Source organism: Dendrobates tinctorius, unplaced genomic scaffold (assembly GCF_039654945.1).
Source record: "Dendrobates tinctorius isolate UK_male_01 unplaced genomic scaffold, ASM3965494v1 ptg000107l, whole genome shotgun sequence".
NCBI lineage: Eukaryota > Metazoa > Chordata > Amphibia > Anura > Dendrobatidae > Dendrobates > Dendrobates tinctorius.
In genome coordinates, this window is record NW_027361775.1 from 38,882,484 (window position 1) to 39,459,199 (window position 576,716).

A 576,716-nucleotide genomic window follows, 5' to 3' on the forward strand; every position below is an offset into this window, starting at 1 on the left:
TAACGCCTTGTGTTTTACATTGTACGTTGAGTCATCAGTCCCCTCCAGACCCTTATTCCCCAGCCGGCAGCAGCAGATATGCACAGAACAATCCCGTCACCCTGAAGCTCATTCTGTACCGGCAGAATAGCTAGAAGTTAGAAAATAGCAGAGAAGCGTCATGTTTAGGCTGGTTAACATGTGACACTCACATTACCAAACCTACACGTTATCTACACACTCCCTAGGATAGGAGGGGGAATATGGAGCTGCCAGCTGTCATTGGCTGTGTGGGCTTGAGTTTTGTTTCTCAGGAAATGTCATAGACTTTTACATGCACAGCAGTGTGTGAAAACAAGGGCTGAAGATGGATGCCTGGAAAGAGGAATTTAACTATGAGATACAGGAGAGACGCGTGCCCGGTTACTGGGTGCTGTGCGAGGATGAAGGCCTTGGTGTGCAAGAGAAAGGAGCCAAGTACACACAGCGCACATTTGCCAGGTAATCCTGCCTCCAGTTACATAGCACCCAGTGGTGTAACGTGAAGCGTATGTGCCTCAATGCAAAATCTCCAACAGGGCCTCTGTCTTCTCATGGTCCCGGTAGTGCCTAGCACACTATAGTTACACCCCTGACCGTACCCCAGGGTCTAATTTAAACCTTGTGTTCACATGTGTTTTTTGCGGACCATGTGACTGGAAAAAAATAATTTCGGCGTCCTTTGTGCAGTCAGCATTGTGGATGAAAATCACAGGCAGCACGTGGACGCCATGAGTGTACAGTGTGCGCACTGCCCGTCATTAGCAGTGTAGTGGATAGGAGAAGCTTGGTAACTTATTTATTTCATACGTGAAAATCACTGATGAAACACTGATGGTAAAAACTGACACTGAACAAATACTGATGAAACTTGCACCATTGTTTTGAAGCCTTAGGCCTGTTTCACACATCAGTTTTTTTGTGTCAGTTAAAATCCACCAAAATGGCGGAAAGCGGATCCGTTGTTAACTGATGTGAACGGATGCCACCGGACGGTTTTTTTGACGGATCCGTCGAATGAAGAATTAGGAACCGCTGCTCGGGAAAGAGAGAGAGAGAAAGAGAGAGATTTTTTTTGGTCTGCCAGAAATGATTTCAGGGTTAAATTTCCGAATGACTTCATTCCTCCGGGCATGCACACTAGGAAAATGCGGATCCTGCAGCACAAAAAACGTTACATGGTCCGTCCAGGCATCTCGGCAGACGCAAAAAAAATTGACGGATCCGCAAAAAAAATGGATCCAACGGATGGCCATCCGTCAAGATCCGCCGGTAATGCAACTCAATGGGGAAAAAAACGGATCCGCCAAAAAAATGGTGGATCCGTTTTTTTGCAAAAACGGCGGATTTTGACTGATGGTCAAAAACGGAAGTGTGAAACAGGCCTAAGCCGCCATATTACACCATTCTGCCAAACTATACCTGAAAGTCAGGTGTGTCCAGAAGTATTGAGAAGCCTGTCATGTCAGCAAGTCTCTGCGCTAACACACCGTTCCCATACTTTGCTGCAGTGTGTTACTTTGTGTACTATACTATCGCGCCAAGTTTTAGCTTGTTTGCCTCAGAGCCAGGAACGGAGTTTTCAGTCTCTGAGGTAAGCGAGAGTGATTTCATTCACTGACAGCAAACAAAGATGGTGGAAATATCGAACAGTATGTCAAAATATGGCAGAGCTGTTTGCTCATCATACAATAATTAAAAGAACATTGATAAGTTCAGAATTTTGTATTTTGGTTCCGTTATAGGAGCAGAAAAGAGAATTCAAGGCAGTAAAGGGCAGAAAACAATAGCTCCTGATGGATCCCATTGAATATTATGGTGGCTATCCGATTTTAGGATGCACACGCTTTTTAAAAATCTGACTTGTGTCACTTTACATAGCAGAAGCTTTTTACTTACTTCTTAAAGTCATTCTGAATTTGTTACCTTATGTTGGATTATGTTCTGATATATTTTTATTTTAAATATGAAATGTAGAAAACAATTTAAGAAATGTGCGGGACGCAAAATTTGAATATTGAGACGAGTTTTCATTTTGAATAACACCATTTATTTTACCATATAATGCACTGAAAAATGGGAAAGAATTCCAAATGGAGAAAAATAGTAAAGAAAAAAAACTATTTTTTATGGTGTTTATTCTGCAGTAGAAATAACCTGGTAACATAATCAGGACAATTACAGCAATACCAAAATTAAAATGTTTGTTTTATATTTTAGTGGTTAAAAAAATTGATTTAACTTGATTTATGTCTCTGTTTTTTGGAGTCCCGCAACTTTTAGATTTTTCCATGGATAGAGCTATATGAGGTCTTGTTCTTTTTGCATACCAATTTGCAGTTATTGTAATTTTTTATTTTATACTAATTTAAAGTTTATGTAACGTTGTGTACACTTTTTATTGTAATTTTTTGGGGATATATACATGGGTGCATCTTTATATCTATATCTATATCTATATCTATCTTAATTGCACCAAGTTGTCAGCAATAGTCTTGTCTTGGGGTTTTTCGGAGGGGGCAACTGCTGCTGGAACACTTGTGCAATTTTAATCCCTTTTCTATTTTTCCTTCGACATTAGCCATTTTTGGGATTATTTCTTGTGGAATAAGTTGTAATATTGAAAGACACAATTCATTTTAATTTTAACACATGGGAAAATAGGGTAGAAAAAAAATCCAAGTGAGGTAAAACAATTACAATATATTATTTTTACTTAATTTTTTACTGCATTAGTTGTTCAGTAATAATGACCTAGCAACACGGGTCTTCAGATCAATGATTATGAAGATATATAGTTTGCTTTTTTTCTACTATTTTAGTGGATTTAAAAAAATTCTGAACTTTGAAAAAATAATAATATGGTTCATATCACTATTTTTCAAGATCCATAACGTCAATGGAACTGTGTGAAGGCTTGATTTTTAGCGCACTGACTTGGCATTTTATAATACCATTTTATAATACCATACTATGTTTTGGATGCATTTTGTATGCAAGATGGCATGACAAAAAAGGCACTTATGGCATTTCATTTTTTTTTTCTTTATGACATTTACTGTAAAGGGTAAATCATTTTTTATATTTTGGTAGATTCGACTTTGACTGAAGCAGCGATTCCAATAAGGAAATATATATAATTTTAAAGGGAGCCTTTCATCTGAAAAAATTAACCTGCAGATATGGGGTTAATAGCATTGTGAACCTGCTTGGCGCCAGGAAGAAATGAACTTTATTCCCTTCGGCAGCGTTCTGGTTTCAGTCATGGGGCAGCACCAATGCGAGTTCAGTCACTGCTCTGTGTATTGAGAGTGGCTGTAACTGCGCCTCCGGCACTGACAGAGAGTACTTCAGCATTAGGGCTGTGGCTTGGCTGGATTTTACAGGAGATTTAACATGCCATTGGAACCCTTTCCGCACACTACGACCAAGTCACAGGGGGACCAATAGGCGTCAAATGTGCTGCGTGAGCCCGCAGTTGTGATCGGAGATATAAAGTTTACCTCTGGTCACTGGTGTCGGCTGATGGGATTACTGCTCCCATCAGAACAGGCGGCAGCTGATGGGAGTATTATTCAGCCGATGCCTGCGCTCTAAATACTCATGACAGCTTGGCAAACACAGGGTGTTCTGGCCCCCCATTCAAGTGATGTATGGGGTCCGGGTACTGTTCTGGTACCCGAACCTGAACTTTTTTTAACTGTTCGGCCGAACCCCTCGGACCCGAACATCCAGGGGTCCACCCCTCTCTAGACTCAATGGTTACCACATCTTGAAATCTCTTTTTGAGATAATGACACAAAAGTCCTGTGCCTTCCTGCGGCATCCTCCAATCCTTCTGCCCAGAGTAAGCAGGAAAACCATCTCCAGACATCTTAATTCTGTCCAGATACCTACTACACTTCACCTTGGTGACTTCTTTTAACCCTTAGTGTAAGCTCAAAGAAACAGTAGTTTAGCAGATAATAATGATCAAATAACATAACTATGTACTTAGTCCAATATTTCCATGAGCTCCCTTTAGTTTTACAAATCGGAAGCATCACATTTCTAAGATTTTCTCTTCACAGAAATTTTTTTTAAGACCTCCAATTGTGAAACTTATGTTTATTCCCATATCAAGTGTTCAAAATGAACTTCGTTTGCGGGACAACCCCTTTAACCCTTACATGACCCAGCCTATTTTGACCTTAATGACCTGGCCATTTTTTGCAATTCTGACCAGTGTCCCTTTATGAGGTAAAAACTCAGGAACTCTTCAACGCATCCTAGCGATTCTGAGACTGTTTTTTCGTGACATATTGGGCTTCATGTTAGTGTTAAATTTAGATCGATAATTTTTGCAAAAATTTCGCAAATTTTGAATTTTTATTCTGTTAAACCAGAGAGTTATGTGACACAAAATAGTTAATAAATAACATTTCCCACATGTCTACTTTACATCAGCACAATTTCGGAAACAATTTTTTTTTGTTAGGAAGTTATAAGGGTTAAAAGTTGACCAGCGATTTCTCATTTTTACAACAAAATTTACAAAACCATTTTTTTTAGGGACCACCTCACATTTGGAGTCACTTTGAGGGGTCTATATGGCAGAAAATACCCAAAAATGACACCATTCTAATAAATGCACCCCTCAAGCTACTCAAAACAACATTCAAGAAGATTATTAACCCTTCAGGTGCTTCACTAGAACTAAAGCAACGTGGAAGGAAAAAATGGGCATTTTAATTTTTCCAACAAAAATTTTGTTTTAGCAACAATATTTTCATTTTCACTTGGGTAACAGTATAAAATGGATCCTAAAATGTGTTGGGAAATTTCTCCTGAGTACACCGATACCTCATGTGGTCATAAACCACTGTTTGGGCGCACAGCAGGGACTTTTTGAATGGAAAATTAGCTCCAATCGCTAGCGGACACCATGTAGCTTTTGGAGAGCCCCTGTGTGCCTAAACATTTGAGCTTCCCCACAAGTGACCCCATTTTGGAAACTAGACCCCCAAAGGAACTTATCTAGATGTGTGGTGAGTAGAGTTGAGCGACTTTTGGTTTTTTAGGGTCGCGTTTCGTTTCGTGAAACCTGACTTTTCCAAAAGTCGGGTCGAGCAAGATCGTCCGATTATAGGGAAAAGTCGGGGTCGTCCCGAAACACGAAACCCAATGTAAGTCAATGGGGAATAAAAGTCGGCAGTGAGAGGAGGACAGGAAACACGCCTACAGTGCCCATTTGAATGCCAAAAGCATCAATTCTTCTTACTTAAGCTTGTCAACCTTAATTAACTTCATAATACAAGTTACGCACTGAAAAATGGGGGTTATTTGGCTAAAGTTGTGGGGGGGGAGGGCTGGCTGCAGGTTTTCATGTGCCCTGGGCGAAAGAGCGCCCCTTTAACACATACCACAACTCATCATGCTCCGATACGGCAGAGAAATAGCGGTATAGTACAATGAAAAATACCTCACTTTTTACATCTCATGACGAGGCCCATCTATTTCTCCATACAGAATCATTGGTCCCATATAATGTTTGAAACAGTATATGATGAGCTCCACATAATGCTACAGTATATGTTGGTCCCCATGGATGAAGCTCCACTGTCTTATGGGCCCAAATAATGCTCCAAACATAATGGGCCCCATTTCTAATGCTCTAGTGTATAATGGGCCCTGTAAATGCTGCTCCAGTGTCTGATGTCCACCTTTGGAATGTTCCAGTGTATGGTGGGCCCCATCTATCATTCTCCAGAGTATAGTGCTCCCCAAAAATTGCTGTCCCAACATTGAAAACAATCAAATAAGTCTCCTCGCTAGGGAATCCCTGTACTTGTCTGGACTCCTCGTCGTCCCCATCTTCCATCTCACTGCACAGTATTTCAACTTTGCAAGTGCTGTGATCCTGAGCAAGCAGGGGGGGCCCACTCGTTGGCGACGGCACTGGCACAGGGCCCCTGATAGTACGGTGGTGTGTCTGATGGCGGGTGGGCCGAACCTGCACTTTCATCTGCAGCTTCCTCTTTGTCACCGTGTAAGATGGAACTGTATATGGGAAGGGTAACCTGAGTTTCATCAGGGTCAGATTCAGGTCGTGTAGCGTGCGAGGGGAATGTAGTGGTCTGGGTCAATGTACCAGCAGATTCATCGAGCAGTGGCTGGGCATCAGTGCACTTGTGTCGCCCCCAGGAGTACGGTCGCCACAGTGGCATTACCTTCTTCCTAGGGAGTGTGATGTCATGCTTGGGAGCAACGGACGATCTCTCTAGCAGGTTAACTGATTGGGCGCATTCCCACGAGTCATGACCCTCCAAACAGCGTTCATGAAGGCAAAGTGTTTGTTTTACGTGGGCAGTATGGTTGCAAAGCTGAACCTTAAAGGAATGTCCAGAAGGGCACCACCAGGAGTGGAGCCTACGGTTAAATTCGACTCCACCTGGGAAACCTCAACCATGCCAGCTACAGAACAGATGCACACATTGCAAGCTTAATTCCGTTAACGAACGAGACTCCGTCATGCCCCGCGGTCCGAGTCTGGCTTACTAGAGGGACACGTGAGGCTCTGGCACATGAGATTGGCCAATAACTGGTGTGTCATGCCCTTACATGTCCGTGGCTGCATGTGCGCTACACTGAAAAGGCCAGCGTTTGTCGCTTACAAGTGCAGATAACCCGCTGAACAACGTTAGTGATGGGGATCACTGATTACAATTATTACCCGCGAACAATGATTTCCCAGTAAGTGCAGGTCAACCGCAGTTCCGGAATTAGGCCTAACCGTCATTCCTGAAAAAATGAAAAACTTACGTGTGCAAACCACAGGTGCTGTAGCTTGCTTAACAGCTCGCCAGCCGTTCTCACGCCCAGTATGGATTACACGTGATTGCACAAAGGTGAGAAAGGGTACCGTTTCCCCGGATAACATGTATGGATAGCGTACACATTCAAAATATATGTCTATACATCAGGAGGCAGGCTTAGACGGTGTTAGGCCCAGTATGGATTGCACGTGATTGCACAAAGGTTAGAAAGGGTACCGTTTCCCCGGATAACATGTATGGATAGCGTACACATTCAAAATATATGTCTATACATCAGGAGGCAGGCTCAGATGGTGTTAGGCCCAGTATGGATTGCACGTGATTGCACAAAGGTTAGAAAGGGTACCGTATCCCCAGATAACATGTATGGATAGCGTACACATTCAAAATATATGTCTATACATCAGGAGGCAGGCTCAGACGGTGTTAGGCCCAGTATGGATTGCACGTGATTGCACAAAGGTTAGAAAGGGTACCGGTTCCCCGGATAACATGTATGGATAGCGTACACATTCAAAATATATGTCTATACATCAGGAGGCAGGCTCAGACGGTGTTAGGCCCAGTATGGATTGCACGTGATTGCACAAAGGTTAGAAAGGGTACCGTATCCCCAGATAACATGTATGGATAGCGTACACATTCAAAATATATGTCTATACATCAGGAGGCAGGCTCAGACGGTGTTAGGCCCAGTATGGATTGCACGTGATTGCACAAAGGTTAGAAAGGGTACCGTTTCCCCGGATAACATGTATGGATAGCGTACACATTCAAAATATATGTCTATACATCAGGAGGCAGGCTCAGACGGTGTTAGGCCCAGTATGGATTGCACGAGATTGCACAAAGGTTAGAAAGGGTACCGTATCCCCAGATAACATGTATGGATAGCGTACACATTCAAAATATATGTCTATACATCAGGAGGCAGGCTCAGACGGTGTCAGGCACAGTATGGATTTGACGGCCCAGACTACACAGCGGAGGAGCAGGGAGAGGTAAATATTGCAAATGCTGGGGCCCTGCCCAAGCAAGGGGGGCCCACTCGTGGGCGTCGGTACTGGCACTGGGCCCCTCATAGTACGGCGGTGTGTCTGACGGCGGGTGTGCACCACCACCGTCAGAGACACTTGATTGCACTATGAAGGACCCTGTGCCAGTGCCCGCGCCCAAGAGTCGGCCTACCCACCTGTCCAGGGCAACGGCACTCGCACGGTGTCGTGCGCTAGGTGGTGACCCCGGCCATGGGAGGGGGAGGCAGCACAGTTAGGGAGTTTTAGAAAGTGGCATATGTTGATGTTGGACATTCAGCTGATGCAAAAGGTGAAATAAGTCAAGTCCCAGGAAGAGGTGGACCAAAGCAAGCCATTTTTCTGTCACCCTATGTGTCATCAGGGGAAGGTGGGACAAAATCCTTGGAAACCCATGCGTGGTTCATTTTAATGAAGGTTAGATCATCCACATTTTGGGTTGACAGACGGGTCCTTTTTTCTGTCAGGATTGATCCAGCTGCACTGAAGACTCTTTCCGATAGCACACTTGCAGCTGGGCAAGCGAGCTCCTGTAAGGCATATTGTGCCAATTCAGGCCAGGTGTCCAGTTTAGCGGCCCAATAGTCAAAGGGGAATGACCTGTGTGGGAGAACATCGATATGGGAGGAAAAGTAGTTTGTAACCATAGTTGACAACTGCTGTCTCCTGTCACTTTACATCGATGCAGTATTACCAGTTGTGTGAGCGGTATTTGAAAAATCAGTCCACAACATTGTCATGAAACCCCTGTCTCCAACGCCACTTCTGCTGTGTGCACCACGAACACCTCTGCCAAGCTGCCCCCGGCCCGTACGGCTCGTGTGAGAACCATCACCGCTGCTGTGTGCTGGGAATGCCTCAAGCAACCGATTTACCAGAGTTGCTTGTTTATTAGCCAATATTAGGTCAAGGTTCTCCTGTGGCATGATGTTTTGTAATTTGCCTTTATAGCGTGGATCCAGGATGCTGGCCAACCAGTAGTCGTCATCGTTCATCATTTTGGCAATGCGTGGGTCCCTTTTTAGGATCCGCAAGGCATAATCTGACATGTGGGCCAATGTTCCCGGTGTCAATGATGCACTGCGAGTGCTGGTTGGAGGAGCACTTTCTGGCAAATCCACATCCCTCCAGTCACGCACAAACCCTGTACCAGACCTTGCCACGCCAACATTTTCACTTGCCCCACGAGATGCATCCTCCTCCCCTAAGTAATCATCCCCATCCTCCTCCTCCTCTTCTTCCTCCACCTCGTCCAGGAGAGGTCCCTGAGCAGACAATGGCTGAATGTCATCAAGGATTCCCTCCTCCTCTTCCTCCTCATCAACATTGGCTGCAGACGCCTGCTCCTTAAGGTGCGTCAAAGTTTGCATGAGCAGACGCATAAGTGGGATGCTCATGCTTAGGATGGCGTCGTCTGCGCTTACCAGCCGTGTGCATTCCTCAAAACACTGAAGGACTTTACAGAGGTCTTTCAGCTTCGACCACTGCACACCTGTCAACTCCATGTCTGCTCTCAAAGTGCCTGGCCGTGTATCCTCCCACAAATGCATTATGGCCTGCCTCTGCTCGCACAGCCGCTCCACCATGTGCAGGGTGGAGTTCCACCTTGTTGCAATGTCGATAATGAGGCGGTGGTTGGGAAGGTGGAGCAATCGCTGCAGCTTCTGCATACGAACGGAGTGTACAGGCGACCGGCGGATGTGCGCGCACAGTCTTCGCACCTTCTGGAGCAGGGCTGTTAACTCCGGATAATTTTTGCGGAAGCACTGCACCACCAGGTTCAAGGTGTGAGCCAAGCAAGGTATATGGCTGAGTTTTGAAAGGGCTATGGCTGCCACAAAATTACGGCCGTTATCACTAACTACCTTGCCTGCCTCAAGATGTACACTGCCCAGCCATGACTCAGTTTGTCGCTTCAAGTACTCGGCCAGCACCTCGGCGGTGTGTCTGTTGCCCAAACACATCATCTGCAACACAGCCTGCTGACGCTTTCCACTAGCTGCTCGATAGGGGGACACATCGTGTGCAACAGTGGCAGCTGCAGATGGAGTGCTCGTACGACTGCGCTCTGTGGACGAGCTTTCGCTTCTGGAGGAGGAGGAGGAGGAGGGTCGAACGCCTACAGCCAACTGTTTCCTATACCGTGGGCTAGGCAGCACTGTCCCACCACCGCTGTCCCCTGTGGACCCTGCATCCACCACATTAACCCAGAGCGCAGTGATGGACACGTAACGGCCCTGGCCATGCCAACTGGACCATGCATCAGTTGTGAGGTGCACCTTTCCGCTCACTGACTGCTTGAGTGCATGGACAATGCGGTCTTTCACATGATGGTGGAGGGCTGGGATGGCTTTGCGAGAGAAGAAGTGGCGACTGGGTAGGTCATAGCGTGGTACTGCATAGGCCATGAGTTCGCGGAAAGCTGTGCTTTCCACCAACCGAAAGGGCATCATCTCAAACGAGATTAGTTTGGCAATGTGGGCGTTCAAACCCAGTGTACGCGGATGAGAGACTGAGTACTTTCTTGACCTACTCATAGTGTCTGGGAGAGTGAGCTGGACTTGAGAGCTGCATATGGTGGAAGTAGCGGTGGACAGGGCGGACTGAGAGAGGGTTGATGATGGTGATGGAGTTGGTGTTCTTTCTGATGGCCTAGAATCAGTCTTTCGTTGATATAACAGTGGGATTCCCTGACTGCTGTGGCCATGCAACGACACCTCAACATTTGCTGCTGTGCTAACCGGTGGGCTTACAGTGGGGGAAACAATGTAGCGTTGCTGACTACCTTCATAGAATCATAGAATCATAGAATCATAGAATCGTAGAGTTGGAAGGGACCTCCTGGGCCATCTGGTCCAACCCCCTGCTCAAAGCAGGATTCGCTAAATCATCCCAGTCAGATGTCTGTCCAGCCTCTGTTTGAAGACTTCCATTGAAGGAGAACTCACCACTTCTCGTGGCAGCCTGTTCCACTCATTGATCACTCTAACTGTCAAAAAGTTTTTTCTAATATCTAATCTGTGTCTCTTCCCATTCAGTTTCATCCCATTGCTTCTAGTCTTTCCTTGTGCAAATGAGAATAAAGTTGATCCTTCTACAATGTGACAGCCCTTTAGATATTTGTAGACAGCTATTAAGTCTCCTCTCAGTCTTCTCTTTTGCAAACTAAACATTCCCAAATCCTGCAACCTTTCCTCATAAGACAGGGTTTGCAGACCGGTCACCATTCTGGTCGCTCTTTTCTGAACTTGCTCCAGTTTGTTGATGTCTTTTTTAAAATGTGGTGCCCAAAACTGGACACAATATTCCAGATGAGGTCTGACCAAAGAGGAGTAGAGGGAAATAATGACTTCACGTGATCTAGACTGTATGCTTCTGTTAATACATCCTAGAATTGCATTTGCCTTTTTTGCTGCTGCATCACACTGTTGACTCATATTCAGTCTGTGATCTATTAGTATACCCAAGTCTTTTTCACATGTGCTGTCACTTAGCCCTATTCCTCCCATTCTATATATGCTTTTTTCATTTTTATTGCCCAGATGTAGTACTTTGCATTTCTCCCTGTTAAAAACCATTCTGTTAGTTGCTGCCCACTTCTCCAGTTTATTTAAATCTTTTTGAATCCTCTCTCTCTCTTCTCTAGTATTAGCTATCCCTCCTAGCTTTGTGTCATCAGCAAATTTAATCAGTTTACCCTCAATTCCTTCATCTAAATCGTTGATAAAGATGTTGAACAATACAGGGCCCAGGACAGAGCCCTGTGGTACCCCACTTGAGACATTCTTCCAACTGGATGTGCAGCCATTTACGACCACTCTTTGGGTCCGATCACTAAGCCAGTTATGAATCCACCTAACAGTTGCCTTGTCCATTCCATACTTAGTCATTTTTTCAATAAGGATTGTATGAGAGACTTTGTCAAATGCTTTGCTGAAGTCAAGATATACTATATCTACAGCATTTCCTTGATCCACCCAATCAGTGATACCGTCATAGAAGGAAATTAAGTTAGTCTGACATGACTTATTAGTTAGAAACCCATGCTGACTCTGTTTAATCACTTCATTCTTATCCAGGTATTGACATACATGTTGTTTAATAATTTGTTCAAAGATCTTTCCTGGTATAGAAGTCAGACTCACCGGCCTATAGTTGCCTGGGTCCACCTTCTTCCCCTTTTTGAAGATAGGAACAACATTTGCTCTTCTCCAGTCTTCTGGCACTTCTCCTGTTCTCCAAGAATTTTCAAAGATTATGGAGAGGGGTTCAAAAATTTCTTCTGCTATCTCCTTCAGTACTCTGGGGTGTAATTCATCTGGACCTGGAGACTTGAATTCATTTAGGTTAGCTAAGTGTTTCCTCACTATCTTTCTGTTTATAGATATCCTGGATTCTTCTATTCCCTTAATAGGACAGTGAATAACAGTTGATGTTGCATTTCCTTTCTGAGAGAAAACAGATGCAAAATAGGAATTTAAAAGTTCAGCCTTCTCAACATCCTGTCTTACCATTTCATCATTTTCATCCTGTAAAAATCCTATAGCATCTTTGACTTTTCTTTTACTTTTGACATATCCCCAAAATCCTTTATTATTGCTTTTGACATATCTTGCAAGCCTCAGTTCATTTTCAGCTTTAGCTAATCTGATTTGTGCCCTGCAGGTTCTGCAGACAGCATTATATTCTTCTTTAGATATGCCTCCCTCTTTCCATTTTATAAACATTTTTTTCTTCCTTTTTAGCATGTGCTTAAGTTCTGTGTTCATCCATCCTGGTTTCCTTAAATGCTTCCTATTCTTCCCTCTTTTCGGAATTGTTAACAACTGTGCTTTGAGAATTTCATTTTTCAAGATTTCCCATCCTTCCTGGACATTTTTGTCTTTAAGGATATCCAGCCATTGGATCCCTCCAATTCTCTTTCTGAATCCCTTAAAATCTGCCTTTCTGAAATCTAACCTTGACGTCTGAGTCTTCACAGGTCTTCCACCTCTAGTAATCCAAAATTCTAAAATAGCATGGTCGCTACCTCCTAGGGTCCCAGCCACTTTTACCTCCTCAACCATTTCCTCCCTGTTTATAAGGATTAGATCCAAGGTAGCAGTTCCCCTTGTTTTCTCCCTTACCTTTTGGAAGATAAAGTTGTCAGCAAGAGAGGATAAGAATTTCCTTGACCTGTTAGTTTTGCCTGAGAGAGATTCCCAACAAATGTCTGGATAGTTGAAATCTCCCATGACAACTATGTCATATTTTTTGGAGAACTTGGCCATCTGATGCATAAAGAGTTCATCTATATCTTCGGCTTGCACAGGCGGCCTGTAGTAAATGCCTACAATGGTGTCCTTTCCATTGTTCTGTCCTTGTATTCTTACCCAAACAGTTTCCACAGAACTCCCAGTCTCTGAAGCTTCAATCTCTGTGCAGATATACGCGTTTCGAACATACAATGCGACACCCCCTCCTCGTTTATCAAGTCTGTTTCTTGCAAATAAGTTGTATCCTTCTAGTCTTGTATTCCAATCATGTGTATTGTCCCACCAAGTTTCAGTGATTCCAATTACATCATATTTCTGTTCCTGTGTTAGTAGTTCCAATTCTCCTTGTTTGTTGCCCATGCTTTGTGCATTAGTATAGAAACATTTTAGTTTGTGATTGGTTTCTCTTTCTCCAATATTTTTATTAATTAGATTCTTTCGTCTTTGTTCTTCCTTTCCACTTCTAATAGCAGAGTTCTCAATAGCATTTGTCAGGTGTATGGCTTTTTCTGGTCATGGTTTTTCGTTGTGATCAGTTGCACATGTGGCACTTGAGGTTTGGTGTTGTGTCCACGCTTGCAAGTGCATGCTGGTTAAATGTCTAAGCATGCAACTGGTATTCAAATTTTTCAGATTTTTCCCTCGGCTAAAGGTCTTTGCACACTTCTTACAGATAACCTTGGCCTGATCATGAGGATTTTGTTAAAAAAAGTGCCACACTGCACTCTTCCTACTTTGGCAGACATTTTGCGGCCTAGCACGCTGTGATCTTTTGACCCTCTGGACAAGCTGTCCAGCAACTCTTTTGATGTTTGGAACCTGTCTTTGGAGTGCTCCGGGCCTGCCAGATAACAGCTGTTGCGATGTCGATGTCTGCTGTGGATGCTCCTCATCTGAGCTATTGGAAGCAGCACCCTCTTCCCCCAATGGATGCCAATCTGGGTCAACAACTGGGTCATCCATCACCTCCTCTTCTATGTCATGTGCACCTTCCTTCCGGTGTGTCACCATGTATGGTGGTATAGTGTGCGGGAAGGGGCACCTGAGTCTCATCAGGGTCAGAATCTGGCTCTGTACACTGCGAGGACAATGTAGTGCTCTGAGTGAATGTACCAGCAGAATCATCCATCAGCGGCTGTGCATCAGTGCACTCCATGTCAGATTCATCTTGGCCTGGGTAATTCACCACTTGACTTGATAATCCAGGCATGGTATGTGAAAACAGCTCCATGGAGTAATCAGTAGTATGGCCTGCGTCATCCTTCAATCTTGGTTGGGGTGAAGGACACAAGGAAAGGTGTGGTTCATGAACATGAGCCTCCAATGACGACTCAGTGCTTTTACTTTTTACAACTGAAGAAGAGGAGGCGATAGAGCTGGAGGCTGAGTCAGCAATGTAAGACAAAACTTTTTCCTGATGCTCTGGCTTTAAAAGCGGTTTGCCAACTCCTAGAAAACTAAGCGTTCGAGGCCTTATGTAGCCAGACGATGACGCAGGCTCAACACCTCCTGCATTCGGTCCTATTTTGCTCTTGCCACTACCATCAGATCCACCACCAACACCATCATTACCAGCTGCCAACCCCCGCCCAATTCCACGGCCTCTTCCACCAGCCTTCCTCATTTTTGGTAGAAATGTAGACAAAATCCAACAAACTATATAGTAATGTAAAACAAGGTACAAGGTGTCTATAGGACAGGGGAGATTTTGAATTTCTGCAGACACTTGTGGACACTGGACACTTTTGGATTGTGTGAGGCCCACTGATATCTGAGTGCTATGTCACAGGCTCGATGGCACAGCTGTGACAAAAGTGACGAGAGGATAAGGGAGATTTTGAATTTCTGCAGACACTTGTGGACACTGGACACTTTTGGATTGTGTGAGGGCCACTGATATCTGAGCGCTATGTCACAGGCTCGATGGCACAGCTGTGACAAAAGTGACGAGAGGATAAGGGAGATTTTGAATTTCTGCACACACTTGTGGACACTGGACACTTTTGGATTGTGTGAGACCCAATGAATATCTGAGCGCTATGTGACAGGCTCGATGGCACAGCTGTGACCAAAGTGACTAGAGGATAAGGGAGATTTTGAATTTCTGCACACACTTGTGGACACTGGACACTTTTGGATTGTGTGAGGCCCAATGAATATCTGAGCGCTATGTGACAGGCTCGATGGCACAGCTGTGACCAAAGTGACTAGAGGATAAGGGAGATTTTGAATTTCTGCACACACTTGTGGACACTGGACACTTTTGGATTGTGTGAGGCCCAATGAATATCTGAGCGCTATGTGACAGGCTCGATGGCACAGCTGTGACCAAAGTGACTAGAGGATAAGAGAGATTTTGAATTTCTGCACACACTTGTGGACACTGGACACTTTTGGATTGTGTGAGGCCCAATGAATATCTGAGCGCTATGTGACAGGCTCGATGGCACAGCTGTGACCAAAGTGACTAGAGGATAAGGGAGATTTTGAATTTCTGCACACACTTGTGGACACTGGACACTTTTGGATTGTGTGAGGCCCAATGAATATCTGAGCGCTATGTGACAGGCTCGATGGCACAGCTGTGACCAAAGTGACTAGAGGATAAGGGAGATTTTGAATTTCTGCACACACTTGTGGACACTGGACACTTTTGGATTGTGTGAGGCCCAATGAATATCTGAGCGCTATGTGACAGGCTCAATGGCACAGCTGTGACCAAAGTGACTAGAGGATAAGGGAGATTTTGAATTTCTGCAGACACTTGGGGACACTGGACACTTTTGGATTGTGTGAGGCCCACTGATATCTGAGCGCTATGTCACAGGCTCGATGGCACAGCTGTGACAAAAGTGACGAGAGGATAAGGGAGATTTTGAATTTCTGCAGACACTTGTGGACACTGGACACTTTTGGATTGTGTGAGGCCCACTGATATCTGAGCGCTATGTCACAGGCTCGATGGCACAGCTGTGACAAAAGTGACTAGAGGATAAGGGAGATTGGATTGCTTTTAAAAAAGCAGTTTGCAGAGCAGTGGGTAAACAGCAATGCCAGCCTGTCAGGAAGCCTTAAAAGGCAGCCCAACAACCAACACCACTGATACACCACAATATAGCCTCCCCTTGCACTGCACACACAGTGACTGGTGTGTTGTACAGGCCAAATCGCTAGCAGCAGAAGCAGTTTTTTTTTCTTCTCAGCAGGACAAAAAAAAAAAATTGGGATTGCTTTTAAAAAAGCAGTTTGCGGAGCAGTGGGTAAACAGCAATGCAGGAATGTCAGGAAGCCTTAGAAGGCAGCCCAACAACCAACACCACTGATACACCACTATATAGCCTCCCCTTGCACTGCACACACAGTGACTGGTGTGTTGTACAGGCCAAATCGCTAGCAGCAGAAGCAGTTTTTTTTTCTTCTCAGCAGGACAAAAAAAAAAAATTGGGATTGCTTTTAAAAAAGCAGTTTGCGGAGCAGTGGGTAAACAGCAATGCAGGAATGTCAGGAAGCCTTAGAAGGCAGCCCAACAACCAACACCACTGATACACCACTATATAGCCTCCCCTTGCACTGCACACACAGTGACTGGTGTGTTGTACAGGCCAAATCGCTAGCAGCAGAAGCAGTTTTTTTTTCTTCTCAGCAAGACAAAAAAAAAAATTGGGATTGCATTTAAAAAAGCAGTTTGCGGAGCAGTGGGTAAACAGCAATGCAGGAATGTCAGGAAGCCTTAGAAGGCAGCCCAACAACCAACACCACTGATACACCACTATATAGCCTCCCCTTACACTGCACACACAGTGACTGGTGTGTTGTGCAGGCCAAATCGCTAGCAGCAGAAGCAGTTTTTTTGTCTTCTTCCCTGCCTAACGCTCTCCCTACAGAATCAGCAGCAACCTCTCCCTATACTGAGATCGGCAGAAGTAAGATGGCGGTCGGCGTGCACGCCCTTTTATACCCCCTGTGACGCCCACCAAAGCAAGCCAATCACTTGCATGCCCTTCTGAAAGATGGTGGTGACCCCTGCCTATGTCATCACGTTGCCCACAGTGTCAGTGGATCCTGATTGGCTGAAAAAGAGCGCAATACAAACTTTTGAAACGCGACTTTGGCGCGTAAGTCGCCGACCTCGTGGCCGACATCATCCTAGGGTCGGGGTTCGTTTCATGAAACCCGACTTTGCCAAAAGTCGGCGACTTTTGAAATTTTTCGACCCGTTTCGCTCAAATCTAGTGGTGAGCACTTTGAACCCCCAAGTGCTTCACAGAAGTTTATAACGCAGAGCAGTGAAAATAAAAAATCATTTTTTTCCCCAAAAATGATTTTTTAGCCTGCTATTTTTTATTTTCGCAAGGCTAACAGGAGAAATTGGACCACAAAAGTTGTTGTGCAATTTGTCCTGAGTACACCGATACCCCATATGTGCTGGGAACCACTGTTTGTGCGCATGGGGGAGCTCAGAAGGGAACGAGCGCCATTTTGGAATGCAGACTTTGATGGGATGTTATGCGGGCGTCATGTTGCGTTTGCAGAGCCAATGATGTGCCTAAACAGTAGAAACCCCCCACAAATGACCCCATTTTGGAAGGTAGAACCCCCAAGGAGCTTATCTAGCTGTGTAGTGAGTACTTTGAACCTCCACATGCTTCACAGAAGTTTATAAACTCAGAGCCATGAAAATAAAAAATCATTTTTTTTCCTGAAAAATGATGTTTTAGCCCGCTATTTTTTATTTTCCCAAAGGTAACAGGATAAATTGGACCCAAAAAGTTGTTGTCCAGTTTGTCCTGAGTACGCTGGTGCCCCATATGTGGGGCGAACCACTGTTTGGGCGCACGGCAGGGCTCAGAAGGGAAGGAGCATCATTTGACTTTTTGAATGGAAAATTAGCTCCAATCGTTAGCGGACACCATGTTGTGTTTGGAGAGCCCCTGTGTGCCTAAACTTTGGAGTTCCCCCACAAATGACCTCATTTTGGAAACTAGACCCCCCAAGGAACTTATCTAGATGTGTGGTGAGCACTTTGAACCCCCAAGTGCTTCACAGAATTTTATAACGCAGAGCCGTGAAAATGAAAAATCATTTTTTTCCTCAAAAAATGATTTTTAGCCCACAATCTTTTATTTTCACAAGGGTAACAGATACATTGGATCCAAAAAGTTGTTGTCCAGTTTGTTCTGAGTATGCTGGTACCCCATATGTGGCAGGGACCACTGTTTGGGCACAAGTCAGGGCTTGGAAGGGAAGTAGTGACGTTTTGAAATGCCAACTTGATGGAATGGTCTGCGGGCGTCATGTTACGTTTGCAGAGCCCCTGATGTGCCTAATCAGTGGAAACCCCCCACAAGTGACCCCATTTTGGAAACTAGACCACCCAAGGAACTTATCTAGATGTGTGGTGAGCAATTTGAACCCCTAAGTGCTTCACAAAAGTTTATAACGCAGAGCCGTGAAAATCAAAAATCATTTTTTTTCCACAAAAATATTTTTTTTAGCCCCCAATGTTTTATTTTTCCAAGGGTAACAGGAGAAATTAGACCCCCAAAGTTGTGCAAATTTTCCTGAGTACACTGATACCCCATATGTGGGGGTAAACCACTGTTTGGGCACACGTCAGGGCTCGGAATGGAGGGAGCACTGTTTGACTTTTTGAACGCAAAATTGACTGGAATAAATGGTTGCGCCATGTCGCGTTTGGAGACACCGTGATGTGCCTAAACAGTGGAAACCCCTCAATTCTAACTCCAACGCTAAACCCAACACACCCCTAACCCTAATCCCAACTCTAACACTAACCACAAACCTAACCTTAATCCCAACTCCAACCCACCCCTATCCCTAATCTTAACCCTAATTCCAACCCTAACCCTAATTCCAACCCTAACCCTAATTCCAACCCTAACCCTAATTCCAACCCTAACCCTATTTCTAATCCTAACCCTATTTCTAACCCTAACTCTAATTCCAACCCTAACCCTATGTCTAATCCTAACCCTAATTCCAACCCTAACCCTATTTCTAACCCTAATGGAAAAATAAAAATATTTTCTTTATTTTATTATTTGTCCCTACCTATGGGGGTGATAAAAGGGGGGTTTATTTACTTTTTTTTATTTTCATCACTGTGAGAGTTTATCACAGTGATCAAAATAAATGAATGAATCTACAGCCGTCAGATTCTGGAGGGGGCACTGCGCATACGCCCGCCATTTTACAAGATGGTGGTGCCCATGATCCAGGAAGGCGGGACACCAGGAGCCAGAGCGGGACTCGGAGGGTACCGGGGGCAGGGGAGGTGATTGGACTGTGGGGGGGAGTGGAGGAAAGGGAAGGGGGAGCAGATCATGACCGCGGTGGCCGATCGCTGCCGTCAGTCCATGGCGGGGGCCGATCGCCCCGCCAGCTGGTGTGGGGGGGTCAGATTAGTGTCTCCAGCCATGTCCAATGCTACTGCAGCATCGGCCATGGTTGCATTGTAATATTTCATCAAATTTCATTGATGAAATATTACTATCACTCTGATTGGGTGTTGAAAGTGAAACACCCAATCAGAGCGATCGTAGCCACGTGGGGGCTAAGCCACCCCCCCATGGTGAAGTATAAAGGGTCCTGTGTGTGCAGGTCGGGTGATCTTTCATTGACCCGGTCACCCGACCCGCAGGAGGGTGATTTATACCATGACGCCTACATAGATGTCATGGGTCGTATTGTCACAGCTTTTCATGACGCCTACTTAGTCGTCATGGGTCGGGAAGGGGTTAATAATAACATTTCTGCAGAAATGGTGCAGAAAATAAGGAACATCAAGAACTCACCAAAGCTTATCAGGAACATAAAATAAAATGGCTCATGAGTAAAGTTTGGATTTTGTACCAAACAGCTACTGTTCGGGCATGGACCCCTAAAACAGACTTCTCCAGGAAGTCCATGTTACTGTTTGGGTTTGGCACCGAGAACATCAGGCATTTACCATGCTGTCATCTGCATGACAGCGCGAGAAACGCTGGTGGCTTTGATCAGCGGTAAGATTATTACTGCCCATCAGAGCACAAGCAGCTGTGACCATTGGTAAAAAGTTTACCTTCAGTCATAGAGGCCCAGCTGATGAGAAAGTACTACTCCCATCAGCTTACGCCCAATGGCGCTAATAACAGCAAGAGCAGGTGACGGCTGATGGGGGTATTTATCAGCCAGTGCCTCCGCTATAAATAAATAAAAAATGGATTGGGTTCACCCTCTATTTTTGATAACCAGCATGGCAAAACTGACAGCTGTGGGATGCAACCCTCAGCTGTCAGCTTTATCATGGTTGGTTATCAATAATAGAGGCGTCCCCACACCGTTTTTAAAATTATTTAAATATGTAATTTTGAAAAACTGCATAGGATCCCCCCCATTTTTGACAATTAGGCTGGCAAGGGGCCATGTATATGGCCCCCCAGCCTAAAAGTAGTAGCCTGCAGCTTCCCCAGAAAAGGCACATCTATTAGATTTGCCAATGCTGGCGCTTTGCAAATACAGAAATTTATTCTGGCTGTATGCTTATTTAAAATATAACTATGAGGTTAGTAATGGAGAGGCATCATGTAGATGCCTCTTCATTACTAATCTGTGGGCTTGCTGTCACCTGACAATACAAAGGTGACATTAACACACTTGTCACCACCACAGGTTTAAGTAGAAAGAGCTAGACAAAGCGCCAGAACTGGCACATCTAATAGATGCACCTTTTCTGGGGTGGCTGCAAGCTGCTATCTTTAGGCTGGTGGGGGCAATATCCATGGTCCTTTACCAGCTTGAGAATACCAGCCCCCAGCTGTCTGCTTCAGCTTGACTGGATGTCAAAAATGGGGGGAACCTCATGCTGTTTTTTAAAATGATTTATTTAAATAATTTTAAAAAGTTGCATGGGGACCCTTCTATTCTTGATAACCAGCCATGTTAAAGCTGACAGCTGAGGGTTTTAGTTTGCAGCTGTCAGTTTTGCCATGCTGGTTATCAAAAAGAGAGGGGAACCCATGCCATTTTTTTTTTATTAATTTATAGCTCAGGTGACAGATGATGAATACTCCTATCAGCCACTGCTTGCTCTCACTGTTATCAGCGACAGCAGGCATAGACTGATGAGAGTAGTACTCACACTGTCATCCGTTACCTGGCTGACCAGGTGCTGTTTCACTGGTGATAGTGAAAGGGGCCTCTCAGCTTTTCAGGATTGTGAGCGAGTGTGGTGCTATGCCAGCGATTGCATTGGCCACATCCCTTCACTCACCGTGCCTCTCTGGGCTCATGCGGACAGGGGTCGTTTGTGTAAAACTGTGCCAAGCTGACTTTACGTGTCCTCTGGGGGTGCAGATTGTCACGTTTGTGTAAGTGAGGAGACCGTATTGCATGCTCTTCAGACATAATAGTCATGTAAGGTGGGGTGGTGAGATACGGGTTCATTACAGCCAGGTTTAGAGGTTTCTCTGATTGTGGCCACTACAGAAGGGAACCCAGCTGTTATATTCTGAATATTATGAACTTCTCAAGCCTGCTGCCTTTTTCGCACAGTAAAAAATTGCATTACTCATAGAAAACTGAAGCCACAACCGAACAGGCTTCCCAATACAGCCTTGCAGCTATGACATCACAAGCATCATAGCCCCCAACCATCCTGACTACAGTGGAATAGTCCAGGTTTGGGGAACATGCCCGCTATCCCAGTAGTCCCTCCTCTTCTCAGTAGTCCCTCCGCTTCTTTTTCTGTCTGTGCTCTGCACATACTTCCATTCATTTAATTAACCAACCAAGCGCTTGGATGGCATTCAGCTACTGTAGCAATGAGTCAAGTAGTCTATTGAATGTAGCTATTATTCTTCATTACAGGCACATTGTATTGATACACAGAGCTACATCTCTATATGCAGTACTTTTTTCTTCCTATAAATTTACTAAAAAAATGAAACACAATTGCAATACTGTATATATGCAAAATGTGGAGGGCACCGCTAATGAATATTAAGCAAGAGGGCTCACCATGGGTCTGGAAAAAACATGACATAGAAAGACAAGAAAAAGGGAGCACCTCAATTGCATATTTAGTAAAATGGTAACACTTTATTAGCCAATACACCAAACAGGCAAAAAACACACAATATAGTTTAAAAACATTTTAAATACAACAAAGAAAAGGACCTATAATGTGTCATGCCTTTTTATATAGGTAATGACTTCCCACACAAAATAATCCCCAGATGATTGAATACAAAGAACCACTGTCAAAAATATATATATTGCACACGTATATAACAATGGCCAATAGTAAATCCTATATGGCTAAGGAATATATATATATATATATGTCTATATATATACACTCACTGGCCACTTTATTAGGTACACCATGCTAGTAACGGGTTGGACCCTCTTTTGCCATCAGAACTGCCTCAATTCTTCGTGGCAGAGATTCAACAAGGTGCTGGAAGCATTCCTCAGAGATTTTGGACCATATTGACATGATGGCATCACACAGTTGGCGCAGATTTGTCGGCTGCACATCCCAGATGCGAATCTCCCGTTCCACCACATCCCAAAGATGCTCTATTGGATTGAGATCTGGTGACTGAGGAGGCCATTTGAGTACAGTGAACTCATTGTCATGTTCAAGAAACCAATCTGAGATGATTCGAGCTTTATGACATGGCGCATTATCCTGCTGAAAGTAGCCATCAGATGTTGGGTACATTGTGGTCATAAAGGGATGGACATGGTCAGCAACAATACTCAGGTAGGCTGTGGCGTTGCAACGATGCTCAATTGGTACCAAGGGGCCCAAAGAGTGCCAAGAAAAAATTCCCCACACCATGACACCACCACCACCAGCCTGAACCGTTGATACAAGGCAGGATGGATCCATGCTTTCATGTTGTTTACACCAAATTCTGACCCTACCATCCGAATGTCGCAGCAGAAATCGAGACTCATCAGACCAGGCAACGTTTTTCCAATCTTCTACTGTCCAATTTCGATGAGCTTGTGCAAATTTTAGCCTCAGTTTCCTGTTCTTAGCTGAGAGGAGTGGTACCCGGTGTGGTCTTCTGCTGCTGTAGCCCATCTGCCTCAAAGTTCGACGCACTGTGCATTCAGAGATGCTCTTCTGCCTACCTTGGTTGTAACGGGTGGCAATTTGAGTCACTGTTGCCTTTCTATCAGCTCGAACCAGTCTGCCCATTCTCCTCTGACCTCTGGCATCAACAAGGCATTTCCGGCCACAGAACTGCCGCTCACTGGATTTTTTTTCTTTTTCGGACCATTCTCTGTAAACCCTAGAGATGGTTGTGCGTGAAAATCCCAGTAGATCAGCAGTTTCTGAAATACTCAGACCAGCCCTTCTGGCACCAACAATCATGCCACGTTCAAAGGCACTCAAATCACCTTTCTTCCCCATACTGATGCTCGGTTTGAACTGCAGGAGATTGTCTTGACCATGTCTACATGCCTAAATGCACTGAGTTGCCGCCATGTGATTGGCTGATTAGAAATTAAGTCATAACACACAGTTGGACAGGTGTACCTAATAAAGTGGCCAGTGAGTGTATATATATATATATATATATATATATATATAGCGCCAAGCAATTCCTATGTGGCTGTAAAGTGCATGTGGACAGTACCATATGGGCTCAGAGAGACATACGGAAGGGCATTTTAAGAAAAAGATGATTTTACCTATAAAATGCAGATCCCTCAATAAGGCCGGAGTCACACTAGCGAAAAAATCGGACGAATGCAATGCGATAAAAAAATCGCATTGCATTCGGCCCAATGTTATTCTATGGGGCTGCTCCCATCATCCGATTTTTTGTCGGAACGTTTCCTTGGACCGAGACAATCGCAGCATGCTGCGATTGTCACCGATTTTCGGATCGGACTCACCAATGCAAGTCTATGGGTGCGATTAAAAATCGGATTACAAACGGACCACAAGTGTCACTTGCGATAAAATCGCAAGACTTCTCCAGGTCAACAGGAAAGAGCATCAGGCATTGGCATTGGAAGTCAATTTGATGCTTAGATGCGAATAAAATTGGTTCATCGACGGAATTTCGGATGACAGATGGATCCCTGGACAAGAAGCCTTTGTGCGATTTCGTACTGTAAAAATCGGATGATTTTTTAATCATTGTGTGTGACTCCAGCCTTATAGCAAAAAATGCAAAGCTGGTACTGCACAGATATTGAAAGGAGTAACAAACCCATTCCTAGACTGAAGTGCTTTTTCACACCGAAATAGGTGTGAGTTTCAAAATTTAAGCCAGAGCCCTGGTTGCTTGGGGAGAAAGCATGTGGGATAGGTTCCCACGCGTATCGCCACGATTGTGGCTTCCTCAGGGAAAAGATAGCAATTGCAATACTGATATAACATAATGAAAAACAGTTACAACAAAGACATTTTTTATGCACTTTATAAAACTGATATCACAAATAACACAGGCATATTTAGCATAACTGTAATCATACCAACCCATGTAATACAATGAACTCATTGCTTGTCGTAAATGGCTTAAAAAAGTGTGATTATTTTTCTATTAAAGCCATAAAAAGAATAATTAAAAATGTAACCCTGAGTCTGTGTTCACACATTGTGTAAATGCTGTATTCTGTCAATGTCCACACCACACTACACTATAAAAATGTTCTCTGATTATTTCACTTTTTGCAATAGTTTTTTTATGTATTTCCCACTTAGTTAAGACAACTGGAACAACAAACGTAGAGCTCTAAGGGATGCACACACCGGTTAAGTCGATATTATTGTTATGCTTTATTAGTGATTTTCTTGCTGAGTTTGATCAGAGATTTTCTTACTTGTCAGTTCAGCTTCAGGAATACATTTTTCCATTCATTGACAGCAAGCGGAGCAAGACATGCTGGCTGGATCTTATGTATACAAAAGGCCAGACAGGAGATTGCTAAAGGTAAATGTAAAGCAATCATTATATTAATCTCATCAGTATCTCAGGGACCTCAAGCCATTGTACACCCAGCCACTAGGCCCATTGTGTGGATGGGGATAGTAAATCCAGGGGAGCCGTCACCACAAGATGTCTCACAGGCAGTCCCAGGTGATGGGGTTCAGCCTGAGTGAGACATCCCTACCAATGCACAGTTATTTTTGGAAAGGGGGTGTCTCCCGAGAGTCAGGCTCAATTGGCGGTTTGGGGGCATTGAGAACTCATGGGGAAAAGGCGTTGTTGGCTGGAGGGGTATCCATAAGCAATGGTCGTGATATCCGTCGTCTGGAGGAACATAGGATGTGACTGCACACTATATCGGCGGGAGATACCAAAAGCTGTTGGCCAACCAAAAGTTGGAAGAGTGGATATCACCTGGTAAAGGGGCAGTGGAACTACTGATCCCAGGTTGGGAACTTGTGGACTGAGGACATTGTATTTTGGCCATCTGTCTGGATTTTCTGTATACCTAGGTGATTATTACAACCCATCACCTCAGATCTTCACATGTACTTAAAGAAGCAATTGGCTTTTTTACATGGCCATAGACACTTATATAGAAAAAATGCACCAAAAAACCCACAGTTCAAGAAAATCTTCAGATGAACCGTGGGCAGATGTTTTCATGAAATAACATCCACTTTGCTTGGTCAGTTAAACGCAGCATATTTTCAGTTAAAAAAATACAACAGAAATAAATGTAGCAGTTAAGATACTTGTGAAGACAGACATGTTTTGCAAAAGGCTGCTTAAAGTACCATTCCAGTACTTTTTTATTGCACCACTGGAGTGAGGCTTTAAATGTAATTACCCTGCCCTGTCTCATAATCACCTGCAGCCGCCTTAATCCTTTTGTCCCTTATTGCCACTATATCCCCTCTGACATCTCATCCAGACAGTTTAACTCCAGAAAAAATGGAGACACTTAATACATAATTTGGACAATTCATATATGCTCAGCAGCCAATGACAAGGCATGCTCCAGTTTGCTGGGAACCTATGTGTCTAGTGTGAATACCTCTCTTAGTCTAAAGCCTGAATTTATAGATAGGTAGGATCCTGCTGCAATTAAAACCGCCACAGGCTGGAAGGCAGAGTGCTCAGTCGGAGGCCTGATATGCAAATAACAAAAAAACTGACTGGCACTTACAAATCAGAAAACAGGTGCAGGTGCAAACTAAGAGCAGCTGCCTAAATATACAACAAACAAATAAAGTTAAAACTCTAAATAATAAGAAAAAATGGAGACACTTAGCACCTAATATGGCCAATTCATGCATGCACTGCAGCCAACAATTATGTGCTAAGTGTCTCCATTTTTTCTTACTATCTAGAGCAGTAATTATATTCATATTTCATATATTACATATTTACATGTTTTAGCACTAAAGAATACAATTTGACTTGTTTTTTTGTGGATTGATTTGAAGCTTTTGTTAGGAACATTTTACATAACATTTGGGATCACATTTATCTAGCACTCTATGCTGAGCACTTACATTGGGGTATCCATCTTAATCTCTGAGTGACGTGATTCAGATGAATCCCCCGAGGGATCTGTCACGGACCCCGTTGTGCCCCCTCATACTCACTGACCCGCTCCAGCGCTGCAGCCTCTCTCCTCCCTCCATCGGCGGCATCCTCCTCTGACCGGCCCGCGGCCTGTGATGTCACTACTACAGGCCTTGAGCATGCGCCATAAGCCACGGCCGGCTCTCCCTGTCTCTTCTTATGCTCTGGCGGTGCCCTGACCCGGTAGCACCGCCGGACCAATGGGGGCTGGTCCTTGGGTATTTCAGGCTGCCCTCCGATAATGGAGGCGCCTGATTGTCGTGTTAATCCCTGCACGCTAGGCTCCCTGTCAGTCCGCTCCCGTCACCTGCCTTATCCTGTTGCCCTCTCTCTTCCTGCAGTCCTGCACCATCCTGCTGTCTGTACCTGCTTCCAGTTGTCCTACTCCGGTCCTGTGTCCTTGCTCCGTCCTGCTGTCCATACCTGCTTCCAGTTGTCCTACTCCTGTCCGGTGTCCTTGATCCGTCCTGCTGTCCGTACCTGCTTCCTGTTGTCCTACTCCGGTCCTGTGTCCTTGCTCCGTCCTGCTGTCCGTACCTGCTTCCAATTGTCCTACTCCGGTCCTGTGTCCTTGCTCCGTTCTGCTGTCCGTACTGGTTTCTAGTCATCCTACACCGGTCCTGTGCCTTACTCTGTCTTAGTCTCGTACCTGTCCTACTCCAGTCTCTCCGAGCTGCCCCTCTTGGTACCGGCTGCTGTGGCACCCGAACCCCTGGGCCTGCTCCTAACGGTCCCTGTATAGGGGTCGGTTTCACCTGGCTGCTCACCCGGGGACCCCTCGCTGCCACGGCCCAGAGGGTCCACTCCTGGAGTTTTGCCTCTCCAAGCAGGCACGTTAACAGGATCCATTCACTATAATGAGGCAGTAGTTACTCTGGACTCTGGCCAATATTCAGTTGTTTCCTTCTTTTCAGAAGTGTAAAAAACTGACCGATGGCACTTTTATGCAGACTTAAAATAGACGGACACAGGCAGATCCCAGGTCGTATTGCGTCCACAGTTCCTCAATCTGCCTCATTATAGGGAATCTTCCGACGGGAGTTCCATCTGAATCATGCATTTCAGAGATTTACACAGAAAACCCATTGTAAGTGTTCAGCGCAGGATAAATATGCGCCAAGCCTTACTGTGATATAGGGAGTCAGAATGAACTAATCAATAGTAGGTGAAAAATTTTGCTTTTTTAACGCTGTTACTCGTCTGGTATTAGTGATATGGCGATTTTATTCTTCTGGTCAATTTTATTCTTCTACCGTATATAGTTTTTTATGTTTGGCAGCTGTCATTCACTAAAACGCTTTTTATTGCAAAAACTGCTTTTTTGCATCATCATATTTTGAAAGCTATAATTTTTCCATATTTCGGCCCACAGAGTCATGTGAGGGTTTTTTTTTGCAGGACAAGTTGACATCTTTATTGATACCATTTTAAGACACATGACATTTTTTGATCGCTTTCTATTTAGATTTTTGGGAGGCAGAATGAACAAAAACCAGCAATTTAGGATTTTTTTTTGTTTTTTTTCATGTTATTCTGCGTGTGCTAAAATTGATAAGGCAAATTTATTTTTCTGGTCAGTATGAGTACAGTGATACCACATTTATATCTTTTTTATGTTTTGGCACTTTTATACAATAAAAACTATTTTATAGAAAAAATAATTATTTTTGCATTGCTGTATTCTGAGAGCTATAACTTGTTTATTTTTCCACTGATGGAGTTGTGTGGTGGCTTGTTTTTTGTGAGACAAGATGATGTATTCAGTGGTACTATGGTTATTTATATCCGTTCTTTTGATCACGTTTTATTCCACTTTTTATTCGGCGGTATTAAAGCATTGTTTTTTGCCTTGTTTTCTATTTATTTTTTTATGGTGTTCTCTAAAGTGTAGTGGGACAGTTTTATAGGTCAGATTGTTCCGGACACAGCGATACTAAATATATTTATATATATTTTATTATTTATGTTTGTTTCATAAAAATATTTATTCATGGGTACAATATATATATATATATATATATATATATATATATTTTTTATAATTTTTTTAATCTTTTTAAAATATTTTTACAATGTAAAATTTTTTTTTTTTTTACTTTGTCCCACTATGGGACTTTCATTTTTTGCAGGCTGATCACTTGTATAGCATAGGTTTGGAGGAGCATCCCTATGCTATGCAAATTGTCAGCGCTGCACTGACAAAGTTGCTTCATCATGCTCTGGGCATGATCAAGCAACTTTGCTAGCTCTGGTGACCCGGATGTTGTCATGACGATGATGGGTCACCATGGCAACGATCAGTATCCTGTGATGACGTTGCAGGGTCTCTGATCCAAGCTCAGAGGGGCTTTCTGAGTGCCGGGTGTCAACTATTGTCAGAATAAGCTGAAACCATGTGGCGATCATGCGCACACAGCCTCAGTGAGCACAAAATCGCCGGGATGTATCCATACATACCAGGTTAACAAGTACTAGGTCACAGGACATGTGGATATGTCTTGGGTGGTAAAGGGGTTAAAATGCGTGAAAAATCTGTCAGTGCAGTGTACACATTTTCAGGGCAATTGGAGCACTTGCAATTTGCGAAAAGTTATTGCCACAAATTGAAGTTTTTAGCAAAACTTGACAGATTTGAATTTCAAAAGATTGACCAATCCTTAATGTCATTAATGATTATTTTGTTTTTTATTACTACATAAAATTGTTGGCTTCCCATGACTGTCATCTCAGTAAGTGATGCTTTTGTTAAAAAAAGAGTTGATATAGTATATACTGTGCTTTATATTTCCAATGTAGCCTCTAATATATTGCATGTTTTACTTAGGTTCAAATGCTCTGGATGTAAACGCTGGTGGAACTCTGCCGAAGTCCATGTTTTATTTTTCATGAATCTCAACAGAGCCTTAAAACAAGGCACGGTAAAGATGAGGATCTTCCGACAGGAATGTAAAAAATGCAGCATTCCAAAACTGGAAAAACCAGAGATTAGTCATGAAAATATCATCAGAATTACCAGGAACCTTGTGAATCGCATTATGCAGGTATTCTATGGCGAGAAGAAGGCCAAGCAAGAGTTGAAGCCTGAAGTATACAGTAATGACATGGAAGGTCCTCATGACAAGGAGCACTGTGAGGCTTGCAAGTTGATGGTCTGTAAATGGCAGATAATGGCTACCAAAGACCAAACGGTAGTTGGAGGTTACTCTACCTATAAGGAGCCTGCACACAAGACAGAGTCAAAAGTAAAAAGCCGATCAGAAGGGATAACTTCGTCATATGCTTTTTCATCTACAGCAACCTACCCAAATTCTAAAACAGATTTTCGATCAACAGCAACATATTCAGATTCTAAAGCAGATATCCGACCATCTGTAACCTACACGGATTGTCGATCTACCTCAGACTATCCAAACTATGAACCAGAAAGATACGCAGCTTACTCACCACCAAGAAAAAGTGAAGAACCTACCTTTCCGATAGTAGCCTCACTCATTGCAGGATTTGGAGCTTTGGCTCTATGGTATTTCAAAAAATAAAACAATCATTATATTCAAATAATTATGTTATAAATGACTATAAAAGTCTATATGAATAAAAAAATAGAAAATGTAAAGAAAATTGTGAGTAATTGGTCATGGTCTACCTATTCTGGGATAAAATTGCTTCGGTACACAGTAGTAATCCTTTTTATTTCTAACAGATGCTTTAGTTGCTGTAATAGAAATCAGCTCTTGGTGAACTGACCAATACAATTGTTTAAAACAGACCAAAATCCAACAGCCATCTGGACAAACAGAGCTCAGGGGAAAGCATAACGAGGTCAAAGTCTAGCAGTAGTTACCTGAACTCTCGTGAGGCAGGAAGTACATTTTTGTAATTTTGACTATTTTAGACCTCAGTTAGACAAAGCAGCTAAGTTGTCCAAACCGTCTGGTCCAGTTTCTGGTGTATTAACCAGATGTATTAACTTCAGTTTTTTACAAATTGCATGTACATTTCCAGTCCAGGTGTGCAGGTATATGGAGCAGGACAGCACCACAGCAAATTTAGCTTCAATTACAGCTGTTTAACCACTTAAAGACCACTGTCAACTTCTAACAGCGGCATTTAAGTATCACGATCCCAGGGGGCATCAATTCACTGGCTGATCTTGGCACCCACTGGTGGCCTCTGTCGCTGCCATCTTTATACTCCTATGGAGTCCAGCCTAAGGAAATGTCACTACATGCTGTAATACAGAGTTACTTCATTATACACTATGAATTAGGACAGGCTCTAGTCCCCTAGGGGACAAAAGTAGAGTTAAAGCATAAAAAGTAATACTATAATTGAAAGTTTCAAAAAATATGGAAAAAATTTAAAACTTTAGTTTAAGTTCCCTCTATGGTCTATACTGTAGATTCTACAGCATTCTGTGATCAGATCCCAGAAAATGAAATAGCCACATTAAATGTTCACTGACGAAATGCAAGAGGACATCCAACTCTGCTTTGGTATTGATAAGCTTTGGAGGTCTGAACACGACTAGGATCATATATTTCTAGGCGAACACTGTAAAAAAAACTGCAGAAATTGCTGTTTTTATTCATTTCACCTCTCAAATAAAAATCAAATCATAATAGAATTTTTTGATCAATGAAAAGGTATACTGCAAAAAACAAGGGCTCACTTAGCTCTATTGATGGAAAGGTATAAATGTTATTGTAGTCTTTGATTGCAACAACATGAAAACAATTTTTTGTTGTAGTACATTAAACAAGCATTAATCATTAACCTCTTCCCAGTATTCAATGTCCATTTACGTTATATGTCGGGGCTTCTTCTTTGCCAGCTCAGGATCTGAGCTCACATCTTTCCCGGCAGCCACTGGCTGTGTTAGGGCTCCTTCACATGTCAGTGATTTTTCTCATATGCAAAAACGGTCCCAGTTTCATCAGAGGTTGGTTAGTGTGTGCTTGATTGTCTTTGAGGAAAAAAATACTGATGGAGATTTTTCAAGCTTCTTCTATCAAACAGTCTGCTTAAAAGTGGACAGCAGTATGATGGCGTCTGAATGAAGTTCGATTTTTCCACATACCCATAGACTTGCATTGGAAAGCTTGATCCGACTCTCTTATCAACATCAGACAAATCTTTGTGCTTTTGTGCAGACCACTCAGTTTGAGAAAAAAAATCAATCGGACATGTGAACTAAACCATAGATTATTATATGTATGTTATGCATGAGAAACAAGGATAGCCCTTGATTTACAAAACTGACGTGTGAAGGATCCCTGAGCGTACTTTCCCATGATAGGGAATTGCTGCAGATTTGACGCTGCATATTTATTCAGCGTCAAATCCACAGCAGCCAGATGTTACACCATAGTGGATGGGATTTATAGACATCCCATGTCCACTATGCGTGTGTATGTGCACCTGCGGATCATCTGTGGACACTGACAAGTGGAATGTGTTTCAAGACCGCAGCATCAATAGAATATATTGAACGCTGTGAATCCACACGGTTCAGTGATCACAGGCGGATTTAACTGGGTTCAATAGAAGTCAGCAGCACTTTGGATACATCAAACATACACTGCGTCCAAAACACTGCTAGTTCTGGATCATGGGCCTAAAGCTACGTTCCCACAATGATCTTTTATCACGTTTTTGACACTGAATGTTTTCTCTGTGTCAAAAGCCCAGCAACTTAAAATTACAGCAAAGTGGATGGCATTTCTAGCAATCTCATGCGCACTGTGCCTCTTATTTGCGTTTTTCAAATCAACAGCATATCAATTTCTTTTGCGTGTACACTAGGTTTTCTGTGCAGATTTTCCCCATAAATTTACATTTGATGCGGAAAATCCGCCGGTAACAAATTGCACATGCGTTTTTAGTATTTTTACGCTGCAGAAACGCATAAAAAAATGCATGTAATCTGCGCCTAAGTGTATCCACAAAGTTCAGTGAAATCAAAATACCAGAATGATTCAAAAACACGACAGCTTTATTCATAGAATGACAGCAAACAGACAAAAATCGCAGCGTCAAGAGCACGATAAAAATGCATGTTAAAAAACTCACACCAACGCAATGAGAAAACCCAAGTAACCTAATTTAAATAATAGGTTCAGAAATTCTGCAACATGAAAAGCTCATCATGGGAATACAGCCTTATTCAGCCAGTATCTGCCTGTAATGACCACAGTTGGAGCTGAGCTCTGAACACTGCTGTTCACTCTTTAAATTACACCATTAATTCCTGATTTGCATGGTCTTGGGGGCATCATTCCACACGCAACCTGTATAAAAACAAGCCCTCACACAGCTCCATTTAGGGAAAAATGAAAATGTGTGGTTCTTGTTAAATGGAGGCAAAATATGTGCATTTGTATGAATATGCATTTTTTTTCACCGCTTCACCGCATGAATAAAAAAGCAAATATACAGTGCATGCTAGGTATCACTATAATTGTATACTAGCTTGGCCCGTGCGAAATTTTCGCACATTGGTCGTTGGGGGCTCAGGCAATTTCAGAAAAAGCAAGCTGATCATATGTAAATGTATTTCATGAGATAATGAACACAGACAGGTATTTATATATGCAGATTGGTAATGCAATAAATTGGTTATTATAAGAGAATTCTGCCCAAGGTAACAGCTTGTCCCAGTCATCATGATGTACATCTGTGAAATGATGTAGAAAGTTGAATAGGATTTGGTTGACTCTCTCCACTTAACTGTTGGACTGGGGACGGTATGCAGATGAAAAGTCCAAGTTCACGTTTAACAGTTTACAAATAGCTCTTCAGAGCCTGGAAGTGAACTGGACATCCTTATTGGACCCAGTGTGAAAAGGAAAACCATGATGATGGAAGATGTGCTGTATAAACCTCTCAGCGAGCTTGGCAGCAGACAGAAGACCAAGCAGTGGAGTAAAGTGAGCAATTTTCAAAAAGTGTGTGAAAAAGGTCATACACAGACTCGGGAATAACAGCTTTGTGTGAACATGTAGGCTCTTAAAAACAACTTTAATTTATAAGTATGAAAAGACACCTACCCAGTGTGACAAACAAATGGTTAAAAAAACACAGCAATGTAAGCATTGAGCAAAACGATAACACAAGGTGTCTACAGAAACCCTACAGTAGTCCCCAATGACTCCTGCCTAGCAGTGAAGGTTGGCACCCTAAGAGCATGATTTTTTGGTGCCCTCACTCAACAAAGACTATCTCTTTCTTCCCTAGATGTCCCTTCGACTAGGCAGATGGGAAAACATAGATAAAAGATAAGAGATGAAAAACTTCCTCAGGAAAATAATACCCTATACAGATAAAAATATAATCCCCTGTGGGTACTCTGTGGGTTATGTAGATACAGTAATGATATTCAACATAAATATGAATTAATTATCTGTCCCCATGACAACTCCTACGGGCAAATAAAATAATGATCTTCCCTTTGCCAATATTACTTCTCCCTAGCCTATGACATGATTGTAAGGTCAGGAATGGTAATTACATCTACCATAGATAATTAATATTAAAAATAGATACAATGTGGTGCAAAGTCATATATCCACTAGGAGACATTTTTAAAAAGTGGTTTGTCATGACCCAGATGGCAGGGCAATTAGAGGACACAGGGCTGTGACAAAGTCCCTTGTGATGTGCTGCTAGGGAGCTGAAGGAACAGGAAGCACAAGAATATGCCCGAACACGAAATGCTTAGGGGTCTTATGAGCACAGGTAGGGCAGGCAGAAACATACTCCAGAATATCCTTTCTCATCGTAGACTACCAATGATGATGAGAAATTAGATGAGTAGTCTTCCTCTGCCCGGCATGACCAGCCAATTAAGAAGAGTGTCCCCACCGCAGAACTCGCTTCATATCAGATTCTGGCACTAAAGTCTTCTCGGGAGGAAACTGAGACAAGTTCACCGAAGCCACAGTCACTATTCTATAGGGTTCAATAGTATGCAGAGTAGAGTTCTTCCTCTTGGTCAGGAAGTAGAAAGGTCCTAGAAAGGGCATCTGCCTTGCCATTCCTGTCAGCTGGACAAAAATGTAGAATGAAATTAAAGATGGCAAAAAATTGCAACCACCTAGCTTGGCACGGATTCAGTCTTTGCGCCCACTGTATGTGGCGCCCCTGAGGGTTCAGTGGCCACAGAGGTACTGCACCTCCTCCTGAGGTGTAGTATCCCACTTCCCAGGTAAGATGAAAGACCTGACCAGACTCCACCACTCACATCCAGCATAAACACAGTAATGTAGCATAGCAACCTTTGTGGCTCCCTGCATGGAACACGAAGAGTGCTGGGAGGTGGGTGGAGCTTAGACTGCACATGAGAGCGGGAGAATGTTAGGAAGTGGTCTGTCTGTGAGAGAAGATCCCCAGAGAGGGATGGAGTGAAGGGAGGTGCTGCAGCAGACTTCAGTGACCATGAGCAGCTGGCCCGGGAAAGAGCAATAGAAAGCCTGATTCTTCAGAAGGAAGAAAGATTAGTGTGGAACGTAAGGAGAAGAGAACTAAGGACTAGGGTCAGAGCAGAGCCCTTCCTCAAGTTTGAAGCGCATGGCCGGGGTACGGTCCCCGAGGCTGTTTTTGAAACTAATGCTCCAGCAGCAGACACTGGAGAAATAGGAGCTGTGACCACTCTATTCCCACGAAAGACTCAAAGACACAGTGGCAACCTATGTGTGAGCCGGGACATGACGGATGGAGTCACCGAAGCAGGCTACAGTCACTTGTCATGCGAGTAGAGTTCGAAGGAACATCTGAGGGGAGGAACTTGGGTTTAACACACAACTACAAGTACTTCAGTGTAAGCGCTAGTGCGGAGACCTTCAGAACAGGCACACGAAAGGGAGAGCTGGAAAGGTTAATTCCATCTGCCTGGGAGTTGGCTGAGCCCCTGATCCGGAGACCATGGCATTGAAGCTGGCACCTGTCTGTGCCGAGAACGTGAGTAAAAGAACTGGAACTGCATTCATCTGTCTCATTGCCTTCTTCCTGCGCCAACCCACTCAGCACTGCTACATCTCTGTGCCTCACACTGCACCATCTACCAACCTCATCTACACTGCCCTGGGACTATAGCTCCACCTGTGGGGAGCTTCAACATCATTGCTGCACCACACCATCTGTCCCAGAGAAGCAACCCTGCAGCGCTGTTCAAACTGACCAGAAGCCACAGGTGGCGTCACGAATCATCTCAATAACTTTATCCCCATCACTCTACCCCTTTTACATTGACCGCCTGAGGCCACGGACCGGGTCCCTGCCACTGTGACATCTCCCATAGAAATCAATGGGCCCAGCACCGAGTACCCCACGGCCTCTGGGGGCGAGTCATGTATGTAGGCCATGTTCTTTTAGTCGGTGAATATGATGACTCGATGGTTTTCCTTTACATATTCAGACATGGCTAAGGTCTCCACTTTTGACAAAGGATAGATGCGACCTTGAGTAAGTGAGAGATCCTGGGAGCAGGTCAATGGGACAATCGAATGGGTTATGTGGAGATAATATCTCCACTTCTCTCTTATTGAAGACATCATCAAAAGACCAGTAAGTGGACTGCAGACCTGGGAGATTAGATGGTTTCATATGCGACCGCACAGGATGTATAGGAACAAGACATTTTTCAAGGCAAGACTGTCCCCATTGGAGCATCTCTCCGGATCTCCAGTCTAGTATGGGTTCATGAACATGTAGCCATGGAAGGCCCAGGAGAAGAGGATGCAACAGCCCAGGAAGTACATAGAAGGCAATCTTCTCCATGTGTAGCATTTTTGCTTCCAAAGTGACCACATGGACAGTTTCGGAAAGTAACCTCCCTTTGACGGATGACACCAATGGATTCTTGAGGCATTGAATGGGAATTTGGTACCCATCTACCACTTCTTGCTGCATGAAATTTCCAACTGCAGTGGAATATAGGTAAGTTCTTTCAACGAACCATGAACCTCCACAAGATATGACTATGGCGAGAATCAATGGTGGAAAGGATTCATTTTCGACCAGGCAGGTCTCTCCTACCATCCCTAAGCTTTTGAGTTTCCCGACTTCTTGGAACACATACAGATCAAATGTGACATACTAACGCAATAGAAGCACAGTCCCTTGGCACAAAGGTGTTCATGCCTTTGTTGGGCTCTCTTTCCATGGATTCAGAGTTTGTAGCTGGCGTAGACAGCCAAGTGATAAGTGGCATTTGAAAACAAAAAACCAGACAAAGCAGTTTCTTTTCATATGATGACTTTCTGGAATGTTCCTGGAACCTGAGTTTGATAAGGATGGTCAGGGAAATTGGGTCATCCAATGTGGCAGGGATGTCTAGACCAGACAGTTCATTTTTAATTCTTCCGGAGAATCCCTCCCAGAATGCCTCCATCAACGCCTCTTTATTCCAGCCAAGCTCAGAAGACAGAGTGCAGAACTAAACTGCATATTGGCCTAAAGTCAGACCTCCGTGATGTAACCTGAGAGAGAATGCTGTAGAAGCGACATGGCTCGACTTGTCAAAGACTTTGCGGAATGCCTCCAGTGAAAACCTGCAAATCTGACTTCACCAGATCCCTCCGTTCCCATAGGGAATTGAGAAATGCCAGGGCCTTTCCTGCTAAGTGAGACATCAGGAAAACAATTTTAGCTCAATGTAAGGGAAACTTATGGGCCAACAGTTCATAGTGTAGGGTACACTGGTTAAGAAACCCACGGCACTGCTTGGGGTCCCTGTAGAAACGTGGAGGGACAAACAGATGGTAAGCAAGTCCCAATGCATAAGTTGCAGGTTGAGTAGTCACTGTTGCAGCAACTTGGACTGGGGCAGATGAAGCAGCTGACGTCAATGTGTCGGATATTCACTGTTCGCAGAAAGGACTGGATCTTGTCCTGCTTATTACGCTGCTGGGACATCTCTTGGAATAACTCAGAGAGCGGAGAGGTCTTAGGGTCAATGGGGTCCATGGCCTGAGCAAACTGTAACACACGTGGATCAGGGACCCACTGCACTAAAGACCAGGGAGAACCTTGAGCGGTGTAACTAGGCGAACCACTGAGTTTTCACTAGAGCTCCTGATGATGTGATTAGACTTGGACCACAGGTAGATGTCTGGTGCTATTCCAGGACAGATCCCAGTACCTAGGCACCTAAGGTGGGACCAGATAATAATAAAATAGATAGAAGTGCTAGTACAGATGAGACAGGGAAAAAAGCACAAGTACTGGTTCGCGTATTGCCAGAGCAGTTTCAGGATCATGTACCACCAGAGTAGCTTCATTCTCCGATACCACAGGTCACAGCCTACAAGAGATTAGTCCCATCAATAAAAAATACAGGAAAAATACCTATATTTAGACATTTAACAGACACATAAATACATGTAAAAAGAAGAGATCATGCAGAGAAAAAAATCATGGGGTAAAAATAGAAGATTTGTTTGGATCTGTCCCACAGTATGATTTAAAACAGTCATTTACATATATCTATTATTATAAGTGGCATGCCCAAATGGGAAAAGTATGAAAACTAAATACCACACTCTTATTTCATATGCAAGTTTTGGTGGTACAAGGTCTCCACCTAGTGGCAAATTACAATAAATAGCCCTAAATGCAAATAACAATGCACAACAGGTTAGAAACTTGCACGAGTGAATATTAGAAAGTAGCCTTTTTGCTAAATGCTAACTAATAAAGTGACAGTGCTCATGTAAACATTCAGGAATTTAGTTTTTATACTTTTTCCATATGGGAATGTCGCTTATAATAATAGATATAAGTAAATGACTGTTTTAAATCACATTGTGTGACAGATCTAGAATTATTTTGTATACTTACATGATTATTTTTTCTCTGCATGACCTCTTCTTTTTACATGTTTTATGTGTCTGTTGATTGTCTAAATAAAGGTATTGTTTTTTCTGAATTTTATGTTTATGAGAGTAATCTTTTGTAGGCTGTGATATTGTTCTTCACTACTCAATATGTGTAGGACCTTGTTTGGATTTCTGCAGTACCACAGGTGCAGTTTCAGGTTTGTGTACAGCAGGAACGGTCTCAGGCTCAGGTACCGCAGGTGCGGATTTAGGTTCAAAGAACAGATACGGATCAGACTGGAACAGTTACTAGAACATATGCAGGTTCAAGGACCTGACAACAGGTTTGCATCTAGCAGATCGCAACACTTAATTGTGGCTCAGGTACCTCCCAGCAGCTGGAGGTGCCTTAAGTACTAAGTGCTTCACAGCTATTGGCTAATGACACATAGGATTGCGTGTGCTTAGCTCTATCATGTGTTAACACATATGGGTCACGTCGCCGTCAGACTCAGTGCCTGCTGTCCTGGCCTCGGCCACTAGGAGGCGCCGAACTGTCACATCATCGTCTGATTCGGGGCCTGCTGTCCCAGCCTCGGCCACTAGGAGGCGCCGGACTGTCACATCACCGTCTGACTCGGGGCCTGCTGTTCCTGCCTCGGCCACTGGGAGGCTCCGTGGATCGCCCTAGAGTGATGGCGGCAACAGAGATGGGGCTCCTGCGCAGGCATTTGGAGGACGCAGGCTCCTCTCCTCTATCAGTCATGAAGGGGTTGGTGCATCACCATCCTGCCTGGTCCTGGGGGCGGTCCTGATGACATCATCAGTCCGGGAACCTGTGAGGGATGACCTGATCCCTCAAATACCTTGGGACTGGTCTTGCAAGCCGCCGGATATTTTCTTGGTTCCCCTGCGTGCTACTCTGTGAATTGCTAAAAGTTAACTCTGATCTCAGCCTAGATTTCTGACTACTCTATTGCCTGCCGTTTTTGTACCTTTGCCTTTCTTCCGATTTTTGACGCTGACCTTGGCTTGCATTCCTGACCATTCTATTCCCTGCCGTTTTTGTACCTTTGCCTTTCTTCCGATTTTTGACGCTGACCTTGGCTTGGATTCCTGACCCTTCCTCTGCCTGCTGTTTTTGTAGTTCTGCTTTCCCCGACCTCTGACTGCTGTCTTCGGACCACTTTTACGGGTTTTAGTTTTTACCCCTTGACGACAGTTCTGCTCTGGTCCACTGCGCCCCTAGACAGCTACCCCTGGGCCTTGCTATAATTCCAGATCCCTGTATAGGGGTTAAGGGTCTCGGGGTCACTCGGGGCGCTGTACTACTGCAGCCCAGATTCGCAGACGGTCGTCACAACATGCTTATGTTATTAAAAACTATGTTATATAGTAAGTTTTGGAGCTATAGAAGGTTAGATTGGAGCCCTTTGCTGTGATTTTTTGCTACTGTTTATCTCTGTTTACTTTGATGTCCATTCCCATAAAGGAGTTATCCAGTCCAAATCATTCTTATTGATTTATTGGACAACTCCTTTAATCACTGAGTTGGGTTTTATCCCATTTAATTAACACAGAAAAAACACAGAAAAAAAATACCAGAAAAGAATGGAGACCATTTAAAAAAAATACTGGCATTTTGAACATTTTTTGTATTTTTGGCAAAAAAAACACATCAAAAAGTGTATGTAGACAAATAAACTCTATTTTACAGTTCTGTTGTATGTGGTGGTAAATCCAAAGGTAGTGTGTGCTGTAAAAGTAATGGTATTATGGTATTATCTTGTAAAGAGACTTTGATCTGTAATATGAGTGTCTGCAATGTCATTATGCACTGTCAATGTTTCAGTTTCGATTCTCTTCTAGAGCTGTTGGAAACTATAAAAAGCAGACAACACAGTAGCTCAGCATTAGAATTCCATCGATGATCCAGATACATTCATTATGGTATGTATAATAAAACTTTACATTCTTATTTCTTTCAATTCTGTTTATTCCAATTTATACCAGAACTGTGCTATTCTTTTCCATAGTTCCATGCAGAAGTGGTCTACTGATGGAAAGATGCACTAATGCAGCACAATACTCTGTACTGCAATCATATACCAAGGCGGAATACAGCCGTCCATTTATCACCGCCTGAGTACAGACCACAACTTCACAACTGACCATGAGTCCAGAACTCATCAGCCCCAGATAAGACCCTCCTGAGGTTGCTAAGATCAAGTCAGGGTCCCACAACCAGTCCGAAAATTATAATTTGTACTCAGATCGTGATAAATAAGATTTCTGAATTGGGCATAAATATGTGTTTTTCTGTAGCTGCTCTTAGCTGTAGATAAGTAACGATTTTTGAAAACCCTTAGCAAAGCCGATACTTAATATTTCTGCATAGGTGATATATTGTATCATTAGTTAAATTTTATTTCTTAATACAATAAACAAATAATATATACTGTAATGTACCGAAAGAGTGTGAGGAGGTAATTAAAGTGGTGGAAGAATGGTTCCAATTAGCAGAGGAGAGGTGGCATGGTGTGTGGTTTCTGAATATGGGTCTGTGCAGTTTTGCCGCTATTTTTTTGTCGCCAGATTTGCAAAAAGCAAAGTGAATGAGATTCCTGAAGTGTCATCCTTAATTTTTACCTTGCAGATTAAGGCTATGTGCCCACAGTAGCGTTTTTAAACGCTCAGGAAACGGGTCTCCTTCCCAAAAAACACGCGTTTTTTGCCGCAATTTTTGCGCTTTTTTTGCGGAAAAAGCACGCGTTTTTGATGCGTTTTTTTCCGTGCGTCTTCTGGGCTATAGGAAATAGCCAAAAAAGCGGACCTAAGAGGAAATTAATGAACATGCTGCGTTTTTTACCGCTAAGCGTTTCCTTAGCGGTAAAAAACGCATCCATTGGCACAAAAGGCCAAAATGCATTAAAATGAATGGGATGCTTCTTTTAAGCATTTTTGATGCGGTTTGACCATGAAAAACACATGAAAAATGCTTAAAAAAAATTAAGCGTTTCTGCGGCATTTTTAAACGCGCGATTCTGCCGCAGAAATGCTTAAAAAAAGCATTCCATTCATTTTTAATACAAAACGCAAATGTTGTGCCAATGATGCGTTCTTTACAGCTGCGGAATCGCTTAGCAGTAAAAAACGCAGCATGTTCATTAATTTTGCGGAATCGCCCGCGATTCCGCATACCATCTATTATATGTGCGAAAACGTATGCAAAAACGCTTGACAATCGCGTCAAAACCGCATGCGATTTCCCTGGCAGGGGCATGCGTTTCTGCTCAGGAAAAAATCACGTGAAAAGCGCAACGTGGGCACATAGCCTAAATCTGCAGCATATCAATTGTTTCATCCTTTTTGCTGCAGATTTAATTCATACTAATGAGGTGTTAAAGAATCTGCACCAAAAAAAAATAAAAAAACAAGACTATTTTATTGAGACACTGCAAAGAAACATACAGTATGCCATACAGTTCTTTTTAACTTTTGCTTTATTTATTTGTTTTTTTGCAATGGGTCCCTATAGTGGACAGATGCCTAGATATTGTGGATCAGTACGTGGAGGATCAAGTTCTAGTTGATTTTCCTGAAATTTGCAGCTCCACACAAATTCGAACATTCTGCAATTCAGTTTGTTAGTAGCGGCAAAAAAATATGCCCAGAGCCAAGTCACACACTGTTGAAGACACGTGCTAATCATATCACGGGCTTGCCCACAACACCTTGTAAACCAAAAACACAAAGAACAAGGATCCTTAAATTTTAACTTTTAATGAAAACAAGTTAAGACGATGTTCAACTTTCATTAGGACATAAATTAAAAGGATTACAGTGTGTACCTAGTGAACCCTACAGGGTCACTATACTGAACCCTGCCTGGCAGTGGAGGTTGGCACCCTAAGTTTCTTCGGTAGGCGTCCCCACTCCTCGATGGCTCACCCTGCTGTCTCTAGAACTCCCTACAATGGAGAAGTCTTAGTGAGCTCTAAATAGTCCCTATACTGTATTAGGCCCTGCCTGATAGTGGAGGTTGGCACCCTAAGTTTCTGCGGTAGGCGCCTCCACTCCTCGATGGCTCACCCTGAAATCCCTCACAATCCCTGCAACGGAGAACCACAAAAGAGTGTCCCAATACACCTTAATACCCATGCAAAAGCAAAAATTTAAAATAGACAAATATAAGAATATGAGAGATGTAAATAACGATGTTAACTCAATGTCAGTTATTCAACAAATATTGTTTAAATAGACTAGTTGAAGAAATATTCTCAATTTTAGTACATAGTACTCAATAACATTAGCAAGAACAAAATACCCTTATTGAAAAGACAAAACTCAAAGATGTATGTGGGTAAACAGGATGCAATAGTCATATGTTATTGTCCCAATGGTATTAGCTATGTAGGGATCCCCAGACAATCTGAATTTCAATAAAAACAATCCATAACAGGACTAGTATGACAGTAAAGTGCCCAATGCAAAGACACAATCATCTCTTTTACAAAAGACAGACATAATAAAGTGCACAGTGCGATGGTTTAAATAGTTATGTACTCATCTATTTGCCGTAGTACATCATCAGAGTAGTCAAGAATCCCATAGAATGTTTGAGGCCCCAATCAGGCTCTATTCAGAAATAGCGACATTCCAAAGCAATGCCCGATGCATTTTCCCCATGGGAATAATGGGGGTTCATCAGAGGGTGAAATAGCCACACATATAGTGAAAATGCTGCGAGAAAGGCCACTCCCCATATTATTCTTATAGCAGTATCATCAGGAAAAACACCTGTGATTCATTAGGCAGCGATATACACGGCCGCACATGGTATTTCCAGACATGATGTCATATAACAAAGTAGAGCGCAAATGCGTTCCAACTAGAATACTTGACCGGAAATGATGAAGAGGTGATATGGGTGGTGGATAGGTTTTCTAAACAAGCCCACTATACCTCTCCCTGCGGTACCATCTGCTAAAACCCTTTCCCGCTTATTTATTCAGCATGTAGTTCGGTTGCATGGAGTGCCTGTGAATGTGGTGTTAGACAGAGGGGTACAGTTTGTGGCCAGGTTCTGGAGGACTTTTTGTAAAAAGCTGGAGATTTCGTTGTCCTTTTCCTCTGCCTATCACCCGGAGTCTAATAGACAGACTGAGCGCACGAACCAATCGTTGGAGCAGATTTTGATATGCTTGGCCTCTTCCAGACAGGAGGACTGGTGAGAGGTATGGCCTATGGCAGAGTTTGCGTTCAACGGTCGTGTGAGTCAGTCTACTGGGAAGTCTCCCTTTCAGATCAACTATGGGTTTAACCCACATTTTGGAAGTTTTCCCGCATGGATTCAGGTTGTCCTGGAGCTGAGGGTAGGATACAATGTCTTAGAATCCTTTGGAGGGAAGTTCAGAGGAATATTTCCAAGGTCCAGGAAAACTATAAGCGGTTTGCTGACTGGAGGAGGGGGCCCAGTCCAGCATTTGTAGTAGGGGAGAAGGTGTGGCTATCCACCCGCAATATCAAGCTTTTAAGATACCCTCTATGAAGCTGGGCACCAAGTTTATTGGCCCATACAAAGTTGTGGAGGTCGTTAACCCAATAGCCTACCGATTGCAGCTGCTCGCCTCCCTTAAAATTTCTGATGTCTTCCACAGGTCCCTGTTAAAGCCTGTGGGGACGGTGAAAGAGGATTCCTCATCCAATGCTCCACCAGTGCTGATAGAGGGGCTGCTGGAGTATGAAATAGGGTGCATCATCAACTCCCAGTGGGAGCGCCGGAGACTCCAATATCTGATACACTGGAAGGGGTACTCTCAGGAGGATGGGTCATGGGTTCCAGCCAGTTCGGTGCATGCCGATCATCTGGTGTGGTCCTTCCATGCCAGACAACAGGAGAAGCCTGGAGGTCCAGTGCCCCTCCGTTAAGAGGGGGTACTGTCATTGTTTGGACAGGGTTCTTGCCCTGCATTCGCAGGGTTAATTGTATGTGGCCTCTTTCTGGATCTGGGAGGGGTATTTATACTCACTCTTTACCAGGGTTCTCTGTCAGTTATACTTTTGTCCTTGGCTTAGTTTTAGTGGCTCCTGTACGTTTGTGCCTTGTGCAGTGTGCTTGTTACTGTGTTTGATATCTTGGCTTCTGACCCGCTCTGTCCCTGTTGTGCGCTTGCCTGCTGATTCGGTACTGTGTGTCTATTTTCCTGGTTTCTGACTTCGGCTATGTCTCTGGTGATTCTCCTGTCTATCCCCCTGGTACTACTGCTGCCTGTACGGTTGTGACCCTTAGCCTGTCACTGACATCCCTCCTGTCTAGCGCTCATTGGCCCTTCTATTTGTGCTATACCTGCTGGTAGAGTCTTTAGCCTCAGGCCAGCATCTCTCTCTGCTCCTGCTCTCTTTGGGAGACCTGCGGCCGGCTCCACCCCCTGGTAGTCACATGGTGCAGGTGCTGTTAGTGCACAGCTTCTAGTATGTGCTCCTCTCCCTAGGGACTCCGGTAAACCCCAGCAGCAGCACAGATTTCTCAGGGTCCAGACACTGACTGGATGTCAGTTCTGGATATCCTGACACATTTATACATCCTTGAAGGAAACAACTGGATGGTCTCATTAAAATATTAAGAAATTGTACACCTGTAGAAAGTCAATTTTGTTTTTTATTTTTAATTCATCCAAAACTAAATTTCACGCAAAGCAGATTCTACAATATATATGACTATACAACCTTGAAGGCACCAACTGTAGAACCTCATTCAAATATTGTGAGCAAAGTGTAGTTGTGGTACTCCTATACTCCTAAAAGTTATGCACAGTGCAAAGCCTGCCAAAAATTACAAGCAGGGTCATCTATACATCCTTGAGGGCAACAACTGGACGGCCTCATTAAAATATTTAGAAAGTGTACACCTGTAAAAGGTCAATTTTGGCTTTTGTTTTTTTTATTTAATACAAAACAAAATTTCACACAAAGCAGATTCTCCAATATTTATGACTATAGTCATTTTTTTGACTAAAAATGTGTTGTGAACAGTACCAAGCCAATCTGTTTTTAAAATTTTTAACCCATCACAATTTTACACAAAGCATGTTAAACTATATGAATGAACTATTGAATTCATAAAAAGTTTTGTATTTTTTTTGCGTTTAGTATACCAGCAAAACAAGAACAGTGCATGGATGAATCAATGAATCCACAACAACATTTTGAAGGTTTTTTAGAGTTTAATATAGCACCAAAATGTAACAGAAAGCACGTAATACTCTACAGATGTCTAATTTAATCCATAAATAGTTTTGGAAGGTTTTTAAAAGTTTAATATACCAGCGAAATGTAACTAGAACCGCATTACAGTGTATGGATGAATCATTGAGCCCATAAACATTTTTTAAGTTATTTTTATTTTTATATAACACCAAAATGTAACAGAAAACATGCAATAGTGTATGAATCAGTCATTGAATCAATACAAATATTTTCAATGCTTTTTGGGAGTTTTATATAACACCGAAATGTAACAGTAAGCATGTAAAACTGTATGGATGAGTAATTAAATTAAGACAAATTTCTCACTGCTTTTTTGTAGCATTAAATACCAACAAAATGTACCACAGAGCACAGAATGAATGAGTAATTGAATACAGACAAATTTTTCAATGCTTTTTTGTAGTGTTATATACCACTGAAATGTACCAAAGAGCACATAATACTGTATGGATGAGTAACTCAGTCAAGAATAATTTTACAATGCTTTTGTTAGATACCATCGAAATGTACCAAGAAGTCATAACAGTCTATGGATGAGCAATATAAAACTGATACATTTTTGAACAATTATTTTGAGGGTTATATACCAGTGCAATGTACCGCAGAGCACGTAATAATATATGGATGAGTAATTGAATACAGAAATATTTTTCAGCGCTTTTTTGTAGTTTTGCATACCACCGGAATCTAGCAATAACTGCGTTCAACTGTAAGGATGACTAATTGAAGCCAGACAAATTTATTTACCGTAAACATTTTGAAAGTATAAATGATGTACTTCTACACTCATTAAGGTTTTGCACAAAGTATAAAGCCAGGAAAAAATTTAAAGGAGGGTCATCCATAGACCCCTAAAAGGCAACAACTGGCATTCTTCATCCAAATATTTTTAAAGTGTAGTTGCTGTACGCTTACACTCAAAAAGGTTTTGCACAAAGTACAAAACCAGGAAAAAATTCTAACAAGGCAATACAGTAATTCTCTTCAGATGACCGCTTCTACTTCTCCTACCTCAGGAAGCTGGGGGGGACTGCCTGCACCTGCTTCCTGGAGCCCAATTCCCATGTGCCTGGGTTGTAAGTGACCCAGCTTCCAGTAGTACTGGAGCCTCAGACATATAGAAATTGGCATCAGCCCCCTGTGTTACCTGCTCCGCATAGGAGGTGGGGAACCACAAGGACAGTATGCTCTCTCATTGGTGGTAGTAGCCCTGTCTCGAGCCACCTCAAGTAGCCTATCCCAGGCCCATTCATTCCTCAAGAATGGTTCATCCTGCTCCCTTCCTTCAGGGATCACCCCCACCACATACCAGGGATGTTGACCCTCCATTTTGATGAACGTGACCCTGATTCCAGCCATCTGCTCTTGCAGCCTTCGAGGCAAGTGTTCTGTTTCTAATGGCAGACGGTTGAACAAAATGTGATGACAGGCCCCAAACTCTTCAAAGGTCCTCCTTTTACACTGCCGGTTGTACGTAATAACCCTTCACCGGGATGCCAGCTATTGCTACCTTGCGGCTAGTGGGCCCAATAGCTTTTCCACTGGTCATGGTCTGGCTCACCTCCTTGTCTCTTCTGACCAGCCTAGCATCTACACTCCACTCACCAGTTTATGGATCCTCACTTTCACGTACGCAGCCTGCAAGAATCCCACCGGTGAAGGCTGCAGCCTGGGGTCAGAAAGTGTCTGAATCCAGACCACAGGCTCCTGCCATGTCAGCTGTCACCCCAGCTTCTTCTGGCTCCAATATTCCTCCAGTCACTCCCTTAGGAGTCTTGCGTAATTCTGCCATCTTTATCGCCCACTGTAGAAAAATTTTACTATGCTTTTACAGACTGATAGATACTAGCAAAATGTACTGCAGACCACATAATACTATGTGGGTGAGTATTGTAATTGAATCCAGAAAAATTTTTAAACGCTTTTTTGGAAGTTTTTTATCACATCAAAATGTACCACAGAGCACATAATCTATATGGGTGAGTAATTGAATACATAAAATTTTTGCAAAGCTTTTTGGAAGTGTTTTGCATACCAAAATTTACCACAGATCACGTGATACTATGTGGTTGAGTAATTGAATCCAGATAAAAATGTAAAGATTTTTGGAAATGTTTTATAACACCAAAATTTACCACGGAGCATGTGATACCATATGGGTGAGTAAGTAAATCCAGAAAATTTTTTCAAAGCTTTTTGGAAGTGTTTTATAACACCAAAATGTACCACAGAGCATGCAATCTATATTGGTGAGTAACTGAATACAGAGAAAAGCTCCTCCGTGCTTCCCTGAGACCCCCGCAGCAGCGCAATGTGCAGCACTGCTGAGGGGGCCTTCTTCCCTGCAGGTCCCTGGATCCAATATGGCGGCGGGGACCTTCAGCGCCTGCAGGGAGGCGGCTTCCTCATGCCTGCAAAGCGCCGGCATGAGGAAGCCTGCAGCACTGCCTGTGACAGATCGCTGATCTGTCACAGCGATCTGTGATGTGACAGATCAGCGCTGCTGCGGGGGTCTCAGGGAAGCACGGAGGTGCCCCCTCCCTGCCTATGCTTCCGTAAACCACCGGTACACTGCGATCGTGTTTGATCGCAGTGTGCCAGGGGTTAACGTGTCAGGGGCGGTCCGTGACCGCCCCTGACACTTAGTGACGGGTGTCAGCTGTGATAATCGTGTTTGATCGCAGTGTGCCAGGGGTTAACGTGTCAGGGGCGGTCCGTGACCGCCCCTGACACTTAGTGCTGGGTGTCAGCTGTGATAATCACCCAGCCACTTGGTAGTGGCATTACAGTGAATTGGCTGGCCATATTACATTATCAGGGGTATAAAAGGACAGGCCATACTTGGCTCACTGATGCCATTGTAAAATAAATTAAAAAAAAAAACCCTAATAAATTCATTTTTTGGAAATAAAAAAAAAAAACAATAAAAGTACACATATTTAGTATTGCCATGTCCGTAACGACCCGCCCTATAAAAATGTCCCATTAGTTAACCCCTTTTAGTGAACCCCTTAAAAAATAAAAATAAAAAACAAAGCAAAAAATAATGCTTTATTATCATACCGCCGAACAAAAAGTGCAATAACGTTGCGATCAAAAAGACGCATATAAATATCCATGGTACCGCTGAAAACATCATCTTGTCCCGCTATAAAAGAGCCACCACACAGTGTCTTCAGCGAAAAAATAAAAAAGTTATAGCTTGCAGAATAAAGCTATGCAAAAATAAATATTTTTTATATAAAATTGTTTTTATTGTATAAAAGCGCCAAAACATATAAAAAGACATAAATGAGGTATCGCTGTAATCGTACTGACCCGAAGAATAAAACCGCCTTATCAATTTTACCACACACGGAACGGTGTAAACGCACCCCCCAAAAGAAATTCTTGAAAGGCTGATTTTTGTTCATTCTGCGTCCTAACATTGAAACAGCAACGGAAAGAGGACTTAAAAATCCTCCAATAATAGAAAACAGCAAAAGAGCAAAAAGGTTTACCCGTCCAGGCCTCCAGACAAATGCACTATCAGGATGCAGTGGACCCATATAATTAAGTTGGCAACACAGGTGCAAGAATACCGATGAAACAACCGCTCACAGCCTACCAATACATGGAGGGGGCGGTTGCCTGGTTGCGGTTGACCTGGATGCTGTGTATGGCCATAGTGAGAACAGCGCCGCATACAAGTTTTTTATTGTGCATTAACATACCAGGCAACCGCCCCCTCCATGTATTGGTAGGCTGTGAGCGGTTGTTTCATCGGTATTCCTGCACCTGTGTTGCCATCTTAATTATATGGGTCCACTGCATCCTGATAGTGCATTTGTCTGGAGGACTGGATGGGTAAACCTTTTTGCTGTTTTCATTCTGCATCCCAAAAATCAGAATAAAAAGCGATCAAAAAATGTCACGTGTCCGAAAATGGTACCAATAAAAACGTCAACACGTCCCGCAAAAAATAAGACCTCACATGACTCGGTGGGTCAAAATATGGAAAAATTATAGCTCTCAAAATGTGGTGATGCAAAAACTATTTTTACAATAAAAAGCATCTTTCAGCGTATGACAGCTGCCAAACATAAAATCAAGCTAAAATAGTAAATCAAACCCCCCCGTTATCACCCCCTTAGGCTGGTTTCACATTAGCGCATTTTCAGCGCGCGCACGGCCGGGGGTAGCTCCGCCCCCGAGCCGGCTCTCTGCCCGGCGTGCCCGCCCCTTGCTTGTAGCGCCGCCTACTAGCGGACAGCGGCGCCTGCGATCGGCGCACCCTATCTTTAGCATAGGGTGCGCAGATCGTGCGCAGGCCGTGCGCTAGTTGCGCTTTGACCTGCGCTGCGCACTTTTGACGGTGCGCCGTGCGCGCCAAAATCCGAAAAGTTTGATTTTGGTGCGCACGGCGCACCATCAAAAGTGCGCAGCGCAGGTCAAAGCGCAACTAGCGCACGGCCTGCGCACGATCGGCGCACCCTATGCTAAAGATAGGGTGCGCCGATCGCAGGCGCCGCTGTCCGCTAGTAGGCGGCGCTACAAGCAAGGGGCGGGCACGCCGGGCAGAGAGCCGGCTCGGGGGCGGAGCTACCCCCGGCCGTGCGCGCGCTGAAAATGCGCTAATGTGAAACCAGCCTTAGTTAGTGAAAAATAATAAAATTAAAAAAATGTATTTATTTCCATTTTCCCATTAGGGTTAGGGCTAGGGTTAGGGCTAGGGTTATGGCTGAGATTAGGGTTAGGGGTGTGTTGGGGTTAGTGTTGGAGTTAGAATTGGGGGTTTCCACTGTTTGGTCACATCAGGTGCTCTCCAAACGTAACATGGCGTCTGATCTCAATTCTAGCCAATTCTGAGTTGAAAAAGTCAAACGGTGCTCCTTCCCTTCCAAGCTCTGCTATGCGCCAAACAGTGTTGTACCCCCACATATGGGGTATCAGCCTACTCAGGACAAATTGCGCAACAACTTTTGGGATCCAATTTTTCCTGTTACCCATAGGAAAATAAAAAATTGGGGGCAAAAACATCATTTTTGCGGAAAAAAATATGATTTTTTTTTATTTTCACGCCCGGGCATTATAAACTTCTGTGAAGCACTTGGGGGTTCAAAGTGCTCACCACACATCTAGATAAGTTCCTTAGGGGGTCTAGTTTCCAAAATGGGGTCACTTGTTGGGGGTTTCCACTGTTTAGGTACATCAGGGGCTCTCCAAAGGCAACATGACACCCGCAGACCATTCCATCAAAGTCTGCATTCCAAAGCGTCACTACTTCCCTTCCGAGCCCCGACGTGTGCCCATACGGTAGTTTTCTCCCACATATGGGGTATCAGCGTACTCAGGACAAATTAGACAACAACTTTTTGGGTCCAATTTATCCTGTTACCCTTGGGAAAATAAAAAAATTGGGGACTAAAAGATCATATTTGTGGAAGAAATATGATTTTTTTATTTTCACGCCCAGGCGTTATAAGCTTCTGTGAAGCCCTTGGGGGGTTCAAAGTGCTCACCACACATCTAGATAAGTTCCTTGGGGGGGGTCTAGTTTCCAAAATGGTGTCATTTGTGGGGGGTTTCCACTGTTTAGGCACATCAGGGGCTTTCCAAATGCGGCATGGCGTCCAATCCCAGTTCCAGCCAAAAAAGTCAAATGGTGCTGCTTCCCTTCCGAGCTTTGCCATGCACCCAAATAGTAGTTTACACCCACATATGGGGTATCAGCGTACTCAGGACAAATTTCACAATAATTTTTAGGGTCCTGTTACCCTTGGGAAAATAAAAATTGGGGGTGAAAAGATAATTTTTTTGGAAAAAATATGATTTTTTAATTGTACGGCTGTACGTTATAAACTTTTGTGAAGCCCTTGTGGATTCAAAGTTCTCACCACATATCTAGATAAGTTCCTTTGGGGGTTTAGTTTCCAAAATGGGGTCGCTTGTGGGGAGTTTCCACTGTTTAGGCACATCAGGGGCTCTCCAAATGTGACATGGCGTCCGATCTGAATTCCAGCCAATTTTGCATTGAAAAAGTCCAACGGCGCTCCTTCCCTTCTGAGCTCTGCCATGCGCCGAAACAGTGGTTCCCCCCCATATCAGGTATCAGCATACTCAGGAGAAATTGCACAATAATTTTTTCAGTCCAATTTTTCCTGTTACCCTTGGTAAAATAAAAAAAATTGGACCTGAAGTAATTTTTTTGTGAAAAAATGTTAAATGTTCATTGTTTTTAAACATTCAAAAAATTCCTGTGAAGCACCTGAAGGGTTAATAAACTTCTTGAATGTGGTTTTGAGCACCCTGAGGGGTGCAGTTTTTAGAATGGTGTCACCTTTGGGTATTTTCTATCATATAGACCCCTCAAAGTGACTTCAAATGTGATGTGGTCGCTAAAAATAAAATGGTGTTGTAAAAATGAGAAATCGCTGGTCAACTTTTAACCTTTATAACTTCCTAAAAAAAAAAATTTGGTTCCAAAATTGTGCTAATGTAAAGTAAACATGTGGGAAATGTTACTTATTAAGTTTTTTGTGTGCCATATATCTGTGATTTAAGGGCATAAAAATTCAAATTTGGAAAATTGCAAAGTTTTCAAAATTTTTGCCAAATTTCCTTTTTTTTCACAAATAAACGCAAGTTATTTTAATGAAATTTTATGACTAACATGAAGTACAATAAGTCACGAGAAAACATTGTCAGAATCACTGGGATCTATGGAAGCGTTTCAGAGTTATTACCTCATAAAGGGACAGTGGTCAGAATTGTAAAAATTGTCCGGTCATTAACGTGCAAACTACCCTTGGTGGTAAAGGGGTTAAATTAAGCACTGCCCAAAGCTTACCGAGTGACGAACACGTCGGAACACCGAAATACTCAAGTGATAGCCGAATATCACTGAGAACGTTCACTCATCACTACTGCTTGTGTGTATTTACTAATCATGGTCAGTACAGCTAAACAGACCCTCAGCTTGCATACCACTATGATTAATTAATATAATTATTTTATTTATTATGTACATAGGTTTAAATAATTGAAATGGTGAATGAATTAAGTAGTTATTAGTCAAGTGATGACATTTTTAATAATATATAAGTACCACATTACACAAATGCTGGGATGCATTTACTACAGCTCTTCAGTTGTTAATTATTTTAGAGCAATGGCTAGAAGATCATCTGGAAATATCTGGATTGATACATTTGAACAACTGCAAAAAAAAGACTTACAGGAAAGATATAAAAAAAATGGATTCTGCAGTTCAACTACAGTTTGGAAAACAGTTTGAATGAGGAGCAGAAACAGAAAAAGTGGAAGATCTCACAGACCACGAGGTTTGATTATACTGAGCAATTACCCTCTCTAGTGGATATAACACATATTCACTCCCCTTTACGTAGAGAAGGGAAAATAAACTGATCAGTTTTATAAGTCTGAATTTGACACTCATGTTGGCATTCGTAGTCCAAGCTGACATAATCTGGCCGTACTGCACCAAATTGAAAACCTTGTGACTATACACTGTATTTATATACAGGTGCTTTCAGACCTCAAATAATGCTAAGAGAATAACTTCATAATCATTTCGAAACAACAATACTAATGTTTTAACTCAGGAAGAGTTCAGAAATCAGTATTTTGTGGAATAGCCATGATTTTTAATCACTTCTTTCATGCGTCTTGGAATGCTTTCCACCAGTCTTTCACACTGCTTTTGGTTGAACTTATGCCACTCCTGGTACATAAATTTAAGCAGTTCTTCTTTGTGTGATGGCTTGTGACTATTGATCTTCCTCTTGATTACATTCCAGAGGTTTTTAATGGGGTTCAGGCCTGGAGATTGGGCTGGCCATGGCAGGGATTTCATGTGGTGGTCCTTTATCCACACATTGATTGACCTAGCTGTGTGGCATGGCGCATTGTCCTGCTGGAAAAAACAGTCCTCAGAGTTGGGGAACATTGCATGAGCAGAAGGAATCAACTGTTTTTCCAGGATAACCTTGTATGCGGCTTGATTCAACGTCCTCCGCAAAGAGGAGGACGTATGAATCAAGCCGCCCAATTCAAGCCTTGCCGAAGCATCCCCAGATCATCACCGATCCTCCACCAAATTTCACAGTGGGTGCAAGACACTATCGCTTGTACGCCTCTCCAGATCTCCGTCTAACCATTAGACAACCAAATCATTCCCACTGCCCCTCCATTTGTAAGAAAATGCCTAATTGGATTTTCTTGGTTTATCTTTAGGAGGTATCACACCTCCCACCTCATGAACAAATGTGCTACTGTAGTATCACTTAAATGTTGTGCTTTTTTCTTATTAATCTATTTGCAATCTTGCCTGAAGAAGAAGCTTTTGTGCTCTGAAAGCTTGCAAACATACTATTTTCTGGTTAGCCAATAAAGGTATCACTCCTAGAATACTTTTGTCATTACTGGGCAGAAAAGTATTCACATCGTAACAAATACAGTAATTCCACTTACAGGAGTTTCTTAGTGTGATGACTTAAAATGTGACAAGCAGTTGTTTGAAAATGTAGTCATTTTTCATCAGACTGAGACAAGAGGAAGGACTTACCAGAGTGGATTAGCTCTTAAGGCCCCATCACACTAAGCGATCTCGGTAGCGAGATCGCTGCTGAGTCACAACTTTTGTGACGTAACAGCGATCTCACCAGCGAGATCGCTGTGTGTGACAGCGATCAGCGAGCGGCCCCCCTGCCGGTATCGCTGATCGCTGGAAGAAACCTCTGGACATTTCTTTGGTCGCTGTTCTCCCGCTGGCCAGCACGCATCGCTGTGTGTGACAGGCGGGAGACCAGCGATCAGGTGTAAAAAATAATAAAAAAAATAAAAAATATAGTTATTCTCACCTTCCGACGTCCTGTTCAGCCATCCTGCCTCTATCCACGCTCCGGTCCCAGTGATCCTTTGCACGAATGACCTCGAGACTTTGTTATCCCTCGAGACCGTGACATCTCGTGGTCATTCTCGCAAAGGATCACTGGGACCGGAGCGTGGAGAGAGGCATGATGGCTGAACGGGACATCGGAAGGTGAGAATAACTATATTTTTTATTTTGATTCTATTTTTTACAGGGATGGCCAGCGATGCTGGGCGCTCGGCATCGCTGTGCTGATCGCTGGTGAAGCTGTCTGTGTGACAGCTCACCAGCGATCACATAGCGACTTACTAGCGATCCTGACACCTTCATATCGGTGTCGGGATCGCTGGTAAATCGCTTAGTGTGACGGGGCCTTTAGGGATGAATGGAATATATGTATGCTTGTAAAAAGAAAGTCTGCAGTGTCAAGTGATTTTCTATTGATACTTACCAACCCTGATATAGTACAGTAAAGTTTTATTACGATGATCACTGTTATAATTATTATGCTTTTTTTGCAGTTTCACCTGCTTGAAGTGCTCTCATTTTTGGAACTCCAGTCGAGTCACACTTATCTTTCATTATTGTCTCGGAAAAAACAAGACAGGCACTGTTCTCCTACGTCCTTATAGCCAGATGTGTCGGGAATGTGACAATAACAACTACATCAATCCCACATTTAATGTGAAAACTGTTAAAGAAATTCTGGAAAATCTTATTTTAAAAATAAAAAAAAATTGTTATCATGAGAAGATTGACAGTGACAACCAAGACAACAGGCACTACAAAATAATAAGAACCAAACCTCATGAGAGGGATCTGTGTGAAGCTTGTAGGGCTGGTATATGTAATAAAGACCAAGATAAGTTATAAATTTAAATATATCATTATATCAGGTGATGCAACCTTCAAATCATGGACATCATTTCAAAGCTGTATATGATTGAAAGAAAACCTGTCATTCTCATTTTAATAATCAAATTAGAAGGATTTCTAGAAAACTGATATCTCTAGTAATCCAATAGTCCATCACCGAGAAAACAAGCTCTGAAGTCACATTCAAATTAGCATATCGATGTATTCTTCGAGTGCTTGGACACACCCCCAATGCACTTCCAGGCTAATTTGCAAGAGGCTTTCAAGCTTGATTTTTCAGTGATAGTAGATCAATGATTAAAAAATATAAGTTTTTATTTATTTTCTATGCCATACCACTGGTTTGATTAATAATATAGTCCTGACTAAATCCTTATAATCCTGACTGGTGATGAGCGAGTATGCTCAGGTGATCTCCGAGTATTTTGGCGCGCTTGGAGATTTAGTTTTCGTCTCATCTGCATGATTTGCGACTGCTAGACAGCTTGAATACATGTGTGGAATGCCTGTTTGTTAGGGAATTCCCACAAGTATTCAGCCTGTCTACAAGTCGCAAATCATGCAGATGAGACACCGAAAACTAAATCTCCAAGCACGCCAAAATACTCGGAGATCACCTGAGCATACACTGGGAAGACCAAAGCAACAATACTATTCGCCCATCACTACTAGAAAATACCAAAATAGTGTTTTGTTTTCAAGCAAAGAAGGAAGATATAGGAAGATATACTTATTATAATTTTCTCAATTCTACACTTGTAAATGACATCTAATATGAAGAATACAATAATCAGTTTGCATAGTCTTTACACCATTTTGATGGTCTTAAATGAAAAAATGTTCAGGAAAACCCCAAAGTGTGAAACCTACGTCGTTCATGCTGCTAGGAACCTACAAATCCCTGAGAGCCCTGACAGCTGCGGACAGATGAATTTAACCTTATGAATTTAACTGATTGTGGCAGGGCCGGCCCGAAAGATTACGGCGCCCTAGGCGAAACTATTTTGTTGCGCCCCTACTATTCTTGGCAGTAGATGAAAACTTGGGATATAAATTTAGGAGCAAAATAAGCCACAACAACAATGATTAATTAACTCTCTCCTAACTCTTTAATCTTCTGAGAAGTTGTATAGGACAAATATATACAAAGTAATCAATAACACAAAACAAAAACGACCATAGGTAATTAAAATTCTTGTTTCCTTGCCTTTTTTTTGAAAAGGATGACACTAAGTCACCGAGATTAATTTGTTTAGCAACTTCAGATTCTATCGAAATTGTTGCCAACCCAACCAACCTCTCTTGCGTCATATTTGCCCTTAAATATGTAGACTTTTCTTTCCATCCCTAAAACTTTTTGCCTTTTGAAAAGATTTTTTATAATTTTTTCTATTTTTTCTCTGGCGCCCCCTTTGGGTCGGCGCCCTAGGCGGCCGCCTAGTTCACCTATACGTTCGGGCCGGCCCTGGATTGTGGTTATCCCAACCTTTGCTATGTTTACCCTATGTCCATCCATTTACCTAGACTATGCCTTCAACTAAGTATTGGAATAACTGATAGAGTGCATGACCCCATTAATCACACCCCAAAATTTTTATGACCAACTAAAAAAGGCATTTCTGATGAAAACACGTTATCACCTATGCCCAGGATAGATGATAACTTATTTACAGTGGGAATCCGACTGCTGAGGATTTCTAGCCCCAACAGGGGACTTTTATCCCCATCAGAATGAGGAAGCAGTGCGCTTGTCCGACAATCACTCCTTTCATATGATTCCATCAAAAACAGCTGAGCACAATACTTGCCAACCCAATAGAGAATGAATGGAGCAGTGGTTGGGCATACCCCATGCTTCTCAATTCTAGTGGGTACAAAACTACAGATCACAGCGGTCGGATAACCTTGTTTTCACTTGACATTTGCATTAAATAATAGGCACCCCAAGCCATACCCACTAAACAAGTACGCATACTCTAAAATAATGCTGAACACAGACCAGACCATCTAAACTAATAATGGGGTATATGGACATCAGTTGTCGGCAAAAGACAACCCCTTTAATTGTATGAGAAATTATAGTTTCAACTGCTCACAATTTTTTTAAAATTTTGTGTTACTACATGAGATCTTGATTTTAGCTCTATGAATATTACCCATCAGGTTTAGACAAGTTATTGTTTAATTTATATTTTTTGTAATCATTGTAGAATGCTTTAAAGAGAATCTATTACTAGGTTCTTGATGACTCATCTGAGAGCATCATAAAGTAGAGGAAGAAACTATGATTCCAATGGCGGGTCACTCACTGAGATTCTTGCTGTAGTTTTGATAAAATGGTACTTTATCTGCCCAGGTCTTCTACTCGTCTCATTGATAAGCTACTGTTATGTAGTCGTTGATGTTCACAAACTCTTCCTATCCTCACCCCTACCACTGATGGGCAACTTTCTCCCATTCCCGATGTCAGTGTAGGTGGGATTAAACAAAGCTCCTCATTGAAAGGACTATTAAAATAACTCACGGAACAGTGCAATATGAGATCACCTTATGACAATAAAAATATCGCAGTCATGGAAAATAAAGGGGACAAATCGGATAATAAAATCAAACAACAAAAGAAACCGAAGACATGTCCAGTGATTAAAGTTTATTTAATTAATATAGAATAGTATAATATAATATAAAAAAGAAATGGGGGGAGGCCAATGCCATGGATAAGGCACAGCCAGGGACAATAGTAAGCACTATGCTGTAAGTTAAAATAATACCACACAGTACAAGGTAAAACACAATAGGTAAAGTGCTAGTGCTAATATAACATTAATGTGCAAACAGCCAAATAAAACTAATTCATGATATTATATAAAGTGCAGATGCATACAATATAAATCTGTGCATCAAATAATGAACATATGACCACAAATAAAGTGCAGTGCTAAAAAATAGTGGAGTGAATCTAATCCATCATGGTAATTGTTCAAAAAGAACTCTAGAGGCAAAACAAAAGTGTTTAAATGTGCTGGCACAGTGCTATACCTCTTATGTCAGGGGGTACGAAGGTACGCCGAAACGCGCGTCGGGGCTGGCACATCCCGGGGACTTCAGCAGCATAAGGGGTATAGCACTGTGCCTTCATTGAAAGGACTAGCAGAGCTACAGCAGATATAAGAGTAATATCAAGTCTACAGCAAGCCATTTATCCCAGCAATCAGGGTTTCTGCCTCTACCTTATGCTCTACTCCGATCACGACAGATTCCTTTTAAAATGCCATTGTGCCATTTTTTATACTGTCTACTTTATACAAATTAACAACTTTTTTTTAACATAGATTGTTAGTTACATGGATACCGAATATATATATATATATATATATATATATATTTGATCCCTTGCTGATTTTGTAAGTTTGCCCACTGACAAAGACATGAACAGTCTATAATTTTAAGGGTAGGTTAATTTTAACATTGAGAGGTAGGATATCAAAAATAAAGTTTAAAAAAATCACATTGTATAAATTAAATAAGTTTATTTACATTTTGCAGTGAGAATTAAGTATTTGATCCCCTACCAACCATTAAGAGTTCTGGCTCCTAAAGACCAGTTAGAATCTCCTAATCAACACGTTACCTGTGTTAAAGACAGCTGTCTTACATAATCACCTTTATAAAAGACTCCTGTCCACAGACTCAATTAATCAGTCAGATTCTAACCTCTACAACATGGGCAAGACAAAAGAACCGTCAGGGACAAAATCATAGACCTGCACAAAGCTGGAATGGGCTACAAAACCATAAGTAAGACGCTGGGTGAGAAGGAGACAACTGTTAGTGCAATAGTAAGAAAATGGACGAAATACAAAATGACTGTCAATCGACATGGATCTGGGGCAACATGCTAAATCTCACTCTGTGGGCTATCCTTGATCATGAGGATGGTGAGAGATTAGCCTAAAACTACATGGGGGGAACTTGTTAATCATCTCAAGGCAGCTGGGACCACAGTCTCCAAGAAAACCATTGGTAACATGTTACGCCATAAAGGTTTAAAATCCTGCAGTGCCAGCAAGGTCCCCTGCATCTGAAGTTTGCCAATGAACACTTGGATGATTCTGTGAGTGATTGGGAAAAGGTGCTGTGGTCAAATGAAACAAAAATTGAGCTCTTTGGCATTAACTCAACTCTCCGTGTTTGAAGAAAGAGAAATGCTGCCTATGACCCAAAGAACAAGGTCCCCACTGTCAAGCATGGAGGTGGAAACATTATATTTCTCTGCTAAGGGCACAGGACTACTTCACTGCATCAGTGGGAGAATGGATGGATCTATGTACCTTAAAATCCTGAGTGACAACCTCTTTTCCTCCGCCAAGACATTAAAAATGGGTCGAGGCTGGGTCTTTCAGCAAGAAATTGACCCAAAACATGCAGCCAAGGCAACAAAGGAGTGGCTCAAGAAGAAGCACATTAAGGTCATGAAGTGGCCTAGCCAGTCTCCAGATCTTAAACCCATTGAAAACTTATGGAGGGAGATGAAGCTATGAGTTGCCAAGCGACAGCCTCAAATCTTAACGATTTAGAGATGATCTGCAAACAGGAGTCGCCCCAAATTCCTCCTGACATGTTTATAAATCTCATCATCAACTACAAAAAAATCAGACTGCTGTGCTTGCCAACAAGGGTTTTGCCACCAAGTATTAAGTCTTGTTTGCCAGAGGGATCAAATACTTATTTCTCACTGCAAAATGCAAATACATTTATACAATTTTTTGTTTAATTTATACAATGTTATTTTATGGTTTTTTTTTTGATAATCTATCTCTCAATGTTAAAATTAACCTACCCTTAAAATTCTAGACTGTTCATGTCTTTGTCAGTGGGCAAACTTACAAAATCAGCAAGGGATGAAATACTTATTTCCTCACTGTATATATAGTTTTTTTTAATTGGTTTATTCTACTTTTACACCTGTGAGCTGTTATCTGGGAGCTGATTGTTTTGTGTAAAATTATCCATATTCATGTTTGTAAATATTCTAAATAAAAAGTAACTTTATGGAGCATCATCTTCTGCCGTCTGGATCTTGACTGCCAGTAGCACATTTATCAGGTTTCATTTTGATGTCTGTGGCTGATAAACATTCTATTGAGCCACTTCTTGTTTGGTTAAAAATCAATACTTTATTGAAGAAGCTTTAAAAGATATCAAACAATACCAGTATTTTCACTCGAGGCTATGAACAATAAATAAAACAATAGGTGACACTCAACCCTATTCATATTTAGCAATTGCAAGACATGCATTAGTCTAAGGGCTCGATCACATGACCGTATTTTTAGTGAGTGCGATCCGACAAAACATTGGATCGCACTTGGATCAATGTTAGTGTATGGGGCAGTACACATGTCTGATAATTTCCTGCTGCATGACAGAATTTGTGCGAATATTTCGATAGCACTCCACCATGCAAGACTATGTCAGATGACTTCTGAGTGCAGTCCAATTGTCACACTATGACAGAATGGAGAAGATTTTTTTCTCCATCTTCTCCTCACCAGAAAGAATTGGATAATACTACGCTCACACTATGATCAAACTCTGCAAAATGCAAAACATATCCAATACTATGCTTAAGATTGTGTCAGGGATTTTGTGTTCACCCTGATAAAAAAAATATTCAGACCTTCCCTAGCACAGAAGTTGTCATCTTAAGGTTAAGCCTTTCACCCTCCAAAGTCTGTTTTCACTTTCATGACCAGGCAAAATTTTACAATTTTGACCAGTGTCAATTTATGTGGTAATAAACCTGGAATGCTTCAACGGATCCCACTGATTCTGAGAATGTTTTTTCATGACATATTGTACGTCATGATAGTTGTAAAATTTGTTTGAAATGTCTTGCTTTTATTTATAAAAAAAAGTCAGTAATTTGATGAAAAGTTTGAAAATTTTTACATTTGCAAACTTTTCATTTTTATGCCCTTAAACCAGAGTACTATTTCATGCAAAATAGTTATTAAATTAGATTTCTCGCATGTCTACATTACTTCAACACAATTTTTGAAGCATATTTTTTTTAAATTAGAAGTTAGTAGTGTTAAGAGTTGTCCAGTGATTTCCCATTTTTCTGACAAAAATTAAGAAACCATTTTTTTGTGACTAAATCACATAAGGTGTCCCTTTGGGGGCCTATATGACAGAAAATACACAAAAGTAAAACCATTCTAAAAACTGCACTCGTCAAGGTGCTCAAAACCACATTCAAGAGGTTTATTACCTCTTCAGGTGCTTCACAGGAACTGAAGAAATGTGGAAGTAAAAAAAATGAACATTTAACTTTTTTCCACCAAAATTTTATTTTAGACCCACATTTTATTATTTTCACAAGCATAACAGGAGAAAATGGACCCAAAAATCTCTTGTGCAATTTCTCCTAAGTACACCAATGCCCCATATGTGGTCAAAATCTACTTTTGAGGCACAGTGTAAAGCTCAGAAGGGAAAAAGCGCCATTTTAGAGTTCAGATTTTGCGGGAATGGTTTGAGGTTGCCATGTCACATTGGCAGAGCTCCTGAGGTACCAGAACAGCAGAAATCCTCCCATAAGTGAAATCATTTTACAAACTACACCTCTCAATGAATTCATCTAGGGGCAAAGTGAGCATGTTGACACCACACGTGCTTCACAGAAATTTATACCATTGGGTAGTGAAGAATTATTAAATTTTTAGCCAAAAAATATTGTTTTAGCCCCATATTTCACATTTTTACAAGAGGAAATGCATAAAAATAGCACCAAAATTTGTCACACAATTTCTGCTGAACGTGGAAATACCCCAAATGTGGCTTAGACACAAGGTGAGAATAAGGAGGTTCGGATCACTATTTGCCTCTTGGAGCACAGATTTTCCTATAATAGTTGGTAGACTCCATCTACAGAGCTCCTAAGAGCAAGAAGAGCAGAATAACCCCATTAATTACCCCATTTTGAAAAATATACCCCCCTGGGGTTTCATCTGAATCACGTCATTTAGAGACTTAAATGGAATTCCCGGTGTAAGTGCTCAGAGCAGAGCACCGGATAATTTTAATCCCAACCGTTATGTAAAATTTTCTGAATAAAAGCTTCAACTCAGTCCACAAAAAAAGCATCTGTATCTTGTTCACCCCTGATGCTATAGGGGTTACACTGGGTATACATATCCAAGAGCAGCTAAAGGCAAAGTAACTTGCATATTTATCTATTTGGTATTCACACTCAGGTGTATTTATATGTTGTGTGTCTGTTTTTCAACTAATAGGTTGTCTTAAACTGTTATTAAAAGTTATGCTTTAAATCAGTACTTGCTATACCTATACCTTCAAAAACTCACCAAATATTCCTCATCACAGGACCATAGCTTAATAGGCAGGAGATAGTGGTGCCCCCACGCTATGTCAGCTTTCTGTTAACTGTCTCTATCTGATGTTCATGGGCATGTAAATCTGCCACTCATACCAATGTGAGAATAAGTATAATATATTGACAATCAATATAATAAGTATAAACGCAACCTCCATATATTACCAATATGTGATAAGCTGGTCCCTATAAAAGTAAAAGATTGTTTTATACTTAGCTTTCTAACTTGTTTTCCCCATTCTGTTAAGGGGTTCATCAGGGTACCTGAAGGTCCAAATTACTGGTAGCAGCTACTGACGACAAGCCATAATACACAACTGCATGATGCTATTAGGTGCAACGGCATGTGTTCCACACCACATACGCATGTCATAAGGACAGGTGGAGATGATATTTTCTTTTAGTTGCAAAGGTTGTTCTGTTGTCTATTGAAGTGTCATATAGTAATACTAATTGGACATTTTTTGATAATCATGAGCTCTAGTCATGTAACTGGAGCCCCATGGAGTACTGAAGCAACACTCAATTAATTATCTTACCCTTAATGTGATTGCTAGGACTGCATTTCTTTGGTGAGATATGTGAGTGTCACACTTCCATCCCTCAGTGTATCTGGGATGCAGTTACTGACAGCGCGGCCATCCAATCTAGTTCAGGGGTGTGCTGAAACTGTCAGTATTTTGACAGCTCAACCATCCTATCTGGTACAGGAGAGTGCTGAGCTGTCAGTGTGCTGATTGACAGCTTGACTATCCAATCTGAGACTGGGAGGCACTGGCTCTCTCCCAGTGGCGGATTAAGTGGACCATGGGCCCGGGGCTGTTCATAAAACCTGGGCCCCAGTACCCCCCTTCCCAGGAAAACATTTTCTGTCAAAATTTTGTGTCTCTTCTCACAAAAACACTGCATATGCTGATTTTTAGGTATACAAATTGTAACATTTATTAGACCATAAAAACAACGAAAAACTACTTTTTTCTCACAAGAAATTGTATTGTATGGTCAAACAATATAAATTATATTAAATATTCCTCAAAATCAACAGTCAAAATATATAATGTGGTATATACTGGCCTGTATTTCTTCATACAAGGTAAACATAAGGCTACATTCACCGTACCACATGTAAGTGCAAATAAGAACATGTAAACATAATATTAAACAATAATTCAACATAATTATTTATCTATACAGATGTATATCTGTGTGGGTGGTAGCCTAACAGGAAAAGTGCAATGAGCACAGGCAACAATTTCTTAATGGACTAGAAACTCGGATTTTTTTGACACTGAAGATCATAAACTGCTCACAGACTTTTTCGGCGAGATTTTTTGGTGCTAAAGTCGTTGATGATTTCTGAGAGGTCTAGACTCTTCAAAAGCTCTTGTTCAATGCTCATTAAAGAGAGATGATTGAGTCTGTCTTGTCCCATTTGACTCCTCAACTCATTTTTAATTCGTTTAAGTTTTGAAAAGGATCTCTCACCTGTGCAGTTTGAAACCATCATGCATAAATACAGCTAGCTGAGCGCTGCGGTCCCCGTGCGGGAATTGACAGCCGTACGGACTGCAGCACTTGGTTTGCTGCGGGTCCGTACGGAAAACCCACCACCATTCCGCCACGTGTGGACATGGCCTAAAAAGACGTTGCACATAAGCTGTAGGCCTACGGCCAATACGCACAAAATCGCCCAACGTGAACCTGGCCATAGGGGACATGATATGAGGACCTGAATGGGTTACGTTACATAATGCGTGCAGTGCACTGCTCACTGGTCCGAGGCTGTTCCTAAAGTCTGGGCACCCGGCACCCCTCTTGACCAAGGCCCCCCCGCCTACCCCCCCATGCCCCCCACATCCACATAAAGTAGGTGAGAGAAAGATGTGGTAGGCAACTAATGGCTAAAACACGTGTGCCGGCGATCAAGAACGGAGGCCCAGATGTTATGCGGTGTACTCTTAGAGGGTAATCATCAATAGGCAGGAAATGTACATTCAGTTTATAATATTTAATGAGCAATCAACATAGGGATAAAATACATATATAACAAAGAGTGTTTTTCCCCACATCCACATGAGTCAGTCATGACATACCTCCGCCCCACCCTGCTGCGACTTACCCCCAAGTTCGGAGAGGTGAGGAACAGGCAGTGCTGCTGCTGCTGCAACACTGTCCACCAGGCACCAGAGAGTTCTTCTTCCTCCTGTGATACACGGCGTCGGCTGGGCTGTCAGTTGCCGGGCCCCGCTGTATCTATGGACACCAACGAAGGGGAGGGAACAGAGGAGCCGCTGCCAGAGTGTGAGTGGCCAGCGTCACTCTGATGCAGCCACGTGATGCCAGTTGCTGGCCGGAATGAGCGCGGACGCTGCGGAGAGAGGGGAGGAGGATCAGGTGACTGAGCCAACCATTCAGCGCAGCGCAGCCGCCGACAATTGCCGCGACACGCGACTATTGGGGGAAGCCAAAATTGCGCTGCGGCGGCGGCTCCGGATTGGCCCCTGGGCCCCCAAAAAACCTTGGGCCCGGGGCGACTGCCCCATCCGCCCCTATTAAGATCCGCCACTGCTCTCTCCAAGTGTTCATTATTCCAGGTGATTGCCATTCTAATTAACTGAGCTGTTTCTCCCAGACCTTTGCCAGATGTACATTCATCTAGTAGGTTTGTGCTCCTTGTGCCTTGAGTTTTGTATGCTTGATCTTTTGTTGCCTGACCTTGGACATCATTCTTGTGATGCTAGTCAATTTTCAAGGCCAGAGTGGTCAAGGAGTCCAAGGTCAGAAGCCAGGAGGGTACGTCATAAACAGAAGGAAGAGATAAAAGCATAGTCATGTAAAGTTCCAGGGTCAGAGTACAGTCAATGAATGCCAATGTTGATAACACCTGGTTCTCGAAGAAAATCATCGTATTTATCACTACTTTATCACAGGAAGAAAAAGGTACCAGGGAGTCTGGGTGACCTCCTCGGTCATCACCCATACTCAGGTGTTCTCCCGATGGTTTGATGGCTTGAAGACGAGTTGGGCAATTTTTAAGGAAATGTCCAGAGAGACCACAGTATAGACAAAGCCTGAGATCTTGTCTCCATCTTCTCTCCACAACAGGAAGACTGGCAACTGGCAACTCTATCTTCAGGTAAGTGGACCTGCTCCAGGGAAGTATAACATGTGGCCTGCTGTTCAGCATGTCTCTCATGGATTCTGCGGTCCATTCGTATGGTTTGAGTCATGGCATCCATCAGAGAACAAGGGGCATCATGGAGGACCAGTGCATCCTTGAATGTATTGGAAAGGTCTCTTTGGAACTGGCACCTGAGAGCAGCATCGTTTCATAGAACTTCCGTGGAACACTGCGGGAACTCAGTACAGTAGTCCTCAAATGTGCAACCCCCCTGTGCCAGGTTCTTAGCCTTTGTGACCTGGATTCTGTCGGGTTAGTCATATATCAGACCTAAACCGTCAAAAAAGGCATCAACGGAAAACTGTTCTGAGGCTTTTGGGGACAAAGAAAATGCCCAGGTCTGAGGACCCCCTCGCAGTAGGGACAGGATTAATCCCACCCGCTGGAACTCCTCCCCTGACGACCAGGGGCGCAGGGTAAAAAATAACTTACAACTCTCACTAAATACCATAAGCTGGTCTTTCTCTCCCCAATATTTATTAGGGAGGGATATGACAGGTTCGGGAGAGACCAACTGTACATCAGAGGGTACTGACGTTACAGCCACTGCCGGCAGTGAGGCGCTATTGGAGACCTTCATCAAGTTACTTATCTGACCCTGCAACTGATATTGCTATGATTCCATACTCTTGCAATCCTTTGCCAGAACCTGAGTCATCTGCATCAAAATTGCCACCTGGTCACAAAGAATGTGAACAGGATCCATACTGGAGAAAAGGAAAATCATAGCGGACAGACGTAATGTGACGCTAGTCACTTCTCACGGTCAGGCCATGAATCAGAGTGGTCAAGGAGTCCAAGATCAGAAGCCAGGAGAGTATGTCATAAACAGAAGGAAGAGAAAAAAGCGTAGTCAGGTAACCTTCCGAGGTCAGAGTACTGGGAAGATGACAGATCAGAGCTAAAGGGGTTAAACAGGCAGATAGAAGAAAGTTCAAGGTCGGGCAACAGATCAAGCATATAGAACTCAAGACACAGGGAGCACAAAGTACAAACCTCATAATATGAATGTATGCCTGGCAGTGGTCTGGGAGAAGCTGCTCAGTTAAGTAAGCATGGCATTTACCCGGGATAGTGAACACCTGGAGACTGACAATGCCTCCCTGTCACCAATTGGCTAGTCGAGCCATCAATAAACACACTGACAGCTCAGCACGCCCCTGAACCAGTTTGGATGGCCATGCTGTCAAAGTACTGACAGCTTCAGCACTGCCTTGTACCGGATTGGATGGCTGAGCTGTCCATCAAAGTACCGACAGCTTCAGCACGCTCCTGTACCGGATTGGACGGCTGAGCTGTAGGTAACTGCATCCCAGACACCCTGAGGGGTGGAACCATGACAGTTCTGACTATCTGTCTGTTTAACCCCCTCTGCTCTGATCAGTTATCCTTCTGGTATTCTTACCTCGGAACGTTACCTGACCACACTTTTGTCTCTTCCTTCTGTTTATGACGTACTCTCCTGGCTTCTGACCTTGGACTCCTTGACTATTCTGACTCACGGCTTGGCCATGAGAATTGATGTCACAGTAAGGTTACATGGCATTGATGTTGTAGCAACTCGCAACTACTTTTCCAGGTTTGCGTTGGTCTGGAACATAGTCGACTCTTTATAGTCATAAGTTTTGTAAAGATGGGCTCATAGGAGTAAGTTGTTCTGAACACAGACATATATTGCACTGTAGAGTATGTCTGCTCAAATTGGTAAATTCATTACTGTGTAAGCAGCATTTATAGCACTCAAGTAGCGGGAGGTCTGCTGTATACATTACATAAAATGCACTGAGGCTGCTATGTACATCAGATATGAGATGCCAAGACTGCCTGATTTATATACATCCTAGAGAATACGCTGAGAATGCTGCATATACATCACATGGGATAGACCCGAGATTGCTGTATATAAATCACATTGTATACACTTAGACTGCTGTAAATACATCACATCAGATACACTGAAATTGCTGTATATCTCAATTGGGGGACACTGAGACTGCTGTATATACATCACATCTAAGACATCAAGATAGCATTATATACATCACATAGGATAGACTTGGACAGTTGCATTTATAGTACATAGGAAATAAGGAAATAGTGTGATATATATGTATATGTATATACTGTACATCACATAGGATACACTGAGAGTGGTGTATATATAGCACATAGGAGACACTGGAACTGGTGTATATATATCACAATGGATACACAGACTGCTGTGTGCATTACATAGAAGACTCAGCAGCTGCTACCTTCATCGGGACAGAGGCACAGAGTGCTCTAAGTTTACCTACAGAGAATGTACTGACATAATTCTTAGTTGCGTGCACCACAGCATTCTGCAGTAAACGCTACATGCACATGATCGCTGTTTAGGGAGGAAAGAAAAGGTCCATGGACAGCAAAATGGTGCTGGTGGCCCAAGCACTGCAGTCCCTTGGAATATGCTCTTGGCTGTAGGAAATATATAATTGGCTCACAGGCCAGAGTTCCCCACCCAAGACATAAGTGGTAATCTGGGCCCAGATAAGGTATTAATATTCAGTGTTGTGCCCAGGAGGTTTATGATTAAATCTTTCAAGTGACATTTGACACATATTTCTAAATATCTGGCTTATATGGACCAAGAAAAGGGAAGAAATAAGTGCACATTGCCATCATCTTACAGGGCAAATATAAGTAACACATGGCTTCAACACAAAATAGCAATAGAAAAAATGTTGTTCTTTTTATTTAATCAAATCTGCATCTCCTAATAGAGAGACATTTTCTGATTCTAATGCCAAGAGATAATATTGCAATAGTGGAAATAAAGAGGTGGCGGGAAACACTGGACCAATAAGTGATATGTTGTGCGTGAAAAGTTCATGTCGTAATGAAAACAAGCCCCCAGCCAGAAGGTCATAACAGTGATATAACAGTGAATGTACTCTTAATATAGATAATAACAGAAAAGTATGAAAATCTCAGGCCGATGTCCCATTTGGCAAGTTTTCTAGATAATCTCTAATTTAGATCATGTGAGTTCAGTTAAGACAGAGGTGTATAACCTGCGGCCCGGGGGTAACATGTGGCTCACGATGCCATATGTGCAGCCCTCAATCATATGGACAGAAAAATGCTCGTTTGACAGGTTAAGTATAGCTGAGCAGCTACACACACAAAAAAGTAGTGGTAAGTGGCAAGTACTAATGGTGCCCTGTGTTCACATCTCTGGATGCTTCATACATCAGGGGAATGGGGTCTCATCACCCGATGGGCACTCCAGAAAGTTGTGTGTGGATTAGACAGGTGGCTTTCCTTGTCTGTTGCTTGCTCCACTGAAGATAATAGGAGATCACTTCTGAATCATTAGACAGTAAGTAAAAAGCCCACTATCTATTTGTCATGATCACGTGTGTCTGGACACAGCGAGTACCGCAAGGCGAACCCATGTTACACACGTGACCCTGGATACACCGCCTCCAGTGGGGTGAATTTAAATAATAAACACGTGCAGCTGGATACACCGCCTCCAACTGGCGAATTTAGACATTACACGTATATACAAGTCTGGAAACCCCGCCTCCAGTAAGGCGAATTTAAACAATAAGGGAAACCTGGGAAACATTAACAATGGTGGGCCCTGCGATAGGGAAGTGTAGACCTCCTGAGCTCCCCGGAGCCAGTGTCCCTGCTCTCCTAACGTTCCCTATGCCGGTTCCGCACCGGGCGCGCAACAGGAACCTAAAAACCCTAGCTCGTCCTGACCTATACCCTCACTAGGGAATTGGTCGGTGCAGAAACTAATCCCACCACTGCACTAAAACACACATGAGGAAAGATGACAAAACAGGGGAAACACCACTTAGCTTTGCTCTGTTGCGTACGCTCCTAGCAACAGAGCCCACCACCTGTGTGCATCTTCTCCTCCACCCGGATCCATCACCATAACTGGATCTTCCACCATAGTGCAGCCTTGGAGCAGAGTCCACCACCAGTTGCAGCTGTTCAGTAACAGAGTCCCAAAGTTGAGTTCAGCTCCTGCCCAAAAAGTCAAGCATGCTTGAATCCAGCTCTCAGCAACAAAGTCCCGCATGCTGAGTGCAACTCTCTCCATAGTTGTCACTCCACCAAGCCATGCAAGCACTTCCTGCCGACACCATAAACTGTGACTCCACCACGCCATGCCAGCCCTTCTTGCATACCACCTAGCTGACACTCATCCCCTCTGGCTGGGCTGCGCAGGACTCATGTTTAGCTCCTTCTTTCACCCAGGCTTCCTTGTGAATGACTAACACACAATCAATCCAACCGTGAATGATACAGCTGACACTCATTTATAGAGCATTCACACCTGTTACCTAATCACGTGCACTTAACCAAAGAACTAAAGTGCGATACCACTCACTACCCCCGGGGCAACTAGAATGAACAACACCACGTGTAATAATTCTAATGGCCACTGGGGGCAATCAACCCACTTTGGCACCACGCCAGCTTGGATCATGACACTATTGTACAGAATCATGGGCTTTCATTACCTCTTCCTTTTTAGAGCCTATTCACACAGTTCTTTATAAATATTTAGAAGTGGATTTTACTGCAAAGCCACATAAAAATACGCTACAAATATTCTTTGAATAAGCTTCGTATTAGTTTGAAATATAATGTGAAAATAAACAATACTGTTTGCACTAAAAGAGCTTTTTCCCTTAAAATCAATTGTAAACTTAGAGCATTTGATGTGGATTTAGGCGCAGAATGGATTTCTAAATCCTAGTCAAAAAACTCTTAAGAGTGTTGATTTTTGGAGGTAAGAGTTCTGCAAGTAGAATTTGTACCTATCAGACATTTATGATATTTACTTTTGATATGCCACAAATATCACAGAAGGAAGTTCACCTTTAACATTTAGCAAGACCTTTGGATTGGTTCAGTATGATAATGTAGTCCTTGGGCCGAATAAGGTTGTGCACCACCGAGTTAAGACACCCATAATTCAGCTGTTCATTGAGGTCAACTGAATTTACTGACTCGAGTCGAAAGATCCATTGGATCGCTTTCTGTAAGATCCTTTCACTCAAATCACTCCTCCTCCCAAAATGGGGCACAATGTCTTTCACTACAGATGAGACTGATTTAGCATCTTCCTTGTGTGACTCATGAATATTTCTAGAGATTGGGTTATCCATGGAGGTTTTTCTTACATCCCCAGATGTTCACCAATGTGGACCCATTGCTCTATTTTTGTTTTCACTGCGTAATGTAACAGACAGATACTAATGCATATGTAAACTATTCATTGGGATCTGCAACTGGCAAAGTCTTGCATCTGGAAAGCCCTGCCAATGATTGACGTTTTTTTTTTTTTTTTTTGCATTTCTTAATACAGTATGCTAAGTGGATTTATAACCAGACAAGAGGTCAAAATTACTACTGTGTTACTGTTTCAGTCCACTTTTATTTTTAATCCAGTCAACATTCCTGTAAACATTTGAATATACTCCATACTTATCACTTTCCCCACAGCCCACTCCCCATGAAACAACTCCTGCCAGGTACCAGTTGTTTGTTTGTTGGTTGAATGTGACCATTGGACCACCGGAGTCCCCAGAGCAGGCGTCTTTTCCTCCTAAAAGGAAAGTTAAATGTAAATAGTTTTAGCATAACACATAAGTACATATTACACACTTTTGCCCTGTACCAGAAAGCTAGACCAATGGGCAATGAAAATGAAAATTGCAATTTTACATTACCACATTTAATCTAATAATTTACCAATGGGGAATGGCAACCCATGGCCCAATGTGCATGTACCTAAAATTCAAACACTGGAATTTTTGTTCACAAGTCCTGTGAATTTGCCCTTAAATGTTAAATGTAAGCTGCATGCGACATGCCACTCACATGCAAACAGTAGCCATGATTGGCTTTGCATGCAGCTTTGTGTGGCCAGTAGAGATGGGCTAACCTGAACAGTAAAGTTCGGCGTCCGTCCTGAACATCTACTGTTTGGGCACAGACACTGAACACGGACTTCACCAGGAAGTCCTTGTTACAGTTTGGGTTTGGCTGCCCAAACACCGGGTGGTTGTCGTGCTGTCATGTGCATGACAGTGCGGCAAACACTGCTTCCGATTGTGAAATCATCCCTGCCGGTCAGAGAGCCGCAGTTCCCAAGCTGTCAAAAAACAGCATGAGCGCTCAGCTGTGATCAAAGTTGTAAAGTTTATCTCTGGTCAATGGTGCCAGATAATGGGACTGCAGCTCCCATCATCTGACACCTACTGCCGCTAATAACAGCGAGCGCTGGAGCGACTGATGGGTGTATTCATTAGCCAGCTCCTGCGCTGTAAATAAATAATTTAAAAAAAACACGGCGTGGGATCTTCTGTATTTTTGATAACCAGCCAGGCAAAACTCACAGCTGGGGTTGCAACCCCCAGCTGTCAACTCCAGCAAGGTTGGTTATCAAGAATAGGGGGGTCCCACGCTGCTTTTTTAAACTTATTTAAATAAATAAAAAAAGGGGTGGGGTCCCCCCATTTTTGACAACCAGCCTTGCTAAAGGAGACAGCTGGGGGCTGGTATTTTCAGGCTGGTAGGGGGCTATGGATATTGCCCCCCCAGCCTAAAAATAGCAGCCCACAGTTGTCCATAAAAGGCACATCTGTAAGCTGCGCCAATTCTGGCACTTTGCCTGGCTTTTCTCATTTGCTTTGTAGCGGTGGCAAGTGGGGTTAAAATTTGTGGGGTTGATGTCACCTTTGTATTGTCAGGTGACATCAAGTCCACAGCTTAGTAATGGAGAGGTGTCTATAAGACACCTATCCATTAATAATCCTATAGTGGTATGGTAAATAAAGGCACAACCAGAATAAAGTCCTTTATTAGAAATAAAACAAGAAACACTTTCACTTTTTTATTTAAAAATAACAAACACAGATATACTCACCCAATGTCTAATTCCACAAAAGCCCACGTTCTCCTGTAATAAACCAAAATTAAAAAAAACAAAAATATCCCTCACCTGTCCGTCGTTCTGTCCCTTGCTGTAATTCATGTCTGGGGGAAAAACAGTTTTCAACCTGGACGATGCCAAGATGCGACTGTCCAGCCTCAGTGATGTACGGTGATGTCACGGAGGTTATCTCTGGTCACTGAGGCTGTGTTCCCTGCCGGGCTGAACTGCCGTGACCTCGTGTGATCCCCGCTAGCACCGTGAGAGTTTTTTTAGTGGCTGCTAGTGGGGATCTCACCGAGGTCACCGCAGTTCAGCTAGGCTGGAAACGGTCCCTCAGTAACCGGACATAACCTCAATGACGTCACCACCAGTCACTGAGGCTACACTCACAGCAGCTCATTCACCAATAGTTCTCAGGCTGGATGGTTGCATCATGGCATCGTCCAGGTTGAAAACTGTTTTTCCTCCAGACATGGATTACAGCATGGATCAGAACAACGGATAGGTGAGGGATATTGTTGTTTTTTATTTTTGGTTTATTACACGAGAATGAGGGTTTAGATGGAATTAGGCATTAGGTGAGTGTAACTGTGTTTGTTATATATCTCTATAGCAGACCAATTTTTTTTTTTACACTGTTGTGAATTTGTTTCTAAATATAAATCTAAAAAAAATCATTAGTTTAGTATTTTAGTATCACTATACTGGCACTGACCTAAAAAATGATATCACATAATTTTTACTGCATGATGAATGCTGTAAAAACAAAAACCAAAAAATGTAGGCAGAATTTCTTATTCTTTTATTTACATCATTGTACTACATTTGGATTTTTTTTCCCGTTTTTCAGTACATCACATGGTAAAGTGAGTGGTGTCATTCAAAACTGCAACTTGCCCTGTAAAAATCAGGCTCTCACATGGCTATGTTCATGGACAACTAAAACTATTATGGTTATTTGACAATAAAATGTAAAAAACAAAAGCACCAAAATGGAAAAAGTCCCAGAAACATGGGCGGACATACTACCGGTATGCAGCTGTATGCGCCGGTATGCAACCGGTGCAGCTGCACTGGGGCACAGAGGCTTCAGGGGGCCCCTGCAGGGCGGCTAATAATGAGGGCAATCTGGCTGGTTTCTCCAGGTTTTCCCATGCTCCATCAGCCATCATTGCATTATACAGCTAACAAGACTGGACGGTATGTAATAAAAAACAGGGCTCTATATAATCCAATATGTAAGGGATGGTACTGTACATAACAAGAGAGGGCACTGTAAAAGGGACAGCAATATGCATAATAAAGGAGACTATGTAATATATATAAATGTATGTGTCTATATATATATATATATATATATATATACACATATATATGTAGCTTTGTCGCCATAAAAGGAAGGGAGCCCAGACACATTTCTTGCACAGGGACCCCAAGCTGTCAGTGTCCGCCCTTGCCCAGAAAGGAAGAGGTGAAAAGCCAAAAGCAGACATAGATCTAAGATGCAGAAGTGCAAGGTTTTCCATTAAACTTCCTTTTTATTCAACTTCATAAAAATGCATTAAAATAGGGAAACACCTCCTCTCTTTTATATCCATCAAATCTTGTATTTGTTAAATAAAACTGTACCCACATAAAAATATGCATGTTTGAATCCAGGGGCTGATTCATTTGATAATTTTTTCCATCCCTTTGCACAATGTACTACACATGGAGCCACTAATAATCAATAGCACAATTTACATTGATTACATTTTTACAGCATTCACCAATGAAATATGTCCCTTGAGCAGGGCCGGTTTTAGAGAAAGTGGGGCACATATTCTCACATATTCTACATCACACAAATATTTTGGCTGTAATTAAAGGGTCAGACTTCAAGCCATTAAAAGAGCGTGATCGACGGCATTGAAGTTGTTCGAACCTTGTTTCCGAGTTTCTCTACACCGGCTGAGGAAGAATGATAGGGACAGATAGTTCTCGATACAGTATAATGCACTCCTCATGGTCCTTGATAGAGTACAATGCACCCCCCCAGGGTATACTGCAGCCCCCCTCAAAGTATAATACTGCAGCTATCCACCCACACAGTATAATGCAGTCTCCCTCCACACACAATATAATGCATCTTCCCACACACAGTATAGTGCAACTCCCCCAAACACACAGTACACTGCAGCTCCCCCAACACACAGTATAGTGCAGCTCCCCAACACACAGTACAGTGCAGCTACCTCAAACACAATACAGTGCAGCTCCCCCAACACACAGTTTAGTGTAGATGCGCGCGCACATAAGCAAACACAAAGAGTATAATGCAGCCCTCGTATTCTCACACACAATAATGCATATACAGCTCTGGCAAAAATTAAGAGACCATTACATCAAAACACTGTCATGTGCAGCCCATTCTCCAGGCCTGAACCCCATTGAAAACTTCTAGATTGTAATCAAGAGGATGATGGATAGTCAGAAGCCATCAAACAAAGAAGAACTGCTTAAATTTTTGTGCCAGAAGCAGTGTGAAAGACTGGTGGAAAGCATGCCAAGACGCATGAAAGCTGTGATTAAAAATCATGGTTATTCCACAAAATATTGATTTCTGAACTTTTCCTGAGTTAAAACATTAGTGTTGTTGTTTCTAAATGATTATGAACTTGTTTTCTTTGCATTATTTGAGGTCTGAAAGCACTGGTTTGTTTTTTTAATTTTGATAATTTCTCCTTTTCAGAAAAAAAAACAAAATTTATTGCTTGGAAATTCAGAGACGTGTTGTCAGTAGTTTGTAGACTAAAAGAATTTACATTTTACTCAAAAATATATCTATTGAGAGAAAAATCAGACAAAGTGAACATTTGGAAGTGGTCTCTTAAATTTTGCCAGAGCTGTATATGCACACACAGTATAATGCATTAATTCACATACACAATACTCACCTCTCCTCCTTGTTCCCCGCGCTCCTCCAAGCTCTGCTCCTGTCTCATCGGCTTCACTGATGGCACAGCGAGGCACACGATGAAGTGACGTAATTGTGCGCCTGCTGAGTCATAAGCAGAGGGGGAGTGATGGGAGAGGGAGGGAGCGTCAGCTTTCTCCTCCATCACTGCTTTTCAACTGCATCGGCGCAAAATTACCATATACACAAAATGTGGACTTGTCCAGGAAGAAGATTTGAGAACTGTTGTGCTATCCTGTCATCTTCTTCTGGATGTGACTGATCAGATACTCGTAGTGGTTTTGTGAATGACCCTTTACTGAAAACATAATATTGTTGCCAAGTGCCATTTTTGCTTAAGAAGACTGCCATAAATAAAGAATGGTATCTAAACATCCTCTAAGAGCAACTTCTCCGAATTATTCAATAACAATTTGGTGATGAATAGGGATGATCAAGTAGTGAAATATTCAAAGTCACTGTACTCTTTACGAGTAGCTCCTAATACTCGGGTACTCGTAACGAGTAGCGAGTCCAATGTAAGTCTATGGGAAATGCGAGTAATGGGCAGTGAATGTGTGTGGGCGGAGACTATATGCGCGTGGAGAATGTGTGTGTGTGGCCTGTGCAGGTTGTGCGGGCATCGTCCGATGGGACTACTTATCCCATCTGGCTATGCCCGCTACAGTGACAGCATTAGCGGATGATGGGACAGTACTATTCCCATCATCTGGCTAATGTGGCGAATGTAAAAAAAAACAAAAACATACAGAACATGCAACATATAACTTACAGTACATAGAACACATAACATAGAGTACGTATTCACCGCACACACCTAATCCCCTGAAGCCACTGATCACCTGTAAAAAAATTAAAGTAATAAAACAACCTATACTCACCTTTCTGCCGTAATCCCATTAATAACGAGGGTCCCATGTCGATCTCCCATGGAGAGCAACCGCATCAGCTGATGCGACCACTCTCCAGGGATACAGTGATGCTGCGCGGCCAGCCAATCACAGTAATGCCACAACAAAGAAGGCGGCAGCTTTACTGTGATTGGCAAACACATGCCGGGTGGGAGATCCGAATATTGAGAGGCTAGTAGTGAATTTTACTCGCTAGGATTCGAGTACCTCTAGTACCTCATTTCTCGCCGTGTACCGAATCCTAACAAGTATACAAGTTTGGATCCATCATCAGGAAGCTTCTCAGACCTCTTTCCCATTGAGAACCTGTGGTCAATCCTCAAAAAGCAGGTTGACAAAAAAGAATGCAGAAATTGTGATAAACTCCAAGCATTGTTTAGACAGGAATCATTTGCCATAAGGTGATATTTGGCCAAGAAGTTGATATCCAGTGTAACAAGGGAAATTGAAAAAGTCTTGAAAACTAAGGCCAGGTTCACATAGCATTAATGCAGTCAGGTCAACGCATAGCATTGACAGACTGCGTTAACGCTACTCCCTAACGTTGTGCGATTGCGCTAGCGCAGCTTCCCTATCTGTGCTAGCAGTGACGGACCCTTGAACGCTGCAGACCGCGTCCGAGGGTCCGTCACAGAATGACGGCACATTGCTAACTCATGGCGATTATGACATGCGTTAGCGATGCGCTACATTATTGCCGTCTATGGGTGCATTAACGCATCCATTACAAAGCTTTATTGCTGCTATGTAACGGATGGGTTAAACGCACCCACCTAATGCAATGTGGACCCAACCTTAGGTTCAAACCTACAAATATTGAGTCTTTGTTTTAACTTTATGTATTTGTGAATAAAAATGTAACAACTTATGAAATGCTTATATTTGTATTTCAAGGAGATGTCCACTACTTGGGACACAAGACATAACAATTTACTTATTTTCCCTATAGCCAATCAGTGACCGCTTCAGAAGAGCAGTAGCTCTGGGAGGCAGGGAGAGGAAAGCAAGCGCTGATTGGCCACAGAGATCGCATGACATAACAATGTCACTCAAGCCTTAAGAAAGCCAATGCCAACACAGCTGGAATGGCAGAAAATGTTGTGAAAACCAAAACTTGTGTCAATCTCAAAACTTTTGGCCATGACTGTACATATGATTAAAAATCAGGGAACATCTTAAAATCTTTTCATTGACTGAAATGCTTCATAACGGTAAGTTTACACATTGCAGAATTGTTGTAGAGATTTCATGGACTGTCCTATTAATCTGAAGTCCATGCACATGCTACAGAAACAAACTTGATCAGATGTGTAGAATAATTTTTCTTTTGACAAAAATTTTGTAAAGATTCGTATACTTATATCTCTAGAAGTTAAGAATTTAATACCTAGCAATGGTGTGATATTTTAGAAACCATATATTTATTACCTTCTTTAAAACCTGCGCATATCATATCTTCAGTTAGTACTTTGCCAATTCTTTTGTAGCCAGCTCTGCATAAATCAAATTCCACCACTGGAATTTCAATCTGTAAGCAGAGGAAAATATTTTTAATAAATTCAACTTCCAAGACTCATTCTCTGAGCATTTGATATATAAATTTATTAGCATCAGAGTCATACACATTTTGCTACTCTATTAAATATATAACATATGTATTAAAGGGGTTTTCCAACAAGCAAGTTACATTTTAATCAATAGATCTTGGAATAATAACAAGTTCCACAATTCGATGTGTATAAATAAAATGTTCCTGTGCTGAGATAATCTTATAAAGGCCCTGCTGTGAACTGTGTAATGGCTGTGTCTGATCCTACAAAATATGGTCTAATCATACCACAGCTCCTGGGCAAGGGTGGAAGCAAGAGAGTATACAGGCATCAAATTAGGGGAAAAGACATAAAAAAATCAGTAAAAATAATCACAGCCCCCTCCTGCTAGGGTAGGAGGAGATGTCAGAGGGTGCAGTAATTATTGCATTTTTGCTGCATTTTTTTATTCCTTTTTCCCCTTATTTGATACATTTTGGTACATATGTAAAGCAGTGTTTGTAAAGTGTTTATTACATTACAGAAAAGCTTTGCACTTGAAAATGCAACAGTTTTTTACATATCTTTTTTAAACTCCACATAAAAATCTCTAGAGCAGGGGTCTCCAACCTGTAGCTCGGGAGCCACATGTGGCTCGCGGTTCCATGAATTGTGGCTTGCGACTGTCTGCCAGCATGGTGCATTAGGTCCAGGTCTAGCAAACGGGTATGAAGAGCACATCTCAAAATGGTGAATTTTGTAAGTAGCGCTGCACAGAAGTGCAGATGTGGATGCACATATACTGTTCTTAGGGGTTTAGAGATGTTTTAGGTATGGTATGCTGGAGGATGGTACTACCTGTTAGAGGAGGTGCTCAAAGCTGGATGTGACAGTGTGTTGGGAGTCCTTGATGGGAGAATACTGAATGGGGGTATTGTGGGAACTGTTGTGAATTCGCTTTCTGGCCTCCCTCTGGTTATTAGTGAAGGTAGTGGAGCTAGTCAGATCAACAGAGGGGTTGTGAGTCCTCTTTCTTGGCTCCCTCTGGTGGTTACTGGAGGTAATGGAGCTGATCTGATTGACAGAGGCTTGCCACCTGATAATGATAATGAGGAGTGGAGATCTGGGGTTTTAGATTGGGATTTAAGACAGTCAACTCCCTCTATCCCTGCTGGTGATTTGCTTCCTGTTCCTCCTGAGGTCTGATCTCTCCAGCTCTGTCCCTGCATGTTCAGCTAAATGGTTTATTTGCTATTCTGTTTGCATTTGATCTGGTTTTGTCTATCTCTTCTTGGTGCGGGTCAGCCAGCTCCAGCTGGGGCTGTGCTGAATCACCGCCCATATGTTACTGCTTGTGCCAGTTTGTTTTATCCCCTGTTAGATTGGTCTCTTTTTGCTCTGCTTTCAGAATATACCAGAGTGCTGAAATAGTGGGGGTCGAAGTCGTGTGACTTCAGTGTTTTTTGCATCAGACATGTTGGACTTTTTGCAGGGTTTTTTGCGTGATTGCAGACAGTGTCTTTCCTTTCCTGTCCTGTCTAGTCAGTGTGGGCCCCATCATTTGCTCAGTCTATTTTCCTGACTGTGTTTGTGTTTTCATCTTGTCTCACCGACAATATATGTTTGGGGGCTATCTATTCCTTTGGGGGTATGCTCTGGGGCAGTTTAGATTTCCCCTTTCTTGCTTTAGACTTAGTTAGCTCTCCGGCTGTGCCGAGGCGTCTAGGATCATCGTAGGTATGCTCCATGGCTACTGCTAGTTGTGTGGATAGGATCAGGGGTCTGCAATCCGCTTAGGTACCAACCTCTGTGGTTTTCTGTGGCTTAGCCAGGACCTGTTCTCCTCGGTGACCCATTCTTAACGGGGAACCCCTAGATCTCAGTGTACTGCTTTGGAGTGATTTCTGTGGAAAAGCTTTTGTTATCATTAAACGATAATGTAATGGGGGCTTTGGTTGACGCTACTTTGAAGCGGGTGGAAGCTGGATGTGGCTCGTAACCCTCTCTCTAAGCTGAATGTGGTTGCCAAGGTCAGAAAGGTTGGGGACCACTGCTCTAGAGGAAAAAAAAGCCCCTAAACCGCACAGTTCAGATGTGTCCTTATGCCAGTTTTCATGAAATTACATCCACTTTGCTTGTACAGTTAAACAGAAATCCTGTGCAAAATATCAGCAGAAAAAAATGCAATATTTATGCTACGAGTAAACACAACCTAAATGTCCAAGTAACATGGATGTGCTTTCATGACATTCTGTCGTTGCATTTTTCATTGCTGAATCAAAGCTTTTCTGTACTATAAAAAAACATTTTTAAAACGCTCATTCATATATATGTCAACAATGTATCAAATAACAGGAAAAAGGCATAAAAAAAAAATCCACAGCAAACATGCAGTAATCAGGGAAGACTGTTATTGTGTTGTGTGGTGCAGAAAACATGCAGAAAAAAAGCAGTAGGAAAAAACGTGAAATGCTGTGTTTTTTTCCACTGCTTTTTTTCTGAACATGAACACGGCCACAGTTTTACCTTTTTAAAAAATCTTTTACGATTTAATGGAGAAAAAAAAATCAATCATGCCATTTTGTATGCCATTTACCGATCACCATAAATAAAATTATAGCTATATTTTGTAGGTTGATACGATTACAGGCACACCAAAATACGTCTGTTATCTGCTGATTTGGGATAGTTATTATTTTTTTTAAAACAATAGTGCATTAAAAATGATATTATTGTAATTGTTTTTCATTATTTTCAGTCATTTTATAGGAAAAAAGTTGACTTTATTTATCTCTAGAATTTAGGGCTATAGAAATACACTGCTATGTCCAGATGTATCTCTGTGAACCAGTATGATCTGCCTGTGAGTTCACAGCCTGCAGTGCAGCTTTAAGTATACATAATTCTCCTATTCTGATGAGTGCAGCCTGAGGCTTATAGCTTTAGCTATACACATCTGATGTCTGTGCACTTATATTATCACATAATATACAGTATATAGAGATGAGCAATTTCACTTGCAGGACCATGGTCCAGCTGTCAGGTCAGTAATCAATAGCTGCTAGATGGGAGTACTGCCTCCTACCTGTTAACATCCCAAGGGTTCTTTTGATTTGCATCCTGGCCTAACGTCATGTATGTGTCACACAGCAATGATGATGTTGTGCCAAGACTACAAATCAAAAAATGACCTGTGAATGCTGTTAGGTGGCAGGTAGTTTGCAAAACATTTGTTCAGTGGCCAAGGATTATTGACCTTGCCACTTGATCAGGGACCTGCAAATCAATTTACTTATTTCTACTGTTATATGATATACATATGCTCCCCCATTCTATTATATGCGCCCTCAGCCTGGTCGGTGCTCTCCCAACCTGACATATGCTCCCTCAGCCTTGTCCGCCATCCTATTATATGCTCCCCATCCTGGTATATGCTCCCCCATCCTGGTATTTGCTTCTCCATGCTTGTCCCCCATCCTATTATATGCTCCCGCAACTTGGTCCCCCATCCTGTTTCATGCTTCCCCAGCCTGGTATATGCACCCCCATGCTGGTCCCCCATCCTAATATATGCACCCGCAACCTGGTCCCACATCCTGTTATATGCTACCCCATCATGATATATGCTCCCCCATTCTATTATGTGCTCCCACAGCCTGGTCCCCTAACCTATTATATGTTCTCCCAATGTGACATATGCTCCATCAGCCTGGTATTTGCTCCCCCATCCTTGTATATGGTCACCCAGCCTGGAATATGCTCCCCCATCCTTGTACAGTATATGGTCCTCCATCCTGCAATATGCTCCCCCAGCCTGGTATTTGCTACCCCAGCCTGGTCCCCCATCCTATTATATGCTTCCCCAGCCAGGTACCCAATCCTATTATATGCTCCCCAGTCTAATATATTCCCCCCAGCTTGTCTGCTTTGCTGTTGTTCAACACATACATATATATATATAAACAAAAAACACTCCTACTCACCTTTCCCCCGCTCCCCTGCAGCACAGTTGTCTGCATTGAATATTTACATAAAATGGTACTGGAGTCAGTTCATGTGCATATCGCGCTATCTGGTGCCATTTTGTTGAAGACACTGTATGAATTTGTCTACAATAAAATGGTGCCAGAGATAGCAATATGCACAGGCTTCGACTCCAGTGCCACACTCCTTCTTCAGCCTTATCCTCCTCCATGTCACCTAGAGGCATTGTATTAACGCCGGATGTGTCCTTCTGACTCTGGCTACACCGCACAGACACAGGCTATACCGGTTTTGGACAGAAAGACGCATACAGCGTTATATATTATAGATATATAACAGTTTGTATAAGGTATAACAGCTGATGTCTGTATATCTGTATATTATATACTAATCATTTACTATTCTTGATACTGATTGTGTTATACTATGTGCACATATACAATGTAATATTCACTGGGCTGATCACTCTTGGACCTGGTACAGCCCCTGCTGGGAAGCCAACGTAACCCATCCTTTTATAAGGACAAACCTTTGACCAAGCAGAAACAGCAGTTTGCTCTGCAGGAGGCTCTGAGCAGTGGCTGGAGTCTTCACTGAAGAAAGTAGCAGCCAGCGTAGACCAGTAACTGCAGCGCCATCAGCTCTTGGCTCTGCCCTAGCTCCTCTCCTGCACAAAGTACAAACATAGGCAGCACAAATATATGAGGGAGCCGTCACATCTATGTGATTGTACAGCCAGGGCAGGAGAGGAGTTAGGAAAAAACAGTACTGCTGTGTTAAACTGCTCTAGAAATAGGAAATTTACAACCTATAACAATGAATACCTGGATTAACAGTCACTCCAAAATGCAAATAAAATCCTACAAGAAAATGGAGTCTATTTATACATTTCCGTTATCTTTATTAATGCAACATGATAAAAACATGTATTGCAGGAAGAACAGTTATGTATAATTTAATGATTCAATAATCCTAAATAAAATGTCCCTACACACAAAAATATACAGAAACAAAATTACACCATCCTCTGTATATGAACACCTAAAAGGAATATGGTAGGAAAATGTGTACAATAATATACTGTATTAAGTGAATTCAACAACTAAAAATTAATGTATGATATATGTGACATATCAAAGTAAAAATCAACCGTAGACCATTTAATATGCTAATGAGCATAAAAGCATATAAATATTGCTGGGTTACTTTGAAACCAAATTGCAATTATTTAAAAAAAATAGTGTAAGTGCTTAGATGTAATGTACTGCGGCAGGGCGGTAGCTGTGGGCAAGATACTTGTGTTTCACGCCCCTGCATGCTACATGAAAATTGGGGTCCTGGCTATGTGTTTGTGCTTGTGTTAGGCTAGTTTCACATTTGCGCTTTTGAGCGCAGCGACGGCCTGCACGGCCACCGCTAAGCCCCGCCCCCTGCCGAGCCTCCGTCGGTAGCTCCGCCTACCGGTGCATGACGCTGCATGCGTCCTGCGTCCCCTATCTTTATCACTGGGGGCACAGGCCATGCGCAGTATGCGTTTGGCGGCGCATGAGTCCTTTTCACGGTGCGCCAAACTGCAGCAGGTTGCGTTTGGCGCTGGTCGGCGCACCGTGAAAAGGACGCATGCACCGCCAAATGCATACTGCGCATGGCCTGCACCCCTGTGATAAAGATAGGGGACACAGGACGCATGCAGCGTCATGCGCCGGTAGGCGGAGCTACAGGCGGAGGCGCAGCAGGGGGTGGGGCTTAGCGGCAGCCGTGCGCAGGCCGTCGCTGCGCTCAAAAGTGCAAATGTGAAACTAGCCTTAGCTGGGCGATTCACCTCGGCAGACTGCATGATGTTGGAGTACCAGGCAGGCCAGGACCAGATGTTACAAGGGAGACCAAAGTCCAACAATAAACTTCCTGCTATTAAACATGGACGTGATAAGAACTATGAACATCAGATAATAGGCACAATTCTTAAGCAGACGTGGGCACTTCTCGGTTACATTTAACGACACTTCATTTTCCTTGCATACGTACTCTTGCATCTCACGACAAACCAGCAAACAATTATGGCAGACCTCATCTTCCCCTGTAAAGGCTGCATGGGTCGAGGTGTAATGCTATGGCCACTCACCCTACTCTCAGTTACCAACTGACTAATGAGGGCCCCACTGCTTAAGGTACCTCCATATGACTACTCACTAGAACTTTGAAAGTCCTACTGCTCTCCATAGGAGAATTTAAGTACCAATATTTCGACCATAGCTTCCTTTCAATGCAGACAATTGAGATTCCTTTCACTGATTATTATCTGATGTGTAGTGGTTATCCTTTTTTGCACACAATACACTGTAGCATGTCTGCAAAGTGTCAGAACTTAGGACTTACAGTACTCATTGCTAGGGCCTGTCTGACGTAGCCCCTCTCATTAAGGGCTAGCCCACCTGTTAGCTCTATGTATTCCTGCAAATTATCAAACAGCTAAAATCACTTTTAAACAGTGCAATACATTATATAAAAGCATCATATCTTAAAGGGGGGTGTTGGCAGCACCTCCTCTTTATTACATTAGTATGATATTATAAGTATCATTAACCCCTTTACCCCTGAAATTGGTTTGCATGTTAATAACCAGGCCAAGTTTTACAATTCTGACCACTGTCATTTTAAGAGGTAATAACTCTGGCATGCTTCAGCGGATACTGGTGATTCTGAGAATGTTTTTATTGTGACATATTGTACTTCACGACAGTGGTGAAATTTCTTCGGTCTGATGCGTTTGTGAAAAAAAATGGAAATTTGGTGAAAATTTTGAAAATTTCTCAATTTTCCAAATTTGAATTTTCATGCCCTTAAATCACAGAGATATGTCACACAAAATAGTTAATAAAAGACATTTCTCACATGTGTACCTTACCTTAGCAAAATTTTGAAGCATATTTTTTGTGTTCTAGTTAAAAGGGTTAAAATTTGACCAGCGATTTTCTATTTTCCCAGCAAAATTTACAAAACCATCTTTTTAGGGATCACATCACATTTGAAGTTACTTTGAGGGGTCTATATGATAGAAGATACCCAAAAGTGACACCATTCTAAAAATTGCACCCCTCAAGGTGCTCAAAACCACATTCAAGAAGTTTATTAACCAGTGCTTCACAGGAATGTTTTGAAAAAAAAATTTAACATGTAACTTTTATTTCACAAAAAACTGACTTTGGATCCAAATTTTCTTATTTTGACAAGGGTAACAGGAAAACATGGACCCCAAAATTTGTAGCGTAATTTCTCCTGAGCATGCCGATATCCCATATGGGGGAGAAAACCACTGTTTGGGTGCATGGCAGAGCTCAGAAGGGAAGGAGCACCATTTGACTTTTCGAATGCAAAATTTGCTGGAACAATTGGCGGATACCATGTTGCATTTGGAGAGCCCCTGATGTGCCTAAACAATGAAAATCCCACACAAGTGACCACATTTTGGAAACTAGACCCCTCAAGAAATGTATTTTGATGCGTGATGATCACCTCTAACCCCCAGGTGCTTCACAGAAGTTTATAACGTTGAGCAGTGAAAATAATAAAATCAAATTTACCTAGCAAAAATTATATTTTATCCTCAAATTTTGCATTTTCATAAGGGTAACAGGACAAATTTCACCACACAATTAGAGGGCAATTTCTCCTGAGTACGCCGATATCCCATATGAGGGAGAAAACCACTCTTTGTGCGCATGGCAGGGCTCAGAAGGCAAGGAGCGTCATTTGACTTTCTGAATGTAAAATTTCCTTGAACCATCAGCAGATGTCATGTCCCATTTGGAGAGCCACTGATGTGCCTAAACAGTGGAGACCCCTCACTAGTGACCCAATTTTGGAAACTAGACTCCTAAAGGAATGTATTTTAATTTGTGGAGAGCACCTTGAACCCTCAGGTGCTTCACAAAAGTTTATAACGTTGAGTTGTGAAAATAATAAAATCACATTTTCCTCACAAAAATGATATTTTAGGCCGAATTTTTGCAATTTTATAAGGGTAACAGGAGAAATTGCATCAAGCAATTTATAGTGCAATTTCTCCAGAGTATGCTGATACCCCATATGTGGGGGAATACTACTTTAGAGGCACAGTGCAAAGTTCAACAGGGAAGAGGCACCATATTAGAGTTCAGATTTTGCTGGAATGGTTTGAAGGTGCCATGTGTTATCACCACGCTGGATAGCTGCTCTGACAGGCAGGGTCTCTGGCGTGTCATTTCATTCACCCGTGCTGCAGTCGTTCCTTCCCTTCCCCATACTTCCCCATCCAATCTGTCCTACTGGGTCCAGCTTCTGCGCATCCGATGGTCTGTCCTGGAGTGGCACCTGGCGTTCATCAGGGGCCATGTCTAATCTCACCATCAGAGGCTCTAGTGAACAGTCTGGTGCTCACTTAGTCATGCCCCTTTAGGCTCTCTGCGGTTTGTAGCACAGTGGTTCCACAAACCACGCCAGTGACAGTTTGCTCAGGCCATGGACCCCGCTGGATCCCAGATCCTGCCAGTTCAGACCATGTACCAGGAGCTCTGCCAACAGAAAGACGCGCAGGAGGAGCTGCCCATGCAGTTGCAGTCCCTGACTACCAAGTGGAGGCCTTAAACATCTCTCCAGAGTTCCTGCATGTTGAAGCAGCCATGTCTTCTCCGGAAACCTCTCAGACTGTTTGTTTAGTTTGAGGTCCAAGTCTCTGACTCGCAGCTTCACCATGCTTTGATGGCAATCCGAAGCTCTGCTGCGGGTTCATCAGTGCCGGTTACATTTCGAACTTATTCCTCACCAATTCCCATTGGACCGAGCAAAGATGGCACTCCTTATGTCAAACCTTGGAGGTGAGGCCCTGGTGAGGTTGAGCCCATTATGGGAGAGAGAGGACCCAATCTTCTCCAATTTGCCTGCATTCTTGCAGGTTTTTCACAAAGCATTTGATGAACCCAGGTGAACCACCTCTGCAGCTTCCGCACTTTTTCACTTACATCAGTCCAATTCATCTGTGGAACAATATGCTGTACGCTTCCGCACTCTGGCATCTGAACTCGGATGGAATAACAAAGCTTTGGTAGCAACATTCTGGGAGGTGCTTTCCGGAGACATTAAGGATGAGGTAGTCAGTCAAGACCTACCAACTACAGTACCTTTGACGACCTCGTCTCCCTCGCCATCCGTATAGACTTTTGTTTCCGAGAGCATGTCTGTGAAGTGGGACGTGAAAGAGGACTGCAGCACCTGGCTCCGTCTTTTCAAAGGCTGCTTCACCCTCCTCTTTCAAGGTCTCACCTGAACCCATGCAGGTTGACCGTTTTGCCCTTGCCAGTCGGCGACAGAGGGATCGCCACACTAAAAGCCAGTGCCTGTACTGTGGAGACAAGGGTCACTCCATTCGAGCCTGTCCAGTGAAGCCGGAGAAACTCCAGCATCTAGGGTCGGTACGACTGGCCTCCCTAGTTGGAAAAGACATCTCTCTACCCTTGACCCTTACTGTGGCCATGACAACAGGTGAATCCCAGTTTATTGAGTCAGCGTATTTGGATTCCGGGGCAGCAGGAAATTTTATTCTCCAGGCTGTAGTGGTTCCAATTCCCATTTCATCTGCTCTAAAACCATAATATCTGTCAATGGGAAAACTCTTAGAGAGACAGATCGTCTGCATACTGAGCCACTTGAGGTCCGTATTGGGATGTTTCATACTGAGAAGATAGTCTTCTATGTTCTTTCCCACATGTCTCATGCCTTCCTCTTAGGTCTACTATGGCTACGACAGCACGAATATGTGTTGAACTGGAGCACTTTAGTGGTGCTCCGCTGGGGACATTCTTGTCATGAGAAGTGTCTTGCTTCCGAACGTCTGACTAAGGCCCTCTCTTCTCCAGCTTCGCTGCCCAGTTTGCCATCTGCCTATTGGTCCTTTTCTGATGTATTTGACAATTTGAAGCAGAGACTTTGCCACCCCACAGGCCGTATGATTGGCCTATTGACTTGATTCCTGGATCTACACCCCCTAGAGATTGAATTTACCCTCTGTCCCCAGCTGGGTCTCAAGCTATATCGGACTACATTCAGGAGAATTTGGCCAGGGGGTTCATTCAGAAGTCCTCCTCTCCTGCTGGGGCCGGGTTTTTCTTTGTTAGAAAGAAAGACGGATCACTCTGACCCTGTATAGTCTATCGGGGTCTCAACCAGATCACGGTGAAAAATAAATACCTTATCCCACTTTTCCCTGAGCTGTTTGATTGATTAAGAGGTGCCAGCATCTTAACCACATTAGATTTAAGAGGCGCCGACAATCTAATCCGCATTCGCTGGGGAGATGAATGGAAGATGGCTTTCAACACCAGGTGTCACGGTCCTGTCAGTGCCGGCGTGCAGTCACCACTGAGCAAGGACTCATCCACACTGCAGAGGGGCCCGGGGTCAGACACGGCCGGATAGTTCAAGCAAACAGGACTTGGAGAAGCTAAAGTCAGTGAACAGTGAAGGACCTACAGTAATGTGACCGCAAGGGGCGGGGCTTAGCGTCCTGCTGTCAGAGATAGGCAAAATACTATACAGGAATACTCAAAGTCAGACAAACCGGGTCATACACAGAGATAACAATAAAGTACCAGAGATGAGACAGAAAGAATAGTCAGGGCCAGGCAGTGGTCAAAGCCAAGCAGACATAGAAGGTACCAAGCAGAATCCAACAAGCAGTATCCAGAGAACAGACCGAGTCATACACAGAGTATCAGATAAACCAGAACACAGCACAAACACACTCAGGGGTCACCACACTATGACAAGGGAGAAAGTATAACTGACGGGGATGGGAGCATCCTGAGGCTATAAGAAGCTTTCCCAGAACCAGGGAGAGGCCACAATCATAAGCCCCAGGTGTGCAGGTAAGCCTGCACTGGGATCACAACCTTTAACCCCAGAAATGCCAGTCATCAGCACTGGTTCCAGACATTAACCCCACAGTCAAACCCGCACTGAGATCATGACAGTACGACCCTCTCAACAGGGGGCCTCTGGACCCCCAGGCTTGCCCGGGTACTTAGCATGGAAAGCCCACACTAGGCGATCAGGATGCATCAACCGGGCCGCTACCCAGGATCTGTCTTCCGGACCATACCCCTTCCAATGAACCAGGTACTGTACCGACCGCCATACCAACCTGGAATCTACGATATGACCAACCTCGTACTCCACCTGCCCCTCGACCAAAATAGGAGGAGCAGCGGACTCGGAGTCCCCCCGGACTGTTTCAAAAGGTTACAGTAGAGATTTGTGGAAGACGTTAGGGATCTTGAAAGAGGGTGGAAGGCACAGCTTATATGCCACTGGATTGATTTTTTCCACAATCTTGTATGGGCCAATGAATTTGGGACCCAACTTGGCTGAAGCAACCTTCAACTTAATGTATCGCGTGGAGAGCCAAACCTTGTCTCCAACCTGAAACGTGGGTCCTGGTGTTCGTTTCCTGTCTGCGAAAAACTTATACCTGCCCTGAGACCTAGATATACTCTGCTGGACTTCTGCCCACGTATTCTGTAATCACTGAACAGAGCCCTCAGCCCCGGGACACCCCGAGTCCAGACGAGAAAACTCACCAAAATGAGGACTGAACCCATAATTGATCAAAAAAGGAGTCATACCCGTGGATTGACTCACCCGACTAATGAAGGCAAACTCAGCCAACGGCAGTGCATCGCACCAGTCATTCTGTCTAGCAGAGGTTAGACACCTGAGGATCTGTTCCAGGGACTGGTTAGTGCGTTCCGTCTGACCATTGCTCTCAGGATGGTATGCAGACGAAAAGGACAGAGACATCCCTAATTTTTTGCAGAAAGCACACCAAAACTTAGCCACAAACTGCACACCACGATCAGACACCACATTCAGGGGTACCCCATGCAACCGGATCACATGCTGCACAAACAACCTGGACAACGTCTCAGCTGACGGTAGTGTGGACAGGGGTACAAAATGAGCCTGCTTAGAAAACCTGTCCACCACTACCCATACCACCGTATTCCCCTAAGATGGAGTTAGATTGGTAACAAAATCCATGGATAAATGAGTCCATGGTCTATCGGGCACTGCCAGGGGCATCAGCTCCCCTGCCGGCCGGCTATGAGAGCTTTTGGAACGAGCGCAGACCCCACAACCAGCAATGAATTTTTTTATGTCCGAACCAAGGGTAGGCCACCAAAAGATCCTAGCCACCGCCAGACGCGTGGCTGAAATACCAGGGTGAGCACTCAGCTTGGATTCGTGGAACTCCTGCAAGAGTTTCAGGCGAAGTTGCTCTGGGACAAACAACTTATCCCCCGGCTTGGCCGCCGGAGCCCGTGACTGGGTCCCCTGAATCTCCCGTTCCAATTCAGATGAGACCTCTGCTAACACAACCCCAGGGTGAAGAATGGAGAACGGTGGCTCGGGAGGAGACACCGGCTGAAAACTGTGCGATAAGGCATCAGCCTTGACATTCTTAGACCCTGGACGAAATGTAATCGTAAACTGAAAACGGGAAAAAAAAAAGTGACCAATGGGCCTGTCTGGGCGTTAGTCTTTTAGCAGACTCAACGTATGACAAATTTTTGTGATCCGTGATCACCGTAACCGGGTGACTGACCCCCTCCAAAAAGAGCCTCCATTCTTCAAACGCCAATTTGACCGCAAGAAGCTCTCTATTGCCTACGTCGTAATTTCTTTCCGCAGCAGAGAACTTCTTGGAAAAGAAAGCACATGGCCTGAGGTTGGTACTAACACGGGAGCAGACATAAGGCCATGTGCACACGATGCAGATATGCAGCGTTTCCGCAGCGGATTTTACCGCGCAGAAACGTTGCATATCCGCATTATGATGTACAGTACCTTTAAAATGAATGAAAAAAAAAAAAACGCTGTGCAGACGCTGCAGATTTTTCCGCGCGGTTTTCCTGCGGTACAAAATCCGCAGCATGTTACTTCTTTTGTGTGGTTTTCAATCTCCCCTGTCACCAAATCCGCAGGGGGAAGACCGCAATGGAAAACCGCACAAAAACCGCATGAAAACCGCGTGAAAAAAGGAAGAAATCCGCAGGAAAAATGCAGGTCATTTGACCTGCGGTTTTCTTCCATTCTGCACGGAAAAATCCACAGGGCTCAAAACTCCGTCTGCACTCAGCCTAAAGCTTCTTTTCAGGGTTGCAAATGCCTCTTTTGCGAGCGAGGACCAGTTTCTCACATCCGCACCTTTACATGTAAGATCTGTGAGTGGTTTGACCACCTGTGAAAACCCCCGAATAAATTTGCGGTAATAATTGGCAAACCCCAAGAAGCGCTGAAGACCCTTAAGGTCTCGGGGTTGCACCCAATTCGCAATGGCCTGCACCTTCTTGGGGTTCATGCGAAAACCCTCACAGGACACAATTAATCCCAAAAAAGACAATTCTTGAACAAAAAACACACATTTCTCCAATTTGGCATACAGATGATTTTCCCTCAGTCTTTGGAGAATGGTTCGTACATGAGTCAAATGAGATTGACTGTCGGGAGAATATACCAGAATATCGTCCAAGTAAATGACAACAAAACGACCAATGAGATCCGACAATACCACGTTGATGAAATTCTGAAATATGGCTGGGGCATTGGTAAGACCAAATGGCATGACTAAATTTTCAAACAGTCCCTCGGTCGTGAGGAACGCGGTTTTCCATTCATCCCCCTCCCGGACCCTTATCAAATTATATGCCCCCCGAAGATCCAGTTTGGAGAACCATTTTGCCCCTGAAAGTTGGTTACACAAATCGGTAATCAACGGAAGGGGGTACGTATTTCGTACAGTAATCTTGTTGAGCTCACGAAAATCGAGGCAGGGACGTAAACCGCCATCTTTTTCTTTATAAAAAAAACCTCTGCCGCCACAGGTGAGACTGAGGGACATATGTGTCCTTTGCGAAGACTCTCAGCAAGGTAATCTTTCATGGCCAAGCGCTCAGGGCCAGATAAATTAAACAGACGGGCTTTAGGCAATTTAGCCCCCTGGACTAACTCGATAGCGCAGTCAAAGGGTCTATGTGGTGGCAATGTCTCGGCCTCGCTTTCAAAGAAGACATCCTCGAATTCTTTCAGGTACTCTGGAATACCTTCCAGCTCGACAGATGACACAGATACAGATTTAACAGGTTCAACCAATAGTGCAGCCTTATCATATAACATCGAATCATTAAACCCCCACTGAACAATCTCCCCCGTTTTCCAGTTAATGACTGGGTTATGGTGCTGTAACCAGGGCATGCCTAACACCAATCCTGCTGGTAGATTGTCCAGAACCAAACAACTTAAGTTTTCCACATGGGTAGCGCCCACTTTGAGCGAAAACAAGTCTAACTGTCTCTATCTTACAGCGTGTGACCAATTGGGAGTCAATGAGATTGATGGATGATCCGCAGTCCACGAAAGCTGTAGAGGGAAAACAACAACCGTCCACTAACAGATCCACGTGAAGCAACACCTTAGAAAACGAGGAAAAGGGTACCTGAGGGTCTGAGTAGTCTCCCCGCTGACTACCCAGACCTAGTCATTTCCCGTCGACCGGGTTGAGGATGGACAATCAGGACACTCCCTTTTCCAATGTCCGGTTTTACCACAGTAGAAGCATAACTGCTTTTCTCTCCGGCGATGTCACTTCTTTTCCTTCAGGGAGAGAGCCCCTACGTCCATGGGCACAGAAGCAGTCTCTTTTCCACTAGGGAACAATGGAGTCTCCGCCTGCATCACCCCCTGGCCCGCAGCCTGCGGTCCATCCGGACGGCCTGGGTCATTGCATCCTCGAGTGAGTTAGGTGGGGGATGTAATGCCAAGGCATCCTGTATCCGCTCAGACAAGAATCTGCGAAAGAGTCCTCGGAGTGCGGTGTCGTCCCAAGAGACCTCTGCGGCCCAGCGGCGGAATTCTGCAGAAAACCACTCAGCCGAGTGTTTCCCCTGACAGACACTCATCACCATGTCCTCTGCCAATCGCACTTGGTCCAGCTCATCATATATGTGTCCGAGGGCCTCAAAAAACGCATTCACAGACACTCTCTCAGGGGCAGTGGGAGGAAGGGAGAAAGCCCAAGCTTGTGGGGACCCTCTTAATAGAGACATAATGACCCCAACCTTCTGACTTTCATCCCCAGAGGAACGTGGCCTCAAACTAAAGAAGAGTTTGCACTCCTCCATGAAGACCCTGAACTCCTTTTTGTTCCCAGAAAACAAATCAGGCAGTTTAACAGGTGGTTCGGGGGACACTAAAACAACATCACTCGCCCCAGCCCCCAGAGACCCAGCAGCTAAAGCCCCCCGCACTGTCTCAGAAACCTGCTGCTGAGGACGAGCCAAAGCTTGCTGCTCCAGAGATAAACCCTGGAACATCTGACTCAGATTTTTAATTTGCTCAGCAAGAGATTGTATGAGATCCATATTTCTCAGCAGAGAAAGAAAACAAAACCCCAAAAACTTAACGGTCAGTTATAATGTCACGGTCCTGTCAGCGCCGGCGAGCAGTCACTGCGGAGCAAGGACTCACCCACACTGCAGAGGGGCCTGGGGTCAGACACGGCCGGATAGTTCAAGCAAACAGGACCTGGAAAGCTAAAGTCAGTGAGCAGTGAAGGACCTGCGGTCATGTGACCGCAAGGGGGCGGGGCTTAGCATCCTGCTGTCAGAGATTGTCAAAATACTATACAGGAATACTCAAAGTCAGACAAACCGGGTCATACACAGAGATAACAATAAAGTACCAGGGATGAGACAGAACGGATAGTCGGGGACAGGCAGTGGTTAAAGCCAAACAGACATAGAAGGTACCAAGCAGAATCCAACAAGCAGTATCCAGAGAACAGACCGAGTCGTACACAGAGTATCAGATAAACCAGAACACAGCACAAACACACCCAGGGGTCACTACACTATGCCAAGGACTAAAGTATAACTGACGGGGATGGGAGCGTCAAGAGGCTATAAGAAGCTTTCCCAGAACCAGGGAGAGGCCACAATCATAAGCCCCAGGTATGCAGGTAAGCCTGCACTGGGATCACAACCTTTAAGCCCAGAAATGCCAGTCATCAGCACTGGTTCCAGACATTAACCCCACATTGCGAGTCAAACCCACACTGAGATCATGACACCAGGGACAGACACTATGAATACCAGGTGATGCCCTTCAGTCTCAGTAATGCACCAGCCATTTTCCAAGAGTTCATCAACGATATCTTCCGGGACATGCTTTATTCCTGCGTTGTTGTGTATCTGGACGATATTTTGGTATTTTCCCCTGATCTGGCCGCCCACAGACGAGCAGTTCGGCAAGTTCTCCAACATCTTAGGGAGAATCGACTCTACGCCAAGTAAGAGAAATGCATTTTTCAACAGTCTGCCCTTGCCTTCTTGAATTACATTATCTCAGATACCGGACTCAGGATGGATCCTGAGAAAATCTCTTCCATTCTTAAATGACAGCTGCCCGTTGGAGTCAAAGCAATACAGAGATTCCTTGGCTTTGCTAACTATTATCAACAATTCATTCCTCACTTCTCAACTCTGCAATGACTTGAAAAGGAGCCGATCCAAAGAACCGAACTTGTCCTCCGAGGCTGAGGAAGCCTTCCACTCTCTTAAACAGTCTTTCTCCACCACTCCCATTCTGCATCATTCGGATTTGAACAAACAGTTCTTCCTAGAGGTGGATGTATCCTCGCTAGAGGGCTATACCTGTGCTCACTCAGAAATCTTCCTCGGGTCACCACATAGCCTGCGGTTTCTTCTCTAAGGCTTTCTTCGCTCCAGAGCGTAACTACTTAATTGGTGACCGGGAGTTACTCGCCATTAAGATGGCTTTGGAGGAGTGGCTATACCTGCTGGAGGGCACAGTCTATCCAGTGATCATCTACATGGACCTGTGTACCTCCATTCTACCCAGAGACTTAATACATGCCAAGCCAGGTGGTCTTTGTTTTTTCGAAACATGAAATGATGTAGTGAAAAAATTCTTCTTTTTCTTCACTTTAAAAAGTTTCCAATAGAGGATTAAGACATCAGCATAGACAATTAAGTGGAAATGCAATTTCAACGCGTTTCTGGTTGCTAGGATGCTACTTCTCCAGAAACACGTCCATATCGCTATTCCACTTAATTGTCTATACTGATGTCTTAATCCTCTATTGGAAACTTTTTAAAGTGAAGAAAAAGAAGAATTTTTCACTACATCGTGGAGCTGGATTTTCATGTTTCGATTGTTCTACGTTTTGACACAAAGGCTCCATGCTCTGCAAACCAAAATGTCCACTATGGTGAGCTGAATTGTTTGGTCTTTGTTTTTTGACCCACTTTAACTTTTTATTACATTTCAGGTCCGGTGACAAGAATGTCAAAGCTGATGCCCTCTCTCTCTCATTTCTGTCCGGGGACCAAGAGGAGGATCCTCAATTTATCATTGTACCGTCCAAGATGGTAACTGTCACTTCAGTCAGCATGTTGCGAATTCCCCCAGGAAAAACCCTTGTGGCTGAATCCAAGAAGGAGCGAGTTTTGTCATGGGGCCACTCATCCAAGGTGGCTGGTCACGCGGGACAAAGGAAGACACTAAAATTGATTTTTCGCCATTACTGGTGGCCATCCATGAGGAGGGAGATCTATGCTTACGTGGCTGCCTGTCCGATTTGTGCCCGCAATAAAGTCCCCAGATGACTCTCCTGCCATTACACATGCCATCTGGTCCATGGCAGGACATTACAATGGACTTCATTACAGATTTGCCAGTATCCGAGGGTTGCACCATCATCTGGGTAGTCGTGGATCGCTTCTCCAAAATGGCACATTTTACCCCATTGTCTGCTCTTCTGTTTGCTCCTGAACTGGCTGAGAGCTTCATCAAACATATTGTCCCCCTGCACAGATTTCCTCATCACATTATGTCCAATCGACGTTTGCAGTTCACTTCCAGATTCTGGCGAGCTCTCTGTAAATATCTGGATATCGTCTTGGATTTCTTCTCAGCCTACCACCCTAAGTGCAATGGGCAAGTGGAGCATGTCATCCAGGTCCTGGGCAACTATCTACAACACTACGTCAATGTCCACCACAATGATTGGCTGAAATTATTACTCTAGGCTGAGTTCTCATACAACAATTACGTTGGTGAAGCCTCGGGAGAGTTTCCTTTCTACATTGTGTTCGGTCGGCAATCCAAGGTTCCCCTCCCTGTGATGGTTCCTTCTGATGTTCCTGCGGCAGATGTCCTCTCCAAGGATTTTGTAAAGTTATGGGAGGACACCAAAGCCACTTTAGAAGCATCCTACGCCCGTATGAAGAGACATGCTGACAAAAGGTGCCTGGATCCTCTGTGCTTCTGTCCCAGTGACAAGGTATGGCTCTCGTCTAGGTATGTCCAGCTGAAGGTTCCCTCTTACAAGTAGGGTCCTCATTTTATCGGGCCTTTCGAAGTGCTGAAGTGGATGGACGAGGTCTCCTATAAACTGAAGTTGCCTCTTTCATTATGGATTCCAAATTCTTTCCATGTGTCTCTGCTGAAACCGGTCATCCTAACATAACATAGTAACATAACATAGTTAGCAAGGCTGAAAAAAGACATTTGTCCATCCAGTTCAGCCTATACTCCATCAGAATAATTCCCCAGATCTACGTCCTTCTAAAGAACCTAATAACTGTAAGATACAATATTGTTCCACTCCAGGAAGACATCCAGGCCTCTCTTGAACCCCTCGGCTGAGTTCACCATCATCACCTCCTCAGGCAAGGAATTCCAGATTCTCACTGCCCTAACAGTAAAGAATCCTCTTCTATGTTGGTGGAAAAACCTTCTTTCCTCCAGAAGCAGAGAATGGCCTTTGTGACCTTTACATTCCTTGGTATAAACATATCCTCGGAGAGATATTTGTATTGTCCCCTTATATACTTATACATGGTTATTAGATCACCCCTCAGTCATCTTTTTTCTTGACTAAATAATCCTAATTTTGCTAATCTCTCTGGGTATTGTAGTTCCCCCATCCAATTTATTAATTTTGTTGCCCTCCTTTGTACTCGCTCTAGTTCCATTATATCCTTCCTGAGCACTGGTGCCAAAAACTGTACACAGTACTACACGTGCGGTCTAACCAGGGATTTGTACAGAGGCAGTATAATGCTCTCTTCATGAGTATTCGGACCTCTTTTAATGCACCCCATGATCCTGTTTGCCTTGGCAGCCGCTGCCTGGCACTGGCTGCTCCAGGTAAGTTTATCATTAACTAGGATCTTCAAGTACTTCTCCATGTCAGGTTTACCCAGTGGTTTCGCATTCAGTGTGTAATGGTGATATCGATTCCTTCTTCCCATGTGTATAACCTTACATTTATCATTGTTAAACCGCATCTGCAACCTTTCGGCCCAAGTTTCCAACTTATCCAGATCCATCTGTAGCAGAATACTATCTTCTCTTGTATTGACTGCTTTACATAGTTTTGCATCATCTGCAAATATTGATATTTTACTTTGTAAACTTTCTACCAGATAGTTAATAAATATGTTGAAGAGAATAGGTCCCAACACTGACCCCTGCGGTACCCCACTGGTCACAGCGACCCAGTTAGAGAATATACCATTTATAACCACCCTCTGCTTTCTATCACTAAGCTAGTTACTTACCCACACACATTTTCCCCCAGACCCAGCATTCTCATTTTGTGTACTAACCTCTTGTGTGGCACGGCATCAAATGCTTTGGAAAAATCAAGATATACCACGTCCAATGACTCACCTTTATCCAATCTATAGCTTACCTCTTCCTAAAAACTGGTTCGATTGGTTTGACAGGAGCGATTCCTCTTATGCTGATATGGAGTTAAACAGTTATTCTCACTGAGATAATCCAGAATAACATCCCTCAGAAACCCTTCAAATATTTTACCAACAATAGAGGCTAGACTTACTGGCCTATAATTTCCAAGTTCACTTTTAGAGTCCTTTTTGAATATTGGTACCACATTTGCTATGCGCCAGTCCTGTGGAACAGACCCCGTCACTATAGAGTCCTTAACCCCTTCCTGACATCCGACGTACTATCCCGTCCACGGTACCCGGGCCCGTATGACCGTGGACGGGATAGTACGTCTACCGCGATCAGCGGCGCCCACGTGGTGAGCGCCGCTGATCGCGGCCGGGTGTCAGCTGATTATCACAGCTGACACCCGGCACAATGTGTCAGGGGCGGTCACGGACAGCCCCCGACACGTTAACCCCTTGCACACCGCGATCAAACATGATCGCGGTGTACCGGGAGTTAAAGGGAAGCATCGGCAGGGACGGGGCTCCCTCCGTGCTTCCCTAAGCCCCCCACGGCAGCGCAATGTGCAGCGCTGCTGCGGGGGGCTCCTATCCTCCAGGCCCCCGAATCCAAGATGGTGACGGGGGCCTTCGGGGACCTGAGGAAGCTGGCTTCCTCAGTGCCTGCAAAGCGCAGGCAAGAGGAAGTCTTCTTCAATGCCTGTGACAGATTGCTGATCTGTCACAGTGATCTGTGATGTGACAGATCAGCGATCTGTCACAGGACAGTGATGTCCCACCTGGGACTATGTAATAAAGTAAAAAAAAAATGAAAAAAAAATGTAAAAATAAATTTAAAAAAATTGCCAAATAAATTAGAAAAAAAAAAAAAATATTCCCTCAATAAATCCATTTTTTGGAAATAATAAAAAAAAAACAATAAAAGTACACATATTAGGTATCGCCGCGTCCGTAATGACCCGCCCTATAAAACTGTCCCATTAGTTAACCCTTTTAGCGAACCCCTTAAAAAATAAAAATAAAAAACGAAGCAAAAAATAATGATTTATTATCATACCGCCAAACAAAAAGTGTAATAACGCGCGATCAAAAAGACGCATATAAATATCCATGGTACCGCTGAAAACGTCATCTTGTCCCGCAAAAAACAAGCCGCCACACAGCATCATCAGCGAAAAAATAAAAAAGTTATAGCTCACAGAATAAAGCGATGCAAAAATAATTATTTTTTATATAAAATAGTTTTCATTGCATAAAACCGACAAAAACATAAAAAAAGACCTAAATGAGGTATCGCTGTAAACGTACTGACCCGAAGAATAAAACCGCTTTATCAATTTTACCGCACGCGGAACGGTGTAAACGCACCCCCCCAAAAGAAATTCATGAAACACTGGTTTTTGTTCATTCTGCGTCCCAAAAATAGGAATAAAAAGCGATCAAAAAGTGTCACGTGCCCGAAAATGGTACCAATAAAAACGTCAACTCGTCCCGCAAAAAATAAGACCTCACATGACTCAGTGGGTCAAACTACGGAAAAATTATAGCTCTCAAAATGTGGTGATGCAAAAACTATTTTACAATAAAAAGCGTCTTTTAGCGTGCGACAGCTGCCAAATATAAAAACCGCCATAAATAGTAAGTCAAACCCCCCGTTATCACCCCCTTAGTTAGGGAAAAATAATAAAACTAAAAAAAAAGTATTTATCTCCATTTTCCCGTTAGGGTAAGGCTGTGTGCACACGCTGCGGATTAGGTGCGGATTCATCCGCGCGGATTTTGTAAAATCCGCAGGTGAAACCGCAGGTCAAAAGACCTGCGGTTTTACCTGCAGATTGCTCTGCGGTTTTGTCCTGCGGTTTTTCATCTCCTCAATAGAGGAGATGGCAAACCGCAGGAGAATCCGCAGAAAGAATTGACATGTCAATTCTTTCTGCGGATTGAAAACCGCAGATAATCCGCGCGGAAAATTCCGCACCGTCTGCACTGCGGTTTTTGATTCCCATAGGGAATCAAGGTACTGTACACCGCAGCAGAAACTGCTGCGGGTCCGCAGCAGCCAAAACCGCTGCGGAACCGCAGCAAAATCCGCAGCGTGTGCACACAGCCTTAGGGTTAGGGCTAGGGTTAGGGCTAGGGTTAGGGCTAGGGTTAGGGCTAGGGTTAGGGCTAGGGTCAGGGTTAGGGCTCAGATTAGGGTTAGGGGTGTGTTGGGGTTAGGGTTGGAGTTATAATTGGGGGTTTCCACTGTTTGGGCACATCAGGGGCTCTCCAAATGCAACATGGCGTCTGATCTCAATTCCAGCCAATTCTGAGTTGAAAAAGTCAAATGGTGTTCCTTCCCTTCCAAGCTCTGCCATGCGCCCAAACAGTGTTTTACCCCCACATGTAGGGTATCAGCCTACTCAGGACTAATTGCAAAACAATTTTTGGGGTCCAATTTCTCCTGTTACCCTTAGGAAAATAAAAAATTGGGGGCAAAAATATCATTTTTGTGGAAAAAAATGATTTTTTTATTTTCACGTCCGAGTGTTATAAACTTCTGTGAAGCACTTGGGGGTTCAAAGTGCTCACCACACATCTAGATAAGTTCCGTGGGGGGTCTAGTGTCCAAAATGGGGTCACTTGTGGGGAGTTTCAATAGTGTAGGTACATCAGGGGCTCTCCAAACGCACATGACACCCACAGACCATTCCATCAAAGTCTGCATTCCAAAACGTCACTGCTTCCCTTCCGAGCCCCGACGTGTGTCCATACAGTAGTTTTCTCCCACATATGGGGTGTCAGCGTACTCAGGCCAAATTGGACAACAACTTTTGGGGGTCCAATTTCTCCTGTTACCCTTGGGAAAATGAAAAAATTGGGGACTAATTGATCATGTTTCTGGAAAAAATACGATTTTTTTATTTTCATGCCCTGGCATTATAAACTTCAGTGAAGCCCTTGGGGGTTCAAAGTGCTCACCTCACATCTAGATAAGTTCCTTAGTGGGTCTAATTTTCAAAATGGGGTCATTTGTGGGGGGTTTCCACTGTTTAGGTACATTAGGGGCTCTCCAAAGGCAACATGACACCCGCAGACCATTCCATCAAAGTCTGCATTCCAAAACGTCACTACTTCCCTTCCGAGCCCCGACGTGTGCCCATACAGTAGTTTTCTCCCACATATGGGGTATCAGCATACTCAGGACAAATTGGACAACAACTTTTGGGGTCCAATTTCTCCTGGTACCCTTGGGAAAATAAAAAAATGGTGACTAAAAGATCATGTTTGTGGAAAAAATACGAATTTTTTATTTTCACGCCCGGGCATTATAAACTTCTGTGAAGCACTGGGGGGTTCAAAGTGCTCACCACACATCTAGATAAGTTCCTTAGGGGGTCTAGTTTACAAAATGGTGTCATTTGTGGGGGGTTTCCACTGTTTAGGTACATTAGGGGCTCTCCAAAGGCAACATGACACCCGCAGACCATTCCATCAAAGTCTGCATTCCAAAACATCACTACTTCCCTTCCGAGCCCCGACGTGTGCCCATACAGTAGTTTTCTCCCACATATGGGGTATCAGCATACTCAGGACAAATTGGACAACAACTTTTGGGGTCCAATTTCTCCTGGTACCCTTGGGAAAATAAAAAAATGGTGACTAAAAGATCATGTTTGTGGAAAAAATACGAATTTTTTATTTTCACGCCCGGGCATTATAAACTTCTGTGAAGCACTGGGGGGTTCAAAGTGCTCACCACACATCTAGATAAGTTCCTTGGGGGGTCTAGTTTACAAAATGGTGTCATTTGTGGGGGGTTTCCACTGTTTAGGTACATTAGGGGCTCTCCAAAGGCAACATGACACCCGCAGACCAGTCCATCAAAGTCTGCATTCCAAAACGTCACTACTTCCCTTCCGAGCCCCGATGTGTGCCCATACAGTAGTTTTCTCCCACATATGGGGTATCAGCATACTCAGGACAAATTGGACAACAATTTTTGGGGTCCAATTTCTCCTGGTACCCTTGGGAAAATAAAAAAATGGTGACTAAAAGATCATGTTTGTGGAAAAAATACGAATTATTTATTTTCACGCCCGGGCATTATAAACTTCTGTGAAGCACTGGGGGGGTCAAAGTGCTCACCACACATCTAGATAAGTTCCTTAGGGGGTCTAGTTTCCAAAATGGTGTCATTTGTGGGGGGTTTCCACTGTTTTGGTACATCAGGAGTTTTCCAAACGCGACATGGTGTCCGATCTCAATTCCAGCCAAAAACGTCAAATGGCGCTGCTTCCCTTCCGAGCTCTGCCATGCGCCCAAATAGTGGTTTACCCCCACATGTGGGGTATCAGCGTACTCAGAAAAAATTGCACAATAACTTTTACGGTCCTGTTACCCTTGGAAAAATAAGAATTGAGGGTGAAAAGATCATTTTTGTGGAAAAAATATGATTTTTTAATTGTATGGCTTTATGTTATAAACTTCTGTGAAGCCCATGGGGGTTCAAAGTTCTCACCACACATCTAGATAAGTTCCTTAGGGGGTCTAGTTTCCAAAATGGTGTCATTTGTGGGTGATTTCCACTGTTTTGGTACATCAGGGGTTTTCCAAACGCGACATGGTGTCCGATCTCAATTCCAGCCAAAAACGTCAAATGGCGCTGCTTCCCTTCCGAGCTCTGCCATGCACCCAAATAGTGGTTTACCCCCACATGTGGGGTATCAGCGTACTCAGGAAAAATTGCACAATAACTTTTAGGGTCCTGTTACCCTTGGAAAAATAAGAATTGAGGGTGAAAAGATCATTTTTGTGGAAAAAATATGATTTTTTAATTGTATGGCTTTATGTTATAAACTTCTGTGAAACCCATGGGGGTTCAAAGTTCTCACCACTCATCTAGATAAGCTCCTTAGGGGGTCTAGTTTCCAAAATGGTGTGATTTGGGGGGGGTTTCCACTGTTTTGGTACATCAGGGACTCTCCAAACGTGACATGGCGTTCGATCTGAATTCCAGCCAATTTTGCATTGAAAAAGTCAAACGGCGCTCCTTCCATTCTGAGCTCTGCCATGCGCCGAAACAGTCGTTCCCCCCCACAAATCAGGTATCAGCGTACTCAGGACAAATTGCACAATAACTTTTGCAGTCCAATTTCTCCTGTTACCCTTGGTAAAATAAAAAAAATTGAACCTGAAGTATTTTTTTTGTGAAAAAAGTTAGATGTTCATTTCTTTTTAAATATTCAAAAAAATTCCTGTGATGCACCTAATGGGTTAATAAACTTCTTGAATGTGGTTTTGAGCACCTTAAGGGGTTCAGTTTTTAGAATGGTGTCACTTTTGGGTATTTTCTATCATATAGACCCCTCAAAGTGGCTTCAAATGTGATGTGGTCCTAAAAATAAGATGGTGTTGTAAAAATGAGAAATCGCTGGTCAACTTTTAACCCTTATAACTTACTAACAAAAAAAATTTTGGTTCCAAAATTGTGCTGATGTAAAGTAAACATGTGGGAAATGTTACTTATCAAGTTTTTTGTGTGCCGTATCTCTGTGATTTAAGGGCATAAAAATTCAAAGTTGGAAAATTGCGAAATTTTCAAAATTTTTGCCAAATTTCCATTTTTTTCACAAATAAACGCAAGTTATTTGAATGAAATTTTACCACTAACATGAAGTACAATATGTCACGAGAAAACAATGTCAGAATCACCGGGATCAATGGAAACGTTCCAGAGTTATGACCTCATAAAGGTACAGTGGTCAGAATTGTAAAAATTGGCCCGGTCATGAACGTGCAAACCACCCTTGGGGGTGAAGGGGTTAAATATAAGAAATAATGTCTTGTCTATTACATTACTTAGTTCTCTTAGTACTCGTGGGTGTATGCCATCCTGACCCGGAGATTTATCTATTTTAATCTCATTTAGCCTGTTTCGCACCTCTTCTTGGGTTAGATTGGTGACCCTTAATATAGGGTTTTCTTTGTCTCTCGGCATTTCACCTAGCATTTCATTTTCCACCGTGAATACCGTGGAGAAGAAGGTGTTTAATATATTAGCTTTTTCCTCATCATCTACAACCATTCTTTACTCACAATTTTTTAAGGGGCCTACACTTTCACTTATGATTCTTTTACTATTGATATAATTAAAGAACAGTTTTTGATTAGTTTTACTCTCCTTAGCAATGTGCTTCTCAGTTTCCTTTTTGGCAGCTTTAATTAGTTTTTTTAGATAAAGTATTTTTCTTCCTATAGTTTTTTAGAGCTTCAACTGAGCCATCTTGCTTTAGTAGTTTAAATGCTTTCTTTTTACTGTTAATTGCCCCTCTAACTTCTTTGTTTAGCCACATTGAGTTTTTTCTATTACTTGCCTTTTATTCCCACAAGGTATAAACCGCTTACAGTGCCTATTTAGGATATTCTTAAACATTTCCCATTTATTATTTGTATTCCTATTTCTGAGGACATTGTCCCAGTCAACCAGATTAAGGGCATCTCTAAGCTGGTCAAACCTTGCCTTACTAAAGTTCAGTGTTTTTGTGACTCCCTGACAAGTCCCCCTAGCGAAAGACAAGTGAAACTGTACAATATTGTGGTCACTATTTCCTAGATGCCTGACGACCTGCAGATTTGTTATTCCGTCAAATAATAGAGCCCCTGATTCAAAGATCCCAGTACCATGCCCATGCCAACTGCCTCTGGTGATGTTTTTGAGGTGGAGAACATCTTGGCCATAAAGAAGGTGAGAGGCAAGACCTTCTTCCTTGTCGACTGGAAGGGACTTGGTCCCAAAGAGAGAGATCCTGGGAGCCGAAGAAAAACATTCACACTCCGATTCTCCTCTGGAACTTCCTCAATGGCCTGAAGAGGAGGGGTTGTAAAGGGGGGGTACTGTTAGCACCGCACCGGATCCCTGCTCTGACAAGCAGGGTCTCCGGCGTTTCACTTCACTCACCCACACTGCAGTCGGTTCTTCCCTTTTCCATGTCTGAATGCTTCCAGCAGAGCTTCCAGCCGGGCCTCCAGCCATGTCCTTAGAGCACGCATTTGTGTGCTCCCACCCTCTTAAAGAGCCAGCGTGTGCACTTGCTATTTCCTCCCCAGCCAATGGCTGTGGGACATTATGTATATATTGCTTTCTCCTCACTGGGAGGAGCCTGAGCAACCTTCTGCAGTCTATTAGTGAGATCGCTGATTTTGTGATGCCACAGCAATCTCGCCAGCGAGATCGCTGTGTGTGACAGGGATCAGCGACCGCCCCCCCTGCCGGGTATCGCTGATCGTGCTCGATCGGCCTGGGCCATTTTTTGATCATTGGTCTCCCGCTGGCCAGCGCGCATTGCTGCGTGTGGCAGCATGAGCCAACGATCAGCGAGGCTCCCAGCGCTCTAAGCAGGCGCTGGGAGCTGGTCTCTAAGGTAAATATCGGGTTACTAAGCGGCGCGCATCACTTAGTTACCCGATGTGTACCTTAGAAACCTGCGTGCTGGCAGCTCCCGGCGAGAGCACGCAGGTTTCTAAGGTACACATTGGGTAACTAAGTGACACGTGCCGCTTAGTAACTCGATATTTACCTTAGAGACCAGCGTCTTCACTGGTGCTGATCGCTGGTGAAGCTGCCTGTTTGGCAGCTCACCAGCGATCATATAGCGATACACCAGTGATCCTGACAAGGTCGTATCGTTGTCGGGATTGCTGGTGCATCTTTATGTGTGATGGAGCCTTAAGGTTGCGTACCAGTCCCTGTTGCATTCTGGTGCAGATCCTGCCTGCTGCACTCTGGTGCAGATCCTGCCTGCTGCACTCTGATGCGAACTGTGCCTGCTGCACTATCATGCAAAATCTGCCTGCTGCACTCTGATGTGAAATCTGCCTGCTGCACTCTGATACAAACTCTGCCTGCTGCACTATTCAATCTGTCCTACTGGGTCGAGCTGCTGCGCATCCTTGGTCTGTCCTGGAGGGGCACCTGGCATTCATTGTGAGCCAAGTCTAACCTCACCATCAGAAATTCTAGTGAACAGTCCGGTGCTTGCTTAGTCACACCCCTCCAGGCTATCCGCAGTCAGTGACATAGTAGCTCCACAAACCACGTCCGTGACACCATGTCACATTGGCAGAGCCCCTGAGGTGCCAGAACAACAGAAATACCATATATGTGAACTCATTTTACAAACTACACTTCCTACTGATTTCATCTAGTGGTGCAGTGATCATATTGACACCACTTGTGCATCACAGAATTTTATACCACTGAGCAGTGAAGAAAGAATAAATTACATTTTTACCATTAATATGTTGTTTCAGCCCCAAGTTTTTAGTTTTTATAAGGGCTAATAGGATTTTTTCTACCAACAAACTGAGGTCCATTTTTTCCAGAGTGCGCCAATACCCTACATGTAATCAGGAAATGTTTTTCAGGCACAGTGCAAAGCTCACAAGGCAAAGAGCGACAGATTTTACTGTTACAGTTTGCAGGTGCCATGACCCACTGGAAGAGCCCATGAGGTGTCAGAACAGCAGAACTCCCCATAAGTGACCCCATTTTACAAACTACACCTCTTACTGAATTCATCTAGGGATGCGGTGATCATATTTACAACACGGGTATGTCACAGAAATGTACACCATTGGACAGTGAAGAAAAATTAACTACATTTTTACCACCAAAATTTTATTTTAGCCCTAGATTTTACATTTTCACACAAGAAGTGGGTAAAAATGGCACCAATATTTGTCCAACAATTTCTACTGAACGTGGCAATACCCCATGTCATGATCCAAGGTGGATCTGACAGTTTAAATGAACAAGTTGAACTTTTTTTTCTTTGGCTAGGTGCCAAAGTGGGTTGATTGCCCCCGGTGGCCATTAGAATTATTACACGTGGTGTCGTTCATTCTAAGTTGCCCCAGTGGTGGTGAGTGGTATCACACCTTAGTTTTAGGGTTAATGTGAATGCAATTACAAATCAGGTGTTAGGCTCTATAAAAGGGAGCCAGGTGGGTTCAATCACTGTTGGTGATATTGATTGTGTGTTAGTCTTGCACAAGTAAGCCTGGGGGAGGAAGAAGCTGAACATGAGTCCTGCGCAGCCCAGCCAGAGGGGACAAGTGGCAGCTAGATGGTCTGCAAGAAGGGCTGGCATGGCGTGGTGGAGTCACAGTTTATTGTGTTGGCAGGAAGTGCTTGCATGGCTTGGTGGAGTGATGACTATGGAGAGAGTTGCACTCAGCATGCGGGACTTGGTTGCTGAGAGCTGGACTCAAGCATGCTGGACTTTGGGCAGAAGCTGAACTCATCATTGGGACTCTGTTATTGGACAGCTGCAACTGGTGGTGGACTCTGCTCCAAGGCTGCACTATGGTGAAGGATCCAGTTATGGTGATGGATCCGGGTGGAGGAGAAGATGCACACAGGTGGTGGGCTCTGTTGCTAGGAGCGTACGCAACAGAGCAAAGCTAAGTGGTGTTTCCCCTGTTTGGTCATCTTTCCTCATGTGTGTTTTAGTGCAGTGGTGGGATTAGTTTCCGCACCGACCAATTCCCTAGTGAGGGTTTAGGTTCAGGGCGAGATAGGGTTTTTAGGTTCCTGTTGCGCGCCCGGTGCGGAACCGGCATAGGGAACGTAAGGACTGCAGGGACACTGGCTCAGGGGAGCTCAGGAGGTCTCCACTTCCCTATTCTTTATCGCAGGGCCCACCATTGTTAAGGTTTCCCAGGTTTCCCTTATTGTTTAAATTCGCCTTACTGGAGGCGGGGTTTCCAGACTTATATATACGTGTAATGATTAAATTCGCCAGTTGGAGGCGGTGTATCCAGCTGCACGTGTTCATTATTTAAATTCGCCCCACTGGAGGCGGTGTATCCAGGGTCACGTGTGCCATATGGGTTCGCCTTGCGGTACTCGCTGCGTCCAGACACACGTGACCGTGACACTCCATATGTGGCTGTGCAGTACTACTTAGCCATACAGAGAGATTTGGGAGGAATCGTAGAGTTGTAAGGGACCTCCTGGGCCATCTGGTCCAACCCCCTGCTCAAAGCAGGATTCACTAAATCATTCCAGACAGATGTCTGTCCAGCCTCTGTTTGAAGACTTCTATTGAAGGAGAGCTCACCACCTCTCGTGGCAGCCTGTTCCACTCATTGATCACTCTAACTGTCAAAACGTTTTTTCTAATATCTAATCTGTGTCTCCTCCCATTCAGTTTCATCCCATTGCTTCTAGTCTTTCCTTGTGCAAATGAGAATAAAGATGATCCTTCTACAATATGACAGCCCTTGAGATATTTGTAGACAGCTATTAAGTCTCCTCTCAGTCTTCTGTTTTGCAAGCTAAACATTCCCAAATCCTGTAACCGTTTCTCATAGGACACGGTTTGCAGACTGGTCACCATTCTGGTCGCTCTTCTCTGAACTTGCTCCAGTATGTTGATGTATTTTTTAAAATATGGTGCTCAAAACTGGACACAGTATTCCAGATGAGGTCTGGCCAAAGAGTAGTAGAAGGGGATAATTACTTCCCATGATCTAGACGGCATGCTTCTGTTAATACATCCCAGAATTGCATTTGCCTTTCTTGCTGCTGCATCATACTGTTGACTCATGTTCAGTCTGTGATCTATTAGTATACCCAAGTTTTTTTCACATGTGCTGTTGCTTAGCCCTATTCCTCCTTTGCTTTTTCATTTTTATTGACAAGTTGTAATACTTTGCATTTTTCCCTGTTAAAAACCACTCTGTTAGTTGGTACCCACTGCTCCAGTTTATTTATATCTTTTTGAATCCTCTCTCTCTCTTTTCTAGTGTTAGCTATCCCTCCTAGCTTTGAGTCATCAGCAAATTTAAACAGTTTACCCTCAATTCCTTCATCTAAATCATTGATAAAGATGTTGAAGATGTGGAACAATAAATTGCTCTATCATGGAAAAATTGAATAGAATTCATTGTGTTTCACCCCTCATGAAGAAATTTGAGTTAAGGGTGTCCTATTTGTACTGAACCAGCAAACGATGGTAAAATTATTCTAACTTATGTATCATACTGTGACTTGTACTAATTTCAAACAACCATTTGCTGTGAAACTATTCTCTATGATTTACCATTTCAGATTTTAGAAGCCTTTTTTTGTAAATACTATAAGGTAGTCTTTGTTATTTACAAAATGATGCCACATAGATTGCTCTGTACCAACCTTTACTCGCATATGAATTATACAGTATACAAAATACACTGCTCAAAAAAATAAAGGGAACACTCAAATAACACATCATAGATCTGAATGAATGAAATATTCTCATTGAATACTTTATGTACAAAGTTGAATGTGCTGACAACAAAATTACACATAAATAATCAATGAAAATCAAATTTATTAACCAATGGAGGCCTGGATTTGGAGTCACACACAAAATTAAAGTGGAATGTAATGTCCTTAAAACAAGTCAAAATGAGGCTCAGTATTGTGTGTGGCCTCCATGTACCTGTATGGCCTCCCTACACCTGGGCATGCTCCTGATGAGGCGGCGGATGGTCTCCTGAGGGATCTCCTCCGAGACCTGGACTAAAGCATCCGCCAAATCCTGAACAGTCTGTGGTGCAACGACGTTGGTGGATGGAGCGAGACATGATATTCCAGATATGTTCAATCAGATTCAGGTCTGGGGAATGGACGGGCCAGTCCATAGCTTCAATGCCTTCATCTTGCATAAACTGCTGACACACTCCAGCCACATGAGGTCTGGCATTGTCCTGCATTAGGAGGAACCCAGAGCCAACTGCACCAGTATATGGTATTCCAAGGCGTCTGAGGATCTTATCTTGGTACCTAGTGGCAGTCAGGCTATCTCTGGAGAGCACATGGAGGGCTGTGCGGCCCTCCAAAGAAATGCCACTCCACACCATTATTGACCCACTGCCAAACCGGTCATGCTGAAGGATGTTTCAGGCAGCAAATCGCTCTCCACTGCATCTGCAGACTTTCTCACGTCTGTCACATGTGCTCAGTGTGAACCTGCTTTCATCTGTGAAGAGCACAGGGCACCAGTGGCGAATTAGCCAATCCTGGTGTTCTGTGGCGAATGCCAAGTGTAGTGTACGGTGGTGGGCTGTGAGCACAACCCCCATCTGTGGACGACGGGCACTCAGACCATCCTCATGGGGTTGGTTTCTAACCGTTTGTGCAGATACATGCATATTTGTAGCCTGGTGGAGGTCATTTTGCAGGCTCTGGCAGTGCTCTTCCTGTTCCTCCTTGCACAATGGCTGAGGTAGCGGTCCTGCTGCTAGGTTGTTGCCCTTCTACGGCCCCCTCCACATCTCCTGGTGTACTGGCTTGTCTCCTGGTAGCGCCTCCAGCCTCTGAACACTACGCTGACAGACACAGCAAACCTTCTTGCAACAACTCGCATTGATGTGCCATCCTGGATGAGCTGCACTACCTGAGCCACTTGTGTTGGTTGTAGAGTCCGTCTCATGCTATTACAACTGTGAAAGCACAACCAACATTCAAAAGTGACCAAAACATCAGCCAGAAAGCATTAATGATAATAATAATCGGTATTTTTATAGCGCTAACATATTCCACACGCTTTACAATTTACACACATTATCATCACTGTCCCCGATGGGGCTCACAATCTAAATTCGATATCAGTAAGTCTTTGGAATGTGGGAGGAAACCGGAGTACCCTGAGGAAACCCACGCAAACACGGGGAGAACATGCAAACTCCTTGCAGATGCTTTCCTTGATGGGATTGGTACTGAGATGTGGTCTGTGGTCCCCACCTGCAGAATCACTCCTTTATTGAGTGTGTCTTGATAATTGCCAATAATTTCCATCAGTTGTCTATTCCATTTGCACAACAGCATGTGAAATTGATTGTCAATCAGTGTTGCTTCCTAAGTGGACAGTTTGATTTCACAGAAGTTTGATTTACTTGAAGTTATATTCTGTTGTTTAAGAGTTCCCTTTATTCTTTTGAGCAGTGTATTTTAGCACTTGCCCTTTTTGAAAGGAACTGCATTTCATCTTCTTTGATAGACTATTCCATTTTTTTACAAAGGCCTACAATTAATTCTATTACATTTTTCCATTGTAAAGCTATTTATATTATTTAATGCTACTTATAATATCATACTATCTCTTTTTTTAAATAATTGCAGTTCCCTTTCAAAGTATCCCAGCAATATATATGCTTTTATACTCATTACAATATTAAATGGTCTATGGATGCTTATTACTTTGATATGTCACATATATCATATATTATTTTTTGTGGTTTCATTCATTTGATATATGATTATACACAGTTTTCTTCCATTTAGGTGTTCATATGGATGGTGTCATTTTGTGTCTGCACATTTTTGTATAGGGACACTTTATTTAGCGTTATTAAATTATTAAACTACTGTGACAAGTTCACTGGGAAAGTACTGGAGGAGAGATATGTATCACTGAGGATGTTGGCTTCAGTGATATGAACCTGAGGAAAATGCTCCAGCACACTAAGTGTGGAGAGGGGTTAATTGGCCATGTTAAGGGCTTGGTTATTTTGTGAACAGCTGAAGATTGGGTGGAAGGCTGTAGGATGGGTTTTAGGTAATTAGTCTTCTGAATCATTCAGCGTTCAGTGCCTCTATTGTGATGAAGTGAGCTGAACATTTTTGTTTTCCCTGAGTGGTCGAATCCCCGCAGCCACGTAGACTGTACTATATGTTATTTTTTTGTTTTCCCATTATGCCAGAAAGGCCGTGTTCATTTTGCTGAACTTTGCACTGATTTATGCCTTACCTTTTAAATTAACCAGTAGAAGAATGAAATGAGAAACGTTCCTATGTCTACCTCTGTGAGAAGTTGAGTGATCCAATCTACCACACTATATATAACTGTATAAATAGAACCATTTTTTCCTTCTTGCATTACTTGTTCTTTGTAATTTTAATCTTTTTACCATGTTGAATTAATAAAGATTAATTTATAAATATGCTCCATTTTCTTATAGGATTTTGCTCTAGAAATAGATATCCCCAGGAGTTTATAAATATTTGCAAGACAATTTTGAAGTTCACAAATAATAGTAATGCATATTCTGCAACCATTGTATTCCTGTGCAAATAAGACATTGTGTGATTTATATTTTGTATACATTCACATTATCATGTATTTCGTCAATTTTTGATTGCATATTTTTTCTTTTACATGCCCTAATATCTGATGATGATCTGATCTATCATTTTCAAAGTGGGTTGCTTTTTCTAAATAAATCAATTTATATCCACATAAACCGTGCCAAGTTCCTTGTCCTTAACTTAAAGAGCACCATTTTTTTCTCTTATTTCATTCCCACTGCTCCCCTGAGTAATCTTCTTTTTGTTGTTGCTTTAAATCCTCCATATGGTTCAGGAGATATGGTCCTTTTCAATCAGTGCTAATTTTTAAGGTGTTTACAAGGGGGCGTTTGCATATAGAATTCTCTAGACCATCTCTCTAAGGACTTTTTCCCCTTGTCAAAGACCATAAACATTATTACCATTACATAAAAAGGCCCATATCTCTTGAACCATATGGTGGATTTAAAAAAATAAATAAATGCTATAATCAGCAGGAATAAAGTTAGCACAAAAACTAACCCGATGATGGGTCTTTTTAAAATCTTGTCCTTCTGACCACTCTTAAAATACTTTGTGGTTCATGCCACCTAACTAGAATGTTTTTACTTGTGCAAAAGACCTGAAAGGAAGCAGGATTCATGTGCCTTAGGGCTCATGCAGCGGATCATATAAATAGAATGCGTGCTGTACAATTTTTAATCAAATAACTCACAGATATCACACGGACAATAACACTGAATTCAATATTGATGTTCTGATGAACAATTCTTTTCTCGGTCCAACTGTCCATGTGAAAAAAAAGTCAGCATCCCCTACTTTCTTCCAAATGTCAGATGAGACTCACCCATTAAAATCTATGGGTGCATATTAAAAAGGATCCCACACGGAACACAAAAGATACATTTCTATTACATAAAACGGACAAACGGATTAAAATTCTGGATGAAATTTGGACAATTTCTCGTAATCTCTTCTGCAGGCGCCCTAAAAGTGGTGCATTGTGAGCATTTTTGGCCAGATTTGATGGGATTTAAAATTACCTACAAATTAGGAAATAAATGTTGAGGTATGCTTAATTCTAATGGATGCCATGCCATATGTGGAACCTGTGTAGTTTAGTCTGCTCTATACATAGCAGGTGCAAAGCATTAGGCTGGGGTCACACTTCCGAGAAACTCGCACGAGTCTCACACCTCAATAACCGCCACTGCCACCGGCACTCGGACCGGAGTGTGCGGCTGCATGTATTTCTATGCAGTTGAACGCTCCGGTCCGCGTGCTGGCGGCAGTGCCGGGTATTGAGGTGCAAGACTCGTGCGAGTTTCTCGGAAGTGTGACCCCGGCCTTAAGGTGAGAATAACTGCTGCAGAAATGGAGGTGGAGGGTCCGGTCACATAGTTTTACACTCAGAGAGAACTGTGCTTGGCTGCATTGCTTATATCAGGAGACTAGTGGTGGGACACATGGTTTAGAGTGGATGAGTGCCACAGATCTGGGAGGTAAGTGTAGATGATTTGAAATAAACAGAATTTTCTTTTGTCGAAATAAAGCTGTGCATGATGTTGAGTAAGATTTCTAATGATTGTTGACTAAGATTTCGTTATACAATCTGTATAAAATTGGAAAGACAAGACTTTGATATGTTGTAGCCATTGTTTAGTAATGCTCATTGATAGGGGCATGGGCCCTGACATTCCTCAAAACTTGGGAAAGAAGCACTCAGCAGCAGAGCACAGTATGGAACCACAGAATTTCTAATGAGCCTTTATGTCACTTTACAAATATATAGAAGATTACTGTAGTTACCCTTTAAGATAAAGTAGTTACATTAATAGAGGGTAGAATTAAGAAGGAACTCTAAAAATACTATTCTTTTAGGGTTTCTACATCCAAAAAAGCTTAAATGGGTTGTCTTGGCATGATCAGTGCTACTTTTTCCATGGGGTGAGTATTATATCGCATCTCATCTTCATTCAAATAAAAGTTTTGGAAAGCCGTTTTCTCACCAGAGTTCACAATATCAATAGATCCCCTGAATGACTCCAGAGCTGGCCTCATAAAATAATCATTTTGATATTAAGCAGGTAAAGTGTTTCAACCTACATACTGTATGAAAATGCTGATCATTATCACTCGTTTGGTATATTTCGCTACTCATACACTACAATTCTAAAAAAAATCTGACTTTTTGAAAGTGTACCTAGAAAAACTTTGAAGCTGTTTTGAAGACAAAGGGCAGCCATATCACATATTGATTTACTTTACATTTCTCTTTTGAACATTCACTTTGGATTTTGTTTCCTTATTTCCAATGTATTATCCTTTATAAATATACTTCCATGGTATTTTCTCTGCATCTGCTAAATACAACACATTACAGATTTTAAAGGGATTGCCCATCTCTGAGGAACTTTGTGTGTAATGTACAGATAGTTAGGATTTGGCTTCACTTGCAAGCTCCAGCAGTCATCACGTGACCACAAGCACGCGTTTTGCATTGTTGCGGTCATTTGCTGACTAGAGTTTCAGCATCTTCGCAAAAATTTTTATTGATAGTAGCGGATTAGTGAAAAAGTGATGGCAACTATGCAAATCGCATACGTGCGATCATTTAATGCCTGCTGTAACCAACAAGCAGAATTCTAGTGGAGTGTACAATACACATTGTTAGGATTTGTCAAGCTGCAAGGCTTGCTGTAAATATCCTCAAGGATAGAAAGAAAGAAAGATAAAATACCTCCAGAAGAGTCTCGGGCTGCTTTTTCAAGAACTGCTTGCCCCATCCACTCACTACTACAAAGTTATCTGAAAGTTCAGAAATATAATTTGATTCACTGATTATCATCATTTACATTTTTTATATCCAATACTTAAAAATGTATCACATAGCTGCAAATGATTATATTATCCAATCATCACATTCTGTAAGCAGAACCTGCAGTACCTGGCTGAACTTCAACTTCTGGTAAGCAAACAGGCAGCACGTAATCATGGAGATAAGCTTTACTGGATAGCTCCACCAAGGCAACATCATTCTGAAATGTGCTGCTGTTATATTTGGGATGCAGAACAAAGTTCTTGACCTGCAGCATTTGTTCGGTATCATCAGTTTTGAAAGTCCTGTGTTTTCCTGGGAAAAGGAAAATTAAATAAATATGGTTCTTTGTATTGAAATTTCCTTTATGTGAATGGAAGTCTGTTGTGGCACATCTGCACTATATTGTGTAGATCTTTCTGCCATTTTCTCTACATATTCAGACAGGCTTGGATGCACTGAAACTGGCATTGAAAAGCATTGCTAGGAGAGGAAAACTCAACAGCATACAGTATCAACATTTCTATTTCTTAATTTTATATGTTTTTTTCTGGATTTGCAGATTTTGCTGTGGACTCACAATCAACAGAGCAATCTAGACAAAATAATCTTTTTTGTGCATTTTAACTTTGCTGATAGACTCAACAGAAAATGACATGATGCAAACAAGTAAAAACATCCGCAAGTATGTATAATCAGATTTCTTGTGTGTCCCTCATAACCTTAAGAATATAAATTTGTGAATTAAAAAAATAAAACTGTCCTATGTGAATGTTCATAAATTGAAATGTATTATCTGATAATATCATTTTTTTTAGTGAAAGAGGTTTTCCTTGGCATCCTAGCAATGAAGGAAAATGTCACTGTTTGTCATGCCCATGACTCGCACAGGTGATAAGCACCACCCCATCCAGTACTACACTGCTCTGCTATCCCCAGTCATGGGCTGTCTCTGTGAGCTGCCTTTTTTTAGCATTTCCAACCCTGCTGCATCTTCCTGCTGCTGGTAAATTTACACCTGGCTATAGGGACGTGCAGCCACTTTCTGCAAGTATGTAACCCCATCATGTCCTGCAGAAGTGTGATCCTCTGGCCTATCCCCAAGCAGCAGGGGGGTTTATTAAGACAGCTCCTTCCACCACTCCTCGCTTGATCTAAGGTTCTAATTCAGTTTCTGTCTAGATTCCTGTAAGGTGCTTTCTTGTATCATTTCAGCTGTTTTCTGACCCAGTTTCCCTACCCATTTATCCTGATCTCTCCTCTCCTGACCTTGGCTATGTCTATGAACCCTTGCTGCCTACCCTGACCTTGGATTGTCTGACCAGGTCTTTGCCTTCATCCCCCTGTATCTTGTACACGTGTTTCTGACCCTACGGTCAGCCGCTGCAGACCTGGGGACTACCCTGGATTGGTATCTGGTGACTTCCAGAGGCCAAGTCTAGCCTCACCATCAGAGGTTCTAGTGAAGACGTGGAAGTCAATCAGTTATGCCCCTAATGGGTAAGCCTGGACTCAGTGGATCCACATCTACCAGTGTCACACTGTTAAACAACTTCTCCCGCTTGTATGATGCCATGTAGAAGAGCATGTAAAATAGGATTGTCCTAAGAGGACATCACCCTTAATATTAAGGAGGTTGTCTAGTACCATAACTGTTCTTTTTTAATAAACCTTGCTATTTTGTGCCTCTCAATACATGCATTAAGTGATTTTATTATTATTACCTTTTATAATGCTGTAACAGCACGTTCTCATGGCTGGCTGCAGCTCTGATGGGGTTCATCAACAACTTCCTCTATCATGGTTTCCTGTGTTGTATTACTACAAGTTCCATCATGCATTGCACTGGTCTGTAAGCCAGCACCTATCACACCCACTCAAAACCCCACCCAAATCCCTCCCTGCCCTCCTTCCTCTATATTTAATCTGCTACATCTTATTGTGAGAGTGAGAGCTCATATCAGTGGTCATCTTCCCCTTACTCTTCCTTTTAAAATTTAAAAAAAAATAACACTCATCAAATAGGCCTGGACAGAAAAGACGGTATCCCTGAAAAGGACACCTCCCCATATAATGCTAAGCCAAAAAAGGTCCCAAGATATACTGTGCAACAATGGAGGCTCAAAAATATGCCCTAATGTCTAAGGAAGTATGGCTCAAAGAAATATCCATAGAGGAAGCAGCCTAGAGGTATATAAGTAAAATTTGGTGACCAAATTGTAAAGAAATATACATAGAGAGGAGGTTTCCCTACACTACCTTAAGTGGTGGCAGTAACCCTTAAAGTACACACCACTTAAGGTAATGTAGGGAAACCTCCTCTCTATTTATATTTCTTTACAATTTGGTCACCTTGATTTACTTACGGTATGTACCTCTAGGCTGCTTGCTCTATGGATATTTCTTTGAGCCATACTTCCTTGGACATTAGGGCATATTTTTGAGCCTCCATTAATACACACTATATCTTGGGATCTTTTTTGACTTATCATTATATGGGGAGGTGTCCTTTTCCCTATGCTCAGAATCTATTTGGGTATTTATTCTGATTGTTGCAAGCATACCACACTTATTTCAGTGAAGTCTTTCCCACTATCTATTTAAATATATTATTACAGGCTTCTCCTGATATTTATTAGTTTACTTACCTTGATTGAGTGGCATTTTGCACATTTTGTCCTTATTTTGCACATACTTTTTTATGTAAGTTTTTAATATTGTCTCAATAAAGTTTTGTAATTTTAACTTGTTTGGCATATACAGTAGCTTCTTTTTCCTTTTTGATTTATGCTCATTTTTTGAAGCTGCCTCTAGGCATTTTTTGGGGGTTTGAGATAGGGTCAGATTTGGGGGTTTGTAAGTTGGTATGAGTATACCATCATAGAATCCACAAATCCAGCTAAACCAACAGTCCTTCTAAGGACTAATTACGGGAGGTATATAGATTGCAGTGCTAGGTAGGCAGGGGAGTGTATGTGGCTATATACATATCAATGCAATGCATGCAGGCACTGTATGTGGGTATATAGATATCATTGCATACATCAAGAGGGTCCATTCCATTACTGTCTGCTGCTGCCGATTACATATATTGATCGTATATACCTAGACCCAGGTATCAGTGGCTAGGAATAATTTTTTTTGCATCTTAATCCTGATCATTTTATTCCAAAGCAATCTAAAACCCCATTTTTTTCTTTCCAATTTGCTTATTGCCTTTTAAAGCAATAATCTTTAATCAATTAATTGAGGTAAAAAACACCCCCCAATCCAGTCAAAAAATATACATGACCTAATTAAACAATAACTTGTATTGACCCTACACTATCCTGCTATCCCTTCCTAACAGTGGAGGTTGGCACCCTAATAGGTAGGATTATTTCTCGCCCCCACTCCATGACGGCTGTCCCAGACTAGCCCTGATAAACCCTAATACTCTATACTGTAATTAACGGCCCAGTGGTTTAAGTACCCTTAACTACCGCCGTTAAAAGGTGTATCGGCGGTCGTTAAGGGGTTAATTTTTATTTCTATAATTATAAACCTTGGTGAGACATTAGTGAAAAGTAACTTCCAGTCGAGTTCCAAAACTTTTACATGCTACTGTACTATTAATTCAATAGGCCTGTGGATAGTGAGCATACTACTATAATTATTTGGTGGGGCGGTCTTTGTTGACATTTGACTGTGGCATCTGTGACGCTTTTATGGACAATTTGCAATAATAGTTGTAAATTTAAAGGTTTCAATAAACTGCTTACACTGGGTTTTATGGTGCCCACCTGTGGTTGGTTCCCATTGTTGCTTTGCATAAAGCAATGTTCACTTAAGCGTATAACAAAATGGTAGTTTAATTCAGAAAATGCAGACTATTTTTTCAGTTTTCATCAGATTTTGATCCATGTGCCATCCATGTGTCCATGTTTTACGTCCATGTGACATTCTTATTCGGTCCAATTTTGTGCAACTACGTTAAAACGTACATGATCACATCCAGTTTTCTAGGTTTATAATAGAAATATAAGTGTAAAAATCGGATGCCACTCTGATGGTTGGTGTGGGATACGATATTTCTTCTCACATTCATACACTTGAATGCGTGAATCTCATTCGAGACTTGGAGGAAAGTAATGAATGATTAAAAATGGGATAGCATGTGTCCAATTTATACCTGTGTCTGCATGAGTCCTAAAGACGACAGCAAAGTGTTGGCATTGCTTCTAATGTCCACTTACCTAGAATAATGTTGAAAGAAGATGGAGTTAAAAGGTCTTCTTGAGTAAGAACTGCATTCTCTTCCTCCAATTCGTGATGTAGGCAGTGAGCAGCTGTTACAATCCATTTATCACCTAGATTTTGTATACAATTAATTCACAAAATTAGTGATTGTTGTGGGTTTTATAAAACAATTGTTTTTTTTAGTCAGCAGGAGATTATCACTAGAGGAATAGAAAACCAGCTGCCAAATAATCCAACTATGCCTCCAACACTGAATGGCAGCTTTCTGCCTATGCACTGTGCACAGTGAAAGCTGCCAGGTTATAAAGAGCTCAGTTTTCAGAGAACTGGTAGATCTATAGCAGATAAAACAGTGTTTCACCAAAACTGCAATGGAGCAGTATTCATGAGTACAATATATTTGTAAATTATGAAAAAGTGCTTGTTCAGGACTTACAGTTAGTGTGAAAAAAGTGTTTGCCTCCTTCCAGATTTCCTAATTTTTTGCACGTTTGTAACACTTAAATGTTTCAGATCACCAAACAAATGTAAATATTAGACAAAGATAACACAAGTTAACACAAAATGAAGTTTTTAAATGAAGGGCTTTATTATTAAGGGAAAAATAAATACAAACCTACAGGGCCCTGTGTGAAAAAGTGATTGCCCTCTAAACCTAATCACTGGTTGGACCACCCATAGCAGCAAAAACTGCAATCAAGTGTTTGCCATAACTGGCAATGAGTCTTTACAATGCTTTGGAGGAATTTTGGCCCATTCATCTTTTCAGAATTGTTGCAATTCAGCAACATTGGAAGGTTTAAGAGCATGAATTGCCTTTTTTAGGTCATGCAACAGCATCTCAATTGGATTAAGGTCTGGACTGAATAGGCCACTCCAAAGTCTTGTCCTGATGCAATGTAAGAACAAAACCGTTGGCACAACCCTGAGAATTGTAGGTGGTGCCCAAGTAGGATCCCAATCCGTGAACTAAATATATATAAACTTGGCACACACCAAAGGTTTCTGATGCAGAAACATACCGGTATGGGGATGGTAGAAGAAATTACCTTTCTGTACGTTATTACATTGCGTGCATTGCAGGCAGGGGAAAGTGCCGAATTTAGGATTTGATAGAAAACGTTGTTGCTTTTTTAGAGGGCCAGGGGAGCCAATATCTGCTTTAATCAGAGTGTCACGGACATTACTAAGTTATATTGGCTATTATAGCACCTTTATCCTCTCCCAGGTCTATCTCACAAAGCCCAGTCACTAAGAATCTCACAGTACAATATATCGGTATGTGTGTTCTTTTCTACGTTGATCTTGTTCTTCATGATTATTTATTAGTCTCTGCCAATATCTATTATGTGCGATAATGTGACCGATGTCTCAGCATTTTTTCAAAAGTATTTACCTAGAAAACCCATATATTGTTGTATATACTTTCTTTTTTAATTGTATTATTTTCATCTTTATTTATATTTCACAGTACATTGATGAAGGTCCTAGACCGAAACGTCTGTGTATGTATGTACTGTTGTATAATTAAAAATCACCTTTCTGCATCAGAAACCTTTGGTGTGTGCCAAGTTTATATATATTTTGTCCTGATGCAAAACCCAGGTGAGCTTCAGCTTGAGGTCACGATTCACGTACAGATGACCAGACATTCTCATTCAGGATTTTTTGGCAGTCAACAGAGTTCATTGTTCCATTTACCACAGCAAGTCTTCTAGGTTCTAAAGCAGCAAAGCAGCACCAGACCATCACACTACCACCACCATATTTTACTGTTGGTATGATGTTCATTTTCTGAAATGCTGTGTTACTTCTACGCCATATGTAATGGGGCATACACCAAAAACTTCAACTTTTGTCTCGTCAGTCCACAGAGTATTCTCCCAAATGTCTTGGGATCATCAAGATGTTTTCTGGCAAAACTAATATGAGCCTTTATGTTCTTATTGCTGAGCAGTAGTTTTCATCTTGGAACTCTGCCATGCAGGCCATTTTTGTCCAGTCTCTTTTCTACGATGGAGTCATGAACACTGACCTTAACTAAGGCAAGTCTGCAGTTCGTTGGATGTTGTGGGATTTTTGTGACCTCTTGAATGAGTTCTCGCTGTGCTCTAGGGGTAATTTTGGTTGATCGGCCATTACTGGGCAGTTTGACCAGTATTCCATGTTTTAGCCAGTTGTGGATAATGGCTCTCACTGTGGTTTGCAGGGCATCCCAAAGTTTTAGAAATGACTTTTTAAGCTTTTCCGATGGCTAGATGTCAATTACTTTGTTTCTCATTTGTTCCAGAATTTCTTTGGATTGCAGCATGATGTCTAGATTCTGAGGATCTTTTGGTCTACTTCATTTTGTCAGGCAGGTCCTATTCAAGTGATTTCTTGATTGAGAACAGGTGTGGCAGTAATCAGGCATGGGTGTGGCCAGGGAATTTAAACTCAGCTTCCCAAAGATGTGATATACCACAGTTAATTTATGCTTTAATAACTTCATCTAAAAACTGCATTTTGTGTTTACTTGTGTTATCTTTGTCTAATATTTAAATATGTTTGGTGATCTGAAACATTTAAGTGCGACCAACATGCAGAAGAATAGGAAATCAGTATATAGTATACTGTATATAGTAACTGTATATAGTGCTTACATATCCTTAGCATGGGTCATCAATAATAGCTTAGTGGGAGGTCTAACACCTGGTAACCTACCAATTAGCTGTACTGCTTCACCAATGGACAGATGAACAAAGCATACATAGCCATAACTTGACACCTCCACACAGTGTATCGTAGATGCTCTCTAGTATTGCAGTCATCTCCCTTTCACTTCAATGGAAGCTGAGTTGCAGCATCCAGGAGTGGTCATGGAGTGTGTCGGGCCATGGTATTTCAGTTCTGTTGACAGTATACATCATCTTTGGTTGGAGCTGTAAACAACTGATGGGTGAGGATGCGAGATGTTTGACCCCCCCAGAGATCTGATATTGATGACCTATGCTAAGGATATGCCAGCAATGTAAAAGTCCTGAAAAATCCCTTTAACATACAAAAAAAGAAAAACTATCACGTCGATTTGTCGAGCAATTAATCAGATCAGCTAATGAATATTTGAAAATGAAAATATACATGAATAACCGTAATGTGTCTCAGAAATATTCCTTACTTTTTCCTTCTGATTATGTATACATAAGTCTAAAGCAACACTATGGCTTTGGTGCGATACTTGTAGAACGACCAACGTTTTCTTTGTTTCACTACTACGTTGCAATGCAATACAAGTGAATGGGGTCACACTGCAACACATTGCGGAAACTGTGGTTGCGACATGCAAGCTGCAAGAAATCCATTCGCAATGGATTTTTTGCAACATCTATGAAGGGTCGAACCTCGCCTGACGGGATTCAGATGAAATGCCTGATGGGCCGCCGCACGAGAGAGAGAGAAGAAGGAAAATAACAAAAGTTTTTGAAGGCACGGGCCTTTTAAAAGTTCAGGAGTCAGAGGCGTGCGCACAAGCTGACTTGACCCGCTGTGATGACAAGGGCCAGCATCACCACCCAGTACACCCAGGCAAGTGCTGGGGCCCTGGGAGAAAGAGGGGGCACTTGCCATCGAGGACACTGGCACGCAATGGGGCCTGTGAGTTGGGGAAGCCCGAAGGTGGCACTGGGTCCTCCCCTTGAATACTCAACTCTCCTGTTCCCCGCAGCTCCAGTATCTTCAGTGTCTTCTGACTCTGTGACATCTCAGGGCAGAGGGCACAATGACATCACTACAGCGCACCCTCTGTGCTCAGCAGTGCAGAGAGTCAGGAGACACTGAGCAGAATGGACCCGCAGGAAACGGGAAAGGTGAGTATTTGATTTTTTTATGCGCACAACATTATATGGGGCCCATTATAATCTATGGAGCATTATACAGAGCACATTATATACTGTATGGAGCAATATATGGGGGTCATTATACTGTATGGAGTAATATATGGGGCCATTATACTGTATGGTCCATTATATGGGGCCCATTATATACTGTATGGAGCAATATATGGGGGTCATTATATACTATATGGAGCATTATATGGGCTCATTATATACTATATTGATTTTATGGGGCCCATTATAATGTGTAGAGCAATATATGGGTCCATTATATTGTACGGAGAAATATATGGGGCCATTATACTGTATGGAGCAGTATATGAGAGCCATTATATACTGTATATATCAATATATGAGGTCCTTTATATACTGTATGAAGCAATATATGGTGACCATTATATACTGTATGGAGCAATATATAGGGCCATGATATTATATGGAGCAATATATGGGGCCAATATTCTGTATGGTTCATTATATGGGGCCCATTATATACTGTATAGAGCATTATATGGGCTCATTATATACTATATGGAGCATTATATGGGGACCATTACAATGTGTAGAGCAATATATGGGTTCATTATATTGTATGGAGCAATATATGGGGCCATTACACTGCATGGTGCATTTTATGGGGCCTATTATATACTGTATGGAGCAGTATATGGGTGCCATAATATACTGTATGTATCAATATATGGGGTCCATTATATACTGTATGAAGCAATATATAGGGCCCATTACATACTGTATAGAGCAATATATGGGGACCATTATATAGTGTATGGAGCTATATATGGGGCCATTATACTGTATGGAGAAATATATGGAGCCATGATATTGTATAGAGCAATACATGGGGCCAATATTCTCTATGGTGCATTATATGGGGCCCATTATATACTGTATTTAGTAATATATGGGATCATTATAATGTATTGAGTAATATAGGGGGCCATTATATACTATATGGAGCATTATATGGGGCCCATTATACTGTGTGGAGCAATATATGAGACCCATTATACTGTATGGAGCTATATATGGGGTTCATTATACTATATGGAGCAATGTAAAGAGCCCATAATTCTATATGGAGGACTATGTAGTGCCCATAATACTGCTTGGAGGGCTATGTGGTGCCCATAATACTGTATGGAGGACTATGTGGTGCCCATAATACTGTATGAAGGACTATGTGGTGCCATTAATACTGTAGGGAGGACTAAGTGGTGCCTATAATACTGTAGGGAGGACTATGTGGTGCCCATAATAAAGTATGGAGGTCTATACTGTCCAGTCTAAAAAGATAAGTTTGCAGTCACTCTGTGGGCTGTGAGCTGTGAGGATTCGCCAGTTTCTGTAAGCTATTGTAAAATTTACAATAGCTATAACTCATGTAATGTAAGAAGTACCGTAAGTGAAAACTTTGGCATTGTACTATACCTATATTTCCTATCTGTGCATCATGAATCGTGGTATGTGTCAAATGAACACCAGTTGTAGCTGTGACAGTCCGCTCTGCTCTTTGACAGGCGGCTTGCCAACATCACATAGTAGTGATGTTAAATGGCCTCTGGCCTCAAAAAGGCCACTCGCTGACATTCGCAGCCTTTGATAGGCCGGCGGCCATTCAATGTTACTGCTATGTGGAGTTAGATTAAAAACACACATGTGACATGCACAATGTGAACAAGTCTGTTGGACCATGTTCACTCCACCCTGGCTGAAACACAAACAAAAAGCACAGAATGACAAATGTGCAAAAATACCTTGCAATAAGACATATAACAGTAGTCAGCAAGTGCTGATAAAAGGTAATAACAAACACATGATTTGAGAGACCCCACCCCTCTCTTGTGTGACATGCACATAAGGAGCTGTCTTGCATCACGTGCCCATACCAGAAAGCGCCTATCTTAATCCTGCTCATTTAGACACAGTTCATATGTTCAGGTATTAAATACATTAGATAGGGACTGCTTCAATACGGGTTACCTTGACGTTGGTGAGGCAGCTTGGTATACATTTTTTTGCAAAAAAACGTATAGACTAAATACCCTGTGTTTGTTATTACCTTTTATCAGCACTTGCTGACTACTGTTATATGTCTTATTGCAAGGTATTTTTGCACATTTGTCATTCTGTGCTTTTTGTTTGTATGTGGAGTTAGAGTGCGACCTGTCACAGAGCAAAATGCCCAATTGCAATCCGTGGCCTTTTTAATGACCACGCTTAATATGAAGCCGCAAGAGGACACAGGGGAAGCGCAGAAAGGTGAGAATAATGTTCATTTTCCCCCCTCTGTGATTCAGTAAGGTAGTAGACATAAAGGCTGACATAAATTCCCAGGATAGGGACATTATTAACTCCTTAACCCTCGAGCCATTTTATGTTTTTGCGTTTTCGCTTTCTGCTGCCCTTCTTCCCAGAGCGATATCTTTTTTATTTTTTGGTCAAAATGGCCATGTGAGGGTTTGTTTTTTTGCGGGACGAGTTTTACTTTTGAACGACACGATTGGTTTTAACATATTGTGTAATGGAAAACAGGAAAAAAATTCCAAATGCGATAAAATTGCAAAAGAAAGTGCAATCCCACTTTTTTTTTTAACATGTTCACTAAATGCTAAAACTGACCTGCCATTATTATCCAGGTCTTTACAAGTTCACAGACACCAAACGTGTATAGGTTCTTTTTTATTTAAGTGGAGAAAAAAAAAATTATATATATATATATATATATATATATCGTCATTTTTCAGAGACCCGTAGCGTCTCCATTTTTCAGGATCTTGGATTGGATGAGAGCTTATTTTTAATTTTCAGAGACCAGTAGCGTCTCCATTTTTCTGGATCTTGGATTGGGTGAGAGCTTATTTTTTGCATGCCAAGCTGACGTTTTAATGCAATGTTGTGGCGACGTTACGCCGTGTAACGTTCGGGTTAATTTTTTTTTATATTGATATATTGGGTAATTCTGAAATGCGGTGATGCCAAATATGTGTATGTTTGATTTTTTATATTTTATTTTGAAAGGGGCGAAAGGGGGTTGATCTTAACTTTTATATATTTTTTATATCTCTAATATTTTTAAAAACATTTTTTTTACTTTTGGCATGCTTCAATAGTCTCCCCGGGAGACAAGAAGCTTCTGTAATCCGATCGGCTCTGCTACATACAGGCGATGATCAGATTGCCTGTCTGTAGCAGAAATGCTCACTTTCTATGAGGGCTGACCATCCGGCGGCGCTCATAGCAATCCGGCAGTGCAAACCATAGAGGTCTACTGGAGACCTCTGATTGTCATGCCAAAACATCGGGGACCCGCAATCACGTGGCGGAGTCACTGATGGATGACATTTCTGGCACACTTGCCAGAAGCGCTAGTTACAGTTATGGCCAAAAGTATTGACATCCCTGCAATTCTGTCAGATAATACTCAGTTTCTTCCTGAAAATGATTGCAAACACAAATTCTTTGGTATTATTATCTTCATTTAATTTGTCTTAAATGAAAAAATACAAAAGAGAATGAGGCAAAAAGCAAAACATTGATCATTTCACACAAAACTCCAAAAATGAGCCAGACAAAAGTATTGGCACCCTCAGCCTAATACTTGGTTGCACAACCTTTAGCCAAAATAACTGCGACCAACCGCTTCCAGTAACCATCAATAAGTTTCTTACAATGCTCTGCTGGAATTTTAGACCATTCTTCTTTGGCAAACTGCTCCAGGTCCCTGATATTTGAAGGGTGCCTTCTCCAAACTGCCATTTTTATATCTCTCCACAGGTGTTCTATGGGATTCAGGTCTGGACTCATTGCTGGCCACCTTAGAAGTCTCCAGTGCTTTCTCTCAAACCATTTTCTAGTGCTTTTTGAAGTGTGTTTTGGGTCATTGTCTTGCTGGAAGACCCATGACCTCTGAGGGAGACCCAGCTTTCTGACACTGGGCCCTACATTATGCTGCAAAATTTGTTGGTAGTCTTCAGACTTCATAATGCCATGCACACGGTCAACCAGTCCATTGCCAGAGGCAGCAAAGCAACCCCAAAACATCAGGGAACCTCCGCCATGTTTGACTGTAGGGACCGTGTTCTTTTCTTTGAGTGCCTCTTTTTTTCCCTGTAAACTCTCTATGTTGATGCCTTTGTCCAAAAAGCTCTACTTTTGTCTCATCTGAACAGAGAACATTCTTCCAAAACATTTTAGGCTTTTTCAGGTAAGTTTTGGCAAACTCCAGCCTGGCTTTTTTATGTCTCGGGGTAAGAAGTGGGGTCTTCCTGGGTCTCCTACCATACTATCCCGATGGATAGTATGGGTTGACACTGTTGTACCCTCAGACTGCAGGGCAGCTTGAACTTGTTTGGATGTTAGTCGAGGTTCTTTATCCAATGTCCGCACAATCTTGCGTTGAAATCTCTTGTCAATTTTTCTTTTCCGTCCACATCTAGGGAGGTTAGCCACAGTGCCATGGGCTTTAAACTTCTTGATGACACTGTGCACGGTAGACACAGGAACATTCTGGTCTTTGGAGATGGACTTGTAGCCTTGAGATTGCTCATTCTTCCTCAAAATTTGGTTTCTCAAGTCCTCAGACAGTTCTTTGGTCTTCTTTCCTTTCTCCATGCTCAATGTAGTACACACAAGGACACAGGACAGAGGTTGAGTCAACTTTAATCCATGTCAACTGGCTGCAAGTGTGATTTAGTTATTGCCAACACCTGTTAGGTGCCACAGGTAAGTTACAGATGCTGTTAATTACACAAATTAGAGAAGCATCACATGATTTTTCGAACAGTGCCAATACTTTTGTCCACCCTCTTTTTTATGTTTGGTGTGGAATTATATCCAATTTGGCTTTAGGACAATTCTTTTTGCGGTTTTTCATTTAAGACAAATTAAATGAAGATGATAATACCAAAGAATTTGTGTTGCAATAATTTTCAGGAAGAAACTGAGTATTATCTGACAGAATTGCAGGGGTGTCAATACTTTTGGCCACAACTGTAAATGCCTCTGCCAGAAATTGACAGTGGCATTTAACTAGATAACAGCTGCAGGTGGATCTCAATTCCACCTGCGGCTGTTGCCGGCACATGTCAGCTGTTATGTGCCCAGAAAGGTGCAGGCTTAGTGTCGGAGCCCGCACCAAACAGGGGGAGTTTGACATTGGCGTACTATTATGCCTGATCTCAGAAAGGGGTTAAAGTGAACATGGGGACCTATTAAATCAGAAGTCCAGGATGGGGACATTATAACCGAAAGGGTCCAAGGATGAGGAGATTATTACTGGAGGGGGCCCACGATGAGTACATTATTACGGTAAGGGGCTCATAATGGAGACGTTATTACTGGAAGGAGCCCAGGATGGGGATATTATTACTGGAATGGGTCAAAGATGGAGACATTATTACTGGCAGGGGTCCAGGATGGGGACACTATTAAATAAAGGGGCTCAGTATGAGGACCTTATTATTGTTAGGGCTGGCGGAACGCACCAAATAATAAAGAGATAGTAATAAGGTGAGATGTTAACTGCTGCTTGGTAATGGCAGACACTAAATGGTGGTATCACACTGGACACACGTGGGTTAAACGCTACCCTGTGTGTAGTAGCGATGGGCTCTGTTGCTTCACAGAGCCATGGTACTGTGTAACAGAAATGCCGTACCCTGTTAACTGGCACAGCTGAGTTTGCGATAGCGTACGGTCACAACACTCTGCCCAAGGATGCAGGGTAAGAGCATCTCTAGACCCACTAGGTGCACAGCGTTGCAACTGCGAATGCCACTAATAGATGCTGGCTACTGTAGAGTGCAGCCCAAGTGCACAGTGGCGTACAAGCAAAGCCACTACTTGGCGCTGAAGCTAGTCTCTGACTCTGCCTCTTACCTGCACTACCTGGCAAGGCTGATCAACACATGTGTACCAAGGGTAGGGGTTTCTTAATGAGTCAGTCACCAGAGGCATTCATACGTGCATACAACACTCATTCCACATTGTCTATACTAGCGCACGGCTGTGCGATCCTTTTATAACCGCCTTCCTGGACTTTCCCCATGGCCCAATCTGAGCTGCTTGATGACTTGTGCATGTGACCTCCGACCACCAATGAGCATGCTCAAATGAGGAAAAGCAGGACTTAGTCCCAGGAGTGTCTGCTTGCCGCTGACTAATGCTGGATGCTATAGCTGAACCTGGGGCGGTACCAGCAACCAGACGGATAGCATTAGCCTGAGCAAGATGCTGAGACCGACGTCTCTGCAAAGCAGGAATCTCTGCAGCTGCAGAAGAATGGGAGACCGCAGAGGACATGGCTGAGATTCCCCCTGTGCAGTGGCGGGAACTCGACACCTAACATTACTCCAACTCCTAGGGCTCTCCTCCTTGGGCCTCACTATGCTCAAAAGCTGCAATGAGCTGAGGAGCTCGAATGTGGTCACTAGGTTCCCAGGTCCTGTCCTCTGGGCCATGACTCTTCCAGTCCACCAGATAGTACTTTTTGCCTCGTACCACCTTGCACCCAACAATGGCGTTCACCTCATAATCATCCGTAGATGAGTCCGATGTCCCGGCAGATGACTCAGAAAACCAGGACATGTGAACAGGTTTTAGGAGGGATACATGAAAGGTGTTGGCGATACCAAGGCATGGAGGAAGGGCCAGACAATAGACCACATGGTTAACTTGTTCCAGGACCTTGAAGGGACCTATATAGCAAGGCGCAAACTTAGTGGACTCAACTCGCAGGCTGATATTACACTAAGTCGCCAGGAGCAAAGGTTGAAGTGGGGCGCCTGTGAGCATCAGCAGAAACCCTCATTCTCTCCTTGGAGGCCCGGATGGCATCCTGTGTGTGGTCCCAAATGTCACATGCATCCACCGCCCAGTCTGCCACCCTAGAGTCGGTGGAAGACACGGGCATCGGCACAGGAATCTGCAGATGCTGGCTGTAGTTAAGGAGGAATGGGGTTTGTCCAGAGTAATCGGCTACGGCGTTGTTCAGCGCAAACTCCACCCACGGTAGCAACGATGCCCAATCATCCTGCCTGGTCGAAACAAAATGTCGCAGATACATGACCAGGGTCTGGTTGGCCCTTTCCACCAACCCATTCGTCTCGGGATGGTAAGCTGAAGAGAGATTCAACACAATGCTGAGTAGGCGACAAAGCTCCCTCAAGAACTGAGACGCAAACTGAGGACCCCAGTCACTGACGATTTCGTCAAGCATACCGTGTAGGCAAAAAACGTGCTTGATGAACAACACCACCAAGGCCCATGCAGAAGGCACCTGCGAAAGAGGCACCAAGTGCACCCTTTGGAAAAATGGTGGTTGATTACCCAGATAACGGTGCAGCTAGGAGACTTGGGTAAGCCCACCACAAATTCCATCCTGACCATTTCCCAGGGCCTGTCTGCCACCAGCAGAGGGTAAAGTAGCCCAGCAGGTCATTGTCGAGAAGACCTATTCTTGGCGCAAGAGACGCACACCCGAATATAGTCTCCAACTTCACAGGCCATATGCGGCCACCAGTACGTCCTAGCTAGGAGCTCAGATGTCCTTTTGGTCCCAATATGTAGAGAGTGTTGGCATGAATGATCTTCTCCCCAGAAAGAAACTGGAGGGTTAAGTGGAACCGGGAGAAGAACAATGACCATCTAGCCTGTCGAGAGTTCTGCCGCTGGGCGGTTTGCAAGTGAACCAAATTTTTGTGGTTTGTGTATACTTGAAAGGGATAGGTGTCTCCATTCCCAAAAGGCCAGCTTCATGGCTAGCAACTCCCTGTCTCTGATGCAATAGTTCCTCTCCGCAAGTGAAAACGTTTTAGAAAAGAAGACGCAAGGATGCTTCAGACCTTGAGCTTCCTTTTGGAACAGGACTGCTCCAGCACCGACGGAAGATGCACCCACCTCCATAATAAATGATTTATCTACATCAGGGCGATGTAAAATGGGAGCGCTAGCAAAGTGTGACTTGATAGAGAGGAAGGCCTTGGAGACCTCCTCCATCCACAATTTGGGATTTACTCCTTTCTTGGTAAGGGCAACCAAGGGAGCTACCAAACTTGAGAAGTGGGGAATGAATTGGTGATAATAATTAATGAACCCCATAAAGCGCTGCACTGCTTTGAGGGAATGGGGCTCCTGCCAATCCATCACCACCAGTAGCTTGGCAGGATCCATGACCAATCCCTGGGCGGAGATGATATTTCCACTTCTGCTCAAACACACACTTCTCCAACTTGGCATACAGGGAGTTTGCCCATAGGAGGTCGAAGACTTTGCAAACATCTCTCCGGTGGGAGTCTATATCTGGAGAGTAGATGAGAATATCATCCAGATAGACTACAACCGAAATGGTGAGCATATCCCGGAAGATGTCATTCACAAAGGGCATCAACAGGTATTCTTAGTGCCCATCCCTGGTGTTAAATGCCGTCTTCCATTCGTTCCCCTCACGGATGCGAATCAGGTTGTAGTACCCAGCAGATCAAGTTTAGTAAAAACCCTCGCTCCCCGCCACCTATCATAAACCTCAGATATCAGGGACAGAGGGTACGTGATCTTAACGGTGATGGCTTTAAGACCCCTGTAGTCTATGCATGGACATAGTTCTCAGTTCTTCTGCACGAAGAAGAACCCCGCCCCTGCAGGTGACACTGACTTCATAATGAATCCCCTTGCCAGATTTTCCTGGATGTATTGAGTTATTGCCTCTGTCTCCGGGAGAGATAGTGGATAAACTCGACCCCAGGGAGGCTCAGCACCAGGCAAGAGGTCAATAGGGCAGTCATAGGGGCGGTGAAGCGGAAGGGTCTCCGCAGCCTTCTTGGAGAGCATGTCCGCATAGGGCCAATAGTGGTTGGGGAGAGAGGAAAGATCTGCAGGTACCTCTGTAGTAGCAACCTGAACGCACTCCCTCTGACATCTACCCTCACAGAATTTACTCCATCCCAGAATTCTCCCTGAGGACCACTCTATATGAGAGGGAGTGGTAGCGTAGCCCTGGTATCCCTAAGAGGACCTCATCAACTCCCTCAGGAATGACTAGCAGGGAGATGATCTGATGGGATGGAGACATGGATAGAGTAAATAGGATTGTCTGATGAGTTATCTGTGAGGCATGGTCTGGCATGCCTTTCTACCTCATCTATCTAGCACAACCCCCATCTGTGGACGTCGTACACTCAGACCATCCTCATGGAGTTAGTTTCTAACCATTTGTGCAGACACATGCACATTTGTGCCTGCTGGAGGTTATTTTGCAGGCCTCAGGCAGTGCTCCACCTGTTCCCCCTTGCACAAAGGCTGAGGTAGCGGTCCTGCTGCTGGGTTGTTGCCCTCCTACGGCCTCCTCCATGTCTCCTGGTGTACTGGCATGTCTCCTGGTAGCGCCTCCATGCCTCTGGACACTACACTGACAGACACAGCAAACCTTCTTGCCATAGCTCTTATTAATGTGCCATCCTGGATGAGCTGCACTACCTGAGCCACTTGTTTGGGTTGTAGAGTCTGTCTCATGCTAACAAGAGTGTGAAAGCACAACTAACATTCAAAAGTGACCAAAACATCAGCCAGAAAGCATTGGTAATGAGATGTGGTCTCTGGTCTCCGCGTGCAGAAACATTCCTTTATTGAGGATGTCTTGATAACTGGTAATAATTTGCATCTGTTTTCTATTCCATTTGCACAACAGCATGTGAAATTGATTGTCAAACAGTGTTGCTTTCTAAGTTTGATTTCACAGAACTTTGATTTACTCGAAGCTATATTCTGTTGTTTAGAATCATAGAATCATAGAATCGTAGAGTTGGAAGGGACCTCCTGGGCCATCTGGTCCAACCCCCTGCTCAAAGCAGGATTCGCTAAATCATCCCAGTTAGATGTCTGTCCAGCCTCTGTTTGAAGACTTCCATTGAAGGAGAACTCACCACTTCTCGTGGCAGCCTGTTCCACTCATTGATCACTCTAACTGTCAAAAAGTTTTTTCTAATATCTAATCTGTGTCTCCTCCCATTCAGCTTCATCCCATTGCTTCTAGTCTTTCCTTGTGCAAATGAGAATAAAGTTGATCCTTCTACAATGTGACAGCCCTTTAGATATTTGTAGACAGCTAATAAGTCTCCTCTCAGTCTTCTCTTTTGCAAACGAAACATTCCCAAATCCTGCAACCTTTCCTCATAAGACAGGGTTTGCAGACCGGTCACCATTCTGGTCGCTCTTTTCTGAACTTGCTCCAGTTTGTTGATGTCTTTTTTAAAATGTGGTGCCCAAAATTGGACACAATATTCCAGATGAGGTCTGACCAAAGAGGAGTAGAGGGAAATAATTACTTCACGTGATCTAGACTGTATGCTTCTGTTAATACATCCTAGAATTGCATTTGCCTTTTTTGCTGCTGCATCACACTGTTGACTCATATTCAGTCTGTGATCTATTAGTATACCCAAGTCTTTTTCACATGTGCTGTCACTTAGCCCTATTCCTCCCATTCTATATATGCTTTTTTCATTTTTATTGCCCAGATGTAGTACTTTGCATTTCTCCCTGTTAAAAACCATTCTGTTAGTTGCTGCCCACTTCTCCAGTTTATTTAAATCTTTTTGAATCCTCTCTCTCTCTTCTCTAGTATTAGCTATCCCTCCTAGCTTTGTGTCATCAGCAAATTTAATCAGTTTACCCTCAATTCCTTCATCTAAATCGTTGATAAAGATGTTGAACAATACAGGGCCCAGGACAGAGCCCTGTGGTACCCCACTTGAGACATTCTTCCAACTGGATGTGCAGCCATTTACGACCACTCTTTGGGTCCGATCACTAAGCCAGTTATGAATCCACCTAACAGTTGCCTTGTCCATTGCATACTTAGTCATTTTTTCAATAAGGATTGTATGAGAGACTTTGTCAAATGCTTTGCTGAAGTCAAGATATACTATATCTACAGCATTTCCTTGATCCACCCAATCAGTAATACCATCATAGAAGGAAATTAAATTAGTCTGACATGACTTATTAGTTACAAACCCATGCTGACTCTGTTTAATCACTTCATTCTTATCCAGGTATTGACATACATGTTGTTTAATAATTTGTTCAAAGATCTTTCCTGGTATAGAAGTCAGACTCACCGGCCTATAGTTGCCTGGGTCCACCTTCTTCCCCTTTTTGAAGATAGGAACAACATTTGCTCTTCTCCAGTCTTCTGGCACTTCTCCTGTTCTCCAAGAATTTTCAAAGATTATGGAGAGAGGTTCAAAAATTTCTTCTGCTATCTCCTTCAGTACTCTGGGGTGTAATTCATCTGGACCTGGAGACTTGAATACATTTAGGTTAGCTAAGTGTTTCCTCACTATCTTTCTGTTTATAGATATCCTGGATTCTTCTATTCCCTTAATAGGACAGTGAATAACAGTTGATGTTACATTTCCTTTCTGAGAGAAAACAGATGCAAAATAGGAATTTAAAAGTTCAGCCTTCTCAACACCCTGTCTTACCATTTCATCATTTTCATCCTGTAAAAATCCTATAGCATCTTTGACTTTTCTTTTACTTTTGACATATCCCCAAAATCCTTTATTATTGCTTTTGACATCTCTTGCAAGCCTCAATTCATTTTCAGCTTTAGATAATCTGATTTGTGCCTTGCAGGTTCTGCAGACAGCATTATATTCTTCTTTAGATATGCCTCCTTCTTTCCATTTTATAAACATTTTTTGCTTCCTTTTTAGCATGTGCTTAAGTTCTGTGTTCATCCATCCTGGTTTCCTTAAATGCTTCCTATTCTTCCCTCTTTTCGGAATTGTTAACAACTGTGCTTTGAGAATTTCATTTTTCAAGATTTCCCATCCTTCCTGGACATTTTTGTCTTTAAGGATATCCAGCCATTGGATCCCTCCAATTCTCTTTCTGAATCCCTTAAAATCTGCCTTTCTGAAATCTAACCTTGACGTCTGAGTCTTCACAGGTCTTCCGCCTCTAGTTATCCAAAATTCTAAAATAGCATGGTCGCTACCTCCTAGGGTCCCAGCCACTTTTACCTCCTCAACCATTTCCTCCCTGTTTATAAGGATTAGATCCAAGGTAGCAGTTCCCCTTGTTTTCTCCTTTACCTTTTGGAAGATAAAGTTGTCAGCAAGAGAGGATAAGAATTTCCTTGACCTGTTAGTTTTGCCTGAGAGAGATTCCCAACAAATGTCTGGATAGTTGAAATCTCCCATGACAACTATGTCATATTTTTTGGAGAACTTGGCCATTTGATGCATAAAGAGTTCATCCATATCTTCAGCTTGCACAGGCGGCCTGTAGTAAATGCCTACAATGGTGTCCTTTCCATTGTTCTGTCCTTGTATTCTTACCCAAACAGTTTCCACAGAACTCCCAGTCTCTGAAGCTTCAATCTCTGTGCAGATATACGCGTTTCTAACATACAATGCGACACCCCCTCCTCGTTTATCAAGTCTGTTTCTTGCAAATAAGTTGTATCCTTCTAGTCTTGTATTCCAATCATGTGTATTGTCCCACCAAGTTTCAGTGATTCCAATGACATCATATTTCTTTTCCTGTGTTAGTAGTTCCAATTCTCCTTGTTTGTTGCCCATGCTTTGTGCATTAGTATAGAAACATTTTAGTTTGTGATTGGTTTCTCTTTCTCCAATATTTTTTTTAATTAGATTCTTTCGTCTTTGTTCTTCCTTTCCACTTCTAATAGCAGAGTTCTCAGTAGCATTTGTCAGGTGTATGGCTTTTTCTGGTCTTTTGCTTCCCTTCCCATGTTGTTCTAGTTTAAAGCTCTCCTTACAAGTGTAGCAAGGCGACTTCCAAATACCTGCTTTCCAGTCTTCGTAAGTTGCACCCCATCTCTAGCAAGTAGTCCATCGTATAAGTAGTTCAATCCGTGATCCAGAAATCCAAATCGTTGCTGACGGCACCATCGACATAGCCAGTTGTTCACCTGCAGAATCTTATTCCACCTCCTTGTTCCATGGCCATCCACTGGGAGGATGGAAGAGAAGACCACCTGCGCTCCCAGTTCTTTCACTTTCTTGCCTAAGTCTTCAAAGTCTCTGCAGATGGTTTCCAGGTCGTTTCGTGCGGTGTCATTTGTCCCCACATGTAGTAGCAGGAATGGGTAGTCATCTGTAGGTCTGAAGAGTCCTGATATCCTGTCAGACACATCATTAATTTTTGCACCTGGAAGACAGCACATTTCTCTTGAAGTTATATCCGGTCTGCAGATAGCGGCCTCTGTTCCTCTCAACAGGGAATCCCCCATGACCACCACTCTCCGTTTCTTCTTCACAACATTTTTCTTTCTCCATCCAGGAGGACTCTGAAGGCGTACAAGGTTGCTGTTTGTTGGCAAAGTCTTATCCTGATGTATTTCTTCATCGTTTTCCTGCGTGAGAGCCTGGTACTGGTTTCTGAGCAGTATGGGTGCTGACTGCCTCCTGATCCTCCTGCTTCTCTGGGTCACATGTCTCCATTCCTCTGTTTCTTCAGGTGCACTTCGAATTTCTTCTCTTTCTGTAACATGAAGAGATAATTCTGCTCTGTCCAAGAACTCTTCACCTTCCTTAATGATCTTCAACGTAGCTAACCTCTCTTCGAGATTTTGCAACTTTTCCTCCAACAGGGTCACAAGCTTGCATTTGTGGCATGTGAAGTTTGGCTTTTCCACTGGTAAATCTGTGAACATGTAGCAAGAAATGCAGCTCACCAAATGGCTCCTGGCCTCTTCCATCTTGAGATTTCTTAAAAAGATGAAAGATGAGCCAAAATTCTCCGATTTCCTCTTTTCAGCTGCAACGGCCAAAACCCAGTGATCGTTGAGCTCGCGGAGACTCTTCAGAAGGCACTGGGAATATGCAGATGATCTCCTCAAGACTCTTCCCGTGGTTTCTCCGATTTCCTCTTTTCAGCTGCAACGGCCAAAACCCAGTGATCGTTGAGCTCGCGGAGACTCTTCACTTATCCCAGAAGGCACTGGGAATATGCAAATGATCTCCTCAAGACACTTCCCCTGGTTTCTCCGATTTCCTCTTTTCAGCTGCAACGGCCAAAACCCAGTGATCGTTGAGCTCGCGGAGACTCTTCAGAAGGCACTGGGAATATGCAGATGATCTCCTCAAGACTCTTCCCCTGGTTTCTCCGATTTCCTCTTTTCAGCTGCAACGGCCAAAACCCAGTGATCGTTGAGCTCGCGGAGACTCTTCACTTATCCCAGAAGGCACTGGGAATATGCAAATGATCTCCTCAAGACTCTTCCCCTGGTTTCTCCGATTTCCTCTTTTCAGCTGCAACGGCCAAAACCCAGTGATCGTTGAGCTCGCGGAGACTCTTCACTTATCCCAGAAGGCACTGGGAATATGCAAATGATCTCCTCAAGACTCTTCCCCTGGTTTAAGTGTTCCCTTTATTTTTTTGAGCAGTATATATATATATATATATATATATATATATAAATCAAGGCAGAAAAGTCCAGCAAGTGGAAACTTCAGGTGGTATAATAAAATCCAAGAATTTTTATTGCAGATAATTTAAAAAATCCAGAGTTCAGTAACAAGATGCAGACATACTGCTGAACAGACTACTTGTTTCAGCGGTAACAACTGCCGCCTTCTTCACGGTCTCAAACTGCTTCTGGAATACTCCAACATTCTTAAGTAGAAAAAACATTTCTTAACCTCATAATCAAGAAGTAGTAGCAGGTGTGGATAACATCCTTCAATGTTAACTCTATAGCTTCCGGAAACAAGTAAAAAGCATCAGTGTGAACAGTACCTGCACTAACAAAGTTATCTGACCAGGATAAAGAAATAATTAAAAACACACATTATTACATTAATACAATGGTGTTATATAATGAGAACATTATGACTGAGATATAATAGCACTACTTGGAAAAACATGATATCAGAAATTATTTATAATGTATTGTTAGATCCATTCTATTATTGAATCCATGCGGTAACCTTGTATCTAAAAGAAACATCCATTTGCTTTCTCTTGCAAGAATTCGTTTGTGATAATTCCCCCCTCTTTCTGTTTTTTTAACCTGTTCAATGCCTATAAAAGAAAAACCCTTGACATCACCCCCATGAATTTGTGAAAAATGTCCAGAAACTACAGAGGCTCCTGCTGGTGGCAAATTAACTGCATCAGAAAGATGTTTTCTGATCCTTTTTTTTAAAGTACTCATAGTGCAACCTACATACTGTTTGTTGCAAATTTCACAATTAATTAAATAGATAACATTGGCGGTATTACAATTAATATATGAAAGAATATCAAAAGTCTTATTATTGTGCATAGACATAAATGTTTTAGATTTTTTGGCATGCTTGCAACATTTGCACACATTAGCTCCACACCCATAGAAACCTTTGGTTTTTAACCAGTTGGTATCCTGTGAGTTAAGAGACAAGGGATCCCTGAAAAGGCAAGAAGATAAAAGTGAACTTAGAGTGGGGGCACGTTTAGCAACAAACAAAATAGATTCACTATCTACCAGTGGTTTTAAGATTTTATCTTTACACAGAATGGGCAGATATTTCTTAATAATGGCAACAATATTATGATACTGGGGACTAAAAGATGTAGTAAAAGTAACTTTATTTGAACCATTACCAATATTATTGCATTTTGTCTTTTTATTTTTAGAGTACAGCAAATGGGCTCTATCCATATTATCTACCAGTTTTTTTGCTTTTTCCAGATAATAACTGGGATAACCTCATTCACTTAACCTGGTGCAGGCTAAATCCGCTTCTTTTTTATAGATGGATTCTTGTGTGCTATTTCTTTTTAGCCGAATCAATTCACCAAGAGGAATGTTTTTAATTGTATGTTGGGGATGATTGGAATTAGCCGTTAGAATACTATTACAATACGTATTTTTTCTATATGGTGAAATATTAATCTGATGTGTAATCAAATCACCTGTTAGAGTCAAGTCCAGAAAATTGGCCGAAAAATTATGTACTGAGCTGGTAAATTGAAGATTGTAGTCATTTGTATCTAGATAGTTGAAAAAATCACTAATAAAAGTATCTCCTAGAACATTTTTATCCCAAATAAGCACCAAATCATCAATATATCTTCCTAGCCAAGCAATACCATCTTTATAAGGGTTATCATCACAAAAAATGAAATTTTCCTCCCATGTTGCCATGACTATATTAGCAAGGGACGGGGAAAAGCGTGCTCCCATGCTAACGGCCTGTGTTTGTAAGAAAAATCTATTGTTAAATGAAAAATAATTGTGTTCAAGAAGAAACTCTATTGCAGAAATAATACAATTTTGAATGTTTAGATCATATGAGATGTACCAATGTAAATAGTACCTAATGCATCTCAAAGCTATATGATGTGGGATAGAAGGATAAAGTCCCACCACATCACATTACAACCAATCATAATTATTCTGCCACTGTATTTTCTCCAAGACTCCAACAACATCCCAGGAATCCCCAAGAAAACTAGGTGTCAATGGGACTAGAGGTTTCAAAAAATGATCCACCCATTCTCCAAGCCTTTCACTAAAGGAACCTATACCAGAGACTATAGGTCTCATAGGTGGAGGAAAAATTTCCTTATGAACCTTAGGAAGTGAGTGATAAACTGGAATACTGGGATTCTCTACATACAGATACTTCATAATTTTGTTTGTAATGGCACTCGTTCCTAGCCCTTCATGTAACAAGACATTCATTTTTTTATAGAAATCTGATGTAGGATCCTGTCTCAACTCAATATAAGTACTTATATCCTCCAAATCCTGCAGGTTGAGTTTCTTGTAAAGACCGGCATTCATAGTCACAACAGCGCCTCCTTCATCTGCTTGCAGAATAAGGAGGTCAGAGTTGTCTTGAAGCTCAGCAATGGATTTCTGTTCAGAAAGGCTAAGATTAAAACCATGACTGTTTTTTTCCAGATTTTTACTAAGATTTATTAAGTCATTTTCTATAGCCTCCTGAAAAAAATCCAGTGCAGCTAGTCTCGATTTCACAGGGTAATAATCAGATAAACACAGGTCAAAAGTGTCATTAAGATTAACATGATCAGACACATTAGTTTCACTCTCCAATTGTCTAAGGTTGTTCAAGGACATTTGTTCTTTAAAAGAAGTCATGAAAACCCTATTGTGTGAACTGCGCAAACCACTTGCAGCAGCAAAATCATCATGTTCATGAACCATTTCAGTATCAAAATGCACTTTTAGAGTTAAATTACGTGCAAAACGATTCACATCAAGAATAGTATCATACAAATTAAATTTATTAGTAGGAGAAAACCCCAGACCTTTGGAGAGGAGAGCAATTTGAGACTCAGACAAAATATAACTGGATAAGTTAAACACCGGAATATTTAACGTTTTTTGTAATTTCTGATTCTCATATGAAAACCTCTTGGATTTGTGTTGTTTTGCTATATATATATATATATATATATATATATATATATATATATATATATATATATGAACAACGGCAAAGCAAGGTCCAGCAATAACGTGAGCAATCCAGGATGCTGTTAAAAAATTTTTCTTTCTTTTTATTCATAAATCCATTAAAATACAATGGTCCAAGCAGTTCAAAACAGCAATAACGCAGGAAAGTAGTGCAGATAGGACTACGCGTTTCAGCGGTAAAACCCGCCTTCTTCACGGTCCAGAATCTAATCTGCTTTCCAAACATGGAACCTTATATACATCCCACTCCCATCAGGGTAATTATAAACATATGTGAGGCTAGTTTCACACTTGCTTTTTTTTGCAGCGCGTTTTTCCCGCAAAAAAACGCATTGAAAAAACGCATACAAAAGCATACAACTGCTGCGTTTTTTTCAAGCATTTTTATGAGCATGCATGAAAAAAACGCAGCGTTTTTATGCGTTTGTATGCGTTTTTAGTGCGTTTTTACCGCGTTTGCGTTTTTTTCCAACATTAGGTGGCCCCTCACACTAACCCAAACCATGACTTTACTAACCCTAACCCTGACCCTAACCCTAACCCTAACCCTGACCCTAACCCTAACCCTAACCCTGACCCTAACCCTTAACCAAATCATACTTAACCCTAACCCAAACCCTAAACCCTAACTAACCCTAACCCTAACCCTAACCCTGACCATAACCCTAACCCTAACCCTAACCCTGACCCTAACCCTAACCCTAACCCTAACCCTGACCCTAACCCTAACCCTAACCCTGACCCTAACCCTAACCCTGACCCTAACCCTTAACCAAACCATACTTAACCCTAATCCTGACCCTAACCCTGACCCTAACCCTTAACAAAACCATACTTAACCCTAACCCTGACCCTAACCCTAACCCTAACCCTAACCCTGACCCTAACCCTAACCCTAACCCTGACCCTAACCCTAACCCTGACCCTAACCCTTAACCAAACCATACTTAACCCTAATCCTGACCCTAACCCTGACCCTAACCCTTAACAAAACCATACTTAACCCTAACCCTGACCCTAACCCTAACCCTAACCCTGACCCTAACCCTAACCCTAACCCTAACCCTGACCCTAACCCTTAACCAAACCATACTTAACCCTAATCCTGACCCTAACCCTGACCCTAACCCTTAACAAAACCATACTTAACCCTAACCCTGACCCTAACCCTAACCCTAACCCTAACCCTAACCCTGACCCTAACCCTTAACCAAACCATACTTAACCCTAATCCTGACCCTAACCCTGACCCTAACCCTTAACCAAACCATACTTAACCCTAACCCTGACCCAAACCCCAACCCTAACCCTGACCCTAACCCTAACCCTAAACCCCCTTAACTAACCCTAACTCTAACCCAAACCCCTAAATTCCATGGTAAAAAAAAAAAACGCATATGCAAAAAAACGCATACATGAGCATGCCAGTGCGCACATATGCGCATCCATAGGCTATAATGGCCATTTTTAGCGCAAAACGTGCGCATATGTGCGCATGCGCTTTTTTGCAGGGCCAAAAAATGCAACATGCTGCGTCTGGAAAATACAAACGCACACCCCAAAAAAACGCAGCGCATGAAAATCGCATACATGCGCTTACAAGCGCGCAGGTATGCGCACCCATGTTAAATATAGGGGAAAAAACGCATGCGCACATATGCGTTTTTTTCCAGCGCTAAAAAACGCAAATGTGAAACCAGCCTCAGAGACTTAAAAACATGAGCTAAAAAAGCAGATCAAACATATAAACTATCCACATATTGATCAGTATACAACATGCATGAAGATTACAAAGAAAGGATTCAACATGTTGGAGAAAAATACAATCGGAGTATCCAATAACCTGACCATAAAGTTTGAGTGGTACAAAAACATAGAACAATAATATTAACCAGCATTATATAGTGCAAATATATCAATAGTGCATAATGATATCCAGGCGGTTATTAAAGCCCTGTGGCATGTGAGTCCCCAGCTCAAATATCCACCTACTTTCTCTTGCAAGCACTTTTTTATGAAAATCACCCCCCTCAATGGTTTTTTTACATGCTTTATGCCCATAAAGGAGAAACCGCGTAAATCCCCATTATGTTTTTTTGAAAAATGTCAGGATACTACTGATGCACCAACCATAGGCAGATTACTAGCGTCTGATAGGTGTTTGCGGATTCTAGTTTTAAGGGGGTTCATCGTGCAACCTACATATTGCATACGGCATATATTGCAATTAATTAGATACACTACATTCTCCGTATTACAGTTTATAAAAGAACAAACATTAAACTGTTTTTTATTGGAAATAGATGTAAATATTTTAGATTTATTAGCAAAACCGCAGCACTTACAGATACTGGCACCGCATTTAAAAAATCCTGTTGTTTTTAACCAATTGCTAGGGGAAATTTTATCCGGATCTTTGAACATGCTGGGTGATAATAGTGTAGCTAAAGTCGGGGCTCTTCTTGCTACAAAGGCAATATCATTATTTTCCACTATATTTTTCAAAATATCATTCTGAGACAACAAAGGGAGATATTTTCTGATGATTTTAACGATAGAATTAAACTGAGGACTATAATTGGTACTGAAAACCACCCTAGATTTTTTAGAGTCAAACTGTCTTTTTTTCTCAGTAGATTCCAACAGCTTAACCCTCTCCATGCCTGCTACCATTTTCCTGGCTCTCTCCAAAGACCAATTAGGATACCCCCTTTTTTTTAAATTATTACAGGTCATTTCAATTCCTTCCTCCAATTTGTCACTAGATGTAGTATTCCTTTTTAATCTAATAAGCTCCCCCACAGGAATATTCTGAATTACATGTTTGGGATGATTAGAGGAAGCCATTAAAATACTATTGCATGCAATGGATTTTTTATAGGGAGATATCAGAACCCCATCATTGTCCAAATCTACAGTCAGTTTCAAATCCAAGAAGTTAATTGATACCTCATGACCACTACTAGTAAAATTTAGATTGAAATCATTCAAATCCAAGTAAGAGAAAAAAAAACTTTTTGCAGACGAGAGACTACCCCTCCAGACAAATATCAGATCATCAATAAATCTCCCCAGCCAAACAATATTATCCTTGTATGGGTTATCAATATTGAAGATATCATTTTCTTCCCACACAGACATAACCAGGTTAGCTAGGGAAGGTGAGAACTTGGCGCCCATGCTCACACCCTGTGTCTGGAGGAAATATCTCTCATCAAACACAAAATAATTGTGGCTTAAAAGAAATTGAATTGAGGAAGCAATAAACCTCTGAATGGAATCATCATAATTACTGTATCTGGACAAGTAATATGTGATGCATCGTATCGCGACGTGATGGGAGATAGAGGGATATAACCCCAGTACATCGCAAGATAACCACACATAATCAGACTGCCAGTGAAATTTTTCCATAATCTGTATTATACTTTTGGAATCTTTAAGATGACTTGGTGTTAATGGCACTAAGGGTTGAAGATAAAAATCCACCCACTCCCCTAGTTTCTCACTGAATGACCCGATCCCAGACACGATGGGTCTGAGAGGGGGAGGAAAAACCTCTTTATGAACTTTAGGGAGTGAGTGGTATATTGGGACAATTAGTGTTTCACAAAAAATAATTTTTTTAATTCTGTCTGAAATAGCACCCATACTAATTCCCACCTGTAATAGATGTAATAATTCAGAATTAAATGAATTAGTTGGATTGGATGGCAATTCAATATAGGTGCTACTGTTTTCTAGATCCAGCAAGTTCATTTTCTTGTATAAACCAGCATTGAGAGCCACAATAGCACCCCCCTTGTCTGCCTGGACAACAAGGAGATCACCATTAGCTCTCAGTTCATCAATTGCCCTATGTTCAGAAATACTCAGATTAAATTTAACCTCTTGATGTTCTACTTGATTATGAAGCGACACAAGCTCACTTTCAATTGTTTCCTGAAAAAACTTTGCCGTTGTTCACATTCGTATGGATGGACTCATACATCCTGATCCGGGCACAATGGAGTTACCCAGGTTAGCTGAGGTTCCAGGTGGTTCACAGGAGTGAGCTGGTCTACATTGTTGGATATATATATATATATATATATATATCTTTCTAACCTCCCTAAACCTCCCTGAAGGTCAGATCACTGAAACTTGTTCAAACTGTCCAAACTGGTTTTTATTATAACACTTATCTTCTAAACAAAAGGACCGTTGGCATCCAAAGATGAGTGTTAGTTTATTGGAGCTTTCCCAGGAGATGTTTATCCTAATTGGAGGCAGTATTAGCCTCCAGTACACATACCTTGGGACATCAAAGGCTTTAGAGAAGTTTTTACATATAAAAAGACACACATAGAGAGCAGAGGGGAGATGTGACAGAGAGATGAGACTGAGAAGAGAGAGAGATGGACGCAGATTGAAGGACTTTCTCCTTTAATAATGTAATGTATGTAATGCTTGTTTCTGATTGATGCATATGTATTTATAGTTTATTGTTTATTATTTAATCTTATCATTTATTAAGTAAACCACTTTAAGTAAATTCAATTCTGGTGAGAGCATTTTCTTATTCATTACAATCCATTTGAATCCGTTACAAAACAACTATGTACAGAGTTCCTGTAAATAATGTCACTGGCCAACACTGCATTATCTCCCCCAGTGTATCAGTGAGACGCCATGAGAGTTCACCGAAGTTCTTCACTCTTACTCTCACTTTATGGCAGTACTGCTGTGTGAGAACTTTCCCATACAGCGGTGCCATAGGTGACAGCACGGAGCCGATCATCTGATACACCGCGGGGGCGATTATCTCCTGTCAGTGTATCGCCGGTCGGGTAGAGTGATCACATCTCCCAATGTTACTATTCTACACGTGAAATCGCTGTGGGACAATCTTGATTACTTTGGACTACAACGGACAGGGAGTATACAGTATGTTGGTTTATTATTTTACATTATTTCTAGGAAACGAGGGCATCAGGGATTTGATGTGCGGTGAGTATAATGTGTTTTTATTACTATGTGAATATGTATATACTGTATTATGTATCAATATGTATGTATTATGTAAAAAATGAATATGTATGTAATTTTCCTTTTTTTTTTTAACAGTGAGCACAGGCGCTGGCAGATGATACTACTCTTCCATCAGTGGCACCTGTTGTCACTGTTATCAGTTACACCAGACATAGCCAGATGGGAGCAGTAGTCTCATCAGGCCAAACCTGCTTCTTTGCTGCAGGTCACAGTCAGCTGCAGAATCACGCTGACATCTGCCAGCATTATCCCGCAGTGCTGTGACCCACAGTACCGGCGGTAGCGTTACAGCACGCACAGACACCTGCACACACCTGCAGACACACACAGACACCCGCACACAGCCGCACACACACGCAGACACCTGCACACACACACAGACACATATCCTCCGCTAAATTTCAAAACACAACATTGCTCACAGCAGTGACCTGGGAGTCAGAAATGCTTCCAGGGGTCTTCCCATGCTGTTCCCATATCATTTGAGCACTTCTATAGATTTCCACAGTTTTTAGACCCTCTAAAGATCTCCGGGGGAAGTGGGTCATGACAAAAAAGCTCAAGTTTCCCATAAACTTACATTGGGCTCGTTGCTCGGGTCGAGCACCAGAGCATTCCAATTTGCTCTACCAGAGCAATGAGCACCCAAGCATTTTAGTGCTTGCTCATTACTACTCAGTATGCTCTATTTGTGTAAATGAAGCATGCATGTGTGAATATGACTTATAGGGAATCTTCACTTTTTATAGTAACTGAAGAATGTGACATTCTACATTTCTACTGGTGCAGTTGTTCTTACCAATCAGGGATCCACCACAGAAGGGTCTGTTACCAGAGGCACGGGAAAGCATGGCAATCCAGGGAGAGATTCCTTTCATTGCTGTACTTCCACGTGAAATCCTTGCAATGGTTGTTCTGGAAAACCGTGGTAGCCCACACACTAAAAGGAGGATTAACAGCATGCTGAATATTACTTGGATGGCTACTAGTTGTCAGTTCTTGTTGCACAGTTTACAAACGTAATGACACTTATATCTGTGCTGACAATTGATCCGGTCAACAGTTTAAAGAGATTTTGCACTTATTTTTGTCATTTTACTTCAAATCCACAATGCGGTTCCAGGGATATGGGCATAGTGCAAATTTTTATGGTCTTTACTTTGGGGGCTTGTCTTAAGGCTGCTCCACATTATTATCCTGTGAGCAGCAGCCCCCTTAGTAAAAATAGAGCTAAGTAAAACCAAACATATTTGTGGAACCGTATGGCAAATTTAAAAGTAACAAAAAAAAATTGAATATTCAGGGAAACCGCAGAAATAAAATAAGAGTCCAGTAGTGCTAGTCGGTAGTAATGAGCGAACGTGCTCGGATAAGGCGTTATCTGAGCATGCTTGCGTGCTAACCGAGTGTCTTTGGTATCTCCATGCTACTGCTCTCTAGTGATGGCCGACTACTAGTGATGAGCGAAAGTGTTATCCATACATGCTCAGGTGCTAACATAGTGTCTTTGGCGTGCTTTAATAATATGTTCGAGTCCCCGCGACTGCATGTCTCACGGCGGTTCAACAGCCGCAACACATGCAGGGATTGCCTAACAAACAAGCAGTCCAAGGATGTGTTGCGGCTGTCATACAGCCCCGAAACTTGCAGGCACGGGAACTCGGACATATTATTCGAGCACGCCGAAGACTCTCGGTTAGCACCCAAGCATGTATGGATAACATGCTCGATCATCACTAGTAGTCGGCCATCACTAGAGAGCAGTAGCATGGAGATACAGTTTTGTGCTTATGTTGTACACAGCTTGTCTCTGTATACAATTAAAAACAACTTTTAAAGATTTTATACAGCAAAATGCTATGATTACCTGCACAGACAAAATTGCTGGACCCTTGTAAAGCTTTTTACTTCAAGTTGAGTGTCTACTAAGCAGAACAGCACATCTCTAGCATGATGAGGAACATTAAAGCACTTCTTATAAAAGAGACATTCCCATTTGATACCTTTATGGCATAGCCACAAAATTTGGAAGCTTGGAGAACAAAGCTGCATAGAATAACGGTGCACACTCAAAAAGGTTACGTAGTAATAAGAAATGACTTTATTAAACTTACAAGTGCTGAGATGATTTTAAAAACAGTTTCAAAACACGTAGACACAAAAGCAAAAGACAAGGGGTGACATAATAGCATCAGAAGATAGAAATCTATGCACACAAATTACAGACATATACATATGTTCACACCCCTACATTCGGGTATACACTCATTATACAGTGAAAATACTACAAAAAAAACTGTAAGGTATAGGGAGGGAGAGTGCTGGAGTCCTGGGTTCGAATCCCACCAAGGACAACATCTGCAAGGAGTTTGTATGTTCTCCCTGTGTTTGCGTGGGTTTCCTCCGGGTACTCTGGTTTCCTCCCACATTCCAAAGACATACTGATAGGGAATTTGGATTGTGAGCCCCATCGGGGACAGTGATGATAATGTGTGCAAACTGTAAAGTGCTGTGGAATATGTTAGCGCTATATAAAAATAAAGATTATTATTATTATTATCCAATTGTAATAGAAAAGAATGTAAGATGGATATTGTTAACACTAACCTTGTTATACCCTGCAGACCAAGAAGATATATTTAAATCAATAGCAAGGAAGCTAGCTGGAAGAACAGTACATCCATGGGTATAATACCCCAAATATGAAAGAATAATAGGTGTCTATCTCATTGTCCTTGGAGATACCATGACAGTGCACAGCTTTATGCGCAGGGCAGGAAGTCACAGCAGGGAATGGGGACACCGCCGTGGGGCCAGGGCACTGAATATGTCAGGGTCCATGCCGGGAAGAGGGAGGGGGAGATGCAGCACTGGCTTTACAGTTTCTCAACTGATCATATTGTTGCCAATGATATTGTAAGTATTGAAGACACATATTAGTATGCATCTTTTCTAGTCACAGTGAGTGACAGTGCCGTATAGCTAGGAGAACATGATAACCTGATAGTCATGTCCATTTTGGCTAGCCATAGCATATTTGACATGTTTGTTAACAGAGATCAATACTCTGGAAAGAAAGGAAGACGATGGCTACATCGGCAGTGCTTTTACACAGCTTTCTGCAAGGCGGTTTATTTTTTAATTTCTAAAGATGCACAGATTTGCTGAACATGGCTGAAGGCTTAAAAACTCATTGAGCTATTGATCAGAACATTTACTAAGTCACGACTTAAGTATATTATTTTGTACACCAATAAACTGATGACCCTATTAGTCACACAGTTCCCATACCTGCGCCTCATGGCAATATATTTTAACCTAAGGACAGTAGGAGAAAGTTATCATCTTTAAAAGGTGTATTTCTCTGATTACAATAGTGCAATTCCAGTTTGTGCCTAAAGGGGTTCCCTCTTCTCACAGATGTGATATATTGGCATTTAATACCCTGCAAATAGTATTAATTACATTGATTTTTTCATTTGTTGCTTGCATTTTATAGCCCTGGATTAATGTCAGACTTACTGTGTTGCTCTAAAATACTAAGCAGATTTGTAGTGACACCTCTGTAACTTGTAAGGGGATCGACGAGGCAGCGGGTACCTGCATGCTGGGTCCGGACCTAGAGAGGCTGCATCCACTGTTCTCTGGGGGAAGCCTGAGTGAGGCGGACCTTCCCCTGTTGCCTGGGGGAAGCTCTAGAGAGGAGGGTCTTCCTGCTGTCGGAGTAGGGCGGAAGAGGAAAAAGAGAAAGCGCTCAAAGGAGGTCATTTTGGTGCCAGGGCAGAGCAGCGCCCAGACAGGTGAGCGGTGCACTCCGCTCCCCATCCTGACACAGAGTACCGGTACTACGACAGGCCGGGCTGCAGGCAAACAGAAAGGCAGGGACTGCTGTGCTGAGGGAAGCAGTGTGCCCAGCAGTTATCCAGACAGAGAGAACCGTGCAGGGCAGAGCCGTGCAGAGCAGAGCAGTGTAGATCCATGCACACAGTGCAGAGCTGAGCTGGGTGTTCAAGCAGCCACAGAGAGTAGTGCTCCAGCCGGAAGCACCATCGCCAAGCAGATCAGCATCGCCTGCTGCCAACAACGGGGACCAGAGAGTTTCGGTGGGATGTGCAGCACGCAGGAAGTCAGTGTCAGCGCTCCCACCGCAGGGTATCTTGAGAGAGCAGACTGAAGTCTTAGAGGCGATAGTGCAATTGCCAGAGACTGTTGTCAGAGTCTTGTACCGACACCGCTGACACCGCCGACCGTTAGTCACAGGGTATCTGGACGGGGCGTAGTAATGCGCCCATACCAACCGGAGAGGCGGGTCACTTGTTTTGAACTTTGCCCTGATCAGTCCGCATACAAGCGCCACATAGAGAAAACTCATGTACGGGACAGAGACATTTATCTTATACACTTCTATGCCTTCTGGACCCAGGACCAGCTTCAGGACCATGAGGAGACACCACCAGTGCCAGGACCCAGGACACAATCTTCTCCAGGACTACGTCAGAACCCCTCCGCGCCACAGCCTTGGCAACGCTATTTACCACCCATGAGATTTGCTGCTGATTTCACCAGATTGATAAGTCTATTACCCCTGAACGTATTGTTTTAATTACCAGTTTTGTTTCTGTGTTCAAATCCACAACTAGTCATATTAAGGAAGCTTCCTCGCCTTTTCTCCCTGCATGGAATATCCGTTGTAGAATTAAACCCCCTGTTAACCCCCTTACGATCCGTTACTGCATCCCGCGTTCCTTCCACTTCTACACTCTAATACATTTTTGATGAATAGTATTCCAAAATACATCCAACAGATTGTTAATGTCTCTATTATGCATTCAGTACAACAATGAGAATAAGGAGAGCACCACAAAAATATATATACGGGGATACACCAGTAGTCAATACAAATAAGTGATACAACAAAGAGGAAAGCTACTGACTAAAAACTGGGATCACCACATAAATCACACAAATTTTTTTATTTGATGCAAGAAGACAAAAACCCAATTAAAAACATTTAAAAGTCACATCATGACAATTATAATAGACCCATGAGGCTAGTAGTATATCCCCTAGACTCCCCTGTCACTTTATTAGACACAAGAAATGGTCAAAAAGTTAAATAAACCAAGTCACTGGATAGCATGCACAAGGATTAAAATGCAACCCAAATAAATGAAACAAATATCAAAAGAGGTCATAATGCATATAGTACCCTATGATAAAGAGATGCATCTCCACAGGCTCCCCCTACTTTTTTTGTATTGTATGTTAGCTATGCACTTAGCGCTCATGTTTTGCGCTAGTCTGGACGCATATGATTCTGTCTGAATGCGTCCAAACAGAGTCCAGATGCATCTCTCTGTGTTTCTTACCTTTACATTATGTCAGTTTTCTGCCTGTTAGATTAATTGGGTAACATATGTATCTCTTTATAATAGGGTACTATATGCATTTTGGCCTCTATTGATATTTGTTTCATTTATTTGGGTTGCATTTTAATCCTTGTGCATGCTATCCAGTGACTTGGTTTATTTAACTTTTTGACCATTTCTTGTGTCTAATAAAGTGACAGGGGAGTCTAGGGGTTATATTACTAGCCTCATGGGTCTATTATAATTGTCATGATGTGACTTTTTGTTGGAATAATGCATATTGATTTGTATGTATTGCAGCAACTACTACTGTACTGTTTTATATATTGTGCATATTGTGAGATTGTTAACAAAGTTCAGTGAAAAAGAAAAAAAAAACAGGATGCCCCCTCCTTCTCTTCCCTTCTTGTTGTTGTAATGCTCCCATGCTGCAAGCCACAGCAGATACCAGACTGATCACATTTCATGCTGTAAGCTGTTCAACCTGGATATGAATAAATCTACATTCTGTGTTGCTGACTCTGGATGTTATGCTGATTAATCCGCTGCTAACACTTTTAAATGTTTTTAATTGGGTTTTTGTCTGCTTGCATCAAATAAAAAAATTTGTGTGATTTATGTGGTGATCCCAGTTTTTTAGTCAGTAGCTTTCCTCTTTGTTGTATCACCTATTATGCATTCAAAATGTACATGTGGCCAACTATTTAGGCTATGTGAACACGTCTGGAATTCCTGCTGAAATTTCCGCTGGAATTCCGCAACTCCCTGCAGCGGGAAATACGCTAGAATTCCGCATGTGTAATTCCTGTGTATTTAACCCAATAAACTAGCGTTTTGCAAGCATAATTAGCTTGCAGAATGCTTGCATTTTCCAAGCGATCTGTAGCATCGCTTGGAAAACTGATTGACAGGTTGGTCACACTCGTCAAACATAGTGTTTGACAAGTGTGACCAACGTTTTACTATTGAGGCTACCTATGCGGCATCAGTAGTAAAAAGATATAAAGTTTAAAATAATTTAAAAATTTAAAAATCGTGTTATTCTCACCTTCCGGCGTCCCATGCAGCGTTCCCGATCCTCGCGATGCTCCCGGCAAGTCCTCTCCTCTAGTCCGTGCGTGCCATCCGCACATTTTCTGCTTACTTTGTGCATTGTGGGCACAGCCACATGTGGAAAGTAAGCAGAACAATACATTCCTATGTGTGCAGAATAACGGCTGTTCCACACAAAGAATGAGCATGCTGCGTATTTTTCCGCAATGCGATTTTGCCGTGAAAAAATACTCAGCATTAGCACAGCATGTGCGTAATGCCACTGAATACAATGGCTTGCTTATTTTATGCGTTTTTGCAGCGTTTATGCCACATTTTTTCTGCGAAAAACGCGACAAAAAAGCATAAAATACGCAGGAATTCCAGATGTGTCCACATAGCCTTATTGTGTATTGTGATTAGGGTCAGAAATGAGATGAATGGTGCCCTGTTCAAAAATTTCCTTTGTCATCACCTCAATTTTTATTACACTCTGTTCCCCAGGATACCTGCATGGGTAGGACTTAGGAGGCTATCTTATATATCAAAAGAAAATAGATTTAAGCTTCTTTTACACATATTTTTTTAATTCCGAAAAATGTATCATATTATGTAGCAAATTTCTTTGAGGAATCTGGTCTTCAAATCCACCAGATCTGAGCTCACTCTTAAAGGGACATTCCCATCTTTTATTTTTATGGCAGAGGTGGGGAACCTCAGACCCGCAGCCCCAAAATGTCTCCTGTGATGTCTATACTGAAGTCTCATGTCTACCGTGATGCCAATGCCCCAATCCCATGTCTACTGTGATGTCTATACCGCAGCTCCATGTTTCCTGTGATGTCTATGCCCCAGCCCCATGTCTCCTTTGATGTATATACTGCAGCCGCATGTCTCCTGTGATGTGTATACCGCAGCCCCAAAGTGTCTCCTGTGATGTCTATACTGCAGCTCCATGTCTCCTGTGATGTCTATGCCCCAGGCCCATGTCTACTGTGATGTAAATAACGGCAGCTCCATGTCTCCTGTTATGTCTTTACCACAGTCCCATGTCTCCTGTGATGTCTATACCGCAGTCCCATTTCTACTGTGATGCCTATGCCCAGTCCCATGTCTCCTGTGATGTAAATACTGCAGCCCCATGTCTCCTGTAATATATATACAGCAGTCTCGGTGTATACTAAGCAAATTTAAACAGCTGTCTCAGTCTGATGTACATACAGCAGTTTGTGTCTTCTGTGTGATGTATATACAGCAGTCTCATTGTTTTCTATGGTATGTATCATGCAGATTTCCCACTTCTTGAGTTCTATGAATCTAACATGAGCAGTGATGGATTTCCCACTGTGAGTAGACCTGCAGCGTAATATACATCTGTGTTTGGTATAAATTACTGCTGCGATTTCTTTACAAAACTTATCATCACAAAGAGTTGCCTGCACTCTTGACCAGAGTAGCAACATCATCCATACCACCTAATATCATATCCAAATCAAAGAGAAGCTGTTTCAGCCATCACATTAGGGGTGGGTTAATAAAACTGTTTCTGTTATCGCTTCAACTAATCCAGGACAACACGCGAAATGGCTGTTGCCCTCCCCAGCACTCCCTGCATTCCTCCACAAGGCTTAATCCCGCACTCAAATGCCTGCACCATTGGTGAAATAAAGGATTTTTGAGAAATACTGCAAATGTGGTGAGTGCCGCATTCTTTTTCTTGGTCAAGCATTATACTCACATGTCATTTCTGTGCTGAGCACCACAAACCGTTTGCAAACCTGACAATATTCAGTCAAATAACAGGCCATTTTACTTCCACTTTGGACTCGTATAATCTCTAGTGCAGCTTGCTTTTCTCTTGCATGGACTAATTAACTGTTTGACCAAATATAGCAAGGTAATTTTCAAGTTGATAATTTTGTACGGCCCCTGAATGGTGGGGTAAATATCCCAATGGCCCCTGGCAAAAAAAAAAATGGTTCCCTACCATGTTTTTATGGCATGTAATCGAGATAATAGTTCTCACCAATGCTATCTATCTCAATATTTTTGTTGCGTAATTTTTCAGATAAGTGTTGGCAACACGTCACTGTTTAGCATTAGCTTTAGGGTGGGTTTCCACGGTTTCCAAATTGATTTTGAATATTTAATAGATGTTAATTCATCAACTTGTAGCCTTTTTTTATTCTATTATTTTCCTAATGAATGAAGGCTATTATATACCTAGGGCCTGTGGGCACATTCCAAGAGTGGCTGGCTATGTGGACATAAGGAGATGGCTATGGGGACATTACAAGAGGGGATGGCTGTGGAAACATTACAAGAGGGGATGGCATTGGGTACACTACAAGAGGGACTGGCTGTCTATGTGGACATAAAAAGCTTGCTATGGGGACAATGCAAGAGATGGCTGTCTATGTGGATACAAGAATATGGCTATGGGGACATTACAAGAGGGTCTGGCTGTGGGAACATTACAAGAGGGGATGGCTATGGGGACACTATAAGAGGAGCTGACTACAGGGGCATTACAACAGGGGCTGTGGGGATATAACAAGAGAGTGACCATACTGTATTCAGGAAAAATTGTACAACAACTTGTATAGTCCATTTTCTCTTCTTACCCTTGTGAAAATGAAACATTTTGGTCTAAAACAACATTTTTTGTGGGGAAAATGTATTTTTTCATTTTCACAGCTAAATTTTCCAAAATTATTTGAAGCACCTGTGGGTTTAAGGTGCTCACTACACCTCTAATTATATTCCTTGAGGGGTGTATTTTCCAAAATGGGGTCATTGTCTGGAGGTTTGCACTGTTTAGGCACATCGGGGGTCTGCAAACGTGAGATGTTGTCCGCTATATATTCTAGCCAGTTTTACACTTCAAAAGTCAATCGGTGCTCCTTCCTCTCCGAGCCCTGCCATACACCAAAACAGTACTTTTCCACCACATATGTGGTATCAGCTCACTCAGGAGAAATTGTACAACAAATGCGTCAGAGAAAATCAGTCTCAGAATTACTGGGAAATGATTAATTGTTCCAGAGCTATTACCTCATAAACCAGATGGCCGGTGGACACCATACCTTGAGGCACGTTTGCCCCTCTCCTACATACTGACAAATAACTGAAGAAGGTCACATTGACCGAAACGTCTTTTTTCGTGTACTACAATAAACCGCCTTACAAATACCTTTAAGTTGAGTGCTAGGTTCATATTTATTACCTCATAAACTGACACTGGTCAGAATTGTAAAATTTGGCCTGGTTAGTAAGGTGAAATCAGGCTTGGGGTGAAGGGGTTAAAGGGATTGCCTGTGAATATCATATTAATGATCTATTATTGGAATAGGTAATCAATATTAGATTAAGGATGAGTCATATATCATATGCTTGGACAACCCCGTTAATACCAATTAATCCTAATAGAGAACTTTTACTTAAAATATGTTAAAGATTTTAGATGATGTTCTACACATTTCCCACCAGATGTCAGCAAAGTAACACAAAAAGTAATTTTAGAGCTTTGCAAGGCGGCAATACTCTGTCCATGCACAGTAGATTTATCTGTTTTTGGGCTTTAAAGTAATTGGTTTAGGGCTCATTCGTGCTAGCGGGTTGTTTTTTGCAGCATTTATTTTTTATTGCTGCAAACAAATAGCTACCAACAGAGTGATGTGTCATACTCATAATGAGTATAATGAGTTGTTTTCCAGACATATGTGTTGTGATCAAAGTTTAACTAAAAAAAATAAAACCCAAGCTTTATAATCCGTACCAAAATACAGTATGATATGGTGTAAAGAACCAAAATCAGTAGAGGTACAAGTTGCATATAGTGACAAAACAATATCAGGGATAATAAAAGGTGATTTCTCTGAACAGAGACTATAAAAACCAGTTATGACACAGTCAGTGTTGTACTGAAAATAGTGAAAACTACTCAGTCGAAATGGGACCGTTATCCCTGTGACCGGTATCTTAAGTTTAGCAACATCTGCAAATTCAGGATGCATATACAGTCGAATGCAATAATGGAACAGAGAGCTGAAAGCTGTAAGCTCCCTGCTCCACCATTCAACCTGTGCATCTAAGTCTCAGTGAAGTAGGCACGATGATGTCACAGATCTGTGCAGGGCCCCAATCCGCACAGTGTGTGCCACATGGCAGTGCACCATGGAAACAAGGCTAGGTAAGTAGTTTTCTATTTTTTATTGTGGTGATGGGGGGGTGAAGCTGTGGGGGTCCAAATGTTGTGAGAGCAATGTTCTGTATGTGTGGGATTGTGGAGTTCATGATGCTGTGTGTAGGAAGCTGTGAGGGCATCATACTATGTGTGTGTTGGTGTGTGGAGGAAGGTGGGCGTTGAGTCCATGATACAGTATGTGTGGGCCATGATACTCTGTATGGGGGACTGTAGGGACCATGATGCTGTATGTGTTGGGGTCATTATACTGTGTGTAGAGGATTATGGGGTTCTTGATGCATTTGTAAGGGCCATTATACTGAATGTAGGACTGTAAGTGCAACATGTGATGGATCATGGTGATGTCACGACCAGCCTCGCCACGTTTGATCCAATAGACCGAGATGTTTGAGGAGGTGTGTCCTCCATTGTAACGTCTATATGGAGCCAAATGCCCTGTTCAAAAGCACCTGTAGAGCACCCTGAGTGCATTTGGGGCAATTTTTAAAAAGTGTATAATCCCTTAGTGTTACTGGGGACTAACCCAAATCTCTCCCCGATGTTCTCTAGCAAGTAGGTGATCTTAATCTGCCACATATTACTGGCTGGGTTGGATCACTCTTGGTATATACTTATATTAATGGCTAAGTACTACACCGGAAAATGTGTTCATGTTGAAAAACAGCATATATACAGTGGGGAAAATAGCATTTTATTGCATTAACTATGTATTTGATGCAATGGAAAAACAGAGCTTAATATTTGGTACAGAAACCTTTGTTTGCAATTACAGAGATCAGACTTTTCCTGTAGTTCTTGACTAAAGGGGGTTTTACACATAGCGATATCGCTAGCGATATCGCTATAGCGTCACCGATTTTGTGACGTTATAGCGATAGCGCTAGCGATATCGCTATGTGTGATACTTACCTCCGACCGGCTCCCCCGCTGTCCGTCGCTGATCGCGCGCGAATGCCCGGCCCCATTTCTCATCGGGCGCTTCCTGCTGGGCTACCTGCTGTGACGACGAGCGATGCTTGGAGGTGAGTATCGTGCGCTGCGTCGCTGCTGCATCGCTGTGAGGTCTGCCTGTGTGACAGCTCACTAGCGACCATTTAGCGATGCACCAGCCATCCTGACCAGGTCGGATCGTTGGTCGGATCGCTGGTGCATCGCTAAATGTAAAAGGGCCTTAAGTTTGCACACACTGCAGCAGGGATTTTGGACCACTCCTCCATGCAGATCTTCAGATCTTTCAGGCTTCAAGGCTGTCGTTGGGCAATATTGAACTTCAGCTCCCTAAAAAGATTATCATCTGTACTGTCATTCGCTCACATGTTTCAGGCTCCGCACCAGGCTCGGACTGGCCCACAGGGTAACAGGGGAATCCCCCGGTGGGCCCCTGTGCAGAACTGTTCCCCCAACCCCACTATATGGGTAGTACTTGGCATAATTCACTTGATTCTCTCTGTTAAATAAAAGCAGCATCTCATCATTCATTAACCAAACTAACCAGTTTATTATTATATAGATATAGAGGTAAATTTGTGAACGAGAGTAGTGTAATTTTTGTATGCACGTAAAAAGTGCCCCCCCCCAAAGTCAATGTTACTGGTGGGCCCTTGGCACCCCAGTCCGACACTGCTCTGCACACTCCATCTCATCATCTCTGGCTTTGTTTCCTCAGTCCTGGTCACTCGGTTCCAGTTACTCTGTTCTAGTTACTTGATTCTAGTTACTCGATTCTGGAAATTCAGTTTGGGTTACTCGGTATTGGTACTGGCGAACCATCTCTGGTTCACTTGTCTCTGGCTCCATACTTGCATTGGTGGCACACATCTGTCCTGTTACAGGTTCCGATTTCTCCCCTCCTGGGCCTTTTATAATTCCTAACTGTGACACAGATATAACCTGACCTGGTGTCTCTTCTAATCCCTTCCTTAACAGAACCTCATGCTGGGCTGTACCTGTTGACACAACTCTCTCTATTTCCTTTCCCTTATAGTCTTTAGACAGCAGATGGCAGTGTTCACTTACAGATGTCCGGTCATGCATTACCTTCACCTCCTTAGAAAGTGGTGAACGGGATATACAAGTGCTATTCTAGTGTCCATTAGACTTTCCCCTCTCCACCTTTAGAGAGTAGGTCAGATGGGCATGAAACCTCTATAGTTATGTCCTTGAAGAGAGGAACTCTTCCATCTACTGTTGAAAATTGTATTGTAAGTGTATTTTCTTTGCTTCTAGAATATATTAATGTCCATAAAATAAAATGTTGTTTACAATGTTACCAAAAATCTGTCTTTAAATCCCACCTAGCCATTAAATGTAAAAGCTGCCTCTGCTTTCTTAAATTAATATCACATAAACTGGCAGCCTTGCCTTGCCCCAGGATGTCTTAGATCAAGTATTAATCTGAACTATCTATCTCCTAGACATGTGCTTGTTCTACAGTTTGTATATCTAAGCAACAAAAAATCATTACAGCGACATTACTCCTTGGGCCAGAAATGTAGCGCGGCTGCTCGTTCAGGCAGGTGCCCAGCCTACATTCTGAAGTACTTGGACAGCAATATTCTACTGGGAATTCATTTATAATTTCCAGTCCTGGAAAAATTGAACTGAAGAATGTAAATCCTAGCGTTTGTCATTACATTGTGGTTATGTTCTCTATTTTTAACGTGCTTTGTGAATGTCAACCAAACTTTTTCCTATTTTCTCCTGCCTCATTGTCTGGAAATAACCTGCCACACATGCCTGGTTTTGCATGCATATTAAGTCTAGCCAAATAATATATCTATGTCAGGTATCTGATTTCCACATTAAAAACACAATATGTCAATGCGGTGTTAGGAAACTGATTTAATGTTACTTTTGTAGACACCAAAATGTGGCGTTAATTTATTAAATACATTTTTGGGATGGTCATATGCTTCTCCCTTTATTAGAAAAACTGTTATATTGTGTAGAACCTTATAGGTACCAAGGTGCAGGGTTATTGTGTTGCTATACTATGTGGATGACACATTGTGTTCTGACAAATGTATTAGATATAGCAAAGAGTAAGATTAGTACATAGGACATAGGACATAGGACATAGGACATAATAATAATAATAATAATAATAATACATTTTATTTCTATGGCGCCGACATATTCCGCAGCACTTTACATTTCGGAGGGGATTTGTACAGACAATAGACATTACAGCCTAACAATAATCACATCGATTCTAACAAATACCAAGAGGAATGAGGGCCCTGCTCGCAAGCTTACAGTCTATGAGGAAAGAGGTAGACACGAAAGGTGGGTGGTAACAGTTGCCCTGATTGTATGGACCAGCCATAATGTTAAGTGTGTAACAGTACAGACGCAGAGGGCTAATGGATGCATAAAGCATGTGGGAACATGATGCGGGGAACCTGGTTATGGTAAAACTTTTGGCTGTGCCACACAGGGATAGATTAGGTTAATGTGTTGAGGCAATAGGCCAGTCTGAATAAATGCGTTTTCAGGGCACGCTTAAAATTGTGGGGATTGGGGACTAATCGGATTGACATAGGAAGTGCGTTCCAAAGCTTTGGCGCAGCACGTGTAAAGTCTTGGAGACGGGAGTGGGAGGTTCTAATTATTGAGGATGCTAACCTCAGGTCATCAGCAGAACGGAGGGCGCGGGTAGGGTGGTATACTGAAACAAGGGAGGAGATGTAGGGTGGTGCTGAGCCATGGAGGGCATTGTGGGTGAGGGAATAAGTTTATACTGAATTCTGGCGTGGATGGGTAGCCAGTGTAATGACTGGCACAAGGTAGAGGCATCGGTGTTACGATTGGTGAGGAATATGATCCTGGCTGTAGCATTCAAGACAGATTGGAGAGGGGAGAGTTTGGTAAGAGGGAGACTGATTAGAGGAGAGTTACAATAGTCGAGACGAGAATGAATAAGAGAAACAGTAAGAGTTTTTGCAGAGTCAAAGGTAAGAAAAGGTCGAATTCTAGAAATGTTTTTGAGGTGCAGATGACAAGAGCGAGCCAGTGATCGAATGTGGGGGGCAAAGGAAAGCTTGGAATCAAGTATGACCCCAAGACAGCGGGCATGTTGCTGGGAAGTAATAGTGGAGCCACACACAGAAATGGCAATGTCGGGTACAGGTACATTAGTAGAGGGAGGAAACACAAGGAGTTCAGTCTTTGACAGGTTCAGTTTCAGATATAGTGAGGACATGATGTTAGACACAGCATTTAGACAATCGCCGGTGTTTTCTAGAAAGGCTGGCGTGATGTCAGGAGAAGAAGCGTATAATTTGGTGTCATCAGCATAGAGATGGTACTGGAAACAAAATCTACTGATTGTTTATCCAATAGGGTCAGTGTACAAGGAGAAGAGGAGGGGGCCTAGAACCGATCCTTGAGGAACCCCAACAGTAAGGGGAAGGTGAGAGGAGGAGGAACTGGCAAAAGATACAGTAAAGGAGCGGTCAGAGAGATAGGAGGAGAACCACGAGAGAACGGTGTCCTTGAGGCCAATGGAACGGAGCATAGTGAGGAGGAGCTGATGATCCACAGTGTCGAATGCTGCAGAGAGATCCAAGAGAATTAGCATGGAGTAATGACCATTTGATTTACTTGTTAGTAGATTATTAGAGACTTTAGTGAGGGCAGTTTCAGTAGAGTGTAAGGAGTGGAAACCGGATTGGAGAGGGTCAAGAAGAGAGTTATCAGAGAGATAGTGGATAAGAAGGGAGTGGGCCAAGCATTCCAGGAGTTTAGAGATGAAGGGAAGATTAGACACAGGTCTATAGTTAGCGGCACAGTTTTGGTGAAGGGATGGTTTTTTAAGTAGTGGATGTATGATGGCATGCTTAAATGAGGAGGGAAAGATACCAGAAGAGAGAGAGAGGTTAAATATTTTAGTTAGGTGAGGGGTGACAGCAGGGCAAAGGGACTGGAGGAGATGTGACGGAAATGGGTCACTGATGCAAGTGGTTGGGTGAGAAGATGCAAGGAGCCTGCTTACTTCTTCTTCTGTGACTGGTTCAAAATCAGAGAGTGAGCTAGATGAAGTGGGTGAGGGAGGACAGTGCATGGTATGAGGTGATTGGGAGATAATTTCCTGTCAAATCTGGTCAATTTTTTCTTTGAAGTAATTGGCCAGATCATCAGCTTGGAGCTACTTGGTTGGGGCCTGTACTCTTGGGTTGAGTAGAGAATGAAAAGTGTCAAAGAGACGTTTCGGGTTATTGGACAGTGTGGTGATGAGGGTGTTAAAATAGGTTTGTTTGGAGAGGTGAAGGGCAGTGTTGTATGTTCTAAGCATAAACTTATAATGGATGAAATCTTTGTGTAGATTGGATCTTCTCCACAGACGTTCGGCGCACCTGGAGCACAGCTGCAGGAAACGTGTTTGCAGGGTGTGCCAGGGTTGTCGCTGTCTGTGTTGTAGTGTTCTATTTATAGGGGGTGCAAATTCATCCAGGCCACTTTGAAGTGTTTCATTGTAATGCTTCAGTGCAGAATCAGGATATGAGAGGGAGGAGATAGGGGCCAATGAAGACTGCAAGTTCTTCATAAGTTTCTGGGTGTTAATGGCCTGTATGTTTCTATAAGTATGGACAGTGGGGGTGACCTGAGCAGCCTGGCAGTACTTGATAGAGAATGAAAGAAGATTGTGGTCAGAGAGCGGGAGAGGGGAATTTGCAAAATCATCCACTGCACAAAGCCGAGAGAAGACCAAGTCGAGGGAGTTTCCATCTTCATGCGTTGGAGAATTAGTAAGTTGCAAAAGGCCAAACGAGGAGATTAGAGATAAAAGGTGAGTAGCAGATGGGGAGAGGGGAAGAGCAATGGGGATGTTGAAATCTCCCATGATGAGGGTAGGGATGTCACAGGAGAGAAAATGTGGAAGCCAAGTGGCAAAATGATCCAGGAACTGATGGGAGGGGCCGGGAGGACGATACACCACTGCCACTCACATGGAGAAGGGGTGTAGAGTCTGATGGCATGGACCTCAAAAGAAGGGAAGACTAGTGAGGGTAGTTGAGGGATAACCTGAAAGGTACATTTTGGTGATAGTAGCAGACCAACGCCTCCACCTGCTCTATTGTCTGATCTTGGGGTATGAGAGAAGTGTAGTCCCCCATATGAAAGAGCAGCAGCAGCGGTAGTGTCTGACTGCTGGATCCAGGTTTCAGTAAGAGCCAGGAGGTTAAGAGAATTAGAAAGGAAAAAGTCATGAGTGAAGGAGAGTTTGTTACACACTGAGCGAGAATTCCAAAGTGCACAATTAAGAGAGACAGATAGCATGCAGGGAATATTAATTAGATTAGAGGGGTTTCTGAGTGTAGCAGTTGGGGGTTTGACTTTCTATAACATGGGAGACCAGGGTTGGGAGCAATGTCTCCTGTGACTAGGAGGAGGATAGAAAGAGTGAGCTTATGGTTAAGTGATTTGTGAGAGCGTCTCTTATGCTGAATGGTGGGACTGACTGGATCTGTGCAATTTAACAATGTGAAAAGAGCGTGTGTGCTATACATAGGAGAGGAAAGGAGCGAGGGGCCGATATGGATGGAGTGTAGAGAGTTAATGCCAGGGCAGCAGATGTGTGTGAATGCAGCGGCCAGGATATAAATTACACAAATGCATATGGTATATATTTGTTGTACTCCAAATGTACAGGGAATAGATTTATTTATTTGTCTTAATAAGATAAGGATAAGATTTAGCTATAAGATTGGATTGAGTATAGTGCAGTGGTCAGCACAACAAGTTCAGGAAGTAGACAGGTTTAGGATAAAAAACAGTCAATGTGTTCAGGAACCACTCCAGTGTGGGAGGGGAAGGTCCAGTTAACAAGAGGAACAATTCTTGATTAGTGCAGGGAGAGTAAGTGATTAGATGGAGTGTGAGCAGTAGTTGGAGGTCTGAGGGCAGGAGGCGCATGGGCTGCTCAGAGGCAAGAATACGTCAGCCATAAACTCTGAATGGACATTCCTGGAACATCCGGAGCCTATGGTCCAACTGAGGTACTGAGAAGTGACAGCAGGCATATGCTGATGGGAGTAGTACTTTCTCATCAGCAGATGCCTGTGACCATCGGTAAACTTTTTACCGACGTTCACAGCTGTTGGCTCACGCTGTCATCTGAAGGCATGGGAAACACAACTCTCTAACTGGCAGCAATAATCTTACTGCTGATTCGAGTCTGTATTTGTTTCGCTGTCATGCAGATAACAGCATGGCAAACAGATGTTCAGGCCCCACATTCATCTGATTGGGGAGTAGAATCATAGAATCATAGAATCGTAGAGTTGGAAGGGACCTCCTGGGCCATCTGGTCCAACCACCTGCTCAAAGCAGGATTAGCTAAATCATCCCAGTCAGATGTCTGTCCAGCCTCTGTTTGAAGACTTCCATTGAAGGAGAACTCACCACTTCTCGTGGCAGCTTGTTCCACTCATTGATCAATCTAACTGTCAAAAAGTTTTTTCTAATATCTAATCTGTGTCTCCTCCCATTCAGTTTCATCCCATTGCTTCTAGTCTTTCCTTGTGCAAATGAGAATAAAGTTGATCCTTCTACAATGTGACAGCCCTTTAGATATTTGTAGACAGCTATTAAGTCTCCTCTCAGTCTTCTCTTTTGCAAACTAAACATTTCCAAATCCTGCAACCTTTCCTCATAAGACAGTGTTTGCAGACCGGTCACCATTCTGGTCGCTCTTTTCTGAACTTGCTCCAGTTTGTTGATGTCTTTTTTAAAATGTGGTGCCCAAAACTGGACACAATATTCCAGATGAGGTCTGACCAAAGAGGAGTAGAGGGAAATAATGACTTCACGTGATCTAGACTGTATGCTTCTGTTAATACATCCTAGAATTGCATTTGCCTTTTTTGCTGCTGCATCACACTGTTGACTCATATTCAGTCTGTGATCTATTAGTATACCCAAGTCTTTTTCACATGTGCTGTTGCTTAGCCCTATTCCTCCCATTCTGTATATGCTTTTTTCATTTTTATTGCCCAGATGTAGTACTTTGCATTTTTCCCTGTTAAAAACAATTCTGTTAGTTGCTGCCCACTTCTCCAGTTTATTTATATCTTTTTGAATCCTCTCTCTCTCTTCTCTAGTATTAGCTATCCCTCCTAGCTTTGTGTCATCAGCAAATTTAATCAGTTTACCCGCAATTCCTTCATCTAAATCATTGATAAAGATGTTGAACAATACAGGGCCCAGGACAGAGCCATGTGGTACCCCACTTGAGACATTCTTCCAACTGGATGTGCAGCCATTTACGACCACTCTTTGGGTCCGATCACTAAGCCAGTTATGAATCCACCTAACAGTTGCCTTGTCCATTCCATACTTAGTCATTTTTTCAATAAGGATTGTATGAGATACTTTGTCAAATGCTTTGCTGAAGTCAAGATATACTATATCTACAGCATTTCCTTGATCCACCCAATCAGTGATTCCGTCATAGAAGGAAATTAAGTTAGTCTGACATGACTTATTAGTTACAAACCCATGCTGACTCTGTTTAATCACTTCATTCTTATCCAGGTACTGACATACATGTTGTTTAATAATTTGTTCAAAGATCTTTCCTGGTATAGAAGTCAGACTCACCAGCCTATAGTTGCCTGGGTCCACCTTCTTCCCCTTTTTGAAGATAGGAACAACATTTGCTCTTCTCCAGTCTTCTGGGACTTCTCCTGTTCTCCAAGAATTTTCAAAGATTATGGAAAGCGGTTCAAAAATTTCTTCTGCTATCTCCTTCAGTACTCTGGGGTGTAATTCATCTGGACCTGGAGACTTGAGTTCATTTAGGTTAGCTAAGCGTTTCCTCACTATCTTTCTGTTTATAGATATCCTGGATTCTTCTATACCCTTAATAGGACAGTGAAGAACAGTTGATGTTATGTTTCCTTTCTGAGAGAAAACAGATGCAAAATAGGAATTTAAAAGTTCGGCCTTCTCAACATCCTGTCTTACCATTTCATCATTTTCATCCTGTAAAAATCCTATAGCATCTTTGACTTTTCTTTTACTTTTGACATATCCCCAAAATCCTTTATTATTGCTTTTGACATCTCTTGCAAGCCTCAATTCATTTTCAGCTTTAGATAATCTGATTTGTGCCCTGCAGGTTCTGCAGACAGCATTATATTCTTCTTTAGATATGCCTCCCTCTTTCCATTTTATAAACATTTTTTTCTTCCTTTTTAGCATGTGCTTAAGTTCTGTGTTCATCCATCCTGGTTTCCTTAAATGCTTCCTATTCTTCCCTCTTTTTGGAATTGCTAACAATTGTGCTTTGAGAATTTCATTTTTCAAGATTTCCCATCCTTCCTGGACATTTTTGTCTTTAAGGATATCCAGCCATTGGATCCCTCCAATTCTCTTTCTGAATCCCTTAAAATCTGCCTTTCTGAAATCTAGTAAGGTTCTAGCAGGAGCATGGGATGCAATGACAAGCAGGAGGCAGAGCAAGAGTTAACGAGTTGTTTATAAAGAGTTATTATAACAGTGAATACTCCACACAGGGAGAAAGGGAATGAGGGAATACAGATGAACAAAGCGTATACAGTTATAGATCAATAGTATGGGTTCAAATAACGGGTTAACTTACCAGTCTGTGGTTCCTGGACGGAGGAGGATGGAAAACACCACGATGGCGACGTAGATGACGTGTGAAATTCCCGAACCGGTCCCGGAGAAAAGTGAAACACTGTCTCTTAATGGAGGCGACATATCCTGGCCTTCTCACGTTTAGTCTTGTGGTTTTGGGACAAGGTACTGCTCGAGTGGGTATCTGTGGCAACGCGATTGGTGAACGAAGTCCCTAAGTGGAGGTTGGGGGTCACGCGATCTGCTTCAGCGTGTACTGTTTGGTGAGTACTGTGTCACGGGCCGGCAGCAGTCAGCGGTAGAGAAGGGTTTGTCTTAGTCATGTCAGAGATGACAGGAGTAATGGTCTCTGGAGATGCACAGTCTGTATGCGCGGGGGATGGAAGAGCGCAAAGTGGGCCTGCTCTTTGGAGATGGTCTGTGAAGAGGGAGTCAACCTTCTCCTGTAACAAATGCTTCGCCAAAGGCCCCGCTCTGGTGCGCCCCATCTCTTTTATCCCAGACCCGCCCACTGCAGTCAGGTGCAAAGGTCTCGTCCAGTCAGAAAGTCCTCCCCCGGGCGACTGTCCTGACAGTTCCGGCCCTGACACAAGAGAGATACCATTAGCCTGGTCCATCTCCCTAGAGGGGTCAAGATTCAGGTTGGGGTACTTTCGGGTACCCAAACCAAACTATTTTTAGATATTCGGTATCACTAGTTACAGATTGCCATAAAATTACGAAGCAATTAAGGAATGCATGGAGAGCAGATAGCATGTTGTGGACTGCGGAAAAGATGTATGTGAACACTCATTTCCAGCAGATGATACCGCTCTGAAACAAGAAGAAACACAACAAGATGGCAAAAAGCAAGAACTTGAAATCCACATCCATGCCCCTTATATGATGCTCTCCTCCTTTTTAAAGTGTTTTTTAGGCAAAGTATACTCACAAACACGGTAGCAGAGAGAAAAATTAGTTTCTGCACATAGTGCTATCACAGACACAAGTGCATAAGAGTAGAAAAATTTGTTTTCACGCACATGACTCCCACAGACACAGGTTCAGATTAGAAAAACTTTTCAGAACGTACAGTACTACCACAGACGCTGGTGCAGAGTACACATTGAGAGTCTTTTTGGAAAACTGCACACACAAATCCTAATACTGTCCCTTACTACAGCTGCATCCTGTCCCTACGATAAGCAGAGCAGAAATAAAAAAAATAATAATCTTGCACCAGGAGGAAGAGGTCCAAGAGGAGGATGAGGTGGAGTAGGTGGTAGTATTTTATAACGGATTTACTTTTTTATCTTTTTGCATTTTTTTCTTTTTGGAACTGACTTAAAACAACCTAATTAACAAAATTAAAACTAGCATCTAGAACCAGGAGGTATAGGTCTAAATGGAGGAGGAGGCAGACATGTCAGTGTAGGTGGAAGAAGCAAGGGAGGACTAAACAACAGTGTTTTTGTGTTTTATTTTTATAGTGTTTTTTAAAATGTTTTTTTTCTTACATTTTTTTATGGAACTGACTCAACCTTTTAGTGACCGGGCTAATTTTTTAAAAATCTGACACGTGTCGCTTTATGTAGGAATAACTCTGAAATGCTTCAACATATCCTCCCATTGAATTTGAGATTGTTTTTTCATGACACATTATACTTTATTACTAGAGTTGAGCGACTTTTGTTTTTTTAGGGTCGCGTTTCGTTTCGTGAAACCCGACTTTTCCAAATGTCGGGTCGAGCAAGATCGTCCGATTATAGGGAAAAGTCGGGGTCGTCCCGAAACACAAAACCCAATGTAAGTCAATGGGGAATAAAAGTCGGCAGTGAGAGGAGGACAGGAAACACACCTACAGTGCCCATTTGAATGCCAAAAGCATCAATTCTTCTTACTTAAGCTTGTCAACCTTAATTAACTTCATAATACAAGTTACGCACTGAAAAATGGGGGTTATTTGGCTAAAGTTGTGGGGGGGAGGGCTGGCTGCAGGTTTTCATGTGCCCTGGGCGAAAGAGCGCCCCTTTAACACATACCACAACTCATCATGCTCCGATACGGCAGAGAAATAGCGGTATAGTACAATGAAAAATACCTCACTTTTTACATCTCATGACGAGGCCCATCTATTTCTCCATACAGAATCATTGGTCCCATATAATGTTTGAAACAGTATATGATGAGCTCCACATAATGCTACAGTATATGTTGGTCCCCATGGATGAAGCTCCACTGTCTTATGGGCCCAAATAATGCTCCAAACATAATGGGCCCCATTTCTAATGCTCTAGTGTATAATGGGCCCAGTAAATGCTGCTCCAGTGTCTGATGTCCACCTTTGGAATGTTCCAGTGTATGGTGGGCCCCATCTATCATTCTCCAGAGTATAGTGCTCCCCAAAAATTGCTGTCCCAACATTGAAAACAATCAAATAAGTCTCCTCGCTAGGGAATCCCTGTACTTGTCTGGACTCCTCGTCGTCCCCATCTTCCATCTCACTGCACAGTATTTCAACTTTGCAAGTGCTGTGATCCTGAGCAAGCAGGGGGGGCCCACTCGTTGGCGACGGCACTGGCACAGGGCCCCTGATAGTACGGTGGTGTGTCTGATGGCGGGTGGGCCGAACCTGCACTTTCATCTGCAGCTTCCTCTTTGTCACCGTGTAAGATGGAACTGTATATGGGAAGGGTAACCTGAGTTTCATCAGGGTCAGATTCAGGTCGTGTAGCGTGCGAGGGGAATGTAGTGGTCTGGGTCAATGTACCAGCAGATTCATCGAGCAGTGGCTGGGCATCAGTGCACTTGAGTCGCCCCCAGGAGTACGGTCGCCACAGTGGCATTACCTTCTTCCTAGGGAGTGTGATGTCATGCTTGGGAGCAACGAACGATCTCTCTAGCAGGTTAACTGATTGGGCGGCGTTATTCCCATGAGTCATGACCCTCCAAACAGCGTTCATGAAGGCAAAGTGTTTGTTTTACGTGGGCAGTATGGTTGCAAAGCTGAACCTTAAAGGAATGTCCAGAAGGGCACCACCAGGAGTGGAGCCTACGGTTAAATTCGACTCCACCTGGGAAACCTCAACCATGCCAGCTACAGAACAGATGCACACATTGCAAGCTTAATTCCGTTAATGAACGAGACTCCGTCATGCCCCGCGGTCCGAGTCCGGCTTACTAGAGGGACACGTGAGGCTCTGGCACATGAGATTGGCCAATAACTGGTGTGTCATGCCCTTACATGTCCGTGGCTGCATGTGTGCTACACTGAAAAGGCCAGCGTTTGTCGCTTACAGGTGCAGATAACCCGCTGAACAACGTTAGTGATGGGGATCACTGATTACAATTATTACCCGCGAACAATGATTTCCCAGTAAGTGGAGGTCAACCGCAGTTCCGGAATTAGGCCTAACCGTCATTCCTGTAAAAATGAAAAACTTACGTGTGCAAACCACAGGTGCTGTAGCTTGCTTAACAGCTCGCCAGCCGTTCTCACGCCCAGTATGGATTACACGTGATTGCACAAAGGTGAGAAAGGGTACCGTATCCCCAGATAACATGTATGGATAGCGTACACATTCAAAATATTTGTCTATACATCAGGAGGCAGGCTCAGACGGTGTTAGGCCCAGTATGGATTGCACGTGATTGCACAAAGGTTATAAAGGGTACCGTTTCCCCGGATAACATGTATGGATAGCGTACACATTCAAAATATATGTCTATACATCAGGAGGCAGGCTCAGACGGTGTTAGGCCCAGTATGGATTGCACGTGATTGCACAAAGGTTAGAAAGGGTACCGTTTCCCCGGATAACATGTATGGATAGCGTACACATTCAAAATATATGTCTATACATCAGGAGGCAGGCTCAGACGGTGTTAGGCCCAGTATGGATTGCACGTGATTGCACAAAGGTTAGAAAGGGTACCGTTTCCCCGGATAACATGTATGGATAGTGTACACATTCAAAATATATGTCTATACATCAGGAGGCAGGCTCAGACGGTGTTAGGCCCAGTATGGATTGCACATGATTGCACAAAGGTTAGAAAGGGTACCGTTTCCCCGGATAACATGTATGGATAGCGTACACATTCAAAATATATGTCTATACATCAGGAGGCAGGCTCAGACGGTGTTAGGCCCAGTATGGATTGCACGTGATTGCACAAAGGTTAGAAAGGGTACCGTTTCCCCGGATAACATGTATGGATAGCGTACACATTCAAAATATATGTCTATACATCAGGAGGCAGGCTCAGACGGTGTTAGGCCCAGTATGGATTGCACGTGATTGCACAAAGGTTAGAAAGGGTACTGTTTCCCCGGATAACATGTATGGATAGCGTACACATTCAAAATATATGTCTATACATCAGGAGGCAGGCTCAGACGGTGTCAGGCACAGTATGGATTTGACGGCCCAGATTACACAGCGGAGGAGCAGGGAGAGGTAAAGATTGCAAATGCTGGGGCCCTGCCCAAGCAAGGAGGGCCCACTCGTGGGCGTCGGTACTGGCACTGGGCCCCTCATAGTACGGCGGTGTGTCTGATGGCGGGTGTGCACCACCACCGTCAGAGACACTTGATTGCACTATGAAGGACCCTGTACCAGTGCCCGCGCCCAAGAGTTGGCCTACCCACCTGTCCAGGGCAACGGCACTCGCACGGTGTCGTGCGCTAGGTGGTGACCCCGGCCATGGGGGGGGAGGCAGCACAGTTAGGGAGTTTTAGAAAGTGGCATATGTTGATGTTGGACATTCAGCTGATGCAAAAGGTGAAATAGGTCAAGTCCCAGGAAGAGGTGGACCAAAGCAAGCCATTTTTCTGTCACCCTATGTGTCATCAGAGGAAGGTGGGACAAAATCCTTGGAAACCCATGCGTGGTTCATTTTAATGAAGGTTAGATCATCCACATTTTGGGTTGACAAACGGGTCCTTTTTTCTGTCAGGATTGATCCAGCTGCACTGAAGACTCTTTCCGATAGCACACTTGCAGCTGGGCAAGCGAGCTCCTGTAAGGCATATTGTGCCAATTCAGGCCAGGTGTCCAGTTTAGCGGCCCAATAGTCAAAGGGGAATGACCTGTGTGGGAGAACATCGATATGGGAGGAAAAGTAGTTTGTAACCATAGTTGACAACTGCTGTCTCCTGTCACTTTCCATCGATGCAGTATTACCAGTTGTGTGAGTGGTACGGTAAAAATCAGTCCACAACATTGTCATGAAACCCCTGTCTCCAACGCCACTTCTGCTGTGTGCACCACGAACACCTCTGCCAAGCTGCCCCCGGCCCGTACGGCTCGTGTGAGAACCATCACCGCTGCTGTGTGCTGGGAATGCCTCAAGCAACCGATTGACCAGAGTTGCTTATTTATTAGCCAATATTAGGTCAAGGTTCTCCTGTGGCATGATGTTTTGTAATTTGCCTTTATAGCGTGGATCCAGGATGCTGGCCAACCAGTAGTCGTCATCGTTCATCATTTTGGCAATGCGTGGGTCCCTTTTTAGGATCTGCAAGGCATAATCTGACATGTGGGCCAATGTTCCCGGTGTCAATGATGCACTGCGAGTGCTGGTTGGAGGAGCACTTTCTGGCAAATCCACATCCCTCCAGTCACGCACAAACCCTGTACCAGACCTTGCCACGCCAACATTTTCACTTGCCCCACGAGATGCATCCTCCTCCCCTAAGTAATCATCCCCATCATCCTCCTCCTCCTCCTCTTCTTCCTCCACCTCGTCCAGGAGAGGTCCCTGAGCAGACAATGGCTGAATGTCATCAAGGATTCCCTCCTCCTCTTCCTCCTCATCAACATTGGCTGCAGACGCCTGCTCCTTAAGGTGCGTCAAAGTTTGCATGAGCAGACGCATAAGTGGGATGCTCATGCTTAGGATGGCGTCGTCTGCGCTTACCAGCCGTGTGCATTCCTCAAAACACTGAAGGACTTTACAGAGGTCTTTCAGCTTCGACCACTGCACACCTGTCAACTCCATGTCTGCTCTCAAAGTGCCTGGCCGTGTATCCTCCCACAAATGCATTATGGCCTGCCTCTGCTCGCACAGCCGCTCCACCATGTGCAGGGTGGAGTTCCACCTTGTTGCAATGTCGATAATGAGGCGGTGGTTGGGAAGGTGGAGCAATCGCTGCAGCTTCTGCATACGAACGGAGTGTACAGGCGACCGGCGGATGTGCACGCACAGTCTTCGCACCTTCTGGAGCAGGGCTGTTAACTCCGGATAATTTTTGAGGAAGCACTGCACCACCAGGTTCAAGGTGTGAGCCAAGCAAGGTATATGGCTGAGTTTTGAAAGGGCTATGGCTGCCACAAAATTACGGCCGTTATCACTAACTACCTTGCCTGCCTCAAGATGTACACTGCCCAGCCATGACTCAGTTTGTCGCTTCAAGTACTCGGCCAGCACCTCGGCGGTGTGTCTGTTGCCCAAACACATCATCTGCAACACAGCCTGCTGACGCTTTCCACTAACTGCTCAATAGGGGGACACAACGTGTGCAACAGTGGCAGCTGCAGATGGAGTGCTCGTACGACTGCGCTCTGTGGACGAGCTTTCGCTTCTGGAGGAGGAGGAGGAGGAGGGTCGAACGCCTACAGCCAACTGTTTCCTATACCGTGGGCTAGGCAGCACTGTCCCACCACCGCTGTCCCCTGTGGACCCTGCATCCACCACATTAACCCAGTGCGCAGTGATGGACACGTAACGGCCCTGGCCATGCCGACTGGACCATGCATCAGTTGTGAGGTGCACCTTTCCGCTCACTGACTGCTTGAGTGCATGGACAATGCGGTCTTTCACATGATGGTGGAGGGCTGGGATGGCTTTGCGAGAGAAGAAGTGGCGACTAGGTAGGTCATAGCATGGTACTGCATAGGCCATGAGTTCGCGGAAAGCTGTGCTTTCCACCAACCGAAAGGGCATCATCTCAAACGAGATTAGTTTGGCAATGTAGGCGTTCAAACCCAGTGTACGCGGATGAGAGACTGAGTACTTTCTTGACCTACTCATAGTGTCTGGGAGGGTGAGCTGGACTTGAGAGCTGCATATGGTGGAAGTAGCGGTGGACAGGGCGGACTGAGAGAGGGTTGATGATGGTGATGGAGTTGGTGTTCTTTCTGATGGCCTAAAATCAGTCTTTCGTTGATATAACAGTGGGATTCCCTGACTGCAGTGGCCTTGCAACGACACCTCAACATTTGCTGCTGTGCTAACCGGTGGGCTTACAGTGGGGGAAACAATGTAGCGTTGCTGACTACCTTCGTTGTGATCAGTTGCACATGTGGCACTTGAGGTTTGGTGTTGTGTCCACGCTTGCAAGTGCATGCTGGTTAAATGTCTAAGCATGCAACTGGTATTCAAATTTTTCAGATTTTTCCCTCGGCTAAAGGTCTTTGCGCACTTCTTACAGATAACCTTGGCCTGATCATGAGGATTTTGTTCAAAAAAGTGCCACACTGCACTCTTCCTACTTTGGCAGACATTTTGCGGCCTAGCACGCTGTGATCTTTTGACCCTCTGGACAAGCTGTCCAGCAACTCTTTTGATGTTTGGAACCTGTCTTTGGAGTGCTCCGGGCCTGCCAGATAACAGCTGTTGCGATGTCGATGTCTGCTGTGGATGCTCCTCATCTGACATATTGGAAGCAGCACCCTCTTCCCCCAATGGATGCCAATCTGGGTCAACAACTGGGTCATCCATCACCTCCTCTTCTATGTCATGTGCACCTTCCTCTGTGTCACCGTGTATGGTGGTATAGTGTGCGGGAAGGGGCACCTGAGTCTCATCAGGGTCAGAATCTGGCTCTGTACACTGCGAGGACAATGTAGTGCTCTGAGTGAATGTACCAGCAGAATCATCCATCAGCGGCTGTGCATCAGTGCACTCCATGTCAGATTCATCTTGGCCTGGGTAATTCACCATTTGACTTGATAATCCAGGCATGGTATGTGAAAACAGCTCCATGGAGTAATCAGTAGTATGGCCTGCGTCATCCTTCAATCTTGGTTGGGGTGAAGGACACAAGGAAAGGTGTGGTTCATGAACATGAGCCTCCAATGACGACTCAGTGCTTTTACTTTTTACAACTGAAGAAGAGGAGGCGATAGAGCTGGAGGCTGAGTCAGCTTTGTAAGACAAAACTTTTTCCTGATGCTCTGGCTTTAAAAGCGGTTTGCCAACTCCTAGAAAACTAAGCGTTCGAGGCCTTATGTAGCCAGACGATGACGCAGGCTCAACACCTCCTGCATTCGGTCCTATTTTGCTCTTGCCACTACCATCAGATCCACCACCAACACCATCATTACCAGCTGCCAACCCCCGCCCAATTCCACGGCCTCTTCCACCAGCCTTCCTCATTTTTGGTAGAAATGTAGACAAAATCCAACAAACTATATAGTAATGTAAAACAAGGTACAAGGTGTCTATAGGACAGGGGAGATTTTGAATTTCTGCAGACACTTGTGGACACTGGACACTTTTGGATTGTGTGAGGCCCACTAATATCTGAGCGCTATGTCACAGGCTCAATGGCACAGCTGTGACAAAAGTGACGAGAGGATAAGGGAGATTTTGAATTTCTGCACACACTTGTGGACACTGGACACTTTTGGATTGTGTGAGACCCAATGAATATCTGAGCGCTATGTGACAGGCTCGATGGCACAGCTGTGACCAAAGTGACTAGAGGATAAGGGAGATTTTGAATTTCTGCACACACTTGTGGACACTGGACACTTTTGGATTGTGTGAGGCCCAATGAATATCTGAGCGCTATGTGACAGGCTCGATGGCACAGCTGTGACCAAAGTGACTAGAGGATAAGGGAGATTTTGAATTTCTGCACACACTTGTGGACACTGGACACTTTTGGATTGTGTGAGGCCCAATGAATATCTGAGCGCTATGTGACAGGCTCGATGGCACAGCTGTGACCAAAGTGACTAGAGGATAAGGGAGATTTTGAATTTCTGCACACACTTGTGGACACTGGACAATTTTGGATTGTGTGAGGCCCAATGAAAATCTGAGCGCTATGTGACAGGCTCGATGGCACAGCTGTGACCAAAGTGACTAGAGGATAAGGGAGATTTTGAATTTCTGCACACACTTGTGGACACTGGACACTTTTGGATTGTGTGAGGCCCAATGAATATCTGAGCGCTATGTGACAGGCTCGATGGCACAGCTGTGACCAAAGTGACTAGAGGATAAGGGAGATTTTGAATTTCTGCACACACTTGTGGACACTGGACACTTTTGGATTGTGTGAGGCCCAATGAATATCTGAGCGCTATGTGACAGGCTCGATGGCACAGCTGTGACCAAAGTGACTAGAGGATAAGGGAGATTTTGAATTTCTGCACACACTTGTGGACACTGGACACTTTTGGATTGTGTGAGGCCCAATGAATATCTGAGCGCTATGTGACAGGCTCGATGGCACAGCTGTGACCAAAGTGACTAGAGGATAAGGGAGATTTTGAATTTCTGCACACACTTGTGGACACTGGACACTTTTGGATTGTGTGAGGCCCAATGAATATCTGAGCGCTATGTGACAGGCTCGATGGCACAGCTGTGACCAAAGTGACTAGAGGATAAGGGAGATTTTGAATTTCTGCACACACTTGTGGACACTGGACACTTTTGGATTGTGTGAGGCCCAATGAATATCTGAACGCTATGTGACAGGCTCGATGGCACAGCTGTGACCAAAGTGACTAGAGGATAAGGGAGATTTTGAATTTCTGCAGACACTTGTGGACACTGGACACTTTTGGATTGTGTGAGGCCCAATGAATATCTGAGCGCTATGTGACAGGCTCGATGGCACAGCTGTGACCAAAGTGACTAGAGGATAAGGGAGATTTTGAATTTCTGCACACACTTGTGGACACTGGACACTTTTGGATTGTGTGAGGCCCAATGAATATCTGAGCGCTATGTGACAGGCTCGATGGCACAGCTGTGACCAAAGTGACTAGAGGATAAGGGAGATTTTGAATTTCTGCACACACTTGTGGACACTGGACACTTTTGGATTGTGTGAGGCCCAATGAATATCTGAGCGCTATGTGACAGGCTCGATGGCACAGCTGTGACCAAAGTGACTAGAGGATAAGGGAGATTTTAAATTTCTGCAGACACTTGTGGACACTGGACACTTTTGGATTGTGTGAGGCCCAATGAATATCTGAGCGCTATGTGACAGGCTCGATGGCACAGCTGTGACCAAAGTGACTAGAGGATAAGGGAGATTTTGAATTTCTGCACACACTTGTGGACACTGGACACTTTTGGATTGTGTGAGGCCCAATGAATATCTGAGCGCTATGTGACAGGCTCGATGGCACAGCTGTGACCAAAGTGACTAGAGGATAAGGGAGATTTTGAATTTCTGCACACACTTGTGGACACTGGACACTTTTGGATTGTGTGAGGCCCAATGAATATCTGAGCGCTATGTGACAGGCTCGATGGCACAGCTGTGACCAAAGTGACTAGAGGATAAGGGAGATTTTAAATTTCTGCAGACACTTGTGGACACTGGACACTTTTGGATTGTGTGAGGCCCAATGAATATCTGAGCGCTATGTGACAGGCTCGATGGCACAGCTGTGACCAAAGTGACTAGAGGATAAGGGAGATTTTGAATTTCTGCACACACTTGTGGACACTGGACACTTTTGGATTGTGTGAGGCCCAATGAATATCTGAGCGCTATGTGACAGGCTCGATGGCACAGCTGTGACCAAAGTGACTAGAGGATAAGGGAGATTTTGAATTTCTGCAGACACTTGTGGACACTGGACACTTTTGGATTGTGTGAGGCCTAATGAATATCTGAGCGCTATGTGACAGGCTCGATGGCACAGCTGTGACCAAAGTGACTAGAGGATAAGGGAGATTTTGAATTTCTGCACACACTTGTGGACACTGGACACTTTTGGATTGTGTGAGGCCCAATGAATATCTGAGCGCTATGTGACAGGCTCGATGGCACAGCTGTGACCAAAGTGACTAGAGGATAAGGGAGATTTTGAATTTCTGCACACACTTGTGGACACTGGACACTTTTGGATTGTGTGAGGCCCAATGAATATCTGAGCGCTATGTGACAGGCTCGATGGCACAGCTGTGACCAAAGTGACTAGAGGATAAGGGAGATTTTGAATTTCTGCACACACTTGTGGACACTGGACACTTTTGGATTGTGTGAGGCCCAATGAATATCTGAGCGCTATGTGACAGGCTCGATGGCACAGCTGTGACCAAAGTGACTAGAGGATAAGGGAGATTTTGAATTTCTGCACACACTTGTGGACACTGGACAATTTTGGATTGTGTGAGGCCCAATGAAAATCTGAGCGCTATGTGACAGGCTCGATGGCACAGCTGTGACCAAAGTGACTAGAGGATAAGGGAGATTTTGAATTTCTGCACACACTTGTGGACACTGGACACTTTTGGATTGTGTGAGGCCCAATGAATATCTGAGCGCTATGTGACAGGCTCGATGGCACAGCTGTGACCAAAGTGACTAGAGGATAAGGGAGATTTTGAATTTCTGCACACACTTGTGGACACTGGACACTTTTGGATTGTGTGAGGCCCAATGAATATCTGAGCGCTATGTGACAGGCTCGATGGCACAGCTGTGACCAAAGTGACTAGAGGATAAGGGAGATTTTGAATTTCTGCACACACTTGTGGACACTGGACACTTTTGGATTGTGTGAGGCCCAATGAATATCTGAGCGCTATGTGACAGGCTCGATGGCACAGCTGTGACCAAAGTGACTAGAGGATAAGGGAGATTTTGAATTTCTGCACACACTTGTGGACACTGGACACTTTTGGATTGTGTGAGGCCCAATGAATATCTGAGCGCTATGTGACAGGCTCGATGGCACAGCTGTGACCAAAGTGACTAGAGGATAAGGGAGATTTTGAATTTCTGCACACACTTGTGGACACTGGACACTTTTGGATTGTGTGAGGCCCAATGAATATCTGAACGCTATGTGACAGGCTCGATGGCACAGCTGTGACCAAAGTGACTAGAGGATAAGGGAGATTTTGAATTTCTGCAGACACTTGTGGACACTGGACACTTTTGGATTGTGTGAGGCCCAATGAATATCTGAGCGCTATGTGACAGGCTCGATGGCACAGCTGTGACCAAAGTGACTAGAGGATAAGGGAGATTTTGAATTTCTGCACACACTTGTGGACACTGGACACTTTTGGATTGTGTGAGGCCCAATGAATATCTGAGCGCTATGTGACAGGCTCGATGGCACAGCTGTGACCAAAGTGACTAGAGGATAAGGGAGATTTTGAATTTCTGCACACACTTGTGGACACTGGACACTTTTGGATTGTGTGAGGCCCAATGAATATCTGAGCGCTATGTGACAGGCTCGATGGCACAGCTGTGACCAAAGTGACTAGAGGATAAGGGAGATTTTAAATTTCTGCAGACACTTGTGGACACTGGACACTTTTGGATTGTGTGAGGCCCAATGAATATCTGAGCGCTATGTGACAGGCTCGATGGCACAGCTGTGACCAAAGTGACTAGAGGATAAGGGAGATTTTGAATTTCTGCACACACTTGTGGACACTGGACACTTTTGGATTGTGTGAGGCCCAATGAATATCTGAGCGCTATGTGACAGGCTCGATGGCACAGCTGTGACCAAAGTGACTAGAGGATAAGGGAGATTTTGAATTTCTGCACACACTTGTGGACACTGGACACTTTTGGATTGTGTGAGGCCCAATGAATATCTGAGCGCTATGTGACAGGCTCGATGGCACAGCTGTGACCAAAGTGACTAGAGGATAAGGGAGATTTTAAATTTCTGCAGACACTTGTGGACACTGGACACTTTTGGATTGTGTGAGGCCCAATGAATATCTGAGCGCTATGTGACAGGCTCGATGGCACAGCTGTGACCAAAGTGACTAGAGGATAAGGGAGATTTTGAATTTCTGCACACACTTGTGGACACTGGACACTTTTGGATTGTGTGAGGCCCAATGAATATCTGAGCGCTATGTGACAGGCTCGATGGCACAGCTGTGACCAAAGTGACTAGAGGATAAGGGAGATTTTGAATTTCTGCAGACACTTGTGGACACTGGACACTTTTGGATTGTGTGAGGCCTAATGAATATCTGAGCGCTATGTGACAGGCTCGATGGCACAGCTGTGACCAAAGTGACTAGAGGATAAGGGAGATTTTGAATTTCTGCAGACACTTGTGGACACTGGACACTTTTGCATTGTGTGAGGGCCACTGATATCTGAGCGGTATGTCACAGGCTCGATGGCACAGCTGTGACAAAAGTGACGAGAGGATAAGGGAGATTTTGAATTTCTGCAGACACTTGTGGACACTGGACACTTTTGGATTGTGTGAGGCCCACTGATATCTGAGCGCTATGTCACAGGCTTGATGGCACAGCTGTGACAACAGTGACTAGAGGATAAGGGAGATTGGATTGCTTTTAAAAAAGCAGTTTGCAGAGCAGTGGGTAAACAGCAATGCCAGCCTGTCAGGAAGCCTTAAAAGGCAGCCCAACAACCAACACCACTGATACACCACAATATAGCCTCCCCTTGCACTGCACACACAGTGACTGGTGTGTTGTGCAGGCCAAATCGCTAGCAGCAGAAGCAGTTTTTTTTTCTTCTCAGCAGGACAAAAAAAATAAATTGGGACTGCTTTTAGAAAAGCAGTTTGCGGAGCAGTGGGTAAACAGCAATGCAGGAATGTCAGGAAGCCTTAGAAGGCAGCCCAACAACCAACACCACTGATACACCACTATATAGACTCCCCTTGCACTGCACACACAGTGACTGGTGTGTTGCACAGGCCAGATCGCTAGCAGCAGAAGCAGTTTTTTTGTCTTCTTCCCTGCCTAACGCTCTCCCTACAGAATCAGCAGCAACCTCTCCCTATACTGAGATCGGCAGAAGTAAGATGGCGGTTGGCGTGCACGCCCTTTTATACCCCCTGTGACGCCCACCAAAGCAAGCCAATCACTTGCATGCCCTTCTGAAAGATGGTGGTGACCACTGCCTATGTCATCACGTTGCCCACAGTGTCCGTGGATCCTGATTGGCTGAAAAAGAGCGCTAAACAAACTTTTGAAACGCGACTTTGGCGCGTAAGTCGCCGACCTCGTGGCCGACCTCATCCTAGGGTCAGGTTTCGTTTCATGAAACCCGACTTTGCCAAAAGTCGGCGACTTTTGAAATTTTTCGACCCGTTTCGCTCAACTCTATTTATTACAATGAAAAATTTAGGCTGATATAGTAACATAGTAAGGTAGTAACATAGTTTTGAAGGCTGAAGGAAGACCTTATGTCCATCTAGTTCAACCTATTTTTAGTGCAGCTGTTCTGCATTGTTGATCCTGGGGAAGGCAAAAAACCCACAGAGTAGAAGCCAATTTTCTCCATAGGGAAAAAAATTCCTTCCCCTAAGCTGGGTCAACCATCTACCTATAATATTATGTTATTCATAACCTTCTATACTGTTACTCACAAGAAAAGCATCCATTCCTTTCTTAAATTCATTCAGTGAGTTGGCCATCACCACTTCCTCAGGAAGAGAATTCCAGAGCCTCACTGCTCTTACCGTGAAGAACCCTCTTCTATGCTGGTGCAGAAATTGTCTTTCCTCCAAACGAAGAGAATGCCCCCTTGTTCTTGTCACAGTCCTTGGTACAAACAGTTCATTGGAGAGTTCTCTGTATTGCCCTCTGATATACTTGTACATATATATTAGGTCTCCCCTAAGTCTTCTCTTTTCTAGAGTAAATAGACCTAATTTTGATAACCTTTCTGGGTATTGTAGTGAACCAACTCCATTTATCATTTTAGTAGCCCGCCTTTGAACACTTTCAAGTTCAGTAATGTTTTTCTTGAGCACCGGCGTCCAAAATTGCACACAATACTCTATGTGTGGTCTGACGAGTGATTTGATATGTTTTGCTTTAATTTATAAAAATATCAGAAATTTGCCAAAAATGTAAAAAAATAGCAATTTTCAAAGTTTGAATGATTATCCCTTTAAGACTGGCGTCACACTACCGTAGAATACAGGCGAGTGCTATGTGAGAAAACATCACATAGCACTCAGCTCAGTGTTAATCTATGGGGCTGCTCACATCATCGTTTGTTTTCTCGGGCGTATTAAGGGTGCGTGTAAAATTGCAGCATGCTGCGATTGTACATGTATATCGTTTAAGACTCGCCAATGCAAGTCTATGGGTGTGACCATGCGAGTGCTGTCTGGTTTTTACGCACCAGTGTCCTATGAAAAGCCCGCAATTCATGTGCCGCTCGCAGTAAAATCACACTGACAGGTTAGAATAGAATAGATAGAATAGATATATACACATAGAATACATAGATACATAGATGTCAGTGACAAACACACATATATATACACACACATATATATATACAGTATGTATTTGTATTACATAGATACATAGAAGAAAAGCTGGCAATTCATGTGCCTTGTACTGTAAAACCACAGCAGGAGCCGACAGCATAGAATAGATGGATTACACACAGTAAATACAAATAGAATAGGTAGCTATACAGATGTCTGTGACAAATAGAATTAGTACAGTGTGTGTGCAGCTTAATGTGCATGTATTTAATTAATAAAAGATTATTTTTCAGAAAAAAATGGGGTAGGTCCCCCGTGCAATTTTTGTAACCAGCAAAGGGAAAGCCAATGGCTGTGTCCCGATGTTTATAGCCTGAGAAGGGGGTAATATCCATGGAGCTTCCCAGGCTATTAATATCAGCTCACAGCTGTATAATTAGCCTTTACTGGCTATTAAAATGGGGGACCCCCTAAAAAAATGATGTGGGGTCCTCCTATAATTAATAGCCATCAAAGCTTACGCAGACAGCTGCAGACTGATATTAATAGCCTAGGAAGGGGCCATGTATTCTGTCCCCCAGGCTATAAACATCAGCTCTCAGCCTCCCCAAAATAGATGCATCTCTAAGACATGCCAATTCTGGCACTTAGCCTCACTCTTCCCACTTGCTCTGTAGTGGTGGCAAAAGGGGTGATAGTTGGGGGGGTTGATGTCACCGTTGTATTTTCAGGTGACACCAAGCCCCGAGGTTATTAATGGAGAGGCATCAATAAGACATCCCCATTACTAACCCCATAGTCACATTGGTGAAGTGAGTTCATTGGCCATGAACTCGCTGGACCTGTCAGACGGCACAGCGAGCAGGAAAACTTTCTCACACTCATGGTGCCTTCAAACAGGGAATAGCAGTTCACTGGATGCAGACAAATGGTTTAAAAGCAATTCTGTGGAAAGATGAGGAATACTGTTGTTTCTTTTTTTACCTATTTTGAAGATGAAGAGAGCAGCAGGGGAATGGGCAAGGTCATAAGTATGGTTTAATTAAGAATATTAAAGAAGTCTGTGCCATTCTTTCAATTAAACTACTTTTTCTGGGTGTCTGTTTTCTTACATTGTGACTATTGGGTTAGTAATGAGAATGTCTTATTGACGACTCTCCATTACTAACCTCGGGGCATGATGTCACCTAACAATTCACAGCTCAGCCATCCAATCTGAGGTGTTGAGCTCTCAATAGGTGCTCTGAGTTCCCATTATTGCTGAGCTAGCAGTCTCAGATAGCTGTCAGCCTTAGCTTCAGATATGGGTGGTTTGTTCTGATCTGCTATCCTCCTGGTATTTTGACCTTGGACCGTTACCCTGCAACGTTCCCTGTGTTTATGACATACCCTCCTGGCTATTGACCTCGGACTCCTCGATTATCTCGACCCATGACTTCTCTATGAAAAGTGACTCAGTGTCACACTACAATGTACTAGGCACTACAATCGCAGCTTTGTAGTTTTCACTCAGCAACATATACTAAGTGCTAAATTTGGAACTAAAGCAATATTTTTGTGGGAAAAAGTAAAATTTTTCATTTTTTCCTTCCACATTGTTTAAATTCCTGTGAAGACCCTAAAGGGTTAATAAACTTCTTGAATGTGATTTTGAGCATTTTGAAGGATGCACGTTTTAAAATGGTGTCGCTTTGGGGTATTTTTTGTCACCCAGACCTTTCAAAGTCACTTCAAATGTGATGTGGCCCGTAAAAAAAAAAATTGGCTTTGTAAATTTTGTTGGAAAAATGAGAAATTGCTGATAAACTTTTAACCCTCCTATCCAAAAAAATATGTTTAAAAAATGATGCTTATGTAATGTAGACCTGTGGTAAATGTTATTTATTAACCAATTAACCATTTTGTGTGGTAGAAGTATCTGACTTAAGGGCACAAAAATTGAAAGTTTGAAAATTGCAAAATTTTCAAATATTCAATATTTTCATAAATAAGCACAAATTATAGCTACCAAAATTTACAACTGATGTGAAGTACAACATGTCACAGAAAACAGTCTCAGAATCACTGGGATATTTTGAAGTGTTCTAAAGTTACAGTATAACCTCATAAAGTGACACTGGTGAGAACTGTAAAATTTGGCCTTGTCAGGAAGATGAAAACAGGCTGGGAAGTGGGAAGTGAAGGAGTTAAAGAATTGATAAAGTAGTTTTCTGTTGGTTAGTTGATATTATTTGACACCATATGTATATGTAAAGTGTCATTAAGTTCAGGTAATAGTGTCAAGTGCTTAGCTTTTCATTGCAATGCATAACTTACAAAAAAATACATACATTACATTCACTGTGTTTTACCTCCTTTATTTACATTTGTTTGGCACCAAAGCCGTTTTTTGCTCCTGTTTTATAGCAAACAAATAATACAAATGAATAAATAGAAATATAGAGCATATATAGGTATCAAAACGTACAAAAATGTAATATTGGTACACTGCCATAAAACAAAATGCAAATGCTAGTACAATTTGGTAATTGTGTGTATATATTAATGCTGTATGGATAAATAAGCGGATGGCTTTCATACAAGAGAAAAACAAAAATATGATAAAATTACAGATATGAAATTGAATAACATTGCAGAAAAAACTGTGGCTGTCATGTGCAGGTCATATCAACTTTTTGTGAAAATGTACCTCTGTTATTTCTCTTCCCATATTAAAGGAAACTTTAGAGATTAGGCTTCACCTCTCAGGGATTTCAGGGAATAGCAACACAACATCTATACATATTCTTTTCCACTTAATGCTATACTGTATATCAATAATCTCAGCTTCTCCTGCTCAATAAGGCCGGTTTCACATTTGCGGTTGAGTCCGTAGTGTTTCTGATGCATACATCCGCATGCGTCGTGTTTTCCTATCTCTAACTCTGTGGACGCAGGTACATGCGTTTGTATGCGTTCAACCGCGTTTGCTTACGCATGCGTCGTTTCGGGTTGTGCAGCGGGGCGCGGCTTACGCAACATGTTGTAATTTTGCGGACATTTGTGGAAGGGATGCGTCTAAACAACACATTCCAGTCTATGGGAACGCATGCGTATGCAAGCACATGTGTACGCTTTGTGTTTGCATACGCAAGAATTTACATAAGACACGCCCATTGGGCATTTCTTTTGTACATTCAAAAATTTGCCAGGAAAATAGCACTTGCCATTCATCCACAGCCGCAAATGTTTGCATGCGTTTTTGTATGTGTTTGCAGTTGCGGACGATACTCTGCATACTCGACCGCAAATGTGAACCTAGCCTAACACCCTGCATGCAGATTGGAGAGCATTTTCAATGTGACAATTTCCCTTTAATTTGTAAACAAAAACAAGTAGCGCTGTGTCTAACATATAATGTGCAGGTCGACAAATCAGTCAATAAAAATACATGTGTGCAAATTCTCAAACTTGATCCACACTAATTTTTTTTGAGTATAAGATACATAGAATAATAAACATAATAATATTGATATAATAATAAAAATAATATAATAACATTTTGGTACCCTGAGATGTGCACAGTAGCACAGGAAGTATTGTGGTTAAGTCATATATCTTTAAGCCAAAATTATAATATGATGACGATTTATGATTTTCATTCATCCGCTATCTTCCATATCCATATTGCTTTACTATACAGTAGCCTACAATATGGCAGTCACATGCACAGTAGCCAAATCTGCCACTCAAAGGACACATGAAGAGATATTAAAATAGAAAATATTATATCAGCTAAATAAACCTCAGTTGGAATACAGCTTTTGTAATGGACAACAGCTTTAGTTTTCGTTTTAATTAGCATATTTAATTGTATTTACGTTATAACAAAATTACTTAATGAAGCACTACCAACAAACATCAAAGTTTTTTATCCACCTAATATATTGCAGTCATCATATAATATAGCACTGTGTATTTACAATTGCTCATTTTGCCTTTCTACCCAGTAAATTCCTGTTTCTCCATAGAGCTTAGAAGGATTCTGCTAGTCAGTTTATAATCACGTTATATCATAGACCTGATGGAAAACAGAAGAATTAACTAGGCAGAAGGGCAAAATGAGCAATTGTAAGTGCACAGTATTACACAATATGATTGCAATATATTAAGAGCATACAAAACGTAGATGGGCGTACTTATTTAATGACAAACATTTGTTAATGACAAATGTATTTTTGATCTTTTTGCAAATAAAAATAACAACCTTTCATGATTGTCAGTTCTCATTTACGGGAGTCAGCAGCACATTCCGGATTATATATCCTGGCAATTACATTTCCATTTCTAATTTCTATTCTAAATATTTTTGGCACAAATGAAAATAGAAGGAAGCTATTAACATTAGTTTATTGCAGAATCCAATAAGGGCTGAGCGCTATTAAAAATCGCTAACATACAATTGCAGATATGAATTATAGTAGAGTCAGTAATTTATGTTCAATCAACATACTGTACAGTGAAATTAAATTATATGTGTAGAATATTTTTTGTGTGTATTTATTCTACTTATTTAGATATTATTTTTGAAGACTTTGGCAGGGTTCGGACGAGGGTATTTCACGCTCTGGATATGGGTAGCAATACCTGGATTGACCGCTAGTCTCCGGACCTGAATTTAAAGCCTCGTAGACAAACATATATCTTTAAGTTTGCGTCGGAGCCTCTTTACCAAACCAGGCATTGCAGTCTATATTAGGATCATGAAATACGCTTGTCTAATTTAACCCAGTCTAATTTATATAACCAATAGGTAGATGAAAAAAAATCATTATTCTGTTGACTTTCCAATTTTATTTTAATTATATTAAAACGTACTCCTATTTTTATATTTGGGGAGGATGCCAAAGAAATGAGTCATGAGAAGAAAAGGACAAAATGTTTTAGAATTCTTTCTTTTTATTCTTTTGTTTTACTTTCTCTTCTTTCTGTTTCTGGTTTGCCCTTAAAGTGTGTTTTTTACAGTTGTGGCCATAAGTATTGACACCCCTGCAATTTTGTCAGATAATACTCAGTTTCTTCCTGAAAATGATTGCAATCACAAATTCTTTGGTATTATTATCTTCATTTAATTTGTCTTAAATGAAAAAACACAAAAGAGAATGAAGCAAAAAGCAAAACATTGCTCATTTCACACAAAACTCCAAAAATGGGCCAGACAAAAGTATTGGCACCCTCAGCCTAATACTTGGTTGCACAACCTTTAGCCAAAATAACTGCGACCAACCGCTTCCAGTAACCATCAATAAGTTTCTTACAATGCTCTGCTGGAATTTTAGACCATTCTTCTTTGGCAAACTGCTCCAGGTCCCTGATATTAGAAGGGTGCCTTCTCCAACCTGCCATTTTTCGATCTCTCCACAGGTGTTCTATGGGATTCAGGTCTGGACTCTTTGCTGGCCACCTTAGAAGTCTCCAGTGCTTTCTCTCAAACCATTTTCTAGTGCTTTTTGAAGTGTGTTTTGGGTCATTGTCCTGCTGGAAGACCCATGACCTCTGAGGGAGACCCAGCTTTCTCACACTGGGCCCTACATTATGCTGCAAAATTTGTTGGTAGTCTTCAGACTTCATAATGCCATGCACACGGTCAAGCAGTCCAGTGCCAGAAGCAGCAAAGCAACCCCAAAACATCAGGGAACCTCCGCCATGTTTGACTGTAGGGACGTGTTTTTTTCTTTGAATGCCTCTTTTTTTCTCCTGTAAACTCTATGTTGATGCCTTTGCCCAAAAAGCTCTACTTTTACTTTTGTCTCATCTGACCAAAGAACATTCTTCCAAAATGTTTTAGGCTTTTTCAGGTAAGTTTTGGCAAACTCCAGCCTGGCTTTTTTATGTCTCGGGGTAAGAAGTGGGGTCTTCCTGGGTCTCCTACCATACAGTCCCTTTTCATTCAGACGCCGACGGATAGTACGGGTTGGCACTGTTGTACCCTCGGACTGCAGGGCAGCTTGAACTTGTTTGGATGTTAGTCGAGGTTCTTTATCCAACATCCGCACAATCTTGCATTGAAATCTCTTGTCAATTTTTCTTTTCCGTCCAAATCTAGGGCGGTTAGCCACTGTGCCATGGGCTTTAAACTTCTTGATGACACTGCGCACGGTAGACACAGGAACATTCAGGTCTTTGGAGATGGATTTGTAGCCTTGAGATTGCTCATGCTTCCTCACAATTTGGTTTCTCAAGTCCTCAGACAGTTCTTTGGTCTTCTTTCTTTTCTCCATGCTCAATGTGGTACACGCAAGGACACAGGACAGAGGTTGTGTCAACTTTAATCCATGTCAACTGGCTGCAAGTGTGATTTAGTTATTGCCAACACCTGTTAGGTGCCACAGGTAAGTTACAGGTGCTGTTAATTACACAAATTAGAGAAGCATCACATGATTTTTCGAACAGTGCCAATACTTTTGTCCACCCTCTTTTTATGTTTGGTGTGGAATTATATCCAATTTGGCTTTAGGACAATTCTTTTTGTGTTTTTTCATTTAAGACAAATTAAATGAAGATAATAATAACAAAGAATTTGTGTTTGCAATAATTTTCAGTAAGAAACTGAGTATTATCTGACAAAATTGCAGGGGTGTCAATACTTTTGGCTACAACTGTATGTGGATTTTGAAGTGAAGTTTCTCCAAAATACACATGGCAAAAAGCTACAAGTTCTCTGAAAAAAACTCAAATTCACTTTAATGGGAAAACATAAATGTAGTGTACATGGAACTGCATGGGTTTTTCCATGTAGAAAAAATAAGCAATATATCAATTTTTGGGGCATTTATTCCTCGAAAATAATCCAAATTTGACTACTGAATCATTTGAATAAAAAAAACCCCATACATAACCGCTTAAAATCACCTCCCAAAAACTATGCCCAAAACATATTTTGTTTAAAGGGTTTTTTTGCTGTGAATTTTCAGCTAGAGAAATGCACATAAAAAAGCTTTGTATGAACAAACCCTAAATAGGCATGAAAGCATTTATGTTTGTGAACCTAAACCAGGAGTGTGTCCAAAAACAAACATGAAAGTGAAACAAATCTCTCCATTCTACATTTTTTCCAGTTTATCTTTTTCTCCTGCTTTCGGCTAACATAAACTCATCCAAAATAAGCGATCAGAATATGTGTGCAAAATTGCCATAGGGCTCCCACAGTGCTTTTGTTCCTTGTAAAAAAAAGCCAACACTTTAATACATTTTCTTGCCATTTTTAGTGTTATAAATGTTATTTTGAAATAGCATTTATCCTTCATGAAAATGTTAAAGTTCTATAAAGAAGCCAATGGAACAAAATTCTATTAACCTTAAAATTTTAATTAAAAAGCACAAACTAAAACAATCTATACCTACAAATTTTAATCTTTCCCTGCAGACTCTTAACCAGACAACCACAGAGTTTAGCCCAAATAAATGCAATCAAAATGGCAAAGAAAAAATCTTTCTGTAAAATCAGCCTAAGGGTGTGTGCACACGCTGCGGATTGATCCGCGCGGATTTAGCAAAATCCGCAGGTAAATCCGCAGGTCAAAAGACCTGCGGTTTATCTGCGGATTAGGCTGCGGGTTTTCCCTGCGGTTTATCACCTTTACAATGGAGGAGATGGTGAACCGCAGCGGTATCCGCTGAAAGAATTGATATGTCAATTCTTTCTGCGAATTAGAAACCGCAGCAAATCCGCGCGGAAAAATCTGCACCGTCTGCACTGCGGTTTCCATTTCCCATAGGATATTATGGTACTGTATACCGCAGCAGAAACTGCTGCGGATCCGCAGGACCAAAACCGCTATGGATCCGCAGCAGAATCCGCAGCGTGTGCACACACCCTAAGGGTATGTGCATGCAACGTAGTTTAGACTTCGAAGTACCCTGTGAACTTTTGAAGCAGAACACACTTCAGGAAAACACCAATGATCTTTTCCTTGAAGCATCTTTAGCATCTTTTCTGTAGTCTCTACTGGGGCACCACTGGTGTCTTATACTTTTAACTTTAAAAATAAACTAGTGAACTGCTTCCTTGGAAACCGTTTGATCACAAATAAAATAGCGGCTAGTGAGTACATTACTAGGGGCAGGGAACTTAGATTAGTGGTGCTTTAAGCATTTTTACATACTTTTTCAGTGGAATCTGACTGAAAAAGACATTGCATGCACATACCCTTAGGTTTCTTTTTTATACATTTTTTTTGCAATGTTTCTTTCTGGCTTGTAAATAATTTTTATGCTCTTTTAATAAGTGTGTTTTTGTAAGGTTTTTATTACACACACACGCATTTTTTCCATACCCTTTTTTCTCTAATAGAAAGCCTGTGAGAACACATTTGAAAAGCTGCCAAAACTATTGAATTCTATGTTTGGAAAAAATACAAAGACACAGAGAGCACACTAAAAGGCAATGTGCACACAGCACTTTTAGATGCAGGAGTAGTTTTTTGGTCTCCCAGGTGAAGCTGCTTCAGGAAAGCGCTAGCAGTTTTGCTATGTGTATTAGGTTTATTTTATGAGGCATCTTTTTAGAAAAAGATGTTATGTGCACATAACTAAATTGTGGATAAACGCAGCAAAAAACACAATGTACGGTGTTTTATATATATACCTTTTGACTCACAGCCAATATCTGTACACAAAAATTGTGAAAAAAATAAACAATAAAAAAAGCAGAGAGGCAGAATAAGTGGACTTCCAGTGCACTGCCAATTCAGGAATGGATCATAAACAGTTTAAATGAAGGTGGTTTATCTGTCAACGCGTTTCAGAATCAAATCCGACTCCTTCCTTACTACAACCACATGTGAAAGTCTTTAAGGTTAGCGATAATGCACAGAATAGTCACGATGTTTTTATTTCTGTAAACCGATAATTATAAAATATGTACTACTGATCAAAAGATTGGACAGTTTTGGTTTTCATTGTTCTTAATGGAATTTGCACTTTGTAGATTCAGACTGAAGGCAGAAAAAACATAAAGGAGCATTCATGGAAGCAAGAAGTAAGGAAACGCATGTGAAACAACTAGAAAATGTGTTAAATTTTAGATTTCTTAAAATACCCCACTTTTACGTGGACGACAGCTTTAGATAATGTGCACCCATTGAATTTTTAAATCAGAAGATGGTCCAAGAAAACACTGTCATTATCTTTCCTGAAGCATCTTTTTTTTAGGTCCTTTTGTTTTTTTGTTTTTTTATTGGTGACTTTGCCACCAACGTTTTTTTTTTCTCTTTTTTTATGTAAAAAACAGCGAGCAGATTCCTTGAAAGCAGCTTGAAAAATAGTCAGGTCACTTTTTTAGACCGCTTTGTTTTTCTGCTTTTGATTTCCCAAAGCTAAAACACTGAATATATTTATATTTTATATGAATATTTTTATAACGTCTTATCCGAGTACGCTCAGGTGTTATCCGACCATCTGGGAGTGCTCATATATTATGTTCAAGTTTCTGCAGCTGCATGATTTGCGGCTGTTAGGGTATGTGCACATGTTGCGGATTCTGCTGCAGATCCGCATCGATTTTGGCCCTGCGGATCCGCAGCAGTTTCTGCTGCGTTGTACAGTATCATTAAAATCAATGAAAAGCAAAAAATGCTGTGCACATGTTGCGGATTTTCCACGCAGATTTGCTGCGGTTTCTAATCCGCAGCATGTCAATTCTTTGTGCGGATTCCGCAGCAGTTTTACACCTGCTCCATTGTCCAGGTGTCAAACCACAGGGCAAAACCACATGCTAATCCGCAGATAAACCGCAGGTCTTTTGACCTGTGGATTTACCTGCATATTTTGCAAAATCCACGCGGAAAAATCCGCAGCAAAAATCCGCAACGTGTGCACTTACCCTTAGACAGCCTCAATACATGTGGGGATAGACTGTTTGTTATGCAATCCCCACATTTATTCAGGCCATCTAAGGCCTCTTTCACACATCCGTTTGTCTCCATCAGTCAAAATTCGCCATTTTGCAAAAAAAAGGATCCTCCAATTTTCTTGGCGGATCCGTTTTTTTTCCCATTGACTTGCATTATCGACGGATCTTGACTGATGGTCATCCGTTGAATCCGTTTTTTTAAGGATCCGCCCAAATTTTGGCATCCGCTGACATGACAGTACGGACAATGAAACGTTTTTTAGGCTGGCCAGATCCACATTTGTCACTGCGCATGCCCGGAAGAATTGACTTTGCCGGAAATTTAACCCTAAGGCCGGGGTCACACTGGCGAGGAATACGGACGAGTGAGAGGTGTTAAATGCACGCATTACACATGGACCAATGATTCTCTATGGGGTCCCTCGCACCAGCCGTATATTTCTCATCTGTATTCTACGGTCCGTGCCAATCGCAGCATGCTGCGATTGTCAGCATACTACGGCCGTAGTACGCCAATGCAAGTCTATGGGTGCGCAAAAAATACGGATTACACACGGACCACGCATGTGACTTGCGAGAAATACGCACCAGGTGTCTTTTAGCAAAGACGGCAATTCAGTGCGCTATACAGTAAACTCACACTGACAGTTTTAATAAAGAAACGAATGAATAGATATAGACACATAGAATACATATATATGTATATATATATATATATATACACTCACTGGCCACTTTATTAGGTACACCTGTCCAACTGTGTGTTAAGACTTAATTTCTAATCAGCCAATCACATGGCGGCAACTCAGTGCATTTAGGCATGTAGACATGGTCAAGACAATCTCCTGCAGTTCAAACCGAGCATCAGTATGGGGAAGAAAGGTGATTTGAGTGCCTTTGAACGTGGCATGATTGTTGGTGCCAGAAGGGCTGGTCTGAGTATTTCAGAAACTGCTGATCTACTGGGATTTTCACGCACAACCATCTCTAGGGTTTACAGAGAATGGTCCGAAAAAGAAAAAAAATCCAGTGAGCGGCAGTTCTGTGGCCGGAAATGCCTTGTTGATGCCAGAGGTCAGAGGAGAATGGGCAGACTGGTTCGAGCTGATAGAAAGGCAACAGTGACTCAAATTGCCACCCGTTACAACCAAGGTAGGCAGAAGAGCATCTCTGAACGCACAGTGCGTCGAACTTTGAGGCAGATGGGCTACAGCAGCAGAAGACCACACTGGGTACCACTCCTCTCAGCTAAGAACAGGAAACTGAGGCTACAATTTGCACAAGCTCATCGAAATTGGACAGTAGAAGATTGGAAAAACGTTGCCTGGTCTGATGAGTCTCGATTTCTGCTGCGACATTCGGATGGTAGGGTCAGAATTTGGCGTAAACAACATGAAAGCATGGATCCATCCAGCCTTGTATCAACGGTTCAGGCTGGTGGTGGTGGTGTCATGGTGTGGGGAATTTTTTCTTGGCACTCTTTGGGCCCCTTGGTACCAATTGAGCATCGTTGCAAAGCCACAGCCTACCTGAGTATTGTTGCTGACCATGTCCATCCCTTTATGACCACAATGTACCCAACATCTGATGGCTACTTTCAGAAGGATAATGCGCCATGTCATAAAGCTCGAATCATCTCAGATTGGTTTCTTGAACATGACAATGAGTTCACTGTACTCAAATGGCCTCCTCAGTCACCAGATCTCAATCCAATAGAGCATCTTTGGGATGTGGTGGAACGGGAGATTCGCATCAGGGATGTGCAGCCGACAAATCTGCGCCAACTGTGTGATGCCATCATGTCAATATGGTCCAAAATCTCTGAGGAATGCTTCCAGCACCTTGTTGAATCTCTGCCACGAAGAATTGAGGCAGTTCTGAAGGCAAAAGGGGGTCCAACCCGTTACTAGCATGGTGTACCTAATAAAGTGGCCAGTGAGTGTATATATATATATATATGCATTCTATGTGTCTATATTTATTCTTTGGTTTCTGTTAGAAACCCTGTCATAGGGCTCCATTATATGTCCATTTTGCAAGCCTGCGAGAAAATCTCGTCATACGGATTACATACGGATGCTGACATGCGCAAAATACGCGACCACACCTTGCTTACGGATGACATACGGAGCACTATTTAGGGGTAATTCATCCGTATTACGCATGTAAAATACTGACCGTATTTTGCGTCGGTTAGTGTGACCCCGGCCTAAATCCCGTTCTGGCGGCGGGTAAAATATATATTCTCTCTCTCTCTCCCCTCCCCGGGCATGGTTCCTTTAAATTTCTGCCTTCCCCGGATCCGTCACAGCAACAGTCCGGTAGCACACGTTGCTTTGAAAGAGATTGCGGATCCGTGTCCTGCCATTTTCGCGGATTGCAGCTGATGTAAAAAACGTATGTGTGAAACTTGCCTAACAGGCGCAAATCATGCATCCGTAGAGACTCTAACATAATATGCGAGTACTCTCAGATGCTCGGATAACACTTGAGCATGGTCACATAAGACATTATCAAAGCATGTTTGCTCATCACTAGTCAGCATATCTTTAGTGTTCTTTTTTTCTGGTGGAATGTACTCATGTGAAAAAGACATCACGTGCACACACCCTTAAATATCTTTGGCATTCTCTAAAGAAACGTCATCAAGTCTTGATGGTTTTTCCAGATGTGCTGACTGAGCACTTGTTGAATACTTTATCTTCATACTGTGGTTAAACTGATCGCAAAGCAATCTTAATTGGGTTATGGTTGGTTGGTTATAATGGCTTTGCCAACTGATGAAGAACTTCATCCCTCAATTCTTGGCCACATAGCCGTTACATAGTGTGTGGTGTTTTTTGATTCATTTTCTTGTTACATCCGACCACAGCACAGATTTCCACTAAAATCTAGTCCATGTCTTGCTTGGTCCAAACAAGTCACTTCTTCTTGTTTGTGGTCATCAGTAGTGGCTTCTTTGAAGCAATTCAACTATAAAGTCATACTTCTTGCAGTCTCCTCTGAACAGTTAATGTTGAGATGTGTTTGCTACTTGATGTCTATCTATTCATCATTTTTGAGGAGTGTTCTTTAAAGTGTATTCAATTTAAATTTTCTCAGGCTGGTAAGTCTGGTAAACTTAACCTGTGCATCAAAGTTAATTCTTGGTATTCCTTTTCTGAGTTGGTTCTAATGAAAGTTAGTTTCATCAAAGAGATTAATGGTTTTCATGACTTCACTTGAGGATTCATTCAATCTTCAAGGCATTTTTCTGTAATGACTAACCTGAGTGGCTTAAAGTGATGATGGTGCACTGTCATTTCTCTTAACATAGTTGAGGGTTTTTTGCCACATTCTGATTAGAACACATGGATAATATAGTTCAACACTGTATTGATCTGCGCACTAACACTGCCTTTGCAAAATATGATGGTCTATACCACTTTCTCAAGATCGATGATTCCACAAATGAACACTTAACAAGGCATATCTCTTAATTAGAAACAAGTCCAGGTGACCACCTGTTGAAGCTGCCTGAAAATATGACAAAGCTGTCATCAGAGTTGGACAGCATGATGGCTAAGTGGTTAGCACTGCTGCCTTTCAGTCCTGGGGTCCTGCATTCAAATCCCACCAAAGACAGGGTCTGAAAGGAGTTTGTATGTTCTCCCCATGTTTGCATAGGTATTTGCTGGTTTCAGACACGTTTCTATGTTCAGTATTTGTAAGGCAAAACCGGGAGTAGGTGATAAATACAGACTTGACATGTTTCTATTAAACTTTTCCTCCGATTGTTCCACACCTGGTTTTTGCTTAAGGGCCTGTCACACTAATCGATATCTCTAGTAATATCGCTATAACTTGTGACGTTATAGCGATATTGCTAGCGACATCGCTATGTCTGATACTTACCTACGACCCGCTCCCCCGCTGATTATCGCTGATCGCGCAAGAATGTCCAGGACTGTTTCTCGTCGTCAGCTTCCTGCGGCGCTTCCTGTGGAGAGACGAGTGATGAGCGTGGAGCCGGGCGGGAGGATGCAGGATCGCCTAGTGTGACAGGTAAGTAGCGACCCCCGTCCCCTGCGATGTCGCTGGTGGGATCTGCCTGTGTGGCAGCTCACTAGTGACCACTTAGCGATGCACCAGCGATCCTGACCGCTTCATATCGCTGGTCGGGATCGCTGGTACATCGCTAAGTGTGACAGTACTTTTACAAATACTGATGTAAAATACTAACCAAATACTGAACATGTGAATGTGGCCTTCCTTCCACTCTCCAAAGATGTACTGATATTGAATCTAGATTGTGAGCCCCAATAGAGACAGTTCTGCTGATGTTTGTAAAGCACTGTGGAATTAATGGCTCTATATAAGAGACTAAAATTATAAAGAAAAACAGAATAAAAGCAGAGGGGTACTTTTAGGTTTTTTTTTAGCGGATTACTGCAACCTCATGCTCTGTGGCCTCCCCTCAAACACTCTCGCACCCCTCCAATCTATTCTAAACTCTGCTGCCCGACTAATCCACCTGTCCCCCCGCTATTCCCCAGCTTCTCCCTTCTGTCAATCCCTTCACTGGCTCCCAATTGCCCAGAGACTCCATTACAAAACCCTAACCATGACATACAAAGCCATCCACAACTTGTCTCCTCCATACATCTGTGACCTCGTCTCCCGGTACTTTCCTGCACGCAACCTCCGATCCTCACAAGATCTCCTTCTCTACTCCCCTCTTATCTCCTCTTCCCACAATCGCATACAAGATTTCTCTCGCGCATCACCCCTACTCTGGAACTCTCTACCACAACATATCAGACTCTCACCTACCATCGAAACCTTCAAAAAGAGCCTGAAGACCCACCTCTTCCGACAAGCCTATAACCTGCAGTAACCACCGATCGACCAAACCGCTGCACGACCAGCTCTACCCTCGCCTACTGTATTATCACCCATCCCTTGAAGATTGTAAGCCCTCGCGGGCAGGGTCCTCTCTCCTCCTGTACCAGTTATGACTTGTATTGTTTAAGATTATTGTACTTGTTTTTATGTATACCCCTCCTCACATGTAAAGCGCCATGGAATAAATGGCGCTATAACAATAAATAATAATAATAATAATAATAGGGTGAGTGCACACAGTGCGGATTCACCTGTGGATTTCTCCGCGCGGATTTGCAGGTAAAACAGCAGGCAAAGTGACCTGCGGTTTTCTTGCAGATTTGCCAGCGGTTTTCCCCTGCGGTTTGACACCTGGACAATGGAACATGTGTCAAACCGCTCTGGAATCCGCAGAAAGAATTGACATGCTGCAGATTTAAAACCGCAGCAAATCCATGCGGAAAAATCCGCAGCATGTGCACTGCGGATTCTAAAACCCATTGATTAACATTATACTGTACATTGCTTGCGGATCTGCAGCGGATCCACAGAGGCAAATCCACTGCGGATCCGCAAACAAATCTGCAGCGTGTGCACATACCCTTAGGAACCTAAAGTTTAACACACATTCAGGGTTTATTTTACACATATTTCTCGGTTTCATGTTTCCATATATGTACCTTTGCGGTTTTGCTGTCTTCAGTCTGAATCTACAATGTGCACATTCCAAAAAGAGCAAGAAAAACTGCACTACACTGCATGTAGAGGTGTGTCTAGAATTTTGACAGCTACTGTATAAACACTTGCAATTCTTTGTTTTATTTGATCTCTTGAGTAGCTTAAAGATAGCCCTTGCCTTAACCTAAACAGGAAATAAATTTCATATATAGTTTTTAATGCATGTTTGAAATGTGTTTCTTTAGCTATAAAAACTTTAATAGTTAAAGAAAATTTGGCAGCACTACCAAAAAAAGTCAAGTGCAATAAGACCTATTAGTGCTCATGTTCACTTGCGATGAAATCGGACAAATTCAGTCCAATATGCGGCTACACAGTAAAATCACACTGACAGTTTAGAAAAGAATAGATAGAATACATATATACACATAGAATAGGTATGTGTGTGTGTATATATATATATATATACAAATCCATGTAGAGAAAAATGGACCGCACTCTTCAGGCTGGTGAGGAAACGCTGCCATTTTATTGGCACATACAATACATATTGGCTGGGGGAGTCGTCAAAAGTGCGCAGCACGCTACTTTCACACTGGCAGCGCATGATCTGCGCACCCTATGCTAAAGATAGGGTGCGCCGATCGCATGCGTGCAAATGCGAAAGTAGGCGGTGATCCCGGATGGGGCGGGCAGGGAGCCGGCTCGGGGCGGGGCTTAACGATGCAGGGCGCAGCGTTGTTTTAACGCAAATGTGAAACCAGCCTAAGGCGTCATTACAAATCCTATAGTAGTGAAAGGGTTAAATAAAGACACACAGCCAGAAAAAAAAGTAATTTAATGAAATAAAGCAATAAACACAGTTTGCCGTCTTTATTGTTCTGCTATTCCAAGTGATGCCCTCAATCTCCTGTAAGAAATAAAAAAAACAAACCAACAATATACCATACCTGCCCGGCGATCGGTCCCACGCCGTAATCCATATCTGGGGGGTATACAGTTTACAACTGGGAGTGTTGCTAATGCGCCTGCCCCAGATGTAAACCACTGAAGAATGAATGAGATGATGCCAGCGCTTGCTTCAGAGACAAGCGCTGACGTCACTGAGTCTGCCCTCCCTGCCGGCCTGACTCACGCTGAACTCTGCAGCGTAGGAGAATGAACTGGCATTTTCACACTCTCAAGAGTTCACTGCGGGTCAGGCTGTGAGGCAGCGAAGCCTTAGTGACTAGCGGTGAAGTCACTGATCATGTCAGGATTCTTTATTGAAGAAATCCACTTTTTTGCCTTTCTTTAATCAGCATTTGAAGCTTTTTGCTAAATAGATTTCTGTGCACAGGGGCTGGACTGTGCACTGGGTCTTCTCCCTGTCTGTGTTTCCCTGGCCCCTCCGCCTGCCTCCAGTCTTTCAATGACCTAACTCCTCTGTTTGAAATCTCAGCAGTGACCTGTAATTCAAAGACTGGAAGTAGGTGCAGGGGCTGGGGAATCATATATGGGGAGGAGAGAATCCATTGTACAGTCTGGCCCCTGTGCACCAAAATCTAATAATCAGAAAACTTCAAATGATGATTAAAGAAGAGTACTAAAAGAGATTTCTTCATCAAAGGTATCAATTTAATCAGTATTACAGCACCATCACAGCACAGGAAAGCAAAAACAAGACAGCGCTATAGATTTTGCAGAAATAAATCTGAAATTAGTGTTAGACTGTGTACTTGCATGTTACAGGCCACTGTACTGTGTTTTTGCATTTCTTGTGCAATCATTTTTGTGAAGGTGAATTGCATTTTTTTTCTAAAACAAGACATTTGATTGCGACTCTAACGCAAAAAGTGTGTGTTGAAAACAATTTTTTTGCCCATCTGTTTTTTACTAGCCAGATTTTACATCCGTACATGCCACACCGATACAGCAAGCTGTTGCTGGATTTTTGGTGGCGTACCTATCTATAATTATTTATTTGATCATTTTATGAAATGGCGCTGAGGTAGTAAAGTAGATGCAGACATGTCTGTTTTTGTATAATAAAATAAAAAAAGGCAATGGAAAGGGTAATGTAAGAGAAAAAATACATATTCAGATAATAATGTGGGAGCCATTAGCAGTAGCAGAAGCACAGCCACCACTGTCAACAGCTATCCAGGCAGTAGTATTACTAAAACCAGGATACACTTGATCTCCTTTGCCTCCAACAAGCATATTAATGGGAAGGAATGGAGGGTATTATGAAATATATGGCTCATACCTCGTCTCAGTTACAGCAGGATGATGATACCTCTAACAGCGACACCATCAGTTTGAGTCAGGTTTCTGCACTCAACAGTCTACCTGATCACAAATTTCTAAAAGGGAACTTTTTTGAACCATTTTTTTTTTACAAGTTTAAAAAGAAGAAATGGGCTGTTGGTTTTTACTGGTTACAATTCCTTTCTGCAATGAGTTTACTTTAACATTACTAAGGCTGTGCTTGCATTAAAGGTTTTGAAAAGTGTTGGATACAGGCCAATGAGACCTCATAGTATTATACATATATTTTCAGGGCAAATTCATTTGCCGCATAAAAAATATTTGGGAAGAAAATCTCCAAACCTGGCAAGTTCTCATTTCAAAAGGTTTAATCGTCTCTAATTATAATCTATTGTCTTAGCATGTAACATTAGCAACCAATCACTAGTCACTGTAGTGAAATCAGTAATGTGAATAGTCGTTGGCCATCTTGCGCTTATTTTCACTTTACATGCAATTGCTACTTATTGGGGCAGGACTGTTATTGTCATTGTGAAATGGTGGGGTTTTGACAAGTGAGTAAATATTGTTTTTTTTTAATTCTTGAAAACAATTTTAATTGTTAATGTTTAAAACACCAGCTGAAGGAACTGTACACAAAGTCTAAATAATTGGTTCCCAGTTAGCACTTTACTGTAAGTACCCCACCATAAAGTAGTTAGAAGGTTGACTAAAAGTGGTGTATGTAGCATGGAAATATGAACATATATCACTAAAGTTTAAGCTCTTTATAGCATGGTGTTTATGCATTGAGCTGATTATCTAACCAATTCACATAATTAGACACTTTGGTATACACACCATACACTTGTTTGCTTCCACATTCTTCAGGCCCTCCCCATGATACCAGCCCTTGTGCCACCCACCTTTTTGACTCAGGGTCTTGAATTATAAAGGCACCCCCACTATCTCCCAGGCAGGTATCTTTCCCACCTTCATAATAACCTGCACAAAACATGTTTTCTGTTACACTATAATTCCCAGAGCGGGACTCATAGCTCTCCTTGCACTCAGCATGAAGTACTACTGGAAGTTTGACATACTGGAGCACATCAGAAGATGTTCTCATGCCTGAGCTAATGACTTCATCTATAGTGTTATTAGGGTTGGAGATACCCCATCCAGCTACAAGACCAAGAGTATTGGGATGAGGACCTTCCAACTCATGATCCAGCTCGGGCAGACATATTGGCATTATGGACTGGTTCATTACAACCTTTTCTTTCAGTTTCACCAATGCAATATCATGGTTGTAAATCTGTGGGTCAAAAGATTCATGTAGTATAATCTTCTCTATAGTTCTAGTAATAGCATCATCTTTATTTTTCACATCATGCAACCCCAAATAGATAGTGACATGTTCCTTTGAAACAGGAATTACAGTGTTATCGCGTCGCTGAGATTTTAACACGTGAGCTGCAGTTAGCACCCAATAATCAGACAATAATGCTCCACTGCCAAACCACTTGTTTTCAGGAACACGGGACATATCTTCAACCACAATTAGAACCTGCCAAGGAAAAAATCCAGGTTCTGCATTACGCCCACCAATGATGCGTTTCACTATTCCTGGGAGTGGTTGTTTAGGCCTTCCACAAACTGCCAAAACAAAAATGAAAAGAGGAAGCACAGTCAATACAGTAGGAAAAAAAATTAGTCAAGTATAATATAATGTTAAGTGGATTATGCCGGGTGTGCCTACTCTGCTATTTTTTAAACTATCTATCTATCTATCTATTTTCTAGAAAGAAAATTAATACTCTGTTGCCAATTGGTGATTGCTAGTGATGAGCGAGTATGCTCGTTACTCGAGGTTTCCGAGCATGCTCGGGTGTTCTCTGAGTATTTTGGGCGTGCTCGGAGATTTAGTTTGTGTGGCCGCCGCTGCATGATTTGCGGCTGCTAGACAGCCTGAATACATATGGGGATTTCCTAACAAACAGGCAATCCCCACATGTATTCACACTGTCTAGCAGCCGCAAATCATGCAGCTGCGGTGACACAAACTAAATCTCCAAGCACGCCCAAAATACTTGGAGAACACCCGAACATGCTCGGAAAACTCAAGTAACGAGCATACTCGCTCATCACTAGTGACTGACTTGCAACTTAATTTCAGATCTTGTAACCCCTTAAAAGGAACCTGTCAGGTAGCATAACACTATCAACCTGCTGATATGGGGCTACTCTGCAGGTTAATCATGTTAAGAAAGTGCCTGTCCACCCTGCGGAAAGTGCAAGACCCAGGAGAAAAATCATCATTATTTCTCTCTGGAGCTGCTGGTTTTCAGTCATGCATGTGTATGGCAATGCAGCTATAGTCTTTGCTCACTATACTTTGAGTGGCAGCTGTATGCAGTACATCAGTGCAGAGCCGTCTGTCAGTCCAAATGCCGGGCCATGCTTACAGCGACTGCTTTCATTGCTGTGAGTGATGACTGAAGCCACATGGCATTCCTGTATCATTGAAAGCTGGCGGCTCGCCGGAGAAATAAAGTTAATTTTCTCCACACTCTGATAGCGGCATTTAACGCGTGCTTCCGGCCATCAGGCCGGAAATACGCTCACCGCTGACCCCCGTCACATGATTGGGGGTGATCGGTTCATCGGCATAACAACCAGAGGTCTCCTTGAGACCTCTATGGTTGTTGATGCCGGATAGCTATATAGCAATGCAGTAATTCTGCTACATAGAGGCGATCTGAGCATGGCCTCTATGTAGCAGTGCCGATCAAGTTGTGGAAGATTCTAGCCTCCCATGGAGGCTATTGAAGCATGTCAAAAATTAAAGAAAAATAGTTTTAAAAATATAAAAAAATTAAAAAATATTAAAGTTTAAATCACCCCCCCTTTTGTCCTATTCAAAATAAAACAATAAAAAAAATCAAACATACTCATATTTGGTATCGCCGCATTCAGAATCGCCTGATCTATCAATAAAAAAAGATTAACCTTATCGCTAAATGGCTTAGCGAGAAAAAAATCAAAACGCCATAATTACCTTTTTTGGTTTCTGCGACATGGAATTAAAATGGAATAACGGGCGATCAAAAGAATGTATCTGCAGAAAAGCGATGTCATTAAAAACATCAGCTCGGTGCACAAAACATAATCCCTCACCCAACTCGAAATCACAAAAAATGGAGACGCTACGGGTCTTGGAAAATTGTGCAATTATTATTATTTTTTTAGCAGAACCTAGACATGTTTGGTGTCTATGAACTTGTAATAACCTGGAGAATCATAATAGCAGGTCAGTTTTAGTATTTAGTGAATCTAGCAAAGAAGCCAAACACAAAACAAGAGTGGGATTGCACTTTTTTTGCAATTTCACCACACTTGGAATTTTTTTCCCGTTTTCGAGTACATGACATGCTAAAACCAATGATGTTCTTCAAAAGTACAACTTGTCCCACAAAAAATAAGCCCTCACATGGCCATATTTACAGAAAAATAAAAAAGTTATGGCTCTGGAAAGAAGGGGAGCGAAAAACGAAAGCGCAAAACCGAAAAAGTTTTGGTCATGAAGGGGTGGTACAAATGAAACCAATTTTTTTATTATTCCGCAAAAAGGAATTAATAAAAGATAACCAATAAGGTATAAGCACCCTAAAATGGTGTTATAAAAAAAATACATTTACTTTTGTTACAATGAAAAAAACAAAACAACAACAAAAAGAAATTTTTTATATCCAAAATAGGAATAGTTGTTAAGGGGTTAAAGTGTCTTGATGTCTGACTTGGCTTTTTTTATACTTTTTAAGAAGTTAGACATGGTAATTACTTATATAGTTGGCACCAGAGAAACTGTTTCTTCGTTATGCAAAAAAGGCCATTTTCTATGTTGTGTCCATTAATCATTGTAATCATTAATGTTCACTTTTTTGTAATATGTTCATCCTCTTAATGTTCCAGCCAATTGGTGGAGTCCACTTGCTGAAATCTCCATCTATCGCTCAAAAAAGTGCTCTGAAGCACGCTGCTCCGCAGACAGTAGTGGTGAGCTCACTATGTAGAAGTGCTGAGCTCCTTCATGAGCACATGGACAAGGTATTCACCCAACAGAGAGCTTGTGGGGCTATAGACAACGCTTTGTATGTGCTCTTGCACCATCTGCCCGCTAAGCAGCAAGTTTCGAGAAGTTTTGTGAGTGATCTGGGTAGAACATATTATAAAAAAGGAAATGATAGTTATATTTTTAGTAATATATATCCATATGAAAGGTATATACTAATATGTTGTATTACAGTATTTGATTTATCCAGGCATAATCCACCATCAATGATGTATTCATACTTTTATACATCATTGTACCTTTGAAACCTTGAATACCTGACAGTGGTGATGTTATTCCATTCCAGCATGGCTCTAATTTTTAGTGACATGGATCAGAATACCAGGAAAATAGCATCAAAAAGTTTACAAAAGATGTTCTTCAGTAGCCATGCGTGAACCGAAACTCGAAATGAAGTGAGGCAGGTCTTCATTCATGCATGCATTGTGCATATTAGGTTCCTTGTTCGCAAGAGTGGTTAAAAGTGATAAGAAAATGAAAGATGAAATAGTCCAGAGCTGGTTTAAGCGTGAAAATAAAATAAAGAACAAGCTAGAACCAAGCAATAAATGCTAGCGCCTACATCACAACCACAGCTATTTTCCAAAATTCTTGGCCTTAAGATCACCTACAAACAGAAATCTCTGTGGTAACAGGAATTGCTGGAAATTCTGCTTTCCTAGTTGTCTAGGACAGAAGCATCTTTGGATGTCTCCAGGAACCATATACTGAAATGTCAGATGTCAGTAGATGATATATTTTTGTCCATTACTTATGGTTTTATAAGAAAAACACCAGGAATATTGGCATCAATATTAATGAATGAAATCTATAAGTCTACAAGAAAAATGTAGTCTCATGTTTGTGGAAAAGTATATGATATTTCATACTGAATTATTACATTTTTCCGCGTCCAACAAAACATAATAATTGTTTTATCGTTCAAATATATGCACGTTAGACAGTTACTTTCTTATTTTTACTCTGGAAATTTTTGCACACAGAAATTGACCTATAGGCCGGGGTCACACTAACCGACGCAAAATACGGTCAGTATTTTACATGCGTAATACGGATGACAGACCCCTAAATAGTGCTCCGTATGTCATCCGTAATCAAGGTGTGGTCACGTATTTTGCGCTTGTAAGCATCCGTATGTAATCCGTATGGCATCCGTATGGCGAGATTTTCTCGCAGGCTTGCAAAAATGGACATATAATGGAGCCCTATGACAGGGTTTATAACAGAAACCAAAGAATAGATATAGACACATAGAATGCATATATATATATATATATATATAAGTATTCTATGTGTATATATCTATTCATTCGTTTCTTTATTAAAACTGTCAGTGTGAGTTTACTGTATAGCGCACTGAATTGCCAGCTTTGCTAAAAGACACCTGGTGCGTATTGCTCGCAGGTCACACATGTGGTCCGTGTGTAATCCGTATTTTTTGCGCACCCATAGACTTGCATTGGCGTACTGCGGCCGTAGTACGCTGACAATCGCAGCATGCTGCGATTGGCACGGAGCGTAGAAATATACGGCTGGTGCGAGTGACCCCATAGAGAATCATTTATCCGTGTCTAATGCGTGCTTTTAGCGCCTCTCACTCGGCCGCATTCCTCGCCAGTGTGACCCCGGCCATATTGCTCGTTTCTAATTCTGGAGTATTTCTATTAGCAATTGGTTGCAGATTCGATGCAACGAGGATGTAAAAATCCTCAACAAATCCTAACTGTTGCTAATATTGTCGCATGTTACCTGTAGATCTACCGCTCAGTCCTCAAATTGATGTTATATACTATACTTACCTTTCTTGATTCTTCAACGGCAACTGTTCTTGTGCACCACCAGCCTTTATGCACCCATTTACCAGTGATTATGTGCCAGTAAGACTCTGCTCACTTGTCCTTTTGGATTTTTTGTTTGTGCATTCCACACATGTATTCAAGCTGTCTACAAGTAGCAAATCATGCAGACAAGGCGAGGAAAACTAAATCTCCGAGCACGCCAAAATACTCGGAGGACACCCGGGCATGCTCAGGAAAAACCCGAGCAACGAGTATACTCGCTCATCACTATTAGACACCAAGAGGACGCCATATTAATGGAGCCCCTCTGCTTCAGTTTGTATAGCTGATGCAATGGATCACATGGAGCTTTCTTTGAATTTGCTGCAGGGATTTTGTTGTGCACAGCCATAACATATGGCAATCATGTTTTTTGGCCACTAATTTCAGCAAGTATTTCTATAATTTTCTGCAGTTAAGGCAGAAAGCAAATATCATGCAAAATCCACACATAAGAGCATTTTTGAAAAGCTTTCAAATGAAACTATTTATGATCTAACGGTAAATAATATATCATTGTGAGATGAAAAAGAAATATGTCAGAGATGTATTGGATGTTAGCTACACCCTTCACCAAGAAAAAATGCAAAGGGTCAAAGTCACCGCTTGCATCACAAATCTGCACGAGCCTGAGACTAAAGCTTCCAAGAACCATATATAACAGCCCAATAAGAATGAATGATGACATGGGTTACATTACACGCATACATGGAAATGGTGTCAAAGGAAAGAATAAGGTTCCACAAAACGAAAAGCAGAGATACAACGATGTTCGATGTATATAGACACTTATTAATTACTTGATGCACTGGATCAGTAACATGAATCATGAAGAAATGTTATTGCCATGTTCAAAGTTGGATATTGGTGCAGTACAGGAACAGAGATGCAAGGAGAGTATGCAGGAACATGCTACACAGAGGATTCTTACTACCTAAATATTTCTTGATAAACTGTCTCTTACATCACAAGCAGCAATTTTATACTTTAATGGAAACATAAAGCATCTTGTTAAGTTAAGGGAGGCAATAACAGAGCATAATGAATTCCACGTTCGCCACTTACCTGGCTGGCACACTGGAAGTTTCTCTCCTATCTCAGAATTTATCCACACTCCATTTTCATTACAGATGTATTCTGCTATATGACAACACAAGAGAAAAAACATCAAATCTTTAGACTTATTTTCTACTGCATAATGGGTTAAGTTACAATTGTATTCACATACTTAAAATGGAAGACAAATTACGGTACTTGCAATTTAAAATATTATTTTATTTCAAGTACATATGAAGAGATGGGAGTTTAAACAAATAGCACGTGGCCTACGGACATTTCACATCACTCCTGACACTTCCCAAGTCCGTCTGCTGTTTGTACTACTGTCCCTGCATATCCACTCAAAATAAAGGAATAATATATTTTGGGGCAGTACCCCACTTTGCTTTTCATATGAAGTATGCTGATATAAACTCTTGTTATATAGCTGAGCATCACTGAAGATGAGCTTTTGATTACCACCGCCTATGGTAACCCTGCATTGTGCAAAATATGGATCAGCAGTGCCAAATTTAATTTCTGTTGATTGACCTTAGGGAACCATGGTGGCTCAGTGATTATGCAGCCTTGCAGCACTGGGGTCCAGGGTTTAAATCCCACAAAGGACAACATCTGCGATTTTGTTTGTTTTCCCTCTTTTTGCCCAGGTTTCCTCAAGGTTCTCTGATTTCCTCCCACACATAAGGTACTGTCACACTTAGTGATGTACCAGCAATCCCGACCAGCGATATGACGCGGTCAGGATCGCTGGTACATTGCTAAGTGGTCGCTAGTGAGCTGCCACACAGGCAGATCTCACCAGCGACATCGCACAGGAGGGCGGTCGCTACTTACCTGTCACACTAGGCGATCCTGCGTCCTCCCGCCCGCGTCCACGCTTGTCGCTCGTCTCTCCACAGGAAGCACCGCAGGAAGCTGACGACGAGAAACAGTCCTGGACGTTCTCGCGCGATCAGCGATAACCAGTGGGGGAGCTGGTCGAAGGTAAGTATCAGACACAGCGATATCGCTAGCAATATCGCGATATTGCTAGCGATATCGCTTAGTGTGACAGCACCTTAAGACATACTGATAGGGAATGTAGATTGTGAGCCCCAATGGGAATGTGATGATGTCTGTAAAACACTGCTGGATATGATGGTGCTATATAAGAAGCTCATTAATTAAGTAAATCTTACAATTAGATTGAATGTAATAAAATATCACATCTAGTGTAAATAAGTTGTGACCCATTATAAAAGGTGCTCATGTATCCCTAGCTCACCAATATAATATCTTCATCATCCTATCAGCTTCATGAAGTACCTCGGTTTGGTATTGTCGGACCTTTGATGATAGTGAAAATAATAATCTTGCAATTTACTTTTAAAATCTGTCATCATTTATGGTTGAACATAAATTGTCCATCCAATATGAACTCTCCTATAATCAATGAAAAGATGAAAATTGGACTTCACATTTATACACATTTTGCCTAAATCATTTTAAATGTAGAAAGGGACGTTCCCTGCTATTCAATGTTAGCAGATAAAAAATCATCCTCCAGAAAACTTTTTTTCTAACTTGTCATCTGTGTTTAATCCATATGCAATCCATTTTTTACATCAGCAGGTAATAATGATTTACAAGACCATATACAATTTTCTGTGTTGAAGAACTGCAATGTGGACTCTACACTGTGTTTCTGCATGGCAAACATTTTTTTTACACATCCATAGACTTCAATAAGCAAGTCTCATCCGACTTATGGAAGAAACTAGTACACGCTGTGATTTTTTTTACTCATGTAGATTCGGTCAGTGAAAAAAATCACATCTGCACTGCCCCGTTGAATAACATTAGTCCTAATGCTCTCTGCATGCTGTGTGCTGTCCGTTTTTCATAGACAGCACTCGGACCATAAATATGATTGTGTGAGCGAGCCCTTACAATCATATTAAATCAAGTTTAAGGTTAGAAAGCATCAAAAATCTGTCAGACTCAACTTTTTAGACCCCAGTTTAGATGCCACTATACCTGCAGAACTGCCTGATTTCATGCATGTTATCAGATAATGTAGATATAGGCTTACGCTCTTTTGAGTTCCACAGCTGGGCTGGATATTTCACCGGAAAGTTATGTAGTTTTCACTAATTATCAGGGTCTATTAGCTTACTCATGCAATAAAAGATATCACTTCATACATACTAGTAATATTTGGTATCATTGAGTAGTAAGGTTCCCGGCACGAATATGTGACAGCTGACTGATAGGTGGTGGTGTTTTCTGGTGTAGAGAAAATCATATATCCATTCTCAAGCTCTTTTGGTGAATTGCAGTCAACAACTAGAAAAAGAAAAGAACAAAAGCTTAATGTTAATTTTCTGTGGCTTTTAGCATTATACCTACTAAAATTAAAAGAATTCTAGTCAATAATTGCCCTATGGACTTTTATGGGGGCATTAAATCCATTGGACAAAAACAGAGACAGAGGATTCAATGACAAAGTAATTGGTGTATTCCAGTGAATACAGTGTTATGGAAGTATTTTTTGTATGGTGATACTGTACTTTTTTTATTGTGACTTGCCTGTATGTATTGAATTTGCAGTATACCTATGTGTCATCACTACTGACAGCTTACCTTGGCTCCTTTAAAGGTTTCTGTTGCGCTGCATTCTGCATCACATTATTGTAAGACATCTGTTACAAAGTCTGCTCTTCCGGAATGCAAATCACATACAGTGTAAAAGTTTGGTCGTCACTGGTCAAAAATACTGCTATTATAATCAGTTAAGCAAGTTGAAGATGAAATGATCTCTAAAAGGGTTAAAGTTAAAGATGATACAATTCCTCTCTATTTTAGGCAAAAAAATTTATATTGTCATTTTTCACATTTTAAAAAATAAACAAAGGAAAATGAACCTAAGCAAACATTTGGACACCCTTGGAGATTTGTGTGTTCAGATAACTTTGACCAAGGTTTCAGACTTTAATTAGCCTGTTAGGGTTACGGCTTGTTCACTTTCATCCTTAGGAAAGGCCATGTGATGCAAATTTGCCAGCTTTATAAAAACCCAGCCTCTTCTTACCTTGTGCTAAAAAACTGCAGCTATGGGTTCTTCTAAGCAGTTGCCTCGCCCTATGAAAATGAAAATGGTGGAGGCCTACAAACCAGGAGAAGGCTATAAGAAGATAGCAAAATGTTTTAAAGTTGCTCTTTCCTCAGTTTGAAATTCAATTAAGTAATGTCAGTCAACAGAAAGTGTGGAAGTCCGTAAAACCAAGCAAAATTCAATTTAGCGCTGCTTGTAGTATTGCTAGAGAGGCAAATCCGAATCCCCGCTTGACCGCAAAAGACTTTCAGAAAGACTTATCAGACTCTGGAGTTATGGCAAATTGTTCTATTATTCAGAGACACCTGCACAAATATGGTCTTCAAGGAAGAGTCATCATAAGAAAACATCTCCTGCGTCCTCACCATAAAAATTCAGCATCAGATGTATGCAAAAGAACATCTAAACAAGCTTGATGGATTTTGGAAACAAGTCCTGTGGACCGAAGAGTTTAAAATAGAACTCTTCGGCCACAATGATCAAAGGTATGTGTAGAGTAAAAGGGCACAAAATTTAAGGAAAAGAACATCTGGCCAACAATTAAGCATGGATCACTCATGTTTTGGGGTTGTGTTGCAGCCAATGGCACAGGGAACATTTCACAGTTGAAGGGAAGAATGTATTCAATGCAATTTCAACAAATTCATGATGCAAACATAACACCATCTGTAAAAAAAAGCTGGAGTTGAAAAAAGGATGGCTTCTACAAACAGAAAATTATTCTAAACACACTGCAAAATCCACAAAAGATAACCTCATAAGGGCACAAGATGAAGGTTTTACAATGGCTCTCACAGTCCTCTGATCTGAAAATCATTGAAAATCTGTAGCTAGACCTCAAAATAGCAGTGCATGAAAGACAACCCAGGAATCTCACAGAAGTGGAAGAATTTCCAAAGAAAGAATGGATGAAAATCCCTGAAACAAGATTTGAAAGAAACTTGTCTGGCTACAAAAAAGCATTTACAAGCTGTGATACTTTTAAAATTGGGTGCTGCTAAGTACTAACCACATCGGACCATTTTCCTTTTTGTAATTTTTTAAATGTTAATGATGAAAATATATATATTTTTTGCCCAAAATAGAAATGTGTCATCTTTAACTTTAGGGATTTTAGAAATCAATTAATCTTCAACTTGATTAACTGTTTCCAAAAACAGTAATTTTGACCAGGTGTTCTCAATATTTTACATGCCACTGTACAATATACAAGCTTGTTGGGTACCAAGTGCATTTTTTTTACTTTGTTTTTAACTTATTCCTAGTTGGGACGTACAGATGTAACATTGATAAAGTCACATGAGGGTTTGATATTTTTGTAGGATGATTTGTAGTTTTGAATGCCAAAAACACAAAAAAGCAAACAAAAAAAACATATACATTTAAAGGGAGCCTATCACTTGATTCATGCTGCTCAAACCACAGGCAGCATGAATCATGAATCAGAGCCTGACTGCATAATTGCATCCAGTTATGTTTTTCTTGAAATGCACGGGAGTTTCAAAGAAAACATAGTTTGAAGAACTAGCCGGGGAATATAGATAGAGAAAGGCTAGGCTGGCACAGCCCCCTTCAGTCAAATCCCTGCTCTGCTCTCGTTGATTGACAGGTCTCTCCCATGCGTGTACATCTTCTTCTTTTGTACATGAGTTCAAGAGTACTGTTTTTTACACTGCAATACCCACTCTTATGGTTCGCTCACACTGGTGTTTATTCTCTAATGCGAGAGAATCGGGCCGATTATGCTAATGGCTCTCTCCTCAAACTCTGTTACAGTTTGTGCCGAGTGTGATCTAATTCTCTTCCATGAGAGAATTGCAGCATTGCAGCACTGGTGCAGAGAAGATGGAGAACTTAATTTCTCCATCTTCTCCGTTGTCTCTATGACGTCCGAGTGCAGTCCAATGTGTTACACACACCCATAGACTCGTATGGGTGATCTGAATATTGAATGCACTTGCCGAATCATCATGAGAAAATAATCGCAGATCTGCACGGCACCATAGTGTAAGGGGGTGAAGCACAAGAAGAACAAAAAAGGGTTTACCTCCTCATCTCCGTGTCCGGAACAATATAGCTGCGCAGTAGGGTTGCCAGGGGTAAGACTTTTGGACCTGGACCAACTGCATCATTGGCCTGTGAGTAACAGTGGGGAAGAGGAAGTTGTGCTGGACAGGAAGGGGTGGAGGCAGAGGACAGGAAGACAGAGCGCACTCAGGGCAGAGCAGCTTGTGCAGGAGACAGAACAGGACGCAGCTACAGGCACGGGAGGAGAAAGCTCTCCCAGCCAGAAAGATAAGACAGGAGGACGTGACATACAGACTGCTGCCTGTGAGTATGTTGAAGCAAAGCCCCCACTTATTAGGGGAAGATGTCCTCCTGACCGTGCAGAGAGAGATAACCGCGTGCGCAACCCTGGTGCCCGCTGTGACAGGTCAGAGCCCCTGATTCCAGCAGAGAGACTTAACAAGAGTCTGAGACTTGTTCCAGCAGAGAGACTTAACAAGAGAGTGTTAGTTTGAAGGCAGAGACTCAGAGCAGGGGAAACCCAGTCAGTCCTAGTGTCCCCCTGCTTTCTACCTTAACCCTGGAGATCCCGACTACCATCTAACAGAGATTACAGTGTATACAGTGACTACAGAGACTACAAGTGCCGCTGCTGACGGCGCTGACATTGGAGAAGACGACCCTTCAAGCAAGATTCCTTCAGACTGATAAGTTTCATGAATACCCGTTAATTACCATTATCTGCCTTGACTGTTTGATAACTTTGCCTAAGTTTCATAAACCGTTATTTCATCATTCTTCTGCCAGTTTAACCCCCACTGTTTGCTCCCTGCAAGGAGGTTTAGATCCCTGTAAATAAAACCCTTTAACTTTTGGTCTGTCTCTGTTCCGTGGTGACATACACAGCACCTGCACGTTATTACATTAGTATAACGTTGGTCCGTGTGCTATCTGATGAAACACTGGAGAACACTTGGCCTTTTTATATGCCAGTGTGAGAGAACCCTTTTACATTTTATGCTTGTAGATCTAAGAATATTTCCTACTTTTTCTCTTGCCATTTTTGCATGCTTTGACTGCTAGCAATAGTTTCAAAAATAGTTTATCCTTTATTGACTTTGCAGCCTAAAATATATCACATAGGAGGGGAGAATCCTGTTCATTGCTGTTCATATACTATTTAAAAAGAAGCTACTATTAAAAAAAAGCTGATACCAAGTTTTAGAAATTCACAGTGCTCAGAGACTGGATGCCAGTACACAGAGGCTTTACAGCTGCTAAGCAGAGGCCTGGCAGATCGTCCATGCTCCATTGGACTCAGCATACCATGACCTGAAGCAACATTTCTAACCATGGCAAGTGTGATGGAACATACCATCTAAGTTATTTTAGTCCTATTTATGTTTCTTTTGGTTGCATACTTTTTCTTCTCATATTTATCATGTACATAATTAAAAGGGCTAAAAAAAAATTTAGTCAAAACCATCCTGCTTTACTTCTTAGGGTAAATTCACACATTGACAATTTAGTTGTGGAAACTTCTGTGACTGAAAATCAATTTTGCTCATCTGAAAGGCTTGGTACAGATGAGTGGGGCAGCCCAAAAAAATTCTGCCGCAGAATATGAATTCACCCTTAGAGAAGTTGTCTTCTTACAGAATTTCTTGCTTTTTAGATCCAGTTTGTTATTAAAAGAATAAATTGCAATTTTCCCACCATCCTTGTATCCAGCACTGAGTGTCTGTCATTGCTTCATGTATCTGGTATTAGCTGCGGTGCCAACCTAATATCAGCAGAGCAGCAGCCAATCAGTGTGCTCAGGGACGCTAAGTCCACATGATGTCAGCAACACCAGTTCCAAATGCCCAGAGCAGCGACAGAGACTCATTGCTGTACTCAGGAACAAGGAGTAAAGCGCAGTTTGCTAGTTTTTTAATAAAAAAAAAACTACAACTGGGAGTTTCTGAAAAGTCATGCTAATTAATTAAATCTGTCAGCTGGTTTCTGCTATGTAATCTGAAAACAGAATGATGTAGGGGTTAAAACACAGATTTCAATGATGTGTTACAATTCAAGCTGGTTGTGGTTGTTTACTTGTAAGGGAGGTTTTATCACCTGGTGATTATCATTGCCCAGACTACAGCAGCTGCAGCAGCCTGTGCATGCTAGTCTGACTCCGCCCACTCCTGTGATAAGCAGCTCACTGACTACAGACTGTACATACAGAGCCTAGCTGTGGGCGGAGTTAGCTTTTCAGCTCTGCTACATTGCTAAATCTAAAAACTCTAGGTCAGAACTGCTGGGTCTATTTGCCTACATTATACTGATCTCAGATGAGGTAGCAGAAGCCTGGTGACAAATTCCCTTTATAGTCTAGGATTTCTAAATAATAAATATGACTAAAGAAATCTAGAAATATATGCATTTATTCATGTAAATGCACTACTTACTAATTGTAAACTTAGTTGTCATCACATAATAATGCACAAATAAATGTATAGTAGAAGAGCTGTATACCATGTAGATGATAAATAAAATATAATAATATCAATAATTATCATAGCATTACATAACATTTATAGATAGTTCCAAAAATACATGTCTTATATTCAGGAGTGATAATTCTGTCAACAAGTCCGGATAAAAGCTCTTTAGGAAGGAATGCTCTTTGAATATTGAAGCCACAGCTACGCATATGCAAATGACATTTTAGTAGAGCGAGAAAGTCAGCAGACAGACTTTTCAGTCTATGTAATAATCATTGTTTCCTCTGGCAAATGTGTTGTGAGTACTTAATGAGAGCAACAGGCTGAACTGGATGAGGGGGCTGCCTGCTTATTGTATGCCATGACTGCAGTCCGAGACCTCCAGTAGAAAGCTGAGCTGTTCACACACTCATCTGTCTTGTGCGATTAATATACGAGGTACACAAAGCGTTCTTTAACATTGGGACACATGACAACAGGCCAATGACAGCTTGTTCTCAATCCAGTCTTCAGCTCATCCTCACATCCTTTTCTGTAGCTTTGTGAAAAGATGGAAAGCAAGAAAGGAGTATAGAGATTGGAGAGTGGAGACAAAAAAAAAGAAAAAAAGAGGAAAGGAAGATTAGTATTCAGGCAACCAAGCACCATGCAGAAAACCGATCACCAGAGTACAGATATTATGAACCCTCCTAAGAAAGAAATGTATTGATTCCTTCGTATCCAGTAGTAGGGAAAGGGGAAAGGAGCATCGCCAGATTGTAGAAGGTCAATTTGCAGAACAGAAGTAGTAAATAGGATGATTAAGAAAAGCGGTTCCACTCCAATTACTGGAGGATTCTTTCACATAGTTGTATAAAGGGAAAAAGAAACACATGTGCAACATCATTAGTGCACTAAATATGTGGACTCCCTCTTTCAAAAGAATATTAATTCTTTACGTGCCCTTACAAGCTAAACTTATTGTTCTTCGATATAAGAGATATAAACCATTAGGAAAAATAAACTGGAACATGTAGTCCTATCAACTCCAATGAAGCAAATACAGAGCTATAGAAATCAGCAGGCAGTTCTTGGCTTCAAAAGTTGTACTTTGCTGAAGGATTTGGCAATAGTGCGGAACAGCCCTCACAATAAGAGATAATGATGTGTTCTGAACATATTTTCAGGTTCTTTATATTTGACAGTGACATGTTTCTTACTTTGACATCTTGGAACCTCATTACTCCATGTTCCATCCTTTCTGCACTCAATTTGGAAACTTTCCATTTCCACGCTGTCCTAGTAAAAGTGAAAAAAAAAAAAAATTTTCATTTTAACTTTTAATTCTGTTCATAGCAGAACTTTTACGGTATGTGACCATGATCTGGAATAGCAGCGTTCTGGATGCAGCTCACCTGCGCTGAGCACAGTGGATGGGATTTATAGAAAGTCAATGCCCACTGTGCTTCTCTTTGACGCTGCGTAAACTCACACACGGTGCAGGTTTACAAGCCACAGCATGTTAATTATCTGTAGTGGAGAACTCTCCACTGCATGGTCTCACCCATAGCCATTCATTAGGGCCCCGTTACATTTAGCGATGCACCAGCGATCCCGACAACGATACGACCCGGTCAGGATCGCTGGTGCATCGCTAAATGGTCGCTAGTGAGCTGCCAAACAGGCAGATCTCACCAGCGATGCAGCGACGCAGCAGTGGTCGTTACTTACCTGTCAGACGCGGCAATGATGACGTCCTCCGCCTGCGTCCACGCGTCACTCGTCGGCGCCAGCAGGAAGCCGCCGCCGAGAAACAGCCCAGGACATTCTCGCGCGATCAGCGGTAGCCACTGGGGGAGCCGGTCGGAGGTAAGTGTCACATGTAGCGATATCGCTAGCAATATCGCTGCTGCGTCACAAAATTGGTGACGCTCTAGCGATATTGCTAGCGATATCGCTATGTGTGAAGCCCCCTTTAGATGCGGTAAATCCACATGGTTCAATGAACACATGCTGATTTACCTGCATTCTTAAAACGTAGCATTTTGGATGCAGAGAAAATATGCTGCGTCCAAAATGCTGCTATATCCTGATCGTGGGCACATAGCCTGAACTGTAGTTCAGCAATATATAATTTTGAACCTTTGTTAGGTAGCTCTATAGCAGGTTCCATCATCATGTATGCTGTGCTATTTTTCCATGTGAAATGACGGACATCCTAATGAAAATTCAAATCATACTGACAAGCTGTACTGAATTAAATCTTGAACTACATCTGCAATTCTGCAGGCTTCAGACCTGATATCACCCAGAATTGTACAGATGCACAAATCCTTCTATTATAATTTGCATTGTGGGAGTAATCACATTTTCTGCAGGTACTACACATTTAAGAGTTGTCCAGAGTTGAGGCTCAGGTCTGTTGTCACTCTATGTGACTGGAGATTCATGAATCGCATGAGCAAATATCATCGGATTCCTACTTATTCAGCTCGCTAATAGAGCTTACCGAATGGCTGCAGCGAGAACCCGGATACTTGGAGCGCTGCTGATAATCAGGTGTCCGGCTCCGCAGCTGCATATGTCGCGGCTGTGTGACAGTCACAACACATGCATGGAGAGCATGTGTGTTGTGACTGTCACACAGCTTCGACACACGCAGCTGCAGCGCCGGACACCTGATTATCGAGAGCAATCCAGGTGTCTGGGTTCCCGCCGCAGCTATTCGGTAAGCTCTATTAGTGAGCTGAGTATGGACGGATCTGATGATATTTGCTCATGTCTACTCATGAATCCTCACAGCTTGCAATTTGATACTTCTGGCCACATTCCTTCTACACATGTCTATGTAAGGAGATAGACCGGACCTCGGGTACCTGCATGCCGGGTTCGGAAATAGGAAGGCTGCATCCTCTATTCCCGGGGGGAAGCCTGAGTGGGGTGGACCTTCCCCTGCTGCATGAGGGAAACATGAGTGAGACAGAGCTTCCTGCTGACAGGAGGGGGCGTGGAGAGCTAGAAAAGGGCGCGCAGCAACAGGGAGGAAGCACTCAAAGCAGAGCAGTTTGGCGCCAGGGCAGAGCAGCGAGCAGAGTGGTGAGTGGTGCGCTCTGCCTCCCCTTCCCTCAGAGAGTACTGGCACTGCAGCAGGCCACATAGAGAGGACCCTGTCGCATGCAGAGCAAAGCATATACAGTAGCATGCTCAGTGGCGTATCTAGGGGGGGCAGCCGGGGCATTTGCCCCAGGTGCAGCCAGCAGGGGGGCGCAGTCAGCCGCCTAATGCAGCAGTCCACAGTGTCCTCCCTGGCGGCTGCGTTCTGCCGCCCCCCCGGCCTGGGAGTCGGCGGTTCTCTGTGTCAGCTGTCAAGCTCGCAGCCGGCGCAGAGAAGGAGCGCGTACCGGCTCCCAGGGAACAATTGTACTGGCGTCTATACAGACGCCAGTACAATTGAAGCTCTGACCGCCGGGTCAGAGCGACGTCAGCAGCGTGATCAGGTCATGTGATCACGCTGCTGACGTCACTCCCCGGCGCCTAGAGAGAACCCTGATGGTAAGTGTGCTCCACTGTGGAGCTGAAGAACCACCGAAGATGGGAGATGAGGGGGAGTTAATGAGTGGAGAGGGGGGGGATTTGTAGAGGGGATGGGGGTTAATGTGTGGGGGGATTTGTAGAGGGCATGGGGGTTAATGTGTGGGGGCATTAATGAGTGGGAATAAGGGTTAAAGTGTGGGGGGTTAATGAATGGGGATGGGGTTAATGTGTGGGGGCATTAATGAATGGGGATGGGGTTAATGATTCGGGGGTTATTGAGTGGGGATAACAGTTAATGTGTGGGGGGTTAATGAATGGGGATGGGGGTTAATGTGTGGGGGCATTAAAGAGTGGGGATGGGGGTTAATGTGTGTGGGGGTTAATGAGTGGTGATGGGGGTTAATGAGTGGGGTTGGGGTTAATGTGTGGGGGTATTTGGAGTGGGGATGGGTGTTATTTAATGTGTAGGGGGATTTGGAGTGGTGATGGGGGTTAATGAGTGGAGATTGGGTTAATGTGTGTGGGGATTTGGAGTGGGGATGGGGGATTTAATGTGTGTGGGGGGATTTGGAGTGGGGATGGGGGGTTATTTAATGTGTGTGGGGGGATTTGGAGTGGGGATGGGGGTTATTTAATGTGTGTGAGGGATTTGGAGTGTGGATGGGGGTTATTTAATGTGTGTGGGGGGATTTGGAGTGGGGATGGGGGGTACTTAATGTGTGTGGGGGATTGGGGATGGGGGATTTGGAGTGGGGATGGGGGGATTTAATGTGTGGAGAGATTTGAGGACACAAAATGAAGAGTATGTATGAGGAAACAGTATGGGGGGTTGGTGCTGACACAGTATGATGGGTGCAGACAGTATGGGGAGCGAATGGGTTAATGTAAGTGGAGACAGTATGGGGAGTGAGGGTGATGGGATGTGTGCAGACACAGTATTGGGAGTCGGGGGTATGTGTGAGCAGACAGTATAGAGAGTGAGGGGTAAATATATGAAAAGACAGTATGGTGAACAGGAGGGATGTTAGAGGAGACAGTATGAGGAAGGAGGGGAATAGTGTGAGGCGACAGTATATTGCAGATATTTGTATTTAGGGTCATTATAATGACACTTCTATCTTTACGGGGATCGTGTGGAGATTTGCTGCAGAAGACCGGAGAAGATGGAAGTCTGCAGAGATGGCTGGTGATGAGAAATCTCATCATGGGGTCTGGACAAGAAGAAGAAAAGGAGAACGACTGCAGAGACGACATCATCTATGAGGTACCTGGATGTAAATGTTATTTGTGACACTGACTAATTCTCATGTTTTTATTTATGCTAGGAACATTAAAGGGGTTGTCCAGGTTTGTGCTGAGTCTGCAGTCATTCTATGTGACTGCAGACTTCTGAATTCTCACAGTGCTCACTGAACGCTGTTAGGATTCTCTTGTGCTGGTAATTTACATACATACGGTCACATGCTGACTAGACATGTGTGGCCTCACTCAATGAAAATGAACAGAGCGAGGCTGGGCACGTCTAGTCGGAGTGTGGCCAGAAGTATACAAATCACATACTTGTGCTGACATGATTGTACATCGGCAAGGGAGAATCCTAAAAGTGTGCAGTGCATTTGTTGTGAGAATTCAGAAGCTGCAATGTCAGGACTCAGCTCTGCAGGTTCCAGTAGTCATCACATGGACACTTCACTCATATGCGATTTTCATAGTTATGGTCCTGTGACAATGAGCTTCTCTTCCTGCTTCTCTCAGTTTTTTAATGAACATTGAGAGCATTAGGGAGAGCAGCTTGTGGGTACATGGCTAAGTTTGCAAGTCGCATATGTACTTGGGCGGGGGGGGCGCCAAACCGAATTCTTGCCCCGGGTGCCAGAAAGCCTAGATACGCCTCTGAGCATGCTGGAGAGAGAGACTGATGCCGAGCCGTGCCAGCAGAGCAAGGCTGTATACCCTGGGCAGAACCGTGCAGAACTGAGCCATATAAATAGAGAAGAGACATGCACACTGAGTAGAGCTGAGCCAGCCTTGCAGCCGCCAGAGGGAGAAGCGCCATGTCCTGAGAACATCAGCAGCGTGCGAGCTAGTGCCTGTCATCGCCCGCCACCAACAGCGTGGACCAGAGAGAAAGGGAGGTACAGTGTGGGTCCAGTGACTGTCAGAAAGCAAGGCACAGAGCACTCCATGTCCGTGAGTATAACACATGTGCCCCATACTAGTGACCGAGGAGAGGACAGACCCTTGTACCCTGACTATGCCGTTAAGCAACTTCTGAGCCACATGGGGCCCATACCAGATCGCGACCCCTTTCACCATCAGCCACTTTGGGCTCGCTTCACTGAGACTGTGGGGAGAGTTGTGCAGGAGTCTTGTCGAGCTTAGACAGTAGTCATGGCCCTTACCTTTGTAGCAAACTACAGTATATGGACTAGGGGCAGTGGAAGGTATTGGAGACCGACCACTGTCACCAGAAGATGGGGCTATTATTGTCTGCTTGACCCCATTAATGAGGACATTGCGACGGCCGTTGCCGGCACCATTGAGTTCGCAGCAAGAGCTGCAGTATTAGGACTTCCTTATACATTTGCTACTATTTGAACCGTTGTATTGTACTGTGCCTTTAATACTGTTTAACTCTTTACCTCCCTGTGTGGAGTATTTCCCCTGTAAATAAACCTGTAAACCCTTGCTCTACCTACATCCCGTCACTGCATCCTGCGTTCCTGCTCCTTACCTTGCACTTGCGTAGTTGGCATGATGCAGTCTACGGGCACAGGGGTGGTAGACCAAGTGGTAGTGGGAGCTCCATGGGCCAGTATACCGCTGGGGACAATTTTCAGTAATCTCCCCAAGTTCACAGAAAGCAATGTTCGGTTATGGAGCTGGACTGAGCGGGTCAGGGGAATAATGAGGATGAACCCCATGACTCCTATGTTAGAGGCGGAGGTTGCTGTGATGGCTCTAGATGGAGAAGCGAGGAATTCCATCATGCTATGACCCCCCCAGGCACGAGACACCTTTGACAAAGTACTGCAAATACTTGAAGAGAGGCATGGAGACACCACAGACGTAGGAGAGTTACGCATGCGTTTATTTAGGAATATTCAAAGAGAGGAGGAGACTGTGACGTAGTATATGAACACGCTACAGGAGTTACACACCGCAATTCTAAAAAAAGATGGCATAGGACCCCCTAACATAGTGCTGCAAGACCAGTTGGTGACAGGCCAGAGAGATGTGCTGCTTGGGAGGTTGTTGCTTGAGCGCCTGCGAGCTAACCCATGAATGAATTTCTCAGACATCGGGGCAGAGGTGCGCATAGGCGAGCAGGAGCAGAGGGTTGCAGCGTTGACAGGGATGGTCCAGTGTTGCGGAGTACACACCCTGAGTGAGGAAGAGCCGCAGTGGTCTTGTGATTTACGGCACGGAATGAGAAGAATTTGGAAAGAAGTCGAAGGCCTGAAGGAAACCCTTGATGCTGTCCTGGAGTCCAGCGTCCTGCCCCGAGGTAACTCACGGCTAATGGCAGAAGAAGTCAGAGGGGAGGTGCTGAGCATGAAAGCAACTTCAGTAGCAGCTCCAGAGTTTAACCCCGTATCCTGGGGTGAAGACCGGAAGCAGAAGGAATATGCTTCCCGCAGAGGCCGATGTATATATATACAGTATATAAATAGCCTTCTCTTAGTGAGTTATTGGAAATAGTTAACTACTCTCTGTTATTTCTGTGGATTTTAGCATCTAGCCTGATATTGTTAGTTAAGGATATTGGTATTAAGAGACATCTTGCTTTTTTATTCGTATATGTTCATTTTTTAATATATTGAAATAAACTTATTTATTTTACTTATGGATCTCTTCTTTATCTCAGATAGACTGACATCCATGCTGTTGATGTTTAACTGATGTGAAGTGCCATTAACTGATTTTCTTTGGGACATTTTTTGTTAATTCTGTATTTGAATCAGCTGAGCCAGATAGTATACCTACTGTACCAGGCTGCACCTATAGTTTTAGTGCCCTGTCCCTTTAGGGGTCAGATGCTACTCCCGGCTGCCGCCCTAGACTGGTACCTGTCAGCTACCTGCCACACAAGCCTCACTAGAGGCTCCAGCGAACATCAACATAGCTGCTTAGTTATGCCATTTCTGGGAAAATATGGTCCGTGGCACATTGGGCCACTATTCAAGCTTGCACTAAACAGTATGCGATTATAACAGTATTGAATTAGGCAGAGCACGTCTAGTCAGCACTTCAACGCATGTATGCAAATTGCATACTTATGGTCATGCGCCCATTTGCTACTTGCACCAGAGAATTCTGACAGCATGCAAGAGCTGTGAGGATTCACAAGTCATCACATAGAGTTACTGCAGACTTGAAGCCCAAGCCTAGAGAACCTTTTAATAGGGAATCTGTCACCATATTTGATTTATCTAACCTATTAATATGGGCATACTTTAAAAAGTCATACCTGCATGCCTCATATCAGAGGAGTGGTTGTTAAGAAATCATCTTTTATCACTTTATCAGTAAATTAGTTCTTCCAGGTAAGGCCTCTTTCACACTTCAGTTTTTTAGCATCAGTTCAAATCCGCCAAAAAGTCAGACAAGCGGATCCGTTCTCAACTGATGCGAACGGATGGCACAGGATCCGTTTTTAGACGGATCCTGAAAACGAGGAAATATAATGGAACTGCTGGCCAGGGGGGGGGGGGAGAGAGAGAGAGAGAGAGAGATTTTGTCCGGCACCCAGAAAGAATTTCGGGTTGAATAAGTGTCTGGAGGATCCGCCACAGAAAAAAACGTTGCAAGCTCCGTTTTGAAATCTTTGAGGATGGTGACGGACAGCAACTTTTGGCGGATCCTCACAAAAAACGGATGCAACGGACAGCAATCCATCACAATCCGCCATTAATGCAAGTCAATGGTGAAAAAAACGGATCCTCAAAAGAAAATTGAGGATCCGTTTTTTTCAAAACCTGGCGGATTGTGACTGATTGTAAAAAACTGAAGTGTGAAAGAGGCCTAATGGGGAGGATGCTGCCCGTAAGATAACTCTGCCTCCACACTTCAATATCTTATGCATCACCTTCCACAATGTCACTCTGTCACTGTGACATCGAGTGCTCGTTCGGAAATCTCGCCCTTGCACATTCCATCTCCTGGCATTCCTTTTCAGTGTTCTACCCTTCTTTGATGATAGGCTACTGCGCAAGAGTCGGCGAGTCAAAAACAAGTGACAGACTGTCAGTTTTAGTATAACCCCTTAGTGACAGAGCCAGTTTGCAGCTTAATGACCAGGCCAATTTTTACAATTCTGACCACTGTCACTTTATGAGGTTACAACTCTGGAACGCATTAACGGATCCTGCTGATTCTGAGATTGTTTTTTCATCGTGACATATTGTACTTCATGTTAGTGGTAAAATTTATTCGATAAGTCTAGTGTTTATTTCTGAAAAAAAACGGAAATATGGCAAAAATTTTGAAAATTTTGCAATTTTAAAACTTTAAATTTTTATGTCCTTAAATCAGAGAGATGTGTCACACAAATTTCTTAATAAATAACATTTCCCACATGTCTCCTTTACATCAGCACAATTTTGGAAGCAAAATTTTTTTGTTAGGAAGTTATAAGGGTTAAAAGTTGATCAGCGATTTCTCATTTTTACAACAAAATTTACAAAACCATTTTTTTTAGGGACCACATCATATTTAAAGTCATTTTGAGGGATGTACATGACAGAAAATACCCAAAAATGACACCGTTCTAAAAACTAGACCCCTCAAGGTGCTCAAAACCACATTCAAGAAGTTTATTAACCCTTTACTTGCTTCACAGGAATTAAAGCAATATGGAAGGAAAAAATTAACATTTAACTTTTTTTTGCCAAAAATTTACTTCAGAACCAATTTTTTTTTTCACAAGTGTTAAAAGAGAAAATGAGCCACAAAATTTGTTGTGCAATTTCTCCTGAATAAGCTGATACCCCATATGTGGGGGTAAACCACTTTTTCAGCGCACATCAGAGCTCGCAAGGGAAGGAGCCCGTTTGACTTTTTCAACACAGAATTGGCTGGAATTGAGATCGGATGCCATGTTGCGTTTTGGAGAGTCCCTGATGTTCCTAAATAGTGGAAACCCCCAACAAGTGACCCCATTTTGGAAACTAGACCCCCAAGGAACTTATCTAGATGTGTGCTGAGCACTTTGAACCTTCAAGTGCTTCACAGAAGTTTATAACGTAGAGCCGTGAAAATTAAAAATAATTTTTTTTTCTCAAAAATTATTTTTTAGCCCGCTATTTTTTATTTTCACAAGGATAACAGGAGAAATTGGACCACAAAAAAAGTTTTTGTGCCATTTGTCCTGAGTACGCTGATACCCCATATGTGGGGGGGAACCACTGTTTGGGTGCATGGTAGAGCTTAGAAGGGAAGGAGTGCCATTTTGGAATGCAGACTTTGATGGAATGGTCAGCAGGCGTCACGTTGCGTTTGCAGAGCTCCTGATGTGACTAAACAGTATAAACCCCCAAAAGTGATCCCATCTTGGAAACTAGACCCTCGAAGGAGCTTATCTAGATATGTGGTGAGCACTTTGAACCCCCAAGTGCTTCACAGAAGTTTATAAACGTAGAGCCGTGAAAATTAAAAATCATTTTTTTTTCTCAAAAATGATTTTTTAGCCCTCTATTTTTTATTTTCCTAAGGATAACAGGAGAAATTGGACCACAAAAGTTGTTGTGCAATTTATCCTGAGCACGCTGATACCCTATATGTGGGGGGGAACCACTGTTTGGGTGCATGGGAGAGCTCGGAAGGGAAGGAGTGCCATTTTGGAATGCAGACTTTGATGGAATGGTCTGCGGGCGTCATGTTGCGTTTGCAGAGCCCCTGATGTACCTAAACAGCGGAAACCCCCCACAAGTGACCCCATTTTGGAAACTAGACCCCCCAAGGAGCTTATCTAGATGTGTGGTGAGCACTTTGAACCCCCAAGTGCTTCACAAAAGTTTATAACGCAGACCTGTGAAAATAAAAAAACATTTTTTTTCCTCAAAAATGATTTTTTAGCCCTCTATTTTTTAATTTCCTAAGGGCAACAGGAGAAATTGGAGCACAAAAGTTGTTGTGCAATTTGTCCTGAGTACGCTAATACCCCATATGTGGGGGGGAACCACTGTTTGGGCGCATGGGAGAGCCCGGAAGGGAAGGAGTGCCATTTTGAAATGCAGACTTTGATGGAATGGTCTGCAGGCGTCATGTACGTTTGCAGAGCCCCTGATGTACCTAAACAGTGGAAACCCCCCACAAGTGACCCCATTTTGAAAACTAGACCACCCCAAGGAGCTTATCTAGATGTGTGGTGAGCACTTTGAATCCTCAAGTGCTTCACAGAAGTTTATAACACCCGGGCGTGAAAATAAAAAGTCTTTTTTATTTTCATAAAAGTGGTTTTTTAGCCCCCAATTTTTAGACCCCCAAAGTTGGGAAATAGTGAAAACCCCTCAATTATTGCTCCAACCCTAACCCCAACACACCCCTAACCCTAATCCCAACCCTAATGCCTAATCCTAATTCTAACCCTAATCCTAATTCGCCCTAACCCTAATTTTAACCCTAGCCCTAACCCTAGCCCTAACCTTAGCCATAACCCTAGCGCTAACCCTAACCCTAACCCTAGCCCTAACCCTAGGCCTAAACCTAGCCATAACCTTAGCTCCAACCCTAGACCTAACCCTTGCCCTAACCCTAACCCAGCCCTAGCCGTAACCCTAACCCTAGCCCTAACCCTAGCCCTAACCCTAGCTCTAGCCCTAACCCTAACCCTAATGGAAAAATGAAAAAAAAATATTTTCTTTATTTTATTATGTTTGCCTAACTAAGGGGGTGATAAACGAGGGGGTTATTTACCATTTTTTTTATTTTGATCACTATGATTGTTTATCATAGTAATCAAAATGAATTAATGGAATCTGCCAGCCGGAGCCTGCAGATTCCCGGCGGGCGCACTGCACATGCACCCGCCATTTTCTCCGGATCCAAGATGGCGGCATCCACCGGAGGATTCCGGCGGGGCGCAGGACCACCAGGAGGAGACCCTGGAGCATGGAGAGGTACCGGGGGCGATCGGGGTCCCTATTTCTCTCTCCTCTGATGTGCGATCACATCAGAGGAAAGAGAATTTAAATGCAAAATCATGGCCTTTATTTTTGCGATCGCCGTTATAGGGTTAATAACGGTGATCGCAAAAGAGGGGTCGGTAAAAACCAACCTGATTCATGTTCTCTGGGGTCTCGGCTACCCCCTGCAGCCGAGACTCCGGTGAAAGTCCGACACTGGGTGGCGCTATTTACTTACTCCACAGCGCCGTGAATTCACGGCGCTGTGGTTTAAGTACCCTTAATTACCGCCGTTAAAAGGCGTATCGGCGGTCGTTAAGGGGTTATGTGACTGTATTGACTGTGATAAGTATGACTCACCTTTATAATTTGATACCCAGGATTACATGTGATTACTACTTGATCTTTGAAGGTGTATTCTGATTGGGAAGGATCAATTTTCCCATTTACAGGCGGTCGTAGGTCAGGACAGGAAACACCTAAAAGGATATTTAACATTAAGAAAAGTGTTTGATTTTCTATTACATTTTGCTTAAATGAGTAGGTTAAAAAGGAATGATTAAATAGAATGTGGCTTTTAGTGACCTTTAAGTACAGGTTATGTGATATGAATTTTACAGTGGAATAACAGACATATAGAGTTAAAAATTATGGCAAGAAGTTTCATTTCAGAACTTTTTTACCTTAAATTTTACCCATAATCTGAACAAATCCATTGAGAAACAAGCTAAAATAATTTTGCATGGGAAAATAAAAATATCAAATAAAATAATGTGGCTGCATAAGTGTGAAAACCCTCTTATAATTGGGGATGTGTTTGTGTTCAGAATTAGCCAATTATATTTAAACTCATGTTAAATAGTACTCAATACAAAGCTGCCATTATTTGAAGTGATTCTGATTAACCCCATATAAAGTTTAGTTGTTCTAGTAGGATTTTCCAGATATTTTATTAGTTGTATTTTACAGTAAAAGCAATGGTCTGTAAATGGCATACAACTGAGAAAAGGGATCTCATTGTTGAACGCTATATCAGTAAGGAGAAGGGTACAAAATAATTCCACAGTTTTAGATATACCATGGAACACAATGAAGATGGTGATCAAGGAGTGGCTTAAATTTGGCATTGCAGTGAATTTATCTGGATCTGCAAAAAAAGTGATGAAAAGACAAGAAAATTGGTCTGGGAGACTGCCAATAAAGCTACAGAAACATTAAAGGAGCTGCAATACTTTCTGGCAAATACTAGTTATGTATTAAAATGTGACAACAATCTCAGATATTCAGCAAATGTCTGGCCTGTGGGCTAGGATGGCAAGATGGAAGCCTTTTCTTACAAGGAAATACATCCAAGCACAGCTATGTTTTGTCAAAACGTATGTCAAGTGTGCCAAAAGCATGTGGGAAAACATGCTTTGGTCTCATAAGATGTTGAACTGTTTGGCTATAATTCCAAAAGGAATGATTGTTGCACATCACCAGATTGACACCATACCCACAATGAAGCATGGTGGAGACAGCATTATGCTTTGGGCTGTTTTTTGGCAGCTAGAACTGAGACTTTTATCAAGCTGGAGGGAATTATGGACAAATGGACAAAATAGTTACAAAAATCAGTCAAACAGTTGCTTCAGGTCTCTGCTAAAAATTTTAATATGAAGAGAAATTTCACATTTCAGCACAACAACCCTAAACATATCTCCAAATTAACAAAATAATGGCTTCAACAGAAGAAGATTGAAATTTTGATATGGCCCAGCCAGAGCCCAGACCTGAATCTTATTGATAATCTGTTGACCTGAAGTAGGAACTGTATACAGGAGCCCTCACAATCTGACTGAATTGGAAGGCTACTGCATGGAAAAGTGTGCAAAGATTGCCAATTCTAGATGTGTCATTCTGATAGACTACTACCCAAAAAGATTGAATGCTGACATAAATTCAAAGGGTAATTCAACAATGTATTAGTTTAAAGATTTCAGATTTTTTCAATTAAATTGCACAGATTATATGTGATATTAAAAGTAGTAGACTTTTTATATGCACTCTATATATCTACCATAGTAAATATCAATGGCCGTAATCATCTTCCATCCAGCTATAAATTAGCTACTGCAAATTATTAACGTTTTGGCTGACTGAAAGCTTTTTTAAAGCATACAAAGCATCCATAAATATTAAATGTAAAAAAACCTAATATAAAATATTCAGCAATCTCTAACCACATCCCTCACAAACCTAAAATACCCCTGTGTACAATCCAATTAGTAAAAAAGACAATTGGGTTGACATTAAACTCCTTAAGGACGGAGTCAATTTTACCATTAATAAACCGTCCAACTTTTTTAAATCTGACAAATGTCACTTCATATGGTATTAACTCTGGGACTCTTCAACTTATCTCAATGATTCTCAGACTGTTTTTTCATGACACATTGTACCTTAAGGTAAACTGTAGGTTGATATGTTTTGTGTTTATTTGTGAAAATATTGTAATTTTGGCAAAATTCTTTAAAAACTTTCAAATTTCAAACTTTCAATTTTTATATCCTTAATTCAGCTAGCATTTCTGTACAAAATAATTAATAAATAACATTTTCCATATGTCTACATTATATCTGCATAATTTTTCAAACATCACTTTATTTTGTTAGGATGTTAGAAGGCTTAAAATTTTAGCAGCAATTTCTAATTTTTTCAAGAAATTTAGAAAACCTGTTTCTTTAGGAACCTATTAATAGCAATAATAGGACTAGAACGAGAAAATTTACCACATGATTTTTTACCCAGTGCACTGATACCCCACTTGGGGTAAGAAACCTCTATTTATTCTATTTAGACGAATATCAGGGTTCGGAAGGTAAGGAGCACCATTTGAATTTTGGAACACAAATTTGACTGAAATAGAATGTGGGCTCCATGTTGCGTTTGCAGGACCCTTTAAGGTGCCTAAAAGGCAGAAACCCCCACAAGTGACTCCATTTTGGAAACTACACCCCTCAAGGATTTTATCCAGGAGTATAGTGAGCATTTTGAACTCACAGGTATTACACAGAATCTGATGGCATTAGGCTGTCATATTCAAAATTTTCATTTTTTTCACAAAAATGTTTCTTTAGCGCTACTTTTTTTACTTTTGCAAGTGGTAACACGTGAAAGTGAACCCCACAGTTACCTACATTCTTCTTCCTCATGGTGATACCCCACATGTAGTAAACAAGTTTTGTTTGGACACATGACAAGGCTCGGAAGTGAAGAAGTGACATTTGGAATGTAAATGTGGCTGGAATATATTGCAGACACAAAGTCTCATTTGCAGGTCCCCTGAGGAACCAAAATAGCAGAAACCTATGGGTGTGTTGACCTTTGTGAAACTGTAAGGTGCTTGACAGAAGTTTCTAAAATGTGGATGTGAAAATGAAAATTTTGTTTTTTTCCGCTAAAATGTTGTTTTAGCCTCAATTTAGTAATTTTCACAATAATAGGAGAAAATGGACCCCAAAATTTATTATGCAATTAATTCCGAACAAGAAGATGTGGTCAAAATGTGGTCAAAAACTGCTGTTTGTGCCCATGGCAGAGCTTGGAAAGCTTGGAAAGAGCGCTATTTGATTTTTGGAGCGTACATTTGTCTGGAATAGATTGTAAACATCATGTCGCATTTGCAAAGCCTCAAACATGCCAGTACAGCAGAAACCTCCACAAGTGACCCCATTCTGGAAACTAGACCCCTAAAGGAATTCAGTTATTGGTGTTCTGGGCATGTTTAACCTATAAGTGATTCACAAAACTTTATAACATTTAGATGTGAAAACAAAATTTTTTTTTTCCACTAAAATACGGTTTTAGTGCCAAATTTACATGAGGGGTCATAGGAAAAAATTGACCACATAATTTGATATGCAATTTTCACTGAACACGGTAGTACTCCATATGAGGTTGCACACTATTGTTTGAGCACACAGCAGGGATCGGATGGGAAGGAGCGCTACTTAGCTTTTTGACCCCATCAGGTGGTGAAAGTCTTCTTTCTCTCTGAAGAGGCAATTTGCATATTAAATTTCCCAGAGGAGCATTGCACGGTGAATAAGCCTCCTTACCTTGACAAGCTAGAGCTGGTATGTCACTCTCCACAAGGAAAAACCTTACCTTACCTTACCTCTTAGACCTCAGTCCAGAGGATCTCACCTAGCCAAATCAGTCCTCATACTTTGCACTGATGAGGGCCAATAGCCCGAAACACCGTGTCTGCGAATTGAGATTCTAATTTGGCTTTTATCCTAAGTCATATTACAAGACTCGTTAAAGAGTGGATTATGACTTGCAGGATCGCTACTACCAACAGGTGGTGCTATAGAGTTCAAGTCGTCTTTCTCTCTGAAGAGGCAATTTGCATATTAAGGCTATGCACCCACGTAGCGTTTTAAAACGCTCACTAAAAACCGGACTCCTTCCCAGAAATTGCGCGTTTTTTTCCGCGCGATTTCACAGCTATTTTACTGCGATTATGATCGCGATTTTGCCGCGATTTTCGCGTGCGATATTCAAGCACTTTCCAAGCGATTTGAAGCATCGCTTGGAAAGTGATTGACAGGTTGGTCACACTCGTCAAACATAGTGTTTGACAAGTGTGACCAGGTTTTTACTATTGAGGCTGCCTATGCGGCATCAATAGAAAAAGATAGAATGTTAAAATGCTAAAAAAATAAAAAAATCGGGGTATATTTACCTTCGGGCGTCCCGCGCTGCCATCCAGGGCGTCAGCGTTCCCAGTAATGCCTTGCGAGACCTGTGATGACGTAGTCTCGCGTTGCTATAGCGATCTCGCGAGACCGCTAGAGTTACGCGAGACTACGTCATCACAGGACCTTGCCGCAAGGCATTACTGGGAACGCTTAGGCCGGGAATGCAGCGCGGGACACCGGAAGGTAAATATACCCCGATTTTTTATTTTTTATTCTTTTTTTTGCAGGGGTATGGTACCCAGGGCCTGGAGGACAGTCTCCTCTCCTCCACACCGTGGGTACCAACCGCACATGAGACGCTTAACTTCCCGCATGGTGGGCATAGCCACATGCGGGAAGTAAGCGATTCTCATGCATTCCTATGGGTGCGGAATCGCGGCAATTCTTTGCGATTCCACACAAAAGAATGAGCATGCTGCGATTTTTTCCGTGATGCGATTCCGCCGCGGAAAAAAGCGCAGCATTAGCACAGCATGTGCGGAATGCCATAGGAATGCATGGGGGGCGTTCTGTACATGATTTTTAAACGTTTTCGCAGCGTTTTCACGCCGAAAATCACGGCAAAAACGCTTAAAAATCGCTACGTGGGCACATAGCCAAAATGACCCCGTATTAGTAACTTCACTGCTGAAGCAATTCATCTAGGAGTGTAGTGAGTAGAGTTGAGCGATACCGTCCGATACTTCAAAGTATCGGATCGGAATGGATCGGCCGATCTTTAAAAAAAGTATCGGTATCGCCGATTCCGATACCGGAAGTCCCATTCAAGTCTATGGGACTTCCGGTATCGGAATAAGAAAAACCCTGTTTTTGCCTTGTACAGCCTCTCTGGGGTCTGTACGGGCCTTTCGGTGGTCTGTGCCGGCCTGCCAGGGGGTCTGTGCAGGCTCCGGTGGTCTGTGCCGGCCTGCCGGGGGGCTGTGCCGGCCTGCCGGTGGTCTGTGCAGGCTCCGGTGGGCTGTGCCGGCCTGCCGGGGGGCTGTGCCGGCCTGCCGGTGGTCTGTGCAGGCTCCGGGGGGCTGTGCCGGCCTGCCGGGGGGCTGTGCCGGCCTGCCGGTGGTCTGTGCAGGCTTCGGGGGTCTGTGCAGGCATCGTCCGATGGGACTACAAGTCCCATCAGGCGATGCCTGCTACCATGACAGTGATTGACACATTAGCCAATGATGGGACAGTAGTAGTCCCATCACCCGGCTAATGTGTTAAATGTAAAAAAAAAAAAAAAAATACTACATACATACTACATACATACTACATGCATGCTACATACATACTACATGCTACATACATACTACATGCTACATACATACTACATGCATGCTACATACATACTACATGCTACATACATACTACATATATACTACATGCATGCTACATACATACTACATGCTACATACATACTACATATATACTACATACATGCTACATACATACTACATACATACTACATACATACTACATGCATGCTACATGCATGCTACATACATACTACATACATACTACATACATACTACATACATACTACATGCATGCTACATACATACTACATGCTACATACATACCACATACATACTACATACATGCTACATGCTACATACATACTACATATATACTACATGCATGCTACATACATACTACATGCTACATACATACCACATACATACTACATACATGCTACATGCTACATACATACTACATATAAACTACATGCATGCTACATACATACTACATATATACTACATGCATGCTACATACATACTGCATGCTACATGCATGCTACATACATACTACATATATACTACATACATACAATACCCTGTTTTTGCCTTGTACAGCCTCTCTGGGGTCTGTACGGGCCTTTCGGTGGTCTGTGCCGGCCTGCCAGGGGGTCTGTGCAGGCTCCGGTGGTCTGTGGTCTGTGGTCATCCGGCTAATGTGTTAAATGTAAAAAAAAAAAAAAAAATACTACATACATACTACATACATACTACATGCATGCTACATACATACTACATGCTACATACATACTACATGCATGCTACATACATACTACATGCTACATACATACTACATATATACTACATGCATGCTACATACATACTACATGCTACATACATACTACATGCTACATACATACTACATATATACTACATACATACTACATACATGCTACATACATACTACATACATACTACATGCATGCTACATGCATGCTACATACATACTACATACATACTACATACATACTACATACATACTACATACATACTACATGCATGCTACATACATACTACATGCTACATACATACCACATACATACTACATACATGCTACATGCTAAATACATACTACATATATACTACATGCATGCTACATACATACTACATGCTACATACATACCACATACATACTACATACATGCTACATGCTACATACATACTACATATATACTACATGCATGCTACATACATACTACATATATACTACATGCATGCTACATACATACTGCATGCTACATGCATGCTACATACATACTACATACATACTACATGCTACATACATACCACATATATACTACATACATACAATACATTCATACAATACATACATAGACATACAGTACATATAACATAGAGTAACATACTTACCAATACTTGTCACATTGTTCCCCGAAGCCATTGTCTTTTCCGGAATAAATATTAACATAACAAACCACAAAAATACTCACCCACGATCCGAAGCAGTCCACGAGTGTGTCCCACGACGATCTTGGGTAGAGAACTGCAGCATCAGCTGTTGCTGTCGTTCTCTACGGGCTGCAGGAATCCAATGACGGAAGGTAGGTATCCTTCCGCACTGTATTCCTCCGCCACTTAAAAAAAAAAAAGTCCCTAGTCTCACTTTATGCCATTGCTGTGTGGGAATTTCCCACGCAGCAATGGCATAAAGTGAGACTAGGGACTTTTTTTTTTTTAAGTGGCGGAGGAATACAGTGCGGAAGGATACCTACCTTCCGTCATTGGATTCCTGCAGCCCGTAGAGAACGGCAGCATCATCTGATGCTGCAGTTCTCTACCCAAGATCGTTGTGGGACACACTCGTGGACTGCTTCGGATCGTGGGTGAGTATTTTTGTGGTTTGTTATGTTAATATTTATTCCGGAAAAGACAATGGCTTCGGGGAACAATGTGACAAGTATTGGTAAGTATGTTACTCTATGTTATATGTACTGTATGTCTATGTATGTATTGTATGAATGTATTGTATGTAGTATGTATGTAGTATATATGTGGTATGTATGTAGCATGTAGTATGTATGTAGTATGTATGTAGCATGCATGTAGCATGCAGTATGTATGTAGCATGCATGTAGTATATATGTAGTATGTATGTAGCATGCATGTAGTATGTATGTGGTATGTATGTAGCATGTAGTATGTATGTAGCATGCATGTAGTATATATGTAGTATGTATGTAGCATGTAGTATGTATGTAGTATGTATGTAGTATGTATGTGGTATGTATGTAGCATGTAGTATGTATGTAGCATGCATGTAGCATGCATGTAGTATGTATGTAGCATGCATGTAGTATGTATGTATGTAGTATGTATGTAGCATGCATGTAGTATGTATGTAGTATGTATGTAGTATGTATGTAGTATGTATGTAGCATGCAGTATGTATGTAGCATGTATGTAGCATGTATGTAGTATGTATGTAGTATGTATGTAGTATGTATGTAGCATGTAGTATGTATGTAGCATGTAGTATGTATGTAGCATGCATGTAGTATATATGTAGTATGTATGTAGCATGTAGTATGTATGTAGCATGCATGTAGTATATATGTAGTATGTATGTAGCATGCATGTAGTATGTATGTAGCATGCATGTAGTATGTATGTAGCATGCATGTAGTATGTATGTAGTATGTATGTAGTATGTATGTAGTATTTATGTAGTATGTATGTAGCATGCATGTAGCATGCATGTAGTATGTATGTAGTATGTATGTAGTATGTATGTAGCATGCAGTATGTATGTAGCATGTATGTAGTATGTATGTAGTATATATGTAGTATGTATGTAGCATGTAGTATGTATGTAGCATGCATGTAGTATATATGTAGTATGTATGTAGCATGTAGTATGTATGTAGCATGCATGTAGTATGTATGTAGTATTTTTTTTTTTTTTTTTTTTTTTTTACATTTAACACATTAGCCGGATGATGGGACTACTACTGTCCCATCATTGGCTAATGTGTCAATCACTGTCATGGTAGCAGGCATCGCCCGATGGGACTTGTAGTCCCATCGGACGATGCTTGCACAGACCCCCGGACATCAGCACAGCCCCCCGGCAGGCCGGTACAGACCCCCACAGGGTGCACAGACCACCGGCAGGCCGGCACAGCCCCCCGGCAGGCCGGTACAGACCCCCACAGGGTGCACAGACCACCGGCAGGCCGGCACAGCCCCCCGGCAGGCCGGTACAGACCCCCACAGGGTGCACAGACCACCGGCAGGCCGGCACAGCCCCCCGGCAGGCCGGTACAGACCCCGGGCAGTCCACACAGCCCCCCGGCAGGCCGGCAGAGACCCCCGGAAGGCCCGAAATGACGGCGCATCATGATGCGCACACACCGCGCATCATGATGACGTCAGGCTGTCAATCAACTTTGAACTTCCGATTCCGATGCCGAATTCCGATATTGAAAAAATATCGGAAGTCGGTATCGGAATTCCGATACAGCAAGTATCGGCCGATACCCGATACTTGCGGTATCGGAATGCTCAACACTAGTAGTGAGTATTTTGAACACACAGGTTCCTCACAGAAAGTTATAATGTTAGAACATTGAAATATAACATTTTAGTGGTAAAAATATCATTTCTTTTTATTTGCTGCAAATTTGTCACTTTCAGTCATACAATGACTTTCATCAGTCAGACAGATTGCAGTGTGCATAGGGTTACAGGCAGAAATGAACACTCAGGATCCGCAGCACATGCATTATGCAAGTATGCATTGTTCTTTAGATCGGTGCGATACAGCATTACCAGATTCATATTGGTCTTTTTATGTTTTGAATAAAAATATATGGTAGTTTTTTGTCACCATATTCTGAGAGTTGTAACTTTTTTTAGGTTATCAGTGTTGTATGAAAGCTTATTTTTTGCATGACGCGTTAGATTTTTTTGTACCATTTTGGGGCACATAACATTTTTTGATTGCTTTTTAATCATATATTTCAGATACAGAATAAACAAAATACAGCAGTTAAGTTTTTATTTTTTGCTGTGTTCACCATGCGATATAAGTGATAAGACTCTCACCTACCATCGAAACCTTCAAAAAGTGCCTGAAGTCCCACCTCTTCCAACAAACCTATAACCTGCAGTAACCACCGATCGACCAAACCGCTGCATGACCAGCTCTACCCTCGCCTACCGTATTCTCACCCATCCCTTGTAGATTGTGAGCCTTCGCGGGCAGGGTCCTCTCTCCTCCTGTACCAGTTATGACTTGTATTGTTCAACATTATTGTACTTGTTTTTATGTATACCCCTCCCTACATGTAAAGCGCCATGGAATAAATGGCGCTATAACAATAAATAATAATAATAATAATAATAATACCAATTTGTTTGTCAGGCCACTACAAATATAGCAATACCAAATTTACCGTATATAGTTTTTTCTATGCTTTGCTACTGTTACTTTTACAAACTAAAAACATTATTTTATAATGATTTATTTTTCAGCGCCACATTCTGAGAACTGTAACTTATTTTTTACCAAATGAGCCATATTAAGGCTTGTTTTTTGCAAGATGGTTTGTAGTTTTAATTTGCACCTTTTATCTATATATATATATATATATATATATATATACACACAGTATATATACTGCTCTGGAAAAAATTAAGAGAAATCAAAATCCTGTCATGGGCAGCCCATTCTCCAGATCTGAACCCCATTGAAAACCTCTGGAATGTACTGTAATCAAGAGGAAGATGAATAGTCAGAAGCCATCAAGCAAAGAAAAACTGCTAAATTTTTTGAGCCAAAAGCAGTGTGAAAGCTTGGTGGAAAGCATGCCAAGACGCATGAAAGCTGTTTTTAAAAATCATGGTTATTCCACAAAATATTGATTTCAGAACTCTTCCTGAGTTAAAACATTAGTATTGATGTTTCTAAATGAGTATGAAAATGTTTTGTTTGCATTACTTGAGGTCTGAAAGCACTGTGTTTTTAAAAAAATTTTTTTTTTTGTTAAAGTCAGGAACTAGTTTATTGCTCCATAAAACAGAAAACAAAATAGCAACTCAAAAAAAGGCTTACAAAAACAGAACGTACAAAAGTCCTTTCCACTGCAGCTCCAGCCTTGTGGGAAATAAACTTCAGCTCTCACTGAAGCTCCAGACTGGAGACTTCCTTGCCTCCAAACACATGTAAGGGAGGGCCAGGGCTATAGTCATGGCCTCACACTCATTCATCTCTGTTCCCTGACCACCACTTACATGAAAATAATGTCCATTAGTCAGCATACCTGTGTCTCCAAGTCCAGCTCCTTCAGGATCTTCCCTCTGCTTCAGGAGACCCTCTCCAGGCAGATTTGCAATAACTGAGATTCAGTCCATGTCGACTTTCAACTGAACAACTTTACTGACTTCAGGGCAGAGCTCATCCAGTTCTGTTACAGCATTAACATCACATTTCAAGCAGTACATATCTTCCATTTTCCCTGCACTCCTCTCACTGTCGCACAGCACGTACCCGGGTTGGACCGTGACACACGGCCCCTCAGCGTCCTCGTCATCCAGACTCACTTTCACTAGAGGTTCCCTTAGACGTCTCACCCCGACTGCGCCCAGGATGAGTTCTGCCACATGTTGAGTGACCTGCCCGTCCTTTCTGCTGTGTCCACAATTAGAGCCTCTCCTTGCAATGACACTGCTCTCACTGCTGTCACTGCTGCAGTCTTCTTCCCACTGGCCCCGGATGGCTGGTCTTAAGCTTCAAACATTACGGCATTAGCCCAATGGACACTGAGGGTCTCTCTGGCCCCAACTGAGCTGCTCCAGCTACCTAGTCCGACTGACTCAATACAGGAAATCCTGCAGCTTAACTTACAGCAAGCCCCTCCTAAGCTAAACATGTTCTGACTTATCTATTAAAGGGAATCCGGCGCCTGCGCACTGCAAGACTCTGCTCTGCCCTCAACAAGGCAGAGCAGTGCGCCTGCTCAGGAGCCATGACGGGAAGCAAAGAAGATGACGTCACCATTAGAAGATGGGAGGCGCCGGACTGGATCGCGACACCCATCAGACCAAGACTGGACCCGGACCGCCCAGGGTGATTATAATATAACTCATTTTTCTTATCTTTCAGGTTACAATGGGGGCTGTTTTTTTACATTTTGACCAGTTTTCTTTGTCAGAAAAAAATAAAATATTTATTGCTTGGAAATTCAGAGACATGTTGTCAGAAATTCATAGACTAATAGAACAATTTACATTTTACACAAAAATCTAATATATAAAGCTCAATGTGTGTGTATGTTTGTATGTATGTATGTGTGTATGTCCGGGATTGACATCTGCACCGTTGCAGCTACAGCCACAAAATTTTGCACAGTCACACGTCTGGACCCCGAGAGTGTCATAGGCTATGTTGTGAGATGAAATTTTAACCCCGCGCTTTCCAATTCACCAAATAATTTTGCCCCTATCTACATAATGGGGAAAAAGTGAAAGGAAAAGTGTTGGAAGCAAATTGACAGCTGCCAGATGTGAACAAGGGGGACTTAAAGAATGAGAGCGATGGTGCCAAAGAGTATATACTGTACAGTTGCTAAGGTGGGGCCCTGACATGGGATACTCACCACACATGGGGATATGAACACACATACAAAAAGCGCCACATACTACCACATGCTTTAACACATATACCACCCTCAGCACACATTTCACCACACATACACCAACCTCGCCACATAAAAGTCAAAACACAAAAGTCGCCACTCAAAACTCGCCACGCTGTCCCAGAGCTGTTTAAAAGATGAAAAATGAGCTGTGATTGGTTGCTATCAGCAACAGTTTTCTTTGTAGACAGTTGTGGTAAATGAGGCCTAATATTCTTATCATTTCTATGGTGTTGTCATCCTTCTGTAAAGCTGGAAATAACACAATTTATTATCGTGCCCACACAGACACAGACTGCAGGGGGAGCCCAGTATCACACAGGATAGGATTAGATACACGGCTCAGCAGTCAGTATCACACAGGATAGGATTAGATACACAGTTCAGCAGTCAGTATCACACAGGAGAGGATTAGACACATGGCTCAGCAGTCAGTATCACACAGGATAGGATTAGATACACAGCTCAGCAGTCAGTATCACACAGGATAGGATTAGATACACAGCTCAGCAGTCAGTATCACACAGGATAGGAATAGATACACGGCTCAGCAGACAGTATCACACAGGATAGGATTAGATACACAGCTCAGCAGTCAGTATCACACAGGATAGGATTAGATACATGGTTAAGCTTTAGGGTTAGGTTTAGGCTTTAGGCTTAGGCTTAGGCATAAGGATTAATCTTTAGGGTTAGAGTTGGGCTTAGGTTAGGGTTAGACTTTAGGGTTAGGGTTAGGCTTTAGGGTTTCTTCAAAAGTGAAAAATAAATTATATACAAAAAGATACTACTGTTACATTAGTGTTTCTAGTGTTATATTAGGTTAGGCTTACTAGTCTTAGATAAGGTTAAAGGGAACCTGTCACCCCCCCAGGGTGTTTTTAAGTAGAAGAGCCAACTTCAGCAGCACTAAGGCTGCATTCTGTAAAGGTGGCTCTTCTGTTTCTGACCCCTAGTAATGCTGAAATATTGACTTTTATAAATAGCTCCTCATACCTGTAATGTGTCCAATAGGTATGATGTGTCCCCCTGTATCAGCTGTCTGCCAGCCGTCCATCATGCCTGTCCGATGTCTGGGTGCCACCTCCTCCTGTGTAGTATGCCTGTGCTGTGACAACTCTAGCTGCAGCTTCCCCCATCCCCCTCCTCCTTTTTCTTTTTCCTCTCGGCACACAAGCAGGCCAGTGGCAGGTCAGTTCATCAGAGGCTGTGTGCTGAGGGAGGAAAAAGGGGGGATGGGGGAAGCTGCAGCTAGAGTTGTCACAGCACAGGCAAACTACACAGGAGGAGGCAGCGACGCACAGGGGCATCATGATGGACAGATGGTGGGCGGTGCCGAGACACAGGACAGGCATGATGGACGGATGGTAGGTGGCTGATACAGGGGAACACACCATACCTATGGGACGCATTACAGGCATGAGGATCTATTTATAAAAGTTAATATTTTGGCGTTACTGGGGGTCAGAAACAGAAGAGCCACCTTCACAGAATGCAGCCTTAGTGCTGCTGAAGGTGGCTCTTTTACTTAAGAATGCCCTGGGGGGGTGACAAGGCCCCTTTAAGTTTTTTTGTTGTTAGGCATTTATGTAAAATAAAATAATGGCCCACAGAATGTTCACCACAGAGCAAGCAAACACCCAGTTTTGTTCCGGTAATTTCAGGAATGAAACAAAGTCTGCTTCTGAAGAACAGTTTTCAGCCAGTGACGACTCCCCTTCCTCCACGGGATCTCATAGCCCGATGTTAATGGAGTCAGTCTTCACAGCTGAATCATCAGAGGCAGGATCAAGTTCTGCAGTCTGCCTCCATTGTGGAATCCCGATAATGCATGTGTGGCACCCCTTAGGGTTCAGTCGCCACAGAGGTACTGCACCTCCTCCTGCGGTGTGGTATCCCACCATTCAGGTAAGGTGGAGACACCTGTCCACACTCCAACACCTGCATCCCACACAACATAGTAGTGTAGCAAAGCACCTTTGGTGGCTTCCTGTTTGGAACACAAAGAGTGCTGGGAGGTGGGTGGAGCTTAGTTGCACAAGTGAGCGGGAGATTATTAGGACTAGGTCAGTCTGTGAGAGGAGATCCCCTGAGTGGGATGGATGGAAGGAGGTGCTGCAGCAGTCTCCTGTGACCTGGAGCTGCTGGCACTGGAAAGAGATATAGAAAGCCTGATTCTCCATAAGGAAGAAAGATTTGTATGGAACGAAATGAGAAGAGGAGAACTAAGGACTAGGGTCAGAGCAGGGCCCTTCCTCAAGTTCTAAGTGCATGGCCGGGGTCCGATCCCCGAGGTTGTATGGATACTAATGGTCCTGCAGCAGACACCGGAGGAACAGAAGTTGTCACCACTTTATTCCCACACAAGACTTGGGGGCACAACAGCAATCTATGAGTGAGCCGGGACTTGGTAGCAAGGAGTCCCTGAAGCAGGCTACAGCTGTCTGCTGTACAAGTAGAGTTCAAAGGAACATCTTAAAGGAGGAACTTGGGTTTAAACACACAACCACAAGTACTTCATTACAAGCGCTAGAAAGGAGACGTTCAGAGAAGGCATATGATGGCGGAGTGTTGGAACGGAGTACTTCATCTTGCCTGGAGGTTGGCTGAGCCCCTGACCTGGAAGACACAGCACCGAGGCGGGCACCTGTACGCACAACAGACTGTGAGTAAAGCTTTGGAACTACATGCCCTGGTGTCCTCCGCTTATTCCTGCGCCAACCCACTCAGCACTGCTACATCTCTGTGCTTAACACTGCACCATTACGTTCTCCTCACTAGCTCTTCATCTACACTGCCCTGGGACTACAGCCCTACCTGTGGAGGGCCACAACATCATTGCTGCGCCACACCATCCGTCCCAGAGGATCTGTCTGCAGCGTCGGCTTAACACCTTCATTGCCGAACACCACAGGTGGCGTCACGAATCATCCACTTATAAACTTTAATCAGCCACGCTTAACACCATTCCTTTTACATGGGCGCCCAGGGCCACAGACCGGGTCACCGCTGCTCTGACACTTCCCTCTGAGATACCGGCCCGGTACCGAGTACCCCACGGCCCTGGCGGGCGATCCACATGTTCCCCTCAAATTCCCCCTTTTTCATCAACCCCCCGGAATAAAATAATTTGAAATCACCAATTTTACCCCCTTAGAATTTTTCAAATTTCTGTTACAGCAGAAGTCCTACAATTAATTGCCCAGAAAACCAATTTATATGCCTGACAATATATTTGCCAAAAACCCAAATCCTTTAATTCCCGTTCATTGATCCCCCACAAATGTGTCTGAAATAATATAATTTTTGGGGCCTTCACCTAAGCATGGGATTAGTAAAAAAAAACCCAATCTCCTTTCCTATTGGGCAACAGAGTCTGTCCACAGTACCCTTGTCTTTGCATCTGTCGTGACCTGAGCTCGTCATGAAGCCCTAATGAGATTCCTTCATTTTAATGACAATTCCCAAGCCCCCCAAGAAATTACCCCAGCTACTATACAAACTGCGTCTCCTAATTTTCCTTCTTTAAGGTTAGTTTTTAAACTCATATACCCCAGAGTACCATGTTGCAGTCAATGAGTCCCTCATGAGTTTCAAGGGCCGTGTGTCATTCCACCAGTTTATCCTATCAAAGCGAGCCAAATACTGTGTAAAGTTGAACAAAATGTGCAAGAGCACATGAGGGTACACATGCACCATTGATAGTGACCGCCACATTAATCCACCAAACTGTCCCCAGAAAATTAGCATTCCATTTTAAATTGTCTGTGAACTGATGACACCATTTCTTCACCAAGGGTACCACGTTTTCACCAACAATTCACTACAAAAACTAATGTAATAAAATTTGAGGTGTGTTCCTCAGAATGTACAAAAAAGATTAATGACAGGGACAGTGAAAAAAAAGACAAATTGTAATTTTCAAAACTTGTGTTACATAAAAAATGATGGTATGAAACCACTCACTATATTTCAATATAAATACATTAGAGGGTATAATTTAAAAAAATAGATTTATAGGGTTTTTTTGTTCTTGAACCACACAGGCTCTGCAAATATGACAATCTTTTTCAAATTGAGCCAAATTTGTGTTCCAAAATTCATAGTATGCCCCTTCTATTCTGAGCTCTACCGTTTGTCCAAACAGAACTTTTTGACTACATATGGGCTATCGCCACTCTCATAAGAAAGTGGGTAATAAACTTTTCACTACACTTTTTTGGTGATACCGCTTGCAAAAGGGAGAAATTTAAGGCTAAAGTAAGATTTTTGATAAAAAAAATGAACATTTTCAATATGATGTTCTAATGTTATCAAATTCTGTATAGTACTTGTGGGTAAAAATGGTCACTATACCAGTGGATAATATCCTTGAGTGGATTAGTTTCACTAATTCATGGCATCACTTGTTGTGGGCTTCTGCTGTTAGGGGCCCTGCAAATGCGACATGGTGCAGACAAATTTGTGTTCAAAAATTCAAATATCGCTACTTTCGTTCCAAGCTCTGCTGTTTGTCCAAACAGAAATTTTTGACTACATGTGGGGTATTGCCGTGCTTGTAAGAAGTCAGTAGCAAACTGTGGGGTCCACTTTTTAGCGTTAGCTCTTGCAAAAGTGAAAAATTGGGGCCAAAGAAAAATTTTAGAGGCAAAATTTAAATTTACTTTTTTTCATTCTGTTACACCTGGTCCCATACCTCCGCGGGGTTCCCGTCGGGGCTCTTGATCTGTGCCGGCCCCACGCCGCCCTGCTGCAGCTTCTGCCTCCTCGCTCCCTCCTGCTTCCTGGTGCGTGGCCAGCAGGTCCCCAGGTAGAGTGCTTAGGTTGCATTTGCGCTCCCGGTCTCTTAAAGAGACAGTGCACATTTTTAAAAAATACTTCTGACCAATAGCATGTTAGTGATTACTATTTCTGGCCCCTCCGCCATAGGGAGGGCACCGGAGCAACAAGTATCCTCTGTTGCTAGCTTCCTATTTCTGCTAATGTTGTGCCTGTGCTTCTGTAGTGTTCTGCCAGTGCTCCGCTTACACTGATTGTTTCCACAGACAATCAGTTACCTGTTACTCGGCTATCCAGGATGACATCTGTACTGTTTACTCCAGTTCCGTCTCATCCCACCACTCAGCTATCCATTCCACTGGACAATGCCAGTACCACCTTTGCCAGCTCCTACCCGTACACCAGGAACCCGCCGGTGAGCTCCACAACATAAGATAACCCTGCTTATCTGTCTGTCCTGCTGGGACAGCTGCCACGTGTCCGGGGTCTAACTGGAGGTAGCACCCGTGTTCCCCAGACATTCCATTCTGACCCTGTTCAAGGGAACTTACTATGGGTGCCTGGGGCTCACTTAGTCACGCTCTCTTCGGAGCCCCCCCGGACCGTGATCCCGAAGTTCCACAAAAATATCAATAAAAAACGAATGTGAACTTCACCACCTGAGCCTCTGCTTCCATTCGTTACACATTCCACATTGCATTAATTCTTGTGTAGCATCTAAAGGGTTAAAACATTTCCTGACATCAGTTTTGAAGTATTTGAGGGATGTGGTTTTTAAAATGGCTTCACTTTTGGGGAGCTTCCAATATATTCCCCTCGAAGTCCATTTAAATGCTAATAGATCCCTAGAAAACAGGTTTTGTAAATTTGTTGAAAAAATAAGAAATTGCTGCTAAATTTCTGCAAAATTTTTAACCCCTGTAAAATCCTAACGAAAAAAATTATATTTCAATAACAATGAATATATAAAGTAGACATATAGGAAATGTTATTTATTAATTATTTTGTGCGGTACAGCTATCTGATTTAAAGGCATAAATATTTGAAGTTTAAAGCTGCAAAATGTTCAATTCGTTTGTCAAAATTTTGATTTTTTTCATAAGTGCAAATTATATCGACCAAAATTTATCACTATCATGAAGTCCAACATGTCATGAAAAAGCAGTCTCAGAATCACTGGGATACGTTGAAGCATTACCACATAAAGTGACACTGGTGAGATTTCTAAAATTTGGCCTGGTCATTAAGGTCCAAATTGACTCCTTCACTAAGTGATTAAAGAATAAAAAAAAATAAACTATTGAATGGGTAAAAACATTCATTAGGCTACCTGTGACAGTATAAGACAGTCTCCATCCTCCATTCTCCCCAGAGTTATCACTATGGAACAAAATCTGAACACTGCTACTTCCAGTTTCAATTCTTCCAGGTGATTTTTCTCCACATATTGGACCAAATTCTTTTCTTCCAGCTTTGATCTACCCAATTGAGACACTGATTAAAACTTTATTTTTATGATATATCTTTTCTTAACATTTTTTTTTAAGTTCTTTAAACTCATCCATGTCCTGAATGTAATCTTGCAGTATTCTCTTTGGCCACTAAGCTATTAGGCAGATACTTCCTGCTCTGTACAGATCACTTGTCAGTAGCCATCTAAGGGTACTGTCACACTTAGCGATGTACCAGCGATCCCGACCAGGGATATGACGCGGTCAGGATCGCTGGTACATCGCTAAGTGGTCGCTAGTGAGCTGCCACACAGGCAGATCTCACTAGCGACATCGCTGGGGACGGGGGTCGCTACTTACCTGTCAGACGAGGCGATCCTGCGTCCTCCCGCCCGCGTCCACGCGTCGCTCGTCGTCACAGCAGGAAGCGCCGCAGGAAGCTGACGACGAGAAACAGTCCAGCCTGTTCTCGTGCGATCAGCGATAACCAGCGGGGGAGCGGGTTGTAGGTAAGTATCAGACACAGCGATATCGCTAGCAATATCGCTATAACGTCACAAGTTATAGCGATATTGCTAGCGATATCGCTTAGTGTGACAGGCCCTTAATTGTCATCACAGACAGGATTAAAATGAAAGGTATTGCGTACATATAGATAACACAGGATTACACCATTCATATTAAGTGATGGTCATATTTCACATCCATCTTCACCCTCCCTGCACAATGACCTTCACACAAGACACAGGGCATACCCAGGATTGCCAACTTGACTTTTTATTTTTTCTGGACAGCTTTTTTAAAAAAAATCACAGACAGACAATATTTTTTATGGACAAATTGGAAAACTATAATGATTCATTATGATAAGTGATCAATGTCTGCAGCTCATAAGGGCTTATCTTCCTTTCCACTGTTTTTTACTGTCTTATGTCTCTAGCCTAGTCTTTGATCGTATGATCAGCTATAAAAAAAAAATAAAAAAAAGAAATAAAGAAAGATTATTATCAGGAGAAATTTGATACATTCTACATGTGTGGGAATCCTTGCATTAGTCAAAGTTTGAGGCCTAATTCTTATGTTATTGTCCCATCTCCTATTGTGGCACACTCCTATCTTGGGTCCCTTGATGAGCCCCGATAATGGGAAGGGGCGAAACATGTAGGGACAAGGGTCATCAAATAACTGGGAACTAGTAAAACCAGTTAAGTGATCCATTGTGATTTTTTTTGAAAATCAGAGTTTTTTCTAATTGTGTATGATGATTGACAAGGCATCTTGCCTATGTTTAGAGCACCTTAACTGCATTAAAGGAGCTTGTATGCACTTGCACTTTTATTAACTAAATGTGTTACATAAACACTTGTGGATTTACCTTAAGCACTTGTTCACTTTGCAATATGATTTAGATACTGTTAAGGATTCCTACTTAGAATGTAGTGAACTAGTTGAGGTGTCTCTTAAAATTGTACGAACCTCCTGTATCATTTGTCTAGTTGTTATTAGTTCAGTAATATGCAAGACTGCAATTTGTAGTCACTAGATGCAGCTTCCCTCACAGCCACAGCTTAGTGGTACCATAGACAATTAGCTGTATGCTGTGTGCATGTTGATTTATTGCTTTAGCTCTACAATAGGGGCATGTAGGGACTTTAAGGGATTGCTGACATTGAGCAGGGGTGCCACATCAAATTTTAGGGTGCCAACCTCCACTGTCAGATAGGATTACAGCCAAAAGGGACCCATTAGGGCCATTGTAGGATTGCTACACTATATTTCGCTCTATTCCCTGTCTGAAAATATTTGTTTCTTTACCTCTTAATGAATTTTGAGTAAGTACTCCAAATTGAAATAATTAAAGGTTAAATTTTAAAAGTTTTTTTTTACTTTGTCCTGGTGTACTCTCTACACTTATACCCACTTAATACCATTTGGCTTTTTTACTTGGTTTTAATCACAAATTGACATTTATGATAACTTTCTATTCAAAATATACAACTGCCAGGATTCTTGGTTTGTCACTGTTTGAAATTGCCTTATCTTTTGACATTTCACATACTGTATAGTGTATAGATATAATCATTTGCACTGGTGGAATCCAAATTAAAATTTTAAAGTGTACCTAGAATTACTTTAGAACCATCTACTAAAGGGGTTTTCATTTCTTTTTAAAATTAATGGTGCTTTTAAAACTAGAACCCTGCTATGGTATGGTCATCAAATGCTTGTCTACGGTATAGTCATAACCCGACCCTGTACATGACAGAAGGCTCTATATAGGGTCCTCCATACAGTAGCTACATAGTTGACAAGGTGACATGGCCAAGAACTGGAGAAATGTCTACGGAGTGCTCTGCATGTGCATGAGAAGAGGACATCTACTATGTAAATTCAGTCTCTGTAATCCTAATCAAGTGCATGTCCACATAAGTCTTGATTAGAATATGCATTACTAAATTACCTAAAACTGATATCTATATTTAAACAGACTGTTTAATGATTTAAACATGAAAAGAATGTAAAGTGTATATGGGTACGTATTTAGAAGAAACTGGCATTGTACCTTTATGTAATCGTATGGACATGATACTTCTGGGTGGTCTTCAATATCAAAGTTGTCATCAAACTGAAGATTAACAACAAATCCTTCCTCCAACTCAATTCTGTACAGACAATCAGAACTCTTTGGATATGGGCTCGGATAATCAGCACTGGAAATTATTCCACTCCTCTGTGTGTACAGGTTATCGCTGCACTCCACTGTGAACAATCGTGAGAGAGCAGGAAAGAGTCGTAATTATAGGTGAAATCTACTATAATTGTATAATTGAAAGAAAGGTGTACAGAAGTATACTAGCCAAATGTACAGCCAAAAAGACACACTCGTCTTACAGGTCAATAGAACACTAAAAGTCCAGCAGTCATATACATTGGCAACGTTTCATAACATAAATGCCAAAAGTATTACCCAGACACGCTGCACATTCAGCACAACATGGAAGCAGGATCCATTCCAAATGGATGACTTCAAAATGGCCGCCATGGTCACCACCCATCTTGAAAAGTTTTCCCCTCCCATATACTAATGTGCCACAAACAGGAAGTTGATATCACCAACCATTCCCATTTTATTTAGGTGTATCCATATACATGGCCCACCCTGTACATTTAGAGTGGAGTAAATAACTGAAACTTTTAGTCTGTACAAAACATCTTGATTTAAATACATGTATAACAATAACCTGTAAATGTTACTGATTCATGGCTGAGGGTTGTTTCTAAGTAGAGGAACATTTTTAGTATGGGTATATTTTCACATTGTAACACAGCAAAGCCACAATAAGAAAGGTAAAAATATAGATAATTGTGTGCAAAACCTTTGCATGTCCTGTTGTCTGAGTGGAGAAGGTAGCCAAATCTGCATGAGCAGTAGAATCCCCCAATATAGTTATGACAATGATGGTCACAGACTATGTTCTCATCGGTTTGCTCTGCACACTCATCGACATCTGGAAACAGACATCATGCAACAGTATTAGCTGGCAGCTGTGCAAACATAGTCACAATAACAGTAGTTCAAGCTCACTGACAGTATATTGGTTTTGTTCTACTTGCTTCTAAAGTTGAACAAGTCTTTTAGATGCTTTAAAGTAGCAATTTTACAATCTTAGTGTAAATTGACAGGGGCTTTGTGTGAAGCATACGCATTCGGTAGAAATATTTCCCAGGATATCAAAAAACAGAATGTTCAAGGACTTTTAAACTGGAATTTACAAAATTAAAATAGGTATAATAGTAAAATAACATTAAATTATAAAATCACTTAGTTAAAAAAATTAAAATAACGTAATCAGAAACCTAATAAACCATATTATAGAATTATAGGACATTTTGGAGACGTACATTTTATTAGGTTATCAGTTTCTTAACATTGAAGTTTAAGTTGACATTTCAATAAATCAATAAATTGTCTATCAGGATTGTAGCTCAGGCTTCCTAGATATTTGCTTTTAGAAATTAAGAAAGTGCAGTATGGGTCCCACATGATTAAACAGAACCAACTTACCAACTGCACTATAATGAGCGTCAAAGCCTGTGTAGCGTTCTTCATTGGAAAAGTCTGATCTGAACGTAAGGCTCAGGAAGTTCCCAGGTGACACGATCGCCTGCTGCCCTGGAGCCTGCTCAGTGTCAGTACTTTCTTTCCCACAGAAAATAGACAATATTTGTTCTTCAGTTTCCACCTGAAGTTAAAAAAAAATATAAATTTTCATTATGGTTCTGGAGATTCAGATTTTTGGGTTATTTTGATGGTTCTATCCATGGATCAATCCAAGAATAATGTTCATATTATATTATTGATCTTTCTGTATTTTTGTACTCCTGAATTTAGTAAAAAAATATTTTTATTAACTGTGAGGGCTGTATGTATGTGTAATAAATGACATTGTTAGCTTAACCTATGATCAAGGAAAGCTTCAAAGATATTTTAAATAAACATCAGGCTGTTACAAAGTGAATTAAACTCGTACCTAAAACTAAAGATACATAGATTCATCATAGAAACCAATAAAGTAAAAGAATGCAGTTTTATATTATACAACCATTTTGTTAGACTTTTTTGCATTCTGTATATATATATATATATATATATATATATATATATATATATATATATCCCAGAATTCCAAGAGGAGGAAGTTCACCGACCACCATATTAGGACACCCAAGTGATGGGTGTCTCAGTATGGAAACTGCTGCTGGTACCAACCTATTGCACTGTACTACCAGCGGTATACCATCGCACCACACACACACACACTCTATACGCCGTACGTACCACACACACACACACACACACTCTATGCACCGTACGCACCACACACATTCACCCACACACACACACTCTATACGCCAAACGCACCACACACACACACACTCTATACACCGTACGCACTACACACACTCATACACCCACACACTCACTCACACACTCACATTCTCACACTCACACTCTCACACATTCACGCACTCACACACTCACATTCATACACTCACACTCACACACACTCTCACACTCACATTCACACTCAAGTCACACTCACACTCTAACACTCACACACTCACAGTCACACTCACATACACACTCACACTCGCATACTCACACTTACATTCACACTCTCACACTCACAATCACACTCATACACATACACTCATACACTCACGCAGCCTCTTGCGCGGTACCACCAGCAGAACACCGGCACACTGCACCTGTGTGAATTCCACGCAGGCTCAGTGAATCATTCGGCTGATCCCAGAGGCAGATGCGTGACGTGTCTACAGGCCGAGGAAGCCGGTCACATTAAAGGGGTTTTCCCACAAACGAAAGTTCATTTTAAAAATTGTCTGTGTCTGACCATGTACAGAGCATACCGCATCTCCTGGGCAGGGGAGGAAGCAAAATACAATACTGACATTACAGCAGGGGATTACAGAGGATTCATTTTGTGAGGTAAATTATTTCACTGACTGTTTTTAAACAATATTTTTCCTCACAAAATGTATCCTCTGTGATCTCCTGCTGTAATGTCAGTATTGTCTTTTGCTTCCTCCCCTGTCCAGGAGCTGTGGTATGTTCTGTACATGGTCAGACACAATTTTTAAAATGAAATTTCGTTCACGGGAAAACCCCTTTAAATAGAAATTTCTCCTGACATGCTGTGCACTGACTGCTTAGTGATGGGGTACATAGGTCAAACAAGAGATGACATGAGAGAAGATAGCAGATGAGGAGAGAGAAAGCGCACAGGGGTGAGACAGACAGAGCACAGGGGGGAGACAGCTGAAACGAGACAGCACATGAGGGGAGAACACAGCACAGGAAAGAGAGAGACAGCAGACAAGGGGGATAGCATATGGAGTAGACTGGTCAAAGAAGCGAGCACATACGGGAGAAGTCAGTACATGGGGAAAGAGAGAGTGGGTGAGCACATGGGGGAGAGATTCTCAACGCTGCAAAGCCTGCCCCATTGTGACATTACCGAACTCCCGATGTGATAGCATCAGGCCTTTATCTAGTATATATATATTCAGCACTTAATAGGGAAACTATGTACCGTACATTTCAGTGCTATATAATTGCTGCTAAGTCAGAGCATGCACTTACAGAAGTGAGAGCACAAGAGCAGTAATATCTTTGGGTGGCCAAAGTAAGTTGTATGTTCTTCCTACTAGATGGATAAATGCTAAATGATACAGGTATTTTATAGTCTTATGTGTATGCGATAACCTTTCCTTTATACCTCCTCTTATCTCCAAAAGCTGAAGCAAGAAGAATTTGAATGGAAATTGAGAATGCAGGTAAGGGGTTGAAAAATGACCATACTCCTCCTTACAAATACATTCGAAAATGGCATGTACCCCACTATTAAATTCTTCCTTGTCATAAGATGGTTGTTATGACTTATGAGCTATGTCATTACTGTGTATATGGGTCTTCTCTGAGGCTCTGCACATTGAACTATTTCTCACAGATTTGGGAACTCCCTTCCCACAGCTCTCCACATGTTCTATCCATGGGGAATTCCGTTCACATGTTCATCTCGGGGCTCTCCCTCCTCAAGTGTGCAGCCCATGAAAGTCTTTTTCCCTTCCCATGCTTTTCTCACACATCTCTCATTCAATTTCTCTCTTTTCCTAACATATTTTTTCACGTTATTTTCAAAATACTTTATTTTAATTTGTATGTATGTCCACACAAATTTTAATTAATTCTACATACTGCACTTGATACACACCTTTCATACTGACTCCCCTCAGAAAAAAAGTATAAAACATTTTTTATGTGAAAGCTTTTTTTTATGAATTGTATTGATAAGCGTTATACCATCCACACTTTTTATAGGCAATTTCTGTTTGGTGCTCAGATTTGAAATGTAACATTTTTTAACCCCTTACTGACAGAGCCAATTTGGTCCTTAACCCCTTTCTGACTGCTGATGGGATAGTACGTCAGCGGTCAGACTCCGCTGCTTTGAGGTGGGCTCTGGCGGTGAGCCCACCTCAAAGCCGCGACACGTCAGCTGTTATAAACAGCTGACATGTGCCTTCAATAGGCGCGAGTGGAATCGCCATCCGCCCGTGCCTATTAACTAGTTAAATCCCGCTGTCAAGCACTGACAGCGGGCATTTAACTAGAGCTTCTGACCGTCGGGCCGTCACGTGATCGGAGGTCGTCGACACGTTGCCTGGACAACCAGGGGTCTCATAGAGACCTCTATGGTTGTTCCAGGTAGATCGCTTTGAGCGCCGCCCGGTGGCCGGCGCTCAAAGCACAGCAGTAAATCTGCTACATATGGGCGATCTGCTCATCGCCCATATGTAGCAGAGCCGATCGGTAGCCTAGACCACAGAGAAATTCCGACTCTGGGGGGTGCTATACACTTATCTCTCAGAGCCATTAAAAAGAAGCACTGAGGGATAAGTACCCTTAACTGCCACCATTAAAAGGCGCATCGGCAGTCCTTAAGGGGTTGAAGACACTTTATGATGCTGTACACAATTGTTGTGGTTCTCCTGAATAAGTAAGGATACTGTGAAACACATAGAGAACAAACTACATTGTGACTTTCTCTCGATTGGACTCCTTTGTTGGATATTACACCAGCAATGGAGATTACCCACAACTTCTGAATAGTCTAATATTATGTTGGTTTCCAACTTGTGGAGCCGCAACAGCTGGGATTCTTATTTGATGCCTTTTATATTGTTGTGTTTAACACACCTGCACCAGGTTGCCTTTTGCGTATACAATATTGCTCTTTTATTGTTTCCCAGCCAATTCCTAACATTACTTTGTGTATATCATGCTATGTAATGTTAGACTATGCTAGTATTTTGTACTGTTGATATATAATGTTATAACCTTTTCGTTCAGTATTTTAAAGCAATGTTTTGTTAATGTGTGACTAATGTGTTACTTTATTATATTAGGATGCAACATATATGCAACAGCTTTGCTAACTTATGAACATTAGATCTCATGTAGAGGTGCAGGGCAGTAATGCCCTGAGCCATGAAATTCCTCATCTAGGTTGATACTGGGTAAAAGGTGAAAATCCATGGCACCGCCAGTTATGGGTGAGAGCTTTGTATTGTGTTTTAAAAGTTAGATGAGAACTAGCAGCTTAATAGGGCATGTTAAAAGTGTTAGGGCTGGCGGATGGCACTAACAATCAGCAATCGCAACTCGGGGTCCACCGTGCATAGATGTAACCTGCTGCTAGTGAGAATAATGACGGGACAAAACAGCGAGCATTACCTAAAGCACACTGTGTTAACACCACACAATGTGAATGGAATGCAGAGTAGTAAGCTCACTGAGAGATACTGCACTAAGTGTGCTAAGTGGTAAGCCCTGTTCACATCACAGGGATGTAGGCACGTGGATTAGGCTTGCTCTGTAACTAAACTGTGCTAACCGCACACACGAATGAAGCAGATGCTGAGCCAATAGAAAGAACTTTTATGACACTAGGTCCAATACCCTGTCACCATCACAGAGAAGTATAGTGTAAGGGTTGAGCTTGCTCTGTAACTGGACTGTGCTAACTGCACACAAGACCGAAACAGATGCTAAGTCAAGCGGCAAGTTTCCCCAGTCCTGACACTACTGAACCCATGCCTGACCGAAACAGCATAAGTGTACAACCTGCCTGCCAACATGTACAGTCTCAGAACATAAACAGACACACGCAGACGTGCAGAGTGGTAGAGTATCCACGCACACAGCAAAACATAACGGACACTAGCATGCCCACATGCGCCGCTGAGAGCCTTTTATATGCTAGGCTCCACCCCAAACACTTACGCCCTGTCGGTCGAGGTGTCACCCGCCGGCCAATCTGGAGCTGCCACATCACCAGAGCAGCTAACTTCCGACCAACAAAGGGAGGACACTACATCACGGACATGCTCAGTGAAGTGATCTCTGGACTTATACTCCAGAGTTCAAGGCTGCACCTGCATGTCACCGGTTACCATAGACTTGGCTGGAGAGTCAGCAGTAACCAAACATATACCATGAGCCTGAGCAAGACACTGGGATCGATGTCTGTGTTGAGCAGCAATTGGAGTAGCCGGATGTGAATGGGAGGCCGCAGGACCAGACAATGCTTGGGATTCATCCCGCGGAGCGGGAGAATCCAAACACCTAACAAAAAGTTTATTTTTAAGACAATAAGTTATCCACTATTCACAAGGGGCTTAACCGCTCAAGCCCCCAGCAATACCAACCACAGGGCATCATTTTAAATTGAGCGGAAGTGTGCATGATCGACTTCTGCTCCATTTTTTACCTTTGCTTCATTCTATTCAGAAACAATAGAGAGCTATGCTTGCTTTTCTCCAGCAGCCTCAAAGATAATGTACTGTATGTTCAAGTGAGGAACAAGTAGTGACGCTCGCTCGTCACTAATCTCCATCAAGAATTAGTTAAAAATTGATCAGTAATGTTGGCCATTTAGTTAGCAGACCTACTGTATATACGGAGAACTGGGAATGTGTTTGTGATGATGTATTCTGGCCTCGTGGACATCAATAACACCACAACCAATGTACTTAGGGAAAGAAAACAGTGACTCTCATGGCAAGCAGTTCCATCTACATGACTCCAATTAGAATAATCTACATGCAGCATGTATAATGTTCAAAATTCTTATCTTACAAAATGCAATCATGAGCAACATATGGTTAAAATACTAATCAACTAAAGTAAAAATTGGTGTTAGTGTTCTAAGGACATAAATCAACTGACATGCTTCCTATAAATATTACATGTACATTTTTTCTTTAACCCCTTTTTAACCAAGCCAATTTTGACCTTAATGACCAAGCTAATTTTTTGCAATTCTGACCATTGTCACTTTATGTTGTAATAATTCTGGAACTCTTCAATGGATTCCACTGATTCTGAACACTGAATTTGACACTGATTTAGTAACATATTGTACTTTATGATAAGAGTAACATTTCTTTGATATAACATCTGTTTATTTATGAAAAAATCTGAAATTTAGCAAAAATTTTGAAAATTTAGCAATTTTCAAACTTTACATTTTTGTGAACTTAAATTAGAGATTTAATGTTAATAAATAACATTTGCCACATGTCTAGATAGCATAAGCACACTTTCGGAAACATATTTTTTTTAGGAAGTTATAAGCGATTTCTTATTTTTCCAACAAAATATACAAAACCATTTTTTTAGGGACCACATCACATTTGAAGTTACCTGGAGGGGTCTATATGACAGAAAATACCTGAAAGTGGCACCATTATAAAATCTAAAGGCCTCAATGTGCTCAAAACCACATTCAAGAAGTTTATTAACCCTTTAGCTGCTTCACGAGAACTGAAGCAATGTGGAAGGAAAAAAGTAACATTTAACTTTTTTTCACAAAAAATTTACTTTAGACCCAAACTTTTTTTTTCACAAGGGTAAAAAGATAAAATGGATCACAAAATGTGTTGTGCAGTTTAATAATAATAATCTTTAGTTATAAAGCGCCAGCATATTCCGCAGTGCTTTACAGTTTAACCCCTTACCTACAATTGACGTAATATTCCGTCCATGTGACCATGGACCTAATTACCATGGACGGAATATTATGTCATGCCCTTTAATGCGACATCGCGACTTAAGTCGCGGTGATCGCATTAAAATGCCGATGCCATCTTACCTCAGGATAGATGGCCTCGGCATCCCGGGCAGTCTCCGCCCTGGCCCGCCCCTCTCTGAGCTGTGATTGGCTGTTCAATTCAGAACAACCAATCACAGCAATTCTCTTTGTTTCAGCCAATCAGATTGGCTGAAACAACAGGAATCTAGGCTAGGATCGAGTACCGATGTACTCGATCCTAGGACCGGTGCCTGGCAACGCCAGGCACCGGAGAAAAGCCCCCAGATTGGTGCGATCGCCGATCTAATCGATCGCGCCAATCGCAGCGCACAGCGGCGCAATATCACCGCTGTGCCCTGCCGGTACCGGCCCGGATCGGTGCTGTAATAGCACCGATCCTAGGCCAGAGCCTAGGACAGGCCCAGCAGGGCCTGCAGGAAGTGGTTGGCGCGATCGATTAGATCGGCGATCGTGCCAGCCACAGGGCACAGCTGCGGTCACCATGTGACCGCTCTGTGCTCTGCTGATGACCTGGCCATGACCTGCCTAGGAATCGGAGCTGTGAGCTCCGATCCTAGGCATTTACCATGGTCACCAGGCAGATCAGGGATTGGTGGGATCGATGTAATCATTCGATCCCACCAATGACAGGTCACAGCAGCGATGTGACCGCTCTGTGACCTGCCCCCTGACCTGCCTCTGACCTGTCTGACCTGTCTGCAGGGGTCCTCACTCTAGCTGAGGATTCCTGCAGAGAGGTCGGATGCAGCAAGAGCTCCTGTGCTGGGTATTGTGCTGCCACAGCTTGTAGCATCACAATCCCTGCAGAAGAAAGAAGAAGAAGAAAGAAAACTACAACTGTAAGTGCTAATTGATCCCTGATCCCCTGCCCAATCTATCTTCACCCCCCCACCTATCTTCATCCCCCCGTCCCCCCTTTTACCCCCCTCACCCCCCTTTTACCCCCCTCACCCCCCTTTTACCCCCTCCACCCCCCCTTTTGCGCCGCCTCCGTGTGCAGCCGCCAAGCGTTGATCGGTGATGCAGATCACCGATCAACACTTGTGCTCGCTTTTTTTTACTCTGCACACACATCCCGTTTTTCATTTTTTTCTCCCCCCCATTGTGCCACCTAACTACAACCCTAACTGACCCCTGCCCAATCTTTCTTCATCCACCCCAATCCCCCATCCCCCTTCCCCCTATTTTTACCCCCCTCCACCCCACTTTTGCGCCACCTCCGTGCGCAGCAGCTGAGCGTTGATTGGTGATGCAGTTCACCGATCAACACTTGTGCTCGCTTTTTTTTACTCCGCACACACATCCCGTTTTTCATTTTTTTCTCCCCCCCATTGTGCCACCTAACTACAACCCTAACTGACCCCTGCCCAATCTTTCTTCATCCACCCCAATCCCCCATCCCCCTTCCCCCTATTTTTACCCCCCTCCACCCCACTTTTGCGCCACCTCCGTGCGCAGCAGCTGAGCGTTGATTGGTGACGCAGTTCACCGATCAACACTTGTGCTCGCTTTTTTTACTCCGCACACACATCCCGTTTTTCATTTTTTTCTCCCCCCCATTGTGCTACCTAACTACAACCCTAACTGACCCCTGCCCAATCTTTCTTCATCCACCCCAATCCCCCATCCCCCTTCCCCCTATTTTTACCCCCCTCCACCCCACTTTTGCGCCACCTCCGTGCGCAGCAGCTAAGCGTTGATTGGTGACGCAGTTCACCGATCAACACTTGTGCTCGCTTTTTTTTACTCCGCACACACATCCCATTTTTCATTTTTTTCTCCCCCCCATTGTGCCACCTAACTACAACCCTAACTGACCCCTGCCCAATCTTTCTTCATCCACCCCAATCCCCCATCCCCCTTCCCCCTATTTTTACCCCCCTCCACCCCACTTTTGCGCCACCTCCGTGCGCAGCCACCGAGCGTTGATCGGTGACGCAGTTCAACGATCAACACTCGTGCTCGCTTTTTTTCCTTCGCACACACATCCCGTTTTTCATTTTTTTTCTCCCCCCCTTGTGCCACCTAACAACAACCCTAACTGACTCCTGCCCAATCTCTCTTCATCCACCCCAATCCCCCCATCCCCCACCCCCCTCCACCCCACTTTTGCGCCACCTGCCTGCCGTTTTAAATTTTTTTCTCCCCTTTTTGTGCCACCTAACTACAACCCTAACTGTTGATCCCTGTCCGATCTCTATTCTTCCACCCCAATCCCCCAGCCCCCTCTTTTTACCCCCCTTTGTGCCGTTTCTGTGTGCACATTTAGCAGCCGCTGAATTTTGATAAGTGACGCAATTCACTTATAAAAGTTCGTGCCGGCTGTTTTACATTTTTCTTTTTCACCCCCCCCCCTTTGAGCCACCCCTGTGCACACATCCAGCAGCCACAAAATTTTGGTAAGTGACGCCGTTCACTTACCATATCTAGGTCCTGCTGTTTTAGACTTTTTTTTCCACATTTCCTTTTAGCTTTTTCTTACAGGATAGTGTGCACCAATCACTAGCCCCCCACCACATACACAGTTATAAATAAAGTACACCCAAGCACTATATTTACACAAAAAAATGTCCCGCCCATCACGTTCCTCCCAACAGCGCTATTCAATGGAGGAGGCATATTCTTACCTTGCCTCCGACACTGATAGCGAGGATGACGATCCGACTTTTCTTTATTTTTCGGATTCTTCATCCTCTTCTTCTTCCTCTTCCCCCTCCTCATCTTCCTCCTCGGGTCCTGCGGAACCGCCACGCAGACGCTTCAGGACAGAAGATGAGGCAGCGCCCACCATGCCCGCAGCTGATTCAGCAGACCCTGTGTGGACCTCGCCCCCCGAAAATTACGAGCCACTGATTCCTGATTTTGTGGCAGAATCAGGAATCAAGTTTGACACCACCGGCCTCACAGTAATTGACTTTTTCAAAGTCTTTTTCTCTGAGGATTTTGTTAACCACATGGTGGAGCAAACTAATTTGTACGCTCGGCAATTTTTGGAGCAAAACCCGCTTTCATCCTATACTAACTGGTCTCCTGTGGACGCAGTTGAAATGACGAAGTTTTGGGGCCTGGTCCTCCACATGGGTATCCTGAAGAAGCCTGAAATTTCACAATATTGGAGTGTTGATATTTATACAACACTCCAGTGTTCCGAATGGTCATGGTCCGGGCGCGTTTTCAGGCCATCCTCAAGTTTCTGCATTATAACGATAATGCACAGTGTCTCGCACGAGATGACCCCAACTTTGACCGTCTGTTCAAAGTTCGGCCGGTCATCGAACACTTCAACAAAACGTTTGCTGAAGTGTACGTGCTCCTAAGGAACATCTGCGTGGATGAGTCCTTGGTCCATTTTAAGGGCAGGCTCGGATTCCGTCAATACCTGCCCAGTAAGAGGGCCAGTAAGAGGTACGGAATCAAACTCTATAAGCTGTGTGAGAGTACCTCAGGGTACACCCACAGGTTTAGAGTGTACGAAGGAAAGGACACCAGGATTGAACCCCCTGAATGTCCTCCTGACCTGGGAGTGAGTGGGAAAATTGTGTGGGATTTGGTGCACCCACTGCTGGATAAAGGTTATCACCTCTACACTGATAACTTTTATACCAGTGTCCCACTCTACAAAGCCCTCTTTGTGCGAGGTACCGCAGCTTGCGGTACTGTCCGCAAAAATCAGAGAGGCCTCCCGAAGACGCTACTTGGGCAGATGCTCAGAAAAGGTGAGAGCAGGGCCCAATGTAGCGACCACCTGCTGGTGGTCAAGTACAAGGACAAGAGGGATGTCTTTCTCTTGACCACCATACACGGTGATGGCAGCGCCCTCAGCACTGTATGGGGTACCTCGGCACAGGTCAGCAAACCTGAATGTGTGCTGGGGTACAATAAAAACATGGGGGGCATTGATCGCTCCGATCAATACCTCCAACCGTACAATGCTTTGAGAAAGGCTAAGGCGTGGTACAAAAAGCTGGTCGTGCACATCGTCCAATTGGCAATGCTCAGCGCATTCCTATTGTCACAATGTGCATGCCCCAGCGATACGTCGTACCTTCAGTTTCAGGAGGTAGTGGTTAAGGCCCTGATGTTTGGCACTCTGGAAGGAGCGGGCCCCAGAACTTCCGGAACTGAAGGTGCTCGTATTGTACCAGGTCAGCATTTCCCGGGGGAGGTCCCGCAAACTGGAAAAAGAGGTAAATCGCAAAAAAGGTGCCGAGTGTGTTACAAAAACGGAATACGCAAGGACACCATTTATCAATGCGACACCTGCCCCGAAAAACCTGGCCTGTGTATGAAGGATTGCTTCAAATTGTACCACTCCTCAATGCAATACTAAATTTCGTTACCGGAAACATTAGATTAGTTGGGGCACATCTAGATAAGTTCCTTGGGGGTCTAGTTTCCAAATCAATGTCACTTGTGGGTTTTTTTACTGTTTAGGCACATCAGGGGCTCTGCAAATGGAAAATGACGCCCACAGACCATTCCATCTAAGTCTGCATTTCAAAACGTCACTCCCTTCCGACCCTGCCGTGTGCCTAAACAGTTTTTTCCCACATATGGGGTACCAGTGTACTCAGGACAAATTGGACAACAACTTTTGGGGTCCAATTTCTCCTGTTACGCTTGGGAAAATTGAAAATTGGGGACTAAACGATCATTTTTGTGGGCACAAAATAGGATTTTTTATTTTCACGCCTGGGCAGTATAAACTTTAGTGAAACACTTGGGGGTTCAAAGTTCTCACTACATATCTAGATAAGTTCCTTAGGGGGTCTAGTTTCCAAAATGGGGTCACTTGTGGGGGGTTTCTACTGTTTAACCACATCAGGGGCTCTGCAAATGGAACATGACGCCCGCAGACCATTCCATCAAAGTCTGCATTCCAAAGCGTCACTTCTTCCCTTCTGAGCCCCGACGTGTGCCCAAACAGTAGTTTTCCCCCACATATGGGGCACCAGCGTACTCAGGACAAATTGGAAAACAACTTTTGGGGTCCAATTTCTCCTGTTATGCTTGGGAAAATTGAAAATTGGGGACTAAACGATCATTTTTGTGGGCACAAAATAGGATTTTTTATTTTCACGCCTTGGCAGTATAAACTTTAGTGAAACACTTGGGGGTTCAAAGTTCTCACCACATATCTAGATAAGTTCCTTAGGGGGTCTAGTTTCCAAAATGGGGTCACTTGTGGGGGGTTTCTACTGTTTAACCACATCAGGGGCTCTGCAAACGGAACATGACGCCCGCAGACCATTCCATCAAAGTCTGCATTCCAAAGCGTCACTTCTTCCCTTCTGAGCCCCGACGTGTGCCCAAACAGTAGTTTTCCCCCACATATGGGGCACCAGCATACTCAGGACAAATTGGAAAACAACTTTTGGGGTCCAATTTCTCCTGTTACGCTTGGGAAAATTGAAAATTGGGGACTAAACGATCATTTTTGTGGGCACAAAATAGGATTTATTATTTTCATGTCTGGGCAGTATAAACTTTAGTGAAACACTTGGGGGTTCAAAGTTCTCACCACATATCTATATAAGTTCCTTAGGGGGTCTAGTTTCCAAAATGGGGTCACTTGTGGGGGGTTTCCACTGTTTGGGCACATTGGGGGCTCGTCAAACGCAACATGGCGTCCAATCTCAATTCCAGCCAATTTTAGGTTGAAAAAGTCAAGCGACGCTGCTTCCCTTCCGAGCCCTGCCGTGCACCCAAACAGTGGTCCCCCCACATATAGAGTATCAGCGTACTCAGGACAAATTGGACAACAACTTTTGGGGTCCAATTTCTCCTGCTACCTTTGGGAATATAAAAAATTGGGGACTAAACTTTCAAGTTTGTGGAAAAAATATGATTTTTTATTTTCACGTCCGGGCGTTATAAACTCCTGTGAAGCCCTAGGGGGTTCAAGGTGCTCACCACACATCTAGATAAGTTCCTTAGGGGGTCTAGTTTCCAAAATGGGGTCACTTGTGGGGGGTTTTCACTGTTTGGGCACATTGGGGGCTCGTCAAACGCAACATGGCGTCCAATCTCAATTCCAGCCAATTTTAGGTTGAAAAAGTCAAGCGGCGCTGCTTCCCTTCCGAGCCCTGCCGTGCGCCCAAACAGTGGTCCCCCCCACATATAGAGTATCAGCGTACTCAGGACAAATTGGACAACAACTTTTGGGGTCCAATTTCTCCTGCTACCTTTGGGAATATAAAAAATTGGGGACTAAGCGATCATGTTTGTGGAAAAAATATGATTTTTTATTTTCACGCCCGGGCGTTATAAACTCCTGTGAAGCCCTAGGGGGTTCAAGGTGCTCACCACACATCTAGATAAGTTCCTTAGGGGGTCTAGTTTCCAAAATGGGGTCACTTGTGGAGGGTTTCCACTGTTTGGGCACATTGGGGGCTCGTCAAACGCAACATGGCGTCCAATCTCATTTCCAGCCAATTTTAGGTTGAAAAAGTCAAGCGGCGCTGCTTCCCTTCCGAGCCCTGCCGTGCGCCCAAACAGTGGTCCCCCCCACATATAGAGTATCAGCGTACTCAGGACAAATTGGACAACAACTTTTGAGGTCCAATTTCTCCTGCTACCTTTGGGAATATAAAAAATTGGGGACTAAACGATCATGTTTGTGGAAAAAATATGATTTTTTTTTTTCACGCCTGGGTGTTATAAACTCCTGTAAAGCCCTAGGGGGTTCAAGGTGCTCACCACACATCTAGATAAGTTCCTTAGGGGGTCTAGTTTCCAAAATGGGGTCACTTGTGGGGGGTTTCCACTATTTGGGCACATTGGGGGCTCGTCAAACGCAACATGGCGTCCAATCTCAATTCCAGCCAATTTTAGGTTGAAAAAGTCAAGCGGCGCTGCTTCCCTTCCGAGCCCTGCCGTGCACCCAAACAGTGGTCCCCCCCACATATAGAGTATCAGCGTACTCAGGACAAATTGGACAACAACTTTTGGGGTCCAATTTCTCCTGCTACCTTTGGGAAAATAAAACATTGGGGACTAAACGATCATGTTTGTGGAAAAAATATGATTTTTTATTTTCACGCCCGGGCATTATAAACTCCTGTGAAGCCCCAGGGGGTTCAAGGTGCTCACCACATATCTAGATAAGTTCCTTAGGGGGTCTAGTTTCCAAAATGGGGTCACTTGTGGGGGTTTTCCACTGTTTGGGCACATTAGGGGCTCGTCAAACGCAACATGGCGTCCAATCTCAATTCCAGCCAATTTTAGGTTGAAAAAGTCAAGCGGCGCTGCTTCCCTTCCGAGCCCTGCCGTGCGCCCAAACAGTGGTCCCCCCCACATATAGAGTATCAGCGTACTCAGGACAAATTGGACAACAACTTTTGGGGTCCAATTTCTCCTGCTACCTTTGGGAAAATAAAAAATTGGGGACTAAACGATCATGTTTGTGGAAAAAATATGATTTTTTATTTTCACACCCGGGCGTTATAAACTCCTGTGAAGCCCGAGGGGGTTCAAGGTGCTCACCACACATCTAGATCAGTTCCTTAGGGGGTCTAGTTTCCAAAATGGGGTCACTTGTGGGGGGTTTCCACTGTTTGGGCACATTGGGGGCTCGTCAAACGCAACATGGCGTCCAATCTCAATTCCAGCCAATTTTAGGTAGAAAAAGTCAAGCGGCGCTGCTTCCCTTTCCGAGCCCTGCCGTGCGCCCAAACAGTGGTCCCCCCACATATAGAGTATCAGCATACTCAGGACAAATTGGGCAATAACTTTTGAGGTCCAATTTCTCCTGCTACCTTTGGGAGAATAAAAAATTGGGGACTAAACGATCATGTTTGTGGAAAAAATATGATTTTTTATTTTCACGCCCGGGCGTTATAAACTCCTGTGAATCCCTAGGGGGTTCAAGGTGCTCACCACACATCTAGATAAGTTCCTTAGGGGGTCTAGTTTCCAAAATGGGATCACTTGTGGGGGGTTTCCACTGTTTGGGCACATTGGGGGCTCGTCAAACGCAACATGGCGTCCAATCTCAATTCCAGCCAATTTTAGGTTGAAAAAGTCAAACGGCGCTGCTTCTCTTCCGAGCCCTGCCGTGCGCCCAAACAGTGGTCCCCCCCACATATAGGGTATCAGCGTACTCAGGACAAATTGGACAACAACTTTTGGGGTCCAATTTCTCCTGTTACCCTTGGGAAAATTAAAAAATTGTTGCTAACAGATCATTTTTGTGACTAAAAAGTTAAATGTTATTTTTTTCCTTCCATGTTGCTTCTGCTCCTGTGAAGCACTTGAATGGTTAATAATCTTCTAGAATGTAGTTTTGAGTAGCTTGAGGGGTTCAGTTTTTAGAATGGTGTCACTTTTGGGTATTTTCTGCCATATAGACCCCTCAAAGTGACTTCAAATGTGAGGTGGTCCCTAAAAAAAATGGTTTTGTAAATTTTGTTGTAAAAATGAGAAATCGCTGGTCAACTTTTAACCCTTATAACTTCCTAACAAAAAAAAATTTTGTTTCCAAACTTGTGCTGATGTAAAGTAGACATGTGGGAAATGTTATTTATTAACTATTTTCTGTCATGTAACTCTCTGGTTTAAGGTCATAAAAATTAAAAATTTGAAAATCGCAAAATATTCTAAATTTTCGCCATATTTCCATTTTTTTCATAAATAAACGCAAGTTATAGCGAAGAAATTTTATCACTAAAGTGAAGTACAATATGTCATGAGAAAACAATATCAGAATCGCCTAAATCCGTTGAAGCGTTCCAGAGTTATGACCTCATAAAGGGACAGTAGTCAGAATTGTAAAAATTGGCCCGGTAGTTAACTTGCAAACCACCCTTGGTAGTGAAGGGGTTAACAGTTTCAAAACACAAGTCATAAGTAACAACATTAACAATGCAATCATTAAACCAAAATAAGACGACCCTGCTCGTGAGAGCTTACAATCTACAATGAAGTGGGGGAGGTACAAAGTACAGGTGTGTATTTACAATGATGTATATACAATGATGGTCCAGCCATCTTGAGGGAGTGAGGGATAGATGGAGCTGGTGAATGGGCTATACGCGCACACTTACCCATAAAATGACTTAGATTAGTGAACGTATTTATCCTGAATATGCCAATATCCCCATATGTGAGGGAAATCCACTGTTTGGGTGGACTGCAGGGCTTTGAAGGGAAGAAGCATTATTTGACTTTTTGAATGCAAAATTGTCTGAAATAGAGATAAAATGCCATGTCGCGTTTGGAGAGCCCCTGATGTGCCAAAACAGTGAACCCCCCTGCAAGTGACTCCATTTTGGAAATCTCACCCCTCAAGGATTTTATCCAGGAGTGTAGTGAGTATTTTGAACCCACAGGTACAACACAAAATTTGATAGCATTAGGTTGTCATATTGAACATGCCATCATTAGTGTTGAGAGCAAGTGCTCACTACTAAAGTTTGCATTGGATCATTGGCTATGCACGAAATATCGGGGTGCTCAAGTGACATGCTTGAGTCCCTGCCCCACATCTTTCATGACTGTTAGACACTCCAAAGACAACATGTGGGGATCCGCGATTCTCTGTGCACCTGATGCTAAGTTGAGTAGCCAGCACTTGTGCTCAAAACTAGCCTTCATATCATCTTCATTTTTATTTTTTGAACTTTTGAAAAAACTCCAATTTTAACTCCAACCCTAACCCTATAAAACCCTAACCACAGCCCTAACCCCAACCCTAACCTTAACCCCTTTACCCCCAAGGGTGGTTTGCATGTTAATGACCAGGCCAATTTTTACAAATCTGACCACTGTCCCTTTATGAGGTAATAACTTTGGAGCACTTCCATGGATCCTGGTGATTCTGACATTGTTTTCTCATGACATATTGTACTTCATGTTAGTGGTAAAATTTCTTTGATATAACTTGGTTTCCCAATTTTCCAAATTTGAATTTTCATGCCCTTAAAACAGAAATTGGTAAATGGTGTTCACTAAAGGGGTTAACTATGGGGATAGTTTTATAGGTCGGGTCATCACGGATGCAACAATACAAAATATATGTACTTTTATAGTTTAGATTTTTTTTATTCAAATATTGATTTAATTATAGTTTAAATATTGATTTTTTATTATTATTATTATTATTTTTTAATTATTTCTACAATTTTTTTAAAAATTTAATTCTATCTTTTACACTGTGTCCCACTATGGGACACTAATTTTGTGCAGGCTGATCGCTTATTTGGCATCCAGATCTGCGTGCCATATAAGCTGTCAGATCTGCACTCTGTGCACACTGACATCAGAGATTTTCTGATGTGCACTGCGCATGACAGGAAGTCTTTGAGCTCTGTTAACCCGGATGTCATCATGACAGCCCCTCTGCCTGCTCCCGGAATGCTGTGATCATGATTGATCGCGGTGTGCCCGGGGTTAAAGTGCCGGGAGCAGTCCGTGACCGCTCCTGGCACTTAATGCTGGGTGTCAGTTGTGAGAATCAGCTGACACCTGGCCGCAATCAGCCACGCTCCTCCCATGAGCGCGGCTAATCGCGTATGACATATTATTCCCTCCATGGTCATTAAGTCCCAGGGCACATGGACGGAATAGTACATCCAATGTCAGGAAAGAGTTAACCCCAACCCTAACTGCAAAGAATGGAAAAAATATTTTATTTTTTTCTAACTAAGGGGGTGACAAAGGGGGGATTTTATGTACTATAGATAGATAGGGTCTATCAGAGTGTTCAAAAGGATAGGATATATTCTCTATTGCTGCTGGGTACCGTCCAGCAGATCTTGGCGTGCCCACCATTTTTTCCAGGAAGATGAGGCGGAGGTCTGAGGGACAGATCAGGAGTGCCTGAGGATGCTGGCGGTAGCAGGGTGGCTTGGGGGGACCCCATTTCTCTCTTCTCTGATATGCTAGATCATAGCACAGGAGAGAGAAATTAATTTTTAATCAGACTTTTTTGTGATTATCGTTATTCGGTGAATAGCGGCGATCATGTGATGGGAACAAAAAAAAACCCGTCCCTGATCTTGTTCCATAGGGTCTCAGCTACCCGAGACCCCAGAGATTTTTGTGATGCTGGGGGGCACTTTGCCCTTGTTTCTCAGCACTGTTAAAAAGTGGTGCTAATAAGTACCCTTAACTGCCATCGCTAGTAGGCGTATTGGTGGTCTTTAAGGAGTAAATAGTTCCAGTGGTGCACTGATTAAATTCTTTGTGTAACTTTAAAGTGATTATCATTTTTATGCAGAGCTCCAAATCCCCTCTATAAGGTTGTAGACAAACAAAAATGTATGTTTTCTAACTTTATGCTTGGGATGGAAACTGATTGTTATCCCATTAGAAATATGTTAAGAAATTATTCATCACAGGATTTTGAACCTGAAAATTGCATGAAAATATGTGAACAAGTCTTTTAAGGAAATATTATAACTTTTTCCAGAACTCTGCATTCATCACTATTTGCATTTTACAATCCATATGTTTACTCCTCTATCCTGTGTTGTAATGATTTAATATATTACATTAGACGCTTAAGCAACTGTGTGTTTTTGTGAACTTACTCAACTTTCCAGGAAGGTTTCGACTTGTTTTTATATATCCATTTGTAAAATTATTTCAATTTTAAATACTTACAAAATAGCCAATTAATAAATGCTCTCCATTTCAAGAGCTTGCTTGTGTCCTATTATTTTAGTGAAGAGATCAATTTAAAAAAAAAAAAAAAAGAAAATATATTTACGCAGTCATTGATTCATTGTGTTCTATTCTTGGTAGGACATTAACCCTGAGGTCATTATCACTCGCTGTAAACACTCACTGATAAACCTTTCAACTGTTGACGAAATTCCGGCACAGATCTGTACGCCAGCTCAAGACACTGACTATTACATTCATTAATAACCAAATATACAAGTCCAGCTTATAAATATTGGATGTTATGTATTGAAGATGTGGAATTATAGAATTTACTTTTTATATAGCGACAGTATATTCCACAATTCTGTGCAGAGATTGTCATTATGTTGGCCCATGTGCCCAGTGGGATTCATAATCTATTGTTGCTTGTTCTTATGCACACATACTAGGGCCAATTTCATAAGAAGCCAATTAGCCAGTAGGAGGGAACCAAAGTACCCAGAGATTGTAACCATCGCCATTAGTGGTGCTTCTGGGTGGCGTGAACAGGGGTCATTTTTTAATTTGGATGGGCGCAACAATGAGCTCTGAGAAGTTTTACTTTCATCTCAAGTGGTCTTATTGTGGATTGCTTATAAACATTTTTTGTTGGCTGGTTGCACCCTCACTTTGACTTGTTGAAATTTACTCGAGATGTGCTTGATCTGTTCCAGCGCCATTTGGGAAGGCTAGTCAGAATCATCCCCTGTGTTATGACAGTGATATTCCTGTCTGTAGTTGCCACATGCACTGTGCCCAAATGCCCATTGTTTGAGGTGATATGACCTCTGAAATCTCAAACAGCTTTGCATATTTTTAGGCTGCTTCTATATGTATAAGGACCCTTTTCCAATAATAAAGCTACAAAATTACTACTTAAAATATTGACAAAAAAATTGCAAGGTTGACTAACACTATAAGCAATTCAATACAGAAACTCCATTTTTTCCCAAAACCCTTTACGCCCTATTCTTTACATAAGTTATCAAGCAATTGACATGCTAGACTAGTTGTGATCCACAAACTAGTTGCTATTCACAATAAATGTCAATAATTGCACATGATATTCCACAACTTATCTAATAAAATAATGTGTGATCGTAAATATTATTTCAAAGTCTACACAGTGAATGTATATATTTAATATTGTAAATAGTGGACCAAAGGAAAGGAAAAGTAATTGATTGTGATCACATGAAAAATAAAATATACAATAAGATAATGAATGATCATATAAACATAATCATATAAAAAATGGGGGCCCAAAATAAATCATTAAAAGAAATGAGAAAAATATTTATACACACATGGTCTAAATTGTTGGTACTACTCGTTTAATGACAGAAAAACCCACAATGGTCACAGAAATAACTTGAATCTGACAAAAGTAATAATAAATAAAAAATCTATGAAAATGAACAAATGAAAGTCAGACATTGTTTTTCAACCATGCTTCCACAGAATTTTAAAAAAAAGAAAAATTAATGAAATAAGCTTGGAAAGAAATGATGGTACCCCTGAAAATATTGTGACAAAAGGGCCATGTTAAATCAAGGTGTGTCCACTAATTAGCATCACAGGTGTCTACAATCTTGGAATCAGTGAGTGGGCCTGTATAGAGGGCTACAGATGCTCACTGTGCTCTTTGGTGACATGGTGTGTATCACACTCAACATAGACCAGAGGATGCAAAGGAAAGAGTTGTCTCAGGAGGCTAGAAAGAAAAATATAGAAAAACATGTTAAAAGTAAAAGTTATAAGACCATCTACAGGCAGCTTGATGTTACTGTGACGACAGCTGCACATATTATTCAGAAATTTAAGCCCCATGGGAACGTAGCCAACTTCCCTGGACGTGGCTGCAGGAGGAAAATTGATGACAAATCATAGAGACGGTTAATACGAATGGTAACAAAAGAGCCCAGAAAAACTTCTAAACAGATTGGACTTCATGGGAGATGACCAAGTAGGACACCATTGTTGAAAAAAGAATAAAAAAAAGCCAGACTGGAATTTGCCAAACTACATGTTAACAAGCCACAAAGCTTCTGGGAGAAAGTCCTATGGACAGATGAGACAAAATTGGAGCTTTTTGGCAAGGCACATCAGCTCTAAGTTCTCAGACAGAAAAATGAAGCACATCAAGAAAAGAACACTGTCCCTACTGTAAAACATGGAGAAGGCTCTGTTATGTTCTGGGGCTGCTTTTCTGCATCTGACACATGGTGTCTATAATCTGTGCAGGGTACAATGAAATCTCAAGACTATCAAGGGTTTCTAGAGAGAAATATGCTGCCCAGTGTCAGAAAGCTTGGACTCAGTTGCAGATCATGGGTCTTGCAACAGGATAATGACCCAAAACATACAGCTAAAAACACCCAAGAATGGCTAAGAGGAAAACGTTGGACTATTCTGAAGTGGCCTTCTATGAGCCCTGACCTAAATCCTATTGAACATACTTGGAAAGAGCTGAAACATGTCGTCTGGAAAAGGCAACCTTCAAACACGAGGCAACTGGAGCAGTTTGCCCTTGAGGAATGGGCCAAAATACCTGTCGAGAGGTGCAGAAGTCTCATTGACAGTTATAGGAATCGTTTGATTGCAGTGATTGCCTCAAAAGGTTGTGCAACAAAATTATAAGTTAAGGGTAGCATCATTTCTGTCCACGCCTATTTCATGAGTTGTTTTTTTTTTTTTTTAATTCTATGGAAGCATGGTTGAAAAGCAATGTCTGACTTTCATTTGCTCATTTTCATAGCTTTTTGATTTTTGTCAGATTCAAGTTATTTCTGTGACCATTGTGAGTTTTTCTGTCATTAAACGAGGGGTACCAACAATATTGACCACGTGTGCATACATACAGTATGTGATTATGAAATACATCAAAACAATCAAAAAAGAGGGGGTATATGCCTAAAATATTGATAAAAAGTGTGAAAAAGCAACACATACATAAAAGTGTGAATACACTTAAGGGTAGATACAAAAATTGTGTGAATGCAATATATAGATAGGGCTGATACAGCACAAAAAAGTGCATAAAGTGCAATTAGTGACAGTATAGAAAAAATGCAATGCAAAAGGAGGGGCCTGTTCCTTTAAGGTGCGCCGGTCCAAATACAGCGCACACGCTGACCTGCATTTCGGAATTAATTTCTTCGTCGGGGGGGCAGACAATGGCTGCGAGCTTATGCTCCCAGGGATGCTAGATTTCTCCCACCCGGTCAGTGTCTGTAGAGGTGTTGTCGTGCAGTGGGAAAACTGTTGCTCATAGCAACCAATCACAGCTCAGCTTCTTTTAAACATCTCTGATGAAATGAAAGATGCTTAGCGATTGGTTGCAAGGAAAACTGTTGCTCATAGCAACCAATCACAGCTCAGCTTCTTTTAAACAGCTCTGGTGGAATGAAAGATACTTTGTGATTGGTTGGTGATACACACATACATATAACATACATTCAATTTTATATACAGTATATAGATGAATTGTGTAATAATAATTTGTTGTACTATTATTTTTATATTCCTAATACGTTAAAATATTTAAATATACTACTACTACCATTTGCCACTTTTTCTAAACAAAGGCATTTTATTGGAATAATTTTTTGTCTGGTATTATCTATAGTTCACTGATCTGGGTGTTTGTCAGGTATTTCCTATAGTCCACTGATGTGGGTAATTTATTTGGTTTCTGTGCCATTTGAGTGGTCTCCACTCTCCTTCACAGAGCACCTTGGTACGCACTATATGATTATATTTTGATGATATTGTTGTACTATTGTGTGATTTACAGGTGTTACTGTATCTGATATCTTTAGCTATTCACATGAAAGCGAGGCCCTAGGAACGACTGACAAACTCTCAGCACCTATCATGCTGGAGGAGAACTCATGGCTTTCACAACACACAGGATGATAACCTTTGCGACATGTATCTCCCCTCACATATGGCGTCAGTGACCCTGTCATACTTCATTTATATAAAAAAGCATATGCAAGTCAGAACAGATCACATAATCATGGCAAATCGGCTTTAGGTCTAACACTCACAAGTATCACATAAAAAATGATGATTCTCAAACTCAGTGAGTAGACTACAATAATGCTCACAGATTAGAGTAAGCTTGGAGTGTAAAATGGGAAGTCTCAGGTAGAAGACTCCTGCAACTGTTTGGATATTGGGTTAACATGCTGCTATTATGTAACTACAGTAGGTACTGGACTACACTTCCCAGAGGCAGTGACATTTAACGAGATCATTTAGCGTGGTTCATTATTGTACATTGAAATAGCCACACCAAGAAAGAAAATTTGAATTATGGAAATCACATGATCTATAGACATGTGTGCAATGATATGCAAATTAAGAATAAAATGGAAGCAAAATTTCAAAATCATCTTGATTCATTCAGTATTGTAGTAAGGCTGGTTTCACACTTGTGTTTTTTTGCGCTGTGTTTTAGAGCAAAAAAACGCATGCATTTTTTCCCCTATACTTTAACATGGGTGCGCATATGTATGCATACACACGCATTTGTACGCGTTTGTATGCGCATGCGTTTTTTTGTAGTGTGAGCTCGGGCGCACAAAATGCATCCTGTTGCATTTTCTGTGCGTCCGACTTGCCCCCCAAAAACGCATGCGCACGCAATGCGTTTTTTTACAGCAAAACACAATGAGCACGTATGTGCAAAAAAAGCATGCGTTTTTTTTAAAAAAAATGCTCCAAAACCTGCAAAAAACACACACAAATGCATGATGCGTTTTATTCATGCGTTTGTGTGCGCAAAAAACGCGCAGCAAAAAAACGCAAGTGTGAAAGTAGCCTAAGTGCCACCTGCAGAAATCTCTGCTCTTAGACTCATTGGCTGCTTTCAATGAGATTATTAATAGGTGTCTGAGGTGGAATGAATACAAACTATCAAGATTCGCTGCTGGAAGCTCTTTTTTACAATTTCCAATGACTTTCCAGATGGGCTTGATGGGAGACAAGTCTGGAAACTCTGAAGGCCATAGTAGCATGTTTGGCCAACCCAGGTTGCTACCATCAGCAAGAGCAACATGTGGCTGGACATTGTTGTATTGACATCTTGAACACTGTGTAAGTCAAGTGATACCCAATATCATAGAAAGAATATTTAGGTTGAACTTTGGATGAACACAGCTGAAAAAAAAGTTTTGCTCTCAACTGGATGTCAAATCTTTACAGAGCAGGTACAGAGCCTCTTGTTTCTCCTAAAAGCATTGCATTAGGAGAACAGCTCTCTAGGTATGAAACCAATTAATTATCCAAGGATGTGCCTGGTGAGCCACCGGTATAGCATCTGTGCCATGAGCATGAAGCCGAAAAGTAATTAAGAAATAATAGCAGCATATAAATAGTACAGATAACAGTAGATACTCATACTACCTATGCATAATGTCTCACTATGGGAAATACTGCAAATTATACTACCACTATAATTAATTGATTTGTGAGTAACGGAAAGGAGAGCTGCATTTTAGTATCTCCCATTTGAATTAGCTGTTGGTTAGAAGCCTGCGATACTCATAAATTTGCATACAAGTAACGTGAATTGGCTGTGAATCAAATCATTTCACAAGATGTGCACACACATCAGATGCCCAGACACTGGATCTAACTAAAGGTACCATCTATGAATCTTTCTAACAAGGGGGGATGTGTCAACCATTCAGTAAGTAGTAAGGGGCCAAAAAAAAGACAGAAAAGGAACAGCCCGATATGAGTTCAGAAACTTGTTCTCAGATAAATTATACAACTCCATTTGATTTACTAGATTCCAAACTCATGTCTTAAGGGCAAGGGTTATGCAAGCTGTGAGGGTATAGAAGGAAAAAGAAAAGGAGCAAAGAAAGAATGCATCCAGGCAGACACCAGCGCTGACTATTGTGACAGAGCAGCAGGGAATAGTTCACAAAGTCCTTGGCTCCAGTGAACAAAATGAACAGAGATGTGTAAACTGTTGCCAAAGAACAGGAATGTATCACTATTAATGATAAAACAGAATATCAGATATCAAGATTGACCTTTAAATCAATCAATTAATCAATCCATAACTTTATGAAAGTAAATCTTCATTAAGCTGAAAATCACATTACAGCCATGAAAGAACTGAATGTGAATGCCTTATGTGAGATTCACCCTCCCCCACCTTCAACGTCTTTTTTTTCTTGTATTTAAGGAGAATTTCCCACAAGAAAATGGGTAAGCGCTGTCAATCATATTAACATGTTTACATCATTAGTTGTGTCCAAGAAAAAACATTTAGTTAGCTACAACATCTCTGTGCACATCCATCAGCCGGTGAAATGAGATAGGACAGGAAACAGCAAATATTAACTCAACCAGTGACCACTGTCTTTATCCAAGGGCACATGACACTTCTCTGGTCTGTAAACTCTGGAATGAACCCTGATTCAGATAAGAACCTCTAAAACACGCTTTATATAAACACACATTCCTGTTTGTGTCCATAATAATTAGCATACATTTATGCAAGAACATGAGATGGCTTTCCATATTATTCAGAGTGAGATTGGTCCACTAGACTACTAAACTGTTCTATGTTGAGCCTAGGTTTAACTCAATAATGAGCCCCAAATGTCTAGCAGAAAACAATTCTATTTGGAACGGAGTTTCTAGTCAATTACTTGTCACTAAATTTACTTTTTATTTGTTAGAGTACATGTAAATTATAAGACCATATTGATGACATGTCTTGTGAATGTAATGATGAAGGCAAAGGTTACAATGCAATTAAAAGAAAATATGCATATGTTCTGTATCGATGGAAGGGTCATCACCCAGAATTACACTCCTTGGACAAGGGGACACTAGTCTAATACTGATAGTATTTGAAATTCCTTTGTTAAAGGGAAGCTGTTAGGTTTGATAATGCTATTATTCTGCAGATATAGGGTTAATCTGCAGGTTAATAGCGTTATGAAGGTGCCAAGCTGAATTACTAAAAGTGAGGCACCAAGGAAAAAATGAACTTTATTTCTTCCGGGAACCATACGGTTTCAGTAATGTAGGCATGCCCAAAGCAATTACAGTCACTGCTCACAGCACTGAGAGTGGTGGCTGTAAGCATGGACGGCACTGACTGACAGTCGGATCTTCATTGATGCACTGCAGTACTGGCTGTGCCTCAGCACCGATGTATGCTTACATCTCTTGCGCAAAGTGCTGGGAGCAGTGACTGAATCTGATCTGGGCATGCCTGCATAAATGAAAGCTGGATGCTACCGGGAGAAACGAAGTCCATTTTCTGATGGGTGCCACGTTTTCAGTACTGTGTCCGTTCATGTTCCTAATGCTATGAGCATGAAAAATCCCATAATCTGTCTCCTCCATGCAGCTTCAAACAAATCTCCCAGTACCTTCTCACACAATCTCTGGTCCTTACATCTTGCATCTCTCTGCCAAACACATACATTCCTCACCCAGCCAACTCCAAGATTTTTCCCAAGCATATCCCATCCTCTTGAATTTAGTGCCTCAGCATGTTCAAATGTGTTACAAAATCGAAACCTTCAAGTGCAACCTGAAAACTCATCCCTTTGAGGAAGCCTACAGCCTGCAAAAACACCAATGTTACCTCGCTAGCACCAGAGCTGCTGCAATCTCTCAACCTACTATCTCCTTCCACTATACTCTGTGGATTGTAAGCAAGTGGGGCCAGGATCCTCTGCCCGTCTATACTAGTCTGTCACTGTTTCCCATTAAGGAGAATTAAGAATTTTAATTTATAGTCAAATGAGGCTGAAGTGCTTTTAAAGTGTGGAAACTCTACTTAAGCTTCTCTCACTCTAGCGCTATTCCCCACACAGTATTTCATCCTCCTGATTGTTTGAGAGCTCCTTTGCATCAAGTCACACAGAAAAGGAGCTGTCAATCAAGCATTAGGAAGCAGCAGTAGGTAGGAAATAGGACTTGGTGAGAGCAGAGGCTTGGAAAGAGCTTCCATGTGGCAAAAGCATTTTCATTCAACGAATTTCTCAGTAATGAATAATTATTATTATTATTTATTTATATAGCACCATTGATTACATGGTGCTGTACATGAGAAGGGGTTAGATCAAAATACAAATATCACTTACAGTAAGCAAACTAACAATGACAGACTGATACTAAGGGGAGAGGACCCTGCCATTTCGGGTTTACATGCTACAGGATTTTGGGGAAGGAGATAGTAGGTTGGTGGGTTGCAGCAGTTCCGCTGTTGGTTGAGGTGATATCTCTGGTAGTGGTGAGGAGGTAGCGGGGTCATTGCACACTGTAGGCTGTTGTGAGTTCATTTTCCCCTTCGTCACTGAGGTCTGGTGAACTCCCTATTCTGGTAAAGGAAGGTAGTGAGCCTGATTATCAGGCACCTGAGTCTAATGAGGATGACTGGCTGAGTGGAGTCACTGACTGGATATAAGGCTGCCGACGCCCTTCTGCCCTGCGGGTGATTTCTCTGTGGCCTTCTAGGACACCAGTCTGATTCCTGCTCCCCTAAAGCTAAGTTTTTTGCTTTGCCTGTTGCATTTGTGTTTTGTTTTTGTTTTCCTTGCTTTTCTGGATTCTGCCATTCCCTGCTGGGGTGAGCTGAATCTCCTTTTGCCTGTTGCTCTGTCTTCAGAATATTCCTGAGTACTGACATAGCTTTTTGAAGCCTAGCGTCTTCAGGGCCTTTTTCAGTGTCAGTCTGTTGGCTCTTATTTTCATAGGGTTTTTCACGGATTGCAGACAGCAGCCTTCCTGTCCTTTCCTATGTAGTTAGCTTGGGCCCCGTCTTTGCTCAGTCTATCTTTCTGTCTGTGTTAGTCTTTTCATCTTGCTTCACCGTCATTATATGTTGGGGGCTGCCTATTGCTTTGGGGTCTGCTCTGGGGCAGTTTAGATTTCCCCTTTCTTTCTTTAGGCCTATTTAATTCTCCGGCTGTGATCGAGGGGTCTAGGGCATCGTAGGAACCCCCCACGGCTACTGCTAGTTGTGTTGATAAGTTCAGAGGTCTGCAATCCGATAGCTGCCAACTTCTCTGGTTTTCTGGACTTAGCTAGCATTTCTGTTTTTGCCTCCTACGGTGACTCAATCATAACAGAATCACCCGCCATACCGCAGATCCTAGGGTACTCAATAGCAGGAAAGAATTGTGTTTAAAAAAATAAAAAAATAAAAAAAAAATAAAAAGGTGTTTGTATATTCTTTCCTCTATATCTCTGAGGCCATAGGGGGAATTTTTTTTTTCTCTCTCAATGGAGATAAAGCAATTGTCTGATTGTGTGGAGCAGCTCGCTGCGGAAGTGCGGGGAATTTCCGCCTACCTTGCTCGTTCGCATGCTGTTGAACCAAAGATCCCTACACCTGATGTATTTTTTGGGGATCGATCTAAATTTTTGAGTTTCAAAAATAATTGTAAATTATTTTTTGCCTTGAAGCCTAACTCGTCAGGGAGCTCCGCGCAGCAGGTTAAAATTGTCATCTCTTTGCTGCGTGGCGATCCCCAGGATTGGGCATTTTCTTTGAAACCAGATGATCCTATTCTGACTAATGTGAACGCATTCTTTCAAGCTTTGGGGTTGTTGTATGACGAACCTAATGCTATTGATCAGGCTGAAAAGACCCTGTTGGCATTGAACCAGGGTCGAGATTCTGCAGAGTTGTACTGTCAAAAGTTCCGAAAGTGGGCGGTCCTTACTACCTGGAATGATAATGCCTTGGCTGCTCTCTTTCGGAAGGGTTTGTCAGAAGCCGTAAAAGATACTATGGTGGGATTTCCTGTTCCCTCTAGTCTGGACGATTCTATGTCATTAGCCATTCAGGTTGATCGGCGTTTATGTGAACGCAGGATTGCACGAGAGGTGTTGCCACCAGTTGAACAGGCGTCTGAACCTATGCAATGTGATAGAGTTTTGTCTAAGGCGCAACGTCAGGAGTTCAGAAGACGTAATAAGCTGTGTTTTTTCTGTGGAGATGCCTCGCATATTATTTCTGTTTGTCCTAAACGAGAGAAACGCTTTGCACACACGTTTTCTGTTGGTGGTGTTCAACCTAAGTTTCTTCTGGCAATTACTCTGATCTGCTCCCTGTCCACATTTTCCGCCAAGGCTTTTGTGGATTCGGGAGCAGCGCTAAACCTAATGGACTTGGATTTTGCTAAACGTTGTGGATTTCCAATGACACCTCTGCGGACGCCTATCCCTTTGAGGGGGATTGATGCTACTCCTTTGGCTAAAAATAAACCTCAGTTTTGGACCCAGGTGGTCATGCGGGTCGCCCCAGACCATCAAGAAAATTGCAGATTTTTGGTGTTGCATGGTCTGCATGATGTCGTTGTTCTGGGGTTTCCCTGGTTGCAAATTCATAATCCAGTTTTGGATTGGAAATCTGTGTCTGTGGTGAGTTGGGGTTGTCGGTGTGCCTTTAGTGAGGCTCTGGTTTTTTCCACCTCTCCTTAGTCGCATGATGTTCCTGACTATTTGGCGGACATTTATGATGTATTTAGTGAGAATGAGTCTGCATCCTTGCCTCCTCATAGGAGTTATGACTGTGCAATTGAACTAAGCCCGGGGTGTAAATTTCCCAAGGGTCGACTCTTCAATTTATCTGTACCCGAGCACGAGGCTATGCGGTCCTATATTAAGGAGGCGTTGGAGAAGGGTCATATTAGACCATCCTCTTCACCCTTAGGTGCCGGTTTTTTTAAATATCAGTATCCGTTACCCCTGATTTCGGATCTATTCTCTAGAGTTAAAGGTGCTTGCTGGTTTACCAAGCTTGGCCTGAGGGGGGCGTATAATCTTATCCGCATTAAGCAGGGGGATGAATGGAAGACGGCGTTTAATACTCCGGAGGGACATTTTGAGTGCCTGGTGATGCCTTTTGAGCTCCCTAATGCCCCTTCTGTCTTCCAGTGCTTCATGAACGATATTTTCCGAGACTTTGTCGATAAATTTTTGATTATCTATCTGGATGATATTTTGATTTTCTCCAAGGATTGGGATTCTCATGTGGAACATATTTGGACTGTGTTCTGGATCTTGAGGGAGAATTCCCTGTATGTCAAAGGATCAAAATGCCTTTTTGGAGTACAGAGGATTTCATTTTTGGGATTTATTTTGTCTCCGTCAACTATTGAAATGGACCCGGCCAAGGTACAGGCCATTTATGATTGGGTTCAGCCCACTTCTTTGAAGGCCCTCCAGAAGTTTTTGGGTTTTGCTAATTTTTATCAGAAATTTATAGCAAAATTTTCTAGTATTGCCAAGCCATTGACTGATCTGACTAAGAAGGGTGCTGATGTGTTGAATTGGTCTCCGGAGGCTGTTGCTTCCTTTCAGGAGCTGAAGCGAAGATTTACCTCCGCCCCGGTTTTGCGACAACCTGATGTCTCACTCCCGTTCCAGGTAGAGGTGGATGCTTCTGAGATTGGTGCAGGAGCTGTTTTGTCCCAAAAGGATCCTGTAACATCTAAAATGAATCCCTGTGCTTTCTTTTCCCGAAAGTTCTCTCCATCTGAACGTAACTATGATGTGGGGAATCGGGAACTGTTGGCCATGAAATGGGCATTTGAGGAGTGGAGACATTGGTTGGAGGGAGCTAAACATCAAGTTGTGGTCCTCACTGACCACAAGAATTTGATTTACCTAGAGACGGCTAAACGCTTGAACCCTAGACAGGCTAGGTGGGCCTTGTTTTTTACACGTTTTAATTTTGTGGTCTCTTTTCTTCCTGGAACTAAGAATGTTAAGGCAGATGCCCTCTCTAGGAGTTTCTTTGCTGATTCTCCTGTGGTGACCAAACCTGCTACCATCTTAGGCGAAGGGGTAGTTCTTTCTGCCATCTCACCCGATTTGAGACTTGCTCTGCAAGAGTTCCAGGAGGACAAACCTGAGCGTTGTCCCAGTGGAAAGTTGTATGTTCCTGACCAGTGGAAGAAGAGAGTGATGTCTGAAGTTCATTGCTCTGCATTGGCTGGTCATCCAGGTATTTTTGGTACTAGAGATCTGGTGAGTCGCTCTTTTTGGTGGCCCACCTTGTCTCATGATGTCAGGAATTTTGTGCAGTCCTGTGGGACTTGTTCCCGGTCTAAATCTTGTTCTCGCTCTAGTGGGTTGTTGATGCCTTTGCCCCAGGAGGCCATGGACCCATATTTCAATGGATTTCATCTCTGATATGCCGGTCTCTCAAAGAATGACTGTTATTTGGGTGATTTGTGATAGGTTCTCTAAGATGGTTCATCTTGTACCACTCCCTAAGTTGCCATCTTCCTCTGAGTTGGTGCCCCTGTTTTTGCAACAGGTGGTTCGCTTACACGGGATTCCTGAGAACATTGTATCTGACAGAGGAGTTCAGTTTGTGTCTAGATTTTGGAGGACTTTCTGTTCCAAGCTGGGAATTCAGTTGTCCTTCTCCTCTGCTTTTCACCCCCAGACCAATGGGCAGACAGAGAGAACAAGCCAGACCTTGGAGTCGTATTTGAGATGTTTTATTTCCGCTGATCAGGATGATTGAGTTTCATTTTTGCCCTTGGCCGAATTTGCTTTAAATAATAGAGCTAGTTCTGCCACTTTGATGTCACCTATTTTTTGTAACTTTGGGTTTCATCCTCGATTTTCTTCAGGGCAGGTGGAGCCTTCTGCCTGCCCAGGTGTTGACACTGTGGTGGAGAGAATGCACCAGATCTGGGACCAAGTGGTGGATAAGTTATCTCTCTCCCAGGAAAAGGCCCAGCGGTTTTCCAATCGACATAGGACCATTGGTCCCCAGTTTAAGATTGGTGATATGGTGTGGTTATCATCAAAAAATATTGCTATGAAGGTGGCTTCTCCTAAGTTTAAACCTAGATTTATTGGACCTTACAAGATTTTGGAGATTATTAATCCGGTCTCTTTTCGCTTGGCTCTTCCTGTCACATTTAAAATCCATAATGTGTTCCATAAGTCCTTGTTGAAGAGGTTTGTTGAACCAGTTGTTCCTGGGGTGGCACCTCCAGACCCTGTATTGGTTGAAGGTAACATGGAATATGAGGTAGAGAAAATACTGGATTCCCGTTTGGCTAGACGGAGACTCCAGTATTTGGTTAAGTGGAAGGGTTATGGTCAGGAGGATAATTCCTGGGTCTCTGCCTCTGATATTCATGCCAAAAGATTGGTGCGTGCCTTTCATCGGGCTCACCCTGATCGCCCTGGTTGCGTGGTTGAGGGTTCGGTGACCCCTCCTCAAGGGGGAGGTACTGTTGTGAGTTCATTTTCCCCTTCGTCACTGAGCTCTGGTGAACTCCCTATTCTGGTAAAGGAAGGTAGTGAGCCTGATTATCAGGCACCTGAGTCTAATGAGGATGACTGGCTGAGTGGAGTCACGGACTGGATATAAGGCTGCCGACGCCCTTCTGCCCTGCGGGTGATTTCTCTGTGGACTTCTAGGACACCAGTCTGATTCCTGCTCCCCTAAAGCTAAGTTTTTTGCTTTGCCTGTTGCATTTGTGTTTTGTTTTTGTTTTCCTTGCTTTTCTGGATTCTGCCATTCCCTGCTGGGGTGAGCTGAATCTCCTTTTGCCTGTTGCTCTGTCTTCAGAATATTCCTGAGTACTGACATAGCTTTTTGAAGCCTAGCGTCTTCAGGGCCTTTTTCAGTGTCAGTCTGTTGGCTCTTATTTTCATAGGGTTTTTCACGGATTGCAGACAGCAGCCTTCCTGTCCTTTCCTATGTAGTTAGCTTGGGCCCCGTCTTTGCTCAGTCTATCTTTCTGTCTGTGTTAGTGTTTTCATCTTGCTTCACCGTCATTATATGATGGGGGCTGCCTATTGCTTTGGGGTCTGCTCTGGGGCAGTTTAGATTTCCCCTTTCTTTCTTTAGGCCTATTTAATTCTCCGGCTGTGATCGAGGGGTCTAGGGCATCGTAGGAACCCCCCACGGCTACTGCTAGTTGTGTTGATAAGTTCAGGGGTCTGCAATCCGATAGCTGCCAGCTTCTCTGGTTTTCTGGACTTAGCTAGCATTTCTGCTTTTGCCTCCTACGGTGACTCAATCATAACAGTAGGCTTTCTTGAGGAGGTGGGTTTTCAGGTTCCATCTGAAGGATCCAAATGTGGTTGACAGTCGGACATGTTAGGGCAAAGAATTCCAGAGGATAGGGGCTATTCGGGAGAAATCTTGGAGACGGTTGGGTGAGGAGCGAATAAGTGTGGAGGAGAGAAGGAGGTCTTGGGAGGACCGGAGATTAGAATGATCAGACGATCTAAATAAAGGCATTGTTAGATTTGTTTTTGACAAAGCTAAATGTTCATATAAATATTTTGGGGGTTGAAATCCAGCCGACAAATTAAAGGGAATCTGTCACCCCATTTTTGGCCTATGAGCTGCAGACACAGCCATCAGGGGCTTATCTACAGCATTTTGTAATGCTGTAGATAAGCCCCAGATGTAACCTGAAAGATAAGAAAAACAATTTAGATTATACTCACCCGGGAGCGGGGGCGGGTGCGGTGGGTGTCGCCGTCTGGTCCGGCGCTTCCCATCTTCTAGTGATGACTTCCTCCTTCTTACTTCTGCTGTGGCTCCTGTGCAGTGTACTTTCTCTGCCTTGTTGAGCAGAATAAAGTACTGCAGTGCGCAGGCGCTGGGAAAGGTCAGAGAGGTCCAGCGTCTGCGCACTGCAGTACTTTACTCTGCCCTCAACAGGGCAGAGAAAGTACGCCTGCACAGGAGCCGTAGCAGAACTAAGAAGGAGGATGTCATTTCTAGAAGATGGGAGGTGCCAGACCAGACGGCGACACCCATCGGACCGGACCAGACCCCGGGGTGAGTATAATCTAACTCTTTTTTCGTATCTTTCAGGTTACATCGGGGGCTTATCTACAGCATTACAGAATGCTGTAGATAAGCCCCTGATGGCTGTGGCCGCAGCTTATAGGCCAAAGATGGGGTGACAGATTCCCTTTAAAGGTAGTCTGTCAGCAGGTTTTTGCTACCTCGTCTGAGAGCAGCATGATGTAGGGAAAGAGAAGCTGAATCCAACAATGTATCACTTATATTACTGCATGCAGCAGTTTACAATCAGAGCTTTTAGACTTAGAATGAAGCAGAGCTGAGAAAACTCCCCCCTGTTAGACAGCCTGAACACATGTGGTGATAGCCTGTTTGTTAGTGATTCCCCATGTGTTGAGGCTGTCTAACAGCTACAAATCATGCAGCTGCAGGGACTTTAACATATACATGAGCACTCTCAGATGCTCGGATAACACTCGAGCGTGCTCAGATAAGACGTTATCCAAGCACGTTCACTCATCACTAAACAGCACGCACTTTTACAAGTGACATATTCATTAATTCTGGGTTTCAGTTTCGATCTCCTGCTGTTTTCAAATTATATAGCAAAAACCTGCTGCCTTTTAAATGAAACAGCCCATATTGAAAGAAAATCCAGCCTCAACCTTACTCATAATAATAGACTGCATACACCTAGCCAAGATTTCTGGAGAAAAGTGAATATGAAAACTTTTTGATTAGAGATGCGCAGATGATGCAAAATTCAAATTCACCTGTTTGTGTGGATTTTCTCTGGAAATTAGTCTTTACAATTTAATGTCCTTCACTATCTCTTCTGACCCCAACGCATAATAAACATAAGATAAAAAATAAAGAAAATCCTTATACTCACCTTAGGGCCCCGTCACACATAGCGACTTACCAGCGATCCCGACAACGATATGAACTTGTCAGGATCGCTGGTGTGTTGCTACATGATCACTGGTGAGCTGCCAAACAGGCAGCTTCACCAGTGATCAGCACCAGCGACGAGGAGCGCTCACGTCGCTGTGTACCTTAGATACCAGCGCGCTGGTGCAGGGAGCTGGTAACCAAGGTAAACAGTGGGTTTCTAAGCGCCGCGTGGCGCTTAGAAACCCGCTGTTTACCTTGGTCACCAGCATCCTGCACCAGCGCGCTGGCAACTAAGGTACATAGTGGGTTTCTAAGCGCCGCGCGGCACTTAGAATCCCGCTGTTTACCTTGGTTACCTGCTCCAGCTCGCTGATTGCTGGTCTCCCACCTGCCACACGCAGCGATGCATGCTGGCTAGCGGGAGACCAACAATCAAAAAAATGTCCAGGGCTTTTCACACCGATCAGTGATACCCGGCAGGGGGGCCAGTCGCTGATAGGTGTCACACACAGCGATCTCGCTGGTGAGATCGCTGTTGTGTCACGAAACTTGTGACTCAGCAGCGATCTCACTAGCGAGATCGCTGTGTGTGACGGTGGCTTTACTGTTCACCTTTCCTATCCCCCTGTTCCTCACCATCACCTATCCACTCTTCAATCTTCTGATCACCGCCTCTTGCACAGAAGTCATCATACAGAAGGTCACAACATCATGACATTATGACACACGCTGTCGCTGTGACCTCATGTGTCCCACGTCTCATCAGATAGGAAGTCCCATCTCAGTGTGAGAGGTGATGATTAGAAGACGCGCCAAGGTCTAGATGGTTGCCAGTGCAAAATGGAGGAGCTGGAAAGGTGAGCGGTAAAGTGAGTATAGGAATTTTTTTAAACATTTTTTAACCTTTTGATGGCATTTTACAGGTTCTCATAAAAGTGAATTACAAAATATCAGCATTTTTGAGAATACAGATTTTTTTTATAACATTCGAGTAGAGGAATGGCCTAACAATTTAGTGCACCTTCACATTTGCTTGTTTACCATCTACCTCCACCTTTCCCTGGCTCTATGAAACCAGAGATGTCAATCAAAGAAGAGGAAGGGGATGGAGATGGAAGGAAAACAAGCAGCTGGGAAGAAATAGATAAATGTTTGGCCCCACCACAATGCACAAATAGGTTGAACAGTCATTCTGTGCTGACAGAGTCCCTGTAAGAGAAGAGATAATTGCATTGCACAAGAAAAAGAAAAGGATATAAAAAGATAGCCAAGGTAAGGAAGGAAGGATCCTAGAGGTACAACTGGAAGCACAGTTTGCAAAGGCTAACTCAGTGATGTGAATCAGTGCAATAGGGGGGCAGGGCTAGTTGTCAAAAGTGTTTGAAATAGTATGCTCTGGACCATGCAACCCCATCCACAGAGCACATGCACACATTTGCTCATAAACATAAAGGTGTGATTAAATGATCTGAGGTAGGACTAGTCCAGGGTAAGACACTCATCATTGGACTAGCCCTGCTTTTCTAGTGTATACAATGCTGCAGAATTAAAGTTTAAAGTTTATTCTTGAAAGTTTGCAGTGTTAGTAAGTTAAGTTAAATCAAACAACATATTAGAAAAAAACCGAATTGACATGTATACTGTTATCATATTAGTTTTGAACAGTCAGAGTACTTGACAGGTTCCCTTTAATATTGATGTGTGAATAAGGCATAATAAGTATCAATCAGGTGTTGAAGGGAAAGTTGTATCATGAATACATTGGATTATTTAATGGACACAATGCAAAAAATAGGTTGTCTGGTACTACTACTGTATGTTGCCCTCACAAAAGGCAGGATTAACAAGTATAACAATGTCTTCCAGAATTCAAAATGAATGAGCTTTCATGAAGAGTTTTCTTTATGGTTTGGTCTCTGATTATTTTACCTTGGCATAATCATACTCGCAGAGGTAAGAGGGCTCCAAATCGAAATGAATGAAGTATAGCTTAATCCTGAATCCCTCAGGAACAGTAATATTCCAGGTCACCTCCGTTTCACTTGGATAAGAATCTGGAAAATAGGGTGTTCTGATCTCTCCATACATTTCACTGAGCACAATTATTTCTCCTTCACAAAGCAACCACAGAAAAGGAGTGAAAAGAATAAAACCCCTAGAAGAAAACACACAATAATATTATACAATTTTATAAGTAGACACATAAAATTACATTACAATACTATCCCTGTTTTATCTGTTTATTGGATTTTATCTGTGTAGTCGCTAAATTACATTACAATAATATTACCGCTTTTCTTATTTTCTATTTTTTAGCTTTAACTTTTTTGTCCCCTTCATCCTAGAGCCATAACTATTATATTTTTCTTTTCCTCATGTACTTTTGAGTGACACCATTTATTTTACGATTCAATGTACTGAAAAGCAGGGAAAAAATTACAAGTGCTGTAAAATTCCACACAAAAAAATGAAATTTCTATATAGTTTTTTTGGTTTGGTTTTTACAGTGTTCATTTTGCAGAAAAATGACCTGCCAATATAATTCCCCATGTCAGTCTAATACCAAACTTAAATTGTTATTTTATTATTTCACTGGTGTAGAAAAAGCAAAAAAAGTGGAATATTGATGCTCAACACAATTGTAAACACTTTACTCTAATAGATTAGGTATAGCAAATGTGAGGTTTACATTAATATTTCACTTTTCATAACTTCAATATTAAAATAATGGTGCTACCTAAAAAAAGATGGCAGAGATACCCACTAGGTATAAGTGGCCCCATATACAGTAAAGTGTGGAGGTCTGCTTCTCTTGTTAAATAAATTACACTCAAAAGTGAGCTGAACTTGCTGCAATAAGTAAGCTCATATCACTAATCAAGGAACTATTATCAATGGTGAAATGGGATACCCCAGGGAAGATGGATGTCAATGCCCAGCAGTCTAGCCATAACCAAATTACAGAATATCCTAACATTTAATGTGTTTATATGACAATATATTACATATCCTGTTGTTAGAATGAACTCAACTTCACTATATGAGCCAGCAATGCTCAGAACTGACAGTGGTCAGAATGCAGTGAATATCACAGAACAGGGTATATACATGAAAACCTACCGTGCAATGAAATTAGGTAGCAAAACATGGCATTTAGAAACACACAATGGTTAAATAGAATCTAAAGTTCTCACCCATTGCGTGTTCTGTGTCTCAGATGGGGGTGAATATAATTTTGATAAATTCTGTCCAGAAAGAGTCAGGAATGTAGTCTAGACCACCAGAGCCCTATAGCGGGTATATAAGACTCAAGTCCCAAGTACTCCTGCCGTAACAAGGGCAGTCCACAGACTGGTCGTACAATGAAGACCCTGCACTCTTCCCTATTGGACGTCCCAATGTGTCTCCTCCAAGTCATTCTTCGGGGGGGGGGGGGCTTTCCACTTGTATTCTCATTTTTTTTTTTTTAAACTGCTAGTGCATAGTGAACATGGGTACCTGCCTACTCTTGGCAGAGAACAGGTTGATGAAGCATCCATGTATAAATAGGGTTGACAATTAGTCATTAGCATTTTAAGGACTTACCCCTAAATTTCCCAGCCCTTTTCCAATTGATCCCACTTGCAGAAGAAGAACTCCCATGCTCCTTATCCAACTGATATGTGGCTATGCGCTCCAATTCACCTCACTTCCTGTGCTTGGAATGCATGCCCGAGTCACTTCTGTTTTTTTGAGCGCAGTGCCTACCTACTCCTGATGTCACTTCCAGTTGTGTAGCTGTGCTTTTTCTGGTGCCCTGGAAAAAAGGCCCTAATAGTGAACTGACTACATCAACGTTTAGGAAGCCAACCACCAACAACTCTTTTCTTAGATGGGATAGCAGACACCCCATAAACTTAAAAAGAGGTATTCCAAAAGGTCAGTACCTCAGGGTCCGCAGGAACTGCTCAACAGAGGAGCTTTTTGAGGTTCAGGCAAGGGAACTCAGAGATAGATTCCTCGAAAGAGGTTATCCACAGGGTGTTCTGAAAAGCCTATAAAGAGGCAAAATGCAAGAACAGGTCAAAATTAGTAAATCTCAAACAAAAAAAACCTTGAAACGGATGTCGCTAGGTTTATAATCACCTATGACAATGGGGCACAAAACAATTGTGAAATTCTGAACAAACATTGGCCCATTTTACTTATGGATGCAGATATTGGTGTGAAGCTAATTAAGTGTGCCCAAATCACCTATAGAAAAGGAAGGTCTCTAAATGATAGGTTAGTAAGCAGTCATTTTAAAAAAACTACAACAACCATGTGGCTGTCTAAAGAAGTGAAAGGATGTTTCAAGTGCGGACATTGCGTTGCCTGTCCACGTATTGAAGCAGGAAATTCCTTCATGAGCAGTGTAGCAGGGAGTAGTTGCAAAGTTAATACGTTTATTAATTACAGTAGGGGTTGGTTTACGAGGCCACTTGTGATTGTCGTTTGGAATATATCAGGAAGATGATCAGAGTATTCAAACGAAGAATAGGTGATCATGTAGATGAGGTTGAACATAAAAGGGACACACCAATATCGCAGCACATTAATGATTGCCATGGTATTGGCATTAAGAACTTGAAATTCATGAGGATTGAAAAGGTAACGACAATATTAAGAGATGAGGATTGGGATAGGGCCATACTACAGAAGAAGGCTAAATGGATTTTCTGTATGAAAACAGTTACACCACAAGGACTTAATGAACAAATTTTATATGGCTGCTTTATTTGAAATGCCAACCTTTGCCTATTGAAATATGCTTTAAACAAATGTATAATGGGGACATAACAATCCCTTCCACTGCTTTTTGAACCCTATAAACTATTGACAATCTACTGCCATGACACAGGAATTTATATCCTATTAATGTCTGTTTAACAAATTTCCTCTGTTCCCCTCCCTTCTCCCAAAACACTATCCAATGAAGAATTATTATACTAGATGTACCCTAGTCTCTTTTTATTCCCTGTAACAGGTATGCAACAATTAGGCTACACACAGTGTGATTCCAATGAGCAACACATACCGTAAAAATGGCACTCTGTATTGGAGGCATGCGATGGGGAGACTGAGGATCTATTGGTTGTGTGAGTAGATGCTATCACTATGGAGATCAAGGATACCGTTGATGCAGCAGTGATTGCGTTCCAGACTGCCAGAAGTAGAGCGGCTATGCGTACCACGCAACCGGAAGTGACATCATGAGTTGGTGGGCACTTTGCTCTCCAAATGCGGTGGTGATTGCATTCTAGAGCGCCGGAATAAGCACAGCTACAGAATTGGAAATTACTTGATGAGTAGGTGGGTGCTTTGCGCTCCAAAAAGTGGAAGTGATTAGGGCATGCATTTGAGTCACTGTAAGAGAGGTGAATTGGAGCGGCTACATACCTGTTGGATAAGGGAGTTTTTCTTCTGCAAGTGGGATCAATTGAAAATGGGCTGGACAATTGGGGCGGAAGTCTCTAAAATGCTAATGACTAATTTTCAATATTATTTATACACTAACTGAAGAGCCCAGCGCTGCCCAGGCATAGTAACTAACTACGGTTAGTTATAACAAATTATAATGATTATATCTATATATATATAAAGCTGTGTAGAGCCCCGCCCACGCCGCATGGCCACATTCACTATAATATCCCACATCATCCCGTCAGCCAGAGCTACCGGACTACTACCCCTAATATCCCACATCATCCCGTCAAAGCGAGTAAAAGTAGAATAGTGAAATTGCACAGAAACATGGTTCACTAAGATCCCAGATTTTCTACTGATCAGGCTGATAATCTCACTTATCTGCCACCATAAATATCAGTCATGCTTTTCACCAATGGACAAGCACAAACCTTATACACTAGTACAGTAGAGAAACCTTCACACACATTTTCATGCACCGTCAACTTGTAATTTGTCCGGCTGAGTTGCTCATGGATGTACAGCATCTGTATGCAGTATAGTATCATATTTAATGGGTTGTTATGGGAAATGCATTACGTGTTATATGGGTATATTCAGGTGAATTATGGGGAAAGTAGCACTTTAAAAAACTCACAGCGTCAGAGCACAGTAACACATCAATAATGCATAAAAGTGTCTGTGAGAAAATATTAAATCCACATGACATTTAATATGTTCACTTTCCTACATTCATATGTATCACTTAATGATATTACACGGGAGGGATTCATTTCTGTCATGTAATCACTGCTCCTTTCTGGTGGACAGGCAATGGCTGGAGCTTATGTTCCTGGGGATGCTAGATTTCTCCCACCATGTCAGTGTCTGCTGAGGTGTTGTCAAGTGGGAAAACTTGCGCATAGCAACCAATCACAGGTCAGCTACTTTTAACCAGCTCTGGTGAAATTAGAGGTGCTTAGTGATTGGTTGCAAGGAAAACTATTGGTCATAGCAACCAATCACAGTTTAGCTTCTTTTGAACAGCTCTGGTGAAATGAAAGATGCTTCGTGATTGGTTGCTGATATACACACACATACACACAAACACACACACACACACACATTGATTTTTATATATAGAGATGTATGCTTCATCAACCTGTTCTCTGCAGACTATACCAAGTAGGCAGGTAACTATGTTCATTTTGCACTAGCTAAACCCTATATGCAAATACAAGTGGAAAGTCCCCTGAAGAATGACTTGAAGGAAACACATTGGAACATCCAGTAGGGTAGCGTGCAGGGCCTTCATTGTAGGGTCAGTACTGGGCTGCCCTTGTTAGGGCAGAAGTACTTGGGGTTTGAGTCTTATATAGCTGCTATAGTGATCCATAGGGCTAAACTACATTCCCGACTCTTTCTGAACAGAATTTATCAGGGTAAAATTCACCTCACCTGAGACAAAGAACACACAGTGGATGAGAACATTTATAATAAAAGTTAAAATTTTATCCATTATGCCAATTGGATTAGTCTATGAAAGGGTGAAAACATTCCACATTGTTTAACCATTGTGTTTCAAAATGCCATGCTTTGCTATCTACTTTCCTTGCATGGTAGGTTTTAATGTATATACCCTGTTTTGTGATATTCACTGCATTCTGAACACTGTCAGCTCTGAGCATTGCTGGCTCATATATTGAAGTTGTGTTCATTATAACAACGGTATATATCTATTGTCCTATAAATACACCAAATATTAGGATATTCTGTCATTTGGTTATGGCTAGACTGCTGGACTATGACATGACATGCATCTGTATTCCATTTCACCACTGATAATAGTTCCTTGATTGGTGATATGAGCTTACTTATTGCAGGAAGTTCAGTTCACTTTTGAGTGTACTTCATTTAACAAGTGAAGTAGACCTCCACACTTTATATGGGGTCACTTATACCTAGTGGGTATATCTGCCATCTTTTTTAGGTGGCACCATTATTTTAATTTTGAAACTATTAAAAGTTAAGTATAATTTAATTGGTGAAAAAGATGGCAATAGGTAAAAACAAATATGCCTGTGTGACCATTTTATGAGACCTGTAACATTTTTATTTTTTTTGGGTTGTTCAGTTGCTTGAGGGCTTGTTATTGGCATGGCGACCTGACATTTTTTATTTATATCATTTTTGGGTAGATATTTGGGTAGATCACTTTTTATTCCAATTTGTGTAGTGATGCAGCGACAAAAATAAATGTGTTTACCTATTTTGTTAATGAGCTAATTAGTTTTATGTTTTAATGCATTGGACTCTTGGCATTTATACCAAATATTTAAATTAAAAAAGGATAAATTTATTTGAAATAGTGAGAATGTGGGCGGTTTTCTACATTTTCAAAAACATTAGTTTTTGCTTTTTATTTTAGTCCCTTTAAGATACTTGAACCTGCAATCATCTGATCCCTTGCACTGTATACTGCAACACCACAACATTGAAGTATACAGTACTAAAAATCAGTCTCCTATGAAGTAGTTAACAGAACTTGGCTGCACCAGCTGCTTTTATAGGCAAATCCTGACTGTGTGACAAAGCCATTATCTGCCGACAATGATATAAGCTAACTTTCTAAACCTCCATGAATTAATGGGACCCAACATATGGTGTCAATGCTAGTAGATTTGACTGATTTTGGCAAAAATCTGCATACCACTTAATTTATACTGTACAATTAGAAATGAGCGAACCCATGTATGTTCAGGTTCATCAGATTTGACCAAACTTTAGTCCAAAGTTCGATTTGGGTACCAGAACTATACCCAAACTTGAATCTGACCCCCAGAGAAATCAATGGGGACCGGAACTTTGGTGCTGTACAAGGGCTGTAAAATGGTGTTTCTATTTTTTCTCTCTCTTATAAAAAGATCCATTTTCAAATGCACAAATATGGTACTGTTTCAATTGATAATATATTCCATACATTAAACATATGCCCACAAATGACTACGTTACAAAAATGTACAGTACAAAATTTACAATTTTAAAACATCAAAGAAATGTGTTTTCAATGATCCATTAAACATATTTTAGTAGGAATCATGTAAATAGCAAAAAGACAGAAGAAAATGCTGCTTTGGGTTGAGCAATCTATATAATCAACAGGGTAAAGCATAAAATACATTGATTTGCATGAAAAAAATTGAATTTAGTTTTTCAAAGAAGATAAGCAATCTGCAATCTCTGTTCCGTACCAGTAGTACTTGAGATACTCAGGCTGTCTGAAATGTATGAAAAGTAACTCACTAATACATTAAGAACAGGCACAGCACATAAAACATCAAACACTGTCTCTGTCCACACACTACTCTTGGAGGTTTTATTTTTCCTTAAATTTTTTTTACAGTCTAGAACAAGTCAGATGTTTTATAAAGAGGCACCATAAGATCATATAATGAAACGTTAATGAATAAGTTATTGTTGAGAGGAAACTATCCTTATAAGCAGACAATGATTCTATGAGGTTTATGTGGAAGGTGTTTTGGTTAAGTACTGTATAATTGTGTTTGGAGAGGTGTAAATATTGTGGCTGCAGGTGTTGCAGTTGCACCCAGTCTCCTGAACTTAAGGGGCCCAAAAAGTTCCCATGGCCCATAAAAGATTACTATTCCAGAAAACAAAATTTCTTTGAATTGCTTTAATGAGATGTGCAAATCAGAGTTGAGCCAATTAATACACCGAGGTTCGAAGTCGCGTTGAAATTACTGAGATCTGCAGTTCCACACGAATAATCTGCGATTAATAGTGATGAGCTCATTACTCAATCGAGTATTGTGGTTGCTCGAACCCCATGCTTGAGTCTCCACCCCGCAACCCCATGCTTGAGTCTCCACCCCGCATGTTTTGCTGCTGTTAGAGAGGCAGTAAACATGCGGAGATTGCCTGCCATGCACAGTAATGCCGTAGACATGTTGGCTACTGGCATTATTGTGATTGACTAGCTGCATCGCGTCATCAGGTGTTATATAAGACCCAGTGATGCAATTCTTGGCACACTCTCCGCTGGAAGCAGTTCACAGAGAGTTTATCTAGGCAGGAGAGTTTATATTAAAGCAGGCCTATAGGCAGTGTTAAATTACTATAGATGTTGTATATCGCTGCTGCACCATTAAAACAAAAGTTCTTTTCAGGGATACATACTATCCTTTCTCTAGTAAAACTGCTGTTACCTGCATTCAATGTAGGGATAGCTGATGGAGGAGGGATAATTTTGGATTAGAGGCATATAGGCAGGTGTATTGCCTTACTGTTCTTCTATAGGTATATTGCTGCTGCAACCTAAAAACAAAAGTCCTCTTCAGGGCTGCGTATTTTATTTTTCCTACTAATACCGAAAAGTTTGCAGGATATACTATAATCCTTATGGTAATTTAAAATGTGCATGGCTTGCGGGAAGGGGTAGAGAAGTGTGTGTGCTGCTGATTGTGTATACAGAGTTTAAGACCGTGGGTCAGGTGAAACTGTGCCTACTTTGGGAGCTCAACAAACATGCTCATCCACAAGACCTAACATCCTGTCCTACGTTGCAGGGGGGCACGGGAAGCCAGAACTGTGCAAACAAATGGTTAGTTGGATGGCACGGACCTCAAACATGGACTTTTCCTGAAAGTCCGTGTTACTATTCGGGTTCTATAGCTTGATCAAGCCTTTTCTGTGTGGGCACTTCAATCACAGCCATGTCATGTATTGGCATGGTTGTGATTGGCTTGCAAGTCATGTTCAAAAAATTAATAAATGATTTAAAATAAAAAGACATGGGGTCTCCCCTACTCTTGTAAAGCTGACAGCTGTGAGCTGCAGTCATCAGCTGTCAGCTTTATATTGGCTGGTTATCAAAAATAAAGGGGTCTCCACACTGTTTTTTTTTCAATTATTTAAATAAATAAATAAATAATAACGAAAAAATAGTGTGGGATCCCTCTCATTTTTGATAACAAGCCAAGCTAAAGCAGATAGCTGGGGGCAGATATTCTCAGGCTGGGAAGGGGCCTTGGATATATGACCAGGTGTAACCTTAATGATGTCACTGCTGATCATACATCGACGCATTCTCATGTTCAGCATGACCTGTTGCCCAGTTGAGCAGTAATGTTTGTCATCGCTCAGCAATGCAACTATATGAGGCTGAGTTGGAGTTTGTTGTGGGACATATGGATTATCAGGAGAGAAGTGAGTATTACTTTGATATTTTATTTTCATTTTTACGTTAATAAATTGGTTAAAGAAGGTCGGGGAGTATTCATTTCAATTACACGACTTTTTCTCTGTGTCTCATAGAGACTAAACACAATTTTGCTACCTAGCTGATAGTGGCCATTCTATGTATCTCCCTTCCTGTGCGTGCTAGAGCTAGAATGACTTGAGACCCAGCCAGGTGCTTGCCCTGGTCTGGGGATCTCAGAAATATATATGATGTACAGCTAGGATGTATAGTATTTCCGTAACTCCTTTATGAAATCCTAGCTGGCTGAACAAAGGACTCAGGCCAAATGGCTTGGATCCAGAGGGGGTCGTCCTGTAGAAGGTTGCATACCAGCTAGCTAGTTGGATGTGAATCCTCTGATTGAAGCTGGCCAGGTGTCATATTACCACAGCATGTGCTGAATGATTTTTATAATTCTATGCCCAATAGTATACAGATGATTGACATGGAGTTATGCCTCCAATATTCTTCACAAGCCCCACACCAGTTTTTTCTTTTATTTATTTTCTAAATGGACTGTCGCCGGCAGGTGAATACTCTGAGCAGTGTCTCTTGCTCTCACTGATATTACCGAGACAAGGATTACGCTGGTGAGAGTTGTACTAATCATCAGCCAATGCCTGACCGGCAGTAACCTTATCACTGTCAGTCACAGCTGCTGGCTCACATGCTGTCATCTGTGTGACATCATGGGAATTGCAGTGCTGTGACCACTATTAACCTGTAATGTTACCGCCAATCAGAACCGGTGTTTCTCTCACTGTCATATAGATGACAGTGTGAGAAACACTGGATGTTAGGGCCCCCCATTCATTTGAAAATGGTCTGGGTTCAGGTTTAAGATTTGTTCTGGTACCTGAACCAAAAAAATTTTTTAAGTTCAGCTGAACCCGACGGGCCCGAATATCCATAGGTCCACCTATCACTGCGGATAATGATTCCAGTGTGTTTTGCAGCACCACCCTATCTTCAACATGGTCCAGTCTCTCTAGCCAATAGTCTGGGCCACATAATCCTCATGCTGATCCTCCTTCCTTCCATTGAGAGTCCCAGGAAACAAGTGATTCCACACTCGGACACTCTGACGAGCTCTTTACTCCATTTATTCCATTTTTTAATTCTGGTCTCTCGCCCTGCATGTTTCTATATTGACATGAGGAGCACATGTGTAGTGATACCCACATATTATAACAACCACGGTCAGAAGAAGATAATGGTGGGGAACGCCATCAGTGTCTCAAGAGGTAGATGATTATGAGACACAGTTGCCATCAAATGATATTGTTAAATCAACAAGTCAGGATGACCAGAGTGTGGATTGAAAGACAAGGTGGTGGACAATGAAGTCACTGATCCAAACTGGGAAGGTGCCATTCAGAGCGAGGACAGCAGCATAGAGGAGGAGAGTTCTGCAACAGGCAGCAAGGGGCTGTGAGGTGGTCATAGGGAGATGGTGGGCAATTGTTCCCTAGAGCACCTACACGTGGCAAGTTCCCAGGCCGAGGGTTAACTGTTCCCCAGACTAGTGCTTTTTCGAAGAAAGTGTGGACTATTAAAGAACGATCATTTGCAACCATTCCTGAACCGCATCTTCCTCCTCATCCTCCATCTACGAATTGTCATCCTGGAGCACATCGACCATATCATTTGCAAGCTAGAAACACTGCAGCACTGACTTGGCAAAGTGGCATCAGGCTCTTTTGAAACTAATTTGTTTAGGTGACAAACAGCACATTGCTGCAGATTTGTTGAAAGGTAAAACAGACTAGACAGATCTGTTGCTAATGCAGCTAAACCTATAACCAGGCATGTTCGTGTGTGATAATGGCCGTAACTTCATGGCTGCTCTGAAGCTTGGCAAGCTCACACATGTACCATGCCTGGTCCACGTGCGCTCAACTTAGTGATTCAGCGGTTTCTGAAAACCTACTCAGATTTTCCTGAACTACATGTGAAAGTAACCTGCATGTGCACCCATTTCTGCAAGTTCGCTACAACTGTGGCCGGTCTGGCAGTCCTGCAGCAGTGCTTGCAAGTGCTACATTACCAACTGGCGTGGGACATGACCACACACTGGAGCTCCACATTACACATGTAAGCAAGGTTTTGTGAGCAGCAGAGGGCAGTAATTGAATACCAGTTACAACATTGCCGTTGGTATTCCGTCAGTCTCCGCACATAACATCTGACGAATGAACATGGATGTCTGACATCTGAGAGGTAGAGATGAGTGACTTTGCCTTTTTCCGGTCGAGTCGGGTTTCATGAGCACCCCAAGGAGTACGGTCGCCACAGTGGCATTACCTTCCTCCTAGGGAGTGTGATGTCATGTTTGGGAGCAACGAAGGATCTCTCTAGCAGTTAAACCAACACACAACACAGTTCCCACTCCAGGCCAGCAGGGAGAGCTCTGAACCTGACTGCTGAGGAGCTGCTCTCTGTGGTCGGGAGGAGGTAAGTTAGGGCAGTCTGTGAAGGGAAGGAGACGTGTGGACATGAGAAGGGGAGCTGGAGAAGTGACACTGCAGCACTGGTCAATCTGATCAGAAACCACAGGTGGTGTCACGTATCATTCACCTATAAACGTTATTCACCCCTTTGCATGGACACCCAGTGCCACGGACCGGATCACCACCACCATGACACATCCCTCTGAGACACCGGCCCGATAACGATTAACTCCACTGCCCTGGCTGGTGACCCACACTCCATGTCAGATTTATCGTGGACTGGGGAATTCACGATTTGACTTGATAACCCAGGCATGGTATGTGAGAAACAGCTAATGTGAAGTGTGGCCTGCTGCATCATTCACTTTTGGTGGGGGTGAAGGACACAGGAAAGGGGTTCTTCCTGACCAGGAGCCAGCAATTTTTTGAAACTTCAGAAGAGGAGGGCATATTAGCTGGAGCCTGTTTCGGCAATGTAAGCCAAAACCAGTTCCTGATGCTCTGGCTTTAAAAGCGGTTAACCTACTCCCAGAAAAGGTAGCCTTCCAGGCCTTCCGGAGCCAGACCATGATGCAGGCTCAACAGCTCCTGCCTAAGCTGCTATTGTGCTTTTGCCACTACTTGCAGATGCACCACCACCATCAGTACCAGCTGCCCCCCCCCCCACGCCCACGTTCGCGGCCTCTTCCACCATACTTCCAAATTTTGGAGAAAATGTACCCAAAATAACATCAGCTATATACAGTCAAAGGATAATTGTAAATCTCCGTATATATTTCATGAGTCACACAGAGACGCTCACAGGCTCAGTATGGATTAGACAAGAATATAAAAAGTAGAAAAAGGGTACAGTATCATCAGATAGCAAGTATATATATATATTATAGTTTAAACATTCTAAATCTCCGTATATATTTCAGGAGGCAGACACAGACGCTCTCAGGCTCAGTATAGATTACAACACAATATAGAAAGGTAATGGATCTGAAGCATACAGCTGTATACAGTGTAGGGGTCATTGTCAATCTCTGTATTTTTTTCCAGAGTCCGAAACAGACTCTCACTTGGTCAGTTTGGATTAGACCAGAATATAAAAAGCAGTAAATGGGTAATGTATCTCAAGCGTAGAGCTGTATACAGTGTTGGGGTAATTTTTAAATCTACATATAAATTGCAGGAGTAACTCACAGACTCTCACACGCTCAGGATGGATCACACCACAATATAAAAAGAAGATCCGCAAGAAATAATCACACATGTGGGCCAATGTTCCAGGTGTCAGTGATACACTTAGAGTGGTGGGTGGAGGAGGACTTTCTGGCAGAAAGGGTACAGTATCAAAAGATACCAGGTATATATAGCATAGTTTAAACATTAAAAATGTACGTCTATATATCAGGAGTAGTGTTGGGCCACCCCGCTAGTGTTCGAGTTCGGTTCAGTTCGTTGAACAGGAGTCAAGTTCATGAACATTCGACGAACACCATCGAACCCCATTGAAAACAATGGCAGGCAAACACAAACACATACAGTACAAACATATAGAAAACACATACAAAACACTTTAAAAGGTGTCCCAAAGCAGACAAAATGCTCAGAAGACACAAATAACACATGGAAAAGGGCAACTACATATAGGAAAGAGGTGGAGGAGTAAAAGGAGGAGGAGGAGACACAGATATAGGCATGTCATGCCCTTATAAAGTCAAGAAAGGCTTGGAATAAAAATCTAAAATAAAAAAAATTCTAAAATTCTAAAATCGAAGATGATCATATACCGTCGGACTTCCCACCATAAATTATGCCAACTGCCAATCAGGCGGTGCTATTCCCACGACCCTCCGAACAGCGTCCATGAAGGCAAAGTGTTTGGTTTCCGGGAACAGTATGGATGCAAAGCTGAACCTTAAAGGAATTTCCAGAAGGGCACCACCAGGAGTGGAGCCTGCGGCTTAATTGGACTCCACACGGGCAACCTCGACCATGCCAGCCACAGGAAGGATGGATAGATTGCAAGCTTTCTCGATTCTGTGGGTGGTGGTGCATGGCCGTTTTTAGTTGTGCTAGCGATTTGTCAGCTTAATTCCGTTAACGAACGAGACTCTGGCATGTCCCTGCGGTCTGCGTCCAGCTTACTAGAGGGACACGCGAGGCTCTGGCACGCGAGATCGAGCAATAACAGGTCTGTCATGCCCTTACATGTCCGGGGCTGCATGTGCGCTACACTGAAAACACCAGCGTGTGTTGCTTACAGGTGCGGATAGCCCGCTGAACCCCATTAGTGATGGGAATCTGGGATTCCAATTCTTCCCCGCGAACAAGGATTTCCCAGTAAGTGCAGGTCAACCAGAATTCCGGAATTAGGCCTAACCGGCATTCCAGAAAGAATGTGAAAAAATTAAGTGTACAAATCACAGGTGCTGTAACTTGCTTAACAGCTAGGCTCCTCTGCTGAGTAGCACACAGTTCTTACATAAACAGGCGGCATAGCTAGGTTCACGGGTGGGCTCCTCTGCTGAGCAGTAGACACAGGTACTAGGCCCAAAGTATTCACTGGGCTAAATGGAGTTAAAAAATGGTTCTTACATAAACAGGCGGCACAGCTTGGTTCATGGTTGGGCTCCTCTGCTAAGTAGCAGACACAGTTACTAGACCCAAAGTATTAACTGGGCTAAATGCAGTCAAAAACTGGTTCTTTCATAAACTGGCGGCATAGCTAGGTTCACGGTTGGGCTCCTCTGCTGAGTAGCAGACAGTGCTACAAGGCCCAAAAGGATGTTCTGGACAAGATGCTGTAAAAAATTATTAGAAACACACACGATGTAGCTCCTTGACAGGTGTACTACACCGCTGGCTACCAGACACCGCTACTATGCCATGAAACTGTCTATTAACATTGAAAACCATTATTAATGTAAAAATAAAGTTACGCTTTTGGTGAACGAACCGTTCTCAAATGGAACCTCGAACAGCCGAATTTTAAGCAAAGTGTTCGAGTTCGACGAACGGCTCGAACACTGCCCAAAACAGCTTGAATTTGAACTTGGCGAACAGTTCGACTTGAACACCGCTCATCTCTAATCAGGAGGCAGACTCAGACTTTCTCAGGCCCAATATGGATTCGACAAGATTGTAGAAAGTTGAGAAAGGGTACAGTATCACCAGATAACAGGTATATATAGCATAGTTTAAACATTAAAAATCTCCATGTATATTTCCAGAGTCCGACAAAGACACTCACAGCCTCAGTATGGATTAGACAAGAATCTAAAAAGTAGAAAAAGGGTAATGTATTCGAGGCGTACACCAGTATACACTGTTGGGGTATTTTTAAATCTTCATATATATTTCAGTCTCAGTAAGACAGTCCAGACTCTCCGCAAGAGGAAACGAGATGGATACAAGTACAGACTGAAAGTCGAGTGAGTCCAGAAATTTTGGAATTACTAATCATAGAAAAAACTCCCGGGAGAATTCTCAGAGGCGATGCTGACCCTTAATTACTTTGTCTGTGGAGACAGCGAAAACAGTTCTTTGTGAAGAAAGGGTTGCTGTATCGCAGTACCATGGATCCCATCACCGTTACTCATCTCCATCAAATTGTGATCACAGGGAGAGATGTAGACATGGTCCTCACTGCCTATCATGATCTGTCAGGTAACTTTGGAGTGCAAAAGACAGAAGCCACAGGCCGTAGGCGATTCGATTGCATGGGCATGAGATGACACATTTAAAAATGTGGGCAGGAATGTCACACGTCTGTGAGTAGGAAAACTGTGAAAGCTGATGAAAACTACCACTGCATCTCATTGTGAGTCGACGTCCATAACAAATGGAAGCCATTGATCATCTGAAGATAGAGCCCAGCAGGAGAGGGCATAGATACGTCTTAACCATCATCTATCATTTCACCAAATTTGTATTGGCAGTCCCAGTGCAGTATTTAACAGGCCAGACTACACAGTGGTGGAGCAGGGAGAGGTAAGTATTGCAAGTGCTGGGGCCCTGAGCAAGCAGGGGGGGGCCCACTCGTGGGCGGCGGTACTGGCACAGGGCCCCTCATAGTATGCCGGTGTGTCTGACGGTGGGTGTGCACCTCCACAGTCAGAGACACTTGATTGTTCTATGAGGGACCCTGTGCCAGTGCCGTCGCCCAAGACTGGGCCCACCCACCTGTCCAGGGCAATGGCACTCGCACGGGTGCATGCGCCAGGTGGTGACCCCAGCCCTGGGGGGAGGTAGCCCAGTTAGGGAGGTTGAAAAAATGGCATATGTTGATGTTGGACATTCAGCAGCTGCAAATGGAGGAATTGGAGAAGTCCGAGGAAGAGGAGGACAAAAATGAGCCATTTTTCTGGCAACCTATGTGTCATCAGGGGAAGGTGGGACAAAATCCTTAGAAACCCATGCATGGTTCATTTTAATGAAGGTTAGATCATCAACATTTTGGGTCGACAGACAGGTCCTTTTTTCTGTCAGGATTGATCAAGCAGCACTGAAGACTCTTTCGGACAGCACACTAGCAGCAGGGCAAGCTAGCTCCTGTAAGGCATATTGTGCTAATTCAGGCCAGGTGTCCAGTTTACAGGCCCAGTAGTCAAAGGGGAATGACCTGTGAAGGAGAACATCCATATGGGAGGAGAAGTAGTTTGTAACCATAGTTGACAACTGCTGTCTCCTGTCACTTTCAATTGATGCAGTATTACCAGTCGTGTGAGCGGTACTAGAAAAATCAGTCCACAACATGGTCATGAAACCCCTGTCTCCAACGCCACTTCAGATGTGTGCACCACGAACACCTCTTCCATGTTGCCCCCTACGGCTTGTGGGAGAACCATAACCGCTGCTGTGTGCTGGGAATGCCTCAAACAAACAGTTTACCAGAGTTGCTTGTTTGTTAGCCAATATTAGCTCTAGGTTCTCCTGTAGCATGATGTTTTGGAATTTGCCTTTATAGCATGGATCCAGGATGCTGGCCAACCAGTAGTAGTCATCGTTCATCATTTTGGCAATACGGGGGTCCTTTTTAGGATCTGCAAAGCATAATCACACATGTGGGCCAATGTTCCAGGTGTCAATGATGCACTGCGAGTGCTGGGTGGAGGAGCACTTTCTGGCAAATCCACATCCCTCCAGTCACGCACAAACCCTGTACCTGACCTTGCCACGCCAACATTTTCTCTTGCCCCCTGGGAAGAATCCTCCTCCCCTAAATAATCATCCCCATCATCATCCTCCTCCTCTTCCTCTTCTTCCTCCACCTCGTCCAGGAGAGGACCCTGAGCAGACAATGGCTGACTGTCATCAAGGCTTCCCTCCTCCTCTTCCTCCTCGGCTGCAGACGCCTGCTCCTTAATGTGCGTCAAAGTTTGCATGAGCAGACGCATAAGTGGGATGCTCATGCTTATGATGGTGTCGTCTGCGCTTTCCAGCCGTGTGCATTCCTCAAAACACTGAAGGACTTTACAGAGGTCTTTCAGCTTCGACCACTGCACACCCGACAACTCCATGTCTGCCCTCAAACTGCCTGCCCGTGTATCCTCCCGCAAATGCATTACAGCCTGCCTCTGTTCGCACAGCCTCTCAACCATGTGCAGGGTGGAGTTCCACCTTGCAGCAACGTTGATAATTAGGCGGTGCTTGGGAAGGTGGAGCAATCGCTTCTGCATACGACTGGAGTGTACGGGCGACCGGCGGATGTGCGAGCACAGTCTTCGCACCTTATGGAGCAGGGCTGTTAACTCCGGATAATTATTGAGGAAGCACTGCACCACCAGGTTCAAGGTGTGAGCCAGGCAAGGTATGTGTCTGAGTTTTGAAAGGGCTATGGCTGCCACAAAATTCCGGCCGTTATCACTAACTACCTTGCCTGCCTCAAGATGTAGACTGCCCAGCCATGACTCAGTTTGTCGCTGCAAGTAGTCAGCCAGTACCTCCGCGGTGTGACTGTTGTCGCCCAAACACATCATCTTCAACACAGCCTTCTGACGCTTACCACTAGCTGCTCGATAGTGGGACACCTCGTGTGCAACACTGGCAGTTGCGGATGGAGTGCTCGTGCGACTGCGCTCTGTGGATGAGTTTTCGCTTCTGGAGGAGGAGGAGGGTTGAACGCCTACAGCCAACTGTTTCCTATACCGTGGGCTAGGCAGCACTGTCCCACCGCTGCTGTCCCCTGTGGACCCTGCATCCAACACATTAACCCAGTGCGCAGTGATGGACACATAACGGCCCTGGCCATGCCTACTGGACCATGCATCAGTTGTGAGGTGCACCTTTCCACTCACTGATTGCTTGAGTGCATGGACAATGCGGTCTTTCACATGCAGGTGGAGGGCTGGGATGGCTTTTCAAGAAAAGAAGTGCCGACTGGGTAGGTCATAGTGTGGTGCTGCGTAGGCCATGAGTTCGCAGAAAGCTTCGCTTTCAACCAACCGGTAGGGCATCATCTCTAACTAGATTAGTTTGGCAATGTGGGCGTTCAAACACAGTGTATGCGGATGAGAGGATGAGTACTTTCTTGTCCTACTCAGGGTCTCTGGTAGGGTGAGCTGGACTTGAGAGCTGCATATGGTGGAACTAGCGGTGGACATGGCGGACTGAGAGAGGGTTGGTGATGGTGATGGTGTTGGTGGTCTAGCTGATGGCCTAGATTCAGTCTTTCGTAGCAATAACATTGTGATTCCCTGACTGCTTTGGCCTTGCGACGACACCTCAACATTTGCTGCTGGTGGTGTGCTAACCGGTGGGCTTACAGTGGGGGAAGCAATGTTGCGTTGCTGACTACCTTCATTCGGAGCAGGTGCACTTGTGGTACGTGAGGTTTGGTAGTCCGTCCACGCTTGCAAATGCATGGTGGTTAAATGTCTAAGCATGCAACTGGTATTCAAATTTCTCAGATTTTTTCCTCGGCTAAAGGTCTTTGCGCACTTCTTAGAGATAACCTTTGCCTGATCATTAGGATTTTGTTCAAAAAAGTGCCACACTGCACTCTTCCTACTATGAAAGACATTTTGAGGCCTTGCACGCTGTGCTAATTTGACCGTCTGGCCAAGCTGTCCTGCAACTCTTTTGTTTTTTGTAACCAGTTTTTGGACTGCTACTGGCCTGCCAGATAACAGCTGTTGCGATGTCTATGCCTGCTGCGGATCCTCCTCCTCCTCTTCTGAGCTATTGGCAGCGGCACCCTCTTCCCCCAATGGATGCCAATCTGGGTCAACAACTGGGTCATCCATCACCTCCTCTTCAATTTCATGTGCACCTTCCTCTGTGCCATCATGTAAGGTGGTATAGTATGTGGGAAGGGGCACCTGAGTTTCATCAGGATCAGATTCTGACTCAGTACACTGCGAGGACAATGTAGTGCTCTGAGTGAAAGTACCAGCAGAAAAATCTAGCAGTGGCTGTGGATCAGTGCACTCCATGTCAGATTCATCTTGGACTGGGGAATTCATGATTTGACTTGATAACCCAGGCATAGTATGTGAAAAGAGCTCCATGGAGTAATCTGTAGTGTGGCCTGCCGCATCCTTCACTTTTGGTAGGAGTGAAGGACACAAGGAAAGGTGTTGTTCCTGACCAGGAGCCTCCACTGATGACTCAGTGCTTTTATTTTTTGAAACTTCAGCAGAGGAGGTGATATGGCTGGAGGCTGTGTCAGCAATGTAAGCCAAAACTTGTTCCTGAAGCTCCGGCTTTAAAAGCGGTTTACCTACTCCCAGAAAAGGGAGCCTTCGAGGCCTTGTGGAGCCAAATGATGACGCAGGCTCAACACCTCCTGCCTTAGGTACTATTGTGCTTTTGCCACTACCAGCAGATGCACCACCACCACCACCATCAGTACCAGCTGGCAACCCCTGCCCACTTCCACGACCTCTTCCACCATACTTCCTCATTTTTGGGAAAATGTACCCAAAATACCACCAGCTATACTGTATGGTACTATAAAATAAGATACAAGGTGTATATAGTATTGGGGAGAATTTGTATCTCCCTAGAGATTTTAGGAGGCTGAACAATTATCTCAGGCCCACTATAGATTACACCTCAATTTAACAGGCTGAAATTGGCTGGTGTATGACAAGGTACAAGGTGTATATAGTATTGGGGAGAATTTGAATCTCCCTAGAGTTTTTAGGAGGCTGAACAATTATCTCAGGCCCATTATAGATTACACCTCAATTTAACAGGCTGAAATAGGCTGGTGTATGACAAGGTACAAGGTGTATATAGTATTGGGGAGAATTTGAATCTCCCTAGAGATGTTACGATGCTGAACTATTATCTCAGGCCCACTATAGATTACACCTCAATTGAACAGGCTGAAATTGGCTGGTGTATGAGAAGGTACAAGGTGTATATAGTATTGGGAAGAATTTGAATCTCCCTAGAGATTTTAGGAGGCTGATCAATTATCTCAGGCCCACTATAGATTACACCTCAATTTAACAGGCTGAAATAGGCTGGTGTATGACAAGGTACAAGGTGTATATAGTATTGGGGAGAATTTGTATCTCCCTAGAGATTTTAGGAGGCTGAACTATTATCTCAGGCCCACTATAGATTACACCTCAATTTAGCAGGCTGAAATTGGCTGGAGTATGATAAGGTGCAAGGTGAATATAGTATTGGGGAGAATTTGAATCTCCCTAGAGATTTAAGGAGGCTGAACAAATATCTCAGACCCACTATAGATTACACCTCAATTTAACAGGCTGAAATTGGCTGGTGTATGACAAGGTACAAGGTGTATATAGTATTGGGAAGAAATTGAGTCTCCCTAGAGATTTTAGGAGGCTGAACTATTATCTCAGGCCCACTATAGATTACACCTCAATTTAACAGGCTGAAATAGGCTGGTGTATGACAAGGTATATGGTGTATATAGTATTGGGGAGAATTTGAGTCTCCCTAGAGATTTTAGGAGGCTGAACTATTATCTCAGGCCCACTATAGATTACACCTCCATTTAACAGGCTGAAATTGTCTGGTGTATGTCAAGGTACAAGGTGTATATAGTATTGGGGAGAATTTGAATCTCCCTAGAGTTTTTTAGGAGGCTGAACAATTATCTCAGGCCCACTATAGATTACACCTCAATTTAACAGGCTGAAATAGGCTGGTGTATGAGAAGGTACAAGGTGTATATAGTATTGGGGAGAATTTGAATCTCCCTAGAGATTTTAGGAGGCTGAACAATTATCTCAGGCCCACTATAGATTACACCTCAATTTAACAGGCTGAAATAGGCTGGTGTATGACAAGGTACATGGTGTATATAGTATTGGGGAGAATTTGAGTCTCCCTAGAGATTTTAGGAGGCTGAACTATTATCTCAGGCCCACTATAGATTACACCTCAATTTAACAGGCTGAAATTGTCTGGTGTATGACAAGGTACAAGGTGTATAAAGTATTGGGGAGAATTTGAATCTCCCTAGAGTTTTTAGGAGGCTGAATAATTATCTCAGGCCCATTATAGATTACACCTCAATTTAACAGGCTGAAATAGGCTGGTGTATGACAAGGTACAAGGTGTGTATATAGTATTGGGAAGAATTTGAATCTCCCTAGAGATTTTAGGAGGCTGAACTATTGTCTCAGGCCCACTATAGATTACACCTCAATTTAACATGCTGAGGTAGGCTTGGGTATGACAAGGTACAAGGTGTATATAGTATTGGGGAGAATTTGAATCTCCCTAGAGATTTTAGGAGGCTGAACTATTATCTCAGGCCCACTATAGATTACACCTCAATTTAACAGGTTGAAATTGGCTGGTGTATGACAAGGTACAAGGTGTATGTATTATTGGGGAGAATTTGAATCTCCTTAGAGGCTGACAATGATGCTCTCAGTCCAAGTACGGCAGCAGGCAGCCTAATAAGCAGGACTGCTGCACACAAAAGTGTGGAAAAATGAATGCTTGGTAACTGTGCAGAAAAGAGAAAGAAAAGTATTTTTGCTTTTAAAAAAACAGTTTTCACAGCAGTGTGCAAACAGCAATGTAGCTATCAGGGAGCCTTATAAGGCAGCCTAATAACCAACAGAACTGATGCACAAAAATATATCCTACCCTGTCACTGCACACAAACTGTTGTGTTGTACAGTGAAAATCGCTACCAGCAGAAGCAGTTTTTTTTCTTCTTCCCTGCCTAACGCTCTCCCTTATTCAGAATCAGCAGCAGCAACCTCTCCCTATGCTAAGATCGGCAGAAGTAAGATAGCGGTCGGCGTGCATGCCCTTTTATAGCCCCTGTGATGCCACACAAAGCAAGCCAATCACTTGCATGCCCTTCTCAAAGATGGTGGTGACCGCTGCCCATGTCAACGCCTTGCCATAGTGTGCGTCCTCCATCATTGGCTGAAAAAGGGCGATGGAAGCATCATTTGAAACGCGACTTTGGCGCTCTGGTCGCCGACCTCACGGCCGACCTCACTCTATGGTTGGGTTTTGTTTCATGAAACCCGACTTTAGCGAAAGTCGGCGACTTATGAATTTGACCGACCCGTTTCGCTCAACTCTACTGAGAGGTTCTACAAAACTTTGAGGAATCACCCAAGATGTTGATTATTGATGCTTTAATCAACATATCCATCCTGCTTCTGTGTCTACTCAAATGCTCGCTGCTCATAATTACAGAGGAAGCTTTGCATGTGGACCAGGTTTAAATGGAGTAAGAAAGTACACAGTATGATACCACCCAGCTCAGCCTCATGTCATCTTCTCAGCGCAGAATGGGTGATAAAGAGGAGAAGTAATCTGAGGCAGAGGAAGATGAGAAACAGGGGATTGTTGCCTGTGCTTCAGAGGGTACTACTCACACCAACCTTATCCTGTCTATTCATTGAGGATGGGCTGAAGAGGAGGAGGAGAGGGAGGTGGAGGATTAGAATATGGAGAGTCGTCCTCCTTGTGGATACAATGAAGTATTGCCTGTTGGGAGTTTTGCAGACATGGCTGATTTGATGTCCCACTGTCTTTCCCGTGACCATTATATAAATTTTGGCTAACACTGATTACAGGTTGTTCACACTTCTTGAACTACACTGCAAGGAGAACATTCCATCTTTCCTTCCGGCGGCTGAGAGGGTTACTAAAATGGTGGAATACCTAGTAGGACAATTAGTGCAAAAACTCCCATCTGACAACGCTGGCAGGATAGGTTATAGATCTTTAGGCAACCAATGAGGAGAGATGGGGGAGACACACCCCAGGTCCAACAGAGGCAGGGGAACACTCTCAAAGGTCTGTGACAGTTTCATTAGACCCTCCCAGTGCCCATGCCCTAATGCACAGGTAGTTTGACAAGGAGGTAAAAGTTTTTGAAGATGGTAGAATATCTAGCCAACCATAACAGCATCCTCCGTGATTCCTCTGTGATTCCTCTGTGTCATGCACCTATTGAGTATCCAAGATGGACAGGTGGGATGAACTCTTCCTTTACACCTTTGAGGTGCTTGCCAGCCCTGCCATTAGCATTTTCTCAGAGCTGTTTTTTGTGCTTCTGTGGGCAAAATATCTGAAAAACCTGACAGGCTGACTCATATCAAAATGAGCGAGGTCTAGATTGTCCTAGACTTTTCAAACCCACTTGATGACAGTAGCTGAACATAAATGTTAATTAAAATTCAATTTTTTTCCTGATGTATTCCCATGCACCTCTTATCACTCAAAACGGGTATATTGTTTATGCTTTATTCTTTTTTTGTCCTCCTCCTCCACCATATCAACAGGGTCATCATGCTGCCCTCGCTCCAATCTTTCAGAGGGTCATCATGCAGTCCTTGCTCCAAATTTTTAGAAGGTCATTAGGTGTCACTCCCTTTAAATTTTTAGAGGGTTATCATGCGGCCTTCTGTTGTGAATTCTCTTGCTCGGAGTTCTGAGACGAAGCTCCCTCTACTCCCTCTGGTGGTTGCTGAGAGTAGTGGAGCTGGCCAGGTGGATGGAAGTTCCCCACCTGACGATGATAATTGGAAACCTGGGATTACTGGCTGGGAGCATATAATTGAGCTGGCTGCTCTTGGAGGTTGCTGGTGATTTCCTCAGTGTGCATTTGGAGCTCTTTTGCCCCCTGCCTGATCTGCATGGATCAGCTAAGTGATTCTTTTGTTAATCCTTTGCATCTAATCTGGTTGTGTCTTTTTTTTGCTTTCTGTTTTGCTGCTAGGGTTCAGCATGCTCCCTGCTGGGGGCAACGCTGGGCCCTGCTTCATATGTTGCAGCTTTTTAGTCCCCTGTTATGTTAGTATCTATTTGCTTGCTGCCAGTTTATACCAGAGTGCTGATTTAGTGGGGGTGAGATCGTGTGATCCCATGTTTTTTGTATATCAGTAGTGTTGGACTTTTTCAGGGTTTTGTGTGTGATTGCAGACAGTATCTTTTCTATCTTGTCCTGTCTAGACAGCTTTGGCCCCACCATTTGCTCAGTCTGTTCTCTGCCTGTGTTTGTGTTTTATCTTGTCTCACCGACAATATATGTTTGGGGGCTGTCTATTCCCTTTGTGGATCTGCTCCGGGGCAGTTTAGATTTCATCTTTCTGTCTTTAGGCTTAGTTAGTCCTCCGTCTGTGACGAGGCATCTAGGGCATCGTAGGAACACTCCACGGCTATTGCTAGTTGTGTGGATAGGATCAGGGGTCTGCAATCCGCTTAGTTACCAATCTCTCTGGTCTTCTGGTGGTTTAGCCTGTTCCTGCCATCCTCCTCGGCGACCCATTCATAACAGCCTTCACTACAAATTTTTAGAGGGTTCAATGCTGCACGCCCTCCAAATTTCTAGATGGTCATCATTCTGCTTTCACTCTAAATATTTAGAGGGTCATCATGCAGCACTCGCGTCAAAATTAGGCTGGGGGGGCAATATCCATGACCCCTTACCATCCTAATACCAAAATGTAATAACTTTGGGGGACTCCTCTATTCCTGATAACCAGTCTTGCTTAAGTTGACAGCTTAGTGTTGCAGCTCCCACCTGTCAATTTTGCCTGGTTGGTTATCAAACATACAAGGGAAACCATATAATTTTTTGTTCAATTAATTATTTATAGCCAACTGATGGGTCATGTCAAGACTTGGTTGTTGGGTCACCCGGACCAGGGGCTCCTTCCCTGTCTCTACCGCTAGGAGGCACCCTAGCTCACCATATTCCCCAAGTTACTTCTGAAGGTGAAGATGCAGGAACCACATACCTTGCCTTAACTCCTGTATCCGCCTCCATCTGTATCCTTCCCCCAGCCAGTAAAGAGGGAAGTAACAGTGCACTGCAGCACACTAACCAGATTAACAAGGCCACATAAACAAGGGCAACTGAAAATACCAGGTATATAAATATTTGCTCACATATAACAGAGGAATATGCAAGGGAGTGGAGCATGGGGAAAAACCAAAGTAAGAGAATGTAAGGGAATTTTCATACTTACGAACCCAAGCAACAGTCACTGTCAAACCACCATATGCCTCCTCATATAACCAGTAACTTCTATCCTCACAGCCATGCAGCATAAGCTACTCTGACAATGTGTGTCAGCCAGGACCCAGATTATATAGGGGATAGGAGTGGCTAACCATACTAAGCTGAGGGCCCTAGCTCCCAGAGCTCCCAACATGGCCGATTAACCCCTGTACTGCCAAAAGAAAATTACACTATTTAAAAAGAAGTGCAGGAAAGAAGCAAGTTTCTTTTCAGTGCAGAAGTAGGAGCAATCAAACACTGTGGTCTTCTGCCTCCTCTCTTTTGCAATAGCCCATGACAAGTCAATTGATGCCACTTTTCCTGGTGTCTGCCCCTAATTTGAGCTTTTTTAGCAGCTTTTGAGCTGCCCTGAAGCGATTGTCTATGCGTTTGGTTTTCCTCCCATTAAATTCAATGGTGTTTCGTTATGCTCGGCAAAATGTTCGGCGAACATCAGGAAGTTTGGCAAATATAGCGAACTGAACCTTAAAAAGTTTGCTCATCTCTACTTATTAACCGTGTCACAACGTTTTTTAAGATGTGTTGCTGCCTTCACTTTCTAAACAAGTTCAATATTTTTTCAAATGAAATGGAAAAATGTTTAACTTTCAACTTCTGATGAGTTCTATGTTCTGTTGTGAATAAAATATGACTACAAGATATTTACAAATCATTGCATTTTTTCTCTTTTACATTTCACACAGCATCCCAACTTTTATGAATTGAGGTTGTATTACCTATGCACTGAGAAATGCTAAATTGGGGGCCATACCAGGAACTCTCATCAATAGTCAGAGTGGGGGATTCTACTCCCCTTTAATCCCTGTGTCGTGTGCTGTGAGACAAAAAGATGCCTCCGTCTACTCACATATGAGTCTTCCATATTCATAAAGAAGTGGGAAAATTACTGCAGCTTCCTTTCCATCCTTTCTTTGTTTACTTTTTAATGTTTTATACTGGAAGAATCGTTAACCGATTTGTCATTTAATTTAAAGAAAATCTACAGGTATCAGAAAATACAGTATGATGCCAGAAACAAAGTATGATAATTCATACCTGTATATTGCATGGTTTTTATGAATTTACATTCATGATTTATTCAAAAGCTAAATATTAAACTTTTTTTATTGCTTTCTATCTCACATGGACTAAGTATAATTTGCATTATTGTTCCTCTTCATTTACCTTTATTTTTCTAGAGGTAAAATATATGGGTAACGTACATATTTTGTGGTGCAAAACTAACAAAAGCAGTGTCTACTGGTAAATGTTCCTCTTTTTAGCTAGATGTCTGGTTATACATATATATATATTTCTATAATGCTTTGATCTATGAATTCATTCAATAAGAGTCTTCTTTACAGCATATCATGTTAAATAAGGAGTCAACCAAGATGCAATTAATATTACTGAACTCTTTAAATAAAAATACACGGCATGCTATTTAGGAACTTGGTAAATTTATATTAATTGTATAGAAACTATGACAAATGTATAAATTCCGAAATAAACAGAATTTAAATAGTCGCTTTAGACTTTGTACTACCAAGCGTATCACTGAGAATGATTTGATTACTGTAGTGTTTTACATTTCAAAGAATTTCTTTCAAAACTCAAGACACTTGCGGGATGATTTCCATTTCGCGCATGAGTGTCAATCTTTCTGCTCACAATTCTTATGCAAATGAGTTTATTCAGTGCTATCTTAGGAGTAAGTCAAGTTATTTAGATTCACAGTTCTATGTAGAGCAATAAACTTACATGACAATTAGACGCTTGTAGAAAACAAAATTATACGTTTTAGTTAATTGACACTAATTTTATTCCAATTTTTCACACTCTTTGCTCTATTGGTTCATTGTTTGCTGCTTCTAGTTTTTTTTAAGTTTTGTCTTTTTTTTCAAATATAAAAAACAGCACTTCTCACAGGTTTTCAGCCTGTACTGATAGTCTAAATACTGGTTGCGAGATAGAGGAAAATGTAACAGACTTCACTCCTTTGGCAAACAATAAAAAATATGAACATACCTGACAGCTCTGGAATAACAAGCTGTGTATTTCACTTATTTATTTCATATTATTTACCAGAGTTAATAAACATTGAATTGATAAGCATAATTAGCTAACATCATTAACATAGACTTTTGTTATTAAAATACAAAATTAACTTAAGGTGGCTGGTTAATAGCATTACATTCACTTGTCACTGACAATAATACATATTTACAGTCAAAATCATGCATTTTGTGTATATAGTGTATTTCACTGTTTCTCAACTCCAGTTCTCAATTACCCTCATGTAGTTGTTTTTACAGTTTTGCAATGAAATCGCCACAATATAAAAGCTGCATCAATTTGAAGTAAACCCATATTTTGCCGAATATCTGGGCAATATATTTATGATCAGGATCAACAAATGTCCCAAACAGATAAGATATCCTAAAATCATGACCAGTTAGGCTACTCACACAACTTGTAGGGTGCTAAATCCCCCAATGTATATGAAGGACTTAGAGACTCTCTTTTGGCATGCATCTGGTCCATAGCATATACAGTTATAATGAGGTGCATGCATGTCCCCACTTCAAGGCAGCAATTATTTTACTGTAAGTGCACTCCTGAAATTAGGCAACATGGGTTGGTTCACTTCCATATGTAACTATCAATTTAGATGAATTAGTCACTAAGCTCTTAGCAGAGACTAAGGCTATGTTCACATGTCCAGTAATCATCTGTTAGAATGGATACAGCATCAATCAAAAAAGATGTGCAGACATTATTTTTCATCTGGCTAAAAAACCCTGATTTCAACTAAATCCTTTTTAAACATTGAAGTCTATGGAAAATGGATCCGTTAAAGGGAACCTGTCACCTGTTTTGGCCGCTATAAGATGCTGTAGATAAGCCCCCGGTCCAAACTGAAAGATAAGAAAAATAGCTTTTAATATATTCACCTGGGGGGGCGGTCCGGTGCGGTCCAGTCTGATGGGTGTCACAGGTCCGGTGCCTCCCATCTTCTTGCAACGCTACCCTCCTGCTTGTTTCATCACTCCCCGGCATTTCGCTCCTGCGCAGGCGTACTTATCTGCCCTGTTGAGGGCAGTGCAAATTCCTGCAGTGCGCAGACACTGGGCCTCTCTGACCTTTCCTGGTGCCTACACACTTCAGTACTTTGGTCTGCCCTCAACAGAGTATAATAAAAGTTATTTTTCTTATCTTTCAGGTCGGACCGGGTGCTTATTTACAACATTATAGAATGCTGTAGATAAGCCCTGAAAGGCAGTGGCTGTATCTTATATCGGCCAAAACAGGTGACAGGTTCCCTTTAAATAACCATCTGTTTTTCTTTCATTTGAAAAAGATGTTGTTTGGTAATGGGATCAGGTTCAAATGGAAAAAAACGAAAGGCTAGTTTACAGATCCATTTTCAACAGAATGTTAAAAAAAGGATCCATTTGAAATCAGTTTTTTAAGTCGGACATAAAAGTTGTGTCTGCACATTTTTGTCAACAAATTGCTGCTGGATCCGTATAAACGGATGATTGCTGGTCAAGTGAATATAGCGTGAGGTTACTAGGGTGGGTACAGAAGCCTGGGAGACTAAATGTGTTTAATTCTAGTTTCATCGTTATACAATAGGGTTTGGGATTTTAAATGTTAGAAATTATTAGTAAGTGCTGAGTGCAGATGCATCATGGGAAGTGCTTAGAAGTGTTGATTTTATCTAGTAGTAGTGGGTCTAAACAGTATAAATTTTTGCCTCCATTAGATGTAATAAATTACAAAGGTTTTATACAGTTTCCTTCTCACATTGCTTTTTTTCATTACCGTATTATGAAATGAAATTCCACGGCTACATGGAAGCGTCAACTTTCGGTTCACATAGATTTACCCTCTTCAGATGCTATTGTTATGTGACTATTATACTACTGAGGTTTACTTCAACTGTTTGACATTGCTGTGTCTCAGCTAACTATGGCAGCATTAACCCTACGCCAGGGGACAATGAGACGCTCACATACTGTAAATCAATACATTCATATTGGTGCAAAAGTTGTTAGACTTTGGATGTTGTTTGCTGGCACACCTGATGTTGAAGGATGGCATTACTACTGATCAAATAACTGAAAAATTAAATACAAAAATGAACATCTGTAATCTGTACCAACGATGCCCAACAGACAATTCTGACATTTAATCCCAAATAACATTTTACTATTTAGAGATACTCGACATACAAGAAGCACAGCTTCATTGCACAAAATCCTCCCATTACTGTAACTTGGGTACTTAGAAGAACAATGTTGTGAATCTTTAGATAATAACTGATGTTTGGAAGAACTACTGCTAGATCTTCTACAAACAGTCTACAAATGAGAAGATCGTCAGTCTCATGCACCACATGTTCTATGTGCGAAAAAAATGAAAATATAAAATGCAGGATAAATCATCATTACCACAAATTGTAGTAATTGAAAGCGGTTCAAAATGAGAGTGATACAATGTTCTAGCACTTCCTATACTTGCTTTTCTTCATGTTATGATATGAAATATACGGCTTCTGACCGCATCACTCAACTGAAACTGCCCTAACTAAAGTCATTAACGACTTACTAACCACCAAGAGCAAGCGACACTACTCTGTCCTCCTTCTCCTGGACCTGTCCTCTGCCTTCAACACCATAGACCATTCCCTCCTGCTACAGACTCTCTCATCTCTTGGCATCACAGCCCTGGCCCTATCCTGGATCTCATCATACCTAACAGACCGAACATTTAGTGTCTCCCTCTCACACACCACCTCCTCACCTCGCCCCCTGTCTGTCGGTGTTCCCCAAGGCTGTGTCCTAGGACCCCTACTATTCTCCATCTATACCTTCGGCTTGGGACAGCTCATAGAATCCCACGGTTTGCAGTATCACCTCTATGCTGATGACACACAGATCTACCTATCTGGACCCGACCTCGACTCCTTACTGACTGAAATCCCACAATGTCTGTCTGCTATCTCAGCCTTCTTCTCTGCTCGCTTTCTCAAACTGAACATGGACAAAACAGAATTCATCATCTTTCCCCCATCTCACTCTACCCCTCCACCAGACCTATCCATCAATGTCAACGGCTGCTCTCTTTCCCCAGTCCCGCACGCTCGGTGCCTTGGGGTGATCCTCGACTCTGCGCTCTCTTTCAAACCACATATTCAAGCCCTCACCTCCTCCTGCCGCCTCAAACTCAAAAATATTTCCCGGATCCGCTCATTCCTCAACCATGAAACCACAAAAACACTAGTGCATGCTCTTATCATCTCCTGCCTCGACTACTGCAACCTCCTACTCTCTGGCCTCCCCTCTAGCACTCTGGCTCCGCTCCAGTCCATCCTACACTCTGCTGCCCAACTAATCCACCTGTCTCCCCGCTATTCCCCAGCCTCCCCTCTATGCCAGGCCCTTCACTGCCTTCCTATCGCCCAGAGGCTCCAATTCAAATCCCTAACCATGACATACAAAGCCATCCACAGCCTGTCTCCTCCATACATCTGTGACATGGTCTCTAGATACCTACCCGCATGCAACCTTCGATCATCTCAAGATCTCCTTCTCTACTCCCCCCTTATCTCTTCTTTCCACAACCGCATACAAGACTTCTCCCATGCTTCCCCCATACTCTGGAACTCCCTGCTGCAACACATCAGACTCTCACCATCAGCGGAAACCTTCAAGAAGAACCTGAAGACCCACCTGTTCTGACAAGCCTACAGCCTGCAATGATCCTCGGTCTACTGAACCACAGGATGACCTGCTCTACCCTCTCCTACTGTATCCTCACCCATCCCTGTAGACTGTGAGCCCTCGCGGGCAGGGTCCCCTCTCCTTATGTACTTGTGTGTCCCTTGTCTTACACATGTTTACTATACTTGTCTATATTTCCCCTTTTCACATGTAAAGCGCCATGGAATAAATGGCGCTATATAAATGCATAATAATAATAATAATAATAAAATATCTCATTGTGAAATTGCTGTTTCACTGTACAAATACCTTAAAACATATTGGACTTTTGCTTCCTTTTTATTTTTTAAATAGATCAGCGGGGTACAAATTTCAAGTGCTTTAGAGTCCCTACTTCAGGAGTCATATTCATACAATATGAAAGTGGTTTTCAAAAAAGTAGGCAAAGAAATGGGCAAAAAATATTAAAAGAAACATTACTAATCCTCAGTAGTTCCAAAAGAACCGCTTCATTGCTCCCTGCCTGTCTTTGTGCACTTGACTGGACTGATGATGTGCCATATACCACAGGTTACCACTGCAGTCAATCACTTGCCTCAATGGTCTTGTGCAATATGATGGTGGCCTTGTCCTGTAGCCAGGTGCACAGAGCACTGGAAAGGCAGTTCAGTAATAATGAGCATTCAATATTGAAGTTAGTTTTTTTTATTACTTTATCTAATTTCCCACGTTTACCGACGACTTTTTTTGACAAATCGGAAAAACTATTTAAAGTGGTTGTCTGGTCCAAATCGATAAGTCTACATTTACTCTGAGTGACTGCAGACTTATGAATCCCCCTAGTGCATGCATTGTGTGTTGAGGATATTCACTGGTTTCTGACCCATGACCATAGGGTATGTATGCGTTATACATACTACTGTTCAGTGGGCACCCTCTAGTCATCCACGCCCATGAACAGCCTGGTCACTAGATGGGGCACGGCCTTGCTCCATACAAGTGTATGGATCGAGGCCATGCTCACCAGATGGCCATGCCCACTATACCTATATCTCATTCTCATAGATGCTACTGTACAAGTGCCACCCCCGGTGCCATTTTGCTGGAGAACAAAATATTGTCTCTATCAAGATGGTGCCAGCAGCGGTGCCTGCGTACCAGAATCTATTGGCAATAGATGCTACTGTACAGGTGTCGCCGGTGCCATTTTGATGAATCCAAATTTTTTGCTCCAGCAAAATGGCGCAAAGCAGCAGCGCTTATGCATTAGCATCTATCCGAATGCAACAGATGCTACTGTGCAGGTGTGGTGCCAGTGCCATTTTGATGAATGTTATTATTTTTTTGCAACCACACAATATGATATGCAGTACATAGTAAAATAGGTGCAAGTCACTGAGGGATCAGTGACCTGTCATAAGTCCATACAGATGAATATGTAAGGCCCTCTTCACATAAAGCCCTCTTCACAGGCCGCCCCGAAGTACCAGAATCTCATTAACTGAAAACTACAAATAAAGATTAAACAACAACCACAAGTCGGATTTCTTCAATCAAGGTATCATTTTAATCAGCATACCAGCGCCAACCTGACACTGTAGGTTACTGTGCACAATCCTGCTGACAGGTTCTCTTTAAACAAAGTAAAGGAATTAACTTTCTAATAAAAAAGAGTCCACATACATGTTCACACAAAGTAGTGATATTTAAACTCACACATCTCCCATAGTCGAGACTGTAAGATCATTGTTTAGGAAATCATTGGAGGTTAGACAAATTGCTTAAATCTTGTACCAACTGAGATGTGTTGGTACAAGGCATTGCATTGAAAATAGGCATACGTTGTAAATATTTGTATGACATTTCAGGTTTAGGTGTGCATGCTCATTGTACAAACTCAGAATTACACTTTTTCAATAAAGTACCCCAAATTTTACTATTTAGTTTCTACTACTTTGTGATTTCTATCTTTAATGAAAGTATTACAAAGAAGAAACTTTTTGGGGTGTATGTGCCGACCCTAACATAATGACATAATTCAGATGCAAAATATTATGTTTTGTTCTATTAGTGATTAAATGTTACCACATAGACTAAAGTAGAACTAATTATACAGGCCACAGTACTAGTCAGACCTTCTCTACTTTGAGTAAAGTAACAGTGTTTCATAATAATTAGATGGACATTTCACCTGATGTCATATCGCTTTACTCATGGCACATTTAGTTAATACAACTTGTCGAAAATGAAGAACAAAAGAAAAATATGAAAAATGATTATATAGATGCATTATTTTCACATTTATATATATATACTTGGAGAGGAGAAAAGTTTTCTTTTAACTTTGCACCATGAGTTGAAGTTTAGAAGAAGCGGTTATATAACATATTCACAGAAAACAAGCAGACAAGCTGTTCTATATATAAGCTATAAGCAACTACTTCTAAGAGTTTATTTACCAGATTCTTGATACAAACTGTTTATAACTTTCTATTAAAGCAATCCAACATCCTTAATCATCATAAACCATCTCCAAGTTATGGCGTGAAGTTTCCTCGCCACCTTTTGACTTAGTGCTTTTCTTACTAACCTCATGTTGGCAGCCTGTGCTGCTCTCTGCCTTGTATCTCCTTTGTGTATGTGTGTGTGTGCCTGGTCCCAATTGCTGCTCTGCTTGGGTCTATCTTTGTTGTGCGGCTTCTGTGTTGTGTGCCTGGGAGTGAGTGCTGCTATTCTGTACTCTGGTCACGCCTCCCCGTCTGTAACTGTTCCTCAGTAAGAAAAAAGAAAAGCCTGACAGGACTTTAAAATAAGTACTTAGGTTGGAAGGGAAAGAAGAGCTATTTGTTCAAAAGTACTCCCCGAAGTGTTACAATTATACCACAATTACAACTTCCAGACCTCCACAACGTGTAAAGCCACATTAGGAAATTGAGCGATTAATTGTAATCAGTATTGCACGATTTTAGAAAGAAGTTAATTTCAACAAATTTGGAATAATGAATGAAGAACAAGTGGAAGAGATTTATTCATCTTGGCTTCCTGCGGTTTCTCAGTTTTTTCTCATCTGTGTAGTGATGTAGTATGGGCTATGAACAATGCCAGGTCAGAATAATATTGATACATTTGTCTCACTAGCATAAGATTGTGCTGGATCTCTTTTCTGATAAATTTACACAGTCATCCATTGGGGGCATTAATGGGGTCCATCTGGGTTCATTGAGGTTACTGTATTTTTTATGACAAAGTTAGTAATGTAGACTTTGTGATCTTTGACAATAAAAATATTGGAACAGGTGATGCAAAACTTAGTACTCAAAACACATATATGACCAGATTTTTATGCAGTGACTTCCAAACTTATTACTGTTTTAAGAACCTGGGAAAAATGTTTCTAATCTCTGGAACGTCTATTCTTCCATTTCTTCCTCAAGGAAGCTTGTTGGTGGGGCATGGGAAGCATTTCATGATTACTGTCTGGCCAAGTATAGGAGAACAGAGTGAAATCAATTTAAGGGTGTGTGCACATGTTGCGGATTGTGATTTGGCCTTGCGGGTCTGCAGCAGAATCTCCTGCGTTTAAAGTTCCATTCATGTCAACCTATTTTCAAAAACGCAGTGCACATGCTGCGGATTTTTCCGTGAGGATTAGCTGCGGGTTCAAATCCGCAGCATGTCAATTCTTTTTGTGGCTCCGCAACGTTTTTACACTTGCTCCACTATAGGAAAATGCAGGTGTAAAAACGCAGGGGAAAACCACACAAAAACTGCACAAAATCTGCAGGTAAAATGCAGATCATTTGACCTGCGGATTTAGCCAAATCCAAGCGGAAACATCCACAGAGTAATCCGCAGCATGTGCACATACCCGTCCAAGTCTTCCTGTTGTATCCTGAAAACCTTAGGAACATCAGGGAATCGAAGGGGAAATCCTGTTCTAATTGATTTATATAATCTCAATATCTTGACAGCTTAGATACCTCTGTAATAGTGGCGCTTAATGGTGGTTTTAAAGTTCATGCGCTTATAGATTTATTGATGACATGGGCGCAATACATGCTTTGTTCAGCCACATCATACCATGGGCATAATATTAAGCATTTATTAAATAAAAGTGAACAAATTTAAAAACAGCAAATATATTCAATTCCATTTTTGGCCTTCAGTTTACATATACACAGGGAAAAGCTGCCAATATGTACTTTAATCAGGGATTGACAGTGATATTTAACATGTTTACAGCCACCGATGGATCGCAATTCCACTCTTGGCAGTTAGGGGCATGACAGCTGATCAAATCAGCTTTCATGTGCTTGAAAAGATGCTGGCTCAGCACCGGAGCCCACATCGAAGGAAGGGAGGTGACCTATGACATACCTAAAAATCATAGGTTGTAAAGGGGTTAAAATTCTTTAAGGACCACTCTGGTGATTTATTTTTATTATCCCCTTTGTTAGTACTCAGTAATGTTTGTCTTAAGAGTGTATTTAGTTACTTGTCAATCACCATTTTCTGTTGCTTTCATGCCGCTCTGGTCAGCATCGACTTGCTCTGCGGGGGGAGGGCGGGTCATAAATGCAGTCACGTGATGCTAGTGCGAACAGGAGGAAAACAGTATAAGACGGTGACTAGTAAGTATTTGAATATATTGTCTGTAGAAACAAAACCCCAAAAATTGAGCCAGAGCATATTTTGGTATAAGTGCAATGCATAGGTATTTATTCACAATGTGGCCATTTAACAAACATAACCTAAAACAAAAACAAAATTAGCAAATACTCTGAGTAAGTAAATATATTTATATAATAGTAGATGTAGATAACATAGGTTGCATAGCTAACATTGTTTTGATAAAAAAAAAGAGTAAATGCCATCCCACCACGACGAGGTGTATTTTCCTTTCTCTGCATTGTTCCACTTATTCCTGGGTAGTCCCACTCTGGATTTCTAGTTTTGACTATTTCTTGCCTTCTTCTGGGTCATATAAACAATAAACAAATCAAACAATTTTATTTTTGTTAGTGGAACTATGAGAGAAAAGAACTCTTTCAGAGTGAAGTACCCTAAACATTTAAAACCAATTGTAGAAAATATTCTCACTTGACAAAGTTGTGCTGCAAGCATAACTCCAATTCCACTATAGTTGATTCCAGCGGGTGCAGCCAACCTGGTATACTGTGGAAATATCCTTCATGGGGAATTCCAGATAAAGGGTGCTTGAGGAAGGCTGGATGCAGCCATAACACATAGTGTTTTTTTTATAAAAATATTTTTACATAATATTTTTGCTTTAGCTGCAGGGCTGGCATTAGGGGCAGGCAGCCCAGGCAGCTGCCTAGGGCCCCCACTCCCCCAGGTGCCCCCAACTAGTGGCACATCATGCAGCCGCTATGGGGCCCATGAGGCAGGGAGGCCCACCTGCCCCCAGCGCTGACTCCCCCCGCCGCCGCATTGAACTATACCGGCATCATAGATGCCGGTACAGTTCAAAGAAATGATGGAAGAGAGAGCGTCAGCTGACGTTCCCTCTCCTATCATTCCCCGCTCTGCCTCTGACACTGCGAGTGCGTGATGATGTCATCACGCATTCACTGTGTAGCAGGCAGAACAGGCTGAGACAGGAGCCGAGAGCAGCACGGGCATGAGGAGAAGGTGAGGAGTGTTTTTTTATTTAACAGTACAGGACTGTGGGGCCATTCTCGGGGGGAGAGATGCGGGCTGTGCTATATACCATGGTGCTGTGCTGTATACCATGTGGGGCTGTGCTGTATACCATGGTGCTGTGCTGTATACTATGTGGGGCTGTGCTGTGTACCATGGTGCTGTGCTGTATACCATGGTTCTGCGCTGTATACCATGTGGGGCTGTGCTATATACCATGTGGTGCTGTGCTGTATGCCATGGTGCTGTGCTGTATGCTATGTTTTGCTGTGCTATATACCATGTGGGGCTGTGCTGTATACCATGTGGGGCTGTGCTGCATACCATGGTGTTGTGTTGTATACCATGGTGCTGTGCTGTATACCAAGTGGGGCTGTGCTGTATACCATGGTGCCGTGCTGTATACCATGGGGCTGTGCTGTATACCATGTGGGGTTGTGCTGTATACCATGGTGCTGTGCTGTATACCATGTGTGGCTGTGCTGTATACCATGTGGGGTTGTGCTGTATACCATGTGGGGCTGTGCTATATACCATGTGGGGCCGTGCTATATACCATGCGGGGCTGTGCTATATACCATGTGGGGCTGTGTTATATACCATGTGGGACTGTGCTATATACCATGTGATGCTGTGTTATATACCATGTGGGGCTGTGCTATATGCCATGTGGTGCAGTGCTATATACTATGTGGGGCTGTGCTATATACCATGTGGTGCTGTGCTGTATACCATGTGGTGCTGTGCTATATACCATGGTGCTTTGCTGTATACCATGTGGTGCCGTGCTATATACTATGTGGTGCTGTGCTATACACCATATGGGGCTGTGCTGTATACCATATGGTGCTGTGCTATATACCATGTGGTGCTGTGCTATATACCATGTGGGGCTGTGCTGTATACCATGTGGGGCTGTGCTGTATACCATGTGGGGCTGTGCTATATTCCATGTGGTGCTGTGCTGTATACCATGTGATGCTGTGCTGTATACTATGTGGGGCTGTGCTGTGTATCATGTGGGGCTGTGCTATATGTCATGTGGGGCTGTGATATATACCATGTGGGGCTGTGCAATATACCATGTGGGGCTGTGCTATATACCATGTGGGGCTGTGCTATATAACATGTGGGGCTGTGCTATATACCATGTGGGTGTGTGCTGTATACCATGGGGTTGTGCAATATACCATGTGGGCTGTGTTATATACTATGTGGGCTGTGTTATATACTATGTGGGCTACATTATATTCTATGGGGAGGTGGGCTGTATTCTATTCTATTTGGGGATACATTATATTCTATGGGGGGCTGTATTATTTTTATTATATTGTATGGGGGTGATCGCATCATACTCTATGAAGGGGCTACATTATACTATAAGAGGAGGCTACATTGTATTATATTGGGGGGCTGCATTATATTTCATGGGAGGCTAGATTATATTGTATGGGGCTTCATTATACTTTATGAGGGGGCTACATTATATTCTATTGGGGCTGCATTATACTATATGAGGAGGGCTACATTGTATTCTATGGAGAGGGTACATTATACGATATAAGGGGCTGCATTATATTCTATGGGGGGCTGCATTATACTCTGAGGGGGCTGCCATATATTCAATGGAGGGGCTGCATTATACTATATGAGTGGGGCTGCATTATATTCTATGGGGTGCTACAATATATTCTGTAGGGTGGCTGCATTATGCTCTAAAGGGTGGCTGCATTATATTATTAGAGGGGGCTGCATTATATTCTATGGGGGTTATATTATATTGTATGGCGGGGCTGCATTATACTCTGTGGGGTGGCTGCATTATGCTCTATGGGGTGGCTGCATTATACTATATGTGAGATGCATTATAAGTAGTGTTGAGCATTCCGATACCGCAAGTATCGGGTATCGGCTGATGTTCGCTGTATCGGAATTCCGATACTTAGTTCCGATACTTTTTTCATATCGAATACCGGAATCGGAAGTTCCCATAATGCTAGGAGCCCGCTCGAGTTGATACAGCCAATGGGGATCCTCAGAAGTGTGGGCACATCCTGTTAGGCATGTAGGCATGTTAACTACTGGCATGGCTGTGATTGGCTGCTGAAATGATGTCATGATGCACTATAAAAACCACAGCAGCCGCCATTTCGGGTTCACTCTGCTGTGAATTCAGTTAGGGACAGGCTGCTGTTGAAGACTGTGAGGGACAGTTAGAAATAGCGATCATCAAACATATCTATTGCTCTACCCAGGCTACATAATCCACCACTGTAGCATTTTTTTTAGCCCAGCAGCGCTGTTTTAATAGCTGTCTGCAAGGGCTGTGTGAGTGCAGACCCACGCTGTGTAGTGTGTCCTGCAGGCACGTCTGCTTGTAGGCCGCCCAGCGTGTGTCTCTGCCTCATACACATTTTTCTTTTACTGCTGCTTTTTTTTTCTCCTGTATAGTGTGCTTCCATATGTATCCATATACGTTGGTTGCAAACACTAAAGGAGTGGACAGCGGAGCCTTTCAGCAGCCTTTCAGTGCTATAGCCCATTTCTCTGCACTGTTTTTGGCTGTCTGATAGGTCTCTCTGTGTGTGAGTGCAGCTCACGTTGCAGTGTGTTCTACAGCCACCGCTGGTTGTAGTCCGCTCAGCGTGCGTCACTGCCTCATACATAGTCCTTTTTTTGCAGCTAATTTGTCCAGATTTTTGCTCCTATATTAGTGTGCTTCCATCCGCATTCATTGTCATTGGTTGGTTGCAAACACTATATAGGATTAGATAGAGGAGCCTTTTTGCTGCCTTGTGCCCTTCAGGGCCAGCCAGACTAGTATCACCCTATTTTTTGGAGCCTCATCAATTGCATTGTAGGTTAGCTTCCTGCATTGTAATCGCTCCAAAAAGTTTGTGATACTATAGCTTTCAAACTTTGGTCACATCCTTTTATTTCCCCCCCCCCCAAAAAAAAAGGAAATAAAGTTCACCAAACACTCCACTTTAGAGTTGTGTAGGCCACCTTAGATCATATTAAAGTGTAGTACACACACTCTTAGCAAAATTAGTGTTTCTTATACTGGTTAGCAGGTGTTCAGGAATAAGAACACTAAGCCCCCCTTTTTTACTTTTCTGCCTATCTTTATCAGTCTACCAAGATGAAGAAGGCAGGGAGTAAGGCACGTGGTCGTGGCCGTGGAGTTTCAGCAGGGAGAGGACGTGGGGATTCGGTGTCTGCTGCGGCCACCAGTGACCCGGCATCCCCCACTTTTACCAGGCAACAGTCCTTCATGCGCAGCTTTGTAGGACCTCGCCGTACCCCACTGCTGCGTGACGAACAAATTGAATCCGTTGTCGGATGGATGGCAGCTAACGCATCCACTTCAATGACTTCCGCATCCTCCCAGGGCCAGAGCACTGAAGAGCAAACATCTGTCTCTTCACCACCTGCCAAATTGCCCAGGCAGTCTGAGAGCCCTGGACAGGAGCCATCTCAATCTTTACTTCTGTTCTCAGAATCTGTTGGCTTGGAAAGAGGTGGCCAGCCAAGCAGCATTCTGGAGCGTGAAGAAGAGGGAGTATGCAGTGATGCGCAACTGCTTTGTCCCTCTGAATCTGAAGAGGCGGGTGGGACAGTGCCTATTGTCAGCACACCTCAGTACTCATCTGATGATGATGAGACTCAGTTGCCAATTTCTGGTGCGTACGGTGCTGGCGAGACAACCCAGGACCAGCCGGTGCTTGAAGAGGGGAGTGGAGATGATGAGGTCCTTGACCCATCATGGCGTCAGCCACAGGAAGGTGGTGGGAGCAGCTCTGAAGAAGAGATTCCCCGAACGGCCAAAAGAGGAGGGAGAGGGCGGGGGCAGACTTGGTTGCCTGTAGCCTCCACTTTGGCACCCGTGAGGAGCAATCCTCTTCCAAAACAGAAAACGGGCGCTCCCAGGACTTGCAGTGCGTGGTCTTTTTTTGACACAGTTGCAGATGACATTTGCTTTGTCAAATGCAAGCTGTGTCATCAGAAAGTTAAACGAGGGAAAAATGTGAGCAACCTCAATACCACAAATATGTGGAAACATGTGCGTACCAAGCACGAGGTGGAGTTACACAGACACACTGAAGATGTAGGCCAACCTTCAGCAGCACCTACCACCTCTTCAGCTCGTGTTGGGGCCTCTTCCACCAGCTCACACAAAGCTGGTTCGGCTTCCTCACTGGAACGCCATGGAAGAACCTCTGCCACTGTTGTCCAGAGACCCAGTGAAATTCCACCCACTGAACCACGTTTCAGTCATCAGCACACTCCCAGGCCACTCACCAGCAATCAGTAGCACAGGCATGGGAGAAAAAGCAGACATACTCGGCAAACCATCCCCGAGCACTGGCTCTGAATGCCGGCATTGCCAAACTACTGGCCCTTGAGATGCTGTCATTCAGGCTGGTGGAGACTGACACCTTCCGGAACTTGATGTCATTGGCAGTTCCACAATACAATGTGCCCAGCCGCTTTTATTTCTGCAGGCAAGCCGTCCCTGCCCTGCAAAAGCATGTGGAGGGAAAAATTAAAAATGCGCTACTAAACGCCATCAGTAGCAAGGTCCACCTGACCACCGATGCGTGGACCAGTAGCCATGGACAGGGACAATACCTTTCCCTCACTGCCCATTGGGTCAATGTTGTGGAGCCGGGTACAGATCTGGAGAGTGGCTCTGTACGGATTCTGCCAACTCCAAGGATTGCAGGAATGCAGTCTGTACATATTGAGTCCTCCTCCTACTCTAGTTCCTCAGAATCAGCACTGCATGAGCCTGTTAGGCCAGATATGAGAACAGGTGTGGCCAAACGTCAACAGGCCGTCCTTAAATTAATTTCTTTGGGGAATTGGAGCCACACAGCACAGGAGCTCTGTAATGCCATCAAGCAGGAGAGCGATGTGTGGTTTGTGCCAGCGAATCTCCAGCCAGGTTTGGTAGTGAGTGACAATGGCCGAAATCTAGTGGCAGCTCTGGGCCTAGGCAACCTCACTCACATACCATGTCTGGCACACGTGCTCAATTTGGTTGTGCACAGCTTTCTGAGGGACTATCCGGATCTTGATGCACTGCTGCACAAGGTTCGCCTAGAGTGTGCTCACTTGCGGCGTTCCAGCATGGCAAGATCGCGCATTGCATCTCTGCAACGCCGATTCCGCCTGCCAGAACATTGCATCATATGTGACCTCCCCACCAGGTGGAATTCAACGTTACATATGTTGGAGCGGTTGTGTGAGCAGCAGGCAGCAGTAATGGAGTACCAGCTGCATCAGGCGCAAACAAGTCACACTGTGCGCCGGACACACTTCACCACCACTGAGTGGGCCACTATGAGGGACATCTGCCAAGTTTTGCGTTCCTTCGATGACTCCACGCGGATGGCCAGTGCAGATGATGCACTAGTCAGCATGACTGTCCCCCTTATCTGTCTGCTTCAAAAAACCTTACAAGCACTAAGTGAGGAGGTTTTTGAAGAGGTCGAGGTTGAGGAGTCAGAAATGCCATCTGCTTCTGGCAAGTCTGCGCAACGTGCGGCCCAGGCAGGGGACACTTAGTGAGGAGGATGACGAGGAGTCAATGGAGGAGGAGGAACACACCTCTCCAGAGGAGGGAGGTACACAAGGCTCTAGTAGTCAGTGTGTACAGCGAGGGTGGGGTGATGCTGAGCAGGCTGAGATGCTGCCTCAAGCTGGGGACAGCGTTTCTGGTCCAGTTGGCAGTCTGCTGCACATGGTTGATTTCATGCTGCAGTGCTTGTTGAATGACCGCCGCATCGCCAACATTCTCCACACGGCTGATTATTGGGTGTACACCCTCTTAGATCCTCGCTACCGGGACAACTTACAAAGCCTCATACCACAGTTGAACCGGGAGCGTAAAATGTGGGAGTACCAAGAAACACTTGTGCAGGCCATCATGTTCTCCATTCCCCCCGCAAGTGTTGCTGGTAGTGCTTTTCAAAGCAGCCATGTGGGTAGAGGCAGTGGAGGAAGCTCTGCACAAAGAGGTAGCAGAGGCAGTGCCGCAGGACAAGGCAAGGCCAGTATGGCCCAAATGTGGAAAAGTTTTGTGGGACCGCCACAAACGGCTACACCATCACAGACGGCTCCAGTCAGCAGGAGGCAACGTTTCCGTCAGATGGTGACAGACTACTTGTCTTGCCCTGTTAGTGTACTCCCAGACGGCTCTTCCCCGTTCAAGTTTTGGGTCTTTAAGCTGGCTACATGGCCAGAGCTTAGCCAGTATGTATTATCGGAACGTGTCTTTAGTGCTGCAGGTGGTGTGGTAACAGACCGTCGCACGCAACTATCCGCCGATAATGTTGACCGGCTTACTTTTGTGAAAAAAGAACAAGGCCTGGATCTCACCTGAATTTGCCAGTCCTCTTCCAGAATAAATAATTGGCTGGCAACAGGATCCAGGTCTCCTGTTGTGTTCATGTTTCTGTGACCTGAACTTTATTTCCTGGGCTACAGCAACACCCGTTGTTGCTCAGAAGTGCTGTCCACACAGACAAAACACTCGCTCATGTGTAAGTGGGGTTTGGTAACGTCAGCTGATCCCCTGCTGTGTTTATGGCAAAGTGTCCTGCTCCCTCCAAACTCAAAGTACCTCAGATTTACACCTGGCTCCAAGTAGGCCTCGGCCTGCTACCTGATTTTCCTTGGGCTCCGACACCTCCAGTTGGTGCTCCGAAGTGCTGTACGCACAGACAAAACACTCGCTCATGTGTAAGTGGGGTTCGGTAACATCAGCTGATCCCCTGCTGTGTGTACGGCAAACTCTCCTGCTGCCTACAACTTCTGACTACCTCTGATTTAATATGTTCTCTGATTTGCCCTCTGTCTCCACTCTGTTTTGAGTATTTCCTCCAGCCTACAACACCGCCTGTTTCTGCTCTCAAGTGCCGTCTGCACAATCAACACTTGTTCCTGTTACCTGGGTCCTGTAACATCTGCTCATCTAAAGAGGTGAGTCCGGCAATGTCTCCTGCTTTGTCTACATTCCCACTACTTGTAGTGGAAAAGTGGACAGAGCAGGAGACATTGCCTGACTCACCTCTAGGGAGAAGCTGCTGTTACAGAACCCCAGTAACACAGGAACAAGTGTTGGTTGTGCAGACGGCATTTCAGAGCAGCAACTGGCGTGGTTGGAAGCCAGAGGAAATACTCGAAACAGAGTGAAGCCAGAGGCCTAATTGGAGTACTTTGACAGTTAGTAGTAGTGTAGAAACAATCGAAAACTGCCACCAAGTAGGCCTCAGCCTACTAGCTGATTTTCCCTGGGCTCCGACACCGCCAGTTGGTGCTCAGAAGTGCTGTACGCACAGACAAAACACTTGTTCATGTGTAAGTGGGGTTCGGTAACGTTTGCTGATCCCCTGTTGTGTGTATGGCAAAGTGTCATGCTCCCTCCAAACTCAAAGTACCTCAGATTTACACCTGGCTCCAAGTAGGCCTCGGCCTACTACCTGATTTTCCCTGGGCTCCGACACCGCCAGTTGGTGCTCAGAAGTGCTGTCCACACAGAAAAAACACTTGTTCATGTGTAAGTGGGGTTCGGTAACGTCAGCAGATCCCCTGCTGTGTGTATGGCAAAGTGTCCTGCTCCCTCCAAACTCAAAGTACCTCAGATTTACACCTGGCTCCAAGTAGGCCTCGGCCTACTACCTGATTTTCCCTGGGCTCCGACACCGCCAGTTGTTGCTCAGAAGTGCTGTACGCACAGACAAAACACTCGCTCATGTGTAAGTGGGGTTCGGTAACGTTTGCTGATCCCCTGTTGTGTGTATGGCAAAGTGTCATGCTCCCTCCAAACTCAAAGTACCTCAGATTTACACCTGGCTCCAAGTAGGCCTCGGCCTACTACCTGATTTTCCCTGGGCTCCGACACCGCCAGTTGGTGCTCAGAAGTGCTGTCCACACAGAAAAAACACTTGTTCATGTGTAAGTGGGGTTCGGTAACGTCAGCAGATCCCCTGCTGTGTGTATGGCAAAGTGTCCTGCTCCCTCCAAACTCAAAGTACCTCAGATTTACACCTGGCTCCAAGTAGGCCTCGGCCTACTACCTGATTTTCCCTGGGCCCCGACACCGCCAGTTGGTGCTCAGAAGTGCTGTACGCACAGACAAAACACTCGCTCGTGTGTAAGTGGGGTTCGGTAACATCAGCTGATCCCCTGCTGTGTGGAGGGCAAACTGCTGCTGCCTCCAAATTGTAGCTACTTCTGATTTAAACATTCTCTGATTTGGCCTCCGTCTCCACTCTGTCTCTAGTATTTCCCCTGACCTCCAACACTGCCAGTTCCTGCTCACAGTTGCCGTCCACGCATTCCACACTTGTTCCTGTGTTCCTGGTGTTCTGTTACGTGAGCAGATCCCCCAATGTGTGTCTGGCACTGTCTCCTGCGCTGTCCACCTTCCCACTACAAGTGGTGAGAATGTGGACAGAGCAGGAGACATTGGCAGACACACATCAGGGGATCTGCTGACATTACAGAACCCCAGTAACACAGGAACACGTGTGGATTGGGCAGACGGCTACTGTACGCATAAACTGGCGGTGTTGGTGGTCACGTAAAATCCTGGAAACAGAGTGGAGACAGATGCCTAATTGGAGCACGTTGACAGTCTGTTGTAGCCTACAAACAATCTAAAACTGCCACCAAGTAGGCCTCGGCCTACACCATGATTGTCCCTGGGCTCCAACAATGCCAGTTGGTGCTCAGAAGTGCTGTCCGCACAGAAAAAAACACTTGTTCATGTGAAAGTGGGGTTCGGTAACGTCAGCTGATCCCCTGCTGTGTGGAGGGCAAAGTGTCCTGCTCCCTCCAAAGTCAAAATACCTCCGATTTACACCTGGCTCCTAGTAGGCCTCGGCCTACACCATGATTGTCCCTGGGCTCCAACAACGCCAGTTGGTGCTCGGCAGTGTCTTTGGCACGGGTACTCCCTGTTGCCCGGCCTGGTTCCAGCACGCCTGCTGTTTCCGGGTAGTGTCAAGGTCACTATGCCAACAATCCGTTGTCCTGTCGTCTTGCGGCCGGGTTAGCCGACTCTATGGTGCCTGCAGTTTAGGTGACTCCTATGTGGGCTGCGGGAACTGGCAATGAAGGCTGGATCTGTAGTGCCAATCGGACATGGACCCCCTGTAGGACTGTGGGTTTCGGTAACTGCAGCCGGCTTGCGGCCTGCCTACTTTGCTTTGGATGGGTACCTTCTGCTACCCACCCGGGTTCCAGCACTGTCAGCTGGTTCTCGCCAGAGCCTTTGGCCTAGGTGCCTCCATCTCGGTATCCGAAGGTCCAGCACCGTCAGCTGGTCCTTGGTAGTGCTTTCTAGCACAGGTACCTCCTGCCTAGTAACCGTGGTCCAGCACCGTCAGCTGTTCCTCGGTAGTGCCATTGGCTCTTGGAGCTTTTGCTACCCATCTGGGTTCCAGCACCGTCAGCTGGTTCTCGGCAGTGTCTTTGGCACGGGTACTCCCTGTTGCCCGGCCTGGTTCCAGCACGCCTGCTGTTTCCGGGTAGTGTCAAGGTCACTATGCCAACAATCCGTTGTCCTGTCGTCTTGCGGCCGGGTTAGCCGACTCTACGGTGCCTGCAGTTTAGGTGACTCCTATGTGGGCTGCGGGAACTGGCACTGAAGGCTGGATCTGTAGTGCCAATCGGACATGGACCCCCTGTAGGACTGTGGGTTTCGGTAACTGCAGCCAGCTTGCGGCCTGGCTACTTTGCCTTGGATGGGTACCTTCTGCTACCCACCCGGGTTCCAGCACTGTCAGCTGGTTCTCGCCAGAGCCTTTGGCCTAGGTGCCTCCATCTCAGTATCCGAAGGTCCAGCACCGTCAGCTGGTCCTTGGTAGTGCTTTCTAGCACAGGTACCTCCTGCCTAGTAACCGTGGTCCAGCACCGTCAGCTGTTCCTCGGTAGTGCCATTAGCTCTTGTAGCTTTTGCTACCCATCTGGGTTCCAGCACCGTCAGCTGGTTCTCGGCAGTGTCTTTGGCACGGGTACTCCCTGTTGCCCGGCCTGGTTCCAGCACGCCTGCTGTTTCCGGGTAGTGTCAAGGTCACTATGCCAACAATCCGTTGTCCTGTCGTCTTGCGGCCGGGTTAGCCAACTCTATGGTGCCTGCAGTTTAGGTGACTCCTATGTGGGCTGCGGGAACTGGCACTGAAGGCTGGATCTGTAGTGCCAATCAGACATGGACCCCCTGTAGGACTGTGGGTTTCGGTAACTGCGGACAGCTTGCGGCCTGGCTACTTTGCTTTGGATGGGTACCTTCTGCTACCCACCCGGGTTCCAGCACTGTCAGCTGGTTCTCGCCAGAGCCTTTGGCCTAGGTGCCTCCATCTCGGTATCCGAAGGTCCAGCACCATCAGCTGGTCCTTGGTAGTGCTTTCTAGCACAGGTACCTCCTGCCAGTAACCGTGGTCCAGCACCGTCAGCTGTTCCTCGGTAGTGCCATTGGCTCTTGTAGCTTTCGCTACCCATCTGGGTTCCAGCACCGTCAGCTGGTTCTCGGTAGTGTCTTTGGCACGGGTACTCCCTGTTGCCCAGCCTGGTTCCAGCACACCAGCTGTTTCTGGGTAGTGTCAAGGTCACTATGCCAACAATCCGTTGTCCTGTCATCTTGCGGCCGGGTTAGCCGACTCTACGGTGCCTGCAGTTTAGGTGACTCCTATGTGGGCTGCGGGAACTGGCCCTGAAGGCTGGATCCGTAGTGCCAATCGGACATGGACCCCCTGTAGGACTGTGGGTTTCGGTAACTGCGGCCGGCTTGCGGCCTGGCTACTTTGCTTTGGATGGGTACCTTCTGCTACCCACCCGGGTTCCAGCACTGTCAGCTGGTTCTCACCAGAGCCTTTGGCCTAGGTGCCTCCATCTCGGTATCCGAAGGTCCAGCACCGTCAGCTGGTCCTTGGTAGTGCTTTCTAGCACAGGTACCTCCTGCCTAGTAACCGTGGTCCAGCACCGTCAGCTGTTCCTCGGTAGTGCCATTGCCTCTTGGAGCTTTTGCTACCCATCTGGGTTCCAGCACCGTCAGCTGGTCCTTGGTAGTGCTTTTTAGCACAGGTACATTCTGCTTAGTAACCGTGATCAAACACCGTCAGTTGGTCCTCGGTAGTGCCATTGGCTCTTGTTCCTTCTGCTACCCATCCGGGTGCCAGCACTGTCAGCTGATTCTCGCCAGAGCCTTTGGCCTAGGTGCCTCCATCTCGGTATCCGAAGTCCAGCACCGTCAGCTGGTCCTTGGTAGTGCTTTTTAGCACAGGTACCTTCTGCTTAGTAACCGTGGTCCAGCACCGTCAGTTGGTCTTTGGCCTAGGTGCCTCCATCTCGGTATCCGAGGTCCAGCAACGTCAGCTGGTCCTTGGTAGTGGTTTCTAGCACAGGTACCTCCTGCATAGTAACCGGGGTCCAGCACCGTCAGCTGTTCCTCAGTAGTGCCATTGGCTATTGTTCCTTCTGCTGCCACTGGGGGTTCCAGTACTGTCAGCTGGTTCTCGCCAGTTTCTCAGCCTTCTTATACCTTCTGCTACATTTCCAAGATCAAGCTTTTTGAAATTGTCTTTGGTAATCCTTATTGATCTCCATGACGACGACCCTGATGACGATGACCCTGAAGACCACACCAAAGAAGAGCAGAAATATGACCCTAAATAATATGACCAAGAAGACAAAGAACATGAAGACAACCACCAAGATACAGAACAAAAGACAGAAGAACAAGAAGCAGAAGAAGCAAAAGCAGAAGAACAGAAAGCATTAAGCATAAGACTAAAAATCAGCATAGAAGAAATCAAAATTATAAGCAGAAAAAGACTAAGCAGTAAATGGGGGTGAGTCCGTTCCTCCTCGTGGTGCCCCTGGAAAATGCCTGCTGCTGCAGGCCAAACTGAACGCGGACAAATCCTGTTGTAAATCTTTTGTGACAGGCAGAACGTAAGGTGTAATCTTATAACTTTTATAGATAAGTACTACAGGAATGCCTGTCACCATAAGAAAATGAAGAAAAAGAATAATAGGAAGAAGATGAAGAAATAGCATATGAAAATTAATAATAGCTGAATAAGAAGAATATGAGGAATGGAAAAAAAAATTAATGGGAAGAAGAAGAAGGTGAATAAGGTGAAGAAAAAGTTGATGAAAAAAATGCTACTGCTGCGGATCTTGAAGGAGAAAGTGTGGGAGAAGTACAAAAGAAGGTGAAGAGCATGGAAGTTGTGAAACATACATATCTGACAAAATATAAAAAAGTTAACATAGTCAAAATCTTTTTAACTCAGAACTAGAGTTGAGCGAAACGGGTCGAAAAAATTCAAAAGTCGCCGACTTTTGGCAAAGTCGGGTTTCATGAAACGAAACCCGACCCTAGGATGAGGTCGGCCACGAGGTCGGCGACTTACGCGCCAAAGTCGCGTTTCAAAAGTTTGTTTTGCGCTCTTTTTCAGCCAATCAGGATCCACGGACACTGTGGGCAACGTGATGACATAGGCACGGGTCACCACCATCTTTCAGAAGGGCATGCAAGTGATTGGCTTGCTTTGGTGGGCGTCACAGGGGGTATAAAAGGGCGTGCACGCCGACCGCCATCTTACTTCTGCCGATCTTAGTATAGGGAGAGGTTGCTGCTGATTCTGTAGGGAGAGCGTTAGGCAGGGAAGAAGACAAAAAAACTGCTTCTGCTGCTAGTGATTTGGCCTGCACAACACACCAGTCACTGTGTGTGCAGTGCAAGGGGAGGCTATATAGTGGTGTATCAGTGGTGTTGGTTGTTGGGCTGCCTTTTAAGGCTTCCTGACAGGCTGGCATTGCTGTTTACCCACTGCTCCGCAAACTGCTTTTTTAAAAGCAATCCCAATTTTTTTTTTTGTCCTGCTGAGAAGAAAAAAAGACTGCTTCTGCTGCTAGCAATTTGGCCTGCACAACACACCAGTCACTGTGTGTGCAGTGCAAGGGGAGGCTATATAGTGGTGTATCAGTGGTGTTGGTTGTTGGGCTGCCTTCTAAGGCTTCCTGACAGGCTGGCATTGCTGTTTACCCACTGCTCCGCAAACTGCTTTTTTAAAAGCAATCCAATCTCCCATATCCTCTAGTCACTTTTGTCACAGCTGTGCCATCAAGCCTGTCACATAGCGCTCAGATATTCATTGGGCCTCACACAATCCAAAAGTGTCCAGTGTCCAAAAGTGTGTGCAGAGATTCAAAATCTCCCTTATCCTCTAGTCACTTTTGTCACAGCAGTGCCATCGAGCCTGTCACATAGCGCTCAGATATCAGTGGGCCTCACACAATCCAAAAGTGTCCAGTGTCCAAAAGTGTGTGCAAATATTCAAAATCTCCCTTATCCTCTAGTCACTTTTGTCACAGCAGTGCCATCGAGCCTGTCACATAGCGCTCAGATATCAGTGGGCCTCACACAATCCAAAAGTGTCCACTGTCCACAAGTGTGTGCAGAAATTCAAAATCTCCCTTATCCTCTAGTCACTTTTGTCACAGCTGTGCCATCGAGCCTGTCACATAGCGCTCAGATATCAGTGGGCCTCACACAATACAAAAGTGTCCAGTGTCCACAAGTGTGTGCAGATATTCAAAATCTCCCTTATCCTCTAGTCACTTTTGTCACAGCAGTGCCATCGAGCCTGTCACATAGCGCTCAGATATCAGTGGGCCTCACACAATCCAAAAGTGTCCAGTGTCCAAAAGTGTGTGCAGATATTCAAAATCTCCCTTATCCTCTAGTCACTTTTGTCACAGCAGTGCCATCGAGCCTGTCACATAGCGCTCAGATATCAGTGGGCCTCACACAATCCAAAAGTGTCCAGTGTCCAAAAGTGTGTGCAGATATTCAAAATCTCCCTTATCCTCTAGTCACTTTTGTCACAGCAGTGCCATCGAGCCTGTCACATAGCGCTCAGATATCAGTGGGCCTCACACAATCCAAAAGTGTCCACTGTCCACAAGTGTGTGCAGAAATTCAAAATCTCCCCTGCCCTATAGACACCTTGTACCTTGTTTTACATTACTATATAGTTTGTTGGATTTTGTCTACATTTCTACCAAAAATGAGGAAGGCTGGTGGAAGAGGCCGTGGAATTGGGCGGGGGTTGGCAGCTGGTAATGATGGTGTTGGTGGTGGATCTGATGGTAGTGGCAAGAGCAAAATAGGACCGAATGCAGGAGGTGCTGACCCTGCGTCATCGTCTGGCTACATAAGGCCTCGAACGCTTAGTTTTCTAGGAGTTGGCAAACCGCTTTTAAAGCCAGAGCATCAGGAAAAAGTTTTGTCTTACATTGCTGACTCAGCCTCCAGCTCTATCGCCTCCTCTTCTTCAGTTGTAAAAAGTAAAAGCACTGAGTCGTCATTGGAGGCTCATGTTCATGAACCACACCTTTCCTTGTGTCCTTCACCCCAACCAAGATTGAAGGATGACGCAGGCCATATTACTGATTACTCCATGGAGCTGTTTTCACATACCATGCTTGGATTATCAAGTCAAATGGTGAATTACCCAGGCCAAGATGAATCTGACATGGAGTGCACTGATGCACAGCCGCTGATGGATGATTCTGCTGGTACATTCACTCAGAGCACTACATTGTCCTCTCAGTGTACAGAGCCAGATTCTGACCCTGATTAGACTCAGGTGCCCCTTCCCGCACACTATACCACCATACACGGTGACACAGAGGAAGGTGCACATGACATAGAAGAGGAGGTGATGGATGACCCAGTTGTTGACCCAGATTGGCATCCATTGGGGGAAGAGGGTGCTGCTTCCAATAGCTCAGATGAGGAGCACCCACAGCAGACATCGACATCGCAACAGCGGTTATCTGGCAGGCCCGGAGCACTCCAAAGACAGGTTCCAAACATCAAAAGAGTTGCTGGACAGCTTGTCCAGAGGGTCAAAAGATCACAGCGTGCTAGGCCGCAAAATGTCTGCCAAAGTAGGAAGAGTGCAGTGTGGCACTTTTTTGAACAAAATCCTCATGATCAGGCCAAGGTTATCTGTAAGAAGTGCGCAAAGACCTTTAGCCGAGGGAAAAATCTGAAAAATTTGAATACCAGTTGCATGCTTAGACATTTAACCAGCATGCACTTGCAAGCGTGGACACAACACCAAACCTCAAGTGCCACATGTGCAACTGATCACAACGAAGGTAGTCAGCAATGCTACATTGTTTCCCCCACTGTAAGCCCACCGGTTAGCACAGCAGCAAATGTTGAGGTGTCGTTGCAAGACCACAGCAGTCAGGGAATCCCACTGTTATATCAACGAAATACTGATTCTAGGCCATCAGAAAGAACACCAACTCCATCACCATCATCAACCCTCTCTCAGTCCGCCCTGTCCACCGCTACTTCCACCATATGCAGCTCTCAAGTCCAGCTCACCCTCCCAGACACTATGAGTAGGTCAAGAAAGTACTCAGTCTCTCATCCACGTACACTGGGTTTGAACGCCCACATTGCCAAACTAATCTCGTTTGAGATGATGCCCTTTCGGTTGGTGGAAAGCACAGCTTTCCGCGAACTCATGGCCTATGCAGTACCACGCTATGACCTACCCAGTCGCCACTTCTTCTCTCGCAAAGCCATCCCAGCCCTCCACCATCATGTGAAAGACCGCATTGTCCATGCACTCAAGCAGTCAGTGAGCGGAAAGGTGCACCTCACAACTGATGCATGGTCCAGTCGGCATGGCCAGGGCCGTTACGTGTCCATCACTGCGCACTGGGTTAATGTGGTGGATGCAGGGTCCACAGGGGACAGCGGTGGTGGGACAGTGCTGCCTAGCCCACGGTATAGGAAACAGTTGGCTGTAGGCGTTCGACCCTCCTCCTCCTCCACCTCCTCCAGAAGCGAAAGCTCGTCCACAGAGCGCAGTCGTACGAGCACTCCATCTGCAGCTGCCACTGTTGCACACTATGTGTCCCCCTATCGAGCAGCTAGTAGAAAGCGTCAGCTGGCTGTGTTGCAGATGATGTGTTTGGGCGACAGACACACCGCCGAGGTGCTGGCCGAGTACTTGAAGCGACAAACTGAGTCATGGCTGGGCAGTGTACATCTTGAGGCAGGCAAGGTAGTTAGTGATAACGGCCGTAATTTTGTGGCAGCCATAGCCCTTTCAAAACTCAGCCACATACCTTGCTTGGCTCACACCTTGAACCTGGTGGTGCAGTGCTTCCTCAAAAATTATCTGGAGTTAACAGCCCTGCTCCAGAAGGTGCGAAGACTGTGCGCGCACATCCGCCGGTCGCCTGTACACTCCGTTCGTATGCAGAAGCTGCAGCGATTGCTCCACCTTCCCAACCACCGCCTCATTATCGACATTGCAACAAGGTGGAACTCCACCCTGCACATGGTGGAGCGGCTGTGCGAGCAGAGGCAGGCCATAATGCATTTGTGGGAGGATACACGGCCAGGCACTTTGAGAGCAGACATGGAGTTGACAGGTGTGCAGTGGTCGAAGCTGAAAGACCTTTGTAAAGTCCTTCAGTGTTTTGAGGAATGCACACGGCTGGTAAGCGCAGACGACGCCATCCTAAGCATGAGCATCCCACTTATGCGTCTGCTCATGCAAACTTTGACGCACCTTAAGGAGCAGGTGTCTGCAGCCAATGTTGATGAGGAGGAAGAGGAGGAGGGAATCCTTGATGACATTCAGCCATTGTCTGCTCAGGGACCTCTCCTGGACGAGGTGGAGGAAGAAGAGGAGGAGGATGATGGGGATGATTACTTAGGGGAGGAGGATGCATCTCGTGGGGCAAGTGAAAATGTTGGCGTGGCAAGGTCTGGTACAGGGTTTGTGCGTGACTGGAGGGATGTGGATTTGCCAGAAAGTGCTCCTCCACCCAGCACTCGCAGTGCATCATTGACACCGGGAACATTGGCCCACATGTCAGATTATGCCTTGCGGATCCTAAAAAGGGACCCCCGCATTGCCAAAATGATGAACGATGACGACTACTGGTTGGCCAGCATCCTGGATCCACGCTATAAAGGCAAATTACAAAACATCATGCCACAGGAGAACCTTGACCTAATATTGGCTAATAAACAAGCAACTCTGGTAAATCGGTTGCTTGAGGCATTCCCAGCACACAGCAGCGGTGATGGTTCTCACACGAGCCGTACGGGCCGGGGACAGCTTGGCAGAGGTGTTCGTGGTGCACACAGCAGAAGTGGCGTTGGAGACAGGGGTTTCATGACAATGTTGTGGACTGATTTTTCAAATACCGCTCACACAACTGGTAATACTGCATCGATGGAAAGTGACAGGAGACAGCAGTTGTCAACTATGGTAACAAACTACTTTTCCTCCCATATCGATGTTCTCCCACACAGGTCATTCACCTTTGACTATTGGGCCGCTAAACTGGACACCTGGCCTGAATTGGCCCAATATGCCTTACAGGAGCTCGCTTGCCCAGCTGCAAGTGTGCTATCGGAAAGAGTCTTCAGTGCAGCTGGATCAATCCTGACAGAAAAAAGGACCCGTCTGTCAACCCAAAATGTGGATGATCTAACCTTCATTAAAATGAACCACGCATGGGTTTCCAAGGATTTTGTCCCACCTTCCCCTGATGACACATAGGGTGACAGAAAAATGGCTTGCTTTGGTCCACCTCTTCCTGGTACTTCACCTATTTCGCCTTTTGCATCAGCTGAATGTCCAACATCAACATATGCCACTTTCTAAAACTCCCTAACTGTGCTGCCTCCCCCCCATGGCCGGGGTGACCACCTAGCGCACGACACCGTGCGAGTGCCGTTGCCCTGGACAGGTGGGTAGGCCGACTCTTGGGCGTGGGCACTGGCACAGGGTCCCTCATAGTGCAATCAAGTGTCTCTGACGGTGGTGGTGCACACCCGCCATCAGACACACCGCTGTACTATGAGGGGCCCAGTGCCAGTACCGACGCCCACGAGTGGGCCCCCCTTGCTTGGGCAGGGCCCCAGCATTTGCAATCTTTACCTCTCCCTGCTCCTCCGCTGTGTAATCTGGGCCGTCAAATCCATACTGTGCCTGACACCGTCTGAGCCTGCCTCCTGAGAAATATATTTTGAATGTGTACGCTCTCCATACATGTTATCCAGGGATACAGTACCGTTTCTAACCTTTGTGCAATCACTTGCAATCCATACTGGGCCTAACACCGTCTGAGCCTGCCTCCTGAGACATATATTTTGAATGTGTACGCTATCCATACATGTTATCCAGGGATACGGTACCCTTTCTAACCTTTGTGCAATCACGTGCAATCCATACTGGGCCTAACACCGTCTGAGCCTGCCTCCTGATGTATAGACATATATTTTGAATGTGTACGCTATCCATACATGTTATCCAGGGATACGGTACCCTTTCTAACCTTTGTGCAATCACGTGCAATCCATACTGGGCCTAACACCGTCTGAGCCTGCCTCATGCTGTATAGACATATATTTTGAATGTGTACGCTATCCATACATGTTATCCAGGGATACGGTACCCTTTCTAACCTTTGTGCAATCACGTGCAATCCATACTGGGCCTAACACCGTCTGAGCCTGCCTCATGCTGTATAGACATATATTTTGAATGTGTATGCTATCCATACATGTTATCCAGGGATATGGTATCCTTTCTAACCTTTGTGCAATCACGTGCAATCCATACTGGGCCTAACACCGTCTGAGCCTGCCTCATGCTGTATAGACATATATTTTGAATGTGTACGCTATCCATACATGTTATCCAGGGATACGGTACCCTTTCTAACCTTTGTGCAATCACGTGCAATCCATACTGGGCCTAACACCGTCTGAGCCTGCCTCATGCTGTATAGACATATATTTTGAATGTGTACGCTATCCATACATGTTATCTGGGGATACGGTACCCTTTCTAACCTTTGTGCAATCACGTGCAATCCATACTGGGCCTAACACCGTCTGAGCCTGCCTCCTGAGACATATATTTTGAATGTGTACGCTATCCATACATGTTATCTGGGGATACGGTACCCTTTCTCACCTTTGTGCAATCACGTGTAATCCATACTGGGCGTGAGAACGGCTGGCGAGCTGTTAAGCAAGCTACAGCACCTGTCCAGACAAGTACAGGGATTCCCTAGCGAGGAGACTTATTTGATTGTTTTCAATGTTGGGACAGCAATTTTTGGGGAGCACTATACTCTGGAGAATGATAGATGGGGCCCACCATACACTGGAACATTCCAAAGGTGGACATCAGACACTGGAGCAGCATTTACAGGGCCCATTATACACTAGAGCATTAGAAATGGGGCCCATTATGTTTGGAGCATTATTTGGGCCCATAAGACAGTGGAGCTTCATCCATGGGGACCAACATATACTGTAGCATTATGTGGAGCTCATCATATACTGTTTTGAACATTATATGGGACCAATGATTCTGTATGGAGAAATAGATGGGCCTCGTCATGAGATGTAAAAAGTGAGGTATTTTTCATTGTACTATACCGCTATTTCTCTGCCGTATCGGAGCATGATGAGTTGTGGTATGTGTTAAAGGGGCGCTCTTTCGCCCAGGGCACATGAAAACCTGGAGCCAGCCCTCCCCCCCACAGTTTCAAGCCAAATAACCCCCATTTTTCAGTGCGTAACTTGTATTATGAAGTTAATTAAGGTTGACAAGCTTAAGAAAGAAGAATTGATGCTTTTGGCATTCAAATGGGCACTGTAGGTGTGTTTCCTGTCCTCCTCTCACTGCCGACTTTTATTCCCCATTGACTTACATTGGGTTTCGTGTTTCGGGACGACCCCGACTTTTCCCTATAATCGGACGATCTTGCTCGACCCGACTTTTGGAAAAGTCGGGTTTCACGAAACGAAACGCGACCCTAAAAAACCAAAAGTCGCTCAACTCTACTCAGAACGTCTTGAAAAAAAAATTGGAATTAATGCTATGCCATGTGATTTGAATAAACCACTATGCCTTTAATGTCTCCTCCACCTCCCACAATACATTCTACATGATTCTTATTTGTTTTCAATTATGTAGAATTAGCCAACAAGGAAATAAAGGGCTTTTTTAAATTCCGATACCGGAAGTCCCATTGACTTGAATGGGAGTTCCGGTATCGGAATCGGCGATACCCGATATTTTTTTCGTATCGGGCGATACCATCCGATACGATATTTTTGGGTATCGAACGGTATCGCTCAACACTAATTATAAGGTATTGAGGACTATGGGGTGGGGAATACATTATACTATATTAAGAACTATGGGGTGCATTATACTAAGAGAAGTGAATTGTACTACATGGATGACTGGCGGTTTATTATACTATATGGAGCACTATGAGGAGTGTATTATACTATATGGAGGACTGAGCAGTGCATTTTAATATATGGAGGAGTGTATTATATTATATGGAGGACTGAGTGTATTTTAATATATGGAGGACTATGGGGCACATTATATTATATGGAGCACTATGGGGTGTAAACTGTAGATGTGCTGCTGATAACATGATACTGTATGTGGACAGATTGATCTATTAGTGATCATTCTGTCCCCATCATTCTTTCTCAAATTGTGCAAAGAGGTCGGGAAACAAGTGTTGAATGACTTCAATATTGTCGATCACAGTCATTTAGCGTCCTGAACTCAGAGCATGTAAATACAATCGAAATGCTTCTGTGTGATGTGCAATATGTTAGCATTTGGGGCCCCATTTTAAACTTTGCCTAGGGCCCCACTTTGCCTAAAACCGGCCCTGATAAGCTGTATATATATATATATATATATATATATATATATATATATATATCGCTAAGAAAAAAAATCTTTATTGTCTATGCAGGGCCGGTTTTAGGTTTCAGTCCTTAAAGTGTAGTAAAAGTGTGACACCATTGTTCTCAGCAGTGATCTGGGAGTCAGACATACTTCCAGGGTTCTTCCATTCAGCTCATTTCCATCCATTTAAATATTTTCCTTGCTCCCCTAGACCTTTTTGTGGGGTCTGCCGGAGAGTGCTCGGATTTCCCATTGACTTCTATTATGCTTGTTACTTGAAACGAGCATCTGAGCATTAGGAATTGCTGGTTTGAACCTCTAACTTGGCTTGACCTGGAACGTGCGCTAAATAATCACACTCACCTAAAGGAACTTCTGTTCAAGCATTTGCTTAATAAGATTTTCTCCGCCACTATTTATGCATGGAAAAAACTAACTAAAATCAAACATGGAAAGAACAGGATTAACACATTTCTAAATCTCTCATTGTCTCTTGTTTACTCCCTCCAAAATCTTACACTTCCTTCCTTTTGGCCAGATCATGGTATTAAGAAACTTAGATATTCATGACGGACATAATTTCTCCTCTTTTAGTAGCTTAAAGACCAGCTTTAACCTGCCATCGTCAGTATTTCTACTTTACTTGATATTAAGAGAACATATCCAGAAATTTATGCTCAACAAACCATTATATTCAGAAGCAACTACTAATCTCTTAAATAATATTAACCATAAAAATTTTTGGAGCAGAAAAAACATATACAAATAGTTTAACGAAGATACTAATATGGTTAAGACTTCCTATATGATGAAAAGGGAATCAGAACTAAAAGCTTCCTTCCAACCTGACAAATGGGAGAATGCTATGTCCTTCACATATGATTCTACCATCTCTATGACGTTACAAGAATCATTCTTTAAAATCCTGTCCAGGTGGTACTACACACCAGTTAGACTATCGCATATGAATTTAAATAATTTTTCACTATATTGGAGGAACTGCGAGCAACGCGGGGACCTCCTGCACATATTCTGGAACTGTCCCAAAATTTAACCTTTATTGGATTTAACTTCCAACCAGGTAAATAACATTTACGGAAGTAATGTCATTATTTCCCTGCAAACATCACTTTAATTATTAGAAATGGAAAACATCAACCCAGCCACAAGACCTATTTTAATTCATATTTTTTTAGTTTTAAAAAACTCCATAGCATTCCATTGGAAAGAGCCAACTCCACCCGCATTCTCTGATATTGTAAAGAAAATTGATCTCCACAGATCATATGAATATAAATTTGCAATAGCTAATAACTATTTTAATAAATATAACAAAATGGGCAAGTTGGATGAAAATCCACCCCATCCCTTCATTCGAGAGTGTGCACTCGGCAGTTAGAATTTAATTATCTTGGTGTCATATCATTTATATCATTGATGTCATATTGATTTTGTATGCCTCTTATTCTCTAATGTATAATATTATAATAGCCATATGACTAAAGGACCTGTTAGAATTTTTAGTCCTCCTTTGTATGTGTTTTCCCCTGGTTACCTCCATAATGTTTATTCCTCCCTTCTCTTTCCCCTCCCTCTACCTTCTTCTCTCCAATACTTTATATACTTGTTTGTTATAAGGAATTTCTTGGTTTGAGTAAAGAGTATTTGAGCATTTTAGTGCTCGCTCATCACTAGTTACTAGTTTGTGTACAGTCATATGTTAAAGTTTGGGCACCCCTATTAATATTAACCTTTTTTCTTTATAGCAATTTTGGTTTTTGCAACAGCTATTTCAGTTTCATATATCTAATAACTGATGGACTCAGTTATATTTCTGGATTCAAATGAGGTTTATTGTACTAACAGAAAATGTGCAATCTGCATTTAAACAAAATTTGACCGCTGCAAAAGTATGGGCACCCTTATCATTTTCTTGATTTGAACACTCCTAACTACTTTTTACTGACTTCCTGAAGCACTAAATTGGTTTTGTAACCTCATTGAGCTTTGAACTTCATAGCCAGGTGTATCAAATCATGAGAAAAGGTATTTAAGGTGGCCACTTGCAAGTAGTTCTCCTATTTGATTCTCCTATGAAGAGTGGCATCATGGGCTCCTCAAAACAACTCTCAAATGATCATGATTATTCAACATAGCTTTTCAGGGGAAGGATACAAAAAGTTGTCTCAGAGATTTAACCTGTCAGTTTCCACTGTGAGGAACATAGTAAGGAAATGGAAGAACACAGGTACAGTTATTGTTAAGCCCAGAAGTGGCAGGCCAAGAAAAATATCAGAAAGGCAGAGAAGAAGAATGGTGAGAACAGTCAAGGACAATCCACAGACCACCTCCAAAGACCTGCAGCATCATCTTGCTGCAGATGGTGTCACTGTGCATCGGTCAACAATACAGCGCACTTTGCACAAGGAGAAGCTGTATGGGAGAGTGATGCGAAAGAAGCCATTTCTGCAAGCACGCCACAAACCGAGTCGCCTGAGGTATGCAAAAGCACATTTGGACAAGCCAGTTACATTTTGGAAGAAGGTCCTGTGGACTGATGAAACAAAGATTGAGTTGTTTGGTCATGCAAAAAGGCGTTATGCATGGAGGCTAAAAAACACAGCATTCCAAGAAAAACACTTGCTACCCACAATAAAATTTGGTGGAGGTTCCATCATGCTTTGGGGCTGTGTGGCCAATGCCGGCACTGGGAATCTTGTTAAAGTTGAGGGTCGCATGGATTCAATTCAGTATCAGCAGATTCTTGACAATAATGTGCAAGAATCAGTGACGAAGTTGAAGTTACGCAGGGGATGGATATTTCAGCAAGACAATGATCCAAAACACCGCTCCAAATCTACTCAGGCATTCATGCAGAGGAACAATTACAATGTTCTGGAATGGCCATCCCAGTCCCCAGACCTGAATATCATTGAACATCTGTGGGATGATTTGAAGCGGGCTGTCCATGCTCAGCGACCATCAAACTTAACTGAACAGGAATTGTTTTGTAAACAGGAATGGTCACAAATACCTTCATCCAGGATCCAGGAACTCATTAATAGCTACAGGAAGCAACTAGAGGCTGTTATTTTTGCAAAAGGAGGATCTACGAAATATTAATGTCACTTTTATGTTGAGGTGCCCATACTTTTGCACCGGTGAAATTTTGTTTAAATGCAGATTGCACGTTTTCTGTTAGTACAATAAACCTCATTTGAATCCAGAAATATAACTGAGTCCATCAATTATTAGATATATGAAACTGAAATAGCTGTTGCAAAAACCAAAATTGTTATAAAGAAAAAAGGTTAACATTAATAGGGGTGCCCAAACTTTAACATATGACTGTATATAGGTAATTTTTGGTCTTTGTATAATAATAACAGTAGTATACAATAACTATATACTGTATATATAGATTTCCTTTTACGTGGTGGGGGGTTGTTCACATTGGGAGACATCCACACTTTTAAGATCCCAGCAGTGCATTTGTCTGCTAGTTTACAATTTTATAAAACCAAGTAGTACTTTAGACTTTATTTAGTTTCTTAGTTTTTATTGCCTCCTCTTAATTCTCAATTCAGTTTTTACATAGCTTAAATTTGTTTATATTGCATTACATTTAGTAAGGTCTCCTGGGTAGGGATGAGAGAGGATGAACAGTAAAGTTTGTGGTCTGTATCAGAGACCTAGTGTCTGGTACCGAACTCCTGAACATGGAACAGGTGGTGTCAGTTATGTTTTCTGCCTACGACATGAGTATCTGACTCTGGTAGTACCCTGATTTGCCCTGCTGCGCTTAGTGACTTTGCCCATGTTTGTTCCTTCCTCTCTGCCCGACCCGTCTTAGTGTTTCCCTTTGTTTTTGAATTTCCTGGTGTTTGACTCAGCTTTGACTATGACATGACTTTGTCTCTTGCTTCTGATACTACTGGCTTGGACTGGTATTGACCCTTTGGTGCTCCGCTGACTCTGTGCTTGTTTTTTCCCTTTGTACTGCGTGATGGTCTAGGTTTTGACTCGATTTGCTTGACTACTCTGCTGCCACCTGGTGGTAGCCTCACTGCAGCGCTGCTGGTCTGCACTTGCAGATGTGCTGTCCTTCTTCCACTCTATTGCCATCTAGTGGAGCTTGCAACTATGTGCATAGCTGCAGCATGACAAGGAGATCATCAAATATAGGACATTGACGTGGCCTTGGTGTGGTTGGTTTAGCTGCCGAAGGTGGGGGTGGAGGTGTAGGTGAAGCAGAGAGATGATGTGGTAGTTCTGTACCTGCTATGTGCCCAAATACAACATCTTCCTCTGGTGTACACAGGCGACAGGACGTTATGCGTACTTTCATAGACCCGGATACTGCTACATGAACGGTGAGGCCACAAGCTGTTGAAAAAGTGTTAGATTGGATGGCTAAGGCTGGTTTCACATTAGCGCTTTTTAGCGCAGCGCATAGTGCGCATCCATGTGCATGCACCATGCGCCCCTATGTTTAACATGACGGGCGCATGGTCTAGTGTTTGCACTCGTTCACATTCGCTTTCTCGCACATGCGGTTTTTTGCAGTATGCACCTAGGCATGCCCGATGTAACCTGTTGCATTTTTGGGTCCGTCCAACGGCGTAAAAAATACGCATGCGCACGCGCAAACATTACAGTCTATGGGAACGCAGGCGTGCACATGGACATGCGCATGCCTGCGTTTGAAATCGCATTTGTTTTAAGAGTTAACATGGCAAGAAACTGGTTAAAACACATGCGCTTAAAAAACGCAAATGCATGCAAAATGCATGATGCGTTTTTTGCATGCGTTTCTATTGCCCACGAAGCACAGCGCTAAAAAACGCTAATGCGAAAGTAGCCTAAGAGTGGCTTCAGTTCCTTCACATTATCTTCCACCTGGTATACTGCAGAAAGTGTAAAGTTTATTTCTGCTCTGCTTAGTGCAAGGACAGGATGCAGCTGTAGTGAGAGACATTGTTAGGCTTTGCATGTACACAGCTTTCCATTCTGTGTACTCTGCACCCGTGTCTGTGATAGTACCATGTTTATAAACATATTTTTCTACACTTATTAAAGCATGGCTGATAGTAGTGTGCCAAAAGCTGCTGTGTGTATTCTTTAAGGCATCTCTGTGGGATAACTGTGCCAAAAGCTGCTGAGTGTATTCTTTTATCCATGTCTGTGGGAGTGCTATGCCTTTAAGCTGCTGTGTGTATTCTTTAACCCATATCTGTGGGAGTACTGTGCCTTTAAGCTGCTGTGTGGACTCTGCAACCCTGCTTGGGGGGGTACTGTGCTCAATTGTCTGGGCATGAAATTTGTAATCAGCTTTCTGAGAGAAATGTGAAAATATGTTCTGTGGATTAAATATGTTATCTATATATGTTATCAGCTTCTGTGAGCCTCTGTGTACCCTGCAGCCGTGTCCGTATCAGGGGTAGTAAAAAATATTTTTACGTTTATAGTGGGGCCTAATGCTCATTAAAGGATTAAACCACTCATTCAAATTGCAGAGACTCTAAATTGTCATGAATATTTTGTCCCTCTACATCAACTGCTGATTCAGTTGAGAAGTGATTAATTTGCTTGACTGCTGCGTTCCTTGGATGTGGTACCCATTTATCAAGCTGCCTCTCAGGAATAGAACACTGATTCTCCTTTACCTGTGTGTTCTCTGCAACCCCACCTGTGGGAGTTTTGAGATCGGATGGCTGACAGTGCCTCCAGTTCCTTCACTTTGTGTTCCACACTTCCATACTTTGCAGTCCACTCACCATCCTGTAAGCTGTTCTCTGAACTTGCTCCAGTTTTTCAATGTCTTTTTCAAAATGTGGTGCCCAGAATTGGACACAGTATTCCAGATGAGGCCTGACAAAGGAGGAGTATAAGGGGATAATTACTTCTAGACTCTATGCTCCTCTTAATACATCCTAGAACTGTGTTTGCCATTTTTTAATGCTACATCATACTGTTGACTCATGTGCAATCTGTGATCTATTAGTATACCCAAGTCTTTTTCACATTTCCTTTGCTTAATTTTACTACTCCCATTTTGTAGATGTAATTTTAGTTTTACTTACCCAGATGTAGAATCTTGCATATCTTCCTGTTAAATACCATTCTATTAGTGGCTGTCCATTGTTTATATCTAGATCCTTCTGAATCCTTTCTCTTTCTTCTCTAGTGTTAGCTATGCCTCCTAGCTTTGCATCTTCTAAATTTGAGTACGATCACTGAGCCAGTTAGGAATCCAGCTAAGCATAGCCTTGTTAATTCCATACCTGGTAATTTCTTCAATAACGATAGTATGAGAAACTTTATCAAATGCTTTTCTGATGTCAAGAAGTATTATACAGTGGGGAAAAAAGTATTTAGTCAGCCACCAATTGTGCAAGTTCTCCCACTTAAAAAGATGAGAGAGGCCTGTAATTGACATCATAGGTAGATCACAACTATGAGAGTCAAAATGAGAAAAAAATCCAGAAAATCACCTTGTCTGATGTGGTAAGATTTATTTTTCAAATTCTGGTGGAAAATAAGTATTTGGTCATTAACAAAAGTTCATCTCAATATTTTGTTATATCTCCTTTGCTGGCAATGACAGAGGTCAAACGTTTTCTGTAAGTCTTCTCAAGGTTGGCACACACTTTGGTGGTATGTTGGACCATTCCTCCATGCAGATCTCCTCTAGAGCAGTGATGTTTTGGGCCTGTCGCTGGGCAACACAGACTTTCAAATCCCTCCAAAGTTTTTCTATGGGGTTGAGATCTGGAGACTGGCTAGGCCACTCCAGAACTTTCATATGCTTCTTAAGAAGCCACTCCTTCTTGCCCTGGTGGTGTGGTTAGGATCATGCTGAAAGACCCATCCACATTTCTTCTTCAATGCCCTTGCTGATGGAAGGAGGTTTGCATTCAAAGTCTCACGATACATGGCCCCCTTCATTTTTTCATGTATACGGATCAGTCGTCCTTGTCCCTTTAAAGAGAAACAGTCCCAAAGAATGATATTGCCACCCCCATGCTTCACAGTAGGTTTGGTGAACTCAGCATTCTGTCTCCTCCAAACACGAAGAGCTTTGTTTCTAACAAACAGTTCTACTTTGGTTTCATCAGACCGTATGACATTCTCCCAATACTATTCTGGATAATCCAAATGCTCTCTAGCAAACTTCAGACGGGCCTGGACATGTCCTGACTTAGCAGGGGGACAGGTCTGGCACTGCAGGATCTGTGTCGCTGGCGGCGCAGTGTGCTACTGATAGTAGCCTTTGTTACGGTGGTCCCAGCTCTATGCAAGTCATTCACTATGTCCCCCTGTGTGGTTCTGGGATTTTTTCTCACTGTTATTGTGATCATTTTGACCCGATGGGGTGAGATCTTGCGTGGAGCCCCAGATCAAAGGAGATTATCAGTGGTATTATACGTCTTCCATTTTCTTATTATTGCTCCCACAGTTGATTTCATCACACCAAGCTGCTTGCCTATTTCAGATTCAGTCTTCCCAGCCTGGTGCAGGGCTACAATTTTGTTTCTGGTGTCTTTCGACAGCTCTTTGGTCTTCACCATAGTGGAGTTTGGAGTGTGACTGTTTGAGGTTTTGGACAGGTGTCTTTTATACTGATTACAAGTTCAAACAGGTGCCATTACTGCAGCTAATGAGTGGAGGACAGAGGATCCTCTTAAAGAAGAAGTTACAGGTCTGTGAGAGCCAGAAATCTTGCATGTTTTGAGGTGAACAAATACTTATTTTCCACTATAGTTTGAAAAATAAATCTTGCCAAATCAGTCAAGGTGATTTTCTGGATTTGTTTTCTCATTTTGACTCTCATAGTTGTGGTCTACCTATGATGTCAATTACAGGCCTCTCTCATCATCTTGTAAAAATCCTAAAGCACTTTTGACTTTTCTTTTGCCTTTAACAAACCTCCAAAATTCTTTTTCACTGCTTTTGGTCTCCCTTGCAAGCCTTACTTCATTACCGGCTTTTGCTCTTCTAACACTGTCCCTGAATTTTCTGGAAGCATAATTTTTTTAGATATGCTCACTCTTTCCATATAATGTTCATTTTTTGCCTCTTCAGCAAGTGTTTAAGTTATATGTTCATCCATCCTGGTCTCTTTAAGTGCTTCCAATTCTTCCTTCTTTTTGGGATTATTACTGATTGTACAACGAGAATTTCATATAGCAATACAGTGCCTTGCAAAAGTATTTGGCTCCCTGGAACTTTTAAACCTTTTCCCACATATCATGCTTCAAACATAAAGATACCAAATGTAAATTTTTGGTGAATCAACAAGTGGGATACAATTGTGCAGCTGAACAAAGCATATTAGTTATTTTAAATTTTTGTGGAAATTCAAAAACTGAAAAGTGGGGCGTGCAATCTTATTCGGCCCCTTTACTTTCAGTGCAGCAAATTCACTCCAGAAGTTCATTGTGGATCTCTGAATGATCCAATGCTGTCCTAAACAACTAATGATGATAAATATAATCTGTTAAGAGCTAGCAGAATGCACCAAATAATGAAGATGGTAAATGGTATATGGTGCGTTTGCAGCCCGGGGTCCACCGTGCAGAGGTGTAAACTGCAGCTAGTCAGTGACGAATGGGATATGACAGGAGGTAGCCGGACACCAGTGGGTAACCTCTGGCCAGATGCGTGCAAGGATAGACTCTGTTACCTCACAGAGTCCGTACTAGCCAGCGTATAAGCGTGACCTGTTAAGCGTCACAGGACACGACTCAGTGTAAATTACCGCTCAGAGCGGGTACTATGTCTACTGTTATGAATGGGTCACCGAGGAGGATGGCAGGAACAGGCTAAGCCACCAGAAAACCAGAGAGGTTGGTAACTAAGCAGATTGCAGACCCCTGATCCTATCCACACAACTAGCAGTAGCCATGGAGCTTACCTACGATGCCCTAGACGCCTCTGCACAGCCGGAGAGCTAACTAAGCCTAAAGCAAGAAAGGTGAAATCTAAACTGCCCCGGCGTAGACCCCAAAAGGAATAGATAGCCCCCAGACATATATTGTCGGTGAGACAAGATGAAACACAAACGCAGGCAGAAAAATAGACTGAGCAAACAAAGGGGCCCAAACCGACTAGACAGGACAGGAAAGGAAAGACACTGTCTGAAATAACGCAAAAACCTTGAAAAATCCAACGCGTCTGATGTACAAAAAAACACTGAAGTCACACGACTTCGCCCCACTATATCAGCACTCCGGTATGAACTAGGAGCAAAGCAAAAGAGACCAACATAACTATGGACTGAACCAACTGACACATGCTGTAACACATGGAGTGGTGGTCCAGCACAGCCCCCAGAGGAGCAAGCTGAACCTGCACAACAAGCAGAGAAAGACAAAACCAGATCAGATGCAAAGGATTAGCAAATGAACCACTTAGCTGAACAATGCCGGAACAGGGCAGGAGACATCAGACCTCTGAATGCACAGGAAAGTGTTATGAATGAGTCACCGAAGGAGGAAAAAACAAAAAATACAAGCTAAGTCCAGAAAACCGGAGCGGCTGGTAGCTATCGGATTGCAGACCCCTGATCCTATCCACAACAACTAACAGTAGCCGTGGGGGGTTCCTACGATGCCCTAGACCTCTCGATCACAGCCGGAGAACTAAATAGGCCTAAAGAAAGAAAGGGGAAATCTAAACTGCACCAGAGCAGACCCCAAAGCAATAGGCAGCCCCCAACAAATAATGACGGTGAAGCAAGAGGAAAACACTAACACAGATAGAAAGATAGGTTGAGCAAACGATGGGGCCCAAGCTAACTAAAAAGGACAGGATAGAAAAGCTGCTGTCTGCAATCCGCAAAAAAACCCTACCAAAAAATGTCCCAACCGTCTGATAGGAAAAACAGGCCCTGAAGTCGCTAGGACTTCAAAATGACTATATCAGCACTCAGGTAAATTCTGAAGACAGAGCAAAGAGACAAACTGATCAGAGACAAAAATGGAACTCAGCACACCCCCGACCAGGGATGGCTGAACTCCAAAAAACAAGGTAAACAAAATAAAACTAATAAGTTCAATAGCAGAGCAAAAACTTATCTTTGGGAAGTAGGAATCAGACTGGTCTCCAAGAATCCAGCAGAGAAATCACCAGCGACTCAGAAGGGCGTCGGCTGCCTTATATCCAGTCAGCAGTTCCTGTTACCCAATCATCATCTACCAGATCAGGTGTTTGGTAATCAGCCTCACTACCTTCCTTCACCAGAAGAGGGAGTTCATCAGACATCGACGGTGAAGGGGAAAATGAACTCACAACAGTACCTCCCCCTTGAGGAGGGGTCACCGAACCCTCATCCACGCCACCAGGTGTCATGGTCACGAGTGTCTGGACGCAGATGTTTCCGCAAGGCGAACCCATAACACACGTGACCCTGGATACACCGCCTCCAGTGGGGCGCATTTAAATAATAATACGTGCAGGTGGATACGCCGCCTCCACCTGGCGAATTTAGGTATTACACGTTATACAATAATTCTGGAAACCCCGCTTCCAGTAAGGCGAATTTAAATAATAAGGGGGAACCTGGGAAACATTAACAATGATGGGCCCTGCGATAGGGAATGGGGGATGTGGAGACCTCCTAAGCTCCCCTGAGCCAGTGTCCCTGCACTCCTAACATTCCCTATACAGGCTCCGCACCTGTCGCCGCATGCGAACCTTAACCCCTTGCTCGCCCTGACCCTAAACCCTCACTAGGGAATGGGTCGGTGCGGAGACTAATCCCACCACTGCACTAATAACACACATGAGGAAAGAGACAATACAGGGGGAACACCACTTAGCTTTGCTCTGTTGCGTGCGCTCCTAGCAACAGAGCCCACCACCTGCGTGCATCTTCTCCTCCACCTGGATCCATCACCATAACAGGATCCTTCACCTTAGTGCAGCCTTGGAGCAGAGTCCACCACCAGTTGCTGCTGCTTAGTAACAGAGTCCCCAAGATGAGTCCAGCTTCTGCCACGAAGTCAAGCATGCTTGAGTCCAGCTCAGCAGCCAAGTCCCACATGGTGAGTGCCACTCTTCATAGTCGCCACTCCACCAGTCCATGCAGACACTTCCCGCCGACACCATCACTGCGACCCCACCACGCCATGCCAGCCCTTCGTCCAGACACCATAGCTGACACACGTCCCCCCTGGCTAAGCAGCGCAGGACTCCTCTCCAGCTCCATCCTTCCACCAGGCTCTCAAACTCAGAGTGAACACAATCTCACAATATCACAGGCCGTGATTGCACACCCCTAGCACACCTTTATAGGGTGTCACACCTGATCCATAATTACGTGCACAAAAAACCTAAAGTGCAATACCACTAACCACCACCGGGGACAGTCAAGACACCTTGGAACTTTACAAAGTAAAAAAAGTTCACTTTGTCCATTTTAAAACTGTCAGATCATGACACCAGGGCGATCAGGATGGGCCCTATGAAAGGCACGAACCAATCTTTCGGCATGAATATCGGATGCAGGGACCCAAGAATTTTCCTCCTGGCCATAACCCTTCCATCTAACCAAATACTGGAGTCTCCGTCTAGCCAGGCGAGAATCCAGTATGTTCTCAACCTCATATTCCACATTACCTTCAACCAATACCGGGTCAGAAGGTGCCACCACAGGAACTACTGGCTCAACAAACCTCTTTAACAGAGACTTATGAAACACGTTATGGATCTTAAATGTAACAGGAAGAGCCAATCGAAAAGAGACTGGATTAAGAATTTCCAAAATCTTGTAGGGTCCAATAAATCTAGGTTTAAACTTTGGAGAAGCCACCTTCATAGCGATATTCTTTGATGACAACCAAACCATATCACCCACCTTAAACTGGGGACCAATGGTCCTATGCCGGTTGGAAAACCGCTTGGCCTTTTCCTGGAAGAGAGACAACTTACCCACCACTTGGTCCCAGATCTGGTGCATTCTCTCCACCACAGTGTCAACACCTGGGCAGGCAGAAGGCTCCACCTGTCCTGAAGAGAATCGAGGATGAAACCCAAAGTTGCAAAAAAAAGGTGACATCAAAGTGGCAAAACTAGCTCTATTATTTAAAGCAAATTTGGCCAAGGGCAAAAATGAAACCCAATCATCCTGATCAACAGAAATAAAACATCTCAAATACGACTCCAAAGTCTGGTTTGTTCTCTCCGTCTGCCCATTGGTCTGAGGGTGAAACGCAGAGGAGAAGGACAACTGAATTCCTAGCTTGGAACAGAAAGTCCACCAAAATCTAGACACAAACTGAACTCCTCTGTCAGATACAATGTTCTCAGGAATCCCATGCAAGCGAACCACCTGTTGCAAAAACAAGGGCACCAACTCTGAGGAAGATGGCAACTTAGGGAGTGGTACAAGATGGACCATCTTAGAGAATCTATCACAAATCACCCAAATAACAGTCATTCTCTGAGAAACAGGCATATCAGAGATAAAAATCCATTGAAATATGGGTCCATGGCCTCCTGGGCACCGGCAAAGGCATCAACAACCCACTAGAGCGAGAACAAGGTTTAGACCGAGAGCAAGTCCCACAGGACTGCACAAAATTCCTGACATCACGAGACAAGGCGGACCACCAAAATGACCGACTCACCAAATCTCTAGTAACAAAAATACCTGGATGACCAGCCAATGCAGAGCAATGAACTTCAGACATCACTCTCTTCCTCCACTGGTCAGGAACATACAATTTTCCAATGGGACAACGCTCAGGTTTGTCCTCCTGAAACTCTTCCAGAGCACGTCTCAAATCAGGCGAGATGGCAGAAAGAACTACCCCCTCACCTAAGATGGTAGCAGGCTTGGTCACAACAGGAAAATCAGCAAAGAAACTCCTAGAGAGGGCGTCTGCCTTGACATTCTTAGTTCCAGGAAGAAAAGAGACCACAAAATCAAAACGTGTGAAAAACAGGGCCCATCTAGCCTGTCTAGGATTCAAGTGTTTGGCCGACTCCAGGTAAATCAAATTCTTGTGGTCAGTAAGGACCACGACTTGATGTTTAGCTCCCTCCAACCAATGTCTCCACTCCTCAAATGCCCATTTCATGGCTAACAGTTCCCGATTCCCCACATCATAGTTACGTTCGGATGGGGAGAACTTTCGGGAAAAGAAAGCACAGGGATTCATTTTAGATGTTACAGGATCCCTTTGGGACAAAACAGCTCCTGCACCAATCTCAGAAGCGTCCACCTCTACCTGAAACGGGAGTGAGACATCAGGTTGCCGCAAAACCGAAGCAGAAGTGAACCTTCGCTTCAGCTCCTGAAAGGAAGAAACAGCCTCTGGAGACCAATTCAGCACATCAGCACGCTTCTTAGTCAAATCAGTCAATGGTTTGGCAATACCAGAAAAATTAGCTATAAATTTACGATAAAAATTAGCAAAACCCAAAAACTTCTGGAGGGCCTTCAAAGAAGTGGGCTGAACCCAATCATAAATGGCCTGTACCTTGACCGGGTCCATTTCAATAGTTGACGGAGACAAAATAAATCCCAAAAATGAAATCCTCTGTACACAAAAAAGGCATTTTGATCCCTTGACATACAGGGAATTCTCCCTCAAAATCCGAACCACAGTCCGAACATGTTCCACATGAGAGACCCAATCCTTGGAAAAGATCAAAATATCATCCAGATAGATGATCAAAAATGTATCCACCAAGTCTCGGAAAATATCACTCATGAAACACTGGAAGACAGGAGGGGTATTAGTGAGCCCAAAAGGCATCACCAGGTACTCAAAATGTCCCTCCGGAGTATTAAACGCCGTCTTCCATTCATCCCCATGCTTAATGCAAATAAGATTATACGCCCCCCTGAGGTCAAGCTTTGTAAACCAGCAAGCACCTTTAACTCTGGAGAATAGATCAGAAATCAGGGGTAACGGATACTGATATTTAACAGTAATTTCGTTGAGGGAACGATAGTCAATACAAGGCCTCAAGGACCCATCTTTCTTAGCCACGAAAAAAACCCCAGCACCTAAGGGTGAAGAGGATGGTCTAATATGACCCTTCTCCAACGACTCCTTAATATAGGATCGCATAGCTTTGTGCTCGGGTACAGATAAATTGAAAAGTCGACCCTTGGGAAATTTACACCCAGGGCTCAGCTCAATTGCACAGTCATAACTCCTATGGGGAGGCAAAGACACAGACTCATTCTCACTAAATACATCATAAAAATCAGCCAAATAGTCAGGAACATCATGCGACTGGGGAGAGGTGGAGAAAACAGGAGCATCACTAAGGGCACACCGACAACCCAAACTCACTACAGCCACAGATTTCCAATCCAAAACTGGATTATGGATTTGCAACCAGGGAAACCCCAGAACAATGGTATCATGCAAATTATGCAACACCAAAAATCTGCAATTCTCTTGATGGTCTGGGGCGACCCGCATTACCACCTGGGTCCAAAACTGAGGTTTATTCTTCACCAAAGGAGTAGCATCAATACCCCTCAAAGGGATAGGCGTTTGCAGAGGTGTCATAGGAAATCCACAACGTTTAGCAAAATCCAAGTCCATCAGGTTCAGAGCTGCTCCCGAATCCACAAAAGCCTTAGCGGAAAATGTGGACAGGGAGCAGATCAGAGTAATTGCCAGAAGAAACTTAGGTTGAACACCACCCACAGCAAATGTGTGTGCAAAACGTTTCTCTCGTTTCGGGCAGACAGAAATGATATGCGAGGCATCACCACAGAAGAAGCCCAGCTTATTACGCCTTCTGAACTCCTGACGCTGCGCCCCAGACAAAACTCTATCACATTGCATAGGTTCAGACATTTGTTCAACAGGTGGCAACACCTCTCGTGCGGTTTTGCGTTCACGCAAACGCCGATCAACCTGAATGGCTAATGACATAGAATTGTCAAGACCAGAAGGAACAGGAAATCCCACCATAGTATCTTTTACGGTTTCTGACAAACCCTTCCGAAAGAGAGCTGCCAAGGCACCATCATTCCAGGTAGTAAGGACCGCCCACTTTCGGAATTTTTGACAGTACAACTCTGCAGAATCCTGACCCTGGCTCAATGCCAACAGGGCCTTTTCAGCCTGATCAATAGCATTAGGTTCATCATACAACAACCCCAAGGCTTGAAAAAATGCGTTCACATTAGTAAGAATAGGATAATCAGGTTTCAAAGAAAACGCCAATCCTGGGGATCGCCGCGCAGCAAAGAGATGACAATTTTAACCTGCTGCGTGGAGCTCCCCGACGAGTTAGGCTTCAAGGCAAAAAATAATTTACAATTATTCTTAAAATTCAAAAATTTAGACCGATCCCCAAAAAACACATCAGGAATCTTTGGTTCAGCAGCATGTGAATGAGCAAGATAGGCGGAAATTCCCCGCATTTCAGCAGTGAGCTGCTCCACACGATCAGACAATTGCTTCATCTCCATTGAGAAAGAAAAAAAATTCCCCCTGCGGCCTCAGAGACATAGAGGAAAAAATATACACAAAAAAAAAGTATTCTGACAAACTCTCTCTTTTTTTTTTTTTACAATTCTTTCCTGCTATTGATTACCCTAGGATTTGCGGTATCGCTGGTGATTCTGTTATGAATGAGTCACCGAAGGAGGAAAAAACAAAAATACAAGCTAAGTCCAGAAAACCGGAGAGGTTGGTAGCTATCGGATTGCAGACCCCTGATCCTATTCACAACTAACAGTAGCCGTGGGGGGTTCCTACGATGCCCTAGACCCCTCCATCACAGCCGGAGAACTAAATAGGCCTAAAGAAAGAAAGGGGAAATCTAAACTGCCCCAGAGCAGACCCCAAAGCCATAGGCAGCCCCCAACAAATAATGACGGTGAAGCAAGAGGAAAACACTAACACAGATAGAAAGATAGGTTGAGCAAACGATGGGGCCCAAGCTAACTAAAAAGGACAGGATAGAAAAGCTGCTGTCTGCAATCCGCAAAAATACCCTACCAAAAAATGTCCCAACCGTCTGATAGGAAAAACAGGCCCTGAAGTCGCTAGGACTTCAAAATGACTATATCAGCACTAAGGTAAATTCTGAAGACAGAGCAAAGAGACAAACTGATCAGAGACAAAAATGGAACTCAGCACACCCCCGACAGGGGATGGCTGAACTCCAAAAAACAAGGTAAACAAAACAAAACTAATAAGTAAAATAGCAGAGCAAAAACTTATCTTTGGGAAGCAGGAATCAGACTGGTCTCCAAGAATACAGCAGAGAAATCACCAGCGACTCAGAAGGGCGTCAGCTGCCTTATATCCAGACAGCAGTTCCTGTTACCCAGTCATCTTCTACCAGATCAGGTGTTTGGTAATCAGCCTCACTACCTTCCTTCACCAGAAGAGGGAGTTCATCAGACATCGACGGTGAAGGGGAAAATGAACTCACAACAGGAAAGCAATCACCAGCAGGGATTGCAGGAAGTCTGCAGACTTAAATACTCCAATCATTAACCCCAGATCTCCAATCGTCATCATCATCATCAGGTGGCAGACCACTGTCAATCTGGCCATCTCTACTATCTCCAGTAACCACCGGAGGGAGCAGGGGGAGCTTCGGCTCAGAAGTCTGAGCCAGGGAATTCACAACAGTCTACCCTGGCGGTCACCACTAACCAGCATAAACACAGTGCTGGAAAGCGCACCTATCTGCGCACGGCACCACTCTGGCAGAGGCTGCGGTATCAGCGGTATGTGATGCCTGTACTGACTGACGCCCACAGGAGCTACAGGAAGGAGAGCTGAGTACATTGCAGCACTAAGCAGTGCAAGTGCTAGGTACTGACTCTAACTATAAGACCCTAACTCTTGTGTATCAAAGGGAAGGAGTCTTAATGAGTCAGTCACCAGTCTCATACATCCATCATCACTCATACCTCTAAACAGTATAGAATCAATGTCTATCATAGCGCATGGCGGGGCAGCCATGCAAACTTTTTATAGCAGCGTCCTTCTGGGACCTTCCTGATGGTCCAGTCCACGCTGGAGAAGGACCTGAACATGTGACTTCCATTCTCCAATGAGAGATCGTCCCATGGGCATGCTCATTGGACCAAAGGAGGACTTAGTCCCTGGAGTCGTTCGCTGCTGGCCAGCATGCGTTGCTATAGCTGGACCAGAGGTGGCAGCTGCAACCAAACCCACAATGCTGGTGTGAGCAGAGCGCTGGGATCGACGAGTCTGCTGAGCAGGCTCGACTGCGGCCAGAGAGTAATGGGAGACCACCTCGAGATTCCTGCTGTGCAGCGACAGGAACCCGATGCCTAACATTACCCCTCTAGGGCTCCCGCCTCACTACGCTCAAATGCCGCTATCAGGAGCGGAGTGTGGATGTTCTCCACTGGCTCCCAGGTCCGAGCCTTTGGCCCATGACCCTTCCAGTCCACCAAATAAAAGTTTTTACAATGCACCACCCTGCATCCCACGATGGCATTGACCTCAAACTCATCCGAAGACAGGTCTGATGTCTCAGCAGATGACTCGGAGAACCGGGACATGTGAACAGGTTTAAGGAGGGACACGTGGAAGGTGTCAGAGATAGCTAAGTGTGGTGGAAGGACCAGGTGGTAGACCACTGAATTGATCTGCTCAAGGACTTTGAAGGGGCCAATTTAGCAAGGTGCATACTTAGTGGACTCGACCCGCAGCCTGATATTACAAGCGGAGAGTCACACTAAGTCGCCAGGAGCAAAAGTCTGAGTGGGGCGCCGTTGCGAGTCGGCAGAAGCCCTCATTCTCTCCTTAGAGGCCCGGATGGCATCCTGAGTGTGGTCCCAAATGTCACAAGTTTCCACCGCCCAGTCTGCCACCCCAGAATCAGTGGACGAAACACCCATGGTAGCAAGGATGCCCAGTCATCCTGCCTGGTGAGAGAAAATGTTGCAGGTATGTGACCAGGGTCTGGTTAGCTCTTTCAACCAACCCATTTGTCTCGGGGTGATAGGCCAAGAAGAGATTTAGCTCAATACTGAGCAAACTACAGAGCTCCCTCCAGAACCGAGACGCAAACTGGGGACCCTGGTCACTGACTATCTTGTACGGTATACCATGCAAGCGAAAGACGTGTTTTATGAACAAGGCTGCCAGGCCCCATGCAGAAGGTAGCCGCGAGAGTGGCACCAGGTGCACCATTTTAGAAAAATGATCAGTGACAACCCAGAGGACCGTGTTGCCACTGGACTTGGGCAAACCAACCACAAAGTCCATGCCGACCATCTCCCAAGGTCTGTCCGCCACCAGCAGGGGGTAAAGTAGCCCGGCAGGCCTCAGACAAGAAGGCCTGTTCAGGGCACAGGAGAAGCATATCCGAAGGTAATCTCCCACGTCCCGGGCCATATGCGGCCACCAATATGTCCTTGCCAGGAGTTCGGTGGTCTGCTTCGACCCAAAGTGACCTCCCACCCTGGATGCATGAGCCCAAGAGAGAACCTCCGGTCGCAGATGGGCAGGGACAAAGGTCTTGCCCGGAGGCACCAATTCAAGAGCTACAGTAGCCACAGTCCTCAAGCTCTCGGAAGGGATGATTAGCCAAGGCTCAGTCTCCTCCTCCTCCAATGACACCATGGATCGAGAGAGAGCATCGGCCTGGACGTTCCTCTCACCAGAAAGATAGTGAAGGGTGAAACGGGAGCAGGAGAAAAACAGCGACCATCTGGCCTGGCGAGAATTCAGCTGCTGGGCCATTTGCAGATATACCAGGTTTTTATGGTCGGTGTACACCTGAAAGGGAAACCGAGCTCCCTCCAGGAGGTGTCTCCACTCTGAAAAGGCCAACTTCATTGCCAGCAACTCACTGTCCCCAATGGAATAGTTCCTCTCCACTGATGAGAAGGTCTTAGAGAAGAAGAAGCAGGGATGCTTCCAACCTTCAGTGTCCTTCTGATAAAGGACCGCTCCGACACCAACGGACGAGGCATCTACCTCCAGGATAAATGGTTTATCCACATCGGGGTGGTGGAGGATGGGAGCGTCAGCAAAATGGGTCTTGATGGAGGGGAAGGCCTCGGAGACCTGTTCCGACCATAACTTAGGATTGGCTCCTTTTTTGGTGTGGGCGACCAAAGGAGCCACCAAGGTGGAGAAGTGGGAGATGAAATGGCGGTAGCAGTTAACGAACCCCAAAAAGCGCTGCACCGCCTTAAGGGAATGGGGTTCTTGCCAGTCCATTACTGCCTGCAATTTGGCAAGATCCATAGCCAAACCCTGGGCCGAGATGATATAGCCCAGGAAAGGCAAGGACTCCTGCTCAAACTGGCACTTCTCCAACTTGGCGTAGAGGGAGTTCGCTCACAGTTGGTCAAAGATCTTGCAAACATTTCTCCTGTGGGAGTCCAAATCTGGAGAAAAGATAAGGATGTCGTCCAGATAGACCACCACCGAGGTGGAGAGCATATCTTGGCTCAGTGGTGAGCATATCTCGGCTCGGTGGTGAGCATATCTCGGAAGACATCAATTAAAAAGTCTTGGAAGATGGCTGGGGCATTACAGAGGCCAAAGGGCATGACCAAATACTCATAGTGGCCATCCCTGGTGTTAAATGCTGACTTCCAATCATCCCCCGCACAAATACGTATCAGGTTATAGGCCCCTCGTATATCAAACTTGGAGAAAATCCTCACTCCACTCAACCTATCGAACAGCTCAGATATCAGGGGCAGAGGGTATTTGTTCTTAATGGTTATGGCGCTAAGACCCCTGTAATCAATACAAGGGCAAAGCTCTCCACTTTTCTTTTGCACAAAGAAGAATCCCTCTCCCACTGGTGACACCGACTTCCTAATAAACCCTCTTGCTAGATTCTCCCTGATATGTTGTGACATGGCCTCCATCACTGGGAGAGACAGGGGATACACGCTACCCGGAGAGGGCTCCGCACCAGGAAAGAGGTCTATAGAACAGTCATAGGGGCGATGCGGCGGAAGGGTCTCCGCCGCCTTTTTGGAGAATATGTCCACGTACTGCAGAGAGTGCTTAGGGAGTGAGGAAAGATCCGCGGGCACCTCAGTGGAAGCTACTTGTGCACACTCCCTCACACATCTACCCTCACAGGACTTGCTCCAGCCCAGAATTCTCCCCGAGGACCACTCTATGTGAGGAGAGTGGCAGGGCAACCAGGGTGCTCCTAAGAGAACCTGATCGTTGCCCTCTGGCATAATCAGGAGAGACAAGGTCTTGTGGTGGGAAGGAGCCAGCAAGAGCCTAAGGGGAGCAGGCTGATGTGTGATTTGTGAGGGTAGTGTCGAGCCATTCACCACCCTGATGGTAACTGGGTGAGGTAGCCGAACCAAGGGGATTGCTTGCCGTTGGGTGAAGGCTGACGACATAAAATTGCCTTCTGCCCCGGAGTCCACGCAAACCTTTGCCACCAAGGTAGAAGGACCCAACTCTTGCATCCCTTTAAAGGACAGCTTGGAGGAGAAAGTTCCAGTGTCTAGTTGGCCTCCTCTGATTACCACTAGACGCAGGCGTTTCCTGACCCCTGCGGACACCTGTTAGCCTGGTGACCCAGCTATCGACACTGGAAACAGAGTATGGAGGAGCGCGCCGAGCGGAACTTGGGAGCCCGTGCGAGACACCTTCATGGCCTCAGGAGGCTCGAACACCTGGTTTAGAGAAGGTGGGAGCCAACCTAAACCTCGATCTGGATTGGGAGCGCTCCAGCCCGCGCTCCGTGAAACGGAGATCTATGCGGGTGGAGATGGTAATAAGCTCCTCCAGAGTAATGGGAACCTCCCTGGTGGCCAGAGTGTCCTTGACATGCTCCTCCAAACCCCTCTAGAACACTGGTACAAGCACCTTGTCTGGCCATTCCAGCTCGGAAGCCAGTGTCTGCAACTGGACGGCATAATGCTGACCGAGAAGGATCCCTGTACCAGTGCCAAGAACAGAAGCGCGGTATCATGTGTGACCCGTGGCCCCAGGAAGACTTGTTTCAGAGAGACCAGGAACTGGGAGGCACTCTGTACCACGTGGTCACCATGCTCCCACAGTGGAGTGGCCCATTCCAGAGCCTTAGCCCGTTCTGAATCATGTAGCCAGCAGCTCAAGCTGAATAGAGCACTGGCTCACGAAACCCCTGCAGGAGGCGCTGTCACCCGAGAACTTATCGGGCAGTGGGAGACGGGAAAACGTCGGGACAGGAATAGATGTGGAGGTGCAGGAGACAGCCTCTGCAGCTGCCTGAACAGCGACTGCAGTGACATCCGCAGCTGAGGCTGATCGCTCGAGAGCTGACAACCTGCCCTCCAGCTGCTGGACATATCTCTGCAGACGCTGATCATCCATCATGCTAGCCAGACCCTGGCGCTATGATAATGTTAAGGGCTAGCGGAACCCACCAAATAATGAAGATGGTAAATGGTATATGGTGCGTTCGCAGGCCAGGGTCCACCGTGCAGAGGTGTAAACTGCAGCTAGACAATGACGAATGGGATATGACAGGAGGTAGCCGGACACTGGCAGGTAACCTTTGGCCTGGTGCATGCAAGGACAGACTCTGTTACCTCACAGAGTCCGTACTAGCTGGCACATAAACGAGACCTTTTGAGCATCACAGGTCATGACTTAGTGTAAATTACCGCTCAGAGCATGTACTATGTCTACCCTGGCGGTCGCCACTAACCAGCATAAGCACAGTGCTGGAAAGCGCACCTATCTGCGCACGGCGCCGCTCTGGCAGAGGCTGCGGTATCAGCGGTATGTGATACCTGTACTGACTGACGTCCATAGGTGCTACAGGAAGGAGAGCTGAGTACACTGCAGCGCTAAGCAGTGCAAGTGCTAGGTACTGACTGTAATTATAAGACTCTAACTCATGCATATCAAAGGGAGGGAGTCTTAATGAGTCAGTCACCAGTCTCATCCATCCATCATCACTCATACCTCTAAACAACATAGAATCAATGTCTATCATAGTGCATGGCGGGGCGGCCAAGCGGACCTTTTATAGCAGCGTCCTTCCGGGGCCTTCCTGATGGTCCAATCAGCACTGGAGAAGGTCCTGAACATGTGACCTCTGATCTCAAATGAAAGATCGTCCCACGGGCATGCTCAGTGGACCAAAGGAGGACTTAGTCCCTGGAGTCATTCGCTGCTGGCCAGCATGCGTTGCTATAGCTGGACCAGAGGTGGCAGCAGCATCCAAACCCACAATGCTGGTGTGAACAGAGCGCTGGGATCGACGAGTCTGCTGAGCAGGCTCCACTGCGGCTGGAGAGGAATGGAAAACCTTCGAAGTCAAGGCTCGAGATTCCTGCTGTGCAGTGACAGGAACCTGACGCCTAACAATAATCCACCTGTGTGCAATCAAGTCTCTGTATAAATGCACCTGCACGTCCATCCACTGGAAGATGACCTGTGCTTACAGTTCCTTCACTTTCCGGCCTAGGTCTTTGAAATCTCAACATATAGTTTCCAGATCCTTTTTTGCTGTGTCATTTGTTCCTACATGTGTTAGAATCATAGAATGGTAGAGTTGGAAGGGACCTCCTGGGTCATCTGGTCCAACCCTCTGATCAAAGCAGGATTCACTAAATCATCCCAGACAAATGTCTGTCCAGCCTCTGTTTGAAGACTTCTATTGAAGGAGAACTCACCACCTCTTGTGGCAGCCTGTTCCACTTATTGATCACCCTAACTGTCAAAAAGTTATTTTCTAATATCTATGTCTCCTCCCATTCAGTTTCATCCCATTGCTTCTAGGTTTTCCTTATGCAAACAAGAATAAAGTTGATCCTTCTAAAATGTGACAGTCCTTGAGATATTTGTAGACAGCTATTAAGTCTACTCTCAGTCTTATCTTTTGCAAGCTAAACATTCCCAAATCCTGCAACCGTTCCTCATAGGACATGGTTTGCAGACCGGTCACCATTCAGGTCGCTCTTCTCTGAACATGCTGCAGTTTGCTGATATCTTTTTTAAAATGTGGTGGCCAAAACTGGACACAGTATTCCAGATGAGGTCTGACCAAAGAGGAGTAGAGGGCAATAATGACTTCATGTGACCTAGACTGTATGCTTCAGTTGATACATCCTAGAATTGTATTTGCCTTTCTTGCTGCTGCATCACACTGTTGAGTCATGTTCAGTATGTGGCCTATCAGTATACCCAAGTCTTTTTCACATGTGCTGTTGCTTAGCCCTATTCCTCCATGTTAGTGTTGGCGGAACGCACCAAATGAAATATAATAATAAGGTGCGTTCGCAACCCAGGGTCCACCGTGCAGAGATGGATATTGATGCTAAGCAATGGCAAAACAAGATGGCGGTTGAACGCCGAAAACACGTGGGTTAGATGTCACCCAGTGTGAACAGTGGCAAACTCTGTTACTTCACAGAGTCGCAGCAACTAAGTAATAGGAGGGCCATTGTCCTGCTCTTACCCACATTTTGCTTTCTTTTTCAGCCCCTCTTCATTACTTCAACCATTTTATAGCTGTTTTACAGCATTGAAGTTAGGGTCTTCTTTGACTTGAATGGGGTTCAGAATCTGGGCTCAAGTTCGGGTCCCGAAGTGGACTTTTTAAAAATTCTGCCTGAACACGTTGAACCTGAACATCCTCAGGTTCGCTCATCATCACTTCTGGGCAAGACACCATAAGGATAATGGTATAATTATAACAATCATAATAATCATCTTAAAAATAATGTGTTCAGAAATTAAACATCACAAAGAATAAATCTGATCTTTAAATATGTCTGGTATCTCTATACACTGTTATTTTATAATGCACACATTATAATACACAGTTTTAATTAGTTTACAGAAAAATATGTTTTCACACTGTTCAAAGGATTTTTCAACGAACCGTATATCAAAGAATCGGTGTCTTGAAAGAAAATAAGCTCTGAAACAATCACTAGGGGCCCTCAGGTGGTGGAAATGCAGATGCACAACCAGAGAAACCCCGCACATCAGGATATGCAGATTCTTTTCCACAAGAGTGCAGATGTGAGAAGATATAAAAGAAGATACTTACTTGTTAATGTTTACATGCATCAAAGCCTTTGGTCACCAATATACCACTTCAGTCAATTTTGTCTTGTGAATAATATTTATTATAATAGAAAAAACTCCTTCAAACACTTTCAAAGCAAGAGAACCCGAGGCTTATCCAGTACTCAAATGCAGCGTTTCAATTGAGGAGTTATATTAAAAAAACATTGTAAGTAGTAGCATATTCCTAATCTGTTCCATTCTTACTTATCAAATGTCTATTGTTAGAAATGTAATATTTTTGGAGCTATGGAATAAAAATGTTGAAATTCATGCAGTATGTTTCTGCCATAGTGTATGAAAAAATGCATGGGTTTATTCCTTAGGTGCGCACAATAGCCCTGCCTCATGGCTTCCTGCTTGCCATTCAAAGGTGCGCTATTAATGATTGGTCTGCTGGTCCCAACTATGCACTTTTTCAGGCTACTAAAAGGGCCAGATTTGGCTCTGAGGCAAAAAAGAAGTGCAGCTATCTGACTAGATTCACAGAGGTTCCTACAATGAGAACTTAAGATGGATTGTAGGTAGGTCTTCCAGCATGATAATGATGTGAAACACACAGCAAGGGCAGGAGTGGTTCCAAAAGAAGCATTTCAAGGTCCTGGAGTGGCGTAGCCCATCTCCAGACCTGAACCCAATAGATGGAAGCTAAAACTCAATGCTGCCCATCAACAGCTCCGAAACCTGAAAGATCTGGAGAAGATCTGCATGAAGGAGTGTGGCAAAATCCCTGCTGCAGTGTGTGCAAACTTGGTCAAGAACTAAAGGAAATGTTTGACCTCTGTAACTACAAACAAAGGTTTCTGTACCAAATATTAAGTTCTGTTTCCCTATTGCATCAAATACTTATTTCATGCAATAAAATGCAAATTAATTATGGAAAAAATCTTATGTGATTTGCTGGATTTTTTTTCAAAATTCTCTCTCACAGTTGAAGTGTTTCTACGATAAAAATTACAGTACCTCTCCATTCTTTGTAGATGGGAAAACTTGCAAAATTAGCAGTGTATCAAATACTTATTTTCTCCAATGTAGATGGAAATTGTAATTTATGATACTGACTGCATCTCATCAATGCAGTGATTTCTGTACGGTCATTAGTCTAATGATGATTAGTGATGAGCGAATTTGTTCGGACAACAATTGCCAAACATAAATTTGGCATGAATAGGGCACATTCGGATTCGTGATCGGAAACCCAAGCAAAATTTTATAAAATCAGTAAAAATCTGTAACATTCGGTAAAAGTGTGGGAAAATATTTGCATTCCCACAAAAATATTTTCAGCACTTTAGCATCCATAATGGTGGTGTATCATGAGCATTTGCACGTGTTTGATGAGGGGAGGGAGTTTGCAGAGCTCAGAGGAGTGGCATTCTTGTAAACAGCCATTTTTTTAACATTATGTGTGCACATTGCGGCTAGCCAATCAGGGCGCAGGAAGCACCCACAATGTCCTGACAAAACGGCTTGTGTCATTGGCTGCTCAAATCACATGTCCCTCTCCATGTGGACATCTGTGGACATCTTGTTTTAGTGCCATTTTGACACTGTAACAGTGCAGAGAGGCTGCTCCTGACGCTGTCACTGTTAACAGCAAGATTTTAACTAGTTAGTTAGGTGGTTGTATGTCAGTCAGATAGTGTAGCTAGCTACTGTCCAGTGTGGCTGTTAAATTTACCTTCCAGCATTTCTTTTTTTTGGTCACAGACAAAGCTAGCAGGGCACATGTTATACAAGTGTGTTGTGCACTGCTTCTATTGTGCTCCATGCACAAGTATAGCATTCTATTTAATATTTCTTCACTAGGTAAATGTGAAAAAGCCTGCTCTATCCCACATTTTACCTAGTTAGCTAGGTGGCTGTATATCAGTCAGAAATTGTAGCGAGCGACTGTCCAGTGTAGCTGTTAAATTTACCTTCCAGTATTTTTTTTCTTTTTTGGACATTACTGAGGTCAACAAAGAAAACCAGCAGGTCACGTGTTGTGCACTACTTGTATTGTGCTCCATGCATGAGTATAGCATTCTAATTCACATGTAGTTAGTAGAGCTGAGCGATACCAGCCGATACTTGAAAATATTGGATCGGAATGGATCGGCCGATCTTAAAAAAAAGTATCGGTATCACCGATTCCGATACCGGAAGTCCCATTCAAGTCTATGGGATTTCCGGTATCGGAATAAGAAAAACCCTATTTTTGCCTTGTACAGCCTCTCTGGGGTCTGTGCGGGCATTTCGGGGGGCTGTGCCGGCCTGCCGGTGGTCTGTGCAGGCTCCGGTGGTCTGTGCCGGCCTGCCGGGGGGCTGTGCCGGCCTGCCGGTGGTCTGTGCATGCTTCGGGGGTCTGTGCAGGCATCGTCCGATGGGACTACAAGTCCCATCGGGCGATGCCTGCTACCATGACAGTGATTGACACATTAGCCAATGATGGGACAGTAGTAGTCCCATCATCCGGCTAATGTGTTGAATGTAAAAAAAAAAAAAAAAAATTACATGCTACATACATACATACAACATGCATAATACATATATACTACATGTAACATACATACTACATGCAACATGCATACTACATACATGCTACATACTACATGCATGCTACATACATACTACATATATACTACATGCATGCAACATACATACTACATATATACTACATGCATGCAACATACATACTACATATATACTACATGCATGCAACATACATACTACATATATACTACATGCATGCAACATACATACTACATGCATGCAACATACATACAACATATATACTACATGCATGCAACATGCATACTACATATATACTACATGCATGCAACATGCATACTACATATATACTACTTGTAACATACATACTACATATATACTACATGCATCATGCATACTACATACATGCTACATACTACATGCATGCTACATACATGCTACATACTACATACATGCTACATACATACTACATATATACTACATGCATGCAACATACATACTACATATATACTACATGCATGCAACATACATACTACATATATAGTACATGTAACATACATACTACATATATACTACATGTAACATACATACTACATACATGCTACATACTACATGGATGCTACATACTACATACATGCTACATACTACATACAGGCTACATACATACTACATACATAATACATATATACTAAATGCATGCAACATACATACAACATATATACTACATGCATACTACATATATACTATATATACTACATGTAACATACATACTACATACACTCACTGGCCACTTTATTAGGTACACCATGCTAGTAAGGGGTTGGACCCCCTTTTGCCTTCAGAACTGCCTCAATTCTTCGTGGCAGAGATTCAACAAGGTGCTGGAAGCATTCCTCAGAGATTTTGGACCATATTGACATGATGGCATCACACAGTTGGCGCAGATTTGTCGGCTGCACATCCCTGATGCGAATCTCCCGTTCCACCACATCCCAAAGATGCTCTATTGGATTGAGATCTGGTGACTGAGGAGGCCATTTGAGTACAGTAAACTCATTGTCATGTTCAAGAAACCAATCTGAGATGATTCGAGCTTTATGACATGGCGCATTATCCTGCTGAAAGTAGCCATCAGATGTTGGGTACATTGTGGTCATAAAGGGATGGACATGGTCAGCAACAATACTCAGGTAGGCTGTGGCGTTGCAACGATGCTCAATTGGTACCAAGGGGCCCAAAGAGTGCCCAGAAAAAATTCCCCACACCATGACACCACCACCACCAGCCTGAACCGTTGATACAAGGCAGGATGGATCCATGCTTTCATGTTGTTTACGCCAAATTCTGACCCTACCATCCGAATGTCGCAGCAGAAATCGAGACTCATCAGACCAGGCAACGTTTTTCCAATCTTCTACTGTCCAATTTCGATGAGCTTGTGCAAATTGTAGCCTCAGTTTCCTGTTCTTAGCTGAGAGGAGTGGTACCCAGTGTGGTCTTCTGCTGCTGTAGCCCATCTGCCTCAAAGTTCGACGCACTGTGCGTTCAGAGATGCTCTTCTGCCTACCTTGGTTGTAACGGGTGGCAATTTGAGTCACTGTTGCCTTTCTATCAGCTCGAACCAGTCTGCCCATTCTCCTCTGACCTCTGGCATCAACATGGCATTTCCGGCCACAGAACTGCCGCTCACTGGATTTTTTTTCTTTTTCGGACCATTCTCTGTAAACCCTAGAGATGGTTGTGCGTGGAAATCCCAGTAGATCAGCAGTTTCTGAAATTCTCAGACCAGCCCTTCTGGCACCAACAATCATGCCACGTTCAAAGGCACTCAAATCACCTTTCTTCCCCATACTGATGCTCGGTTTGAACTGCAGGAGATTGTCTTGACCATGTCTACATGCCTAAATGCACTGAGTTGCCGCCATGTGATTGGCTGATTAGAAATTAAGTCTTAACACACAGTTGGACAGGTGTACCTAATAAAGTGGCCAGTGAGTGTATATACTACATGCTACATACATGCAACATACACACTACATGCTACATACATGCAACATACATACTACATACATGCTACATACATACACACTACATGCTACATACATGCAACATACATACTACATACATGCTACATACATGCAACATACATGCAACATACATACTACATACCACATGCATGCAACATGCATACTACATATATACTGCATATATACTACATGCATGCAACATACATATATACTACATACAATACATACATATAGACATACAGTACATATAACATAGAGTACATACTCACCGTCACTTGTCACTTTGATCCCCGAAGCCATTGTCACCTGAGGGATAAATATCAAAATAAAAAAACACCAATATACTTACCCCGATCTGCAGAAGTCCACGAGGGTCCCACGTCCATCTTGCGTGGAGAACAGCAGCATCAGCTGATGCTACCGTTCTCTACCAGCTCCAGGAATACAATGACGGAAGGTAGGTATCCTTCCGCACTGTATTCCTCCACCACTTTAAAAAAAAAAAGTCCCTAGTCTCACTTTATGCCATTGCTGCGTGGGAAATTCCCACGCAGCAATGGCATAAAGTGAGACTAGGGACTTTTGTTTTTTTGTTTTTTAAAGTGGTGGAGGAATACAGTGCGGAAGGATACCTACCTTCCGTCATTGTATTCCTGGAGCTGGTAGAGAACGGTAGCATCAGCTGATGCTGCTGTTCTCCACGCAAGATGGACGTGGGACCCTCGTGGACTTCTGCGGATCGGGGTAAGTATATTGGTGTTTTTTTATTTTGATATTTATCCCTCAGGTGACAATGGCTTCGGGGATCAAAGTGACAAGTGACGGTGAGTATGTACTCTATGTTATATGTACTGTATGTCTATATGTATGTATTGTATGTAGTATATATGTATGTTGCATGCATGTAGTATATATGCAGTATATATGTAGTATGCATGTTGCATGCATGTGGTATGTAGTATGTATGTAGCATGTATGTAGTATGTATGTTGCATGTATGTAGCATGTAGTGTGTATGTATGTAGCATGTATGTAGTATGTATGTAGCATGTAGTGTGTATGTTGCATGTATGTAGCATGTAGTATATATGTAGTATGTATGTTACATGTAGTATATATAGTATATATGTAGTATGCATGTTGCATGCATGTAGTATATATGTATTATGTATGTAGTATGTATGTAGCATGTATGTAGTATGTAGCATGCATGTAGTATGTAGCATGTATGTAGTATGCATGTTGCATGTAGTATATATGTAGTATGTATGTTACATGTAGTATATATGTAGTATGCATGTTGCATGCATGTAGTATATATGTAGTATGTATGTTGCATGCATGTAGTATATATGTAGTATGTATGTTGCATGCATGTAGTATATATGTAGTATGTATGTAGCATGTATGTAGTATGTAGCATGTATGTAGTATGCATGTTGCATGTAGTATATATGTAGTATGTATGTTACATGTAGTATATATGTAGTATGCATGTTGCATGCATGTAGTATATATGTAGTATATATGTTGCATGCATGTAGTATATATGTAGTATGTATGTAGCATGTATGTAGTATATATGTAGTATGTATGTAGCATGTATGTAGTATGTAGCATGTATGTAGCATGCATGTAGTATGTAGCATGTATGTAGTATGCATGTTGCATGTAGTATATATGTAGTATGCATGTTGTATGTATGTAGCATGTATGTAGCATGTAATTTTTTTTTTTTTTACATTCAACACATTAGCCGGATGATGGGACTACTACTGTCCCATCATTGGCTAATGTGTCAATCACTGTCATGGTAGCAGGCATCGCCTGATGGGACTTGTAGTCCCATCGGACGATGCCTGCACAGACCCCCGGAGCCTGCACAGACCACCGGCAGGCCGGCACAGCCCCCCGGCAGGCCGGCACAGACCACCGGAGCCTGCACAGGCCAACGGCAGGCCGGCACAGCCCCCCGGCAGGCCGGCACAGACCACCGGAGCCTGCACAGACCACCGGCAGGCCGGTACAGACCCCCGGACAGTCGGCACAGCCCCCCCGAAGGCCCGAACTGAGGGCGCATCATGATGCGCACAGACAGCGCATCATGATGACGTCATTTCGGCAGCCAATCAGAGCCACTTTTGTGGCTCATTGCATTTTGGACTTCCGATTCCGGTATCCGATACGAAAAAAGTATCGGTACTCGGTATCGGAATTCCGATACGGCAAATATCGGCCGATACCCGATACTTGCGGTATCGGAAAGCTCAACACTAGTAGTTAGGGAAAAAATATTAAACAGCCTGCTGTATTCCACCATGTCATTTAGTGCTGTGGTGATATGAAACTGTCTGCAGACCTAAGGCACATTAAAAAAAAGTTATAATTTTTTCTGTTGCTAAATGTGAAACAGCCTGCTGTATCCCACGTTGTCATTTTGTGACGGTGATATGAACCTGTCTGCAGACCTAAGACACATTAAAAAACATTATAATTTTTCAGTTGCAAAAAGTTAGACAACCACACTTTGTCGTTTGGTTGGGTTGAAATTAAGCTGTAGAGTACTGATCCATAGGCCACAAAAAATTACTGTATTTTGTTATTAACGTCATTCAGTAAGGGACCTGACTTTAAGATAGTTAAAAAAAATTCTTCTGTTATTAATGGCATACAGTAAGGGACCTGACTTTAAAATAGTTTCATTCAGCCTAGAATGGCCGGTTAAAATAGTTTGTAGCATCTAGTGTGCTATAGAGGCCTGATCCCTAGGCCATCAAAAAGTATTCTGTTATTAACGTCACACAGTAAGGGACCAGACTTTAAAAATAGTTTGTAGCATCTAGTGTGTTATAGAGACCTGATCCATAGGCCACAAGAAATTTTTCTGCTATTAACATCATACAGTAAAGGACCTGACTTTAAAATAGTTTGTAGCATCTAGTGTGTTATAGAGGCCTGATCGATAGGCCACAAAAAAGTCTTGTTAGTAGCGTCATACAGTAAGGGACCTGACTTTAAAAACAGTTTGACGATCTAGTGTGTTAGAGAGGCCTGATCCATAAATATTCTTCTGTTCCTAGTGTCATACAGTAGGGGACCTGACTTTAAAATTCTTTGTAGCATAACTTATTTGTCATACAGGCCTCATCCACACGCAAACATTTTTTTTCTTTGACTAACATGATACAGCACGCTATATTTCAACTTTGAATTTACTTTTGCTGAAATTCAGTTGTTTGCAGAGGTGATGCAAAGTTTAAAATCTAATTTTTGGTTGCTAATACTATGCTCCTATCACACTATCTGAGCAACATGACTGGGAAAAAGTGAGGCCGTGGTGGAAAGGGAATTAGGCTTGGTGTACAAGGTGTATGCTGGGTAGGTGGTAATATGTGTGAAAACACTAGTGAAGCAACGTTACGTCCTATTCAAAGACAACTGAAAACTTATGTTACTGGACAGGCTACACCTCTGCCTTTCTTTGGCAGATGCACAGCGGTACACCTTGTCGAAGATGCCCAGAAAGAGCATGTACTCGAGTGGATGGTAAATGCAGCTTCAAGTGGCCTCTCCTCATCTTCCTCCACCTCAACATCACACCCAGTACAGTCCACAGAGACGACACCCAAATTCCCCTTGGTTCCCTGCACTTCCCAAATATCCAACCATTCAACTGACTGTACGGAACCACAGATGGGTGAGTCTGAAGAGCTGTTCACACATTCTATGCCATGTTCATCAGAAGTGTACTCAAAAGCTTTGCAGAGTCAAGAGGAGGAAATCTGCACCGATGTCCAAAATTTTTTCAGCTTGGATCTGGGGCAGGACGAGGTACGGTCCAAACAGCATCCTGACCCTCGTCATCAGACTTTACCCCTGTGGGGGAGGTGATCCTGATAAGACTCAGATATCTGAGGCTCACATGGACTGTTCTGTGCTGTCAAAGCAAGAAGAGGAGAAGGTTGACTCCAAGGGTGAGGTATGTGATAACACAGAGGATGATGAGGTGTTAGATACCAGTTGGTGTGAACATAGAGGCCCACAGCTGAGTAGGTCATCTGAGTAGGAAGATGAGGAGGTTGTGCTGCACAGTCCATCTCAAACACGTAGTGATGCAGCCATGATGAGCGATGTATCCTCAGCCACAAGTGTGCCTCTGACCAGCAGCGTCCACAGGTCTGCAGCTCGCAGGGGTGGCAAAGATTGCCTAGCCTGGGCCTTTTTTGACACTGCAAAGTATGAGCCAACTCACGTAATCTGACAGCTTTGCAAAAAAAAACTGAGTCGAGTTAAAAAGTGCACTCTCTTGACTACTACATGTATGAACCATCACATGCACAATTAACATGCTGTACCGTGGGAATCCCAAAATGCTGACATGCGAACCTCAACAACCATCAGCTGCCCCATCAATTGCATCTGCTGCTTCTTCCTCCTCCTCCTCAGTTACCGTGCCAACTATTGAGACGCAGGTCTTCGACTGCAGAACCTCGGGTTCTTTACCCGCTCCAGTCATGCTGACTGAGTGGCTGCCTTCAGCTGTAACAGAAGTGGACATGCCTGCTGTTTTAGACCAATGTCAGAGAACGAGCACACCTCAAGTTTCTGAATCCAACGTAACATGTTTGCCTGCACCTCTATCGTGGTCCAACAGTTTGTCCAGTTACCCATACTCTGCCCTCTCTCAGCATTGCAGCCAGTCTACCATTCCGCAGTTGTGGTCACAGAAAAGATTGTTTCTTCCTATGCATGACAAAACAAAGTGGTTGAACTCCGCCATCTCCAATTTGTTGGCCATGGAAATGCTGCCTTTCTGCCTGATAGATACAGAAGGTTTCCAAAAGCTTATGGCTGTCGCAGTCCCCCAGTACCAATTTCCAGGTCGCCATTACTTTTCTAAGAAATCTGTGCCTGAGCTACACCAGCATGTCGCAGACAACATCACCCGTTCCTTGACAAAACCTCTGTCTGCCAGTGTGCATTTCAGCACAGACACGTGGACATGTAAGCAAGGCCAAGGAAATTACATCTCGCGGACTGGGCACTGGGTAACATAGTAACATAGTAACATAGTTTTAAAGGCTGAAGGAAGACATTATGTCCATCTAGTTCAGCCAATTTTTAGTGCAGCTGTTCTGCATTCTTGATCCTGGGGAAGGCAAAAAACCCACGGAGTAGAAGCCAATTTTCTCCATAGGGAAAAAAATTCCTTCCCTTAAGCTTGGTCAACCATCTACCTATAATAATATGTTATTTGTAACCTTCTATACTGTTACTCACAAGAAAAGCATCCATTCATTCAGTGAGTTGGCCATCACCACTTCCTCAGGAAGAGAATCCCAGAGCCTCACTGCTCTTACCATGAAGAACCCTCTTCTATACTGGTGCAGAAATTGTCTTTCCTCCAAACGAAGAGAATGCCCCCTTGTTCTTGTCACAGCCCTTGGTACAAACAGTTCATTGGAGAGATCTCTGTATTGCCCTCTGATATACTTGTACATATATATAATTTTGATAACCTTTCTGGATATTGTAGTGAACCAACTCCATTTATCATTTTAGTAGCCCGCCTTTGAACCTTTTCAAGTTCAGTAATGTCTTTCTTGAGCACCGGCGTCCAAAATTGCACAAAATACTCCAAGTATGGTCTGATGAGTGATTTGTACAGAGGGAGAATTATGTTTTCATCTCGTGTCCCCAGACCTCTTCTAATGCATCCCATGACCCTATTTGCTTTGGTGGCAGCTGCCTGACACTGGGCACTCCAATTTAACTTCTTATTGACTAAGATGCCTAAGTCTTTTTCCATGTCTGATTTCCCCAGCAGTTTCCCATTTAGTAAGTAATTGTAGCATCTGTTTCTCCTTCCCATGTGCATAACCTTACACTTATCTGTGTTAAACCTCATTTGCCATTTTTCAGCCCAATTCTCCAATTTACTCAAATCTGTCTGTAGTTGCAAACTGTCCTCCTTTGTGTAAACTACCTTACATAGTTTTGTATCATCTGCAAATACTGATATTTTACTGTGTAAGCCATCCACTAGATCATTAATAACTCTGGTGGCTGTGGGGACAGTCGCTGCTCCACAAGTCTTGGAATCCCCAAGGCTTGCAGGACAAACCTCTACATTTAACACTACCTCCACTGCTTCTGCCTCCTTTATCTCCTCTAAGGCTACTTTCAGACATCCGTCTTTTGTGTTCTGGCGCCGTGCGGTGAAAAGCCGTATTGCCGGATGCGGTGTGCAGTGCTGACACCGGATTATGTGCACAGCCGGATACGGTGTCGTGAAGATTTAAAGGAGCCAGACCGCAAAGAGGGCGAGAGACGCAGACAGGTATAATGATCCGGGGGACGGGAGGAGAGAGAGAGAAGTCCGGTGGATGGGAGAAGAGAGAGAGATCCGGGGTACGGGAGGAGAGAGAGAGATCCGGGGGACGGGAGGAGAGAGAGAGATCCGGGGGACGAGAGGAGAGAGAGAGATCCGGGGGACGAGAGGAGAGAGAGAGATCTGGGGGACGGGAGGAGAGAGAGAGATCTGGGGGACGGGAGGAGAGAGATAGAGAGAGATCTGGGGGACGGGAGGAGAGAGAGAGAGATCTGGGGGACGGGAGGAGGTAGAGAGAGACTTTTTCCTGTAGATGGCAGTCACTTATGGGGTTAAATCACAAAGTGTCCAGGCATGCGCTATTCGGAAAACCGTTCCGGCGCTGTCAAAAAACGTTCCAGGGAACGTTTTTTGCAGACGCCGGACGGCGCATTTTTGCCGTCTCCGGCAGAAACCTGACACGCCGCATGCCCATCCGGCACGATGCGGCAATAATAACAGTCAATGAGGAAAAAAACGGATCCGGTGCCAACCGGCGCCGGATCAGGTTTTTTACATTTTCACCGCATCGTGCCGGATTCCAGAAGACGGATGTGTGAAAGTAGCCTAAGGCCTCCATCTGTGCCCTCAAACTCTGCCTTAGGCTGGTTTCACATTTGTGTCTGTTTGCGCAGCGTTTCATCCACAGTAATCCGAATGCGTCACGTTTCCCTATCGTTAACATGGTGTATGCTAGTGTATGCGCTTGCATCAGTTCTCATGCATCAGCATACGCATGCGGTGTGCGGTGGGGTCCGGCGAACGCATCATGTTTGATTTTTGGAAGCGGCAAAAATCCGTCAAATACATGCATTCATGCACATGCGAATGACTGCATCAAATAAACGTATTACTGTCTATGGGAACGCATGCATATGCAATGACATGCACATGCGTATGCATGCATTCAAAACGCATGCGTTTTTCACATAATCATGGCTGGGAAATGAAACATGCCCATTGGGTGTGGCTTGTATCAAGGAAATTCTCCGAACGCATGCAAAAAATGCATGCAAACACAGCGTTTTTTTCCCCGTCATGCGTAAGCTGATGCAGATAAAAACGAGGCATAAACATGCGTTTGTATGCGTTTTGACGTGCATTTGCGCATGTAGGCAAAACGCTGTGCACACAAACACTAATGTGAACCTATTTTTAAAGAGACATGTGTTCTAACGGTGCAGAGTGAACCCCCACTACCTCCATACTGTGCAGTTACAGGTCACCACAATCAGGCAGTTTTAAAATTGATATGTCTTGGAGATCATAGTCATACAGCTGAAGAGTTGTGGACAGCTCTCCAGGCTGAATTTGATCAATGTGATAAGTATAGTGTGGCACTAACGCAGGGTGCACAAGTAGGTTACTCAGACCCATATAAATAGCAAATAGTAACTTGGCACTCAACTTAAATGATCCTTTTTGAAAGAAAATTTTATTATGTGCAGTCTCAGAAACATTTCAGCCCACAACAGGCCTTCGTCGGTCTGCCGATTGATGTCGCAGTATGGTGACTAAATGCAGGTCCAAAATTTCGTATATACTGATTCCTGCTATCAAGGTTGGTGCAGGTGTGCACTGGGCACTCACTTGATACTGTTTGCGTATGGACTGGTAAACTAGCCAGACTCAATATATATTGATTTTGGTGCGATATCTAACTCCTTGGATTCAAATTAGGATGATGCACATTGTGAGATGCTTGGCCATAAAAAACAGGCGTTTGATATGAAAAACTAAGTGCTCTTGAACCATAGGTCCTTCCAGGACTGTAGCTGAGAGGGAGCACAAGATAAGCGGTGTAAACAATGTAGTGGTATCCCCTAAAGCTTGTGAAGGTCGGTTTGGGGTGTGTAGATCAAAACGCGGTATCCACCGCTTGTATGACCCATACGCAAACAGTATCAAGTGAGTGCACAGTGAAGGATCATTCAAGTTGAGTGCCAAGTTACTATTTGCTATGAATTTGATCAAAGGCTGTCTCTGCTGAACCTACTGTATCCAGGGAAGGCTGTGTCCGATAACGGTGTGAACCTGGTGGTGGCCCTACAGCGAGGCAAGCTCACACACGTGCCTTGCAAGGCTCACATCCTGGCCTGGGTGAGCTTCTCCAGAAAGCACGTAAGCTGTTTGCTCCTTTCCATCATTCACACCCTCTGGTCATCGACTTGCATCTATACAGAGGTCTTTGTCCACGCCAGTTAACAGGTTGATAAGCAATGTGCCGACACGGTGGAATTCCACTCTGCACATGTTGCAGCGACTGTGGCAACAGCAAGAAGACCTGACGCAGTATGTCATGTCGTATAGCCTGGGCAAACGCAGTATGTACATGGTGCATATCACCTTTACAGAGTGGGCACAGATTAAGGATCTCTGCACTCTTTTGCACAGCTTCAAAATGGCTGCTACGATGATTAGCGCTGACGACGCCATCATCAGCATCACTATTTTGGTCGTCTATATGCTGAAGCAGACTTTGAATAGCCTGCTGGAGGAGATGGTGGTCCCAGAAGAAGAGGAGGAAGCAGAGAAGGATGCGGAAGGGATACCATTGTCTCTATGTTGAAGACGGTTGTCACACAGGCGGCTGCCACGAGAGGGTGGATTACTGCAATTGAGGGGAGCTGGTGATAACACACAAACTTTTATTGAAGGTGCAACATCCGAGGAACGAATGGAGGAGAAAGAGGTGATGGGCGAGCAAATGTCAGATGAAGAGGATAATCCTCCCCTCTTTGTTGTTCATGGTTGGCGGAAGGGGACGGAGGAAACAAGCCTCATTGTTACCCAGGCACCAACACAGAGTGGGCTTGGACCTAGTTATGATAGTTATGATTAGGAATAATGCTGACTGTGGGTTGCCACTTTATTTGATCCAAGTTATAAAACAAAATTTTGCCAGATGATTCCCGCCCTAGAAAGGGACCCGCGAATGTTTAAGTATCGAAACACGCTTTTATATAACCCTAAGAGAGCTTTTTCCCAAGACAGCAGTGAAGCACACAGTTCTGTCATGGTCACGTGTGTCTGGACGCAGCTAGTACCGCAAGGCAAAGCCATATGACACACGTGACCCTGGATACACCGCCTCCAGTGGGGCGAATTTAAATAATAAACACGTGCAGCTGGATACACCGCCTCCAACTGGCAAATTTAGACATTACACGTATATACAAGTCTGGAAACACCGCCTCCAGTAAGGCGAATTTAAACAATAAGGGAAACCTGGGAAACATTAACAATGGTGGGCCCTGCGATAGGGAATAGGGAAGTGGAGACCTCCTGAGCTCCCCTGAGCCAGTGTCCCTGCACTCCTAACGTTCCCTATGCTGGTTCTGCACTGGGCGTGCAACAGGAACCTAAAAACCCTAGCTCGCCCTGACCTAAACCCTCACTAGGGAATTGGTCGGTGCGCAAACTAATCCCACCACTGCACTAAAACACACATGAGGGAAAATGACAATACAGGGGAAACACCACTTAGCTTTGCTCTGTTACATACGCTCCTAGCAACAGAGCCCACCACCTGTGTGCATCTTCTGCTCCACCCGGATCCATCACCATTACTGGATCCTTCACCATAGTGCAGCCTTGGAGCACCACCTTGGAGTCCACCACCAGTTGCAGCTGTCCAGTAACAGAGTTCCAATGATGAGTTCAGCTTCTGCCCAAAAAGTCAAGCATGCTTGAGTCCAGCTCTCAGCAACCAGGTCCAGCATGGTGAGTGCAACTCTCACCATCGTCGCCACTCCACCAAGCCATGCAAACACCTCCTGCCGACACCATAAACTGTGACTCCAGCACGCCATGCCAGCTCTTCTTGCAGACCACCTAGCTGCCACTCATCCCCTCTGGCTGGGCTGTGCAGGACTCATGTTCAGCTCCTTCATTCACCCAGGCTTCCTTGTGAATGACTAACACAATATCACCAACCATACATTTTTTTTTCTCTGGTGAGTTTTGGCCATGTGGAGACCGGTGAGTAATTGCTGCCGGGCCTCACTGAGGTGAGTGGGGAGAGGCAAGGTGTGTTAGAGCCACTGCAGCAGCAGTTATCAGGGTCTGGGGCCTCTGCTCAGGTAACCAGGAAATAAAAATGGCGGCTTTGGCAAATTGCGGGTCTGGCAAAAGCCCCTTGAGTCGCTGCTGGGGAGCGGGACTTGTTCATACAGGTGGACGTAACCAGACAGGTGGGTACCTCAATTTGTCAACTCTAAAACATTAGCAGCAGCAGTGGAAGTGGAAGAAGCAATTTCTGTGAGTCATTTGACACATTTTTTAGACCAGCTTGTGCACCAGCAGAACAGAGTCCAAGTCTTACACGTGGTGAATGAATGGAGAGGGTGGTGCATGAGTATCTAGAACTAAATATCAATACCATCAGGGAGGGTTTGAACTTTTCCCCTTTTGGTTTTCCAAAATGGATGAGTGGCCTGAGCTCGCCTCACATGCCTTGGAGGTTTTATCATGCCCCGCAGCCAGCTTTCTCTCAGAACATGTCTTCAGCGCTGCTGGTGGTGGCCTGATGGATCAGCACATCCAACTGGCCCCTGAAAGTGTAGGCCACCTGACTTTCATTAAGATGAACAAGTCATGGATCTCCAAGGACTTTTGCACCCCAATCGCAGACTGTACAGACTAGATGATATTACATTTTTTAGTGTGATGCATTAATGTTACCTAACTGCACTCTTATGATATCTTTAGTGTGGCTTCTGTTGGCTGCTGTGGCTGCTGCTGCTGATGTTAACACAAATTTGTGGAAATGTGAACAGTCAAGGTTGGTCTACATCTGCTGAGTTAGCTGTAGTGGAAGATGTCTTGGTCCCAGTTAAACTATTTCTATTCTCATAACAGTTCTTCCACTTCAGTGGTGTAAGGCCCTCATTTCTATAACTGTGAACATTCCTTGTTGGCTGTCCATCTGCTGTATTGAGCGAAGTGGAAGAACTGTCGGTCCCAATTGTACAATTTCTACTACGGTGAAATTGATGCCACTTCTGTGGCGTAAAGCCCTCATTTCTTTAAATGTGAACACTCCTCGTTGGGTGTTAATCTGCTGCATTGGGTGTAGTGAAAGACGTGTAGGTCGCTATTGACTATTTTTACTGTGGTAAAATCGATGCCACTTTTGTGGTGTCTGCCAGTAATTTTTGGAAATGTGAACACTACTGGTTGGGTGTGCATCTGCTGGATTAAGTGTAGTGGAAGATCTGACATCTCTACTATACTATATATACTGTGGTGAAATTGATGCCACTTTGGTGGTGTCTGCCAATATTTTTTGGAAATATGAACACTCCTGATTGGATCTCCTTCATGAGTGTTGCCTGTAGCAGTAGGCCTCTGAGATCGTCAGGCCTCCACCTCCTTGGACTCAACTAACCGTGTTACTATACTCAAATTTTTCTGACAATGGTAGTCTACAAAACTGATATTTGTGCCACCTGGGTGTTGCTCAGCATGAAAGCAGGTAGAGGTGTTGCATGTGGTATCAGGGCTCCCAGAAAATTGGCCATACACCGATCCCTCACGCACCTCGTCTTACTGTGATGTTCAATTGAAAGGTGTAAATGCTGTCCCAGACCCCGATATCCCATGCTTGGCTGATTGCTGCAGTACCATGTTAAAATCTGTACTGTGGATGAATTGAGGCCACTTTCCTGGTGTCTGTCTCTCATTTGATGAGTTTAGGCAGCATTTGGGGCCGTTATAAGGTGTTGTGCATGCGTTTGTTTTTGCCTCTCATTGACCTGAATGGCGTTTGGTCATGTTCGGAGGATATTCAACCAATTTATCGGCGAATATTGCAAATTCGGCAAACATAAACTGAACTGAAAATTGAAATATTCGCTTATCTCTAATGATGACTATTAACAACAACTCCCAGTATCTCCTTATCTTAAAGATACCAGGAGTTGCAGGTTATTGTGATACTTTTTTATATGAAGCTAACCTGACATTACAATTAATCCCATTTCTAAACTTGCTTCTGTGGTAATCGTGATTCATGTATTTATGTACTATTGATGGCTCTTGTGCTGTATTTCTTGACTGTTGGTGGTTTTGGTGCTGCATTGCTGTACTGATGGTAGCTGTAATTCTGTACGTCTGTACTGTTACTGGTTCTGGTAATGTTTTTCTATTTTGTTGGTGGTTCTAGTACTACATTGTAATGATCATGATTCTGGGACTATGTTGTTGTACTGATGGTGGTTCTGATGGGGGTTCCCATCCTGCATTTAGGTATTGAAGGTGATTCTAATGATGTATATCTTTACTGATGGTGGTTCGGCAATGTATCTTGTACTGATGATGGTTGTGATGATGTATTTCTATACTGATGAGTAGAGTTGAGCGAAATGGGTCGGTCATATTCAAAAGTCGCCGACTTTCGCTGAAGTCGGGTTTCATGAAACGAAACCCAACCATAACGTGAGGTCGGCCACAAGGTCGGCGACCAGAGTGCCAAAGTTGCATTTCAAAAGATGCTTCTAGCGCCCTTTTTCAGCCAATGATGGAGGACGCACACTGTGGGCAACGCAATAACACAGGCATCGGTCTCCACCATCTTTGAGAAGGGCATGCAAGTGATTGGCTGGCTTTGTGTGGCGCCACAGGGGCTATAAAAGGGCGTGAACGCTGACCGCCATCTTACTTATGGCGATCTTAGCATAGGGAGAGCTGCTGCTGATTCGGTAGGGAGAGCGTTAGGCAGGGAAGAAGAACCAAAAAACTGCTTCTGCTGTTAGCGATTTCCACTTACAACACAACACTTTGTGTGCAGTGACAGGGGAGGCTCTATTTTTGTGCATCAGCTCTGTTGGTTATTAGGCTGCCTTATAAGGCTCCCTGATAGCTGCATTGCTGTTTGCACACTGCTGTGCAAACTGCTGTGCAAACTGCTTCTTTAAAAGCAAAAATACTTTTCTTCCTCTTTTCTGCACAGTTACCAAGGGTTCATTTTTCCACCCTTTTGTGTGTGCACTGTGCAGCAGTCCTGCTTATTAGGCTGCCTGCGTCCATACTTGGACTGAGAGCACCATTGTCAGCGTACTCAAATCTCTAGTGAGATCCAAAATCTCACCAATCCTATAGACACCCTCCACCTTGTCATACACCATCCAATTTCAGCCTGTTACATTGAGGTGTAATCTCTCCTGGGCCTGAGACAATAGTTCTGCGTCCTCAAATCTATAGTGAGATCCAAATTCTCACCAATCCTATAGACACCCTACATCTTGTCATACACCATCCAATTTCAGTCTGTTACATTGAGGTGTAATCTCTATTGGGCCAGAGACAATAGTTCAGCATTCTCAAATCTCTAGTGAGATACACCTTCTACCTTGCTTTACAGTACCATATAGCTGGTGGTGTTTTGGGTACATTTTCACAAAAATGAGCAAGTATGGTGGAAGACGCCATGGAAGTGGGCGGGGGTTGCCAGCTGGTCCCGATGGAGGTGGTGGTGTTGCATCTGTTGGTAGTGGCAAAAGCACAATAGCACCTAAGGCAGGAGGTGTTGAGCCTGCGTCATCGTCTGGCTCCACAAGGCCTCGAAGGCTCTCTTTTCTGGGAGTAGGTAAACCACTTTTAAAGCCGGAGCTTCAGGAACAAGTTTTGGCTTACATTACTGACACAGCCTCCAGCTCTGTCGCCTCCTCTTCTGAAGTTTCAAAAAATAAAAGCACTGAGTCGTCATTGGAGGCTCCTGGTCAGGAACAACACCTTTCCTTGTGTCCTTCACCCCTACCAAAAGTGAAGGATGTGGCAGGCCACACTACAGATTACTCCATGGAGCTCTTTTCACATACCATGCCTGGGTTAGCAAGTCAAGTCATGAATTCCCCAGTCCAAGATGAATCTGGCATCCATTGGGGGAAGAGGGTGCCGCTGCCAATAGTTCAGAAGAGGAGAAGGAGGATCTGCAGCAGGCAACGACATCGCAACAGCTGTTATCTGGCAGGACCGTAGCAGTCCAAAAACGTGTTACAAAAACCAAAAGCGTTGCATGACAGCTTGGCCAGACGGTCAAATTAGCACAGTGTGCAAGGTCTCAAAATGTCTTCCATAGTAGGAAGAGTGCAGTGTGGCACTTTTTTGAACAAAATCCTAATGATCAGGCAAAAGTTGTCTGTAAGAAGTGCGCAAAGACCTTTAGCCGAGGGAAAAATCTGAGAAATTTGAATACCAGTTGCATGCTTAGAAATTTAACCACCATGCACTTGCAAGCATGGACGGACTACCAAACCTCACGTACCACATGTGCACCTGCTCGGAATGAAGGTAGTCAGCAACGCTACATCGCTTCCCCCACTGTAAGCCCACCGGTTAGCACACCACCAGCAGCAAATGTCGAGGTGTTGTCGCAAGGGCAAAGCAGTCATGGAATCACAATGTTATTGCTGCGAAAGACTGAATCTAGGTCATCAGCAACACCACCAACACCATCACCATCACCAACCCTCTCTCAGTCCACCATGTCCACCGCTAGTTCCACCATATGTAGCTCTCAAGTCCAGCTCACCCTACCAGAGACTCTGAGTAGGACAAGAAAGTACTCATCCTCTCATCCGCGTACACTGGCTTTGAACGCCCACATTGCCAAACTTATCTCATTAGAGATGATGCCCTACCGGTTGGTTGAAAGCAAAGCTTTCTGCGAGCTCATGGCCTATGCAGTACCACGCTATGACCTACCCAGTTGGCACTTCTTTTGACGAAAAGCCATCCCAGCCCTCCACATGCATGTGAAAGACCGCATCCATGCACTCAAGTAATCAGTGAGTGGAAAGGTGCACCTCACAACAGATGCATGGTCCAGTAGGCATGGCCAGGGCCATTACGTGTCCATCACTGCACACTGGGTTAATGTGGTGGATGCAGGGTCCACAGGGGACAGCGGCGGTGGGACAGTGCTGCCTAGAACACGGTATAGGAAACAGTTGGCTGTAGGCGTTCGACCCTCCTCCTCCTCCAGAAGCGAAAGCTCATCCACAGAGTGCAGTCACACGAGCACTCCATCCGCAGCTGCCAGTGTTGCACATGAGGTGTCCCACTATTGAACAGCTAGTGGTAAGCGTCAGCAGGCTGTGTTGAAGATGATGTGTTTGGGAGACAAGAGACACACCACAGAGGTACTGGCCGACTACTTGCAGCGACAAACTGAATCATGGCTGGGCAGTCTACATCTTGAGGCAGGCAAGGTAGTTAGTGATAACGACCGGAATTTTGTGGCAGCCTTAGCCCTTTCAAAACTCAGACACATACCTTGCCTGGCTCACACTTTGAACCTAGTGGTGCAGTGCTTCCTCAATAATTATCCGGAGTTAACACCCCTGCTCCATAAGGTGCGAAGACTGTGCTCGCACATCTGCCAGTCGTTTGTACACCCCTGTCGTATGCTCCACCTTCCCAAGCCCCGCCTAATTATCGACGTTGCAACAAGGTGGTACTCCACCCTGCACATGGTTCAGAGGCTGTGCGAACAGAGGCAGGCTGTAATTCATTTGTGGGAGGATACACGGACAGGCAGTTTGCAGGCAGACATGGAGTTGTCTGGTGTGCAGTGGTCGAAGCTGAAAGACCTCTGTAAAATCCTTCAGTGTTTTGAGAAATGCACATGGCTGGTAAGCGCAGACGACGCCATCATAAGCATGAGCATCCCACTTATGCATCTGCTCATGCAAACTTTGACGCACATTAAGGAGCAGGCGTCTGCAGCTGAGGAGGAAGAGGAGGAGGGAAGCCTTGATGACAGTCAGCCATTGTCTGCTCAGGGAAGTCTCGTGGACGAGGTGGAGGAAGAAGAGGAAGAGGAGGAGGAGGAGGATGATGGGGATGATTATTTTGGGGAGGAGAATGCTTCTCAGGGGGCAAGAAAAAATGTTGGCATAGCAAGGTCAGGTACAGGGTTTGTGTGTGACTGGAGTGATGTGGATTTGCCAGAAAGTGCTCTTCCACCCAGCACTCGCAGTGCATCATTGACACCTGAAACATTGGCCCACATGTCTGATTATGCCTTGCAGATCCTAAAAAGGGACCCCCACATTGCCAAAATGATGAACGATGACGACTACTGGTTGGCCAGCATCCTGGATCCATGCTATAAAGGCAAATTACAAAACATCATGCCACAGGAGAACCTAGAGCTAATATTGGCTAACAAACAAGCAACTCTGGTAAACCATTTGTTTGAGGCATTCCCAGCAGACAGCGGCGGTGATGTTTTTTCAACAAGCCTTAGGGGGCAACATGAAAGAGGTGTTCGTGGTGCACACAGCCGAAGTGGCGTTGGACACAGGGGTTTCATGACCATGTTGTGGACTGATTTTTCAAGTACCATTCACACGACTGGTAATACTGCATCGATCGAAAGTGACAGGAGACAGCAGTTGTCAACTATGGTGACAAACTACTTCTCCTCCCATATCGATGTTCTCCCTCACCGGTCATTCCCCTTTGACTATTGGGCCAGTAAACTTGACACCTGGCTTGAATTGGCACAACATGCCTTACAGGAGCTCACTTGCCCTGCTGCTAGTGTGTTATCTGAATGAGTCTTCAGTGCTGGTGGATCAATCCTGACAGAAAAAAGGACCCGTCTGTCTGCCCAAATTGTTGATGATCTAACCTTCATTAAAATGAACCATGCATGGGTTTCAAAGGATTTTATCCCACCCTCCCCTGCTGACACGTAGGTTGCCAGAAAAATGGCTTGCTTTTGTCCTCCTCTTCCGCGGACTTCTCCAATTACTCCATTTGCAGCTGCTGAATGTCCAACATCAAAATATGCCAATTTTTCCACCTCCCTAACTGGGCTGCCTCCCCCCACAGGGCCGGGGTCACCACCTGGTGCACGCACCCGTGCGAGTGCCGTTGCCATGGACAGGTGGGTGGGCACACTGTTTGGCAACGGCACTGGCACAAGGTCCCTCATAGTACAATCAAGTGTCTCTGACGGTGGGGGTGCACACCCCCGTCAGACACACTGGCATACTATGAGGGGCCCTGTGCCAGTGCCGTCGCCAACGAGTGGGCCCCCCTGCTTGCTCAGGATCACAGCACTTGCAAAGTTGAAATACTTACCTCTCCCTGCTCCACCGCCGTGGCGTCTTCCGCGTTTCCTGACAGTGACATTCTGGTCAGAGAGCGCAATGACATCACATTTGTATGCCCTTTGCCTAAACAGTCCAAGTGCAGTGAGATGGAAGATGGGGACGACGAGGAGTCCAGACTAGTACAGGCATTCCCTAGCGAGGAGACTTATTTAATTGTTTTCAATGTAGGGACAGCTATTTTTGGGGAGCACTATACTCTGGAGAATGATATATGAGGCCCACCATACACTGGAGCATTCCAAAGGTGGACATCAGACACTGGAGCAGCATTTACAGGGCTCATTATGCACTGGAGCATTAGAAATGGGGCCCATTATATATGGAGCATTATTTGGGCCCATAACACAGTGGAGCTTCATCCATGGGGACCAACATATACTGTAGCATTATGTGGAGCTCATCATATACTGTTTCAAACATTATATGGGACCAATGATTCTGTATGGAGAAATATATGGGCCTCATTACTCTGTATAGCGCACTATGCTGTGGCCATAATACTGTATAGAGTAATATACTGTCCGTTTTTGGAGCTATTGGAGAATTTAAAATGGATATCAGTCATGAGATGCAAGAAGTGAAGTATTTTTCATTGTACTATACTGCTATTTCTCTGCCGTATCAGAGGATCATGAATTGTGGCATGTGTTAAGAGAGCCCAGTGACACTCTTTGGGCCAGGGCCCACAAAAATCTGAAGCCAGCCCTACCCCCCCACAACTTTAGCCAAATAACCCCCAATTTCAATGTCTAACTATTATTATAAAGTAAATTAAGGTTGACAATCTTAAGTAATAAGAATTGATGTTTTTGGCATTAAAATGGGCACTGTATATGTGTTTCCTGTCCTCCACTCACTGCCGACTTTTCTTCCCCATTGACTTGCATTGGGTTTCGTGTTTCAGTCAGCCTTCGACTTTTCACGATAATCGGCCGATTTCGTTCGACCCGACTTTTGAGAAAGTCGGGTTTCATGAATCCCGACTCGACCCCAAAAAAGGCAAAGTCGCTCATCTCTACTGATGAGGCTTTCGGCGATGCATTGATTTAATGTTGGTGTTTTTGGTGATATATTTCTGGACTGATACTGGTTGTGATATAGTATTTTTGTCCTGTTAATGGCAAACCAGATTTGCATCTGCATTAATAATTCTGAGACATGACTAAGGGTGCTTGGACACCAGAATCGCGTTGACAACGCAATATTTTGCATTACCTATACTGATATTTTTATCCTCTTTTCTGTAAATGTTCGAGTGAATAAAGAATTTATATTTTTTTCACTTCATCGTGGAGCTGGACTGCTTTCTCTTGGACTCTTCAAATAAGCAAGCATATACCCATTGGTTTTTATATTTCATATACTTACATAAATATGTGTTTCCTTTGTACTAGTTTTGCTATATCTGCCATATTTATTGAAAGCAATAAAGTATCATTAAAATCTAATGATAAGACTGTAGATAAATACATATGATTAAATTCTTGTTACATTCTAAAGTAATCGCAAATGTTCTTTCTCCTGAAATCACTTTAAAAGAGTTTGAAAAACAAGTAAATGAATTCTGAGAACGTTCTACAGGCCTAATTGTGGATAAATGAACATACTTGTACAAACACCACCTTTTGTGTTCCACTGCCATCAGAAAGATGACATACTAATTAATTAAATTACTTAGCATTATGATGCTGATAATGTATGAGCACCTTGTAAGGATGCTAATAGATTGAGAAAGTGTAGAGAAGACCTAATTCACCCCTACATGTCAATCTATCAGAAGATGTACAAGATGTACAGCTATATTTATTTGCAAAGCTAAGAATGACAATATTTTCTTGGAACCTTTGTCAGTACAGCACAAATTTGTTAACCGTTGCATAGTTATATGAAAGGGAAATTTAATAGAACTGATCTTGTCATTCATCACAATGTATCTTAATATCAGAATATGTTAACTGATCAATAACATAACAATTTATTACTTGTTTTTCAATGCTGATTATCCTAAAATCACCGTAGACACCTAAAACAAATAAAAGATTGCAGGGTTTTTTAAAGTGAACCTGTCAGCAGAATTTTGCTAAGTAAACTACAGGCATTGTCAGGTTGGCAGTGTTAAACTGATTAAAATGATACCTGGGGGGTGAAGAAATCCATCTTTTGGTTCTTATGTAATCAGTGTGAGAATTTTTCAGTTAATGAGATGCCTGTACTCTGTGGCTGGACTGTATGCAGAGTCTCATCTTATTGCCCTCCCTATTCTGACATTTCCTCTCAAGAGTTCACATAGAACAGAGCACAGGCACTGAGGACCGCTATGAGAAAAATATTACAATAGGTCAGTCACTGAATCCACACTCCACAATTGCTGGTATAAAATCCTCCCGCTGTATTCATGCCAAGGCCGCATTCATCTCCTCTTTCAAGAGATTGCCCTTATCAATTTACAGGGGATAATTAATACCCTCAGAGGACTACATTACCATGAAGAAGTGCTCTGTTATGAACAATCACATTTCCTTGATCCTGTTAAGGAACAATTTTTCTCTTCACCACATGTGAAGGAACACACCAGGATTCCTTATCATTCAGAGATTATAGTCTCTTATTGGTCACTCAAAAAATCATTCAGTCCCACATTCAAGAATCCTCATACAACAATATCACTCCAGACTTTACAATCACATGGATAATGAGGATAACATATAACATCTAAAGACACAACAAAACATTTGACAGATCACAAATAATACATAAAAAATTCAAATATCGGCAAAGGTTCAGCAGAGCTTGTCTTTTTCAGACCACCAATTACCCATCCCGGAGCTCTCTAGGTAACACTGAATTTTTAGCAACACAATGAGTTACTCACCATGGTTTATTCAGTGGTTCCAAGAGAGATCCTTGCTGTTGTGTCCAAAGGAGGTCCAGTTCCGACAATCTGGGTTTTCGGCACCAAGTCTTGATGTGGAAACCTGTATGGAAAGCTTTAGGAGAAACTCAAAAGGTTTCACATGTTTGCCAGATTTGATCAAACCAGTGTCTTTTAGTGTACAGACTTGTCTGAGTCTCAGATTTGCAATCACAAATTTTTTATTACAAACACAGAGATAAGAAAAATAGGAATGGCTTTACATTACCTAAGAAAAAAAGCTATTTTAATTGGGGAAAGAAAGTATTTTAGTTGGGAATAACAAAGTTATAAATTACGACTTCTGCAGAAGTAAATTATGAATTCCGCACATGTCCTTGAATCTTGCTCTGTCCAATTAACTAGACTGTCAAAAGCAAAAGAAGGCTTAATACAAAGAAAACTCTATAAAAGATATAACACCCTTGTTATTGCTTTTATGAAGAACACTTACAAAGCTAATATTAAAAATATTAAATTATCAAAGATATACAGTATAAATTGTCTGAATGATAATCAAAGCAACGTATAGATATTTGCGATAACAATATAGAAACATTTATTGAACACAATGCTTAAAATAGTATAAATGACACATGCAGATTTTTTTTTTATAAAACTAACCACACTGCTATATTTAAATGAAAATCCAGCTACAGAAAATTCTAAATGACATACAGATTGAAAAGAGATGATTCAATCGATCTGCAGAGTATTTGACGCACCCCGGGAGCCATGGGATACTCGGTACTGGGCCCTTTAACTTCAATGGGAAATGTCACAGTGGCAGTGAACCGGTCCGTGACCCCAGGCGGTCATGTAATTTGGTGTGTAGCTAAATGAGAATAAAGTTTATATGTGATTCGTGACGCCACCTGTGGTATTCTAGTCAGAGGCAACCAGAGATGCAATGCCATTTCCCTGGGATCGTTGGTTTGACGCAACTGAGGTGAAAATGGCTCTCCACAGGTAGAGCAGTCATCCCAGGGCCGTTGAGAGTAGTTTTAGAGGCGGTGATGTAATGTGGAGTGAAAATGGAAGCAGTGCTGGGTTGATGACGCAGGGAGGAAACAGATGACACAGTTGAATGTACTTCCAAGACTTTACTCACAGTTCTGTCTGCAGTACAGATGCCAGCCTCAGTGCTGTGTTCTTTAGGTGAGGGGTCCAGTCAAGTCCCAGGCAAATGAGTACACCCTTCCAACACTCCCTGTCAGTATGTACCTTCCCAGCCCGTCTCCACAGTGCTGCTTTCCACTTTCCTTCCTTTCAGCATCTCACAATCAGTGTCCCAGGCCAGCTGCCGCGGATCCTGTCAGATAATGTGACTCAGGCGTTTCTTTGATCCTATGTGGCTGCCTTTCTGGCGAAGATAACTGTGGTAATTAGCTGTGGCCCATAAAGTAGCCACAGCTGTCAGCTTGCTAGTTAAGTCATGATGTACACTCCACTAGGCTAGGGGCTGAGACCCTTCTGTGACCTGGATTCTTCCCCCCCTGACAGCTATCAGCTTGGGACGAGCCCCATGGGGAGCACTCTTCATCCGTGCCTCTAGAAGAACCACTCTTTCCTTCAGGGAGCTTTCCATCAAAGCCAATCCATCCAGCAGCTCCTCCAAATATGTCCTCTAACTTCCCCTCCCTCTGAGGAAACTCACCAACTGACTACAAATCTCCCGCTCTTTTCCTAAGCTCCACCCACCTCCCAACACTCTTTATGAACCAAGCAGGGGTCATAGAGGGTGTTCTGCTGTTCTAAGTATGTGTGGGATACAGGTGTGGAGTGTGGTCAGGTTCCCTCATCTTACCTGGTCGTGGGATACCACACCTCTTGGTGAGGTGCAGTACCTCTGTGGCTACTGGATCCATAGGGGTGCCACATATTGATTAAGTAGTTTCCTGATATTCGCAGGTCCCCGCATACTTAAATAATTCACGATTGGATTTGCACCGATCAGCTTCCCTATAATACAGAAAAAAATGGGTCATATACCTTTAGTATTAAATTAATATGAAGGTGCACATGTACATTATGGCCAATATACAAACATAAACATACGCTGTGATTAATAAGTAAATGAGATCCACTATTGCAATACACATAAAAAATGGAGAAATTTAGTTAACATTTCTTGAGCAAGAAAAAGCTAGAAAAAAACATTCAGCCATGAAAAGGTGTACCTCATATAGATGGACCCTGTGTTGACTTACCTCTCCTTGTGCCCAGCCAGACCTCAAATAAAATGGATAACAGGATAGATTGGCTCACTTTCTCTTTCCCAAAAAAGGTTAAACTAGAAATGTCACCTTTGTGTACTGTAATAAATTGTTTTAGTGTCTCAGAGTAGTCAGATTTTCCACTGCTTACGTTGCCTATGTGTTTAGTTATTCTTTTTTATGTTTGCACTTGGTATATCCTGTATACTGTAAACAGCCAATGCTATAATAAATGCAATAAATTACATGAGTGGTGTCACAGTTAATAAACTGCTTAATGGAAAAAGAAACATTCTGTGTTGAATAAAAAGTATGTTTCTTATTGTCTGCATAACGGCAAACGTTGCATCTATGCTGTGCACATTTGAAGAAGCCTGTGACAAAGCAAAGCAAAGACTCTGTACCAAGCTGGGTGATATGTCACCAAGTGTTCTGCTTCTTTATGCTAATACCTTACAACCATCATCTATGATAGTGCGAAGTCGAGGTAGTAGAGCTAGGAATATATTGGAAATTATATTCCGCTTGAGAGAGGAAACAGCGCTACTATATGTAGATAAAAATCTATGCAGTGTTATCATCTTGACCCCCTATTTTTTTTCACCATTACAAATTGATATATTGGCGGAAGGTCACAACTATGTACCGTCAAGAGACTTTGATCTACTACAAACTATCAAGAATTTCAACCGGTTTACGAGGCCATTGACAGTTAAGAGACATTTTTTTCAATGACAAATCTAATACTCTACGTTCGGAGGAGGCTGGTGTACAACATGGTGAGGTGAGTGACGCATCGCTCACGATCCATGAGCAAAAGTCTTTAGTGATTTTATTTTCGTTTCAGGATACTATCTCTGACTATAGTAATCCACAAGACTGCAAGGTTCATGTGACTCCGTCTAATCATTTCTATTATCCTCTGCAATCCAGGGTTCCCGCTTTGAATCTTTTTCAAATGTTAGTATGTACAATACAAAATAATATTGTGGTACCATGATAGCCAGAAAAATCGATGTAAATACTTAGGTCCCCAAAAAATGAGAAAGGTATTCAAGGAGTGATACCTTTATTGGCTAACCAGAGAAAATATATTTGCAAGCTTTCAGGGCTAAGAAGGCCCCTTCATCAGGCTAAATTACATTTGATACTTAATTATATTGTACTATTTTTTTTTCTATTCTAAATGATAACAATGCATATATGGTATTAAGATCTTATCCTACCACTGTATTTAAATCCAATTTGCTCAAATGCCTTAATGAGGGTACAAGACTCAGCGTACTTAACACCAGATTACATAGATGGTTAATTCCAGAGTATCCTACTATTCCTATATTTCATGGTTTACCAAAAATCCATAAAGAAGTTCCCCCATCTTCCTGTTAAGACCCATTATATCAGGAATAGGATCATTGAATGAAAATTAAATGAATGAATTGACCACTATCTTCAACCACTTATTCCTTGAACCCCTGGATACCTGAAGGATACCTTCACAGTTCCGAGGATTTTTGATAAATTCTTTCTTGGCAGAAGAATTATTTGTTTGCAACATGTGATTTTGTAAAACCTATATTCTTCTATCCCCCACATTACGGCCATGACAGCCATTATTTACCACCTGGATACTTACAGTGTCTATACAACTCATCTCAAACAGTTTATTTTGCTATCTTCGGTTATTTGTTGAAACACAATTTTTTATGTTTCAGTCTAAATTTTTTACTTCAAATATTGGAAGCTCCAATGGGGTCCAAATTTTCCCAATCTCTTGCACTTCTCTTCATGGCATAGTGAGAGAAAATTTACATTTTTCCACTCAACAACCCATTTATATCACATTTACCATGGTTTGGTAAGTGCGTTGATGATGTACACATAGTATGAAAGGGAAACACATCTGCATACCCAGATTTTCAGTTATATTTAAATTCTACCAACTTTAACATTAGGTTTATTTGTAATTCCTTTTCTAATAACTCTTCCTTTTTGGATGTCCTTTTACAGAGGAATGCCATTACCAACAGGGTGGAGTCATCCTTATGTCATCTCAGTGTCTCTGCTGGATGGAAGGCTGTATAGTCACATCATGCAACCATGCAGCCTGCCATTTAGATGTAGCAGGGCTAGATGCATCGCGGGACTAATTATATTAAATTATTATCTCCTGTGCTAATAAGCCTTCACAAGTCTTCCAGGCAGTCTTCTTCAATATTGTTTTTTATTATTTTAATTCTGTTACAGGAGACCATGGTTTCTGTGGACTGGGCCATGACGCGAGTATGGTTTAATTTAGATTCATTAAAGGAGTCTGTGTCATTCTTTCAATTAAAACACTTTATTCTCGGTGTCTGTGTTTATTTATAAAATATCACTATAGGGTCCTGAAAAATCCAGTTACTGGTAAGTAACTAAGACTTTTAATACTCAAATTTAACAACCGTATGCATCGGAACAATAGTACTGACTGTTTTAGGGTTACACTGCATTTATTTTGAAAGCAGGGGATACATTTAAAAATAAAACATAAAACTTTTTTTGATTCATTTTTTTCTGATTGTTTTAGCAGTTAAATGTAAAAACTATACGCCCCACAACAATATTTCAGATTGTGTTCTTACCTGCTGGAATTTGTTGTTACGTGTTTTTGATTATGGACAAGGGTAAATTGCTTTAATCAAACATATGTTAGAGTTATTTGAGACATTTAACAGCACAGATCTGTTTTGGCACACTTGTTTATTTTGTTAAATTGGACAAACATACACACTGCATCTATATTAAAGGGAAGGCTGGTTTTGCACTTGCCTTTTTGGCTATCAGGTGAACTCATGCCTTGCATTTATGCTTGATTCCACATTTTTCCAGTGTTGGTTAGGTGTAGCATGTAACAAATTTTGGTAAACAACTTAAATGTTATACTTTTGTCTAAAATGTATGTTAAACAAAAATGTGGCACTGCCACCAAATATGGCACCATTAGAAAAGCAAACTACCCACATAACGGCAAACAATGAGGGATCTGCTGGTAGCAGCATCACTGGCACTTCTGTCAGCAGCCAACCCAACAGTAGTCCTACAAGATGCAAATCTCAATTGGCCTAGCAATCATACCAGTGGAGAGAAAGCAGAGGAAGGCATAATAGAAAATATGCCACATTGCCTCTCTCAGACTCTGCAGGATAATCTAGCCTCTGACAGTGACACCATCTCCTTGAGTCAGTTGTTATGAATGAGTCACCATAGGAGGCAAAAACAGAAATACTAGCTAAGTCCAGAAAACCAGAGAAGTTGGCAGCTATCGGATTGCAGACCCCTGAATCTAACAACAACAACTAGCAGTAGCCGTGGGGGGTTCCTACGGTGCCCTACACCCCTCGATCACAGCCAGAGAACTACATAGCCTAAAGACAGAAAGGGAAATCTAAACTGCCCCAGAGCAGACACCAAAGCAATAGGCAGCCCCAACATATAATGACGGTGAAGCAAGATGAAAAAACACTCACACAGATAGAAAGATAGGCTGAGCAAATGATGGGGCCCAAGCTAACTAAATAGGACAGAATAGAAAAGCTGCTGTCTGCAATCCGCCAAAACCCTCTCAAAAACAAGAGCCAATAGACTGATAGGGAAAAAAGCCCTGAAGACGCTAGGCTTCAAAAAGACTATATCAGTACTCAGGTATTATCTGAAGACAGAGCAAAAAGGAATTCAGCTCACCCAGCAGGGAAAGGCAGAAATCCAGAAAAACAAGGCAAAACAAAACCAAAACACAAATGCAAAAAGTAGAGCAGAAAACTTAGCTTTTGAGGAGCAGGAATCAGACTGGTCTCCAAGAATCCCTCAGAGTAATCATCCACAAGGCAGAAGGGCGTCGGCTGCCTTATATCCAGTCAGCAATCCCAGTCACCCAGTCATCATCATTCTGCTCAGGTGCTTTGTAATCAGCCTCACTACCTTCCTTCACCAGAAGAGGGAGTTCATCAGACCTCAATGGTGAAGGGGAAAAAGAACTCACAACAGTCAGTGTTTTGCGTAGTACATCTCCTACGCTACCAGAACACTACAGAGTAGAATTTGTATTGTGTCATTGACACTTGTTTTTGTTCTGCCCTTTAGCCCCCTATCCCACAGCAGTATGTTAACCTCACCAAAACACAACACAGACAATGTGTGGTTTAAAGATCCTCTTGGGAAAAATGTGTTGTCAGCACTGGGTCATGTGATGTTGGGTTTGTTGTCAGTGTAGGAGGTTCAATAATGTCTGAAAGCTGTGGTGGTTGTGATTAGGGTGATTTCTCTGTTCTTGATTCTGGGTTGCGGGAATTATTTTCTGCGCAAACTATGCTGTTGAAAAATAAGCCAGGTATATCTTGGCAGACATGGACTTTGAACTTTAACAATCAATCAGCACATTTAACGGCATCACCTGCTAATGTGGGCAAATTGACCAGGAAGATGAGCAAGGCTCAAGCTTTATGCCTTCTCATTGTGATTGTCTTTTTTGCACCCGCAAGTAGTTCCTTTTCAGTCACATCAGCCACATCATCATCCTCGTCTATTACTTTCTGTACATTCTACTTGCGCCTCATGTCAGCACTCCTTCAGTGTTTTCAAGAAGCATGTATTCAGTCATACAATTACACAGAAATTGTACTCCCATAAGTTCACTAAAATTGATGCCAGACGACTTGGATTGTATTGCCTTTTGCAAAAGAATCGCCTGCGCACAGCCTCAAAGGGAGATTCCTAGCCACCATTTTTTATTTTACAACCCCAATTATAAACAAGTTGTAACAATATGTAAAATGTAATGAAAATAAGAATGTAATGATTTGGAAAACTTATAGCCATATTTTGTTCATGACATAACATAGAACACATATCATAAGTTGCAAGATAGATATTTCATTGAAACACGTAACTAATTTAGAAATGGATGGTAGCAACACATCTCAAAAAGTTGGAACAGGGTTATCAGAAGGCTGGAAAGAATCAAAGATAGTTTACCAATCTTTAAAAAAAAAATTTAAAAATGTTTCTCAATGTAAAATTGCAAAGCTTTTGAATATATCATCTAAATTACATTACATTATCAAAAGATAAAAACAATCTGGGGAAATCCATGTGCACAAAGGTCAAGGTTGATGGTCAGTATTGAATGATCATGATCTACGGGTCCTCAGAATGCACTGCATTAAAAACAGACATAAATCTGGCAATCACAGTACCAATTACAGTATGTATGACATGATGGACCAGATGTTTTATCTGCCAGTGCCTCAAACTGATACACATAAACAAACAAAGTGGCACCACTTGAACAGCCAGGTTTAGTTGTCCTGTACTGTGTGCTTTTTCCAGGAAATGCCCGAAGCTCCAATAGACTTTAGGCTCGGAAGATTGGACCAGTGGAGAGAAGTGACACAGCTTGCTATGGGCATACTTTCATGTCTAGTTACCAATGAAATATCTAAAAGGAAATTGAGCTTGGTTCATGGCTTTTTCACATGCAAACTGACTAAGTTATCCTCTGCTAGTGTAGAAAACTTTATATTTGTCAATATAAGTACAGCATGGATCAGTCCCGACTTTTTTTCACCTGTTTTCAATGATTAAATCAGTCATAAAATCTGCCTTTCTGATTGTCTTTCTTCTATATCCTTCTGTTGCTGCCAGTGTTGATGGCCCACATTGAGGGGGGCATCTACTCCCTATACATCAGTTATGTTATCAATACTGTAGTACTTTCTGCTAACGGAGTTGCAGTTGCTAGTCCTACACTGTTGGACCTCTCCTTGGCTGCACTGTCCTAATTCTATAAAGTGAGACTCCCACCACTCCCACTGCAGAGCAATAACAACCCATCTTCTGATTGCACACTGTGTTTTATGGTGATAGACTTTTTGCCCTCCAACAGGTAACAAAATAGAGTTAATTTTTTGAAAGGCTTGATAACAACAAACCATTATCTCTTCACTTTGAAAACAGCAAGCCTGTTCCTCCTCCCTTTAAAAAGAAATAGTTTTAAATAATAAAAAGTCTTTGTAATTGGTTATTTGTTTTGAAAATAACTAATATGTTGTGGATCCATAAAAAGGATATTTTTCCACTACTGGTTGAGAAGCCATTACTTTCTTTCAAAAATGCTGAGCACACCATTGTTTACTCCCTAGGCAAAGGGATAATTTTTGGATGCCTTATGGAAAATCTTTTGTTTCATTTAGTAAAGAAAAATGTTCTTGAAACTTCCTAACGAGTCATTATTTTGCACCACACCATGTGAAAAAACACATGTATAAACACTAGCAAGGCAGCCATCTCCCCCCACAAAAGGAGATTTTTTTGATTGTTTCTACAATTTAAGTAGCTTAACAAGTTTGAAACTATAGCGAGTTGTTAAATAGCCTGTCATTTAACAACAGTTACAAGCCATTTTCACCTAGGTAGATGAGTTGAGGTCACATGGACATTAACAAGGTTTTGTTTTCCATTAAAAATCGCAAAACAGGTTCAATACAATCCCAGCAGACCGCCTAGTATTATACATCTGTTTTCAGTGAAATTATTGTGATTTGAACTGGATTTTGTTGGAAAAATTAGTGTACCTACAAATTTGAATTTCGAAAGGTTCAGTGATCTCTAATCTTGAACCATCTTCAAGTTGGCCATACACACAAGATAACTTTTGGGCAATGGGAATAATTTCTATCTATCCTAACTTCACCATTTACATGAGAACTTGATTCGTCTGAGTGTTCATGTGTTTTCCTCAGGGACAGAGGAGAAAGCACATACCAGATGACTTATCTCACCGGCAAACAAAAAAATGGAGGTTTAAGTTCAAATGTCCTGATCTTTCATTTCATAGACAGCAAAGACCACCCCATACACAAAATATGGTTACTGGTTCCAATAGCAGGTTCACATTAATTTCATCTAAAGTTTATTGAGGCCTTTATTAGTCTTTGCCGATCTTGTACCTGATCTACATTGATTGGGGTCTCACCTATGACAAAAGGTCCTTACATGAAGTGTTTTTAAAATTACTTTTTTCTTGAGGTATTCCCATAAATATGCATCAAAGTCTCTGATCACATAGAAATCTAATCCATAATTTCCAAAAACATTTTTTTAGAAGTTCAGTTGCTCTAGTAAAGGAAGTCATGAGTCTAAGCATAAAAAATAATCAGAGAACAATGAAATTGATCTTCATATCTGAACTTAAAGATAAGATAATATTTTCCACAGAACATTTCATCTGGCTCATTACTTTTCAACCTACGAGGCTTTTTACTAGCTGCAATCTCTGCTTTATCAACATAAACTGATTATTTGTTCATATTAATCTTATGCTTGGCTCAAGAGTCAAATAAAAGCCAAAGATGAATGTTTAATTTTGGAAATCAGTTTGACCAATGGTGAGCTCCTGGTTACCTTATTAAGACTGGCCCAGTCGAAAATGATTGCAAAGCTGACACTTAGATATATGTATGCATATGAAAAAGAAGAGGCTACTGCAAAAAGTGCGTTGGGGTGAGGAGGAAGCTTGGTCCAGCCCATTCAAGTGGTCCTGCATCTGCTTTAGGTATTGTACATTGCAATGATTTTTCTACTTAGATTCTTCATATATGTGCTTAGGGCATTTTTCTGTCATCTCAGTTGGTACACTTGTATTATCTTAACTCACTAGTTCACATTGACCCCTTCATGCCTTGTTGTCAGAATCCCACATATTGTGCAAACCAAACATTTATAAGAGCCTAATTCGGTTTATAATTTAGCAGGTATTATCACTTTAACAACTTATACCTATCTCCTATTTATAGATTGACCAGTTCTTCCCCCTTCTGGCCACTTTGTTCTTACTAATTGTATATTTTATTTGCTAAAGGTTGTTTTAACCCCTTCCTGACCTGTGACACAGCGTATGCGTCATGAAAGTCGGTGCCAATCCGACCCATGACGCATATGCTGTGTCATGACTTTAACCCCTTTACCCCCAAGAGTGGTTTGCACGTTCATGACCGAGCCAATTTTTACAATTCTGACCACTATCCCTTTATGAGGTTATAACTCTGGCACACTTCAATGGATCTAGGTGATTCTGAGAAAGTTTTCTCGTGACATATTGTACTTCACTTTAGTGGTAAAATTTTTTCGCTATAACTTGCGTTTGTTTATGAAAAAAACAGAAATATGGGGAAAATTGTGAAAATTTTGCAATTTTCAAACTTTGAATTTTTATGCCCTTAAGGCTAGTTTCACACTTGCTTTTTTTTGCAGCGCGTTTTTCCCGCAAAAAAACGCATTAAAAAAACGCATACAAATGCATACAAACGCTGTGTTTTTTTCCAGCATTTTAATGCGCATGCAGGAAAAAAACGCAGCGTTTTTGCGCGTTTGTATGCGTTTTTTGTGCGTTTGCGTTTTTTTACAGATTTTGGAAAAACCCCACAAAAAAGAAAAAACAACCATTCAACAACACACAAGACCAATGGGACTTCATTGTGGGTGTGGTATGTTAATATATATAGACCCTGTCTACAGTATTCTTCACATTTGCTTGATTCTTCTCGTGACCATGGATCTGCGCTGGAAGAGTTTTCACTTCAACTTGGATTTGGACATCGCGATGGCTCAGGCGTATGCAGTTGCTTGCCATGAACAAAGGAAGAGAGAGAGGCAGCGAAGACGGCGGCATATGTGGATACATCCGATTGTTGAACTCCGGGAGAGCCGTGGGGCATACCACACCCTCTACAGCGAGCTACAGGCAAACCCGGAGAAATTTACAGATTATATCCGGATGTCCCACGAAAGTTTCTTGGATTTGCTTGCTCGTGTCCAACAATCCATCCGGAGACAGGACACACAGCTCCGTCGTGCGATTCCTCCTGAGGAACGGCTACTGGTGACATTACGGTATGTTTTAAAAACCAAGGGGTGCGGTCTGATGTTTTTTTTTTAAATTTAGTATTCAAAACCTTGGGTAATTAGTTTTCGTGAATGTACTAATATTTTATTTTATAGTTTTTTAAAATAATATACATAAATATTAATTTTACTTCTTTGTCTGTTCACAGATTCCTGGCGACTGGAGAAACCCTATCTTCACTACACTTCCAGTACCGTATTGGAATCTCTACCTTGTCTGGAATTGTTGCTGACACCTGCCGGGCTCTCTGGAATGTTCTTTGCCCAGAATTTATGCCCCTGCCCACCGCTGAAAAGTGGATGGAAATTGCTGACAAATTCTGGACAGTATGCAATTTTCCCAACTGTTTGGGAGCTGTTGATGGTAAACACATACGGATCATCAAACCCCAAAGAACGGGATCTGAGTACTATAATTACAAAAAGTACTTTTCAATAGTACTCATTGCGATTGCGGATGCCGGATGTATGTTTGTAGCAGTGGACATTGGAGCATTTGGCCGTGGTAATGACTCACAGGCTTTTAAAAACTCAGACATGGGCCGGAGGTTGTATGGCAACCAATTTAATTTCCCTATGCCACGGCCTCTTCCTCACACCGAAGCTCCGCCACTGCCCTTTGTAATGGTTGGCGATGAGGCTTTTCAAATGTGCGGAAACTTACTGAAACCCTACTCCAGCCGGGACTTGGACCACACCAAAAAAATATTTAATTACAGGCTGACCAGGGCCAGAAGAACTGTCGAGTGTGCTTTTGGGATTCTTGTTTCCAGATGGCGAATTCTGGGCACGGCCATTAATCTTAAACTTGAAACAGTCGATGAGGTGGTGAAGGCCTGTGTGGTTCTACATAACTTTGTGATGGCTAAAGAGCACCCGACCTTTGAACTGGACGATGATGCTCCTAACCCATTGCCTGAATTCACTCAGCACACTCTCAGGTCATCCGTTGAAGTTGGCCAAATGAGGGACCAATTTGCGGCCTACTTTATTTCTGATGTAGGACGGGTGCACTGGCAAGATGAAATGGTGTAATGTTTTTGTTTGTTTATGGTAATAAAAAACCTTATTTGATACCATTACTGAGTGCACTATATTTTTTAAACTCCAATTTAATAAAAAACTTCCCATGTATAACTGAATTTTTTGATGTTCACACACCTGGTCAGGTAAATACACATATGAGTTAAAATGCAGCATTGCTAGTCTGCGTGAAATATATTGGAACGAGCAAAGCTGCAGGCCATGAATCAGGAAACCATTTTTTTCAAGAGAAAGTTGTGCAACTAGTTGAAAACAAAGTATGTGATTTTCTCAAAACACAACCCTCAAAACCCAACCCCAATGAAAGTCCATGGGGAATACAAGTCAGCATTGAGTGGATGAATGTAATCTGCTCCATTCCAACTTACAAGTTATTACACTAGGCCTTGGAATGACTATACTAGTCCGTGGTATTTCAAATATGAGTATAGTAGGCCTTGGGCCTACTAGTATAGTCATATGTGAAATACCACGGCCTAGTATAGTCATAACAAGGCCTACTCGATTTTTACCAACTAGGATCTTGTTTCACAAAAAACAAACGGGTGAAACTTGACAAGTTTCAACAGTTTGTTTTTCATGAAACCAGATTCTAGTTGGTAAAACTAGAGTTATTACACTAGGCCTTGGAATGACTATACTAGGCCGTGGTATTTCAAATATGAGTATAGTAGGCCTTGGGGCTAGTAGTATAGTAATATGTGAAATGCCACGGCCTAGTATAGTCATACCAAGGCCTACTGTAATAACTCGATTTTTAACAATCTTGTTTCACAAAAAACAAACTGGTGAAACTAGAAAGATAATTATTTTTAAGACAAGTTTCAACAGTTTGTTTTTCATGAAACCAGATTCTAGTTGGTAAAACTAGAGTTATTACACTAGGCCTTGGAATGACTATACTAGGCCGTGGTATTTCAAATATGAGTATAGTAGGCCTTGGGGCTAGTAGTATAGTAATATGTGAAATACCACGGCCTAGTATAGTCATACCAAGGCCTACTGTAATAACTCGATTTTTAACAACTAGCATCTTGTTTCACAAAAAACAAACTGGTGAAACTAGAAAGAAACTTATTTTTTAGACAAGTTTCAACAGTTTGTTTTTCATGAAACCAGATTCTAGTTGTTAAAACTAGAGTTATTACACTAGGCCTTGGAATGACTATACTAGTCCATGTTATTTCACATATGACTATACTAGGCCTTGGGTTGGTTTTTAACATGTATTTACCCATCAGTGTGTGTGAGCGGCGCAAACAACATTAATGAAACTTAGTAATGGTGAACCACAAATGTAAATTTATTTTTTATCACAAAAATAAACCTAAAAATTATTTTTTACGGCGTTTGGGGGCAGATGGTTTCAATTTGGGGGTGTGCAGGGAATATGCAACACTTGCAGTTGAAGACGGTGTTTGAGGGGAAGGGGCAACAAAACTTGTGGGGGAAGGTAGTCCAGTTAAGGGAATTAAACTAGGAACACTTGTAGGAGAGGAAATCTGTTCAGGTACATTAGTTGTAATGGCATGTCGCCGTAGGCTTGTGTGCCTGGACCGACTTTGGCCCAATGCCCGCCTTGATTGATTTCGCCTTGAACTAGGGGCAAATATGGAATGTAGGTCCCCCGTCTGCTGGTATGGCTGCTGCTGCTGAGGTGGCGGCTGCTGCTGCTGAGGTGGCGGCTGCTGCTGAGGTGGCTGCTGCTGCTGAGGTGGCGGCTGCTGCTGAGGTGGCTGCTGCTGAGGTGGTTGCTGCTGCTGCTGAGGTGGCGGCTGCTGCTGAGGTGGCTGCTGCTGAGGTGGCTGCTGCTGCTGAGGTGGCTGCTGCTGCTCTTCGTTGTCAGTGCTCGTCCTTGCAGGAGGACTGGTGGCGGCAGTGATGGTCCAGGTTTGCAGAGTGGTGGTGGCAGGGCTACTACATGTTGTTGTAGCGGCAGGGCTGTTCCATGTTTGCCTAGTGGTGGCTGAGCTCCACGCATGCATGGGATTGGCGGTGGTGCTCCAGACAGGAGCAGCGCTTGCCATGGTGGTGTCGGTGAAGTGACCAGCTGCACTCAGACTTGTGGTGGTGTAACGGTGGGTGTCCTGGCTTTGAATAGAGGTGTCCGTGCAGTGGTATGCAGCACAAGTAGGTAGTGAGGTGAAGCGAGTCAATGGTGGCACAGGTGGAAAGGACACCACTGACTGCTGACCGTACCGATAATGCTGCATAGCCTGCAAGAAAGCATTGTTGCAGGCCTGCAGCACATTCAGCTGTTGATCAGGACTAAGGTGTTCCGCCATGCCCTTTTCAATCTTACTAAAAAAATGGTGTGCTGGTCTGTTGAGGTCGGCCTCCAGACGGTCAAGGCGCTGTTCTACAGAATTGAAGCGGTGTTCAAAGTGGTTAAAACCACGTTCCATGAGTGCAAAACCGCTTTCAACTCTGTCGGACAGTGACTTGAGGCTGGAATTAAATGTCTCGCTCAAATGCATAAACTCGGGCAAGACATTCCTGTCCAAGGCCCTCTGCCGCTGGCGGGTAGTGCCCGCATAACCAGTGGCAGAGACCTGGGACAGGGGAACACCTGATGGCCCAGCTTCCTGGTCACCAGCTGTGTGTGTGGTTGACCTGCAAGGTGCTTCCTGGCTGTCGGATGGCTGGGACGGGTCAGAGGACGTCCGAGGAAGGACCGCTCCAGGGCCAGGTTGCAGGGTGCTGCTCCAGGTGCTGTGGAAGAAAGGAAAATCATTACTACCATGCCTTTACAAGAAGCATCAGCTGTGGATTAGAAAAACACAGATTAATAAAAATAAAAACCCAAAATGTATAATACTTACGATCTTGTGGCAAGGACCGGTCTTAGGAACTGCAACGCGTGATAGTGACGGTATCTAGTTCTGGTCCTTGACGCAGATCCACTGCGAACCTGGCCCTCAGCACGAACATCACTGTTGAAGCGATCCTTGATCGAACGCCAACGTGTTCGGACTTTGTCCACTGTTGATAAAAAAAAACAGTGCCGTCAAGGACAACAGTCACTGCGGCACAATGTAGCAATACAATACTCAAAGCAGTCACTGTAGACCCCGATGACACTGTTGGGTTTCCTGCTAGAATACACCTAGCACGAAACCCAACAGTGCCGTCAAGGACAACAGTCACTGCGGCACAATGTAGCAATACAATACTCAAAGCAGTCACTGTAGACCCCGATGACACTGTTGGGTTTCCTGCTAGAATACGCCTAGCACGAAACCCAACAGTGCCGTCAAGGACAACAGTCACTGCGGCACAATGTAGCAATACAATACTCAAAGCAGTCACTGTAGACCCCGATGACACTGTTGGGTTTCCTGCTAGAATACGCCTAGCACGAAACCCAACAGTGCCGTCAAGGACAACAGTCACTGCGGCACAATGTAGCAATACAATACTCAAAGCAGTCACTGTAGACCCCGATGACACTGTTGGGTTTCCTGCTAGAATACACCTAGCACGAAACCCAACAGTGCCGTCAAGGACAACAGTCACTGCGGCACAATGTAGCAATACAATACTCAAAGCAGTCACTGTAGACCCCGATGACACTGTTGGGTTTCCTGCTAGAATACGCCTAGCACGAAACCCAACAGTGCCGTCAAGGACAACAGTCACTGCGGCACAATACAGAGCAGGGAAATACTCACTAAACGCCTTTTTGGAGGATGCTGTGGCGCTGTCCCAGCCATCCATCAACGCTGCGGCCACCTCATTCCATAGCCGCCGGGTCACCACATTGTCCTTGTACAGCCGGTCACGGCTGTCCCACAACGGCGAACGCTCCTGGACCAGGCTGATGAGCTGCTCATTATCCAGGTAGACGTCTTCATCCCGTTGTGGAACCTAGACAAAACACATTCATTAGAATAATCAAATTTAAATTGAATAAAAAGTTACAAAAAAAGAAACAAAAAAAAGAGTAAAAATAGAAGATAAAAAATAAAGAACATTACAAATCATTTGATACTTACATTCCGTATCACCACCGGGACTTGGCTTCGCTGCTCCTGCTCTTCGCCCTCACTAGTCCCGTCCGCAGATGATGATGACGATGTCTTAAGAAAGTTGAAAAAAACGTAAGAGATTTGGAGAAGCAGCAGATATACTTACCAGATGCACGAAAATAATCACCTCACGGTCTGCTTGCGCCAATTCCTGCCGCGATGGGGAATACTCGGATTCTGAAGACATACTGCATGTAAAAATAATAAAAATCATTAGTACATACATAATTTAAAAGGACAGGCATATAATGTAATATACTCACATTCTTCGCTGATATAATGGGTTCTTGGTTGACTGTCTGCTCTTCAATCTGTCAGTGTAGTAGTGGCAGAGTTTTGGCAGGCACCTCCTTTATATAGACTTTTTTTTTTTGACTTTAGAAGATTCTAACTAGGATAAAAAGTGGACACCACCCAAAAAACGCAGCGCTAAAAAAACGCATACCTGCGCATGCCAGTGCGCACGTATGCGCATCCATAGGCTATAATGGCCATTTTTAGCGCAAAACGTGCGCATACGTGCGCATGCGATTTTTTCAAGGGCCAAAAAATGCAACATGCTGCGTCTGGAAAATACCAACGCACACCCCAAAAAAACGCAGCGCATGAAAATCGCATACATGCGCTTACAAGCGCGCAGGTATGCGCACCCATGTTAAATATAGGGGAAAAATCGCATGCGCACGTATGCGTTTTTTTCCAGCGCTAAAAAACGCAAATGTGAAACCAGCCTAAAACAGAGAAATATGTGACACAAAATAGTTACTAAATAACATTTACCACATGTCTACTTTACATCAGCACAATTTGGGAAACAACATTTTTTTGTTAGGAAGTTATAAGGGTTAAAAGTTGACCAGCGATTTCTCATTTTTACCACAAAACTTACAAAACCATTTTTTTAGGGACCACCTCACATTTGAAGTCACTTTGAGGGGTCTATATGGCAGAAAATACCCAAAAGTGACACCATTCTAAAAACTGCACCCCTGAAGCTACTCAAAACTACATTAAAGAAGATTATTAACCCTTCAGATGCTTCACAGGAGCAGAAGCAACGTGGAAGGAAAAAATGAACATTTAACTTTTTAGTCACCAAAATAATATTTTAGCAACAATTTTTTTATTTTCCCAAGGGTAACAGGAGAAATTGGACCCCAAAAGTTGTTGTCCTTTTTCCTGAGTATGCTGATATCAAATATGTGGGGGGACTCACTGTTTGGGCACATGGCAGGGCTCAGAAGGGAAGGAGCCCCGTTTGACTTTTTCAACCTAAAATTGGCTGGAATTGAGATCGGACGCCATGTCGCATTTGACGAGCGTCTGATGTGCCTAAACAATGGAAACCCCCCACAAGTGAGCCCATTTTGGAAACTAGACCCCCTAAGGAACTTATCTATATGTGTGGTGAGCACTTTGAACCCCCAAGGGATTCACAGAAGTTTATAATGCCCGGGCGTGAAAATAAAAAATCACATTTTTTTCCACAAACATGATCATTTAGTCCCCAATATTTTGTTTTCCCAAGGGTAACAGGAGAAATTGGACCACAAAAGTTGTTTTCCAATTTGTCCTGAGTACGCTGATACCCAATATGTGGGGGGGAACCATTGTTTGGGAACAGGGCAGGGCTCAGAAGGGAAGGAGCCCCGTTTGACTGTTTCAACCTAAAATTGGCTGTAATTGATCTCGGACGCCATGTCGCGTTTGACGAGTGTCTGATGTGCCTAAACAGTGGAAGCCCCCCACATGTGACCCCATTTTGGAAACTAGACCCCCTAAGGAACTTATTTAGATGTGTGGTGAGCACTTTGAACCCCCAAGTGTTTCACTAAAGATTATAATGCCTGGGCGTGAAAATATAAAATCCTGTTTTGTTCCCACATAAATGATCATTTAGTCCCCAATTTTTAATTTTCCCAAGAGTAGCAGGAGAAATTGGACCCCAAAAGTCGTTGTCCAATTTGTCCTGAGTACGCTGATACCCCACATGTGGGAGAAAACTACTGTTTGGGCACACATCAGGGCTCGAAAGGGAAGTAATGACGTTTTGGAAAGCAGACTTTGATGGAATGGTCTGCAGGCGACATGTTCCGTTTGCAGAGCCCTTGATGTTCCTAAACAGTAGAAACTAGTGTTGAGCATTCCGATACCGCAAGTATCGGGTATCGGCCGATACTTGCTGTATCGGAATTCCGATACCGACTTCCGATATTTTTTCAATATCGGAAGTCGGCATCGGAATCGGAAGTTCAAAGTTGATTGACAGCCTGACGTCATCATGATGCGCGGTGTGTGCACATCATGATGCGCCGTCATTTCGGGCCTTCCGGGGGTCTCTGCCGGCCTGCCGGGGGGCTGTGCCGGCCTGCTGGGGGGCTGTGTGGACTGCCTGGGGTCTGTACCGGCCTGCCGGGGGGCTGTGCCGGCCTGCCGGTGGTCTGTGCACCCTGTGGGGGTCTGTACCGGCCTGCCGGGGGGCTGTGCCGGCCTGCCGGTGGTCTGTGCACCCTGTGGGGGTCTGTACCGGCCTGCCGGGGGGCTGTGCCGGCCTGCCGGGGGGCTGTGCTGATGTCCGGGGGTCTGTGCAAGCATCGTCCGATGGGACTACAAGTCCCATCTGGCGATGCCTGCTACCATGACAGTGATTGACACATTAGCCAATGATGGGACAGTAGTAGTCCCATCATCCGGCTAATGTGTTAAATGTTAAAAAAAAAAAAAAATACTACATACATACTACATGCATGCTACATACATACTACATGCTACATACATACTACATACATACTACATACATACCACATATATACTACATACATACTACATACATACTACATACATACTACATATATACTACATGCATGCTACATACATACTACATGCTACATACATACTACATACATACTACATGCATGCTACATACATACTACATGCTACATACATACTACATATATACTACATGCATGCTACATACATACTACATGTTACATACATACTACATATATACTACATACATACTACATACATACTAAAAAAAAGTCCCTAGTCTCACTTTATGCCATTGCTGCGTGGGAATTTCCCACACAGCAATGGCATAAAGTGAGACTAGGGACTTTTTTTTTTTAAGTGGCGGAGGAATACAGTGCGGAAGGATACCTACCTTCCGTCATTGGATTCCTGCAGCCCGTAGAGAACGGCAGCAACAGCTGATGCTGCAGTTCTCTACCCAAGATCGTCGTGGGACACACTCGTGGACTGCTTCGGATCGTGGGTGAGTATTTTTGTGGTTTGTTATGTTAATATTTATTCCGTAAAAGACAATGGCTTCGGGGAACAATGTGACAAGTATTGGTAAGTATGTTACTCTATGTTATATGTACTGTATGTCTATGTATGTATTGTATGAATGTATTGTATGTAGTATGTATGTAGTATATATGTGGTATGTATGTAGCATGTAGTATGTATGTAGTATGTATGTAGCATGCATGTAGCATGCAGTATGTATGTAGCATGCATGTAGTATATATGTAGTATGTATGTAGCATGTAGTATGTATGTAGCATGCATGTAGTATATATGTAGTATGTATGTAGCATGTAGTATGTATGTAGCATGCATGTAGTATGTATGTAGTATGTATGTAGTATATATGTAGTATGTATGTAGCATGTAGTATGTATGTAGCATGCATGTAGTATATATGTAGTATGTATGTAGCATGTAGTATGTATGTAGCATGCATGTAGTATGTATGTAGTATGTATGTAGCATATATGTAGTATGTATGTAGCATGTAGTATATCTGTAGTATGCATGTTGCATGCATGTAGTATATATGTAGTATGCATGTTGCATGCATGTAGTATGTATGTAGTATGTATGTTGCATGTAGTATATATGTAGTATGAATGTAGCATGTATGTAGTATGTAGTATGAATGTAGCATGTATGTAGTATGCATGTTGTATGTATGTAGCATGTAATTTTTTTTTTTTTTTACATTCAACACATTAGCCGGATGATGGGACTACTACTGTCCCATCATTGGCTAATGTGTCAATCACTGTCATGGTAGCAGGCATCGCCCGATGGGACTTGTAGTCCCATCGGACGATGCCTGCACAGACCCCCGAAGCCTGCACAGCCCCCCGGCAGGCCGGCACAGCCCCCCGTCAGGCCGGCACAGCCCACCAGAGCCTTCACAGCCCCCCTGGCAGGCCGGCACAGCCCCCCGGCAGGCCGGCACAGACCACCGGAGCCTGCACAGACCCCCTGGCAGGCCGGCACAGCCCCCCCGAAAGGCCCGTACAGACCCCAGAGAGGCTGTACAAGGGAAAAACAGGATTTTTCTTATTCCGATACCGGAAGTCCCATAGACTTGAATGGGACTTCCGGTATCGGAATCGGCGATACCGATACTTTTTTTTTAAGATCGGCCGATCCATTCCGATCCGATACTTTGAAGTATCGGACGGTATCGCTCAACTCTAGTAGAAACCCCCAATAAGTGACCCTATTTTGGAAACTAGACTCCCTAAGGAACTTATCTAGATGTGTGGTGAGCACTTTGAACCCCCAAGTGTTTCACTAAAGATTATAATGCCCGGGCGTGAAAATATAAAATCCTGTTTTGTTCCCACATAAATGATCATTTAGTCCCCAATTTTTTATTTTCCCAAGAGCAACAGGAGAAATTGGACCCCAAAAGTTGTTGTCCAATTTGTCCTGAGTATGCTGATACCCCACATGTGGGAGAAAACTACTGTTTGGGCACATGTCAGGGCTCGAAAGGGAAGTAATGACGTTTTGGAAAGCAGACTTTGATGAAATGGTGTGCGGGCGTCATGTTCCATTTGCAGAGCCCTTGATGTCCCTAAACAGTAGAAACCCCCGATAAGTGACCCCATTTTGGAAACTAGGCCCCCTAAGGAACTTATCTAGATGTGTGGTGAGCACTTTGAACCCCCATGTGTTTCACTAAAGATTATAATGCCCGGGCGTGAAAATATAAAATCCTGTTTTGTTCCCACATAAATGATCATTTAGTCCCCAATTTTTAATTTTCCCAAGAGTAACAGGAGAAATTGGACCCAAAAAGTCGTTGTCCAATTTGTCCTGAGTACTCTGGTACCCCACATGTGGGAAAAAACTTTTTAGGCACACGTCGGGGCTCGAAAGGGATGTAGTGTTGTTTTGGAATGCAGACTTTGATGGTTTGCTGGCGTCATGTTCCGTTTGCAGAGCCCCTGATGTGCCTAAACAGGAAAAAAACCCACATGTGAAATCATTTTGGATGCTAGACCCCCAAAGAACAAATCTAGATGCGCCCTCAACTAATCTAATGTAAATTAGTAGTGCATGGAGGTGTGGTACAATTTGAAGCAATCCTTCATACACAGGCCAGGTTTTTCGGGGCTGGTGTCGCATTGATAAGTGGTGTCCCTGCGTATTCCTTTTTTGTAACACACTTGAGACCTTTTTTGCGGCTTACCTTTTCTTGGGGTTGGTGGGACCACCCCCGGAAAATGCTGACCTGGTACAATACGAGCACTTTCCGTTCCAGAAGTACTGGGGCCCGCTCCTTCCTGAGCGCCAAACATCAGGGCCTTAACCACTACCTCCTGGAACTGAAGGTACGACGTATCACTGGGGCATGCACATTGTGACAGCAGGAATGCGTTGAGCATTGCCATTTGGACGATGTGCATGGCCAGCTTTTTATACCACACCTTGGCCTTCCTCAATGCATTGTACGGTTGGAGGAGTTGATCGGAGAGATCAACGCCCCCATGTTTTTGCTGTGCCCCACTACACGTGTCGGTTTGCGGACCTGTGTAGAGGTACCCCGTACAGTGCAGAGGGTACTGTCATCACCGTGTATGGTGGTCAAGAGATGGACATCTCTGTTGTCCTTGTCCACCAGCAGGTGGTCGCTACATTGGGCTCTGCTCTCACCGTTTCGGAGCATCTGCCCAAGTAGCGTCTTCGGGAGGCCTCTCTGATTTTTGCGGACAGTACCGCAGGCTGCGGTACGTCGCTCAGAGAGGGATTTGTAGAGTGGGATGCTGGTATAAAAGTTATCAGTGTAGAGGTGATAACCTTTATCCAGCAGTGGGTGCACCAAATCCCACACAATTTTCCCACTCACTCCCAGGAACGGAGGACACTCAGAGGGTTCAATCCGGGTGTCCTTCCCTTCGTAAATTCTAAACCTGTGGATGTACCCTGAGGTACTCTCACACAGCTTATAGAGTTTGATTCCATAAATGAATCAAGATTCCGTACCTGGCCCTCTTGCTGGGCAGGTATTGACGGAATCGCAGCCTTCCCTTGAAGTGAACCAAGGACTCATCCACGCCCATGTCCCTTTGTGGCACGTACACTTCAGCAAACTTTATGTTGAAGTGTTCGATGACCGGCCGAACTTAGAAAAGATGGTCAAAGGGGGTCATCTCATGCGGGACACTGTGCATTATCAGTATAATGCCGAAACTTGTGGATGGCCTCAAAACGCGTCCGGGCCATGACCATTCGGAACACTGGAGTATTGTATAAAATATCAACAATCAACACTCCAATATTGCCAAATTTCCGGCTTCTTCAGTATCTCCATATGGAGGATCAGGCCCCAAAACTGCGTCATTTCAACTGTGTCTACAGGAGACCAGTTTGAAAATGATGAACGCAGGTTTTGCTCCAAAAATTGACGAGCCTACAAATTAGTTTGCTCCACTATGAGGTTAACAAAATCCTCAGAGAAAAAGACTTTGAAAAAGTCAATTTCTGTGAGGCCAGTGGTGTCAAACTTGATTCCTGATTCTGCCACAAAATCAGGAATCAGTGGCTCGTAATTTTCAGGGGGCGAGGTCCATACGGGGAGCACTGGGTCAGATGCGGGCATGGTGGGCGCTGCCTCATCTTCTGTCCTGGAGCGTCTGTGTGGCAGTTCCACAGCACCTGAGGAGGAAGATGAGGAGGGGGAAGAGGAAGAGAATGAAGAATCCGAAAAATAAAGAAAAGTGGATCGCCATCCTCGCTATCAGTGTCGGAGGCAAGTATAGCATATGCCTCCTCCATTGAATAGTGCTGCTGGGATGAATTTGATGACATTTTTGTGTAAATATGGTGCTTGGGTGCACACTTTATTGAAAACTGTATGTGTACGTGAGGGGGGGAAGTGATTGGTGTAAACTTTCTGTAAAGAAAAAGCTGTGGAAAAAAGTCTAAAACAGCAGGCCCTAGCTGATAAGTGTCACTTATCAAAATTAGGCTGCTGGATGTGCGCACGTGGTGGCGCAAGGGGGGTGAAAAAAAGGAAAACGGCAGGCACAAACTCTGATAAGTGAACTGTGTCACTTATCAAAGTTTGCCAGCTGGGGGATGTGTGTGCGGAGTTGGCTCTAAGGGGGCTGAGAAAAAAAAGGGAGCACGAGTGTTGCTTGATGAACTGCGTCACCAATCAATGCTCAGTGACTGCGCAAAGGTGGGTGGAGGGGGGTACAAAAAAGGGGGATGGGGATTGGGGTGGATGAAGAGAGATTGGGCAGGGATCAACAGTTAGGGTTGTAGTTAGGTGACACAAAGGGGGTGAAAAAAATGAAAAACGGCAGGCACAAGCTTGGATAAGTGAAGTGTGTCACTTATCCAAGTTTTGCGGCTGCGGGATGTGTGTACGAAGGTGGCGCAAAGGGGGCTAAGGAAAGAAAAGCGAGCACGAGTGTTGATCGGTGAACTACGTCACCGATCAACACTCAGCGGCTGCGCACGGAGGCGGCGCAAAAGTGGGGTGGAGGGGGTAAAAATAGGGGGAAGGGGATGGGGGGATTAGGGTGGATGAAGAGAGATTGGGCAAGGATCAGTTAGGGTTGTAGTTAGGTGGCACAAAGGGGGTGAAAAAAATGAAGGGGGGTGGAGGGGGGTAAAAAGAGGGGTAAGGAGGGATGGGGGATGAAGATAGATGGGGGTGAAGATAGATTGGGCAGGGGATCAGGGACACTTACGGTTGGCGGTTTTTTCTTCTTTCTTTTCTGCAGGGATTGTGATGCTACAAGTTGTGGCACCACAATACCCAGCACAGGAGCTCTTGCTGCGTCTGACCTCTCTTTTGGAATCTTCAGCTAGAGTGAGGACCCCTGCAGACAGGTCAGAGGCAGGTCAGGAGCAGGTCACAGTGCGGTCACATCGCTGCTGTGACCTGTCATTGGTGGGATCAAATGATCCACCAATCCCTGATCTGCCTTGTGACCATGGCAACTGCCTAGGATCGGAGCTCACTGCTCCAATTCCTAGGCAGGTCATGCCCAGGTCACCAGCAGGGCACAGAGCGGTCACATCGTGACCGCAGCTGTGCCCTGTGGTTGGCGCAATCGCCGATCTAATCGATCGCACCAGTCAGCTCCTGCAGGCCCTGCTGGGCCTGAACCAGGCACCAGCCTAGGATCGGTGCTACTATAGCACCGATCCGGGCCGGTACTGGCAGTGCACAGCGGCACTATAGCGCCACTGTGAGCTGCGATAGGCGCGATCAATTAGATCGGCGATCGTGCCAATCCAGGGGCTTTTTGCTGGTGCCTGGCATTGCCAGGCATCGGCTCTAGGATCGAGTACATCGGTACTCCAATCCTAGCCTAGGACATCATTGTTTCAGCCAAGCTGATTGGCTGAAACAATGAGAAACGCTGCGATTGGCTGTTCAGAATTGAACAGCCAATCACAGCACTCTGGATGCCGGGGGGAATCGCAGCGTGGGAGGCCAACGCCATCTTCTGTAAGGTGAGATGGCGTCGGAATTTTAATGCGATCACCGCGACTTAAGTCGCGGTATCGCATTAAAGGGCCCGACGTACTATCCCGTCCACGGTCATACGGGCCCGGGTACCGTGGACGGGATAGTACGTTGGATGTCAGAAAGGGGTTAAAGCCCCCTGTGGGTAGGGTGACCAGGGTCAATGAAAGGTCACCCGACCCGCAGATACAGGGGACTTTGTACTTCACCACGGGGGGGTGGCTTTGCCCCCACGTGGCTAAGATAGCTGATTGGCTGTTAAAAGTGAAACAGCCAATCAGAGCGATAGTAATATTTCATCAATGAAATTTGAGGAAATATTACAAACCAGCCATGGCCAATGCTGCAGTAGCATCGGATATGGCTGGAGACAGCGATCCCCCCACACCGGCTAATGGGGTCGATCTGCCCCCCGCCACTGAATGACAGCGGAGATCTGACGCCGCTGTCATGATCTGCTCCCCCCGCCTTCCCTCCGCTCCCCCCCAGCTTCTGATCACCTCCGCTCCCACCCGCCGGTACCTTCCGAGTGCCGCTGTCGCTCCCCGTGTCCCACGGTCCCGGATCATGGGCGCCGCCATCTTGGAAAATGGCAGGCGTGTGCGCAGTGCGCCCGCTCGAATCGACCAGCTGCAGATTCCATTCATTCATTTTGATCACTGTGTTAAACTCTCACAGTGATCAAAATAAAATAAAAAGTAAATAAACCCCACCCTTTATCACCCCCATAGGTAGGCACAGCTAATAAAATAAAGAAAATATTGTTATTTTTCCATTAGGGTTAGGGTTGGAATTAGGGTTAGGGTTGGAATTAGGGTTAAGACTAGGGATAGGGGAGTGTTGGGGTTAGGGTTGGGATTAGGGTTGGGCTTGTGGTTAGGGTTATGGTTAGGGTTGAGATTACGGTTAGGGGTGTGTTGGGGTTAGGGTTATGGTTAGGGTTGGGATTAGGGTTAGGGATGTGTTGGGGTTAGGGTTGTTGTTAGGGGTGTGTTGGGGTTAGGGTTGGAGTTAGAATTGAGGGGTTTCCAGTGTTTAGGCACATCAGGGGGTCTCCAAACGTGACATGGTGCCACCATTGATTCCAGACAATTTTGCGTTCAAAAAGTCAAACGGTGTTCCCTCCCTTCCAAGCCCCGTCATGTGCCCAAACAGTGGTTTACCCCAACATATTGGGTATCAGCGTACTCAGGAAAAATTGCACAACAACTTTTGGGGTCTAATTTCTTCTGTTACACTTGGGAAAATAAAAAATTGGAGGCTAAAAAATTATTTTTGTGGAAAAAAAAAATTATTTTCACGTCGCTGCGTTATAAACTTATGTGAAACACTTGGGGGTTCAAAGTGCTCACCAGACATCTAGATAAGTTCCTTGGAAGGTCTAGTTTCTAAAATGGGGTCACTTGTGGGGGGTTTCCACAGTTCATAGAATCATAGAATCGTAGAGTTGGAAGGGACCTCCTGGGCCATCTGGTCCAACCCCCTGCTCAAAGCAGGATTCGCTAAATCATCCCAGTCAGATGTCTGTCCAGCCTCTGTTTGAAGACTTCCATTGAAGGAGAACTCACCACTTCTCATGGCAGCCTGTTCCACTCATTGATCACTCTAACTGTCAAAAAGTTTTTTCTAATATCTAATCTGTGTCTCCTCCCATTCAGTTTCATCCCATTGCTTCTAGTCTTTCCTTGTGCAAATGAGAATAAAGTTGATCCTTCTACAATGTGACAGCCCTTTAGATATTTGTAGGCAGCTATTAAGTTGTTGTTAGGGGGTCACATCATTAGTTTAGTCACATCAGGGGCTCTGCAAACGTAACATGACGCCCGCAGACCATTCCATCAAGTCAGCATTTCAAAACGTCACTACTTCCCTTCCGAGCCCCTAGGTGTGCCCAAACAGTGGTTCCCCCACCTATCAGCATACTCAGGACAAACTGGACAACAACTTTTGGGGTCCAATTTCTCCTGTTACCCTTGTGAAAATAAAAAATTGCTGACTAAAAAAATCATTTTTTGAGGAAAAAAAAATAATTTTTATTTGCACGGCTCTGCATTATAAACTTCTGTGAAGCACTTGGGGGTTCAAAGTGCTCACTACTATGCATCTAGATAAGTTCCTTAGGGAGTCTAGTTTCCAAAATGGGGTCATTTGTGGGGGAGCTCCAAAGTTTAGGCACACAGGGGCTCTCCAAACACGACATGGTGTCCGCTAACGATTGGAGCTAATTTTAATTTAAAAAAGTCAAATGGTGCTCCTTCCCATCTGAGCCCTGCCGTGCGTCCAAACAGTGGTTCCCCCCACATATGGGGTACCAGCGTACTCAGGACAAACTGGAGAACTTTTGTGGTCCAATTTCTCCTCTTAGCCATGTGAAAATAAAAAATAGCATGCTAAAAAAAATCATTTTTGAGGAAAAAAGATTTTTTATTTTCACTGCTCTGCGTTATAAACTTTTGTGAAGCACTTGGGGGTTCAAAGTGCTCACTACACATCTAGATAAGTTTCTTAAGGGGTCTACTTTTCAAAATGGTGTCACTTGTAAGCGGTTTTCGCTGTTTAGGCTCACAGGGGCTCTCCAAACATGACGACATGGTGTCTGATATTGATAGGAGCTAATTTTCCATTCAAAAAGTAAATTGGTGCTCCTTCCCTTCCGGTCCCTGCCGTGCGACCAAACAGTGGTTTAGGACCACATATGAGGTATCGGTGTACTCAGGAGAAATTGCCCAACAAATTTTAGAATCCATTTTATCCTGTTGCCCATGTGAAAATGAAAAAACTGAGGCTGAAAGAAAATTTTTTGTGAAAAAAGTACTTTTTTTACGGATCAATTTTTGAAGCACCTGGGGGCTCAAAGTGATCACTATGCATCTAGATAAGTTCCTTGGGGGTCTAGCATCCAGAATGGGGTGACTTGTGGGGGAGCTCCAATGTTTACGCACACAGGGGCTCTCCAAAAGCGACATGGCAACTGCTAAATATTCCAGCATATTTTCCATTCAAAAAGTCAAATGGCGCTCCTTCCCTTCTGAGCCCTACCGTGCGCCCAAACAGTGGTTTATGACCACGTATGAGGTATAGGTGTACTCAGGAGAAATTGCCCAACAAATTTTAGGATCCATTTTATCCTGTTGCCCATGTGAAAATGAAAAAAGAAATTTTTGGGGGGAAAAATTAAAATGTCCATTTTTTCCTTCCACCTTGCTTTAGTTCCTGTGAAGCACCTGAAGGGTTAATAATCTTCTTGAATGTAGTTTTGAGTAGCTTGAGGGGTGCAGTATTTAGAATGGTGCCACTTTTGGGTATTTTCTGCCATATAGACCTCTCAAAGTGACTTCAAATGTGAGGTGGTCCATAAAAAAATGGTTTTGTAAATTTTGCTGCAAAAACGAGAAATCACTGGTCAACTTTTAACCCTTATAATTTCCTAACAAAAAAAAATTGTTTCCAAAATTGTGCTGATGTAAAGTAGACATGTGGGAAATCTTATTTAGTAACTATTGTGTGTCACATAACTCTCTGGGTTAACAGAATAAAAATTCAAACTTTGAAAATTGCGAAATTTTCAAAATTTTTGCCAAATTTCTGTTTTTTTCACAAATAAATGCAAAAATTATTGACATAAGTTTACCACTTAGGCCGGGGTCACATTAACCGACGCAAAATACGGTCAGTATTTTACATGCGTAATACGGATGAATGGCCCCTAAACAGTGCTCCGTATGTCATCCGTAAGCAAGGTGTGGTCGCGTATTTTGCGCATGTAAGCATCCGTATGTAATCCGTATGGCATCCGTATTGCGAGATTTTCTTGCAGCCTTTCAAAATGGACATATAATGGAGCCCTATGACAGGGTTTCTAACAGAAACCAAAGAATAGATATAGACACATAGAATGCATATATATATATATATATATGTATTCTATGTGTATATATCTATTTTTTCGTTTCTTTATTAAAACTGTCAGTGTGAGTTTACTGTATAGCGCACTGAATTGCCGGCTTTGCTAAAAGACACCAGGTGCGTATTTCTCGCAAGTCACACGTGTGGCCCGTGTGTAATCCGTATTTTTTGCACACCCATAGACTTGCATTGGCATACTATGGCCGTAGTACGCTGACAATAGCAGCATGATGCGATTGGCACGGACCGTAGAATACGGATGAGAAATATACGGCTGGTGCGAGGGACCCCATAGAGAATCATTGGTCCGTGTCTAATGCGTGCTTTTAGCGCCTCTCACTCGGCCGTATTCCTCGCCAGTGTGACCCCGGCCTAACATGAAGCCTAGTAAGTCATGAAAAAACAATCTCAGAATCGCTAGGATCCGTTGAAGCGTTCCAGAGTTATTACCTCATAAAGGTACACTGATCAGAATTGCAAAAAATGGCCAGCTCATTAAGGTAAAAATGTGTCATGAAGGGGTTAATCATTATTAATAAAATGTGGTTTTATATTTGAATGTTGTATTTGCTTCATTGGCTATCTATATGTAAGTCCGATTTGTGTGTTTATAATATGAAAAAATAAGGCTAGATTTGTGGCTACAGAAAATCTTCCATCATGTTTAATATGTGTTATTCATTCCAGTGAGTTCTAATTAAATTACTTAATCACATTTACTTAGGTACAGATGAGCTCTTATTGTCACCAATTTTATGTGGAATCTTTCCCTACAAATTTGTGGCAGCGGTAGTGTTATACTGTACTATGCCAGAAAGTCAATTACAAACTGAAATTCATTCTTGTAATGCAGAATGTAATGGTGAACCACAAGCCAAGACTCCTGTTCCTCCAAGAATTGAACACCTGATGACAATTCATTTTGTGGCGTACAAGGCCAGGCATGGTTTTCTTACTCTTATGTTATTTAGATTGGCATCATTTTTGAGCTTTAGGCCTGTTTCACACTTCTGTTTTTTGTGTCAGTTAAAATCCGCCAAAAAGGCGGAAAGTGGATCCGTTCCTAACTTATGTGAACGGATGCCACCGGATCCGTTTTTTTGACGGATCCGCCGAATGAAGAATTTTAAAGGAACCGGGAAGGGAAGGAGAGAGAGAGAGAATTTTTTTTTCTCTGTCCACCAGAAATGATTTCAGGGTTAAATTTCCTCCTGACTTCACTCCTCCGGGCATGCTCTCTATAAAAATGCGGATCCTGCAGTAGAAATAACGTTACATGGTCCGTCCTGGCATTTCGGCGGACGCAAAAAAATTGACGGATCCGCAAAGAAAGGATCCAACGGATGGCCATCCATCAAGATCCGCTGGTAATGCAAGTCAATGGGGAAAAAAACCGGATCCGCCAAAAAAAAATGGCGGATCCGTTTTTTTGCAAAAACGGCGGATTTTGACTGATGGTCAAAAACGGAAGTGTGAAACAGGCCTTATAGGTGAATGTAGGTTTTTATTATAACTGATTTATTGATAAATACTTAATATCTAATTAAGGTTTCACTTTCAGAGACTAGATCCAGATGGCTTGATGTCTATTTATGTGATTCACACATTAATTTATTTGTGGAGCAAACACTAAATGGATCAACAATCATGTTTTTTTTTCCTTTTGCATGAAAATGAAATACTGAATTATTCAATATATTTTTTTAAATGATAGAATCTAAGGCTGGATTCACATTAGCGCTTTTTAGCGCAGCGCATCGTGCGCGTCTATGCGCCCCTATGTTTAACATGGGGGCTAGGGTGTTTCATTTTGTATGGTAAAAATTAAAATGTCAAATTTTTGCAGACTTTGCTTACGCCCCAAGTCTCACTAATGTAAAAAGTATATATGCCAAATTTCAAGACGATCGAACAATATTTAGAGGTTGCACACTTTATCAGTTTAATAAAAGTACGCAAAAAACAGATTTTCAATGTTAAGTATTTTTTATTAGAAATTCAAACGATTAAAAGCTTAGAATAATAGTGACAATAAACAGTAACATTGATAGGCAGTATCATACGTATTAAATGATTTACACTAATGTGCTGTGAAAGATGCAACTCCTTCTTTTGTTCGCTTGGTGACAGCTTTTCTATGATACTCGACAACTTTTAACAGGAACTGTTTCTGTTTTTCATCTCTGATTGAATTATTAAACTTCTTTATCAGAGCAATGCCCCTTTCTGCAGTGTCATTCACCACCTTAAGGGTATGTGCACACGTAAGCTTTTTTTTTTGCATTTTTTAAGCGTTTTTTACCGGCAAAAACGCTTTAAAAACGCTTAAAAGAAGCATCCCATTCATTTTAATGAATTCTGCAGTTTTTGTGCATATTGATGCATTTTTTCCGCGAAAAAAAACACATCACGGTATAAAACGCAGCATGCTCATTAATTTCACGGAAAAATCCACATTTCTAACTATTTTCTATGAGACTGGGATCGCTCTTGAAAAAAACGCATAGAAAATGCTCGTTTTCTGGGAAGGAGTCCGGTTTTCAGTCATGAATTTTCTGCGTATGTGGGTACATAGCCTAAGAGCATTGATGGAGCTTCTTAGTGTATCACTGCAATAGTCTTCTACGTCGTGGATCCCAAATAATTCAAAGAATGTCTTTGTTTTATTTGTAACAAAATTGCTGAGGTCTTTTCCTTCAAGAAGTAGGTTTTTACCTTCCAACCGTTTCAGTTCCTTTTTCTTTGCAGGTTTCATTCTTAAATTTTCAAACATCTTATCCTTCTCAGGCTGACCGATACGTTCATCCAAAAATGCCAATCCTGTTTCTGACAGATACCAGATGTGTCTCTTAGCCACTGTGAGGGAACTTCCTCTTACATCTTTATCTGGATAATATTGCAAAAGCTGTAGCATCTCCAAATCATTCTTTGGAGCCCATTGTCTTACAATTGCCTCGTGCCAAAAGCAGACATATATCAGACAGACAAAACGTGCTACTTTTCTTATTTCTTAAAATTCGGTATCAGACATATGACATTGTCTAATGACTAGCACAATTTTGAGTACATATATGGCTTTAACCATCCACCTTGCTTCAGTCAGTGCCCCTGGAACCCTAAATTCGAAATCTTTTTCATCCCAACCTCCAAGATATAGAAGAGATAGTTGTAATAGCTCTTTGTAATCTTCTCTTGGATGACTGCCATCTTTCAAGACATTGTTGAGGTAGTCCACCATTTTCACACGCTGTTCTTCATTTTCAACCGTAATTCTGCCGAAGACTCACTGACTCTTATGCAATCCCCCTTTGTGTATAAGGACTTCTGTTTAACTTCCGCGTTTTATAGCACCTTTAAAAATCCATTTTTTTTTAATATCCTGCATTCTTGTTGGAAAAAGAAAATTGAAAAGATATGGAGAGGATAATAAAAGCTGCTAAATGGGAGCAAGAGTATGAATCTGTTTTAGGAAAGAAAAGAAAGGGGAAATATTGATTATTCGACACCGAGGCCATATTCAGATTGTCTGCTCTGCACTGAAGTCCCCCCCAAGTACATCATAAGGCTAGTAACCCAGGTATTAGGAAACCCCTTTTCTAGGTGACAGGAGACATTTGTGCAGACTGTGGGGAAGGCTGTGGATTTTCTATATGCAATATGATCTTTGTCATGCTGAGTTGTTACAAAATTTTGTCTAAAAAGTCACATTTTGTAAGAGGTAAAAACGTGCTGCAAAATCCACAGCAAATTTGTGCCATGTCCAAATGTAAGCATAAAAAGTGTCAATAAGAGGATAGTGTGATATATTGTCATTTTTCTGGCCTATGCAAAGTTGCTATAGTTTAAGATTTGCATGAAAAAAAAGCAATACAAATATACAGTGACATGCATAAGTTTGGGCACACCTGGTCAAAGTTACTGTTATTGTGAACAGGTAAGCAAGTTGAAGATGAAATTATCTCTAAAAGACCTAAAGTTAAAGATGATACATTTCCTTTGTATTTTAGTCCGGAAAATAATACTGTCATTTTTTTTCATTTTAAATTGCAATGCAAAAGTTTGGGCACCCTTGGAGATTTGTGTGCTCAGAAAACTCTGGAGTTGTAGTACATTAATCCACTGTTCAGAGACACCTGCACAAATATGGCCTTCATGGAAGAATCATCACAAGAAAACCTCTCCTGCATCCTTGTCATAACAATCCTTGTGGATTTAGCAGCACACGAGAGTGTCTCTTTCATTTCCTTGTGATGGCAAATAAAAACTAAAAGCACTTGTTCCTTGGAAGGGAGTCAAGCTCCCAAAAATTCACCACCAGGCACCTTTTCAAGTAACCAAATTCCCTTTCTAGTACTCATTTTCTGTTTAACTACCTGCAAAACATAATAGAAACACAACATACACATTAGTGTGATGTTGATGATACTTTTTCATGAATTTCAGTACTTTCAGATAAAAGTGATCAAAGTGTGCAACCCCTAAGTATTAATCGATTTTGCTAAATTTTTTACATGGATCTGTGGCGCCCCTGAGGCTTAGTCGCCACAGAGGTACTGCACCTTCTCCTAAGGTGTGGTGCCCCACCATCCAGGTAAGTTGGGAGCTCCTGACCACGCTCCAACACTCGCACCCCACACAATAGAGTAGTTCAGCAAAACCACATTGCCGCTCCTTGCCTAGAGAGAGGCAGAGCACCCTTGGTGGTTCCCTGCTTGGAACACTAAACGTGCTGGGAGGTGGGTGGAGCTTAGAACAGATAAAAGAGCGGGATGGTTTAGGATTACAGGTCAGTCAGTCTGACGGAGAGGTCAGAGAGAGAGGAAGCCACTCGGAGAGGAGTGGGGATCCCTGGAAGAAGGGATGGAGGAAGGAGTGCTGCAGCTGCCTCAGTGATCTGAGCCAGCTGGCACGGGAAAGAAAAGAAGGAGAAAGACGTTGAGCTTAAGCCTGAGCTTCCATAGGAGAGAAAGACAAGTGCGGAACGTAGGAGAAAAAGGGAGCACAGAGGACGTGGGTTAGAGGAAGAACCCTGCCTAGAAGTTCTAAGCGCAAGGCCAGGGCCCGGTCTCCAAGGTTGTATGGACACTAATGGTTCTGCAGCAGACACCGGTGGAGTAGTGGGCTGCAAATGCACTACTCCCATCTAAGACTTGAGGGCACAACAGCAACATGGATAGATAGCTGGGACTTAGGAGTAGAGAGTCCCCAAAGCAGGCTACAGCTGTCTGCCGTGCAAGTAAAGTTCTTGGGAACATCTGTTAGGAGGAACTCCAGTGTAACTCAGTACTAGGAGATCTTCACACTTAAAGGCGCTATAGAGGAGATGTTCAGAAAAGGCGCATAAATTGGCGGAGCGTGGAAGGGAGCATTCCATCTTGCCTGGAGGTTGACTGAGTCCCTGACCCGGAGGACACGGCACAGAAGCGGGCACTACAGACTGAGTAAAGCTTTGGAACTAAATGCCCTGGTGTCCTCCATTCCTTCCTGCGTCCGTCCACCTGGCACTGCTACATCCCCAGCGCCGGACACTACATCATCTAAGTGTCTCCACATCTACACTGCCATGGGACAACGGCCCTGCCTGTGGAGGGCTATAACATCATTGCTGCACCACATCATCTGTCCCAGAGGATCTGTCTGTAGCGTCGGTTTAACACCTCCCTTGCCAAACACCACAGGTGGTGTCACGAACTGTTCATCTAACTACATTCCACCATTGAATTCTCCCTTTTACTTGGGCGCCCAGGGCCATGGTCCGGGTCACTGCTGCTGTGACACATCCCACTGACACCAGCCCGGTACCGAGTACCCCACCGCAGCCCTGGGAGGGCGACCCAACTTGGCATCACAAACAGGATGACGAGACCCGATGCCATCGGGTTCTGTGTGCCTAAGATTTGTTGGACTTAGAGCTTTTGAGAATGTGCAGAAGACCCAATTTAATAGATTGTGAAATGAACATTAAAAATGGCCGTTGACGTGGAGAAGAAGGGTGTGATGAGATGGGAGGTCCTAGGAAAAGACCGCGAACAGTCTTGGGCCTCCCCTGCCTGAATTACTATGTGACAGCAACATGGTCCACCCCCGAGGGGTTCGTATACTGGCTTGGTATGGAAGTGCTGGAAGAAGATGCCGCAGCAAGAAGGAGGGGCAGAAGCCAGTTTCAGGAAAGGGGCCGAGAGAGAAGGAAGAAGAACACCAGAACGCCATCTTGGAGAGAGACGGGAGGAGGCTGGCGGAGCGCGGGGAAGTGGATATCCCTGGCGCCATGGCTGAAGGCTCCGACCCAGTAGCTAAGATGAACCGCCAGCAGCTGGAGGAAGAAATTGCCCAGCTGACCCAATGTTTGCGACTGAGGCAGGAGGCCTTGTGGAGGCTGAACTGGCAGCACACCCGGGAGGGGCCTACACCATCGGTAACCGCCGCTGCTGCACCAGAGCTTCCCCAGGCAGATTCCGTGGAGCCTGCCACCGCCATCACACCACCGGCAGCATCCGAAGCCCCCTTGCTGCCGCCACATGAAGACTTATGCGAGGCACCGGAGGCCGGAGCAGAGGAACAGGAGCTCCCGCCTGGATCTGACACGGCAGCGCAGGTCCCAACGGAGGCCCCCGTGGACCCGGAGCCACCACCCGCTGTCACCGGCCCGCTTTCACCGGCACCGCAGCAGAGACCACACCGCCAGGAGGCTCCAGGTACGTCCGATGCCCCGACACCTGGGAAGGCCCTGGGGTGTACCACGGTCGCCGTGGCTGGCCAGGTCGTGCTAGATCTGGTCTGGGCCGGGATACCAGTCCCCGGGGGGAAACACCGGAACCCCTGGAGGTCCCGGGAGGATGATGAGAACTGGGCTAGTTGTCAAGCTACCATCCGGCAACTGGCAGCTGAACACCGGAAGAGAGAGCAGCGCCGGCAAGGGGTACTAGGCCCAGATCTTGACTGGAAGGAGCGGGTCCGTGCCGGTCATTATGGTCCCAGAGATGCAGCAGGTTGGGGCCACATCCTGAACGTGAACCATGAGAGGGGGTTCGGCTTTATCCATGACCCTAGCCGAATCTCCGATCTGTTTTTCAACCGGAGAGACATAGAACCGCATTTGAGGAAAGGGCACCCTGCCAGGAACCTGAGCCCGGGAGATCACGTAACATTTACCAGACATGAAGGTCTGAGAGGCTGGTATGCCATGAACATCAGACGAGTCCCAGAGGATCTCATCCAAACCTGCAGGCAGAAACCACCTACTGCCCCCATGTACCAAGGTGTACCAACAGTTAGGAAAGTTGCAAGCTTCACCCCACTGGAGGAGGAGCATCTCAGGACTGCTAATGCGTTTATCACATCTGGTAGCAGTTCCCAGACCCCAGCTTCCAGAACCCCAGGAGGGGACCAGCACTAGTAATCAATAACTCGCATTACCTAGGAGGGTATTTGCACAGTTGTGCTTTGTTTTGCCGTTATGTTTTAGTTTTGTTTTTCCAGAGTTGCCCTGTTTTATTGGCAGCCTTTCCATTGAACTAAGGAGATCATGAACGCTGAATGGTCCAGAACTGTGTTTGTAAATAGTTTGCACCTCTTTAGGTGCCCTCTCTTGGTTTTACATAGACACTTTGTGAAGATAAGGTCTACCTCATTTGGAGCGTGACTCCAGTCAAAGGACACTGCAAGAGATCCTGCCTGGGAGCGGTGTCCAGCACTTACAAGAATTATTAAAAGTTTTAATGCAAAATATTTGATAATGATGTGTCTTATGAGAGTAAGTGGCTTTTATATAGAATTAAGAATGTTTTGATAAAGAGATAAGAGATTTGGATAGAGAGATTTGAATAAAGAATTGAAAAGATAGATGTACCACAGTTGTCGCTCAGAGTTGAAAGAAAGTAGAAAATGTGCACCAGAGATGGAAAGATGAAGAATACTGAAGTGGTAGTGAGTAACAGACAATAGCACTGTGAAGTAAATATTATATGGAAAATTGCACTTTTGACTTAGGATTTTAGATAGTAATTAAGAATTGTTTGCAACGTTCAAGAATGAGTGCCTCTCACATTGGGAAGTTTAGTATAAGAAATGTTTATTCAGCATTGCAAAAATTTGTATGTTCCTGTGTTGTCAACTTTGTTTGCCTTGAAGCCCGCGGACGTGCTGTGTTTAACGGGGGGTATGTGGCACCCCAGAGGCTCAGTCGCCACAGAGGTACTGCACCTTCTCCTAAGGTGTGGCGCCCCACCATTCAGGTAAGTTGGGAGCTCCTGACCACGCTCCAACACTCGCACCCCACACAATAGAGTAGTTCAGCAAAACCACATTGTGACTCCTTGCCTAGAGAGAGGCAGAGCACCTCTGGTGGTTCCCTGCTTGGAACACTAAACGTGCTGGGAGGTGGGTGGAGTTTAGAACAGGTAAAAGAGCGGGATGGTTTAGGATTACAGGTCAGTCAGTCTGACGGAGAGGTCAGAGAGAGAGGAAGCCACTCAGAGAGGAGTGGGGATCCCTGGAAGAAGGGATGGAGGAAGGAATGCTGCTGCTGCCTCAGTGATCTGAGCCAGCTGGCATGGGAAAGGAAAGAAGGAGAAAGACGTTGAGCTTAAGCCTGAGCTTCCATAGGAGAGAAAGACAAGTGCGGAACGTAGGAGAAAAAGGGAACACAGAGGACGTGGGTTAGAGGAAGAACCCTGCCTAGAAGTTCCAAGCGCAAGGCCAGGGCCCGGTCCCCAAGGTTGTATGGACACTAATGGTTCTGCAGCAGACACCGGTGGAGTAGTGAGCTGTAAATACACTACTTCCATCTAAGACTTGAGGGCACCACAGCAACACGGATAGAGAGCCGGGACTTAGGAGTACATAGTCCCCGAAGCAGGCTACAGCTGTCTGCTGTGCAAGTAGAGTTCTTGGGAACATCTGTTAGGAGGAACTCCAGTGTAACTCAGTACTAGGAGATCTTCACACTTAAAGGCGCTATAGAGGAGATGTTCAGAAAAGGAAAAGGTACGTAAGTTGGCGGAGCGTGGAAGGGAGCATTCCATCTTGCCTGGAGGTTGACTGAGTCCCTGACCCGGAGGACACGGCACAGAAGCGGGCACTACGGACTGTGTGTATAGCTTCAGAACTACATGCCCTGGTGTCCTCCATTCCTTCCTGCGTCCGTCCGCCTGGCACTGCTACATCCCCTGCGCCGGACACAACACCATCTAAGTGTCTCCACATCTACACTGCCCTGGGACAACGGCCCTGCCTGTGGAGGGCTATAACATCATTGCTGCACCACCCCATATGTCCCAGAGGATCTGTCTGCAGCGTCGGCTTAACACCTCCCTTGCCGAACACCACAGGTGGCGTCACGAACTATTCATCTAACTACATTCCACCATTCAATTCCCCCTATTAATTAGGCGCCCAGGGCCACGGTCCGGGTCACGGCTGCTGTGACACATCCCACTGTTACCGGCCCGGTACCGAGTACCCCACTGCAGCCCTGTGAGGGCAACCCAGATCTTTTAGATGACTTAGACCAAGGATTCAAGCAAAGTCATAACTTCGGAAAATGAAACACCCTAATGGGGGTGCATGGTCTAGCGTTTGCACGTGTTTGTATGCGTTTTCATGCGCATGCATTTTTGTAGTGTGTGCCTAGGCTCAGCGGATGCAACTTGTTGCATTTTTGGTCCGTCCAACCTGGGTCAAAAAAACGCATGCGCACGGAATGCGCCAAAATAACATACAGTCTATCGCATGTGTTTTAAAAGTTAACATGGCTAGAAATGCATGCGCCTAAAAAAGCAAACGCATGCAAAACGCATGATGTGTTTTTTGCATGCGTTTCTATTGCGCACAAAGCGCAGCGCTAAAAAACGCTAATGTAAAAGTAGCCTAAGCTGACTCTAATACCTGGTTTTTCCTTCTTCGGCAGATTTTACCTCCATATTGTAATACTATTGACAGCCCATTGGTTTAATTGTGTGCTCTGAAGTGCTTAATTTTTCAATGCAGCATTTCTCTATGGCACATAACAACTTTCCAAGGGAAGCTTCTAATTGCCAATTTACCTGTTTTGGAGTAAAAGATTGTCTAGCTTTTGAAAAAAATGTTGAGATCCATGCATTAGCATGTACCATCACATAAAAAAACCCCACATGTACATCAACTTCTAGTTCTACAGCACCTCAAGATTACTATTGGTTCGGGGGGGGGGTCGAAACTTCTGGGTGGGCCCCTAACCAGAGAACCTCAGCAGATGACCGTTCTGTTGCCAAAAATAATCTATATATATATATATATTCCATTATTGCGGCGTCAGCATGGCCCCCCAGTGCGCGCCACAATAATGGAAGAGAGAGAGTCACATGACGCTCCCTCTCCCATCATTACCCTCTTCCTCTGACACACAGTGGGTGCGCAATGACATCACTTCATTGCATCCCCGCTTTGTGCCGGTCTGACTGCCGTGCAGCTCCTGACATCAGAGCAGAGCCGCCGCCGAAATCAGCCTGGGAGCGAGGAGGAGAGGTGAGTATATATTTATTTGTATTTATATAGTGAGTCCTGGTTGCATGATTATGATACCCCATATGGGGGGGACAGCTTGATACCCGCATGAGGGGGCAGCATAATGTATCCCATATGATGGGGGGCAGCATGATACCCCGTATGAGGGGGGTAGTATGATACCCCATTTGGGGGGGCGAGTATGATACCCCTTATGAGGAGGGTACAGCATGATACCCCGCATGATGGTGCAGCATGATACCCCGTATGAGGGGGGGCAGCATGATACCCTATATAAGGGAGGGCAGCATGATACCCCATGAGGTGGCAGCATGATAACCTATGAGGGGGGCTGCATTATATTCTGAAGGGGCTACATTATATTCTTTGGGGGGGCTGTATTATACCATATGAAGGGGGCTACATTATAGAGAAAGAAAGAACAGAAAGAGAGAACAGAGAGAAAAAGAATAAAGAGAGAAAGAGAGGAAAGAAAGAACAGAGAGAGAAAGAAAGAAGTGAGAAAGAAAGAGCAGAGAGAGAAAGGAAGAACAGAGAGAGAGAAAGAAATAACAGAGAGAGAGAAAGAAATAACAGAGAGAGAAAGAAAGATTAGAGAGCGAAAGAAAGATTAGAGAGAAGAAAAGATAGGAAAGAAAGAAAGAACAGAGAAAGGAAGATGGGAAAGAAAGAAAGAAGAGAGAGAAAGAAGAGAGAGAAAGAAAGAACAGAGAGAGAGAAAGAAAAAAAGATTAGAGAGAGGAAGAAAGAACAGAGAGAGAAAGAACAAACAGAGAGAGAGAAAGAAGCAGAGAGAGAAATAAAGATTATATGAAGATACTATAGCAGCCCGGCTCCCATTGTAGTGCCCACCTGAGCCTCCCGGTGCAGGACATATCAAGATCTGCTCACATGGCCGACATCATCAAGTCCAAGGTGATCCCGCTGTCTGCGCTGTCGGAGGAGACAGTGATGGATCTGAAGCATTCCCTGAAGTGCCTCCATGGTTCAGTCACAATCTCCTTCTGAAATTGCCTCATTTCCGGTCAGGTTCCAGAACGTCACTTCCGGTGGAACGTCACGTGTGAATTTTAAAGTGCTCCTCGGGGCTCTGCCATGTATTCCTGTGTCAGCGAGAAAAGGAAGCTCCCGACCACCGCAGACTCTCTCTCAAAATCGAGATGGTTGGGAGGTATGAATGCTCCCTACCATACACCTTGTACACAAATAGCTCTGCACACCTCATACATACACAGTTCTGCTTTCTATGCCTCGTACACACACGTTACTTACCTGTGACACGCAGCTCTGCTGACATCTTCCGTCCGCGTCCATGCGTCACTCATCGGCGCCAACAGGAAGCCGGCAATGAGAAATGGACTATCCCATTCTCGTGCGATCAGCGATATCCAGCGGGAGGGGGGCGGTCGGAGGTGTCACATGTAGCGAGATCGCTAGCGATATCGCTGTTGCGTCACAAAATATGTGATGCTTTAGCGATATTGCCAGCGATATCACTATGTGTAAAAGGTCCTTAAGGGATAGGGGGCTGCAAGAGGATGAAAAACGGGGACAAGAGCAGAACAATTGCTCTGCAAACAAATGTGGATAGCGAAATTACTTAAAGGACTTCTGTCACTATAGCAATCATGGTAAAAAAGGAAGTACAAAAATAACATTTACATTTTAACAGTGCCCTCACGAAGACTGAGACTAGCTACCACCAGTCCAATTAAAAATTTCACCCACAGAGCATGGGGCACAGTACCCCACAGAAGCAGCTTAAAAATTTTCCATAGCTCCAAAATGTCAGCTTCAGTAGCGTATGTTACAAATTCCACGAATGAAAAGCTGATAGTGTGATCTTGGATCGATCTGGTGGTCCTATGCGAGGCTTGCTACCAGCAGTCCAGTTAAAAATTCCACATTCAGAGCATGTTTTCAAATTTATCACACAAAGGTGATGACAAATTTCACTCACAGAGCATGTTTCCACATTTATCCCACAGAAGCTGCTTAAAAATAGAGCATGGGGCACAGTTCCTCTACAGAAGCTACTAAAAATTTTCACCCACAGATCATAGCAAAGCGTACTCCCACAGAGCATCGGCCAGAGTATTTAGAATTTTCATACAATTGTCACTGGACGTACATTAAAAAGTCAGACAGAACTTTACCATTCAGGTTCACTCATCCCTATCTGCAATACCAAATACATTGTATGTTAATTTTTCTCTCAATATAAACTAATGATCGGTTTTGTGATTTTGGGGTATGGCATTTAAAGTCATTTAAAGTCTTGGACCCTGCCTGATTGTCCACGGTCTACTTTGTTGCAAGTAATAATTATTAATTAACCATGTAATATTTACATAAAGTCTAATTATTCCTGACTATGCAAAAGCACAATTGCTATTGCAAGGAGTACATGATTCACACAATTGAGAAGACAAAAATACATTAATTTAATTAAAGGCATACTGCCAAACACAATGAACATTAGCACAACCTGCCAAGTTATTGGCATATCTGCACATTTTTTTGTCGTCTACCTTTGTATATTGTTTGACCTGAGATAAAATGCTGATAAGTTAAGAAATAAGAAAACGTTTACATGAGATAGTTAGAATGAACATTTTTTTTACAAAGTGAAAGCAGATTGTATAATGTCACATCTACTATTGTTTAGGCAGAAAACAATTCCACTAATTTGTGACTACTAAATACGGCGCTTAAAAAACGAATGCCTATTCTGTAGAAATAAATTCATTATGGCTTACATAGTAACTAGTATAGCATGGTTAATCCTCAATTACCCTGCATTATTGAGCAAAGAGGAGTACTATGTCATAGTGAAGAAAACAATTCAAGCAAAGGATGATCAGGAGAAACAATGTCAGTTTCCTAAAGGAAACTTTTCGCCCATTTTGCAGAAGTGAAAATCTTTTGTTTGACAAAATCTTTTTTTTGTTTTAATAAGTTAGGAAATACAGTTTCCCTGTAGGAAGGAAGGGCATGCAAATGACTTTTCATTTTATCACATGAACATATCAGGTGCTATATAACTGGTTGTAAAGAACCACTGTTTTTAAAGACAATTGGGTCAGAGTTTGGGGAGTTCCCAAGTGGCAATGGTAGTATGTTACTTATCTAAGAATGAAAATGCAATTGGTATCTTTAGGTTTCTGGTAAAGAAGAACAGGTGAATTCAGAGGCAGAAAGAAGAAATGATAATGCTAAGTTTGATGCTGTTTGAACTGGGAAACAAAGTTTACCCATACTCCTTCTCTTTATCCACATCCTCTCCAATCACTCAGTTAAACTTGATGGAGACATGTCTTTTCAACTGTGCTATATAAATCAAAAAATAATAATAAAAAAGGTGTGGGAATAGAAATAGATAGAGAATATCAATTTGGAGGATTACGACTCACAGATCCTGGAACAATTAGTGCAGTTTTCATTGTGTGCAGGGAGCGAACTTGTTATACTGATCTTAGACACTGGGCATGGAGCTGCAAGAGATGGAGACAAGGATGATAATAGTAATAATAATAATAATCTTTATTTTTATATAGCACTAACATATTCCGCAGCGCTTTACAGATTGCACACATTATCTTCACTGTCCCTGATGGGGCTCACAATCTAAATTCCCTATCAGTATGTCTTTGGAATGTGGGAGGAAACTGGAGTACCCGGAGGAAACCCACGCAAACACGAGGAGAACATACAAACTCCATACAACTAACAAAAAGTCTGCAGGTCAAACAGGTTTCCTTGCCCTAGTGTTATTTCAGCAGTTGAGCCTGTTACATGACTTAATGAGAAGTTCTCCTAAAGACTAGATATGAGCAAACCTTTCTAAATTGACTCAGAGTAAAAGTAGTATAATTGCGCAGTATGGATGTATGGAGCAGGACTTAGACCAGCATTTCAAACTGAAACATTAATCAGTAACAGGTGGAGGATGAGTGACATGTGTAGACCTGGTGCTCTGTGAGGTCTGCCAAATTCAGTCAAAACACATGAAGGAAACCCAACTTGGAGTCCGAACATTTACCAAAATTAGGGGCAGTCACCAGAAAAAGTGGCATCAATTGACGCACAGTAGAACATTTTATAATGGCACAAAAGCAGTCAGCCATGGGTCATGCATGAGGTAAATTGAAGTTTCAATGAGGACCTGGTTGTTAAGGGAGCCGTGTAAGTCTTCTTTGCTGGGAGCACTGATACCTCATGCAACAGCTCCTTTTTTTTCCCAGCCACACTCAGAGGGCACAAACATCAGTTTCATAGAGTACAAGTGGTAGAAAAATGTAAGGCTAGTGACAAAGGTAGTTGAGTGATAGTAATTGCAGACCTGCCTGTTTGGGAGCCCTACTTATACAAGCAACACACATGAAGGAGACCTAACTTGGATTCTCCACACTTCAAAAAAATATTGTCACACACCACTAAAGTGATATAAATTTCCACAAAGTAGAAATAGTATAATGGTCCTCTGACACTCCTTCCACAACAGGCAACCCACCAGATGGAAAACCAATATTTACTCTCCAAATTTCAAAAAAAAATTTGTCACACACCACTAAAGTGGTCCCAATTTCCCCAGAGTAGAAATAGTAAAATTGTGCAGCATGTTGACATCTTCTGTTAAAATATGGGCTACTCGACTCCCTTTCTTTGGCAGCCACACAGCATTATTATTATTATTTGTTATAGCACCATTTATTCCATTGCGTTTTTCATGTGAAAAGGGGTATACATAATGAAAACAAGTACAATAATCTTAAAAAATTAAAGTCAATGACTGGTATTGGAGGAGAGAGGACCCATCCAATGAGGGATAACAGTCTACAAGGGCTGGGTGAGGATACAATAGATGAGGGTAGAGCTGTTTGTGCAGCGGTATGGTGGAATGATGGTTACTGTAGGTCACTGTAGGTTGTAGGCTTGTTGGAAGAGGTAGTTCTTCAGGTTCTTTTGAAGATTCCCATGGTAGGTGAGAGAATTATATGTTGGGGTAGAGAATTCCAGAGTAGAGGGGATACATGGGCCAAATCTAGTATGTGATTGTGGGAAGAGTAAGTGTAGTGTCGGTGGTGGGGTGCCGAGCTGGGGGGGTGGTCCTACTTTTATACCGCGCAGAGATGATACAGAGACACGATGAGGCAGATTCTGGGTGCAACAGGTCCAAGTTTATTGCTCACCGTCCGACTGACGGTCCTCGCGGTACACCGCGATATCTCTCTCTGCCCTCCGTGTTCAGGGCCGCTCCAACACCGTATGTTACACTAGGGACGTATTTATACGTCACGTCCCGTCTCACACTGTAACAATCCTGACAGCTCGGTTACTGTGGCCGCCTTAGGCCCGTACACCAACAGCACTTTACTGGTCAGTTTCGTCATAACACATACGGTGTCTTCCACCCAGAGCCTTGTCTCTGCTGCGGTCCTTCCCTGTCAGGACCACCCCCTGACGTTTCCTCTCCTCAGTCCCCTTGGTCGGATTCTCCTCAGGGCACACAGACTGGCGAAGTCCTCCTGTCACCTGGGCTCCCCCTGGGGACTGGAATCTTCTGGAACCCTCCCTCAGAATTTATAACTTCCCCGGTTCCTTGAAACTGTCACTAACTGTCACCACGCCCCCCATGACCAACGGTTTCTAAAGCCCTAAGCTGCTGTAAAGTCCTTTGCTCACACTCCACCCTGCCATCTAATGGTCATCCCAAGGTACTGCACGTCCACTACACTTTCCTAGCTGTTTCCCCTCTATAATAACTGACACCTACCTATACTGTGCATACCTATCTTTCTCCATTCTGACACGTCCGTCCGTACGTCAGGTCACCTTCCCTACATAAGTAAGAGGGAGTAGAGAAGGAGATCTTGTGAGGATTGGGGATTGCTTGCAGGTAAATACCGGGAAACTAGGTCACAGATGTATGGAGGACACCAGTGGTGGATGGCTTTGTATGCCATGGTTAGGGTTTTGAGCTAGAGTTTCTGGATATTGGGGAGCCAGTGAAGGGTACAAAGCAGTAGCTAGCAGAAGTTGAGCCAGGAAATGATGAGTTCACGGACTAGGGTTTTTGTAGATTCCTCATTAAGGAATGTACAAATCCGGGAAGTATTTCTGAGTTGTAGTAGGCATCAAGTGAAAATGGCATGAATATATGTTTTGAAGGAGAGATGAGAGTCCAGGGTTACCCCGAGGCAAAGAGCTTGCAGCACGTCCTCCTCTCCACCTGGTTTGTGCTTCAGTGGATGGCATCAAGTGGCCTCTCTTTTTCTTACTCCATCTTAGCAACGCACACAGTACAGTCCTCAGAGGTGGAACCCCAATTACCCTTGTTTTCCCCCCAATGCCCCAAATTTTTTTCAGTTGGATCCAGGGCCTGATAAAGTTTTCTTTAGATAGGATGAGACGGTGTTTGTCCAGTAGAGCTTTCAGTAAAATTACCACTTAACCCACTTACACCTCGAACACCAAGCCTATTCCCCCTTCCACCACAATTTTACTTTTCCCCACTCATATTGGATGTACTCTTCCCCTCTTTTAATCATCTATTTCACAATCTTAGGCCCAGATCTGTCAGTCACAGGTTACTAAATTAATAATCAGTATTTATTGGCTGATATTGTGTGGCTAGACCACAAAATTAGCACAAAATATTAATTTGTTGAAATATGGGCTGGTGACTGGACCACACAATTAGCACTAAATATTTTGATTATGAATCAGGCCTGATACCTGCACCAGAATACTATCCCAAATGATTTCCATTATGAAATTAGGCCTGGTGCCTGCACCAGAGTATTATCCCAAATGATTTTGATTATGAAATGAGGTCTGGTGCCTGCATCTGAGTATTAATTCAAATTTCAAAAACTGACCGTCACATCCAAGCGTAAGCATAGTGTGAAGAGGTGCTTAACCTAGAGTCACCAACTCATATACATTCAAGCAAAAAAGGAAGCACACTGTAGCGCCAAACCATGCAAACATGAAAAATGAATAATGAATTGCATTACTGCATTAGAAATATGAAAAATTGAGAAAGTTTAGCGCATAAAATGGCCAAGTTATGTGTAGCTGGAAGCCACGTTAAGGCATTTCTTGCTTTCCAGGTCTCTATTCTATGTCAATCTTCACTAAGACTGTAGTCTCCATCTGAAGGGGAACCTATGAAAAATCCTCTGTTAGGACTGAAGTCTATATCTCTGTGGAGGGGAAATGGCCCTGGTTTGATTAAAAACGCCTGCAGCTAACAGATGGAGTGCTCAGTCAGAAGGTAAATGAATACAAATTTCAAAAACTGACCGTCACATCCAAGCATAAGCATAGTGTGAACAGGTGCTTAACCTAGAGTCACCAACTCATATACATTCAAGCAAAAAAGGAAGCACACTGCAGCGCCAAACCATGCAAACATGAAAAATGAATAATGAATTGCATTACTGCATTAGAAATATGAAAAATTGAGAAAGTTTAGCGCATAAAATGGCCAAGTTATGTGTACCTGGAAGCCACGTTAAGGCATTTTTCATTTTTCAGGTCCCTATTCTATGCCAATCCTCACTAAGACTGTAGTCTCCATCTGAATGGGAACCTATGAAAAATCCTCTGTTAGGCTAGTTTCACACTTGCTTTTTTTTGCAGCGCGTTTTTCCCGCAAAAAAACGCATTGAAGAAACGCATACAAAAGCATACAACTGCTGCGTTTTTTTCAAGCATTTTTATGAGCATGCATGAAAAAAACGCAGCATTTTTATGCGTTTGTATGCGTTTTTAGTGCGTTTTTACCGCGTTTGCGTTTTTTTCCAACATTTTTAGGTGGCCCCTCACACTACCCAAACCGTGACTTTACTAACCCTAACCCTGACCCTAACCCTAACCCTGACCCTAACCCTAACCCTGACCCTAACCCTTAACCAAATCATACTTAACCCTAACCCAAACCCTAAACCCTAACTAACCCTAACCCTAACCTTAACTCTGACCCTAACCCTAACCCTGACCCTAACCCTAACCCTAACCCTAACCCTTTACAAAACCATACTTAACCCTAACCCTGACCCTAACCCTAACCCTAACCCTGACCCTAACCCTTAACCAAACCATACTTAACCCTAATCCTGACCCTAACCCTGACCCTAACCCTAACCCTAACCCTGACCCTAACCCTTAACCAAATCATACTTAACCCTAACCCAAACCCTAAACCCTAACTAACCCTAACCCTAACCCTGACCCTAACCCTAACCCTAACCCTGACCCTAACCCTTAACAAAACCATACTTAACCCTAACCCTGACCCTAACCCTAACCCTAACCCTAACCCTGACCCTAACCCTTAACCAAACCATACTTAACCCTAATCCTGACCCTAACCCTGACCCTAACCCTAACCCTAACCCTGACCCTAACCCTTAACAAAACCATACTTAACCCTAATCCTGACCCTAACCCTGACCCTAATCCTTAACAAAACCATACTTAACCCTAACCCTGACCCTAACCCTAACCCTGACCCTAACCCTAACCCTAACCCTGACCCTAACCCTAACCCTAACCCTAACCCTTAACAAAACCATACTTAACCCTAATCCTGACCCTAACCCTGACCCTAACCCTTAACAAAACCATACTTAACCCTAACCCTGACCCTAACCCTAACCCTGACCCTGACCCTAACCCTAACCCTAACCCTAACCCTGACCCTAACCCTTAACAAAACCATACTTAACCCTAATCCTGACCCTAACCCTGACCCTAACCCTTAACAAAACCATACTTAACCCTAACCCTGACCCTAACCCTAACCCTGACCCTAACCCTAACCCTAACCCTGACCCTAACCCTAACCCTAACCCTAACCCTAACCCTGACCCTAACCCTTAACAAAACCATACTTAACCCTAATCCTGACCCTAACCCTGACCCTAACCCTTAACCAAACCATACTTAACCCTAACCCTGACCCAAACCCCAACCCTAACCCTGACCCTGACCCTAACCCTAAACCCCCTTAACTAACCCTAACTCTAACCCAAACCCCTAAATTCCATGGTTAAAAAAAAAAAACGCATATGCAAAAAAACGCATACATGAGCATGCCAGTGCGCACATATGCGCATCCATAGGCTATAATGGCCATTTTCAGCGCAAAACGTGCGCATATGTGCGCATGCGCTTTTTTGCAGGGCCAAAAAATGCAACATGCTGCGTCTGGAAAATACCAACGCACACCCCAAAAAAACGCAGCGCATGAAAATCGCATACATGCGCTTACAAGCGCGCAGGTATGCGCACCCATGTTAAATATAGGGGAAAAAACGCATGCGCACATATGCGTTTTTTTCCAGCGCTAAAAAACGCAAATGTGAAACCAGCCTTAGGACTGAAATCTATATCTCTGTGGAGGGGAAATGGCCCTGGTTTGATTAAAAATGCCTGCAGCTAACAGGTGGAGTGCTCCGTCAGAAGGTAAATGAATACAGACTTCAAAAACTGACTGTCACATCCAAGCATAAGCATAGTGTGAACAGGTGCTTAACTTAGAGTCACCAACTCATATACATTCAAGCAAAAAAGGAAGCACACTGTAGCGCCAAACCATGCAAACATGAAAAATGAATAATGAATTGCATTACTGGATTAGAAATATGAAAAATTGAGAAAGTTTAGCGCATAAAATGGCCAAGTTATGTGTACCTGGAAGCCACGTTAAGGCATTTCTCGTTTTCCAGGTCCCTATTCTATGCCAATCCTCTCTAAGACTGTAGTCTCCATCTGAATGGGAACCTATGAAAAATCCTCTGTTAGGACTGAGGTCTATATCTCTGTGGAAGGGAAATGGCCCTAGTTTGATTAAAAACGCCTGCAGCTAACAGGTGGAGTGCTCAGTCAGAAGGTTAATGAATACAAATTTCAAAAACTGACCGTCACATCCAAGCATAAGCATAGCGTGAACAGGTGCTTAACCTAGAGTCACCAACTCATATACATTCAAGCAAAAAAGGAAGCACACTGCAGCGCCAAACCATGCAAACATGAAAAATGAATAATGAATTGTATTACTGGATTAGAAATATGAAAAATTGAGAAAGTTTAGTGCATAAAATGGCCAAGTTATGTGTACCTGGAAGCCACATTAAGGCATTTTTCATTTTCCAGGTCCCTATTCCATGCCAATCCTCACTAAGACTGTAGTCTCCATCTGAATGGGAACCTATGAAAAATCCTCTGTTAGGACTGAAATCTATATCTCTGTGGAGGGGAAATGGCCCTGGTTTGATTAAAAATGCCTGCAGCTAACAGGTGGAGTGCTCAGTCAGAAGGTAAATGAATACAAACTTCAAAAACTGACCATCACATCCAAGCATAAGCATAGTGTGAACAGGTGCTTAACTCAGAGTCACCAACTCATATACATTCAAGCAAAAAAGGAAGCACACTGTAGCGCCAAATCATGCAAACATGAAAAATGAATAATGAATTGCATTACTGGATTAGAAATATGAAAAATTGAGAAAGTTTAGCGCATAAAATGGCCAAGTTATGTGTACCTGGAAGCCACGTTAAGGCATTTCTCGTTTTCCAGGTCCCTATTCTATGCCAATCCTCTCTAAGACTGTAGTCTCCATCTGAATGGGAACCTATGAAAAATCCTCTGTTAGGACTGAGGTCTATATCTCTGTTTAGGGGAAATGGCCCTAGTTTGATTAAAAACGCCTGCAGCTAACAGGTGGAGTGCTCAGTCAGAAGGTTAATGAATACAAATTTCAAAAACTGACCGTCACATCCAAGCATAAGCATAGTGTGAAGAGGTGCTTAGCCTAGAGTCACCAACTCATGTACATTCAAGCAAAAAATGAAGCACACTGTAGCGCCAAACCATGCAAACATGAAAAATGAATGATGAATTGCATTACTGCATTAGAAATATGAAAAATTGAGAAACTTTAGCGCATAAAATGGCAAAGTTATGTGTACCTGGAAGCCACATTAAGGCATTTCTCGTTTTCCAGGTCCCTATTCTATGCCAATCCTCACTAAGACTGTAGCCTCTATCTGAATGGGAACCTATGAAAAATCCTCTGTTTGGACTGAAGTCTATATCTCTGTGGAGGGGAAATGGCCCTGGTTTGATTAAAAACATTATGGGTTAGTAGAGCCCTTGGCGGTACCTCAACTTCACTACTGTAGGACCTCAAGACGTAGAGGATCCCACTCATCCGTTTTGCCCTGGACTTGCCAGCTTTAGCCCTATGAAAGATCTGCCACATGGTGAATGTTCTGCACCTTGCACGACTTTTGGACCACGTATTCCTTTCCGTTCCTAATGCTGCCATAAACTGTAATTACCTGGGTGCGCCGGTCTTATTCAGCACCCATCTGACTGTGCTTTTCTTTTCACAACGTTGCTTAGCTGCTATGGTGTCCTGGGCTTAGAGCCACTGTGAACTTGTCAGGCGTGCTCGCCGTTCTGAGCTGTTCCTATCTCCTACACTTGCTAAACCCACAGCAGCACTTTAACCCCCAGAATTCTGCTATTGAAAATGATCGCAGCATTCTGGGAGCAGGCAGAGGGCTTACAGCTCCTCTGCATTTGGATTGGAGACCCCGTGGTGTGACGCGGGGTCCCGGTTGCTGCTATGGTAACCTGTTGTCATCATGAGGACTTCTGGGTTACCAGAGCTGAGAAACTTCCTGTCATGCACAGTGCATGTCAGGAAGACTCTCAGGTCAGTGTGCACAGATTGCAGTGCTGACAGCTTCTATAGCATGCAGATGCTGTTTCACCTGCATGCTATAGAAGCGATCAGCCTGCAAAAAGTCAGTGTCCCATAGTGGGACTAAGTGTAAAAATTAGAATGAAGTAAACAGAAATTTTTAAAATAATTGTAAAGATATAAAAAAACTAACATAATCTTAAAAAAAATCAATATATATATATTTTCACTAATTAAATATATGAATGAAAAAAATCTTAACAATAAAAGTACACATATTTGGTATTGCCGTGTCCGTAATGACCCGACCTATAAAACTGTCCCACTAGATTACCACTTTAGTGAACACCATAAAAAAAGGCAAAAAGCAATGCTTTATCATCTTACTGCCAGACAAAAAGTGGATTAACACACGATCAAAAAGACAGATATAAATAATCATGGTACCGCTGAAAACGTCATCTTGTCCTGCAAAAACAAGCGTCCACACAGAAAAGTAAAAATGTTATAGCTCTCAGAATAAAGTGATGAAAAAAAATATTGTTTTTTTATATAAAATAGTTTTTATTGTATAAAAGCGCCAAAACATAAAAATGATATAAATGAGGTATCACTGTAATCATACTGAACCAAAGAATAAAGCTGCCTTATCAATTTTACCACACACAGAACGGCATGAACCTCGTCAAAGAAATTCATGAAATGCTGGTTTTTGTTCATTCTGCCTCCCAAAATCAGAATAGAAAGTGATCAAAGAACGTCATGTGCACGAAAATGGTACCAATGAAAACAACAACTCGTCCCACAAAACACAAGCTCTCACATGACACTGTGGGCCAAAATATGGAAAAATTATAGCTCTCAAAATGTGATGATGCAAATACTATTTTTTGCAATGAATGTCTATTTTAGTGTGTGACAGCTGTCAAACATAAAAACCCGCTATAAGGCCTTTTTTCACACGTCCTGACATTTCCGGTATTGGAGATGTCAGTGTCCGTGTATGTAATACTTACGGCACACATGTGGCATGTGTGTGCCGCATCAGTACCATATGGATGGGTGCCAGGGAAGAAGCGTTACAGTAAGTGCTGCTCCCCCTGCGCCGGGTGCTGAACACGGCTCTCCTTATTATTCCCTGCTCTGCCGGTGATCGGCGTTAGCAGCGGAGAATGATGAGAGTTACATTTAAGTAATTAAAGAGACAGCAGGCGGTGGTTGATGGGACTATTACTCCCATCAGCCTATCCCAGCTGCTGCCAATAGCAGTGACAGCAGGAGCGGTGGATGGGAGTATTCATCATCCACTCCTGCACTGTAAATAATTAAAAAAAGAAACGGCGTTGTTCCCCTGTATTTTCTGTAACCAGCCAGGCAAAACTCACATCTGCTGTCAGCTTCAGCAAAGCTGGTTATCAAGAATAGAAGGGCCCCCACTCTATTTTTTTAAATTATTTAAATAAATAATTTGAAAAAACAGATAGGTTCTACCTCATTTTTGACAAACAGCTTTGCTAAAGCTCACAGCTGGGGGCTGGTATTCTCAGGCTGGTAAGGGGCCATGGATATTGACCCTCAGCCTGAAAGGATTGAATTGTGAAAATGGTTACATATGTTGCTGTGATGTCTTAGGTAATAAAGGTTTAGATGAAGACTGATCATATTTTTGGAGGTTTTACCTTGACATCAGTCTGTTAGCTAATTTTCCATACTTTATCCAGGGCTAATACATTAATTGAAAGATAAAATTCTAGGTAAGCACATCAGCAAAAAATAACCAATCAAAAGGAAATGCATAGTTCACTATCTTGATCAATCTCACTACTGATTTATAGGACTATTTCCTGCCACAAATTATCTTCTATTAAGGTGGAAATTTAGAAAGTAGGACTCTTGATAGATAGAATTGAACAGATGTCCTATCGCTGCAATATGTACTATAAAGTTCTAGTTGAGGACAGAATAGTTATGGTTTTCTAGTTATAAGTAATTTGCTTTTTGGAGCAAAATATTCCAACTGCCTGATATAAATCACACACCTACAGACTAAAGAGATGGAGCATACACTGTTTATTATACTTTGCAGTCATTAGCCACATTCCTTCATTAAAACATAGGGCATATTGAAGACAAACTTCAATTACAGAAAGCATCATTAATAAAGTCTTGTCAATATAAATATTTTTTCCTGCTTAAAACAAGAAGAAACAGAGGGTCACATTGATTAAACAACAGATGTCACGGTTAGCTTGTAAAAATGATTAATTTGCCTTGATTAGACATAATGGACAATTATTTGTTCTGTTGTGCAATATGTGATTCATTTAATGTGAAATGAGGCTGATAATCAGAAATGAGCATGAGCCATTAATTATAGTGGGTTACTGAAGTGTGAATGTGCAAAAAAAATGTAAAATTAACTAGTCCAAATATTTTATCGTAAGCGCATAGGTACATGCGGTACTGAGATAGTGTATACTAGCAGATTCAGATGAGATATGGATCCAGATACAGAGAAATGAAAAGCAGCAAAAGTTTCCATCAGGCTAAGTTCACACGTAGCAGAAGTTACCACGAGAATTCCGGAATTCCATTCGCCAGAATTTAAAATGCGATTTTCCCGTGGAAAAAGTAGCGATTTGCAAGCGTAATTAGCTTGCAGAATGCTAGCGTTTTCCAAGCGATCTGGAGCATCGCTTGGAGAACTGATTGACAGGTTGGTCACACTCGTCAAACACAGTGTTTGACAAGTGTGACCAACTTTTTACTACTGATGTTGCCTATGCAGCATCAGTAGTAAAAGGATGTAAAAAATAATAAAAAAATAAAAAATATTGTTATTCTCACCTTCCGGCGTCCAGCGCAGCCTTCCCACCTCTCTCCACGCTCCCGGCATCTTCCGGTCCTAGTAATCCTTCGTTACATATATTGCTCTCTCTCGCGAGACGTCGCGCTCCCGCGAGACCGCGACATCATCGCTGTCATTCTCGCAAAGGATTACTGAGACCGGAAGATGCCGGGAGTGTGGAGAGAGGTGGGAAGGCTGCGCTGGACGCCGGAAGGTGAGAATAACAATAATTTTTATTTAAATTCTATTTTTTACAGGGATATGGTACCCAGAGCCTGGAGGACAGTCTCCTCTCCTCCGGACCGTGGGTACCATCCGCAAATGTTCTGCTTACTTTTCGCATGGTGTGCACAGCCACATGCGGAAAGTAAGCAGAGCAATGCATTCCTATGTGGGCGGAATCGCCGTGATTCCGCTAAATTAATGAAGATGCTGCATTTTTTACCGCAAAGCGATTCCGCTAAATTAATGAAGATGCTGCGTTTTTTACAGCGAAGCGATTCCGCCTCGGAAAAAAACGCAGCATTAGCACAGCATTGCGGAATCCCATAGGATTGCATGGGATGCTTATTTTTTGCGTTTTTTGAGGCGAAATCGAGCATTTAAAACTGCTGTGAAAACGTAAAAAAAACGCGACGTGTGAACGCAGCCTCAGAATAAGAAAAGGGAACAGGGGTGTGAAGGGTTTAATTCATCAAGTAAAACACTCTTAACTTTCCTATTTATTAACTCATTGATCAGAAGCAACTATAATATAATGTTAAATTACATTTAGAAAATCATTTTAAACATGGTTTTGGCTTACAAATACTGAAATAAAATGCTGACCAAAAACTAAATGTGTGAATGTGGTCTAACACTGAATTAAGAGTTGCAGAGAAACCAGTGGATGTAATAACAGCATGCCTAAACTGGATAAATATCCTCATTAAAATATAATACTTTGTAACCATCATTGCAAAGACATAAAATGCTAAAATATGTATAATATTTCTTGTACTATGAACCTCTGCCGCAGACTGTCATTATGAGTCAGTTTGGCACCTGAATAACACGTAAAAGCACATTTCATGGGAACTGCCAGTTAGAAAATGTGCCAGTTCTGAAAATGACAGCCCTGACTATGAGTGAGTTGATCATCAATAGGCGTTACCACAAGCCTATGCAATGACATGGATAATAAGAGTCTACACAACAGAAATGTCAAAAATTAGGCCATTTATTGACCATAAAAGCGTAGCAATGATTTTGACTATCACTCAGTAGTGTGATATATATATATATATATACACACACACTGTGTATATATATATATATATATACACACACACTGTGTATATATATATATATATATATATATATATATATATACACACACACTGTGTATATATATATATATATATATACACATAGTATATATAACAAGATTAATTGAATATAAATCTTGACTGTACGATTTGAAGAAATATCACGCATATAACCTAAATAAATTAACAGCGGCAAGAGATGATGTCTCCCATTCTTTTTACTGATCTTAATTTTTTTTTGTAATTGCTTTAAACTCGCATCCTTTCATTGCTAGGAGATTATCTTTGAGTTTGTGCATATGATGATAGAGTGCACACATTTATATCATGTTGAAAAAGTTTCATATTTTTGAAAAATAAATTTTAAACAGGTGTAAGGTAGCGCTTATTGTTAGTGTTGGGGACACTCACTTGGCAGCAGATTAATAGGTTCAGGCACAGGTTTTTTCACATAATCAGTCCATTTTGGTTTATTCAAACATCATAAACCGCTGTAGGCCATGTTACACTTCACAGCCTTAACACATAGTCTAGGACATTTACAGGTTATGGCTTTTCCTTGCAGTCCTTAACCCCTTCACCCCCCAAGGGTGGTTTGCACGTTCATGACCGGGCCAATTTTTACAATTCTGACCACTGTACATTTATGAGGTCATAACTCTGGAACGCTTCCATGGATCCCGGTGATTCTGACATTGTTTTCTCGTGACATATTGTACTTCATGTTAGTGGTAAAATTTCATTCAAATAACTTGCGTTTATTTGTGAGAAAAACGGAAATTTGGCGAAAATTTTGAAAATTTTGCAATTTTCCAACTTTGAATTTTTATGCCCTTAAATCACAAAAATACAGCACACAAAAAACTTGATGACTAACATTTCCCACATGGATACTTTACATCAGCACAATTTTGGAACCAAAATTTTTTTGTTAGGAAGTTGTAAGGGTTAAAAGTTGACCAGCGATTTCTCATTTTTACAACACCATTTTATTTTTAGGACCACATCACATTTGAGGTCACTTTGAGGGGTCTATATGATAGAAAATACCCAAGAGTGACACCATTCTAAAAACTGCACCCCTTAAGGTGCTCAAAACCACATTCAAGAAGTTTATTAACCCTTTAGGTGCGTCACAGGAATTTTTTTGAATATTTAAAAAAAAATGAACATCTAACTTTTTTTCACAAAAAAAATACTTCAGGTTCAATTTTTTTTATTTTACCAAGGGTAACAGGAGAAATTGGACTGCAAAAGTTATTGTGCAATTTGTCCTGAGTACGCTGATACCTGATATGTGGGGGGAACGACTGTTTCGGCGCATGGCAGAGCTCAGAATGGAAGGAGCGCCGTTTGACTTTTTCAATGCAAAATTGGCTGGAATTCAGATCGGACGCCATGTCACGTTTGGAGAGTCCCTGATGTACCTAAACAGTGGAAACCCCCTACAAGTGACCCCATTTTGGAAACTAGACCCCCCAAGGAACTTATCTAGATATGTGGTGAGAACTTTGAACCCACAAGGGCTTTACAGAAGTTTATAACGTACAGCGGTACAATTAAAAAATCATATTTTTTCCACAAAAATGATCTTTTCACCCCAATTTTTATTTTCCCAAGGGTAACAGGACCCTAAAAGTTATTGTGCAATTTGTCCTGAGTACGCTGATACCCCACATGTGGGGGTAAACCACTATTTGGGTGCATGGCAGAGCTCGGAAGGGAAGCAGCACCATTTGACGTTTTTGGCTGGAATTGAGATCGGACATCATGTCACGATTGGAAAACCCCTGATGTACCAAAACAGTGGAAACCCCCCACAAATGACACCATTTTGGAAACTAGACCCCCTAAGGAACTTATCTAGATGTGTGGTGAGAACTTTGAACCCCCAAGGGCTTCACAGAAGTTTATAACATACAGCCGTACAATTAAAAAATCATATTGTTTCCACAAAAATTATCTTTTCACCCTCAATTCTTATTTTTCCAAGGGTAACAGAGCCCTAAAAGTTATTGTGCAATTTATCCTGAGTACACTGATACCCCACATGTGGGGGTAAACCACTATTTGGGTGCATGGCAGAGCTCGGAAGGGAAGCAGCGCCATTTGACGTTTTTGGCTGGAATTGAGATCGGACACCATGTCGCGAGTGGAAAACCCCTGATGTACCAAAACAGTGGAAACCCCCCACAAATGACACCATTTTGGAAACTAGACCCCCTAAGGAACTTATCTAGATGTGTGGTGAGAACTTTGAACCCCCAAGGGCTTCACAGAAGTTTATAACATACAGCCGTACAATTAAAAAAATCATATTTTTTCCACAAAAATTATCTTTTCACCCTCAATTCTTATTTTTCCAAGGGTAACAGAGCCCTAAAAGTTATTGTGCAATTTATCCTGAGTACACTGATACCCCACATGTGGGGGTAAACCACTATTTGGGTGCATGGCAGAGCTCGGAAGGGAAGCAGCGCCATTTGACGTTTTTGGCTGGAATTGAGATCGGACACCATGTCGCGAGTGGAAAACCCCTGATGTACCAAAACAGTGGAAACCCCCCACAAATGACACCATTTTGGAAACTAGACCCCCTAAGGAACTTATCTAGATGTGTGGTGAGAACTTTGAACCCCCAAGGGATTCACAGAAGCTTATAACATAAAGCTGTACAATTAAAAAATCATATTTTTTCCACGAAAATGATCTTTTCACCCTCAATTCTTATTTTTCCAAGGATAACAGGACCCTAAAAGTTATTGTGCAATTTGTCCTGAGTACGCTGATACCCCACATGTGGGGGTAAACCACTATTTGGGCGCATGGCAGAGCTTGGAAGGGAAGCAGCGCCATTTGACGTTTTTGGCTGGAATTGAGATCGGACACCATGTCGCGATTGGAAAACCCCTGATGTACCTAAACAGTGGAAACCCCCCACAAATGACACCATTTTGTAAACTAGACCCCCCAAGGAACTTATCTAGATGTGTGGTGAGCACTTTGAACCCCCAAAGGCTTCACAGAAGTTTATAATGCCAGGGCATGAAAATAAAAAAATCGTATTTTTTCCACAAACATGATCAATTAGTCGCCAATTTTTTTATTTTCCCAAGGGCAACAGGAGAAATTGAACACCAAAAGTTGTTGTCCAATTTGTCCTAAGTATGCTGACGCCCCATATGTGGGAGAAAACTACTGTATGGACACACGTCGGGGCTCGGAAGGGAAGTAGTGACGTTTTGGAATGCAGACTTTGAGGGAATGTTCTGCGGGTGTCATGTTGCCTTTGGAGAGCCCCTAATGTACCTAAACAGTGGAAACCCCCCACAAATGACCCCATTTTGGAAACGAGACCCCCTAAGGAACCTATCTAGATGTGTGGTGAACACTCTACACCCCCAAGGGCTTCACAGAAGTTTATAATGCCCGGGCATGAAAATAAAAAAATTGTATTTTTTCCACAAACATGATCAATTAGTCCCCAATTTTTTCATTTTCCCAAGGGTAACAGGAGAAATTGGACCCCAAAAGTTGTTGTCCAATTTGTCATGAGTACGCTGACACCCCATATGTGGGAGAAAACTACTGTATGGACACACGTCGGGGCTCAGAAGGGAAGCAGTGACATTTTGGAATGCAGACTTTGATGGAATGGTCTGCGTGTGTCATGTTGCCTTTGGAGAGCCCCTGATGTACCTAAACTATTGAAACTCCCCACAAGTGACCCCATTTTCGACACTAGGCCCCCCACAGAACTTATCTAGATGTGTGGTGAGCACTTTGAACCCCCAAGTGCTTCACAGAAGTTTATAACGCTCGGGCGTGAAAATAAAAAAATCATTTTTTTCCACAAAAATGATATTTTTGCCCCCAATTTTTTTATTTTCCTAAGGGTAACAGGAGAAATTGGACCCCAAAAATTGTTTTGCAATTTGAACTGAGTAGGCTGATACCCTACATGTGGGGGTAAAACACTGTTTGGGCGCATGGCATAGCTTGGAAGGGAAGGAGCACCATTTGACTTTTTCAACTCAGAATTGGCTGGAATTGAGATCAGACGCCATGTTGCATTTGGAGAGCCCCTGATGTGCCCAAACAGTGGAAACCCCCAATTCTAACTCCAACCCGAACCCCAACACACCCCTAACCCTAATCTCAGCCCTAACCCTAACCCTAGCCCTAAACCTAGCCCTAACCCTATCCCTAGCCCTAACCCTAACCCTAATGGAAAAATGGAAATAAATACATTTTTTTTATTTTATTATTCTTCCCTAACTAAGGGGTGATAACGGGGGGTTTGATTTACTATTTATGGCGGTTTTTATGTTTGGCGGCTGTCATACGCTAAAAGACGCTTTTTATTGTAAAAATAGTTTTTGCATCACCACATATTGAGAGCTCTAATTTTTCCATATTTTGACCCACCGAGTCATGTGAGGTCTTATTTTTTGCGGGAAGAGTTGACGTTTTTATTGGTACCATTTCCGGGTATGTGACTTTTTTTATCGCTTTTTATTCTGATTTTTGGGACGCAGAATGAACAAAAACCAGTGTTTCATGAATTTCTTTTGGGGGGGTGCGTTTACACCGTTCCGCATGCGATAAAATTGATAAAGCGGTTTTATTCTTCGGGTCAGTACGCTTACAGAGATACCTTATTTAGGTCGTTTTTTTATGTTTTGTCGGTTTTATGCAATGAAAACTATTTTATATAAAAAATAATTATTTTTGCATCGCTTTATTCTGCGAGCTATAACTTTTTTATTTTTTTGCGGATGATGCTGTGTGGCAGCTCGTTTTTTGCGAGACAAGATGACGTTTTCAGCGGTACCATGGATATTTATATGCGTCTTTTTGATCGCGCGTTATTACACTTTTTGTTTGGCGGTATGATAATAAATCATTATTTTTTGCTTCGTTTTTTATTTTTTAAGGGGTTCACTAAAGGGGTTAACTAATGGGACAGTTTTATAGGGCGGGTCGTTACGGACGCGGCGATACCTAATATGTGTACTTTTATTGTTTTTTTTTATTTCTAAAAAATGGATTTATTTGGGGAATATTTTTTTTTTTTTCTAATTTTTTTGGCGATCTGTCACAGGCACTGCAGAAGGCTTCCTCATGCCTGCGCTTTGCAGGCACTGAGGAAGCCAGCTTTCTGCAGGCCCCCGAAGGCCCCCGTCGCCATCTTGGATTCGGGGGCCTGCAGGAAAGGAGCCCCCGGCAGCAGCGCTGCACATTGCGCTGCCGTGGGGGGCTCAGGGAAGCACGGAGGGAGCCCCCTCCCTGCCGATGCTTCCCTTTAACTCCCGGTACACCGCGATCGTGTTTGATCACGGTGTACAAGGGGTTAACGTGTCGGGGGCGGTCCATGACCGCCCCTGACACATTGTGCCGGGTGTCAGCTGTGATAATCAGCTGACACCCGGCCGCGATCAGCGGCGCTCACACGTGGGCGCCGCTGATCGCGGTAGACGTACTATCCCATCCATGGGCATAGGGGCCCAGGTCCCATGGACGGGATAGTACGTCTCATGTCAGGAAGGGGTTAAACACACTGGACCTCTCTGTCCAGTGACCGTGGGCGACCACACGCCAAACAGTTCATTAATGTTCATAGAACCTCACAAGCACCAACAGTAATATCCCCATGTCGGGGGTTACCTCGCAGGAGCTCCTGCTCCAGATGCCGACTCTTTGGTAGTCCTATCTCTCAGGGAAGCTGCCGAACTGGGATCACCATCCCGGATTATGCCTTGCTAACCAGGCCACCTGACAGTCCAGATCCACAGACGGACAGTAGCTCCCCCAATGCAGTGCCGTCACTGACTCTGCAAACACACATGGTCTGTCTGTGTGCTATTCAGGACGTCCGTCCACACTTTGGAACCGTCCAACACACAGGCCTCACCGGGTGCTATTTAGGGATCCAACCCTCCTCCCAGGGTCTCCCAACACACCGGCCACCAGGTCCAGGGTCTCAGCGGGTGCTATTTAGGACGTCCGTCCCCTCCTGAGACCATCCAAAATATCAGCTAATACTCCACATTTTTTAATGTGTTTTTTGCACTTTTTAATCAGGGTGCAGTTGGGCCCATTTGGTCTTGTAAACTGCGGTGTCTGTCCACATGGCATGCATTTTGATAGCGCTAGGCAGCCTGCCTGAGCTAATAGAAGGGTGTCACTACTAGGCTATTAACCTGGATGCTGTGCATTGCCATAGTGTGAACAGTGCCGCATACAAGATTTTTGTTGTGCATTAACATACCAGGCAGCCGCCCCCTCCATGTATTGGTAGGCTGTGAGCGGTTGTTTCATCGGTATTTTTGCACCTGTGTTGCCATCTTAATTATATGGGTCCACTGCATCCTGATAGTGCCTTTGTCTGGAGGCCTGGATGGGTAAACCTTTCTGCTTTTTTGCTATTTTCCTCTCCCAGAATCTCCCAACACTGACCCTCCAGGACCTTGCACCCTGAACCATTCAGGTACACACTTTCTCTCCCATGTGACCAGACCTCAGGCACATTATATGGTACATAACCACACCCACAGATCAGGTATGGATCACATGGTCATGATCTCACTACAGGTCCTATTCCACACACAGCCACACACATACAGGCTTTACATTGGGTGTTAGCAGTATCTCTGCTGATCAATACACGTTCCAGCTTCCATCACAAGGCACCCACCCCTGTGATACATATCGGCCATTTACAATCCTGCCGCACACCATTTCCCCATCACAATAAAGGAAATGCCTGCATGCATGTCCTGGGAAGCCCATATAGTGCCCCCTAGCTGTCACAGGGGTCACTGCATCACACAGGGTATTGTTAAAGGTAGAATACAAATTAACTCTACTTATAATGTATATCTATATAGAGGACTTAGCACCTATACAAATCATAATCGCATTATACTTTTTAGTGCCAAGGAGATTTACTTTTATACCATGTGCAAATGAAGACGCATTGGTGCATCTTTGGTGTGACCAAGGGCTCAGTGCACCCTTATGGTCTCCAGTTTGCACATTGAGCATTTTCCCTGATTTTGATTGACAGTTCTTGTATGCCCAGTACAAGCACTGCCTCAATTCAATCTGCGTTCCTGAATGTGTGCAATGACATTGGAGGAGCCCAGTGGTGTGCTCACGGTTTCAGAACAGGTGCACTTTATCATCCTTTCCGAGACATTAATAAATGGGTGACCTTGAGTATTATAAATGCAGTGGTCAGCCAAACAAACTTAGTGAAGCAAGTAAAAGACACATTATGTTTATTTCTCTTTTATTTCTAAAATTAACTTTGTGAATTGTGAGAAAACCCATGTAATGACTAAGCCCCATTTTTGTTTTAATCTCATGTGCCACTTTACATGGTGCATGAATTTTGGAATGATAATTTGGCCATAATAGATTGCAGGCGCCAAGTTTCATTTGGTGTCAAAACAGCAGAAATCCACCAGAACTGTCACCATTTTGAAAAGTACAATTCCAAGGAATTCATCTACAGCAGTCATTCCCAAACCCTCTCCCCCCCATAACATATCCATGATTTTCTAAGTATGGCATAGGTGAAACAACCTGTGGCAGTTTCTGATGCCTTAATAATAATTCCATTCCTTCACCTGTGTAATACTAAGGAAATTCTGAAAACATGTCGTGTGCGGGGCCATGAGGACTGGAATTTGGGAAACACTGATCTAGAAACATAGAGAGCATTTTGAGCACACATATGTTATACAGAATTTTATAACAGTGGGTCGTCAAATTGAAAGATTAGGGGTTACACAAAAAAATGGACTCACCAATTTGTCACCTATTTCCTTCTAAGCACAATGATATCTAACATATTTTCATAAACTGCTGGTTGGACACATTTTAGTGCTTGGAAGGGATGGATCACTATTTGAATTTTGGATTGAAATTGTGGATTGAATAGATTGAAGGCATCATAATACATTTGCAGTGCCCCTAAAGTGTCAAAACAGCAGAACTCTTTCCTTGCAACACAACATTTTCAAACATTGAAAAATTAAATATTTTACACTAAACTGTTGCTTTAGCATCAAAGTTTTCATTTACACAATGGATTACATAAAAAAATGGACTTCCTAAAATGTTACCTACTTTCTTCTAAGACCTAAAAAGAAACCACAGGACATGGAATACAGCATCAAAGTAGTAGGAGGGAATAGATGCTATAAAATGCCTTTATTAAGGTAAATGGCAAGATTGATATGGTGTGCAAAAGTGACCACACAGAAGAGAAATAAAATAAAAATAATTAAAATAAATTAAAAAAAATAAATATGCAATATACATTCAGTCTTCTGGACATATATGCATATATCATTTTAGGTAGATGTTAGGATATGAATTTCTGTCTTATATAAGCTGTAAGTCCAATCTCTGATCTACTTTCTTCTAAACAAGGTGATATCCAACATAGGGTCATAAACCGTTGTTTGGACGTAAAGCCCCCTTCACACATAGCGAGATCGCTAGCTATATCGCTAAAGCGTCACCGATTTTGTGACGCAATAGCGATATCGCTAGCGATCTCGCTACATGTGACACGTACCTCCGACCGCCCCCCGCTGGCTATCGTTGAACGCACAAGATCGTCCTGGTCCATTTCTTGTCGTCGGCTTCCTGCTGGTGCCGATGAGCGACTCCATGGAAGCGGGAGGAAGTCGTCAGCAGAGCTGCCGTCTGACAGGTAAGTAACGACCGCCGACCGCTGCTGCATCGCTGGTGAGATCTGCCTGTTTGGCAGCTCACTAGCGACCATTTAGCGATGCACCAGCGATGCTGACCGGATCATATCGTTGTTGGGATCGCTGGTGCATCGCTAAATGTAATGGGACCTTTAGATAGTGCTCAGAACGGTAGAGACGGACAACTATTTGAATTTTGAAGTGATTCTGGAATAGATTTTAAACACCATGTTGCATCTGCAGCGCCCCTAAAGTGTCAAAACAGCAGAACTCTCCCAGAAGTGATGCTATTTTGGAATCTAAACATTTCCAAGAATATTATCTAGGGGTACCAGTGACAGCTTTGAACGCACATTTGCAACACAATTTTTTGTAACATTCAGCCGTCAAACTGAAAAATTTCATTTTCTCTACTAAAATGTTGCATTAGCCTTGCATTTTTCATTTTCACAAGGAATTGCATGAGAAAATGGATTCCACAATTTCTAACCCTCTTTCTTCTAAATGTGGTGATACACCACACATGGTCAAAAAATACTGTTTGGACAAATGATAGAGTTTGAAAATGAAGAATGGCTACTTCACTTTTGGAGATCTGATTTCTATATAGAATATACTGTCATATTTGTAGAGCCCTTGAGAATCTAGAACTAAAGAAAACTCCCGTAAATTATTCTATTTTGAAAATTATAGATTTGAGATACAGTATGATAATATAACACAAATTTGAAATTAAAATTTTTCACAAGTAAGTCACTATTATTTTTTTGAACAGTCTGAGAAATGCACCACACATTTTATTGCACTGGTTCATCAGTGTTGAGAAATGCATCTACTGTGGCCCTATAATAATTACTGCACAAAACAGGATGGAGGTGGAGGGGAAATAAATATCAAAGGCCTGGTTGTGATGGGCAAAAGGGGCAATAGCAACTAGAATCGCTTTTTCTACCATGCTTCATACAAATCTGGCATCTTTTGGGGGCATATTGTTGGCTGGGAGTGGTGTAGAAGATGTTAAAAAAAAATGGCAATCTGAAAGTCTCTGGACATCTGCAGACTTGTAAAGTGCCTCATGTGCTGTGGAATCAAATTCAATTTTCTCCTTTAATTGTAGAAAAATGAGTGGTCCTTGAGACTTTTTGTACAGGATAAAGCTGTTTTAGGTGGCAATGCATTTGAGTAAGGTAGATTGATACCTTTTTAACCTTTTGATGAACCTATGTAGCTCAGAAAAATAGTGGCCATCGGTCATCATTTTGCTGAATTTACACACGTGGTCAAAATTGTTGGTACTCATCGTGTAATGACAGAAAAGCCCACAATGGTGACAGAAATAACTTGAATCTGACAAAAGTAATAAAAAAATAAAAAATCTATGAAATTGAACAAATGAAAGTCAGACATTGCTTTTCAACAATGCTTCCACAGAATTTAAAAAAAAATAAAACTTATGAAATAGGCCTGGGCAGAAGTGATGGTACCCCTGAAAATAATGTGACAAAAGGGACATGTTAAATCAAGGTGTGTCCAGTAATTAGCATTACAGGTGTTTACTGTCTTGGAATCAGTGAGTGGGCCTGCATAGAGGGCTACAGATACTCACTATGCTGTTTGGTGACATGATGTGTATCACACTCAACATGGACCAGAGGAAGCGAAGGAAAGACTTGTCTCAGGAGATTAGAAAGAAAATTATAGACAAACATGTTAAAGGTAAAAGTTATAAGACAACCAACATTTCTAGCTTAAACATTGATCTCTAACTTGTGGATGAGTGACAGGTGTAAACCTAGTACTCTGAGATCCCTGCCGAATTCAGGAAACACACATGAAGGAGACCCAGCTTGGAGGCCAAAAATTTTAAAAAATTATTGCCACACACCACTAAATTGGCATCGATTTCTCCAGAGTAGAAATTGCACTTGCACAGCATGTTGACAACTTCTGTTACTGGACGGGCTATTCAACTCCATTTCTTTCGCAGCCACGCAGTGCTATTATTATTATTATTATTTTTTATAATTATAGCGCCATTTATTCCATGTCAATTTACATGTGAAAAGGGGTATACATAACAAAAACAAGTAAAATAATCTTCGACAATAAAAGTCACTGACTGGTATAGGAGAAGAAAGGACCCTGCCTGTGAGGGCTCTGTCTACAAGAGATGGGTGAGGATACTTTTCTTGTGAGTAACAGTATAGAAGGTTACGAATAACAGAATATTATAGGTAGATGGTTGACCTAGCTAAGGGGAAGTAATTTTTTTCCCTATCGAGAAAATTGGCTTCTACTCTGTGGGTTTTTTACCTTACCCAGGATCAACAATACAGAACAGCTGCACTAAAAATAGGCTGAACTAGATGGACATAAGGTCTTCCTTCAGCCTTCAAAACTATGTTACTATGTTACTATGATACAGTAGGTGAGGGCAATGTTGGTCGTACAGTGATATGGTGGAACGATGGTTACTGTAGGTTGTAGGCTTGTCAGAAGAGGTGGTTCTTCAGGTTTATTTTGAAGGTTTAAAGTGAACAGCAAAGCCACAAGAAGAGGACTAAAAACCTTTCAAAAATTCAAAAACAGCAGAAAAAAGGCAGCGATGCCCAGGTCTTCCATGATGCAGTATACTGATGTAGTTAAGATGGCAGCAACACAGATGCAAAAATACTGATGAGACAACCACTCATGGCCTACCAATCCATGGAGGGGGTGGTTGCTTAGCATATTATTGCACAAAGGAGGCTTGTATGGGTCGCTTTTCACATACAGGTAAAGCAAAGCATCCAGGTTAACAGCCTATTAGTGACACCCACATTGTTAGATCAGGCGGGCTGCCCAGCGCTATCTAAATGCATACCATGCAAACAGACCACAGTTTACAAGAAGGTTTCCATAATAGGCGAGAGTCAGACATGTTGGGGTAGAGACTTTCAGAGTAGAGGGGATGCACGGGAGAAATATTGCATGCAATTGTGGGAAGAAGAGATAAGAGAGGAGTAGAGAATGAGATCTTATGAGGATCGGCGGTAAGTACCAGGAGACTAGGTCACAGATGTATAGGTACAGGTTGTGGATGGCTTTGTTTGCCATGACTAGGGTTTTAAACTAGAGTCTCTGGGCAATGGGGAGCCAGTGAAGGGATTGACAGAGATGAGAGGCCATGGAATAATGAAGGGATAGGTGGATTATTCATGCAGCAGAATTTAGGATAGATTGGAGAGGTTCAAGACTGTTAGAAGGAGGGGCCACAAAGCTGGAGGTTGCAGTAATCGAGACGGGAGATGATGAGTGCATGGACTAGAGTTTTTGCAGATTCTTGATTAAGGAATGTACAGATCCAGGAAACATTTTTGAGTTGTAGTCAGCAGGAAGTGGAAAGGGCATGTATATGTGTTTTGAAGGTGAGATCAAAGTCCAGGGTTTCCCTTGGCTACCCTGAGGCAGCAAGCTTTGTACATGAGGGCTAGAAAGAGCATTGCTCCTGTTGATGGCAAGCGTTGCATCAAGTGGCCTCTTATCCTCTTTCACCACCTTAACATCACACGTAGTACAGTCCTCCGAGGTGGAAAACCAAATACCCTTGCTTCCCCTTGTCACAACTCTCCAACTGCCCAGCTGACTATGGGGAACCACAGATTGGCAAGTATGCAGAGCTGTTCACACATTCCATTTCATGGGCATTAGAGGTCTGCTCCAAAGATTCACAGACTCAAGAGGAGGAAAGCATCTGCACCGATGCCCCAAATTTTTCTTGTCTTGGGTCAGACAAAGTAGGGTTTGAGCTAGTGATGAGCGAGCAAGCTTGCCACTACTCGGTGCTTGCCCGAGCATCTCACTGCTCGAGATGCTCGGAGCTCGCCAAGTATTTCTGGGGTTGCTCGGCGGGAGCTCGGGTCCCCACCCTGCATGTTTGGTGCTCTTTACAGAGCCAATAAACATGCAGGCATTGTCTGCCACACACTGTAATGCCGCTGCTATGTTGGTTGTGGCAATACAGTGATTGGCTGGCCGCACAGCATCATTCAGTCTATATCAGACCTGGCGCCGCCATGCTTGTCACAGTCTACTACGGAATCAGGCAGTATAGAGAGAGCTACTGCAGAGCTAGGGAGAGATTTGCTTGTGTCTTAGTTAGTGTAGGTATACCTCAATATATTAGACACATATCCATCTTAACTAGCAGTCCTTCTGAGGACTAATCCAGCTGCATAGATATCAGTGCTAGGCAGGCAGGCAGTGTATGTGGCAGACTGCAGTGCATATAGCAAGAAGGTCCATTCCAGTTCTCTCTGCTGCTGCTTTTACAGATATTTCCAGACATAGCCACTGGTATCAAGGGCCAGGAATAATTTTTTTGGGATCTTAGCCCTGATTATTTTCTTAAAAGGCAATCCAGTGAACATTATTTTTCTGCTCCATTTGATTGTTGGCATTGCAGAATACAGCCAGATCCTTTCCGTATTACAACGCTAAAAATCCATCTATGTAAAACTGTGGTTTGTCAGTCACATGGATCAGCGATAAAAAGTGCACTCAAAATTCTGCCCTTTCTGGCCTCCCTTTAAATTTTGTTGCAGTGTGTTAGCGGTTATTTACACGAGTTTGCTGGTAAAAATAGTTACCTACAGGCCAGCTATTTAAAACTGTGGTTTTCCGTCACATGGATCACATATAAGTTCGCTCCATATTCAGCCATTTGTAGTGAACATGGAAAATATTGCCCTCCATTTAAAAGGGGCAAGAGGAGTGGCAAGGGATGGGGAACTGGACGTGATGGTGATGGTGCATGCAGAGGTCGAGGGCAAGTTGAAATTGTGCCACAACAAACACCCACATCGTCTCGCCCGACCTTACTGTCCCAGTTGGTAGGGGACCACAGCACACCACTATTGAACTGAGAGCAGTGTCAAAAGGTTGTTGGTTGGATAGCGGATAATGCTTCCAGTCACTTTGCAACCACCACTACCATCCTGTCTTCCACACGGTCAAGTCTCAGTAGCCAAGTCTGGACAGCATATTCATCACCCTGATCCTCCTTCCTCCCACCATGCTGAGTGCCTGGAGACAACTGATCCCACACTTGGACACGCCAAAGAGCTGTTCACTTTTCCATTTATAGATTCGGGCCTCTCACCTGGCCACTTGAAGCGGGGTAAGAGGAGATCGCATGTAGTGATGCCCAAATATTTGAGCAGCCACACACACACATGAAGGCGACGGTGGGAACATGTCAAAATAGGTGGATGATGATGAAACATCATTGCCAGAAAGTCAGGAGGGGACCAGGGTGCAGAAGTGGAAGACGAGGTGGTGGATGATATAGTAAATGACCCAAGCTGGCAGGAGGACATGCAGAGCGAGGACAGCAGCACACAAGGAAAGGGAGGAGCAGTACCTCAAAAGGCAGGAAGCAGCAGTGTGGTGGCCGCAGACAGAAGGCGGACAACCGTTCCCCGTAACACCAACATGACGGAAATTGCCAGTTCAACTGTTAAGTCTTCTAGAGTCAGATTGTTTTAAAGACTTTGCCGATAACCCCAAAAATGCCATTTGTACCACCTGCCAGGCCAGCATCAGCAGAGGTAGCAAAACAACCAGCCTGACCACCACCAGCATGATCTGGCAAATGGAAGCAAAGCACCCGACTTTGTGGGCCAAACCCTAGGGTGCAGGAACAGTGTCTGTGGGTTGCACCATTGCTTCTTCCGCTGTTGTGCATGCAAGCCAATCACCTGTCCATGGTGCATGCAAAGATGCCTCCTGCCTTGCACCTGTCACTTGTACACACTCAACTAGCACCATCAGCAAGCATGTCCACATCCTTGTCCCAGTGCAGTATTCAGTTGTCCATACCCCAGTCCTTTGAAAGCAATTGCAAATATGCGGACAACGTCCACACAGGCCAAACTATTAAATTCACACATATAGCGACTGCTAAAGTTGCCTTTTAGGCTTGTGGAGATGGAAGCTTTCCGCAACCTGATGGCTGCGGCTGTCCCTCGGTACTCAGTCCCCAGTCGCCACTATTTCTCCTGGTGTGCCATCTCTGCATTACACAAGCACATGTCACACAACATTAGCTGTGCCCTCAACAATGCAGTTACTGGGAAAGTCCACCTAACCACGGAAAAGTGGACAAGTGCATGTGGGCAGGGACTGTACATCTTGCTGATGGCACACTGGGTTAACATAGTGGAAGCCTGGACCCAGTCAGACCTCGGGATGGAACATGTCCTCCCGACACCGAGGATTGCGGGCCCTAGGTCAATCAGGGTTGCCCTCATAGTCTACAGCTCCTGCACCTCCTCCTCCTCTTCAGCCTCCATCTCCGAGATGACCACATCAGTCACAAGCTAGAAGTACTGCAGCACTGCACCAGCTAAGCGGCAACAGGCTGTGCTGCAGCTAATATGCTTAGGTGACAAACCGCACAATGCTGAAAAGTTATAGACAGCTCTGAAAGAGCAGGCAGATCTATGGCTGTCACCACTGAACCTTCAGCCAGGCATGGTCATGTGTGACAATGGCCAGAACCTGGTGGCGACTCTGAGGCAAGCTCACACACATACCATGCCTGGCCTATGTGTTAACCTCGTGCTTCAGCGGTTTCTCAAACCCTACCCCAAGCTGCCAGATCTGCTTGTCAAAGTATGCTACCTGTGTGCCTATTTTAGAATGTCAGCTACAGCTCCTGATCCCCTTGCTTCAGCAGTGTTTGCAGCTTCTGGTTCACCGACTGGTGTGTGATGTCCCCGTGCATTGGAACACTACACTGCAGATGTTGGAAAAGATTTGCGAGCAGAAGAGGGCAGTTTTCCTAATTGTGTTGGGGCTGTGGATGGCAAACACATTAGGATCATGAAACCAGCTGGAAGTGGAACAGAGTACTTTAAATATAAAAAATATTTTTCCATAGTTCTAATGGCTATTGCTGATGCCAATTGTAAATTTGTTACTGTGGACATTGGCTGTTTCGGCCGAGGCAATAACTCACAGACATTCAAAAGTTCAGACATGGGCAAACGTCTGTATGTGAATGATTTAGATTTTCCGGCGCCAAGACTTCTGCCCAACACTGATGGACCGCCAATGCCTTTTGTGGTTGTGTACCAACCTAATTAAACCATACTCTAGTTGAAACTTAAATCACACCAAAAAAATTTTCAACTACAGAGTGACCAGAGCATGAAGAACTGTGAAGTGTGCATTTGGATTGCGGGTTTCAAAATGGCGAATTTTGTGCACATCCATTAACCTAAAAATTTACACTATTGATGAGGTTGTGAAAGCATGTGTTCTTCTGCACAACTACATTATGGTAAAAGAGCGATCAAGCTTACAACCTGAGGAACCTGTTACATTGCATGACTACCAATTTCACCCTCTGAGAACCACTGTTGAAGTTGCACAGATGAGGGATAAGTTTGCTGCTTACTTTGTTTCAGGGCGTGTTTCCTGGCAAGACGAAATTATTTAAGCCGCTAAGATAAATGTACCAGTTATGTCTTCTACCTGTTATGTACCTGTAAGGTCAAATTTTGCATACCTTTTATGTTTAAATGTACCTGTGATGCTAACATATACATGTTTTACCCCAAAATTTTTCCTGATTTAAATACAAACTACCTTCCCTCACATTAAAAAGTGTGTTTGTGTTGAATTTAACCTTAAAAAAAAAAGGTGTTTGTGTTGGCGTTGGCGCAGAAAGAAAAACAAGGTATAGCGGTAACAAAATAAAAGTTTTATTTACAAAAAAGTTGTATTTACACAAAAAACAAAGGTTAAGGTTGGGGTGTATTATTTTTTTGTCGGGTTTATGGAAGGGTGTAATGGGTAGAACCTTGGAGGGTGTGGAGCTGGGAGGATGGGGTAACAGGGTCTACAGATGATAAAGTGGAATCAGAAGGAACAGACAGAGACAAAATGGAAGGTACTGACAAATTGGTAGGTGAGGGTGGAGGTGGTGGGTTTTAGGTGTGAACAATTTTTTGTCTCCTACTTTTGGACCTGAGGCCAAGAGTTTTTGTTTTAGATTTGGCTTTTGTTGGCCTAGTTGGAGTGCTTGGCTCTGTAGCTGTGCTCTGGCAGGGTGCTGGACTGGGCAGCAGTGCTGTAGTGGGCAGGGGTGGTGGACTGAGCAGGGATGCTGGACTTGGCAGGGGTGCTGTAGTGGGCAGGGGTGGTGGACTGACCAGGGGTGTTGGACTGAGCAGGGGTGGTGGACTGAGCAGGGATGCTGGACTGAGCAGGGGTGCTGGACTGGTCACCATACTAGATCCTGATGGATGCAGGGGTGCTGTACTTTGGAGCATGATGGATGGTGCCGGCTGCAGGGTTGAAGGACTTGGCAGCATGGTCACTCGGTGAACTGGAGGCGGTGGTGGTGGTGGATAGTTCGATGCTGTGGCAGCTGGATAGTAGATTTGCTGCTGGTAGTATCCTCTGGCCTGTTGACTGTAGGATTGTGACTGTTGCTGAGACTCCTGTTGCTGCTACTGTAATGCATGTCTTGTAAACAACCTGACAGGCCTGCTTGACGGACAGCTGGAGTTGAGGTGTAAGGTTTTCCGACACGTTCCTCTCAATTGCTAAAAAAAAATGATGCGCCGGTCTATTAAGGTCGGCTTCCAGGCGGTCTAGGCGATTGCTGACTTCCTTGAGCCCACTCTTCACTCTGTCAGCAATCAACCTAACCCAATTCTGGAAGACCGAGCTTAAGCTCGGGCATGCCTGACCTCTCCCAGGCCCTCTGCCGCTGGTGAAAAGACCCCCCAAAAGCAGAGGCAGAGGGCTGGGAGAGGGGAAAACCTGATGGTCCGGCTGCCTCTTCCCCAGCCTGTGAAGCCTGCAAGGTTGCTCCATCACTGGTGGATGACTGGGACTGTGTCTGTTCTGTGGCTGGTAGATGAGTGGCTGCTTCTACCAAGCTGGCTCCAGGTTGTGTGGTGCTGAACCAGGTTCTGTGAAAAAAAGAGAAAAATGTTTTAGTGAAACAATAAAGTATTTATTGGACTGCTCCAGGTTCTGTCTGGGAAAAAAATAAAAACATTAGTCAAAAGAAAAAAAAATCTACAGTATACATACGTTCGCTGAGCCAGCGCAGGCCTCAGAAAGGCAAGATCCCGGTGGTATTTATATTTTCGGAACCTGGCAGCAGAACCACTTTGAGCCCGAAGCTCCTCTCTCATGTCCTTGTTGAAGCGGTCCTTCATCGACCGCCAACGGATCTTGATTTGCTTCACTGTGAAGGGGAAAAAAATAATTATTACTTAACAATGCACATCCATTCACAGGTTCAATGCCGGTCCAGACCACATTGCAGTACTTACCAAAATCACTTCTTGCTCGCGGCGTGGCACAGTCCCAACTAGGCAGCAGCGATGTTGCCACTTGTTCCCAGAGCCATCCAATGACCACATTGTCGGAGTGCTGATGGTCACGAGTGTCCCACAACGGTCCTCGCTCATGCACTAAGTGGATTAGTTGTTCATTATCTATATCTTGTGTGACTGGTTTCCGTTGTGAAACCTATAGAAAGAGACAAAAAAATTAAGTAACATTGAAAAAAATTGTGTTACAGCTCTGAGGAAGCAAATACTTACACCCCATCTTTCCTCCTGAGACACAGGAGCCAAATGGCTCTGGTAAGATTCCTCTCCACTGGACTGCTCCTGCTCTTCATCACTGCCAGGTACCTGTGAAGAAATTGCATGATTTAACACATGTGGATTATTGCCAGTCAATACATACCAATCAGTAAAGCGAAGGCAATTACATAATCTTTGTCCTGTCCACCCTGGGAAGAAGACTGTTCTTCAGTGGAGGACATGGTTAAAGAGCAGGCAGCAGCCAAGTGAAGCACTACAGAAAAAAAAAGAAGAAAAATTAATTTAAAGATCAAAAAACAATTTACACAAAAAAAAGGACAACAATACTTACATTACAGGCAGAAGTCCAACACCACAGCAGTCAGCACAGGCAAGGGACAGATGGCAGCAACAGCAGACAACCACAGCACCAGGAAAACCACTTCAACAGGAGATACACCCACTGCCCCACAAACAATCACCCAGTCTACAAGGAAAAGAAAAAGCATTCAGAGAGACAGACATTTCCAAAGCTTCTATACTTACATAGACAGTCTTGTCCACACCAGGAGATGAGATGGTGATAAACACTGCACCAGGAGACACACCCACTGCGCCACAATCAGCCAGTCTACAAAGAACAGAAAAGCATTCAGAGACAAAGACATTTCCAAAGCTTCTACACTTACATAGACAGTCTTGTCCTCACCACAACAGAAAGCAGAGCCAAACAGGAGCCAAACTAGAGCCAAACTGGAGCCAACAAGCATGTCTAAAATTAAACATAAAAAAATAGAAAGAAAAGAAAAACAGTGAGAGAGACAGACATTTTCTAAGGTTCTATACTTACATAGCCTGTGTTGTGGTATCCTCCAGAGTCCAGAGAGTTATGGCCTTGCTGTGTCCACACTTCCTTTTATACAGCTCTCAGTTATCAGCTAGATTAATCACTTCCTGGACCAACTCATTAAAGAAACTCATGCGTATAGAATGCATGTGCGCACGCATGTCCTTGCGTACGCATGCGTTCCCATAGCCAGTAATGCGTTTATTTGATGCAATCATCCGCATGCGCATGACTGCGCATATTTGTAGGATTTTTGCCGCTTCCAAAAATCCAACATGATGCATTCGCCGGACCACGCCGCATACTGAAAAACAATGCAAGCGTACGCTGACATATGCAAACTAATGCAAATGCATGCCCCAGTGTACACCATGTTAAAGATAGGGAAATGTGGCGCCCCTGAGGGTTCAGTCACCACAGAGGTACTGCACCTCCTCCTGAGGTGTGGTACCCCACTATCCAGGTAAGGTAGAGACACCTGACCACACTCCAACACTCACATCCCACATGCACACCAGTAGTGTAGCAGAGCAACCTTGGTGGCTCCCTGCTTGGAACATGAAGAATGCTGGGAGGTGGGTGGAGCTTAGACTGCATAAGAGAGGGGGAGAATATTAGGAAAAGGTCAGTCTGTGAGAGAAGATACCCTGAGAGGGATGGAGTGAAGGAAGTGCTGCAGCAGACTCCTTTGATCTGGAGCTGCTGGCACAGGAAAGAGCCATAGAAAGCCTGATTCTTCAGAAGGAAGATAGTTTAGTACGGAACGTAAGGAGAAGAAGAGAACTAAGGACTATGGTCAGAGCAGAGCCCTTCCTCAAGTTTGAAGCACATGGCCGGGGTCCGGTCCCCGAGGTTGTATGGATACAGATGTTCCTGCAGCAGAAACCGGAGGAATAGAAGTCACCACCACTTTATTCCCATCTAAGACTTTGGGCACAACAGAAACATGGGTGAGCCGGGACATGATAGCAAGGAGTCCCTGAAGCAGGCTACAGCTGTCTGCTGTACAAGTAGAGTTCTAAGTAACATCAAGAAGGAGGAACTTGAGTTTAATACGCAACTACAAGTACTTCAGATTAGGCGCTAGTGTGGAGACGTTCAGAGAAGGCACATGTTGGAGGAGTGCTGAAAAGGTGTACTTTACCTTGCCTGGGAGTTGGCTGAGCCCCTGACCTGGAGGACATGGCACTGAAGTGGGCACCTGTATGCGCAATAGACTGAGTAAAGCTTTGGAACTACATGCCCTTGTGTCCTCCACTTATTCCTGCGCCTTGCACCTGGCTCTGCTACATCTACGTCTTTACACAATCTCTCCATTTGCCAACCTCATCTACACTGCCCTGGGACTACAGCTCCTCCTGTGGGGAGCTTCAACTTCATTGCTGCACCACACCATCTGTCCCAGAAAAGCAACCCTGCAGCGCTGGTCAAACTGACCAGAAACCACAGGTGGCGTCACGAATCATCTCAACAACTTAATCCACATCACTCTACCCCTTTTACATTGACCGCCTGAGGCCACGGACCGGGTCACTGCCACTGACATCTCCCATTGAAATCAACGGACCCGGCACCGAGTACCCCACGGCCTCTGGGGGCGAGTCAGAAACATGACACATGCTGATTGGTGCAGATGAAATGCTGCGCAAACAGACGCAAATGTGAAACCAGCCATAGCAGAGCAGCCAGCCCTCTGTTCTGCAATTGCGGTCATGTAAAAGATTATTTCCTCCTGCACATGCCAAAGAAAAGAGCTTGAACTTCACCATCTCCAATCTGTTGGCCAAGGAAATGCTGACTTTCCTCCTGGTGTATACAGACTGTTTTTGAAAGTTGATGGATGCTGCAGTCCCCAAGTACTAGTTGCCCAGTCGCCATTACTTCTTTAAGAAAGCTGTTCCTGCCCTACACCAGCATGTCACAGACAACATCACCCTTTAATTGTACACATTAGAGGATGGAAAACTAAACTACTGGACAATAGTGGTTGGAGAACTAACTACTATACACCTAGAGTTGAATAGCGAAATTACTACACTGGTGCAGTATGTCATTTTGCATAGCCTGGGCCAACGCAGTATGGACATTGTGCAAATCACGCTTGTGGAGTGGGCACAAATGAAGTACCTCTGCATCCTTCTGCACAGTTTTGAAACAGCTACTAAGATAGTTAGCACTGACAATGTCGTCATCATCATCACTATTTCGGTCATCTACACGTTGGAGCTCACTTTGAATAGTCTGCGGAAAGAAGTGGAAGCAGAGGATGATGCGGAAGGGATAACAATATCTCTAAGTTCTGGACTGTCACTTCACACAGTTTTTAGACCAGCCTGTGCACCAACAGAACAGAGTACAAGTCTGACACATTGTGAAAGACAGGAGCAACTGAAGCTCAATATCAATGTCATCAAGGTGGAGTTGGATCCTTTTGCATTTTTGTCTTCAAAAATGAAAGAATGACCTGAGCTCACCTATCACACCTTAGAGATTTTGTCATGCCTGACAGCGAGCGTTCTCTCAGAATGTGTCTTCAGCGATGCTGGTGGTGTCCTGATGGATAAGAACACCCGGCTGTCCCTTGAAAATGTAGAACACCTAACTTTTACAAAGATGATCAAGACATGGATCCCCAATGACTTTTACATCCCAGTCGCAGACTGGACATGCTAGGTGATGGGGTAGTTTTTAGTGTGTTGCAATGATTTTGTGTTATTGCAGTCTGTGACACTTTTGTCATGGCTTGTGTGCCTTCTGTTGCTACTACTGCTGATGTTACTAGCAATTTTGTGGAGTCTCCAAGTTGTGTCTCCATGTCGTAGGTTGCCCTGTAGTGGAAGGGGTGTCGAGCCCTATTATACTATTTCTACTCTGGGAAAATTGATGCCAGTTACTGTGTCTGCCTCTAATGTTTGGAAATGTTTGAATTTCAAGTTGGGTCTTCATCATGTTTGTTGCCTGTAGCAGTAGGGCTCCCTGACCAGCAGGCCTGCACTTACTTTTAGTCAACTACCTGTGTTGCTATCCTTAAATTTTGTAAACAATAGTAGTCTATGAAGCTGATATTTGTGCCACCTGAGTGTGGCTGAGCAGAAAAGCAGATTGTGCTTTTGAATGAGATATCAGGGCTCCCAGCACAGCAAGCCTACACCTGTCCTTCATCCACCTCCTAATTTGAACTTAAATTTAAAGCTGTAAATGCTGGCCCAGATCCTGGCTCATAAATGACCCGTGACTGGCTGCTGCTGTGCAATTATAAAATTTCTATTTTGATGCCACTTTACCTGGTATCTGCCCCTAATCTTTTTAAATGTTTGGACTGCAAGTTGCATCTCCTTCATGTGTTTTGTCTGAATTTGGCAGGGCTCTCAGAGGTCCTGTCCCAGGTCCTGTACCATGCATCCATGCTGCGCAATTATACTATTTGTACTCTAGGTCAGTTGAGCGATTGGAGAGTTGTGACACGGGGACAAACAAGGGTAATTGAGGTGCCATCTTTGAGGACTGTGACTGTGTGTGATGTTAAGGTGGAGGAAGAGGTGTAGAGGCCACTTGAATAGAACGAGCCGGTGTTCGTTCAGTATAGCTTTCAATAACATTACCACCTACCCCTCGTACATCTCGAACACCAAGCCTATTCCCTTGTCTACCATGACCTCGCTTTTTCCCCACTCATGTTGAATGTACCTATCCCCCTTTTAACCAGCTGTTTCACAAACCTATGCCCACACCTATCAGTCACATGTCAGTAAATTAACAATCTCTATTTATTTGCTGAGATAGTGTGGCTGAACCACAGAACTAGCACAAAAGCTTTAGATACTGAAATGTGGACTGATGTATGGCTCACACTATTAGCCCAAACAATTTAGATTCTGATATGTGGACTCCTGGCTGCACCACCCTATTAGCAGAAAGGGTTTAGATTCTGATATTTGGACTCCTATCTGCACCACAATATTAGCACAAACTATTTAGATGCTGGAAGGTTGACTTGACACAGTATCCTATCTAACTGAGCTAGCTGACAATAAACAGCCTAGCTGACTTTCTGACTACTTACAGCAGCAGCATTAGCAACTAGAGTTGAGCGACTTTTGGTTTTTTAGGGTCGCGTTTCGTTTCGTGAAACCCGACTTTTCCAAAAGTCGGGTCGAGCAAGATCGTCCGATTATAGGGAAAAGTCGGGGTCGTCCCGAAACACGAAACCCAATGTAAGTCAATGGGGAATAAAAGTCGGCAGTGAGAGGAGGACAGGAAACACACCTACAGTGCCCATTTGAATGCCAAAAGCATCAATTCTTCTTTCTTAAGCTTGTCAACCTTAATTAACTTCATAATACAAGTTACGCACTGAAAAATGGGGGTTATTTGGCTAAAGTTGTGGGGGGGGAGGGCTGGCTGCAGGTTTTCATGTGCCCTGGGCGAAAGAGCGCCCCTTTAACACATACCACAACTCATCATGCTCTGATACGGCAGAGAAATAGCGGTATAGTACAATGAAAAATACCTCACTTTTTACATCTCATGACGAGGCCCATCTATTTCTCCATACAGAATCATTGGTCCCATATAATGTTTGAAACAGTATATGATGAGCTCCACATAATGCTACAGTATATGTTGGTCCCCATGGATGAAGCTCCACTGTCTTATGGGCCCAAATAATGCTCCAAACATAATAGGCCCCATTTCTAATGCTCTAGTGTATAATGGGCCCTGTAAATGCTGCTCCAGTGTCTGATGTCCACCTTTGGAATGTTCCAGTGTATGGTGGGCCCCATCTATCATTCTCCAGAGTATAGTGCTCCCCAAAAATTGCTGTCCCAACATTGAAAACAATCAAATAAGTCTCCTCGCTAGGGAATCCCTGTACTTGTCTGGACAGGTGCTGTAGCTTGCTTAACAGCTCGCCATCCGTTCTCACGCCCAGTATGGATTACACGTGATTGCACAAAGGTGAGAAAGGGTACCGTATCCCCAGATAACATGTATGGATAGCGTACACATTCAAAATATATGTCTCAGGAGGCAGGCTCAGACGGTGTTAGGCCCAGTATGGATTGCACGTGATTGCACAAAGGTTAGAAAGGGTACCGTATCCCTGGATAACATGTATGGATAGCGTACACATTCAAAATATATGTCTCAGGAGGCGGGCTCAGACGGTGTTAGGCCCAGTATGGATTGCACGTGATTGCACAAAGGTTAGAAAGGGTACCATATCCCTGGATAACATGTATGGATAGCGTACACATTCAAAATATATGTCTCAGGAGGCAGGCTCAGACGGAGTTAGGCCCAGTATGGATTGCACGTGATTGCACAAAGGTTAGAAAGGGTACCGTATCCCTGGATAACATGTATGGATAGCGTACACATTCAAAATATATGTCTATACAGCATGAGGCAGGCTCAGACGGTGTTAGGCCCAGTATGGATTGCACGTGATTGCACAAAGGTTAGAAAGGGTATCGTATCCCTGGATAACATGTATGGATAGCGTACACATTCAAAATATATGTCTCACGAGGCAGGCTCAGACGGTGTTAGGCCCAGTATGGATTGCACGTGATTGCACAAAGGTTAGAAAGGGTACCGTTTCCCTGGATAACATGTATGGATAGCGTACACATTCAAAATATATGTCTACACAGCATGAGGCAGGCTCAGACGGTGTTAGGCCCAGTATGGATTGCACGTGATTGCACAAAGGTTAGAAAGGGTATCGTATCCCTGGATAACATGTATGGATAGCGTACACATTCAAAATATATGTCTCAGGAGGCAGGCTCAGACGGTGTTAGGCCCAGTATGGATTGCACGTGATTGCACAAAGGTTAGAAAGGGTACCGTATCCCTGGATAACATGTATGGATAGCGTACACATTCAAAATATATGTCTATACAGCATGAGGCAGGCTCAGACGGTGTTAGGCCCAGTATGGATTGCACGTGATTGCACAAAGGTTAGAAAGGGTACCGTATCCCTGGATAACATGTATGTATAGCGTACACATTCAAAATATGTGTCTCAGGAGGGAGGCTCAGACGGTGTTAGGCTCAGTATGGATTGCACGTGATTGCACAAAGGTTAGAAAGGGTACCGTATCCCTGGATAACATGTATGGATAGCGTACACATTCAAAATATATGTCTCAGGAGGCAGGCTCAGACGGTGTTAGGCCCAGTATGGATTGCACGTGATTGCACAAAGGTTAGAAAGGGTACCGTATCCCTGGATAACATGTATGGATAGCGTACACATTCAAAATATATGTCTATACAGCATGAGGCAGGCTCAGACGGTGTTAGGCCCAGTATGGATTGCACGTGATTGCACAAAGGTTAGAAAGGGTACCGTATCCCTGGATAACATGTATGGATAGCGTACACATTCAAAATATATGTCTCAGGAGGCAGGCTCAGACGGTGTTAGGCCCAGTATGGATTGCACGTGATTGCACAAAGGTTAGAAAGGGTACCGTATCCCTGGATAACATGTATGGATAGCGTACACATTCAAAATATATGTCTCAGGAGGCAGGCTCAGACGGTGTCAGGCACAGTATGGATTTGACGGCCCAGATTACACAGCGGAGGAGCAGGGAGAGGTAAAGTTTGCAAATGCTGGGGCCCTGCCCAAGCAAGGGGGGCCCACTCGTGGGCGTCACTACTGGCACTGGGCCCCTCATAGTACAGCGGTGTGTCTGACGGCGGGTGTGCACCACCACCGTCAGAGACACTTGATTGCACTATGAGGGACCCTGTGCCAGTGCCCGCGCCCAAGAGTCGGCCTACCCACCTGTCCAGGGCAACGGCACTCGCACGGTGTCGTGCGGTAGGTGGTGACCCCGGCCATGGGGGGGGAGGCAGCACAGTTAGGGAGTTTTAGAAAGTGGCATATGTTGATGTTGGACATTCAACTGATGCAAAAGGCGAAATAGGTGAAGTACCAGGAAGAGGTGGACCAAAGCAAGCCATTTTTCTGTCACCCTATGTGTCATCAGGGGAAGGTGGGACAAAATCCTTGGAAACCCATGCGTGGTTCATTTTAATGAAGGTTAGATCATCCACATTTTGGGTTGACAGACGGGTCCTTTTTTCTGTCAGGATTGATCCAGCTGCACTGAAGACTCTTTCCGATGGCACACTTGCAGCTGGGCAAGCGAGCTCCTGTAAGGCATATTGTGCCAATTCAGGCCAGGTGTCCAGTTTAGCAGCCCAATAGTCAAAGGGGAATGACCTGTGTGGGAGAACATCGATATGGGAGGAAAAGTAGTTTGTAACCATAGTTGACAACTGCTGTCTCCTGTCACTTTCCATCGATGCAGTATTACCAGTTGTGTGAGCGGTATTTGAAAAATCAGTCCACAACATTGTCATGAAACCCCTGTCTCCAATGCCACTTCTGCTGTGTGCACCACGAACACCTCTGCCAAGCTGCCCCCGGCCCGTACGGCTCGTGTGAGAACCATCACCGCTGCTGTGTGCTGGGAATGCCTCAAGCAACCGATTTACCAGAGTTGCTTGTTTATTAGCCAATATTAGGTCAAGGTTCTCTTGTGGCATGATGTTTTGTAATTTGCCTTTATAGCGTGGATCCAGGATGCTGGCCAACCAGTAGTCGTCATCGTTCATCATTTTGGCAATGCGGGGGTCCCTTTTTAGGATCCGCAAGGCATAATCTGACATGTGGGCCAATGTTCCCGGTGTCAATGATGCACTGCGAGTGCTGGTTGGAGGAGCACTTTCTGGCAAATCCACATCCCTCCAGTCACGCACAAACCCTGTCCCAGACCTTGCCACGCCAACATTTTCACTTGCCCCACGAGATGCATCCTCCTCCCCTAAGTAATCATCCCCATCATCCTCCTCCTCCTCCTCTTCTTCCTCCACCTCGTCCAGGAGAGGTCCCTGAGCAGACAATGGCTGAATGTCATCAAGGATTCCCTCCTCCTCTTCCTCCTCATCAACATTGGCTGCAGACGCCTGCTCCTTAAGGTGCGTCAAAGTTTGCATGAGCAGACGCATAAGTGGGATGCTCATGCTTAGGATGGCGTCGTCTGCGCTTACCAGCCGTGTGCATTCCTCAAAACACTGAAGGACTTTACAAAGGTCTTTCAGCTTCGACCACTGCACACCTGTCAACTCCATGTCTGCTCTCAAAGTGCCTGGCCGTGTATCCTCCCACAAATGCATTATGGCCTGCCTCTGCTCGCACAGCCACTCCACCATGTGCAGGGTGGAGTTCCACCTTGTTGCAATGTCGATAATGAGGCGGTGGTTGGGAAGGTGGAGCAATCGCTGCAGCTTCTGCATACGAACGGAGTGTACAGGCGACCGGCGGATGTGCGTGCACAGTCTTCGCACCTTCTGGAGCAGGGCTGTTAACTCCGGATAATTTTTGAGGAAGCACTGCACCACCAGGTTCAAGGTGTGAGCCAAGCAAGGTATGTGGCTGAGTTTTGAAAGGGCTATAGCTGCCACAAAATTACGGCCGTTATCACTAACTACCTTGCCTGCCTCAAGATGTACACTGCCCAGCCATGACTCAGTTTGTCGCTTCAAGTACTCGGCCAGCACCTCGGCGGTGTGTCTGTCGCCCAAACACATCATCTGCAACACAGCCTGCTGACGCTTTCCACTAGCTGCTCGATAGGGGAACACATCGTGTGCAACAGTGGCAGCTGCAGATGGAGTGCTCATACGACTGCGCTCTGTGGACGAGCTTTCGCTTCTGGAGGAGGAGGAGGGTCGAACGCCTACAGCCAACTGTTTCCTATACCGTGGGCTAGGCAGCACTGTCCCACCACCGCTGTCCCCTGTGGACCCTGCATCCACCACATTAACCCAGTGCGCAGTGATGGACACGTAACGGCCCTGGCCATGCCGACTGGACCATGCATCAGTTGTGAGGTGCACCTTTCCGCTCACTGACTGCTTGAGTGCATGGACAATGCGGTCTTTCACATGATGGTGGAGGGCTGGGATGGCTTTGCGAGAGAAGAAGTGGCGACTGGGTAGGTCATAGCGTGGTACTGCATAGGCCATGAGTTCGCGGAAAGCTGTGCTTTCCACCAACCGAAAGGGCATCATCTCAAACGAGATTAGTTTGGCAATGTGGGCGTTCAAACCCAGTGTACGCGGATGAGAGACTGAGTACTTTCTTGACCTACTCATAGTGTCTGGGAGGGTGAGCTGGACTTGAGAGCTGCATATGGTGGAAGTAGCGGTGGACAGGGCGGACTGAGAGAGGGTTGATGATGGTGATGGAGTTGGTGTTCTTTCTGATGGCCTAGAATCAGTCTTTCGTTGATATAACAGTGGGATTCCCTGACTGCTGTGGTCTTGCAACGACACCTCAACATTTGCTGCTGTGCTAACCGGTGGGCTTACAGTGGGGGAAACAATGTAGCGTTGCTGACTACCTTCGTTGTGATCAGTTGCACATGTGGCACTTGAGGTTTGGTGTTGTGTCCACGCTTGCAAGTGCATGCTGGTTAAATGTCTAAGCATGCAACTGGTATTCAAATTTTTCAGATTTTTCCCTCGGCTAAAGGTCTTTGCGCACTTCTTACAGATAACCTTGGCCTGATCATGAGGATTTTGGTCAAAAAAGTGCCACACTGCACTCTTCCTACTTTGGCAGACATTTTGCGGCCTAGCACGCTGTGATCTTTTGACCCTCTGGACAAGCTGTCCAGCAACTCTTTTGATGTTTGGAACCTGTCTTTGGAGTGCTCCGGGCCTGCCAGATAACAGCTGTTGCGATGTCGATGTCTGCTGTGGATGCTCCTCATCTGAGCTATTGGAAGCAGCACCCTCTTCCCCCAATGGATGCCAATCTGGGTCAACAACTGGGTCATCCATCACCTCCTCTTCTATGTCATGTGCACCTTTCTCTGTGTCACCGTGTATGGTGGTATAGTGTGCGGGAAGGGGCACCTGAGTCTCATCAGGGTCAGAATCTGGCTCTGTACACTGCGAGGACAATGTAGTGCTCTGAGTGAATGTACCAGCAGAATCATCCATCAGCGGCTGTGCATCAGTGCACTCCATGTCAGATTCATCTTGGCCTGGGTAATTCACCATTTCACTTGATAATCCAGGCATGGTATGTGAAAACAGCTCCATGGAGTAATCAGTAGTATGGCCTGCGTCATCCTTCAATCTTGGTTGGGGTCAAGGACACAAGGAAAGGTGTGGTTCATGAACATGAGCCTCCAATGACGACACAGTGCTTTTACTTTTTACAACTGAAGAAGAGGAGGCAATAGAGCTGGAGGCTGAGTCAGCAATGTAAGACAAAACTTTTTCCTGATGCTCTGGCTTTAAAAGCGGTTTGCCAACTCCTAGAAAACTAAGCGTTCGAGGCCTTATGTAGCCAGACGATGACGCAGGGTCAGCACCTCCTGAATTCGGTGCTATTTTGCTCTTGAGACTACCATCAGATCCACCACCAACACCATCATTACCAGCTGCCAACCCCCGCCCAATTCCACGGCCTCTTCCACCAGCCTTCCTCATTTTTGGTAGAAATGTAGACAAAATCCAACAAACTATAAAGTAATGTAAAACAAGGTACAAGGTGTCTATAGGACAGGGGAGATTTTGAATTTCTGCACACACTTGTGGACAGTGGACACTTTTGGATTGTGTGAGGCCCACTGATATCTGAGCGCTATGTGACAGGCTCGATGGCACAGCTGTGACAAAAGTGACTAGAGGATAAGGGAGATTTTGAATCTCTGCACACACTTTTGGACACTGGACACTTTTGGATTGTGTGAGGCCCAATGAATATCTGAGCGCTATGTGACAGGCTCGATGGCACAGCTGTGACAAAAGTGACTAGAGGATAAGGGAGATTTTGAATCTCTGCACACACTTTTGGACACTGGACACTTTTGGATTGTGTGAGGCCCACTGATATCTGAGCGCTATGTGACAGGCTCGATGGCACAGCTGTGACAAAAGTGACTAGAGGATAAGGGAGATTTTGAATCTCTGCACACACTTTTGGACACTGGACACTTTTGGATTGTGTGAGGCCCAATGAATATCTGAGCGCTATGTGACAGACTCGATGGCACAGCTGTGACAAAAGTGACTAGAGGATAAGGGAGATTTTGAATTTCTGCACACACTTGTGGACAGTGGACACTTTTGGACTGTGTGAGGCCCACTGATATCTGAGCGCTATGTGACAGGCTCGATGGCACAGCTGTGACAAAAGTGACTAGAGGATAAGGGAGATTTTGAATCTCTGCACACACTTTTGGACACTGGACACTTGTGGATTGTGTGAGGCCCAATGAATATCTGAGCGCTATGTGACAGGCTCGATGGCACAGCTGTGACAAAAGTGACTAGAGGATAAGGGAGATTTTGAATTTCTGCACACACTTGTGGACAGTGGACACTTTTGGATTGTGTGAGGCCCACTGATATCTGAGCGCTATGTGACAGGTTCGATGGCACAGCTGTGACAAAAGTGACTAGAGGATAAGGGAGATTTTGAATCTCTGCACACACTTTTGGACACTGGACACTTTTGGATTGTGTGAGGCCCAATGAATATCTGAGCGCTATGTGACAGGCTCGATGGCACAGCTGTGACAAAAGTGACTAGAGGAAAAGGGAGATTTTGAATCTCTACACACACTTTTGGACGCTGGACACTTTTGGATTGTGTGAGGCCCACTGATATCTGAGCGCTATGTGACAGGCTCGATGGCACAGCTGTGACAAAAGTGACCAGAGGATAAGGGAGATTTTGAATTTCTGCACACACTTGTGGACAGTGGAAACTTTTGGATTGTGTGAGGCCCACTGATATCTGAGCGCTATGTGACAGGCTCGATGGCACAGCTGTGACAAAAGTGACTAGAGGATAAGGGAGATTTTGAATTTCTGCACACACTTTTGGACACTGGACACTTTTGGATTTTGTGAGGCCCAATGAATATCTGAGCGCTATGTGACAGGCTCGATGGCACAGCTGTGACAAAAGAGACTAGGAGGATAAGGGAGATTTTGAATCTCTGCACACACTTTTGGACAGTGGACACTTTTGGATTGTGTGAGGCCCACTGATATCTGAGCGCTATGTGACAGGCTCGATGGCACAGCTGTGACAAAAGTGACTAGAGGATAAGGGAGATTTTGAATCTCTGCACACACTTTTGGACACTGGACACTTTTGGATTGTGTGAGGCCCAATGATTATCTGAGCGCTATGTGACAGGCTCAATGGCACAGCTGTGACAAAAGTGACTAGAGGATAAGGGAGATTTTGAATCTCTGCACACACTTTTGGACAGTGGACACTTTTGGATTGTGTGAGGCCCACTGATATCTGAGCACTATGTGACAGGCTCGATGGCACAGCTGTGACAAAAGTGACTAGAGGATAAGGGAGATTTTGAATCTCTGCACACACTTTTGGACACTGGACACTTTTGGATTGTGTGAGGCCCAATGAATATCTGAGCGCTATGTGACAGGCTCGATGGCACAGCTGTGACAAAAGTGACTAGAGGATAAGGGAGATTTTGAATTTCTGCACACACTTGTGGACAGTGGACACTTTTGGATTGTGTGAGGCCCACTGATATCTGAGCTCTATGTGACAGGCTCGATGGCACAGCTGTGACAAAAGTGACTAGAGGATAAGGGAGATTTTGAATCTCTGCACACACTTTTGGACACTGGACACTTTTGGATTGTGTGAGGCCCAATGAATATCTGAGCGCTATGTGACAGGCTCGATGGCACAGCTGTGACAAAAGTGACTAGAGGATAAGGGAGATTTTGAATTTCTGCACACACTTGTGGATAGTGGACACTTTTGGATTGTGTGAGGCCCACTGATATCTGAGCGCTCTGTGACAGGCTCGATGGCACAGCTGTGACAAAAGTGACTAGAGGATAAGGGAGATTTTGAAACTCTGCACACACTTTTGGACACTGGACACTTTTGGATTGTGTGAGGCCCAATGAATATCTGAGCGCTATGTGACAGTCTCGATGGCACAGCTGTGACAAAAGTGACTAGAGGATAAGGGAGATTTTGAATCTCTGCACACACTTTTGGACACTGGACACTTTTGGATTGTGTGAGGCCCAATGAATATATGAGCGCTATGTGACAGGCTCGATGGCATAGCTGTGACAAAAGTGACTAGAGGATAAGGGAGATTTTGAATTTCTGCACACACTTGTGGACAGTGGACACTTTTGGATTGTGTGAGGCCCACTGATATCTGAGCGCTATGTGACAGGCTCGATGGCACAGCTGTGACAAAAGTGACTAGAGGATAAGGGAGATTTTGAATCTCTGCACACACTTTTGGACACTGGACACTTTTGGATTGTGTGAGGCCCAATGAATATCTGAGCGCTATGTGACAGACTCGATGGCACAGCTGTGACAAAAGTGACTAGAGGATAAGGGAGATTTTGAATTTCTGCACACACTTGTGGACAGTGGACACTTTTGGACTGTGTGAGGCCCACTGATATCTGAGCGCTATGTGACAGGCTCGATGGCACAGCTGTGACAAAAGTGACTAGAGGATAAGGGAGATTTTGAATCTCTGCACACACTTTTGGACACTGGACACTTGTGGATTGTGTGAGGCCCAATGAATATCTGAGCGCTATGTGACAGGCTCGATGGCACAGCTGTGACAAAAGTGACTAGAGGATAAGGGAGATTTTGAATTTCTGCACACACTTGTGGACAGTGGACACTTTTGGATTGTGTGAGGCCCACTGATATCTGAGCGCTATGTGACAGGTTCGATGGCACAGCTGTGACAAAAGTGACTAGAGGATAAGGGAGATTTTGAATCTCTGCACACACTTTTGGACACTGGACACTTTTGGATTGTGTGAGGCCCAATGAATATCTGAGCGCTATGTGACAGGCTCGATGGCACAGCTGTGACAAAAGTGACTAGAGGAAAAGGGAGATTTTGAATCTCTACACACACTTTTGGACGCTGGACACTTTTGGATTGTGTGAGGCCCACTGATATCTGAGCGCTATGTGACAGGCTCGATGGCACAGCTGTGACAAAAGTGACCAGAGGATAAGGGAGATTTTGAATTTCTGCACACACTTGTGGACAGTGGAAACTTTTGGATTGTGTGAGGCCCACTGATATCTGAGCGCTATGTGACAGGCTCGATGGCACAGCTGTGACAAAAGTGACTAGAGGATAAGGGAGATTTTGAATTTCTGCACACACTTTTGGACACTGGACACTTTTGGATTTTGTGAGGCCCAATGAATATCTGAGCGCTATGTGACAGGCTCGATGGCACAGCTGTGACAAAAGAGACTAGGAGGATAAGGGAGATTTTGAATCTCTGCACACACTTTTGGACAGTGGACACTTTTGGATTGTGTGAGGCCCACTGATATCTGAGCGCTATGTGACAGGCTCGATGGCACAGCTGTGACAAAAGTGACTAGAGGATAAGGGAGATTTTGAATCTCTGCACACACTTTTGGACACTGGACACTTTTGGATTGTGTGAGGCCCAATGATTATCTGAGCACTATGTGACAGGCTCAATGGCACAGCTGTGACAAAAGTGACTAGAGGATAAGGGAGATTTTGAATCTCTGCACACACTTTTGGACAGTGGACACTTTTGGATTGTGTGAGGCCCACTGATATCTGAGCACTATGTGACAGGCTCGATGGCACAGCTGTGACAAAAGTGACTAGAGGATAAGGGAGATTTTGAATCTCTGCACACACTTTTGGACACTGGACACTTTTGGATTGTGTGAGGCCCAATGAATATCTGAGCGCTATGTGACAGGCTCGATGGCACAGCTGTGACAAAAGTGACTAGAGGATAAGGGAGATTTTGAATTTCTGCACACACTTGTGGACAGTGGACACTTTTGGATTGTGTGAGGCCCACTGATATCTGAGCTCTATGTGACAGGCTCGATGGCACAGCTGTGACAAAAGTGACTAGAGGATAAGGGAGATTTTGAATCTCTGCACACACTTTTGGACACTGGACACTTTTGGATTGTGTGAGGCCCAATGAATATCTGAGCGCTATGTGACAGGCTCGATGGCACAGCTGTGACAAAAGTGACTAGAGGATAAGGGAGATTTTGAATTTCTGCACACACTTGTGGATAGTGGACACTTTTGGATTGTGTGAGGCCCACTGATATCTGAGCGCTCTGTGACAGGCTCGATGGCACAGCTGTGACAAAAGTGACTAGAGGATAAGGGAGATTTTGAAACTCTGCACACACTTTTGGACACTGGACACTTTTGGATTGTGTGAGGCCCAATGAATATCTGAGCGCTATGTGACAGTCTCGATGGCACAGCTGTGACAAAAGTGACTAGAGGATAAGGGAGATTTTGAATCTCTGCACACACTTTTGGACACTGGACACTTTTGGATTGTGTGAGGCCCAATGAATATATGAGCGCTATGTGACAGGCTCGATGGCATAGCTGTGACAAAAGTGACTAGAGGATAAGGGAGATTTTGAATTTCTGCACACACTTGTGGACAGTGGACACTTTTGGATTGTGTGAGGCCCACTGATATCTGAGCGCTATGTGACAGGCTCGATGGCACAGCTGTGACAAAAGTGACTAGAGGATAAGGGAGATTTTGAATCTCTGCACACACTTTTGGACACTGGACACTTTTGGATTGTGTGAGGCCCAATGAATATCTGAGCGCTATGTGACAGGCTCGATGGCACAGCTGTGACAAAAGTGACTAGAGGATAAGGGAGATTTTGAATCTCTGCATACACTTTTGGACAGTGGACACTTTTGGATTGTGTGAGGCCCACTGATATCTGAGCGCTATGTGACAGGCTCGATGGCACAGCTGTGACAAAAGTGACTAGAGGATAAGGGAGATTTTGAATTTCTGCACACACTTGTGGACAGTGGACACTTTTGGATTGTGTGAGGCCCACTGATATCTGCGTGCTATGTGACAGGCTCGATGGCACAGCTGTGACAAAAGTGACTAGAGGATAAGGGAGATTTTGAATCTCTGCACACACTTTTGGACACTGGACACTTTTGGATTGTGTGAGGCCCAATGAATATCTGAGCACTATGTGACAGGCTCGATGGCACAGCTGTGACAAAAGTGACTAGAGGATAAGGGAGATTTTGAATTTCTGCACACACTTGTGGACAGTGGACACTTTTGGATTGTGTGAGGCCCACTGATATCTGAGCGCTATGTGACAGGCTCAATGGCAGTGCTGTGACAAAAGTGACTAGAGGATAAGGGAGATTTTGAATCTCTGCACACACTTTTGGACACTGGACACTTTTGGATTGTGTGAGGCCCAATGAATATCTGAGCGCTATGTGACAGGCTCGATGGCACAGCTGTGACAAAAGTGACTAGAGGATAAGGGAGATTTTGAATCTCTGCACACACTTTTGGACACTGGACACTTTTGGATTGTGTGAGGCCCACTGATATCTGAGCGCTATGTGACAGGCTCGATGGCACAGCTGTGACAAAAGTGACTAGAGTATAAGGGAGATTTTGAATTTCTGCACACACTTGTGGACAGTGGACACTTTTGGATTGTGTGAGGCCCACTGATATCTGAGCGCTATGTGACAGGCTCGATGGCACAGCTGTGACAAAAGTGACTAGAGGATAAGGGAGATTTTGAATCTCTGCACACACTTTTAGACACTGGACACTTTTGGATTGTGTGAGGCCCAATGAATATCTGAGCGCTATGTGACAGGCTCGATGGCACAGCTGTGACAAAAGTGACTAGAGGATAAGGGAGATTTTGAATTTCTGCACACACTTGTGGACAGTGGACACTTTTGGATTGTGTGAGGCCCACTGATATCTGAGCGCTATGTGACAGGCTCGATGGCACAGCTGTGACAAAAGTGACTAGAGGATAAGGGAGATTTTGAATCTCTGCACACACTTTTGGACACTGGACACTTTTGGATTGTGTGAGGCCCAATGAATATCTGAGCGCTATGTGACAGGCTCGATGGCACAGCTGTGACAAAAGTGACTAGAGGATAAGGGAGATTTTGAATCTCTGCACACACTTTTGGACACTGGACACTTTTGGATTGTGTGAGGCCCATTGATATCTGAGCGCTATGTGACAGGCTCGATGGCACAGCTGTGACAAAAGTGACTAGAGGATATGGGAGATTTTGAATCTCTGCACATACTTTTGGACACTGGACACTTTTGGATTGTGTGAGGCCCAATGAATATCTGAGGGCTATGTGACAGGCTCGATGGCACAGCTGTGACAAAAGTGACTAGAGGATAAGGGAAATTTTGAATTTCTGCACACACTTGTGGACAGTGGACACTTTTGGATTGTGTGAGGCCCACTGATATCTGAGCGCTATGTGACAGGCTCGATGGCACAGCTGTGACAAAAGTGACTAGAGGATAAGGGAGATTTTGAATCTCTGCACACACTTTTGGACACTGGACACTTTTGGATTGTGTGAGGCCCAATGAATATCTGAGCGCTGTGTGACAGGCTCGATGGCACAGCTGTGACAAAAGTGACTAGAGGATAAGGGAGATTTTGAATTTCTGCACACACTTGTGGACAGTGGACACTTTTGGATTGTGTGAGGCCCACTGATATCTGCGCGCTATGTGACAGGCTCGATGGCACAGCTGTGACAAAAGTGACTAGAGGATAAGGGAGATTTTGAATCTCTGCACACACTTTTGGACACTGGACACTTTTGGATTGTGTGAGGCCCAATGAATATCTGAGCGCTATGTGACAGGCTCGATGGCACAGCTGTGACAAAAGTGACTAGAGGATAAGGGAGATTTTGAATCTCTGCACACACTTTTGGACACTGGACACTTTTGGATTGTTTGAGGCCCAATGAATATCTGAGCGCTATGTGACAGGCTCGATGGCACAGCTGTGACAAAAGTGACTAGAGGATAAGGGAGATTTTGAATCTCTGCACACACTTTTGGACACTGGACACTTTTGGATTGTGTTAGGCCCAATGAATATCTGAGCGCTATGTGACAGGCTCAATGGCACAGCTGTGACAAAAGTGACAAGAGTATAAGGGAGATTTTGAATTTCTGCACACACTTGTGGACAGTGGACACTTTTGGATTGTGTGAGGCCCACTGATATCTGAGCGCTATGTGACAGGCTTGATGGCACTGCTGTGACAAAAGTGACTAGAGGATAAGGGAGATTTTGAATTTCTGCACACACTTGTGGACAGTGGACACTTTTGGATTGTGTGAGGCCCACTGATATCTGAGCGCTATGTGACAGGCTCGATGGCACAGCTGTGACAAAAGTGACTAGAAGATAAGGGAGATTTTGAATCTCTGCACACACTTTTGGACACTGGACACTTTTGGATTGTGTGAGGCCCAATGAATATCTGAGCGCTATGTGACAGGCTCGATGGCACAGCTGTGACAAAAGTGACTAGAGGATAAGGGAGATTTTGAATCTCTGCACACACTTTTGGACACTGGACACTTTTGGATTGTGTGAGGCCCAATGAATATCTGAGCGCTATGTGACAGGCTCGATGGCACAGCTGTGACAAAAGTGACTAGAGGATAAGGGAGATTTTGAATTTCTGCATACACTTGTGGACAGTGGACACTTTTGGATTGTGTGAGGCCCACTGATATCTGAGCGCTATGTGACAGGCTCGATGGCACAGCTGTGACAAAAGTGACTAGAGGATAAGGGAGATTTTGAATCTCTGCACACACTTTTGGACACTGGACACTTTTGGATTGTGTGAGGCCCAATGAATATCTGAGCGCTATGTGACAGGCTCGATGGCACAGCTGTGACAAAAGTGACTAGAGGATAAGGGAGATTTTGAATCTCTGCACACACTTTTGGACACTGGACACTTTTGGATTGTGTGAGGCCCACTGATATCTGAGCGCTATGTGACAGGCTCGATGGCACAGCTGTGACAAAAGTGACTAGAGGATAAGGGAGATTTTGAATTTCTGCACACACTTGTGGACAGTGGACACTTTTGGATTGTGTGAGGCCCACTGATATCTGAGCGCTATGTGACAGGCTCGATGGCACAGCTGTGACAAAAGTGACTAGAGGATAAGGGAGATTTTGAATCTCTGCACACTCTTTTGGACACTGGACACTTTTGGATTGTGTGAGGCCCAATGAATATCTGAGCGCTATGTGACAGGCTCGATGGCACAGCTGTGACAAAAGTGACTAGAGAATAAGGGAGATTGGATTGCTTTTAAAAAAGCAGTTTGTGGAGCAGTGGGTAAACAGCAATGCAGGAATGTCAGGAAGCCTTAGAAGGCAGCCCAACGACCAACACCACTGATACACCACTATATAGCCTCCCCTTGCACTGCACACACAGTGACTGGTGTGTTGTGCAGGCCAAATTGCTAGCAGCAGAAGCAGTTTTTTTGTCTTCTTCCCTGCCTAACGCTCTCCCTACAGAATCAGCAGCAACCTCTCCCTATACTAAGATCGGCAGAAGTAAGATGGCGGTCGGCGTGCACGCCCTTTTATACCCCCTGTGACGCCCACCAAAGCAAGCCAATCACTTGCATGCCCTTCTGAAAGATGGTGGTGACCCGTGCCTATGTCATCACGTTGCCCACAGTGTCTGTGGATCCTGATTGGCTGAAAAAGAGCGCAAAACAAACTTTTGAAACGCGACTTTGGCGCGTAAGTCGCCGACCTCGTGGCCGACCTCATCCTAGGGTCGGGTTTCGTTTCATGAAACCCGACTTTGCCAAAAGTCGGCGACTTTTGAATTTTTTTGACCCGTTTCGCTCAACTCTATTAGCAACTTCTCTGCGCTGTTACAATGACAAAATGGCACACAAACAATATGTCTTCTTTTTATAGTTTCTGCCTGAATCTCCACCCATTAAGTTAATAACAAAAATACAGTCAGCCGCTACTCTGACCTCTCGACACCCCCTTCCCTCATCAAACACACCTCCCTCGTTCATCATAGAGCACCACTATCCTAACTACTGTAAAGCCCAACAAAAGCATTAGTGGAAACTTGAATCCGAATGTGCAATGTTCATGCTGAATTAGAGATTGGCAAATGTTTTCCGAACAAGTTCATTCATATCTATTCTATAGTATTATTCTAATGACTTTGCAAGAATCTTAGAATTGATTAATTCTTGTATGTTTTAAAATGTTTTCAATACTAAAATATTTACAAAATATTTAAAAAAAAAAAGTAGAAAGAAATTTAGAAACTATGATAACCCAACTGTGATATTCAATAATAGGAACATAGAAATGATAGGTATTAATCTTCTGCACTAAGGTGGTATATGAAAAAAGAACAAAAAAAATGTGCATTCTACATTTGATGTCCCCTTTTACCTCTCCAATATCATATTAGAAGCAGTGTCTGGGTTTTTTTGTCAATGGTCCAGAAAAAGTAGTTGCAGGGGATGTGATGTTTTCATGCTTGGACTCAGTTACCAGTCAAGGCACAAAAGGAAAAATGTACCATTAATGCAAAAAGTATATTACTGTAAATGTTATTAACTTATAAATAGGCAACATATTAGTCTATGTACATGGTGCATAAATACAATTAATATAGCAGTAATTAATAACAAACTTTTTACTGGTTTTTTTACACTAGATTGAATATTTTATGTATCATCACAAGGTGATTGCATCTAAGCACCCCGACCATCTATACACCTATATTATTGTTTGATATATGCTTTTGCTTCTTTAAAGTCTGAGGCTTGTGATTTTATTCTTCATGTGCCAGAGAAAAATAACAAAAGCCTTTACATCCTACCAAGACTGCATTTCTCGTTTGCATTAAATAGAAGAAATTAGGAATGCATTCAACCCAAAACTGCTTATTCAGTTGAAATCCAGTAAACATTCCAATAAAAACACACTGGCAGGCATTCAGAGATAAAAGAACAGATCTGTATCATCAGTTTGTGGTGAGCTCATATCGTGTGTGCGTCAGACCATGTCCTATATCTGTACTCCATTTAGCAATTTATGAGTCGCAGTGTCTGTGCAGTAAGGTCATATAGTCTACCCTCTAATCAGGGTATTTATTCAATAGTGAGGGGGCTTCCTAAAAAAGACAATTGCAATGATGCGTTACTTCCTGTTATTCTATAAGACAAGCAAATCCACGGTACATAGTTATTTATAAGTCTAGCAATCATACACTCTAATTTTCATTAATGAGCATTTTAGCACAGGATCATTAACAAAAAACTAGATAATGATTTAAATTATTTAATGAAAAGGTGATGTCTAGAGATGGGCAAACACTTGACTGTTCGTGTTCGGCCGAACGCTTTAAAAAGTTTAGTTTGGGTACCAGTACGGTGCCCGAACTAGAACCTGAACCGCATTCAGAAGAATAGGGATATGAACATCTGTAGTTTTCCATGCTGTCATCTGCAAAGCAGCGTGGGAAACATAGTATCTGATTGTCGGTAAGATCATTACCGCCGGTCAGAGTGCTGCGGTTTCCACGCTGTCATATGACAATGTGTGAGCAAGCAGCTTTGACCAGCGATAAATAGTTTACTGCTGGTCACAGGAGTCAGCTGATGAGAATATTACTCACATCATCCTACAACTGCTCTCTCTCTGAGAGCAGCAAGATTAGGTGAGGTTGATGAGAGTATTCATCAGTAAATGCCTGTGCTGTAATGAAATAAAAAAAATGGAGAGGGGTCCTCTTTATTTTTGATAACCAGTGTAGTTAAAGCTGATAGCTGTGGGCTGCAACTTCCAGCTGTCATCTTTATATTGGCTGGTTATCAATAAAAGTATTTATATTTATGTATTTATATACAGTACATCAGTATAGAGAATTTAATAGTTCAGTATAGACTAAAAAATACATCTACAACAGACTCTATCTTTATATATCAGTTTTTGACAATTTAAATGTGAATATGAATTTTTGGGTTGTTGCAATTCTTTTAAAATCAGACTAATTTAGGATCTGATTCATAATCTTTTATTAAGTAATTGTTTTTGCCTTGTGTTATTGGCTCCATATGGGCAATTGTGATCATGTTACTTACTAGGCAGCATTCTGATACTATTCCCTATATCACTTTTTCATTTTCTGTACCTTTCTTAATTTAAATTTTTTGAATTATGAAATAAAATTGCATTTTGTTTTAATAATTTGCAATGTTCCACTCCTTTTTCCTTCAGTAGTGGATATATTATGAAGGATTTGTGTTAACATATCCTCAGTGATGTAAAACTCTATCTTCATTGTAAAGAAACGCAAGTACGCAAAAGGGTCTCTTCCAGGTTAAAGATTTGATGAATAAATGTAAAACCGCTTACCTTGTAAGGTTGTCTGAGACACAACACTTAAAGAGCCTAAAGACCAGATGCAGTAGATCCTTTCATAGTATATCAATAAAGGTAACTGTATTGGAAGTGTTTCCACGCTTTCTGGAATTATGACATGAGTTATTGTAGATTAAATTGCAGGTTTGTTGTGGAGGGTTTCAGAATCTTCCAACTCCATCCTCAAGACAACCATACAAAAATAGTGAGGTGGTGCAAACATACATGGTACAGTGGGGAAAAAAGTATTTAGTCAGCCACCAATTGTGCAAGTTTTCCCAATTAAAAAGATGAGAGAGGCCTGTAATTGACATCATAGGTAGACCACAACTATGAGAGACAAAATGAGAAAACAAATCCAGAAAATCATCTTGTCTGATTTGGCAACATTTATTTTGCAAATTATGGTGGAAAAAAAGTATTTGGTCACCTAAAAACATGCAGATTTCTGGCTCTCACAGACCTGTAACAACTTCTTTTAGAGGCTCCTCTGTCTTGTACTCATTATCTGTAGTAATGGCACCTGTTTGAACTTGTTATCAGTATAAAAGACACCTGTCCACAACCTCAAACAGTCACACTCCACACTCCACTATGGTAAAGACCAAAAAGCTGTTGAAGGACACCAGAAACAAAATTGTAGCCCTGCACCAGGCTGGGAAGACTGAATCTGCAATAGGCAAGCAGCTTGGTGTGATGAAATCAACTGTGGGAGCAATAATAAGAAAATGGAAGACATACAGGCTCACTGATCTTCCTCAATCTGGGGCTCCACACAAGATATCACCCCATGGGGTCAAAATGATCATAGAATGGTGATCAAAAATCCCAGAACCACACAGGGGGACCTAGTGAATGACCTGCTCAAAGCTGGGACCACCGTAACAAAGGCTATCAACAGTAACACACTATGCCGCCAGGGACTCAGATCCTGCAATGCCAGACTTGTCGCCCTGCTTAAGCCAGTACATGTCCGGGCCCGTCTGAAGGTTGCTGGAGAGCATTTGGATTATCCAGAAGAGTATTGGGAGAATGTCATATGGTCTCAAGAAACCAAAGTAGAACTGTTTGGTAGAAACAAAACTCTTCGTATTTGGAGGGGACAGAATGCTGAGTTGCATCCAAAGAACACCATACCTACTGTGAAACATGGGGGTGGCAACATCATGCTTTGGGGCTGTTTCTCTGCAAAGGGACCAGGACGACTGATCCATGTACATGAAAGAATGAATGGGGCCATGTATCGTGAGACTTTGAATGCAAACCTCCTTCCATCAGCAAGGGCATTGAAGATGAAACGAGGATGGGTCTTTCAGCATGATCCTAAGAACACCACCAGGGCAAGAAGGAGTGGCTTCTTAAGAAGCATATGAAGGTTCTGGAGTGACCTAGCCAGTCACCAGATCTCAACCCCATAGAAAACCTTTGGAGGGATTTGAGAGTCCGTGTTGCCCAGTGACAGGCCCAAAACATCACTGCTCTAGAGGAGATCTGCATGAAGGAATGGGCCAACATACCACCAAAAGTGTGTGCCAACCTTGTGAAGACTTACAAAAAACATTTGACCTCTGTCATTGCTATCAAAGTATATATTATAAAATAATGAGATGAACTTTTGTTAATGACCAAATACTTATTTTCCATCATAATTTGCAAAATAAAACTTGTCAAATCAGTCAAGGTGATTTTCTAGATTGGTTTTCTCATTTTGATTCGCATAGCTGTGGTCTAACTATGATGTCAATTACAAACCTCTCTCATCTCTTTATGTGGGAGAACTTGCACAATTAGTGGCTGACTAAATATTTTTTCCCCCACTGTATATACACAAAAAAATTCAAAAAAGGACACCAAGTGCATAGGAAGGAGTATATACAACCACATGTGAAAACACTGCTAATTAAGTTATGTGATTACATAATAATTAAATACAGGTGCTTCTCACAAAATTAGAATAGCATCAAAAAGTTAATTTTTTCAGTTCTTCAATACAAAAAGTGAAACTCATGTATTATATAGAGTCATTACAAACAGAGTGATCTATTTCAAGTGTTTATTTCTGTGAAGGTTGATAATTATGACTTACTGTCAATGAAAACCCAAAAGTCATTATCTCAATAAATTAGAATACTTTATACCACCAGTTTGAAAAATGATTTTAAAATCCGAAATGTTGACCTACTGAAATGTATTTTCAGGAAATGCACTTGGTCGTGGCTCCTTTTGCATCAATTACTGCATCAATGTGGCGTGTCATTGAGGCGATTAGCCTGTGTCACTGCTGAGGTGTTTTGGAAGCCCAGGTTGCTTTGATAGCAGCATTAAACTTGTCTGCATTGTTGGATCTGTTGTCTCTCATCTTTTTCTTGACAGTACCCCATAGATTCTTTATGGGGTTAAGGTGAGGTGAGTTTGTTGGCCAATCAAGCACAGTGATACTATTGTTTTTAAACTGGAAATTGGTGCTTTTGACAGTGCGGACAGGGACCAAGTCCTCCTGGAAAATGAAATTTCTATCTCCAAAAAGCTTGTTGGCAGAGGGAATTATGAAGTGCTCTAAAATTTCCTGGTAGATGACTGCGCTGACTTTGGTCCTGATAAAACATAGTGGACCTACACCAGCAGATGACATGGCTCCCCAAACCATTACTTATTGTGGGAACTTCACACTAGATCTCAAGCAGCTTGGATTGTGTGCCTCTCTGCTCTATCTCCAGACTTTGGGACCTTGAATTGCAAATAAAATGCAAAATCTAAAAACAACACCTTGGACCACTGAGCAACAGTCCAGTACTTTTTCTCCTTGGCCCAGGTAAGACGCCTCTGGCGTTTTCTATTGGTCATGAGGGGCCTGACACAAGGAATACAACACTTGTAGCCCATGTCCTGGATATGTCTGTGTGTGATGGCTCTTGAAGCAATGACTCCAGCAGCAGGCCACTCCTTGTGAATCTCCCCCAAATTTTTGAATGGCCTTTTCTTAACAATCTTTTCAAGGCTGCAGTTATCCTGGTTGCTTGTGCACCTTTTTCTACCACACTTTTTCCTTCCAATCAACTTTCCATTAACATGCTTGGAAACAGCACTCTGTGACCAGCCAGCTTCTTTAGCAATGATCTTTTGTGGCTTATCCTCCTTGTGGATTATGTCAATGACTTCCTTCTGGATATCTGTCAAGTCAGCAGTCTTTCCCATGATGGTGGGGCCTACTGACTAAGGTGCCTTTTTAAATGCTTAGGAAACCTTTGTAGATGTTTTTTGTTAATTATTCTAAATTACTGAGATAATGACATTTGGGTTTTCATTGGCTGTAAGCCATAATCATCAACATTAACAGAAATAAACACTTGAAATAAATCACTCTGTTTGTAATGTCTCTATATAGAATATGAGTTTCACTTTTTGTATCGAAGAACTGAAATAAATTAACTTTTTGATGATATTCTAATTTTGTGAGAAGCACCTGTATATTTTGGAGCCAATAGAGGGACTTACATATATTTGACTAAATTTCCTACATTGAATACTGATTGTATCTGTAAACTGAGATTTTTGAAAATAAATGATCAGTGGTGACTGAGAAAGAAGCAGATTTGTCTGACAAGATAAATTGCAAAGTTGCTTATTTTTATGTGTACTATCGGTTTCTGAAATAAAAATTAAAAGTACGTTCATGTTGTAGCCACCAGTTTTTAATCCCTTTACCCCCCCCCAAGCCAAGGTGGTTTGCACATTAATGACAAGGGTCTCAAACCTTAAAGGTTCGCATGCGCGAACTATGGAGGAAAACAACTCTAATTCCAGAAAAGATCGTGGACAGGGGCCACGGATGGGGTGAAGAAAAAAAGAAGAAACACCGCCCATTGGACTGGACACAGGGAATTTACATAGCCCGCCATCTTCTGGTGACAGATTCCCTTTAAATCATGAGTAGAATGAACTTGGCACTTAAAATTTGAGCGCCAAGTTCACTCGACTCTCAATTCTTACAATTCTGACCAGTGTCACTTTATGAAGTAATAACTCAAACACTTCAACAGATACCACTGATTCTGAGACTGTATTTTTGTGACATATTGTACTTCGTGATAGTGGTAAAATTTCTTTGATATAACTTGCATTTATTTGTGAAAAAAAATGGAGATTTGGTGAAAAGTTAGCAATTTTCAAACTTTAAAGTTCTTTTTACCTTAAATCAGAGAGATGTGTCACACAAAATAGTTAATAAATAACATTTCCCACATGTCTCCTTTACATCAGCACAATTTTTTAAAGAGTTTTTTTGTCATGAAGTAATAAGGGTTAAAATTGACCAACGATTTCTCCTTTTCCCAAAAAAATTTGCAAAACTATTTTTAGGGACCAGCTCACATTTGAAGTTACTTTGAAAGATCTATATACAGTCATGGCCAAAAGTATTGACACCCCTGCAATTCTGTCAGATAATACTCAGTTTCTTCCTGAAAATGATTGCAAACACAAATTCTTTGGTATTATTATCTTCATTTAATTTGTCTTAAATGAAAAAACACAAAAGAGAATGAAGCAAAAAGCAAAACATTGATCATTTCACACAAAACTCCAAAAATGGGCCGGACAAAAGTATTGGCACCCTCAGCCTAATACTTGGTTGCACAACCTTTAGCCAAAATAACTGCGACCAACCGCTTCCGGTAACCATCAATGAGTTTCTTACAATGCTCTGCTGGAATTTTAGACCATTCTTCTTTGGCAAACTACTCCAGGTCCCTGATATTTGAAGGGTGCCTTCTCCAAACTGCCATTTTTAGATCTCTCCACAGGTGTTCTATGGGATTCAGGTCTGGACTCATTGCTGGCCACCTTAGAAGTCTCCAGTGCTTTCTCTCAAACCATTTTCTAGTGCTTTTTGAAGTGTGTTTTGGGTTATTGTCCTGCTGGAAGACCCATGACCTCTGAGGTAGACCCAGCTTTCTAACACGGGCCCTAAATTATGCTGCAAAATTTGTTGGTAGTCTTCTGACTTCATAAGCCATGCACACGGTCAAGCAGTCCAGTGCCAGAGGCAGCAAAGCAACCCCAAAACATCAGGGAACCTCCGCCATGTTTGACTGTAGGGACTGTGTACTTTTCTTTGAATGCCTCTTTTTTCTCCTGTAAACTCTATGTTGATGCTTTTGCCCTAAAAGCTCTACTTTTGTCTCATCTGACCAAAGAACACTCTTCCAAAATGTTTTAGGCTTTTTCAGGTAAGTTTTGGCAAACTCCAGCCTGGCTTTTTTATGTCTCGGGGTAAGAAGTGGAGTCTTCCTGGGTCTCCTACCATATAGTCCCTTTTCATTCAGATGCCGACGGATAGTACGGGTTGACACCGTTGTACCCTCGGACTGCAGGGCAGCTTGAACTTGTTTGGATGTTAGTGGAGGTTCTTTATCCAACATCTGCACAATCTTGTGTTGAAATCTCTTGTCAATTTTTCTTTTCCGGCCACATCTAGGGAGGTTAGCCACAGTGCCATGGGCTTTAAACTTCTTGATGACACTGCGCACGGTAGGCACAGGAACATTCAGGTCTTTGGAGATGGACTTGTAGCCTTGAGATTGCTCATGCTTCCTCACAATTTGGTTTCTCAAGTCCTCAGACAGTTCTTTGGTCTTCTTTCTTTTTTCCATGCTCAATGTGGTACACACAAGGACACAGGACAGAGGTAGATTCAACTTTAATCCATGTCAACTGGCTGCAAGTGTGATTTAGTTATTGCCAACACCTGTTAGGTGCCACAGGTAAGTTACAGGTGCTGTTAATTACACAAATTAGAGAAGCATCACATGATTTTTCGCACAGTGCCAATACTTTTGTCCACCCTCTTTTTTATGTTTGGTGTGGAATTATATCCAGTTTGGCTTTAGGACAATTCTTTTTGTGTTTTTTCATTTAAGACAAATTAAATGAAGATAATAATACCAAAGAATTTGTGTTTGCAATCATTTTCAGGAAGAAACTGAGTATTATCTGACAGAATTGGAGGGGTGTCAATACTTTTGGCCATGACTGTAATTGAAAATAACCCAAATTGACACCATTCTAAAAACTGCACCCCTCAAAGTTCTCAAAACATTCAAGAAGTTTATGAACCCTTCAGGCACTTTGCATGATTTTTTTGAATGTGAGAAAAAAAATAACATTTATCTTTTTTCATAAAAAATTTACTTTAGACCCAATTTTTTTTATTTTCACAAGGGTAAAATGAAAAAAATGGACCCCAAAATTTGATGTGCAATTTCTCCTGAGTACAATACTACCCCATATGAGTGAAGAAACTACTGTTTGGGTGCACGGCAGGGCTCAGAAGGGTAGGAGCGTCATTTGACTTTTTGAATGCAAAATTACCTGGAATCAATAGCCGACAACATTTCACGTTTGGAGAGCCCCTAATATGCCTAAACAGGGGAAACCCCCAGAAGTGACCCCATTTTGGAAACTAAACTCAAGGAATGTATTAAGATGTGTGGTGAGCACTGTGAACCCACAGGTGCTTCACAAAAGTTTATAAATATTGAGCCATGAAAATAGAAAAAAAAAATCACATTTTCCTCACAAAAATGTTATTTTAGCCCCATATCTTGCATTTTTATAAGGGTAATAGGAGAAACTACAATATACAATTCATAGTGCAATTTCTCCTGAGTATGCCGATACATCACATGTGGGAGAAAACTACTGTATGGGAGCATGGCAGGACTCAGAAGGGAAGGAGTGCCATTTGACTTTTTGAATGTAAAATTTGCTGGAATTATTAGTGGAGGTCATGTCCCATTTTGAAAGCCCTTGATGTTCTTATACAATGCAAACCCCCACAAGTGACTCTGTTTTGGGATCTAGACTCCTAGAGGAATGTATTGATATGTGTGGTGAGAATCTTGAACCCCCAGGTGCTTCACAGAAGTTTATAACGTTGAGCCATGAAAATTAAAAATTCACATTTTCCCCACAAAAATGTTATTTTGGCTGCAAATGTAGCATTTTCATAAGGGTAACAGGAGAAATTGCACCTTACAATTTGTTGTGCAATTTATCTTGAGTACATAGATACCCCATTACTTTCGAGGCACAGAGCAAAGCTCAGAAGGGAAGAGGCACCATACTGGAGTTCAGATTTTGCTGGAATGGTTTGAGTGCATCTCTGGAGAGACCTGAAAATGGCTGTCCACCAACATTCACCTTCCAAGCTGACGGAACTTATGACCATGTGATACTTAAGTTTTTCTTTTTTAATAAATTTGCAAAAATTTCTACATTTCTGTTTTTTTTAGTCAAGTTGGGGTGCAAAGTGAACATTAATGAGAAAAAAGTGAACATTTTTGAATTTACTAAATGGCTGCAATGAAATAAAGAGGGAAAAATTTAAAGGGGTCAGAATACTTTCTTTACCCACTGTATATATTTTTTAATGTTTTGGTGCTTTTATACAATGAAATCTCTTTTATAGAAAAAAAGTAATTATTTCTGCATTGCTTTTCTCTGAGAGCTATCATTTTTTTTAATTTTCTTCTGATGGAGCTGTATGGCAGCTTGTTGTTTGCAAGACAAGATGACGTTTTCACTGGTAACATGTTTATTTATATTCCTCTTTCGATTGTATTTTATTCCACTTTTTGTTTAGCGGTATGGTGATAGAGCATTGATTTTTCCTTGTTTTTTTTATTTTTTCATAGGTTGGATTGTTACAGAAAAGATGATAACAAAAGACGCAACAATACCTTTTATTGCTTACTAGCTGAAGAGCCCGGCATTGCCTGGGCATAGTAACCAACTGTGGTTAGTTATAACAAATTATAATGATTATATTGCACATAAAAACCGTGCGTCTAATCCTATCCTGTGTGATACTGACTGCTGAGCTGTGTATCTAATCCTATTCTATGTGATACTGTCTGCTGAGCTGTGTATCTAATCCTATTCTATGTGATACTGTCTGCTGAGCCGTGTATCTAATACTATTCTGTGTAATACTGTGTGTTGAGCTGCGTATCTTATCCTATCCTGTGTGATACTGTCTGCTGAGCCATGTATCTATTCCCATCCTGTGTGATACTGACTGATGAGCTGTGTATCTAATCCTATTCTATGTGATACTGTCTGCTGAGCTGTGTATCTAATCCTATTCTATGTGATACTGTCTGCTGAGCCGTGTATCTAATACTATTCTGTGTAATACTGTGTGTTGAGCTGCGTATCTTATCCTATCCTGTGTGATTCTGACTGCTGAGCCATGTATCTATTCCCATCCTGTGTGATACTGACTGATGAGCTGTGTATCTAATCCTATCCTGTGTGATACTGACTGAGCTGTGTATCTAATACTATCCTGTGTGATACTGACTGCTGAGCCGTGCATCTAATCCTATCCTGTGTGATACTGGGCTCCCCCTGCAGTCTGTTTCAGAGGGTGGTCTGTGTTGGCACGGTAATAAATTGTGTTATTTCCAGCTTTACAGAAGGACGATAACACCATAGAAATGATAACAATAATACTCCTCAGTTACCACAACTGTCTACAAAGAAAACTGTTGCTGAATGCAACCAATCACAGCTCATTTATCATCTTTTAAACAGCTCTGGGACAGCGTGGTGAGTTTTGAGTGGCGACTTTTGTGTTTCGACTTTTATGTGGCGAGGTTGGTGTATGTGTGGTGAAATGTGTGCTGAGGGTGGTATATGTGTTGAAGCACGTGGTAGTGTGTGGTGCATTTTGTGTGTGTGTTCATATCCTCGTGTGTGGTGAGTATCCCATGTCAGGGCCCCACCTTAGCAACTGTACGGTATATACTCTTTGGCACCATCGCTCTCAGGGTCCAGACGTTTGACTGTGCAAAATTTTGTTGCTGTAGCTACGATGGTGCAGATGCCAATACATACAACTTTTCCCCATTATGTAGATAGGCGTAAAATTGTTTGGTGAATTGGAACGTGCGGGGTTAAAATTTTGCCTCACAACATAGCCTATGACGCTCTCGGGGTCCAGACATGTGACTGTGCCAAATTTTGTGGATGTAGCTGCGACGGTGTGAATGCCAATCCCGGACATACATACATTGATACACACCCACATACACGCACACACATCCACATTGAGCTTTATATATTGGATGGTTTTTCTCATGCAAATATTTATTTATGGGTACAAAATATTTAGTTTTTTTATTATTAGCTTTTGATTTTTCAAAATATCTTTACAATTATTTAAAAACTTTGTTTTAACCTTTTCTAACTTTTTTACTTTGTTACACTATGGAGCTACTTTTTGCAGGCTTATTGCTTGTATAGTATGGGGATGCCATGCAAACTGTCAGCGCTGCACAGACAGACAAAGTTGCTGATCAAGCTCAGAGCATGATCTTGCAACTTTGCTAGCTCTGGAGACCCAGATGTTGTCATGACTACATTGGGTCACCATGGCAACGATTGGGACCCCGCGATGAGGTCGTGGGGTCTCCAATCCAAGGGCAGAAGGGCTGTCGTTCATCTGCATGCTGACAAAATGCTGTGATCGAGTTCAATCGCAGTATTTAGAGGGTTAGGCTATGTACCCACGTATGCAGAAAATTCCTGACAAAAAAACAGACTCCTTCCCAGAAAACGCGCATTTTTTTCCGCACATTTTTGCCGCTATTTTTCTGGAGCATCCCCAGTCTCCTAGAATATAGTTAGAAATGCGGATTTTTCCTCGAAATTAATGAGCATGCTGCATTTTTTACCGCGATGTGTTTTTTTCGCGGGAAAAAAGCGCATCAATATGCACAAAAAGTGTGGAATTCATTAAAATTAATTGAATGCTTCTTGTAAGCGCTTTTTAAGCGTTTTTGCCGGTAAAAATGCTTATGAAACTTGAAAAAAATGCTTACGTGTGCACACACCCTTAAGCTGCCAGAAACATTGCAGGACCACTCCTGGCACTGATTGCTGGGTGTCAGCTGTCAGAACCAGCTGACATCTGGCGGTGATTGCACATGCACAGCCTGAGTGCGTGCAAAATCGCTGGGATGTATCCATCTGTCCCAGGTCAATAAGGCACAAGTAACAGGGATGTAAGGATACGTCCAAGGTAGGAAAGGGGTTCCGTAAATGTATATGATTGGTTGATAGATAGACAGGCCTAAAATAAATATCGTATTGGCTGGTGTGAAAAGGAGATAGTTAACAATATGTTGCAGAGCGATGTATTGTGGTCATAAACTGTTCATTTAGTACAATATAGCTAAAATATTCCTGAGTAAATGAGTGGAATTTAAAGGGGAAAAACCTTTGTGAAATAACACCCTTGTCTTTTTCAGTTATGCACACTTTATCATTAGAGAGGAAGCAAGTATTGACTATTTTACCTTGGACTGAAAAATGACCATGCTCTATTAAGAGGCATGGGGGCCGGAATACCAAATGTGTACAGGAAGCCCAGCAACCTTGTGCCAATTCTGATACTGTGAGACTTCACTATCCAGCACCCCTTTAGTAGTATTTCAGAGTCAGATGACTAAGGCAACATTTACATGTTCAGCATTTGGTGAGCTTTTTACCTCAGTATCTGTAGTGGGTGATAATCCAGAAGTGGTGACGTGTCTCTATTATACTTTTCCTCTGATTGTTCCACTCCTGGTTTTGCCTTACAAATACCGATGTAAAATACTGACCAAATACTCATAATGTGCACTTGGCGTAAGAGCAAGACAACCGTATATTATTCTTAATACTTTTTTTACAATGTATCTACATGCAAAACTTGAGTCCTTGATAACGACAGCTTTGAACACATACACATAATTTTATTAATGCACCTGAGGATATTGCTACTCTAAAACTTGTCTATAGAACGTTATCCAAAGTCTACTTCTATCCAAAATGTTAACGTTGGATAGGTTTTCCAGTTTCAGCATAAAAATGACTTATTATATGGTGCAACGTTTTAACACTTTCTAATATACTTTGTGTCCTTGTGGTCTTTAAAAATATGCCTGCTGTCCAGAGGTCTAATAACTGGACCATAAATTTAACAAGAACTGCATCTCTGTGATCATCGCATAACCTGGACAGATCTTTATCCTCTGGAAGGAAAAAATCATATTCAGTGACTATGGTGATCTTGGAAAGCATAAAAAAATGAATGCACAATGTATACCGGAAAATTTCTAAATGAAATAAATAATCTATATTTGCTGATAGAGGAATTTCCCCTCAAATGGCTTATTTGCGTTGTGGAATTTTATTTTTGCTTTTTTTTTTTTATAATACTGCAATCCTATTTTCTAAAATGTATAATAATGTATAAGCTCTTTTAGAAAATGTAAAGAATTATTTGTAAAGATGAGACATAATAATGATGTAAAGCCGCATGTTTCATGCTATACAGGCATTGAGATGTATCCCTGAAATGGAAAATGAAAACAACATTAATAAAGTACTAAATTTTTAGAATCATTATGGGGTAAAAAGTATGCATCAAATTATTAATTATCATTGCAATATGAATAGATATTGGAATTAGTTTTAATCTTGTAGTGTAATTCTGTAATGCTTTCACTATTTTGACCACTAGAGGGCACTGTTCCCGTTGCTACCTTATTCTGGCTCTAACTTTGATTCTTTGATTCTAAGCTAACTTTACAATAAATTACTATTTGTTTCTTTCCTTGTGCTTCTTAGTAACTTTGTTATACTATGTTTTATAGCCCAGTAAAAACCTTCCTTCAGTTCTGCCTTTCATTTTCAATTTCTGTACAAATGAATATTGATGCATTGTTTACTGCTGATTAATATTCATTATGATCGAGAGATTACATGCACTCATTTTACATTGTCATTTCAATGAGTAAACAATCAACTGCAATTAAGAAGCAAAATAAATGCTAAAAAAAAGGCCTTTAGCAAAGAAAAATGAAGCATGACAAGAGTTAAGGAAACAAAAGAAATATTTGGGTTGGCTTTATCACGTTTAGGTCTCTTTCAAAGGTGCGTGATAATTGGTCCAATGTCAGATCGTAATGCACGGGATAGCCGCGCATCTCCTGACATGAGCATGACAGTTTCTTATATTCTTATGGAGTTGTCACACTCAGATCTGGAAATGTGCGGCTAATCCGTGATCTGACTGGTCATGGATATCTGAAACAGCCTTGGCCCCTATTTATCAGTATGTGCATCTTTTATCATTATTTCACAGTTGATATATAAATCTAAAATTAAATTTACTTAAAAAGTTATGTAAATCAATTGTATTAGTTAATGCACCATTATATGCATATTTTTATACAAAAAATTTTTGGCCGTGTGACAAATATACAATCATATACATAAATTATAATTATTTATGTTTGACACCAATCTCTCCTTCACGTCTCGTATACAATCTCTTGCCCTCTCTTGCCACTTATACCTAAAGAACATCTCTAGAATCTGCCCTTTTCTCACCATGGAAACAACTAAAACCCTCACTGTCAACTTGATCCACTCCCGGCTGGACTCCTGTAACGATCTATTAATTGGCCTCCCCGTTACTCGACTTTCCCCTCTCCAGTCCATCCTTAATGCAGCGGCCACGGTCATCTTATCGTTATTCAGATGTGTCCGCTCTTCACCAGTCATTACACTGGCTGCCCATTCATTTTACAATCCAAATCAAAGTACTTGTTCTCACCCACAAAGCTCTCCACAGTGCGGCACCCACCTACATCTCCTCCCTCATTTCTGTCTATCGGCCTGGCCGACCTCTACGCTCTGCAAGCGACTTTCGATTAACCTCTGCACTAATCCATACCTCCCACTCCTGACTCCAAGACTTCTCTCGCGCTGCGCTAATCCTCTGGAATGCTCTACCCCAAGAAATTAGGACCATCCACAATTTGCATAGTTTTAGGTGCTCCCTCAAAGCACACTTGTTCAGAGCGACCTATCAAGATCCCTAATCAAAGTCATTTTATGTCTATGTGTGTGTAGCCCATTCACTATCTAGATATATGCCCTACTCCTTCAAGATGGCTGGACCATCATTGTAAGCTCTCACGAGCAGGGTCGTCTTATTTTGCTTTAATTATTGTATTCTTAATGTTGTTACCTATGACTGTTGTGTTTGAAACTGTTAAACTGTAAAGCGCTGCGGAATATGTTGGCGCTATATAAATAAAGATTATTATTATTTGTCAGCACACTGCAATTAATACGTACATGAACTCCACTATTGCTACTTTCATGAAAAATGTAAGCTTCCTATTTTTTTTTTAATCAAAAAGAGTAAAGCCAAATGGACCATATCACTAAACAACATAAAAGCATGATTCTCCAGGTCAGTATGATTACAGTGATACCAATCGAGTATAGTTCTTTTTCATTATTTTAGTGCCTTAAAAAAAGTTGAACCTTATTCTAAAAAATTTGGCCTGGGCTACTATTTTATTAGACTCACCACTTTTAACACTAGAACTACCGCATGTTTCATAATACCTATAACTACCATTAGGGGTCATTTTGACCCCCATACAAAAGTACTGACTCTGGAGTAAAAATAACTTTTTTGTTGCCAACATATTAAAGAACATTAATTTTAACTTAGTAGGAACAGTGTTAAGATCAAGTACAGCACGCATTTTCCTTTTACATGGTCATAGCATGCGGTGTCCAACAGTTAACGCAAACAGTACTTTCTTCCACTTTTCCAGTGCATTTTCCACAAACTGGTTTGTTACAGCTTGTGCAAGTTTTAGTTGTTTTGTTTTTGTTGCATCTTCCAACTCCACATTTTCGACGCTTGCGGATTTCTTGTCCTTTTGTTTGTGGTTCAGAGATTGCGGATGATGGGCCACTTCTTCTGACTCATTTTCAGATAAATTCTGAAGACATTTCAAAATTTCATCACTTGTCAGACCCCTCAGCTTACTCATGCTTCAAATATACGTCGCAAAAAGGAACTTGTAAGATCGCTGAAGTAATAAAACGACACTGTACAAACATGCACAGTTGTAGCATCAACTGTAATGTTTGCTACTGAAGTGCAGACAGAAATCGCTACAAGAGACATGGGTCAAACATGTTCAGACAAGTTTAGACAAAACACAAAAGGCTAAATCATCCCTGATATGCAAAGATACTATTACACTCTACAACTAGGGAGAAGCACTGTGATTTTCTGTACTCTGAAATATTAGGTGACTTGCCTACTACTACTTTTATGTATGGGGTCAAATTGACCCCTTCAGTACTTATAGGTATGAATTGTAAAATCCGGGCTCCTGAAAAAGTTACAATTCATTTTTGTATCCTAAAATATACACTACCATGAATAAATAAAAGTCACAAAAAGTCAGAACTCATTTGTTAAAATTTTAGAAATTATAGGAAAAAGAAATAGCAAAAGGGTCAAAATGACCCCTCCGGTAGTTCTAGTGTTAAAAATTCCCATCAGTGGACTGTTGGACTGTGTGAGGCCTTATGAATTTGTGTTTTTATTTATAAAATTTTAAGGTAATTGTAACATTTTGATGGCTCCTTGTTGCATGCTTTTTCGGTATTGCGGTGACTTAAAAAACACAATTCGGACATTTTGATTGTATCTGCAGCGTTTACTAATCAGTTTAATTATCAGTTTATAGCTTCATACATCAGACTTTAATGGATGCTACAATCCGAAATAAAAAGTGTATTTTGTTTTAATTTTTTAAAGTTATATATTTTTAACTGGGGAAATGGGAGAGATTTGAATTTTTTATATTGTTAAATTAATTTTTAATCCTCCTTGAAGACTTGATTTAGCATTTGACTGCTTGTGCTAAAACAGCAATACTACTGTAATGATATGTACAGTAAAAATCAGTCTCCTATGATGCCCAGCATATGGCTGGATGTCAGAGACGAATTAACATAACAGGCACAGGGTCCTACAGCAGGCTTCAATTTGTCATGGCAACCAACTGGGCACCTGTTGTCGCAGAGCAGGAAGGTTTTGTGTGCTGGAACTGATGCGTGGGTGGAATAGCTGCACTTAAATATCTGTCAGTGATTGTCAGCAGCGTTTAGCCACTTAACCCCCGGGGCTTTTTTTGGTTTTGCATATTTGTTTCTCGCTCCACTCCTTCCCAGAGCCATATCTTTTTTATTTTTCCATCAATATGGCCATGTGATTGCTTATTTGTTGAGGGAAGAGTTGTCCTTTTGAACAACACCATTGGTTTTACCTTTTTTTTTTCTAGGTTCACTAAATGCTAAAACTGCCCTGCTATTATGATTCTCCAGGTCATTACGAGTTCATAGACACCAAACATGTCTAGGTTCTTTTTTATCTAAGTGGTGAAAAAAATTTCCAAAGTTTGCTTAAAAAAATTGAGCAATTTTTAGAGGCCCGTCTCCATTTTTCATGATCTCGGGTTGGGTGAGGTTTTATTTTTTGCACGCTGGGCTGATGTTTTTAATGATACCATATTGGTGCAGATACAATCTTTTGATCGCCCTTATTGCATTTTGATGCAATGTCACGGCAACCAAAACCCCGTAATTCTGGCGTTTTGACTTTTTTTTCTCACTATGCCGTTCAGCGATCAGGTTAAACTTTTTTTTATTGATAGATCGGGTGATTCTGAATATGGCAATACCAAATATGTGTATGCTTCATTTTATCTTTTTGTTTTATTTTGAATGGGGCAAAAGGGGGTTGAGTTAAACCTTTATTTTTTTATTTTTTTATATTTTTTTAAAAACTTTTTTTTACTTTTGGCATGCTTCAATAGTCTGCATGGGAGACTAGAAGCTACCACTACCCGATTGCCTCTGCTACATAGAGGCGATGAGCAGATCACCTTTCTATAGCAGATTTACTCATTTGCTATGAGCGCCGACCACTGGGTGGTGCTCATAGCAAGCTGGCACTGACAACCGTAGAGGTCTCCCAGAGAACACAGGTTGTCATGCCAACACACTGATGACCCGCAATCACGTGACACGGGTCACCGGTGAGCGTATTTCCAGCGTGCTTGCCAGAAGCGTTTGTTAAATGTTGCTGTCAGCGTTTGATAGTGTCATTTAACTAGTTAACAGTCACTGGAGGATCGCGATTCCACCGCAGCTATTATGGGCACATGTCAGCTGTTAAAAAAAAGCTGACATTTCCCGGGAGAGATGTAGGCTCACCTCCAGAGCCCAAATCAAAGGGAGGGAGTCAGACATCGGCTTACTATTACACCTGATGTCGGAAAGGGGTTAAGATGTTAGCAGTGATCAGAGTTAATGGCAGATGTCAGCTATGTAACATAGCATGATACCCCACAGTCTTCTCCCATACATTGATTTTCAAATTATGATGGCTCTACTTTGCACCCTTCCAGAATGAAGCCTGCAGTTTCCCCATACAGCTCTTCCACTTAATGAGGAACCCTACAGTACATACATTACACCCTTACGCACACAATATGAAGCCCCCACTGTGCCACCCATGCACTTCCCTGCACACATTACACATTTTATACCACCTTTTATGCAATACAAATAACTCATAGGGCCATAGTATGATACCCACAGTGCCCTCCCATATAATTATTCCTCAACAAAGAATGATGCTCCCATAATGTCACAAAATTATTCACACAAGCTGACTATGTAATTGTGAAATATTTTACCTTCAAAGCCATTTCATAAATTCTCTCCATGGCAAACAAATACAGAGATTCACACATTCACTGCGATCTGTCCAATAAACCTTGCATGAACAGCACACGAGATGCACACAGAGTGGATTAGGCATAGAGCAAAACAATTTAATGTTTCAAGGGTGTGCTCCATCCTGCAGTCTTTCATTTCAAGGCAAATACAGAGGCATAAATACAGAATAACTCCCACAATGCCCCCACACTGTATGATGTCCCAACTGTTCCCACCAAACAAAGATGCCCCAACAGCGACCTCACACATTATGATGCCCCTAATATTCCCTTACATTGATTGCCCAAGTGTTCCCCATATAGTAGAATGCACACTTAGCCCACGCAGTATGAAGACAACACAGTCCTGCCATATACAGTATGATGCCCTCACAATCTCTGATTCTCTTCCACACATATTATAATGAACTCACAATAGCCACTTCCCACACCGAGGTAAATATTTCTAATTTACTGAGATAATAACATTTGGGTTTTCATTTATTTCATTTCTTCAATACAAAAAGTGAAACTCCTGTATTATATAGAGTCATTACAAACAGAGTGATCTATTTCAAGTGTTTATTTCTGTTAATGTTGATGATTATGGTTTACAGCCTGTAAGCCATAATCATCAACATTAACAGAAATAAACACTTGAAATAGATCACTCTGTTTGTAATGACTCTATATAATATGAGTTTCACTTTTTGTATTGAAGAAATGAAATAAATTAACTTTTTGATGATATTCTAATTTAGTGAGAAACACTTTTGTAGATAGATAGATAGATAGATAGATAGATAGATAGGCCAATGCACATTTCTGCACCTGCATACTACTTTAATACTATAAGTAGTAGTTTGTAGTGGGGGTTGCAGACAACTTCTAGACTATGCACCCTCATCCACCCATCTTCCTCAAAAAGGTTTCATTGCGAGCTAAGACTGCTTCCCATCTGTTACCCATTTTATTTCATGTCTGGCTGGGCACAAGAAGAGGTTAGTCAACACAGATATGAGCCATCTATATGCGGTACACCTTTTCATGGCTGCATGTTTAATCTAGCTTCAGCTTGCTCAAAAAATGTTAACAAAGTTTCTCCCATTTTTTTATGTGTATTGCAGCAGTGGATTTCATGTACTTATTAATCACAGTGTATGTTTATGCTTGCATATTGGCCATAATGTACATGTGCACCTTCATATTAATTTAATACTAAAGGTATGTGTCTACTTTTTTTCTTTATTATGGGAAAGCCGATCGGTGCTGTGAAGACACAAGAGTATATCATAATTATCCAGACGACTATGTTTTTTCAAACCAAGAAGAATTGACTTTTTATCTGAATATTGGCTTGTTTATTTAAGTATTTATCTCTTGAGGGTCAAGAAGACAGATTTGTACAGAGTGTGTGTTTACCTTTGTTTATTATGTGCTCATATGCTATATGTGCATTGCATTCTATAACCAGTTTGTTGACTTCGAAGATAGATAGGGAAAGTCTGTGAGGGTGGACAGAATGACAATGGGTAAATCTAAAAATAGATCACATGCCTAGGGTATAAAATGACTCAGTAAACAGAGAGAGCGGAGCTCATCTCACAGAGCTACCAGTCGGACATTCTGCAAAACACTCAATGACAAGGGGATGTGGAAACCACATAAATTACGACCAATAGATCCGATTATCACAAAATAGTACAAACTTTATTCAGGGAATTGCACAGAACGGGGAGTGGGGAACATGTATACAGAAATAACAAAGTGCAACAGTGCAAGAGGATGCGTGCAAAGCCATGAACCATGTCCCGGTGCGCTGGTCGGATCTCGGCGTCTCCATGTGGTGTTGGGGTGGCTTACCTTTGTGAGACCCTCCCCACCCCATGACGCCACGGCCGTCCAGCGTTCCCGGTTCCCATGACTACGCCCGCATCACTTCCGGTCTGCGACACGGGCACTTCCGGTCCGGCGGTATTTAAACACACCGATACGTTCATTCACACGCCCCCTGATGAAGGAGAATTCCTCCGAATCGCGCGTCGGGGTGACGCGTGGACCGCCCGGCCATCCTGGTTTATCCCACTCTGAGGTATGTTCTGCTCTAGCACCGCTCACACCTATGTGGGTGGGTGGGTAATGGTCACACATAGGGGTGGACATCTCATTGCAGCCTCTGGCAGATTCTACTGCCTATGTATGCATGACTAATCACATTTGTGATTTAGTTCTACTATATATTTACAACAAACATTTGTCTATTTGCTAATTAGCATAAGCATACATAATAGTAAGGGATCTTGTCTGCAACATATTTTCCCTGTATATCCTTAGGCTGCTTGGCTTTCTTTATGCTCATTGTGGAGTTGGCAGCAATGCCATTTTTATTGTATACAGTGATATATATGGCCAGGGCCAGGCCACGTGTCTTCTTGCACTGTAGCACTTTGTTATTTCTGTATACATGTTCCCCACTCCCCATTCTGTGCAATTCCCTGAATAAAGTTTGTACTATTTTTTGATAATCTGATCTATTGGTCGTAATTTATGTGGTTTCCACATCCCCTTGCTATATATCATGTACGACTGATCCTATGACTATCCAAAATTATCAGCATTTAATATACAGAATGCTGCTTTATACCTTTGCCTGTTTTCAAAACACTCAATGGACAAGAGGACTGCAGGCACTTCATCATGGCACCATCACAAGGGACACAAATCTATGATTCTATAGGAATCAACCTAGGGGTTGTCGGCTTCGGTTGGAAGGACACAGAACTGATCCAAAGACCATCTCTTAACCATGGATATGTTTGGAGAAAGCCAGATTTTGGGACCCACCGATTGCCTGGTTCCATGGAGAAGGTCAGATAAGCCAGGTGGTGACACTCATGTCAGCTGGCTTTGGACATTGAACGGACTCTATGGACTATTCTCTATTATCTCCCTATGCTTGTTGCTACTTCTCTATGTGTGTGTCACAGGTGGAATAGCAACCCTGGGAGCTCTGTCCATTGTGTCAATTGGCTTTCGACTGTCATGGTCACGTATGTCAGGACGCAGATGATACCGCAAGGCGGACCCATAACACACGTGACCCTGGATACACCGCCTCCAGTGGGGCGCATTTAAATAATAAAACGTGCAGGTGGATACGCGGCCTCCACCTGGCGAATTTAGGTATTACACGTTATACATACAATAATCAAATAATAAAGGGGGAACCTGGGAAACTTTAACAATGGTGGGCCCTGCGATAGGGAATGGGGACATGGAGACCTCCTAAGCTCCCCTGAGCCAGTGTCCCTGCACTCCTTACATTCCCTAAACAGGCTCCACACCTGTCGCCGCACGCGTACCTTAACGCCCTTGCTCACCCTGACCCTAAACCCTCACTAGGGAATGGGTCGGTGCGGAGACTAATCCCACCACTGCACTAATAACACACATGAGGAAAGAGACAATACAGGGGAAACACCACTTAGCTTTGCTCTGCTGCGTGTGCTCCCAGTAACAGAGCCTACCACCTGCGTGCGTCTTCTCCTCCACCCGGATCCATCACCATAACAGGATCCTTCACCTTAGTGCAGCCTTGGAGCAGAGTCCACCACCAGTTGCAGCTGCCCAGAACCAGAGTCCCAAGGATGAGTTCAGCCTCTGATGCGAAGTCGAGCATGCTTGAGTCCAGTTCAGCAGCCAAGTCCCACATGGTGAGTGCCACTCTCCATAGTCGCCACTCCACCAGCCCATGCAGACACTTCCCGCTGACACCATCACTGCGACTCCACCACGCCATGCCAGCCCTTCGTCCAGACACCATAGCTGAAACACGTCCCCCCTGGCTAAGCTGCGCAGGACTCCTCACCAGCTCCATCCTTCCTCCAGGCTCTCAAACTCAAAGTGAAAACAAACTCACAATATCACAGGCAGTGATTGCACACCCCTAGCACACCTTTATAGGGTGTCACACCTGATTCATAATTAAGTGCACAAACCTAACCTAAGGTGCAATACCACAACCACCACCGGGGACAGTCAAAACACCTTTGAACTTTCCAAAGTAAAAAAAGTTCACCCAGTGCAATTTAAAACTGTCAGATCATGACATCGACCTTGTACGGACTCCATGGACTGTTTTCGGTCATCTCCATAGACTTCTCGATATCTCTTCTCTGTGTGTATATAACAGGTGGAATAGCGACCCTAGGAGCTCTGATGTAACATCTACCATTATCCCAGTGAGACCGCAGAAGGGTGAGACCCTGTAATGTGCACTATCTTAGGGTAATTGCTAGGATTGTTCTGTTTGCTAGTCGGTGTTGTGGTTCAATAAAGTATTGCCACACTGTTTCACCATAACCCTGTGTTGTCTGTATAGTGTATTGCCCACCGGGAGAGAGAGCAGGCGTTCAGTGGTATGAGCCCTTGTCCTTGCAGTCTTGCTAAAGGCAGCCTGGCCAGCGGACGAAGGCACCCACTGACCCGTTTCTCCACAGGTGCATATCAATTCATGAATGCGGGGCCCTGCGAATATCAGGAAATTTTACTTAATCAATTCTCCTTAGATCGGTTGGGTTTTCATTGGCTGTAAGCCGTAAATCAACAACATAAACAGAAATAAACACTTGAAATAGATCACTCTGTTTGTAATAACTCTATATAATATATGAGTTTCACTTTTTGTATTGAAGAACTGAAATAATTTAACTTTTTGATGATATTCTAATTTTGTGAGAAGCACCTTTAATTGTCCGATAACTTTTTGTCCTTTTGAAGGAAGGCAACTAGAGTTGAGCGACTTTTGGTTTTTTAGGGTCGCGTTTCGTTTCATGAAACCCGACTTTTCCAAAAGTCGGGTCGAGCAAGATCGTCCGATTATAGGGAAAAGTCGGGGTCGTCCCGAAACACGAAACCCAATGTAAGTCAATGGGGAATAAAAGTCGGCAGTGAGAGGAGGACAGGAAACACACCTACAGTGCCCATTTGAATGCCAAAAGCATCAATTCTTCTTACTTAAGCTTGTCAACCTTAATTAACTTCATAATACAAGTTACGCACTGAAAAATGGGGGTTATTTGGCTAAAGTTGTGGGGGGGGGGGGGCTGGCTGCAGGTTTTCATGTGCCCTGGGCGAAAGAGCGCCCCTTTAACACATACCACAACTCATCATGCTCCGATACGGCAGAGAAATAGCGGTATAGTACAATGAAAAATACCTCACTTTTTACATCTCATGACAAGGCCCATCTATTTCTCCATACAAAATCATTGGTCCCATATAATGTTTGAAACAGTATATGATGAGCTCCACATAATGCTACAGTATATGTTGGTCCCCATGGATGAAGCTCCACTGTCTTATGGGCCCAAATAATGCTCCAAACATAATGGGCCCCATTTCTAATGCTCTAGTGTATAATGGGCCCTGTAAATGCTGCTCCAGTGTCTGATGTCTACCTTTGGAATGTTCCAGTGTATGGTGGGCCCCATCTATCATTCTCCAGAGTATAGTGCTCCCCAAAAATTGCTGTCCCAACATTGAAAACAATCAAATAAGTCTCCTCGCTAGGGAATCCCTGTACTTGTCTGGACTCCTCGTCGTCCCCATCTTCCATCTCACTGCACAGTATTTCAACTTTGCAAGTGCTGTGATCCTGAGCAAGCAGGGGGGGCCCACTCGTTGGCGACGGCACTGGCACAGGGCCCCTGATAGTACGGTGGTGTGTCTGATGGCGGGTGGGCCGAACCTGCACTTTCATCTGCAGCTTCCTCTTTGTCACCGTGTAAGATGGAACTGTATATGGGAAGGGTAACCTGAGTTTCATCAGGGTCAGATTCAGGTCGTGTAGCGTGCGAGGGGAATGTAGTGGTCTGGGTCAATGTACCAGCAGATTCATCGAGCAGTGGCTGGGCATCAGTGCACTTGTGTCGCCCCCAGGAGTACGGTCGCCACAGTGGCATTACCTTCTTCCTAGGGAGTGTGATGTCATGCTTGGGAGCAACGAACGATCTCTCTAGCAGGTTAACTGATTGGGCGGCGTTATTCCCACGAGTCATGACCCTCCAAACAGCGTTCATGAAGGCAAAGTGTTTGTTTTACGTGGGCAGTATGGTTGCAAAGCTGAACCTTAAAGGAATTTCCAGAAGGGCACCACCAGGAGTGGAGCCTACGGTTAAATTCGACTCCACCTGGGAAACCTCAACCATGCCAGCTACAGAACAGATGCACACATTGCAAGCTTAATTCCGTTAACGAACGAGACTCCGTCATGCCCCGCGGTCCGAGTCCGGCTTACTAGAGGGACACGTGAGGCTCTGGCACATGAGATTGGCCAATAACTGGTGTGTCATGCCCTTACATGTCCGTGGCTGCATGTGCGCTACACTGAAAAGGCCAGCGTTTGTCGCTTACAGGTGCAGATAACCCGCTGAACAACGTTAGTGATGGGGATCACTGATTACAATTATTACCCGCAAACAATGATTTCCCAGTAAGTGCAGGTCAACCGCAGTTCCGGAATTAGGCCTAACCGTCATTCCTGAAAAAATGAAAAACTTACGTGTGCAAACCACAGGTGCTGTAGCTTGCTTAACAGCTCGCCAGCCGTTCTCACGCCCAGTATGGATTACACGTGATTGCACAAAGGTGAGAAAGGGTACCGTATCCCCAGATAACATGTATGGATAGCGTACACATTCAAAATATATGTCTATACATCAGGAGGCAGGCTCAGACGGTGTTAGGCCCAGTATGGATTGCACATGATTGCACAAAGGTTAGAAAGGGTACCGTATCCCCGGATAACATGTATGGATAGCGTACACATTCAAAATATATGTCTATACATCAGGAGGCAGGCTCAGACGGTGTAAGGCCCAGTATGGCTTGCAAGTGATTGCACAAAGGTTAGAAAGGGTACCGTGTCCCCAGATAACATGTATGGATAGCGTACACATTCAAAATATATGTCTATACATCAGGAGGCAGGCTCAGACGGTGTTAGGCCCAGTATGGATTGCACAAAGGTTAGAAAGGGTACCGTTTCCCCGGATAACATGTATGGATAGTGTACACATTCAAAATATATGTCTATACATCAGGAGGCAGGCTCAGACGGTGTTAGGCCCAGTATGGATTGCACGTGATTGCACAAAGGTTAGAAAGGGTACCGTTTCCCCGGATAACATGTATGGATAGCGTACACATTCAAAATATATGTCTATACATCAGGAGGCAGGCTCAGACGGTGTTAGGCCCAGTATGGATTGCACGTGATTGCACAAAGGTTAGAAAGGGTACCGTATCCCCAGATAACATGTATGGATAGCGTACACATTCAAAATATATGTCTATACATCAGGAGGCAGGAAGACGGTGTTAGGCCCAGTATGGATTGCACGTGATTGCACAAAGGTTAGAATGGGTACCGTTTCCCCGGATAACATGTATGGATAGCGTACACATTCAAAATATATGTCTATACATCAGGAGGCAGGCTCAGACGGTGTTAGGCCCAGTATGGATTGCACAAAGGTTAGAAAGGGTACCGTATCCCCAGATAACATGTATGGATAGCGTACACATTCAAAATATATGTCTATACATCAGGAGGCAGGCTCAGACGGTGTCAGGCACAGTATGGATTTGACGGCCCAGACTACACAGCGGAGGAGCAGGGAGAGGTAAAGATTGCAAATGCTGGGGCCCTGCCCAAGCAAGGGGGGCCACTCGTGGGCGTCGGTACTGGCACTGGGCCCCTCATAGTACGGCGGTGTGTCTGACGGCGGGTGTGCACCACCACCGTCAGACACTTGATTGCACTATGAAGGACCCTGTGCCAGTGCCCGCGCCCAAGAGTCGGCCTACCCACCTGTCCAGGGCAACGGCACTCGCACGGTGTCGTGCGCTAGGTGGTGACCCCGGCCATGGGGGGGAGGCAGCACAGTTAGGAAGTTTTAGAAAGTGGCATATGTTGATGTTGGACATTCAGCTGATGCAAAAGGTGAAATAGGTCAAGTCCCAGGAAGAGGTGGACCAAAGCAAGCCATTTTTCTGTCACCCTATGTGTCATCAGGGGAAGGTGGGACAAAATCCTTGGAAACCCATGCGTGGTTCATTTTAATAAAGGTTAGATCATCCACATTTTGGGTTGACAGACGGGTCCTTTTTTCTGTCAGGATTGATCCAGCTGCACTGAAGACTCTTTCCGATAGCACACTTGCAGCTGGGCAAGCGAGCTCCTGTAAGGCATATTGTGCCAATTCAGGCCAGGTGTCCAGTTTAACGGCCCAGTAGTCAAAGGGGAATGACCTGTGTGGGAGAACATCGATATGGGAGGAAAAGTAGTTTGTAACCATAGTTGACAACTGCTGTCTCCTGTCACTTTCCCTCGATGCAGTATTACCAGTTGTGTGAGCGGTACTTGAAAAATTAGTCCACAACATTGTCATGAAACCCCTGTCTCCAACGCCACTTCTGCTGTGTGCACCACGAACACCTCTGCCAAGCTGCCCCTGGCCCGTACGGCTCGTGTGAGAACCATCACCGCTGCTGTGTGCTGGGAATGCCTCAAGCAACCGATTTACTAGAGTTGCTTGTTTATTAGCCAATATTAGGTCAAGGTTCTCCTGTGGCATGATGTTTTGTAATTTGCCTTTATAGCGTGGATCCAGGATGCTGGCCAACCAGTAGTCGTCATCGTTCATCATTTTGGCAATGCGTGGGTCCCTTTTTAGGATCTGCAAGGCATAATCTGACATGTGGGCCAATGTTCCCGGTGTCAATGATGCACTGCGAATGCTGGTTGGAGGAGCACTTTCTGGCAAATCCACATCCCTCCAGTCACGCACAAACCCTGTACCAGACCTTGCCACGCCAACATTTTCACTTGCCCCACGAGATGCATCCTCCTCCCCTAAGTAATCATCCCCATCATCCTCCTCCTCCTCCTCTTCCTCCACCTCGTCCAGGAGAGGTCCCTGAGCAGACAATGGCTGAATGTCATCAAGGATTCCCTCCTCCTCTTCCTCCTCATCAACATTGGCTGCAGACGCCTGCTCCTTAAGGTGCATCAAAGTTTGCATGAGCAGACGCATAAGTGGGATGCTCATGCTTAGGATGGCGTCGTCTGCGCTTACCAGCCGTGTGCATTCCTCAAAACACTGAAGGACTTTACAGAGGTCTTTCAGCTTCGACCACTGCACGCCTGTCAACTCCATGTCTGCTCTCAAAGTGCCTGGCCGTGTATCCTCCCACAAATGCATTATGGCCTGCCTCTGCTCGCACAGCCGCTCCACCATGTGCAGGGTGGAGTTCCAACTTGTTGCAATGTCGATAATGAGGCGGTGGTTGGGAAGGTGGAGCAATCGCTGCAGCTTCTGCATACGAACGGAGTGTACAGGCGACCGGCGGATGTGCGCGCACAGTCTTCGCACCTTCTGGAGCAGGGCTGTTAACTCCGGATAATTTTTGAGGAAGCACTGCACCACCAGGTTCAAGGTGTGAGCCAAGCAAGGTATATGGCTGAGTTTTGAAAGGGCTATGGCTGCCACAAAATTACGGCCGTTATCACTAACTACCTTGCCTGCCTCAAGATGTACACTGCCCAGCCATGACTCAGTTTGTCGCTTCAAGTACTCGGCCAGCACCTCGGCGGTGTGTCTGTCGCCCAAACACATCATCTGCAACACAGCCTGCTGACGCTTTCCACTAGCTGCTCGATAGGAGGACACATCGTGTGCAACAGTGGCAGCTGCAGATGGAGTGCTCGAACGACTGCGCTCTGTGGACGAGCTTTCGCTTCTGGAGGAGGAGGAGGAGGAGGGTCGAACGCCTACAGCCAACTGTTTCCTATACCGTGGGCTAGGCAGCACTGTCCCACCACCGCTGTCCCCTGTGGACCCTGCATCCACCACATTAACCCAGTGCGCAGTGATGGACACGTAACGGCCCTGGCCATGCCGACTGGACCATGCATCAGTTGTGAGGTGCACCTTTCCGCTCACTGACTGCTTGAGTGCATGGACAATGCGGTCTTTCACATGATGGTGGAGGGCTGGGATGGCTTTGCGAGAGAAGAAGTGGCGACTGGGTAGGTCAAAGCGTGGTACTGCATAGGCCATGAGTTCGCGGAAAGCTGTGCTTTCCACCAACCGAAAGGACATCATCTCAAACGAGATTAGTTTGGCAATGTGGGCGTTCAAACCCAGTGTACGCGGATGAGAGACTGAGTACTTTCTTGACCTACTCATAGTGTCTGGGAGGGTGAGCTGGACTTGAGAGCTGCATATGGTGGAAGTAGCGGTGGACAGGGCGGACGGAGAGAGGGTTGATGATGGTGATGGAGTTGGTGTTCTTTCTGATGGCCTAGAATCAGTCTTTCGTTGATATAACAGTGGGATTCCCTGACTGCTGTGGCCTTGCAACGACACCTCAACATTTGCTGCTGTGCTAACCGGTGGGCTTACAGTGGGGGAAACAATGTAGCGTTGCTGACTACCTTCGTTGTGATCAGTTGCACATGTGGCACTTGAGGTTTGGTGTTGTGTCCACGCTTGTAAGCGCATGCTGGTTAAATGTCTAAGCATGCAACTGGTATTCAAATTTTTCAGATTTTTCCCTCGGCTAAAGGTCTTTGCGCACTTCTTACAGATAACCTTGGCCTGATCATGAGGATTTTGTTCAAAAAAGTGCCACACTGCACTCTTCCTACTTTGGCAGACATTTTGCGGCCTAGCACGCTGTGATCTTTTGACCCTCTGGACAAGCTGTCCAGCAACTCTTTTGATGTTTGGAACCTGTCTTTGGAGTGCTCCGGGCCTGCCAGATAACAGCTGTTGCGATGTCGATGTCTGCTGTGGATGCTCCTCATCTGAGCTATTGGAAGCAGCACCCTCTTCCCCCAATGGATGCCAATCTGGGTCAACAACTGGGTCATCCATCACCTCCTCTTCTATGTCATGTGAACCTTCCTCTGTGTCACCGTGTATGGTGGTATAGTGTGCGAGAAGGGGCACCTGAGTCTCATCAGGGTCAGAATCTGGCTCTGTACACTGCGAGGACAATGTAGTGCTCTGAGTGAATGTACCAGCAGAATCATCCATCAGCGGCTGTGCATCAGTGCACTCCATGTCAGATTCATCTTGGCCTGGGTAATTCACCATTTGACTTGATAATCCAGGCATGGTATGTGAAAACAGCTCCATGGAGTAATCAGTAGTATGGCCTGCGTCATCCTTCAATCTTGGTTGGGGTGAAGGACACAAGGAAAGGTGTGGTTCATGAACATGAGCCTCCAATGACGACTCAGTGCTTTTACTTTTTACAACTGAAGAAGAGGAGGCGATAGAGCTGGAGGCTGAGTCAGCAATGTAAGACAAAACTTTTTCCTGATGCTCTGGCTTTAAAAGCGGTTTGCCAACTCCTAGAAAACTAAGCGTTCGAGGCCTTATGTAGCCAGACGATGACGCAGACTCAACACCTCCTGCATTCGGTCCTATTTTGCTCTTGCCACTACCATCAGATCCACCACCAACACCATCATTACCAGCTGCCAACCCCCACCCAATTCCACGGCCTCTTCCACCAGCCTTCCTCATTTTTGGTAGAAATGTAGACAAAATACAACAAACTATATAGTAATGTAAAACAAGGTACAAGGTGTCTATAGGACAGGGGAGATTTTGAATTTCTGCAGACACTTGTGGACACTGGACACTTTTGGATTGTGTGAGGCCCACTGATATCTGAGCGCTATGTGACAGGCTCGATGGCACAGCTGTGACCAAAGTGACTAGAGGATAAGGGAGATTTTGAATTTCTGCACACACTTGTGGACACTGGACACTTTTGGATTGTGTGAGGCCCAATGAATATCTGAGCGCTATGTGACAGGCTCGATGGCACAGCTGTGACCAAAGTGACTAGAGGATAAGGGAGATTTTGAATTTCTGCACACACTTGTGGACACTGGACACTTTTGGATTGTGTGAGGCCCAATGAATATCTGAGCGCTATGTGACAGGCTCGATGGCACAGCTGTGACCAAAGTGACTAGAGGATAAGGGAGATTTTTAATTTCTGCAGACACTTGTGGACACTGGACACTTTTGGATTGTGTGAGGCCCACTGATATCTGAGCGCTATGTCACAGGCTCGATGGCACAGCTGTGACAAAAGTGACTAGAGGATAAGGGAGATTGGATTGCTTTTAAAAAAGCAGTTTGCAGAGCAGTGGGTAAACAGCAATGCCAGCGTGTCAGGAAGCCTTAAAAGGCAGCCCAACAACCAACACCACTGATACACCACAATATAGCCTCCCCTTGCACTGCACACACAGTGACTGGTGTGTTGTGCAGGCCAAATCGCTAGCAGCAGAAGCAGTTTTTTTTTCTTCTCAGCAGGACAAAAAAAAAAAATTGGGATTGCTTTTAAAAAAGCAGTTTGCGGAGCAGTGGGTAAACAGCAATGCAGGAATGTCAGGAAGCCTTAGAAGGCAGCCCAACAACCAACACCACTGATACACCACTATATAGCCTCCCCTTGCACTGCACACACAGTGACTGGTGTGTTGTACAGGCCAAATCGCTAGCAGCAGAAGCAGTTTTTTTTTCTTCTCAGCAGGACAAAAAAAAAAATTGGGATTGCTTTTAAAAAAGCAGTTTGCGGAACAGTGGGTAAACAGCAATGCAGGAATGTCAGGAAGCCTTAGAAGGCAGCCCAACAACCAACACCACTGATACACCACTATGTAGCCTCCCCTTGCACTGCACACACAGTGACTGGTGTGTTGTGCAGGCCAAATCGCTAGCAGCAGAAGCAGTTTTTTTGTCTTCTTCCCTGCCTAACGCTCTCCCTACAGAATCAGCAGCAACATCTCCCTATACTGAGATCGGCAGAAGTAAGATGGCGGTCGGCGTGCACGCCCTTTTATACCCCCTGTGACGCCCACCAAAGCAAGCCAATCACTTGCATGCCCTTCTGAAAGATGGTGGTGACCCCTGCCTATGTCATCATGTTGCCCACAGTGTCCGTGGATCCTGATTGGCTGAAAAAGAGCGCAAAACAAACTTTTGAAACGCGACTTTGGCGCGTAAGTCGCCGACCTCGTGGCCGACCTCATCCTAGGGTCGGGTTTCGTTTCATGAAACCCGACTTTGCCAAAAGTCGGCGACTTTTGAAATTTTTCGACCCGTTTCGCTCAACTCTAAAGGCAACTGTATTAAAGAGCTGTAATTCCTAACCCCTTTTTCCAATTAGTATATGAATAATTAAAACTGTGAGTCTGCACTTTAAGCCCCTATTAATGACCTAACTGTATCTTGAATATGTTTTCTTGACCTAACTGAAGCTCTATAATACATAAAAATGCTCATAGTATGCACCCAGGTTAGTCATACTCCTCATCAAGTCTTTATTTCAGTGTGTTCTTATGAGAATTGCTACACCCTATGGGATTTGAAAGGCTCAAAGACATTAACCCCATACTTACTGTTACCCCAAGTCAACACATTGAAATCATTTTCATGTTTCTCAAAGTTTTTTTGAACAATTTTTGCACTGTGTCAGGGCTCTTAATACCAATAAAAGAGGTTAGTAAGGCTTGCATTTAGTCTGCTAAGTGCAATTAACATGAATTCCAAAATTTCCCTTAAAGTGAATCTGTCAGCAGCACTGTGCACTAGAACTACTGAGGTAGTCATTTTGACTACTTCGCACTAAGTATTTCTCCTCTGTGACTACATTTTTTGGAATTCCGGCTTGAGACTCGGTGACTTTTCCTCAAATAGGATGTTAAAAAAGATTTTGTTGCAATAAATAATTTAGGTGCAAAAATTGCGCATTTATTTCAACATTCACCTATAACTACTAAAGGTAGTCATTTTGACTTGCCTGCTATATTTTGCTGTCCTTTTGTCACTAAAAGTTGCTGTAAAGTTTTGTGCATAATTTTTTCACTGTATCTTATTTACCCTGATGTTCATATAGATGTAGTTCAATTCAGATGTCAACTTTTCACATTTTTGTTGTGTTACCTGGCTGTATTACTGTGTAATGCTGATCTGAATAGAGCTTTTTTTGTAAAACTGTAGGCTCTTATCTTATGCTAACGAAGGGAGGTGTTTTTCTCTGGTCCTAGCAGTAGACAGTAAGTCTGGATAGTAAATTACTTTCATTTCACTAAAGGGCATGTCACACTAAGAGATATCGCTAGCAATATCGCTATAACTAGTGACGTTATAGCGATATTGCTAGCGATATCTCTGTGTCTGATACTTACCTACGACCGGCTCCCCCGCTGGTTATCGCTGATCGCGTGAGAACGTTCAGGACTGTTTCTCGTCGTCAGCTTCCTGTGGCGCTTCCTGCTGTGAGGACGAGCGACGCGTGGAGCCGGGCGGGAGGACGCAGGATCGCCTGGTGTGACAGGTAAGTAGCGATCCCCGTCCCCAGCGATGTCGCTAGTGAGATCTGCCTGTGTGGCAGCTCACTAGCGACCACTTAGCGATGTACCAGCGATCCTGACCGCGTCATATCGCTGGTCGGGATCGCTGGTACATCGCTAAGTGTGACAGTACCTTTAGAGAGACAAAGACAACAGATGCAGACATAAGAGCTCTGAAAACTCCTACAGGTATATACAACATTTTATTGTCATATTATTCGATTATTTTGTACTGTATAGTGTGAAGCAGCAATTTTTTTGGGGAAAAACTATATTTGCATACAGCTTGATGATATTAGTTATAGTTTACAGCTAGAAAGAATATTTTTTTATCTGCAAATGGGCAATATGCATGAATATAGCAATAATGCAATGTAATGGTTTATGAGGCGAAAGCGATAAAAATTACGTGTTTTTTTTCAACAGCACAAGAACAGGTACTAGGAGATGGCCTGTTCACGCATTTGAAAATACCTTAGACTTAGCGGGTATAAATGCTTGGATATTATACAAGGAGATGACCACCGGACAAATGTCACGCAAGGCATTTTTGCAAAAGCTTGTCACAGAGTTGAGTGGTCCGTATGTTGTATCTAGGGGAAAGGGTGGCATGTCCCAAGTTGCTACATCTTCAGATGTGATGTCTCAAAAAAAATTTTGCCAGATAAAAGCAAAATGCAAAAATAATCGATCTGTTGGAAATTGTATGACTTGCCATAAGTCTTTGTGTGGTCAATGTACCGCTGTAATTGAAAGACGATGCCTGAAATGCAAATCAACAAATGTTTAGAAAGTTACCGGTTGTACTTCATAATAACGGTTGGTCAGTTTTATTGAGATTCTGCGCCATATTTTAATTTTTCTTCTCCTTCACTTACATTTTCTCTGCTTGTTGTTCTTGAGTTGTTGTTTATATGTGTGCACTTTAATAATAAATTATTTTAAAACGTCTATTATTGTTTTACTTAGTTTACTTTTGTTATTTCCTGTAGAAAAATATGAAAAAAAATCAGAAAAAAAACATTCCAAAGCATTACTGTTGGATCTCACAATAATAATACATTAAAAAATATAATTATTAATAAATAACCACAAATGAAACTCTAATAATAAACAAAAACAAGTCAGTAGTCAAAATGACTACATTCAGTAGTTCTAGTAGGTGTCACGAGTACAGTAGTTCTAGTGTTAACCTACAGACACTGTCAGGTTAGTGCTGCTATACTGATGAAAATGATACCTGGTTTGATAAAACCTGTCATGTGGTTGTTGTTTAATCTTCATTTTCAGTTTTGAGATAATGATCTGCTCTCGCTCAGTGGTGGCCTGTGGGTGTTGCTTCATGTGGGGCTTTGATTAGGTATTCATCTGTATGGCTTATGACTAGAGTTGAGCGATACCGTCCGATACTTCAAAATATCGGATCGGAATGGATCGGCCAATCTTTAAAAAAAGTATCGGTATCGCCGATGCCGATGCCGATACCGGAAGTCCCATTCAAGTCTATGAGACTTCCGGTATCGGAATTGGAAAAACCCTTTCCTGCCCTTGTACAGCCTCTCGGGGGTCTGTACGGGCCTTCCGGGGGTCTCTGCCGGCCTGCCGGGGGGCTGTGCCGGCCTGCCGGTGGGCTGTGCGGACTGCCCGGGGTCTGTACCGGCCTGCCGGTGGGCTGTGCCGGCCTGCCGGTGGTCTGTGCACCCTGTGGGGGTCTGTACCGGCCTGCCGGGGAGCTGTGCCGGCCTGCCGGTGGTCTGTGCAGGCTCCGGTGGTCTGTGCCGGCCTGCCAGGGGGTTGTGCCGGCTCCGGGGGGCTGTGCAGGCATCGTCCGATGGGACTACAAGTCCCATCGGGCGATGCCTGCTACCATGAAAGTGATTGACACATTAGCCAATGATGGGACAGTAGTAGTCCCATCATCCGGCTAATGTGTTACTTAAATGTAAAAAAAAAAAAAAAAAAACTACATACATACATACTACATGCATGCTACCTACATACTACATGCTACATACATACTACATACATACTACATGCATGCTGCATACATACTACATGCATGCTACATACATACTACATACATACTACATACATACTACATGCATGCTACATATATACTACATACATACTACATATATACTACATGCATGCTACATACATACTACATACATACTACATGCATGCTACATACATACTACATGCTACATACATACTACATACATGCTACATACATACTACATACTACATACATACTACATACATACATACTACATGCATGCTACATACATACTACATGCTACATACATACTACATACATACTACATGCATGCTACATACATACTACATGCTACATACATACTACATACATGCTACATACATACTACATACATACTACATGCATGCTACATACAATACATTCATACAATACATACATAGACATACAGTACATATAACAGAGTAACATACTTACCAATACTTGTCACATTGTTCCCCGAAGCCATTGTCTTTTACGGAATAAATATTAACATAACAAACCACAAAAATACTCACCCATGATCCGAAGCAGTCCACGAGTGTGTCCCACGACGATCTTGGGTAGAGAACTGCAGCATCAGCTGATGCTGCCGCTCTCTACGGGCTGCAGGAATCCAATGATGGAAGGTAGGTATCCTTCCGCACTGTATTCCTCCGCCACTTAAAAAAAAAAAGTCCCTAGTCTCACTTTATGGTAAAAGCTGTGTGGGAATTTCGTGCGGAAGGATACCTACCTTCCGTCATTGGATTCCTGCAGCCCATAGAGAGCGGCAGCATCAGCTGATGCTGCAGTTCTCTACCCAAGATCGTCGTGGGACACACTCGTGGACTGCTTTGGATCATGGGTGAGTATTTTTGTGGTTTGTTATGTTAATATTTATTCCGTAAAAGACAATGGCTTCGGGGAACAATGTGACAAGTATTGGTAAGTATGTTACTCTATGTTATATGTACTGTATGTCTATGTATGTATTGTATGAATGTATTGTATGTAGCATGCATGTAGCATGTATGTAGTATGTATGTAGCATGTAGTATGTATGTAGCATGCATGTAGTATGTATGTAGCATATATGTAGCATGTAGTATGTATGTAGCATGCATGTAGTATGTATGTAGCATGTAGTATGTATGTAGCATGCATGTAGTATATATGTAGTATGTATGTAGTATGTATGTAGCATGTAGTATGTATGTAGCATGCATGTAGTATATATGTAGTATGTATGTAGTATGTATGTAGCATGTAGTATGTATGTAGCATGCATGTAGTATATATGTAGTATGTATGTAGTATATATGTAGCATGCATGTAGTATGTATGTAGTATGTATGTAGCATGTAGTATGTATGTAGCATGCATGTAGTATATATGTACTATGTATGTAGCATGTAGTATGTATGTAGCATGCATGTAGTATGTATGTATGTAGTATTTTTTTTTTTTACATTTAACACCTTAGCCGGATGATGGGACTACTACTGTCCCATCATTGGCTAATGTGTCAATCACTGTCATGGTAGCAGGCATCGCCCGATGGGACTTGTAGTCCCATCGGACGATGCCTGCACAGACCACCGGAGCCTGCACAGCCCCCCGGCAGGCCGGCACAGCCCCCCGGCAGGCCGGTACAGACCCCCGGAAGGCCCGAAATGATGGCGCATCATGATGCGCACACACCGCGCATCATGATGACGTCATTTCGGCTGTCAATCAATTTTGAACTTCCGATTCCGATGCCTGATATTGAAAAAATATCGGATGTTGGTATCGGAATTCCGATACAGCAAGTATCGGCCGATAGCCGATACTGGCGGTATCGGAATGCTCAACACTACTTATGACAGGTCTCTGATCCCTCAGTGACCTGACCCTATTTTACACACTGCATAGAATTATGGTTTGAAAAAAAAATTCACATTCATCAGGCAAGCGCATGATAAGGTGATTAATATGGCTGTTTTCATGTTATTTAGAAATATAGTTTTGTTGTAAAAAAAAAATGGTGCTGACAGCCACGTGTGCGCAGTAGCATTTATCACATTCCGATAGTAGTTACTACGTAGGCCAAACTATATTTCTAAATAACAAACCATAATTCTATGCATATAATATCATCATATAAATCCTACACAAAACACGGAGATATAATCCACAAAAAATATATAATAAAAGTATGTTTTATTGTTGCAAATACACAAAAGCTGGTACAAAATACAGACAATTGACAAAAGTGCTCATACAAGGTCCCAATTTCATGGATTTTAATTTGTGTGTTGTTGTTTTTTTGTTTATTTAGTATTATCGCTCATTGTATTCATTCCATTATTGTCTGATGTTCGGAGTATCTTATGTTTGGGGATCATCGAGTGGATTCAGAATAATCGGTTATTCAAGATTCGGCTATCCTGAAGCGGTCCTTTCAATATTGGGTTGAATATTCTATATGGGGGGGTTTTCTATCCTATCTTTATATGTTGATGTATTATCACTATGCATTATATACATATATTTTTTGTCATTTACAACATAATTGTCCTTTCTCTGGGATTTTATTAGTGTAATCCTAGTATCCATGTTTCACATATACACTCATTTTTTTACATATTAATTTGTATATATATTATGCTCTATTGCATAATTATATTTATGTGTGTCTGTTTTGCAGGGGTGATTTTTATATATTTTTATTATTTTTCTATTGCCCTTGCTATTATAATTGATAGTCACAGTTGCACTTTATTATTGTTCTCATTAATATGAGATTTTGTGGTATTTATATCTTCTTTATTCACCTTAATATTGTCTCTATCAACATGAGATACAGCGACATCTATGCCCTCTTTTCTGCCCATATTAAAGATGGTGGCTTCAGTGTGTGCGCATGCCCAGTGTGGCGACTCCCATGATTCAACTCTCCGGCAGCTAGCAGTGACACGGGAGGCTATTGACGTCATGAGGGAGTTCCCTCTGCCTTCCGGTCACATGGGCGGCTGTGGGCGTTGCTTTGTGGCGTCTTGCTTAAACACTGCGCATGCGCCGATAATTGCGCTGATAATCATGTACACCTGGACCTCCTACATAAAATGCCCATATGTCCAACACACAGACACAGCCCCCCGAGGAAGCCCACGTGAAACGCGCGTCGGGGCTGCTCTGTCTTGTGCCGCGCTCACCTGCAGTTACTATATGGGTATGATATTAACTCTTTGTATTGTGTTCTATCTAATTCCTTGTTTGGAGTATGTTAGTGCTGCTTTCCCTATATGGTGGCCTTTGCACTATGCATATATAATATCGTTATGACATGAACCTGTGCACTATGCATATATAATATTGTTATGATATGAACATATTGGCAGCATAAAGATATAAATATTCATTACCCAATCTGCTATATAGGGTGTTGTTAGCGGTTACCACATGTGAGCCTTGTATGAGCACTTTTGTCAATTGTCTGTATTTTGTACCAGCTTTTGTGTATTTGCAACAATAAAACGTACTTTTATTATATATTTTTTGTGGATTATATCTCCGTGTTTTGTGTAGGATTTATATTATAGTGGAGTTTCCTCAGTCATTCTAATGTCCAAAATGAAGGTTTGCTTACCTATATGAGTAATGGATATGTATCGGTGCTTTATATTATATAATATCATCCTGTAGACTGTGAGCCCTCACGGGCAGGGTCCTCTCTCCTTTTGTACTTGTGTGTGCCTTGTATTGCTCATATTTATTGGACTTGTCTTTGAATGCCCCTTTTTCACATGTGAAGCACCATAGAATATATAGCACTATAAAAATGAATAATAATAATAATAATTCTGATAGATACTACTGCACAGGTACCACCATCGCCATCTTGATGGAGCCTAATCTTGTTTTCTCTGCCAAAATGGCGCCGTTGGGGGCACCTGCGCAGTAGCATTTATCGCGTTCCATTAGATGCTACTACGCAGGGGCCGCCGGTGCCATCTTGATGGAGCCTTATTTTTTTCGCTTAGTAAGTGATATGTACACACTCAGCCACACAAATGAAGTAAATGATAATGTGAGTCATAAAACCAGAAAAAAACTGGGGTCATTATGGGAACACTCACTATTCCTGTGATGGCTAACCTATCTATGAGGTGACACGTTTTTGCTGACTTGCAACAAGTAGAGATGGGCGAACCTGAACAATAAAGTTTGGCATCTGTACCAAACACATACTGTTCGGGCATGGACTCTGAACATGGACTTCACCAGGAAGTGAGCCCACAGCTGTGATTTGAGGTAAAAAGTTTACCTCCGGTCATCGGTGTCAGCTGATGGGACTACTGCTCCCATCAGCCTACACTTGCTGCCAGTAATAACAGCAAGAGCAGTCTGCTGCTGTTGAGAGTACTCAATAGCTGGTATCTGTGCTCCAAATAAATATTAATACAAGGATATCCAGACTCATTTTGTATACCGTGTAGTGGTGAAACAACCACCTAGTACCTACATATATCTCCATAATCCAATATAGCATATATAGGAGAAACATAGGAGTTTATAGAAAAATTATACAAAATTTTATTAACACCTGTGGTGTAGTGACCACTGTATCCGCTAGGCTGCGCTGTGTGGGTGTCCCAGGACAGGCGTATAAGCATTTCCAGTGTGCTAATAGGAGTAGGATGCTAAATGATTGCAATGTATCTCAAGGTGGGTGGCCTTGGGATGAAGGCTTGATTATGTGCTGATCAGCAGAGCTGATCTTTTGTTCCAGTGTGTTAGGGAGAAGCCTTCAGGTGATTGGTGATACTGGTGGGATCAATCACCTACGAACCCACCCAGGGGCATGGGTCTAGAACGCCATAATAAGGTATATATGTATGACTGGTTGTAGGACCTGTGATGAGGTCATAGCCATGTGACCCGGTGGACGTGGCTACGGATCATATAAGGTGGCCAGGGTTGGTCACATGAGTGAATGCTTGGACCCGATTGGTCCATATGGAAGGTCTCGTCTGGCTGACGTGGCTGCCTTCCTAACAGCACGTGGAGAGCCTGTGTATAATGGCTGCATGTGTCTGAGTGTTCCCAGGAGAGGGAATGAACGTCTGAAGTATGAAGCAGCTATGAGGTAACCCGGTTAGATAGCTGTGAGGCTAGAGAGCCTGCATACTGGACATTGCATAACCTGTGTGAGCACGGGGTTAACAGAGGGGAGCTCTGTCATGGACGCTATGCTGTTTGATATGAACTTTCTGCTGCATATTGCTTTGGTTTATGCTTCATAAAAAACTGAATGGACTCAGTTATGTTGAGAAACCTGTGCCGGACCTGATCTATTGGCTGCCTAGCGAGTATCCCCTACCTTAATGACAAGCACTACCTTACACACCATACATCAAATACATAAACAGGTAAGTAGTTAAAACATGTGTTATTGCAAAGACACCAGAAAATGAGGCAACCAACAGCACAAATCGATAATATCTATAAAATATCAGCAAGTGCCATTAAGGGGGCGAGAGCTTCCAAATGCACAGATTGAAATAATACCTAATATCAGTCACATATCCATAAAAGGCTGTTAGATAGAGTATCAGCAAATGCGATTATGGGGGGAGAGTGCTTTCAGATACACGGGTTGAACTTATACCCTGTATCAGTCACATGTCGATCAGAGGCTCCCTTAGTGAGAGTCAGCCAATATATCTTTTAACTACTTACCTGTCTATGTATTTGTTGTATGATGTTAATAAAATTTAGCATAATTTTTCTATAAACTCCTATGTTTCTCCTATTTATGCTCCAAATAAATTGTAAAAAAAAAAAAACGGCTTTGGTTCCCCTGTATTTTTGATAACAAGCCACCACAGAGAGAAAAATTCTCACGGTGCAGAGGTGAGTTCACCGTAGCTAACCAGGAGAAATTCCTGATCTCAGCGCTGCACCGTAAGGCTTTTTCTCACTGTGCTAGCGGTGACGTCACCGAGGTCCCTGCAGTTCAGGGTTCTCTCTAGGACTACAGTACATGTATTAAAATATCTCTTTTAGTTATTATAGCAACAAATATCACAAAATTATGGATTTTTTTAGAAGTGACACACCACCCAAGTTATGCTCATTATTTTTTACGAATTTTGACACACCAAGCTCAAAAGTTTGGCAATCACTGGACTATTCTGTAGCTATGCTTCTAAATATGAAACAATTGCAAGGAACTTTGTGTACTTAAACCTTTTTTATCATAGTTTTCAATAAATTTTTCAGCCATTATGATAATGTAATTCATCTGTGGGATTAAAGACGATAAATTAAGCTTTACTCCTCGTGTTTATCAATGAAGTTTGGGCTCCCATGACCCAATCACTCATTTTGGTAGTGGGCTTGGCAATGCAGAAACAGTTATTTTTTTTAATACTTTGTTACTATTGAAAGGAAAGGGAGTCATATTTACTTATCTCATAGGGATAATCAGAGACTAGAGTTGAGCGACTTTGGTCGGATCGGGTTTCGTGAAACCCGAATGAAACAAAATAAGTTTCAGATGAAACTCGTCCGACTAGAGCAAAACAAAGTCGGAGTTTCGTCCGAAACCCGACCCCAATGCAAGTCAATGGGAAATAAAAGTCGGACGAAACTCCGACTTTTTTTGCTCTAGTCGGACGAGTTTCATCTGAAACTTATTTTGTTTCATTCGGGTTTCACGAAACCCGATCCGACCAAAGTCGCTCAACTCTATCAGAGACTGTCACTCTTTAAGGCCCCATTACACATAATGATGTCCCAGCGCTCCTACCAACCATCCGACATGATGGGATCACTGGGACATCGTTACGATCACAAGACAGCCCCTCCAGCGATCAAGACCAGTGACGCTCGACGCTGGTTTCTAATGTAAACATCGGGTATCCAGGAGCCGCGGCTCCTGGATACCTGCTGTTTACCTTAGAAACCGGCATATACGCTGGTTTCCAAGGTAAACATCAGGTATCTAAGAGTCGTGCGACTCCTGGATACCCGCTCTTCACCTTGGAAATCAGCGTGTATGCCGGTTTCCAAGGTAAACAGCGGGTATTCGGGAGCTGCGGTTCCTGGATACCCGATGTTTACATTAGAAATCAGCGTCCAGCATCGCTTATCGCTGGTCTCTCGCTGCCACACGCAGCGATACGTGCTGGCCAGCGGGAGACCAGCGAACAAAAAATGGCCCAGGCCGATCGAGCACAATCAGCGATAACCGGCAGAGGGGGCCGGTCGTTGATCTCTGTCAGACACAGCGATCTCGCTGGCGAGATCGCTGTGGCGTCACGAAATCAGATATCTCGCTAGCGAGATCGCTGTGTGTGACGGGGCCTTTAGAGTATCAGTTATTTCTTGATCATGTTTAGGAAGACAAATACAAATCACCATTTTGTATTTGAAATGCAAAGCAAGAAAGAAAGGAAGAAAGCACAAGGTTTGTTACAAATATCTTCTATAGGGTTAGGTAGTATTTTTTTGTTAAGGAAATAAAGTGTCTTGTTCATATTGACAAGGAGTGGGAGTTTGATGTTGTATGTGTGACAGAAGCAATGAACCACAGAAGAAGCTTTTGTAGTGAGAAAAACATTTTTGCTGGCTTTCATTTGTGAACAAAACCTTTGAGGCTCTAAGTTAATTAATAACAAATTAATCAAGAATAGAACAAGTAAATTTGAGTGACCACATTATCAATATTTCACTCAGAGTTCCTTTCCCCACAACTGTACTACATGATTTGCATTACCATCTGTACAATCTAATTAACTCCTCTATATGAGATTACAGAAAGAAAAAAAAAAGAAAAATAGCTCTCTTACGAATAGAAAAAAGGAAAACAAACTGCTTCTCTAGATTTCATCAACTACCCAAGAGTAGATAAACCAATTTAACACAAGCATGTAAAGATGTGTATGATATGGGATGGCACAGTGACTAGAGATGCTCAAATCGATCCACTGCTAATCAGCATAGAATTTTTTTAGCGTCACAAATCCTTGCGAATTTGAACAAATTCAGAATTGATTCACGCGTCATTAAAAAAATGTCCGGCTTCATTTCACACTTTGCTGAAGATTGTATCAGCCAGATAATTGGCTGACTTGAAGTCAGGCATGGCCAAGAAGGCTTCCCCAAACGTAACTCAGCGTGCTAGGTTGCTTTTTGGGTACACACTGTAACTAATTAGTGGCAACAGCTGCATTGTGGTGTTATGTACAGTTGTTAAATTTTACAACCAAAACAGTTGTAAGGGTATGTGCACACGTTGTGGATTGCTGTGAGGAATATTCTGCGCAGAATCTGCATCTCTTGGCAGAATCCGCAGGTCAAAATCCGCACTTTTTTATGCGGATTAATTACGGATTTTGTGAGGATTTTGCCTGCGTTTTTACACCTGTGGATTCCTATAATGGAATTGGTGTAAAAACGCTGCAGAATCCGTACAAAGAATTGACATGCTGTGGAAAAAAAACGCTACGTTTCCGCTTGGATTTTTCCGCAGCATGTGCACAACAATTCTGGATTCCCATCGATTAACATTGGTTGTTCACTACATTGCAGATTTGGAGCAATTCTGGGCGTCCAAAAACGCTGCAGATCTGTAACGTGTGCACATACCCTCCATACTGTATTGCTACGTAGGTAAATAAAAGGAAAGTTATAATCTGACCTGAAAAAAAATGCAAAATGACCCAAAATGTTTCATTGCATAGTAGGCCTATATAGATTCAGAACTGGATATGAAAATATGACAACAGCATGCAGTATGGTTTTGCGAAGTAGGGTTGATTAATTAGACTATTACCACAGGTATTAAAAAAATGTAAACTGTTCATTATGTAAAAGATTTATATTTTTACCACAGACTACCTGGTACTTTTTAAAAAAAGAATGGGAGAAGAAAAGCTTGTTAATTTCACATTCCAATAGTGAGCACCTGCAACAGGCCCCAGTATTCAGGTAGCCTGTGAGGGTCTAAAATTGGACTACTACATGTCCCCTGAACCAATGGACAGCAATATAGGGCCGTGTTGTTCCAATTACGCCAATCCGGCCAGTATTTGGACTGTCAACCTGGCGAGGGGCCACAGGCATGTGTCGTGTCAGTCAATGTCGTAATGGTACTTTTGGACTCATGAAGTCTGGTGACCATGATCAGTGCTACACTTCCCCTCCAGTTGATCCCTGATAAATTTGTGGGTGTTTGCTGTATATACAGAAGTGTCTATAACTACCCTGTGGCCAGAGTAATCATGGTAACAGACTGTGGTACCAAGTCCCATGAGGTCGGGGTCGTCAAGCACTTAATACATCCAGTCCTATTGGGGCATTATTTTTCCTTATTTTGGGAATTATAGCAAAAGGGCTGTATCGAATGACTTGGACAAAAGCCAGATTCCTCAGGAAGAAACCCCATGGAAATCAAAGGTGGATAAGTTCCCCCTGTGTGTCCTTGCTGAGGAAGAGGATGAGACGTGACCGGTAGATGTTTTCTATCTAAAGAAACTGCAACTGTTTGACTTGACACATTTAACAATATTTCTGGCCCTTGTCGCAAATTACTTTCTGTGTGTGTACTTACATTACGACCATTATTTAGGATTAAGCTTTTTTGTCAAGAGTGGGACAGTTTTAAGCAACAAAAATTGGTTACGTTTAAAAACAAACAACAATGGCAAAGTTTATAAACAAATTAAACGTTATACTTTATATTACATTTTGCTCTCTAGGACAATGTCACATACTGCAGGAATTGGACTAGGAAAAGAAAGATGTAAAAGAGAAAAGAGGAGGAACAGCACTAGCAGGTGAAAGTGGAGAAGGACAGACTTGGCACAGGAAGATGATGAGAAATAGGGTATAATTTTGTAATTGATTAATAATTTTCTGATTAGAAAACATCTAATGTGGATTCATGAAAGGGTTCATTTTTTTACCTGTTCTAGTTGAGATGCCGTTGCTTTTTCAAATTGAGAACAGTACAGTACACTTGCTTTTATTTTCACTAGTTAAATCAATAATTTTTGAACATCTTCATTTGACAAAGTGCAAAACTGTTTAGACTCCCAAACCAGGGATATTTATTGCACTCAACCATGTGACAATGCCATGACTTCTTCCGTTTGTCAGATAAGCCAAAGTCACATAATGGCTGTGTTTACATTAAATAGTGTTCAAAATGAATTCAATTGATTCCAAGCAGAAATCAGTTTTCTAAAATGGCTGCTGTGTTTTGTGCCTTGACTATTATAAAAGCTATAGTTTTCTTTAATTGACAGTGTTAAATTTTGTGATGTGAAATCATCAAGGCAGTATGGGGAATCCCACCCAAGGTCGTATGGACCTTCTCTGGCTGATGCCATCTTCAGTACTGTGGAAAAATGGCAGCAAGGATTTTTACAATTCACATAAGGCAAATCGCAAATTGTGAATTTCCAAAAATCTGGCATTCCACAAGAAGGAATAATTACATGGTCCATTGTCTGATTACCTTTGAGTTTGCAAAAACTGAGGAATTGTGTAAAAACATGGCTGAAAGTCACAAATGATTAATGCAATACGCATATGATGGCTGATTTAATCAGAGGCGATAAGAGGTCATCAAAACATAGTATCTGCCAGAAAATGGTATCAGAAAACATATCTGGTCAGAGCACAAAAATAAGCCATCACACAGTCTTATATCCTGAAGAAAGAAAATGTTACAGGTCTGGTGACACAAGCGAAATTTTTTTTTCCTCACAAATTTCTGATTTTTTTTCACCACCTACATAAAAAAGTACATGTTTGGTATTTATATACTCTTACTGACCTGTAGAGTCATATTGGCTAGTCAGTTTTACCATATAGTCAACATGGTAAATAAAAACCCCCAAAACAATTGTGAAATTGCACTTTTTTCAATTTCAATGCTCTTGGAATTTATTTCCCTGCTTTCCAGTGCATTACTTTATAAAATGAATGTCATAAAAAAAAAAAAAATGGAAAATTGCAAGGTTGGGAAGGGGATAAAATGTGTATAGGCAAAAAGTTATTAATCCAAGTCATTTCTTCCCAAATTTGAACATAATCAGCAATTACTCACAGATTTTATGCTTTATTTTTTTCAGCATTGAAGGAGCACTGAAGATATATAACACGAGTTCCTGTTTTTCCGTTATCTAATTGAAAGTTACAATGAGGTGTTTTATTCATCATGACAATATTATGACATTATGGCTCAGACCTTGAGCAGATGATTGCAATTCCGGAGTATTTCATTTACAGTACAATAATTACACTGGTAGTACTTATATCCAACTTTTCATATTACTATTTTTTTTATCATACAAACAAAAAATATATTCTGCATAATGTGGAGAAATACTATAATAATAGGGTATGAAGAAAGAAATTATTTCAGGATTTTGATTTAGCTATTGACATACAGTATGTAATAAAGGGGAAATTATCTACAAAGATAAGACCTGTCCACTCTCAGATAGCAAACCTCTGCAACTAAAGCCCCCATCACACACAGCGATCTCGCTAGCGAGATCGCTGCTGAGTCACAAGTTTTGTGACGCAATAGCGATCTCACCAGCGAGATCGCTGTGTGTGACACTTATCAGCGACCGACCCCCCTGCCGGGTATCCCTGATCGTGCTCGAATGGCCTGGACATTTTTTTGATCGTTGGTCTCCCGCTGGCCAGCATGCCTCATGGCAGGCGGGAGACCAGCGATCAGCGAGCTGGAGCTGGTAACCAAGGTAAACATCGGGTTTCTAAGCGCCACGCAGCACTTAGAAACCCGATGTTTACCTTGGTCACCAGCTCCCTGCACCAGCGAGCTGGTATCTTAACATACACTGCGGTTAACTAAGCGACATGCGTTGCTTGTTACCCGCGTGTCGCTGTCCTGATCTGTCTGTTTGGCAGCTCACCAGTGATCATGTAGCGACACACCAGCGATCCTGACAAGTTCATATTGTTGTCTGGATCGCTGGTGAGTCGCTTTGTGTGACTCGGCCCTAACACTTCCTCCACTGCATCTGCCTCCTCCACCTCCTCTAGGGCCTCCAGCTGTGCCCTCCATCTCTCCCTTAATGAGACAGGCATTCCAACAGTGCAGCGATAATCCCCCCACCTTCGTACTGTGCAGCCAGGATTCACCACAATCAGGTAGTGTTTAAATTAATGTTTTGGAGATTGCAGTCACACAGTTCAACAGTTCACAGTTAGGTATCCAGGCTAATTTTGAACAATGTCTGTCTCCATGGAACTTAGAGCCAGGGACGACAGTGTGAGATAACGGTGTGAACCTGGTGGTGGCCGTATGCCGGGGCAACATGTGCCTTGCATGGCTCACATCCTCAACCTGGTGGTAACAGCAATTTATCTGCCACTATCCCAGCCTGGATGAGCTGCTACTGAAAGCACGGTCACTGTGTGCTCGCTTCTACCTTCTGCACCCCGCAGGTCATTGACTTCCATCTCTACAGAAGTCTTTTGGTCTACAGGTTAACTGGTTGACATGCAATGTGCTGACATGGTGGAATTTCACTCTGCACATGTTGCAGCAACTGTGGCAGCAACAATGAGCCCCGGTGCAGTATGTCCTTTTGTATAGCCTGGGCCAACATAGTAAGGACATGATTCAAATCATGCTTGTAAAGTGAGCAAGTGAGCACCGATGAAAGGACCTCTCCTTTTGCATAATTACAAAATGGCTACTAAGATGGCTAATGCTGACAATGCCATCATCACCATCACTATTCCGGGCATCTACATGCTGGAGCACACTTTGAATAGCCTGAGAAATGAGGTGATGGTCCCTGAGGAGGAAGCAGAGGATGATGCAGAATGGATTACAATACCTCTAAGTTCCATACTGTTGTTGCACAGGAAGGTGCCATGGGAGAATGGGTTGCTAAAATCGAGGGGTGCTCATGGTACCAAACTGTTAATGAAGGTGCAGGAGCCAAGGATAAATAGGAGGTGGACAAAAAGGAAGAGGTGATGGGTGCGACACAGTGAAGAAATGAAGAGGATAATGATCCTCTCTGTTGTCTGTGGTTGGTGGGATGGGACAGTGGAAGCAAGCTTCAGTGTTATCTGCAACGTGATGACATATTGTTAGGATTAGAAATATTGCTGACTACTGGGTTGCCACTCTGTTAGATCCAGAGTTTTGTAAAGATAGGCAAAAATTTTAAAAATACCCATACTGCTAAAATCTCATAGAGTGAGCTAATGCCCCACAGCTATTACATCATACGGTCTAGCAAAGCCAATCAGGGGTGTCATTACAGGCAATATAAAATATGGGGTCTGGTCATGGAGTACCATTATATGCTTGTGCAGTCTAGGGTTATGAGGAAAGAGTGCACAGCTCATTCCACTTAGGGATAGGAATAGTCCACATCTGATTGTGGTTAACTACTACAGTGCTCAAGCAGATTGAAAATGGGTATGAATGGGTATGGTAGACTCAGACTGTGAATACTAAGCCAAAGATTCACATGATATTAGGGATTTTCTGTAACTTTATAGTCACTGTGTGTAACTGAATCGATATGCATTGTGGTCCAAAAGGAGGTGGACAGTATATGTAATAGGATTATGAAGGGGGAGATTTATCAAACATGGTGTAAAGTGAAACTGACTCTGTTGCCCTTAGCAACCAATCAGATTCCACTTTCATTCTTCACAGATTCTTTGGAAAATGAAAGGTGGAATCTGATTGATTGCTAAAGGTAACTGAGTCAGTTTCACGGATCCAGTTTTCACAGATAAATCTCCCCCAAATCTGTTTTCTTTTCAGATAATTCAGATAACCCATAATAGCAAATAATTTAAATACAGATCAAAGAAAATGGATTTTAAAAGAGTATTGGACATCTCAAAATGCTGAAACAGAACAAATTGGGTTGAAACATTTGGTACTCAAGCCCCAAAGTGACAAACCATTTACCGCATTCGTGACAAATTCGATGCCACTGGCTCAGTCCTTAATGCTCCAAAAACTGGTTGACCCAAAACGGCCTATACAGAAAATAATAAACAACTTGTTGCTGAAACATTTGTTCTGAGTCCAAAAAAGTCCACCAGAAGAGTCTTTTTAGAATTGGGAATTTCACGAGCTTCCATCATGCGAATACTGAAATCTATTGGGTGGAAAGCTTATCGTTCACATCTAATTCATGGTTTATTGGAGGATGATCCAGACCGGCGGCAGCAATTTAGTGAGATTATGCTTAACAAAATTGAAGAAAATCCAGTAATTTTAGACATTATGTGGCATGTTGAAGCTTCTTTCAAATTATCTGGCCATATTACCAGACATAATTGTATTTACTGGTATAATGAGAACATGCATTTAACATTAGAGCAACAACTAAATGAGCCTGGTGTCAATGTTTGAGGTGGTATTTCAAGTTTTGGTACTTTTGGACCATTTTTTTTTTAATGGAACAGTCACAGGAGATAAGTATCTCAAAATTCTAATGTGTCCCCAGTTACACTAACAGCCTAATTCAAATGACCTTTATTTACAATACGTTCACCAGACTTGACCCCGATGGATTTTTTCTTTTGGGGAGTACTCAAGGACAAAGTTTATAGTCGAAAACCAAAAAGTGTCAGTGATTTTAAAAATTACATAAGAGATGCATTTCAAGAAATTAATACCCAAAGAGACTTGTGCAAAAATGTTTTTAGAAGCGTAAGAGGCAGACTTCAAAGCTGTGCAAATTGTGATGGAAAAAGTTTGAGCACCTGTGTTGATAAAATTTAAGGGCTTTTGTATTATTGTTCAGAATAAAATTTAATTGTCATTGTTATGCTTGTGTTAGTAAATATAATTTTATATATAAATCAAAATGTTATTATTTTCTGTCCACCTACTTTTGGACAGAAAGTGTGATAAATTGTAGCAATACCACCCTAATAACACCCTTTTTTCCATTCTTCACACACTGCAAATAAGGAGGGCAGTATTAAATCCCTCAGTATTATGTTTGAAAGTATAATAAAATCCTGAATCCAAGTTTGTATCACAGAAAGTGCACTTCCTGCATTGTAAGATAAGCAAGCTTTTTTTTTACATCCTAAAGAAGCATCGTTGTAATTCAGAAACTAAAGCACCTGTCTACCTCAAAGTGAACAATTTAAAAAAAAAATTAGCTTTTCTACACTAGCAGGGCCAGACTGGGACGGAAAATCAACCCTGGCAGGCACACAAACCAAACAGTCAACATGCAAATCCCTGTTTTTAAATGGGAGTGCATCTTTTTTTATGCAACCTTTTCTGTACAGTTTCTGGGTGAGAACACTAAGGGAGTTCAATGTGTGAAAAATGACAATATACAGTACGTTCCTCCTTGTCTTTAAAAGTTTGGGTGATACGGCATTGTGTGACTGCGCCTGTGCCCCGTGACCCTGCTGACAATTTTTAGTTTTGGAAGGGGAAATCAGAAGTAGGACTTCTATATATGTCCCTAGTTGCAGGAGAACCTAAGGTCAGTGCATATTATAATAATTATAATTTATACACTAAGCCCATCCTTCCACATCGTTAAAGGGGTTTTCCACCCAGTGCACATTGCTAGTTAGCAGTGCAGCTTGCTGATTACCAACAGAAATAAACTCCAAGGTATGAACTGGAACATAAATTGGTGTGCATGCAGCGTGTAAGCACATATTCACACTAGCCACTGAACAGAAAAAAAACAAAGACAGAAACATAATGATCAAATACTCTGCAGTAAATAAATAAATAGCATAGTGCATGAAAATAATATACAGTATTTCAATAACATGTTTTTTAATTTAAAAAATAAAAAAATAAAAAAGCTATCCCGCATCATCAAAGCAACCAAAACTGGGACAGTCCTAACTTTAATATTAAAACCTTACTGTTTGTCAAGTTGTAGAGTCAGCGGGCCGAGCTGGGGGGTGGTCCCTCGATATACCGCGCAGTGACGTTCAGACACAAGATGAGGCAAATTTCGGGTACAACAGGTCCAAGTTTATTCTCTTGCCGTCCGCCTGACGGCCTCCGAAGTACACCGCACTTCAATTCACTTTACTTCACTAATCGGCCCTCCGTTTCCAGGGCCGCTTTACACCGGGGACGTACAATTACGCACCATCCCCTCTTCACTCTTCGACGCTCCTGTCAGACCCGTCACTGTGGCCGCCTTAGGCCCGTAAACCAACAGCACTTTTAATAATAATAATAATAATAATAATAATAATAATAATCTTTATTTATATAGCGCCAACATATTCCGCAGCGCTTTACAGTTTAACAGTTTCGAAACACAAGTCATAAGTAACAACATTATCAATACAATAAAGCAAAATAAGACGAAATAAGATGACCCTGCTCGTGAGAGCTTACAATCTACAATGAGGTGGGGGAGATACAGAGTACAGGGGTGTATTTACAATGGTGTATTTATAATGATGGTCCAGCCTTCTTGAGGGAGTGAAAGATGGATGGAGATAGTGAATGGGCTACACACGCACCCTTACACATAGAATGACTTTGATTAGTGAATAATACTTTTACTGATCAGTCGTCTTTCTCTCAATACGGTATGCTTTACCTCAGTGTCTCGTCTATACTGCGGTACTCTGGTGTCAGGACCACCCCCCTGACTTTCTCTCTCCTCAGTCCCACTGGTTCAGTTTTCCTCACAGTGCACAAACTGTTGTAGTCCTCCTGTCACTGGAGCTCCCTCTGGGGACTGGAACTTTCTGGAACCCTCCTGTCAAATTTATATCATTCCCGATTCCCTGCAACTCCACCCTCCATGACCAACGGCTTCCTAAGCCCTAAGCTGATGTCAAGTCCTTTGCTCACACTCCTCCCTGCCCTCTAATGGTCAACCCAAGGTACTGCATGTCCACTACACTTTCTCAGCTGTTTCCCCACTGTAGTAACCGACACCTGTCTAAACTGTGCAAACCTTCCTTTCTCTATTCTGACAAGTCCGTCCGTCCGTCAAGTCACCTTCCCTACACTCCCCCTTCCTTTGTCTATTGTCATCCTCGACAATCGTAATCCCTGCCTTCGTCGTTCTGAAGCTTCACCTACACTCTGCTGTTGGACCAGTTGTTGGGCCAAACCCACTACCCGCGGGGTCCGAACCATACTGGGAGCACCATGCTCTGAGCAGCCTACTGCTACTCACCAGCGCGCACGCCACATGACAACGTCTTTCAAATTGGGCTAGGTACACCCATATTCTCTCTATGGCGTGTACCTTCCCCTACTCTTCCCTTCTGTCACCTTCCACTGTCCGGTACGCCATGATCGAGACCTCACACCTACCAAATCATTACCGGCGTCCATCTTTCTCCTTCAGGCGTGTCCGTGGTGTCGGGGACCTGACCTAGGACGGCTGTCTTTCTCACGTCTTCCATCTCTTTTACCTTTCTTTCAGTTATATGTCATGGTCGGCATCTCAGTCTCCCAGACCTTCTCCACACATAGACCCCTTTCGGATCTCACACTTCCATTTGGTCACACAGACCTTCCCTTACTCGGACCTGTTGCATTTTTCTTGTGCATATTATACAACAAAACAACTTTATAATATCACAAATATCCCATTTTCATAATTTTTTTTCTTTTCTATTGCTTCAAAAATCAACATACAACAATAAAAACATCACATGTTCTCCTCCCCCCTTCCTTGGACATGGACACCCTCTCTTCTTGATATCCCCACTTTGCCAGGCTTAATACCAAAAAGAAGAACCCAAACCTCTATATTAAAATCTTTTTTTTTTTTAAACTCGGACGCAAACTGTCCTTGTGATTTTCACAATGGTGCAATGAAATTTCGAAAGTTCAAACCACTTCCTAGTGGCCGGCAGCAAGGGGCCCCACAGCCGTGGAGCTCCCGGGATGTAGGGAGTGTCCGCAACAGTCCTCTTTACGGGGCCTCGTGTTCTTCTGGCTCAGCAATCACAGCTACCGCGTAGTAGCCGCGGGGACAGTGCTCTTTGTAGTACGACACCAAGTCCCCCTCTTGTAGAGCCCGGCCGTGGCGAATAGAGGCCACATTAATATAGACCTTGTGGTCGGTATCAAGATCGCGTATAAACCCATACCCTTTGGCAATGTTCGTATACACGAGCCGCCCCAAAGATCTCATAGCCGCCATACCAGCCTCTCCCTTTGCATGGAGCAGGTTCCATATCTCCTGCTCCCGGGCCTTCTTTTTCTTGATAACCTCCGCGACCCAGACGGAGGGTACAGCGCAGGCTCTGGAGTCCGGTGGGTGGGAGTTCACCAAAGAAGAGAGCGGGACAGAGGCGGTGGATGATGTCAGTGGCTCAGCAGCCGCTGGGGCCAGGTGGCGGATGGGAGCGGCCATATTCTTGGGAGATTGGGCCACAGGGCCTGTCACACAGGCCGCAGTTGACTCCAGTGCCGGCATAGCAGCCGCGGCCACAGGGTAGGCCACACCTGAAATTTCATCCAGAGCTGGGGCAGTGGCCGCCTTTGAAGATGCGGTCGCTAGTGGCAGAGGGGATGCAACAGTGTCACCTACGGTCAGACTCCGCACCGGCGACACTGGGCATGGCGCCACCGGGTGGAGTGGTTCGGGACCAGGAGCGGAGGCCCTGCTCAATTCTGCGTATATGGTAGGGCCCTCCTTGGCTGGGCTCTCGGGGACACAGAATGCCGCACACTACGGCCAAATGGTAGGGGCCTCTTGCGGAGCCACTGTCGGGGCCGGGGGAACTCTCACCTTCCCCTGCACCGTGGCCTCCGTCTCCTCATCATGCGGCTCCTCCCGCAGTCTCCGCTCTTCATCCCGCCTTCCGGCAGGGCTATCCTCCAGGCTCAGGGGCTCCACAGGGAGGCTCTCCGCTGGTAACTTAGGTGGCCGCTCCCGGTGGTTCCACACAGGCTCTGCTCCTTCACTCAACATCCAGCTGCCTGCCCGAGACCCTGAGGGGAACATTTCCTGGCGTGACTCGACCTCCCGGCGCCACCGCCACTCTAGGCGCCCGATGCCCCGACATCCACAGCATCTCATATCGTCCGATGGGCAGCACTCGAATGGCACCAGACAGCCGCAGCCAAACTTTTTCAATGTGCCACTCCCTCTGCTGGGTGGGGTGATGGCAGACCTTTCCACCCACTTGTCAGGGTCCAGTACATGGGGGTGCCGGCCTCCTGGTACATATCGCTGACTCCAGGGGTACGTAGGAGGGGGCCCCAGTCCACTGGGAACAACAGCAAACACCTGGAACTCTCCTCTGCGTTGAAGCAGCACCTCCATCTTGCACCGGTCCTGGTACCTCCCCGGATCTTCTGCTGGTGACACAGATATGCCACAGCGCTCCCAATTTGTTGTCCACAGGTGGGTAATTTGTATTCCACAGGTGATTGTAATCCAAGCAGTGTAGTCCAAGTCTTTCTCCATCCTTTAGGGCAGGCCTGCAGCAGAAGATGACGTATTAGCGGCGGCGATCCGGCCGACTACGCCAAGTGTAGAGTCAGTGGGCCGAGCTGGGGGGTGGTCCCTCGATATACCGTGCAGTGACGTTCAGACACAAGATGATGCAAGTTTTGGGTGCAACAGGTCCAAGTTTATTCTCTTGCCGTCCGCCTGACGGCCTCCGAAGTACACCACACTTCAATTCACTTTACTTCACTAATCGGCCCTCCGTTTCCAGGGTCGCTTCCCGCACACCGTACTTTACACCGGGGACGTACATTTACGCACCATCCCCTCTTCACTCTTTGACGCTCCTGTCAGATCCGTCACTGTGGCCGCCTTAGGCCCTTAAACCAACAGCATTTTTACTGATCAGTCGTCTTTCTCACGATACGGTAAGCTTTACCTCAGTGTCTCGTCTATACTGCGGTACTCTGGTGTCAGGACCACCCCCCTGACTTTCTCTCTCCTCAGTCCCCCTAGTTCGGTTTTCCACACAGTGCACAAACTGTCGTAGACCTCCTGTCACTGGAGCTCCTTCTGGGGACTGGAACTTTCTGGAACCCTCCTGTCAAATTTATATCATTCCCGGTTCCCTGTAACTCCGCCCCCATGACCAACGGTTTCATAAGCCCTAAGCTGATGTCAAGTCCTTTGCTCACACTCCTCCCTGCCCTCTAATGGTCAACCCAAGGTACTGCACGTCCACTACACTTTCTCAGCTGTTTCCCCACTGTAGTAACCGACACCTGTCTAAACTGTGCAAACCTTCCTTTCTCTATTGTGACAAGTCTATCCGTCCATCAGGTCACCTTCCCTACACAGTGACATGCATGTAGATAAGGGTTGAGATGACTGAGCCTAATTAGTGGACACACAGCTGAGGGAGACTACATCAATAATGCCCAGCTCAGGAAAAAGGCAGGCCACACCTTTTTACAGTATACACATGAGGCAGACAGACAGAAAAAAAACAAAAGGTATGAACTCAGATATAAATTGGTGTGCATGCAGCTTGTAAGCGCATGTTCACACTAGCCACTGAACAGAAAAAGACAAAGACAGAAACATAATGATCAAATAACTTGCTGTAAATAAATAACATAGTGCATGAAAATAATATATGGTATTTAGTTAATAGGTTTTTTGATAAAAAATGTGAAAGCCATCCAGCCTCATCACAGCGACAATAATTGGGACAGTCTTAACTCTAATATTAAAACCTTTCTGTTTATCAAGTGACATGCATGTTGATAAGGGCTGAAACGGACTGAGCCCAAATAGTGGACACACAACCGAGGGTGACCACATAAATAATGTTAAGCTTTAATCAAAAAAGCATGTTAACTAAATACCGTACATTATTATACCACAAGGCAGATCTGTACCAGAGAAGAGAAAAATGTCTATATTTCTGTTTTTATTTCAGACAAGATGGGGTGCAGAGTGTACATTAATGAGAAAAAAATGAACTTTTTTGAATTTACCAAATGGCTGCAATGAAACAAAGAGTGAAAAATTTAATGTTTTCTGAATACTTTCCATACCCACTGTATATAGTGTGATGGCCCCACAAAGTGAAAGAAAAAAAAAAAAGAAAGAACCTCACCTCTCTTCATTCGTCGCTACTAGAGTTGAGAGACTTTTGGTTTTTTAGGGTCGCGTTTCGTTTCGTGAAACCCGACTTTTCCAAAAGTCGGGTCGAGCAAGATCGTCCGATTATAGGGAAAAGTCGGGGTCGTCCCGAAACACGAAACCCAATGTAAGTCAATGGGGAATAAAAGTCGGCAGTGAGAGGAGGACAGGAAACACACCTACAGTGCTCATTTGAATGCCAAAAGCATCAATTCTTCTTACTTAAGCTTGTCAACCTTAATTAACTTCATAATACAAGTTACGCACTGAAAAATGGGGGTTATTTGGCTAAAGTTGTGGGGGGGGAGGGCTGGCTGCAGGTTTTCATGTGCCCTGGGCGAAAGAGCGCCCCTTTAACACATACCACAACTCATCATGCTCCGATACGGCAGATAAATAGCGGTATAGTACAATGAAAAATACCTCACTTTTTACATCTCATGACGAGGCCCATCTATTTCTCCATACAGAATCATTGGTCCCATATAATGTTTGAAACAGTATATGATGAGCTCCACATAATGCTACAGTATATGTTGGTCCCCATGGATGAAGCTCCACTGTCTTATGGGCCCAAATAATGCTCCAAACATAATGGGCCCCATTTCTAATGCTCTAGTGTATAATGGGCCCTGTAAATGCTGCTCCAGTGTCTGATGTCCACCTTTGGAATGTTCCAGTGTATGGTGGGCCTCATCTATCATTCTCCAGAGTATAGTGCTCCCCAAAAATTGCTGTCCCAACATTGAAAACAATCAAATAAGTCTCCTCGCTAGGGAATCCCTGTACTTGTCTGGACAGGTGCTGTAGCTTGCTTAACAGCTCGCCAGCCGTTCTCACGCCCAGTATGGATTGCACGTGATTGCACAAAGGTTAGAAAGGGTACCGTATCCCTGGATAACATGTATGGATAGCGTACACATTCAAAATATATGTCTCAGGAGGCAGGCTCAGACGGTGTCAGGCACAGTATGGATTGCACGTGATTGCACAAAGGTTAGAAAGGGTACCGTATCCCCGGATAACATGTATGGATAGCGTACACATTCAAAATATATGTCTCAGGAGGCAGGCTCAGATGGTGTTAGGCCCAGTATGGATTGCACGTGATTGCACAAAGGTTAGAAAGGATACCGTATCCCCGGATAACATGTATGGATAGCGTACACATTCAAAATATATGTCTCAGGAGGCAGGCTCAGACGGTGTTAGGCCCAGTATGTATTGTACGTGATTGCACAAAGGTTAGAAAGGGTACCGTATCCCTGGATAACATGTATGGATAGCGTACACATTCAAAATATATGTCTCAGGAGGCAGGCTCAGACGGTGTCAGGCACAGTATGGATTGCACGTGATTGCACAAAGGTTAGAAAGGGTACCGTATCCCCGGATAACATGTATGGATAGCATACACATTCAAAATATATGTATCAGGAGGCAGGCTCAGACGGTGTTAGGCCCAGTATGGATTGCACGTGATTGCACAAAGGTTAGAAAGGGTACCGTATCCCCGGATAACATGTATGGATAGCGTACACATTCAAAATATATGTCTCAGGAGGCAGGCTCAGACGGTGTTAGGCCCAGTATGGATTGCACGTGATTGCACAAAGGTTAGAAAGGGTACCGTATCCCTGGATAACATGTATGGATAGCGTACACATTCAAAATATATGTCTCAGGAGGCAGGCTCAGACGGTGTCAGGCACAGTATGGATTGCACGTGATTGCACAAAGGTTAGAAAGGGTACCGTATCCCCGGATAACATGTATGGATAGCGTACACATTCAAAATATATGTCTCAGGAGGCAGGCTCAGATGGTGTTAGGCCCAGTATGGATTGCACGTGATTGCACAAAGGTTAGAAAGGATACCGTATCCCCGGATAACATGTATGGATAGCGTACACATTCAAAATATATGTCTCAGGAGGCAGGCTCAGACGGTGTTAGGCCCAGTATGTATTGTACGTGATTGCACAAAGGTTAGAAAGGGTACCGTATCCCTGGATAACATGTATGGATAGCGTACACATTCAAAATATATGTCTCAGGAGGCAGGCTCAGACGGTGTCAGGCACAGTATGGATTGCACGTGATTGCACAAAGGTTAGAAAGGGTACCGTATCCCCGGATAACATGTATGGATAGCATACACATTCAAAATATATGTATCAGGAGGCAGGCTCAGACGGTGTTAGGCCCAGTATGGATTGCACGTGATTGCACAAAGGTTAGAAAGGGTACCGTATCCCTGGATAACATGTATGGATAGTGTACACATTCAAAATATATGTCTCAGGAGGCAGGCTCAGACGGTGTCAGGCACAGTATGGATTGCACGTGATTGCACAAAGGTTAGAAAGGGTACCGTATCCCCGGATAACATGTATGGATAGCGTACACATTCAAAATATATGTCTCAGGAGGCAGGCTCAGACGGTGTCAGGAACAGTATGGATTTGACGGCCCAGATTACACAGCGGAGGAGCAGGGAGAGGTAAAGATTGCAAATGCTGGGGCCCTGCCCAAGCAAGGGGGGCCCACTCGTGGGCGTCGGTACTGGCACTGGGCCCCTCATAGTACAGCGGTGTGTCTGACGGCGGGTGTGCACCACCACCGTCAGAGACACTTGATTGCACTATGAGGGACCCTGTGCCAGTGCCCGAGCCCAAGGGTTGGCCTACCCACCTGTCCAGGGCAACGGCACTCGCACGGTGTCGTGCGCTAGGTGGTGACCCCGGCCATGGGGGGGGAGGCAGCACAGTTAGGGAGTTTTAGAAAGTGGCATATGTTGATGTTGGACATTCAGCTGATGCAAAAGGCGAAATAGGTGAAGTACCAGGAAGAGGTGGACCAAAGCAAGCCATTTTTCTGTCACCCTATGTGTCATCAGGGGAAGGTGGGACAAAATCCTTGGAAACCCATGCGTGGTTCATTTTAATGAAGGTTAGATCATCCACATTTTGGGTTGACAGACGGGTCCTTTTTTCTGTCAGGATTGATCCAGCTGCACTGAAGACTCTTTCCGATAGCACACTTGCAGCTGGGCAAGCGAGCTCCTGTAAGGCATATTGGGCCAATTCAGGCCAGGTGTCCAGTTTAGCGGCCCAATAGTCAAAGGGGAATGACCTGTGTGGGAGAACATCGATATGGGAGGAAAAGTAGTTTGTAACCATAGTTGACAACTGCTGTCTCCTGTCACTTTCCATCGATGCAGTATTACCAGTTGTGTGAGCGGTATTTGAAAAATCAGTCCACAACATTGTCATGAAACCCCTGTCTCCAACGCCACTTCTGCTGTGTGCACCACGAACACCTCTGCCAAGCTGCCCCGGCCCGTACGGCTCGTGTGAGAACCATCACCGCTGCTGTGTGCTGGGAATGCCTCAAGCAACCGATTTACCAGAGTTGCTTGTTTATTAGCCAATATTAGGTCAAGGTTCTCCTGTGGCATGATGTTTTGTAATTTGCCTTTATAGCGTGGATCCAGGATGCTGGCCAACCAGTAGTCGTCATCGTTCATCATTTTGGCAATGCGGGGGTCCCTTTTTAGGATCCGCAAGGCATAATCTGACATGTGGTCCAATGTTCCCGGTGTCAATGATGCACTGCGAGTGCTGGGTGGAGGAGCACTTTCTGGCAAATCCACATCCCTCCAGTCACGCACAAACCCTGTACCAGACCTTGCCACGCCAACATTTTCACTTGCCCCACGAGATGCATCCTCCTCCCCTAAGTAATCATCCCCATCATCCTCCTCCTCCTCCTCTTCTTCCTCCACCTCGTCCAGGAGAGGTCCCTGAGCAGACAATGGCTGAATGTCATCAAGGATTCCCTCCTCCTCTTCCTCCTCATCAACATTGGCTGCAGACGCCTGCTCCTTAAGGTGCGTCAAAGTTTGCATGAGCAGAAGCATAAGTGGGATGCTCATGCTTAAGATGACGTCGTCTGCGCTTACCAGCCGTGTGCATTCCTCAAAACACTGAAGGACTTTACAAAGGTCTTTCAGCTTCGACCACTGCACACCTGTCAACTCCATGTCTGCTCTCAAAGTGCCTGGCCGTGTATCCTCCCACAAATGCATTATGGCCTGCCTCTGCTCGCACAGCTGCTCCACCATGTGCAGGGTGGATTTCCACCTTGTTGCAATGTCGATAATGAGGCGGTGGTTGGGAAGGTGGAGCAATCGCTGCAGCTTCTGCATACGAACGGAGTGTACAGGCGACTGGCGGATGTGCGCGCACAGTCTTCGCACATTCTGGAGCAGGGCTGTTAACTCCGGATAATTTTTGAGGAAGCACTGCACCACCAGGTTCAAGGTGTGAGCCAAGCAAGGTATGTGGCTGAGTTTTGAAAGGGCTATGGCTGCCACAAAATTACGGCCGTTATCACTAACTACCTTGCCTGCCTCAAGATGTACACTGCCCAGCCATGACTCAGTTTGTCGCTTCAAGTACTCGGCCAGCACCTCGGCGGTGTGTCTGTTGCCCAAACACATCATCTGCAACACAGCCTGCTGACGCTTTCCACTAGCTGCTCGATAGGGGGACACATCGTGTGCAACAGTGGCAGCTGCAGATGGAGTGCTCGTACGACTGCGCTCTGTGGACGAGCTTTCGCTTCTGGAGGAGGAGGAGGAGGGTCGAACGCCTACAGCCAACTGTTTCCTATACCATGGGCTAGGCAGCACTGTCCCACCACCGCTGTCCCCTGTGGACCCTGCATCCACCACATTAACCCAGTGCGCAGTGATGGACACGTAACGGCCCTGGCCATGCCGACTGGACCATGCATCAGTTGTGAGGTGCAACTTTCCGCTCACTGACTGCTTGAGTGCATGGACAATGCGGTCTTTCACATGATGGTGGAGGGCTGGGATGGCTTTGCGAGAGAAGAAGTGGCGACTGGGTAGGTCATAGAGTGGTACTGCATAGGCCATGAGTTCGCAGAAAGCTGTGCTTTCCACCAACCGAAAGGGCATCATCTCAAACGAGATTAGTTTGGCAATGTGGGCGTTCAAACCCAGTGTACGTGGATGAGAGACTGAGTACTTTCTTGACCTACTCATAGTGTCTGGGAGGGTGAGCTGGACTTGAGAGCTGCATATGGTGGAAGTAGCGGTGGACAGGGCGGACTGAGAGAGGGTTGATGATGGTGATGGAGTTGGTGTTCTTTCTGATGGCCTAGAATCAGTCTTTCGTTGATATAACAGTGGGATTCCCTGACTGCTGTGGTCTTGCAACGACATCTCAACATTTGCTGCTGTGCTAACCGGTGGGCTTACAGTGGGGGAAACAATGTAGCGTTGCTGACTACCTTCGTTGTGATCAGTTGCACATGTGGCACTTGAGGTTTGGTGTTGTGTCCACGCTTGCAAGTGCATGCTGGTTAAATGTCTAAGCATGCAACTGGTATTCAAATTTTTCAGATTTTTCCCTCGGCTAAAGGTCTTTGCGCACTTCTTACAGATAACCTTGGCCTGATCATGAGGATTTTGTTCAAAAAAGTGCCACACTGCACTCTTCCTACTTTGGCAGACATTTTGCGGCCTAGCACGCTGTGATCTTTTGACCCTCTGGACAAGGTGTCCAGCAACTCTTTTGATGTTTGGAACCTGTCTTTGGAGTGCTCCGGGCCTGCCAGATAACAGCTGTTGCGAAGTCGATGTCTGCTGTGGATGCTCCTCATCTGAGCTATTGGAAGCAGCACCCTCTTCCCCCAATGGATGCCAATCTGGGTCAACAACTGGGTCATCCATCACCTCCTCTTCTATGTCATGTGCACCTTTCTCTGTGTCACCGTGTATGGTGGTATAGTGTGCGGGAAGGGGCACCTGAGTCTCATCAGGGTCAAAATCTGGCTCTGTACACTGCGAGGACAATGTAGTGCTCTGAGTGAATGTACCAGCAGAATCATCCATCAGCGGCTGTGCATCAGTGCACTCCATGTCAGATTCATCTTGGCCTGGGTAATTCACCATTTCACTTGATAATCCAGGCATGGTATGTGAAAACAGCTCCATGGAGTAATCAGTAGTATGGCCTGCGTCATCCTTCAATCTTGGTTGGGGTGAAGGACACAAGGAAAGGTGTGGTTCATGAACATGAGCCTCCAATGACGACTCAGTGCTTTTACTTTTTACAACTGAAGAAGAGGAGGCGATAGAGCTGGAGGCTGAGTCAGCAATGTAAGACAAAACTTTTTCCTGATGCTCTGCCTTTAAAAGCGGTTTGCCAACTCATAGAAAACTAAGTGTTCGAGGCCTTATGTAGCCAGACGATGACGCAGGGTCAGCACCTCCTGCATTCGGTCCTATTTTGCTCTTGCCACTACCATCAGATCCACCACCAACACCATCATTACCAGCTGCCAACCCCCGCCCAATTCCACGGCCTCTTCCACCAGCCTTCCTCATTTTTGGTAGAAATGTAGACAAAATCCAACAAACTATATAGTAATGTAAAACAAGGTACAAGGTGTCTATAGGACAGGGGAGATTTAGAATTTCTGCACACACTTGTGGACAGTGGACACTTTTGGATTGTGTGAGGCCCACTGATATCTGAGCGCTATGTGACAGGCTCGATGGCACAGCTGCCTGTGACCAAAGTGACGAGAGGATAATGGAGATTTTGAATCTCTGCGCACACTTTTGGACACTGGACACTTGTGGATTGTGTGAGGCCCACTGATATCTGAGCGCTATGTGACAGGCTCGATGGCACAGCTGCCTGTGACCAAAGTGACGAGAGGATAATGGAGATTTTGAATCTCTGCGCACACTTTTGGACACTGGACACTTGTGGATTGTGTGAGGCCCACTGATATCTGAGCGCTATGTGACATGCTCGATGGCACAGCTGCCTGTGACCAAAGTGACGAGAGGATAATGGAGATTTTGAATCTCTGCGCACACTTTTGGACACTGGACACTTGTGGATTGTGTGAGGCCCACTGATATCTGAGCGCTATGTGACAGGCTCGATGGCACAGCTGCCTGTGACCAAAGTGACAAGAGGATAATGGAGATTTTGAATCTCTGCGCACACTTTTGGACACTGGACACTTGTGGATTGTGTGAGGCCCACTGATATCTGAGCGCTATGTGACACGCTCGATGGCACAGCTGCCTGTGACCAAAGTGACGAGAGGATAATGGAGATTTTGAATCTCTGCGCACACTTTTGGACACTGGACACTTGTGGATTGTGTGAGGCCCACTGATATCTGAGCGCTATGTGACACGCTCGATGGCACAGCTGCCTGTGACCAAAGTGACGAGAGGATAATGGAGATTTTGAATCTCTGCGCACACTTTTGGACACTGGACACTTGTGGATTGTGTGAGGCCCACTGATATCTGAGCGCTATGTGACACGCTCGATGGCACAGCTGCCTGTGACCAAAGTGACGAGAGGATAATGGAGATTTTGAATCTCTGCGCACACTTTTGGACACTGGACACTTGTGGATTGTGTGAGGCCCACTGATATCTGAGCGCTATGTGACAGGCTCGATGGCACAGCTGTGACAAAAGTGACTAGAGGATAAGGGAGATTGGATTGCTTTTAAAAAAGCAGTTTGCGGAGCAGTGGGTAAACAGCAATGCCAGCGTGTCAGGAAGCCTTAAAAGGCAGCCCAACAACCAACACCACTGATACACCACAATATAGCCTCCCCTTGCACTGCACACACAGTGACTTGTGTGTTGTGCAGGCCAAATCGCTAGCAGCAGAAGCAGTTTTTTTGTCTTCTTCCCTGCCTAACGCTCTCCCTACAGAATCAGCAGCAACCTCTCCCTATACTAAGATCGGCAGAAGTAAGATGGCGGTCGGCGTGCACGCCCTTTTATACCCCCTGTGACGCCCACCAAAGCAAGCCAATCACTTGCATGCCCTTCTGAAAGATGGTGGTGACCCGTGCCTAGGTCATCACGTTGCCCACAGTGTCCGTGGATCCTGATTGGCTGAAAAAGAGCGCAAAACAAACTTTTGAAACGCGACTTTGGCGCGTAAGTCGCCGACCTCGTGGCCGACCTCATCCTAGGGTCGGGTTTCGTTTCATGAAACCCGACTTTGCCAAAAGTCGGCGACTTTTGAATTTTTTTGACCCGTTTCGCTCAACTCTAGTCGCTACTGTGGCGGGAGGGCAGAGCACATGCTCTTTATCCACAGAAAGTGATGACTAAATGTGATTACAAAGTTATGAACACAAATTAAATGTTGTGTTAAAAATATATGTCAAACTAAAACTTGTCAAGGCAATGGATGTGATAGCATGATAGAAAAAAAAATATAGCATGGGAAAAAATGTAAGAGCTGATAGCAGCAGAAACACCAGCGACACTGCTGGCAGCTACAATATTGGCAGTAGTAATACCAAGTACAGGTCACACTTGACCTTCTTTGCCTCTAGCAAGCATATAACTGGTGAGGAAATAGGGTGAGTAATGGAATATCTGTCATGCAACTCATCTTAATCATAGCAAGATGATGTAGCCTCTGACAGACACTATTAGCTGGAATCTTTGTTGTGCTCAGTCCACCTCCTCTGCCACCATAACATTTAATATTGTAAGACATGGTGGTAAGGTCACTGGCAATGTTAGTAGCCCTCTGAGTAGTCCAATGGTACTAGTCCCCTCCTCAGATCTCTGATTCTCAAAGTGAGAAGCTAGTGTGAAACACGTGTTGGGGTGAAGGAGGTCGCGTCATTCACATTAACCAGAGACCTGTCATCAGCGTTTTCATAGGTATTACCCTTTTTTCCTTTATGTTGAACCGTGGTGGATTTATGCAGCAATCCTCTAGTACTTTCTCAGCCATGATATTATTTAATTGTGCTGACATTGAGGTCATTTATTTTTATCTGCAGCATATATCAGACTGGGTTACCATCGTTAAGGTGCAATTTAATGGGTTTCCATTACATTCAGAGTGAGTTGCCTGTAGTGTTGTCACAGATTATTTCCAGACAGTATTTTTTGAACCTTAATGTTGAACCTTTGAGGCTTTATGCAGCATTCCTCTAGCACTTCTTCAGCTGTGATACTATCCAATCTTGCTGATATTGAGGTCATTTATTTTAACCTGCAGCATATATCAGATCGGGCCATGACCATTCAGGTGTAATTTAATGTGGGTTTCTAGTACTACACTGTATTTTTTTTCAGCCACGATATATTCAGTTATTTTGACACTGAGGTTATTTAATTAAGTTACATATATCGGGCCTGATTTATATTCAATATATCTTTTAATACTGTGGTGTGAATATTCTCTATATTTATAGAGATATTATACTCTTGTTGGAAAGTATATATAATTACTTATGTGCAAGGATTCACATTTGTCTGTGTGACTATAATAAACAATGGCATGAATGTTTTGAGCGCCTCCTGCTGGGCATTTTTGTAATTTTATAGTATTTTTAATGTTTTTTCAATAAAATTTGATATTTTATTCTCATACTGGATCTCTTCATGATTTTTGGTGCCGTCATGGTATATTGGCACGAAAATGTTTGTTTCTGCTTTTCATCTTAATCATAGTAAGATGATGTAGCTTCTGACAGAGACACTATTAGCTGGAATCTTTGTTGTGCTCAGTCCACCTCCTTTGCCACCATAACATTTAATATTGTAAGACATGGTGGTAAGGTCACTGGCAATGTTAGTAGCCCTCTGAGTAGTCCAATGGTACTAGTCCCCGCCTCAAAGTGAGAATCAGACATCTGGGGAGGGGTGACAGGAGCTCAGGCCATTTCCAACACCTAGGAAAATGTTAGTTGAATCAGCTATGAAGATGATGATTCTGTGTAAGGCCGGGGACACACTTGCGAGAAACTCGCACGAGTCTCGCATCTCAATACCCTGCACTGCCGCCGGCACTCAGACCGGAGCACTCAGCTGCATAGAAATACATGCAGCTGCACACTCCAGTCTCAAATGCTGGTGGCAGTTGTGGGTATTGAGATGCAAGACTTGTGCAAGTTTCTCGCAAGTGTAAGTAACAGTATTCTCATACTGGATCTCTTCATGATTTTTGGTGCCGTCATGGTATATTGGCACGAAAATGTTTGTTTCTGCTTTTCATCTTAATCATAGTAAGATGATGTAGCTTCTGACAGAGACACTATTAGCTGGAATCTTTGTTGTGCTCAGTCCACCTCCTTTGCCACCATAACATTTAATATTGTAAGACATGGTGGTAAGGTCACTGGCAATGTTAGTAGCCCTCTGAGTAGTCCAATGGTACTAGTCCCCGCCTCAAAGTGAGAATCAGACATCTGGGGAGGGGTGACAGGAGCTCAGGCCATTTCCAACACCTAGGAAAATGTTAGTTGAATCAGCTATGAAGATGATGATTCTGTGTAAGGCCGGGGACACACTTGCGAGAAACTCGCACGAGTCTCGCATCTCAATACCCTGCACTGCTGCCGGCACTCAGACCGGAGCACTCAGCTGCATAGAAATACATGCAGCTGCACACTCCAGTCTCAAATGCTGGTGGCAGTTGTGGGTATTGAGATGCAAGACTTGTGCAAGTTTCTCGCAAGTGTAAGTAACCCCGGCCTAAGAAAGAAATCTGGAAACCAAAGGTGCTGAGGAGGTGATGTTTTGAGGGTAGCTTTTTCTGTACTCAGATGTTTCAAGGATTCTATCAGCACTGGTGAGACCAACAGAAGTGAACAGACCTGTGATTTCCACAAGTCTCCAACTAATAGTGGGACATTTTTATTTATACACTTCATGAATACAAACATTGCATGCATAAATGTAGGCATTTCTAAAATAGTAACAAGTAGCAGAATACATAGCTGCATAACAAGTACAGACATTCCTTGCTTCCACCCAGCTTAGTCACCCCCTCAGAAGTTCTTTGTTTCAATAAACTATCATGAGAACTACCACACCCTATAAGATTTTGTCAATTCCGAAGACACTTCCTTACTCTATCAAAGTCATCAAAAAAACAATGCTTCGGACAGTGGCCTAGCTTGAAGCTCATGTGCCCCAATACAAAAGCTTCAACAGGGCTCCCAATTATTGCAAGTCTTTAACAGCATTGGCCTTTTCATATATGCCAAAGTGACTTTTTGGGCCCCCTGGGCTCCAGGGCCCAGGTGCGATTGCAACCCCTTCACTTAATGCAGTTACGCCCCTGGTTTTGGCCTAAACAATTCACAACACAGGCAATGTACCGCTAAAAGATCTTGTGTGGCAAAATATTTTTTTTGCATTCAGCCCTGGAGCAGATGATGCTGCAAGTACTGTTGGAAGAGAAGACTCAATGGCACTTGAAAGGTCTGTTGGTGTTGGTTCAAAGTTGTATGTGCAGGTGTAACAACCCTGCTGGCATCACTGCATGGCCTCCCATTCCCCGCACACCAACTTACTTTCTGCTTCAAGCCATGCTGTGAATTCTGTCTGTTGCCAGCCCTGAGCTCCATGTGCTATGCCTCTTGTTTTCCTGCTTGCTCTCCATGTTTCCTGACTGTGTGTATAAGGGGGCGGAGCCTGAACTCTCTGGTTTTTATGCAGTCAGGGTGCACCTGTGTAATATGTCCCTTACCAATCACCTAGAGCCCTTGACTATTTAGTTTCACCACACCCACTGACCTTTGCCTGAGCAATGTCTAAACTCAGTTAGCGCCTTGCTGCTGAGCTAGCTAGGCCCTGTCCTATGTCTTGCTTTCTCTGAAGGCTCTTATTGCGTATTCCTGTGTCTTGGTACCTTGCTTAGTACTTCTCTGTCTGCCTGCCAGGAGGCAGAATATCCTGGTCCTTGTGTCTTTATCCGTGTGTCTCTGTCTGAACTCAGTCTTACCTCTGTCTGTCAGTCTCCTTGTCTGTGGTTCCTTCTCTGCTGTGTCTTTCCTTGTGTCCTCCCTATCAGAGGGTCTGCTCCCTTGCAGCTCTGCCCGCACGGCTCCCTAGCCGCTCTGTCTGCACGGCTCCCTAGCCGCTCTGCCTGCACGGCTCCCGAGCCACTCTACCTACTCGGCTCCCTAGCCGCTCTGCCTGCTCGGCTCCCTAGCCGCTCTGCCTGCTCGGCTCCCTTGGAGCTCTGCATGCTAGACTCCCTTGGAGCTCTGCCTGCCTGGCTCCCTTGGAGCTCTGCCTACTCCGCACTCCTGTGGCTCTGCCTACTCCGCACTCCTGTGGCTCTGCCTACTCCGCACTCCTGCGGCTCTGCCTACTCCGCACTCCTGCGGCTCTGCCTACTCCGCACTCCTGCGGCTCTGCCTACTCCGCACTCCTGCGGCTCTGCCTACTCCGCACTCCTGCGGCTCTGCCTACTCCGCACTCCTTCGGCTCTGCCAACTCCGCACTCCTGCGGCTCTGCCTACTCCACACTCCTGGGGCTCTGCCTACCTGCACCTCCTGTGTGAACAGGTCCAAACCTGTTCCTTCATATTCCACTCCTTCCTATATCCATACCTGCACCTCCTGTGTGAACAGGTCCAAACCTGTTCCTTCATATTCCACTCCTTCCTGCCTATATGCATACCTGCACCTCCTGTGTGAACAGGTCCAAACCTGTTCTCTCATATACCACTCCCGCTTGCCCAGTGTCTCCAAGCCGTGCCCAGTGTCTCCAAGCCGTGCCTGCTTGCCCAGTGTCTCCAAGCCGTGCCTGCTTGCCCAGTGTCTCCAAGCCGTGCCTGCTTGCCCAGTGTCTCCAAGCCGTGCCTGCTTGCCCAGTGTCTCAGCCGTGCCTGTCATGTCTACCTGCCTGCCAGTCTATAGCACCTGTCCAAGTGACTTGTCCCCGAGTGGGATCAGCAGCCACAGCCAGACACCACCCTGGAGTGGCACCCGACAGCTACCTGCCGCACAAGCCTGACCTCACCATCAGTGTCTCCAGTGAAGAACGAGGTAGCTGTCATAGTCACGCCCCTTCCAGGGTAGTCTGGTTTGTGGCACAGTGGGGCCACAAACCCCCAGCTCGCGCCATTCAGCCAAGGCGCGAGCGTGACAGCAGGTTTCTCATGTGTGTGAGTTCTCTTGCATATTACCAGCAGACAATTCTTTTGGAGCCTGCAGGCTCTGGAAAAGGAAAATAAGCCATGGATATCCTGGCTTGTATAGACTAGGAACCATGGTTCTCCATCAGCACATTAAGCAGAATTTCCTGCTCATTTGGCAAAAAACAAACAGTGTAAGCCTCAATTTGTACCCCCACTTCTCAATACACGCATTTTTCTGTTAGTTGGGCCACAACATCAAGTAGTTATTGGCTGTTGTAATCATCACCAAACTCATCAGTGTTATCCACCACTACTGCTTGTCATAATCCAATCATGCCTCCTCCTCCTTCTCCGATGCAATGGCAAATATATATCCTTGACTGTGTATTGAGGAAACAAGCATGCACTCCCAGTCATATGCTACTTTGCCAACAAAACTCACCTGTCTAAGTAGCTGTTGGTGCAGTCGCTGCCATAGTTCCTAATGTTTGCATTATAGAGCTCAAAACAGGATCAATATACACCTTGGACACATGAGAGTGTTATACATACATTTTCTGGGCAATTAGAGGCTTTTCAATAGTGATATTCATGGCTAATTTATTTGCAGTAAATTAAATTTTTGGGTTGTATTCGCCGAAGATAGCAAATTTGAATTTCAAATGATGCATTCATACGTACGGAATGGTGTACATTGCAATTTTTAAAAATGTGCGCAGTGTTTAGGTTTAGCACATTGACAAAGCTGATTCTTTAGAAATCTATTTAAAAGTTTAATAGATGTATTTAATTCGCTGCTTCTTTGTTTTCAAGGAAGATTTACCAGTATTTTGCTCCTAAAAATTGCAAGCCACCATGAATTATAGTAAAGCTGAAGAACTGTAAATCATTTTCTAGGTTCTAATTATTCTCTGGATTCAAATCAGAATCAAACCATCAGTACTGTAGAGATGACATGTCTTCTGTAAATTCAATGTGACAGGAACCACTGACAGTTTGGAAAAGTGTGGAAAAGTGAAATCTGAAAATATTTAACATAGATCTTGCATTTTCGAATCCCCAAGTGCACATGAAAAAGAGTCTATTGAATAATGCATTTTATATGTAAATGCCATCATGTTTGTCTTGGCTTTTCTGAGTCATTTGCTTTTACTCCAGGACAATAAACTCATTTATTTAGGTAATAGCCAACTCTCATTAACCTTAGAAAGAAGCAATAAGTAATGCCATTTTCATATTAAATAGCTTATGGAGTAAATTTTACAAATTATTTGGGGTTGTACATTCTTATCAATGCAGTTTTAAAGTATCATTTTTGGTGCCAAAGCTATGAGTGGGTGGAGAGTACATCCAAAGTAAGGGAAAGTACATAGGAAATAACCTACAGTGCTACATGAACATTTATGGACCATTCACAATTTTCCATATTTTTGCATACAATTTCATCTAAAATTACTCCACATTTTCACAAAATCTAAAGGTAGAAAAAGAGAAGCAAATGAAACAAATAAGTAAAAACTATTAAACTTTGTCATATTTTATTGAAAAAAATGATCCAAAATCATGTCTGAGAAGGGAACAAGAAAATTCTGCATTCAGAATTTTGTGTGACCCCAATATGCAGCAATAACTGGGTCTAAATATTTCCAGTAATTGTTTTCGGCCTTCACATTGGCATAGAAGATTTTTAGTCTATTTCTTCCTACAAAACAGATTCAAATTGTTATGTTATGGATTTTCTTCCATGAACTGCACATTTCATTTCCTTCCGCAATATTTCTATATGATTAATTAGGGCATTGTTTTGATCATTTACAAAATTGCAAAATATAATGTTTATGACATTAGCTTTCTGTATCTACTGTACTTTTAGGACTCGTGTCAACATCTGATGTAATTTTGAGCTAATTTATGCAGAAATATTGAATATTTTCTGTCTGTTTTTGTTTTTTTCTAAATGCAGCAGAACCTGCCAGAAAACTGCAAGTGTAATTACAAACTTAACTGTTATTTAAAGTAATTTTTTACAAATGTTTGAAATGGCACTTTTGAAAGATTGATGGCCACATTCACACGTTCAGTATTTGGGAAGAATTTTACATCAATATTTGTAAACCAAAATAAGGAGTGGAACAATCAGAGGAAAAGTATAATAGAAACACATCATCACCTCTGCATTTATCACCCACTCCTGGTTTTGGCTTGCAAATACTAATGTAAAAAACTCATCAAATACTGAAAGTGTGAACATGTCCTTAACCCCTTTACCTCCAAGGGTGGTTTGCACGTTCATGACTGGGCCAATTTTTACAATTCTGACAACTGCCCCTTTATGAGGTAATAACTCTGAAACGCTTCCATGGATCCCACTGATTCTGACATTGTTTTCTCGTGACATATTGTACTTCATGCTAGTGGTAAAATTTAATTCAAATAACTTGCGTTTAATTGTGAAAAAAACGGAAATACGGCGAAAATTTTTAAAATTTCGCAATTTTCAAACTTTCAATTTTTATGCCCTTGTTAGGAAGTTATAAGTGTTAAAAGTTGACCAGCGATTTCTCATTTTTGCAACACCATTTTATTTTTACGGACCACATCACATTTGAAGTCACTTTGAGGGGTCTATATGATAAAAAATACCCCAATGTGACACCATTCTAAAAACTGCACCCCTCAAGGTGCTCAAAGCCACATTAATTTTTTGAATGTTTAAAAACAGATGAATATTTAACTTTTTTTCACAAAAAAATTACTTCAGATCGAATTTTTCTTATTTTACCAAGGGTATCAGGAGAAATTGGACTGCAAAAGTTATTGTGCAATTTGTCCTGGGTACGCTGATACCTGATATGTGGGGGAAACCACTGTTTCGGCGCATGGCAGAGCTCAGAAGGGAAGGAGCGCCGTTTGACTTTTTCAATGCAAAATTGGCTGGAATTCAGATCGGAATCCATGTCACGTTTGGAGAGCCCCTGATGTGCCTAAACAGTGGAAACCCCCCACAAGTTACCCCATTTTGGAAACTAAACCCCCCCAAAGAACTTATCTAGATATGTGGTGAGAACTTTGAACCCACAAGGGCTTCACAGAAGTTTATAATGTACAGCCGTACAATTAAAAAATCATATTTTTTTCACAAAAATGATCTTTTCACCCCCAATTTTTATTTTCCCAAGGGTAACAGGACACTAAAAGTTATTGTTCAATTTGTCCTGAGTACGATGTGGGAGTAAACGACTATTTGGGCGCATGGCAGAGCTCGGAAGGGAAGCAGCGCCATTTGACTTTTTGGCTGGAATTGAGATCAGACACCATTTTCCGTTTGAAAGCCCCTGATGTGCCAAAACAGTGGAAACCCCCCACAAATGACACCAATTTGGAAACTAGATCCCCCAAGGAACTTATCTAGATGTGTGGTGAGAACTTTGATCCACCCAAGGCTTCGCAGAAGTTTATAACGTACAGTCGTAAAATTAAAAAATCACATTTTTCCACACAAATGACCATTCACCTCCAATTTTTATTTTCCCAAGGCAAGGGTAAAAGGACCCTAAAAGTTATTGTGCAATATGTCCTGAGTACGCTGATACCCCACATGTGGGGGTAAACGACTATTTGGGCGCATGGCAGAGCTCAGAAGGGAAGCAGCGCCATTTGAATTTTTTTGCTGGAATTGGGATTGGATGTCATGCCGCGTTTGGAAAGTCCATGATGTGCCTAAACAGTGGAAATCCCCCAAGTGACCCCATATTGGAAACTAGACCCCCCAAGGAACTTATCTAGATGTGTGGTGAGCACTTTGAACCCCCAAGGGCTTCACAGAAGTTTATAATGCCCGGGCGTGAAAATAAAAAAATCATATTTTTTCCACAACCATGATCTTTTAGTCCCCAATTTTTTATTTTCCCAAGGGTAACAGGAGAAATTGGACCCCAAAAGTTGTTGTCCAATTAGTCCTGAGTACGCTGACAATCCCATATGTGGGAGAAAACTACTGTATGGGCACATGTCGGGGCTCGGAAGGGAAGTAGTGACGTTTTGGAATGCAGACTTTGATGGAATGATCTGCGGGTGTCATGTTGCCTTTGGAGAGTCCCTGATGTACCTAAACAGTTGAAACCCTACACAAGTGACCCCATCTTGGAAACTAGACCCCCTAAGGAATTAATTGAGATGTGTGGTGAGCACTTGAACCCCCCCAGTGCTTCACAGAAGTTTAAAACGCCCGGGCGTGAAAATAAAAAAATCATATTTTTCCACAAACATGATCGTTTAGTCCTCAATTTTTTATTTTCCCAAGGGTAACAGGAGAAATTGGACCTCAAAAGTTGTTATCCAATTTGTCCTGAGTACGCTGATACCCCATATGTAGGAGAAAACTACTGTATGGGCACACGTCGGGGCTCGGAAGGGATGTAGTGATGTTTTGGAATGCAGACTTTGATGGAATTGCCTGTGGGTGTCATGTTGCCTTTGGAGAGCCCCTGATGTACCTAAACAGTGGAAACCTCCCACAAGTGACCCCATTTTGGAAACTAGACCCCCTAAAGAACTTATCTAGATGTGTGGTGAGCACTTTGAACCCCCCAGTGCTTCACAGAATTTTATAATGCCCGGGCGTGAAAATAAAAAAATCATATTTTTTACACAGACATGATCATTTAGTCCCCAATTTTTTTATTTTCCCAAGGGTAACAGGAGAAATTGTACCCCAAAAGTTGTTATCCAATTTGTCCTGAGAACGCTGATACCCCATGTGTGGGGGAAAACTACTGTATGGGGACACGTCGGGGACGTTTTGGAATGCAGACTTGGATGGAATGGTCTGCAGGTGTCATGTTGCGTTTGGAGAGCTTCTAATGTGCCTAAACTGTTGAAACTCCACACAAGTGACCACATTTTGGAAACTAGACCCCCCACGGAACTTATCTAGATGTGTGGTGGAGAAAACAAGGGCGGGGGCGCAGTCATAGGGCTTCACCTGGTATAAACTCCAACCCTAACCCCAACACACCCCTAACCCTAATCTCAGCCCTGACCCTAAACCTAACCCTAGCCCTAACCCTAATGGGAAAATGGAAATAAATACATTGTTTTTTATTTTATTATTTTCCCCTAACTAAGGGGGTGATAAAGGGGGGATTGATTTACTATTTATGGCGGGTTTTTAAGTTTGGCAGCTGTCATACGCTAAAAGACGCTTTTTATTGTAAAAATAGTTTTTGCATCACCACATTTTGAGAGCGATAATTTTTCCATATTTTGACCTAACGAGTCATGTGAGGTCTTATTTTTTGCGGGGTCGAGTTGACGTTTTTATTGGTACCATTTTCGGGCATGTGACATTTTTTGATCACTTTTTATTCCGATTTTTGGGACGCAGAATGAACAAAAACCAGCATTTCAAGAATTTTTTTGAGGGGTGCGTTTACACCGTTCCACGTGCGGTAAAATTGATAAGGAGGTTTTATTCTTCAGGTCAGTACGATTACAGCGATACCTCATTTATTTCTTTTTTTATGTTTTGACGCTTTTATGCAATGAAAACAATTTTATATAAAAAATAATTATTTTTGCATCGCTTTATTCTGCGAGCTATAACTTTTTTATTTTTTCGCTGATGATGCTGTGTTGTGTCTCGTTTTTTTGTGGGACAAGATGAAGCTTTCAGTGGCTGATCGCTTTGACGTACTATCCCGTCCATGGGCATAGGGGCCTGGGTCCCATGGACGGGTGAGTACGTCGGATGTCAGGAAGGGGTTAAACATGCGTTTTTAAAGTAAATATTGTTTTATATATTATAGAGGAGCCCACAGTAAAGGTTCTGTAATGAGAGCATGATGCATTTTAATGCCCTTACCAACATATGCTGTACATGTACGGTGCAAGGTGGTAGAGTACATGTACGGTGCAAAGTGGTAGAGTGTGTGAGCCCGACCCATACCCAGCAGACACAGTGGGTAAATTCAAAAAAGTTCATTTTCTTCTCATTAATATACACTCTACATCCCATCTTGACTTAAAAAAAACAGAAATCTAGAAGTTTTTGAAAATGTATTAAAAAAGAATAACTGAAATATCACATTGTCATAAATATTCAGACCCTTTGCTCAGACACTCATATTAAAGTCACATGCTGTCCATTTCCTAGTGATCCTCCTTGAGATGGTTCAACTCTTTCTTTGGAGTCCAGCTGTGTTTAATTAAACTGATAGGACTTGATTTGTAAAGTGCCAGGTTTTCATTTTATCACATATGGTTTGGGAACCTAACTTGGCACTACTACAGTCATGCACACGGTGTTTTTTCCTTGATTTGCAAAGGCACACACCATCTATATAAGACCTCACAACTCACAGTGCATGTCAAACCAAATGAGAATCATGAGATCAAAGGAACTGGTCAAGGAGCTCAGAGACAGAATTGTGGCAAAAAAACAGATCAGGTCAAGGTTACAAAAGAATTTCTGCAGTACTCAAGGTTCCTAATAGCACAGCGGCCTCCATAATCCTAAAATGGAAGAAGCTTGGTACCATCAGAAGTCTTCCTAGACCTGGCCATCCAGCCAAACTGAGTAATCGTGGGAGAAGAGCCTTGATGAGAGAGGTAAAGAAGAAACCCCTCGATCACTGTGGCTGAGCTCCACAGATGCAGTAGGGAGATGGGAGAAAGTGATAAAAATCCAAACGGCATAAGTGAGTACACAGTGACTGTGCTTTTTGTAGCAGCAAATCTAGGCCAGGATAGTGACAGAGAAATTGATGTACCACCAGGATGAGGCTGTTAGCCATGCATTGCATTTGTGTGAGGTTTCCCGGGGGTAGGGCTGCCACCAGGTTTGCACCATTATCGCGCATATTCTTCCCAAGCTCCAGGTTGAATGGAAACAGCCATTGCTCTTACTTGGCCTGGATAGCTGTTCAAAACTCTTGAGCTTTGTGACTCCCATCTCCAAGCCATATTAATTTGATCAGTGCCCTATTGTGGTGAGTCATGGCAGCACAGTACCAAGGTGGAAGGGATTCTATCTGCACTGTTGGAATGCACGTCTGATTAAGGGAGAGGTAGAGAGCAGAGATGGAAACCCTAGAGAAGGTGGAGGTGCCAGAAGCAGTGGAGGAAGGGTAAGATGCAGAGCCTATACCGCAATCCTTGGGGATTCAAACACCTGTGGAGCAGCCCCTTGACAGGCTGACCCCACAGCCACCAGAATCACCCAGTGGTCAGTCAGTGAGATGTAACGCCCCTGCCCATGTTGCTCATCCAGGTGTCAGTGGTGAAATGCACTTTGGCAGACATAGATTTTTTCAAGGAATGGGTTATGTTGTCTATGACATGCTTGTGTAGTGCAGACACAACCTTTTCAGAGAAGTAAAGGCAACGGGACAACTGGTACTGGGGAAATGCGACTGCCATCAATTTTCTGAAGCCTTCTGTATCCAACAGGCAGAAATGCAGCATTTTCATGGCCAACAAACAGGAAATAATGAAGTTCACACTCTTAGCTTTGCCATGTGTAGGAGGAAACATTCTTTCACATGACCACAACTGCAAGTCTGAGAGCCGGCTGCTGTGCTGCGAGAGGGTGGAGAACAGGGAACAGGACAAATGGCTGGACTGTGAGTGAGGTGCAGGCAGAGATGCTATGGTGCATTGAGAAACAGAGGTGACACAAAAGCAGCAGTCGTGTCCACTTTGAGTCAGCTGACGGGCTCTTACTCACCCTTACTATAGGGGTTAAACAAGTGGAGTTTCTGTGATCGGAGACTTGTGTGAGAAGACATTGCACAGTGACAGAGGAGGAAGAAGCAGCAGATGGGTCTGATGGGATGGCAGGTCATTGGCGAGGCCTGATAGTTGGCATTTTAGAGCAGTGAGTTTCTCACACTAAGGCATGTAGTGGTCATATTTTGGCAATTTTTGCCTTTACTGAATTTTTTTGCAATTTGACAGATAACGCGAGTTGGGTCATCTATTGAGGTCTCAAAAAAGGCTCAAGCTAGGCAACCCTTGCCGCCCCTGCGAACTGCACACTTGCGACCTGTGCTGGCCACAGCTACAGTAGGGGCCAAGGTTGCAGTGCTTGTCATGGTTGCATCACTTTGTGTCTGTATGGAAAGCTGCAATGTACCCACCTCATCTTCTTCCTCCTCTACTGAGCTACTCAGCTGCATATCTACAGGTTCACATCAAGTGGGATCTATAACCTCATCGTAATCCTCTCACTTCTCACACTCCTCAACCTGAGAGTCATCCTCCTCCTCTTCCTGACCTGACACCACAGAATAGTCCATGTGTGCCTCTGGTATCTGAGTATCATCAGGATCACCTCCACCCCCGGTGGTTAACATCTGTTGACGAGGGAGTGAATTCTCCTTAGACTCTACTTCGTCCAAACCCCGATCGAACTGAGAAATTTTTGGGTATCGGTTCAGATGCTATCTTCCTATGGATTCCTCTGATGCCCATGAAATAGAATGTGTAAACAGCTCTGCAGAATGGCCCATCTGTGATTGGCCACAGTCAGCTGGGCATTTGGAATTTTTTGTCACAGGGGGAAGCAAGGGTGATTGGTTTGCCAACTCGAGGATTGTACTGTTTGATGTTAAGGTGGAGGAAGAGGCGAGGCCACCTGATCCAGCGTTTGCCATCCACTGGAGCAGATGCTCTTTCTGGCCTCAACTACAAGTCATACTGCTGTGTGGCTGCCAAAGAAAGGGAATTGAGTAGTTCGTTTCAGTCATCTTTGAATAGGAAAAGACAATGTTTGCTCTGTTGAGCTTTCATTAACATTAACACCTAACCCACGAACACATCGAACACCAATCCTATTCCCCCTTCCACCATGACCTCACTTTTCCCCACACATGTTGTATGTACAATTCCCCTCTTTTAACCTGCTGCTCACAATCTTAGGCCCACATTTACCAATCACCTCTCACTAAATGAACAATCACTATTTATTTTCTTAGATAATGTGACTGAACAACACTCTTATACCTATCGATTTTGATGAGCAAATGTGACATCTTGATTCCTCGCTGCAACACAATTTTGTCCCATAAAATTTGAATTAGCAAATAGCGCCTCTTGGCTGAACCCCTGTATGAGGCCTAATGATTTTTATTTGGAAATTTGGCCTACTGATTTCTCACTGAAACACAGTTTTATCACACATGATTTGGATTAGCAAATGGAGTCCCCTGAGAATGCAATACAATTTTTCCACAATCTAGTTAGATACTGGAAGATCGATTTTGCACAAAACAGGATCCTATCTAGCTAACTGACAAATTCACTTGTGACATTGAGGAAAAGGCACAAGCAAAACAAGATGTCCGCTTTTTATATGGCAAGGGACATGGGACTTCGGCAGCCAATCACAGAACACCTTGGGTCATGACGTTGTGGATGGTTTCTGTGCCTTGATTGGCTTCCAAAATGTACACACATCAAGTTAAAAAAAATACACTCCACAGCTCATCTGACCTAGACACACCCAATCCCCTCATCAAATACGTCCCACTATCCCCTCCGCTCATCATACACCACCACTATCATGGTCAAAGTCATAACAAAAGCATTCGTGTTAACGCAATGATTTACCGATCACAGCCAATCACAGAAGACCTTGTGTCATGATGTTATGGATGATTTCTGCACCCTAATTGCCTGCCGGGATCAACACACATAAAGTTAAGGGAAAAAAAAGCCTTTCCACACGTTCTTCTAACCTTTCCACACCCTCTCCTTCATCAAACCCGTCCCTCCATCCCATCTGCTCATCATGCAGCACCACTATCCTAGCCAAAGTAATAAAAAAGCATTAGTGGAAAAGGAATGATTTATCGATCTTTGACCGAATCTTGTCGATTTTGAGTCAAAATGCTTGTGAAACCGAACACGAATCCGAATGTGCTATGTTCGTGCCAAATTTGAGATTGGCAAATGTTTTCCGAACAAGTTCACTCATCTCTACTCATTACCACCCAATCTGTGTTGAGAAAATGGTATGAGGTTGGGCTGTGTAGCATCACCCAGTACAGTTTCTTGCTCTATCTCAACCCTCTTCTCCTGCAAAGCCTTCTTCACCTTTTAATTATGAGCAGTGAGCATTTCAGTAGACAGAGAATCGGGATTTTGATGCTGATTATGGCGTCATAGCCGCTCACCATCTTGATTGAGTCCGCAAAGTTTTGGACAACCACACAGATGTCAGACATCCATGCCCACTCATCAGCTCTTATGTGCGGAGGCTGCCATAATACTGACGTGCATGGTGTAGCTAGTATATAACTAGTATTTAAGTACTGCCTCTGCTGCTCACAAAGCCGTGCCAACATATGTAATATTGAGTTCCAACAGCGCACCAGTCTGTGAGCTGGAAGATGCAAATGTTGCTGTAGCACTGCCAGGGTGGTGGCAGCTGTTGCTGACTTGCGGAAATTGTCACACACGAGGTGCATTTTCACAAGTAGCTCAGACAGATCAGTGTAGGTTTTGAGAAACCACTGAACCACTAAGTTGAGCACATTGGCCAGGTATGGTATGTTTGTGAGGTTGCCAAGCTTCAGGGCTTCCACCAGTTTATGGCCATTGTCACACACGATGATGCCTGGTTGTAGATTAAGGGGCGAGAACCACATATCAGTCTGGTCTGTTAGACCTTTCAATAACTCTGCAGTGGTGTGCAGTTTGTCACCTAAGCAGATTAGCTTCAGCAGAGCTTGTTGCCACTTGGCCAAGGCAGTGCTGCAGTGATTCCAGCTTGTGACTGATGTTGACATTTGTGAAATGGAGGCTGAGAAGGATGAGGAGGTGCAGGAAATGCTGTAGAAGGTTGGGGGCAAACCCAATTCAAAAAGGGCCCGCAATCCTCGATGCCGGTAATATCCTGGCTTCCACAATGCAACCAAGTGTGCTGTCAGGAAAATGTAGCATTCCTGGTCACAAGCACTTGACCAGGTGTCCGTGGTTAAAAGGACCTTGCCAGCAACAGCTTTGGTCAGGGAATGGCTGATGTTATGGGTCACATGCTTGTGTAAGGCAGGGACATCACACCAGAAGAAATAGCGGTGGCTAGAGATTTAGTTCCAAGGGACGGCTGCCACAATGAGATCGCAGATAGCTTCCAACTCCACAAGCCTAAATGGCAACATTTTAAGGGTAAGCAGTCTGGAACTGTGGCTGTTTAGTATTGTGGCCTGTGGGTGGGTGGATGTGCATTTACGCTTGCGTTCCAAGGACTGGGGTGGGGACACCAGAATGCTTTGCTGGAACAAGGATGTGGATGTGGTTGCTGATGGTGGTTGCAAGTATGCAACAACAGGTGCAGGGTGGGAGGCATCTTTGCTTACATTATGGACATCGTGGATTGGTGTGCACATAGAACAGTTGAAGAGGCAGTGGTGTTAAGGGGGCTTTACACATAGCGATATCGTTAGGAATATCGCTAAAGCGTCACCGATTTTGTGACGCAGCAGCGATATTGCTAGCAATATCGCTACATGTGATACTTACCTCCGACCGGCTCCCCCGCTGACTATCATTGATCGCGCGAGAACGTCCTGGGCGATTTCTCAATGGCGGCTTCCTGCTGGTGCCGTCGAGCGACGCATGGATGCGGGTGGAGGACGTCATCATCGCCGCATCTGACAGGTAAGTAACGACCGCTGCTCCGTCACTGCGGAGATCTGCCTGTTTGGCAGCTCACTAGCGACCATTTAGCGATGCACCAGTGATCCTTACCAGGCCATATCATGGTCGGAATCGCTGGTGCATCGCTAAATGTACCAGGGCCCTTACTCACAGACACTGTTTCTGGACACTGGCATTCGGCCAAAGTAATCAAATGCTTTGTTTGAATGTGCCTGAGCATGCAGGAACAACTAACCCATGGCTTGGCAACTTCACCCATGTTGGTGCTCTGGGGAACAGAGCCTTATGTCTCTGGCCACCCCACTGGCTCTTCCTGACTGTTGTGGTGCTGCCAATCCCTCCCACTGGGCTCTCCTTTGCTCACTCTGCATGTCACCTTCCCAGGTTGGGTCAGTGACTTCATCATCCACCACCTTATCTTCCACTTCCGCACCCTGGTCTTTCTCCTGACTTGCTGACTTAACAACACCACTTGTTGGTAATTGTGTCACATTATCATCCAGCTCTTTTGACAGTAATTGCATTTTCCCACCATCACCTTCTTGCAGGCACTTGGCATGGTGGGATGAAAGAGGATCAGGGTGAGGATTATGTGGTCCTGAATCATGACTACTGAGACTGGACTGTGTGGAAGACAGGGTGGTGCTGGCAAAGTGGTTGGAAGCATTATCTGCTATCTACACAACAACTCTTTAACACCGGACTGGCTTCAAGAGTGGTGTTCCATGCCCCCCTACAAAGAGGGACAGGAAGCAAGATTGACACGATGTGTGTGTTTTTTGTGCTCCTCTGGCAGGTACAGTTTCACTTTGCCCACAGCCTCGGCACTCACCATGAGCATCCCGTCCACTTCCCCATCCCTTAGCACATGCCTTGTCCATTTTAGATATGATATTTTTCTGTTAAGAAAACCTTTCAGCATTACAAAGGCAGGAAAATTTGTCCACTTCAGATGTAGTTCTTAGACTTCAGTATCAATATAGCAAAGATATTTCTAACCAAACAACTTTTTTTGTGTTTTGAGGCACAACAGGAGTATGATAAAGTGCGTATAAAATTTCACTGCTGAAAAAAATTCCAGTATTATAATGGCAGGAAAATTTGCCCACTTCAGATGAACCTCTTAGACTGCAGTATTAATATAGCAATGCTATTTCTAACCAAACAATTTTTTTTAATTTTGAGACACAACGAGAGCACAGTAAATGCTGTATAACATTTTACTGCTGAAAAAAATTGCAGTATTACTAATGCAGGAAAATTTGCATACCTCAGATGGGCTGATTACACTGCAGGAGCACCATAGCGATGTTATTGAGGTTGAACCAAGTCTGGCTGTATGCTTGTGACACACAACTAACGCAGTAAAAATGGAGTATAATATTTCCCTGCTCAGAACAAATTGAAGGATTAAGAGGAAAAAATATATTATTAGCCCTGAGAAGGTGTTTTGGTATGAATTGCAATCTGCAGCATAAAGGATGTGCAATTCACCCTATCCGGTCCTACACGATCCCTTCAGCACAATCGCTCCCTAAGTGCTGCTAACAGCGGTATTACTATTTATTATAATTAGCCCTAAGAAGGGTTTTTCTTTTATTTGTAAGAAATGTAAATGTGGTTGAATCCCATGTTAATATGCAGCTACAATTCTGTCCTCTCATTTCCACCTCTCCCTGCTCTGTTTGTTTCCGGGGTACAGCGTGTTGAAAATGGCGTTAAGGATCTTACATAGACCTGATGATGCTATGTGACCAGCCAATCACAGCAATGCCACAACCAAGATGGCTACTGCATTACAATTTCTGGCAGGCACTCTCCACGTGTTTATTGGTTGTCTATAAAACTCCAAACAAAAAGAGAGCACAGAATGACAATTGTGCAGAAATATCCTGCAGTAAAACATATACCAGTAGTCAGCAAGTGCTGATAAAAAGATGATAACAAATACAGGGTATTTAGTCGATTGACTAAATACCCTGTATTTGTTATCATCTTTTTATGTTTGAGTCAGTGGGTGGTATGAACAGTGTCCTACCGACTTGTTCACATGTGTGCATGTCACATGTGTTTTTAAAACTCCAAACATGCAGGGCGAGGACTTGAGCTCCTGCACAAGCATTAAAAAAATACTCGTTAAGTAACGAGCATCTCGAGCACACTGATGCTCAGTTGAGTAACAAGTAGTGATGAGCACACTCGCTCATCACTAATTGGTATAATTTTTGAGCACATAACATTTTTTGATAGCTTTCTGTCCTGACTTTTGGGTGGCAGAGTGAATATAGGCCAGTGACTAAGGATTTTTTTTTGTTTTTTATGCCATTCACTGTGTAGTGAAAATGATAAGAAAGATTTATTCTTTCGGTTAGTATGATTGCAGCAATACCACATTAATGTCTTGTTTTTATGATTTTTTACATTTTTTTTGTTTTTTTAATTTAATAAAAAAATTGTTTTTGCATTGTTATATTCCGAGAGGTATAGCTTTTTTATTTCTCCACTGACGGAGCTGATTGTCAGCTTATATCAATATCATTTTTATTTACATTCAACCTTCATTGCGTCTTACTTTTAATCACATTTTATTCTACTTTTTGTTCGTCAGCATGATGAAAAAGCATTGGTCTTTCATACGTTTTTTATTTTTTTACGGTGTCCACTGAAGGGGTTAACTAGTTTGACAGTTTTTATAGATCAAATCGTTCCAAAGCAGCGATACCAAATGTGTACAATAATTTGTTTTTTTATATTAATGTATATATTTATTGGTGTAATATTTTTATTGATATTTTTTGCTCTTTATTTTGTGAATTTTTTAAAATATTTTAACAATTTTTTAAACCTTATTTTTACCTTGTCCAATGATGGGACATCAACTTTACCCGCACTAATCACTGATCTAGTACTCTACAATTCTTTTGCAGGTCATTAGATCAGTGCATTGCACACAGGTAAGAGGCATGAATGAGTGATCTTGCGGCCATCTTTCAGTTCAGGGAGACCATGGGACGCAATTGCGTCATCCCAATCAGAACAGAGAAGGAGCTCCCTCTGCTATGGTGATCAATGTCGCTGTCACTATTGACAGCGACATCACATGGGATAAATGCCTGCCATCAGAGCTAGCACCAATTGTGGGCATTTCTGCAGGGTGTCAGCTATAACTAAACAGCAAAACCACAAAAAGAGGACTTAAAAATCCTCCAAAAATGTAAAAAGAGCAGAAAAAAGGTAGCAAATACACATACTTAACTCCTTCACATCTGTCATACATGTATGGCGCTGCAGGAGGTGCGTTCCCACAAACTGCGACGATTCCCACAATCTGAGACTCATCAGAAGGCGTCAGGTATATACTGTATTATAGCTGACACCCTAAAACAGCAGAAAAAAGGTAGCAATGTTTACCTGCCCAGGCCTCCAAACAAATGCACTATCAGGATGCAGTGGACCCATGTAGTTGAGATGGTGGCAACACAGGTGCAAACATACTGATGAGACAACGACTCTCGGCCTACCAATCCATGGAGAAGGTGGTTGCTTGGTATATTAATGCACAATGGAGGCTTGTATGTGGCACTGTTCACATACAAGTGATGCACGCATCCAGGTTAGCAGCCTATTAGTGACACCCATAATATTCAATCAGACTGGCTGCCCAATGCCATCCAAATGCATCCCATGTGAACAGACACCAGAGTTTACAAGACCATATGGGCCCAGCTGCACCCAGAAAAATAAAGTGCAGAAAATACAAATAAAAATATGTGAGGTATTAGTCACTATTTTGGCCAAGGTATGCAAGCTCGCATTGGTAGGCAGAGAGTGATTGTCTCATTGGTATTTTTGCACCAGTGCTGCCACCATCTTACCTACATGGGTTCACTACATCCTGTGCATTTGTTTGGAGGCCTGGGCAGGTAAACATCGCTACCTTTTTTCTGCTGTTTTAGGGTGTCAGCTATAGTACAGTATATAGCTGATGCCTCCACACAAATGTGAACAGCCAATTTCAGCCTGGTAAATTGAGGTGTAATCTATAGTGGGCCTGAGATAATAGTTCAGCCTCCTAAATATTCTAGGAAGATTCAAATTCTCCCCAATACTATATACACCTTGTACTTTGTCATACACCAGCCAATTTCAGCCTGTTAAATTGAGGTGTAATCTATAGTGGGCCTGAGATAATAGTTCAGCCTCCTAAAATCTCTAGGGAGATTCAAATTCTCCCCAATACTATATACACCTTGTAGTTTGTCATACACCAGCCAATTTCAGCCTGTTAGATTGAGGTGTAATCTATAGTGCGCCTGAGATAATAGTTCAGCCTCCTAAAATCTCTAGGGAGATTCAAATTCTCCCCAGTACTATATACTTAAAGCCAGAGCTTCAGGAACAAGTTTTGGCTTACAATGCTGACACAGCCTCCAGCTCTATCGCCTCCTCTTCTGAAGTTTCAAAAAATAAAAGCACTGAGTCATCAGTCGAGGCTCCTGGTCAGGAACAACACCTTTCCTTGTGTCCTTCACCCCTACCAAAAGTGAAGGATGCGGCAGGCCACACTACAGATTACTCCATGGAGCTCTTTTCACATACTATGCCTGGGTTATCAAGTCAAATCGTGGATTCCCCAGTCCAAGATGAATCTGACATGGAGTACACTGATCCACAGCCACTGCTAGATTTTTCTGCTGGTACATTCACTCAGAGCACTACATTGTCCTCGCAGTGTACTGAGCCACAATCTGACCCTGATGAAACTCAGGTGCCCCTTCCCGCATACTATACCACCTTACACGGTGACACAGAGGGAGGTGCACATGAAATTGAAGAGGAGGTGATGGATGACCCAGTTGTTGACCCAGATTGGCATCCATTGGGGGAAGAGGGTGCCGCTGCCAATAGCTCGGACGAGGAGGAGGAGGATCCACAGCAGGTATCGACATCGCAACAGCTGTTAGCTGGCAGGCCAGTAGTAGTCCAAAAACGGGTTACAAAAACCAAAAGAGTTGCAGGACAGCTTGGCCAGACGGTCAAATTAGCACAGCTTGCAAGGCCTCAAAATGTCTTCCATAGTAGGAAGAGTGCAGTGTGGCACTTTTTTGAGCAAAATCCTAATGATCAGGCAAAGGTTATCTGTAAGAAGTGCGCAAAGACCTTTAGCCGAGGGAAAAATCTGAGAAATTTGAATACCAGTTGCATGCCTAGACATTTAACCACCATGCACTTGCAAGCGTGGAAGGACTACCAATCCTCACGTACCACATGTGCACCTGCTCCGAATGAAGGTAGTCAGCAACGCTACATCGCTTCCCCCACTGTTGAGGTGTCGTCACAAGGCCAAAGCAGTCAGGGAATCACAATGTTATAGCTACGAAAGACTGAATCTAGGCCATCAGCAAGACCACCAACACCATCACCATCACCAACCCTCTCTCAGTCCGCCTTGTCCACCGCTAGTTCCACCAAACACAGCTCTCAAGTCCAGCTCACCCTACCAGAGACTCTGAGTAGGACAAGAAAGTGCTCATTCTCTCATCCGCGTACACTGTGTTTGAACGCCCACATTGCCAAACTTATCTCGTTAGAAATGATGCCCTACCGGTTGGTTGAAAGCGAAGCTTTCCGCGAGCTCATGGCCTACGCAGTACCACGCTATGACCTACCCAGTCGGCACTTCTTTTCTCGAAAAGCCATCCCAGCCCTCCACCTGCATGTGAAAGACCGCATTGTCCATGCACTCAAGCAACCAGTGAGTGGAAAGGTGCACCTCACAACAGATGCATGGTCCAGTAGGCATGGCCAGGGCCATTACATGTCCATCACTACACACTGGGTTAATGTGGTGGATGCAGGGTCCACAGGGGACACCGGTGGTGGGACAGTGCTGCCTAGCCCACGGTTTAGGAAACAGTTGGCTGTAGGCTTTCAACCCTCCTCCTCCTCCTCCAGAAGCGAAAGCTTGTCCACAGTGAGCAGTCGCATAAGCACTCCATCCGCAGCTGCCAGTGTTACACACGAGGTATCCCACTATCGAACAGCTAGTGGTAAGCGTCAGCAGGCTGTGTTGAAGATGATGTGTTTGGGCGACAGCAGACACAACGCGGAGGTACTGGCCGACTACTTGCAGCAACAAACTGAGTCATGGCTGAGCTGTCTACATCTTGAGGCAGGCAAGGTAGTTAATGATAACGGCTGGAATTTTGTGGCAGCCATAGCCCTTTCAAAACTCAGACACATACCTTGCCTGGCTCACACCTTGAACCTGGTGGTGCAGTGCTTCCTCAATAATTATCCGGAGTTAACAGCCCTGCTCCATAAGGTGCGAAGACGGTGCTCGCACATCCACCAGTCGCCCGTACACTCCAGTCATATGCAAAAGCTGCAGCGATTACTCCACCTTCCCAAGCACCGCCTAATTATCTATGTTGCAACAAGGTGGAACTCCACCCTGTACATGGTTGAGAGGCTGTGCGAACAGAGGCAGGCTGTAATGCTTTTGTGGGCGGATACACGAGCAGGCAGTTTGATGGCAGACAGAGAATTGTCGGGTGTGCAGTGGTCAAAGCTGAAAGGCCTCTGTAAAGTCCTTCAGTGTTTTGAGGAATGCACACAGCTGGTAAGCGCAGACGACGCCATCATAAGCATGAGCATCCCACTTATGCATCTGCTCATGCAAACTTTGACGCACATTAAGGAGCAGGAGTCTGCAGCCGAGGAGGAAGAGGAAGAGGAGGAGGGAAGCCTTGATGACAGTCAGCCATTGTCTGGTCAGGGAACTCTTCTGGACGAGGTGGAGGAAGAAGAGGAAGAGGAGGAGGAGGAGGATGATGGGGATGATTATTTAGGGGAGGAGGATGCTTCTCAGGGGGCAAGAGAAAATGTTGGCGTGGCAAGGTCAGGTACAGGGTTTGTGCATGACTGGAAGGATGTGGACTTCCCAGAAAGTGCTCCTCCACCCAGAACATGCAGTGCATCATTGACACCAGGAACATTGGCCCACATGTGTGATTATGCCTTGCAGATCCTAAAAAGGGACCCCCACATTGCCAAAATGATGAACAATGACGACTACTGGTTGGCCAGCATCCTGGATCCATGCTATAAAGGTAAATTCCAAAACATCATGCCACAGGAGAACCTAGAGTTAATATTGGCTAACAAACAAGCAACCGTGGTAAACCATTTGTTGAGGCATTCCCAGCACACAGCAGTGGTGATGGTTCTCACACGAGCTGTAGGGGGCAACATGGAAGAGGTGTTCGTGGTGCACACATCCAAAGTGGCATTGGAGACAGGGGTTTCATGACCATGTTGTGGACTGATTTTTCAAGTACCGCTGACACGACTGGTAATACTGCATCGATTGAAAGTGACAGGAGACTGCAGTTGTCAACTATGGTTACAAACTACTTCTCCTCCCATATCGTTCTCCCTCACAGGTCATTCCCTTTTGATTATTGGGCTTGTAAACTGGACACCTGGCCTAAATTGGCACAATATGCCTTACAGGAGCTCGCTTGCCCTGCTGCTAGTGTGCTATCCGAAAGAGTCTTCAGTGCTGCTGGATCAATCCTGACAGAAAAAAGGACCCGTCTGTCAACCCAAAATGTTGATGATCTAACCTTCATTAAAATGATCCATGCATGGGTTTCAAAGGATTTTGTCCCACCTTCCCCTGCTGACACATAGGTTGCCAGAAAAATGGCTCGCTTTTGTCCTCCTCTTCCTCGGACTTCTCCAATTCCTCCATTTGCAGCTGCTGAATTTTCAACATCAACATATGCCATTTTTTCAACCTCCCTAACTGGGCTGCCTCCCCCCAGGGCCGGGGTCACCACCTTGCGCACGCACCCGTTCGAGTGCCATTGCCCTGGACAGGTGGTTGGGCCCACTCTTGGGCAACGGCACTGGCACAGGGTCCCTCATAGTCCAATCAAGTGTCTCTGATGGTGGGGGTGCAAACCCGCCATCAGATACACCGGTGGACTATGAGGGGCCCTGTGCCAGTACCGCCGCCCACGAGTGGGCCCCCCCTGCTTGCTCAGGGCCCCAGCACTTGCAATACTTACCTCTCCCTGCTCCACCGCTGTGTAGTCTGGGCTGTTAAATCCTTCGCTGGGACTGCCAATACAAATTTGGTGAACTGATGGATGATGGTTAAGACGTAGCTATGCCTTGTCCTGCTGGGCTCTATCTTCAGATCATCAATGGCTTCCATTTGTTATGGACGTCGACTTACAATGAGATGCAGTGGTGGTTTATCATCAGCTTTCACACTTTTCCTACTCACAGACGCCTGACATTCCTGCCCACATTTTTAAATGTGTCCTCTCATACCAATCCAATATAATCGCCTACGGCCTGTGGCTTCTGTCTTTTCCTCTCCAAAGTTACCTGACAGATCATGATAGGCAGTGAGGACCATGTCTACATCTCTCCCTGTGATCACAATTTGATGGAGATGAGTAACGGTGATGGGATCCACGGTACTGCGATACAGCAACCCTTTCTTCACAAAGAACTGTTTTCGCTGTCTCCACAGACAAAGTAATTGAGGGTCAGCATCGCCTCTGAGAATTCTCCCGGGAGTTTTTCCCATGATTAGTAATTCCAAAATTTCTGCAATCACTCGACTTTCCATCTGTACTTGTATCCATGTTGTTTCCTCTTGCGGAGAGTCTGGACTGTCTTACGGAGACTGAAATATATGAAGATTTAAAAATACCCCAACAGGCCTGGAGTGGGAACTGTGTTGTGTGTTGGCTTAACTGCTAGAGAGATCCTTCGTTGCTCCCAAGCATGACATCGCACTCCCTAGGAGGAAGGTAATGCCACTGTGGCGACCGTACTCCTGGGGGCGCCACAAGTGCACTGATGCCCAGCCACTGCTAGATGATTCTGCTGGTACATTGACCCAGACCACTACAATCCCCTTGCTCTACACAGCCAGAATCTGACCCTGATGAAACTCAGGTTCCCCTTCCCGCATACTATACCACCTTACACGGTGACAAAGAGGAAGGTGCAGATGAAAGTGCAGGTTCCTTGAGCAGGTGGGGGGGCATACTCATGGGCGACGGCACTGGAACAGGGTAGTACACAAAAGTGTCTCTGACGGTGGGAGTGGGAGGGCCCACCCGCCGTCAGACACACCACCGTACTATGAGGGGCCCTGTGCCAGTGCTGTCACCAATGAGTGGATCAGGATCAGGCTCAGGATCACAGCACTTGCAAAGTTGAAATACTTACCTCTCCCTGCTCCACCGCCGTGACGTCTTCCGCATTTCCTGAGACTGACATTCTGGTCAGAGAGCGCGATGACATCACGTCTGTACGGCCTCTGCCTAAACAGTCCAAGTGCAGAGAGATGGAAGATGGGGACGACGAGGAGTCCAGAGTACAGGGATTCCCTAGCGAGGAGACTTATTTAATTGTTTTAAAGGTTGGGAGCAATTTTTGGGGAGCACTATACTCTGGAGGTGTACATCAGGTGGACATCAGACACTGGAGCAGCATTTACAAGGCCCATTATGCACTGGAGCATTAGAAATGGGGCCCATTATATATGGAGCATTATTTGTTCCCATAAGACAGTGGAGCTTCTTCCATGAGGACCAACATATACTGTAGCATTATGTGGAGCTCATCATATACTATATCGAACATTATATGGGACCAATGATTCTGTATGGAGAAATATATGGGCCTCATTACTAGGTATGGCGCACTATGCGGTGGCCATAATACTGTATGGAGTAATATACTGTCCGTTTTTGGAGCTATTGGAGAATTTTAAATGGATATGAGTCATGTGATGTAAGAAGTGAAGTATTTTTCATTGTACTATACCGCTATTTCTCTGCCGTATCAGAGGATCATGAATTGTGGCATGTGTTAAAGGAGCCCAGTGACACTCTTTGGCCCTGGGCCCACGAAAATCTTTAGCCAGCCCTACCCCCCCACAACTTTAGCCAAATAACCTCCAGTTTTCAATGCCTAACTATTATTATAAAGTAAATTAAGGTTGACAAGCTTCAGTAATAAGAATTGATGTTTTTGGCATTAAAATGGGCAGTGTAGGTGTGTTTCCTGTCCTCCACTTACTGCCGACTTTTCTTCCCCATTGACTTGCATTGGGTTTCGTGTTTCAGTCGGCCTTCGACTTTTCACGATAATCGGCCGATTGCGTTCGACCCGACTTTTGCGAAAGTTGGGTTTCATGAAACCCGACTCGACCCGAAAAACGGCATAGTCGCGCATCTCTAGTGAGATGTGAACTGTTTTCCTCCGTTCCTACCTTGAAGACAACCGTCATATTCTTATGTGTAATATGAATAGTGTTGCATTTTATGCATTTAATGTGTATGTGCATAATCCCTATGCAATATGTATGGGAAGTGTAAAATAGCAGGGCAACGGCTGAAATCCCAAGATAGTGTATAAAGATAAGTGTTTATAGATAAAAGGAATAAAGGATTATTATTAGCAATATATGGTAGGAAATACAGGTGCTTCTCACAAAATTAGAATAGCATCAAAAAGTTAATTTATTTCAGTTCTTCAATACTAAACGTGAAACTCATATATTATATAGAGTCATTACAGAGTGATCTATTTCAACTGTTTATTTCTGTTAATGATTATTATGGCTTACATTGAAAACCCAAAAGTCATTATCTCAGTAAAATTGAATAATTAACAAAAAACACCTGCAAAGGCTTCCTAAGCAATTAAAAAGGTCCCTTAGGCTGTGTGCCCACGTTGAGTTTTTTTAAGCATTTCCGCAGCGTTTGTGTTGGCTCAGACGCTGCAAAAACGCTTAAAAGAAGCTTCAAATTAATTTGCATGCGTTTTTGGCTTTTTGTGCCAATGCATGCGTTTTTAAACGCTCAGGAAGCGCTTAGCGGCTAAAAACACAGCATGCTCATTAATTTCCGCATTGCTGAGTGTTTTTAGCCTTCTCCAATGTTCCCAGAAAACGCGCATCAAAAAAACGCGTGAAAAACGCGT

The 576,716-nt window shown here is 43.3% G+C and overlaps 2 protein-coding genes and 1 pseudogene across 7 annotated transcripts; 2 read left to right on the forward strand and 1 right to left on the reverse strand.

The window, feature by feature from the left end:
- The first annotated feature begins 212 nt into the window (after positions 1-212).
- Positions 213-30,308, forward strand: LOC141100723 (receptor-transporting protein 3-like). The gene is made up of 2 exons (XM_073589384.1): positions 213-480; positions 29,515-30,308. Exons 1-2 carry the CDS (start codon positions 347-349, stop codon positions 30,224-30,226), a joined length of 846 nt encoding a protein of 281 aa, XP_073445485.1. The 5' UTR covers positions 213-346; the 3' UTR covers positions 30,227-30,308.
- A 22,614-nt stretch (positions 30,309-52,922) lies between these two features.
- On the forward strand, positions 52,923-58,897 carry LOC141100724 (receptor-transporting protein 3-like; annotated as a pseudogene).
- A 12,622-nt stretch (positions 58,898-71,519) lies between these two features.
- On the reverse strand, positions 71,520-317,276 carry MASP1 (MBL associated serine protease 1). 6 transcript variants are annotated; one of them, XM_073589389.1, is made up of 16 exons: positions 317,162-317,276; positions 284,182-284,407; positions 248,297-248,474; positions 247,608-247,739; positions 246,794-246,990; positions 244,110-244,257; positions 225,686-225,804; positions 214,886-214,964; positions 208,287-208,424; positions 206,106-206,177; positions 146,575-146,715; positions 119,393-119,506; positions 115,287-115,472; positions 115,080-115,147; positions 78,345-78,444; positions 71,520-71,717 (listed from the first exon to the last, which is right to left on the reverse strand). In XM_073589389.1, the coding sequence occupies exons 1-16, from the start codon at positions 317,164-317,166 to the stop codon at positions 71,527-71,529; spliced, it is 2,094 nt and encodes a 697-aa protein (XP_073445490.1). In that variant the 5' UTR covers positions 317,167-317,276; the 3' UTR covers positions 71,520-71,526. The 6 variants fall into 6 exon arrangements, with proteins under 6 accessions (XP_073445490.1, XP_073445489.1, XP_073445488.1 ...); XM_073589388.1 differs by having other exon boundaries at positions 206,106-206,180; XM_073589387.1 differs by lacking the exons at positions 71,520-71,717; positions 78,345-78,444; positions 115,080-115,147; ... (1 more) ...; positions 119,393-119,506; positions 146,575-146,715 and adding an exon at positions 198,336-200,726.
- Positions 317,277-576,716: the final 259,440 nt, after the last annotated feature.

Bases quoted from the DNA above. Each gene is read 5' to 3' on its own strand.
- LOC141100723 (XM_073589384.1), top strand. From the start codon at position 347: ATGGATGCCTGGAAAGAGGAATTTAACTATGAGATACAGGAGAGACGC. The intron at 481-29,514 runs GTAATCCTGCCT...TGTTTTACTTAG, and splicing joins ACACAGCGCACATTTGCCAG to GTTCAAATGCTCTGGATGTA.
- MASP1 (XM_073589386.1), bottom strand. The intron at 225,805-244,109 runs GTAGCCTAATGA...ATATCCTTTTAG, and splicing joins ACTGTCTTATACTGTCACAG to GTGTTTCCTGTCCTGACCTA. The intron at 208,425-214,885 runs GTAAGAAACATG...TTCTTTTTCTAG, and splicing joins TGAGGTTCCAAGATGTCAAA to TTGTTGACTGCAATTCACCA.